This window comes from Schistocerca americana, chromosome X, assembly GCF_021461395.2.
Source record: "Schistocerca americana isolate TAMUIC-IGC-003095 chromosome X, iqSchAmer2.1, whole genome shotgun sequence".
Lineage (NCBI taxonomy): Eukaryota > Metazoa > Arthropoda > Insecta > Orthoptera > Acrididae > Schistocerca > Schistocerca americana.
The window spans coordinates 955,352,924-955,929,639 of NC_060130.1; the positions used below are offsets into that span (position 1 = coordinate 955,352,924).

The 576,716-nt window shown below is 45.2% G+C and overlaps 1 protein-coding gene and 1 pseudogene across 2 annotated transcripts; one reads left to right on the top strand and one right to left on the bottom strand.

Moving 5' to 3' along the window:
• Positions 1-61,565: 61,565 nt before the first annotated feature.
• Positions 61,566-347,324, bottom strand: LOC124555242 (dihydropyrimidine dehydrogenase [NADP(+)]). 2 transcript variants are annotated; one of them, XR_006968528.1, is made up of 21 exons: positions 347,256-347,324; positions 298,664-298,774; positions 263,440-263,610; positions 260,073-260,234; positions 253,934-254,115; positions 233,888-234,014; positions 212,648-212,798; positions 201,680-201,849; positions 188,183-188,393; positions 179,293-179,477; positions 178,573-178,788; positions 173,885-174,049; positions 171,170-171,322; positions 162,935-163,055; positions 160,181-160,443; positions 137,463-137,642; positions 117,479-117,709; positions 84,287-84,444; positions 67,456-67,564; positions 62,572-62,602; positions 61,566-61,624 (listed from the first exon to the last, which is right to left on the bottom strand). XR_006968528.1 is itself a non-coding variant. In XM_047129102.1 (20 exons), the coding sequence occupies exons 1-19, from the start codon at positions 347,292-347,294 to the stop codon at positions 67,486-67,488; spliced, it is 3,075 nt and encodes a 1,024-aa protein (XP_046985058.1). In that variant the 5' UTR covers positions 347,295-347,324; the 3' UTR covers positions 62,059-62,602; positions 67,456-67,485. The 2 variants fall into 2 exon arrangements, 1 of the variants encoding a protein (XP_046985058.1); XM_047129102.1 differs by lacking the exon at positions 61,566-61,624 and having other exon boundaries at positions 62,059-62,602.
• LOC124557092 lies at positions 267,555-267,672 on the top strand (annotated as a pseudogene).
• Positions 347,325-576,716: the final 229,392 nt, after the last annotated feature.

The window sequence follows — 576,716 nt, forward strand, 5'->3', positions numbered from 1 at the left end:
GAGACTCATATATCCAAATTGCTTACAGAACAGCTTTATCTCCTTCAAAATACTCTCCATTATAACTAATACATTGTACCATGTCAAAAGCTTTTGACAGGTCAATAAATACTGCTACTGATTCTTGTTTCTTATCCATCAGGCTTATTATGGAACTGATGAATTAATAAACAGTAGATTTCATTGACCTCTTATTTCTGAATGCATGTTGTCCATTGCATAAGATATTGTTTTCATTTACAGATTTTATATGGTTTTCACAAATAAAATTTTTTCTAATACTTTTGAGATGACAGAAGCATATTGTGATAGGTTTGTAGTTATTTACATTATCTTTATTGTCTTTTTCATATACTGGAATGACTTTAAAGGTTTTCAATACATTAGGGAAAGTTCCTGTCTGAAGTGGACAGTCACATAAATGTGTAAATATTTCAGTTAGGTTTTATGCACTCTTCTTCAAGATCCTTGCAGCAGAGTTGGAATTTTTTAGTCTTTTTATTGCATTACCTGCTTCAGGTAATGCAATTTATTTTGTGTTCATTGGCTTGGGTGATCTTATGTAAGTCTGACTGTATCATATTTTCCACAACATCTATGAAAAAATTGTTAAAAGTGTTGGCTACTTTTAAAGGTTTTGTCACTTTTTATTGCTTTGTGCTAGTCTTATATTTTGCAGGGTGATGTGTGTTCATCAGATTCTTTTTTTTATAATACTCCACACAGCCTTCACTTTATTGTCTGAACTATTAATGTATTTGTCATTGCGCATTATTTTTGCTGCTCTTATTACTTTTTTTTAGTATTTTTTGTAGTGTACGTGAGTTTCAAGTGAGGAATTTTTTTATTTACACATTTCATGGAGTAGTCTTCTTTTCTGGCATGAAACCCTTATTCCCCCTGTGATTCAGCTGTTTGTTCTAGAATTCCCCCTTATGGTTACAGTTTTCAGTGAAAAGGCAGTTTAAAAGAAATGGGTTAATGTGTCAATGAAAATGTTGAACTTTTCATCGACATAATTAATTTTGTAAACCTGTGACCAATTTTCTTTTTGAAATAAGCTATTGAAATAGTTTACATTATCCTGATTATACCTTCTACTTGTGGTTCTTCAAGACATGTTGTTAATAATACTGCTTTTCATTTTTAGGCTTAATATTTGAGCAAGATGGTCACTAAATAGTGCACTGAAAATTTTTAGCAAATAACTGTGTAAACTTTTCGTGACTAGAAGTTGATCTGAAAGCTGTTTTACTAGTTTCTGTTACTCAGGTAGCAGCTTTTACTTAAGCCATTAAGTTAAAGGATGTTGCGAGGTTCAAAAGGGCCTCTCTGTTGCTACTGTTTGTGAGGAAATCAATGTTGAGGTCGCCACAGATTATCAAACTCACAATCCATTTTATTTACTGAAGCACAACAATGCTGTGACCCACCACTGCAGAAGAACTGAGCACTACTGTTCGAAGCCTAAAAAGTAAAACCTCAGCAAGTATAGATGAAGTGCCTGTGTGCCTAATGAAGGACTGTATGGACAGTATCAAAGACTCTTTAACGCACATCATAACTGAAGCCTTCGCCACAGGTTGCTCCATAGAATGATGAAATATACAAAAGTTCTGTCTATACATAAGAAAGATAACCCAGTAAATACAGGAAAGTACAGGCACATTTCATTATTCTCATTGTTTTTGGAAGTAATAGAAACCAAAATGAAAAATATACTCATGGAGTACATAAAGTACAATCTTCTGTGTAAAGAACAGTTTGGTTTAAGGACTGCTAAAAGCATAGGATCAGCCAGATCTCAATTTACAAGTGTTATTCTGGAAGCTTTAGACAAAGGAGACCATGTAATAGGCATCTTCCATGGCTTTACCAAATACTTTAATACAGTAAGCCACACAATTCTCACAGCTAAACTGGGTGCACTATGAATAACAGGGGTAACAAATAAATGGTTTCATTAATACCTGAAAAACAGAGTGAAGTGGGTGGAGACCCCTTGTATGAACTCCAATCATACCATAAAACACCTTTCAATTTTTTGATGTGGTAGACCATAAGATTTGTGACGTCGCAAGTTACTACAGGATAACATTTATTGCAGTAAGATACCTAGGCATGGAGCCCAGTGAACATACAGGAGGCTGCAAACTTAAGTCTCTTAGCCATGACTCATAGCACATCTATCACTGCTAGCCAGTGTGAGAATGGGGATGACGTAAATTACTTTTTGAACAGTGATTGGCTTAGGCGAGTTTTTCCACGAGAATGATCCTGAAGGATCATTCTGATTGGTCCATCAGACTGATCAGCCAGTCAGAATTAAGTAATTCCTGTGCTCAGGTAGTTAGACATGCTGTGAGTGAGGCAGTATCAAGAGAGTCGCCCGCCAGCTTCGGACGCGGAAGGTCATGTTAAATGAGATTATTCTCATTATGTGTAAAATGAAGGAATATTGAGTTCCTCACATATAATACTTGTTGAGACTAATGCTGATGTAGTTACAAACAGTTTGATGAAAGTTTGGAGTTTCGGGAGTGATTTGTTGGAAAGTTAGTTGCGTGTGAACTTTCGGCCTAAATAATGTTCTACTCCATTGTCTGTGTGCATGTCCCAAGAAACTTTGCAACATGGCAGAAAATAAAAATCAGGAGGCCGTAAAGGAGAGACTGGGGGTAGATTTTGGGAATACAAAATATGAAAATGATTTGATGATTGCTAATTTTAGTTTTGATGCATCACAAGCTAATGATAGTGGTTTACCTGATGCAGTGTTTGCTATTTATGGAATAGAAAATTAACTGAGCATGGTGGAAGCCGATGCTAAATATATACCTGCTACTGTTACTAATATGGAACAGGAACCAGTGTCCATGGCTTGTGAACCAAAGGATAGTGTTTCAAAAATGGATGGACTGGGTTCAGAAATTAAAACATCATTAAGTTCTGATATTGACAATAAAATGAGTAAAATGGGTTCAGATATAAAAAACTTCCTTAAGTTCTGAAATAAATGAGTTACATACTGAAGTTGATTAGGGGTTTGCTAATTTGTCAGTTGAAATGGAATCCAAAATGGAATATAATATTTCGAATTTGAGGAATGCTTGGAAAAATGAATTGACTCTGTTTAGTAACAACATTAAAAATGAGCTTAGTCGGGTTAAACAAGAATGTAATTCTGCTGTTGTAACAGTAAAAACTGAATTAACATTGCAAACTGAGCAAGTTGCTGAGGAAACCAACAATGAAAACAACTGGTACATTCAGAACTAGATATAATTCAGGAACAAGTCATAGGTGTAGGAAAAACAGCGTGAGGAGATCCATGTTGTACTGGAAAATAAAATTAAAGACGGGAAAGACATATGCAAAGTTTGGGGTGCAGGTGGCAAGTAAAATTACTAACATGAAACTAACATCCAGCAATTCAATACCAATGTGAATGAGCAATTGTGTGAGCATGAGGGTAGTCTAAGCCCAGTAGAGCAAAATATTAGTAACAATAGTGGTTGCATAGTATCTAATGGTGTAATAGAATCATCTGAAAATGCCTATGTTACTCATCACCAATTTTTATGATTTGATCCTAGTAAAAATGTGCATCCAAAGGAATTTTTGAGTGATAAATATCTTGGGGGTAATAATACAGAAACCAGGAGAGCAGAGGAGAGTGACACTGAAAAACAATTTGTTTATCCAGGAAATCAAGTAGCATGTATTACCCAAATCTTGGAGTGATAGACAAAAGATAGGTTTCATTATATCAAATTTAATGGGAGAAGCTAGAATTGGGGTAATTTGGCTGGAGGTAAATATGACAGAGTAATGGATTTCAAGCAGGCGTTTTTTGAAGAATATTGGGGAAAGAGGAAACAAATGGAAGTGTTGAATAAATTCTGGTCAAGGGAAAAGTATGATCCTAAGAAGGAAAGTGTCAAAAGATTTGTACAGAAATGGGTAACTACTTTATCCTATTTGAATTCTAAACTGGAAACAGAGCAAATAATTATGGCAATGGAAAATAAGTTGCCATTGTATTGGAGGAACAAAATAATTTTGGCACCCAAGGATGATATTGACAGATTTACTCACTATCTTGAAAGGGTAGAAAATATTTTAAGAGAGGAGGAAAGTGCTAGGAGAGATTATAGGCCTCCTGCTAGACCAAATGACAACAGAGTTGAAGTCAATGTAAACAGAATAGGTGTACAGAGAACAAACAGTTATAGAGGCAGATACTGAGGGAGAGGAGGTACTGTTGGAAGCCGGTTCAATGACCGAGAGTGATACGGCGACAGCCGGCAGAAGCCATCAGCTCACGTAACGGATTGGCGCAGACCGCCATATGGCGGGAATGTCGGGGGCAATGACCGCATACAGGAGGGAAACTGAAGCCAGTCTGTAATGGCACCAGCGTTTACAGACTGAAATCGAGTAAGTTAAACCCGCTAGCGAAATCATTTGTGAGAAGGGCACTTACTAAATATCTTGGGGGTGGGGGATGGGGGTCGGGGTAGTAATATAGAAACCAGGAAGGCAGAGGAGAGTGACACTAAAAAACAGTTTGTTTATCCAGGAAATAAAGTAGCATTTAGTGAGAAGAGAAGTCAAAATAAAGATCATAAGAACCATGTTAATGAGGAACAGGTGATGGAAAGTAAAGATTTAGATCAGGAGGTGGGGGTGAATCAGTGCTGTGAAACAGATGAGGGGCTACCCATAGACTGTGGAATTATTACCATAATAGTGGAAACAGTATCATAAATAACAGAGGAAGAGTTTGATAGAGCTGAGGAATTTTTGAATGTAGTAAGCGGAGTAATTTTAGAAGGTGAGGAAGAAGAAACAGAAGAGTACAAAGAAGGGGGTAAAATAGATCATTCTGACAACACCGAAGGAAAGGTTGCAGAATTAGAGGTTATTTCAGAAGATGAGGATGGAGAGGAATGTGACGTTTTTTCAATGTTGAGCAGTTCAGTGAAATCTGCCATTAGTAATGAAGTGGATGAGGACCCAGTTAAGGTATGTGTACTTTCCACAGAAGGGGTAGGTTTTGATAGGTCTGAAGTAGTGCGGGATTTACTAGATGAACCTGAGTCTGTAGTCAGAAAATATATTTATCGGACAACCTATAACTGAAGTAATGGTGTTTAGAGAAAAGGTTCCTTGTTTGACAGATAGTGGTTCTGAGATGTGTGCAGTGTCACAAAATTTTGTAAATGCCCTAGCTGAAAGTAAAGCAGTAGTTATCATGCCAGTGAGTGGATTAAAAGTTATTGTAGCTACGGGAGAAAGCAAAAAGGTAGTTAAAAAAGAAATTATGTTACTAATCACTCTAGGTGGGGTACAAATAGAACAAAACTTTTTGATTATTAATGGGCTAAGTGTAAAGATGTTACTAGGGGCTGATTTCTTAACTATATACAAAGGGTGGGTCAATTTTGGAACTAATGATGCGATTATTAGAATGAATGGAAAACTGGTAACTATTCCTTTTGTTGGCGAAAGACATTATGAAGACAATGAACAAAATGATATTCCAATACAATACTGTAGGATCACAGAGATGATCAAGGGCTATAATGAATGTGGTGAAAGGAAGGAAATCGATCCTTCAGAGATAGAAAATGTCAGAATTAGGATCAAAGAAAAATTAGAGGAATTAACGGATTTGACTGATGTACAAAAGGATGACTTGAGACAAGTTTTGAACCAGCATTATGAAGTGTTTCAGACCAACTGGGATTAGTTAGGAATTACAAATGTTATTTAACTGTAAAAGAGGATGCCCATTTTTTCCAAAAGTCATTTGCTGTACCACAAGTACATAAATAAGCAGTTCGGGATATGATTCAGAAAATGCCCAAATGGGGAATCATAGAGAGGGCACTTAGTGTAATTAGTAACCCATTGGTTGTAGTACCTAAGAAGGATGGTTCTATTAGGCTTGTTTTAGATGCCCGAGCGTTAAATAAAACTGTAGTGCCAGAGAGTGACAGGCCTGAGAACATAGAGGAGTTATTACAAAAATTTAAAGGGACTAAATTTTTCAAATCCATGGATGAAACGTGTGGTTATTGGAACTTACTATTGGCAAAAGAGTCTAGAAAGTACACCGCTTTCCTGTTTGAAGGGAGATGTTATCAATATAAGGTGATACCTTTTGGATTAAACATTAGCATCTGTGCATTTGTTAGGGCAATGTCCCAGGTTCTAGGAGACCAACTGCTTAGGAGAATTACAGTTTGTGTAGATGATGTACTGATTTCAACTCCCACTTTGGAAGAGCACTGCATGCTATTAGGTAAAGTATTAGAGGCAATTAGAAGAGGGGGGGGGGGGAGGGGGGGAGTGAAATTGAAATAGGATAAAACAGAATTTGTAAAGAAAGAAATTAAATTTCTGGGACATATAGTTAGTGGAGATGGAATTATGCCCAATCCAGAAAAGATAAAAGCTATTAGGGATTATATAGGACTGACCACCCAAAAGGAGTTAAAAGGATGTCTGTACTTTTTGGTTTCTATCGTAAATTTGTGCCTCGGCAATTATTTAATGTACCTTGTCTGAGGGAACTTTTAAAGAAAAACGTACCGTATAAATGGGCTAATGAGTGTCAAAGGGCATTTGAAGAACTTAAAGGGGCCACTGTTGAATAGTCAAATTTTGAACCATCCTGACTTTTCCAAGCCCTTTTGTCTGGGATCTGATGCGTGTGGGGGTGGAATTATTCCAGACTGAAACAGTAGGAGAGAATCAGGAGCACAAAACAATAGCTTTTGCTAGTAGGTCATTACAAGAAGCAGAAAAGAATTATAGCATTTCAGAATTGGAAGCATAAGCAGTCATTTTTGGATCACAAAAATCTGAACAATACCTGTTGGGCCATAAGGTTATAATTTTCACTGACCATAGTGCTTTAACATATTTGCAGACATGACAACTTAAACACAGCAGATTGGGGAGGTGGTCCATGTATCTCCAGCAATTTGATCTTCGCATAGAACACATAAAAGGTTTCGAAAATATTGTGGCAGATGCATTATCAAGAAACGTGAAGGAGAACGAGCAGGGAACAGGTCCCTTAGGAATATGGGATTGTGATAATATTTTGCTCACATACATTCAGTTATAGGAAATTTATGCATTTGTAAAATTCTCAGGTGGGAACATAACCAAGATGACAATCTTAAATTGGTAAAAAGCAGGATAGGTCATCCTGATTTTCCAAAATTGGCGGAATACTACCAGATATACACGGATGTTGTTTTTGGCTGAAGAAAGAACACTGATGATAATTGGCGTATTTGTTTCTCAGAACAACACATGGATTTATTAATTGATTATATACATGGGAATTATGGACATTATGGGGCACAGAAGTGTATTGCAAAATTAAGTGAGGTAGTGATTTTTGACAACATGTGGTGTAGGGTACAGAAAAGACTAGAATATTGTGACAGATGTCAAAAGGTAAGAACTAATAATAAAATTTTCAGGGACAGATGTAATTCAGTGGAACCTCAGAATAGGTTGGATTTAGTAGCTGTGGACCTTTTTGGCCCTTTGCCAATATCAAGGGGGAGGATGCGAATATATGTTTGAACTAGTAGATGGATTCATAAAATATGTGAGGTTTTATCCAGTAAAAAAAGGCCAACTCTAAAGTTATTGTGAGTAAGTTAGAGAAAGATTATTTTGTAAATATTGGGGTACTGAACTAAATCACCTCTGTAGAACATACTGTCACACGAAGCACTCTGCTTGGGCCAATTACTTACAAGGGAACCTCCCCATCGCACCCCCCTCAGACTTAGTTATAAGTTAGCACAGTGGATAGGCCTTGAGAAACTGAACACAGGTCAATTGAGAAAACAGAAAGAAGTTGTGTGGAACTATGAAAAAAATAAGCAAAATATACAAACTGAGTAGTCCATGAGGAAGATAGACAACACAAGTAAAGTCTGAGTTCAGGAGCACTGTGGTCCTGTTGTTAGCGTGAGTAGCTACGGAACGAAAGGTCCTTGGTTCAAGTCTTCCCTCGAGTGAAAAGTTTAATTTTTTATTTTCAGACAATTATTATCTGTCTGTCATCACTATTTTGGGAGTGATTATCACATCCACAAGAAAACCTAAATCGGGCAAGGTAGAAGAATCTTTTTACCCATTTGCCAAGTGTACAAGTTAGGTGGGTCGACAACATATTCCTGTCATGTGACGCACATGCCGTCACTAGTGTCGTATAGAATATATCAGACGTGTTTTCCTGTGGAGGAATCGGTTGACCTATGACCTTGCGATCAAATGTTTTCGGTTCCCATTGGAGAGGCACGTCCTTTCGTCTACTAATCGCACGGTTTTGCGATGCGATCGCAAAACACATACACTAAACTTATTACAGTGAACAGAGACGTCAATGAACGAATGGACAGATCATAACTTTGCGAAAATAAAAAAAAGGAAACTTTCCACTCCAGGGAAGACTTGAACCGAGGACCTCTCATTCCGCAGCTGCTCACGCTAACCACGCGACTACGGCGCTCTAGATCCTACATTATCCTTGATGTTGCCTATCTTGCACATGGACTAATCAGTTTGTATATTTTGCTTATTTTTTTCATAGTTCCACACAACTTCTTCCTGTTTTCTCGATTGATCTGTGTTCAGTTTTTCAAGGCCTATCCACTGTGCTAACTTATAACTAAATCTGAGGGGGGTGTGATGGGGAGGTTCCCTTGATAGAATATTTTGAGGAAGTGATTAACCATCTAAAACATGAGGCCACTGGTTTTGCCCCAGTGTGTGGGATTATACCTAATAACCTCTTATTTGACCTGGTAGAGTTCCCTAATCTTACTGAGTTAGCAATGGAGCAAAAGAAAAAATTAGCACAAGCAAATATCAGAAAAAAGGCTCTGGAGAGGAAAAGGAGACACGAAGCGAGGGCAAGTCCAACTAGTTTTCAAATTGGTGACCTAGTGCTTGTAAAAACCAAAGAGAAATTGAAAAAGCTTACTGCTGAAATGAAGAAATTTACTGATGAGTATGTGGGGGCTTTTAGGATTGTGGCTAAGCCTCATGCCAATGCATACAAACTGGAGTATGTAAAATCACACAAATTATTTGGTTTGAGGAACACTGTTTATTTAAATAGGTACATATTGAAAGAACAAGTTGACAGCAGTAACTAGGAAGCCTCAAGGGATGCACGTTCTTTGCATTGTCAGGTGTTTAATGAACACCAGGCATCCTGAGTTGTTGGCAATACTACTTCTGTTTCATTTCATATTGTCAACCTCCCTTTTCATCATTCAGAACTTTTGCTATCTTCTTTCCTTCTTCCCTATTATTGTAAATAGTGTAAGTAGTAGTTGTTAAGAGTTCATAAAAAGAAACTTGGATGTTTTATATTTGATGTCTATGATTTAGCGGAAAGTAATTTGGTAGACACTGAGAGAAAAAAGTATGTAGTAGATGTAGTTAAATAATGAAATTTAAGGTAGATAAATTTGAAAGTAGTAATTGAAAGTAATATGACTAAGAGGAAACTAACCAGAATGAAAGTGCCGCAGAAAAGAATACTGTATGTGACTAGTTTTCCAAACTTTTGGAACCTGTAAAAAATATTGCAATGAGGTGGTTGTGTTAGAGGCAGGAGAGAGTTGTCTGCTAGGTTGGTAAGTGAATTTTGTATAAGATGTGTATTTCAGAGCTACCAAAGCTGACGTGAGACATTTCAGTATTTTCTGGGAAGTGTGTATTCTTCCATGTAATGTGTATAAGATGTTCTGCAGAACCGCAGAAGGTGGGCTGAATGATTTTTAGCGTATTTAATAATTTTATATTCTCTTTATGTAATGTGTATAGGATGTTTTGCACAGCCACAGAAGTTGGCACAAATGATTTTCAATGTGTTTAATAATGTTTTATTCTCCTTATGTATAAAGCTCATTTTATGTAAAGTCATGAAGTTTAAAGAGTAACTATAGAAGAAATTTTTTTGCTGAAAAAAAGTTAAGAAAGAAATTGTGTATACTCTTTTTGAATAAGCAATGCTTTCAACAGGAACTTGCTTAAGGCCTAAAATGATTTGTTGAAAAAAGAGTAAAGTTATAGTGCCAACTTATGTTGGCGTAGGATGTAGATATTAAGAATGGACACTTGGACGTACTATGTTTTGCAAGTATGAAAAAAATGGTAAAGAATCCGATACGAGACAGCGAGTAACCCGATTTGAGACAGAACTGGACACTGTATCCCAGTGACAAGCCCATAATGCTACCTATATGTGAGTGTTGAACAAAAGACATTAGAACCCCTTTTGCTTCATCAGAGACAGTTATTAGAATCCCAGAGTATTGGGAAAAAAAGTGATACATAAAAAGACGCCATTCATACATTCATAGTGAGTTATATATTTTGTTAGAATTTATGGATGCTATTCATATCAATTTGAAAGAAACGTAATAGTGTAGGAAATAGTCCACAGTGCCCAAACCATAGTGTAGTGAATTTCTTGGATGCTGATAAAGTGGGGAAAAAAACAAAAAGAACAAGAAGTAGAAATAGTTGGTTTTGCTTTTAGGAAGTTTTAATTGTCGAGTGCTATTAATAGTGTTCCATAGATTTCGTGTTTGTTTTGAATACAGTCAGAGAGAGTCCCTTTAGTCAGCCATAGTGCCAGTAGTGTCAGTGTCGTCCTAACCGCCGTCTGCTTCACGTCTGCTGTGCAGCGAGCTACCTTAATTTGAGTATTAACTGTATTTTTCTTACTTGTCACTTCTTCTTCCGTGTGTTTTTGCTTTTAGGAAGCTTTAATTGTCGAGTGCTATTAATAGTGCTCCATAGATTTCCTGTTTGTTTTGAATACAGTCAGAGAGAGTCCCTGTAGTCAACCATAGTGCCAGTAGTGCTAGTGTTTGTTTTCAATACAGTCCAGAGACAGGTAGTGCTATTTTCATTGCTTTCTACAAGAAGTGGCTAGCAATCACAGTTTAGTCAATAATCAGCCGCCTTTAGTGAATTAGCAGTCTGGTTAAAAGTTGATTAACTCTCTTCAGTAAATAGATTCCTTAGGATGGATAGGATGTGTGACTGATGTGTACGAACGCAGGAGGAGCTGGCTCGCGAACAGCTGAACGTGTTGATGGCCGTGGGCAGCCGTCTTCAGGCTGCTGCCTCGGAGTATTGCGGCAGTGGGGAGTCTGTTGCGTCGCAAGGTACACCCCAGGTGTTACATGCTTCACCCACTGTCCCTGCTGTCGAGACATCTTCGCGGGTGCCGAGCGCGGTTGGGCCACCCTCTCCCCAAGGGGAATGGCGGGTTCAGCGGCGTTCGCGGCGCACGAGGCGGAGGGTAAATGTGGAGGCTGGCCGTGTGGCATCGCCCGCTCTGCCTGTGAGTGGACATATGGCTGCTCCTTCAGCAAGGTCCGAGCAGGCACACGGAGGGAGGGGTTTATTAGTTATTGGGAGCTCCAACGTTAGGCGGGTGATGGAGCCCCTTAGGGAAATAGCGGAAAGGTGGGGGAAGAAGGCCAGTGTTCACTCTGTCTGCTTGCCGGGTGGTTTCATCCGAGATGTGGAGGAGGCCTTACTGGCGGCGATAGATAGCACTGGGTGCACCGACTGCAAATTGTTGCTCATGTCGGCACCAATGACTCCTGCTGTCTGGGTTCAGAGGTCATCCTCAGTTCGTACAGGCGGTTGGCGGAATTGGTGAAGGCGGAAAGCCTCGCTCGCGGGGTGGAATCTTAGCTAACTATTTGTAGTATCGTTCCCAGAACCGATCGCGGTCCTCTGGTTTGGAGCCGAGTGGAAGACTTAAACCAGATGCTCAGACGATTCTGCGGAGATCTGGGGTGCAAATTTCTCGACCTCCGCTATCGGGTTGAGAAATGTAGGGTCCCCCTGAATAAGTCAGGCGTGCACTACACGCCAGAAGCGGCTACAAGGGTAGCGGAGTATGTGTGGAGTGCACATGGGGGTTTTTTAGGTTAGAGAATTCCCTCCCTAGGCCCGACAAGACACCTCCTGAGACGCGGCAAGGTAGGAGTAGGCAAAATGCAACAGGGAATAACAATTTTAATGTGCTAATAGTAAACTGCAGGAGCGTCTATAGAAAGGTCCCAGAACTGCTCTCATTAATAAACGGTCACAACGCCCATATAGTACTAGAGACAGAAAGTTGGCTGAAACCAGATGTAAACAGTAATGAAATCCTAAACTCAGATTGGAATGCATACCGCAGAGACAGGCTGGACAGTGAAGGGGGAGGCGTGTTTATAGCGATAAGAAGTGCAATAGTATCGAAGGAAATTGACGGAGATCCGAAATGTGAAATGATTTGGGTGAAGGTCACGGTTAAAGCAGGCTCAGACATGGTAATTGGATGTCTCTATACGCCCCCTGGCTCAGCAGCTGTTGTGGCTGAGCACCTGAAGGATAATTTGGAAAATATTTCGAGTAGAATGAGATTTTCACTCTGCAGCGGAGTGTGCGCTGATATGAAACTTCCTGGCAGATTAAAACTGTGTGCCCGACCAAGACTCGAACTCGGGACCTTTGCCTTTCACGAGCAAGTGCTCTACCAACTGAGCTACCGAAGCACGACTCACGCCCGGTACTCACAGCTTTACTTCTGCCAGTACCTCGTCTCCTACCTTCCAAACTTTACAGAAGCTCCGTTGGTAGAGCACTTGCCCGCGAAAGGCAAAGGTCCCGAGCTCGAGTCTCGGGCGGGCACACAGTTTTAATCTGCCAGGAGGTTTCATATCAGCGCACACTCCGCTGCAGAGTGAAAATCTCATTCTGGAAACATCCCCCAGGCTGTGGCTAAGCCATGTCTCCGCAATATCCTTTCTTTCAGGAGTGCTAGTTCTGCAAGGTTCGCAGGAGAGCTTCTGTAAAGTTTGGAAGGTAGGAGACGAGGTACTGGCAGAAGTAAAGCTGTGAGTACCGGGCGTGAGTCGTGCTTCGGCAGCTCAGTTGGTAGAGCACTTGCCCGCGAAAGGCAAAGGTCCCGAGTTCGAGTCTCGGTCGGGCACACAGTTTTAATCTGCCAGGAAGTTTCAATATTTCGAGTAGATTTCCCCACCATGTTATACTTCTGGGTGGAGATATTAATTTTCCAGATATAGACTGGGAGACTCAAACATTCATAATGGGTGGCAGGGACAAAGAATCCAGTGAAATTTTTTAAAGTGCTTTATCTGAAAACTACCTTGAGCAGTTAAACAGAGAACCGACACGTGGCGATAACATATTAGACCTTCTGGTGACAAACAGACCCGAACTATTTGAAACACTTAACACAGAACAGGGTTTCAGCGATCATAAAGCGGTTACTGTATCGATGATTTCAGCTGTAAATAGAAATATTAAAAAGGTAGGAAGATTTTTCTGTTTAGCAAAAGTGACAAAAAGCAGATTTCAGAGTACCTGACAGCTCAACACAAAAGTTTTGTTTTAAATACAGATAGTGTTGAGGATCAGTGGACAAAGTTCAAAACCATCGTACAATATGCGTTAGATGAGTATGTGCGAAGCAAGATCGTAAGAGATGGAAAAGAGCCACCGTGGTACAACAACCGAGTTAGATGACTGCTGCAGAAGCAAAGGGAACTTCACAGCAAACATAAACATAGCCAACGCCTTGCAGACAAACAAAAATTACGCCAAGCGAAATGTAGTGCGAGGAGGGCTATGCGAGAGGCGTTCAATGACTTCTAAAGTAAAGTTCTATGTACTGACTTGGCAGAAAATCCTAAGAAATTTTGGTCTTATGTCAGAGCGGTAGGTGGATCAAAACAAAATGTCCAGACACTCTCTGACTAAAATGGTACTGAAACAGAGGATGACAGACTAAAGGCTGAAATACTAAATATCTTTTTCCAATGCTGTTTCACAGAGGAAGACTGCACTGTACTACCTTCTCTAGATTGTCGCACAGATGACAAAATGGTAGATATCGAAATAGACAACAGAGGGATAGAGAAACAATTAAAATCGCTCAAAGGAGGAAAGGCCGCTGGACCTGATGGGATACCAGATCGATTTTACACAGAGTACGCGAAGGAACTTGCCCACCTTCTTGCAGCGGTGTACCGTAGGTCTCTAGAAGAGCGTAGCGTTCCAAAGGATTGGAAAAGGGCACAGGTCATCCACGTTTTCAAAAAGGGACGTCGAACAGATGTGCAGAACTATAGACCTATATCTCTAACGTCGATCAGTTGTAGAATTTTGGAACTCGTATTATGTTCGAGTATAATGACTTTTCTGGAAACTAGAAATCTACTCTGTAGGAATCAGCATGGGTTTCGAAAAAGTCGGTCGTGTGAAACCCAGCTCGCGCTATTCGTCCACGAGACTCAGAGGGCCATTGACATGGGTTCACAGGTAGATGCTGTGTTTCTTGACTTCCGCAAGGCGTTCGATACAATTCCCCACAGTCGTTTAATGAGCAAAGTAAGAGCCTATGGACTATCAGACCAATTGTGTGATTGGATTGAGGAGTTCCTAGATAACAGAACGCAGCATGTCATACTCAATGGAGAGAAGTCTTCCGAAGTAAGAGTGATTTCAGGTGTGCCGCAGGGGAGTGTCATAGGACCGTTGCTATTCACAATATACATAAATGACCTTGTGGATGACATCGGATGTTCACTGGAGCTTTTTGCAGATGATGCTGTGGTATATCGAGAGGTTGTAACAATGGAAAATTGTACTGAAATGCAGGAGGATCTGCAGCGAATTGACGCGTGGTGCAAGGAATGGCAATTCAATCTCAATGTAGACAAGTGTAATGTGCTGCGAATACATAGAAAGATAGATCCCTTATCATTTAGCTACAATATAGCAGGTCAGCAACTGGAAGCAGTTAATTCCATAAATTATCTGGGAGTGCGCATTAGGAGTGATTTAAAATGGAATGACCATACAAATTTGATTGTTGGTAAAACAGATGCCAGACTGAGATTCATTGGAAGAATCCTAAGGAAATGCAATCCGAGAAGATAGGAAGTAGGTTACAGTACACTTGTTCGCCCACTGCTTGAATACTGCTCAGCAGTGTGGGATCCGTACCAGATAGGGTTGATAGAAGAGATAGAGAAGATCCAACGGAGAGCAGCGCGCTTCGTTACAGGATCATTTAGTAATCGCCAAAGCGTTACGGAGATGATAGATAAACTCCAGTGGAAGACTCTGCAGGAGAGACGCTCAGTAGCTCGGTACGGGCTTTTGTTAAAGTTTCGAGAACATACCTTCACCGAAGAGTCAAGCAGTATATTGCTCCCTCCTACGTATATCTCGCGAAGAGACCATGAGGATAAAATCAGAGAGATTAGAGCCCACACAGAAGCATACCGACAATCCTTCTTTCCACGAACAATACGAGACTGGAATAGAAGGGAGAACCGATAGAGGTACTCAGGGTACCCTCCGCTACACACCGTCAGGTGGCTTGCGGAGTATGGATGTAGATGTAGATGTAGAATTCCATGTGAAAGACCGAAAATTTTTTGGGTCTTGGAAAAATTGAAGTTTCAAGAAAAAACTAAAGTGTTGACTAATCTAATTAATTTGTTAATTCAATTTGGAAAAAAAATTTTGATTGAAAAAGAAAATTGTTTGGAAGATGGGAGTTTGAAGAAAAGAAATTTTTGTAAATTAATTTGATTGTATACTATCAAGGCCTAGCCTTGACATCCGATGTAACAATATATAATGTTGTCATGTAGTTTTAGAATTTTTATTTGTTTGAAAAAAGTTTCAGTTATAGCAAATTTTCATTACAACATCCCATAGTTACGGTGTTATATAGTTAAACAATGCATTAATAATAACCTAACATGATACGAACCGTAAAATATACTCAGGTGCAATTTTAGGGTCTTAGGGGGTGTGTGGCGTTGCAAGTTATTACATTCTAACATTTATTGCAGTAAGATACCTGCGCATGGAGCCCGCTGAACATACAGGAGGCTGCAAACTTAAAGTGTCTTAGCCATGACTCATAGCACATCTGTCACTGCTAGCCAGCGTGAGAATGGGCTTCTGTGTTACTTAGAATGACAGTATATTCAGACCTCCTATGAATCTAAATAAAACATATTAAATATTAACCAATTAGTTTCAAACTTGGTATATTATGTTCTGTTATTCAGAAGAAGCTCTCCTCCAAATTTCGTAGCTGTATATATAATAGTTTAAGAGATTCAGAAAATTACCTAAAACCCACCAAACCGACACTCAGGGTGAAAAATTCAGTGAGGAATGATTACATTTTGTCTTTTTTTACCATTTGAAATCATTTACAGAGTTCTTAATATATCAAATCAATTAGTTTGGATTTTTATTTTCAAAACTTTAATTATTCTTCATTTTGTAGTATAAAAATTGAGAACAAATTAATATCTGTTTATTATGTTGTTACCTCCCCCCATGAACCATGGACCTTGCCGTTGGTGGGGAGGCTTGTGTGCCTCAGCGATACAGATAGCTGTACCGTAGGTGCAACCACAACGGAGGGGTATCTGTTGAGAGGCCAGACAAACGTGTGGTTCCTGAAGAGGGGCAGCAGCCTCTTCAGTAGTTGCAAGGGCAACAGTTTGGATGATTGACTGATCTGGCCTTGTAACAATAACCAAAACGGCCTTGCTGTTTTGGTACTGCGAACGGCTGAAAGCAAGGGGAAACTACGGCCGTAATTTTTCCCGAGGGCATGCAGCTTTACTGTATGATTAAATGATGATGGCGTCCTCTTGGGTAAAATACTCCGGAGGTAAAATAGTCCCCCATTCGGATCTCCGGGCGGGGACTACTCAAGAGGATGTCGTTATCAGGAGAAAGAAAACTGGCGTTCTACGGATCGGAGCGTGGAATGTCAGATCCCTTAAACGGGCAGGTAGGTTAGAAAATTTAAAAAGGGAAATCGATAGGTTGAAGTTAGATATAGTGGGAATTAGTGAAGTTCGGTGGCAGGAGGAACAAGACTTCTGGTCAGGTGCATACAGGGTTGTAAACACAAAAACAAATAGGGGTAATGCAGGAGTAGGTTTAATAATGAATAGGAAAATAGGAATACGGGTAAGCTACTACAAACAGCATAGTGAACGCATTATTGTGGCCAAGATGGATACGAAGCCCACACCTACTACAGTAGTACAAGTTTATATGCCAACTAGCTCTGCAGATGACGAAGAAATTGAAGAAATGTATGATGAAATAAAAGAAATTATTCAGATAGTGAAGGGTGACGAAAATTTAATAGTCATGGGTGTCTGGAATTCGGTAGTAGGAAAAGGGAGAGAAGGAAACGTAGTAGGTGAATATGGATTGGGGCTAAGAAATGAAAGAGGAAGCCGCCTGGTAGAATTTTGCACAGAGCACAACTTAATCATAGCTAACACTTGGTTTAAGAATCGTGAAAGTAGGTTGTATACATGGAAGAACCCTGGAGATACTAAAAGGTATCAGATAGATTATATAATGGTAAGACAGAGATTTAGGAACCAGGTTTTAAATTGTAAGACATTTCCAGGGGCAGATGTGGACTCTGACCACAATCTATTGGTTATGACCCTAGATTAAAACTGAAGAAACTGCAAAAAGGTGGGAACTTAAGGAGATGGGACCTGGATAAACTGAAAGAACCAGAGGTTGTACAGAGTTTCAGGGAGAGCATAAGGGAACAATTGACAGGAATGGGGGAAAGAAATACAGTAGAAGAAGAATGGGTAGCTTTGAGGGATGAAGTAGTGAAGGCAGCAGAGGATCAAGTAGGTAAAAAGACGAGGGCTAGTAGAAATCCTTGGGTAACAGAAGAAATATTTAATTTAATTGATGAAAGGAGAAAATATAAAAATGGAGTAAATGAAGCAGGCAAAAAGGAATACAAACGTCTCAAAAATGAGATCGACAGGAAGTGCAAAATGGCTAAGCAGGGATGGCTAGAGGACAAATGTAAGGATGTAGAGGCTTATCTCACTAGGGGTAAGATAGATACTGCCTACAGGAAAATTAAAGAGACCTTTGGAGATAAGAGAACCACTTGTATGAATATCAAGAGCTCAGATGGAAACCCGGTTCTAAGCAAAGAAGGGAAAGCAGAAAGGTGGAAGCAGTATATAGAGGGTCTATACAAGGGCGATGTACTTGAGGACAATATTATGGAAATGGAAGAGGATGTAGATGAAGATGAAATGGGAGATACGATACTGCGTGAAGAGTTTGACAGAGCACTGAAAGACCTGAGTCGAAACAAGGCCCCAGAGTAGACAACATTCCATTGGAATGGGAGAGCCAGTCCTGACAAAGCTCTACCATCTGGTGAGCAAGATGTATGAAACAGGCGAAATACCCTCAGACTTCAAGAAGAATATAACAATTCCAATCCCAAAGAAAGCATGTGGTGACAGATGTGAAAATTACCGAACAGTCAGTTTAATAAGCCACAGCTGCAAAATACTAACACGAATTCTTTACAGACGAATGGAAAAACTAGTAGAAGCCGACCTCGGGGAAGATCAGTTTGGATTCCGTAGAAATACTGGAACACGTGAGGCAATACTGACCTTACGACTTATCTTAGAAGAAAGATTAAAAAAAGGCAAACCTACGTTTCTAGCATTTGTAGACTTAGAGAAAGCTTTTGACAATGTTGACTGGAATACTATCTTTCAAATTCTGAAGGTGGCAGGGGTAAAATACAGGGAGCGAAAGGCTATTTACAATTTGTACAGAAACCAGATGGCAGTTAGCAGCTGGAGTCAGAAAAATCAACTTATAATAAATGGTAAAAAAAAATTGCACTAAAATTCCATAATGCTCCAAACAAGTACATGTTTGTCCCTTTGGTCTCTATCAATGATGAACTAGTTAGTAACAGTACTGAAACAAAATTCCTAGGACATTAGCTGCAGAGCAATGTTAAATGGAATAAGCATACAGAATACCTTAATGGAGAACTGAGCAGCACTCACTAAAATCATGGTGTAGTGAGAAAACAGTAATGAATGTATGCCACGCCTACTTCCATTCTTGCCTTAAATATGGAGTCACTTTCTGGGGAAACTCTAAGACAGCTCCCAGCACTTTGAAACTACAAAAAAGGGCCATGAGAATCATGTTTGTATGCAAACCTAGAGACTCTTGCAAACCTCTGTTTAAGATATCTGGTATTATTCCATTACCGTGTGTACACATTATGGGAACCATTACGAGGGGGCATCCCAAAAGAAACCGGACTCCGAGGACACTGCCACTCATAGACATAGCGCAGGGTTCTCACGCTAGATGGTTTTAGTAGAGACCTCCATGAAACAGCTGTGCAGACGGCGTCAGTGTAGAGATGAATGTGCAAGTGTAGTACTGTGTTTCTCTGACTGTTGGCGGATTACCTCTGCAAAGTCATTATGGCAACTTTAAAAGAACAAAGAGTGTGTGTGAAATTTTGTTTCCTGCTTAAAAAAAGCTGCAATGGAGACACACTAAATGCTTCAGGAAGCTTTCCAGGAGGACGCTATGAGCCGCACGCAGGTTTTCGAGTGGTTTGAGTGCTTTAAGCGTGGTGAGATGTTTGTTGAAGACCAAGCTCGTTCTGGACGCCCTTCAACGTCGCGAAATGAGGAGAACATTGAAAAGGTCCGCCAAAAGATGAATGAGGATCGTCGCCAAACGATCAACCAAATTTCAGCAGAGACAGGAATCAGTTGGAGCTCGTGCCAGTGGATTTTGAGTGAGGATTTGCACATGAGAAGTGTTGCTGCTAAATTAGTTCCACGCCTTCTCACACAGGAGCGAAAAACCATCCGCATGAATGTGTGTGAGGACTTGAAAACAGAGATTGCACGTGATCCAAACTTCGTGAACAAAGTCATTACAGGGGATGAGAGTTGGTATTATGGGTATAATCCAGAAACCAAGCAAGTGTCAAGCCAGTGGAGGACTCCCAACTCTCCCAGACCAAAAAAAGCAAGGCAAGTGAGGTCAAATGTAAAGACGATGATCATTGTCTTTTTTGAAGTTCGTGGAATTGTGCATCGGGAATTTGTACCCTCTGGCCACCAGACTGTTAACCAGCACTATTACCTGGATGTTTTAAGGCATCTGCGAGAGGATGTGAGGAGGAAACGCCAGGAACTTTGGCAGTCAGGTGACTGGTTTCTGCATCACAACAACGCTCCAGCACACATGGCCTTACGAGTGACCCACTATTTGGGTCTGTTGTTCCCCACACTCTGTATTTGCTGGACCTAGCCCCGTGTGACTTTCTCCTATTTCCACGAATGAAAAAAACGCTAAAAGGGGAGCGTTATGACTATGTGGAGGCGGTAAAAACAGCTTCATAAAGGGCACTGGACAATATCAAACTTGAAGAGTTCCAAACATGCATCCAACAGTGGGAAAAGAGACTTCACAAGTGCATCGTATGTAATGGAGAGTATTTTGAAAGTGACTGAAGTAATTTTGTAAAAAGGTTCATGAATAAAATTTTTATGACAACAATCCAGTTTCTTTTTGGTCCCCCTCGTATATTCATTAAAATAAATGTAATAGGTAATGACTGCAGACTACAAAAAAAAACTGTGATATACATGATCATTTTATCAGAAAAAACAAAAATTTACATATAACCCAAATCAACAGATCATTGTGCCATAAAGGTACTTCCCACATGGGAATTAAACCCTATAACGAATTTCCCAAAAACATGAAAGCTATTACTGAGGTCAAAACCTTTGGAAAATGTCTAAAGTCATATTTATGGCATCACTGCTTTTACTCCACTGAAGAAAATTTAAATTTGTAAAACGTGCTATATAAATATATAATGCTTAATATGTTTTATTGTAACCTTAAATAAGTACATCTACATCTACATACATACTCCGCAAGCCACCCGACGGTGTGTGGCGGAGGGTACCTTGAATACCTCTATCGGTTCTCCCTTTTTTCCAGTCCCGTATTGTTCGTGGAAAGAAGGATTGTCAGAATGTCTCGGTGTGGGCTCTAATCTCTCTAATTTTATCCTCATGGTCTCTTCACGAGATATACGTAGGAGGGAGCAATATACTGCTTGACTCCTCGGTGAAGGCATGTTCTCGAAACTTCAACAAAAGCCCGTACTGAGCTACTGAGCTTCTCCCCTGCAGAGTCTTCCACTGGAGTTTATCTATCATCTCCATAATGCTTTTGCGATTACTAAATGATCCTGTAACGAAGTGCTGCTCTCAGTTGGATCTTCTCTATCTCTTCTATCAACCCTATCATGGATCCCACACCGGTGAGCGGTATTCAAGCAGTGGGCGAACAAGTGTACTGTAACCTACTTCCTTTCTTTTCGGATTGCATTTCCTTAGGATTCTTCCAATGAATCTCAGTCTGGCATCTGCTTTACCAACAATCAACTTTATATGATCATTCCATTTTAAATCACTCCTAATGCGTACTCCCAGATAATTTATGGAATTAATTGCTTCCAGTTGCTGACCTACTATATTGTAGCTAAATGATATGGGATCTATCTTTCTATGTATTCGCAGCACATTACACTTGTCTACATTGAGATTGAATTGCCATTCCCTGCACCATGCGTCAATTCGCTGCACATCCTCCTGCATTTCAGTACAATTTTCCATTGTTACAACCTCTTGATATACCACAGCATCATCTGCAAAAAGCCTCAGTGAACTTCCAATGTCATCCACAAGGGCATTTATGTATATTGTGAATAGCAACGGTCCTACGACACTCCCCTGCGGCACACCTGAAATCACTCTTACTTCGGAAGACTTCTCTCCATTGAGAATGACATGCTGCGTTCTGTTATCTAGGACCTCTTCAATCCAATCACACAATTGGTCTGATAGTCTATATGCTCTTACTTTGTTAACTAAACAACTGTGGGGAATTGTATCGAACGCCTTGCGGAAGTCAAGAAACACGACATCTACCTGGGAACCCGTGTCTATGGCCCTCTGAGTCTCGTGGATAAATAGCGCGAGCTGGGTTTCACACGATCGTCTTTTTCGAAACCCATGCTGATTTCTACAGAGTAGATTTCTAGTTTCCAGAAAAGTCATTATACTCGAACATAATACGAGTTCCAAAATTCTACAACTGATCGACGTTAGAGATATAGGTCTATAGTTCTGCACATCTGTTCGACGTCCCTTCTTGGAAATGGGGATGACCTGTGCCCTTTTCCAATCCTTTGGAACGCTACGCTCTTCTAGAGGCCTATGGTACACTGCTGCAAGAAGGGGGCAAGTTCCTTTGCGTACTCTGTGTAAAATCGAACTGGTATCCCATCAGGTCCAGCGGCCTTTCCTCTTTTGAGTGATTTTAATTGTTTCTCTATCCCTCTGTTGTCTATTTCGATATCTACCATTTTGTCGTCTGTGCGACAATCTAGAGAAGGAACTAAAGTGCCGTCTTCCTCTGTGAAACAGCTTTGGAAAAAGACATTTAGTATTTCAGCCTTTAGTCTGTCATCCTCTGTTTCAGTACCATTCTGGTCACAGAGTGTCTGGACATTTTGTTTTGATCCACCTACCGCTTTGACATAAGACCAAAATTTCTTAGGATTTTCTGCCAAGTCAGTACATAGAACTTTACTTTAGAAGTCATTGAACGCCTCTCACATGGCCCTCCTCACATTACAATTCGCTTCGCATAATTTTTGTTTGTCTGCAGGGCGTTGGCTATGTTTACGTTTGCTGTGAAATTCCCTTTGTTTCCGCAGCAGTTCTCTAACTCAGTTGTTGTACCACGGTGGCTCTTTTCCATCTCTTACGATCTTGCTTGGCACATACTCATCTAACGCATATTGTACGATGGTTTTTAACTTGGCCCACAGATCCTCAACACTATCTGTATTTAAAACACAAGCCGGCCGAAGTGGCCGTGCGGTTAAAGGCGCTGCAGTCTGGAACCGCAAGACCGCTACGGTCGCAGGTTCGAATCCTGCCTCGGGCATGGACGTTTGTGATGTCCTTAGGTTAGTTAGGTTTAACTAGTTCTAAGTTCTAGGGGACTGATGACCTCAGAAGTTAAGTCCCATAGTGCTCAGAGCCATTTAAAACAAAACTTTTGTGTTGAGCTGTCAGGTACTCTGTAATCTGCTTTTCGTCACTTTTGCTAAGCAGTAAAAATCTTCCTACCTTTTTAATATTTCTATTTACAGCTGAAATCATCGATGCAGTAACCGCTTTATGATCGCTGATTCCCTGTTCTGTGTTAAGTGTTTCAAATAGTTCGGGTCTGTTTGTCACCAGAAGGTCTAATATGTTATCGCCACGTGTCGGTTTTCTGTTTAACTGCTCAAGGTAGTTTTCAGATAAAGCACTTAAAAAAATTTCACTGGATTCTTTGTCCCTGCCACCCATTATGAATGTTTGAGTTTCCCAGTCTATATCTGGAAAATTAAAATCTCCACCCAGAAGTATAACATGGTGGGGAAATATACTCGAAATATTTTCCAAATTATCCTTCAGGTGCTCAGCCACAACAGCTGCTGAGCCAGGGGGCGTATAGAGACATCCAATTACCATGTCTGAGCCTGCTTTAACCGTGACCTTCACCCAAATCATTTCACATTTCGGATCTCCGTCAATTTCCTTCGATACTATTGCACTTCTTATCACCATAAACATGCCTCCCCCTTCACTGTCCAGCCTGTCTCTGCGGTATACATTCCAATCTGAGTTTAGAATTTCATTATTGTTTACATCTGGTTTCAGCGAACTTTCTGTCCCTAGTACTACATGGGCATTGTGACCGTTTATTAATGAGAGCAGTTCTGGGACCTTTCTATAGACGCTCCTGCAGTTTACTATTAGCACATTAATATTGTTATTCTCTGTTGCATTTTGCCTACTCCTACCTCGCCGCATCTCAGGAGGCTTCTTGTCGGGCCTCGGGAGGGAAGTCTCTAACCTAAAAAACCCACATGTGCACTCCACACGTACTTCGCTACCCTTGTAGCTGCTTCCTGCGTGTAGTGCACACCTGACCTATTCAGGGGGACCCTACATTTCTCCACCCGCTAGCGGAGGTCGAGAAATTTGCACCCCAGATCTCCGCAGAATCGTCTGAGCCTCTGGTTTAAGCCTTCTACTCGGCTTCAAACCACAGGACCGCGATCGGTTCTGGGAACGACACTACAAATAGTTAGCTAAGATTCAACCCCGCGAGTGAGGCTTTCCGCCTTCACCAACTCCGCCAACCGCCTGTACGAACTGAGGATGACCTCTGAACCCAGACGGCAGGAGTCATTGATGTCGACATGAGCAACAATTTGCAGTCGGGTGCACCCAGTGCTCTCTATCGCCGCTGGCAGGGCCTCCTCCACATCTCGGATGAGACCCCCCGGCAAGCAGACAGAGTGAACACTGGCCTTCTTCCCCAACCTTTCCGCTATTTCCCTAAGGGGCTCCATCACCCGCCAAACGTTGGAGCTCCCAATAACTAATAAACCCCTCCCCCCGTGTGCCTGCTCGGACCTTGCTGAAGGAGCGGCCACATGTCCGCTTACAGGCAGAGCGGGCGATGCCACATGGCCAGCCTCCACATTGACCCTCCGCCTCGCGCGCCGCGAATATCGCTGAACCCGCCATTCCCCTTGGGGAGAGGGTGGTCCAACCGACAGCAGGAACAGTGGGTGAAGAATGTAACACCTGGGGTGTACCATGCGACGCACCAGACTCCCCACTCCCGCTATACTCCAAGGCAGCAGCCTGAAGACGGCTGACTACGGCCATCAACACGTTCAGCTGTTTGCGAACAGTGGCCAGCTCCTCCTGCATCCGTATACAGCAGCCACACATCCTATCCATCCTAAGAAATCAATGTACTGTAGAGAGTTAATCAACTTTTCACTAGACTGCTAATTCACTAAAGGCAGCTGATAGTTGACTAAACTGTGGTTACTAGACACTTCTTGTAGAAAACAATGAAAATAGCACTTCCTGTCTCTGGACTGTATTGAAAACAAACACTAGCACTACTGGCACTATGGCTGACTAAAGGGACTCTCTCTGACTGTATTCAAAACAAACAGGAAATCTTTGGAACACTATTACTAGCACTCGACAATTAAAGCTTCCTAAAAACACATGGAAGAAGAAGTGACAAGTAAGAAAAATACAGTTAATACAGGAGATGTGACACAGATGGCAGTTACGATGACGCTGACACTACAGGCACTATGGCTGACTCAAGGGACTCTCTCTGACTGTATTCAAAACAAGCACAAAATCTATGGGACACTATTATCTACAATTAAAGCTTCCTAAAAGCAAAAACACACGGAAGAAGAAGTGACAAGTAAAAAAAAAAAAAAAAAGCTACAATTAATACTTAAATTAACGTAGCTCGCTGCACAGCAGACGTGAAGCAGACGGCAGTATGCCTAGAAACCACTTTCAGAAGCGTACTTATAACTTGATTTGTCCATTGTCTTGTGCAAAGGATGAATAAATACAATACAATACAGTATAATTTTATGTTGACTCGATTTTTTCTCCTGTTTGGTGAAATTCCACGTTGCTTTGATGCTCTTCTATAAATTTATCACTTTGCTGCTAATAATACTTTCCCATACAGGTTTTTGTATGTATGGTAGTAATTTTGAAAAACAAGATTATTTCAATGATTTTTTAAGCCGCTAAGGTACTTGAGAGTTACAGAGGATTTTATTATCCTGCTCGTCACCTAGATACTTTTGTTTTGCACTTTCATTACCCTTAGTACTTTTGGAAACACTTCTTCAAATCTGAATTTTAATATTTGCAGAAACAATGTAGGAAAAAGACAGATAACTACTTACTGTCAAATTGCAGACAGGCACAATTAGATACTTACATAGGAGGGGGTCAGAAACAAAGTGATACAAGTGACACTTTTGAAGAAAATGAGATAAGTGCACATATATGTTCTAGAACAGTAATTTTGTTGTGAGGAAAAGTAATATATGAGATGCTCCATTCGCACTCGGTGTCTGAATACATGTACTACTTCAGCTCTGAGGTTTTGACTCCAAGGCAAAGTAATACAAGTGCATTATTTACGTTTGTTGTGTTGCTCCTTGTCCCTGTTCATGCATTTATTTGCTATAATGAACCAGGGTGAGTTATTGTTGATTTAATTATACGAAGTAAGTATCTTATAGAGTGAACGTATTCAGTAAATAGATTGTGAATATGTAGGAAAAGCTGTACAATGATGCAAGTTTGTTTTGTGTGGTTATGTGTGAGGTTGTGATTCGATTTCGGACAATGTTTAGTGATATACTGTGTACATCTGCATATCCAATGCAGGAAACACACACTTCTCCTAAAATAGTGTGCGGTTATACGAAATAAGCATATTTTTCCTAGGAAGTAGTGATAGTTTTATCAGCTTGTGATGTACACTAAATTGTCATATTATATGATTTATTGCGTAATTAAATACCAGATGAAAATGACACAATGGTGTTTGTTTTATTGTAGATGAATCCAGTTCCGATTCTTCGCATCTGTCTGCTGATGATAGTGACTTCAGGCCATCAGATTGGGATTGTAGTGAGAGGGATGATGAATCACTAGTAAAATCAGCATCATCTCAATCTTCAGGTATTATGCATTCTAGAAGTACTTTGTCTGCAGATTCTTCTGTGTCAGAAGAAATCTCATCTTCTGTTAAAGGTACTTCACCAACTGATGATAATTCTAATAAAAGGGGAAGAAAATGCTTACAAAATCCAGCTAACCATAGACGTGAGGTCGTAAAATGGCTATGAAATGCTGAGAAATCCTATGTTGGACACAGAGGAATAGAACATGAAGCGAAATATGTAAGACCATTCAGTCACAAGTGTTGATATCAATTTAACGCCAATTTTCCAGAGAGAAAGCATGAAGAGCTATTTACTGCATATTGGGCACTTGGATCATGGAATATATAAACTTTTTTTCTTGGAGGCTGCATTGAACTGAAAGGACCAAAGCGAAGATGGGGAAATGTCACAAAAAGGAAACTTGGTACTGTTATAAAACTTAATAGTGTACACGTTTGTAAAGAGTTTCTTCTAATGACATTTGTTATATCAAATGTTCACTTCAGTAGAGTTGTGTCCAATAAATCTATCAGCAGATTATCACCAAAGGACCAGACGGGGCAAAGTGCACCATCAAACAAAATAGCTGCTGCTAAAACCGAGCGAGGTGGCGCAGTGGTTAGCACACTGGACTCGCATTCGGGAGGACGACGGTTCAATCCCGTCTCCAGCCATCCTTATTTAGGTTTTCCGTGATTTCCCTAAATCGTTTCAGGCAAATGCTGGGATGGTTCCTTTGAAAGGGCACGGCCGATTTCTTTCCCAATCCTTCCCTAACCCGAGCTTGCGCTCCGTCTCTAATGACCTCGTGGTCGACGGGACGTTAAACACTAACAACCACCACCACCTGCTGCTAAACTATAGGTTGTTGAAGAACATATTCCGTCATTTCCCACTTACATCTCACATTGCAGCGGGATTCAGAACCCTAACAAGAAATACCTTGCTGAAAGCCTCAATATTTCCACAATGTACCAACTTTACAGAGATATGTGTGTGGAAAGAAATGAAGACCCTGTGAGAAGGAATGGACATACCGACATGTTTTCAACAACCGTTTTAATTTGGGTTTCCACTGTCCTAGTACTGATACATGCGATAAATGTGACAAGTATGACAATTTGTTATGCAGCTGTGACCATAATAGTGATGAGGCAAAAGAAGTGCAGCAAGAACAGATGCTCCATCACTGCAAGGCCAAACGTGCATGACAAGAAAACAAATCTGACAAAGAAAGAGTGTCAAACAAGAATAATGTTGTGGTGATGTGTTTTGATTTACAGAAAACTTTGCCTTGTCCATGCCTTTTTACTAACAAAGGGTACTATCTTCATCAGTTGTGGACTTATAATCTTGGCATTCACAACATAGTGTCTGGCAAAGTCAATATGTATATGTGGGATGAAAGCACTGCCCATAGATGTTCACAGGGACTCAGTTCTTGTTTGTTGAAATTTGTGAAATCTTTGGATTGTGACATTAAGCACATCATAGCTCATTCAGATTGTTGTTCTGGACAAAATATCAATGAAAATATTGTCAAGTACTGGATACATATTGTTTCTCACACACATATTGAAACAGTCCATCACAAATTCTTAGAACCTGGGCACATGTTCAACGAGTGTCATGAAGATTTTGGTCTTATTGAGAAATGCAAGAGGAGCGAAACTCATGTGTACGTGCTTCAGGATAGGGTAGGCATCGTTAAAAGGTCCAGCAAACAATTAACAGTTACCAAAATGAATCAGGCAGATTTTGTAGCTATCGCTAACATGTAACTCTTGACCAAGTCGTCCGTTACAGGAGGTACCGAAGGGAATGCATTTTCCTGGCAGTCAATTAAATGGATTTGCGTAAAAAAGGAATGTCCAGTCATCATGCATTTTAAGATTTCTTTCAATGATGATGCTGAATTTTATACAGCTGACTTCTCCAATCCACTATGTGGGAGTCCCCCACAGATTACACTGAATACACTGTACAGTGTTCAGTTACCCATAATGTTTGCTAAGTGGAAGAACCTGCAAGAGCTGAAATGCTTCATTCCCCCTATTCACCATGCTTTCTTTGATAATCTGAAGTATGAGGAACCATCTTCAAGTAAAAGCAGCTCAGGATATTGAGGACGACAAGGAGGGGCAGAACAACGTGGAGAGGCAGAACGTCATCATGATGAAGAAGAATGTGTTGATAGGCCTAGGGAAGCAACAGCAGGCACAGAAGATTTAACAGATGTTGCTAGTGACATTCTGGACAGTGACTGTGACTAAAATGTTACCCTACGTTATTTAAAATGTTCAAAAGTGTAATAATTACTGCATAATAAAATTATTAATGTGTTCACGTGCATCTGTATTACTTTTCTACTAAACCTTTTCCATATCAAAATAATATAAGTGATTTTATGCCCTTTGCTCACCCAGAATGGTGGTATGAACTTGTGTCATCTTTTGTCAGAAGAACACCTAAATTCTATAGTATATCTTTGTAAGTTACAATGTTGTACCATCGAAACTGTTTCCTTATAACCAGGTGAAATTCAAAGCCATTTATCTAAAAAATACCTGAATTGCACTTATATCACTTTGCTTCTGGCCACGTCATATAGCTTTCAGCCAGCCTTCATCAGTAAAAGAGAGACACACACCATTCACATACACAAGCAAGCACACCTCATGCACACACAACCGCCAACTCCAGCATCTCTTGAGACACAGAGAAAAACAGACAAACTCCCAACTGATTGTAACTAACATTGGCTCATAAGCAATTGAGCAATGTGGCTTCCACCAAGTAAATCATATAAAATCACTATAATAAGGCATAGTACATTATTAATAGTCTACATTTTAAATTTTACATTTAAAGTTTTACATTTCCCAATAAATTGGATGTAGATTAAACTTGGTCTTGATGCAGACTTCAGTATAAAATAATTACAATGAGAGCAATGTACAAAAATTTCAACTTTTTGTTTTTCCTCTGGATGAAATTATGGTTTATAACTTGTCATGGTTATGTGGAATAAGAGTTTGAAACAAAAAATTTCCTATCACATAATGTTTTTCAAAAGTAGATAATTATGAAAGCTTGGAAAACAGATTGGATGAGCCTTGGCACCTGAAAATCTGTTGCAGTGCCCTACCTAACAGAGTATTCAGAAGGTCAGCCACTAAACAAAATCATAAAATCTAATCACTTTCATCTTACCATTCAATAAAACATAGGGAAAACCAACTAGCCTCTGTGGCTGAGGTTACTAATGCATGCTTGTCTGGTAGATCTTAACCCAGAAGTAAGCCGCTTCGAATCCTGGTGGTGAAAACAAATTTCACTGCCACTATTTAGTTGGCAAGGGAAGGAGAGGTGGTGGTATAAAGTTCCTGATCACCAGACCTTGTGCCAATGTCCTGGTTTAAATAACACACACACACACACACAAATGTTATTCCATGAAAATGTGGCTTGAAGAAATTTATGTGCTGTAAGCACCCTATGTGTGTGGGTCCTTTCATTGTAGATAGTGCCCATGCATTACAGGCTATTACCTCATCCAGAGGCAGGTTACTGCTTCCTATCTTTATTGCCAGGAGTAGGAACACCATGTCTGAGTCACTAGCTTCACCAATGGCAACTTCTTCTTCCTCAACCCCAGCCACTCTCCTTTCCACTCAAGTGAGATCTTGTGTCTCAGCAGCAAAAAGACAGCTTGTTGGAGGCTGACACAATATGCCACAGATTGTCTCATTCAGACATGCATAACTGTTTCATTTGTGGTATCTCTTGCCCCAACTTTGATATGCCAAGGAACCCACTTGACACACACATATGAGACATGCCTCTGTATAGTGAGAAGAGTCCTAGACAATCTGAACATGTTTATCAACTGGGGACATGAATTGAATAGCTCGAAGAGTACCGTGGAATCTGAGTAGATGAATAACGATGTGGTATGACAATACCTCATTGATCCAATACCTTCAAAACTGCATGTAATTTAGCACTGAACATTGTGAATTCATGGGTCAGCATATCTTGAGGGAAATTTCAGGGAAAAGATCTGCTTAGTCAACTCAGTTACACTGCTAGTCATTAAAACTGCAACCACATGAGGGCCACATGCCACAAATGTCAAACTGGCAAGAACTGTGCTACATGCTTGTACACATACATGATTATCATTTCGGCACAACCACAAAGAGTAGGTAGGAGTAATGCCATCTACATTTGGTATATAAGAAAATATTATACAGCTGGTTGCTCATTCAGATATTGCATTTCAACATTTTTTTGTTGATGAGTAGATCATTTTATGCTTTGTGTAAGAAGAAAAAACATCTACCAGTACATGTTGTAATCCAACAACACCAGGATTGTGGCTATCGAGACTATTCTTTATTGTTACTTGGTATTACTGCCAGTGTCGGTCAGGATCCCACAGTTGTCACATGGCTAGGGAATCAATGGGTGTAGGAGAGCTACATGTAATGCCATGCAGGATCTCAACAACCCCAGGCAATTAGCACCTGAGAGAACAAAAATATTTCCAAAAAGAATTGACATATCGTTTGCTTGATGACATGAGATTGTACAACCGTATCATGTGCCTTTAAGTAGGAAATGAGCTTTGTAGTAGCCAAGTAGTACACAAAACGAATCCCAGTAACACAAATATGGCTTTCTTCATAAACCTCTCACCAATAATGGAAGTAAGCCACCTGTGACTCCACACGTAACAAGACAAAAGTATCATACAGAAGGTGCAACATAAGCAATACACAGAACAACTGATGTGAGTGGTACAGACTAAAAGAACATGATGAGAATGAATCAGTGCTGCTCCACGAGCATATAGGCACAAGTCACTGGTAGACAGTGCAGTGGAGACTGTGTTGTGTGCATGTTTCCTAAAGGCAGCCTCTTGAGGCTGATTCATGCTGATACAGCTGGCAGTTGATTTAAGTACACAAGCATGATTACACTACACTTGGTGTATTTACTCTCACTTGCACTAGTAGCGGGATACAGCAGGTTTATTTTCAGCAAAAGACTGAATGTTGACTGTGCTGTCCTGACCTACCTCAATACAAAGGTAGGCAGCACATTCTCGAGATCTCTCACCGATTGGAAACATCTGATCATGTGTTTCTGAGAGACAGGCATGTTGCCACTCATCAGCCACTATGATTGACAAACTCTGGCATAGAGTAGAAATAGCACAGTATGCTGTACCTGTATCAGTTGTCTGACCTCAGTTTGACTTGATTCCCAGTCAGGTTATGGCCATTGTTCGTACCAAATGTGACTGCCCTGTGTACTAAATTTTGCAATTTGTACAACCCCAAATCATTAAAACTTAATCATGTATTGTTCCTACTATACTTTATATGAACAATAAGTAAAATTTCATTGTTTGCTAACTTTCATTGTGTTGCAGTTTTAATGGACAGCTGTGTACAATGTACTTGTAGGGCTCAGCTGAAATGCTATTTAGACTTACAAACAGAATTTGGGATACAGTTCTTTCTGTACCACTGTAAACATAAAATAATTCCTCATCAGCCAGAATGGGGAATGATAATAATATGATGAAGTCTAGTGTCAAAAGGTCCTACTGAGAGTGTACATCATGAATTGATTGACTCTAGCCAGTTCATGTGGTTTCACATTATATACTCTGTTTTATAGAATAAAGGCTGCTAATAGCAGAGGAATAGGCTATTTGTCAGCTTTTTGTTGTGACTCGCCGATCTTTCAAAGTGCCGCCGCGCAGTTACGCGTGTCCTCTACATGCGGCGCTGTCTGCCAGCCATGCAGCAGCAGCGCCACCTAAGCGGCCAGCCAGCCAGTGGCCACTAGACTTGGACTCAGTTATGATTTGACTGTTAAAGTGAACACACGTCTTACTCTGTTTGCTTGATCTGTGACTTTTCATGTATTGCGTCTTCCTTGAAATATGTTTCTTCAACTTGAAGTTATAACAACTGGCGATGAGGTACTGATTTTTCTTTTCCATCGTTGACCCACATGTTTCCATGGCTACTTTAGAGCAACTATTGCAAGGTCTCATAGAACAGCGAACGCTTCTCACAAATGCGATTCGTGATTTCGTCGCGGCATCAAATGCGGGGCGTCTCTCGTCGTTGTCTCTACCTCCTTTTCCTCCTTACGACGAGACGGTGGAAGACTGGTCTGATTACGAAAAACGTTTTCGACAGCACTTCTTGGCATTTCATGTCGCGGACGAACAAACATGTAAGTCTCTGTTCCTTTCATGGATTTCACCTCAAATGTATCGGTTGTTGTCGCAATTGGCTCCTTTGAAAGATCCTGTGACTTTGTCCTTTGCTGAAATGTGCTCACTTCTGTCCGTCTATTTTCAAAAGCAAACGCATGTGGTAGCCTCTCGTGTTGCTTTTTATCATTGTCAAAAACAACCAAATCGATCCTATCGCGCTTGGGCTGCTGAACTTTACGGCCTCAGTAGAAAGTGTCAATTTGTTACTGAAGTTCACAAAGAATCCTACGCCGATTCCACGGTACGGGATTCTATTATCCAATCGGCGCCCGACAAAGAAGTTAGACAACGTGCCCTTCAGTTGGCGAATCCGACTCTAGATGAAGTCCTATCCATCACTCAGTCTTTTGAAATTTCTCGCGCCGCTAGGGCGCAAATAGAGGCACGGGACGACGTCGGGGAAATACAACCTCTGTGCGATGTTGACGAAGCGTGTGGCGCGTCCCCGCCGGCCGACGTGGCCGCAGTACGCTCCCAAGCGCAACCTCGGCCTAACCGTAAACAAACCTCTAAGAAACTGCAGCAAAACCCACCGGCAACTTCCTTCATGTCCACGGTGTTTTACGAAACATTCACGAGAAGATTGTCCACAACGTTGGGCTGTGTGTCACAAATGCAAAAACAAGGGTCATGTGTCACACGTTTGCAAATCCGACCGCATACGTGATGTTCATGAACATGATGCTGATTCTAATTCTGTGTTGTCTGTCAATTGTACTTCTTACCTTTCAGGGAAGTTATTCCTCACTGTCCAAATACTTGGTCGAGATGTTCGCCTGCTGGTGGATACTGGTTTTGCTGCCACTATCATAAATTCTCAGACGGATCTTCAGTTGGGTTCCCCAATCCTGTCACCTGTCACTAGGCAATTACGGACTTACAATGAACAGAAGATTTCTCCCTTGGGACAATTTGATGCTGAGGTATCTAACAAATCTGTCGTTCACACTGTTCCCATATTTGTGGTCGACCTAAGTAATGCGGAGAATCTTTTTGGTTTCGATGCCTTTCGCGTTTTTGGGTTCTCCATAGATGACTCTGTCAATATCGTCTCTGATGCTAATCCTTATGCTCAATTGGATTCCTTGTCGACAACATTTTCGTCCCTTTTTTCTCCTGGGTTAGGCCGTGCAAACGACTTTGAAGCTCATATCACACTCAAACCCACTGCTCGGCCTAAGTTTTTTTGGGCTCGGCCCATTCCTGTGGCCCTTCGTGATCAGGTCAACCGGGAGCTGGATCGTCTCACTGCTTCAGGAGTCTTGCTTCCTGTCACTTCCAGTGGGTGGTCCTCTCCTGTCGTTGTCGTTGCTAAACCAAATGGTGATTTTCGTCTCTGTGGCGATTTCAAAGCCACTGTAAATGCTCAATGCCTTATCGACACTTACCCTATGTGTCGACCTGAAGAATTGTTCACTAAACTTGCTGGAGGCCAGTATTTTTCTAAACTTGACCTGTCAGAAGCTTATCATCAACTTCCTCTAGACGCTGCTTCCCGGCAGTTTCTGGTCCTTAACACGCCTTTCGGCCTCTATCAATACCAACAATTGCCATTCGGGGTTACCAGCGCCCCTGCTCTCTTTCAGCGATTCTTGGAACAATTATTGCTCACTGTCCCTGGGTGTATAAATTACCAGGACGACATTGTTGTCACTGGCTCCACCACTGACGAACATCTTCAAAATCTCCGCACACTTTTTCATGTCTTACAGACTGCCGGTCTTAAGTGTAATTTTCAGAAATCACTATTTCTTCAGGCATCTATCACGTACTTGGGGTTTCAACTCTCTCGGGATGGTATTCGTCCGCTTCAGCAAACTGTCGCTGCGATCGATGCCCTTTCTCGCCCTACATCTGTTAAGGAACTGCAGGCCTTCGTGGGGAAAATAGCATACTATCACAAGTTTTTACCGTCTGGTGCTTCGGTGGCTCAGCCGTTGCATCGCCTGTTGCATAAAAACATGCCTTTTCACTGGTCCGCGTCATGCGATGCGGCTTTCCAGAAATTGAAGACTATGGTGAAACAGGCCCCGTGCCTGGCTCCTTATCGACCTGGCCAACATCTTGTTCTTGCCACGGATGCCTCTCAATACGGGGTCGGTGCAGTACTTGCGCACCGTTTTTCTGACGGTTCTGAACAATCCATTGCTTATGCCTCCAAAACGCTCACGGATGCCCAACACATGTATTCTCAAATTGAAAAAGAAGCTTTGGCCATTATTTATGCTCTTCATAAGTTTGGTGTTTTTCTATATGGATCCAAATTTCATCTTGTTACGGATCACAAACCACTCGTTTCCTTGTTTCGTCCGTCAACGTCACTTCCCGACAACGCTGCACACTGCCTCCAACGTTGCTGCACACTGCCTCCAGCGTTGGTCTCTTTACTTGTCTCGTTTCAATCATGAGATTCATTTCCGGCCGACGGCTCAACATGCGAATGCTGATGCACTGTCTCGCCTTCCCATGGGTCCTGATCTGGCATTCGATAGGGACGAACTTTTGTGTTTCCACCTGGATGTTGCCAAGCAGCGGGTTGTGGATGGATTCCCCATCACCGGGGACCGGCTGGCGGCTGCTACGGGTTCTGACCCTACCCTCTCCTGGGTTTTACGCTGTATTCAGAAGGGTTGGCCAGATCGTCCGTCCGCTAAGACTTCTGATCCGTTGCGGAACTACTATGCTTTGCGTTACTGCCTCACGGCTAGGGATGGTGTTATCCTACTTTCCACCGAAAAAGCTTCGCCGCGTGTTGTGGTACCTGCGTCTTTGCATGCTTCGGTCTTGCGCCTCCTTCACCAAGGGCACTGGGGTGTCTCTCGCACGAAATCTCTGGCGCGCTGTCATGTGTACTGGCCCGGCATCGACTCTGAAATCGCACACACGGTCGCTGCCTGCGGCCCTTGCGCGTCACAGTCCGCCGCCCCAAAGTCATCTTTGTCACCGTGGCCTTCGCCTGAGAAGCCCTGGGAGCGTATTCATGCTGACTTCGCGGGACCTTTTTTAGGTACTTATTGGCCTCTCGTTATCGACGCCTGCTCTAACTTGTCCGTTGCGCGTCGCCTACCACCGCGGCAACCACCAATGCTCTAGCTCGCATTTTCTCTTTGGAAGGCCTTCCCTCCACTCTTGTTACTGATAATGGTCCGCAATTTGCCTCTTCCGATTTTGTGGATTTTTGTGCCCCTCACGGCGTCATGCATGTCGCGGCCCCTCCGTTCCATCCACAGTCAAACGGTGAGGCTGAACATCTGGTCCGCACATTTAAGGTTCAGATGAGGTAACTCCTGACTTCTGCTACTGTTGATGCGCTTCTCTAATTTCTGGCTTCTTACCGTTTCACCGCCATGGGCGACCACAGCCCGGCTGAGCTCTTACATGGCCGACAGCCCCACACGCTACTTCATCTTCTGCGGCCTTCCACCTCACGGCAGCGGGTGCCTTCGCTTGGCCGGTTCACCGCCGACGATCTTGTACGGGTACGGGGATATGGCAGGCGGCCAAAATGGAGTCCTGGCCGCATCTTACGACACCGTGGCCAACGCTTGTATGAAATCCAGACGGACATGGGTGTTGCAGCGTGTCTTTCGGACCAGCTTCGGCCTCGTGTGCCGGCAACGCCTGTTCCGAATGCCGCTACACCACCTTCGGCTCTACCTGACGCTCGGGATACTGCAATCTCTCATTACTCACAATGCAGTCCTCTCACCATCGTATCAGTGCCAGCACAAGAACTGACTCCACCAGGAGACGTGCCTATGCAGGAACCAGATGACCATTATCTGTCGGAGCAACTCTACTCGCCTCCTTCTCCTACGGACGCGGACACATCGCCCATGTCTCCTGTTATAACAATCGGACTTGCCGCAACGGGCAGATTGGTGCACGGGGCCCCAGCAGATACGACCACCACGTCTCCTGTCATCTCGACCCGTTATCATCGGGGACACTTCCGTCCTGCGGGAAGCGTCCTCCTCGAAACTTTACGGCCAGTCAAACAACACCTATGGACGTTAGCAATCTACAGACCACCTCTATCAAGACCTGTGCAAAAACTTCAAAGGGGGGAAAAGAGTTGTGACTCGCCGATGTTTCAAAGTGCCGCCGCGCAGTTACGCGCGTCCTCTACATGCGGCGCTGTCTGCCAGCCATGCAGCAGCAGCGCCACCTAAGCGGCCAGCCAGCCAGTGGCCACTAGACTTGGACTCAGATATGATTTGACTGTTAAAGTGAACACACGTCTTACTCTGTTTGCTTGATCTGTGACTTTCATGTATTGCGTCTTCCTTGAAATATATTTGTTCAACTTGAAGTTATAACACTTTTCATTTTGCGTCTTTTTTTTCTTCCGTTCTATACTCAAAGGCAATGCTATATTTTGCATGATCTCTCTCTCTCTTTCTCTCTTTCTCTCTCTCTCTCTCTCTCTCTCTCTCTCATGCACACCAAACGCACATGCGCACAAGTGCGCGTATGCTTGCACCAACCATCAAGATATTTCCCAACACACTTGAATTTTTTTATTATTATTTGATTGATACCTGGTTATCTTTTTGCAGATCCTTAAGGAAGTCTCTCCCAACACTCTGGGAAAATAGGGGCCCAGAGCCCAAAAGTCTCGACAGAAGACTGGAGAGTGATTAACCAGAAGGTTGCTCCAGAAGGATGAACCCTGGTGGTGGAGGTTGGTGAGAAGTCTCTGAAGGCGATGCGGGAGCAGGACCTGAAACTGTTTTTACGGTTTTCACAGGTCAACGTCAGGGTTCTCAAAGACGTCAAAGATGGCAGCAAGACGGAGCCTGGAAGTGCTGCAGATTAATCTGCAGCACAGTAAAGGACCCTCTACTGCCCTGAGTCGCTGCCTGAGGAGACAGGAAGCGGACGTGGCCCTGATACAAGAACCCTATTTATATAAAGGCGGTGTATCGAGCCTCAGTGACACAGGATGTAAGCTGATTTACGCTAGGAATCTAAGAAACTCCAGAACATGCATCTATGTAAGAAACGGAATTTCTTTCACGCCAATGATGGATTTCCGCTCTAGGGACTTAGTGACCATTAAAATGCAGCAATGTGAGGAAGGTGTCTTCAGAGAAATTATTTTGGCCTCAGCATACCTTCCTTACAAAGACAGCTCTCCTCCCTTGGAGGTGAGGAGACTGGTAGAGACTTGCCAATGGCAAGGTGATCAACTGCTGTGGGATGCGACGCCAATGCCCACAACCAAATGTGGGGCAGCAAGGGCACCAACAGTAGAGGTGAATACCTTCTTGAATTTCTTTTAACTAACAACTTAGAAGGGAACCTCCCCGTCGCACCCCCCTCAGATTTAGTTATAAGTTGGCGCAGTGGATATGCCTTGAAAAACCGAACACAGATCAATCGAGAAAACAGGAAGAAGTTGTGTGGAACTATGAAAAAAATAAGCAAAATATACAAACTGAGTAGTGCACGCGAAGATGGGCAACTTATTGGACATTCCGAGATAAGGAGCGCCGTGGTCCCGTGGTTAGCGTGAGCAACTGCGGAGCGAGAGGTCCTTGATTCAAGTCTCCCCTCAAGCGAAAAATTTTTCTTTATTTTAGCAAAGTTATGATCTATCCATTCGTTCATTGACGTCTCTGTTCACTGTAATAAGTTTAGTGTCTGTGTTTTGCTGCAAAACCGTGCGATTAGTAGACGAAAGGACGTGCCTCTCCAATGGGAACCGAAAACTTTTGATCGCAAGGTCATAGGTCAACCGATTCCTCCACAGCAAAACACGTCTGATATATTCTATACGACACTGGTGACGGCATGTGCGTCACATGACAGGAATATGTTGTCGACCCACCTAACTTGTACACTTGGCGAGTGGGTAAAAGATTCTTCTACGTTGCCCGATTTAGGTTTTCTTGTGGATGTGATAATTACTCCCAAAAAAGTGATGAAAACATAAGAGTTTGTCACATAAACTGCAACAAATGAATCCAAAAGTCTCACACTCGCACACTTTTCCCTGTGCTCCTTCAAAACATATGTTTTTAACGTTTTCAAATTTTTCCGTGTGTAGACCGTCAAATCCTGCATATGTCCAAGCAAATCTGGTCCTGGAATTTTGGAGATCGAAGTTGATTATGCGTGAGTGCCTGAACTTTGATAATTGTCTGAAAATAAAGAATTAAACTTTTTGCTCGAAGAAAGACTTGAACCAGAGACCTCTCGTTCCGCAGCTGCTCACGCTAACCACGGGACCACGGCGCTCCTTATCTCGGAATATCAATGATGTTGTCTATCTTCGCGTGGACTACTCAGTTTGTATATTTTACTTATTTTTTTATAGTTCCACACAACTTCTTCCTGTTTTCTCAATTGATCTGTGTTCAGTTTTTCAAGGCCTATCCACTGTGCCAACTTATAACTAAATCTGATGGGGGTGCGATGGGGAGGTTCCCTTGTTAGAGGTCCTGAATACGGGCAATGAACCTACATTCAGGAATAGCAGAAGGGAAGAAGTAATTGACATAACCTTTGGTTCCATGACAATGGGTAGCTATGTCAAACAGTGGCATGTGGTTTTGGAGCCATCCCCATCAGACCACTTGTACATCAAATTCAAGGTTGAAATAGGAATCAGACAGACCATGACCTATAGGAATACCAGGAAAACAGACTGGGTGACATATAGGAGGGGCCTTGACTTAGGCTTATCAGAAATTAAAACCTTGATAAGGAATTTGAGGAAGTAGCAGAGGCTGCCACCTCTACCCTAGTGACCTCATATCAGGACAACTGCACAATCACCAGGAAGTGCACAAATAGGAGTATTTCTTGGTGGAATAATAAACTGGAAATGCAAAGAAAACAGGTATGGAGACTATTTAATATTGCGAGACATAAAGGACAAGGGGCTAAATGTCGTGAGGCCCTTGTCAATTACAATCTTGCAATCAGACAAGCAAAGGAGGCATCCTGGAAGGCATTCTGTGAGGAAGTGGAGGGCATGGCTGCACAAGCCAGACTTCACAAAATTCTCATTAGAGTACCAACCAATCCAGGAGGTACGTTGAGGAAGGAGGATGGGGAATACACAAAGACAGCACATGAGACGCTGGAATTGCTCCGCAAAACTCACTTTCCTCAATGTGCTCTGCCGGACAACACAAACCAGTATGTGACCCCAGAGAGACAATGGTTCTCAGCACTCGAAGAGAGGACTGGGAATCGGCCAATTCCGCCAGTCATGGCTAAGCAGGCAGGAGGAAAGCTCATAAGAGTCCTATGCAGGCTATTCAGGGTTATCCTAGCAGTAGGAATCATTCCCAGTGCTTGGAGGACAGTGAAGGTTGTCTTCATTCCAAAGCCAGGCAGAACTGATCGTACCAAGGCTAAGGATATGAGACCAATCAGTCTGTCCTTCATTCTCAAAACATTGGAAAATCTGGTTAATGTATATGTTGGGGAGAGAAGGCTAAGTAGGGTCCCTCTACACCCAAACCAACATACATACCAACCAGGTAAATTATGAGAGACAGCTCTCCACCAACTTGTTGGGAAGGTGGAAAAAGTACTTCACTTCCAAGAAATAGCCCTCTGCATCTTCCTAGATATCGAGGGGGCCTTCAGTAATATGACCTTCAATTCCATGGTAAGGGCAGCAGAGGCGCATGACCTGGGGACCACTATATGTAGGTGGACCAGGGCCATGCTTAGTGGAGGGAAGGTAGAGGCTACCATGATAAATGAAAAGATGGAAATTAAGACCACTAGAGGCTGCCCACAAGGAGGAGTTTTATCTCCTCTGTTGTGGAATCTACTGGCGACCGATCTCATTGAGGAACTTAGTTCCAGACAATGCTTCTGCCAAGGATACACAGATGACCTTGTCATAGTAATACTTGACAAATTCACTGACACAGTCAGGAATATGGCACAAGGAGGATTGGACAATGTGCAAAAATGGTGCATTAAACAGGATCTGAGAGTTAATCCTAAGAAGATTGTTGTGGTGCCATTTACCATTTACAAAGAGACATATTCAACATGCAAGTTGAAATCTAAAGCTCTTCAATGAAACTCTACCTGTGAAGGGGATAGTGAAATATCTAGGGGTAACCTTGGATGAGAAGCTAACTTGGACCCCTCACATTAACAGCATCTGCTCCTAGGCAAAAATTACTCTAGTGATTACTAGGAGGGCTTGTGGCAAAAACTGGGGCCTTAACGCCAGGGGTATGCACTGGATATACACCACAGTGGTTAGACCTAGGATTTCCTACGTGGCCGTAGTGTGGTGGAAGAAGGTAGAACAGCGGGTTGCTGCTAAGGGGCTTGCTAAGGTGCAGAGATTGGCCTGCTTAGCCATGACTGGCGGAATTGGCAGCACATCAACTGCAGGAATGGAAGCCATGCTGGATATGCCTCCACTTCACCTTTGGGTCAAGATGGAGGCAGCAGCTGGGGCACACAGACTTAAAAACGGCAAAAACTGGGTCTCATTTGGATATCCAGAGTCACACACTAACATTGTGAATGAGGTAAATATAGGAATGGCTGGGGAAATGCCTGCCAACTATATAATAACTTCCAACTGCTTCGACAAGTTTTGCAACATAATAATTGGAAGTAGGAAGCAGTGGTAAAAAACAGTTCGACACCCTACGGGGGACATCGTTTGGTTCACTGATGGGTTGAAAACAAACCAAGGCTTTGGGGAAGGGGTGTACGGAGTTCAGCCAAGACTGGAGTGCATCATCTCTCTAGGGAAACTGGCCTCTGTATTCCGAGCGGAAATTACTGCAATCAGGGCATGTGTGGAGGAGAATATGCGCAGGTGCTACAATGACCGTAGCATATACATCTATTCAGACAGTCAAGCAGTCCTGAAATCATTGGCAGCTCCTGCAACAAGATCTAAGATTGTTGCAGATTGCCACAGGGCTCTGGTGGAGCTAAGGGGAAGCAATAGGATAAACCTAGTGTGGGTCCCTGGCTACTCAGGGATCTGTGGCAATGAACAGATTGGCTAGGATGGGGGCAACAACTCCATTTATTGGACCGGAACCTGTCCTGACAATCACCAATACTACGATCAAATTGGAACTACACAGTTGCCTTAGGAAACAGCACATAGGATATTGGACCAAGATCCACAAACAAGAACGTGGTAAGGTAATGATGCCCAAGCCATGTTTTAAAAGAAGCTCTGTAATCTTGAGATTGAACAGGGAAGAGATCAAACTCATGACTGGACTGATGACTGGCCATGGGAATTTCAAAAAAACACCTACACACAATGGGTATAATGGAAGAGGATCCTAAATGTAGGATCTGTGATGAGGGTGAAGAAACTGCATCACACCTAATCTTCGAATACATGGCATTGGAGAGTAAAAGATACAGAATCTTTGGGACAACTAGACCTGAAGAAATTGTGTCTAACAACCTACTCTGAGTGTTACAAAATAAGGAGGAGGAGTACTCTTGAACGTAATAGATGATTGTGTAAATGCTGATCTGTATCGGTATTTCGTACATCTGAAAATAATGGAGTGCCCTCACGCATGACAATTTGTGATTTGAACATGCGGAATGCTCTCGAACTACACCGATTTTACTCATAAAACTGACAGAAATTGACTGAGTCTGTTCTCATGGAATTATGATTGTTTTTATTAGTATCATATTGACCGTGTGTTTAAAAATATGTGTTACGAAAAGTTCTGTGTTATTTCATATTTCATAATCTCTAATTGTAAAATATCCGCTAACTGAATTATATCACGTTGTGGAACTTAGAGCCGGCCGCGGTGGTCTCGCGGTTCTAGGCGCGCAGTCCGGAACCGCGCGACTACTACGGTCGCAGGTTCGAATCCTGCCTCGGGCATGGATGTGTGTGATATCCTTAGGTTAGTTAGGTTTAAGTAGTTCTAAGTTCTAGGGGACTGATGACCACAGCAGTTAAGTCCCATAGTGCTCAGAGCCATTTTTTTGTGGAACTTAGAAATGATAGTGTCTTTCCCGGCATGTGAGTAGATTGCGTGAAACATGTCGTTCTGTTGTGGCCAAATTGCTTACGAAACCAACACAAAAATCTGCTGCTATTGTGAATGATGGTCTGCTGGGTGACAGAAACTCTACACACAGATCGGTAGAGGCGAGTTATGGAGCAAATATATCAGATGTCAGGATGCAGCTGGTATTTGTTTTCCTTGTACAGATGGAATATAATAGGGTTCTGTACTAGGTGACGTTAGGAGGTTCTATTACAAGGCATGCTCTGGCGATTAGTTTTTTGTTTCGTAAATGCTATACCATTGCACTGATAAAACGGGACCTGCCACCGTGTACAAAACAAAAGTGTCCTCTTGGATTATAGCTTATTGTTGCTGAACGTAAAATGATTGTGTTTTCCCGACATGTGAACAATACGAGACTGGAATAGAAGGGAGAACCGATAGAGGTACTGAAGGTACCCTCCGCCACACACCGTCAGGTGGCTTGCGGAGTATGGATGTAGATGTAGATGGGGTTGCATGATAGACTGTAATCGGTAATGTTATTTCATGTGTCTTAAATATTTGTAATAGCCACATGCATGATAATTTATTTACAGAAATTAATTTTAACGCCAGTGACGCTCTCAAAACATGTAATTTTATTCATCAAACTGAAAGAAATCGGTTGACATAGATGTTCCGTTAGATTCTTCTTCTTCTTCTTCTTCTTCTTGTATGTTCTTTTTTCTTCGGAGTTTAAATTCTCACTCTTTCTTTGCTATGATGAAAGTTTCGATATCATGTGAACATTCTGCAGTGATCAGTAGTTTTCGCAGCAAGAGAGTGGATGTTTTTTCAATCTTACACAGGGTGGACATGTATAAGAGATGTGAGATAAGTTAATACATCTGTCAGATGTATCGCTATAGAGCTCCAGCCTCTGCAGTTTGGTCATCTGTAACCGGCGGCAAAGTTGTAGTTTTTTTTTCACGTCGTTTAATGTCACAAAATAACGGGAGGCATAGAGAGGGAGAGTGAGATGTGACTGGTATCCTGAACTTCAACGTAAGAGAATGGCTGTATAGGTGCCATTCTATATTGATCATTCAGTTGTCTGAGAAGAATGTAATGCCCTCGGTCATGACAATTTATAATCTGATTATAAGGAATGCTCTCAAACTATACCAATTTTGGTCATAGAATTAAGAGAAAATGGACTGCGCCTATTTTCGAGGAAACAAGACTGCTTTTTATTTTTGTTGCGACTGTGTTCTTTTAATAGATGACGTTAAATCTAATTGTTTCTCGCAGAACGTTAAACGCCAGCAGAAGGAATCGGTCACAGCAAGGGAAGTGCTGCCACAGCGTCACTTTCAGACAAACAACACACGGCCATCTTTGTTCGGGATAGCTGTCATTTGTCTAGTTTTGTTCTGTGGTCTGCTGACCCAACCACGTGCTCTGCCAGAGACGATCTCTCTGCCTACGGCTGGCCGAAGACCGTGATCTCAGCTATGGCAGTTAACAGCGGGTGGTGGATGGCGGTGGCGGGCGACAGCAGACTTAGGAAAAAGCTTCCTGGAAAGTTCTCCAGAATTTTGTTGTTGTTCCCAGGGGGAGGGGGCGGGGGAGTTCCAGTCATTCAGACACATAGGTTTAACAACTTGCAGGAAGCGCCCTGTTCTTGAGTCTTTTGTCCATTTGTGATTGATTTACACAGACAGAGACAGAATATCACTGCCACCAGATGGATCTATTTGTGGACCACCAGCAACAGGATAGAACATGCCTTTATCCCTACTTACGGTGAGGAGAGGGAGGATTGAGGGGAGGTAGGTAAAATGTGTATGAAATCTTATGGGACTTTTCTGCTAAGGTCATCAGTCCCTAAGCTTACACACTACTTAGCCTAAATTATGCTAAGGACAAACACACACACCCATGCCCGAGGGAGGACTCGAACCTCAGCCGGGACCGGCCGCACAGTCCATGTCTGCAGCGCCTAAGACCCCTCGGCTAATCACGCGCCGCGAGGGAGATAAGACTAGCTCTAAGCTGGTTAGTTCGTGACTGCATATCGAGGAGAACACACATGCAGCTGCCAACCCCGTCTCCTGGTGAGGTCTTTTGGGGTCGATTTTTGAAGTAGTTGTGTTATTATAATGATTTTTCTCAATTCCCAGTACATGTGTTACATTACTATCTGTTGTTTACGAGTGTTGGTTTTTTCACGATAATTTCGATGTGTAATTAGAACAGTGAAGCATTTTCCATCAGTTGTGATAGCATGTATTGGCCTTGCTAACACTTCAGTGATAGTTTGCTACAGCTGTACCAGGGTGATGTCACGGGGGCAGTGGAGTAGGACGAAGTTGTTGAGAAATAAAGAAAGCACCGTTTATTTGAATTTCGCGCATCAGGGTGTTCGTCAAGCAATGCAGCGGGAGGCGTCTGTAGCGACTTCAAATAGAAAGACACACTCGCTGTTGCTAAAAGGGAATGGCGGAGGGCGCGCGAAGTCATCTCCTGCACTATGGATTGACTGGCCATTTCAGAAACACAAACAGCTCCAGCACAGTCAATAGTCTCTATGAGTTGTGAAATGCATCTTCAGTCCTGCCCGCTGCATCAACAGTATTTACTGAAAATTATTCCCCTTACACTCATCCATTATTACCTCCTTTCATTTCTTGTGTAAGATATTATAGACAAACTCCACAGCTGTATGCTTACAGGTAATACACTTATTAAACTCCTCTGGGTCCAACACTAACATCTCATCAGTTGAGCAGATTTCCTGACAAAAGAATGGAACGTTCGACTCCAGCCTTTTTTCCGCCAGTTCGCAGTTGGAGCAGAGAGATTTATTTTTACTTGTAGGTAAAGGGATCATTCTAGTCTGAGTACGTCTGACACTAGTTTCCAGTGGTATTGTAAATTTTTTCCCAGCAGAATAATACCAGTTGTATGACGTCGTCAAGTTTTGAACTGTACTGCGATTTTAGGCGCACCTTGTATAGCAAGATGCAAATATATGTGTAATTAGGCCTTATCTTTATTATTAATTACATAATTGGGGCCAATGTTTACTTCAGTTTCCCACCCAAAATGATTAAAGTACACTAACCTAACCTTCCTCTCCTGCAGCTCGACAAAGACTGACCGTTACCGTGTGTATGGCTAGTTCACTTGGACTTTCCGCCCAGGACTGGGGCTATGGTCCCGGAAAGAGCGCCCACCAGTTTGTATTACTTGTCAATGCCCCGGTGTGGGGGGTGGTGTGGTACGTCAGCAAAGCCTTGGGACAAAGAAATTCCCATATTTTTGAAATTCTCATAATATTTTGAATTTTCCAACCAAAATTCGAAATTCGTGCCAAAACTACAGGTGAGGGAGGGGGAGGAGTAGGGTTGGAGAAGGGGGCCAGAGACCCATATGCAGGCTGGGGAAAACCCATGATGTCATCTGGGGACAATCGATTGATCAATTAGTTAATTTGTATATCAATTGGATATCAAAATTGGGGTGGTACTCCGTCTACCCCACCACACATATATCGCATAAAATGCCTCGTGATATTTATAACACGAACTTCGATTCACATCCCAGTCATTTGAATCTACAACAATCTAGGTGCAAGGCAGGGACCTGAAGGCAACGAATGTGTCCGTCAAGGTCTTGTGCTGGAGGCAAAGTCTTCTCCCATCGTGGCCTGGCACCAGAGAGCAAACATATGCATGCCCAGGAATCTAGTCTGAGACAGCCCAAACTGAGTGTTCATTTCGAAGACTGAAACCCGAGCAATCTTCTCGAAAACTAATACCAGAGTGCCCACCCAGTTAGCCGTGAACTGCACAATAAACTTGAAAGAGTGGTTCGGTGTGGGGCGGCGGAGGGGTGAAGTGGACTGCGGTAGTCGTCGTGGGGTTGTGGACCACTGCTGCTGCGGCGGGGACGGAGCCTCTCTGTCGCTTTTAGGCCCCCAGTTAACATACTATACCATACCATACCACCAGAGTGCTCTTGTCGGAAACTAAAAACAGAATGTTCTTAAAATTTCATCTATGAAGTGTCCATAGCATCTCTGGTAGGGAAATCGCCCCAAACTTCTCTTTAGCCAGTCAAAGTTTCTAACTCGTGGTCAGTCAATGATGAGGAGAGATTGGGATTGCTAAGCCCCCTTATACCTAAATTTCAAGAAAAAAAGTCACAGTGGAAATTTTATGACAAGGAAGGACAAATTGAGAGAGAGAGAGAGAGAGAGAGGGAGAGAGAGGGAGAGAGAGAGAGCTGTTTAAACAGCCAAGATGTTGACAAAATGTCGCCACATTCTGGTGTTCAGAGAGCCTTAGCATTTCTCTGGCCGTTTGTGCCGGCAAAACTGAAAAGGACCTCGTCCCTGGTCACACGTGCCCGATTTTGCAGCGCCACCAGAAAACGCCTCTATCTTGACATAAGAAATAGGTTTCAGCGAGGGAAAAGTTGCGTCCCAATCCCCGCTATTCAAAGGCGTCGCATGCGAGATTTTACAATGACGGAGAAACTAGCCGGTAGCGAACGGTGCAGTAACAGTTCGTCTCGACGTAACATTATGTAAGCCATTCACAGATTTAACACCTCACTACACACGTTCCTCAGGCTGGCACTCATCTTTCTTGGGCCAAACAGCACACCATCTGAAGCATTTTTATTTGTTTTTCAGACCTCTTCGCTGCAAGGAATTTGAAGGTGAAACAAACGGCCTATTTCAAGGAGGACACTCAGCGCCACCGTGGGCCACTGCCATTCACATGCCACCCTTTCACAGGGTTTGTGATGGGGGGGGTGGGCGTGTGGCATACATTTCATGTCCCTGCTCACGAGGGTAAAACGTTTCCTTTGACGTAACCTTACAATGGGCCACCCATTTGCTGGGAGTTTGGGCGAGGGTAGTCCATGACAAAGGTGTCTATTTAGTTACAACTTGGAAACTTGTTCCCTTTTTAACAATGAATAAAGATTGTCCATGTGATGCTTCTACCTGTATATTCAGCTAAGTTTTGTGGGAAGACAGAGGTAAGAGGGGTATTCCTATTAGACTTGTGCAACTGTCCCTGATACTTGGCTCATTCCATATTTACTCTTGTGGTGTGAGTGGTGCAAAATGTTATCATACGAAACAAGTCAGCCAGAGAACTGATGTGCTTTTCAGCGTGTCTTTGTGCTCAGCACGATGTTTGGTCTTTGTTATTGCAACCGCTTGCCCTTTGGAACTTTTTCTGCAACAGGAATTTATCAAAGCTTTGCAGAGCATGTGATTAGGGAGTGTTGGTTTGTAAGAAATGAACGTTACTATCAATTCAGCCCAAACATGTGCGGTAGCAGTAAACGTATTTGTACTGTAGTTCACTAGAAAGTTAACACTAATCTCGATAGTTAAAATTTACTTAATACTTGCTTCACAGGGCGGCACTAGAGCAGAAATGTGACAACCGTAACATTACTCGTATGTAAGTGAGTGATTCAGCCGCCTAGAGTTGTTACAAGGTAAGGTGAGTTTGCTTTTGAGGCTGAGTGCTGGCAGGCAGCCCCATAGCTGCCAAATCGCCACAGCCAGTCAAGAGGCAACGACTGTTGCTGGTGTGCCCAGGTACAGATACAAAGGCTTTGCCAAAAATGAGGAAAATCCCGTTATGGGGAATTTGGACAATGCATCGATCGCTGAAGAGGGCCGGCTGTGCTCCAGCAATGGCCTAATTTTAGACAAACTGAAAGATGGCTTACTACAGCTGTTTGACATTCGACAATAATTCAGTAAAATAGTAAATGCAATCTCAAAAAAATGAGGCACATCCAATGACACAACAATAATTTCAATATCTTTAAAGCAACAAAAGTTAATAATTTACTATGACTAAATATTTTCACATTGAATCACTGAATTAACAACTTTTAAACGCTTCATGTGACTTCAACAAACAATATCTCAGACGATAGCTGTGCTGGCGTAAGTTGTCGCCAGCGCATTGGTCGGTAAAGATGTAGCGCGAAGATCGGTAGTAGGCGCTCGATCAAGCGCGCCTATTACTAGAGAGACCAGAGACACGCTCGCAAGCAACGTGCCGCCAACGCCCTCTTGACAGCTAGTATCTAGGCCGCCGCCGCTGTCCGGAGGGCCTCACTAACTCGCACTTCAGTTTGACGTCTATCAGTCCACTCAGAGAGCGGGTCACAGCCTATGATAGTACATAATGACCAGAATTGTGACTACAGCAAGATTAAAGATATTGTCTGCAAGAGGACTATTACTTATGAGCCTCTACCACAACATATGGACTCTATTCAAGATAAGTAAATACTTCAAGTTCATGTAAATAAAGAACCGTATTAATCCACGTGTGCATTTTTGTTGTAGAAAGAGGATAACGACCACCCATAACAATATCCTGTTCCTTACTTCCTTACAGTACAAGGACACAACAATAGCATACTTGATAGCTATTATCACTGAAAGCCATTCATCTATATCTATTTTATATGTTGACTTATAACGTCTTTAGTATGTTTGTTTGTTATGCAAATGTTTGTCAGAACATGGTATTCTTTACAGTTGCACAGCAAATGAATGCAGCACGAATACCTCATACTTTGTCATATTTATGTGTTTACTTAATGAACAGTTAACTATTTTGCCAGTAACTTTATTCAAAAGTTGACTGCAAAACTGTGCTAATTTAAAAGTGTTATTGGACACCACAATGGAAAAGAGCACCAAAATACATGTCTGTTAAGAAGGCGTAAATAATTGCTTAAACAAAATTTGACGACAATTCGTTGTCATTTAACGTGAGCGCACTTGCACAAAAATACTAGCTTATTTACTTATGAACATACCACTATTTTTAATTATTGTGAATGAACTGTGACTGAATATTTATGGTTCAAATGGCTCTGAGCACTATGGGACTCAACTGCTGAGGTTATCAGTCCCCTAGAACTTAGAACTAGTTAAACCTAACTAACCTAAGGACATCACAAACATCCATGCCCGAGGCAGGATTCGAACCTGCGACCGTAGCGGTCTTGCGGTTCCAGACTGCAGCGCCTTTAACCGCACGGCCACTTCGGCCGACTGAATATTTATAACATTTCTTTATTTAAATATTATTGTAATATGTCAGTTTAGTCTGGGAAGTGATCATATTGAGTCAAACCACGTCTGTAGAGCTTAAGAATAATGTATTTTTGGTGGGGACAGCCTTCAGCCAATGGAAACACAGACAACAGCGGAACACTATGGGAGTCAAGTGGTGATTACGACTTTTCGAATGAAGAGTTCAAGGGAGCGATTCTGGATACTTTAATGTTCGTTATGGAAGAAAACAGACCTACCTGTGGTAACACGCATGATTCGGTCATGTGGGTCTTTGATACTGGGTGGCGAACAGCTGGTACCATACTTTAACATCTCAAGGGACTTTACATTTCGATAAGTCTGTATGTGCTCCAGAGAAGGCCTCCAACTTGTACTCATCTTGTTCAACTCTGACCTGTTCCTAACTGGTGAATATTTCGTGTATTGTGATTATGAAATTGACTAATTTTCGCATATCTTTGATGACTGGTTATTTTGAAGATTTTGCTACCATTCCTGTAATGTTCTCAACACAACTTTACTGCATATGATAAGTATATTTTTTTTGCTATATTTTAATTGAATATAGTATGGTCACTTCCCATTTGCTTGAGCTGTCCCTCCTTGAATAAACGTTATTCAACGTAATTCTCTGTCTGCTACATCAATTACAGGTGTCAGAATAGAACCCCTGTTATTAAATTATCCATTTAACTTTTATTTTCTATTTCTCTGCATTTTATTAACTCACAATTCTAGCCAATGCATAGATTATTTGACTGCAGATTATTATTTGCAGCGAATTAGCTGCAGGGCATGATAGCAGACATGTGCAGCTCGAGCCTATGACTACATTGAGCTGTTCTTTTAAAACAGAACAGTGCATAGCCTAAGTACCTAAAGTACGAGTAACTGCAGGTAAAGATGCAACTGGTCTGCTCTTACAGGATGCTCTTTAGAAGCTCAGCTACTGACAAGGGAACCTCCCCATCGCACCCCCCCCCCCCCCCTCAGATTTAGTTATAAGTTGGCACAGTGGATAGGCCTCGAAAAACTGAACACAGATCAATCGAGAAAACAGGAAGAAGTTGTGTGGAACTATGAAAAAAAAAGCAAAATATACAAACTGAATAGTCCATGCGCAAGATAGGCAACATCAAGGATAATATGAGCGAAGGAGCGCCGTGGTCCCGTGGTTGACGTGAGCAGGTACTGAACGAGAGGTCCCTGATTCAAGTCTTCCTTCGAATAAAAGGTTAAATTTTTTATTTTCAAGTTATGTGACAAACTCTTCTGTTTTCATCACTTTTTTGAGAGTGATTGTCACATCCACAAGAAAACCTAAATCGGGCAAGGTAGAAGAATCTTTTTACCCATTCGCCAAGTGTACAAGTTGGGTGGGTCGACAACATATTCCTGTCATGTGACGCACATGCCGTCACCAGTGTCGTATAGGATATATCAGACGTGTTTTCCTGTGGAGAAATCGGTTGATCTATGACCTTGCGATCAAATGTTTGCGGTTCCCATTGGAGAGGCACGTCCTTTCGTCTACTAATCGCACGGTTTTGCGGTGCAGTCGCAAAACACAGACACTAAACTTATTACAGAGAACAGAGACGTCAATGAACGAACGGACAGATCGTAAGTTTGCGAAAATAAAGAAAGTAAACTTCTCACTCGAGGGAAGACTTGAACCAAGGACATCTCGTTCGGCAGCTGCTCGGTGTTCCTGAGCCTATGCTATCCTTGATGTTGCCTATCTTACGCATGGACTACTCAGTTTGTATATTTTGCTTATTTTTTCATAGTACCACATAACTTCTTCCTGTTTCCTCGATTGATCTGTGTTTAGTTTTTCAAGTCCTGTCCACTGTGCCAACTTATAACTAAATCTGAGGGGGGTGCGATGGGGAGGTTCCCTTGTGAGCAGTTACTGTTAGGACCTGTCGCAAAACCCGATAAGAAATAATGAAATACATTTATTAATAGTAATGATACAAATTGTACTAAATCTAAATAATTTTGCTGCGTCTTGACAGTCCATGATTTAGTCACTCCGACTGAAAGTATTACGCAGGCACTCACAATCAACTATATCAGTTGATTCATAAATAGCAACTGCTAAGTCGGAACTGTAATTTTCTGAACAGAACTCACGGAACTGTGCTCCATAGCATAGGAATGCTTGAACTGCAGGAATGTGGGAGTGTCTGTGGTACATAGATTTTTGTGTCTGTTTTCAGAAAGATCTGCATCCACACCAGTTCTAGATGAAAGCAAAGTAGTCCGCTACTGACAGCGCTCTATCTGGTGGCTGGAAACACAACTGGCAGAGAAACACAATGCACAGATGGACCTGGCGGCTGAAGCAGAAGGTAATCTCGATTGGCGAGTGTCATTTGGAGGCTGTTGCTCGGAACTGAGAAGGAACCTGGGGAATGATGTGCCTGTGTAGTGGCAGCCTCTTATGGTACTGCTGTGTACCTCTAGCGATGTACACAACGAGGACACTCCCTGTTTTGTCAACTACCTTGATGCCATATTGTTCACAGCAACATATTAGACGAGCACATACAAAACCTGCAGGTGATTTTCTATTGTCCTCTGGCGAACAGTCTTTGTTGCAAATTGGAAAAACGTGTTTTTTACCCTAACGGCGCATTTCTTGGGATATGTGCTTAGCAAAGCTGACCTCGTCCCTATGGACGAGCATATCAAGGTCATCATCAACCTGCTAACGCCCAAGAACCTGAAGGAGCTCCAATCCTTTTTAGACAACATTTCTTATTAAGTTTATTCCACACGCCGCGCACATCTCCCATCCTCTTAAGCTTTGCCAAAAGGGTGCCAAATTCGTATAGTTTGTGGACTGTCAACAGACTCTTCAGCCCCTCAAGCAGTATTTGATGCTCCGCATCGCGTCTACACCAGGTAAGCCATTAACCTTCGCCACTGACTCGATGGATCTCAGTATGGCATTGGTGTGGTCCTGTCATTTGGTACCCAGGTGGTACTGAGGAGCCCATTGCTCCGCATTGAAGATGACTTAGCAGTGTAATGTAACTATTGGCAGGAGGAAAACGATGTAGTGACTGCCATTTTCGGCATTCAAAAGTTTCATGTTTCCTTCTAAGAAGTAAAGTTCCTACTCATTACTGACCACAAGCCACTTATTTCGTTATTCATCCCTCATATTAAACTACCAGATAGGACTGCTCATTAGTGGCAGAGGTGGGCACTCTTTCTCAGTAGTAACTATTATGATCCCAGAATGAGATTTTCACTCTGCAGCGGAGTGTGCGCTGATATAAAACTTCCTGGCAGATTAAAACTGTGTGCCCGACCGAGACTCGAACTCGGGACCTTTGCCTTTCGCGGGCAAGTGCTCTACCAACTGAGCTACCGAAGCACGACTCACGACCGGTACTCACAGCTGTACTTCTGCCAGTACCTCGTCTCCTACCTTCCAAACTTTACAGAAGCTCTCCTGCGAACCTTGCAGAACTAAGGTCCCGAGTTCGAGTCTCGGTCAGGCACACAGTTTTAATCTGGCAGGAAGTTTCATATCAGCGCACACTCCGCTGCAGAGTGAAAATCTCATTCTGGAAACATCCCCCAGGCTGTGGCTAAGCCATGTCTCCGCAATATCCTTTCTTTCAGGAGTGCTAGTTCTGCAAGGTTCGCAGGAGAGCTTCTGTAAAGTTTGGAAGGTAGGAGACGAGGTACTGGCAGAAGTAAAGCTGTGAGTACCGGTCCTGAGTCGTGCTTCGGTAGCTCAGTTGGTAGAGCACTTGCCCGCGAAAGGCAAAGGTCCCGAGTTCGAGTCTCGGTCGGGCACACAGTTTTAATCTGCCAGGAAGTTTCAATTATTATGATATTTGTTACTGGTCCACTGCCTAGCATAGTAATGCAGATGCTCTATCTCAGTTGCTAGTCAGACCTGATCCAGAGTTCGATCGATAGAACGCTTGTTTTTGCATTAGGTGATACCTAGTAGCATACAGTGGTGCATTTTCCTTGGACTGTGCAGGAGGAGCCACTTCTCTGGAAAATCATCATTACAGTCCAGATGGGATGGCCCCACTGCCTCCTGTGGGACTGGATTCAGTGCGGCGTACACTTTCCCTGCCACACGATCAACTCAGCATCTTCCAGGTTGTCCTCAAGCTTGTCACAGAGAAGCAAACATGTCGAGTAGTCGCCCCTCTGTCATTGTGTCCTCACATACTCCGGGTGCTGCCTGTGTTGCACTGGGATATATCTCATATATATCTCGTACGAAGTCTTTGCCATGGTGACGTGTCTACTGGCTGGCAGTCGATTGTGACTCTTAACATCGTGTGTGGGTTTGCGTGGCCTCTGCATAGGACCAGGTAGCTCTGCCGTATGTTTCCTCCTTGGCCTGGAACACCCCTGGGAGGGGATGCATGTCGAATTCACAGGTTCTTTTTGAGAAGCACGTGATTTACTATTGGTTTGCTGTTTATAAAAACAGTAACATGAAACAGTGACACTAAAAGTTACTTAGTGTAGGCCTTCACAGTGAAGATAATGGGGAAACCAGCAAGAATGACAAACTGTGAAACAAAAATCTGCATTAAATTACATAAAATCCAGGAAACCCACAACATGTGGCAACAGGAAGATAACAAAAAACCCACTGATGATGCTGAAAGTTCGGCGAAACATGTCTGGGGGATAAAAGGAAAAAGAAAAATTGTGTTTCGCTTAAAACAGGCCCTCTCCAAAAATAAAAATTGGGATAATGCGATAAATCACTCATGCTGACAGTGTACATGTGGCTTTGGCATTATTTCACGAATTAATCTGTAACGTAATTATAACGATTTGCGTGTTTGTTCAACAATGATAATTCTTTGGGTGACATCAAGCCCTATCCAAATGGGTGCTATAAAGATAGCTGGCATGTCTGTACCACCTGATAATAATCTTATAAGCAATTTTCAGCATAAATATTAATAACTTTGTTAAAGACTATTTTATGTACATGGCAATAATTTTTTGAGTTCGTATCTTTATTGCAATTCCAACGCTATCTTTAGATTGTCTGTAATGTGTTTGGAAGTGGTTTTGTGTTTTTAGTGAATATTCGAAGCTTCAGTTTTAGAACAGTCAGAATATGGCCTGTGGTGTCACCGCCAGACACCACACTTGGTAGGTGGTAGCCTTTAAATCGGCCGCGGTCCGGTAGTATACGTCGGACCCGCGTGTCGCCACTATCAGTGATTGCAGACCGAGCGCCGCCACACGGCAGGTCTAGAGAGACTTCCTAGCACTCGCCCCAGTTGTACAGCCGACTTTGCTAGCGATGGTTCACTGACAAATTACGCTCTCATTTGCCGAGACGATAGTTAGCATAGTCTTCAGCTACGTCATTTGCTACGACCTAGCAAGGCGCCATTATCATTTGCTATCTATCTTGTGATGCATGTACCGTCAGATCGATGTTCACCAATTATGGATTAAAGTTAAGTATTCCCGCAGCTACGTACGTTCTTTGCTACTATAACTTCCTTTACCTGTTCCAGACCTCACGCCAGCCTGCGTGAGCTTAAACGCGTGCCTTTCGGCTACCCGTCATTGTGGATTGGCTGTCTTGCCAGTCCACAACATGGCCAATTTGCTTTGTGTCCGTAAGTACATTGTGGCACAGTTTGCTCCAATCGCCATGGGATTTCCAAGCAGCAAACGCGCTGCGGCCAGTCAAATATGTGCTCCCCACCTTTTCTCACAGTTCGCTTCAATGCCTCGGAACGCTGCTCAGAACTCACTCACCTACCTGGCCCAGCCACTACATGGGAACTTGCCAGCCACGTGTCGCTCAATCAAACACCCTTTTTTTTAAACACAATCGCATTGTGGACAAACTGCTTGTAACGTCAAAACTTCTTGATTTGGTTTAGATGCACCTACTTACTCAGCGAATTACACATTATTTACTATTTGTGGGACACGGAGTTGATTTTTGGAAGCATATAAGACATTTATGTTTGCTCATGTGATACAGAGATGTGTTATTTATTTCTGGTTACTGTGGGTCCCTGATTCGAGTCATAGTCCAGCACACAATTTTAATCTGCCAGGAAGTCTCGAAACTGCACACTTTCCGCTGCAGAGTGGAAGATTCATTCTGGAGGGCTGCCTTTCGATACTCCAAATGAAAATACTACTTAGGTCGTTCTGCATTTCCTTAGGTCTTCCAGAGATGATACTTTACCATAGACAACAATATCGTCGTCGAATCACGTGATGGTGCTCCTGACTCCATCTGACAAATCATTCATGTGTATTCACAACATTAGCGGTCCTGTTACGATTTCTTGGGGATACATCCGATGCTACTTTCATTTCTGTTTTAGATCCACCGTCCAGTATTTCGTATTGGTTTCTACTGGTCAAGAATACTTCCATTGATGAATATTACGACGTTCGATGCATGTTAGAGCATGAACGTTAACGCATATCGAGATAAGAAGGACGGTGGTAGAGGAGAATGAAAGTATTCGCCCACAAGGTTCAAGGGACACGGCAATAATGGTGCCGCACAGACCGTTGAGCATAGCAGAGACCGGAAACGATGGTTTATTTTATTTATTTATTTATTTATTGTTCCGTGTGACCAAATTAAGGAGAAGTCTCCATGGTCATGGAACGAGTCAATACATGAAATTATAACACGATATTAGAAACAGATAAAATGAAATATAAAAAAACATATTCAGGTGACAAGTCGTAAGTTTAAATGAAGAAAATCAACAATGTAACACTGGAATTTGCTTAATTTTTTAGCTCTTCCAGGAGCTCCTCGACAGAATAGAAGGAGTGAGCCATGAGGAAACTCTTCAGTTTAGACTTAAAAGTGTTTGGGCTACTGCTAAGATTTTTGAGTTCTTGTGGTAGCTTATTGAAAATGGATGCAGCAGAATACTGCACTCCTTTCTTCACAAGAGTCAAGGAAGTGCATTCTACATGCAGATTTGATTTCTGCCTAGTATTAACTGAGTGAAAGCTGCTAACGCTTGGGAATAGGCTAATATTGCTAACAACAAACGACATTAAAGAAAATATATACTGTGGGGGCAATGTCAGAATTCCCAGATTTTTGAATAGGGGTCGACAAGAGGTTCTCGAACTTACACCACATATAGCTCGAACAGCCCGTTTTGAGCCAAAAATACCCTTTTTGAATCAGAAGAATTACCCCAAAAAATAATACCATACGACATAAGCGTATGAAAATATGCGAAGTAGACTACTTTTCGTGTTAAAGTGTCACTTATTTCAGATACTGTTCTAATGGTAAATAAAGCAGCATTTAGCTTCTGAACAAGATCCTGGACATGGGCTTTCCACAAAAGCTTACTATCTATCGGACGGAGACGGAGTTTCAGAAGAGTGACTGTGAACTTTAGAAGCAGTAAATCTGACTCTGAATAACTTTGCGTTTCCTTGGGTGTATTCGAAGTTAGTACAGAACAAATGAAAATGTACAAGGTTTTTTTTCAAGTTCCGATTGATCGCAAAATTAAAACCATAGTGGCAATACTAGGAAGCTACGGAAATAGTAAAGACGCCTAGGATAATAGAGTTTCCCTTCAAACGTGAAGTGCGCGCTGTTACTCGACTTTTTCATGCTGAGGGGTCCCGCCTGATTTTTTGTAGCCCACGTAACGTAACTGTAATGTGTAACAGCAAAGTGCGGCAATGGGGCAGAAACTTTGATGCAGGACCTACAGACATACATGATGCAGGCGGTCAGGGATGGAAGGCGTGCCGTTACGCCCAATTGTCAGCAACATTGGGGCACCTACATATTTGCTGGCCGAATACCTGGCAGAATTACTAATCCCTTATGTGGGTAAATGCCCTCATCACATTCGTAATTCTGTGGATTTCGTAAAACGTCTCGACAACTTCAAGCTGAAAGACTCAGATATCCTGGTGAGTTTTGACGTTGTTTCATTATTCACCAGGGTGCCTCTTCGAGAGTCAGTTGAGGTTGTTGCAAGAAATTTGACCAGAAGGCGACCGATCTGCTCAGGCACGTTCTGACCTCCACGTATTTTCTCTTTAATCTGTGAACAAACAGAAGGCGTCGCAATGGCGGCGAGCCCACTCTCACCTGTGCTCGCGAATTTCCATATGGAGTACTTCGAGGAAGAAGCTTAGGCGTCATACAAATGGAAACCTACTACAGACCTATATCATTGACGTCGGTTTGCAGTATGGTTTTGGAGCATATACTGTATTCAAACATTATGAATCACCTCGAAGGGAACGATCTATTGATACGTAATCAGCATGGTTTCAGAAAACATCGTTCTTGTGCAACGCAGCTAGCTCTTTATTTGCACGAAGTAATGGCCGCTATCGACAGGGGATCTCAAGTTGATTCCGTATTTCTAGATTCCCGGAAAGCTTTTGACACCGTTCCTCACAAGCGACTTCTAATCAAGCTTCGGGCCTATGGGGTATCGTCTCAGTTGTGCGACTGGATTTGTGATTTCCTGTCAGGAAGGTCGCAGTTCGTAGTAATAGATGGCAAATCATCGAGTAAAACTGAAGTGATATCAGGTGTTCCCCAGGGAAGCGTCCTGGGACCTCTGCTGTTCCTGATCTAAATAAATGACCTGGGTGACAGTCTGAGCAGTTCTCTTTGGTTGTTCGCAGATGATGCTGTAATTCACCGTCTAGTAAGGTCATCCGAAGACCAGTATCAGTTGCAAAGCGATTTAGAAAAGATTGCTGTATGGTGTGGCAGGTGGCACTTGACGCTAAATAACGAAAAGTGTGAGGTGATCCACATGAGTTCCAAAAGAAATCCGTTGGAATTCGATTACTCGATAAATAGTACAATTCTCAAGGCTGTCAATTCACCTAAGTACCTGGGTGTTAAAATTACGAACAACTTCAGTTGGAAAGACCACATAGATAATATTGTGGGGAAGGCGAGCCAAAGGTTGCGTTTCATTGGCAGGACACTTAGAAGATGCAACAAGTCCACCAAAGAGACAGCTTACACTACACTCGTTCGTCCTCTGTTAGAATATTGCTAAACGGTGTGGGATCCTTACCAGGTGGGATTGACGGAGGACATCGAAAGGGTGCAAAAAAGGGCAGCTCGTTTTGTATTATCACGTAATAGGGGAGAGAGTGTGGCAGATATGATACGCGAATTAGGATGGAAGTCATTAAAGCAAAGACGTTTTTCGTCGCGGCGAGATCTATTTACGAAGTTTCAGTCACCAACCTTCTCTTCCGAATGCGAAAATATTTTGTTGAGCCCCACCTACATAGGTAGGAATGATCATCAAAATAAAATAAGAGAAATCAGAGCTCGAACAGAAAGGTTTAGGTGTTCGTTTTTCCCACGCGCTTTTCGGGAGTGGAATGGTAGAGAGATAGTATGATTGTGGTTCGATGAACCCTCTGCCAAGCACTTAAATGGGAATTGCAGAGTAGTCATGTAGATCTAGATCTAGATCTACTCGTTTTCTCCGTCATGTCGATGACATGTTCGTGAACTGGCCCCATGGAAGGGACAAACTCCTAGACTTCTTTACATACCTGAACTCCATACATCCGAACATCAAATTCACTGTGGAGACCGAAGCAGAAGGAAGATTACCATTCCTGGAAGTCATGGTCAAAAGAAGAGCGGAAGGCACCCTGGGCCACGGGGTATACAGGAAGAAAACGCACACTGACCTGTATTTTCATGCAGATAACTGCGACCACTCTTCACAGAGGAATGGGGTGCTAAAAACACTGGTGCACAGGGCGCGCACCTTCTCTGACACAGAGAGCCTGCCCCATGAGCTGGAACACCTCAAAACTGCAATCCGGAAAAACGGGTACTCGGAATGGCAGACCAGACGCGCTCTCCGCCCCACCTCTACAGTACAGCGTGTGGAGATGGAAGAAGTCACGGAGGAAGAGATAGCCACTGCCTATATACCGTATACTGGCGCACTATCTGGGAAAATAGGACGAATATTGAGGAAACACCCAATAAAACACAAGCATATATACCAGATTCCGTGTCAGTGTGGGAAGACTTATATAGGACAGACAGTGCGCACCATCGAAGATCATTGCCGAGAACATCAGAGGCACACTCGACTTAGGTACCCCAACAAGTCGGCGGTCGCAGAGCACTGTTTGTCCGAAAATCACGAAATAGACTACCAACATACCAGGATCCTGGCACAGAGAGCGTCGTTAGAAAAAAAATGGTTCAAATGGCTGTGAGCACTATGGGACTTAACATCTATGGTCATCAGTCCCCTAGAACTTAGAACTACTTAAACCTAACTAACCTATGGACAGCACACAACACCCAGCCATCACGAGGCAGAGAAAATCCCTGACCCCGCCGGGAATCGAACCCGGGAGCCCGGGCGTGGGAAGCGAGAACGCTACCGCACGACCACGAGATGCGGGCGAGCGTCGTTAGAGAGGCTATCGAAATTCGTACCAGGGACGGACTCATCAACCGAGATTGTGGCTATTATCTCAGCAAGGCATGGGAACCGGCATTGAGTCTAATTAAGAAGACGCTCAGCAAAGAAAAGGAACGGGTGACCAGGGCGGACGAGGCAGTTACACCGACGCCACCATAGACGCCGACACCAGCCTCTCAGCGACCGCCGACGCGCGGCCGCGGCCGTGGACTGCGGAGAGGGGGAGGGGAATCGTCCGCCCTCAGGAGCTCAGTTCGTCAGCGCACCTGACGATGGCGACATGTCTGATCGCCGAAATGTTGCACCCGTTGGACACTATGGACCGGCAGTACACCAGTGGACTGTTTGGGCAAGAAATACGCCTGGAGAAACTGAAGAATCACAACTGATGATCTTGTTCACCGACTGTATCACGCGAATCGAGAAAATCATCTGCGAAGGGAAATTCAGAATAAGCGAAGACGCCACGGTCGCAGGTTCGAATCCTGCCTCGGGCATGGATGTGTGTGGTGTCCTTAGGTTAGTTAGGTTTAATTAGTTCTAAGTTCTAGGCGACTGATGACCTCAGAAGTTAAGTCGCATAGTGCTCAGAGCCAATAAGCGAAGAGGAATATTGTCATCAGGCATTGCCCTTCTTGATGACAATGCTCTGCCGCACGCTGCAGCTGCAAGAAAGATGCTCCTGCAGCTTTTTCGATGGAAAATGTTTGACCACCTGCCATAGAGCCCGCACTTGGTTTCCTCTGATTTTTATTCCTGTACTCACATGAACCGCTGGCTATGAGTACAGCATATTGACACAGACAACGAGCTGCACACCAGCTTAAAGAATTGGCGGAAGCACACTTTGATGATGAAAAGGGCATTGGAAAGTTGGTATAGTGCTACGACAAATGTCGAAGTCGGAGAGTAGAGAAGTGGCTTGAAGATGTAACTATATGGTGCAAATAAAACGTTTCTTATTTTTTAATACGGTTTCCATTTCGCGGCCTGTCGGATTTTGAAGAAAAAATAGCCCTCGTATTAGTCTCTGCTCCGAGAACAAAGAAAAATAAATGAAACCAGTTCTAAGGATACCATATGCAATATCAGAATAAGTAGGCAACCAACCCTTGTACCTGTAATAGGTGGTCAAGTTGTCAGTTTTGTTATCTTATCCCGGAGAGGTAGAATACACTTTGAAGCGTGTATGGTAGCGTCAAAGTGTCAAACATCTGGTCTTAGGAGAGGAAATGCTAAGAGAACGTCAGAGTTCCATGCTTTAACGAAGCGACAGTTTGTATAAGCTAGACGTTACCCATGCATTTTACCATTTTAGCAACATAACATTTTTTTTTACGATTTAGACACCCTTCTTAGAATTTTCACTCGGTCTCACTTCCGAGACTGTTTCGGAGTACTGAAGGACCCACAGCAGCTGAATTTTGATCGCACATTGAGACGGAGCAAGCTAGGAGACGTTTGCGTAAGAGTCTAGAGTGGCTGGTCTGAGACCTGGATATGGATGTTTCAGCTTTATCAGTGCAGTCTCCAGGAATATTCCCTTTGTTCATAAGATGATATCTGTTACGTATTTCCACAACCAATACATTCTTTATTTAATTTTTTACCAGACATACACTTGTATTACACTGTTTGTTTATAATACACTCTATACGTTCACAAACTTTATTATATTTGAAACTGAAAGGAAAGAAATATTTATGAAAAGGTTAAGATTTTTAAGAAGTAAATGAGTAAAATATTATTTTGAGCAGTTGTTGTTCTTGAGTGATCAAACTTCTGTTTGGCACCAAGTAGCATTTTTCACGATCTGAGCTGCCGATTTCTTAAATTTGCTTAACACGTACTTTTTCATGTCACACTGCCCGAAACCAGATTCCGAGAGCCGTTATGGTTTTGTTTGTCGCAATTTCACGCTTGGAGACATGAAACGAGATCCTTTCTGGAAGTTTTTGTTGCTTTGAAGAAAACTGTTATGGAATCTGAAAGCAGCCGCCGACAGTTCCTGGTAACGTGCGAAGTTCATTCGAAGATAACAGTACAGCAGCGCACTGTGGACGTGGCAGCATGGTGGCCGACGTGCTGAACTTTCTCGCTTGTGAATCACGAAACCTGTAAAGGAAAGGAAAAATATTCAACAACTACTATTAACGTCACACGTAATATTTAGAGTATTTGTGCAGTATTAACTATTAGAGTATACTTTAGATGCATGGAAGCTACGGATAACAATTTTCTGTGGGTCAAGTAGTAGAGATATTTTCATCTTTAGAAAACAGTTGATAGTCCACTTATTACAGTGGCAATCCTTTTCATCATATGTCTCAAGACAAATTTTTCTGGATAAGGAGACAGAACATTCAAAGTGATCAACAATGTTATGGGTGAGGTCCTGCAAGGCTCAGGGCTAGGTCCTGCCCAGTACTTGTCTTTCACAAATGAAGTACTGAAGTTGGACTTATAGAAATTGTTTTTTTAATTGTTTTTAAGTGTTTTTTTTGTTCCGCAGAGGACAATAATAGCCCAGCGAGCTTACCTAGGTTTGTTAACACCTCTTGTTGGCAGACCAAGGGTCTCAGACAGCGATGTCGTTGACATGTAGGGCTATCAACCTCAGGTGTCAAGTCTTGGGTTACCCACTGGCAGTAACTTACTTCACATCAGAAAGTAATTCGATAGAACTATCTCATTAAGTGACTTGGACCCTTCAAAATGAAGAGGACAGTCAGTCCTGTTTGTTTTTAAAACATTAGGCTAAAGGCTTAGAACCTATGACAGCTTAATATATCAGTGGTTTTTATATTTTCAGAAGTGATACATGTGAAACTGAATTCTTGAAACATAAGTTAGGTTTGGAATTCAAAGGAAGGGAACAGCTAAAAATTGTTCAGGGATGAAAATCAAATATGAAAAGATAAATGGAATGTTGATTTTGAATCAAGAAAAGTATATTGATTGGCAGTTGGAAAGATTCAATATCGCTGCAAAACTGTAAAAACTGATGTTGGAACTAAATTTGATTTTCTAAGTGAAAAAGAAAATAAAGTAGATGATGTTCCTTATCAAGCTCTAATAGGTAGTTCAATGTATTTGTCTATACTTACGAGAACAGATATTTCAATCAGTGTCAGCTATTTAAGCCAGTTGAATTAATTCATATCCTAACAAGGATTGAAAATGTGCTAGGAGAATTTTGAGATCTTTAAAGGAGGCTAGGGCTTATTGTCTGAAGTTTACTGAAGTAGATTTAGAATTATGTGGTTTTGTAGATCCAGAGCGGAAAAATTGGTCCCAAGGAAGGAAGTCATATATTGGTTTTATTTTTAAATTCTGTGGCTCTGTAATTTCATGGCAAAGTGCTAAGCAGAAACTGTTGCTGTCTCTAGCACAGAGGCTGGGTGTATGGCTCTTTCTGAGGCTTAACATGAGACAATTTATTTAAAGAATTTATTGCATGAATTCAGAGGCTATAACAAGCGTGTAACTTTATTTAATGATGTTCAGAGTACATTAAATTTGTCTGTCATTCATTCAAATCATAAAATGTCACAGCATACTGATGTTAGTTAGATATAATTATACAAGCGAAGTTGTTTCTAACACAGCTGTAAAAACATTGTATTTACAAACAAGTGATATGCCAGTAGACATAATGACAAAGTGATAAAAAAAAGACGAACATAATGAATTTATGAACTGTGTGTGTGGTCTTCAGTTTAGAGACTGCTTTGATGCAGCTCTCGATGCTACTCTATCCTGTGCAAGTTTCTTCATCTCCCAGTACCTACTGCAACCTACATCCTTCTGGATCTGCTTAGTGTATTCATCTCTTGGTCTCCCTCTACGATTTTTATCCTCCACGCTGCCCTCCAATACTAAACTGATGACCCCTTGATGCCTCAGAATATGCCCTACCAACCGATCCCTTCTTCTAGTCACGTTGTGCCACAAATTTCTCTTCTCTCCAATTCTATTCAAAACCTCCTCATTCGTTATGTGATCTACCCATCTAGTCTTCAGCATTCTTCTGTAGCACCACATTTCGAGAGCTTCTATTCTCTTCTTGTCTAAACTATTTATCGTCCACGTTTCACTTCCATACATGGCTACACTCCATACAAATACTTTCAGAAACGACTTTCTGACACTTAAATCTATATTCGATGTTAATAAATTTCTCTTCTTCAGAAACGCTTTCCTTGCCATTGCTAGTCTACATTTTATATCCTCTCTACCTCGACCATCATCAGTTATTTTGCTCCCCAAATAGCAAAACTCATTTACTACTTTAAGCGTCTCAATTCCTTGTTAACTGTATGGACCAAGATATTTTTAAGATAATCATTTGAATGTTCTTATGTTAGCTTGTTGAGCTTAGTCAAAAGCATTCAGATGAACGTCTGTGGACTCGTGTGAGCCATGATCTTTGTATGTCTTTGCTTTTATGTGCCATTAAATTTGCTTTGCTCATTCTCACTACGTGTCCACTCGACCGCCTGTTTACTTGGCAGTGTGCACCTGCTGCTGCGTCATATATTGTCTTCGTCGTATAGCATGTCATGTAGCACACAATGCAGTATAAATGTGTGGTCTGATGAAGTGAGCAGTAGTAAGTTTATTAGTGTGCTCAATACACTTAGTTCACTGGCAGTATCCACATCCGATAGCACCCTTCCGCAGAAATTTCTGGAGAATGCTTTGCCTAAATTTCTGGAGGACGTTTCCTTGCAATTGTGCTGTAGTTTGTGGTTTCAGTATGATGATACTCCAGCGCACTTTCATCGTAGAGCCAGGCTATATCTCACAGAGAGCTTCAGGCAAAATGAAAATGGAAGGGGATGCCTAGTCTCTCGGTCAATGCACTCCCTTGACCTCATATCTCTTGACTTTATCTTCTGGGGCTATGCAAAGTCCCTTATATACTCAGTACGAGCAGGAACAGCACCTGAGGTTTGATACTATCAGAGGGAAGAGCGGATATTACAGAGGATCAGACAAAACATTGTTCGTCATTGCACATTATGTAACGGTGCTGATGGTCGTCACATTGAACACTTGCTCTATAGTAGTAAAGCAGCAAATTCGGTTTACAGTATTTTATTGTACTCTACTGTCAATAAACGTTTTTGCAGACTAGAGTATTACGGTGTTTCATTTAGCCTATCGAATGTGTAGAAAGTGCATAGTGCTTTAGAAACTTTATTTCACATTTCCGGCTATAGGTTCCTTGTTGCAAGATGTTCTGAATTTCATATACTACCATCTCTCAAAATTTTAAAACTACGTTCTGTAATACTCTGTATGTACCGCTTTCCCTCCTAAGAGTCGGCAGCCTATTTTCTCTGCTGTTGCGGCAGATATTTGCAATTTAATTTTTCCGACATGTAGCTGGAGTCAGCCCAACCAAATACTCCTCATCACGTCTTTCATGCGACGTCCAGTGTCGACGAAAACGTCGGTTTATTTCTCGTTACGAACAAAATTGTTTACGCGCGCATTCGCTAAAGCAGTGCCAAATTAGTCTAGCGCGATATTCGTTTTATCGAAAAAGAAGTTTAAGAAGGTCTGAAACATGTGACTTCCAGTTCAGATTCCTATCAGTACAAACACTTCGAGTTTAGAAATTCTGTTTCATTTATTGATTTACCCTCGTGTAGTTGACTCACCATAGATCTTTGTGATATTTCTTTAGTGATTATTCTCTAGCTGAAGACGCTGTTTCATTGTGCACTATTCCTAAGTTATTTAATGCAACACTTTAAATTCTCTTAGTTAGATAGGGTGAAAAGCAGATACTAACAGGGCCTCTGATACCATAACATCTGAGCTTCTGTAGGAGAATACGAGGACTATTCCGAAAGTAAGGTCCAATAGGTCGTGAATTGGAAGCCAATCTGAGAATTGAAAATGTTTTATTTGCTGCAGTTACCTACACCTTCCAGCTACTTTTCTATGTAGTCGCTGCTCCAACTTACACATTTGTCCTAGCTTAGTACCACCTTTCCAGTACCCCTGTCATAGAATGCAGCCGCCTTTGTTTTCCGCCAATTCTCTACGCTTGTCTACAGCTCATTCACTGTGCCAAGAAGTTGTCTTCAAAACCGGCGGTTCATGTGAGCGGTGATAAAACTCAGGGGCATCCAGTTATGGGCTGTAATGTGGATGATCAAACACTTCCCATCGAAAACGCTGCAGGAGCAACTTCATTGCCCCTGCCGAGTGCGGTCGAGAATTGCCATGAAGAAGGAACTGCATGACAGTTGTGTTATGTGGGCTGCATGACATCAGGCGTAATCTCTCACTTGGCCTTCATACTTTGCGGAAGACACTGTTTAACTAGGCGTCTTTATGTGCACACTGTGCACTCCGAATTGAAAAAAGCGACTTTACACGATCGACAGGTATACTAGAGGCATTGTCCAATACATCTCTGCAAAGCTTTACCGGATTTTCACTGTGGTTTCCCTTACGCGCCCGATCGGACCTTACTTTCCGAATAGCCATCGTATTATGAACTGCACATTTGACCGCTTTGGACGAGTCACAGAAAGTAACAGTTGGCAACATTCTTTTTCATTTAAATTTTGTAGAGTATGAACTGTGAATGGAAAAATAAGGTGATTTGTGGAGAGACCCTTTTGAAATCCAAATTGAGACAGACTAAATGATTTATGAAAGATGTATATTATAAAACTTTCATGTTTTTGTAGTTGCTTCGAAATGGAGGTAGTAGTAAGGCTGGTTGGTGATTATTAATGTCTTGCTCACTAACTTTCTTGCAAAGGTGGTCTGAAAATAAAAGTCAGCATTTAAGGAATTCTTGTAGAAGACAATTAGAGAACTACCCACGTTTATACGGCTCCCCAGAAACGAACGGAAAATTTAGTAGAGAAACCTACTGAGACACAAGACATAACTTGAATTAGCAAGTGGCGTAACTATGCTGTAAATACAAAGGCGATTACCTGCTGTAAGGACTGCGATGCACCAATTTGTCAGTACACTGGCTCGAGTGTCCCGTTTGCGAAAGGCACACCACGCTTGATTATGTGCGGTGTTGTCCTCGGAACCATGCTGCAAAAGACAAGTAACATTCACGTCAGGCACTTTATTTTGTCGCAGTAAATTTCTATAACTTACAACCAGCTAATGTAAGCAATAGAGACGGCTCTAGCCTATATCTAGCTATAGCCAGGTTGCGAGCACTACCTTGACGCCACCACATCTAATTTTAAAGTTAGACTAACCACCTAATACAGCTCTAGTACTGAAAAATATACTGAGATATTAATTTTGTTTTAGGATTTATTTGGAAACACCTTTTGTAGAACCTACGTTTATTAACACACAAAAAACACTGAAACATATGATTAATCAATTAAAAAAAACACGTTTACGGAAAATCTACTTTCCGAACTTGAGTACTCACAAAATCCTAGGCAGTGTCAGTACTTTCAAATCAACTTACAGCAGGGCCCAATGAAATAAGTGAGTTGCAAGCGTTTAGCAGCTGTTGTTGTTTGTTTAGGGCGGTCAATATCGTGGTTATCAACGCCCAGTTTAGAAGCCTGTCACTAATATGAAACGGATCTGTTAATCATGATTGTATGTGAAATAAAATTAGTAACAGATAGCTTTGTGTACAAATTAATAGTTAGCCTAGTGGTGGATCATGCATTCAGCCTTGAACGACCCTCCTGAGCCGATGCCCGGGAGCAGAGGACACTTTGCACCCTCTTGTAGGGTCGCCATTGTTGAGGAATTTGCCAGAACGATGACGCTTTAACGTCTCAGCGATGGCGGGAGGCTATAGACGGAACGGTTGTTCAGTTGGACAAGGACTGAGAAGGAAATCGAGCGTGGCTTACCCTGTGGGAGTGAGTTAGGAAAATCACGGAAAATATAAGTGTGGACGGCGGCTGGTTGGTAACTTTATGCACAACGCGACGGTGTCAGCTGGACAATTCGTCACTTTTCCCTTCCCAGTTGAATCTTTATCCGTGGCATGTTATTTCAAAACTCGAATCAAAGATCATTCCTCTCCCCCAGAATATCTTAAACCGTTTACCCAGCGAGTTGGTGCAGTGGCTGAGATGTTGGATTAAGATGCTCTATTTGCCAGTGGAACAGGAAAGCAAATGGCAAGCAGTGGACAGGGTACCCTCCGCCACGCACAGTACGGTGGCTTGCGGAGTATGTATGTAGAACTAGACGTAGATGTAGAAGACTGGGATTGAAATCCCCATCCAGCCATTCAGATTTAGGCTTTCCTTGGTTTCCCTAAATCGCTCAAGGAAAATGTCATGATGGTTACTTTGGAAAGGACTCTACTCCCTTTCAAAACCGTGTACAATACAAGTTTGTGCTCCGTCTTCTAAACGTAATTGTCGATGGGACGTTCTTTCTTTCCTTCCTTCCTTCCTTCTTTTTTTTAAATACTGGATGTATTAATTTGCGCATTACACTCCGTAGATACGTTCCATTGCTCAGATGAGCCACACATAAATGTGTGCTTCGTGTGTCAATGTGTACTGGAGATTTAGAAAGCTTTTTATTACGCGAGATATTACAGATTTCCTTAGGCTGCACTTTATTGATGTTGATTATTCATATAACATGCATGATATATCGAAATACTCATTCCATTATCATATGTTTTTGGGGAACAAACCATATCCACATAAATTCAATGAAATACGTCCTTGGAAGGATTGCTGATAACCTGCGGTATCCCGCAATACCACTATTCCATGTAGGTAAAACCACGTTAAGTTAGGTGAAAACTTTTTATTTTGTTTGCAGCAGATACGAAACTGAAACTGAACGCTATGCCTATATTCACATTGAATTTCACTTGACCCACTCTGGTTCCCATTGCCCAATGTGACCTACTCTAGTTCCGGTTGCCCGACTGACGTGCGATCAGCACCACTCAAGTCCTGCCCGTGATTCATGTCTAGGCACCAGCACTAGATATTCTTCATAACGAACACTGGAGTGCTTCCTGGTTGAGACAAGTGCACCAACTCAATTGCACTTTTACAATGCCTCTCATACTCTACGCAGTCGGATAGGACAGGCTGTTCAAGACTTATTATAGAAAAAAGGTGGGCGTATTGCGGGAGAGATTCCGATTTGGGAATATTTGACAGGGGTTTCCAGTTCTGGCATTTGCCTTACAAGCAAGCGAAATTTACACAAGAAAACTGTTAGATACCAGGGTGATCAAATTATTTTAATTTGTTACTGGGGCAACAGTGTACTTGTCATCCAAGTGCGTGTGCGTGCGTGCGTGCGTGTGTATGTGTGTTTGTGTGTGTGTGTGTGTGTGTGTGTGTGTGTGTGTGTGTGTGTGTGTGTGTAGCTATTTAGGTGCATGAAAAAAATCGATGGCTTGTTAGACGAATGCTGAAGCGTCCTGCCCTCCCAGAGCATGATGGTGGAAGTGATATGCAGCTTCGAAGCTGGTATAGTGCGTGTCAGTTTGAGGCGGGGGTTCATTGGATGAGCATATTTTTTACCTTGTTGGTTTTATACACGTGTCACGGAGAAAAGTCAGCAACGAAGTGTGTGCTTTTCAGCCACACAGAAATTTTTTTTTACAATGAATATACCAGGTGTAAAAGTATGAAACCGAAAGCCGTCAGTGTAGGGCCCGTGAGACCGCGTCTGCAGCACTATTTGCTTCCTGCAACGGCCGACGACGTATGTCAACACACAGTAACCCAAGTTCCATACACCGGTATCTGTTTCAAAGCCATAAACATGTCGAGTTTTTTTGCCTACGAACCACGATTTGTGGACAGCATTGGTTTTCTCTTATCATTTGAAGAAAACTGCTGCAGAATCGCATCGAATGTTTGTCGAAGCTTTCGGCGAGCGCGCTCTAGAGAGAACACATTGTTTCGAGTGGTTCAAAAAATTCAAAAGATTTTGACGTGAGAAACGACTAGTGTGGGAAACCACCGAAAAAGTTCGAAGACAACGAATTGCAGGCCTTATTGGATGACGATGATACTCAAGCTCAACAGGAACTCGCGGAACAACTGAATGTGATGCAGAAAGCCGTTTCTCTTCGGTTGAATGCTATGGGAAAGATGCAGAAAGTGGGAAAATGGGTTCCGCATGAACTGAATGAAAGACAGCAAACACATCGAAAGACAACTTGTGAAATGCTGCTCACCAGACACAAAATAAAGTCGTTTCTCCATCGAATACTGACAGGTGATGAAGAATGGATCCTCAGCGTCGTAAATCATGGGTGAATCCAGGCAAACCATCGACATCCACTGCAAGACCAAATCGCTTTGGAAAGAAGACAATGCTCTGTGTTTGGTAGGACCAGAAGGGTGTCATCTATTATGAGCTGCTAAAACCCGGTGAAACCGATAACGCTGCTCGCTCCCAACAGCAAATTATCGATTCAAATCGAGCATTACGTGAAAAACGACCAGAATATGGAAAAAGGCAACACAAAGCCATATTGCTCCATGGTAACGCCCCATCAAACACAGCAAAACAGGTCAGGAAAACGATCGAGGCGTTCAGTTGGGAAATACTAGGGCATGAGGTTTACTCTTCAGACTTGGCTCCGTCCGATTATCATCTATTTGCATTACTGGGACACGCTCTCGCTGAACAACGTTTCAGTTCGTATGAATACGTTGAACAACGCTTCAATTCATATGAATATGTACAAAAATGGCTCGCTGACTGGTTCGCTTCAAAAGAAGAACTGTATTTCGGCGTGGCATTCATAGCCTACGGAGAGATGGGAGAAATCTATAAATAGCAATGGAGATTATTTTTAGTAAAATATTGTTTATCAGTTTCAAACAACAGACGTGTAGTTATTGCAACCAAATTCCGGTTTCATTCTTCTACACCTCTTAAAGTATTTAAAAAGCTATAAATATTGATGTAGTATTTTGGAAATATATGATCTCGGTTGGATGATGAGGATGATGATAAAGACTACTGTGGTGTCACCGCCAGACACCACACTTGCTAGGTGGTAGCTTTAAGTCGGCCGCGGTCCATTAGTACATGTCGGACCCGCGTGTCGCCACTGTCAGTGATCGCAGACCGAGCGCCACCACACGGCAGGTCTCGAGAGACTTACTAGCACTCGCCCCAGTTGTACGGACGACGTAGCTAGCGACTACACTGACGAAACCTCGCTCCTTGGCCGAGCAGATAGTTAGAATAGCGTTCAGCTAAGTCCATGGCTACGACGTAGCAAGGCGCCATTAGCCTTACATAGCTTGTATCTAAAGAGTCTCACTTGTATCGTCAAGAGCGATGTACAACAAGGATGGATTAAAGTTAAGTATTCCAGAAGCTACGTACTTTTCTTTATAGCATTCATTACGTATCCTGTTTCAGACCTCACGCCATCCTTCGTGAGCGTATAGCGTGCATTACGGTCCCCTCAAACCACACTGTGTCGGCACTTCTGTCGACACATCAACTACCATTGTGATCTTCGTAGAGTTGATACATGTACACTGAGGAGACGAAAGTCATCGGATCGGGATGGCACTTATACAGATGGCAGTAGTATCGCGTACACAAGTTACATAAGGGCAGTGCATTGGCAAAGCTGTGATTTGTTATCAGGAGATTCACACGAAAAGGTTTCCGACTTGATTACAGCCAGACGACGGGATTTAACAGATTTTGAACGCGGAATGGTGGTTGGAGCTAGACGCGTCGGACATTCCATTTCGGAAATCGTTAGGGAATTAAATATTCCGAGATCCACAGAGTAATGAGTGTACCGAAAATACCAAATTTTTAAGGCAATACCTCTCACCATGGACAACGCAGTGGCCGACGTCCTACACTTAATGACTGGGAGCAGCGGCGTTTGCGTAGAGTTGTCAGTGCTAACAGACAAGCCACACTGCATCAAATAACGGCAGAAATCAATATGGGACGTAACCGTTATGGCAGTCCGGCGAAATATGGCGTTAATGGGCTATGGCAGCAGATGACCGGCGCGAGTGCCTTTGCTTACAGCAAAGCCTCTCCTGGGCTCGTGACCATATCGGTTGGACCATAGACGACTGGAAAACCGTGGTCTGTTCAGATGAGTCCCGATTTCAGCTGGTAAGAGCCGATGGTGGGGTTCGAGTGTGGCGCAGTACCCACGAAGCCATGGACCCAAAATGTCAACAAGGTACTGTGCAAGCTACTGGTGGCTCAATAATATATGGGCTGTGTTTAGATGGAATGGACTGGATCCTCTGGTCTAACTGAACCGATCACTGACTGGAAATGATTATGTTCAGCTATTTGGAGACCATTTGCAACCATTGGTGGACTTAACCTTCGCAAACAACGATGTCATGTCACTGGGTCACAATTGTTCTAGATTGAATTGAAGAACATTCTAGACAATTCGAGCAAATGATTTGGCCATCCAAATCGCCCGACGTGAATCCCATCGAAGATTTATGGGACATAATCGAGAGATCAGTTTGTGCACAAAATCCTGCACCGGCAACACTTTCGCAATTATGAACGGCTATAGAGGTAACATGGCTCAGTATTTCTGCAGGAGACTTCCTACTACTTGCTGAGTCCCTGTCACGTCGGGTTGCTGCACTACGTTGGGTAAAAGGAGATCCGGAAAGAAATCAGTGACCAAGGAATAGAAAAGGAACTGAAATCACTCAACAGAGGAAAGACCACTGGACCTGACGGGATACCAATTCGATTCTACACAGAGTACGCGAAAGAATGTGCCCCCCTTCTAACAACCGTGTACCGCAAGTGTATAGAGGAACGGAAGGTTCCAAATGATTGGAAAAGAGCACAGGTAGTTCCAGTTTTCAAGAAGGGTCGTCGAGCAGATGCGCAAAACTATAGGCCTATATCTCTGACATCGATCTGTTGTAGAATTTTAGAACATGTTTTTTGCTCGCGTATCATGTCATTTCTGGAAACCCAGAACTACTCTGTAGGAATCAACATGGATTCCGGAAACAGCGATCGTGTGAGACCCAACTCGCTTTATTTGTTCATGAGACCCAGAAAATATTAGATACAGGCTCACAGGTAGATGCCATTTTCCTTGACTTCCGGAAAGCGTTCGATACAGTTCCGCATTGTTGCCTGATAAACAAAGTAAGAGTCTTCGGAATATCAGACCAGCTGTGTGGCTGGATTGAAGAGTTTTTAGCAAACAGAACACAGCACGTTGTTCTCAATGGAGAGACGTCTACAGACGTTAAAGTAACCTCTGGCGTGCCACAAGGGAGTGTTATGGGACCATTGCTTTTCACAATATATATAAATTGTGTGGGAAGTTCCATGCGGCTTTTCGCGGATAATGCTGTAGTACACAGAGAAGTTGCAGCATCAGAAAATTGCAGCGAATTGCAGGAAGATCTGCAGCGGATAGGCACTTGGTGCAGGGAGTGGCAACTGACCCTTAACATAGACAAATGTAATGTATTGTGAATACATAGAAAGAAGGATCCTTTATTTTATGATTATATGATAGCGGAACAAACACTGGTAACAGTTACTTCCGTAAAATATCTGGAAGTATGCGTACGGAACGATTTGAAGTGGAATGACCATATAAAATTAATTGTTGGTAAAGCGGGTGCCAGGTTGAGATTCATTGGGAGAGTCCTTAGAAAATGTAGTTCATCAACAAAGGAGGTGGCTCACAAAACACTCGTTCGACCTATACTTGAGTATTGCTCATCAGTGTGGGATCCGTACCAGGTCGGGTTGACGGAGGAGATAGAGAAGATCCAAAGAAGAGCGGCGCGTTTCGTCACAGGGTTATTTGAAAGGCGTGATAGCGTTACGGAGATGTTTAGCAAACTCAAGTGGCAGAGTCTGCAAGAGAGGCGGTCTGCATCGCGGTGTAGCTTGCTCGCCAGGTTTCGAGAGGGTGCGTTTCTGGATAAGGTATCGAATATATTGCTTCCCCCTACTTATACCTCCCGAGGAGATCACGAATGTAAAATCAGAGAGATTCGAGCGCGCACGGGGGCTTTCCGGCCGTCGTTCTTCCCGCGAACCATACGCGACTGGAACAGGAAAGGGAGGTAATGACAGTGGCACGTAAAGTGCCCTCCGCCGCACACCGTTGGGTGGCTTGCGGAGTCTAAATGTAGATGTAGATGTAGATGTAAAATTAGGGAGTATCCTGTGACTTTTGGCACCACAGCGTATATTGGGTAGGTCGATGTTGGCTCTGTCCATTGCTGGACTGGTACACTTCTTGTGTCATTCATAATCGATTTACAGTGATTACTATCTGAATTCTATTCCTGTCAATTAATAAAATGTTTAACGCTTGAAATAAGTACCGACAGTGATTGTTACGATTAAGTAGTCTACTTTCATAGTAATTCCATCTCTTTACTAGAGGCTGTTTTGCATGTGATTTTTTCCGTAGTTTATCTGGGTCCATGATGAGTAAAGGTCCTGAGAGAGGCACAGGGCAATGACTCGGTGTCCGGTTGGGTCCTCCTGGGAGTTTCGACTTGGCGTTGAGAGGAGGAAGGGACTGGGCTGACACGATGAGTCTACTAATGGTTGGTACACGCCTTAACACAAGCATTCTTTGGGCCGGGCGTCTGGGCACCGCGTTCTGGAATTTTTCACACAAGGCACCCTGTGCAGTTTGGGGTCCATGCCTACCTTCACAGAAGTCATATGACATAGCGTGATGAACACCTGCACTCACACAGAGAATCGTACGAATAAAACGGAGAATGTACTTTATTCTCCGCATTTCAGAGAACGTTCTAAGGTTCGCATGAATAAAGTGAGTCGGAGAATATACTTCACCTGAGAATGTTCTCAGCTTAAGTAAAAGGGTGGGGGAAGTTGCTCAAGGCGAAGAACTTTCTCTGATTTCGTATGAATAAAATTAGAGAAGTTCCTCACAAGTGGGGAACAGTCCCTGTTTTTTGACGTGAGGTCTGTAGAATACTTCGAGCTGAGTAAGTTCTGTTGAGGTTAAGTTTTACCTAGTTTGTTTTTTAGTAAAATTGGCAAAATTTATATCACTCCGAAGGCAAAAAAGACCTACGTAGCCCGACGAAATACTAAAGTGAGAAAGTGTAGAAGTTCATACTGGCTTAACATTAAAAACATTATTTGGCTGGCAAACTTCCTTCCCGAAAATAATGAAAGAAGAGGGGGGCAACTTTTCAAACGGAGGAAAAATGAAACAATTTTTGTGCTGTTTAGCAGACCCAGGTTTGTAGACTGGTGTAGGAGATGACTTAGGTATACACCAAACAACTGTGTCACTGACGTTTTCAGATGTTCATCATCATGTTTTGTCACAGCATAAACCTTATATTTTGTTATGTTAGAAATAAATAAGTGGATCAGAAAAATTAATAATTGTCATATTACAAACCTAGCGATCTGTTTCTCGTAACAAAACTGACCGAGCGACCACTTAAGTACTTGGCGCGCGAACCGTGGCACAAACTCATTGTTTCAGCTTCAATCCTTATCGAAGGATCATTATACGCCACATTTAACAAAAATTATCTCGTGTTAAAAATCTCCGACAGGGTTCAGGTTTCGAGAAGGCTAGATGAAAATGTCTTAAGATTTCGTTCGCATAATGTGTTCACCTAACTTCAATAACGAAAAAGTTTCCCATACGTCGATCGCCAGAGAATACATTTTCGTAAACTGTCCTTGATCGTCTTAATAATTTGCTGCCGCACATTAAAGAAAACCCGAAACGTAATGCAACTCTTCCAGAACACATTGATGCCGATTCCATATTTTTGCATTGAATAGTTTGCCCTGTTTGAGTGAGATTAATGGAATCTAAGACTATCCATGGGTTCTGTGCCAGTCGCGGCAGACGAGACACACCGAGAACTTTCTCAAGGAGGGGACGTCATGACAAAGAACTCCCTCGTCAGAGATTATGCTTGGAATTTTTTTCTATACGAAACTGAGAACCTTTTCAGAATATGTACACTCCTGGAAATGGAAAAAAGAACACATTGACACCGGTGTGTCAGACCCACCATACTTGCTCCGGACACTGCGAGAGGGCTGTACAAGCAATGATCACACGCACGGCACAGCGGACACACCAGGAACCGCGGTGTTGGCCGTCGAATGGCGCTAGCTGCGCAGCATTTGTGCACCGCCGCCGTCAGTGTCAGCCAGTTTGCCGTGGCATACGGAGCTCCATCGCAGTCTTCAACACTGGTAGCATGCCGCGACAGCGTGGACGTGAACCGTATGTGCAGTTGACGGACTTTGAGCGAGGGCGTATAGTGGGCATGCGGGAGGCCGGGTGGACGTACCGCCGAATTGCTCAACACGTGGGGCGTGAGGTCTCCACAGTACATCGATGTCGTCGCCAGTGGTCGGCGGAAGGTGCACGTGCCCGTCAACCTGGGACCGGACCGCAGCGACGCACGGATGCACGCCAAGACCGTAGGATCCTACGCAGTGCCGTAGGGGACCGCACCGCCACTTCCCAGCAAATTAGGGACACTGTTGCTCCTGGGGTATCGGCGAGGACCATTCGCAACCGTCTCCATGAAGCTGGGCTACGGTCCCGCACACCGTTAGGCCGTCTTCCACCCACGCCCCAACATCGTGCAGCCCGCCTCCAGTGGTGTCGCGACAGGCGTGAATGGAGGGACGAATGGAGACGTGTCGTCTTCAGCGATGAGAGTCGCTTCTGCCTTGGTGCCAATGATGGTCGTATGCGTGTTTGGCGCCGTGCAGGTGAGCGCCACAATCAGGACTGCATACGACCGAGGCACACAGGGCTAACACCCGGCATCATGGTGTGGGGAGCGATCTCCTACACTGGCCGTACACCACTGGTGATCGTCGAGGGGACTCTGAATAGTGCACGGTACATCCAAACCGTCATCGAATCCATCGTTCTACCATTCCTAGACCGGCAAGGGAACTTGCTGTTCCAACAGGACAATGCACGTCCGCATGTATCCCGTGCCACCCAACGTGCTCTAGAAGGTGTAAGTCAACTACCCTGGCCAGCAAGATCTCCGGATCTGTCCCCCATTGAGCATGTTTGGGACTGGATGAAGCGTCGTTTCACGCGGTCTGCACGTCCAGCACGAACGCTGGTCCAACTGAGGCGCCAGGTGGAAATGGCATGGCAAGCCGTTCCACAGGACTACATCCAGCATCTCTACGATCGTCTCCATGGGAGAATAGCAGCCTGCATTGCTGCGAAAGGTGGATATACACTGTACTAGTGCCGACATTGTGCATGCTCTGTTGCCTGTGTCTAAGTGCCTGTGGTTCTGTCAGTGTGATCATGTGATGTATCTGACCCCAGGAATGTGTCAATAAAGTTTCCCCTTCCTGGGACAATGAATTCACGGTGTTCTTATTTCAATTTCCAGGAGTGTATTTTGCTCTGAGAATCTTATCCTGAGAATATTTTCTTTCTTTTTTTTCATAAAAGGCACAGTCTTAGTTATTAGAACCAGTGTCGTGTGGCCAAAACACATTTCAAAGGAACTTTATTTTGCACCGACCCCGGCCAGGATGGCCGAGCGGTTCTAGACGCTACAGCCTGGAACCGCGCGACCGCTGCGGTCGCAGGTTCGAATCCTGCCTTGGGTATGGATGTGTGTGATGTCCTTAGGTTAGTTAGGTTTAAGTAGTTCTAAGCTCTAGGGGACTGATGACCTCAGAAGTTAAGTCCCATAGTGCTCAGAGCCATTTGAACCATATTGCACCAACGGGTAGTCTTTCGAGAACGCTGTGTAAGGGGAAATCAGTAACAAATAGAGATCTCTGCATTCCGTAAGAAGCAAAAGAGCTGGATTGAGTTCAGGAATTGTTTTCTCGTTGTAAATCGATGGACCAATTTTCTGGCTTCGCTTCACGTGGGGTGAACGCCATCTTGCCTAAAAAGTTACAAGCGGGCTCTACATTGGTTAATCTTAAAAAATAGCAGAGAAGAGGAAGTCAGGGCACCACTTTCCGAGAAATATGATGTGGAGATTAGATATTTCCTGAAGTGGAAAACTTATCTTAGGAGTGGTAATACAGCTTACAAGGGAACCTCCCCATCGCACCCACCCTTAGTTATAAGTTGGCACAGTGGATAGGCCTTGAAAAACTGAACACAGATCAATTGAGAAAACAGGAAGAAGTTGTGTAGAACTGTGAAAAAATAAGCAAAATATACAAACTGAGTAGTTCAAGGGAAGATAAGAACAATAAGGACAGCAGGAACGCAGGAGCGCCGTGGTCTCGTGGTAACGTGAGCAGCTGCGGAACGAAAGGTCCTAGGTTCAAATCTTCCATCAAGTGTAAATTATAATCTTTTATTTTCAGTTTATGTGACAAACTCTTATGTTTTCATCACTTTTTTGGGAGTGATTATCACATCCACAAGAAAACCTAAATCGGGCAAGGTAGAAGAATCTTTTTACCCATTCGCCAAGTGTACAAGTTAGGTGGGTCGACAACATATTCCTGTCATGTGACGCACATGCCGTCACCAGTGTCGTATAGAATATATCAGATGTGTTTTCCTGTGGAGGAATCGGTTGACCTATGACCTTACGATCAAATGTTTTCTGTTCCCATTGGAGAGGCACGTCCTTTCGTCTACTATTCGCACGGTTTTGCAGTGCGGTCGCAAAACAGAGACACTAAACTTATTACAGTGAACAGAGATGTCAATGAACGAACGGACAGATAATAACTATGCAAAAATAAAGAAAGTAAAATTTTCAGTCGAGGGAAGACTTGAACCAAGGATCTCTCGGTCAGTAGCTGCTCACGCTACCACGGGACCACGGCGCTTCTAAGCACACTTCCTCCATGATGTTGCTTATGTGGTCCATGGACTACTCAGTTTGTATATTTTGCTTATTGTTTCACAGTTCCACACTTCTTCCTGTTTTCTCAATTGATCTGTGTTCAGTTTATCAAGGCCTATCCACTGTGCCAACTTATAACTAAATCTGAGGGGGGTGCGATGGGGAGGTTCCCTTGTTAGGATCGTCTGAGAACTTCGTGCATCGGAATGAAACGATCGGTTAACGTTATAAAACTTTTGCTACGAGGGGAGTGTGTTGTCTTATTGACAAAAACAGCAGTAGCCAGCATTTTTCGCAGCCTTTTTCACTGACGCATGGGAACTGGGGTGGGCATGTAGAGAGGAGAAAATCTCTGTGCTGGTAGAGAACACTTCGGCTGGGGACTCGGAACGATGCGCTTCAGCTGCGGACACACAATGATACGCTTGATCTGGGGACACGGAAGTAAGCGCGGCATCTGCAGACGTAGGGAAGTGCTGTACTAGCGATCAACAGCTGATGTGTTGCAGTCCGTAGCAGATGACGGCCCCCACCACGTTCCACAGCACTGAGTGCAGAATGTGTTGAGAAACCGCAGCTTGGGCGAGTAAGATGTGAGAATTACCGGAAACTGATAGTCGTGTTGTTAGGATCGATTACGTTCTGCAAATCTTATCCTTTCCTCGAGTGACTGAAGGCTCATTCGTGTCTTGATCACTGATGTTATTTGTTTGTGGTATTTTCCGATTCTTCTGGCAGATTCAATCACTGTGTGTCCACTGCGGATTTGTCATCCCATAACTCATTGGCAGATTCCGGTTTTATCCTATTCACCTAAACTATCCAGTCTTTACCGTGACATTCAAGTGTTAGATTAGAGCCGTCCCATGTCAGTAATTGGCAGTTTTCGTATTGTCTGCATTTGTTGAGATCGAAAAAAATCTTGTCATGACTTCTTATTCATGCATATGTTAGCAGGGAGCTTTACAACAAACAGGAATTAATATGGACCATTGTTTTATTTCACAGTTAGATGATCACCCTGTTTGCCACCTCTGTCCTAGTAGTTATCCGTTGCTCGACATCTTTTATTAAATGTGTATGAGTACATGGAGAGTGACCTGACTATCGGCCAGTCCAGAAGATATGGACCATTTCGATATCCACACGGGTATGTCTAAAGCTCAGCTGTACTCTCACAGGCGGTGTTGTAGACCGAAACGAGACTATTGTCTGGAGCTCGGTGATCAACTTCGGATCGATACTGCGGAGGAATGGACACATGAGTAGGAAGGTGGAAGCAGAATGAGGATTCGGAGCTAATATAGTGGATGTGAGTTGGAGGAATGAGTTTGCTGGGGGGGGGGGGGGCATATTTGAGGGTTGAAGTTGTAAGTAGGCTGTTTAGGTTTTTATCTTGGTAACGCCACGTAGCGCTCTATATGAAAATCACTGACTGTGCTGTGTGAAGTCTGTGGCTGGTTTGCGTTGTTGGAATATTTGCTATTGTAGTGTTGGGCAGTTGGAATACTTGCTATTGTAGTGTTGGGCAGTTGGAATACTTGCTATTGTAGTGTTGGGCAGTTGGATATGAACAGCGCGTAGCGTTGCACAGTTGGAGGTGAGCCGCCAGCAGTGGTGGATGTGGGGAGAGAGATGGCAGAATTTTAAGAGGGACGATCAGGACGTGTGTCCATCAGAAAGAGTAAATTTGTAATATTGGATGTCATGAACTGATATATATATATATATATATATATATATATATATATATATATATATATATATATATGATGATGACTTTTGAACATTATTAAGGTAAATACATTGTTTGTTCTCTATCAAAATCTTTCATTTGCTAACTATGCCTATCTGTAGTTAGCACCTTCAGTAGTTAGAATCTTTTATTCAGCTGGCAGTATTGGCGCACGCTGTATTGCAGTAGTTTGAGTAACGATTTTTGTGAGGTAAGTGATTCATGAAAGGCATAGGTTATTGTTAGTCAGGACCATTCTTTTGTAGGGATTATTGAAAGTCAGATTGCGTTGCGCTAAAAAAATATTGTGTGTCAGTTTAGTGATGATCAGAATAAGTAAAGAGAGAAATGTCTGAGTACGTTCAGTTTTGCTCAGCTGTTTGAAAATCAAATAACGTAAGAGGTTTATCAGCACGGTAATTCATTAATTTTTCTAAGGGGATGTTTCATAAAGTGAAGGCAAAGTATCTTGCCACGCCTGCAGAGGGGACAAGATGCGGCTGGATGGGGTTCTGCTATGCACAGTAGAATGGAAGTAGGATTAGACAAGGACTATAGACACGAGAAAAGGAAATGGAGCTTGTCGCGAAAGAATTTAGATGAAATTCATGACAGGCGGCCAGCGTGACTTGTTGAAGGGTATAGGTAGACTCAAAGGTCTGGATATTTTGCAAATCGATGTTAACAAAATGAAAATATCTTCGGCGTAATGAATGCTTAGTATCCTCGCCAGACTCGAATATCACGCACCAGCGTTGGCCATCCATGGATTTCGTGTCAGTTGGGAAGACCGTCTGGCGGCATAAGCTGCGAGGAACGTGTGCGCACTTCCTAATCCAGTTGTGTCGATTTTTCCGATGCTTTTCAATTGCCGACGTTATTTTCGCATTTAGCTACTCACTTGCTCTTGGTTTTTCTCTCGGTTTGCTATCGTGGCTTAGTGTGTACGCTATTGACGATTTTTCGCTTTCGTGTTTTGGAATACTCTCGGTTTGTCCTTTCGGGTTTGTGCACTATCCTCGCCGTCGACCACTAGATCCTAAAGGCCACATGGTAATCCCACATTTGGGTAGTGCGTTACTAAAGAATGGTTTGGATGGAGTGGCGTATCGAGAGGGCAGATGGGGACAGCAACTCAGAATTTTTGGGGGAAACGTTGCCTTACATTAATGGGGGAAGGTAGGGTCGTATAGGTAACAGATATTATATTGGGGTGGGGATTGCAGGTTGGGAAATTGTTCCATGGGGGATCTGACTTTGCAATGGGGACAAGGGGGCAATTTGTAGAATCGTAAGTCAGATGGTCCCTGTACGTTAAGCATTTCAGACAACTGTGTGGTTTGGTTCAAAAATGGCTCTGAGCACTATGGGACTCAACTGCTGAGGTCATTAGTCCCCTAGAACTTAGAACTAGTTAAACCTAACTAACCTAAGGACATCACAAACATCCATGCCCGAGGCAGGATTCGAACCTGCGACCGTAGCGGTCTTGCGGTTCCAGACTGCAGCGCCTTTAACCGCACGGCCACTTCGGCCGGCCTGTGTGGTTTGGCCAGGAAGATTCAGCATTATGTCTCTGGTAGTAAATCAGTAATTGGGTAAATTAGTAATTGGGTAATCGATAAAAAGGCTTCTGAAAGTATGTTGACAAATGTGGGACTAGGGCTACTGCAGATGAGAAGGCTCTTTGGAACTGGAAATTGAGGTTGATGTCGAGTTCTCACTCAGCCTCCTCTGCTGTTATCTAAGCATCAACTCTCTTCATTAGAACAACCATGAGGTAGGGGTTCTTCGTTACAGGAGAACTGAGTGGGCACAAAGATTAAGGGTGAATGAAGGTTACAGCAGGAAGTTTTTACAACAGGAGGGAATAGAAAATCAGTTGCATCAATTCCCCATACTATTAGCTTTTGGTGCCTTCCTCTGTATCCGATGTCTCTAACGGACATTAGGAGGTAACTAATTCGAGCTTTCACCACCAGTATTTGGCCGCCAAGGGGAGGAGAGGTGGTGGCATAACGTTCCTGTCCACCAAACGTTGGACGAATGTCTCGGATTAAAGTCCCAACCTCTCTGCAGTGTCTCATGAAGTGAGGCCGTGTTATACTGTTAATGGTGGTCCTTCTGTCAGATGGGAAAGTTAAGCTAGGTAGTCCGCTTGGTGCTGTTCAAGAGGAGTAAGTTATGTACGGGCGATCATCATTATACAAGACATCAGTGACACGATGATATACACACACATACCAATTGAAGTCACCAACACGCTTATCAGATCCTTTATTGTATGATTATATGATAGCGGAGCAAACACTGGTAGCAGTTACTTCTGTAAAATATCTGGGAGTATGCGTGCGGAACGATTTGAAGTGGAATGATCATATAAAATTAATTGTTGGTAAGGCGGGTACCAGGTTGAGATTCATTGGGAGAGTGCTTAGAAAATGTAGTCCATCAACAAAGGAGGTGGCTTACAAAACACTCGTTCGACCTATACTTGAGTATTGCTCATCAGTGTGGGATCCGTACCAGATCGGTCTGACGGAGGAGATAGAGAAGATCCAAAGAAGAGCGGCGCGTTTCGTCACAGGGTTATTTGGTAACCGTGATAGCGTTACGGAGATGTTTAATAAACTCAAGTGGCAGACTCTGCAAGAGAGGCGCTCTGCATCGCGGTGTAGCTTGCTCGCCAGGTTTCGAGAGGGTGCGTTTCTGGATGAGGTATCGAATATATTGCTTCCCCCTACTTATACCTCCCGAGGAGATCACGAATGTAAAATTAGAGAGATTAGAGCGCGCACGGAGGCTTTCAGACAGTCGTTCTTCCCGCGAACCATACGCGACTGGAACAGGAAAGGGAGGTAATGACAGTGGCACGTAAAGTGCCCTCCGCCACACACCGTTGGGTGGCTTGCGGAGTATCAATGTAGATGTAGATGTAGATCAGATACGCTTAAAACGCACCTCTCATACACCGTGTGAAAATGAGCCATTGTGCGTTGTGGGAGAAAACGCTTCCCACTTAGGCTTCGAACAACACTTCAGCGTCTCCCAGTTAACAATATCATACGACACTCTTTTTGTCTTTTTATCACCTTTTGGTGATACGATAGTGTTCATGACGTGGTAAACAGAATAACCACTACTAACGCATTCACACGTCTGACAAGTTCGCAATAGCCCCCTTTTCTTGATTCCACTAAGTTAGACAGAGCACATTATAGTAGAAGGACTCACGTGATGCAGTCGATGATGGGGCAGACGGAGAGGCAGAGGGCGCAGCCCGTGCAGTCGTCCGTGACCCGCGCCATGTGCGTCTCAGGGTCGAACTGGATGGCCTGGTAGCCAGAGTCGTTGCACGCCATATAGCACTTCCCACAGTTGATGCACAGGTCCTGGAAAACACATCACATGCCGGTATAAAAAACTACAGCTTTGCCACAACTTCAGCGATAATCGTACTTTGTCACATCGTTGATTTTTATTTTGGTTATTGAAATACACTACTGGCCATTAAAATTGCTACACCACGAAGATGACGTGCTACAGACGAGAAATTTAACCGACAGGAAAAAAATGCTGTGATATGCAAACGATTAGCTTTTCAGAGCTTTCACACAAGGTTGGCGCTGCAGTCATGGACTGTGCGGCTGGTCCGGGCGAAGGTTCGAGTCCTCACTCGGGCATGGGTGTGTGTGTGTGTGTGTGTGTGTGTGTGTGTGTGTTTGTCCTTAGGATAATATAGGTTAAGTAGCGTGTAAGCTTATGGACTGATGACCTTAGCAGTTAAGCACTACAGGATTAAAACAAAAAATTACCTACAACGTGCTGACATGAGGAACGTTTCCAGCCGACTTCTCCTACACAAACATCAGTTGACCGGCGTTGCCTGGTGAAACGTTGTTGTGATGCCTCGTGTAAGGAGGAGAAATGCGTTCCATCACGTTTCCGACTTTGATAAAGGTCCGATTGTAGCCTATCGCGATTGCGGTTTATCGTATAGCGACATTGCTGCTCGCATTGGTCGAGATCCAATGACTGTTAGTAGAATATGGAATGGGTGGGTTCAGGAGCGTAATACGGAACGCCGAGCTGCATCCCAACGGCCTCGTATCACTAGCAGTCGAGATGACAGGCATCTTATCCGCACGGCTGTAACGGATCGTGCAGCCACGTCTCGATCCCTGAGTCAACAGATGGGGACGTTTCCAAGACACAACCATCTGCACGAACAGTTCGACGACGTTTCTAGCAGCATGGACTATCAGCTCGGAGACCGTGGCTGCGGTTACCCTTGTCGCTGAATCTCAGACAGGAGCGCCTGCGATGGTGTACTGAACGACAAACCTGGGCGCACGAATGGCAAAACGTCATTTTTTCGGATGAATCCAGGTTCTCTTTACAGCATCATGATGGTCGCATCCGTGTTTGGCGACATTGCGGTGAACGCACATTGGAAGCGTGTATTCGTCATCGCCATACTGGCGTATCACCCGGCGTGATGGTATGGGGTGCCATTGGTTACACGTCTCGGTCACCTCTTGTTCGCATTGACGGCACTTTGAACAGTGGACGTTACATTTCAGATGTGTTACGACCCGTGGCTCTACCCTTCATTCGATACCTGCGAAACCCTACATTTCAGCAGCATAATGCACGACTGCATGTTGCAGGTCCTGTACGGGCCTTTCTGGATACAGAAAATGTTCGACTACTGCCCTGGCCAGCATATTCTCCAGATCTCTCACCAACTGAAAACGTCTGGTCAATGGTGGCCGAGCAACTGGCTCGTCACAATACGCCAATCACTACTCTTGATGAACTGTGGTATTGTATTGAAGCTGCATGGGCAGCTTTACCTGTTCACGCCAGCCAAGCTCTGTTTGACTCAATGCCCAGGCGTATCAAGGCCGTTATTACGGCCACAGGTGGTTGTTCTGGGTACTGATTCCTCAGGATCTATGCACCCAAATTGCGTGAAAATGTTATCACATGTCAGTTCTAGTATAATATATTTGGCCAATGAATACCCGTTTATCATCTGCATTTCTTCCTGGTGTAGCAATTTTAATGGCCAGTAGTGTACTTTAGGTAGAGAGACGTTACACAATTTTTCTGACCAGTTTAAGTGATTATTTTAGGTCTAATGCAGAATAGCACATTGTCTCTGAATCGTAAAAATCAGAATTAAACAACAGAATAGACTAAGGTCACCTGATACCCATATGCTCTAGAAGAATGCAGTAAGAACACGTGAAAAATTGTCGGTTATTTAGCCATACATCTTTGTGCCAGGGTTTAATTGATTGTGTATGGCGGTGGTTATACATCGATACGTGTAATTCTAACATGGATAGAGTCCAATGTTCTTCGAACTGGGCTATAAGAAAGTACATTCATCCACCACTGGTACACAAAACAGTTACACGAATTCGTGGCTCGACTATATAACTTTTTGCTATGTGGTCGAAGGTAGACAGCAGAAAATGTACATTCTCGGGTGATACGACAGCTGTCGTTCACAGGGAGCTGCCTGCTTCACTGTGCAGATTGCAGGAAAATATAATGAACTGGAAAAGAATTAAACTCAAAGTGAGCCATGCGACGCCAACCGGTCAGCCTGCCAGCCTCTGCCATACAGCGTCATGTGGGTATGGTATGCAGGGACGTGGGTTTTTCCAAAGCTGCCACTTCTCATTCAAGTAGCTCCTCAACCGGCCCCACGAGACTGAGTGTTCTACGTTATAGTACTCCCACCAAGGAAACACACTTGGCAGTATCACTAATTGAACCTGGGGTGAGTCACATAACATTACCATTGGAAACAGCTCACAAACCACAACAAACACTGAATAACCAATTCCGCAGACCGAAAGTGAGGAGAGGGGCTGGTGCAATTGTTTTGTATTAGCCAATTACACCATTACTGAGAAATGCACAGAAGTATGATTTTCAACACAAACTTATGTTTTTTTTATGTAAACCTGTTATTATTTTTATCACAACTGAAAATAGAAAAAAATACTTAATCAGTGCTGTTTCTTATATTGTAAAATGTTAATTACATCCAGAGCAACTTGTAACGTAAAGTTGACGCTTGAGGAACTCCTCAGCAGTTCAAACCTGTGTATCGGAGGGAACCGAATTAATTAGGGATACAAAAAGAACAGTGATGTAATGTAGGTACAGAAGAGACATGAACAGCACGTTACGGCCACATGCTAACAGTTTTATCAGTCTTTTTCTCTGAAAAATGCTGTACGGCACTGATCTGTTAGAAGAAAATGAACATTAACATGAGAATGTACTTAAACATTTTTTTTTGTTTTCAATTACAGAATGTAAAAGAGTGTGCCCTGACATTTCAGGCCAATAAATGTTCAAAGTGGTACCGATCATTTGCCGCCCACATTTGCAATCTACCGCGTAATGAATGTCTTACACGAAGCAGTACATCTGATGTAATGTTGCCACAGGCTGCGTCAATGCGATGTTTCATATCCTCTGGGGTTGTAGACACATCACGGTACACGTTATCCTTTAACGTACCCCATAAAAGAAGTCTAAACGAGTAAGATCAGGAGAACGGGCTGGCCAATTTATGTGTCCACCACGTCCTACGAAACGCCCGTCGAACATTCTGTCAAAGCGTCAGCCTAGCGTTCATTGCAGAATGTGCAGGAGCACCATCATGTTGACACCACATACGTCTGCGCGCTTCCAGCGGGACAATTTCTAGAAACGTTGGCAGATCATTTTGTAGAAACTCGATGTATGTTGCAGCTGTTTGGGTGTCTTCAATGAAGTGAGGACCAATGAGATGGTCGTCAATTACGCCGCACCATACATTTACATTCCACGGTCGCTGTCGCTCTACCTGTCGAAGCCAACGAGGATTGTTAACGGACCAGTAATGCATGTTTCGTAAATTCACTGCACCGTGGTTTGTGAAGCCTGCTTTATCGGTAAACAGGTAGAACTGCAACGCATTAACTGTTAAAGCCCATCGACAGAAATTGACTCTGTTATTAAAGTCATCTCCACGTAACGGCTGCTGCAGCGGCAAATGATACGGGGCCCAGCGGTTCTAGCCGCTACAGTCTAGAACCGCGCGACCGCTGCGGTCGCAGGTTAGAATCTTGCCTCGGGCATGGATGTGTGTGATGTCCATAGGTTAGTTAGGTTTAAGTAGTTCTAACTTCTAGGGGACTGATGACCTCAGAAGTTAAAAAAAATGGTTCAAATGGCTCTGAGCACTATGGGACTTAACTTCTGAGGTCATCAGTCCTCTAGAACTTAGAACTACTTAAACCTAACTAACCTAAGGACATCACACACATCCATGCCCGAGGCAGGATTCGAACCTGCGACCGTAGCGGTAGCGCTGTTCCAGACTATAGCCCCTAGAACCGCTCGGCCACCTCGGCCGGCCTCAGAAGTTAAGTCCCATACTGCTCAGAGCCATTTGATACGGGTGAAATTTGTGACGATGAAGTATGCGCATTACACTACTTTGACTCATTGCACTGCCTCTAGCGATGTCACGTGAACTCATGTGTGGTTTCACGGCAACAGCAGCTAACACACCAGCTGCACCTGCTTCTCCTGTGATGGGTTTGTTACGGACCCGTTTGCGTGTTACGACCATACCTGTTGCATACAATTGTTTGTAGATGTTTTCAAATGTGCGGCGCGTTGGATGATCTCTGTTCAAATGGTTCAAATGGCTCTGAGCACTATGCGACTTAACTTCTGAGGTCATCAGTCGCCTAGAACTTAGAACTAATTAAACCTAACTAACCTAAGGACATCACACACATCCATGCCCGAGGCAGGATTCGAACCTGCGACCGTAGCGGTCGCTCGGCTCCAGACTGTAGCGCCTAGAACCGCACGGCCACTCCGGCCGGCGATCTCTGTCCAGGTGCCTTTCTGCATACAACCTGCAGGCTGCAGCTGCACTTTGTCTACACACGCCATAGATAAGTATCATCTCTGTCTTTTCAGAGTTGGAAAAAACCATATCCACAGTTCTTACGACACTGTACACACTGTTGCACTTGCGACCTTCTCACGTTCCTACTGTGCGTACTTCGGTTCTTACTTGTGAACAGTACACTGTCACAGACGTACGGTAACGCAGTGTACTACAATTATTCTGAGACACTGAGACAGCCAAACTCGTAAACATCGTAGTCTTCGTAAACATACCCCTACAGTTATTGTTTGTTACAACACGCGACTGAGCGTCTGAGGTTTCAAGCGTCAACTTTACGTTACAAATTACTCCGTAGGTACTTAACATTTTACAATGTAACAAACGGAATTGATTAAGAATTGGTTTCTATTTTCAGTTGTGCTAAAAATAATAACAGCTTTCCATTTAAAAAACATAAGTATGTGTTGAGAATCATACTTCCGTGCATTTCTCAATGGTTTGCATTAACCAGCTTCTCTCCTCACTTTCAGTCTGTGGAATTGGTTCAAATGGCTCTGAGCACTATGGGACTCAACTGCTGAGGTCATTAGTCCCCTAGAACTTAGAACTAGTTAAACCTAACTATCCTAAGGACATCACAAACATCCATGCCCGAGGCAGGATTCGAACCTGCGACCGTAGCGGTCTTGCGGTTCCAGACTGCAGCGCCTTTAACCGCACGGCCACTTCGGCCGGCCTGGAATTGGTTATTCAGTGTTTGTTGTGGTTGGGAGCTGTTTCCAGTGGTAAGTTACGTGACACACCCTGTACACTGCTGGCCATTAAAATTGCTACACCAAGGAAAAATGCAGATGATAAACGGGTATTCATTGGACAAATATATTATACTAGAACTGACATGTGATTCCATTTTCACGCAATGTGGGTGCATAGATCCTGAGAAATCAGTGCCCAGAACAACCACCTCTGGCCGTAATAACGGCCTTGATACGCCTGGGCATTGAGTCAAACAGAGCTTGGATGGCGTGTACAGGTACAACTGCCTATGCAGCTTCAACACGGTACCACAGTTTATCAAGAGTAGTGAATGGCGTATTGTGACGAGCCAGTTGCTCGGCCACCATTGACCAGACGTTTTCAATTGGTGAGAGATCTGGAGAATGTGCTGGCTAGGGCAGCAGTCGAACATTTTCTGGGTCCAGAAAGACCCGTACAGGACCTGCAACACGCGGTCGTGCATTATCCTGCTGAAATGTAGGTTTTCGCAGGGATCGAATGAAGGGTAGAGCCACGGGTCGTAACACATCTGAAATGTAACGTCCACTGTTCAAAGTGCCGTCAATGCGAACAAGAGATGACCGAGACGTGTAACCAATGGCACCCCATACCATCACGCCGGGTGATACGCCAGTTTGGCGATGACGAATACACGCTTTCAATGTGCGTTCACCGCAATGTCGCCAAACACGGATGCGACCATCACGATGCTGTAAACAGAACCTTGATTCATCCGAAAAAATGACGTTTTGCCATTCATGCACCCAGGTTTGTCGTTCAGTACATCATCGCAGGCGCTTCTGTCTGTGATGAAGCGTCAAGGGTAACCGCAGCCATGGTCTCCGAGCTGATAGTCCATGCTGCTGCAAACGTTGTCGAACTGTTCGTGCAGATGGTTGTTGTCTTGGAATCGTCCCCATCTGTTGACTCAGGGATCGAGACGTGGCTGCACGATCCGTTACAGCCATTCGGATAAGATGCCTGTCATCTCGACTGCTAGCGATACGAGGCCGTTGGGATCCAGCTCAGCGATCCGTATTACCCTCCTGAACCCACCGATTCCATATTCTGCTAACAGTCTCAACCAACGCGAGCAGCAATGTCGGGATACGATAAACCGCAATCGCGATAGGCTACAATCCGACCTTTATCAAAGTCGGAAACGTGATGGAACGCATTTCTCCTCCTTACACGAAGCATCACAACAACGTTTCACCAGGCAACGCCGGTCAACTGCTGTTTGTGTATGAGAAATCGGTTGGAAACTTTCCTCATGTCAGCAAGTTGTAGCTGTCGCCACCGGCGCCAACCTTGTGTGAATGCTCTGAAAAGCTAATCATTTGCATATCACATCATCTTCTTCCTATCGGTTAAATTTCGCGTCTGTAGCACGTCATCTTCGTGGTGTAGCATTTTTAATGGTCAGTAGTGTATATACACTATGGATCTTTAATCTCAACACCATGGCAGGACTTTTAGTAAAACTTTACCGAATATTTATTATGTATACAAACTTTATACAAGTTGTTGAGTACTGCACTACATCATTCAGTGTGAACAATCAGAATGTTTTTATAATAAAAGCGAACGCTCCCGGACAAAACCATAACTTTGGTTTTCAATGTGCACTAGTGCTCTGTAATAAGGAACCGAAATATCAAAGCAGCAATTCCGGAAAGGAAGAATGGTCAACAAACAAAACTTGTAAAACATTTCATTTGTACACTCTTTATTCACCTTCCGATAACAGTCACAATGGATACCGAAGCATGTTCGACACTTCAGTAAAACCACAATGGAGTAACCACAGTCTGATTCGTACACAAATAGAAAACTTCACAAGTATCAGCATAGATGCGTCGAGGAGGGAATGGGCAGAGAGAGAGGGCAGAAGCAGATGGACATAAGGGGGAATGGTTAGGGGGCTATAGACAGAGAGAGTGAGGCAAGAGGTGATGGACAGAGAAAGGTGGAAGGCAGGAGGAGATGAATAGGGCGTGGGGAGGAGGAGATGGATTGAAAGGGGGGGGGGCAGGAGGAGATAAATACAGTGGAGGGGGCAGAGGGGATGGACAGAGAGAAGGGGGGCAGTAGGAGACGAACAAAGAAATGGGGGCAGGAAGGGATGGATAAAGAAGAGGGGCAGAATGGGATGGACAGAGTGCAGAAGAGGAGAAGGAAAAGGGGCGAGAATATGCAAGAAGAGTGTGGGAGGAGGACCTTTTCAGTGAGGGGGGGGGGAAGAGGAAATGGGCATAGGGAGAAGGAGGAGGTGGACCAAGAGAGGAAAAATGAGGAGAAGAGTGTAATATATCTGCTGAACACATACGGGGATGAAGCTGTGGGGAAAAGCCTTATGGTGTGCAAAACTTAAGGTTGAAGGGAACTTTCGCATGATGCGTCAGCGCTAATTAACGTAGCTCGACGACACTTGAAACATACATAGAAAGATCTGCTATAGTATAGTACAGTACGGAAGGGTACTGAAAGAAATATACAATGAGATGAACAGAAACGGAAATGACACTTTTATTATTGATGGTACCCTGGAGATTACAAAAGTCAGGACATGGTTCTCTATAGGGTGTGTGATCACCATTAGCTGGCCGGAGTGGCCGTGCGGTTCTAGGCGCTGCAGTCTGGAACCGCGCTACCGCTACGGTCGCAGGTTCGAATCCTGCCTCGGGCATGGATGTGTGTGATGTCCTTAGGTTAGTTAGGTTTAATTAGTTCTAAGCTCTAGGCGACTGATGACCTCAGAAGTTAAGTCGCATACTTCTCAGAGCCATTTGAACCATTTTTTGTGAGCACCATTGTCAGCAGTTCGTGCTCTGCGAGGTGCTACCATGCTGGCCACAAGGTTTGCAGAGAGTTGTTGTGGTAGAGTATTCCATTCCTCCACCAGGGCAGTTAACTGCTGGATGGTAGCTGGCACTAAAAAGTGTCTCCTCAACGTATCACACACATGCTCAATGTGACTTACGTCAAGGTAACAGGCGGGCTGGTCCATTCCCTGAATATCCTCCCATCCCAAGAGGTGTTCCACCTTTACAGTTCGATGCGGTTGACCATTGTCATCCATAAAAATGAAGTCAGGGCCGAACGCACCCCAAAAAGAGGCACATGGCGACCAAAGTACAATGTCACTATAATGTTGATCGACGAGTGTACTGTGTTCAAAGACTGGGAGATCAGTACAGCCATGCAACATTGTCTCCCCTCATGGTAACCTCTAAGCCACCAAAACGATCATCTTCGACAATGTTCTTGGGTGCATTATGTGTTCCTACCTCTCACGATATGAGGGTACATTCAGAATCACTACTCAGACTGAATCTGCTCGCATTCGAGAAGAACACATTACCCTACTCCTCATTAGTCCAGACCCTGTGCCCTTGCCACCATCGAAAACGGTGCTATTGAAGTGCTGGCGTCAGTGTAACGCACCGTACTGGTCGTCAGGCAAAGAGATCGCGTCCATAAACTGAGCGAAGCTTCATCGGATTTTCACTGTAGTTTCCATTTCACTACCGATCATTCCTTACATTCCAAATTAGACCTTCTGGTGACAAACAGACCCGAACTATTCGAAACAGTTAATGCAGAACAGGGAATCAGTGATCATAAAGCGGTTACTGCATCGATGACTTCAGCTGTAAATAGAAATATTAAAAAAGATAGGAAGATATTTCTGTTTAGCAAAAGTGACAAAAAGAAGATTTCAGAGTACTTGACGGCTCAACACAAAAGATTTGTCTCAAGTACAGATAGTGTTGAGGGTCAGTGGACAAAGATCAAAACCATCGTACAATATGCGTTAGATGAGTATGTGCCAAGCAAGATCGTAAGAGATGGAAAAGAGCCACCGTCTACAACAACCGAGTTAGGAAACTGCTGCGGAAGCTAAGGGAACTTCACAGCAAACATAAATATAGCCAAAGCCTTGCAGACAAACAAAAATTACGCGAAGCGAAATGTAGTGTGAGGAGGGCTATTCGAGAGGCGTTCAATGATTCCTACAGTAAAGTTCTATGTACTGACTTGGCAGAAAATCCTAAGAAATTTTGATCTTATGTCAAAGCGGTAGGTGGATCAAATCAAAATATCCAGACACTCTGTGACCAAAATGGTACTGAAACAGAGGATGACAGACTAAAGGCTGAAATACTAAATGTCTTTTTCCAAAGCTGTTTCGCAGAGGAAGACTGCACTGTAGTTCCTTCTCTAGATTGTCGCACAGATGACAAAATGGTAGATACCGAAATAGACGACAGAGGGATAGAGAAACAATTAAAATCGCTCAAAAGAGGAAAGGCCTCTGGACCTGATGGGATACCAGTTCAATTTTGCACAGAGTACGCGAAGGAACTTGCCCCCCTTCTTGCAGCGGTGTACCGTAGGTCTCTAGAAGAGCGTAGCGTTCCAAAGGATTGGAAAAGGGCACAGGTAAACCCCCTTTTCAAGAAGGGACGTCGAAAAGATGTGCAGAATTATAGACCTATATCTCTAACGTCGATCAATTGTAGAATTTTGGAACTCGTATTATGTTCGAGTATAATGACTTTTCTGGAGACTAGAAATCTACTCTGTAGGAATCAGCATGGGTTTCGAAAAAGACGGTCGTGTGAAACCCAGCTCGCGCTATTCGTCCACGGGACTCAGAGAGCCGTAGACACGGGTTCACAGGCAGATGCCGTGTTTCTTGACTTCCGCAAGGTGTTCGATACAGTTCCCCACAGTCGTTTAATGAACAAAGTAAGGGCATATGAACTATCAGACCAATTGTGTGATTGGATCGAAGAGTTCCTAGATAACAGAACGTAGCATGTCATTCGCAATGGAGAGAAGTCTTCCAAAGTAAGGGTGATTTCAGGTGTGCCGCAGGGGAGTCTCATAGGACCGTTGCTATTCACAATATACGTAAATGACCTGGTGGATGACATCGGAAGTTCACTGAGGCTTTTTGCAGATGATGATGTGGTGTATCGAGAGGTTGTAACAATGGAAAATTGTACTGAATGCAGGAGGATCTGCAGCGAATTGACGCATGGTGCAGGGAATGGCAATTGAATCTCAATGTAGGCAAGTGTAATGTGCTGCGAATACGTAGAAAGATAGATCCATTATCATTTAGCTACAAAATAGCAGGTCAGCAACTGGAAGCAGTTAATTCCATAAATTATCTGGGAGTACGCATTAGGAGTGATTTAAAATGGAATGATCATATAAAGTTGATCGTCAGTACAGCAGATGCCAGACTGAGATTCACTGGAAGAATCCTAAGGAAATGCAATCCGAAAACAAAGGAAGTAGGTTACAGTACGCTTGTTCGCCCACTGCTTGAATACTGCTCAGCAGTGTGGGATCCGTACCAGTTAGTGTTGATAGAAGAGATAGAGAAGATCCAACGGAGAGCAGCGCGGTTCGTTACAGGATCATTTAGTAATCGCGAAAACGTTACGGAGATGATAGATAAACTCCAGTGGAAGACTCTGCAGGAGAGACGCTCAGTAGCTCGGTACGGGCTTTTGTTAAAGTTTCGGGAACATACCTTCACCGAAGAGTCAAGCAGTATATTGCTCCCTCCTACGTATATCTCGCGAAGAGACCATGAGGATAAAATCAGAGAGATTAGAGCCCACACAGAAGCATACCGACAATCCTTCTTTCCACGAACAATACGAGACTGGAATAGAAGCGAGAACCGATAGAGGTACTCAGGGTACCCTCCACCACACACCGTCAGGTGGCTTGCGGAGAATGGATGTAGATGTAAATGTAGATGAACTTGAACCATACATAGAAAGATCTGCTGTAGTACAGTACAGTATGGATGGTTACTGAAAGAAATATACAATGAGATGAACCGAAACGGAAATGACACTTTTATTTTTGATGGTACCCTGGAAATTACAAAAGTCATGACATGGTTCTCTATAGGGTGTCTGATCACCATTGTCAGCAGTACGTGCTCTGCAACGTGCTACTACTTGGCCACACGGTTTGTAAAGAGTCGTTGTGGTAGAGTATTCCATTCCTCCACCAGGGCAGTTAACTGCTGGATGGTAGCTGGCACTACAACGTGTCTCCTCAACGTATCACACACATGCTCAATGCGACTTACGTCAAGGTAACAGGCGGGCTGGTCCATTCCCTGAATATCCTCCCATCCCAAGAGGTGTTCTTCCACCTCTGCAGTTCGATGCGGTTGGCCATTGTCATCCATAAAAATGAAGTCAGGGCCGAATGCACCCCAAAAAGAGGCACATGGCGACCAAAGTACAATGTCACTATAATGTTGATCGACGAGTGTACTGTGTTCAAAGACTGGGAGGTCAGTACAGCCATGCAACATTATGTCTCCCCTCATTGTAACCTCTGTGCCATCAAAGCGATCATCTTCGACAATTTTCTTGGGTGCATTATGTGTTCCTACCTCTCGCGATGTGAGGGTACATCCAGAATCACTACTCAGACTGAATCTGCTCGCATTCGAGAAGAACACATTACTCTACACCTCATTAGTCCAGACCCTGTGCCCTTGGCACCATAGCAAACGGTGCTATTGAAGTGCAGGCGTCAATAGAACGAACCGTACTGGTCGCCGGGCAAAGAGATCGCGTCCATAAACTGTGAACAGTGAGGTTGCATGAAATCAGGCAAAATCTCGCGGCAAGCACCCATACTTCGCGGGAGACACTATTTGCTAGGTATCTTTACGTCCCCATAGTGCGCTCAGAACTGAGAAGATCACGTGACGCTGTCTACGGATACACTCGAGGCACTGACCAACAGATCTGAGCAAAGCTTCATCGGATTTGCACTGTATATTCCAATTCACAACCGATCATTCCTTACATTCCAAATAGTCCTCGTATACAGGGTGTTACAAAAAGGTACGGCCAAACTTTCAGGAAACATTCCTCACACACAAATAAAGAAAGGATGTTATGTGGACATGTGTCCTGAAACGCTTAATTTCCATGTTAGAGCTCATTTTAGTTTCGTCAGTATGTACTGTACTTCCCCGATTCACCGCCAGTTGGCCCAATTGAAGGAAGGTAATGTTGACTTCGGTGCTTGTGCTGACATGCGACTCATTGCTCTACAGTATTAGCATCAAGCACATCAGTACGTAGCATCAACAGGTTAGTGTTCATCACGAACGTGGTTTTGCAGTCAGTGCAATGTTTACAAATTCGGAGTTGGCACATGCCCATTTGATGTATGGATTAGCACGGGGCAATAGCCGTGGCGCGGTACGTTTGTATCGAGACAGATTTCCAGAACGAAGGTGTCCCGACAGGAAGACGTTCGAAGCAATTGATCGGCGTCTTAGGGAACACGGAACATTCCAGCCTATGAATCGCGACCGGGGAAGACCTAGAACGACGAGGACGCCTGCAATGGACGAGGCAATTCTTCGTGCAGTTGATGATAACCCTAATGTCAGCGCCAGAGAAGTTGCTGCTGTACAAGGTAACGTTGACCACGTCACTGTATGGAGAGTGCTACGGGAGAACCAGTTTTTTCCGTACCATGTAGAGGGTGTGTACCATGTAGAGGCAGTATCAGCAGCTGATTGGCCTCCACGGGTACACTTCTGCGAATGATTCATCCAACAATGTGTCAATCCTCATTTCAGTGCAAATGTTCTCTTTACGGAGGAGGCTTCATTCTAACGTGATTCAAATGGTAAATTTTCACAATTAACATGTGTGGGCTGACGAGAATCCGCACGCAATTGTGCAATCAGATCATCAACGCAGATTTACTATGAACGTTTGGGCAGGCATTGTTGGTGATGTCTTGATTGGGCCCCATGTTCTTCCACCTACGCTCAATGGAGCACGTTATCATGATTTCATACGGGATACTCTACCTGTGCTGCTAGAACATGTGCCTTTACAAGTACGGCACAACATGTGGTTCATGCACGATGGAGCTCCTACAAATTTCAGTCGAAGTGTTCGTACGCTTCTCAACAACAGATTCGGTGACCGATGGATTGGTAGAGGCGGACCAATTCCATGGCCTCCACGCTCTCCTGGCCTCAACCCTCTTGACTTTCATTTATGGGGGCATTTTAAAGCTCTTGTCTACGCAACCCCGGTACCAAATGTAGAGACTCTTCGTGCTCATATTGTGGACGGCTGTGATACAATACGCCATTCTCCAGGGCTACATCAGCGCATCAGGGATTCCATGCGACGGAGGGTGGATGCATGTATCCTCGCTAACGGCGGACATTTTGAACATTTCCTGTAACAAAGTGTTCGAAGCCACGCTGGTACGTTCTGTAGCTGTGTGTTTCTATTGAATGATTAATGTGATTTGAAGAGAAGTAATAAAATGAGCTCTAACATGGAAAGTAACCGTTTCCGGACAAATGTCCACATAACATATTTTCATTCTTTGTGTGTGAGGAATGTTTCCTGAAAGTTTGGCCGTACCTTTTTGTAACACCCTGTATATGGTGTAAACGATAACTTTTTACAACGTATAACAATGCTGTAGCAGAAATTGAGACGAACAATTTGATATAAGGCACTTGTGGTCTGTCAAGCTAGGAAAAACCCAGATAGCCCTAAAAACGTCACCCACACTACAAAATTTGTGCGCCATGAGATTGTCAATATCGCCTCGCTTTCTGACCCCTCTGACTTAATCTGCTATTTCGTTAATATTATTAATTTATACTTTCTCATGAGGGTAATGGAAGTTGAAGGCTTTTGTGAAACTAATTACATTTATAATTCGATCTCAGCTATCCCTCAGCCGGCCAGAGTGGCCGAGCGGTTCTCGGTGCTATAGTCGCACGTTCGAATCCTGCCTCGGGCATGGATGTGTTTGATGTCCTTAGGTTAGTTAGGTTTAAGTAGTTCTAAGTTCTAGGGGACTGATGACCTAAGCAGTTAAGTCCCATAGTGCTCAGAGCCATTTGAATCAGTTATCCCTCAGAGGCAAAGTAATTTCGAAGTAAGAAGGCCAGACAAACAAAACGATTTGATTGTTAATTTTATACTTTTAAAATACACAATATTTTGAGGTGAAATTTACACAAACGTCAATTTAACAGTTTGTAAGTGCAAGAACAAGTGGTTTTTAATACTGAAGAATGATTTTAACCCAAATCTCGCGCAGAGTGCATGCGCTGTCGCTCAGGTGGCTTTTGTAGGCAAATTTGAGGCTAGTTTCTGCTTGTTAAACCGCAAATGCCGCGCACCAATTGTTTCGTCTCGAATTCACCTACACCACTGCGGTACTTTGTAAACAGCCATCATTTACACACTATACATAAAAATTGAAAACAATTAGTATTTCACTCTGAATGGAGATGTGAACAAAGATATAGTACACAATTTGGTACGAATTGTTTCGTATTTCTCAGATGGTTGAAATGGGGGGAGAAAATTCTTTGCTGGGTTTCCATCCCATCTGTTCTTTATTAAAGGCAGGTTAGGTTACGCGATTGCACCAAAATTGCAACAGAGTAGGTGATTTATTTTCGTCCGACTTTTAAGCCTGTGTTTTTTTTCCAGAGAAGGTTCAGCGGTGGCGAGTTCTGAGCAACAACTACATTTCTGTTTGTTGCTATATAAAATTTGCTTTGTTGTAGCAAATTATAATAGCGTTTACCCAGTTTAACTTTACTAACGTATAAGGAATTCATTATCAGTATAAGAAAATTTAATTTCTTCGGTTATGTTATTGTAAGTCCACACATTTTTCTCCTTTTAGCGACTGTAAACAGCCCTTAAAAATTAAATTATTCCACTGAAAAATCTACTGGTACTTCTATTACGATGTATACAAAAGTTTTGCATACGAAACAAATGGCAAAATATTCTCCCATTTACATGTTACCATTTGCTAAATACTCATTTAAGTGTTTGTGAAATATGGTACGTTTAAGAATAATTTACTTTTGCTGTATTGCAGCACTTGTGGGTGGAAATGAGTGAGTGCGCTGCCTATAAAATCCATTTTCTTGAGATTGGAAAGAGATATAGAGGTCCTCCTAAGCCTATGCCGCGCGGGGTTGCCGTGCGATCTGAGGCGTCTTGACACGGTTCGCGCGGCTCCCCCCGTCGAAGGTTCGAGTCCTCCCTCGGGCATGGGTGTGTGTGCTGTCCTTAACGTAAGTTAAAGTTAGACTAAGTAGTGTGTAACCTTAGGGACAGATGACCTCAGCAGTTTGGTCCCATAGTGCTTACCACAAGTTTCCAATTTTGCAAGCCTACGTTTCACAAGCAGCAATCTATGACCTAACGTGCGCCAAACGCAAAGCAATAGCTACTTCTATTTTACATTGCAAACTATTCGAATTCTTGTGATAGGTTGCTTAGTTTGGAAGTATCACAATACCCATGACCATTAACGAAAGTATAGGTAGTCTACTACGAAGCTGACATATAAGGCACTAATTAACGAAAGAAACATTTTACCGATTAATTTATGTAAAATTGTTTGAGAAAGAACGCAAATGATCCAGTGTGCATGCAATGCATTGTTAGTGCAGTAGTACTGCTGCACAAACAGCTGGGTTAACCAGCATTTTCTGTGTGCTCTGTAGGTATACAGGGTGTTACAAAAAGGTACGGCCAAACTTTCAGGAAACATTCCTCACAAACAAATAAAGAAAAGATGTTATGTGGACATGTGTCCGGAAACGCTTAATTTCCATGTTAGAGCTCATTTTAGTTTCGTCTGTATGTACTGTACTTCCCCGATTCACCGCCAGTTGGCCCAATTGAAGGAAGGTAATGTTGACTTCGGTGCTTGTGTTGACATGCGACTCATTGCTCTACAGTACTAGCATCAAGCGCATCAGTACGTAGCATCAACAGGTTAGTGTTCATCAGGAACGTGATTTTGCAGTCAGTGCAATGTTTACAAATGCGGAGTTGGCACATGCCCATTTGATGTATGGATTAGCACGGGGCAATAGCCGTGGCGCGGTACGTTTGTATCGAGACAGATTTCCAGAACGAAGGTGTCCCGACAGGAAGACGTTCGAAGAAATTGATCGGCGTCTTAGGGAACACGGAACATTCCAGCCTATGAATCGCGACTGGGGAAGACCTAGAACGACGAGGACGCCTGCAATGGACGAGGCAATTCTTCGTGCAGTTGACGATAACCCTACTGTCAGCGTCAGAGAAATTGCTGCTGTACAAGGTAACATTGACCACGTCCCTGTATGGAGAGTGCTACGGGAGAACCAGTTGTTTCCGTACCACGTACAGCGTGTGCAGGCTCTATCGGCAGCTGGTTGGCCTCCACGGGTACACTTCTGCGAATGGTTCATCCAACAATGTGTCAATCCTCATTTCAGTGCAAATGTTCTCTTTACGGATGAGGCTTCATTTCAACGTGATCAAATTGTAAATTTTCACAATCAACATGTGTGGGCTGACGAGAATCCACAATCACGTCATCAACACAGATTTTCTGTGAACATTTGGGCAGGCATTGTTGGTGATGTCTTGATTGGGCCCCATGTTCTTCCACCTACGCTCAATGGAGCACGTTATCATGATTTCATACGGGATACTCTACCTGTGCTGCTAGAACACGTGCCTTTACAGGTACGACACGACATGTGGTTCATGCACGATGGAGCTCCTGCACATTTCAGTCGAAGTATTAGTACGCTTCTCAACAACAGATTCGGTGACCGATGGATTGGTAGAGGCGGGCCAATTCCATGGCCTCCACGCTCCCCTGACCTCAATCCTCTTGACTTTCATTTATGGGAGCATCTGAAAGCTCTTGTCTACGCAACCCCGGTAACAAATGTATAGACTCTTCGTGCTCGTAATGTGGACGGCTGTGATACAATACGCCATTCTCCAGGGCTACATCAGCGCATCAGGGATTCCATGCGACGGAGGGTGGATGCATGTATCCTCGCTAACGGAGGACATTTTGAACATTTCCTGTAACAAAGTGTTCGAAGTCACGCTGGTACGTTCTGTTGCTGTGTGTTTCCATTCCATGATTAATGTGATTTGAAGAGAAGTAACAAAATGAGCTTTAACGTGGAAAGTAAGCGTTTCCGGACACATGTCCACATAACATTGTTGTTGTGTGTTTCCATTCCATGATTAATGTGATTTGAAGAGAAGTAATAAAATGAGCTCTAACATGGAAAGTAAGCGTTTCCGGACACTTGTCCACATAACATACTTTCTTTCTTTGTGTGTGAGGAATGTTTCCTGAAAGTTTGGCCGTACTTTTCTGTAACACACATATTTATTTTTATCTAACTTTGCACCTGGATGCCCTTTCTGTCGCCGCAGTAGTCACTTACCTAAGGAGAGGAATCGTTTGTGCCTCCTGTCTGAAATGTGTAAACTTTGTTCTATGTGTCACGGTATTTTAACTGTTTATGTATAGTATTTTCTTAGACAGAAATTGGGGACCAGCCCAGAATTGGCCAGAGTGTGGAAAACCGCCTAAAAACCACATTCTGGCTGACCAGTGCACCAGTCATGGCCATTAATCCGCAGCACTGGCTCGATCTGGTGTGGCTCACTTTCATATCTTGCAAGCCAGCACGCTTCGCGTTACGCTGTACGAGCAGGTACAAAACACACTGACGGAAAAAAAATCGCAACAGTAAAAACGAGTTTTGCGACATAAACGGAAGATTGTAGGCGTGTTTCGACAACTGAAAGATGATGTCTATTCGAATTTCGCACCAGTCGCGTAAGAGTGGCGCTAGTAAGGCCACAATGAGGATGCAAATCATGTTTGTTTTAAATAGGTGCTGTAACGGTCGTAAGCGTTAGTTACCTTTGAGACTGGACGTGGTGAGTTGATGTTAGTCAAGTGTGCCTTTAAGGCGACAAAAACGGTATTATCAGCACCTGACTGAGTTTGAACGAGGTCTTGTAATAGGGCTACGAGAAGCTGGGTGTTCCTTCTGCGATATTGCAGAAATATTGGGCAGGAATGAAGCCACTGTACATGATTGATGGTAGCGGTCGTCACGGGAATGTACGGTCGCAAGAAGACCGGGCTCCGGATGGTCAAGTGGCAATACCGTGAGGGAAGACTATCGTATTCGGTGTATGGCTCTGGTGTATCGTCCTGCATCTGCAGCAACAATCTGAGTAGCAGTTGGCACCACAGTGACACAACTAACTGTTACAAATCGGTTACTTCAAGGACAACTCTGAGCTAGACGCCCTGTAGCGTGCATTCCACTGTCCCCAAACCACCGTCAACTGCGACTTCAGTGGATTCAAGTGAGAGCTCATTGGAGGGCAGGGCGGAGGTCTGATGCGTTTCCTTGTGAAATATGGTTTTGTCTCGGTGCCAGTAATGGCCGTGTGTTGGCTGGAAGGAGGCTAGTTGAGGACCTGCAACCAACCTGTCTGCGTGCTGCACACACCTGCTGGAGTGCGATACAGTATGACAACAGGAGCACTCTAGTTGCTATCCCACGTAACCTGACTGCAAATTTGTGCGTCAGTCTGGTGGTTCGACCTGTTGTGTTGCCATGGACAATATTGTAGCGAGTGCTTTCCAACAGGACAACGCTCGCCCACATACTGCTTTTGTAGCCCATCATGCCTTACAGATCATGGTCTGCTCAATCACCAGATCTGTCTCCAGTCGAGCATATATGGGATATCATCCGACGACAACTCCAGCGTCATCCACAAACAGGATTAACCGAGCCTGTATTGACCGACCAAGTGCAACAGGCTTGAAACTTCATCCTGCAAACAGACATCCGGCACCCATACAACAGAACGCATGCACGTTTGCATGACTGCATTCAAAGTTTCGCAGTTACACCGGGTATTGTTGTACCAGCATTTCACATATGTAATGGTTTATCTCGCGCTTATATTAACCTGTGGTCTTGCAACGATAATCGTTTAAATATGTTACCAAGACAAATGAACTCTCGAAATGTGATTACTCTACATTAATTATTTTTTGTTGTTGCAATTTTTCTTCCTAGTCAGTGTATATGTAACGGAAAATAAAAAACGTTTTTCTATGGACAAGCAGTCTGAAGTGGCCCTCCGTGGGAGATTTGGGACTGAATTAAATCAATCTGTTAGTAGTTGACACAGTTGCGTTAACGTTCAGAATGACTTTTTTATTCTTTGGAAAGTTTAAGTAGGATGAACAAACTTATTCAGTTCCGCAACCGTTTGAGCAGATGTAGACCACTCTTGATAATATGTTCCAGCGACAAAGAGATATGAAATGATTCGCCTTAATTCAACAGTGGAATGAAAGGCATCATTATCCCGACAGTGAGGCTATATAAAAGAATATGGACATCTCATTACAATCACATCTGCAGAGACTGTTTTCTAACTTATCTGTAAAACAGTGACGTCTGTTGATCTTCCTCTGTAGTACAATAGCTGTTGATGTGGTGGCCTACCGGCACACTGCTTTTTTTTTATTCCGATTTTGGCCTTCTAGGGACCGCGTTAAACAACTATTTTTCAATGTACATTTCTCCTATTGCGCTCCTCCTCTTTTCTCTTCTGCCAATATGTCTTCATCCTCTCTCTGTGCTGCTCCCTTCGGTCTTCTGTCCACACTGTTCCTCCAGTTCTTCTCTTCTTCACTTCAAATCTTTCAAAATGTTGAATTTTGTCTCTCATTAAGTCTCTGTTGGTTATATCATCTTCTCCTATACCCATCTCCTCTAAGTCTGCTTTGACTTCTTTGAACCAGGTAATTTGGGTTCTGGGGTTCATGTCAAAAAACATGAATATTTTCTTTGTCAGCCTTTCATCATTCATTCTTTTCAAATGGGCGTAAAAGCTTACTCTTCTCTTCCTCATAGTATCTCCCACTTTCTCAATTTTGTCATACACTTCTCTATTACTTCTAAGCTTCCAAGTCCCATTCTCAAACCTTGGCCCAAGTACTCTTCTAATGATTTTTCGCTCCTTTTTTGCTATAGCTTCCATTTCCTTGTTAGTGTTCATTGCTAAACATTCAGATGCATACAAACACTCTGGCTTAATCACAGTGTTGTAGTGCCTTATTTTTGCGTTAATTGATACTGACTTCTTGTTGTACACATTCTTTGTTAGCTGGAATGCCATTTCCATTTTTCTTGTTCTTGTTTTATTTCCTTCTTTATCTGAAGCATTGGGCTGGATGATTTCCCCTAAATATTTGAAATTAGAAACCTTCTTTATGTGGCCATACTTTGTAATCATATTGTTCGGTGCCTCTTTTACATTGGTTAGGTACTCTGTCTTTTCAAAGGAGATTTTCAGTCCTGCTTTTTCTGCTGTTTCATTCAGAATATTGATCTGTTTGACTGCTTCTTCCAAACTTCCTGCCAGAATCGCTAAGTCATCAGCAAAAGCGAGGCAATCTACTTCTAATCCATCCTTTATTCTTCCTAATCTGATTTTTTGTATTCCTTCTTCAGTCGTTTTCTTCCTCCACTCTCTAATAACTTTTTCTAACACACAGTTGAATAGGATAGGTGACAACCCATCTCCTTGTCTTAATCCTGTTCTGATTTTGAATGGTCTGGATACCTCACCACGGAACTTTACTTTTGCATAGGTATCCGTAAGTGTTTCTTTGACGATTGCGACTGTTTTCTTGTCAGCTCCAAACTCCCTAAGGATGTTAACCAAGGTTGTTCTGTCAACGGAGTCGTACGCCTTCTTGAAGTCAACAAATGTGATAAAGATGTCTTTTCCTCTTAATCGTCCATATTTAATAATTAACTTCAAGTTTAAAATTTGCTCCACACAAGATCTTCCCTTCCTAAAGCCTGCTTGGTATTCACCAATTTCTTGATCAAGTTGTTTCTCCAATCTGTTTTGTAGGGCCTTAGATAGAATTTTATACGTTACCGGAAGTAAAGATATCCCTCTGTAGTTATTTGCATCGGTTTTATCCCCTTTCTTGAAGATAGGGTGGATTAATGCAGTTTTCCATTCTTCCGGTATACGTTCCGTTCTCCAAATCTCATTGATTATTCCCAGTAGTTTTTCTTGAGTTGTATTATCCACACTTTTCCACATTTCTGCAATTATCATGTCTTCCCCTGGTGCTTTATTGTTCTTAAGGTTTTTAATGATTTCTCTGATTTCTATGAGGCATGGGGGTTCAGAATTATTGTTTACTGTGTTTGGGGTGTTGGCTGGTAATTTTTCAATAGGTTCCTGACAGTTGAGGAGTTGTTCACTGTATGTTAAAGACAAGTTGTCAATGTCTGCTTAGTTTGTTCGTTCGTGACGGCAGTCACAAATTAAGAGCATCTATTCGCACGATAGCATTTAGAATTCAAGGGACAATTCGTAATCGAAATTAAATTTACTCTTATAGAAAGAAGGCCATGGAAGAGCACACTAACCTCTAAACGGAGTAAGCTGTTTCGAAAGTAACTACTGATCTGATTGTGCATGTAGAGAAAATAATCCCAGGCAAACAATCCAGTGGGAACTGCAAAACAAAACGTTCATGTGAAAGCTTCTATAGTCAAATCTCTTGCAAACCAAATGAAATGCAAAGGAGAACTTCAGGGGTACAAACAGCCCAAACCTGAAATACCGACTCTATTCCGACGAGTCTGCTATCACAGTGTTCGCTACAGCCTTGTGTGTTATTGAGACCATTATGGAAAGAAGACAATTTTCGGTTAATACACTGGATTCGCATTTAGGACGAACTGGGTTAAAATCCCAGTCGCACCATCCAGATTTAGACTTTCCGTGGATTTTCCTAAATCACTTACGGCTAATGGTGGGATAGCTACTTCGGAGAGAGTACAGCCGATTTTCTTCTTGAACATTGCCCAATTAATGCCTTTCTTCTGCGTCTGATGACTTTGTAAAAAAGATACCGTAAATTTCTCAAAACAAATATCCCTATAATAAGTAAGGGCAACGGCCAAAATTTGGTAAAAGAAGATGCCGTAAAATTCACAGACACTGCCCAATCCAAGCTTGTGCTGTGTTTGATGTCCTGGTCGTCGACGGAATATGAAGCCCTCGCCTTCTTTCGTTTTATACGTGTAATGCTGCATTCTTCCCACATGAAAGCATCATGCAGATTCTGTAAAGGTTTTGGGGTGCCATATCGTTATTTTAAGGCCCACATTATGAAGTCAAACATCTTTGATATGGTTCAAATTTTGTGAGACGTTTTATAAAAGTGCCCCTCTACAACGGTAAAGGTTTTATGGAACTTTTTTTAAAAAAAGATCGCTGGCGAAATTCTTTTATTTTCTCGGATAGCCGAGTGCATTGAATGGCCGCTTCAGGGGTATGGGTAGACGGGCCTGCCCTGGATCGAATCCGCCTCGCAAATAAACGACGAGGGTTGGTAAGATGGCCAGCATGGATATGGATTTTAGGTGATTCCCTACATTCAATAACGTAAATATTGACCTGGTACCCCGTCATGAACACCCAGCATATTCGTATCTACAAAATTAATAGTGTCAGGCATTAGTTAGTACTAGCGCTTGTGCGGGCTATGAGCTGTATATTCGGAGATAACATCACCTAAGGCTCCGCCAAAAGGCTGCAGTCATTCATTGAGTGTTCCGGAATAAGCTCATGGTTGAATTCTATTTGTAATACTGCTATCGACAGAAGCACCGCTTCTGTGTTCGCAGACTTGGGAAATAAAATAATGTGTCAAACAAAGACGCCAAGTTGGCAGAGGAGGTACGTGATGTAAGCCAGTGACTTTGAGGAGAATATTCAGGATGCCACGAGGTGTTTGGTTAATACGAACTACGAACAACTCGTGATCTGGCACAGAGCATGTCTGATGTCAAGAAGAGTAGTATATAAGGCGCAGACTGGCGGCCCGAGAGCTAGTTTGTGGGTAGTGAATACAGAGCATGGCGTGATTAACTACAGTCTAGATGAGAACTTACGAATCTGCCCTAGTAAACGATTAGCTGTGCTGCCCATCAAAGTCTTCCCGTGTATTTCAGAAGTCCACTGAATGTACATAGCAGTTACTTTCAATCGTAATTTGTTCCAGTTGTTAGTCTACTGAACGCACTGCATTTATGAATGTATTCACTCTTCTTTTCAGTTCTTAACTTCGTCGTAGGTCGACTAAGTGCACCCAAATGTAATCAGTACTGGAGACATATTCGTCCAGCCAGAATCAGGATCTGTATTGATATTTTAAACAATTCTCATTTATTTTTCAGTCTCAGTTGCACTTTTTTAATTACGTGGTACGTTTCCATCTCTCTGGACCATCTTCAGCTCTAAGTAGTCCATGAGGTTCTGACATAGACAAGATGGGTTGCTGACACAACTGCTCCTATCTGAGGATCATCCAGAGAGGTCGAAACATGTCATGTAATTAAAATGGAGCACTAAGACTGAAGACTACATAAGAATCATTTTAAATCCAAATGTAATCATTGTTTGGTATATTAAAACTTGTTATATGAAACCAAGATCTTCTCTTGAAGAACCTTCAGCTTCTCTTAAGTGTCCAATCGAGTTCTTATCAGCCGGCCGAAGTGGCCGCGCGGTTCTGGCGCTGCAGTCTGGAACCGCGAGACCGCTACGGTCGCAGGTTCGAATCCTGCCTCGGGCATGGATGTGTGTGATGTCCTTAGGTTAGTTAGGTTTAACTAGTTCTAAGTTCTAGGGGACTAATGACCTCAGCATTTGAGTCCCATAGTGCTCAGAGCCATTTGAACCATTTTTGAGTTCTTATCATTTCGAGATTGTAGCTTTAGCCTTGTGCGTTTTGCCTCCTGTTAGACGATTACACCTCTGCTGACACCTTGATAGCGCTCGCAGGACCCAATCAGAGGGAAGTGTTGCGTTGTTGGCTTAGAGCAGCTCAGGGCCGAGAGAGTCCACGCTCTTCTCAGACGCACGCTATGCAAACATTTAGGAAACTTCTCACACTTGAACATAAATTTACTCTAGACGCAGACAAATGGTGTACACAGATTGCGTCCCGGAAGGAGTGGTGAGGAATGGCATCCCGCCACCAAATACCACTATAGTTCAATTCATTTATCTTGGCGGTTCGCGCATGCCCACCCAGACGCGGGTGATTGCTGCGTTGCCAGTTGTACGCGCCAAGAGAAGAAGTGCCATAGTATAGTTCCCAAACTTACGTTTAGGGGGGAGCGCGCAGTTTATGAAGTAAAGTCACCACGGCCGCATTAAACCTTTCGCTGCTACAGAGACGTGCTCCCCGCATTCCGCGATGTGCGCGATTTTGTCATCATTGCACTGCTCGCCTGTGCAGACAAGACACATGCTGTTTCGACTGCTGTGACACACTTTATCATTCGATTTCACAAGAACTATTTGGCCCAAAAATTTGATTTTTACACATCTTCTTGACTGATACCTCCCCCCCCCCCCTTAATGACTTAATTTTGTTCCGAAGTTCAACGCAGTTATTGTGCAGCATTATATGTAAACCATTGCACGAAATTTTGAAGAGTTTATACTTTCCGTATAGTCGATTTTAGTTGTCACTAGAAATTTCACAACATTACATTCAAACGAATAAAATTCATGAAGTAAGACACTTCGATTTTTTTTTGAAATAAAGAATATATTTAGTACTGAACAAGGCTTGAACTCAGATCCTTTGGCTTGGCAGCCCTACACTTTAACCATTACGCTAACGCAGCTCGTCATTCAATATTTCTCCCAACATATCACGCAAAATACCGACAAACACTGTTGGTATGACTATGAATTATTCACGTTTCGTCGAAGTACAATAGGAAATAAACAATCACCGTTGTTCTTTATTGCGAAAAAGCGGTTTGTGAGAATGATACAAACACCTTTTCTTGCTATCGCCTGAATTAGGAGGCTTATTGGTTGTTTGGTTTAATTAATTAATAGAATATGAAGCAATTGGTATAAAGAATGCTTTTTCCAAACTTTCTGTTAAAGAAAGTCTGCTATCAAGACACTGCTTTTGCTCAGTTACTTTATTTATGACTGAAGGTTTCTAAAACTGAAGGCACTCGTCCGTGCTCTGCACTGCAATCCAGCTTTGGCAACGTCGTTCTCTGTTCATTGGCTGACTGTGTTTTGTGACGTCAGATGCGCAGAACGAACCTAAACTCGGCCGCCGTCATAAATGACGCGCACTTTAATATCGCCTCAACACGTATAACAATGCCGACCCTGTAGACGAAGCGCCGAAATGCAAAAGAAGAAGACTGGCGCAGTTCTTTTCCTCTGTAAAGCGACCGTTAGAAAGTCTTATGGTCGCAGTAAGCGGAGAGAAAACTAATAATTACTGTGAAGTGCGCCGTTCTTAGCTGAATGGTCAATGTGCCCGAGTTCGATTCCCGACCAGTTCGGAGAGTTTCTCCGACCAGGGACCGGGTGTTGTATCGTGTTGTCCTCAAGATCATTTCATCATCATCCACAAGCAAGTAGCTCATTGTAGCGTTAACTGAAAAGGTTTGCAACTCGGCGGCCGAACTTTCGCAGGTGGGTCCTGGCCATCACTACCATACGATCATTTCATTTTCAGTACTGTGAACTCAGTTTAGGCGACCAAGTCGATCCAATAACTAAAGATTGTTCCCAAAACTGGAGTACATCCATCAACGTAATTATGCTCATACATAGGCAACTGAAAAATATTGGTTTCGGAAGTATGAAACAATAGACGTCCTGAAGCCTCTGAACTCAATGGATGTGAATATTTTCGAGCTATTGCGATCTTCGATCGGAAAACAACCAATTGTTCACTACACCACCTCAGCATTTCTCAAGGAATTAAAACTGTTTCTTTATGAAGAATTTTATAAAAGATTATTGACCACCATTAGGAGTTTATTCGAATATGTGTCGATTCATAAAGAAGTATACACAACTGCTAAGACTCAAGCAACGCTAGTTGTTACAGAAGAACGAGAGAAGTGATTTAACAAGTAGAATGATGCACTCAAAGAGGATGATGAAAAGCAGAAAGAGAGATCAGGAACATTTCATGTACCTAACGGACAATAACGGGAATCTCATCACATATGGTGGTATGATTAAGAAACTTGGAAGTCTTAATTTGATGAGCTGTTGCATGTAAATTATATACGAGGTCTGTTTAAAAAATTCCGGAATATTCGTAATTTCGCGCCAATGGTGTGTTGGAGCGATATGCGGTTGGCATCCCTGCACATGCTTGTATTTAATGTGTAACTGCTGTTTGTCTGTTAGTTCTTGTTCAGTGCTGTATTGAGTAGAACGTTGTGTAGCTCAGTTTACGAATTCCGAAACGGCGGAGTAAGGGAAGCAACGCGTCTGCATTAAATTTTACGTGAAACTCAAGAAAACCTTTACATGGACACAGCAAATGATGCAGGAGGCATACGGTGATGATTACTTAAGCCGTACTCGGTGTTACGAATGGTTCACACGGTTTAAGAATGGCTGGACAGAAGTTAAATATGACCCTCGTTCTGGACGCCCTTCGACGTCTACGGACGACACTCTTGTCGGAACGTTAGCGAAATTGTGCGTGCCAATCGAAGACTGGCTGTCCGAGAGATGGCAAAAGAATGTAACGCTTCAGTTGGATCATATCATGAAATCCTGATACAGCATCTTTGAGTGTATCGTGATGCCGCCAAGTTCGTCCCACCGTTCATGGGTCAAGACGAGAGAGACCTTCGCCTCTTAGTCTGCGAAGAGCTTTTGGATCGCACAAATGAGAACGAGATGTTCCTTAAGAGAATCATAACTTACGATGAGATATCGGTCTACGGTTATGGTGTTGAGACCAAGGTTCAATCTTCACACTGGGTCTGGAAAGGTTCTCCCAGACAAAGAAAAACTCGGCAGGTCAGGTCAAATGTGGAAGACATGCTGATATATTTCTATGATTTTGAAAGATTAGTTCATCAGGAATTCGTGCCACTGGGACAAACTGCTAATCGACGGTAACACCGGGACGTGTTGCGACGGTTGCGAGAAAACGCGAGAAGGAAACGGCCTGAAATGTGGCGAGACAATTCATGACTTGCATAACGATAACGCGCCAGTACATTCATCGGGTTTGGTGTGTGACTATTGCAGAAAAAACGAAAACTCTTTGTTGCCTTCCTCCATACTCTCCAGACCTTTTTTTTTTCCAAAGTCGATAACTCCGTTGAAAGGACGAAGATTTGAAACGATAGACGAGATAAAAGAAAATTGACGGACGGCGTTCCGCGCGATCCAGGAACAGGCGTACCAAGACTGCTTCCGGAAGTGGAAACGGTGTTGGAAGCGATGTATCAATTGTGGAGGAGAATATTTCGGAGTAGACCATGCACGATAAGTAAAAGGTAATCGTAGAAAAATTTTGTGGACATAGTTCCAAAATTTTTTGAACAAACCTCGTACACCGTACACAAGAAGACAGTGTTGTATAACATCCATTTGACACAGACAATGGGACAGTCATAACTTGGAAACGCGTTTGAACATGGCTGGAAATATATCAAAACAGGAAAATCCGCTGGTGTTGATGAAATAACCGGAGAAATGATCAGAGCCATGGAAGTTGCGGGAAAATAATGGATCTACAGACACTTTTGTAAGATATGGAAAAAAGAGTTAGGAAAATAGGCATCATGATCCCAACATTCAAGAGAAATGGCAGGAAGAAAGGCTGTAATTGTAGAGGTATCACTTTAACACCTCAAGACGATAAAGTTTATGAAAGAATTATAGAGTTTAATATCAAACCACTGATTGAATGAAACTCCTGGAAGAACAGTATGGATCCAGGAAGGGAAGCTGAATAGTTAATTTAATTTTTGCTCTACTCCAGTTAATGGAAAAATGCTACGAACACAACAGAGACCTGTGGATAGCCTTTCTGGATATAACGAAAGCTTTTGATGCTGGGAACAGAGAAAAATGTGGGAAACACAGAAGAAAATTGGAATACAGGATGACATGTTACGCAGGATCAAGAATTTGTACGATGACAGCCATAGAAAGGCCAAAAACATCTGTAGGAATCGCTGTAACATTTGACATGAAATGTGGGTTAAGCCAAGGTGGAGTTCTGTCCCCTTTTCATTACTGTGTTGAACGAGATCCAGGGAAAAGTACACTAAACAACCGAAGGTGAAAACGTGAAATCTATGTTGTTTTCTGATGACATATGTCTATGAGTTGACGCTTTAGAAGACCTTCAAGATCAAATAAACACCTGGGCAGAACCTGCTGAAGTAAGTGATCTCATTTTCAGCCAAGAGAAAAGTGAGGTAATTGTCATGAAGAGGTATGGACAACTAATGAGACATGTCGAAATGGAGGGGTATCGGCTACAGATGACCTATCATTTCAAATATCTTGCCAGTGTTGTCTCCGTTACTGGTTACACAGTGGACAACTAATGAGACATGTCGAAATGGAGGGGTATCGGCTACAGATGGCCCATCATTTCAAATATCTTGCCAGTGTTGTCTCCGTTACTGGTTACACAGAGAAAGAAATCGCCCAGAGAATCCAAGCAGGTAGTAGCTTCTATCAAATTGTTAAAGATATGATATGGAACAAGAAAGTACCACTAAAATTTCTGAGAGTCATCTATGAAACCTATTACAGTCCGGTTCTGACATATGATTGTGAAGCATGGACCATCACAAGTAAAGACACCAGCAGAATTCAGGCAGCTGAGATGAGGTTTGTACGTAGCATGGGCTGAAAGACACGGAAGGACAGAATCAGAAATGTGGAAATCCAAAACAAGGTCCAGTTTTAAGACTTCAAGATAAAATAAACTTGCAGCGGCTGAGATGGTATGGACGTATTCGACTGTAACGAATCATTACATTCCGCTATGTCATAGGTAGAACTATTATGCTTGAAACAGAATGTATCTCTATGTGACAAATTAATATCTTTTTCCAATTCTGTATACTTTTTTAATAGAAAATGCTAAGTACGATAAGTCTTCTTCTTGTTGCTATTCCTTCTACATCTACATCTACATCTACATGATTACTCTGCAATTCACATTTAAGTGCTTGGCAGAGGGTTCATCGAACCACAATCATACTATCTCCCTACCATTCCACTCCCGAACAGCGCGCGGGAAAAACGAACACCTAAACCTTTCTGTTCGAGCTCTGATTTCTCTTATTTTATTTTGATGATCATTCCTACCTATGTAGGTTAGGCTCAACAAAATATTTTCGCATTCGGAAGAGAAGGTTGGTGACTGAAACTTCGTAAATAGATCTCGCCGCGACGAAAAACGTCTTTGCTTTAATGGCTTCCATCTCCACTCGTGTATCATATCTGCCACACTCTCTCCCCTACTACGTGATAATACAAAACGAGCTGCCCTTTCTTGCACCCTTTCGATGTCCTCCGTCAATCCCACCTGGTAAGGATCCCACACCGCGCAGCAATATTCTAACAGAGGACGAACGAGTGTAGTGTAAGCTGTCTCTTTAGTGGACTTGTTGTATCTTCTAAGTGTCCTGCCAATGAAACGCAACCTTTGGCTCGCCTTCCCCACAATATTATCTATGTGGTCTTTCCAACTGAAGTTGTTCGTAATTTTTACACCCAGGTACTTAATTGAATTGACAGCCTTGAGAACTGTACTATTTATCGAGTAATCGAATTCCAACGGATTTCTTTTGGAACTCATGTGGATTCTTGTTGTTCCGACCGCCATCCTGTAAGGTCACGTATCTTTTACGTTCTGTAACCTTATTTGAATACTAACAGATATGAGCTTAAGTATGTTTTTATTATCTAATAATGTGATTGACGCCTTTTACTAATTATGTGTAAAGCTTATGTTAACGTTTCAGAATCTTAAATTCGTTGGAAGTCGCTGGTTTGGTAACGCAAATTCGCTCGCTATCGTTTATGCATTTTCATTTCTACAAGTCTAGCCTGCACTCTAATGTTTTCTACGAAGTCCGATTATGACTGCTATTATCTTGCAAATTATTTCATTGCATTGAAACTAAACATGAACACGGTCTTGTATCATCAAGCATTTCCGCTTTCCAACAGCGACTTCTAGGTCTGATGAGTTATTAACATGAAGGTAACATGTGTTTAATCAATTGAAGCAGTTACGCGAAGCAGAACTTGATTCTAGTTCATTATTCTAAAACTTAGGTTTTCATTAGTTTCTATTTCTCTTGCTGACGCTAGTGTGCTGTCATCTCGTTATTACTTTTAGTCTCGAAAACCTGTTAAAGAAATCCACACGGGTCGAAATAAAGCCAACGGATCCGATAGCACTGGTCTCAGTGGGATATTGGGCTTATGAACCTTAGGTAGGCAGCCCATATAATCTAGAAGGGTAAGCTTCCGTTTTGCAAAGATATTTTTTATATAGCGTGGAATGTCAGATCCCTTAATCGGGTAGGTAGGTTAGAAAATTTAAAAATGGAAATGGATAGGTTAAAAGTTAGATATAGTGGAAATTAGTGAAGTTCGGTGGCAGGAGAACAAGACTTCAGGTCAGGTGAATACAGGGTTATAAATTCAAAATAAAATAGTGGTAATGTAGGAGTAGGTTTAATAAGGAATAAAAAAGAGGATCGCAGGTAGGCTACTACGAACAGGATAGTGTACGCATTATTGTAGCCAAGATAGACATGAAGCTCACGCCTACCACAGTAGTACAAGTTTATACGCCAACCAGCTCCGCAGATAGAATACTCTCTATTCTGAAGGTTGCAGGGGTAAAATACAGGGATCGAAAGGCTGTTTACAATTTGTACAGAAACCAGATGGCAGTAATAAGAGTCGAGGATCATGAAAGGAAAGTAGTGGTTGGGAAGGGAGTGAGACAGGGTGGTAGGCTATCCCCGATGTTATTCAATCTGTATATTGAGCAAGCAGTAAAGGAAACAAAAGAAAAATTTGGAGAATGAATTAAAATCCATGGAGAAGAAATAAAAACTTTGAGGTTTGCCGATGACATTGTAATTCTGTCGGAGACAGCAAAGGACCTGGAAGAGCAATTGAACGGAATGGAGAGTGTCTTGAAAGGAGGATATAAGATGAATATCAACAAAAGCAAAATGAGGATAATGGATGGTTCAAATGGCTCTAAGCACTACGGGACTTAACATCTGAGGTCATCAGTCCGCTGGACTTAGAACTACAGTCACCTAACTAACCTAAGGACATCACGCACATCCATGCCCGAGGCAGGATTCGAACCTGCGACCGTAGCAGCAGCGCGGTTCCGGACTGAAGCGCCTAGAACCGCTCGGCCACAGCGGCCGAAGAGGATAATGGAATGTAGTCGAATTAAATCAGGGGATGCTGAGGGAATCAGATTAGGTAATGAGACACTTAAAGTTGTAAATGAGTTTTGTTATTTGGGAAGCAAAATAACTGATGATGGTCGAAGTAGAGAGGATATAAAAGGTAGACTGCCAATGGCAAGGAAAGGGTTTCTGAAGAAGAGAAATTTGTTAACATCGAGTATAGATTTAAGAGTCAGGAAGTCTTTTCTGAAAGTACTAGTATGGAGTGAAGCCCCGTATGGAAGTAAAACATGGACGATATTCGGTTTAGATAAGAAGAGAATAGAAGCTTTCGAAATGTGGTGCTACAGAAGAATACTGAAGATTAGATGGCTAGTTCACGTAACTAATGAGGAGGTACTGAACAGAACTGGGGAGAAAAGGAATTTGTGGCACAACTTGACTAGAAGAAGGGATCGGTTGGTAGGATATGTTCTGAGGCATCAAGGAATCACCAATTTAGTACTGGAGGGCAGAGTGAAGGATAAAAATCGTAGAGGGAGTCCAAGAGATGAATACGCTAAGCAGATTCAGAAGGATGTAGGTTGCAGTAGTTACTTGGAGATGAAGAAGCTTCCACAGCATAGAGGAGCATGGAGAGCTGCATCAAACCAGTCTCTGAACTGAAGACCACAACAACAATAACAACAACAACAACAGGATCCTTTTTCAACTTTTTATAAGTGGTAGGATCCAAGAGGTCACTGACGTTACTGTGGTAGTCTTCACTCTTCAACACAACGGTAACACTGCCTGTATCAGCGGTAAGTACGATAATATTCTTGTGCTCATCCATCTTCCGTAACTCATTCTTTTCTCCTTGAGACAAATTACTGCTAGGTGGCTAAGCTTTACGTAGTATCTTGGCTGTTTCTACCCTAATTTCATCGGCAGAATGTGATGGTAACAGACGAATTCCCGCTTCTATATTAGCTACAGTATCCTCCGTGGGAACCTTCAGTGGAGTAATTGCAAAATTTCCTCCTTTTGAGAGAACAGAAACGTCTTCCTTAGATAGTTCTTTTCCGGACAAATTAATGACCGTACGGGAATTGTCTGTAACCGGTGTTTCCTGTCTGCCCTTCTGTAAATTGTCAAACTTTTTCTTCTGCCTATTAGAAGACAGTTCTGCACTACGTTCCATAAATCTAAATGTTTGCCTATCCACCTTATTCCAATCACAAAACTGTACTGTGTCGCTAATAAATAAATGGAGATTTAACAGATGACTGATAGGTACCGCCAGTCCTCGACGTGTTTGATGAATCTGGTCCCGGCCTAGCAGTCAGTCGTTGGCTAATCTCGGGAGATGTTGGCAATGAAACGTCACGAGGAAGAATTTCTACTGTTCGACCACGGCATCTTAGCTCGGAAGTTTTAATTAATGAAGATGCAGGCCGTGGAAGCCTACACGTTATGATTCCAGCGTGTTAGCTTGTAGAAGATTGCCTCTCACCTCGTCCACGACGGCGACGACTTGCTTGGTGTTGTCGAGAGCCTTGTAGGCGCCGATGTGTGGCAGCGCCTGCCCCACGATATCCTGGACGCTGGGCACCGGCTTACGCGGTTGATGCGCAGGCCTCAGCGGCTCGGAGGGTTTGCTTGCACCCAGGGGCTCCTGCTTCCTCTTCATCTCCGCTATGATCTCCTCTCGTCTCTGTAGATGCTCGCCGAATTGAGGCAAATTCTGCAAGCAGGAAATGAACAAGATGTATCAAAAAGAATCATCCGACTTGGCACGACCATATTTCTGAAACTAATAAACGTATACAAAGAATTTTGTTTCTTCATGAATGGGAAACTCAAAAAAATTTTTTTTTCATACCTTCTCATAGATGTTCAATATGCCCCTCTTGAGATGCACACCATATGTCAATGTTCCCATACTGCAGCGAGCATGTCTTGAGCTACAGTTCCACAGCTGCTGTTATGCGATGTCTCAGTTTGTTCATTGTTGTTGGTAAGGGTGTAAGACATCGTGGTCTCCTGACCTTCATTGGTTACATATTCCACTCTCACAATCATATTCCGCACATCAAGATGCTTCATTCGAACCCAAACTCGATAAGATAAAGTCAGTGCTGTATGAATTCATGTAAACGATATGCAAATAACAAGTAAGCGCACCGTGGTTGAAATACTCGAGGCTGGCGTACACACATACATTCCAGACACGACCATCACAAGAGCTTTTAGTTCGAGAGAGGCAGACCACACGCTGGGAGACCGGTCCCTTCAGAGGACGAGTCAACCTCGACCGCCTGTGGAGCAGACAGCGTTTGCCCGAGTGAAAGGAAGAACGACCTCGTGTTTGGCATAAAAGCAAATTCCACTACTTTGTGTGGGAGCGCACATTCTTTACAAATATAGCACGTAGTTTCAGAGATTTTCACAGGGAGACAGCAAACGCCAAACGCCGATGCTACAGATTTCCGGATTGGTCGCCTTAAACGAAACGTCATTCTCCCGTTTTAGAAGAGCAATGCTGATTGGCAGACGATATTCTGATGCCTTGAGCTGAAGGAGTAATGGAAGAGACTGAAAGATATACCCCTTCACGTCTGACGTGGAGAGGGGCCGTTCCATTGTCGCTCTTGGAGCGAGAACACGTAACGAGAGCGTGCGCGCTCGTACGTGTACTCAAAGAGCGAGGAACAAGTGTCTCCTCAGTACTTCACTGGGAGAGCACTTCTGTCGAGAGTGAATCAGAGTGTGAGTCTGTATTGAGTCCTTGCGATTAAGCGTTGTTCATTGTGTTGGCTGCCACACTTATTGTGCGGTGTGAACGGACAGAGTTATAGTTAAACGACTGCGAGCGAATTTTTGAGTGGCATCGCAGTGGACTGGTTATCTGGCCGGTGTACCACGCCAATAGTTAGACTAGGGGCGAGTAAGAGTCCTTGACTTCATCAAGGCGTAGGGAGAGTTTGATTGGCGAAGGTCAATCCAGATAGAATGAGAGTTATCTTATATGTCAGCAGCGAGCGGCGCAGACAGCAGTCATCGCAGCTTACAGTATTGTGCGCTACAGCTCTTGCGAGCCCCATATTTCCTCCACAACAGTACACTTCACTGCATTTCACACACGACAGCCTCGACCGTACCTAGCAACATTCTAACAGATAATTATTCAAGTTGAGTAGGGCGGCTCTCAGCCAGTCTGACAAGTCAATAACAATCTTAAACTTTGTATAGAAATTTCATTGGCGAATCCTATCCGTAAGAGGTAACTTCACATTCCGAAAAGAACCCCGAAATAACTTTTTCAGTTCATAACTAAAAGTGCCATTGTAATTACTCAGAATTTTTGCAAAATAAATAATAATTTTCGTTAGCTTCGTGTTTTTCTTACACTAACTAGCACTACTCCAGTACCCAAGTATCCCATTAGTTACGTAAGAAATTTTGTGAATTTTTGTGTCATTTCCTTACAGCGGACGACTCGAGAAGATATTTATTGCTGAAAGTTTTTCAGGCATTTCTCTTTAGAACGTTAGGAGCGTCTGTCTGACTTCTGTAGTAGTGTGGGGGTGGAAATTGCGTCTTGCAGGAGCCACAGGGTAAAGGGTACATCTCAGATTAATCCATTGCGCAGAATGACAGAATAGCACCCACACGTCACCACAGAAGGGGGCACATAAACAGAGTCTTTTATAAACTCCCCACAAGAAATAATCACATACTGTCAAGTCCGGTGACCTTGGAGGCCAGTAATGTAAGGCTGAATCATTTGGTCCTGTGCGACCGATGCATCGTTCAGTAATCCTTTGATTTAAAAATTCCCGCACTTCCAGGTGCCATTGTGGCGGGAACCATGCGAACCTCGAGAGCTTTGTCTTTCCAACGGTACGTTTTTCACGCACATATCTCAAATAACATAATAATTATGATTTTTTAAAAATCGGATAATTCCTTTTGATACAGCCTGTACTCCGTAGCTGTTTATAAAGGCAGTATCGGGTTGGCCTCTGAAATATTTTAATAACCAATTTAAAGCATAACCATTTAAGGCATTTTGTAAAGAACAAAGACCAAGATGTTGATCGAACAGAAAATACGTCGTAGAGCTGAGTCACGTACAACAAGCGGTAATACTGACAATCCCTAGAGCAAACTCTGGTGGAATTCGCAGATGCAGGAGAGAAGAAACAATCTTCTGAAGAATCCATACTGTGGTCATTCGCCCGTTCAAATTTGCTATGGTTAAGTCATATGTAAAAAAATTACTGCTCGATGGCATCCTAATGTGTTAGAATCGATGTAGTAGGGATATGATTGAGTGAATTAACAGACGTTTTCTGTGACTAAAATTGGATGGCCGCCCTCAAATTAAAGGTATACTGGATAGTGCGTTGACCATTCGGTTTGTGTGGTAGAGAGAAGTGGGAATCGCCAATAAGCGCCGAACCACCTCCACGCGCTAAGGAAATCCAGAAACAACGCTATTAATTGGTGGAGGTTACGCTACTGGATTCCGTAACGATCTGCATGGTCAGACACTTGACTGGTGTAACAGCCAACGCACAGTGCATGCAATAGTGAAGGAACGTAATTTTTGATCTGTGGCTTTCCCAGCGTATATAATCGTTCTTTCTGTACACCAGCTTAACGCGTGCAGAAGATTACTACGAGGACGTCAAAAAACAACGTATGGATGTAATAAGAGACACATGAGTGTTATAAATGTACTGTTAGAAAATTTTGATAGTTGAATTTATCTAATGAGGAGCATAACGTGGAAGATTATAATACAACGACGCGCAGCTACAAATTACGGAAAGCAAACTGGGAACTGTTGCATTCTGAGTTCAAGATACGGCAGACAGATGGAGTACGATTGTACTTGTATTCTTGTGAACAAAAATGACGAAGAGCTCGTAGATGCCATACTAGTGGCAATGAACAGAAGAATTTTAGTCACAAGTTAGTACAGAAGGAAAATCAAAACACTATAGAGCAGAGTCCTGCCCAGCATCTGACTAAAGATTCCCACAGGGCTCTTTGTATGGACCAGTGTTCTGGGATATTTGTCTGGAAACTCTATTACAGAAAGTAGGCGAACTATCAAAAGGATTCATGGCCCACGCAGACGACTTGACAGTAGTAACAAGAAACCGCAGGTCAAAATTAGAAGAAAATTGTCAATGTGTTGTGTCGTTGATTCATACTAGGTGCTCAGAAAAAACTGAAAATAGCTAGGAACAAAACGTTATACATTGTGCTCCAAGGGTATCTGTCATGGATAAGAAATCCAACAATAAGAAAAACCAATAATTTGGTTCACATATATGCGGTAACGAGGTACTTGAGTTGTACGTAAAACACTCACACACATTTCAAAATTGTCTGCCAACGAGTTCTTAGCCTCGTAAACAAAATTGCAGAAATTCACCTGCGTAAGTTCCACCTAGGCTTAAAAAATACCAGACTGGATCATGATTCTATTCTTGACTCAACTGTAGATTACACTTCAAGTACGTGGGCGCATTAGATAAGACTAGTTGAACCTAAGCAAGCCCTACGCAATGTGCAGGGGGCATATTTATACGATTTACAGAATGTATACAGGAACACTTCTGCGGAAGCTCTTTTCATCATGTTAGGAATAATGTCTCTTAGACCCGGCAGTTAGAAAGAAGGGAGCGCAATACTGGTTTCGAAGAAGACAAACAGAAAAATTGTCCAAGATATTAGGGAAAAGAGCGAACCCCAGGGAAGAAATCGCTCCGTGCATTATGATAGAATCACAGGAGGACTGGAATCCAGGTACAACGGGTCGTCGGGTCTATGAGTTCTTTCCCTATATTAAGGGGAGACATAAGAGTAATTTAATCGTACCCTTTAGAGGTGTGATCCATTTCCTTGTAAGTCATGGATGGGCCTTATCTTATGCATCTGGATAATATAGGACGACGACTTAACGGTAGCTTTCTGTGGAGAAACTGGAACAGTGGACCATGTTGTTCGCCAATGTATTCACTTAACGATACGTATTGCATAAAAGCCTTGTGAGACGTGGTGGTCATATTTTGCACTTATAATAAGACGCTCGTTTTATTTTATTTCTTTAAGCCTTACGCGTTTCCTGTCGATGCAAACTATCGCATCCAAAGAATCGTATTAATGGTAAGCGCTGCTGCACAGCGGAATAAATTTATTGTACAAGCTTAAAATTTTATTAAAATTCCGCCAGACAAGCTCAGAACGGAGTAGTTTGGAGCTGAACTGATGTGCCAATCATTATATCAGTAGAGCCTATCTCCAAAGTTAGAGACTTCGAGAACAGGACAGGCAAAAACGCAAAAACCTCTGGGCTACTTAGCAATGCACTGTGTCGTAACATTATGTAGTTCCGCATCTGAGCACCGCTAGAAAGTCAAACGTTGACAGCAGATCGAGCTCGACGACCTCGAATCATTACAGAAATAACCACAGCAAGGCAAGGGGCGCTAACAGGTCCGATAAATGGGGACAAACAAGCTCTTGTACTCAGAGCCACCGGCTCATAGGTGGGAGTTCGGTTCCTATGAAAAACGCAACTTTCGGAGGAAGTCCGTGTCGAAGAACCAGTGAGAAAGACCATCAAACGTGATAGTACTCATTTATCCTCCTTACACGAGGCATCACAACAACGTTTAACCAGGCAACGCCGGTCCACTGCTATTTGAGTATGAGAAATCGGTTGGAAACTTTCCTCATGTCAGCACGTTGTAGGTGTCGCCACCCGCGCAAGCCTTGTGTGAATGCTTTGAAAAGCTAATCATTTGCATATCACAGCATCTTCTTCCTGTCGGTTAAATTTCGCGTCTGTAGCAAGTCATCTTCGTGGTGTAGCAATTTTAATGGCCAGTAGTGTACATCTTGCGGACTGAGCTTGCCTTGGCCAGCTGTGCACGCAGTGTGGGCAGCGAGCGGCGGCAACGACGTGCTGACGAGGCGTCAGCATTCCTTCGCGCTACGTGCTCCCCGTGCTCGGCTGCTGCCAGCAGCTTTGAAGAAGCTAAGCCTCTGTACACTTTACTCGACCAATAAACGTATTTACAGATAACGCTCTGTCACTGACACCTCTGGACCACTGGGCTATTCACACTCACACTTCGCTTGACTTCCCAATTACAAAGCGATTCCAGATTCGCGTCGTAACATTGGCGTCAGGGAGTGGTGCTAGCACGTAACAAAGCAAACGATTAAGTTGGACACGATACTTTGTATCAACACGATGTTGTTCCTTGAGAATAGCGTAAAGGCATAATGCCAAAGTGGGTCAAATGACTCTAAGCACTTTGGGACTTAACATCTGTGGTCATCAGCCCCCTAGACTTAGAACTACTTAAAGCTAACTAACCCAAGGACATCACACACACCCATGCACGAGGCAGGATTCGAACCTGTGAACGTAGCAGCAGCGCGGTTCCGTACTGAAGCGCTTAGAACCTCTCGGTCACATGGGCCGGCAGCATAATGCTAAAACGATTAAGGATGAGAGAAATAAAATAAATACTTGCGGTCAAGACGAGCGTTTTGTTATAAGTATTCACTTCAGAGACGTCGTGTAGTACGGAAGAGTTGAAATAGGGGATGAAATAATATACATCATACGGGGAGAATCATTATGACGTAAGTTCAATACAATATTTAAAAAAATATCTAAGAGAATGCTGGAGATTTATCTTAAATGAAAAGAGAGTACAACATATGAGTCACCCTAAAGAACGAATCATATAAATGAATATGGGAGTAATAGAAGATTGCGGCGAATATACACTCCTGGCCATTAAAATTGCTACACCAAGAAGAAATGCAGATGATAAACATTGGACAAATGTATTATACTAGGACTGACATGTGATTACATTTTCACGCAATTTGGGTGCATAGATCCTGAGAACTCAGTACCCTGAGCAACCACGTCTGGCCGTAATAACGGCCTTAATACGCCTGGGGATTGCGTCAAACAGAGCTTGGATGGCGTGTACAGGTACAGCTGCCCATGCAGCTTCAACACGATACCACAGTTCATCAAGAGTAGTGACTGGCGTATCGTGACGAGCCAGTTGCTCGGCCACCATTGACCGGATCTGGAGAATGTGCTGGCCAGGGCAGCAGTCGAACATTTTCTGTATCCAGAAAGGCCCTTACAGGACCTGCAACATGCGGTCGTGCATTATCCTGCTGAAATGCAGGGTTTCGCAGGGATCGAATGAAGGGTAGAGCCACAGGTCGTAACACATCTGAAATGTGACGTCCACTGTTCAAAGTGCTGTCAGTGCGAACAAGAGGTGAACGAGACGTGTGACCAACGGCACCCCATACCATCACGCTGGGTGATACGCCAGTATGGCGATGACGAATACACGCTTCCAATGTGAGTTCACCGCGATGTCGCCAAACACGGATGCGATCATCATGATGCTGTAAACAGAACCTGGATTCATCCGAAAAAATGACGTTTTGCCATTCGTGAACCCAGGTTCGTCGTTGAGTACACTATCGCAGGCGCTCCTGTCTGTGATGCAGCGTCAGGGGTAACCGCAGCCATGGTCTCCGAGCTGATAGTCCGTGTTGCTGCAAACGTCGTCTAACTGTTCGTGCAGATGGTTGTCGTCTTGCAAACGTCCCCATCTGTTGGCTCAGCAATCGAGACGTGGCAGCACGATCCGTTACAGCCATGCGTATAAGATGCCTGTCACCTCGACTGGTAATAATACGAGTCCGTTGGGGTGCAGCACGGCGTTCGGTATTACCCTCCTGAACCCACCGATTCCATATTCTGCTAACAGTCATTGGAACTCGACCAATGCGAGCAGCAATGTCGCGATACGATAAACCGCGATCGCGATATGCGAGAATCCGACCTTTATCAAAGTCGGAAACGTGATGGTACGCATTTCTCCTCCTTACACGAGGCATCACAACAACGTTTCACCAGGCAACGCCTGTCAACTGCTATTTCTGTATGAGAAATCGGTTGGAAACTTTCCTCATGTCAGCACGTTGTAGGTGTCGCCACAGGCGCCAACCTTGTGTGAATGCTCTGAAAAGCTTATTATTTACATATCACAGCATCGTATTTCTGTCGGTTAAATTTCCCGTCTGTAGCACGTCATCTTCGTGTTGTAGCAATTTTAATGGCCAGTAGTGTGTGTACTAAACTGTATGTTTGGGAGTGCCAGGAGTTGTGTAGACATCGAGGCTGTCCTCCGCGACATGTTGTAGTACGGCTACAACAAGCAGAACACTGGATATTCTCCACGGTGCAGCGTGCGTCCGTCCTGGATTCCTCGAGTAATTATGAAGATCTCCTTAGCAGAGGACGTAAGGCGCTGATGATGGCACAGAGTGGGAGTGTTGGAACGTTAAACAAGTATGAAGCCATTCGACGTCAGTGGAAGCTTTTAAAGAAATGTTGTGTTCATGTAATGAGGTGTCTTTAGCTTGGTCAGTGTCTCCCCTATCCGCGTAACACTATGCTAACGCCGGACGCCGAAAAGCACTTTTCTAGTCCAGTCCATTTAACAAAATTAAACTCGTCATACGGAAGAAAGTAATAATTATTATTACTGTTATAACATATGTAGTTGTCTGTAACCTAAGAAACGAAAGGACCGACGTCTTAAGTAATACGTAGTTAAGGTAGTATGTAGTTAAATTTCGTTAGGAAATGAAATATTTCTGTAAAAACTGTTATTAAGTGAAATTATAAAATAATATTTATAATTCAAGACGAATTCATTATCGGTGACCGTTGAGAATAAGAAGTCGATGTGACTTCAACGTCATCATCTATTCCCCTTCACGGCAAGACGTGCATTAAAAAGGACAAGGACACTTTTAACTATTCGAGCAGAATAGTCATTAGATACAACAAAGTAAGTCATTGATATTACTGTGCAAGAAATGAGAGAACAATATTTTAATTGTAACTTATTTTTTATTACTACACTACATCTAGATCTACATCTACATGGCTACTCTGCAATTCACATTTAAATGCTTGGCAGAGGTTTCATCGAACCACAATCATACTATCTCTCTTCCATTCCATTCCCGAACAGCGCGCGGGAAAAACGAACACCTAAACCTTTCTGTTCGAGCTCTGATTTCTCTTATTTTATTTTGATGATCATTCCTACCTATGTAGGTTGGGCTCAACAAAATATTTTCGCATTCGGAAGAGAAAGGTGGTGACTGAAATTTCGTAAATAGATCTCGCCGCGACGAAAAACGTCTTTGCCTTAATGACTTCCATCCCAACTCGCGTATCATATCTGCCACACTCTCTCCCCTATTACGTGATAATACAAAACGAGCTGCCCTTTTTTGCACCCTTTCGATGTCCTCCGTCAATCCCACGTGGTAAGGATCCCACACCGCGCAGCAATATTCTAACAGAGGACGAACGAGTGTAGTGTAAGCTGTCTCTTTAGTGGACTTGTTGCATCTTCTAAGTGTCCTGCCAATGAAACGCAACCTTTGGCTCGCCTTCCCCACAATATTATCTATGTGGTCTTTCCAACTGAAGTTGTTCGTAATTTTAGCACCCAGGTGCTTAGGTGAATTGACAGCCTTGAGAATTGTACTATTTATCGAGTAATCGAATTCCAACGGATTTCTTTTGGAACTCATGTGGATCACCTCACACTCTTCGTTATTTAGCGTCAACTGCCACCTGCCACACCATACAGCAATCTTTTCTAAATCGCTTTGCAACTGATACTGGTCTTCGGATGACCTTACTAGACGGTAAATTACAGCATCATCTGCGAACAACCTAAGAGAACTGGTCAGATTGTCACCCAGGTCATTTATATACATCAGGAACAGCAGAGGTCACAGGACGCTTCCCTGGGGAACACCTGATATCACTTCAGTTTCACGCCATGATTTTCCGTCTATTACTACGAACTGAGACCTTCCTGACAGGAAATCACGAATCCAGTCGCACAACTGAGACGATACCCCATAGGTCCGCAGCTTGATTAGAAGTCGCTTGTGAGCAACGGTGTCAAAAGCTTTCCGGAAATCTAGAAATACGGAATCAACTTGAGAGCCCCTGTCGATAGCGGCCATTACTTCGTGCGAATAAAGAGCTAGCTGCGTTGCACAAGAACGATGTTTTCTGAAACCATGCTGATTACGTATCAATAGATCGTTCCCTTCGAGGTGATTCATAATGTGTGAATACAGAGTATGCTACAAAATCCTACTGCAAACCGACGTCAATGATATAGGTCTGCAGTTCGATGGATTACTCCTACTACCCTTCTTAAACACTGGTGCGACCTGCGCAATTTTCCAATCTGTAGGTACAGATCTACTGGCCATTAAAATTGCTACACCACGAAGAAGACGTGCTACAGACGCGAAATTTAACCGACAGGAAGAAGATGCTGTGATATGCAAATGATTAGCTTTTCAGAGCATTCACACAAGGTTGGCGCCGGTGGTGACACCTATAACGTGCTGACACGAGGGAAGTTTCCAACCGATTTCTCATACACAAACAGCAGCTGACCGGCGTTGCCTGGTGAAACGTTGTTGTGTAGCCTATCGCGATTGCGGTTTATCGTATCGCGACATTACTGCTCGCGTTGGTTGAGATCCAATGACTGTTAGCAGAATATGGAATCGGTGGGTTCAGGAGGGTAATATGGAACGCCGTGCTGGATCCCAACAGCCTCCTATCACTAGCAGTCGAGATGACAGGCATCTTATCCGCATGGCTGTAACGGATCGTGCAGCAAATGGTTCAAATGGCTCTGAGCACTATGGGACTTAACATCTGAGGTCATCAGTCCCCTAGACTTTGGCCTACTTAAACCTAACTAACTTAAGGACATGACACAAATCCACGCCCGAGGCAGGATTCGAACCTGCGACCGCAGCAGCCGCGTGGTTCCAGACTAAAGCGCCTAGAACCACTCGGCCACCCCGACCGGCAATCGTACAGCCACGTCTCGATCCCTGAGTCAACAGATGGGGACGTTTGCAAGACAACAACCATCTGCACGAACAGTTCGACGACGAATGCAGCAGCATGGACTATCAGCTCGGAGACCGTGGCTGTGGTTACCTTTGACGCTGCATCACAGACATGAGCAAAGGCGATCTACATCTACATCTATATCTACATTTATTCTCCGCAAGCCACCCAACGGTGTGTGGCGGAGGGCACTTTACGTGCCACTGTCATTACCTCCCTTTCTTGTTCCAGTCGCGTATGGTTCGCGGGAAGAACGACTGTCTGAAAGCCTCCGTGCGCGCTCGAACCTCTCTAATTTTACATTCGTGATCTCCTCGGGAGGTATAAGTAGGGGGAAGCAATATATTCGATACCTCATCCAGAAACGCACTCTCTCGAAACCTGGCGAGCAGGCTACACCGCGATGCAGAGCGCCTCTCTTGTAGAGTCTGCCAATTGAGTTTGTTAAACATCTCCGTAACGCTATCACGGTTACCAAATAACCGTGTGACGAAACGCGCCGCTCTTCTTTGGATCTTCTCTATCTCCTCCGTCAAACCGATCTGGTACGGATCCCACACTGATGAGCAATACTCAAGTAAAGGTCGAACGAGTGTTTTGTAAGCCACCTCCTTTGTTGATGGACTACATTTTCTAAGGACTCTCCCAATGAATCTCAACCTGGTACCCGCCTTACCAACAATTAATTTTATATGATCATTCCACTTCAAATCGTTCCGCACGCATACTCCCAGATATTTTACAGAAGTTACTGCTACCAGTGTTTGTTGCGCTATCATATACTCATACAATAAAGGATCCTTCTTTCTATGTATTCGCAATACATTACATTTGTCTATGTTAAGGGTCAGTTGCCACTCCCTGCACCAAGTGCCTATCCGCTGCAGATCTTCCTGCATTTCGCTACAATTTTCTAATGCTGCAACTTCTCTGTATACTACAGCATCATCCGCGAAAAGCCGCATGGGACTTCCAACACTATCTACTAGGTCATTTATATATATTGTGAAAAGCAATGGTCCCATAACAATCCCCTGTGGCACGCCAGAGGTTACTTTAACGTCTGTAGACGTCTCTCCATTGACAACAACATGCTGTGTTCTGTTTGCTAAAAACTCTTCAATCTAGCCACACAGCTGGTCTGATATTCCGTAGGCTCTTACTTTGTTTATCAGGCGACAGTGCGGAACTGTATCGAACGCCTTCCGGAAGTCAAAAAAAATAGCATCTACCTGGGAGCCTGTATCTAATATTTTCTGGGTCTCATGAACAAATAAAGCGAGTTGGGTCTCACACGATCGCTGTTTCCGGAATCCATGTTGATTCCTACATAGTAGATTCTGGGTTTCCAAAAACGACATGATACTCGAGCAAAAAACGTGTTCTAAAATTCTACAACAGATCGACGTCAGAGATATAGGTCTATAGTTTTGCGCATCTGCTCGACGACCCTTCTTGAAGACTGGGACTACCTGTGCTCTTTTCCAATCATTTGGAACCCTCCGTTCCTCTAGAGACTTGCGGTACACGGCTGTTAGAAGGGGGGCAAGTTCTTTCGCGTACTCTGTGTAGAATCGAATTGGTATCCCGTCAGGTCCAGCGGACTTTCCTCTGTTGAGTGATTCCAGTTGCTTTTCTATTCCTTGGACACTTATTTCGATGTCAGCCATTTTTTCGTTTGTGCGAGGATTTAGAGAAGGAACTGCAGTGCGGTCTTCCTTTGTGAAACAGCTTTGGAAAAAGGTGTTTAGTGTTTCAGCTTTACGCGTGTCATCCTCTGTTTCAATGCCATCATCATCCCGGAGTGTCTGGATATGCTGTTTCGAGCCACTTACTGATTTAACGTAAGACCAGAACTTCCTAGGATTTTCTGTCAAGTCGGTACATAGAACTTTACTTTCGAATTCACTGAACGCTTCACGCATAGCCCTCCTTACGCTAACTTTGACATCGTTTAGCTTCTGTTTGTCTGAGAGGTTTTGGCTGCGATTAAACTTAGAGTGAAGCTCTCTTTGCTTTCGCAGTAGTTTCCTAACTTTGTTGTTGTACCACGGTGGGTTTTTCCCGTCCCTCACAGTTTTACTCGGCACAGACCTGTCTAAAACGCATTTTACGATTGCCTTGAAATTTTTCCATAAACACTCAACATTGTCAGTGTCGGAACAGAAATTTTCGTTTTGATCTGTTAGGTAGTCTGAAATCAGCCTTCTATTACTCTTGCTAAACAGATAAACCTTCCTCCCTTTTTTTGTATTCCTACTAACTTCCATATTCAGGGATGCTGCAACGGCCTTATGATCTCTGATTCCCTGTTCTGTACATACAGAATCGAAAAGTTCGGGTCTGTTTGCTATCAGTAGGTCCAAGATGTTATCTCCACGAGTCGGTTCTCTGTTTAATTGCTCGAGGTAATTTTCGGATAGTGCACTCAGTATAATGTCACTCGATGCTCTGTCCCTACCACCCGTCCTAAACATCTGAGTGTCCCAGTCTATATCTGGTAAATTGAAATCTCCACCTAAGACTATAACATGCTGAGAAAATTTATGTGAAATGTATTCCAAATTTTCTCTCAGTTGTTCTGCCACTAATGCTGCTGAGTCGGGAGGTCGGTAAAAGGAGCCAATTACTAACCTAGCTCGGTTGTTGAGTGTAACCTCCACCCATAATAATTCACAGGAACTATCCACTTCTACTTCACTACAGGATAAGCTACTACTAACAGCGACGAACACTCCACCACCGGTTGCATGCAATCTATCCTTTCTAAACACCGTCTGTACCTTTGTAAAAATTTCGGCAGAATTTATCTCTGGCTTCAGCCAGCTTTCTGTACCTATAACGATTTCAGCTTCGGTGCTTTCTATCAGCGCTTGAAGTTCCGGTACTTTACCAACGCAGCTTCGACAGTTTACAATTACAATACCGATTGCTGCTTGGTCCCCGCATGTCCTGACTTTGCCCCGCACCCATTGAGGCTGTTGCCCTTTCTGTACTTGCCCAAGGCCATCTAACCTAAAAAACCGCCCAGCCCACGCCACACAACCCCTGCTACCCGTGTAGCCGCTTGTTGCGTGTAGTGGACTCCTGACCTATCCAGCGGAACCCGAAACCCCACCACCCTATGGCGCAAGTCGAGGAATCTGCAGCCCACACGGTCGCAGAACCGTCTCAGCCTCTGATTCAGACCCTCCACTCGGCTCTGTACCAAAGGTCCGCAGTCAGTCCTGTCGACGATGCTGCAGATGGTGAGCTCTGCTTTCATCCCGCTAGCGAGACTGGCAGTCTTCACCAAATCAGATAGCCGCCGGAAGCCAGAGAGGATTTCCTCCGATCCATAGCGACACACATCATTGGTGCCGATATGAGCGACCACCTGCAGATGGGTGCACCCTGTACCCTTCATGGGATCCGGAAGGACCCTTTCCACATCTGGAATGACTCCCCCCGGTATGCACACGGAGTGCACATTGGTTTTCTTCCCCTCTCTTGCTGCCATATCCCTAAGGGGCCCCATTACGCGCCTGAGGTTGGAGCTCCCGACTACCAGTAAGCCCACCCTCTGCGACCGCCCGGATCTTGCAGACTGAGGGGCAACCTCTGGAACAGGACAAGCAACCATGTTAGGCCGAAGATCAGTATCAGCCTGAAACAGAGCCTGAAACCGGTTCGTCAGACAAACTGGAGAGGCCTTCCGTTCAGCCCTCCGGAATGTCTTTCGCCCCCTGCCACACCTTGAGACGACCTCCCACTCTACCACAGGTGAGGGATCAGCCTCAATGCGGGCAGTATCCCGGGCAACCACAGTCGTAGTCCGATCGGGGGATGCGTGGGACGAGCTGGCCGTCCCCGACAAACCCCCATCCGGAACCCCACAGTGATGCCCATTGGCAACAGCCTCAAGCTGTGTGACCGAAGCCAACACTGCCTGAAGCTGGGAGCGAAGGGATGCCAACTCAGCCTGTATCCGAACACAGCAGTTGCAGTCCCTATCCATGCTAAAAACTGTTGTGCAAAGAAAGTCTGAACTAATCTACAGAGAGCGCAAACCAATCGACACAAAATTTAAACGGTTATTAAAATACAAGATTGCCTAATTAATGCAGTAATGCTGCTATTTGCGCAATGCTGACACTGCTCGGCGGCGGAAGGAGATTACGCGATTTTACACTATTCAGGTACTAAAACGCGATGCTACAACTCTCAAATACTATAATACGCCCGAAATTTATGAATTAAACAATGCAAGTACCAAAAACAAAGAAATTAAGAATTAAACTATGTAACAAATGAGTGAGCTAGGAGTATACGACTTGCTGCTGCAGCTGCTTATCCAACGGCGGCAGGGAGCACACTCAACGACGAACCTGGGTGCACGAATGGCAAAACGTCATTTTTTCGGATGAATCCAGGTTCTGTTTACAGCATCATGATGGTCGCATCCGTGTTTGGGGACATCGCGGTGAACGCACATTGGAAGCGTGTATTCGTCATCGCCATACTGGCGTATCACCCAGCGTGACGGTATGGGGTGCCATTGGTTACACGTCTCGGTCACCTCTTGTTCGCATTGACAGTACTTTGAACAGTGGACGTTACATTTCAGATGTGTTACGAACCGTGGCTCTTCCCTTCATTCGATCCCTGCGAAACCCTACATTTCAGCAGGATAATGCACGACCGCATGTCGCAGGTCCTGTGCGGGCCTTTCTGGATACAGAAAATGTTCGACTGCTGCCCTGGCCAGCACATTCTCCAGATCTCTCACCAATGGAAAACGTCTGGTCAATGGTGGCCGAGCAACTGGCTTGTCACAATACGCCAGTCACTACTCTTGATGAACTGTGGTATCGTGTTGAAGCAGCTGTACCTGTACACGCCATCTAAGCTCTGTTTGACTCAATGCACAGGCGTATCAAGGCCGTTATTATGGACGGACGTGGTTGTTCTGGGTACTGATTTCTCAGGATCTATGCACCCAAATTGCGTGAAAAGGTAATCACATGTCAGTTCTAGTACAATATATTTGTCCAATTCATACCCGTGTAGCATTTGCATTTGTTCTTGGTGTAGCAATTTTAATGGCCAGTAGTGTATTTAATGTTGTAGTTAACTGACAAATGGAGTAAAATTAGTTCTTATGGGGAATATGAACGAGCTATTTTTTGCGTAAAAATCTTAATTCAAGCAAATACACTGACGGAAATGGAAACTGTTACGTGATGAACACCTTGACTAAACGCTACCAAACAGATACTCCAGTATTTCCATGCTTGTTGAATGTGTTGAGCCGGCCGGTGTGGCCGTGCGGTTAAAGGCGCTTCAGCCTGGAACCGCGTGACCGCTACGGTTGCAGGTTCGAATCCTGCCTCGGGCATGGATGTGTGTGATGTCCTTAGGTTAGTTAGGTTTAATTAGTTGTAAGTTCTAGGGGACTGATGACCACAGCAGTTAAGTACCATAGTGCTCAGAGCCATTTGAACCATTTTTTTGAATGTGTTGATTCAAATTTCATTCTTATGTGAGTTTATTTTCAGTTTTTTTTCAGTACAGTGTCGTGCCTACAGATGAAGAAGATGTGATTACGTGATGGCTATTGAACATGGCTGACGTTGCAGGAAGATGAAGATGTGATTGCGTGATGGCTAATGGACGTGGTTAACGTTACTGCAGTTTTTTAGGTGAAGATCGAAACACAGCAGGCCCAGAGAACATGCACATGGACCATATTTCGAACTTTGAAGAAGGTCGAATCATCGGCATGAAAAACTTGGTAGCATCACACCGACGGTTCGCACAGACAGTTGGCTGCAGTGCAGTGACTGCAGGGCAGACGGCGTGTACTCAGGATGGCAGTGTGGCAACAGGAGGAGCCACGAGACCGTAGGATTGTCGCCTGGCTCTGACGAATAGACGGGTGACAATAGCTGATATCCGGGAAGAGGTTAAAGCAGAGTAGCATCGCAAACAGTCGTGACCAGATTATTTGAAGTTGGATTGAGATTTGAAGTAGCCAGGCGTCGTTTACCGCTGACACCGTACCACGGTCAACAGAGACTTGCATGGCGTACAGCCATAGTCAACTAGGTCACTGGGTGACATTCTGTAGTGTTCAGCCATGGGTCCTTCTTCTGTTTTTAGTATTCGTATTGATACCAACGTGTCCGTAGACGACCTGATGAAAGGTCATAGGAAGCAGCGATTCTCAAGGTCCATATCTCAGCAACTCCTTGGATCATGATATGGGCTATGGCAACAGGACTGATTGGAAATTGTAGAGGGGAGGCAGAATGTTCGCCAGTATGTTGTGGCTCGAATCGTAACCCTAGATGACTTACCCATCGTGACCTTGGTATGAAATGGCATATTCCAGTAGGACAATGCAAGAACTCGAACTGTAGTCGACACCACAAACTGCAGGAGAGTGTACGGATCCAACTTTAATTCACTGGCGTCGTCAAAGAGGACACAATATTCAAGAACAGCGTTGAAAAATATTTCATATCCAGAGAGAGATACCAACACAGAGTAACTGTCATCTTTGCCAGTCCAGTGGTAACGCAACTAAAATGTTAAACAGTAAATAAATAGAAACGAAACGAACCATGAAAACGTTAACAGTAATCTAAACAGCGCCTGTAGAACGATTTAAATTAACAATCCTAATAAAATAAATTTAGCGTGTGACAAGAGTACTGAGGAATAGCCTGCAGAAGAATTGTAAATGGAAGTCGAGGAGTACAAATTTATTTATCCTGATTGGATAAGTTTTATGTTGGTCATTGAGGCAGAGACATAACAACTAGGTTGACAGAACACGAATGTAGTTGGAAGGTGCAGTATTGTGACTTAACATCTGCTGAGAATATACTGAGTGAGGGCCACAGCAACCAGTCACAGTCCCATGTCCTCCACTTAGCGAACAAAGGCAAATAACGTAATCTGTTGTCGGCCCTGGAAGTCAACAAGCATCTGACCCCCAGTCCTGATTTAATACTAAACCACCAAACAGGGCTCAATACTTCCCCTCATCTAAATTTCACTAAATCTTTACAGTTCTCTAACGCTTCCCACAATGTCTGTTCCATTCTACTCCTCCATTTTTCCTGTTCTTATTTTTTATTATGATTGTCTACTTACTCCTTATATTCTGTCTTTACAAATGTCAATTCAATGTTTCACGTCGTTTCTGTATCACCTTCTATATGTTACACCTCTTCAAGCTGTTCTTTAGTGCTCTATTTTATTTTATTGCGATTGTTGATTTAATTTAAATTGTTTTATGGGCACCGTTTAGTTTAGTGTTGATGTTTTCTGGTTTGTTCCCTTTACATTTTTTTAATGTTTAACTTCAACGTTTTAACTGCATTACCACTACACTATCAAAGGTGATATTTACTGTGGATTCATATCTCACTCTAGATGTGTAATATCTCTTTCAATGTTTCTCTTAACTACTGTATTCTCTTTGACGACGATAGTCAGTTAAAGTTTTATGATGGTTCTGGAAGCCGAAAATCGGCTTACAGAATAAGTTAATGCTGTTGAACATACATAATATTGTGCTCTTCATTTATAATTAGTATAAGAGTACATGTCTTTGGGGGGTCGTATCTGTTACTGGCATGGGTGCACATTAATTCCAAATGGAATGAAAGATTGATGATTTAGAAATCGTATTATGGTCAACATCTACATCACGTTTGATAAATACACTCCTGGAAATGGAAAAAAGAACACATTGACACCGGTGTGTCAGACCCACCATACTTGCTCCGGACACTGCGAGAGGGCTGTACAAGCAATGATCACACGCACGGCACAGCGGACACCCCAGGAACCGCGGTGTTGTCCGTCGAATGGCGCTAGCTGCGCAGCATTTGTGCACCGCCGCCGTCAGTGCCAGCCAGTTTGCCGTGGCATACGGAGCTCCATCGCAGTCTTTAACACTGGTAGCATGCCGCGACAGCGTGGACGTGAACCGTATGTGCAGTTGACGGACTTTGAGCGAGGGCGTATAGTGGGCATGCGGGAGGCCGGGTGGACGTACCGCCGAATTGCTCAACACGTGGGGCGTGAGGTCTCCACAGTACATCGATGTTGTCGCCAGTGGTCGGCGGAAGGTGCACGTGCCCGTCGACCTGGGACCGGACCGCAGCGACGCACGGATGCACGCCAAGACCGTAGGATCCTACGCAGTGCCGTAGGGGACCGCACCGCCACTTCCCAGCAAATTAGGGACACTGTTGCTCCTGGGGTATCGGCGAGGACCATTCGCAACCGTCTCCATGAAGCTGGGCTACGGTCCCGCACACCGTTAGGCCGTCTTCCGCTCACGCCCCAACATCGTGCAGCCCGCCTCCAGTGGTGTCGCGACAGGCGTGCATGGAGGGACGAATGGGGACGTGTCGTCTTCAGCGATGAGAGTCGCTTCTACCTTGGTGCCAATGATGGTCGTATGCGTGTTTGTCGCCGTGCAGGTGAGCGCCACAATCAGGACTGCATACGACCGAGGCACACAGGGCCAACACACGGCATCATGGTGTGGGGAGCGATCTCCTACACTGGCCGTACACCACTGGTGATCGTCGAGGGGACACTGAATAGTGCACGGTACATCCAAACCGTCATCGAACCCATCGTTCTACCATTCCTAGACCGGCAAGGGAACGTGCTGTTCCAACAGGACAATGCACGTCCGCATGTATCTCGTGCCACCCAACGTGCTCTAGAAGGTGTAAGTCAACTACCCTGGCCAGGAAGATCTCCGGATCTGTCCCCCATTGAGCATGTTTGGGACTGGATGAAGCGTCGTCTCACGCGGTCTGCACGTCCATCACGAACGCTGGTCCAACTGAGGCGTCAGGTGGAAATGGCATGGCAAGCCGTTCCACAGGACTACATCCAGCATCTCTACGATCGTCTCCATGGGAGAATAGCAGCCTGCATTGCTGCGAAAGGTGGATATACACTGTACTAGTGCCGACATTGTGCATGCTCTGTTGCCTGTGTCTATGTGCCTGTGGTTCTATCAGTGTGATCATGTGATGTATCTGACCCCAGGAATGTGTCAATAATGTTTCCCCTTCCTGGGACAATGAATTCACGGTGTTCTTATTTCAATTTCCAGGAGTGTATTTGATTGATGCTTCATGGTATAGCAAGTACCATTCCCGTCAGTGTATGAGCTAATACCTCAACCCAATAAGAAAGAAAGAACAATGATTCAGAGGACGGTATTTTCCAATCTAACGGAAGTAAGACATCGTTTTCTGGTACGGGAAAAAGAGGACTGCAGAGCTAAGAGTTTTCGTAGTAGTGTTATGATGCAACGACTATCCTATAGCATCACCGGCACGCAAAATGAGTCTATTTCTTACAAATCGGATACAGTATACGTACGTATAATATTATATTGCCCATCAACGTCGCAGATATGAATTATAGACGAAAGTACCTTTCCGAGGATGTTCTGGAGAGAAACGACCGGCTTTCCTTTCTGATGTTTTTCCGTCGGAGGAGACTGGCCGTCCCACGAGCTGAGCTCTTCTATGGAGCGTAGGTAGAGCAGCGTCTTGAGGCCCGTCACGTAGTCTTCAATCAAGGTGAAGTCCTGGTTCTGTATAGCACTTCCCACCTGAAAGCGAAAAAGAAGAACGGTGAGGATCTCTCCCCTGGCAAGGCGTCAATGCAATCCTCACCTGTCGTTCAAGAACTAGATTCCCTCCGAATAGTCTGCGAGTTCAGTTTACAAGAAACTGTACGCCTTGTAAGTATTACCGAGATGAAGAAGGACTGCATGGAACTTATTTATTTTTTTATAATGACATTACATTGTGATAATTATTGCAGTGGTAGGCAACGGGCATTTTGTACATCAAAATACTTCGACGTGTGCGTAATGGTAGGGAAATCTAGCTGGTTAATGACTAAACACATCATCTAGCCTGAGAGATTCCATTTTTAAAGCCATCGCACGTATATCAAATCTGATCTGTAGTGATAAACATGGCGCTGCGTCAATGGATGGTCAGTACCCCTGAAGCAGACGGAAACCTGGACGTTATGATTAAAAGCAATCAATTGTGGTAACGTATTTGAAATGTGGTTATACGACACCTCAACCCGACAGATTATCCAATGCAATAATTCTCCAAAGAGCCGGAAAAGCTGGTTTATGTGAACAAGTCCTACAAGAATGTAAGTGCCAATTGTTTCAGATGATCGCGATGAGAATGGTGGAGAAAAACGACTGCCATCGATTGGAGAACACTGTTAGTTGAAAGACCTCAAGGGATGTGTAACTGTCCTATTTCAGAAAGATTTCTTAACGTACGCGTATTGACATCTTTTTTGTAAAATATTCATTTGGACAGGGATGGAGCATATGACATAGGGAGCTTCCCTGACTCACGGCCACAGTTTAATGGAGCTGTGAGGTTGATTAATGTGGAGTTACAGAGAACACTGACGGCAGCCGACTTCGCCATGTTACTCCGATGCCTATCGGGACTATCAATGGATGTGGTTTCACTAGGCATGACCTACACCTAAATAGGACTGGGAAGGAAAGATTGGTACCGCTGATTCATCAAAGTACTGGGGGTGGATCTCGGACCATGCATGGCCAAATACCTGTTGTCACAGCTAAGAGAAATAGATCATTTTTAGGATGACTTCAAACAGCAGGTTCCCTTGCTTCAAGATTACCTCCAGCAGCTTAAAAATTCTAAAACAAACAATCACTAGATAGGTCCTAACACACCAAATGACACACATACTACATATCACAAAGAAAAAGAAATCATTGGAAAAAGCAACATGGGACATATCACAGGCTTAACAATCCTTCATCAAAACATATACTCAATAAAAAATAAAATACAGAAATTTGAACCTGAGCTCAAACTTTTGACTCTTCCCGTCGGAGGTGCGAGTCCTCCCTGGGGCATGGGTGTATGTGTTGTCGTTAGTGTAAGCTAGTTTAAGTTAGATTAAGTAGTGTGTAAGCCTAGGGATCGATGACCTTAGCAGTTTGGTCCAATAGGAACTTACCACAAATTTCCAAATAATTTTTTCCAACTTTTGAACTACTCAGTAGCTTACGTCTCCGGGCACTGGTGTAGACACACAGAAATCTAACATATAATATTATCATTGTACGAAATGACAGACACTTATTGTAGGCCTATTTCAAAGGACGGAGGATCATGCATTTGTATCAGAAAAGGAACACAGTTCAAATCAAGATATGACCATAGTGCAGTAAGTGAAGACAGACACTTTTAAACATCAGCTACTGAATTAACAGTGCTTGATAACACTAAGAAGTTAATCATTTTGTGTTTGTAACGAGCTCCCAGTGGCAGTGTGGCACGTTCTTTAATGAATGAACAGCCGTTTTAGATAAAATCTCAAGTATAAAAGTCAACGTAATTTTGTGTTGAGGAACAAATACAAACACAAATACTTTAAATGAATCTAGTAGCACTCTCACAAATGTTCTTCAGAGTTTTGGCATCGCCCTGGTGGTCAGTAGTGCATCAAGGGTTACTACATCTACTGCATCAGTAATTGACAATGTGGTCACAAATACGGACAGGAATAGTGTTAAGTAGCTGTAGAAGATCTTTGACTATCAGACAGTTTCTGTCAAACAATAACAGTAAAATCGGGTGCGGAAAAATACTGTAAATTGTAAGCTTACGAATGACGTTTATGGGAAATCAAAATACAAGATTTTTGTAAAGAACTAGCAAATCAAGTCTGGGATGAAGTGCATAGGAAAGCCAATATAAACATGGAGTTCTCTAAATTCACAGCATTATTGAAACTGAACTTTGAAAAGACTTTTCGAAATGTATCAATGCCTCAAAAAAAAAAAAAAAAAAAAAACCAAATGGGTAACGGCAGGTGTTACGTAAGAAGTCCACACAAACCCTTAAGCACCTCCGTTCCATGAAAAAGATTCGTAATGGGCCAGAGTTCTTGAATTTCTATCACAGGTAGAAAAGATTTATAGGAAGCTACTGATCGCTGCAAAAATGTCATATAATCACAAAATAATATAGAATGCAGAGATTAAAAGGAAAAGAGTCTGGGAGTCATAAAAAAGGAAATAGGGAGAGACAAATAAAGGCAGAAAAACATACTGATAAGGAAGGGGAATAAAGTAATCATTGATCAACACCACCTATCAAACAATGTGAATGACCATTTTTCAAGTATTACAAAGAAGTTACAGCATCAATTTTCAAAAACATTTATAACATATATAACATCTGTAAATAATTAGGTATTAAGTGCAATGATGTTGCTACCAGCCACAGAGCACGAAATCAGTAAAACTGTACAAAAACTAAAAAATAAAAAGTCAGTAGGCTTAGATAAAGTACTTACATGTGTACTGAAACAATGCATAGAAAGCATACAACCTCCCTTAACAAACAGAGTAAACGAATCCTATACAGCAGGGAAATTTCCTGAGTATTTAAACAGACAAGAGCTATATCTCTGTTAAAGAAAGGTAATGCAGTCAAATGCATAGAAAATTAATGGCCCGTTTCCCTGCTGTCACTATTCTCCAAAATAAAAGAATCAATTTTGAAACACAGGTTAATGAGGTACTTGAATAAATACAACGTTTTAAGTGAATGACAGTTTGGTTTCCGAAGTGGCAGAAGTACGGAAACAGTGATGAATGTGTCGCTGATCAGTTCTGATCATACTTAGCAAGTTTGGTACAAACAACAGACATATCATATACCTTAAAAAATCTACAGTTTTAGTGACACAATTATCAGAGCCAAAATAAGTTAATAAGGGGGTTCCTCAGGGTAGCATTTTAGGACCAGTACGGTTCATGATATACATAAATGACTTTTCCACTTGTGTTTGCCGTAGAGGAAAAATTTTCTTTGCTGATGACAGCAATAGTCACTGAGAAAACAAGAGAACTCCTTTCAGAAAAAGCAAATGAAACCCTCAAGGAAATCAACAATAGGTCAATAAGCAATAAAATGACACCGAACATGAAGAAAACAAATGCTATGAATTTTAATCCGAAGAGGGAAAATGACACTATTAAATTAAACGTAGACGGCACTTCTAAAGGCAGGGCAATAAATGCAAAATTTCTAGAAATGACTATTGACTCTCAGTTGAAGCGATGTGAACACACAAAGATACTTGCAGACAGAATGTCATAAGCATATTACGCCGTTATGTCCTTTCATCAGTGCATAATAATCAGTGTTTTTTAGTCACGTATTGTTCACACGTACACTCAGTTACTAGCTATGGCATTCATTACTGGGGATCAAATGGACAAAATATGAACACACTTTCAAATTACAGAAAAGGGCCTTAAGAACAATAACAAAAAAATCAGTATTCGAGCTTATCTTAAAGACGTGTTCAGGCCACTGGGGATTTTAACAGCACCGTGTGAATACACTTAACAAACAGTTATATACATAAAAAATAATGTTGGCGATTACTGGAGATACATCTCTGTCGTTGATCATGGAACAAGTTCCAGGCTGAAAGAGAGAAAGAATAAACATAAAACTCAAAACAGCATTTTCTACCAAAGAATAAAACTGTGCAATAAACTACCAAAGGAGATTGAAGAAATTGCTGCAACAAACTTATTTAGAAGGACAGTTAGAAAGTACAGGTTAACCCAGGCAGTTATTACATTGAAGATTTACTTAGATAAGACAAAGTAGTGTTTGGTGAAAAATGTAACATAAATAAAAACTACAGTGAAGGAAAAAAATCGCAACACCAAAAAGATAGCTAATGTAGAGCAATGAACTTTCGGGAATACATTTGTCAAGGTAACATATTTAAGTTATTACAATTAATACAAGCTCCGAGCTCTTATGTCGTAGTCAAATGGATTTCACAATAAAACGCAACGTTTCGCCCCATCTGCGGAGGACATTTTGAAGGGGGATTGTAGCTTCCTTGACCGTCCTACCTATCCGATTCAAACCCTAGCTCGCTACTGACTGCAGCAAAATTCCGCTTTTGCGTGTTCCGCACAGCGCCGTGACGTCACGTGTTTTGAATCGTCCGCTGTTGCTATCGGCACGTGGTCGAAGACTGGTAAACGTCTTCTTCGGCACCGGAATCCAGATGTCATTCAGTTTCACACCCTCCTCAATATTCAAATGTGTGTGAAATCTTATGGGACTTAACTCAAAAAAATGGCTCTGAGCACTATGGGACTCAACTGCTGAGGTCATTAGTCCCCTAGAACTTAGAACTAGTTAAACCTAACTAACCTAAGGACATCACAAACATCCATGCCCGAGGCAGGATTCGAACCTGCGACCGTAGCGGTCTTGCGGTTCCAGACTGCAGCGCCTTTAACCGCACGGCCACTTCGGCCGGCTGGGACTTAACTGCTAAGGTCATCAATCCCTAAGATTACACACTACTTAACCTAAATTATCCTAAGGACAAACACATACACCCATGCCCGGGGGAGGACTCGAACCTCCGCCGGGACCAGCCGCACAGTCCATGACTGCAGCGCCTCAGACCGCTCGGCTAATCCCTCGCGGAACACCCTCCTCATCCTGCTGAAATTCCTGGGGTGTTTTAGAATCTTTATGGCCTCTCTGTATAGCCTTTCATGGTATCCGCTTGTGGCTGTCAGTACTTGAATCCTATCAAAATGAATGTCGCTGTCTTCTGGCTTCAAAGTATGTTCCTCAACAGCTGACCTGTCAATCTGCCCTCTTCTGCAATTGCCCTTGCACTCTTCTAGCCGTTTTTTGGTCGTTTTTTTTTTTTTTTGTAGACCCACGTACATCTACCCACAACTACACGGAATCTAGAAATTCCTCTTTTTTCCCAGCAGTTGGCTAGCATCCTTGGTCGAATTTAGGTGATCTTGTATCTCCGGGCACATTTGTAGATTGCCGCGATGTTCCGATTTTTCAAGATATTTCATATGCAGTCAGTAACGTTCTTAATGAAAGGCAGGAAAATATTCGATTTCACTGGCGCTTGAGCATCGTTATGATTTATACGCGGTGGTCTTAACGCCGTTAAGCAGTTCTGGTTCGCAGATTTTCCTTGCTGTATCCCCCAACAGCCGGCCCGTGTGGCCGAGCGGTTCTAGGCGCTTCAGTCTGGAACCGCGCGACCGCTACGGTCGCAGGTTCGAATCCTGCCTCGGGCATGGATGTGTGTGATGTCCTTAGGTTAGCTAGGTTTAAGTAGTTCTAAGTTCTAGGGGACTGATGACCTCAGATGTTAAGTCCCATAGTGCTCAGAGCCATTTGAATCATATCCTCCAACATTTTTTTTGATGCCTTACTTTTGTTGTGGGTGGTGGTTCGAATCCCGGTGTAGGTAACGGTCTGTGTGCGTGGGTTTGCTGTAAACATCACAGGTTAATGTTTAGTGCGAAACAAGCCATTGCGTATGGGAAATGCTGGTACATTAATAACCGGTGTAGCCGCCAGAATGCTGAATGTAAGCATGCAAAGCGTGCATGCATTGTATTGTACAGGTGCCGGGTGTCAGTTTGCGGAATGAACTTCCATGCCTGTTGAACTTGGTCGGTCAGTATAGGGACGGTTAATACTGATTGTGGCGACGCTCGAGTTGTCGTCCAATGATGTCACATATGTGCTCGACTGGAGACAGATCTAGTAATGGAGCAGGCCGAGGCAACATGTCGACAGTCTAGAGAGCGGTATGTGGGCGAGCGTTATCCTGTTGGAAAACGCCTCCTCCCTGGAATGCTGTGCATGAATAGCAGCACAACAGGTCAAATCACCAGGTTGATGTACAGATTTGCAGTCACTGTGTGTGGGATAACCACGAGAGTGCTCCTGCTGTCACGAAATCGCATACCAGACCATAACATCAAGTGGAGGTCCAGTCGGTCTAGCACGGAGATAGGTTGGTTGCAGGCCCTGAGCTGGCTGGTCTCCTTCTAACCAACACGTAGCCATCACTGGCACCGAAGCAGAACCAGCTTTCATCAGAAAACGCAACAGATCTCCATCATGCCCTCCAATGAGCTCTCGCTTGACACCGCTGAAGTTGCAAATGGTGATGGTTTGGGGTTAGTGAAATGCACGCTACAGGGCGTCTGGCTTGTAGGTGTCCTCGAAGTAACTGATTTGGAACAGTGTGTTGTGTCAGTGTGGTGCCAACTGCTACTCAAACTGCTGCTGCAGATGCAGTACGATGCGCCAGATTCACACTCGGAACACGATGGTCCTCCCTCTCGGCAGTGCCATGTGGCTGTCCGCGGCCCGGTCTTTTTGCGACCGTACATTCTGCTGACCGCCGCTTCCACCAGTCATGTACAGTGGCTACTTACCTGCCAAGTATTTCTGGAATATTCCAGAAGAAAAATCCAGCTTCTTGTAGCCCTATTACATGACCTCGTTCAAACTCAGTGAAATGTTGACAATGGCGTCTTCGTTACCTTAAGGACTTTCTTGACTAACCAATTCACCACGTGCAGTCTCAAAGGTGACTAACGCTCATGACCGTTAGAGCGTGTATTTGAAGCAAACCTGATTTGCACCATCACAATGGCGCTACTAGCGCCATTCTAATGCGACTGGTGCGAAGTTTGAACAGACGTCATCTTTAAAATGTAGAAACTGTGGTGTCACCGCCAGACACCACACTTGCTAGGTGGTAGCTTAAATCGGCCGCGGTCCATTTAGTACATGTCGGACCCGCGTGTCGCCACTGTGTGATCGCAGACCGAGCGCCACCACAAGGCAGGTCTCGAGATACGGAACAGCACTCGCCCCAGTTGTACGACGACTTTGCTAGCGACTACACTGACGAAGCCTTTCTCTCATTTGCCGAGAGACAGTTAGAATAGCCTTCAGCTAAGTACATGGCCACGACCTAGCAAGGCACCATTAACCGTATCTGAAGATAGTCTTATTTGTATTATCAAGAGCGATGTACCACAAAGAATAAAAGATAAGTATTCGAGGAGCTGCATACTTCTCTTATGAGAATTCACTACTTATCCTGTTCCAGAATTCACGCCCGTCTGCGTTAGATAGCGTGCATTTCGGCCTACTCAATCTACAAGGTGTTGGCACATTTGGCAACACATCAGAAACACTCCTATAATCTTTCGTTTATGTAGCAAATCTCCTCCTTCGTGTTGCGATTTTTTTCCATCAGTGTATAATAAAACATCTTACATTCCACATAACACTTTCACACTATATTCCCCCCCCCCCTTCCTTTCTTTTTTTTGGTCGGCCTGAGTGGCCGTGCGGTTCTAGGCGCTACAGTCTGGAGCCGAGTGACCGCTCCGGTCGCAGGTTCGAATCCTGCCTCGGGCATGGATGTGTGTGATGTCCTTAGGTTAGTTAGAATTAATTAGTTCTAAGTTCTAGGCGACTGATGACCTCAGAAGTTAAGTCGCATAGTGCTCAGAGCCATTTTTTTTCCTTTTCTGGGAGAACTTACTCCCAAAGCTATGCACTGTGTAATACTAACACCTTATCCTTTTGATGACCACAACATGTCAGTCGTTATAGGATGATGACTCATTTTTACGGCTGGCAAAAGGGATATTCCGGTGCGCAATATGGTCCTGGTTCAAAATGGTTCAAATGGCTCTGAGCACTATGGGACTCAACTGCTGAGGTCATAAGTCCCCTAGAACTTAGAACTAGTTAAACCTAACTAACCTAAGGACATCACAAACATCCATGCCCGAGGCAGGATTCGAACCTGCGACCGTAGAATATGGTCCTGACTTCAGCTGACAGTGTGTGTAGCGCTATGAAAAAATGTATGCACAATGTGTGTAATGTGGTCAGTGACTGAGAGTGAGAAATGAATGAACAGCGTAGCATTAGGCTTTCATCATGATCAAACAACTCATTTGTAAATATATACTAGGGATAAACCGATTCGGGAGGGTGGAGGCTCCAATCTTCATCTAGCCATCCTGGCTTAAGTTTTCCGGATTTCCCTAAATAATTTCAGCCACATGCTGAGATTGTGACAGTATCAACAAACTGGTCTCTCTTTGGGAGAGATGTGTTCGTCGCTAGAATGACTATGTTGAGAAATAAGTATGTAGACATTAAGAATAAAGATGTAGAATGTCAATAATGTTCGTTTTATTTAAAAAGCTTTAAGAGCTTTCAGATAAAAAATTCGGAGGCATTACTTTCCAGCAGATCCTAGTAGTTTTTTGAAATTGAATGAATCTCTTCGAAACACTCATATTCGTATGCGAGATTATTGCAACGTAACTGTTTAATAAAACTATCATTCTGTACCAGCTACGGTCCGAACACGGAACAAAATTAAGTTTGAGGTACATCTTTTAGTTAATTTATATCAAGTAAAGAAACAGAGGGCTTAAAATATTTGCATGTTTACTGCTAGATCCAATTAGCTTCACATTCAGTATTTACTTTGAGGAGAACGAAGATCCCCTCTGGACACGGAGGTAGGCTCTGCCTTAGCGTCCGTAACGGCTCGTGCCAGTTACCTCTGACAGATCGATGCGTCAGTCGCTGACAATCGCACCAGCACTCAAAATGCGATTTAAAAAAATAGCCACGGCTCTTCATTGTAGGTCTGTTACCTTAGCAGTACCTGAGACGTAAAACTCAGGTGAATGCCGTGGGCCAGCATAAATTTGCCGTAATGCAGCTATAGTGTTTCCCTTTAATATTAAAATTTCTTAGGATTTATAAATTAAGGGTAAAAGTCCACATTAGTTAAATAAGGCCTTCAAATGAAATGATTTAGCGGGCCAGTTGAGGTACGCTAGAATACCTGAGCGTTCCTTAACCCTTTTGTGACCTGCAGGACATGCGTATTCCACATCGAAGTTTATTTCCCTGATTTCACAAGGATATCAGAGTCTCATATCTGTGTGGTGCTGCGATCTAGTGTTGAATGTATCAACTGTTCAGAGCCAACAAACTCATTGTTTGCCACCCAGCGCGCGAGGTATCGCGCAACTGTTTCAGTTCTGCACTGTGTGCCTTGTGTTTTGGCGGTTTTATGTAATTTTGCACTTGTGTGCAACAGATAAGCTCGTTAAAGGTACTTATTGTCTTTCTTACATTATTTGCAAGAAACATACAGATTTGTGGACAAATTTAGTTATAAATTACTTTGGAAGCGTCTAGTGGTTTTGAGTTATGTGTAGAGAATTTCTGTTTGCGCCCATCGTTCACATTTGTGGCTAAATTTTTACATTATATATTTTATTCGGTGCTGTAATCTTATTTTATGTCCGCTGCTTTTATAAGGAACGGAAATTCCACAAACTCCTGTTTTTTGTGATGAATGCCCTTTATACTTCACCCAGTTGAAAGCTGCCTTACCGAGATCAAGGTGAAAAGAAAGTTGGTGACATTTTCCTCCGTTATTACGGTACCTCATGATGAAACTCGTTTCTATTGCAACACCCAAAAGAAAATGATGTCACAATTTGAGTCACGTACTGGCAGTAGCATATCTTTTCCTCTGGTCTAACTCGTCTACGACTCCCAATACAGCTGTGTACTCTGCTTTGGATGCAGGACAAGGTATACCTGAGGTTGTACCACGTCTGTTTTATCGTGCGACGAATCTTATACACTATGTGATCAAAAGTATCCGGACCACTCCCAAAAACACACTTTTTCATATAAGGTGCATTGTGCTGCCACCTTCTGCCAGGTACTTCACATCAGCGACCTCAGTAATCATTAGACATCGTGAGAGAGTAGAATGGGGCACTTCGCGGAACTCAACTGACTTCGAACGTGGTCGAGTGATTGGGTGTCACTTGTGTCATACATCTGTACGCGAGATTTCCACACTCCTAAACATCCCTTAGTCTACTGTTTCAGATGTGATAGTGAAATGGAAAGTGAAGGGACACATACAGCACAAAAGCGTACAGGCCGACCTCGTCTGTTGATTGACAGAGACCGCCGACAGTTGAAGAGGGTCGTAATGTGTAATAGCCAGACATCTATCCAGACCATCACACAGTAATTCCCAAATGTATCAGGATCCACTGCAAGTACTATGACAGTTAGGCGGGAGGTGAGAAAACAGATTTCATGGTCGAGCGGCTGCTCATAAGCCCACATCACGCCGGTAAATGCTACACGAAGCCTAGCTTGGTGTAAGGAGCGTAAACATTGGACGATAGAACAGTGGGAAAACGTTTGTGTGGGGTGATGAATCACGGTACTCAATGTGGCGGTCCGATGGCAGGGTGTGGTTATGGCGAATGCCCGGTGAACCTCATCTGCCAGCGTGTGTTGTGCCAACAGTAAAATTCGGAGGCGGTAGTGTTATGGTGTGGTCGTGTTTTTCATGGAGCGGGTTTGCACCCCTTGTTGTTTTACAAGGCACTATCACCTCACAGGCCTACATTGATGTTTTAAGCACCTCCTTGCTTCCCACTGTTGAAGAGCAATTCAGGGATGGCGATTGCATCTTTCAACACGATCGAGCACTTGTTCATAATGCACTGCCTGTGGCGGTGTGGTTAGACGACAATAACATCCCTGTAATGGACTGGCCTGCACAGACTCCTGACGTGAATCCTATAGAATATCTTTGGGATGTTTCGGAGCGCCGACTTCGTGCCAGGCCTCACCGACCGACATCGATACCTCTGCTGAGTGCAGCACTCCGTGAGCAATGGGCTGCCATTTCCCAAGAAACCTTCCAGCACCTGATTGAACGTATGCATGCGAGAGTGGAATCTGTCATCAAGGCTAAGGGTGGGCCAACACGATATTGACTTCCAGCATTACCGATGGAGGGCGCCACGAACTAGTAAGTCATTTCCAGCCAGGTGTCCGGATATTTTTGGTGACATAGTGTATTTTTTGGGTGTAGAACAATTGACAAAACTGTAACTGACTTATTATCTTGCCATTTTACTATACAGTTGGTAAACTTTTCCAGCAAGGAACATGAGGAGGCGGCGCAGAGAATGCAGCACATGGAAGCAATAGATAAGAGCTAATTTCTCATGAAACTAGTACAAAGTGCCACTATGTACTCAGCCATGTTTCGAAAAATTTCATAAAATGTTAAACTATGAATAAATAAATTTGTTTATCATAATAATGGTACTTTCTTCTTTTTACAGGCACATACCCCTAGTAAAGGTAATATTTGAAGTTGAACGTTTATATCCCACTGATCTCTAGGAGGAATAAATTCAAGGAACTATTTGTCCTTCCTCGTGTCCAAAGGACATATATGTCCCACTTAAAATGATTGTAAGACTATAAACAACAATCGAAATTTAGAAATACGGCCTGACTCAGTACCCATTCCAAAAGCAAACCGATTTTCGCACTGAATGCGAAATTTTAAATAATTCGGACATGAAAGGGTTAAACCAGTATCTAAGCTTTCAGTACTATGGTTATGGCTGTTGTCATCTTGGAAGATGGGAGTGTACACAGCACACCAATAATGCAGATGTAACAGAAATAAAACCTGAGTGAGTGGGCGCAATTCATAGCCTGTGAAACGCCCGCACTACAGAATGAGATTTTCACTCTGCAGCGGAGTGTGCGCTGATATGAAACTTCCTGACAGATTAAAGCTGTGTGCCGGACTGAGACTCGAACTCGGGAACTTTGCTTTTCGCGGGCAAGTGCTCTACCATCTGAGCTACCCAAGCACGACTAACGCCCCGTCCTCACAGCTTCAGTTCTGCCAGTACCTCGTCTCCTACCTTCCAAAATTGACAGAAGCTGTCCTGCGAACCTTGCAGAAGTTTGGAAGGTAGGAGACGAAGTAATGGGAGAACTAAAGCTGTGAGGACGGGGCGTGAGTCGTGCTTGGGTAGCTCAGATGGTAGAGCACTTGCCCGCGAAAGGCAAAGGTCCCGAGTTCGAGTCTCAGTCCGGCACACAGTTTTAGTCTACCAGGAAGTTTCACCCCCACTACGTCACACAAACCCATCTAGCGTGAACTTCATCCTCCACGCACTGCACGTTAAATAGTCCACTGGACCACACGTGGTCTCTATACCTCTCATCATTTGGAAAATGGCAAAATCGTGACTAATCGGACAGCATCATACGCCTCCAGTAAGAAACTGACCAGTCTGTGTGTTATTAGGCGCATCGGCGACATGCAGCTTTATGCGCTGCCAAGGGCAATGGTCTTTTGTGAGATACCAGTCTCCAAAAGTTCATCGTATACAGTTCTCTTCGCAATGTTGACTCTGAAACTGGCTGAGCTGAATAGTAACAGTTTCTGTGAGGTTTGAGGCAGTTGTCTTTGACAAGGCGAAACAATCGTATCTTGTGTCTGTCAGCTGGTTTTTTTTTAAATTTTTTTTTTAAACCACAGTTCGCACACCATGTTACATTGCTGCTAGTGGTAGCACCACTCCTCGCGCACCCATTGGACAGTCCGCGGCGCTGCAGCAACAAATCGGCTATTTCATTCACATATGTCAGGTGCACGTCGAAACATGATAGTTCCTTACTGCCATTCTGTCACGTCCCAATGTCCACCCATCTTACTCGGCTAATTCCATACAGGCGACTGGCACATACGCATCACTTGACTGCCACGACTTAAGTCAGCGTTGGATGATCACATGACTGCCTGATACCAGTTCTACACCATCTACAGAGTTCCTAAGCGGCCAGTGTGCACTTTTAAGGGGTGACAGCCCGCCAGGCTAGCCGTGTGATCTAACGCATTGCTTTCGGGCGGGAAGGCGTGCCGGTCCCAGGCACGAATCCGCCCGGCCAGTCTGTAGATGGTTTTTAAGGCGGTTTTCGTTCTGTCTCGGCGAATGCGAGCTGGTTCCCCTTATTCCACCTCAGTTACACTATGTCGGCGATTGCTGCGCAAACACTGTCTCCACGTACGCGTACACCATAATTACTCTACCATGCCAACATTGGGGTTATACTCGTCTGGTGTGAGACGTTGGTGGGGGGTGTTGTGGGGTTGTGTATCACAGGCTACGGCGGGGACGAAGCCTTTCCATCGTTTCTAGGTCCCCAGTTCAATACAATACAAGGGGTGACAAATAAATTGTGCGGTGATTTTAGTTGCTCTATTCAGCTTCTTCATTCTTTGTTGATGTTCTTCAGGATCAAGAAGCAAGCAAAACAGCGTCATCTATTAATCGAAGGTGTTTCAGATAAGATCCATTAATGCTAATTCTTTCTTAAACACAGTTTGTGTTATCTGAAGAACCCTTCTAAGGCTGCAGAAAATAGTTTTGGGTAGATTAAGATATAGCCTTTCATGTAAGAAAATGAAATTGCTTTTGTTTAATGTATAAACGGTACGTCCTTACAAATAACTTTTGTGTCTCTGGAGACACAATCGCTTACTTTAAATTTTGTTGTTTTACTAGTCTAAAGCTGTGTAGCTTAAAAGTGGCAATGCTAATAATGTAGCATTAAATACCAGAAAAGGTAAAAAATGTAAATATTTGGAGGAGACTATTCGAGAAATCGGTTTAGAAAAATCTGCTTTAGAGGAAACGATAAACCAGATGGAAAATGCGAATGGTATAACTAAGAATACTTACAACAGGAAGTGCTTATCAAAAAACTTAAATTAAAGAACGACAACACATCAGTAAAACCAGAATGCCTGCTTGCTAGCGAATGCCTAGTATTAAATTATGAGCTCGAAAACTAGAAGGATTAAAATGTTCAAATGTGTGTGAAATCTTTTGGGACTTAACTGCTAAGGTCATCAGTCCCTAAGCTTACACACCACTTAACCTAAATTATCCTAAAGAGAAACACACACACCCACGCCCGAGGGAGGACTCAAACCTCCGCCGGGACAAGCCGCACGGTCCATGACTGTATCTCCTTAGACTGCTTTTCTTTTAAATCTCATTTTGTTCGTTTTCGTTCGTTGTATCTGCTCGGGGCGGACGTCGCAAGACACCAGTTTCAGCTCGTCGTTGACCCATTAATGGCTGGTTCAAATGGCTCTGAGCACTATGGGACTCAACTGCTGAGGTCATTAGTCCCCTAGAACTTAGAACCAGTTAAACCTAACTAACCTAAGGACATCACAAACATCCATGCCCGAGGCAGGATTCGAACCTGCGACCGTAGCGGTCTTGCGGTTCCAGACTGCAGCGCCTTTAACCGCACGGCCACTTCGGCCGGCTTGACCCATTAACTCAGTTTTTTTTTTATTACAGAGGGCAGCTAACCCTCTGACCGAACACGCTGAGTTACCTTGCCGGCTCACCGCTCGGCTAATCCCGCGCGGCTAGAAGGATTAGAAGCAATAATAAATGTTAGGTCTTCAAATAAATGCAGTACTTTGGAAACTAATAAGTAACGATGACATTTATCAGAACACAGAAAACAAATAAAAACAGCAAGGAAGAGGAGATTACTACTATATTTTTGAACAAATTTACAGAGTTAATGACAATAGACCCACCAAGCAGATCTTAAAACAACTCAGGGAAAAGTAATTAACAACCACCTGTTTTCAAGACGTTAGGAAATGAACATGGAAAAGAATAACGTAAGAGAAGTACTGGAAATAGAGATTTTTCGGGAAAACCTGGGAGAGTTGCCAGCAGGAGGGAAAAGAAAATTACTTACTTGTAATAGGAGTCCTCAGTTGTATAAATTTTTTAAGTGATGTCATTTTGCTGTTAGTGTTTTATTTTACGATTGCAGTTTCAATATTTTTGCCATTTTCAAGCATCTAAAAAATATGAAAAACGTAATGAGAACAATGTAAAGTGGAATTAACAGTACACACAGCCAATTTTGTAGTTTCTTGAATTCATGCACTAAGGTGACAAAAAAATGGCTCTGAGCACTATGGGACTTAACATCTGTGGTCATCAGTCCCCTAGAACTTAGAACTACTTAAACCTAACTAACCTAAGGACATCACACTCATCCATGCCCGAGGCAGGATTCGAACCTGCGACCGTAGTAGTCGCGCGGTTCCGGACTGCGCGCCTAGAACCGCTAGACCATCGCGGCCGGCGCACTAAGGTGACAACTTCATACGATGCCTCCTAATACCGTGTCGGACCTTCTTTTGCCAGGCGTAGGGCAGCAACTGGACGTAGCATGGACTCAACAAGTCGTTGGAAGTGCCCTGCAGAAATACTGAACCATGCTGCCTCTATAGCCCTCCACGACTGAGGAAGTGTAGCTGGTGCAGGAACTGACCTCTCTATTGTCTCATAAATGATTGCTAGGATTCATATCGGGCAATCTCGGTGGCCAGATTATTCGCTCGAACTGTTCAGAATGTTCTTTTAACCAACTGCGAACAATTGTGGTTCGGTGACATGGTGCATAGTCATCCATGAAAATTTCATCGTTGTTTGGGAACATGACTTCCACGAATGGGTGCAAATGGTCTCCAAGTAGCCGAACAGCCAGAGGCCTCAGTCCATTCCATGTAACCACAACTTGCACAGTGCCTTGTTGACAACGTGGGTCAGCGGCTTTGTGGGATCTGCGCCAGAGTCGAATCCTACCATCAGCTCTTACTAACTGAAGTCGGGACTCATATGACCAGGCTACGGTTTTCCAGTCGTCTAGAGTCCAAGCTCAGGATAAGCTCTGGAGGCGATGTCGTGCTGTTGGCAAAGGAATTCACTTCCGTCGTCTGCTGCCATAGGCTGTTAACGCCAGATTTCACCACACTGTCCTAACGAATACGTTCGTCATACATCCCACATTGATTTCTGTTGTTATTTGACGTACTGTGTAAAGTACGTACGTAGAACTCTAAACGGATCCTAGCCAAGGCTCGACATACGTTACGTACCAAGAATAATGGAGACGTAACCCTTGTGCGCAATTTCTGGTTAAGCCACCTCACAAGGAGAATTATAAATTTAAAAATTACAGGGTCGCCACCAGCCCAAGCCCTTCCTAACAATTAAGAAAAGATCGAACTGGAAATTATCAGTTCAATTAAATTAAGAATTTAATTATAAGCATGTAATTTTTTAAAGTCACTAACAAGATGAACAGCATTATAAGTCGTATATCAATGAGCTTGTTTAATTAAATTGATTTTCTCCCATTTTTGTTCATCACAAGCAAGCAGATAAACTTAAAAAAAATCAGGAATAGAAAATTAATTTGAAAACTGGCATCAATGAGAAAGATAAATATATATAAATGACCTAGTAGATAGTGTCGGAAGTTCCATGCGGCTTTTCGCGGATGATGCTGTAGTATACAGAGAAGTTGCAGCATTAGAAAATTGTAGCGAAATGCAGGAAGATCTGCAGCGGATAGGCACTTGGTGCAGGGAGTGGCAACTGACCCTTTACATAGACAAATGTAACGTATTGCGAATACATAGAAAGAAGGATCCTTTACTGTATGATTATATGATAGCGGAACAAACACTGGTAGCAGTTACTTCTGTAAAATATCTGGGAGTATGCGTGCGGAACGATTTGAAGTGGAATGATCATATAAAATTAATTGTTGGTAAGGCGGGTACCAGGTTGAGATTCATTGGGAGAGTGCTTAGAAAATGTAGTCCATCAACAAAGGAGGTGGCTTACAAAACACTCGTTCGACCTATACTTGAGTATTGCTCATCAGTGTGGGATCCGTACCAGATCGGTTTGACGGAGGAGATAGAGAAGATCCAAAGAAGAGCGGCGCGTTTCGTCACAGGGTTATTTGGTAACCGTGATAGCGTTACGGAGATGTTTAATAAACTCAAGTGGCAGACTCTGCAAGAGAGGCGCTCTGCATCGCGGTGTAGCTTGCTCGCCAGGTTTCGAGAGGGTGCGTTTCTGGATGAGGTATCGAATATATTGCTTCCCCCTACTTATACCTCCCGAGGAGATCACGAATGTAAAATTAGAGAGATTAGAGCGCACACGGAGGCTTTCAGACAGTCGTTCTTCCCGCGAACCATACGCGACTGGAACAGGAAAGGGAGGTAATGACAGTGGCACGTAAAGTGCCCTCCGCCACACACCGTTGGGTGGCTTGCGGAGTATAAATGTAGATGTAGATGTAGATAAAGGATGCAGAGTTTATCTTTTCCGTAGCACATTTATTTCATTACTGAATTAGGTGCACACCCTATGAATACACATGAGTGGTGTCTGAATGAAAAATTTAACTAAGTAATTCGCCAAAAATGGTAGAATAGCGCAATTAAAAAAGGAAAAACACGCAAAAGGGAAGTGGAACACAATAATTCAATAATCCATCTACATACCCAAGACAGAAATAGTTCAGAGAGATACCTATCACCATTATGCTCATGCACCAGCTTGGAAATAGGTCTATCCGATTCGCAAGGTTTGTATAGTACATATACGACATGGAATCCGCGCCTGTCGCTTACGAACGGCCGAACTTCAGCACGTGGTAAACTTGATTACGAGTTAACTGTTCAGAAATTAGACATTAATTCAGGCACAAATGTAAGAAATTTTAATGGTGCAATAGCAGAATGATTTTGCCGTCACGAAATTACATTAGCTCGGCAAGGCAGAAACCCTCTCTAGGAGCTACGAACTGTACTCACCAACCGCTAGCTGCAGAGTGTCCTTTCTCCACCGGGCTTCGCTTAACTACCGGTGCAACGGAAGCTACCAAAGGGGTAGGCTTCTGCCACCAACCTGACAGACAAACCAACCTCAGACTAAAAGGGGTAAACCTCTCTATCCAGTTACTGGGATCCTAAGTTGGTCATCCTGTGCTACCCTCCAAACGAGAAGCAAACATCACCTGCTCCTAGCAGACGTCAAACAACTCAGTGTCTCCCATAAAAGAAACTCGAAACCACTCGTAAAAACACTCATTCAGTCACATTTACGCACACATAGGGTAGGGTGAAGGGAAAAACGTAATAAATACAGGTCATGATTTCCTATGGAACACAAAGGAAATCAAACATAATGTCATTTAATAAGCCTTACTTTGATTGCTCAGTCTTTCTGGGAAAGTTAATGAATTAAACCGCAATCAGGCGGTGGACAGAATAGGATGCACAGAATCCAGTGAGACAAACGTCTTATGAAACGACTCCACAGAGACGTTTCAAGTGTTGCTTGGCTGCTCGCACAGCAACTCTACGCAAACGCCGCTGCTTTCGGTTGTTAAGTGAAGGTCGTCGGCCACTTTGTTGTCTGTGGTGAGAGGTAATACCTGAAATTTGGTATTCTTGGCACACTCTTGATTCTGCGGATCTCGAAGTATTGAATTCTCTAACGATTTACGAAATCGACTGTCCCATGCGTCTAACTCCGACTACTATTCCGAGTTCAAAGTTTGTTAATTCCTGTCTTGCGGTCATAATCACATCGGAAAGCTTTTCACGTGAATCACCTGAGTACAAATGAAAGCTCCGTTAACGCTCTGCCATTTTATACACTGTGTACGCTGTATTGCCGCCATTCGTGCATGTCCATATCGCTATCCCATGACTTTTGTCACCTCTGTCTATGCTTCAAAGTTTTTGTCATACAGGTTGACGTTAGGCGGAGATAAGAACGTAATATACACATCAGAGAACCAGAATCATTAACCTCCCATTAGAACAGAACGGAATTACGGGAGAGTTGTGTTTACGAAAACATATAGTAACCAATATTGTTGATATCGTAGACAAAATGTATGCTAAAAATTGCATAACAAAAGCAACAATATAGATAAAGAAAGAACATTAAAAAGAGAAGAATCGCCAGAAAAAACGAAATACACTGCTTTACCTCATTATTGAGGCATATCAGACAGAACAGTTAATAATTTTCGCAAAGCTAATGTACGAATCGGCGTCCGCACAAAGTAGGGACACTAGTCAGCCGGCCGTGGTGGCCGAGCGGTTCTAGGCGCTTCAGACCGGAACCGCGCGACTGCCACGGTCGCAGGTTCGAATCCTGCCTCGGGCTTGGATGTGTGTGATGTCCTTAGGTTAGTTAGGTTTAAGTAGTTCTAAGTTATAGGGGACTGATGACCCTCAGATGTTAAGTCCCATAGTGCTCAGAGCCATTTGAACTATTTTGACACTAGTCAGACACACCACCCACAAAACAAAACCATTTACACAATCAGGTATTTATAAATCAGATGTGGTGAATGTGAAAGTTTCTATGTGGGACAAAGAGGTAGATGTTTCCTCACCAGATTGAGGGAGCACACAAATATAAGCGAAAACTGTAAATCTTCATTTAGTGCACATATACGAAACTACGATCGTAACACCAGAAGCATCGAGGAATCCTTAATCGTTAATGGCTGTAGAAAAGATTGGAATTTATAGCGCATTCAATGAACAACCACAATACATACGTAATGAACAAACGGTCCTCAGAAACAAAAATTTTCTCGGTTGCTTTAGACCAGGGTTTCCCAACCTTTTCAGCTGGCGGACCCCTTCTTCAGTCGAAAATCCATGGCAGACCCCTAGTCAGTCAAGAGCACAGTAACTTTAAATTTCAGAGCTAAAGCATGAGAACTGAAAGCTTCTTAATGTAAGTGCCATGTTCCCAATGACCCCCCCCCCCCCCTAAGTATTAATAGTCTTTAGTTTAGAGATAAATGAAAAAACTTGAAGGTCAAAAATCGACTTATGAAATAGGTAGTGCACTGACAAAGCAAGTTTAACACTTAATGATGCCTGGGGCCGCATACGTGCCAGCGAGCGCTGTAATTGGTCGACAAAGCTCGCTCCGCTCATGCGTAAAAGGTTTCAGCGCATCCAGCGCCGTGATCCGGCGCTCAAACGACCCCCGTATTGTTGCGAAAGAGTCGATCAGAGAAGCCGCATTCTCAGGCACTAAAAAATGGTTCAAATGGCTCTGAGCACTATGGGACTTAACATCTGTGGTCATCAGTCCCCTAGAACTTAGAACTAATTAAACCTAACTAACCTAAGGACATCACACACATCCATGCCCGAGGCAGGATTCGAACCTGCGACCGTAGCAGTCACGCGGTTCCAGACTGAAGCGCCTAGAACCGCACGGCCACACCCGCCGGCTCAGGCACTAAACTGTGTATGCGTTCTCATTTAGGAACCGCAAAGGCTGCTTGGGAATACGACCTGAAGTAAAAGTACACATGTTTTTCACACGAAAAGAAGTGATGAATTTGTTCAAATTTTTATTGAATAATTTTATTCATTATTTTACACGATTTGGTGAAAGGTGGCCGCGGACCCCCTAGAAAGAGCCGACGGACCCCTAAGGGGTCCGTGGACCACATGTCGGGAAGCCCTGCTTTAGACATTTACTCTAATATATTACAAGTGCACACTCTTAGATAGTCAAACTGTAGTGTTATATACAATCCACTCGAAATTGAGGGACATAAAAGAGAATATTGACTGGTACCGCTGACTAGCTGTTCTTTCATGTGCATATTCATTGTCATCTGTACCTAACATCAACTTATGTCAGAAATCTTGTAAGAATATGAATGTCAACAAACTACAAAATTGGCTGTATGTACCGTTAACCGCACTTTACATTATTCTCAATACGTTGTATTACGTTATGTAGATGCTTGAAAATGGCACAAATACCGAAACTGCAATCGTAAAATAAAACACTAAGAGCTAAAAGTAAGATGACATCATTTAACACATTTAGAAAAGAAAATTGGGAACCCGCCAGGTTTGCCGAGCGCGCCAACGCGTTGCTTCCTGGACTCGGGTAGGCGCGCCGGCCGCGCATCGAATCCGCCCGGCGGATTAACGACGAGGGCCGGTGTGCCGGCCAGCCTGGATGTGGTTTTTAGGCGGTTTTCCACATCCCCCTAGGTGAATACCGGGCTGGTCCCCACGTCCCGCCTCAGTTACATCTGAACACTTTCGCAATATTCCACGGATTACACTAGTCGCAGACAGTTGGGGTACACTAATTCCTTCCCGGGGGGTACGGGGTGGCGGCGGGAAGGGCATCCGGCCACCCCTTCAACTAACATTGCCACATCCGATCAACCGTGCCTACCCTGCGTCTCCGCGGGAACAACGGCACAAGCGAAAGAAAGCAAGAAAGAAAAGAAAATTGGGAGAAAGTGATTTGAAGACAGGAAAACGAAATACAGGGTGATTCAAAAAGAATACCACAACTTTAAAAATGTGTATTTAATGAAAGAAACATAATATAACCTTCTGTTATACGTCATTACAAAGAGTATTTAAAAAGGTTTTTTTTTTCACTCAAAAACAAGTTCAGAGATGTTCAATATGGCCCCCTCCAGACACACGAGCAATATCAACCCGATACTCCAACTCGTTCCACACTCTCTGTAACATATCAGGCGCAACAGTTTGGATAGCTGCTGTTATTTCTCGTTTCAAATCATCAATGGTGGTTGGGAGAGGTGGCCGAAACACCATATCCTTAACATACCCCCATAATAAAAAATCGCAGGGGGTAATATCAGGGCTTCTTGGAGGCCAGTGATGAAGTGCTCTGTCACGGGCTGCCTGGCGGCCGATCCATCGCCTCGGGTAGTTGACGTTCAGGTTTCATAACTAACCTTTTTCGTAGGACTCTCCATACAGTTGATTGTGGAATTTGCAGCTCTCTGCTAGCTCTGCGAGTCGATTTTCCTGGGCTGCGAACAAATGCTTGCTTCATGCGTGCTACATTTTCATCACTCGTTCTCGGCCGTCCAGAACTTTTCCCTTTGCACAAACACCCATTCTCTGTAAACTGTTTATACCAACGTTTAATACACCACCTATCAGGAGGTTTAACACCATACTTCGTTCGAAATGCACGCTGAACAACTGTCGTCGATTCACTTCTGCCGTACTCAATAACACAAAAAGCTTTCTGTTGAGCGGTCGCCATCTTAGCATCAACTGACGCTGACGCCTAGTCAACAGCGCCTCAAGCGAACAAATGTACAACTAAATGAAACTTTATAGCTCCCTTAATTCGCCGACAGATAGTGCTTAGCTCTGTCTTTTGTCGTTGCAGAGTTTTAAATTCCTAAAGTTGTGGTATTCTTTTTGAATCACCCTGTATAATGAAACAATGGAGGAATATCGAAAGGAAAGGAAAGAACAAGAAGGCATTAAAAAACTAATATTGGAACGTGGTCCCAAGAAGGTCTTAAGGCGAGAAGATAAAGAAGTAGCATCAGTGCTCGGTAGTAGTTGAGGAGAAATGAAAGGAACAGAAGGCGGAGGGGCTCGGTAAGCGAGCCTGACCTGGACGACGGAGGCGCCGGCGCTGAGGAACTGGAAGGCGGTGTCGGCAGAGTCGACGCCGCCGATGCCGAGGATGGGGAAGCCCGGCAGCTCTCGCGCCACGGCCGAGATGGCCCGCAGAGCCATGGGCCGCGTAGCCGCGCCCGACACGCCGCCGTACGTGGTGCGCCGCTGCGAGCCCACCGCCGGCCACGGCGACCCGTCCGCGTGCAGCCGCATCAGCCCCGACACCGTATTGATCGCCGACACCCCGTCCGCCTTGCCTGTGTCGGACCACCAGTACAGTTTCAGTAGGGCAGCAGCGCAGGTGCTGGGACGGTAGGGCAGTGCCGTCCAAGTTGCTTCCTACCCGTCTATCCACTAGCAACGGGAGGCCGCCAATTGTGAAATTCAGATTCGATTCATACTGTGCATAATAAAAGCTCATGGCCAGAGGTGTAATGTGGCAAAGCACCAAGATGCACTTCTCAGCCGTTGTCGAGAAAATCGACAGTTAAAAGAAACCGTTGCGGTGAAACACTCTCGACGATTAATAATTCTCTACAGCGTCGTGGCGCAGCGGTAAGCGCTCGGGCTCGTAATCCGAAGGTCGCCGGATCGAATGTCGCGCCATGCAATTTTTTTATTATTAGTTTTTTGTAATTCAAATATATATATATATATATATATATATATATATATTAATGAATTGCTTATGCATGTTGGTGAAGGCGGATCGCTCTCCAATTGTACCGCCTCCATTTTTCCGTTTTTTTTAACAGGGTGTACCAAAGCTCTCCCGTCCGCACTGATTTTCGACAATGTTATAAGTTGCGCTAGGGACCGCATCTACCTTCTTTCGAAGTTAGCAGGCAACTACGCTGTTATGCGGCGGCTCGTTTCGGCCCATTCAACATCTGTCATTCAAGTGTAACGAGCGAGTAACGGAGTCTATATTTCATACCTGCCACAGCAAATTTGTGTTCGTGGGGTCTCTATTCTAATTCGAACGTTTGACTTACGCTATACGTATTCGTCTCGGAATATCGTTTCTATGTCTTCCGTTAACTATACGTGGTCAACATTATGAAGACAATTAATAACATTTGTGAAATACAACTTTGTTTGCGGAAAACATAATGATGTTCGAAGTCGCCAGTTTTTCCACGACAGACGATTTTCAACAACTTTTTATACGCATAATTGTTGCAACTGATTGCCGGGAATTATATATATATATATATATATATATATATATATATATATATATATATATATATATATTTGAATTATAAAAAACAAATACTAAAAAAAAGGGGCTGCATAGCGCGAGATTCGATCCGGCGACCTTCGGATTACGAACCCGAACGCTTACCGCTGCGCCACGACGCTGTAGAGAACTATTAATCGTAGAGAGTATTTCACCGCAACGGTTTCTTTTAACTGTCGATTTTCTCGACAACGGCTGAGAAGTGCATCTTGGTGCTTTGCCACATTACACCTCTGGCCATGAGCTTTTATTATGCGCAGTATGAATCGAATCTGAATTTCACAATTGGCGGCCTCCCCTTGTAAAATTTGAAGCAAAGAAGTATGACACGGAGTAACTAACCAACCTAGTAAGGCTGTGCTCAGTCTGAAGCTCGGTTTGAATACCGCAGAGAGCACGGTCCGATTGGAAATTTGGAAATTTGTGGTAAGTTCTATGGGACCAAACTACTGAGGTCATCTGTCCCTAAGCTTAAACACTTCTTAATCCAAGTTACGCTAAGGACAACACACACACCCATGCCCGAAGGAGCACTCGAACGTCCGATGGGGGTAGCCGTGCGGTCTTGGGTGCCTTACTTGTGTGGTGGCGCTAGTGTTTACAGCTGTGTGTGTGTGTGCGCGTATATTTCCGGAACTGCTGTGCAATCTGAGGTTTTAAATTCACTTGCACAGAGCTCAGTTGCTGCAGTTTTGTCTCGATAACGACAGGGTAGTCACCTGTCGAAATATTGGCGGTGTTCGACGGCGTCACCCGGCTGAATTCCAGTAAGTTATCTGAACAAACTTCGCGTGTTTGTCATTGCACACTTTTCAATGTTACAGTATTTTGTTAGCATGCATTAGGCATAATTGCTTCACCTCCAGCACACTCTACTCTTTGATCTTCGAAAGTGAGCATTTTACAGGCTTATTGACGAATCTTCTACATCGCGATTCAACAACATATCCTCAAATTTTACTAAGCAAACCCTTACTTCCCGAGATTATTCGCCATTTCTCTGCGGTTTTAACGATGTTGTTCGTCGTAAATTTCCACGTACGACGATTAAAGTTTTGCGGGACTTTTGTTTTTGCATCCGATCGACTCCCAGGCACTGCATCCCTACGCCCCACGTATGTCTGCGGGTTCCTGTAACGAGTAATGATCAAGATTCGAGAATCATTCACAAACTGTAAACCGTTTAGCAGCTATTTGTTAAGAAACAAACAGTTTCTAAAGCTTGGCTCGCACGTATTTTGCATTCAATAGCCAGTACCGACTGTAATATTATTTTCCAAGCATTGGTATCACAAAATACTGAGATTAGGATCCTTCACAGTCCGTATATTTTCAGTCCTACGTATTTGGAACATCGTGTATAGCTTTCTACACTTGGTCCGACATCACACGTAAGGTTTTCAGTATCGTTTCCCGAGACTTCAGTCCACATTGCATACCTTACAACACAGACCACGATCCAGCAAAGAGCTGTATGCAGACGAATTACGGTCTAAATGACATACCTTCGTAAGCCGCTCTGGCGATGCTGACGATGTCGGTGATGTTGGGCGTCAGTTTGACGAAGAACGGAATTTTCACAGCGGCTCTCACCCACGTAGCAATGCTGCGCACCAGATTCGGATCCTGCGGTAGAGAAGCGTCAGTCACTCAGCTGGCTCACTGCCTAGCAGTGGAAAATTGTTGTTGGTAAAAAATAAATAAAGAAGTAAAATAAAAAGGAAAGAAGGAATATTAAGGATTAATGTCCTGTTGACGATAAGGTCTTTAGAGACGGAGCACAATCTCGGACTGGGTAAGGAAATCAGATGTGTCATTTTCACACGTATTACGGGAGTTGCCATGTATCGGATTTCACTCATTCTTCTATAATGTAACAGTTCCCTCTTGGGCAGTTTTTCAATGTATTTATTCATGACCCAGATTTCGGTTTGTTTTGCCGTTCTCTAGTGAGCCTTCGTCACTTACATAAAAAACGTAGCATATCAGTTAATTATTATCGAATTCATGTCATCTGCGCACTTAATTTTCACTGTGCGTCTGCCAGGTGTGACCTCAGTCATATTCAAATCATATGTGTAGTCTGAAATACTCGCGACTAAGTGTTTAAAGATCGGAAAGTGCAGTGTGGTATTGAGACAACCATTTTTTACTGAATTCGTGTCAATGTATGGATTGATGAGGGTTGATGCATGTTGATACAAGATGATGGCAGGATACGACTACTCGCACATAAGTAATTTTTTATTGATTTTTGTTATGGGCTACAGCAGCTGGCAGACGCAGCTGGCGGCACAAGAGCAGTTACTGTGCATGGTGTTGGCAAAGCGCTCCTAGGTATTGCTCATTAAGAACAACAGGTGGCGATGAGTATGACGTCGCTTGATGGTTGTAAGCGTATTGTCATATCGCTGGCTTAGTTGTGGAGTATCTTTGCGGGCAGCCGCGTCTGTAGAGAGTTGAGCATGGGACACGAAACTGTTATTTTGTGTAGTGTGTAGCTCTGCATGTAAGAAGCATTGTTAGTATTCAGGTTGAAGTGTTGCTACAAGTGCTGTTACAGTAAAGTGATTAAATATGGAAGTAATTCAGAGGAAAGTGCGTCAAGATGTAATAAAAAAGGAGCAGTGCCGCCGATAACGTATTTGTGTATCCACTCGCTGCGTGTGGCACAGTATCAATCATCCGCGCCGTGTTCGGTCTCCGAGAATGAACTGATGTGAATCAGTAGAAATTAGTTACCATAATAGAGTGCAGTCAAGTGCCAGTGTCTTGTAGCGAGCGTGAGGATGTGCCTTCGATCATCGCGTTTCCGCATTATCAACAATCAATCGCGCCGCGACGGTTACGCGCACGCTCGTACAAGTGAGAACTGAGAACTGAAAAATTAGCTTTACGAACAGTGTTATATCTTCACTAGTGACAAGGAGGACTATTACCAGGTATCTGTATGTGTGACGAGCGTAAGAACTTTCGTTCGATCATTCGGCTTCCGCATCATCAACTATCACCCGCGTCGTGTCGGTTACGAGTACGCTCGTCCGAATGATCTTTTTGAACTGTTAATCATCAAGATCATTAATTGGGATAGACATTTACGATATAGAGTGTAAACAGTGCAACCTGTGGTTTCCATATCGTGTCAGAATATAGATGTTCATACCAGACATAGGACAGTGTTGTGTTTTAACGTTGAGTGGCTCCCCTAAACCCGCTTTCATATTTCGATAGATACTTTCTGGCAAGCCAACAGCAGTGTGGGGCAGAACAGTACGACTGCCGCGGGATTATCAGGTACGTGGTGTGGACAGGGAGCACGGTCAAGAAACGGTCACGAAACGACAACCAGTTTAAGGTACCACCCCCACCCAATAGTACTCCGGGCGTGTTACATGGTGACGGGGGAAGTGCGGCCACTCGTTAGGTAGGTACTAATCGCACACTTTAAGATGGCCCTATTGGGATTGATGCTATAGCGAAACCTTGCGATCGGCTCATAGCACACTGATTGCTGGAACAAGCCCCACCTCCTCCCAGAACAGCCAGATAACCTTATACACGGCCCAGTAAGATGTTCGACGTCAAGGTGCAGTAACAGCTCACAGACGGCAGGTGGGAGCACTAGCAGAGGAGGGTATGTAATAAGTATCGGGGGACGCCGAAAACAGTACAGTCATAATCATAATGCAGAAACTGAGCAATTTAACTAACATCCAAAATGGGCATGATCATTGTCTTTCGTGCCAAGGGTGGAAACATTTCCAACACAGTTTAGTTCGTAAACTGTTCGAGCGCTGTCGTTGTTAAAGTGCACCATGCATGGCAAAATGACGCTGTCCACAACTGGAGCTGATGTAATTGTGCTGCAACCGAGCGAGGTGGCGGAGTGGTTAGCACACTGGACTCGCATTCGGGAGGACGACGGTTCAATCCCGCGTCCGGCCATCCTGATTTAGGTTTTCCGTGATTTTCCTAAATCGGTTCAGGCAAATGCCGGGATGGTTCCTTTGAAAGGGCACGGCGGACTTCCTTCCCCATCCTTCCCTAATCCGATGAGACCGATGACCTCGCTGTCCGGTCTCCTCCACCAAATCAGCCAATCAGCCAACTGTGCTGCATCATGGGCCATAGATGACGTGGGTGAACAACGGCTACGGAGATGTGTACGGGCGAATAGACGTGCAGCTGTTGAGCAGCTGACTGCCCAGATGAACCAAGCGACTACCAACAGTGTCTCCTCAAAGGCCATTCAGCGAACATTGATGCGTGTGGCTCTCTGCAGCAGGTGCCTGGTTCTTGGTTGTTGCTGCTGTTCATCAGTGACGCAGGCTGGAATTTGCACACCAGTACCGAAACTGGACGTCCACTGAGTGGCGACATGTGGCTTTCTCAGATGAATCACGTTTAGTGTTCCATCAGACAGATGACCGTTTGCGTGTATGGCGTGAAATGTCTGAAAGCAAACATCATGCAACAATACATACAATGTATTCGCAGTTGTGAATATGGAAAAACATCAGCTTTATAATGAAATGATGACAACGAAAGTTTGTGCCAGACCAGGACTCGAATCCAGATGTCCCGCTTATCACGAGCGGTCGGTCGCCTTACCATTTGGCTATCTGTGCACATCTCACGGCCATATGTCATTAACCATGAGTCTACAACCTGCACTCATACATTCATTCTGCATATTCCAGTGCAGTGGAGACATTTTCATTGCAAGTCGCTTGCCCGGTGTCGGCAGATAAACACAATATTGCATGCATGCATGTACGAAGGTACATTACGTCACACTTCTGGATAACACGAGCACTGCATCGCTCTGCAGCAATCATCAGAAGGGTCCAGACTTGAGGTGGCAGCGTTATTGTCTCGGGAATGTTCTCGTGGCATTTCCAGGGAGATCTCGTCGTTTTGGAAGGCACAATTGATGAACACAAGTACACTACTGGCCATTAAAATTGCTACACCAACAAAAAATGCAGATCATAAACGGGTATTCATTGAACAAATATATTATACTAGAACTGACATGTGATTACATTTTCACGCAATTTGGGAGCATAGATCCTGAGAAATCAGTACCTAGAACAACCACCTCTGGCCGTAATAACGGCATTGATACGCCTGGGCACTGAGTCAAACAGAGCTTGGATGGCGTGTACAGGTACAACTGCCCATGCAGCTTCAACACGGTACCACAGTTCATCAAGAGTAGTGACTGGCGTATTGTGACGAGCCAGTTGCTCGGCCACCATTGACTAGACGCTTTCAATTGGTGAGGGATCTGGAGAATGTGCTGGCCAGGGCAGCAGTCGAACATTTTCTGTATCCAGAAAGACCCGTACAGGACCTGCAACATGCGGTCATGCATCATCCTGCTGAAATGTAGGGTTTCACAGGGATCGAATGAAGGGTAGAGTCACGGGTCGTGACACATCTGAAATGTAACGTCCACTGTTCAAAGTGCCGTCAATGCGAACAAGAGGTGACCGACACGTGTAACCAATGGCACCCCATACCAACACGCCAGTATGTCGATCACGAATACACGCTTCCAATGTGCGTTCACCGCGATGTCGCCAAACACGGATGCGACCATTATTCATCCGAAAAAATGACGTTTTGTTATTCGTGCACCCAGGTTCGTAGTTGAGTACACCATCGCAGGCGCTCCTGTCTGTGATGCAGCGTCAAGGGTAACCGCAGCCATGGTCTCCGAGCTGATAGTCCATGCTGCTGCAAACGTCGTCGAACTGTTGGTGCAGATGGTTGTTGTCTTGCAAACGTCTCCATCTATTGACTCAGGGATCGAGACGTGGTTGCACGATCCGTTACAGCCATGCGGATAAGATGGCTGTCATCTCGACTGCTAGTGGTACGAGGCTGTTGGGATCCAGCACGGCGTTCCATATTACCCTCCTGAACCCACCGATTCCATATTCTGCTAACAGTCATTGGATCTCCATCAACGCGAGCAGCAATGTCGCGATACGATAAACCGCGATCGCGATATGCGAGAATCCGACCTTTATCAAAGCCGGAAACGTGATGGTACGCATTTCTCCTCCTTCCACGAGGCATCACAACAACGTTTCACCAGGCAACGCCGGTCAACTGCTGTTTGTGTATGAGAAATCGGTTGGAAACTTTCCTCATGTCAGCACGTAGTAGGTGTCGCCACCGGCGCCAACCTTGTGTGAATGCTCTGAAAAGCTAATCATTTGCATATCACAGCATCTTCTTCCTGTCGGTTACATTTCGCGTCTGTAGCATGTCATCTTCGTGGTGTAGCAATTTTATTGGCCAGTAGTGTATGTATCTATCATTGGGAACCATGTCCACTCCAACATGCAGTTTTTCTCTCTCGGCACAATGGCATCTACCAGTTGGAAAATGCAACGTGTTATTCACCTCGCAGTGACATGCGTGGTTCGAAGGGCACCAGGATGAGTTTACCATACTCCTCATTGGGGTACAAAACCATCGAGGATCTATAAGACCACCTGTGTCGGGCAGTACGTGCCCTGGCTCCTCAACTGAGAAACCTAGCGCAGATGGTTACGCCACTGGTGTCGGGATGGCTCCACTCCCTGTTGATACCTTTCAATACCTCATTGACCCTGTTAGTGCACGTATTGGAGTGGTCTGCACAGCAAAAGGTGGTTAATAGGTTTTAGACAGATGGTCACATTAATACGACCGGACAGTTAAAAGAAAGGAACATGTGATGGGTTATTGTGTCGTAGAAGTGACACAAAAGTCGGTGGTGAGGCGCTAGAAGGACCAGGTACAGCCTCTCCACTCTTTTTTCTATGTAATAATAATAACCACAACACGGAACACCATTCATGAGTTAACACTGATTTTCCAACGGATACTTTAATGCTACGGCGCACAATGTTATTACGTTGGCAACGAATGTGAATATTCTGTAGCAACTCAGAGTGAGCCGAATTTCAATGATTAGAAAAAGGTCACCTTAAAGTGTGCGATTAATACTGGTGTCTCAGGGGAATCACAGACAAAAAAATGCGACACAAAGCATGCGAAGTACGCTGAGACAGTTTTAATGATCCTAAGTGTAGAACGCTCTGCCACCTTCGAGAAATATGCATCGAAGAATTCCTTTATGAGTGAGAGCCATTTTAATAAGTCACACGACATATATTGTTGATATAATTATTTCAGTGAATAAGACAAAATGATCAACAAGCTGATGTAAAGTCCTACACTGTTGTTTTAAGCACCTTCTTGCTTCCCACTGTTGAAAAGCAATTCGAGTATGGCGATTGCATCTTTCAACACGATCGAGCACCTGTTCATAATGCACGGCCTGTGGCGGAGTGCAGCAGCATTACTGCCATCGTCATCCTCTAGTAAATAAGCAGCGAACGTCATTCCACTGTTTTGCTCTATATCTAGCACGTCTTCATTCGTAACGTTGTCTATTATTTCTGCAATGACATTGAAAGGTATAAATAATAGCATAAAATAAGCCCCATAAGCTTTCGTTCGCCTTGTATAAGAGTTAGTCGACTAGGCACACATAGTGATGCTTACCAGTCACCACATACAGGAGCTCTCGTTCTTTGAAGTTTAAATGTGGCAATTTGACCGTTATTCCGTACCACTCCTGAAACTTGCACTATTACTTGGTGATCCATTGCAAATGAAAACCCTTTACCCGCTCCACTTCGTGCTCGGGCATTTAGCGGGAATAATTGGACGTAGAGAGTGAAAAACAATAGACTCGCGTTTTTAAAAAGCTGTACGTTCATAAGGTCATAACTGGATACTGTCAGAATAATGGCTCAAATTTTCGCGCGGGATCGATTGCTGGGAATGATATCTTGCACGTACGGTTTATTTTCTGCTTAAAATACAAGACTGAGTTGGTGATGTTTCCTTGTAAAGTCCCACCTTCTGTATAAAGTTGTTACTTTAATTTGCTATGAAAGCGGTGGTGATAGACAATAAAAGCGGGTTAAAAGCTGTGAGCTGTCTGGGGAAGTTAACCTTGCATTGCTGAGCAACTGTTTCACCAGGTATCCAGTTTAGCTTACCAAATTCCCAACCAGACTAACATGAATTATAATCTTTTAATAGGCATACGATAACCGGTCATATATATATATATATATATATATATATATATATATATATATATATATATATATATGACCGGTTATCGTATGCCTATTAAAAGATTATAATTCATATATATATATATATATATATATATATATATATAAGAGAATTTAAATAAAAAGAAATAAATCAGTTTATATTTGGAAATTTATTTTAACATTGATTATTGAAATTTCAGCATATTAAACGTGAGTCATAACTAAGCTGGTGCCTTATTTAGGATTGTGAAAATGTGAGTTTGTACTCTTACGGAACACATCAAATAGGGGGCCAAGATTGGGAGACTGCGTACAACACTGCATTCATAAAATAACACATGAAGAACGTTGAAACATATGCAAGAGAAAATTAACCACAACCAACCGATTCAATTTTCACTCAAAGAAGTTACATTCGTAGCACAATCCTGTCCGTCGTGTAATTACCACACACTGGTATACTAAATTCATGCTTCACGTGGTCAACTTGGTTTACACAAAGCGTGTAACTCCACAATAATTTTCATAATTAAAATAAATTAGATCGAAAAGCAATTTACAAAAGAAAAACCTCGAACTGGTTACTAACGTCTTACTATTAACCTGATGGGTCAAACAATTATATAAGCACGTGGTACTGGTCTCACAAAGGACACCCCACGTGGGTTGAACATAAAGAAAAGTTGCTGTATTGAAAATTATTGTCAAGACGAGACGTTATAATCTCACGCACGTTCGCATTTAAGATTGATGAACTTAGTTAGAGTTATTGATCAACACGTGGTTCCACTTTACTCGCAAAATAGTGACAAAGCAACTGCCGGAATATATTCTGAACTTCACACGAGAATTACACTGCGCTGCAATTTAAGATAACATTAGATATTTCAGAGCTAAACATGAAATAAGGGTGATTAAATTTTCAGTTAGGCTGAACTTAAGAAATCCATTGTCCTACGGACTTAGCAGACACGCGCTTAGCCGGAGATCTTACCACTTTCCTGAGGGGTGGCTCACAAATACAAACGGAAGTGGCCAGAGGGGCAGCTTCCTATACCAACATGACAACGGACGGACAGGACCATACTAAGGATAGAAACCTCTCTGCTTTTAGAAAGCGTAGCTACCTGTTCCGACGTTGGTCCTACTGTTCTCTAGCAGACAGGCTTGTCTGCTACCCTCAAGCATGCAACTAGAAATACATTTGCTCATTCATGCTCTCACACAGAAGGGAAGGGGGATGACAGTATCTTATCATATACAGTATATAAAAGGAAGCGGATGTAGGTTCCGTATGAGACTGTGTGACATGAATTACATATAAACTGTGTTTTAAAGTGTAGTAGTGTGACAGATCGTTCTTGTTTATGTGTAAAAGTAACACGTTCCACTACTCAGTCTCCTTCCAGATAGTCAGAAACGCCACAGTAAATTTAGAAGAGGAATTTATGCCGTAAATGACAACAGATTTAAGAAATTAATCATGAAAGGAATCCAACAGAGACCTTTCATGTGTGTTGCAAATAGCGGTACTTTGCGTATTGATAGTTGGTGATAATAGATTCCACATTGGTTACAAACGGTGCCGTTCAGCAATGCTGCACTGACCTGGCCACAGGCGAGCCCCATGCCCGACTCTCCCATGCCGTGTGGACACGACAAGTTGAGCTCGAGGGCGTCTGCGCCGCAAGCTTCCGCCATCTGGCTTAGCTCCGTCCAGTCGCTCTCGTTGAAGCTACACATGATGCTGGCGATCACCACCTGCCAACATCAGACACACGGTCTGATCACCACCACTTACCCGTACAATCAATAGCCGTGTTGGCCGATTAGCTTTATAATAAAGTATACAGGGCGGTCCATTGACAGTGACCGGGCCAAATATCTCACGAAATAAGCATCAAACGAAAAAATTACAAAGAACGAAACTTGTCAAGCTTGAAGGGGGAAACCAAATGGCCCTATGGTTGGCCCGCTAGATGGCGCTGCCGTAGGTCAAACAGATATCAACTGCGTTTTTTTAAATAGGAACCCCCATTTTTATTACGTAATCGTGTAGTATGTAAAGAAATATGAATGTTTGAGTTGGACCACTTTTATCGCTTTGTGACAGATGGCGCTGTAATAGTCACAAACGTATGGCTCACAATTTTAGACGATCAGTTGGTAACAGGAAGCTTTTTAAATTAAAATGCAGAACGTAGGTACGTTTGAACATTTTATTTCGGTTGTTCGAATGTGATACATGTACCTTTGTGAATTTAGCATTTCTGAGAACGCATGCTGTTACAGCGTGATACCTGTAAATACCACATTAATGCAATAAATGCTCAAAATGATGTCCGTCAACCTCAATACATTGGGCAATACGTGTAACGACGTTCCTCTCAACAGTGAGTAGTTCGCCTTCAGTAATGTTCGCACATGCATTGACAATGCGCTGACGCACGTTGTCAGGCGTTGTCGGTGGATCACGATATCAAATATCTTTCAACTTTCCCCACAGAAAGAAATCCGGGGACGTCAGATCCGGTGAACGTGCGGGCCATGGTATTGTGCTTTTACGACCAATCCACCAGTCATGAAATATGCTATTCAATACCGGATAAACCGCACGCAAGCTATGTGCCGGACATCCATCATGTTGGAAGTGCATCGCCATTCTGTCATGCAGTGAAACATCTTGTAGTAACATCGGTAGAACATTACGTAGGAAATCAGCATACATTGCACCACTTAGATTGCCATCGATAAAATGGGGGCCAATTATCCTTCCTCCCATAATGCCGCACCATACTTTAACCCGCCAAGTTCGCTGATGTTCCACTTGTCGCAGCCATCGTGGATTTTCCGTTGCCCAATAGTGCATATTGTGCCGGTTTACGTTACCGCTCTTGGTGAATGACGCTTCGTCGCTAAATAGAACGCGTGCAAAAAATCTGTCATCGTCCCGTAATTTCTCTTGTGCCCAGCGGCAGAACTGTACACGACGTTCAAATTCGTCGCCATACAATTGCTGGTGCATAGAAATATGGTTCGGGTGCAATCGATGTTGATGTAGCATTCTCAACACCGACGTTTTAGAGATTCCCTATTCTCGGTGGTGGTGGTGGTGGTTAGTGTTTAACGTCCCGTCGACAACGAGGTCATTAGAGACGGAGCGCAAGCTCGGGTTAGGGAAGGATTGGGAAGGAAATCGGCCGTGCCCTTTCAAAGGAACCATCCCGGCATTTGCCTGAAACGATTTAGCGAAATCACGGAAAACCTAAATCAGGATGGCCGGAGACGGGATTGAACCGTCGTCCTCCCGAATGCGAGTCAAGTGTGCTAACCACTGCGCCACCTCGCTCGGTCCCGATTCTCGCGCAATTTGTCTGCTACTGATGTGTGGATTAGCCGCGACAGCAGGTAAAACACCTACTTGGGCATCGTCATTTGTTGCAGGTTGTGGTTGACGTTTCACATGTGGCTGAACACTTCCTATTTCCTTAAATGACGTAACTACCCGGTGAACGGTCCGGACACTTGGATGATGTCGTCCAGGATACCGAGCACCATACATAGCACACGCCCGTTGGGCATTTTGATCACAATAGCCATACATCAGCACGATATCGACCTTTTCCGCAATTGGCAAACGGTCCATTTTAACACGGGTAATGTATCACGAAGCAAATACCTGTTACGTGATACCACGTACCTATACGTTTGTGACTATTACAACGCCATCTATCACAAAGCGAAAAAAGTGGTCCAACTAAAACATTCACATTTCTTTACGTACTACACGAATATGTAATAAAAAATGGGGGTTCCTATTAAAAAAAAAAACGCAGTTGATATCCGTTTGACCTATGGCAGCGCCATCTAGGGGGCCAACCATAGCGCCATCTGGTTTCCCCCTTTAAACTAGACAAGTTTCGTTCTTTGTAGTTTTTTCGTTTGACGCCTATTTCGTGAGATATTTGGCCCGGTCACGATCAATGGACCACCCTGTATATGTATGTACCGCCATCAGCCACAACGTTTAAATTCACGACATAAACAAATCACTTGAATATAATATACACCACAAACACTATTAACTAGACTATCGTTAATTTGTTGAGTTGCTAGGACCTCCATTAGGCACAGAACATTTGCCCTCCTACATTGAAATAGAAAGAATGATATGATATATTTCTTGACAAAAGACAGACAAATGTATTCTGTGGTATTATGCTGGTGACTCACTGGATGTATGTCTAATAGCGGCTGCGGTACCCGAGAACTTCAGCAGCCACTGAGTCACCAGCAGATACATACCGGGGCACGTGGGCTTACCTTTTCTGGGAACTCTTGTTTGAGTTCGGTGATGCTGCGGCACCAGTAGGCTGCCGACTTTTCCGAGATGAGCTCGATGTTGAGGAACGACGACTGCTGTGGTCCGTAGTGATGACCCGACGTGGTGCCCTTCACGATGCGGGGAGACACGTTGGTCACGCAGTCCTGCTCAACACACGCAAACACTCCTCACACAAAGCCAACCTCTTCAACATCACTCACTTCATATCTCCTGAGACTAGTTTGGTGGGAATGTCAGGCATTCGACTAATTACACTGACTGAAATAAAGGTGTTACAATGCGAACGCATGGAGTGAATCGGGCTGACTTTCCAGTATTTTCTTGCCTGTGCGATATGCTGACAAAAATTTTACCTTTACGAGACCATATTTCCAGCATTTTCAGAAAAGAAGAAAGCCTTTCATGCAGATGAACGATGGTGTGAGTATATGATACTGACTGCGTGAATCTAATGGTACTGAAAATCTACAGGTGGAGATCAGAGCACACCACGTGCAGCTTATCACCAGCTTTAGGACTTCGAGGAAGGTCGAATATTTGGCTATAGGGACGTGGTAGCATCAAACTGACAGATGTCACAGTCAGCTGGCTGTAGTGCAACGACTGTAGGAAGAATGGCGACCAGGTTGATTCACGACAACGGAGTGCAAGGAGGAGAGGCACGGTCTTTCCAGAAGGCGGGGTCTAGGGTTTTCACCTGCCTCGAGATAACTGGGTGTTTGTGTTGTCCTCATCATATCATCATCATTCCTGAAAGTGGCGAGATTGGGCTGAACAAAGGTTGGGGATTTGTACGGGCGCTGATAACCGCGCAGTTGAGCGCCCCAAAAACTAAACATCATCATCATCATCATCTTTCCAGTAGGACTACACCACGTGAATATCTAGGATTGTTCGACTGGTTCTGATGAATAGATGGATGACAACAGCAAAAATTTGCCACGAACCGTCGAGCACAGATTACATTAGGCTACTCTGAGATATCTAGATTCCACAGTTCGATGAGCACTGCCACTGCTGTAGAGCCAGTATCGACATTGTGTGGTGTTCAGTGATGAACCTCGCTTCTGTTTTTGGTGACTATACTGACACCAACGTTTTGGTAGACGACATGGTGAAAGGTCACAGGGAGCAGCGAATCTCGATAACCATGACTCTCCAGCTTGTGGAATAATGGTGTCGGGAGCTTTTGTATGTGATAACAGGACTGATTTCGTAATTGTTGAAGGGAGACTGAATGCTCGTCAGTATGTGGGAGGCATATTAAAGCCTATTGTCGTACCCTTCATGACCAGGGTACCAAATGGGATATTTCAGCAGGATAAAGCAAGCCCCCACACAGCAGTTCACACCACAAACACATGAGACCTGTACGGATACTTGACTGGGCTGAACAGTTCCCTGATTCGACAGCTATAGAGCATATCTGGGATCCGATGGAAAGACTTACAGTTCCATACTAGCCTCCAGCCAGCAGTCTTCATGAACTGACACAGGATATTTTTCAAGCATGGTAAGAAATTCCCCAAGATGATATTCGGAGGCTGTTTGTTTCCACGCTACAACGAACACAACAATGTATTCGTAGCAATGATATTGATGATAGATATCAATTCCGAATGGAATGAATGTTTAATCATTTAGTACCTGTTATGTGTTAAACCTCTCCACAAATTTTGATTGATATAGGATTGGTGTTTCATGGCGTAACACTTTTATTTCCGTCAGTGGACCAGCACAGGCTTCCGCAGCCGTTGTCAATATCACCAGAAACCTTTAAGTTTTGACCACGCCGTCCAGCTGTAATGTGCTAGATATCTAGCTAGCCTGCACAAGAAACCCGTGTGCTGTTTCCATTGTCCCTAACCAGAATTCTCGAAATAAAACCAAAGCCTACTGTCCACTCTCCCTGTAAATAACGCTGTATGTTCACTCCATTTCATGTCATTTCACAGAGTTAATTTGTATGATGAAGGGCATAGCATTCATCTGAATAGGGTAAAGTATTTTCGTTTGGTTAGGAACATTATCTTCTTCCACTGACTGACCTTTAAATTGAGGTGTCACACAATTCATTATGCAACATCTATGTATTGAGAGAAGAAGAGAAGCCAGATTCAAAATTTTAAATCTCTCTGCAGAAGCACTGCCGAAAAGTTATGTTTAATTCTGTAATTTTGGAATCGGAACTTTCTCTGCTCTACGACTTACAAAATCAATGCCTCTCACTAAACGACAACAGAACTCTGTTGCACAACGGTTAATCTTTGATGGATCTATGGATACTTATAGCTCATAATACTGTTACACATAATCTGATGATGAAATACTAGTGTTGCAGGAAGGGATAATTATCTTACAGAGTCGTCCCACATATATTACATTATCATTGATCGGTAAGGTGATGTGCAGTCAGTTAGCAAAAGTTTTCCAAAAGTAAAAGTAAATTCATGCCGTAGTTTTTGCTAGGAGACATTCAGCAATTTAACTATTTATCTAATTCAGTGTTTTATAGATCGATGGCAGAAGTAAAGAGGATATAAAATATAGATTGGCAATGAGAAGATAATCTTCCTGAAAAACAGAAATATCATAATGTATTATGCAAGTATTAGAAACTTTTTCTGGTCGCATTTGTTTTTATATGGAAGTGATAAGTGGACGATAAACAGTTTGAGTTTCATAACTCAATTGTTACTGTAAGAGCTTTCTAGTGGCAGTTTAAAAACTGGGCAGGTCAGACTGTCCGGTGTAATCTGCCCCTTTCGGGAAACACTGAACTGTGTGTGCGGAAGTGGACTTCCAGGTCCTTTGTGCACGCAGGTAAGCTGGTCAGCTATTGGTAAGCGGCCAGCAGGTAGCCACAAGGCTTTGCAGTGAGCAGACGTATGTTTCGTCCAGCCGGTAGCCACAAGGCTTTGCAGCGAGCAGACGTATGTTTCGTCCAGCCGGTAGCCACAAGGCTTTGCAGCGAGCAGACGTATGTTTCGTCCAGCCAAGGGCCGCAGCTCGCGCGCACCTTGTGCACTTGTTAGACATTGCTTAATAACGCCTGTAAAGTAATACGGAATTAAGTGTTTATACATCAAAATGGTTGTCTTCGGTCTAATTATTGTGAGTGGAAGTGAGGAGAGGACACTGAGTCCTCTTCTACTACACGCTCGAAACATAAATGTACTATTGCAGGACCAGAGGCGTGCAAGTGAACTGTGCATAATAGTAGAGAAGAATGTTGAAGAGCCGGCCGCTGTGGCCGAGCTGTTCTAGGCATTTCAGCCCGGAACCGCGCTACTGCTACGGTCGCAGGTTCGAATCCTGCCTCGGGCAAGGATGTATGAGATGTCATCAGGTTAGTTAGGTTTAAGTAGTTCTAAGTCTAGGGGACTGATGACCTCATATGTTAAGTCCCATAGTACTTAGAGCCATTTGAACCATTTTTTGAATGTTGGAGATTAGATGGATAGGCCGAGTAGTTAATGAAGATCTGCTGAGCAGAAATGGGGGAAAAGAACTGTCTTGTACAAATTGATTACAAGAAAGATAGACTTACAGAAAACATTCTGAGGCACCATGAAACAGTTAATTTGGTAATGGAGGGAAGTTTGTTTGTGTGGAGGGCCAGCCGGTGTGGCCGAGTGGTTATAGGCACTTCGGTCTGCAACCGCGCGACCGCTACGGTCGCAGGTTCGAATCCTGCCTCGGGCATGAATGTGTGTGATGTTCTTAGGTTAGTTAGGTTTAAGTAGTTCTAAGTTCTAGGGGACTGATGACCACAGATATTAAGTCCCATAGTGCTCAGAGCCATTTGAACCATTTTTTTGTGCGGAGGCGGGGGGGGGGGGGGCGGGGGAGGAGTGGGGAGAGGAGCAGGTGCAAAGGTTTATGCAGATATGAAAAGACCTGGGGAAGGTGGACTAGCGGGCAGAGCTGCATTAAACCAGTCTTTGGTCTGACGAGTACAACAACGAATGATCGAAGACGGGAAAACGGGCACAGATAATGCGAAAGGGCAGCATGTACCGCCTACTAAGTACTGACGTACTGTTAGTCAGACTAAAACTTTTGGATCAGGTAAATGTTAATCGTTGGAAATGTTTTTAGAATTCTTTTCTTAGTCTTTCAGCAGTGCACTAAATTCATCACACGGTCTTCCATAAGGACATCCATTCCCAATTTTTCTTTGGTCATTAACAAATTCTACTACAATAGCAAGCTCCTAAAAGCTGAAACAATATTCCGGCTTTTCATAAAACGAGTTCAGTGAAGGGCAGTGGGTAGTCACAAAGCATAGACGTTTCGTGTGAACACATCACTGTTTTTCGTACAGTGACCTGACTCCATTGTAAATGGGCCTTAATCATACTTTACTGACCGCCAGAGTAGAACTCAACACATCACTCTCGATGCTCGGGATGAAGCCGTTCATTTTCCCAAGGAACAAGCAGTCTAGATACTATAAAACATATCTTCTAAGGGCCCATTACAATACTCCTACCTATCTCACGGAATTGGCACAATTTCTGTGTGAAAATCGACATAATATTAGCTTAACCACAATTCGCGATTTACGTGCACCAGTCCACACGACAGTTCCGGCATTTCTGGAAGAAAAATGTGGCCCCTATACCACACTGTGTGGGTGTTAGTATAATCTGTTGAGCAGTACCTTGTCGAGGGAGAAGGTTTTGGTGACGGCGAAGGCCCAGCCCTGCTGGAAGGCCCTGCGGATCATGGCGCTGGTGGTGGCGGGCGGCGCGGACGCCAGCCCGAACGGGTTCTGGAAGCGCAGGCCGCACACTGTCACGCCCACGTCCACGTCGTCGATGGCGCTGTGGAAGCGCGGCAACACCGCCGCGCCTGGCACCGCCGCCCCGCGCCGCTCCTGTGGATGCCGCGTTACAACGTAGCGGAAGAACCTACACAACATCTCTACGTAGTTGTTTCAAAAAGGAGGGAAGATTGTGGTTTCACGTCCAGTCGGTGACGAGGTTGTAGGTGTGTGTAGCCGTGGACGTGGCAGTTAGCAGTGTTGTACCTGTACGTACTTGTGGATGTGGTAGAGATAGTGTTGTACCTGTATGTACTTGTGGATGTGGCAGACATAGTGTTGTACCTATACATTCTGACGAATGTTGCAGGCTACAACGGAGTGCATTTGTGCATGTGGACATGGAAGTAGCAGTGTTGTTCAGATATATGGTTGTGGATGTGGCAAGCAGCAGTGTTGTATCTGTACGTACTTGTGGATGTGGTAGAGATAGTGTTGTACCTGTATGTACCTGTGAATGTGTCAGCGATAGTGTTGTGCCTATATTTTCTGATGGATGTGGCAGGCTAGAGTGTTGTACGTGTATGCGTATAGCTGTGGCAGGTGGTAGTGTTGTACCTGTATATACTTGTGAATACTCCAGGCAGCAGTCTTGCCATCGTTGACAGCTTCCACAGTGGTTTCGGTGGCACCCGACAGGTCTCCACCGCAGAATACTCCGGGCTCGCTGGTGGCCGTGGTGCTGTAATCCACCTCTGGCAGCCCGTACTTTGTCCACTTCAGAGGAGACATTGCCTTCTTCACTGAAATTATAGACGATTTTCTTTGCTTATTTCATGGATTGATGTTCCACCATGCTTTTCGTCACTTTGGTATTAATCACTTTGATAATGTGTTACTACTGCAAATGTGATTTTTTACTATAAGTTTGATGTTATATGAGCCAATAAGGAAGTGAAATGTGTCTTCACCTGGTCTGTTTTCACCTTGTAAGTACATATATGTATGAAATACATACATTTTAAAAATGTTACATTATTTTCGTGTGCCTTACATGTATTCAGTTTTGATGTTGGCAGACGTCCTGTAATGATGGTTTATGAGCGAAACCGATAGACATGTGGGTTTTTAAGAGCTGACGGTTAATAATGCATTTTCTCAAGTACTTAATGGCTGTTGTTTGTCATTTAACCCAAACTTTAAATGAATCAGTTGGTTTGTTGTGAGTGGTAATGACTGCCCACTTTCCAGGCCACCACTTAGCTGTATTGCAAGTAAACCTTCGATTTTTGTGCTAGGGAATAGTGTACAATAATTTTTCTCGATTTTTAGTTACAGACTTACAACATGTAATGTCAAATTTCAGTGTTACTACATTTTAACCAGTGGAATGGCAACCCTCTACTTACGTATGAAGTGACGTTCTTTCTGTATATTAGTAAAGACGTAAGTTAAATACGTGGGTACACATTTATTATTAAACTAGTGACCCACCCGTGCTTCGCACAGGCTCTACTCAGTATCTCAGGCTGGACATCTTGTATGGCATAGCGTTAATTTTGTTTAAAGGCCACTGTTTAGAGTTACGATTAAAATTCAGAGAACAAGGTTAGGTAACAGAATATCACTACATTCATATAACCTAGATTTAAGCAGCGCAGGCCAGGAAACTTATCAGGAGACACGAATGTTAATTGTACTATACTTAACTGGTGTCTGAAGTGACATCTCATGGCAGTGACAGCTGCCCAACTGCAACGCTAGGACAGTGCGAACGGCATTTTAGTGTAAACGTTTCCATCATTCCCTTTAGATCCCTCGATACCAAAAAAATCTGTTCTTATCAGCTTATTATTTAATACTTCCTGCATCACAGGGCATGTAAGAAGTCGCACCGTCCTCCTAGTAGTGGTAGTGAGCACCAACGTCCCGCTAGCAGTAGTGCTTGCCAACCTCCCAGTAGCGGTAGCTAGCACCGGCCCCCAGGAGCTGCTGTCGGCAATTATCTCCTGTACTCACGCACCTTCCTTGTCAATCACTCTATCAGTGGAAATCTTATCAAAAGACCTATAATAGTTTCTGAGGTTAGTCTTCACATATAGAGAGACAGAAGCGGCGAAGCACTTTAATTTACTATGCACTATGTGATCAAAAGTATGAGGACACCTGACTGAAAATGACTTACAAGTTCATCTCCATCGGTAATGCTGGAAGTCAATATGGTGTTGGCCCACACTTAGCCTTGATGACAGGTTCCACTCTCGCAAGCATACATTCAATCAGGTGCTGGAAGGTTTCTTGGGGAATGGCAGCCCATTCTTCACGGGGTGCTGCACTGAGGAGAGGTATCAATGTCGGTCGGTGATGCCTGGCACGAAGTCGGCGTTCCAAAACATCCCAGAGGTGTTCTATACGATTCACATCAGGACTCAGTGAAGGCTAGTCCATTACAGGGATATTACTGCCATGTAACCACTCCGCCGCAGGCCGCGCATTATGAACAAGTGCTCGATCGTGTTGAAAGATGCAATCATCATCCCTGAATTGCTCTTCAAAAGTGGGAAGCAAGGAGGTGCTTAGATCATCAATGTAGGCCTGTGATGTGATAAATGTCAATGTCGTGTGACTAGGGTCTCCCGTCGGGTAGACCCAACTGGGAATCGAACCCGGACCCTTAGGACTGACATGCTGTCGTGCTGACCACTCAGCTACCGGGGGCGAACTGTGATGTGAGAGTGCCACACAAAACAACAAGGGCTGCATGCACCCTCCATGAAAAACCACACCATAACACCACCGCCTCCGAATTTTCAAAAATGGTTCAAATGGCTCTGAGCACTATGGGACTTAACAGCTGTGGTCATCAGTCCCCTAGAACTTAGAACTACTTAAACCTAACTAACCTAAGGACAGCACACACATCCATGCCCGAGGCAGGATTCGAACCTGCGACCGTAGCAGTGGCGCGGTTCCGGACTGCGCGCCTAGAACCGCGAGACCACCGCGGCCGGCTCCGAATTTTACTATTGGCACTACACACATTGGCAGATGACATTCACCAAGCATTCGGCATACCAGAACCCTGCCATCGGATCGCCACATTGTGTACCGTGATTCGTCATTCCACTCAACGTTTTTCCACTGTTCAGTTGTCCAATGTTTACGCTCCTTACACCAAGTGGGGTGTCGTTTAGCATTTACCGGCTTGATGTGTGGCTTATGAGCAGCTGCTCGACCATGAAATCCAAGTTTTCTCACCTCCCGGCTAGCTGTCATAGCACTTGCAGTGGATTATGATGCAGTCTGGAATTCCTGTCTGATGGTCTGTATAGATGTTTGCCTATTACACATTACGACTCTCTTCAACTGTCAGCGGTCTCTGTCAGTCAACAGATGAGGACGGCCTGTACACTTTTGTGCTGTACGTGTCCCTTCGCGTTTCCACTTCACTATCACATCGGAAACAATGGACCTAGGGATGTTTAGGAGTGTGAAAATCTCGCGTTCAGACGTATGACACAAGTGACACCCGATCAACTGACCACATTCGAAGTCCATGAGTTCTGGGGAGCGCCCCTTTCTGCTTTCTCACGATATTTAATGACTACTGAGGTCACTGATATGGGGTGCCTGGCGGTAGGTAGCAGCACAATGCACCCAATATGAAAAACGTTTGTTTTTGGGGGTGTCCGGATACTTTTGATCACATAGTGTATGTATGGATGATTCCAAGCAGATCTGCCATTCACCGCTACACGGCAGTGGCATCGTTTTCACAGCAGCATGGGAACTGAATTCATCACAGTTGAGGAAATTTGCACGAAATATTTATAAATTATGTACACAAACCTGCCTCATGAATCAGTCTATCTATTAATGGAAACGATATGATAGTTGCTACAGCCCGAATATACAGACAGAAACTGCAGCTGTGGAGTTTAATTTGTATATGTATAGACAGACAGATGCCTTGTGGGTTATACGGTGGAATGTAACAGCGAATTACATCATTTTACTCTACTGAGGAATAGCATCACCGTAAGTATTAAAACTAAAGTAATTATTATTATTATTGTTATTCTTATTATTCATTTTCGGGCTGCTGGACGAAGCGATGTACAAAATGGGGTAGTTTCAGTGTTTTGGTTTAGCTATTACTAACTGAGTAACTGCCATTGCCAGGGAACGTATTAATTCCAATTCCATTAGTCCGTCTCCTTGTTCCCCTTCTCTCTGTCCATCTCCCCCTCCCCCTCTCTTCTTCCCCCCACTCTTAATCTATCTCTCATCTTTCCTTTTCCGCCGCGCGGGATTAGTCGCGCAGTCTAAGTCACTGCAGTCATGGACTGTGCAGCTGGTCCCGGCGGAGGTTTGGGTCCTCCCTCGGGTATGGGTGTGTGTGTGTTTGTCCTTAGGATAATTTATTTAGGTTAAGTAGTGTGTAAGCTTAGGGACTGATGACCTTAGCAGTTAAGTCCCATAAGATTTCACATACTTTTTTTTCCTTCTCCTGTCCATCTTTTCCATCCCTTCTGTCTGCCCATCTCCTCCGCAGAATCACAGAACGTAAGCGGTACGTGAAACCACCAACATAGTAAAATTCGTCGACATGGAATTTCCTACTGTAAGGAAGCGCTATCACACCTGCTTGTTCAGAGAGTATATAGAAATATACACAAACATGAGAACAGCTTCAACAAGAAAGAAGAAAGCCGTGCTGCATCGCACGACCGTTGCAGGTAACAAGGGGATAACTGCGCCGGAAACTGCCATGGACTTCGGCGCGCCAGGAACATACGATCTGCGGCCGCGATCTCGATTCCTGAAAATAAATAAATTCCCAATTGGGAGAAATAAGCCCCCCCCCTCCCCCCCGCCCCATACCGCCATCCTCTCTCTGTTCATCTCTCCCCGTTCTCTGTCCATTTTCCCCTCCCCTCTCTCTGCCCATCCCCTCCTCCCCTTATCTAAAAAATGGCTCTGAGCACTATGGGACTTAACATCTTAGGTCATCAGTCCCCTAGAACTTAGAACTACTTAAACCTAACTAACCTAAGGACATCACACAACACCCAGCCATCACGAGGCAGAGAAAATCCCTGACCCCGCCGGGAATCGAACCCGGGAACCCGGGCGTGGGAAGCGAGAACGCTACCGCACGACCACGAGATGCGGGCCTCCCCTTATCTGTGTCCTACTTCCGATTTTCTGTGTGTCCATTCCCTCCTCTCCCCTTCTCTCTCCAAGTTATCATCACCATCCCGGTAGCAGGCTGCTCCTTGTTAACCCTGCAGTATTTCTTTCCAGACAGTAAGGAATATGTGTATCAAGTTTGTTTGAAACCGATCCAGAGGTTTAGGAGGAGAATTTTACCAGAGGATTTCCCGGCGTACGCTCATGTCACGTGCATTTAACATATTTTGGACATATTTATACATTTATTTCACCACTCAAGCGAATTTCGCCGTGCAGTTTCCTTTTCACCCAGCTCAATGTTTATGGCGTCATATCTAGTGAACTATGTGTTGTGCAATGATATAATTTTGCAGGTACGTCCAGTGGTATATCTTGATAGTGTCTGTGAAATGTATTGCGAACAGTGTTAGTAATAGAGAAATAATAAACTAAACGTCATGCAAGATGCGCCAGTTTTTCAAGCATCTCAGTTTTCATGTCTACTGTCTACGAAATGTGTTGCAAATAGAGATAGCAGTAAAGAAATAGTAAGTTTAAAGATCATGTCTGATGCGTCAGTTTTACTTCATGGACAGCCAAAATATAATATGCGATAAACTTTCTTCCTTTCATCATTCTGTAGGGGGTGTCAGCGAGAAAGTGTCGTAAAATTTCTTGCAAGTCCCGTCGGATGTTCGAGTCCTCCCTCGGGCATGGGTGTGTGTGTTGTCCTTAGCGTAAGTTATCTTAAGTTAGAGTAAGTAGTGTGTAAGTCTAGGGACCGATGACCTCAGCAGTTTGGTCACATAGGAACTCTCTACAAATTGAAAGCTGTGAGGACGGGACGGGACGGGACGGTAGCTCAGATGGCCTGCCGTCACGGTAGCTCAGTGTGTTTGGTCAGTGCTCTCTGTAATAAAAAAAACTGAGTCAAGGAATCAACGATCAACTTGAACGGATGTCTTGAGACGTCCACCCAGACCAAACGCAACGAACTATATCGAACAAAATGAAGGAAAAAAAAGATGGTGGAGCACTTGCCCGCAAAAGGCAAAGATCCCGAGTTCGAGTCTCGGTTCGGCACACAGTTTTAATCTGCCAGAAAGTTTCATATCAGCGCACACTCCGCTGCAGAGTGAAAATCTCATTCGGTCCCCACAAATTTCCAAATTTTTCCACTAGAACTCTCATTCTCAAATACTGGATGAATACAGTCTGGCTATTAACGCGTCATGAGCTAAGCTTCTTTTTCACCCCCAGCCTTTCTTGATGCCTTCAGCTGCCATTCCCTTTATTTAATGTACGATTGTACAATTTCGGCCTCAGGCCATTTTCAGGTATTTTATGGATGATTTTAGTAGTAAATTATGTCATGTACGTCGTTGCTCCTATGACACCATGTTATGCTCATAACATAAATACAAGATGTGCACGCTATTTTAGGAGCACGTTACTTTCTAGCAGTTGTTGTGTATTTAAATGGGAATTAGCTGTCTTATTTAACTTTGGAGTCCATTTCTTCTCATTACTTCGTCATTTAAACATGAAGAATGACAAAATTTTTCACGTCTCATGCAATATACTGAAAAAATAAAATCTTTTAATATCGTCTTAAGGATTTCTTCTGTGGCTTCGTGGTGCAACAATTTCATTTTCAAGGATAAAAAGCACACACATTGTGTTTTGTTGCACAAATTTTTGTTTACTACCTGCCGCGTTTCAGCTCATTAGTCCTCCATCGTGCCAGCCGCGGGTGCCGAGCGGTTCTTGTCCTTAGGTTACTTAGGTTTAAGCAGTTCTAAGTTCTAGGGGACTGATGACCTCAGATGTTAAGTCCCATAGTGCTCAGAGCCATATTAACCAGCCCTCCATCGTAAAACCACTGAGTGGTGTCTACACAGAAACTAGTGTGCTAAAAACCCAATCCCTGAATGACATTACAGGTGCATAGAGTCTATGATAATAGGCAGAGAATATCATACAGGAAGCCTGTAACAAGGGTTAGGCGTCTAATTTTTTTACAACAAAACATCATTTACTCATTAGTAGTGTTTACCTAATTCACGTTGCAAAATGGAAATAAAATTGATGGTGGATATAGAATCCTGTGCAAATGATCATCACTGAATGAGGGATAAACATACACTGAATGTCAGTATAAACATTACATAGGCTTTAATTTGTATGACAAAGAATATATAGTCACTACTTTTAGCACAAGTGTCACAGACTATATGTATGTTGTGCAAAATAATGGTAAGGCAATGATTGAGAGAGTTTGCACTGGATTACTACAGTTCTAATTCATAGAATGAATACTTCCAAAACCGTAACCAATAATCAATGCACGAAATTTCAAAGATCATATAACGAATGAACATTAAAATGTAGAATAAAGTACATTGGACCCAAAACATATACATGAAAAATTCATGAAAATAAGTAATCTGTAATCATTCTGAGGGTCGGTTCGAAGACCACTGTGTTTTGCTAGGCATGGTCCTATTGGAAGTGGTACGCCCTTGCCTTGCTTCGCCCTTTAAACTGACTAATCCAGCCAGTTTCAGAAGGGCTTACAATGTAACCTGGACTCTGAACAGCATTTCTTCATATTAACAAACATTCTCAGAGATGAAAGAAGTGATAAATGACAGACAAATATTCTAAAACTGAGTGTGGATCGAACCGTAGACCTTAGCATGAGCCGGCCGAAGTGGCCGTGCGGTTAAAGGCGCTGCAGTTTGGAACCGCAAGACCGCTACGGTCGCAGGTTCGAATCCTGCCTCGGGCATGGATGTTTGTGATGTCCTTAGGTTAGTTAGGTTTAACTAGTTCTAAGTTCTAGGGGACTAATAACCTCAGCAGTTGAGTCCCATAGTGCTCAGAGCCATTTGAACCATTTGAACCTTAGCATGAGTACAAAGAGTTCTTCTTATGGGGCAGCCGCAACTACATGAGTCCATTTTGTAAAATGAAAAAACCGCACAACAGTTGCTTAATCCACAATCTTTTATTGTGTACACTTCCTCACCCCAATGTTGTCATGCAGCTAAAGGTTCCGTGTCAAAAGTATAAAAAGGACTTAGAGAAATTCGAAAACACTGACGTAATGATCGGACACAAAAAGTCAACAGAATCTTGAAATACGTAAAATGCGGTGAAAACTTCGGGGAAGAGAGGGGGCGGGGGGGGGGGGGGGGGGAATCCTTTAGCTGATTTTTTGTGTACAGGTCCTCCTCCCTCTTAATGTTGTGATGGTTGGTTCCGTCTCCTTTCTGCTGTTACTTTCCGCTTTTCCATTTTAAATAGTTTATCAATCACATGTCATTTTCATACCGCGCCTGCGCTATGGGTCGTGTGCAGCCTTAGTACTGACGGCTAGTATTTACTTTTATATACTTCTCCTGTTTTTGTTCCTGGTCACGCAACACGGAGGAATTTATTTAAACGATATGTGATTTTTCTGCCTCGTCTTCCCCATTCTCATTTTTTATTGCATTTTACTTATTTCAAGATTCTGGTTATATGCGTGCATACCGCTATGATGCCTAATTCCGATCTCTGGTGACCTACAGAGAAAGGAAGCACCCCATATGGTCATGTAAATTAATTAAAAGAATAATAATGTCGCTCAACGGAACGGACTTGCACAATTCCAACAGGACAATGCGACACCCCACACGTCAAGAATTGCTACATAGTGGCTCCAGAACACTCTTCTAAGTTTAAACACTCCCGCTGGCCACCAAACTCTCCAGACATGGATATTATTGAGCGTATCAGGGATGCCTTGCAGCGTGTTGTTCATCTTATGGACAGTCCTGCAGGATTCATGGTGTCAATTCCCTCCACCACTACTACAGACATTAGTCGAATACATGCCAATTCTGCGTGTTCGCGGGTCCCCTACACGATATTAGGCAGGTTTACCAGTTTCTTTGGCTTTTCAGTGTATATTAACTGAATAAAATGGTTTATGCACCACTAATGACGGACTTCAAAGTAACAGGCCAAAAGTGGTGAATAAACAATCTGATTCAGATGGTATAGAGTCTCAGTAACATCGTGACTTGTTTTAGTCGATATTTGATGGCTGTGGATCCAAACATCAGGAAAACACCGAATGTCCTTTTTCAGGTATCTTAGTCATGAAAAAAAACAGTAAAATTTACTTATTGATATGCAATTGTACGTTCGTCACCAGTGTATTAAAAACAATGCAGTGAACTTACTTAAAAAAGATTAGTTTGAATCTAAAATTTCAGGAAATTTCGTGATGACTTTGATTTCAAGAGACATAGTAGAAAAAAAGAAAATTAATGTAATTGCTTACCGTCTTCGTCATAGAGACCTGAGCCAAAGGCCGAAATTATAAAATTGGTCTTGAGTTTTATGATTTGGTCTTCATCCTCTATCCACGTGCCGTCTTCCCCCTGCTCAGTTCTGCAGAATTCTATACCGACGATGTTGCCACCTTTGACTATCACCCTTCTCGGCGAATGAAAAGGGATGAACTCACACTTCTCTTCTCTGGCCAGGTCCACCTGGAGAGGAATGAAAAGCCGCTGTAGCTTCAGTGAACACTTTACATCATATTTAGAACTCGCGTTCCCACATTTACAAATCCCCGTAGGGCTCTGAAGAGGCTGCTTTACATTCTAGCAACATGACTTCCCATTCCAATACGGAATGAAACATGACAATCAAATTAATCACCAAGAATCGTCATTGATATTACGTTTTCTTCACTGTCCCTAAGGGAGTGACATGTAGAAAAAGATAGGTATTTGTAAAATGCTAAGGTTCTAGAAATGTCGCGAGGTTTTCGTAAGATGATGGCTATCCCACTTCGAGCGTCTCCATAAAAAGTGTTTCTCTAACCAGACTTCTGAAAGTCAAACGCACGTGTCCGTTCGTGTTATCGAGTTTACAAGGGACAGTCAAATGAAAAAGAGACAGATGGAAAAAAGTAAGTAAACTGTTTATTATTTCAAAAGTTCAAAAAAAAATGGTTCAAATAGCTCTAAGCATTATGGGACTTAATATCTGAGGTCATCAATCCCCTAGACTTAGTACTACGTAAACCTAACTAACCTAAGGACTTCACACACATCCATGCCCAAGGCAGGATTCGAACCTGCGATCGTAGCAGCAGCGCGGTTCCGAACTGCAGCGCTTAGAACCGCTCGGCCACAGTGGCCGGCATTTCAAAAGTATTCGCCATAACTGTTAATACATTTATTCCACTGTGAGACAAGATGGTTTGACCATGGTAAAATGTTCATGCTTGCCTACGGAACTATGACTGTACTCAGGTCTGCGCCTAAGGTGTAAGGGCGATCCTGTGAAACTTCTGTAGCGTACTCTATACAACCTTGGCACCGTTTGGACGGGCCTTACCAAGGCTACAGCCTTACACATCCTCCATACAGCTCTTATCTCTCCCCATGTAATTGTCATATGTTTGAAGTCCTGGAGAGAGACAGTGTTGGCCGTCGATTTGCCTCGGACAAAGAGGTGTGTATATCTGGGTACAATCATTATTCTTCAGGCAACTGCAAACATTTTTCCATTACGGCGTTGACCATCTTGTCTCATAGTGGGATAAATGTATAAACAGTTAAGCGATTACTTCTGAAATAATAAATAGTTTACTTACTTTTTTTCATCTGTCTCTTTTCATTTGACTGCCCTTTGTAAATAAAGTTGGCAGATCTTCTGTTAGTACAAAATGATGCGAACCTCGCTTACGGGAACTGAGTCGCTTTTCACAAGCAGTCTCTCTTGAATGCTAGCTGCAGTTTTTCAGCAAAGAATCGAAGCCTGCCACTAAATTATTTCATATTCTCTCCAACTCTTTTTAACACCGGTTTCATTAGGGCTCCACACAACCCAGGAACACTCAAGAGTACGTCGCACGAGCGTTCTTCACGCGTCCTTCTTTGCAACTGCAATCCATAAATCTCCAAATAAATCAAACGCATCTACTCGTTTTTTTCTATGAGCGAGTTTATATGCGCTTCTGCTTATGTGCGTTGTTTGACAATGACCCAGTGGACTTGTTACTTACTACAGGAAGAGGGACATTTGTTTTTTCGAGAGGACCAGAGTACATACTGGGATTCACTTGTACTGCCCCATACGCTTTGCATTTCAAACGGCTGCACTGTAATCGAGATGAACTCGCAGTCACGAACTCTGAGCTTCTATACTCAACAATCGTCGCTCACATCTCGCGGAGGGGAGGCGCCAACGAGTAGAGTAACCAAATTTGTCGAGTCTCGCAGTTGAACATTCTGGTTTCATAGGGAAAAAAGGTGGACGACTTTACTTGCATTTATGCCGTTGCAGGCCACCTCCTTGTCAGGTACACAAAAAGGCCAAATGTGTTCAAACGCACATTAAGTCAGTTTGGTCACATGCGCGATGTGTCGTAATAACATGGAGCGAGTCTATTTACAGGTTATTAATTTAACTTGAATTTAAATATGACTGCATGCTGACTAATTACATATAAGGTTATGTAAAAGAAGATAACACCTCATTTAATAAGATATGTAAATATGTAATACTTTTTCACCAAATGAACTTAAAGTTTCTAAATAAAAATAATTTTGTGTGACAGAAGATGTTACCCAGAAGAAACTTTTTCAGTGACCTTCAGATTTAGCTTTGCTATCTGTAGGGCCTATAATATCACTGAATAAGTGGTCAGTATTATTCGCCCCTAATGATCGAAAATCACTTTTAATAAAAGTCATTTTTCTTCTGCTATCGTTGTTATGAGTGTCGTTACTTCTTATGAGGTCCAATGGCTTATTTATTACAAATTTCATCGGAGAATGTATGCACCACGTTGCTGCTGGCAAATTTGTTATCTCCCTAGGGACTTGTCTACAAAATGATTGTGGCTGATCACCACACATTATTATTTTTATTATTATTATGGTACTCTTTTGCGTAATAACAGTTTTCTTCTTAATTACGAGATATTCTAGCACATAATTTCAAGAGACATTACTGACTGAAAATAATCTAAGAACGCTAACTAACTTACTGATTTATTTCTCTCCAAGGCTTACAATGACACGAATTGCATCAAAAAGTGAGTCAAGTTGTTTAAGAAGAACTCCAGTATTTTCATCGATTTAAATTCTCAACAATAGTTTCCACTGAATATTTTGAAGATTTTATTTACATACTAAATCTCCCCTACATTCTAAATTTATCATTGGTGTTGCATCCTTTGGTGTGCGGAATTGAATATGTTTTGATTTGATTATGATTTATAGAGAGGGAATTTGCATACAACAATTTTGTCGTTATTTATAACACATTATATATAATTTCCTATCCTGCTACAAGCTATTGGGATTGAATGTATTGCTTCTGTTATACACAGAAAGAAATGATTCTGCTTAATTTGTATAAATGGAAGGTCATGTACATATATGAGAAACTGCAGTGGGTCTAATATTCAATGCCGTGGAACTCTACGAATGATTCTCCCCAACCAGGAAAATATCCACTCTTTACAGTTGTTTTCATTCTTCCAGAGACATTATAAATAACTATTCCCGGGTTTTTGGATAAACTGATCTGGTGTGCCATTGACACTACACTACATCTCATTGTCAGAGGGGCTATGAAACACTGTGCACATTCTAAACATTCTGCGTGGTGTCTGTTTGTTCTATATCGTGTCTCCCTACCACTTTCGCGCAACGACGCTCTGAGCGTGTTTTTTAGGGAATTGACTAGCTTGAACCTGGGACCTGTTGCTGGTAAGGAGACGTCAGACCACACATGACATGTAGAATTCAGAAGAGTTCAGTGAGACTAGCGATGATATAACCAAATACTTAATGATTTCAGCGTCAGCTCCACTGCACTCCCTGTAAAGGAATCTTAATACTAACTAAATTTAGTGGAAGGGGTTCAAGGCTTTCCTATTTTTAGTTAGCTGGCAAAATAACGTCGAAAAAGCAGTTAAGTTTGCCATTGGAAATTTTATTCTACTCACAAAACATTGTTTATAAATTGCAATATTGATAAAAGGAAATATTTTAATACAGGGTGATAAAAACCAACTGCGTTCAACAAAAATGTGAACGATTATTCCCTGAGTGGGTTTCCAAGTTCTACAATGGATCGAATGATGACCTATGCCATATCACATCTATAATCTAGGTTTAAATTAAGTTTCACAAAAGAGAAAACTATCAAAATGGTCTACAGTGACCCTCAATTATCTTTAATTACCTATCTAACTTGTCGTAAATTACAGTGGCTGATGTGGCATCTCAATAACTATATAACAGAAAAATCATCGCGTTTCAGATTTTTACTTCAAGTGGCAAATGTGAACACCATGAGCTTTAATTGACGATCGACACTAGTATTACGCAAAAAGGGTATGTAACAGATGAGACTTCTGCAGTTCTGAGTGAAGCCTTATGCGCTCAAAAATGCGGCATCGCGTGCGTTCATTACCTTGGTGTTCGTCAGGGGGCGCCGGGCAGCACAGCTCCGCTCACCTCGCCGTCTCCGAAGCAACTCTCTCCTAACTTCTCCTTACTACAATTTACCGAAGTTGGTTTAAAAAAAAAACTATCTGGCTGTGTTTTCATCTGACCAACCAGGGTCTCAATGTTAACCTTAAGCTCCGCCTACAAAAATTCTGTCTATCCAATGAGAAACGTTATACTTTTCGTGGTGGGGCAATGTTTTTAAAGTTTGCAACGTAACAGAGACGCGAAAAAGTCTCACGCTAAAACTTGCAGCTGGTGTGGTCCTTTTAGCGTTATGGTAAGATCTATACTGTTCTTCTGGAGGGCTCTATCTTTTAACATGGGCTGGGGGGTGGTCCTAACGTAACAGAGACGCGAAAAAGTCTCACGCTAAAAACTTGCGGGTGGTGTGGCCGTAGCGGTTATCTGGCGACGTGGGTGTCCGTCCCTTATCGTAGGGCCTTCTCGCTTAACACGGTTCTGCTCTCGGCTTCTGTTCTCGTTTCTCCCCTCGGAACTGCGTCTGTCTCGCTGTGGGAAGGTATGACATGCATTTAGGCATTCTTGTGTTAGTCTGTGGTATTCCATTTGCTCACTCGTTACTCGTATTACTTTGGTTAATTTAATGTCACGATTTATTCGGAGCTATGTGACATACTGATGGATTTGCTTATCATGTCAGGGTTTTCATGGAAGGTGTTGGATTTGCCTGACACCTTACAACATTTTCGGCGGAATTTGACCAGTTCTGGATCAGGATGACTGGTCAACGATTTCGGTGCCCCTTGGAACCCAGAACAAGAATTACTACTACCCTCATTTGGGTAAAGGAGGGAGCAGTTCCTACAGTTCCTTCACGCGACAAGGTATTCTTCTCTAATTCAGCTGCTCATGACTGTCAGCTAACGGACAAACGATCATGTTCGGCAGTACTGGGCGTATCCTTATATGGCCAGAGGTGGGAACACGTTATGCACTCAGAAACATTATCGAACGTGATCGTTTTAGTGGTCCATTTGTTACGGTGTGACATAATTTTCGTTGGACCTACTGACCTCCAGCTCTTTGAACACGATACACTCACCGGTCAGTGTTACTGTGAGGCTGTACTCTTTCCCCGTGACCGTGTTTTCAGGGGAGCATTTGGCCCTGACTTCAGGTTTATGGACGACCGTGCACTGCCGCATCGAGCAGAGCAGGTGGAGGGGCTCCTGGAACGAGAGGATATTCGGGGAATGGTCTGGCCTGCCCGTGCCCACTACTTAAAGCCCATCAAGCACGTGTGGGATGCGTTGGAGAGACGTATTGCAATACGTCCACATTCACCAACGATCATCCAACAGTTGTCAATCGCGCTGGTGGAGTAATTTGAATGTCGTACCATAAGAGCTTACCAGCATCGTGGCGAGGATGGGAGCACGTTGCTGAGCATGCGATACCGTCCGTGGTGAAGAAACAAGTTCCGCTTTCTGAAATATGCAGGAGGCGACCATAAATCGTGTATTTCATTATTGTCTTTGAGTAAAAAGTCACTTCTGTTCGTCCCACTGCATATTTCTTTCATGTACCTTCTTCACTATACTATGCTATACTACACTACTGGCCATTAAAATTGCTACACCAAGAAGAAATGCAGATGATAAACGGGTATTCATTGGACAAATATATCATACTAGAACTGACATGTGATAACATTTTCACGCAATCTGGCAGTAATAACGGCCTTCACACGCCTGGGCATTGAGTCAAACAGAGCCTGGATGGCGTGTACAGGTACAGCTGCTCATGCAGCTTCAACACGACACCACAGTTCATCAAGAGTAGTGACTGGCGTATTGTAACGAGCCAGTTGCTCGGCCACCATTGACCAGACGTTTTCAGTTGGTGAGAGATCTGGAGAATGTGCTGGCCAGGTCAGCAATCGAACATTTTCTGTATCCAGAAAGGCCCGTACAGGACCTGCAACATGCGGTCGTGCATCATGGTGCTGAAATGTTGGGTTTTGCAGGGATCGAATGAAGGGTAGAGCCACGGGTCGTAACACATCTGATATGTAACGTCCACTGTTCAAAGTGCCGTCAAGGCGAACAAGAGGTGACCGAGACGTGTAACCAATGGCACCCCATACCATCACGCCAGGTGATACGCCAGTATGGCAATGACGAATACACGCTTCCAATGTGCGTTCACCGCGATGTCGCCAAACACGGATGCGACCATCATGATGCTGTAAACAGAACCTGCATTTTGCCATTCGTGCACCCAGGTTCGTCGTTGAGTACACCATCGCAGGCGATCCTGTCTGTGATGCGGCGTCAAGGGTAACCGCAGCCATGTTCTCCGAGCTGATAGTCCATGCTGCTGCAAACATCGTCGAAGTGTTCGTGCGGATGGTTGTTGTCTTGCAAACGTTCCCATCTGTTACCTCAGGGATCGAGACGTGGCTGCATGATTCGTTACAGCCATGCGGATAAGATGCCTGTCATCTCGACTGCTAGTGACACGAGTCCGTTGGGATCCAGCACGGCGTTCCGTATTACCCTCCTGAACCCACCGATTCCATATTCTGCTAACAGTCATTGGATCTCGACCAACGCGGGCAGCAATGTCGCGATACGATAAACCGCAATCGCGATGGTTACAACCCGACCTTTATCACAGTCGGAAACGTGATGATACGCATTTCTCCTCCTTACACGAGGCATCACAACAACGTTTGCCGGCTGGGTTGGCCGAGCGGTTCTAGGCACTACAGTCTGGAACCGCGCGACCGCTACGGTCGCAGTTTCGAATCCTGCCTCAGGCATGGATGTGTGTGATGTCCTTAGGTTAGTTAGGTTTATGTAGTTCTAAGTTCTAGGGGACTGATGGCCTTAGAAGTTAAGTCCCGTAGTGCTCAGAGCCATTTGAACCATTTTTGAACAACAACGTTTCACCAGGCAACGCCGGTCAACTAGTGTTGTGAATGAGAAATCGGTTGGAAACTTTCCTCATGTCAGCACGTTGTAGGTGTCGCCAACCTTGTGTGAATGCTCTGAAAAGCTAATCATTTGCATATCACAGCATCTTCTTCCTGTCGGTTAAATTTCGCGTGTGTAGCACGTCATCTTCGTGGTGTATCAATTTTAATGGCTAGTAGTGTATATTGTACTGTAGCAGTTATTTCTACGCAAGGTTCAAGTTTTATTGAGCTATGTTGCTTGGCATTGAGACATGATGCGAAATTTTTGTCCCCAAGTTTTGCACACCATTGTGGTTCGGCGTGGTTCGCGACTGAGATGTCGCCAGACTTTGTGTATGATGTGTATCGTCTTCGAATATCTCGGGTTATAACAGCGAATACACGGACCACAGTGCAAACAATCACTGCACATGTCTTTGTTGGGCAACATAAAGTGGTGCGCAGCGGTTTCGTCCCGAACCATCTACATGCTATGAGATACCTCCGCTTACCACACGTTGCAGACCGTAGAGACTAGCATGATTTAGAATACCGCTACTGGGCGCTCGGAGCTGGGCGGACCATCGTCTAGACTGATGATCTGCGATACACGCAGACGAATGGAAGTTCATTGACGACCACAAGAGGCGATTCATCTAGTTCCCCAACAGTGCACTGTAAAGGAAATTGACGGAATTCTTCTCGCGTGGGGAACGTTTACGTGAGTTGAAATGAGGTTCCTGCTATTTTTACCGTAGGAAGAATGCTTTGATGCGCTTTCCGTTTATTGAGTTTGCTTGTGTGGCACCCCAGATCACTTGAGTGCTTCACATATCTGTAAAAATGAAGTACTAACAAAATGTCAGTTTGGTTTCCAGAAAGGTTTTTCAACAGAAAATGCCATATATGCTTTCACCAGTCAAATTTTGAATGATCTGAATAACCGAACACCTCCCATTGGGATTTTTTGTGATCTCTCAAAGGCTTTTGACTGTGTAAATCATGAAATTCTGCTAGACAAGCTCAAGTATTGTGGCATGAGTGGGACAGTGCACAAATGGTTTAATTCGTACCTAACTGGAAGAGTGCAGAAAGTTGAAATAAGTAGTTCTCGTAACATGCAAAGATCAGCACATTCCTCAAACTGGGGAACTATCAAGAATGGGGTTCCACAAGGGTCAGTCTTGGGTCCTTTGTTGTTCTTATTATATATTAATGACTTGCCATTCTATATTCATGAAGAGGCAAAGTTAGTTCTCTTTGCTGATGATACAAGTATAGTAATCACACCTGAGAAACAAGAATTAACTGATGAAATTGTCAATACTGTCTTTCAGAAAATTACTAAGTGGTTCCTTGTAAACGGACTCTCACTGAATTTTGATAAGACACAGTACATACAGTTCCGTACAGTGAATGGTATGACGCCATTAATAAATATAGACCTTAATCAGAAGCATATAGCTAAGGTAGAATATTCCAAATTTTTAGGTATGTCCATTGATGAGAGATTAAATTGGAAGAAACACATTGATGATCTGCTGAAACGTTTGAGTTCAGCTACTTATGCAATAAGGGTCATTGCAAATTTTGGTGATAAACATCTTAGTAAATTAGCTTACTACGCCTAATTTCACTCATTGCTTTCATATGGCATCATATTTTGGGGTAATTCATCACTGAAGAATAAAGTATTTATTGCACAGAAGCGTGTAATCAGAATAATAGCTGGAGTCCACCCAAGATCATCCTGCAGACATTTATTTAAGGATCTAGGGATATTCACAGTAGCTTCTCAGTATATATACTCTCTTATGAAATTTGTTATTAACAACCAAACCCAATTCAAAAGTAATAGCAGTGTGCATAACTACAATACTAGGAGAAAGGACGATCTTCACTATTCAAGACTAAATCTAACTTTGGCACAGAAAGGGGTGAATTATACTGGCACTAAAGTCTTTGGTCACTTACCAAATAGTATCAAAAGTCTGACAGATAACCAACAAGTATTTAAGAAGAAATTAAAAGAATTTCTGAATGACAACTCCTTCTACTCCATAGAGGAATTTTTAGATATAAATTAAGAAAAAAAAACATTAAAAAAATAAAAAAAATAAAAAAATAAAAATAAAAAAACACAAAAAAAATAAAGTTGTTATATTAACTTAAGTATGTTGTTAAATTAACCTAATTATGTCATGTATTGGAAAATTCGACTCGTTCCACATCATTACGAAATATCGTATTCATGATCCATGGAACTAGTATTAATCTAATCTAATCTGAGCTCATTCCTACTGAACACATCTGGGAGGGCATTTACGGATTTAGAACCACTCAATACTCACTTTGTACGCAGCTCATAGTCTTGCGGAAGCGTTCTCGCTTCCCGCGCACGAGGTCCCGGGTTCGATTCCCGGCGGGGCAGGGATTTTTCCCTGTCTCGAGATGACTGGGTGTTGTTGTGTCGTCTTCATCATCATCATCATCATTCATCCCCATTACGGTTGGAGGAAGGCAATGGCAAACCACCTCCGCTAGGACCTTGCCTAGTCGGCGGTGCGGCCCTCCCGCATCGTCTCCTATGCTCCTCCGAGTATGGGACCTCATCATCAGTACCTTTTGCTCGGCATTTGTGTGGTTATGGATAGGCCAGAATGTGACGCTTCACCGCTGACGACAAGTCATGGTAGTGAAGTGGTGCATATGTGCCAGTCGACTGTAAGGAGTCAGTGCAAGATGGGTCGAGATAGAGACGTAAGATAAAGGCAGAGAGCAACTGCCATATATGACGTACCCATGATCATGCCGTGGTTGAAGCTGCCCGAATTATTGGTGTATCATCGCAGACTGTCCAATATATCCACAAATAGTGGTGTACCACTCACAGCCATGTACAAAGTGTGAAGACAGTTATCATAAAAATATTCTAGCCGACAGGAACTAAGAAGAGTGCCAAGCTTATCAATGACAATCGGTTTCAAAACCGACAGGAATTGCCGCTCTCGGTGAATACAGGGCCAACTAAGCCAATTCCCAAGCGAACACTGCAGAGGGAACAGCGTGCACTGGACAGCTGGCGTCACATATCTAACAAATGACCACTGATCGTAACAGCACATAAAGCTGCAATTCTTCAACGGAACAATCAACGCAGAAACTGGATAGCAATTTGCTAGAGGAGTGTAATATGGTCCGAATTAGCCTTTTTTCAAATGATCCAAGGCGTCGAATGCACAGATGATGCAGCGAGATGTCTCAGTTTGTAGGTCAGGGAGGCGTTTTTCGTTCCGTGATTTGGGCCCATTTCTTCAGGTTATCATGACCATGAACCAGGATGCTTATTTCAGCATTCTCGGTGACCAAGTGTTGCCTTTTTTTTCCATCTTCATTATGAGTAAGCAGTGGACACTCCAGTCTTTTAACATAACAACAACAAACATACACAGTGCACTCCATAAGTAATGCGACCAATTTTTTCTGACGCAACGGTACACCACAGCGTGTTGTAACCGGCTGTGCTAAGTGGTAGGAGGGGGGGGGGGGGGGTGTCAGCTTCATTCGGCTACGAGCTGCCGGAAAGTCAGGACGTGCGTTTGCGTCAACCCCGTGTAACACGGCACAATGGATCATTCTGTAGAGCAACGGTACGCTTTCAAATTTTGCGTTAAACTAGGGAAGTCCGCCACCGAAACGTTTCCATTACTTCACCATGCCTTTGGGAATGATTGCTTGCCCAAATCACAAGTTTTCCGATGACACAAGTCGTTCATGGAGGGCCGAGAGAAGATCACCGACGAACCTCGCAGTGGACGGCCATCAACCGCACGAGTCGACGAAAATGTGGCGCGTATGCGCGATTGTTTGAACTCTGACAGACGGCTGAGCCTTCAATTGATAGCACAAACTCTAAACATGTGAAAAACAACCATTTTCCGCATTGTAACCGAAGATTTGAGCCGGCCGTGGTGGCCGAGCGGTTCTAGGCGCTTCAGTCTGGAACCGCGCGACCGGTATGGTCGCAGGTTCGAATCCTGCCTCGGGCATGGATGTATGTGATGTCCTTAGGTTAGTTAGGTTTAAGTAGTTCTAAGTTCTAGGGGACTGATGACCTCAGATGTTAAGTCCCATAGAGCCATCTGAACCATTTTTGAAGATTTGAACATGAGGAAGGCGTGTGCCAAACTCGTCCCAAAAGTGTTGACCGACGAACACGAGCACATGCGAGTGCTTCGGTGCGGAGAATTGTTGGAAATGTGTGAAAATGAACCTCATTTTTTTTAAACTCAGTTATCACTTGCGATGAGTCGTGGATTTTTGAGTACGACCCTGAGACAAAAAGGCAGAGTTCAGAGTGGCACACCCCATCGTCGCCCCGTCCCAAGAAGGCACGCATGAGCAAGTCCAGGATCAAAACCATGCTCATTGTCTTCTTTGACGTCAGAGACATTGTCCACCACGAATTCGTACCTACCGGGACTACAGTGAGCTCAGCTTTCTTCTTGGAAGTGCTCAAAAGACTGAAAACGAGGGTCTCGCGCTGCCGAAGCATCGTCAAGGACACGTCGAAAGTTCACCACGACAACGCGCCGAGTCACAGCGCCTTCATTGTCAACGACTTCCTGGCCAGGATCAAGACCCCATTGGTTCCCCAGCGTCCCTACAGTTCTGACCTGGCTCCCGCTGACTCGTTTTTGTTTCCTCGGTTAAAAGGAGTCATTAAAGGAAAACAATGCGACACGATTGAAAGCATCCAGGTGCATGTTACATCAGCTCTAAAGGACATTCCGGAAAAGGCATTCCAGGATGCCTTTCAGGCATGGAAACACCGCCTCCAGAAGTGTATCGAAGCAAGAGGGTGCTATTTTGAAAATTTTTGATTATTTGAACAAATATATTCAATAAATGATTTTTTATGAATTTGGTCGCATTACTTATGGAACGCACCCTGTATATTCCTAACTTGACGAACACTCAGGCACTCCATCGCAACCTCCAAATCACGCGATCTTAGTCTGTGACTACCTGGAACATCTTGTGAAACGTAGCAATAAACATCACCGCAATTTGATCTAAAGGATCTAATCGCCAAAGAGCGGGTTCCGTTGGATGTGGCATACCTGAAAAAAGTCTCATGGATCTCTTCCTCGCCGAACTGAGGACATTATCAAGTCTAGAGACACTGTTACACGGTGATAGCGTCATGTCTACTGGTGGTGACTAATTTTTTTTCTGATGTGCTTAGTTCGAAAGACACAAAGAATGTTTTCATGCTGTGGAAATGGTTCAAATGGCTCTGAGCACTATGGTACTTAACATCTGAGGTCATCAGTCCCCTAGAACTTAGAACTACTTAAAGCTATCTAGCCTAAAGACATCACACACATCCATGCCCGAGGCAGGATTCGAATCTGCGACCGTAGCGGTCGCGCGGTTCCAGACTGTAGCGCCTAGAACCGCTCGGCCACTCCGGCCGGCTGCTGTGGAAGAAAACATAATTTTCACGTCAGGTTTTGATTTATTTGCGGCGGTAGTTTATTCGGAGCACCTTCCATGAAATTTTTCTAACAGAATGAACGAGGTTTCAGCTTCTGCAATCATATTCTCACTGCATCATTTGTGCACTCGACGTCTTGCATCATTTGAAAAAAGGCTAATTCGGACCATATTACACTCCTCCAGCAAATTGCTATCTAGTTTCTGCGTTGATTGTTCCGTTGAAGAATTGCAGCTTTATGTGCTGCTACGATCAGAGGTCGTTTGTTAGGTATGTGACACCAGCTGACCATTGCATGCTGTTCCCTCTGCAGTGTTCGCTTGGGAATTGGTTAAGTTGGCCCTGTATTCACCGAGAGCAGCAACTCCCGTCGGTTTTGAAACCGTTTGTCATTGACAAGCTTGGCACTCTTCTTAGTTCCTGTCGGCTAGAATATTTTTATGATCACTGTCCTCACGCTGGTGGTACACCACTATTTGTGGATATATTGCCGGCTGGGGTGGCCGAGCGGTTCTAGGCGCTACAGTCTGGAACCGCGCGACCGCTACGGTCGCAGGTTCGAATCCTGCCTCGGGCACGGCTGTGTGTGCTGTCCTTAGGTTAGTTAGGTTTAAGTAGTTCTAAGTTCTAGGGGACTGATGACTTCAGAAGTTAAGTCCCATAGTGCTCAGAGCCGATGATGTTGACGTGTTGTTCCTGCTGTTACAGACTCTCAGGTGCATACGCTGCGTTTTCAGCGGGTGTCTGGAGAATGTTGGTTCCGTAGCGTGTACTGAGTCATAAAGATCTAAAACTATTTATTCCACCAATCAATAATCGACAGTTTCCCAATCGGTGTTCGTTTTTAAGTACAAGGTAGGAAATTGTGATCGGACTTACCTCTTCGGGCACGGCTCGGATGTTGCGGAAGCCCTTTCGAAAGACGACGAAGACCTTGCGGGCGCCGCAGCGCAGGGCGGAGGTGGCGCAGTCGAAGGCTGTGTCTCCGGCGCCCAGCACCGTCACCACGCCCCGCAGCTCCGGCAGGCGCGCTCCCTGGCAGCACATTCCTGCAACGGCCAGCGAGGGTGAGTAAAGGAGCGAGTGCACTGATCACTGTACTGGGGAGCAGCTCTCCTCCCAGCACAGAGTGTGCAACAGTTCGGCATGTCACGTGACTGGTCCTAGTCTCCTCTTCCACTGGTCATCGGTGTTGCAGTCGAGCACAGGAAGAGTGATATCGCTGCTATGCAAAGTTTGGAAAGTGTATCTCAATGGTCGGATGCAAGTCTTTCAATTGAACGCCACTTCAGCTGCTTGTGTATCCCTGATCCACACAAGTTACCCATTCGGGGGAAGGGGAACAACATTAAATACAAACCATGTCTCGTTCCTGGCGACTCCTCAAATTGTTGCGAGCTGAAGGCCAAGGGCCAACTAAAATTTTCCGTGGTCCAACTACGATTCGACCCCGCGATCGCTGAATTTCCAGGCACGCGCTTTATCGCTAGATCGACAGATCTGACAGTTTGTAAAGTAGGAGAGAGGTACTGGCGGAAGTCGTGCCTGCGTATGCTCAGTCGCTAAGAGTGTTACCCATGAGGAGAAAGGTTCTTCGTTGATGTCCCAGTCTGGTACAAACACTACTGGCCATTAAAATTGCTACACCACGAAGATGAGGTGCTACAGACGCGAAATTTAACCGACAGGAAGAAGATGCTGTGATATGCAAATGATTAGCTTTTCAGAGCATTCACACAAGGTTGGCGCCGGTGGCGACACCTACAACGTGCTGACAAGAGGAAAGTTTCCAACCCATTTCTCATACACAAACAGCAGTTGACCGGCGTTGCCTGGCGAAACGTTGTTGTGATGCCTCGTGTAAGGAGGAGAAATGCGTACCATCACGTTTCCGACTTTGATAAAGGTCGGATTGTAGCCTATCGCGATTGCGGTTTATCGTATCGCGACATTGCTGCTCGCGCTGGTCGAGATCCAATGACTGTTTGCAGAATATGGAATCGGTGGGTTCAGGAGGGTAATACGGAACGCCGTGCTGGATCCCAACGGCCTCGTATCACTAGCAGAGGAGATGACAGGCATCTTATCCGCATGGCTGTAACGGATCGTGCAGCCACGTCTCGATCCCTGGGTCAACAGATGGGGACGTTTGCAAGACAACAACCATCTGCACGAACAGTTTGACGACGTTTGCAGAAGCACGGACTATCAGCTCGGAGACCATGGCTGCGGTTACCCCTGACGCTGCATCACAGACAGGAGCGCCTGCGATGGTGTACTCAACGACGAACCTGGGTGCACGAATAGCAAAACGTCATTTTTTCGGATGAATCCAGGTTCTGTTTACAGCATCATGATGGTCGCATCCGTGTTTGGCGACATCGCCGTGAACGCACATTGGAAGCGTGTATTTGTCATCGCCATACTGGCGTATCAGCTGGCGTGATGGTATGGGGTGCCATTGGTTACACGTCTCGGTCATCTCTTGTTCGCATTGACGGCACATTGAACAGTGGACGTTACATATCAGATGTGTTACGACCCGTGGCTCTACCCCTCATTCGATCCCTGCGAAATCCTACATTTCAGCAGGATAATGCACGACCGCATGTTGCAGGTCCTGTACGGGCCTTTCTGGATACAGAAAATGTTCGACTGCTGCCCTGGCCAGCACATTCTCTAGATCTTTCACCAATTGAAAACGTCTGGTCAATGGTGGCCGAGCAACTGGCTCGTCACAATACGCCAGCCACTACTCTTGATGAACTGTGGTATCGTGTTGAAGCTGCATGGGCAGCTGTACTTGTACACACCTTCCAAGCTCTGTTTGACCCAATGCCCAGGCGTATCAAGGCCGTTATTACGGCCAGAGATGGTTGTTCTGGGTACTGATTTCTCAGGATCTATGCACCCAAATTGCTGGCACAGATGGCAAAGGACTTGGAAGCCATTCGCAAGTCATGTAGTGCAGTCGAATTAAATCAAGTGGTACTGATGTAGTTAGGTTAGGAAATGAGACACTAAAGGCAGCAGACTAGTTTTAGCAATGGGCAGCAAAAATCACTGACGATGGCAAAAGTAAAGAGGGTATAAAATGTAGACAGGCAATAGTGAGGAAAACTTCTCTGAAAATGAGAAAAATGTTAATATCCAACATAAATTTATGTGTTAGTAAGGCTTTGTGAAAGTACTTGTCTGGAGTGTGTCCTTATATGAAAGTGAAACGTGGGAGATAAACATTAGAGAATAGAAGATTATAGGTACGTTTCAAACATGTCGTTGCAGGAAAAGGCTGACGATAAAAAAAAAGATGGGTAGAAAGGATAACCTATGAAGATGTGCTTAATCGATTCGGGGGTAAAATTTGTCTAAAAGAAGAGTAGGTTAACAGGAAACAACCTGTGGCATCAAGGAATATCTAATTTGTTAATGGAGGGAGGTGTCGGGGGTAAAAATTGTGGAGAGGGACCAAAGTCAACTACATTAAGCAGGCTCAAATAGACTGTTTGCCGTAGTTATGCAGAGGTGAAGTGACTTGCGCAGTACAGACGAGCATGGAGAACTGCGTCAAACCAGGATCAAAACAACAACAGATGTTGGTGCCTGAACTGTAGGACACTCATTTGCAGAGGTCGCACAGATGTTGTGATTTGGAAGCACTTCCTCTCTAGGCAGTTCCACCAACATCTAGGCAGTTCCACCGTCATCTAAAGGAGCTGATGAATGAGTCGGGCATCACGGACCGTACAATCGCACAGACGGGCTACGGTGCAGCTAAATACTCGATAATTCATTGATGAGTAACAAGAACCGGTGAGTAATCATGGCACGCTAACACTCAACATGTTATAGGGTAGATCACCCACCACCCCAGGTTTACACGTCTGCTCACCACACGTCACGCAGATAAGAATGGTCTTAGGAACACCAGTGTTGGACTTCCAAAACGTGCCAAAAGGTTGGCCAGACTGACAAGACATAGTACAAATTGTTGTCTAGGTTCGATTACGTAGAGTAAGATATGAGGTGACGCCAAGGAGTAGGTGCTGAAGTTTTCTTGGATAGGCGATGTTTGCGTGAGAAGCCGTGGAGTCCCTGATCGGCTGCTAGCGTCTCTCACCGACGAGCGGAACAGGAGCCTGCTGATCGATATTGTGCTTTCGTTTCCCGCCTACAGCATTCTGCCGCCGGCCTTTGGCACCAGTTAGAGAGCATCACTGCCAAATTTCTCAAGATAAGTTGAAGATCACTTCTCAGACATGACTGTGTTTCTACTGACTCCAAAGTCGCATGACCTTAACCCTAGTGAGAAAATCTGGGACGCTGTAAAGCTGCATGACGTGGCCCATTTCATGTAGCTTGTATCACACCATCGGCATATTACAATGTCTACCGCGACTCGTAACTACTGGCAATCTTCATCCATGCTTCGAGCACCCAGTGGTGGTGTTCAGTGTGCATGGCAGTCTTTTTACCATGTGACAAGCGGTGAGTAAAAGTACAGGGTTATTACAAATGATTGAAGCGATTTCACAGCTCTACAATAACTTTATTGTTTGAGATATTTTCACAATGCTTTGCACACACATACAAAAACTCAAAAAGTTTTTTTAGGCATTCACAAATGTTCGATATGTGCCCCTTTAGTGATTCGGCAGACATCAAGCCGATAATCAAGTTCCTCCCACACTCGGCGCAGCATGTCCCCATCAATGAGTTCGAAAGCATCGTTGATGCGAGCTCGCAGTTCTGGCACGTTTCTTGGTAGAGGAAGTTTAAACACTGAATCTTTCACATAACCCCACAGAAAGAAATCGCATGGGGTTAAGTCGGGAGAGCGTGGAGGCCATGACACGAATTGCTGATCATGATCTCCACCACGACCGATCCATCGGTTTTCCAATCTCTTGTTTAAGAAATGCCGACCATCATGATGGAAGCGCGGTGGAGCACCATCCTGTTGAAAGATGAAGTCGGCGCTGTCGGTCTCCAGTTGTGGCATGAGCCAGTTTTCCAGCATGTCCAGATACACGTGTCCTGTAACGTTTTTTTTTTCGCAGAAGAAAAAGGGGCCGTAAACTTTAAACCGTGAGATTGCACAAAACATGTTAACTTTTGGTGAATTGCGAATTTGCTGCACAAATGCTTGAGGATTCTCTACCGCCCAGATTCGCACATAGTGTCTGTTCACTTCACCATTAAGAAAAAATGTTGCTTCATCACTGAAACAAGTTTCGCACTGAACGCATCCTCTTCCATGAGCTGTTGCAACCGCGCTGAAAATTCAAAGCGTTTGACTTTGTCATCGAGTGTCAGGGCTTGTAGCAATTGTAAACGGTAAGGCTTCTGCTTTAGCCTTTTCCGTAAGATTTTCCAAACCGTCGGCTGTGGTACGTTTAGCTCCATGCTTGCTTTATCCGTCGACTTCCGCGGGCTACGCGTAAAACTTGCCCGCACGCGTTCAACCGTTTCTTCGCTCACTGCAGGCCGACCCGTTGATTTCCCCTTATAGAGGCATCCAGAAGCTTTAAACTGCTCATACCATCGCCGAATGGAGTTAGCAGTTGCTGGATCTTTGTTGAACTTCGTCCTGTAGTGTCGTTGCACTGTTATGACTGACTGATGTGAGTGCATTTCAAGCACGACATACGCTTTCTCGGCTCCTGTCGCCATTTTGTCTCACTGCGCTCTCGAGCGCTCTGGCGGCAGAAACCTGAAGTGCGGCTTCAGCCGAACAAAACTTTATGAGTTTTTCTACGTATCTGTAGTGTGTCGTGACCATATGTCAATGAATGGAGCTACAGTGAATTTATGAAATCGCTTCAATCATTTGTAATAGCCCTGTACTTGTATGGGCGGTGCGCTGGGGTAGTATGACTTCTCAGCATTTATTGGTTGGTTGGTTTTGGGAGGGGGGAGAGGACCAAACAGTGAGGTCGTCGGTCTCATCGGATTAGGAAAGGATGGGGAAGGAAGTCGGCCGTGCCGTTTCAAAGGAACGATCCCGGAATTTGCCTGAAGCGATTTAGGGAAATCACAGAAAACCTAAATCAGGATGGTCGGACACGAGTTTGATCAGTATTTAGTATCCAGCACTAGACTGACGAGTGATTTTATACTGTGTGGAACATTTGTGCGCTGTTATACGAAGAGAACTCAAAAAGTAAAGGCGATGTTTAAAAAGAAACGTTTTATTTGGAAAAAATCACTGCAGATAACATAATTTTTCCAAACAATCTCCCTCAACCTGTAAACTCTTGGCCCACCTCTTGACAATGTTCCTAAATTCACCCTGTAAAAAAATTTGTGGCGTCATGCACATCCACTTTTGTATTGCCTACACAAACTCATCATCCGATGAAATCTTGGATTCACGTAGGAACTAATTCGTCGGACCAAAAAGGTGGATCTCACTCGGAGATAGATCAGGATTGTACGGTGGGTGATTCAGTAGCACAAAATCAAGATTTTTAGTGCAACAGATTGTTTCCCCATCTGTATGAGATCGAGAATTACCCCGTAGGAATATCACCCCTTCATAAATCTACCCTCTCCTCTTCGTTTTGATTTTGGTCTTCATATCTCGCAGTAGCCCTTCATAAATCTACCCTCTCCTCTTCGTTTTGATTTTGGACTTCATATCTCGCAGTAGCTCACATTAGCTGTAACTGTTCACTGATCGATTTTTGGGAGAGTAATGCATCAACAGCGGCTCTTACATATCCCAAAACACTGTCATCCTCAACTTTCCTGCAAAAGCTTCACTTCTGAACTTCTTTGCCCTAGGCGAAGACGGATATTTCCACATCATCGTCTCCCGATTATCTGTAATTCTTAATGTTTGAGTCATGTCTCATCATCGGTTAATATGTGACTGAGAAAGTCTTTTTGTTCATGTACAAAACACCTTTAACTGATAACGACATTTCCAAACGATCCTGTCTGTATGTGTCAGCTGGTGTGGTACGCATGGAGTACAAACTTTCGATGGTGTGAAGAATCAGGAGTGGTTGCAAATGTTGAACCGCAGCTAATGTTCAATTCATATGCAATATTCTGTAATTCCATGTTGTGTACACGTAGCTCCACCAGCTTGTAACACACCATCGGCATATTGCCATGTTTACCGCGACTCCTAAGTACTCTCAACCTTCTTCCATGCTTCGAGCAACTGTCTCGATGTTCATGTTGAAACGATTCAATGGGTCGCTCCACAAAGCTATTGCCAGTGACGGTGTGTCACGCACACCTTCCATGTCTTATTTCACTGAATGTTCCTCGCACTCCCTCGAGGAGGCTGAGCAGGACGCATTAGATGAGACTGTTCATATTTGACGCCAGTGTAGGTTGCCGTTTGTGAACGTTACCCAATGATCAAGTAGAAATTTCATGTCATAATTAAATTCTGTAGATATATATTAACTGACCCTACAACTTATCTTAGAAAATAGATTAAGGAAAGGCAAACCCACGTTTCTAGCATTGGTAGACTTAGAGAAAGCTTTTGACAATGTTGACTGGAATACTCTCTTTCAAATTATGAAGGTGGCAGGGATAAAATACAGGGAGCGAAAGGCTATTTACAATTTGTACAGAAACCAGATTGCAGTTATAAGAGCCGAGGGGCTTGAAAGGGAAGCAGTGGTTGGGAAGGTAGTGAGACAGGGTTGTAGCCTATCCCCGATGTTATTCAATCTGTATACTGAGGAAGCAGTAAAGGAAACAAAACAAAAATTTGGAGTAGCAATTAAAATCCATGGAGAAGAAATAAAAACTTTGAGGTTTGCCAATGACATTGTAATTCTGTCAGAGGCAGCAAAGGACCTGGAAGAGTAGCTGAACGGAATGGACAGTGTCTTGAAAGGGGGATACAAGATGAACATCAACAAAAGCAAAACGAGGATAATGGAATGTAGTCGAATTAAATCGGGTGATGCTGCGGGAATCAGATTAGGAAATGAGACACTTAAAGTAGTAAAGGAGTTTTGCTATTTGGGGAGCAAAATAACTGATGATGGTCGAAGTAGAGAGGATATAAAATGTAGACTGGCAATGGCAAGGAAAGCGTTTCTGAAGAAGAGAAATTTGTTAACATCGAGTATAGATTTAAGTGTCAGGAAGTCGTTTCTGAAAGTATTTGTATGGAGTGTAACCGTATATGGAAGTGAAACGTGGACGATAAATAGTTTAGACAAAAAGAGAATAGAAGCTTTCGAAATGTGGTGCTACAGAAGAATGCTGAAGATTGGATGGGTAGATCACATAACTAATGAGGAGGTATTGAATAGAATTAGAGAGATGAGAAATCTGTGGCACAACTTGACTAGAAGAAGGGATCGGTTGGTGGGGCATATTCTGAGGCATCAAGGGATCACCAATTTAGTATTGGAGGACAGTGTGGAGGGTAAAAATCGTAGAGGGAGACCAAGAGATGAATACACTAAACAGACTCAGAAAGATGTAGGTTGCAGTAGGTACTGGGAGATGAAGAAGCTTGCACAGGATAGAGTAGCATGGAAAGCTGCATCAAACCAGTCTCTGGACTGAAGACCACAACAACAAGATGTTCCCTCCTGTCTGAGTGTTAGTGGGTATGTATGGCTTGAGAATGAATGATTAGTTTATTGTGTGTTTTGAAGTTACTGTTAGCCGTATCCACAACCACTACTAATAACGGTTACCAGTAACTTCAAAACACACAAGCTGCTTCTCTTCTGCTCTGGTGACCGCCCCGATAAGTGAGTGGAAGGATCAACAAACGAATTTGAACAGATCTAATGTGACGTTCGCCACGACCAAACACAACGACGAACAACGAACAATATATAAAAAAAAAGTGGTCAGCGTGACGAATTGCCGTCCTACGGGTCCGGGTTCGATTACCGGCTGGGTCGGGGATTTTCTCCGCTCAGGGACTGGGTGTTGTGTTGTCTTCATCATCATTTCATCCCCACCGGCGCGCAGGTCGTCCAGTGTGGCGTCGAACGTAATAAAACCTGCACGAAGGCGGCCGGACCTGCCCCGTAAGGGGTCTTCCGCCCAATGACGCCAAACGCTCATTTCCATTTATCATTTTCTGCTCTGGTGTAAGATGGCCAACTTTCCGTCTCTCAGTTTCTCCGTTCCCCCTTTCAAGCTTTATGTCAGGTTGGTCGAGGAGGCCGAGAGGGTGGCTCGAGTAGTGGGCAAGCTCGCCGTCACCTAAAATCTGCGTCCCAGGCACAGTAGCATCCCCAAAGAGGACACTCCATCCATGGGGTCGAGGAAGCTGTGCCTCTGACTGGTTCCGGCGTTGGGTGGGGATAGCGTCGGCTTTGTTGAGACCGGGAGCGTGGTCAGTAGTGGTTGTCCGTTCTGCGGCTGGTGAGTACCCATGTTAAGGGAACGCTCTGCTTAGAGCATTGTGTTAGGCGGGACTGAGCATAACGTAAATTCATAGTGAAATATTTACGTCACTTCAGATTAACTGAAGATTTAGTATTCAAACCTAAAATAGTCGAAATTCGTAGTTCCAGATGAATATCTTAAAGCTACCCCACCGAACGAAACTTCCTAGGTCCAGACAGAGCGACGGAAAGGATTAGTTGGCGATAGGTGGGCTTGATATATTAGTAGTTATATTGATTAGGTGTAGTGTGGTGTGAATGAATTTTTGTACGTGGATTATCTTCCCTTGTCGCGTTGAATGCTATGTATTAAGTATTCAATCAACAGTCAGATTAGCTGACGAATTCCAGTTCGCTCTAGAAAATCTAGGAAGAGAAATACTGGTGGCGACCCTGTTTCTTCTCGTTGAGGTTTGCAGTCTTAGCTGCTTAACCACGCTCATAAAAGGTTTTGTGAGCTTGCTCAGGGTACGAGAAGTAACACCAGTTTAAGGCTAACTAAAGGTGCTTAGACGAACTGGGGTTTTACAATGTCCATTTTCAATGCGAATGGCCTTCCGAATGCTCTCCTTGGTAGACAGATACACGTCGTTTTTTAAAGCGATTTATCCACTACTAATTTTTTTTTCGTTCAGTGTCACCATACAGCAGCTACACTGTGAATAATCTCCGCGGTTTTTGCCCCTTTAGAAGTCGGAAAACAAATCACTCGCTTCCTTTCTTCCTTGGTGCGTACGGGCAACGGAGAGCTCATAATACAATGCTTTGAAATAACTGTGAATAGAGCTATTCACTGAAACAACAAAGCAACCGCGCAAGATCAACAGTGAGGTGAGGACATGTCATTGTTGAGTCTGTGCTGGCAACCTATAGAGCAGAAAAAATTGCCTTACTTACTGACTTGCTCTCAAAATCCGCGATAGTCGCCGGAGTTCTGTGTTATAAAAGAATTGCTGTCCACGACAGCTGAGTATCCCATGAGCCGAACTGTACTGCGAGGGCTCGCCTTAACAGCAGTTCTAATAACGTAATTATTCTCTGGAGCGCGTGTCGTCCAGCGCAGATTGATTTTCAAGGTCGACCCCGCGCCATGAAATTCGCAGTTGTAGCGACGTGCCACCACAGAGGCAACACAAGCATGGCGATGGCGTTCTCTTTGCTCAGCAGTTCTGCTGAAAGGAAACAGGCTAATAAACAAAACCAAAACAAAACCAGTGCGCTTGTTAAGCAACTTTAAAAAAACTAATAACACGTTATTACAGTTCCTCTTGTCCCGCAGACCACTACTTCGTTATACAACATGATCAGAGATGTTATTCGAGGTCTCAGTGGCTTCACACAAGTGATGACTGGCAAAATCTCTTTGCCCTCTCCTGCAAAAGAGGGAGAAGGCTGGACGCAGAGCCGAGCCTGCGTCCAATCTTCTGGGATACTGATACAGTTATGATTCGTCAGCACTTAAACAGAAAACGTGCTAGTTAGTTTTTCGACTTAAGTGTGAAACTCGTTGACTGTTCGCCGTTCTATAAAAATATGTAAAACGCTTTCATTTTAATTCACCTGACAGTCACGTGAAAAAATATTAGATAGAGGTGACATGATGCTACTTTGGCAAAAATATTAGAATACGTATTGATTTAAAAATATGCGGCTTCGTAAATATCCACTGAGAATGATTGTACACGGTTTCAAAATAATATCGAAAAGCTTCGATGTGTTGCAGAGTATGCCTGGATGAAGAAAGATAGTATAAGAACTCATGTCTGAAAACGTCATTCAGTAATGGCACAAACGATTAAAATGTGAGGATCAGGATCTACCTGAGCAGCAAAAACAGTCAAGACTCACAAATAACAATGCAGGTGTGGGCAATTCGACGATTTATTTTAACGTAATGGAAGAGAAACACAAAACAGAAAAATCGTTATACAGTCTATACTAACTTTCTTAATTTATTCAGCTGCTTTTAACGAGAAAATGGTCGAATTTTGTTTGTTTCCATGTAAGTTCGTTGAAAATCTTTACATAATTCTTAAACTGACTGAAAATGATGTTTGCAACTTTAGCACGACATCTCAGGATTCCTTTGGTCTCAAGCTTCCGTCCCAAATGCTGGGGGTCACAGAGACTACAGTTTGTCCACGAGTGTCTTATATTGGGCCTCTCTGAAAGATGTGTCCCACTTCGCCGCAATTCTCATTATAGATAGAGGCATTTCATTGTTCTCCCGGATGCTGATTTTATGTATTCATGCGACTTCTTACAGCTTTAGAATCTTTCGGTGAGATATTTGGTTGGTATTACTGAATCCGGAGTCGTATTGCTCGTACTGAAATTGAACACCACTCAGTTTCTCCTTATGTGAGCAGGTGACGCAGTTACAAAAGGTTCTTTTTTACTTGTGATATATCTCTTGATAATAGCCAGTGTATGGTTTAGAAATATGAAATGAAGAACTGACCTGGTTTACTTCCCTTGGAAACTGCAGGGAGGAAGTCCTTTGAAGTGAAGAAACCCATATCCGCCGTGAGACCCTCAAATATGGGGCTCAATTTAGGGTGTGGAAGACCGATGCCCAGGAAAATCACTTCGTATCCATCAGATTTCAGTTTCTGCAACATATTCAACGAAAATTGGCCTTAATTATAACTCAAGTAAGAGCAATTGTCGTGTCCAATAAAAAAGCTTTATAATCTACACAGTTCTAAGGTTTTAATTAATTAGTGCTGCGATGATTGCTGCTTCGGACGTAACACAGCTACGGAAAGGAAAGTAAATGATTTGCAGCTAGAAGACATGAGAGATGACGCGCTAAAGGCCAAAGATTGAGTGGACGGACAGAGATAACATGCAAATCTAGGTGAGATTTCTTCTGTGTTTCTAGTGCATTAATTGGCATTAGCTCTAAAGAAGATAACTTAAACAATAATATTATTATATGTGCATGTTTATTTTGCACCTGTTGACTAGTTATTAGAATGTGATACCTCTGTCATCTTCTTATAGGCAGTCAAGGGAGATGAAACAGCTATTGTTATTTCCGCAGTAACAGCCTTTACTATCGATAATTTCTCTGTAATGAAAAAAATTACGTCTTCTTCGGTTTGGTCTATTGCTCTGCTGTTTCAGAAAATTTCAACAAGCAAAAATAGTGGAGACAAGAGAATATAATTTAGTAAAGTACGCTGGTGGGCAAAACTTAATGACGAAAACAACTTTCGCATGATGTGTCACTACCAAGTAACGTGGTATTGTAACGTATTACTATCTTTACGACGTTTCTCATCGAGCCATATACGTTATCTCGCATTTCTAACTGCTTCGTTCACACAAATATAGACAAAAATTCGGAAATTCTGGGTCGCCACCAGCCCAAGCCCTTCGTAACCATTTAGAAAAAAACTGAGCTGGAAAATTATTAGTTTAATTACTTTAATAATTTAACTGCAAGTATGCAAATTTCTTTAAGTAGCCAGATAAATAGCACTTCATGTCGTGCATGAAGCAACTTGATTAATTCAGGATTGGAAATCGGAGTAAGTGGGTAAGATCAACACCACAGAATTTATCTTTCACGTAGATTATTTACGGTATCTAAATATTTTGTTGCACATCCTAACCACACATAACTGGTGCCTCACTAGAAATATTTAAGTAAGAGCCGGCCGAAGTGGCCGTGCGGTTAAAGGCGCTGCAGTCTGGAACCGCAAGACCGCTACGGTCGCAGGTTCGAATCCTGCCTCGGGCATGGATGTTTGTGATGTCCTTAGGTTAGTTAGGTTTAAGTAGTTCTAAATTCTAGGGGACTAATAACCTCAGCAGTTGAGTCCCATAGTGCTCAGAGCCATTTGAACCATTTAAGTAAGAATTACGTGAGCATGTAACAGAGCACAATTTAACTACAGCAAGAAGAAACACAGAAAACGGAGGTGGGAGACAATGATACTATCATCTCCTTTGCATTCATACAATAAAAATATCTCAGTGGGATCTGCATTAAGATTCTACATATGCACTATTCTGGACAGAGGTTTAAACAATGCACGAGGTTGTGCGATAATGATTGAATATACTAACTGCGTCTGCTGCTTGCAAACGACCGAACTAGAGCACGTGGTGCAGACCGATTCAAACTGTTGTGCCGCTTTGTAGAAAGCGCACGAAAGAACAGATATTCTCGCAGAAATTATAGCTCATTAAACAAGCAAACTGTTAAAATAAAGCCTATTGTGGTGCATTGGTGGACCAGAAGGGTCATTGATTACCAAACACGTGGCACAAAATCGACACACAAAGACAAAAGCAACTTCCACAAAATACAAGATTAAAAATCATTAAAAATGATACTCGCTTCGACACACTATTACATGGTTGAAGTGATCCTAATCAACTTTTACTAATCAGATTTACCGTTTGAAATTGTACTTCATTGTTGTTCAAAATGAACAAATTAACTTCCACACTTAACTCAAAAACCCAAAAATCGCCTACTTAAAGCAATATAATTATGGCACATTCGGAAAAATAACTCGCTTCACACACTTCAGTTAAGCTGAAGTTCTTAAATATTTCAACAGTTAAAGATAACGAAGTCCTAACTCAACCTGCTTCCCATCACCCGAAACCCCTCTAAGAGCTACGATCCGTACTCACCAAGCGTTCATTGAAGAGTGCCGCTTTCTCTTTCGAAATTACCTAGCTCCCCGTGCAGCGGAAGCTACCAGAGGGGTAGCCCTCCGTCCCCAACCTCACACACAAAAACAGCCTTCGACACAGCCTTCGACTAAGATGAGTAAACCTCTCTGTTCAGGTATTGGAAACCTAAGTTGGTCATCCTGTGCTCTCCTTCGAACGAGAAGCAACATTCAGCGTTTCACACAGAACAAAACCGAAACCCCACATTAAAACACACATATAATATTCAATAGGCCTTATTTGAGTGCTCAGCCATTCTGGAAGAGTTCATGAATTGAGCTAAAATCAGGTAGTAAAGTGAATAAGTTGTACCGAATTCGGAAAGCGTCTTATGAAACAACTTCACAGAGACGTTTCAGTATCTAATCACCTCGATATCGACGGGACGTTAAACTCTAATCTCCCTTCCTTTCTTACAAGTAACACAGCTCGACGAAACTTGGACAATACACAGGAATAACCGCTACAGCATATTAAAGAAGGTAACTGAAAGAAAAACGCAACGAGACAAACAGAAACGACACTTTTATTCAAAGACAGTAATCACACTGGAGTCACCGGGATTTATGATGGTCCCCTGGTCATTTCAGAAGGCGGGACACGGTTGTTAATAGGGTGTGTAACCACCACGGACAGCAAAAATGGTTCAAATGGCTCTGAGCACTATGGGACTTAACTGCTGATGTCATCAGTCCCCTAGAACTTCGAACTACTTAAACCTAAGTAACCTAAGGACACCACACACATCCATGCCCGAGGCAGGATTCGAACCTGCGACCGTTGCAGTCGCGCGGTATCAGACTGTAGCGCCTAGAACCGCTCGGCCACCCTGGCCGGCCCACGGACAGCATTACATGCTCTGTAATATGCTCTCATGATGGCCAGAAGGTAGGACGTTCCATTCCTCCAACAGCGCGATTGGAAACTGCTGGATAGCTATTGGTGCATTTCGACGTGCTGGAATATTTCTCTCCAACACATCCCACACGTTTTCGAAAGGATTTAAGTCGGGGGAACAAGCAGGCTAGTCCATTCAGCGAATACTTCCTCATTCCAAGACCTCCTCCACCTGCGAAATTCGATGCCGTAGCGAATCGAAATACAGAAAAATGTATTGAGCACCGAAAACACCCCAGAAAGGATGCATATGGACAAGGAGCTCAGTGTCACAATAACGTTGACGGATGAGTAAACCGTGTTCAAAGATTTGGAGGTCAGTACGCCCATGCACATACGTCCCCACACTATAATACCTGGATGATCAAATCGTTCATTTAGGTATGCTGCACGCACTCTCATATGTCGAGAGGTGGAAACATATAATGCACCTAGGAACGTTGTCGAGCATGATAGTTTTGATCGTCCAGTTGGTATGGTGTGGGTAGGCATAATGTTGCATGACCTTCAAAGTTCTGAACAAGGTATACTCACCAGTCAACTTCTTGACACTGGACTCCATCTCCATGTGCGACTTTTCAGGTGTGTGTTCAGCTCTTACTCCAATTTAATTGCTGACAGTTGCGACCGCACCGAACAGCACAAGTGGAGAGGTCCTGGTAACGAGAGAATATTTGACAAATGGATGGGCCCGCCGTTCCCCCGACTTAATCCCATCGAGCACAGTGATATGTGATGAGAAGACGTATTGCACCCCTTCCGCCGGAGGTTCGAGCCCTCCCTCAGGCGCGTGTGTGTGTGTGTGTGTGTGTGTGTGTGTGTGTGTGTGTGTTAGGAATTGACGCACACTTGAACATTAGACGTATTGCAACACGTCCACAGGGACTAATAAGCATCCAGCAGTTATCAACTGCGCTGGTGGAGGCAAAGAACGCCCAACCTTACCAACCTTGTGGCCAACCAGCATGCGAGCATGTTGCGCGGCATGCGTTGCCGTCTGTTGTGAACATGCACCCCATTAAGAAGCACGGACCGCCTTTTATAACATCCAATGAACCATCATAAATAGTGACGACTTCAGTGAAATTATTGTCTTTGAGCAAAAGTGTCATTTATGTTCGTCTCATTATTTCTTTCAGTTGCCTTCTGCACTTTACGGAAGCAGTTCTTCCTATGTATCGTCCATATTTCATTGAGCTACGTTACTTGGCACTGACACATCATGCAAAAGTTATTTTCGCCCTTACGTTTTGCACACCGCTGTATTTACTCGTGGCACAGAGTATAGTTATTTTTGCTTACGACACTATGCAGTTCTGAATAAAAATACAGGAAGCGTTCAAGTATGCAGAAACGCATTAGGCGTTTATTATCAGGTTCCGAAATTTGTACATTTTGTGTAACTGCAAGTACAGGGCTATTCAAAAAGAAGGAAGAGATTTCGAACATTTATATTTTCCAAATTACAAAAGTAGCAACGTTCCTGGACAGCAACAGTTTAAGATTTGAGCAGTCCAGGTAGACGCCCCAATCACGGCCGGATTGGCACTGTTTCCTTCTTCTTAATGGAGGAAACTGTGATAGGACTAACCTATCTAGACACGCTTCAAAACTGGTTACTTCCACAACTTGAAGATGATTCAGATGACTTCATCTTCACGCAAGATGGTGTCCGGCCTCATTTCTCAAAGCACGCCCGGCGTTACCTGAATGACACCATTCCAGGACGTTGGATTGGAAGAGAAGGAGCAGAAGATAAACTTCATTGCCGGTGGCCTCCCAGGTCTCCACCCCTCACACTTTATGTCTTTTATACGTGGGATTACATAAGAGACAGCGTTTTTATCCCCACTCTTTAAAGCCTGCTACATCGCATTGTTGAAGCTGTGAATTCGATAACGAGAGACAGCTGCTTCGTGTATGGCAGGAAACGAGCCGCCGTTTTGATATTTGTCGTGTAACACATGGTGCTCACATTGAATGCATAAAAATTTGAACTTTTCTCTTTCCAGTAACGTTGAAATTGTGTTTATATTTATTGTAAAAAATATGGTTCAAATGGCTCTGAGGACTATGGGACTGAACACCTGAGGTCATCAGTTCCATGGAACTTAGAACTACCTAAACCTAAATAAGCTAAGGACATCACACACATCCATGCCCAAGGCAGGATTCGAACCTGCGACCGTAGCAGTCGTGCGGTGTCGAACTGAAGCGCCTAGAATCGCTTGGCCACCGCGGCCGGCTATATATATTGTAGTTTGGAATCAATAAATGTTTGAAATCTGTTCCTTCTTTTTGAATAGTCCTGTACCAGAGACAAAAGGCTAACAATAAGCCGCGCGGGATTAGCCGAGCGGTCTTAGGCGCTGCAGTCATGGACTGTGTGGCTGGTCCCGGCGAAGGTTCGAGTCCTCCCTCGGGCATGGGTGTGTGTGTTTGTCCTTAGGATAATTTAGGTTAAGCAGTGTGTAAGCTTAGGAACTGATGACCTTAGCAGTTAAGTACCATAAGATTTCACACACGTTTGAACATCTTCGATAACAATAAGTTGGTTTTTCGTTTATTTGAATAGGCTAGTGACGTATTAATCAATATTTCGTGATATTTCAGTTTTAGAAAGAACGAATTCATTACGCATAGAAATACTACAACAGTAGTATTTGCAACCATCTCGCAGGCACCTCTTTAAGGTTTTAGATATTTTACTTACGGGTTCGTAATAAATAATTTTGCTCGATGAAACTTGTAAATATTTCATAGGAGTTCGCAAAGCCACTGACACTCCACAGTTACTGCACTATGTGGAATGTAGCATTAGCTACATCTTTTGAAAGACGATTTCGGCAGATAAAAGAAGTGAATTATGCTGCTATAGAATGATTGTTCGCCTTCCCAATCACGTCAGATCCATACAAGACAGAAAAATGAATATCAAAGAGGAAATATTTCTTCTGAACTAATAATTGTTTTCCACAGATGAACATTATTTGGAGACATAAAATTTAACCATAGACATCTGCTGTCGTTAGCTACAGCACCTTCCACTATGAAGAGATTAAATCTAAAGGGGAAGCATTTATCCATGTTTAATTATGTTAAGAGTCTCTCAACCGACGAGTTCCGCACCACATCAGAAATGATCTGCGGAATATTTAACTACCTAACTATCGATTCCTATCCACAGCCTTGGCTGAAACTTCATGGAATGAAACATGGGGCTAACTAACTTACTAAGATACTGCATAACACACCATGCCAGGTACTTCTATGGTTCGTTGTTGGAGACTGTGTTATACTGTGTTATATTAAGAAAAGTTATTAAAAAATCCAGGAGTATGTGTATCATGTCTGAAATCAGCAACTCTGATAATAAAATTAAAACAATTTGGAATATTATTAAAAGAGAAACAGGTCAACCAAGAGCAGAGGAAGGCAGTATTACCATCAAATTGAATGAAAACTTTACGAACAAAAAGTCAGAAGTTGAAAATATTTTTAATAATCATTTTCTAAATGTTGTGGATATAGTAGGATCCAGGTGTTCATTAGAAGATGCTAGGCTGTTAATGGAAGAGGCCATACCTATGCAATTTGATACAACTGAAATCTCACCCACTTCTCCCTCTGAAATTAGGAAAATAATAAACTTGCTTAAAAGCAAAAACTCACATGGAATTGATGGCATTTCCAGCAGAATACTAAAAGCTTGTTCTCAACAGATAAGTAAGATTCTCAGCCACCTGTGTAATAGCTCTCTGGAACAGGGCATTTTCCCTGATAGACTGAAATATGCTATTGTTATACCTTTGCATAAAAAGGGGGATAGATCTGATGTCAACAATTACCGTCCAATCTCCCTTCTAACAGCTTTATCCAAAATTTTTGAGAAAGTAATGTATTCAAGAGTAGCTTCACATATCTGTAAAAATGAAGTACTAACAAAATGTCAGTTTGGTTTCCAGAAAGGTTTTTCAACAGAAAATGCCATATATGCTTTCACCAGTCAAATTTTGAATGATCTGAATAACCGAACACCACCCATTGGGATTTTTTGTGATCTCTCAAAGGCTTTTGATTGTGTAAATCATGAAATTCTGCTAGACAAGCTCAAGTATTGTGGCATGAGTGGGACAGTGCACAAATGGTTTAATTCGTACCTAACTGGAAGAGTGCAGAAAGTTGAAATAAGTAGTTCTCGTAACATGCAAAGATCAGCACATTCCTCAAACTGGGGAACTATCAAGAATGGGGTTCCACAAGGGTCAGTCTTGGGTCCTTTGTTGTTCTTATTATATATTAATGACTTGCCATTCTATATTCATGAAGAGGCAAAGTTAGTTCTCTTCGCTGATGATACAAGTATAGTAATCACACCTGAGAAACAAGAATTAACTGATGAAATTGTCAATACTGTCTTTCAGAAAATTGCTAAGTGGTTCCTTGTAAACGGACTCTCACTGAATTTTGATAAGACACAGTACATACAGTTCCGTACAGTGAATGGTATGACACCATTAATAAATATAGACCTTAATCAGAAGCATATAGCTAAGGTAGAATATTCCAAATTTTTAGGTATGTCCATTGATGAGAGATTAAATTGGAAGAAACACATTGATGATCTGCTGAAACGTTTGAGTTCAGCTACTTATGCAATAAGGGTCATTGCAAATTTTGGTGATAAACATCTTAGTAAATTAGCTTACTACGCCTATTTTCACTCATTGCTTTCATATGGCATCATATTTTGGGGTAATTCATCACTGAGGAATAAAGTATTTATTGCACAAAAGCGTGTAATCAGAATAATAGCTGGAGTCCACCCAAGATCATCCTGCAGACATTTATTTAAGGATCTAGGGATATTCACAGTAGCTTCTCAGTATATATACTCTCTTATGAAATTTGTTATTAACAACCAAACCCAATTCAAAAGTAATAGCAGTGTGCATAACTACAATACTAGGAGAAAGGACGATCTTCACTATTCAAGATTAAATCTAACTTCGGCACAGAAAGGGGTGAATTATACTGGCACTAAAGTCTTTGGTCACTTACCAAATAGTATCAAAAGTCTGACAGATAACCAACAAGTATTTAAGAAGAAATTAAAAGAATTTCTGAATGACAACTCCTTCTACTCCATAGAGGAATTTTTAGATATAAATTAAGAAAAAAAATTAAAAAAAAAAAATAAAAAAATAAATTAAAAAAAAATAAAATAAAAAATAAAGAAAAACAAAAAAACACAAAAAATAAAGTTGTTATATTAACTTAAGTATGTTGTTAAATTAACCTAATTATGTCATGTATTGGAAAATTCGACTCGTTCCACATCATTACGAAATATCGTATTCATGATCCATGGAACTAGTATTAATCTAATCTAATCTAATCTAACTGGCAGCAGTCCACAGAGAACGATTATATGGGGAGGCTTGATCCTGCGGTGAAATACCCGCTGAATGTGAACATTGAACAACGAGTCGTTACCGCTATTATGGAAAGCTTGTAGAAGAAGTGGAGCCAACTGGATCCTAGTGTTAACGCGCTTAAGATCAGTGCTGTAGGATTGGCTTTATATCTGTTGGTGCAACTTCCTACAAGAATGAAATCACTGAGCGATGAGGGATTCGTCAATGTATGTAGGGCATGACTGAAAATGAGTCTTTTCTATGCCGATCCAAGAAATTATACATTAAGCTCGTGTTTTGTAGATCACAGTAGAGTGGTCCAACGTGAATTTGTTTATCACTGACCGGTGAATTACAGTGCCTCTGTCAGAGAATATTTCCTAAAGGCAGTCAGCACGCCGCGGCACAGTCTGTACTCACGATCTGGGTGCAGACGGGATAGTCCATTGTCAACGGTCAGTAGAAGTTTGAAGTGTTACTTATTGTGCGCTGAGAATCTTATAAGTGTTTCGGTTCTGATATCTTAGGTGCTACTGTATGGACATTGCCACTGTTACTGGCCTTTCAGAACGCCTGGTGGTTACCGTCCGTTCAGAAATATCTAGGTCATCTCCAGCTTCGCTGTGAAGCAATAAATATAGAATAATTATGATTTCGGTGGTCAGTGCAGCAGACATTGTGGAGAGATTTTTCTTTTAAGAAATATATTGTATTTGAACGATAAGAGCGGGTTCGCACATGCGGACATATGTTACTCTTTTGGACCAGAGCGGCGTGCAGACTATGAATTGGGCCTCAGTGAGCGATCAGTGAGTGAAACAGACGGCGGTACTTCGTCCTAACGTGACTTGCTGTTGCAGCGCGCCGATTTAGCTGTGCGCTCCCTGACTTTGCTTGCCCTGAGCAAGTCTAATGACGCGACAAATATTCTACTGCGCTCTGGAACAAAAATAACCTCGCTAGTAGTTTATAAATATTAGTTTCAATTAATACATTGGTAGATGGTCACCAGTTTCTCCTGATCCCATGATTTCGATGAAGTAACTTATAGCTACTGATTAATTGGCCCTTTCAGACGCTCACTCAAAAATCTTTCAGTCCTTTCGTTGGACTGGCTAGTGTTCTCCCCGTATAAGTTATTCAGAGTAAAAAGTAACTGACAATTTAAATTCTAAAATTCTGACGTTTAAAATCTACAGACAAGGTTCAAAACAAGGGATAATCAAACTTGTTCATTCCTTCCTGTTTTCGCCTCATTCGCGATATGTAGCAGAGGTCGGATGACGCCACCACCTAGCTGTTGGCCGGTTACATATAAACAAGTCAGCTTGCTGGGCTTTTCTGATTTGTATAGGCAACGTATTACGTCTTTATAGCCTCTGAGGTTGTTGCGAGCATTGAGAGATGAAACATTCGACAAGGGAACATGTCTCAGACTATGGCATAAAACTCACACACCTATAATCTACACAACTCTAATTTATTTAGTCTAACGTCATCTATTCAAAAGTGATGTAAAGCAAAAGGGAACGAATTTAACGAACGACGTGGTTGACACTGAATCTTACGTCATTAATTTCAAGAGACTCTCTCTGGTCCTTTATAATTACAAGTGAATATCACTTAACAGAAGTTCTGTAAATCAGGACTAGGCTACATGTACTATTCCGTCAGACTGTGAACAAATAACTGCCTTCTGCTATCCCACTTTTTGTTGATTCTGTCTCCTCAGATCTCTTTCGTGTCGCAATTTTGCGCAAATTCCTTCACCTAAATCTACATCTACATTTACATCTTTGGTCCGCAGCCCATCTTACGGTCACCTTTTTCTTCTGCTGCTTCAGTCCCGAATGGTTCGCGGGAAGAATGATTGCTGGTAAACCTCCGTGTGAGTTCGAACCTCTCTAATTTTATCTTAATAGTCTGTCCACGAGATGTAGGTAGAAGGAAGCAATGTATTGGTTGATTTTTCAAAGAACGTACACTCTCGGAATTTTTAACAGAATACACCATGATGTAGGACGCCTCTCTTGCAGCTTCTGCCACTGCAGTTGGCTGACAATCTCCGTGGCGCTTTCGCGCTTACTACAGGAATCTGTAACGAAAGGCACAGCTTTTCTTTGGACCTTTCCTATTTCCTCTCTCATTCCTATATGATACGGATCCCATACTGACGAGCAATATTCAAGTGCTGTCAGTACGAGGGCTTTGTAAGTTACCTCCACTGTGGGTGGACTACGTTTCCTGAGGATCCTTGAATAGATGTACTACCTAAAGCGACATATGAGACTGTCTCGGAAGCGAGCTCGGATATCCAAATGCTAAGGCGACTGCTCGCGATAAGCGGGAAATCCGGGTTCGAGTCCCTGTCTGGCAAAAAATTTCGTATGTCTCCTTAGATAATACATCTATACCTATTGCAGGTAAGCCGGATTTCAGGAATACATTTCAGAACAAAACGGGTCCAGAAAATATCTCGGGCGATCAAAAAGTGTTTGAGGGTGTTGCTGCTTGCTTATATGCAACATAGCGCGACTCCGATGCGGGTATATAAGCACCGACATGCAGGCAAGGGATTAGTGTGGCATTCATGTCTTTCCGACGTGTGTGCGAAAAAATCGGCGACGTGGGCTATGGCTGCGTTATTACCAAATGCGCCCAAACGGGACTAATGTGCTGTTATTCTTTTCTTGGCTGCCGAAGGACAAACATCGGTAGACATCCATCGGAGAATGAAGAATGTCTATAGGGTAATATGTCTGTCAAAAACCACTATCGTGAAATGGTGCTGTTGCTTCTTGATAACGCACGTCCCTATATCGCAAATGTCGTAACGCAGAAGTTACGCCAACTGAACTGGAAAACACTCGAACATCCACCATATAGTCCTGATCTCTCCCCATGGGATTATCACCCCTTAGGTCCCTTGAAAAAATCCTTGAAGGTTCGACGATTTCTGTCGGACGACGATGTGCAGCAAGCAGTTACAGATTTCTTCAAGCACCAGGAAACTGTGTTTGATCAAAAGGGTATCTTCAACCCGGTGCGTCGGTACGATGATTGCCTCAACACTCACGCCGCTTTTGGAAATCGGAAGATGTGATGTGACTTATTCAAAAGGAAGACCTTAGCAAGTTGAGAAATGCAATAACGCGTTGATCCACCTCTGGCAATTACGCAACCAGTTATTCGGCTCGGCATTGATCGATAGAGTTGCTGAATGTCCTCGTGAGGGATATCGTGCTAAATTCTGTCCAATTGGTGTGTTAGGTAGCCAAAATTCCGAGAGGGTTGGAGGGCCCTGCCCATAATGGTCAAAACGTTCTCAATTGGGGGGATATCCGGCTACCACGTTGGCCAAGCAGTGGAAACTCTCACCGTGTGCGGGTGGGCAGTATCTTGCTGAAATGTAGGCTCAGGATGGCTTACCATGAAGGGCAGCAAAACGGGGGCGTAGAATATAGTCGACCAATCGCTGTGCTGTAAAGGTGCTGCAGATAAAAGCAAAGGGGTCCTGCTATGAAAAGAAATGGCACCCCAGCCCAACATTACTGGTTGTCGAGTTGTATGGATGGCGACAGTCAGGTTAACATCCTAGCGCTGTCCGTGGCGTCTCCAGACACGGCTTCGGCCTGGAATCTCATTGACTGGAGTAGAATTGTTTCAGTGATGAATCGCGCTTCGAAGTGAGCCCCGATGACCAGCAAAGACTAGCCTGGGAACGCCCCAGACAGCAATGGAATACCAACGTGACGCCCGCCACATGGCCCTACAACTGGGAGTGATGGTCTGAGGCGTGATTTCTTCTCACATCAGGACACCTTTGGTAGTCATTCTCGGCACTCTTATAGCACAGCCCTACGTCCACGATATTCTACACCCTCTTTTGTTGTCCTTCACGACAAGCCATCATCAAGACAATGGTCGCGTGCACACGGAGAGGTTTTCTACTGCTTGTCTTCGTGCTTGGCGAGCAAGTTCGATAGTTCACTCCCCAACTCAGAAAGTTTAGAGCAATATGCACACGGACCCCCAGCCAGCTCGGGAGTTTGACGGCCTAGCGCGCCAATCGTACAGAATTTAGTACAATATCCCTAAGGAGGACATCCAACAACTCTGTTAATTAATGCCAAGCCGAATAACTGCTTGCATAAAGGCCAGATGCGTACCAACGCGTGATAGACTTGCTGAATTTGTAAAACTCTTTTTCTTGAATAAGTCATCGAATTTTTCTGATTTGTAATCATTTGTTTGTCTGTACATGTAAACCACATCAACCGATTTCCGTCCGATTCGGATAATTCCTTCAACGTGGGCCGTGGGTGGTCCAGTTTTATTTCGTCTACCTTGTGTATTACAGCTACATCTACATCTGCATAGATACTCCGCAAGCGGAGGGTACCTATACCACTACTTCTCATTTCCCCTCCTGTTCCACTCGCAAATAGACCGAGGGGAAAACGACTGTCTGTACGCCTTCGTATGGGCCCTAATTTCTCGTATCTTATCTTTGTGGTCCTTACGCACGATGTATGTTTCCGGCAGTAGAATCATTCTGCAGTCAGCTTCAAATGCCGGTTCCATAAATTATTTCAATATTGTTTCCTGAGAAGATCCGTGGACATAAGCTCCTTCGTCTCAAAAAAGTTTATTATGTTCGAACTGAGAATATGTTCAAGGATTGTGCAGCAAACAGAAGTTAGGGATATTGGTCTGTAATTTTACGGGTCCTTTCTTTTACCTTTCTTATATACTGGTGTCACCTGCGCTTTTTTCCAGTCGCTTGGGACTTTGTCTTGGGCGAGAGACTCACGATAAATGCAAGCTAGGTATGGGGCCAATGCGTAGAGTATTCTTTTTAAAATCGAACTGTGACTCCGTCCGGACCTGGAGGTTTATTTGTTTTCAAATCTTTCAGTGTTTCTTTACGCCAAGTATGCTTATTTCTGTCGTCCATAGGGAAATCTGTCCGATGCTCAAATGACGGTATCTTTGTACGGTTCTCCTTTGTGAACGATTTCTTGAACGTGAAATTTAAAACTCCGGCTTTCTTTTGGCTATCTTCAACTGCCACACCAGACTGGTCAACAGGGGACTGAATGGAAGTCTTCTCAGCAATTTTACATATGACCAGATTTTTCTCGAGTTCTCTGCCAGACCTTTTGCTAAGGTGAGACGGTGGCAGTTGTATGCTTCGCGCATAAATCTTTTCACAGACGCAGGAATCTCTACTAACCTTCGCTTGTCGTCATTTGTGCGTCCCCTTTTGAACCTAGAGAGCAACAGCCTCTGCTTCCTTAGCATCCGCCGGATAAACCATGGTGGGTCTTTTCCATCCTTTATCCACTTACTAGGCACATAATTCTCCAGAACACGATTTACAATCTGCTTGAACTTTGCCCATAATTCCTATACAGCTATCTTACTGAAACTAAGTGATGCCAATGCACTGCCTAAGTGAGATGTTAATAACTGCGTATCTGCGCTGTGTAGCAGAAGCAATCTCCTAGTCTTTCCACCGATTTATTAACTTTTGTAATCGTAGTTGCTATAATGAGATCATGATCGCTGATCCCCGTTTCTATACTGACATTATTAGTGACAACATTGATAGTAATCTCATAATTTTTGCCTATAATGTAGTTATCTAAAATGAAATACGGTTTGAAAAATGCTGCATAATTATTCGGTCAGATAGCGGTAAGATTTCAAAGTCGTGAAAAGACTGACAAGTTGTTTTAAATGTTCAGAAATGTGAAACTACGCACTTCACAAAACGAAAAAGCTGTGTATCCTACTACTACAACATCAAAGAGGTACAACTAGAATCAGTCAACTTAAACAAATAACTGCATGTAATAATTTTTAGAGATATGAAATGAAACGATTAAGTTGGCTCAGTCTTAGGTAAAACATGTAGTAGAGTTCGGTTCATTGATAGGATACTAGGAGAATCGAATGGGACTGCAATGAAGAATGCTAAAAAAACTTTCGCGTAACACATCCTAAGCTATTGCTCAAGTGTGTGGGACCCATATCAAATAGGACATAATTGGGGATGTTGAAAGTATTCAAGGAAGAGCAGCACGAACCGCCACGGGTTTATATGACCAACGGGAGAGCGTCAGGGAAATTGTCAAAGAACAGACGCTTGAAGACAGACGCAAAGTACCCCTTAAAACCTACTTACAAAGTATGAAGAAACAGCTTTAAGTGAGGGATCTAGGAATATACTACAGCCCTCTACATATCGCTACCGTAGGGATCGTGAAGACCAGATCAGGCTAATCACAGTGCACACAGAGGCTTGTAAACAATCATTCTTCGCCCGCTTCGTAGGTGAATGGAACGGGAAGAGGCCCTAACAACCTGTGCAATGGGAAGTACTTTCTATCACGCACTTCACAGTCGTTTGCAGAGCACACATTTATTTGTTGATGTAATACTCAGTTACTCTGCTTTTATAGTCATTCTCATTTCGTAAAATACATGTGAAAGAATTCAGAGTGCAGCTTGACTCTTCTTTTAAAGGGCGTTATCGTAATTTTAGTTATAAATCTCTCTACAGAGTACCTGTCTCGTAGCGGCTGCTACTGAAGTTGGATGATCATCAATGATGCGCTCTCGCGCTGTCTAAACGAATCTATTGGTATTACTCTCACGATTCTTCACCACTGGTTTCTAAAGCACTATTCTCTTGAACAACATGTTATAAACTGACTAGCCAAAAGTCATGAGAAGAGGTACCGTGTGTGGTACCCAGAGGTTGCGGGTAGATGCGGCATATGGCGCGAGTATGGACCAGAAATCAGAGCAGCCTATTACAGAAAGGTGTGTAGCAAACACGACAGTTACCGGTTTTGCACGTGGGATGATAATCCGTGCAAGACGCATGGGTCACAGGATATCGGAGATCATACAAGAACTCGGGTTTCCGACTTCGTGTCTAAGGTGGATCTTCAGTATCGGAGAGACACAGATTTGAAACGCGTAGATCGCCGCACAGGATAACTACAAGCCCAATGGACGTCATTTCGCCTCCTCAGAGCCATACAGGCCGGCCGGAGTGGCCGAGCGGTTAAAGGCGCTACAGTCTGGAACGGCACGACCGCTACGGTCGCAGGTTCGAATCCTGCCTCGGGCATGGATGTGTGTGATGTCCTTAGGTTAGTTAGGTTTAAGTAGTTCTAAGTTCTAGGGAACTTATGACCACAGCAGTTGAGTCCCATAGTGCTCAGAGCCATTTGAACCAAGAGCCATACGGCGCGATAGACGATCTGTTTAGAGTCAGATGCCCGTCGATTTGAATACGGGGCGTCGGGAACTCATTTCAGCCATAACTATACTGAAACAAATGTCGACGACCTAAATCACACACAGTGAGTCCCCATAACTTTTGGCCGGCCGAAGTGGCCGTGCGGTTAAAGGCGCTGCAGTCTGGAACCGCAAGACCGCTGCGGTCGCAGGTTCGAATCCTGCCTCGGGCATGGATGTGTGTGATGTCCTTAGGTTAGTTAGGTTTAACTAGTTCTAAGTTCTAGGGGACTAATGACATCAGCAGTTGAGTCCCATAGTGCTCAGAGCCATTTTTTGAACCCCATAACTTTTGACGACTCCTCACCATACATCTGCAGTTTCGCTAGATCTTTTCTTCGTTTATATATGAAGATGGTATCTATTCCTTCGGACATGTCCGAAAGAACAGATACAATCGGTGAGATGCAGCTCGTTAGAATGAAATTACAATGAAATGAATACCCTTAGGGGTTGATATGAGTCATCAGGGACAGTTGAAAATGTGTGCCTCGACCGGGACTCGAACTCAGGATCTCTTGCTTGCATGGCAGACGCTCTATCCATCTGACTCACCCAGGACACAGAGGATAGTGCGACTGCACGAATTTATCACTGGCACGCCTCCCGTGAGACCCACATTCGCAACTTATCGTCCCGCGCTATATTCATAGTGCCCCTGCCTATCGTACTCATTACTCGCGGCTGTACCGCCGAATCCCGTAAAAGTTCGGACACTGTTTGTGCATCCGCACAGAAGAAGACGGTCAAATGGCCGGTGAGCCTTATATGTATACATGGTGTTACAAAAAGGTACGGCCAAACTTTCAGGAAACATTCCTCACACACAAAGAAAGAAAATATGTCATGTGGACATGTGTCCGGAAACGCTTACTTTTCATGTTAGAGCTCATTTTATTACTTCTCTTCAGATCACATTAATCATCGAATGGAAACACACAGCAACAGAACGTACCAGCGTGACTTCACTTTGTTACAGGAAAAGTTCAAAATGTCCTCCGTTAGCGAGGATACATGGATCTACCTTCCGTCGCATGGAATCCCTGATGCGCTGATGCAGACCTGGAGAATGGCGTATTGTATCACAGTCGTCCACAATACGAGACCGAAGAGTCTCTATTTTTGCTACCGGCGTTGCGTAGACAAGAGCTTTCAAATGCCCCCATAAATGAAAGTCAAGAGGGTTAAGGTCAGGAGAGCGTGGAGGCCATGGAATTGGTCCGCCTCTACCAATCCATCGGTCACCGAATCTGTTGTTGAGAAGCATACGAACACTGCGACTGAAATGTGCAGGAGCTCCATCGTGCATGAACCACATGTTGTGTCGTACTTGTAAAGGCACATGTTCTAGCAGCACAGGTAGAGTATCCCGTATGAAATCATGATAACGTGCTCCATTGAGCGTAGGTGGAAGAAACTAAAATCAGCTCTAACATGGAAATTAAGCGTTTCCGGACACATGTCCACACAACATCTTTTCTTTATTTGTGTGTGAGGAATGTTTCCTGAAACTTTGGCCGTACCTTTTTGTAACACCCTGTATACAGGGTGAGTCACCTAACATTACCGCTGGATATATTTCGTAAACCACATCAAATACTGACGAATCGATTCCACAGACCGAACGTGAGAAGAGGGGCTAGTGTAATTGGTTAATACAAACCATAAAAAAAATGCACGGAAGTATGTTTTTTAACACAAACCTACGTTTTTTTAAATGGAACCCCGTTAGTTTTGTTAGCACATCTGAACATATAAACAAATACGTAATCAGTGCCGTTTGTTGCTTTGTAAAATGTTAATTACATCCGAAGATATTGTAACCCAAAGTTGACGCTTGAGTACCACTCCTCCGCTGTTCGATCGTGTGTATCGGAGAGCACCGAATTACGTAGGGATCCAAAGGGAACGGTGATGGACCTTAGGTACAGAAGAGACTGGAGCAGCACATTACGTCCACATGCTAACACCTTTTTTATTGGTCTTTTTCACTGACGCACATGTACATTACCATGAGGGGTGAGGTACACGCACACGCGTGGTTTCCGTTTTCAATTACGAAGTGGAATGGAGTGTGTCCCGACATGTCAGGCCAATAGATGTTCAATGTGGTGGCCATCATTTGCTGCACACAATTGCAATCTCTGGCGTAATGAATTTCGTACACGCCGCAGTACATCTGGTGTAATGTCGCCGCAGGCTGCCACAATACGTTGTTTCATATCCTCTGGGGTCGTAGCACATCACTGTACACACTCTCCTTTAACGTACCCCACAGAAAGAAGTCCAGAGGTGTAAGATCAGGAGAACGGGCTGGCCAATTTATGTGTCCTCCACGTCTTATGAAACGCCCGTCGAACATCCTGTCAAGGGTCAGCCTAGAGTTAATTGCGGAATGTGCAGGTGCACCATCATGCTGATACCACATACGTCGACGCGTTTCCAGTGGGACATTTTCGAGCAACGTTGGCAGATCATTCTGTAGAAACGCGATGTATGTTGCAGCTGTTTGGGCCCCTGCAATGAAGTGAGGACCAATGAGGTGGTCGCCAATGATCCCGCACCATACATTTACAGTCCACGGTCGCTGTCGCTCTACCTGTCTGAGCCAGCGAGGATTGTCCACGGACCAGTAATGCATGTTCCGTAGATTCACTGCCCCGTGGTTTGTGAAACCCGCTTCATCGGTAAACAGGTAGAACTGCAACGCATTCTCTGTTAATGCCCATTGACAGAATTCCACTCGATGATTAAAGTCATCACCATGTAATTGCTGATGTAGCGACACATGAAACGGGTGAAAGCGGTGACGATGCAGTATGCGCATGACACTACTTTGACTCAGTCCACCGGCTCTCGCAATGTCCCGTGTACTCATGTGTGGGTTCATGGCAACAGCAGCTAACACACCAACTGCACCCGCTTCTCCTGTGACGGGCCTGTTACGGACCCGTTTGCGTGTTACGACCATACCTGTTGCATACAGTTGGCGGTAGATGTTTTGCAATGTGCGGCACGTTGGATGCTCTCTGTCCGGGTACCGTTCTGCATACACCCTGCAGGCTTCAGCTGCATATCGTCGACACTCGCCATAGATGAGTATCATCTCCGCCATTTCAGAGTTCGAATACACCATGGTCACAGTTCCTACAACACTACACTATCACAGACGTCTGGTAACACGGTGTACTACAGTTGGTCTGCGTGCGGAGACGAATGCAGAATACCAATAGCAGCAAGCGCTACATGCGGACACTGCGACAGCTAGACCAAACCACAACAGTGCACTACAGCCACACTCGTAAACACGGTCGTCATCGTAAACATGTCCCTGCAGATACTGCTCGTCGACCGTGGCCCGTGTTTGTTACAACACGCAACTGAACGTCGGAGGTTTCAAGCGTCAACTTTAGGTTCCAATATCTCCGGATGTAATTAACATTTTACAATGCAACAAACGGCACTGATTACGTATTTGTTTATATGTTCAGATGTGCTAACAAAACTAACGTGGTTCCATTTAAAAAAACGTATGTTTGTGTTAAAAAACATGCTTCCGTGCATTTTTGTATGGTTTGTATTACACAATTACACTAGCCCCTCTCCTCACGTTCGGTCTGTGGAATCAGTTCGTCAGTATTTGATGTGGTTTACGAAATATATCCAGCGGTAACGTTAGGTGACTCACCCTGTATATGAAGGTGGTATCCGTTTTTTCGGACATGTCCGACGGACAAGCGTAGTGTAGGCAATCTCCTTAGTAGATCTGTTGCATCTTCGAAGTGTTCTGCCAATAAAACGCAGTCTTTGTTTCACCTTCCCCACAACATTTTTTATGTGTTCTCTCCAACTTAAGCTGTTCGTAATTGTAGGTCCTAGATATTTAGCTGAATTTTCAACCTTTAAATTTGATTGATTATCCTGTAACCGAAGTTATGTTATGTTATGTTATGTTAACCGGGGACCTAGAAACGACGGAGAGGCTCCGTCCCCGCCGCAGCCGCAGTGGTCTGCAACCCTACGACGACTACCGCAGTCCACTTCACCCCTCCGCCGCAACACGCCGAACCCAGGGTTATTGTGCGGATCGGCCCCCAGTTGACCTCCACGGAACGTCTGACACCAGACGAGTGTAACCCCTATGTTTGCGTGATAGAGTAATGGTGGTGTACGCGTACGTGGAGAACTTGTTTGCGCAGCATTCGCCGACATAGTGTAGCTGGGGCGGAATAGGGGGAACCAGCCCGCTTTCACCGAGGCAGATGGAAAACCGCCTAAAAACCATCCACAGACTGGCCGGCTGACTGGACCTCGACATAAATCCGCCGGGCGGATTCGTGCCGGGAACCGGCGCTCCTTTCCGCCCGGAAAGGCGTGCTTTTAGACCGCACGGCCAACCGGGCAGGCTAAACCGAAGTTCAATGGATTCCTTTTAGCACTCCTGTGGATGACCTCACATTTTTCATTATTTAGAGTCAATAGCCACTTTTCGCACCATACAGATACCTTTTCCGTACAAAGTTTGATTTTATTGACGTAGCCACAACCTCACCTCTGCTTGCACCTATTCATCACTATCAATGTGAAGTTGTCGAATGTGTTCTTTAAGTTTTGAAAACAGGTGAAAATCGGATGTGGCTAAGTCGAGACGATATGGAGGATGATGAATGACATTGGACCCAAGGCGTCGGAATGTGGCATATGTCGCAGCGCTCGTGTGTGGTCTGGCATTATCATGTTGACGAAGTCTTCGAATTCGAAACTCGGTTGCAGCACGCTGTTTCTCACGCACCTACATAGTTACGTTACACACTGCCATGTTGCAAGCCCTCCAGGGGCAAATGGCGGCGTATATGCAGACCTGAAGAATTACCGAGCGAGGTGGCGCAGTGGTTAGACACTGGACTCGCATTCGGGAGGACGACGGTTCAATCCCGCGTCCGGCCATCCTGATTTAGGTTCTCCGTGATTTCCCTAAATCGCTCCAGGCAAATGCCGGGATGGTTCCTTTCAAAGGGCACGGCCGACTTCCTTCCCCGTCCTTCCCTAAACCGTCGAGACCGATGACCTCGCTGTCTGGTCTCCTTCCCAAAAACAACCCCCCCCCCCCCCCCAACCTTAAGAATTAAGATGTAGAATGTTAATAACGTTTGTTTTACTTAAAAAGTCTGAAGAGTTTTCACATAAAAAATTGGGTAGCATTATTTTTCAGCGCTTCTTCGTACAATATCTTCTTCCTCCTATTATTGTTTTCTTTGCCTCACCCTGTATTGGCTTTGTTATCGTTCATCTTGCGCTTTGTGGGATTAATGCTATCTGCAAGAAAATACGTGAGAGTAATTTATAGCACAAATATACACCTAGTGAAAGATATTTACCTGTAATGTGAGATCATTGGTAGACAGCACCCGGTTGTACTCAAATTTTACTCCGAGATCCTTGACCAACTCCACTTCAAACATAACGGCGTCGTACGGCAGGCGGTACTGTGGTATTTCGGAGGAACTGCAAAAAGATAGAACACCGAGATAATGAGCAAATGAGCTGACCCACAGGAAAACCTGCACATTCTTTATCACAGATGTTGCAAATAGTCAGAAGATTAGTGTATCTACAAATACTACAGTTACATGTATATTCCGCAAGCCACCTTGCGGTGTGTGGCGGAGGTTACTTCTGGTAGCACTAACTTTTCCCCTTTCTCCTGTTCTGTTTATAACTGGCGCATAGGACTGTCGGTAAAACTCCACATGACATCTAGTTTAACTAATTTTCTCGTTGTGATCACTTTGCGCGATGTATGTAGGGGATAGTAATATGTTGTCAGTCTCTTCTTGGAACGTAAACTCTCGAAATTTGAACAGTAAACCTCTCCGTGATAGGCATTGCCTCTCTTGTAGCGTCTGTCAATGGAAGTTTGTTGAGCATCTCCGTAATGCTCTGTTCGGAACCGCGCTGCTGCGACGGTCGCAGGTTCGAATCTGCCTCGGGCGTGGATGTGTGTGATGTCCTTAGGTTAATTAGGTTTAAGTCGTTCTAAGCCTAGGGGACTGATGACCTAAGCAGTTAAGTCCCATATTGCTTAGAGCCATTTAGCCTATTTACGCTCAATACGTTGGATTTCTTCACGTTCAGGGTCAACTGCCAGACCCTGCACACATCGTCGATCCTGTTCAGATTTTCCTGCATTTCGCGACAGTCTCCTGGTGCTGGACTTTATTTTATTTTACACGTGTAGTTCCGAAGGACCAAACTGAGTAGCAAATCCCCATGGTCATGGAACGTGTTATTACATGAAATTACAGCAGAAAAGTAATAACAGATAAAATAAAATGTTAATGAATCCTAACAAGACGTCAGGCTATAAGTTTATGCAAACGTAGTCAACAATATAACACAGGAATCAGCCTACTTTTTCAAGGAACGCCTCGAGAGAATAGAAATTATACCATAAGAGGAAATTCTTCAGGTCAGATTTGAAAGCGCGTGGATTACTGCTAAGATTTTTGAATTCTTATGGTAGGTTATTGAAAATAGATGCACCAGAATACTGCACGCATTTCTGCACTAGAGTCAAGAAAGTGCTGTCCAAACGCAGATTGGATTTCTGCCAAGTATTGACTGAGTGAAAGCTGCTAATTCTTGGGAATAAGCTAATACTGTTAGCAAGAAACGACAGTGAGGAATATATATATTGAGAGGCCACCGTCAGAATACCCAGGATAATGAACAGGAGTCGACAAGAGGTCCGCGAACTTACACTACTCATTGCCCGATCTGCCCGTTTCTGAACCAAAAATATCCTTTGAGAATGGGAAGAATTACCCCAAACTACATGATACCATACGTCATAAGCGAATAAAAATAAGCGACTTTACGTGTCGAACTATCAATTACTTCAGATACTCTTCTAATATTAGAAATGGTAGCATTAAGTTTTTGAACAAGATCCTGAACGGGAGATTTCCACGATATTTTAGTATCTATCTGAAAACCTAGAAATTTGAACTGTTTAGTTTCGCTACTCATACACTATGTGATCAAAAGTATCCGAACACCCCCAAAAACATAGTCTTTCATATTAGGTGCATTGTGCTGCCACCTACGCCCAGGTACTCCATATCAGCGACCTCAGTAGTCATTAGACATCGTGAGAGAGCAGAATGGGATGCTCCGTGGAACTCACGGATTTCGAACGTGGTCAGGTTATTGGGTGTCACTTGTGTCATACGTCTGTACGCGAGATTTCCACACTCCTAAACATCCCTAGGTCCACTGTTACCGATGTGATAGTGAAGTGGAAACGTGAAGGGACACGTACAGCACAAAAGCGTACAGGCCGGCCTCGTCTGTTGACTGACAGAGACCGCCGACAGTTGAAGAGGGTCGTAATGTGTAATAGGCAGACATATATCCAGAACATCACTCAGGAAATCCAAACTGCGTCAGGATCCACTGCAAGTACTATGACAGTTAGGCGGGAGATGAGAAAACTTGGATTTCATGGTCGAGCGGCCGCTCATAAGCTGCACATCACGCCGGTAAATGCCAAATGGCGCCTCGCTCGGTGTAAGGAGCGTAAACATTGGACGACTCAACAGTGGAAAAGCTTGCGTGGAGTGACGAATCACGGTACACAATGTGGCGATCCGATGGCAGGGTGTGGGTATGGTGAATACCCGGCGAACGCCATCTGCCAGCGTGTATAGTGCCAATACTAAAATTCGGAGTCGGTGGTGTTATGGTGTGGTCTTGTTTTTCATGGAGGGGGCTTGCACCACTTGTTGTTTTGCGTGGCACTATCACAGCACAGGCCTACATTGATGTTTTAAGCACCTTCTTGTTTCCCACTGTTGAAGAGCAACTCGGGGCTGGTGATTGCACCTTTCAACACGATCGAGAACCTGTTCATAATGCACGGCCTGTGGCGCAGTGGTTACACGACAATAACATCCCTGTAAAGGACTGGCCTGCACAGAGTCCTGACCTGAATTCTATTGAACACCTTTGGGATGTTTTGGTGCGGCGACTTCGTGCCAGGCCACACCGACCAACATCGATACCTCTCCTTAGTGCAGCACTGCGTGAAGAATGGGCTGCCATTCCCCAAGAAACCTTCCAGCACCTGAATGAACGTATACTTGCGAGAGTGGAAACTGTCATCAAGGCCAAGGGTGGGCCAACACCATACTGAATTCCAGTATTACCGATGGAGGGCGCCACGAACTTGTAGGTCATTTTCAGTAGGTGTCCGGATACTTTTGATCACATAGTGTTTGCCCATTCCGTGAAATTAAAACTTCGGGTTTTGTTGAATAGTGTGTGAGAAACTGTAAAAGTGGCTCAGATGGATAGAGCGTCTGCCATGTATGCAGGAGATCCCGGTTTCGAGCCCCGGTCGGAGCGCACATTTTCAACATGTCCCCAATGATGTATATCAACACATGTTTGCAGCTAGGGTGTCGATTTAATAATCATTTCAACCCGCAAAAGCTGAGTCTCACTGTAATTTAGCGTTAGCTTATTTTCTACAAGCCATGGACTTATTTTTGTAGACCCTCTTCGCCAGTTTTGTAAAGGCCTCGTCGCTACGGCTGTGGAGGCCGAGTTGCCGCTGTTGGTACGGTAGGCCGAGTTTGTGAGTTCTTGAAACGGCTTCTGGCGCAGTACACCGCTAAGACCATTTCTCCCTGCTAATATTATACACCGATGCTCCAGGGTCAGGTAACAGGATAGGAGAACGAAGGTTCTACAACACTGCAACAAATTAGTAACAAAGTCATAAAAATGAGTTAAAACGGTTTACTTATCTTTGTGACTTGTCGAATAATGAAGTTTGCAACACTACTTGTAATACGTATAGCAATGGCTAAGTGCAAATGATCGTTGGTAAACTTCACAGTACATAGCAAATGCAATTTACAACAACTGTCTGTTCATTTCTAAGAGGTCACTAATCGATGCTCCCTTTCTAAGTCAGCCATGGACGCAAATCTATAGCTAAGTGGGCGAGAGCTGCTCTTCTATCTGTCGAGTAGGTTTCTGTCCGTTGTCGTCCGGTCATTGGCGGATTGTACTCGGCCGGGAATTGGCCGAGGCGAAGTCGATATCTTGATCCTCGCGCAAGTGGCAAGTCTCTACGGCACAGGCATCAGCTCGCGTCTTTGCACCTACCGTGCTTTTGCCCTGGCTGTGTCTTGTTCGGACGACACAGCACTGATGTTTTGAACTGAACTATTTGAAACAGTGCCAACGTTGCACACAACATCCTTGTCTACCAAGCTAGTGTCATCGGCAAACAGAAATATTTAAGAATTGCCTGCACTACTAGAGGGCATATCATTTATATAAATAAGGAACAGGAGTGGCCCCAGCACAAATCCGTGGGGCACTCCCCCCCTCCTCTATTTAACCGTGCCCCACTCGGACCCCACATCATAGTACAGAAGAGAATGACCTTTTGCTGTCTGTTTTTAAACTAAAAGGTGAACCAGTTGTGAGCTACTCCCCGTATTCCATAATGGTGCAACTTCTTGAACACTATTTTGTGATCAACCCAATCAAACGTCTTACTTAAATCAAAAAAGATGCCTAGCGTTCGAAACCTTTTGTTAAATCCATCCGGTGCCTCACAGAGGAAAGAGAATATAGCGTTTTCAGTTGTTAAACCACTTCTAAAACCAAACTGTACATCTGATAGCAAATCATGAGGAATAAATTGATCAATTATCCTTACATACACAGCCTTTTCAATAACTTTAAAAAACACGACGGAATAGAAATAGGTCTAAACGTGTCTACGTTATCCCTTCCTCCCTTTTTATAAAGTTGTTTTACTACTGACGACTTTAATCATTCGGGATACTGACCATTCCTAAAGGAAAAATTACAAATATGGCTAAGCACAGGGCTAATATGTGCAGCACAGTACTTTAGTATTCTGCTAGATACTCCATCATATCCATGAGAGTCCATAGTCTTCAGTGATCTAATTATTGACTCAGTCTCCCCATTGTCAGTATCACAAATGAATATTTCAGATATCAGTCTCGAAAAAGCCATTTTCCAAGAGAGTTACATGATTCCCTGTAGAAACTAAGTCTTTATTTACTTCACCAGCAATGTTCAGAAAGTGATTGTTAAATACTGTACATGTATCTGACTTATCAGTAACAGAAACGTTTTTACTGTGTACTGACTTTATACCCTCGACCTTGTGCTGCTGACTAGACACTTCCTTCACGACTGACCATATGGTTTTAATTTTATCCCGTGAAATATCTATTCTATTTGCGTACCACATACTCTTTGCCCTACTAATAACATTTTTAAGCACCTTAAATTACAGCTTGTAATGGGCTACTATAGCTCGAATGTGACTACTTCTAACATTTTGATATAATTCTCACTTTGTTGTACATGATATACGTAACACACTTGTCAGCTACCCAGGCTGCCTTTTACTGCTAGTTCCCCATTTAGAAGAACTTTTAAGAGCATGAGAAATGTGTTAAGGAAAGCATTACATTTGTCATCTGTGTTGTCGCATTAGAAACATCCCGCCACTCTTGTTGCTTCCTATAGACAACAGAATCGTCCACGAATAGCCTCATGGGGTCTCAAACGTAATCCACTAGATCATTAATAAAAACTGTAAACAATAGTGGTCCTATAACACTCCCTGGTGTACTAGCGGAAACGCCTTCACATTTGTCGAATTTGTTCAGCTAAGTAGGCTTACTAGAGGGTCCTAAGGAAGTTCTGTACCAATCTTAAATCTGGTCCGATACTCAGTAAGCTCGTACTTTATTCACTAAACGATAGTGTGGAACTGTATCGAATACTTCTCTAAAGTCAAGAAACACGATCAACCTGAGCGTTCCTCATGGGTGGGCGGAGAGAGCTGACTTCTGCAAAATCACTATATGTGGAATCCACGTTGATTGTTATAGAAGAAGCTTCGTTCTCCAGGTAGGCTATCATGTGTGAGAATAAAACATGTTCCATAATACAACAATAGATAAATATCAGCGATATAGGTCGGTCCGACAGTTTTCTTGAAACGGGAATGACCTGTGCTTTTTTCCAATTGCGAAGTACTCTTCGTTGCTCCAGTGACCCACGAAAAACTGCTGCTAGAATGGGAGCAAGTTCTTTTGCAGAACCTCACAGGTATCTCATTCGGTACAGTTGCCTTTCCATTGGTCAACACTGTTAACTCACTTTCTATTCCGTGATCGATTTATGCCATTTCGGTATCCATCCGATGATTAAAAGGAAGCCGGCCGCTGTGGCCGAGCGGTTCTAGGCGCTTCAGTCCGGAACCGCGCTGCTGCTACGGTCGCAGGTTCGAATCCTGCATTGGGCATGGATGTGTGTGATGTCCTTAGGTTAGTTAGGTTTAAGTAGCTCTAAGTCTAGGGGACTGATGACCTCAGATGTTAAGTCCCATAGTGCTTAGAGCCATTTGAACCATTAAAAGGAACAATTTCGGAAGATCCCATCTGCTGATTAAAAGAAACTATTTCGGAAGACCGAATTCAATATTTCGGCCTTCTCTCTGTAGTCTTCCGTTTCGGTGCTATTATGGTCACTTAGCGATTTAGTAGATGGTTTATATTCGCTTACTGACTTTATGCAAGACCGAAACTTATTAAGATTTAGTTAGTTCATTTGGAAAAACTGTAATTTTAAATTCATTGAATGCTTCTCACACCACATTCCTCACACTCATTTTGGCTTCATTTAGCTTTTATTTGTCTACCAGGCTTTGATTTCACTTAAATCGGAGCTGAAGTTCTCTGTGCTCTTCGCAGCAGCTTTCTAACACGCCTATTCATCCACAGTGGATCTTTTCCATCCCTCACAACCTTGCTTGACACATACTTGTCTAAGGCATGTTGTACAATACCTTCGAGCTTTACTCAAATGCTCTACATCTTCATCCTCTGAGTTAAATGTTTGATGATTAGTACTATGATACTCTGCGATTTTTCTCCTGTCACTGTTGCCAACCAAAGATAATTTCCCACCTGTTCAAAAATTCCATGTAAAATCAGTACTTATTGCTGTTGTCACAGCCTTATAATCGCTAATTCCCTTTTCATCGTTAACTAATTCGAAAAGTTCGGATCTGTTAAGTTATTAGGAGGTCTAAGACATTGCACTCAGGTGTAGGTTCTTTCAACTATCTGCTCAAAGTGATTTTCGGACAAGACATTCAGAAAAGTCTCACACGAATCCATTTCGGTGATACCAATTTGCCGCGCGGTTTGAGGCGCCACGTCACGGAGCGGGCGGCCCCTCCCGCCGGAGATTCAAGTCCTCCCTTGGGGATGGGTGTGTGTGTTGTCGTTAGCGTAAGTTAGTTTAAGTAGTGTGTAAGTCTAGGAACCGATGACCTCAGCAGTTTGGTCCCATAGGAACTCCCACACATTTGAACATTTTTGATTTCGTACCAATTTAGTCGTCTGATTCTCCCATTCTACAGATGACAAGTTGAACTCTATTATAATAGCATGACCAGGAAACTTATTCCTGATATTCTCGAAGACTGCTCTGAAACGCTCTGTCACTGAAGATCTAGATTCAAGTGGTCTATAGAAGCATTCTGTTACTGTCTCCAGAATGAGATTTTCACTCTGCAGCGGAGTGCGCGCTGATATGAAACTTCCTGGCAGATTAAAACTGTGTGCCCGACCGAGACTCGAACTCGGGACCTTTGCCTCTCGCGGGCAGGTGCTCTACCATCTGAGCTACCCAAGCAAGACTCACGCCCCCTCCTCACAGCTTTACTTCTGCCAGTACCTCGTCTCCTACCTTCCAAACTTTACAGAAGCTCTCCTGCGAACCTTGCAGAACTAGCACTCCTGAAAGAAAGGATATTGTGGAGACATGGCTTAGCCACAGCCTGGGGGATGTTTCCCGAATGAGATTTTCACTCTGCAGCAAGGTTCGCAGGAGAGCTTCTGTAAAGTCTGGAAGGTAGGAGACGAGGTACTGGCAGAAGTAAAGCTGTGAGGACGGGGCGCGAGTCTTGCTTGGGTAGCTCAGATGGTAGAGCACTTGCCCGCGAAAGGCAAAGGTCCCGAGTTCGAGTCTCGGTCCGTCACACAGTTTTAATCTGCCAGGAAGTTTCATCATGTTACTGTGTTTGACGCACTTTTGATGCTTCTTCTTACCCAGACTACTTCACTTTCGGAATCTGTAACAATTGAACTATATATTACTGAATTATTTACTGTAAAAAGTATACCGCATAAAAAGACGGACCACGAAGGAATTAGACATGCAGTACAAACTCTCTCCTTATGCGGCCGGGCATTGTCTTGCTGAAATGTAAGCTCAGAATAGCTTGCTATGAAGGGAAGCCAAAAGAGATATAGAATATCACCGTCGCATCGCTGTGCTGTAAGAGTGCCGCGTATGATAACCAAAGGTGTTCTGCTATGAAATGAAATGGCGTCTGAGACCATCACTCCTTGTAGTCGGGCCTTATGGCTGGCGACAGTCGCGTTGGTATCCCACCATTGTCCGGGGCGTCTCCAGACATGTCTTCGGCCTGGAAACTCACTGAATGGAGTAGAACTGTTTTCAGCCATGAGTCCCGCTTCGAACTGAGCCCCGATGACTAACGAAGACCTGAGTGGAGACGCCCCGGACAGTGTGGGTTACCAACCTGACTGTCGCCTGTCGTTTGCCCCGACACCTGGGAGTGATGGTCTGGGTTGCCACTTTATTTTGTAGCAGGATACCTTTGGTTGCTATCCGCGACACTCTTGCAGCACAGCGTACGTCGACGATATTCAATGCCCTTCATGGCAAGCCAGGTAGGGTTTACATTTAGGCAAGATAATGTCAACCCACAGATGGTGAGAGTTGGCCAGCAAGGTCGCCGGATATCTTCTCAGTTGAGAACGTTTGAAGCATTATGGGTAAAGGCCTCTAACCATCTCGGGATGTTGACGATCTAAAGCGCCAATTGGACAGAATTTGCCACGATGTCCCTCAGGAGGCCAAGCTGAATAACTGCTCGCGTAAGTGCCAGAGGTGATCTAACGCGTTGTTAACTTGCTCAATTTGTGAAGCTCTTTATTTTGAACAAATGATCCAAATTTTCTGAAATTGCAGTCAATTGTTTGTCTGCACATGCAAATAACATCTACCGATTTCGGACCCATTCTCATAATTCCTACGTGGTAAAAAGTTTTTTCTTTTCTTTTTTGTCTTAGAGTGTGTATTTCAATTTCAATTTAGAATTTTAATCACCTTTCGGTTCCTCATACTTTCTTGGCATTCCTACCTTCAACAAGTGATAACAATTCTGGAACTTTACCATGGATGCTCTTGCGGTTTACTAATATATATTAACTTGTTCCTAACCTGCAAGCACGAACATTCTGTGAGAATAATGTGACTGATCTATCTTAAATTTCGGCAGGCATTTCATCACCGACTCCAAGGCCTCCATACGTCACACTATCCACATCCACTACTGTTCACAATGTTTGTGTTTAAAATATCTGTATCTTATTATACGATGCCCTACAGACATACATCGACAGGTTAAAAACAAAGATAACATTTTCTCTTCCTGTTGAGGAAATCACATACTGTGCGAGCATTCGGGAATGTGGCCAGTGTGGTATATGGAGGTTTGGATCAGTCCATGGACCGTGCACAGGTAGCCGAAGTGGTTAAGGCGACCGCTCGAGCACCGGTCTGGCACAGATTTTCATATCTCACTAACAAATAGCACGGACGACGTCACACTGACTTAGCAATTCGCGAATAAATTTTATAATATTTAATACAGCTGGGGATCGTCAGCAGTGCCTGTTCTTTAAAACTTGCATACATGTCTGAAGTACATTATATAGTAACATACAGACATCGTAAACTAAAAATGTGGCCATCCATGTAAACTTAGCAACATTCGTCTGCAGTATACAGCCACTGAAAAGCATACATCTTCACATTTAACTGATTTATGTATATTTTAATCATTCATTTCTAAACGGTATTTATTATTTTAAAACAGTCGAATAAGTTTGAAAATTCAAGTAGACTGAAGAGCAGAATGGCAACTGACAGCTCGTCTGTCTGAATGAGAAATGAGAAGATCAATACAGAAAAAGAAAAAAAAACGCTTATGTTGACTGTTCGATGAGTTCCAAGAAGGCACACTAGAACGCTATCTAAATCGAAAAGTGTATATTCTGCAAGGGACCTACGGTGTGTATGGAGGTTACTTAGTGTGTGCCTCTTTCCGATTCCATTCACAGAAAGATGGATTCCTAGTGTCATCTATTCTGTCATTCTAGTAACACTTGGTAAGAGTCACAGGCTTGTAACGCCGGAAATGCATATCCTCCTATTTCCATCTATTGTACTATTATTTTTTTTCCTTGTTTTGTTACCTCAAGATATGACATTTCTGTCTCTTTATATATTGTAATTGTTTTACTGTTTGTATATATATATATATATATATATATATATATATATATATATATATATATATATGCATTTATGTCGATGTATAATTGGTTTGTTTCGTAAATATTATTTGTATTTTTACGCTGGGTCTTGCCTAGGGAAAACTGCTATCGAACGATTACATCGATAGGTCGTGTGAAGAATCAAAGTGTGTAGGATCTTTGGTAGTGTTAACTCTGCCGCGTGGAGCGCGGGCAGAGCATGGGGGAGTCTGGCTGGGGTAGCGAGTGAAGCAGGTGTGTTGTGAGAAGCTCCCGCGAGTTGCCGCGCTTTCGGGGTTTGGCAGCATGTAATTGCGCTCGACTTGCGATGATAGTTTCTGACATGGTGTCGCGGACGGGAAGCATTAGCTGGCGCACATCAAGAGCCCGTTTCGTCTGGGGACCGTGTCGAGAAGAAGGCGCGCCAACATCCAGCTTCTGCAACAGCGACGGCCGACAATGAGTGACTGTCGCCACCTCCTCGATCGACGACTTCAAACCTTCAATCAATCAACAAGGAAGACTAAAAGCACGTAAAGTTTCAGAACTGTATGGCAGACCTCAGCTTTTCAAACTGTTCCATTTGCCTCGCAAAATTACAGCAACTTAGCATGAACTTTTGTTGCTCATTGTCCTAATTGCATTACCAAGCAGGGTCCCTTCCTTTTCCGAAATTAACCCGAGTGTCGTTGAAATTCAGACGCCAGCATTAAAGTACAATTATTCCGTTTCACTGCTTTAATTTCAAAGTTCAGTTTAAGTATTCATAGCTGGCTACAATATTCAGATTACGCAAGCACAAATTAAGAGTGCGAGTTTTGTTACCGTATTTTAGCTTACCTGTGACTGCAGTTCAGCTTGGTACGTACTAAATCTTACTATTGTTAATTGTTCAGAATCATTTAATTCAAGTTCAAAGCTAAATCTCTTATTTCTAAATTGCGTAGATTCAAGTAGCTTTTGAAATGATTGTTGAGGTAGTCCAAGACTAACCGTATTTTACTGAATTTCGATGTGCTTCAGAAAGAAAGCTTCTTATTACTTTCAGTCACTAAATTAACTTTCAGTTTTCCGGTTTTATTAATTCTTTTGCTAAATTAAGTCAGAGTGCAGCGAAAGTTATTACTTCTGACAAACTTTCAGTTTTCACACTACACGTGTCAACCTTCAGTTGCCACGCTTCTAGTGCTAATTATATGTGTAATTACCTTTCTTTTTCAGTTACTATAGTAATTGTCCTTAGGACTGGCGACCGTAATTTCCCCCAAATCTCAAATATCTAATTACCGCTAGTTAATTGTTAACGTAACGGCCGCACATTTACTTCCTTCATTAACTTTACCCCTTTTCAAAATTAATTTCCACCAGTTTCATTTGCATTTTTCCTTTCATTTAGATGTAACCCTTTCCTCCCTCTTTACCGACAGATTAACTTCGGTGACGATTGCTTTTCCCAAATTTCCATTAGGTACACGCGGTTTAATTTTTCACTGTCATTAAGGTCGATAAGTGAGGGGGAGGTTACATGTGGCGACCTGGTGACAGGACAATCTTCAGTTTTGAGGTTGTTCTGGACACGAATTTTATATGGTGCAAATCTCGTAACAAAGTACTGTTTACGTACAGGCCGTTACGTCAGCGAGAATAAGTAGTGGGAGTAATCCTAATTATATTTGAGATTTGGCATTTATATTGAAAATTATTAAAGTGAGTGAAGGCAACAATTGCCAAAATTTGGTAGACTTGGATACGGAACAATCGGTCGAACAGTGGGAAACGCGCACAGCGGTACCCATTGTTCAGGGGCAGGCGGCGAGCATGAAAGACGCGACCACCGAAACGCAACAAAGAGCAGAAATGGAATTCCAAACTTTATAAAATGTTTCGGAATCGGAAGTGAAAATCAAATCTGAATCCCTTGATGACGAATACGTGGTGAAACTTAAAGAGGAAGCCGCTACGGAAGTAAAACCGCTAGTTTCCGGGAATTTAACTCATTTATTGAATGTTTTGATTAACGAAAATAGGAAGCTCAGGCTGCCAAGCAAGAAGCTCAGGCTGCCAAGCAAGAAGCTCAGTCTGAAAAAATTGAACGGATGCTAGACAATCAGAACAAAGCTATTAACGTTGTTAACAACAATGTTGGAGTTGTTAACACAAAAGTTGATAAATTAAAAGAAGATATTGTTGTAATTAATACCGAAATCGGTAATCTTAAACAGGAAATGATAGGCGTTCAGGCGGAAATTGCGAGCATAAATACTCGTTTTAATTCCGAAATTAGCAGAATCGAGAAAAGTGTAGGAGAATCAGTTGCTCCGATCATCGAGAATAAGGTGACGGAACAAATTCAATTAGTGAAAAAAGAGGATCAAAAGAAGGTGGAAACTTTAAAGGCTTTAGTATCCGAAGTAGATACCAAAGTGACGAAGCAGGCTAATACCTGCGAAGAGAAAAAAAGGGAAGTAGAAACGCTTGCGACAACCACTTGCCAAGTAATTACGAGAGTGTCGGAATTAGAAAAGAAACTTGACGAAAAACAGAGCTATGTGCCAATCTATGCACATAGTTCGGAATTGTTGACGAAAGAGGATCGGTTCGACCCCTTGAAAAAAGGCGGTATACACGCGACGGATTTCATTAAGAATTGTGAAAGGGTTTTACCCAGATCATGGACTAATGAGAGAAAAATTAATGCGATTATTGATGTGTTGGCTGGTGATGCCAAGCGTTGGGGCTTAAACCTCAACATTACGAACCTGACTTTTGACGAATTTAAAAATTTGTTTCTGGCTGAATACTGGTCAGAGCAAAAACAGCAAAGTGTCTGGCGCGAATTTGTCGTATCGAGGCCTTTCGATGCGAATTCGCGCGGTTCGATGAAGGAGTTTTGTGAGGGCTGGATCCGCAAGTTGGAATATTTGCGCGATCGCCGCACGGAATCCGAAATAGTCTGGGAACTCTACAAAAAGCTTCCAGATGATACAAAACGCTACGTAGGAAGCAATTACAGGACAATAAATGATTTCCTGGAAAGAGTGGAGGACGAGGACAATTGGCGCAATATTCGCGACAATGGTAGAGGCCGTGGTAACAACAACGGGTACCACAGCAACTACAACAACGATAACCATGGGAATAATGCATACCGCAACCATGGCAGCAATAACAATAATGGTTCGGACCGTAATAACAATCGGTACAATGCAAATAATAACAGGAATGACAGAAACCAGTATCATACTAACGTGATACGGGCTTCACAGAATAGTAATAACGCCAGAGGGTGTGATCAGCCGCCTCAGCAGCATCCGGGGAGCGTATCTGCTGGGACGAGTCAGGGAAACCATTAGTCGCGCCGGTGAGGGGCCGACCGGGTGTGGAGAAATTTTGGCGGCCCAAGAACAAGAGAAAACCCAGGTGTCGTCGTTATGAAAATTCCGTATGGAATAATCAACGGCGGGAGAGTGTGCCAGTGTTAAGAGAAAGGAGTGCGCCCACAAGTAGTAGATCAGCTGTATACACGGCAGTAGAAAATACATTCACTGTCAGTGAGAACAATTTAAGTAGTATTCCGGAAATCGATTATAAAGTGGCAGCTGTAATACCCACAGCGGAACTGGAGAGTGAGTTTAAGAATGATTCGCAAGTGTTGAGGGAAGATCAGATGTCGGATAAAACGTCCGTCATCGATCGAGGGGATGCAGAGAGGGATGAGGTCTGGTTAAGGCAGTTCGGTCGCTTATACGACGAACTAAGAGATTATAGGGGCCTGTATGGGAGAAGTGTTTATGGGGAGCGCGTGCAGGATTTTCCGCGTCTCGTCCCGCAGGAAGATAGTGTTTGTGAAATGATAGAAAGTTCTGGCCCTAACCGGCAGACTTTACTAGAAATAGTTGATGTTAATGGGGAGCACGAGCAAGATTCGTCGTGTCTCGTAACGCAAGAGTTGGATGTTGAAGTAGTAACGGAAAGTTCTGGCCTTAACCGGCAGACCTTACCGAAAGTCGTAGTGGTAGAAGTAGCCGACCCATCCGACGCAAACCTCCAGTTTAAACATTGCGAGAGTATTAAGGAGAAAGATTACGAAAATTTTAGTGATAGCAGGACACGATTGGTAGGAAAGCACATAGATTACAGCGTGTATGAGGTTAGAGCTGACATTATAGGGTCAGACGATAACAGTGTGGGTTGCGCAGATCTAGAGGAAGTAATTGCAGATACTACTGGGCACATTTCTCCAGGTAGATTGGCAGATGAGATCAATCTGGCCAAAGAGGAATCAACAAAGGTGACAATTAGTGAATTGATAGCAAAGCAACACTCACTAGTTGACGAGTTACAGGAAAAGGTTTCGGTATTGGAGGCGAAGCTACAGACTAAGCCTCAGGACAAACGTGTTGAAATTAAAACTGTATGTGAACAGCGGCTGAAAAAGCCGCCAGATAAGCCGAATTTAGGATCAAAGCCGGATGGTTTTTTCTGGAATGACCTGGATATAGACGAGGATTTACTGTGGGAAAATAATGAAACAGTCGAGGACAAGTGTAGACAGATAGTAGTGTCTGTTAATATGCACGACCTACAACTAAACGTGTTGATTGACACCGGTGCAGAATTGAGTGCTGTATCTGGGAAAATATTTGAGTTACTGAAAGACAGACCCGGCATCGTAGTTACGCCAGTAACAGGAGTGAAAATTATCGATGCTACTGGGAAGGCCAGTAAACCGGTCACAAAACAGATTTTTGTCAACTTCGAGATATGTGGGGCACGATTTGAACAAGAGTTTGTCGTCGTGCCAGACTTAACTGCGGAAGTAATTATCGGGTTAGATTGGCTATTAAAGTACCGTGCAGTGATTAATTGCGAAAGCAAAACTTTGACATGTACGTCCCAAGATAAAACAATAGTAGTTAGTTTTGACGAGGCAGGAAACGGTGTGCGTAGGCAATACCAGCCTGTACACATTGTTAACTGGCCGGATGACATTGACGCAGGAATGAATTTGAACTGCTGTAACGTGAGGAATCTCAGCATTGACAATAGAGTAGAAAGTGAATTGGAAAGTATTGTAGACGGTGTGTCAAACGTAACACACGAACAAAGACGAGGCCTGTATGAAGTAATAATGAGGAATAAGAGTGTTTTTTCAGTCAAACCGGGACTAGTGGAAGAGATAATCAAATTCCCTCCACGGATTGACATTAGTATTGGTGTGAAAAAAGATCGTTTGCGAGAAGTAATGAAGCTAAAAGCCGATGCTCGCATACGTCGTCATGACGCTAAAGCGCGTTTTGCTAAGTTTACAATCGGAGACTTAGTACTTGTAAAAGCTCATGAGAAATCGAGCGAGATAGGCCATGAAATCCCTAAATTTAAGATTGTTTATAAAGAACCATATAAAGTCATTGGTATACCTCACACAAATGCTTATTGCTTAGAGTATCCAAGCTCTGGAAAGCTATTAGGTATACGGAACATTGTAGACCTGAAATTGTACCAACCAAGGATTGATTAATACCACAGAAAGGGTAATTTGTACATTATGTAAATATAGAGTGTAAGATTTAAGGATGTGCCATGTTGCGATGCTTTTGCCTGACCTAGAGGTCATTAAAGAAGTTGTAATTAATAAGTAATTAATGTTGATTAGATGATTTAAGAGTTACTGAATATTAATCAATTTGAAACCAAGCTGCTAGTTTAAGTTTTCAGCTGAGTCACAGAAGATTAAGGAATGTAAATATGCTTTTGTAACTAGCTGTCAGATTTCATGAATGTGTGTTTTATTAGTCATTGCCGATGTACTTAGACGCTGTTTTAAGTTTCAGGCTAGTACATGCGTGTGATGATGGACAGTGTTGAGTTATCCACTGTGATAGTATTAAGGGACTCCTTGAGATTACTCGGGAGTGAGTTTTTCCTAAAGAATTCAGTGAAACGGACGTTCTGGAAGTGCCGTTACAAGGGCGAGTGAGATCAAGCGTGCCGCACAGGCGGGCGCAACAATACTTGCGAGGCGAAGCCGCTGTCGGCTCTTGTGCCGCTGTCGGCTCTCTTTGTACTTGCGGGTACGGAATGCGGAATTGTTTTTCTTCCTGGACTGCTGAAAGAATTGTACTGTCAATATTTATGGTTTTTTCGATCTGCTGAATATTATTTTCTTGTTTAGCATTAAGTGGACTCTCATGGCAAGAGTATTAATTACGAAAAGGTTATATAATATGTGTATTCTATGTAATTAATAATTAATTTGCGTATTTTGATCTACTTGTTTTTATGACCATGTACTCTGATTAATTTTGTAAATAGTATTCCATTTCTTGATAGTGTTACGGATTTTGACGATTTTGGAATAGCTAAACCATTTTCTATATTTTCTATGAATTTTAATATGTTGTCGACCTGTTTTATTTTGTGCAAGATGACAGAGTGGACTAAGATTAGGAGTGTCTCCACTCAATTATTATGGTCTAAAAATTGATTTATGGTTAATTAGACGAATGCTAAATTTTGTTGATGTTTTGAGCATATGCATTTCCGCTGTTTCTTTTTTGGGACATTTTCTGAATCTGTTTACGTTACACGAACATCCTCAGACAATGTGGGGCACGTGTAACGCCGGAAATGCATATCCTCCTATTTCCATCTATTGTACTATTATTTTTTTTCCTTGTTTTGTTACCTCAAGATATGACATTTCTGTCTCTTTATATATTGTAATTGTTTTACTGTTTGTATATATATATATATATATATATATATATATATATATATATATATATATATATATATATGCACTTATGTCGATGTATATTTGGTTTGTTTCGTAAATATTATTTGTATTTTTACGCTGGGTCTTGCCTAGGGAAAACTGCTATCGAACGATTACATCGATAGGTCGTGTGAAGAATCAAAGTGTGTAGGATCTTTGGTAGTGTTAACTCTGCCGCGTGGAGCGCGGGCAGAGCATGGGGGAGTCTGGCTGGGGTAGCGAGTGAAGCAGGTGTGTTGTGAGAAGCTCCCGCGAGTTGCCGCGCTTTCGGGGTTTGGCAGCTCGACTTGCGATGATAGTTTCTGACATGGTGTCGCGGACGGGAAGCATTAGCTGGCGCACATCAAGAGCCCGTTTCGTCTGGGGACCGTGTCGAGAAGAAGGCGCGCCAACATCCAGCTTCTGCAACAGCGACGGCCGACAATGAGTGACTGTCGCCACCTCCTCGATTGACGACTTCAAACCTTCAATCAACCAACAAGGAAGACTAAAAGCACGTAAAGTTTCAGAACTGTATGGCAGACCTCAGCTTTTCAAACTGTTTCATTTGCCTCGCAAAATTACAGCAACTTAGCATGAACTTTTGTTGCTCATTGTCCCAATTGCATTACCAAGCAGGGTCCCTTCCTTTTCCGAAATCAACCAGAGTGTCGTTCAAATTCAGACGCCAGCATTAAAGTACAATCATTCCATTTCACTGCTTTAATTTCAAAGTTCAGTTTAAGTATTCATAGCTGGCTACAATATTTAGATTACGCAAGCACAAATTAAGAGTGCGAGTTTTGTTACCGTATTTTAGCTTACCTGTGACTGCAGCTCAGCTTGGTACGTACTAAATCTTACTATTGTTAATTGTTCAGAATCATTTAATTCAAGTTCAAAGCTAAATCTCTTATTTCTAAATTGCGTAGATTCAAGTAGCTTTTGAAATGATTGTTGAGGTAGTCCAAGACTAACCGTATTTTACTGAATTTCGATGTGCTTCAGAAAGAAAGCTTCTTATTAATTTCAGTCACTAAATTAACTTTCAGTTTTCCGGTTTTATTAATTCTTTTGCTAAATTAAGTCAGAGTGCAGCGAAAGTTATTACTTCTGACAAACTTTCAGTTTTCACACTACACGTGTCAACCTTCAGTTGCCACGCTTCTAGTGCTAATTATATGTGTAATTACCTTTCTTTTTCAGTTACTATAGTAATTGTCCTTAGGACTGGCGACCGTAATTTCCCCCAAATCTCAAATATCTAATTACCGCTAGTTAATTGTTAACGTAACGGCCGCACATTTACTTTCTTCATTAACTTTACCCCGTTTCAAAATTAATTTCCACCAGTTTCATTTGCATTTTTCCTTTCATTTAGATGTAACCCTTTCCTCCCTCTTTACCGACAGATTAACTTCGGTGACGATTGCTTTTCCCAAATTTCCATTAGGTACACGCGGTTTAATTTTTCACTGTCATTAAGGTCGATAAGTGAGGGGGAGGTTACAGGCTGATGCACAATACTCAAGTATTGTCTGGCAAGTATTTTCAAGCGACCTCTTTCGTGCATGAATTACACTATCTTAGACTTCTCCCAATAAATATAAGCCTGGATGTGACTTCACCACCGAATGATATATATGGTCGTTCCACCTGAAATCACTCGGTACAGAAACTCCTAGACACTTCACAGTAGTAACTTATTCCAGTGGCTGATCGCCATTCACATAGTGAAATGAATTCAAATCTTTTTGTCTACTTACACGCATTACATTACATTTATTTGTGTTTGGAATCAGCTGGCATCAGTAGCTGATCATCTCGATGTCGCCAGCCTATAGACTACTGTGCCTGCCTCATGTGATCGTACCATATTGTGCCAATATAATGATCACACAGACTGACCACTGACTTACCGCTGATGCTAGAGTCAACAAATGCGGGAACTTTTCGACCTATTGTGAAATACACTGAAGCGCCAAAGAAACTGGCATAAGCATGCAAACAGGCAGAACACGACACTGCGTTCGGCGACGCCTGTATAAGATAAGTGTCTGGCGCATTTGTTAGCTCGGTTACTGCTGCTACAAAGGCGGGTTATCAAGATTTAAGTGAGTTTAAACGTGGTGTCATAGTCGGCGCATGAGCGATGGGACACAGTATCTCCGAGGTAGCGATGTAGTGGGGATTTTCCCGTACGACAATTTCACGAGTGTACCGTGAATATCAGGAATCCGGTACAACATCAAATCTCCGACATCGCTGCGACCGGAAAAAGATCCTACAAGAATGGGACCAACGACGACTGAAGAGAACGTTCAACGTGACAGACGTGCAACCCTTCAGCAAATTGCTGCAGATTTCAATGCTTGGCCATCAAAAAGTGTCAGCATGTGAGCCATTCAACGAAACATCATCGATATGAGCTTTCAGAGCCGAAGGCCCACTCGTGTACCCTTGATGACTGCGACACAATGCTTTACGCCTCGCCTGGGCCCGTCAATACCGACATTGGACTGTTGATGACTGGAAACATTTTGCCTGGTCGGAGTCTCGTTTCAAATTGTCTGGAGGGGATGGACGTGTACGGGTAAGGAGACAACCTCACGAAGGCATGGACTCTGCATGTCAGCAGAAGACTGTTCAAATTGGTGGAGGCCCTGTGATGGCGTGTAGCGTGTGCAGTTGGTGTGGTATGGGACCCCTGATACGTCTGTATACGTCTCTGCCAGGTGACACGTACGTAAGCATCCTGTCTGATCACCGGCATCCATTTATGTCCATTGTGCATTCCGACGGACTTGGGCAATTCCAGCAGGACAACGTGAACCCTCCACGTCCAGAATTGCTGCAGAGTGGCTCCAGCAACACTCTTATGAGTTTAAATACTTCCGCTGGCCACCAAACACCCCAGACCTGAACATTATTGAGCATATCTGGGATGCGTTGCGACGTGCTGTTCACAAGAGATCTCCAACCTCTCGTACTATTATGGCCTGTCTTGTACGTTTCATGGTGTCAGCTCTCTCCAGCAATACTTCAGACGTTAGTCGAGTCCATGCCACGTCGTGTTCCGGCACTTCTGCGTACTCGCGGCAGATGTACCAGTTGCTTTGTCTCTTCAGTGTAGCTTGTGTGTGGAGCCAACTACGTGACGTGGATTTTGACAAAGGTGTACAAATTACCTGAGGCCTCCGGTGTAGCTCTGCTTCTCGAAGATGGTGATGTTGTTGTAGCCCATCCTGGCCAGGTAGGTGGCGCACGACAGAGATGCAGGCCCGGCGCCGACGAGTGCTATCTTTGCGTCGGCGAATTTCACGCTCTGCCCAGGGGCCTTCGTCTGAGCCAGTTTCATCTTTTGAAATACCTGCAACACACGCAGCGAAAGAATGAAAGCAAATTGCATCCCAGAATTGGACAGAAGAAAAGTAGCAACAGACATCATGAAAGACCTTGTGGAAATAAAAAAATTAAAGAAAATGATCTGAAATTTGCGACCATTCCACGAGTACATTACGGATTGTTCGGTTACATCGACTAATTTACTGTTCAACTTTTCGGTTAGTTATGTCATTTAGTTTGTACTGTGTGTCAATTAGATTCGCAGTCACCGCATGCCAGGACTGTTATTAGCAGAACTACCTTCTTCTAGGACTGGAGACTGGTGTGTGCGGGAAAACCTGAACAGTTCCACTGAATGAGAATCCCAGCAGCGCAAGGCCGACTATTTCTAGCCCAGACGCTGTCAATTCAAGGCCAGAGAGTATGACTTTTTTTTTTTTTTTTTTTAATGGCTCTGAGCACTATGGGACTTAACATCTATGGTCATCAGTCCCCTAGAACTTAGAACTACTTAAACCTAACTAACCTAAGGACAGCACACAACACCCAGCCATCACGAGGCAGAGAAAATCCCTGACCCCGCCGGGAATCGAACCCGGGAACCCGGGCGTGGGAAGCGAGAACGCTACCGCACGGCCACGAGATGCGGGCGTATGACTTTCGGCCACCAAATTAATAAATTAATATGCACTGTACGATCAAAAGTATCTGGGCACCCCTATGTAATATGGAATTGCAGTTTCCTAATCGTCACCCTAGTGTCTAGTGTCTTGCATCGCAAGGGAGAGGATATTGTTATGAGTGGCCAGTATCCTCTTTCTACAACACAAATGCACACGTGGATTAATACGGTTCTTTATCTACACGAACACGATGTTGTTACTTAACTTGGTTCAAATGGCTCTGAGCACTATGGGACTCAACTGCTGAGGTCATTAGTCCCCTAGAACTTAGAACTAGTTAAACCTAACTAACCTAAGGGCATCACAAACATCCATGCCCGAGGCAGGATTCAAACCTGCGACCGTAGCGGTCTTGCGGTTCCAGACTGCAGCGCCTTTAACCGCACGGCCACTTCGGCCGGCTTACTTAACTTGAACAGAGTGCACATGTTGTAGTACATGTTCATCAGTAATAGTCCTCTTGCAGACAACATCGGTAATCTTGCTATTACAAACTTCAGTCTCTCTGCTAGTCCCGCTATAGGCACTAATCTGATCGCTATGTACTGTCATAACCCGCGATGTGAACTGAGGCGCCGAGCCGTTCTAGGCGCTACAGTCTGGAGCCGCGCAACCACTACGGTCGCAGATTCGAGTCCTGCCTCGGGCATGGATGTGTGTGATGTCCTTAGGTTAGTTAGGTTTAAGTAGTTCTAAGTTCTATGGGACTGATGACCTCACAAGTTAAGTCCCATAGTGCTCAGAGCCATTTGAACCATTTTTGAACTGAGCCCACACTGCGAAGATACTGACAGTAGTCAACAGGAGTGTGAGTAACTGAGGCCCTCCAGTCAGTGGCAGCGGCCTAAATACGTGCTGTCCAGAGGGCGCTGGCGGCGTGTTGCTTGTCAGTGTGTCTCTGGCCTCTCTCGTGATAGGCGTGCTTGATCCAAAGCCTACTATCGATCTTCGCGCTGCATCTTTGCCGACCGATGTGCTGGCGATAGCTTGCGCCAGTACAGAGTTGACCACTAGATCTCACGAGATGTGGACCCGCCATTATTGAAGGAGATGTGTAGTTTTCTGTTGTGAGTAGAGAAGCAGTAACGACAGAGTGGGTCAGTTACGGGAGCTCAGTGACTTTGATCGTGTACTAGTTATTAGATGTCACCTGAATAACAAATCCATCAAGAACTTTTCAACTGACCCAAAACTACCCAGGAAAGTTTTTGATTATGTGTCTTTGAAGTGGGAGGAAAAACCACAGCCATACCCTTACAAGGCGGACCTCATGTACTGATGTAAAGGGATCCCTGAGCATTGAGGAGGGTTATTATAAAGAATCGCATGAAATTAGCTGAAGGAGTCACTCGTGAGTGCCAAAGTACTACCAGCAGTCCAGCTAGCACAATGAGTGTGTGTACAGAGTTAAAGAGAATGGGGTACAGTGGTCGAACAACTCCTCATAAGCCACAGATTTCAGAAGTCCATGCGACTCTCATGAGGGTGTAAAGACTGACGCCACTGGAGAGTGGATGACCGGAAACGAGTGATTTGGATTGTTGAGTCACGCTATACCACATGGGAGTCCGGTGGAAGGGTTTCTATTTGACGAATACCTGGAGAACGATACTTGCTATTACGTGTAGCGCCAACAGTGAAGTACAGAGTAGGTAGTATTACGGTAGGGGGGTATTTTTAGTGGTCAGGGTGTTGTCCCCATATTGGCTAATGGAAACGCTAAATGCGACAGGATATGAACACATTTTCAGCATTATGTATTTCGTACAGTGGAGAAACAGTTCGTAGATGATGATTGTTTGTATCAGCATGACGATGCACCCTGCTATAAAATATCATTTTGTAAGGCAATAGTTCGTGGACAGTAAATGGACTGGACTGCCCAGAATCCCGACCTATACCAAATAGAACAATTTAGGGGTGAGCTAGAAGGTCGACTTCGCTCCAGACCTCAGCGTCTAACGATACTAACTTCTCTGATATCAGATACTCAGGGAGAATGGGCTGCAGTTCCCCCACGGACTTTTAGACACTCGGTAAAAATGTCCCTAGCAGAGTTCAGGTCATCATAAGGTTGGACACACCCCATGTCAATATGCGCTACTAGGTTCAAATGGCTCTAAGCACTATGGGACTTAACAGCTGAGGTCATCAGTCCCCTAAACTTAGAACTTCTTAAGCCTAACTAACCTAAGGACATCACACACATCCATGCCCGAGGCAGGATTGGAACTTGCCGCCGTAGCGGCCGCGCGGTTCCGGACTGAAGCGCCTAGAACCGCTCGGCCAAGGCGGCCGGCTGGGCTACTAGGTGTTCGGATACTTTTGATCAGAGAGTGTAATTTTCATACCGAACCAAAATCATTCACAACCTGGACACATGAAAAAGCCTCTAGATAAGTCAATCTTCATTTGGCGTACTTTATTCATCACTGATCATTAAAATTGCAACACCAGGAAGGATAGAAAATAACGAAATTTTACTTATTGCGCGCCTACGGTATAGTAGGAAGACTCTCTACTCCCGCCTCTCGGGAAACGACAACAGTTGTCACCGTGTGCACAGTCAGTAATGTTCCAGAAGTCGTCACACTGTCCATAAGGATATCTGTCTTGCTGCAAACAAGGGCGTTTATTGACTTAAAATACTTGAAGGGACTGAGCAGTCCTGCACAGCCGAATGAACAGTGTCTGTCCTATCGGGAACTAGTTGTGTGAGACGGTTGAGTTTCTGCATGGTAGTCGTGGGATCCCGACCAACGAGAGCGGCGATATTACGGTACCTTAAACAGCAATCGCGATAGGGCATGATCCTGCCACTGTCGAATCCCAACATCTGCTGGTATAAGTTTCTCCATCTTTGTGATTTTGTCACAGACAAACAACATTTAAAAGAGATATCCAATGAGAAATATGCTGCGCAATTTTTCTGTATAAATAAAGAATGTAAATGACGTTGCTCCTACTTACTACGTGTTTCTGTGCTGAAATGTCTACCATATAGATATCCAAGCATGTAATATATTATTTGCCAAGTTTGCGTTTAAATTGCTAACAATGTAAGTCTTTTGCATACTAAATAACAAACAAATGATTAGACATGCCGTTTATACAGAAGGCTGATAGTGGCCAATTATACAAGATTTTTCATGAGTGTAAGTGTTCTATCAGTATTTTAGTAAACTCCAAGAACCTAAACAAGCCATGACTGTTTGACTGCGACGCAGTAATTGCGATGTAATTTGTATGCAAGTAAACATGTAAATATCGGGTGACTAGGGCCTCCTGTCGGGCAGACCGTTCGCTGCAAGTCTTTCGATTTCACGCCACTTCGGCGACTTGCGCGTCGATGGATGCAAGTGAGTTAATTACTGTTTAAATTGTTTGGGCAGAGTATATAGATGAGATTAACAACTTGAATATCGTAGCCAGTATGGTTGTTGGCATCCCAGACTGGCGTTCATCATAGAACCTTTCATTGTATACATCCAAACCGTGTCGGCACACCACAGTAAAAAATGTTTATCAATGTACAGTAATATCCTCTGCGGGACAAATTCCAAGAACTTAACGGCAGAGGGGAGGCTACATTTAGAATTAGACTGTTTCAGGAATTCTTACTTTTAGTAGATTGCGTCACGTGAGTTTCATCTGGTACACACTCGTGTAAACAGTATCAGCCGGCTGTACAGTAATAGTCACAAACAGCAGGGATGGACTGTCGTAAGCCATCCAGAATAGAGATATTATTCGATCTAAATTGCAGCAATTGCTAGTTTGAGTCGTTTCTGCTCACAAGCAGTCGTCTTTCTATTCATTTTTACTTCTCATATTGCATCATTTATGCTATTACTTCAGAATTATAATTTGTAAGAAGGTATACTTCAGCAACACTAATGGCTGTTCTCAAGTCCAGAGGTGGTACCCAGCTGCTTGGCATAGTCGTATTAAGGTAGAAGGTGTGGACAGTATCTTCGACGATAATAAATACACCGCCATAGTACGGGAAAGTCTGATAATTTTTCCCACTGTTTATGTTATTTGCGTTGATGAGTAATGACCTTAAGTGAAGCCGATTGCGAAAACCGGTGAAAATTTTGCTATCACTTCACATCCTTGCATCAATTAACTCGATACATATATTTTTTAAAATAACAGAATAACACGATGTAAACAAAGCCGTCCGAATAGTGTCGAAGCTATTCGGTGAAAGTATTTCTAAAAGAAGAAGAAGAAGAAGAAGAAGAAGAAAAATAAATATGTACCAGGCTTTGGTGAATGTATAACAATTTAATGTAGGTACAGTACTGTAATTTAATAAATGTGTCCACTTCCGACAGTAAAAGACACTTTTGTTTAGAATTCACAAGCCATGCACTATCTGCGGGACGAAATATTAGACGGAGTATTGGAGCAGGGAAGGAGACTACATCGAACCTGGAGCAAATTCAAATGGACTCATACATGACGTATGAATCCCCACTGAGAGTCTCTCTCCTTGTACATACGCCTGGGAACACCAATGAATAGTAAACACGGCCTTAAAAAGAGTAACAATTAGGCGAAAGACTGACTGGCTAGAAACGCTGAAGAAAAAGACGGAAGCCACTAAATCCAAAGAATCACAAAACAAGATAATTCTAAAAAGGTCCATCACTGTCTCCAGTTACTTTACAAAGCCCCGTTGTTCATTAACACAGAAGGTATGGATACCTAGGGAGAACAATATCACAGAACAAATTTAAGCTGCAACTACACTAAGGTGACGAAAGTCATGAGATACCTCCTAATATCGTGCCGAATCTCCTTTCGCCCGCCGTAGTGCAGCAACTCAACGTAACAGGGACTCAAGTCGCTGAATGTCCCTTGCGAGGCATGGTGAATGTAACTGTATATAACTTAGCGTCCCTATTCACTAAACGGCTCACTATGAGCAGTCTTACGGCCCACTGTGAAAGGTACTAGGGAGACGTATGGAAATTAACCAATGACTTTGGCTTGCAATTTGGTGTTCGGCATTTATAATCTACTGCTTCTCTTTCTGTCACCGAAAATATTAGGGTGACGGAAATTTCTTCAACATGGGATTCTAACTGGCGATCTTCCTGGTCGATCGTCGTTTCAGCGTTTGTAAGCGAAGCGTGAAATTCTAAATCTTTCCTTCTTACTATACTAAAGTGAGACATTTTCTCTGCGTGCTCTCACTGGGACCATTATACCAACAGATGCACTGTGAAGCAAAATCGAAAGCAGAGATGAGGTTTTAAGAGTGTAAGTTAGAGTATTGCGATACAAGTACCTGGACGGCGAAATGCTGCAGGCCGGAGATGTTGATGGGACCCTCCTCGGACGCCTGCAGGTTACATCCGCCCACGCAGAGGTCGCTGGTGGGGCACACCATGCCGCACGTCAGCCCCAGCGGGTTCTCGGACAAGATGGTCTTCGCTGCGCCGTAGTAGTTCTGGAAACACCCGACACTTCCTTTGTTCACCGATTACAAGTAAGGCCAAAGATGTTAATTTGCAATATGCTTTAATTTAAGAGGTCTAGGAAGCAGGATCCTGTGCTATGTAAACAAAAAGTCGCAAATAATAGTCTCGTGTACATTCGAAAACATACCTTCAACTATTTTTGCACACGATTGCCTCCATTGTTGAGATATTTATTGTTGCATAGAACATTTTTTGTTTAATTATCTTCTTCAAAATTTACAGTCTGTGACGATAACCAGTTGATTAATTAAAGAATAAACCTTTCTCTCCGCTACAGAGTGAGAGATTCATTCTGAAAACAATCCGTTAAGTTGCAGTTAAGTCACTTCTCCGCAATAAAACCTGTGCTGGCACCACTTGAGCACGAAGAAATAGCATTTATCGAAATCAGTTTGTTGAAGAGTACGTAAAAAGCTACAGGTTGCTTTCGATTACATGAAGACAGTAAAAAAGTATCAAATTGAGAAGGGAGTTAAGCAAGAGAACTCTATATCACCCAAACTATTTTCTGCAGCCTTGAAGGAGGAATACACAAAACCAATCTTATCTGAACCACTTTCGGTGTGAAGACGCAGAGAATGTACAACCAGAACACCAATAGTAGATCAGTAAATACTAATTATGAATCGATAGAAACAAATGACGAACTTCATAATTAGGACAGCTATAAAGAACAAGTGGATGGGCACCTAGAGAAGTAAAGCGGAAGATAAAAAAGGACTGGAGTTCATTTTGGAAACTGAATGCTGTGTTCACAAGTAAATTCCCAATCCACCACGGTCATTAAACAAACAGGCCAACGAGCAATAGAAAGATGTATGTTGGGCATAACAAGAAGGAACACAAGTAAAAAAATGGATAAGAGAAAGAAAAAAGGAATTGAGGAAGTCATAGTGACTGATAGAAACTGAAATGGAGATGGACCATGCATATAGCTAGACGAAATGATGGGAGATGGACTACGGAGATTCTATGGTCGATTCGTCGTGATAAGAAAAGGCTTAGAGGACGACCTGTTGGAAAATGTATTCACGACGTCAGTAAACGATAAAACAAGCGTCTGTGCGAAAAACTGGAGATCATAGTAAAAAGCGCGTACACATTAAACCGACGAGCGTCAAAGAACGACAGCCAATGGATTCGGCTGAACATTGGTCGCTAACGCATTGGCGTCCAGTCTCTCGTCCTCACCAAACCAAGGGGTTGGGGGAAGGGGTTCGGTCATGTGAAACCTCGGCTTGCTCTGACAACTTGTCGATGTTGACCCCATTTTGTTATTGCTGTAAAGTAGCGTTTTGATTAAAATTTCATTAGTCGATATTAAGAGGGAAGAAGAGGATTTTGTAGTCGTCGCGTGTGCAGCATTTATATTACTCCAAGAAGTTGATCGTCGGAAAAAGAAAAAAAAAGTAGGGAATTGTTTGATGCGACAAAATTAATTTCTGATCTTAAAGCTGAACTGGAATGTGGGCTATTTCATATTTTTTTCCGAATGAAATCTAGAGATTTAGGACTGTTATTTAATTGTATACACTCAAATTTCCAAAGATGACACTTCCTTTACGAAGATTAATGGTCATTTGAGATATTTCGCTACTGGGGATTCATATGCCAGTTTAATGTATTTTTAAACACAATTAATACACACCCGTTCAAGACACACGACAAATCGCTACTGAACCAACGAACTTTCGATCTGTGTCCTCCCTAGGAGAGGGGTCCGGAGGTGAACTCACCGCCAACAGTTTGATATTACCGCCGGATGTGCGAACTACAACCAAGACCAACTGCTTCGCTGGCTCTACTATGCCGCCGGTACACACTAAGCAAATCTCGACCAACGAAGCGGTTGGTTGTCGTTCGCCTTTGTGGACATAGCGTGTCCGCGCCATTATAGCCAACGAGGGCCAACAAACCACAGAGATTGGATTCGGCGAACGTTGGTCACCAATGCACTGGCGTTCGGCTTCCCAGCCACACCAAACTAAGAGCTTGCGGCCAAACGATTCACCCATGCGGAATTGCAGTTGGCTCTGATAACTTGCCAGCGTTGCCCCCGGTTTGTTAATGTTATGAAGTAGCGTTTTAACTGCAATTTCACCGGCCGATATTATGAGGGAAGAAGAGGATTTAGCAGTCGACGCATGTGCAGAATTTATTTTACTGCAGGAAGCAGATCATCAGAAAAAGAAGAAGAAGGAACTACGCTGGTGGCCGACCTCTCTTTTAAAAAGCAGGGAGCAGAGTAGTGGGACAAAATTAATGTCTACCTTAAAGCTGAACTGGAGTATGGGCTATTTCATAATTTTTTCCCTTAATGAAGCCGGCCGAAGTGGCCGTGCGGTTAAAGGCGCTGCAGTCTGGACCCGCCAGACCGCTACGGTCGCAGGTTCGAATCCTGCCTCGGGCATGGATGTTTGTGATGTCCTTAGGTTAGTTAGGTTTAACTAGTTCTAAGTTCTAGGGGACTAATGACCTCAGCAGTTGAGTCCCATAGTGCTCAGAGCCATTCGAACCCTTAATGAAGACTACAGATTTCGAATTCTTATTGAATTGTGTATGCTCTAAAATTACCAAAGATAGCACTTCTTTTAGAAGAGATGTACCTGCAGCAGAAAGTTAATAGTCACTTTGTTTCTCTTTGTTGTTGACAGCGAAAAGATGTTAATAAGGGCACAATTTTCTTTTTCACGCCGTGCATATCACTTTTTTGTAGCTGAGTTATTTCCCTCCAAGCGTCTAGTCTTTTCAGTTTGTGTTTACTATCGCAGCTCGTAGGGGCCCATAAACATTCCTGTTCACTATAAAACTCTGTCTGCTTTAATGCTCTCTCCATATTCCACTCCATAGTCAAATATTTTAAACACAATAAATACACGCCCTTTTCGAGATCAGGCATTGCTTGCGGGAGAAACAGCGACTGTTGAAATTAAGCTTTTGAGGACAGCCAAAAGTCGCACGCAGAATGTTTTATTGACTGGTCTCGCTCTTTAACAGTTAACCACTGTACTTTACACCGTAAATTACAGAGTTTGGGGAGCTCTTGGAGACACCTAGACACAGCGGTGTATGATAGAAGGCTGACGGTGACATGCCGCTACAGCAATGCACGCAAACGTCTAGTGGACCTGAGAATACGTTTCCGCAGGGTAGTAGGTGAAGCTTGGTGCGCACCTGGTTGGCGATGCTGGTGATGAAGCTCTTGACGTCGATGCGCGTGGGGCAGGAGAGCTGGCAGGGGGCGTCTGCGCACTTGAGGCAGCGCGCCGCCTCCCTCAGTGCACCACGCTCGCTCAGCGTCGTGTGCTTGATGTCGTCGAAGTTCTTCTCCAGCGGCCTGCAACCCTAAAACACGCACAACCAAATACACTCTTCATACATTCCACAAGTTGCACACGGCGTGGGCATCTATTACTACATTAACTCTCTATCTACAAACAATCTCGGTAGCTGGTCTTAGCACTGGTAGGAGAGGACTGTTGTGGTATGCATGTCCCACGTGACGTACCCCAGTATATGAGCTTATCTAGTCGCTAAATCAAACAGCAACCTGCCAATTAACTTCTCATTCAGTACACCGATTGTAATGAAACTTTGTGTAACACTTAAATAGCAATAGTACTTCACCATTCCATTTGCAAGTTGATATCTTAAGGGGAGTCGTACCGCCCTATCTCGACAATGTTAAATTGGCTATATAAATGCCCCGTTTTCTCAGGAACTGTTGAGTATATAAATGTGGTGTTTTTATCACATGTTCTCCCATGTTTTGTGACTGTATTGCTCTACAATCACTTTAAAATAACTACTGGAAAAAAAGTTATGATTTTTTCCCTAAACATGTAATTTTTTTGTGTAAATTTTCACAATTTTAATTTCTTTAATTTTAACTATTACAGTAAATACTACCAAAGTGGAGCTACAACTTCATTGTACTAGCTATGTTATGTGGTAAATAATTCATTGATGTAGATTCAGACGTTTCTGAGAAAAAGGGGCTTTCATACTGAAAAATGTCATGTTGAAAAAATTGCGTTTAAAGAAAAAAATTTAATATACAGCCAACTGATACATAAAAAATATGTTAGAATACTCCTGGTAGTCCTCATTTCCTCCTTCATCTTCCTCACCCAGTGCTACCATCCTTCTCTTGGATCTGGCTTCTTTTGAAAAATTGTTTGTTTCAATCTCTGCCTTCATGATTCTCAGTCAGTCAAAGTCCATCACACTTTTAGTGGTGTTGTAACCTTTATGAATGCCAAGATATTCCAAAACCTGTAGTCTTCCAGAATAGCCGTACTTAAAAGTAAGAACATCATCCAAAACACCAAGTTCAAAGACTGACCTTCCAACAACCACATTTTTTGGTATCTTTGACCACACAACATTGTTAAATGATTCATTCGCATTTTGTGTTTTGCCCTTGAGACATTTCTTCAACAGCTCTAGTTTTGCAAGATCCTGAAACACAGGTTTCATGGCAAGCATAACAGCGTTTGGTATAGTAATTTTATGCGAGAAAGTGTCTACTTTACCCTCCTCTTTTGCCTTCAAGTATTTACTGTTTATCAGTCAGTCGACGTCTTATACTTAGACCATCAGATAACTTGGTACTTCCCAACTGCTGTTTGAGTCTACGTAGTCTCGTGCCCATCCCCTTTTGCACATGATTAATGCACTCTAGTTTTGTAATTGACAAATCACCATAGGGTTTACTCTCCACCACTGCCTTATACGATCGTGAGTCTCCATCCCCAAGAAAACTCATGTAGCAAACAGCACGGTCATGCTGGGAACGTTGGAAGATTTTCTCTGCAGAAGCAACCTCCATCCCTCCATTAGTTCCTTCATAGTTTCTCTGAAAGTTCATTTCATGCTTAGTTTGCTTTCCAGTACTCTTGCCCACTTGCCTACAACCCTGACAGTACATGGCCAACACATCAACATCCAACACTTTCCCATTGTCGATGCAGATAATAGATGCACATGAATTCTTTGACTGGAAACCTCTTTTTTTCCAGGATCCGTCTAATGATATTGCTATGTCAGAACTACCATTTTCTGCTACAGACTGCTCTGCTGCTGTAGTCATTGACTCCATAGCACACGCCTTGGCACTATTTTTACTATGGAGTTGTATTTTATAAAATTTGTGGGGGGACTAGGGAGGTTCAGCAAGCCACAAGGAACCTTATCAGCGTAATGGCCTTTTCCTATGCATCTAAGTCCATAGAAGTATCTTAGATTAGTGTCAAAAAGTCCATTCTTTACACTTACTTCTGAAGTCTTGGAAGTCTTTTCGCTTTTACAGTTCAGACACATTATTTGTAAAGTGCACACCAGACCATTGTGTTGAGATAGCTTTTCAGAAATTTCGGTTTCCCCTCCACATATACGACAACACATTGTTTCACACAAAGCTGAAATAAGTATATGGAGATTAATAATGATATTGCAGTTTGTTTCACTGTCTGAAGCTGCGTTGTATTTTACATCATTACCCAGCAGTTTTTTCTTGGAAGCACTCGGAGGAATAGAAGGACTGTCACTATTTACAACCAAATTATCACGCCCTTCGGCGCTAACCACTCTTTTTACTGCTGCTGTATTTGTTCTGTAATATCTGTTTCCTTTGTTTCGTTTTTTTAACACTCCTTCTGGTTTAGTCATGACGAAAACTATCACAGGAAACACAGAAACCAAAACGCGGCTAGTGGATAACTGCTGTTGTCAAACACAAACAAATATATAGTTAAAAGAGTTTACTGCGAAGTACCGCCAGTGTAGGCAACTTATGAAACGGACAGTTCTGTACAAAACAAAAGAAACCACAGCCTTCTAGACTACACAGTTCCAGAGAAAAATGCCAATATGCGAAATGACGGAAAACAAAATTCTCGGGAATGTCATTGCATGATTATTTTTAAATATTTATTTAAAATAGTAAATAATCAAATATTTCAATAAAACCAACACCAAATTAAGCATAAACATCCATATTTTCATGATTTGCATACAAGTAAAAATGTCAAATTTTGTCATTTTGGGCGGTACGACTCTAATTAAATACAGAGCTATTAAAAAAGAAGGAACAGCTTTCAAACATTTATTGCTTCCAAACTATAAAAGATAGAAATACAATTGGAACGTTCCTGGAAAGAAGAAAGTTCAAAATTTTGTGCATTCAGTGTGAGTACTACGCGTTACACGATAAATATCAAATGGTGGCTCATTTCCTGCCACACACGAAGCAGCTGGTCTCTCGTTATCGAACTCACAGCTTCAACAATGCGATGTCGCAGACTTTCAGGAATGTCAGGCATAGGGGGGAATAAAAACGCGGTCTTTTACGTAACCTCCCAGATAAAAGTCACAAGGTTTGAGGTCTGGAGACCTGGGAGGCCACCGGCGATGAAGTTCATCTTGTGTTCCTCCTCTTCCAATCCAACGTCCCAGACCTCACACCTTATGACTTTTATCCGTGGGGTTATGTAAAACACCGCGTTTTTATCCCCTCCGTACCTGACAATCTTGAAAGTCTTCGACATCGCGTTGCTGAAGCTGTGAATTCGATAACGAGAGACCAGTTGCTTCGTGTGTGGCTGGATATGAGCCACCGTTTTGATATTTGTCGTGTAACACGTGGTGCTCACATAGAATGCATAAAATTTTGAAATTTTCTCTTTCCAGGAACGTTGGAATTGTGTTTCTATCTTTTGTAGTTTGGAAGCGATAAATGTTTGAAGTCTGTTCCCTCTTTTTGAATAGCCTTGTATTTGATGAGGCATAGAAAATTAATTAAATCTCGAAATTTTCCGTATTGTGTAAAGATTTGTTTCCTGATACTCTCGTAAGACATTTTATACATATCGTACAGGACCTCTAAGCAAACAGTTTATTGTCAAGTAATCAGAACACAGCTTTTAACAACAAAAGTAGGACAGGTGCTGTTTTAAATATTGTCAGAGCTTTACCTTTCACTTCCAGTTGTTTTTGGTTAATAATATATAACTTTTATGCTATCAGAATGTATGGTGGAATGAATGCAGGGTTATATCAAAAATAGACCTTAAAATAGTAAATAATTTATATGAACCTGTACGTAATGCTGCAGAACTATATAACGGATCAAGTGCACTGTATGAGAGGCGTTATGTAAAAAGCAGGCGGTATTTTGATCAGAAGATAAATCGTTCGAACACATAAAGATATTGTTATTTAAAGTTCGGTATTTTGAGAGAATGTATTTTGACAGAATACACAAATTCATTAAAAGCTTATGACTGGTCGCCAACGGCCTTGCCGCAGTGGTAACCCTGGTTCCCGTCAGATCACCGAAGTTAAGCGCTGTCGGGCTGGGCTGGTACTTAGATGGGTGACCATCCGGTCTACCGAGCGCTGTTGGCAATTAGGGTGCACTCAGCCGTTGTGAGGCAAACTGAGGAGCTGCTTGATTGAGAAGTAGTAGCTCTGGTCTCAGAGACTGACATACGGCTGGGAGAGCGGTGTGCTGGCCACATGCCCCTCCATAACCACATCCAGTGACGCCTGTGGGCTGAGGATGACACGGCGGCCAGGCGGTACCGTCGGTACCGTTGGACCTTCATGGCGTGTTCGGGAGTAGGAGAGTTTTTATGGTTGGTTAAGTAGATAAAGTATCTAGCTATACGGGAGCAGCTACAACATTCTTTGGCCATATTTTGTCTCATCCATCCATATAAGAGCCTGAAGCCAGTAAATTGACTGCGCAGGCTAAACTGTCGAAGAGTCGGGATCTAGTTTTCATAGAGAAAGGATGTGTCTGTAGTGCTTCTGAAACTTTCACTAAGATGTTCAATATTGTTCGTCGAGGAATGGTGTGATAGAGAACAGTATAAAGCGGAAATTATCATTAATTTCCGATTTGTATAGTTTTTCTGAGAGTTCCCCACGGTCGTTTAATGAACAAAGTAAGAGCATATGGACTATCAGACCAATTGTGTGATTAGATTGAAGAGTTCCTAGATAACAGAACACAGCATGTCATTCTCAATGGAGAGAAGTCTTCCGAAGTAACAATGATTTCAGGTGTGCCGCAGGGGAGTGTCGTTGGACCGTTGTTATTCACAATATACATAAATGACCTTCTGGATAACATCGGAAGTTCACTGGGGCTTTTTGCGGATGATGCTGTGGTATATCGAGAGGTTGTAACAATGGAAAATTGTACTGAAATGCAGGAGGATCTGCAACGAATTGACGCATGGTGCAGGGAATGGCAATTGAATCTCAATGTAGACAAGTGTAATGTGCTGCGAATACATAGAAAGAAAGATCCCTTATCATTTGGATACAATATAGCACCGAGCGGGGTGGCGCAGTGGTTCGACGCTGGGCTCGCATTCGGGAGGACGACGGTTCAATCCCGCGTCCGGCAATCCTGATTTCGGTTTTCCGTGATTTCCCTAAATCACTCCAGGCAAATGCCGCGATGGTTCCTCTGAAAGGGCACGGCCGACTTCCTTCCCAATCCTTCCCTCATCCGATGAGACCGATGACCACGCTGTCTGGTCTCCTTCCCCAAACCAACCAACCAACCAACAATATAGCAGGTCAGCATCTGGAAGCAGTTAATTCTATAAATTATCTGGGAGTAGGCATTAGGAGTGATTTAAAATGGAATGATCACATAAAGTTGATCGTCGGTAAAGCAGATGCCAGACTGAGATTCATTGGAAGAATCCTAAGGAAATGCAATCCGAAAACAAAGGAAGTAGGTTACAGTACACTTGTTCGCCCACTGCTTGAATACTGCTCACCAGTGTGGGATCCAGATAGGGTTGATAGAAGAGATCGAGAAGATCCAACGGAGAGCAGCGCGCTTCATTATAGGATCATTTAGTAATCGCGAAAGCGTTACGGAGATGATAGATAAACTCCAGTGGAAGATTTTGCAGGAGAAACGCTGAGTAGCTCGGTACGGGCTTTTGTTGAAGTTACGAGAACATACCTTCACCGAGGAGTCAAGCAGTATATTGCTCCCTCCTAGGTATATCTCGCGAAGAGACAATGAGGATAAAATCAGAGAGATTAGAGCCCACACAGAAGCATACCGACAATCTTTCTTTCCAAGAAGAATACGAGACTGGAATAGAAGGGAGAACCGATAGAGGTACTCAAAGTATCCTCCACCACACACCGTCAGGTGGCTTGCGGAGTATGGATGTAGATGTAGAAAGTGAAAATTCCGTTTTCTACTATATTTTGCATGTGGTGCACTATCGACACCACGCCAGGCAGTCAATGTGAAGAGATTGGCAGTAACTCGTGTGACTGCCCTGCCAATCCGCGCCAGGCTCGAAGACACACCCACTCGTGTACGTGCGAGCAGTGCCACCACAGCGCCAACATAAGAGAACGCCGCACCGACGCCACTCCAGTGGGATAGCAGAGTTCACTCGGCGCATTCGAAGCCTACAAGTTAGCCCCACCTCTCTGAGCTGTTATCTAAGGCGAACTTGCTTGTGTCAAGGAACTCTTGGAATACTATAGGACTTGCTGAACTGAAGTTTTGGTTGATTTTCGGGGAGGGACCAGACAGCAAGGTCATCGGTCGTATTAGGGAAGGACGGGGAAGGAAGTCGGCCATGCCCTTTCAAAAGAACCATCCTGGCATTTGCCTGAAGCGATTTACGGATATATTTGGATATTTGTGGTAAGTTCCGATGGGACCAAAGTGCTGAGGTCATCGGTCCCTAGGGTTACACATTACTTAATCTAACTTAAACTAACTTACGCTAAGGACAACACACACGCCCATGCCCGAGAGAGGACTCTCGAATCTCCGACGGGGGAAGCCGCTCGAACCGTGGCAAGGCGCCGAGACCCCGCGGTTACCACGCGCGGCCACGTTTTAGGGAAATCACAGAAAACCTAAATCAGGATGGCCGTCGTCCTCCCGAATGCGAGCCCAGTATGCTAACCATTGCGCCACCTCGCTCGGTAGTGTGAAGAGCATATTACGTTTGCTTCTCATTATTTTGCTCTCAGTTGCAGCACCCACCTATTCCTGTACTGATCCAGTATCGCAAAACGGCGTGGAATACCATGCAACCTTGATTAGAGACACTAATTCCTCCATAAGCAAGGATCTTTGTAGTGTTCTGGGTATTTCAAGTAACTGAACACTATGTGAATGTTTGACTGTTATTAAATCGAATTTGTCGTGATTTATAATCGAAAGGTCTTCGTCCAACTTGACTGTTAGTGTAACTGTCTAGTACGAGTGAAATCAATAGTGATGGAATAGATGATCAGTAACATTTGTACTCTGAACTGTGTGTCAGAAACGTGTACTTGTTTATGAATGGCTTCGTGGCCGTATTTGTGACTTTTCTATTTGAAAATAGAGCACAGTTATTTTTTGAAGCTAATATTAAGTTAGTGATCCTGCGCCAGATGCATAGGAATAACTTACAGAGGAATGGAATCCAGGGACAGTCACCTCTAGCGCGTTTTCTTGACTCAGTTACATTAGTTGTCGCCCTAATTCAGGTCCCGGACTTGTGAAGCTTCTTAAGGCGACGAGCGTCGGTATGTCAGCCAGACTGGATGCGGTTTCCCACATGCCATTAGGTGAATACCCCGCTCGTACCCAAGTCCTGCGTCATTTACACAATTCGCAAACATTTAGAAAAGTTTCGCTCACTTTGACATGAATACATTTTGGGTATACTTACTTCGTAGTGCGGTGGCGACAGGAACAGCATTCGGGCACCCCTTAAATTAAGCGTCCCAAGTCCGTTCATAACCAAGCCGAAAAAGAAGAAGTAGTTTGAGGCAAGTGAGGAACGAACTGGAAGACTCCGCAATGCCGCACACTTCTAGTGCCGAGCCTCATCATTATTACCAGTTCGCAGACGTCACTTCATCAACGCATTTCGCTAGCTGTTTGTTAGAGGATGTGCATTGGCGAGGAGGGTACACGAGATCCATCAAAAGCATTTGGCAAGTGTTAGGGATTGTCCCCAGATAAAAGCGAGAAGGTTGTGTCATGTAGATTTACATTGGGAACTGATTTGTGTTTTAATAGTAATTAAAAAGTGATATGAAAGTCGCTCTACTGGTAAATCCTTCCTGAGCTCCTACAGAATATACTTTTGGCAATAAGAAGAATCGTTTGGTTCATGCATAACTGGATCCAGCACATTTTATTCGCGTTGTTCGAGATACTCCAGGAAATATTTAGCACGACAGATGGATAAGTAAGCAGGATCAGTTTAAGAACCTGCCTGTTCACGCGATATCTATCCTGTATTGTAAACTACGTTACACAAAAGGTTTACGTTTTTTGTTGGACAAACATACATGAAAAAAGACTTCCTAAAGGAGAGGATATACACTGAAGCGCCAAAGAAACTGGTATAGGCATGCGTATCCAAATACAGAGATATGCAAACAGGCAGAATACGGCGCTGCGGTCGGCAACGCCTATATAAGACAACAAGTTGTTAGATCGGTTACTGCTGCTACAATGGCAGGTTATCAAGATTTAAGTGAGTTTGAACCTGGTGTTACAGTCGGTGCACGAGCGATGGGACACAGCATCTCCGAGTTAGCGATGAAGTGGGGATTTTCCCGGACGACCATTTCACGAGTGCACCCTGAATATCATGAATCTCGTAGATCATCAAATCTCCGACATCGCTGAGGTCGGAAAAAGATCCTGCAAGAATGGGACCAATGACGACTGAAGAGAACGTTCAACGTGACAGAAGTGCAACCCTTCTGCCAAATGCTGCAGATTTCAATGCTCGGCCATCAACAAGTGTCAGCGTGCGAACCATTCAACGAAACATCATCGATATGGGCTTTCGGAGACGAAGTTCCACTCGTGTACCCTTGATGGCTGCGCGCCACAAAGCTTTACGCCTCGCCTGGGTCCGCCAACACCGACATTGGACTGTTGATGACTAGAAATATGTTGGCTGATCGGACGAGTCTCGTTTCAAATTGTATAGAGCGGATGGACGTGTGCGGGTATGGCGACAATCTCATGAATTCATGGACCCCGCGTGTCAGCAGGGGACTGTTCAAGCTGGTGGAGACCCTGTAATGGTGTGGAGCGTGTGCAGTTGGAGTGATATGGGACCCCTGATACGTATATATACGGCAGTGACAGGTGACACGTACGTAAGCATCCTGTCTGATCACCTGTATTCATTCACATCCACTGTGGATTCCGACGTACTTGGGCAATTCCAGCAGGACAATGCGACACTCCACATATTCAGAATTGCTACAGAGTGGATGATCCAGGAACACTCTTCTTAGTTAAGCGTTAAACACTTCCGCTGGCTACCAAACTCCCCAGACATGAACATTATTGAGCATGAAACTTCCTGGCAGATTAAAACTGTGTGCCGGACCGAGACTCGAACTCGGGACCTTTGCCTTTAGCGGGCAAGTGCTCTACCATCGGAGCTACCTATGCGCGACTAGCGATACGTCCTCACAGCTTCAGTTCTTCCAGTACCTCGTCTCCTACCTTACTGAGCATACCTGGGATGCCTTGCAATGTGCTGTTCACAATAGATCTCCACCCCCTCGTACTCGTACGGATCTATGAAAAGCCCTGCAGGATTCATGGTGTCAGTTCCCTTCAGCACTACTTCAGAATTAGTCGAGTCCATGCTACGTCGTGTTGGCGGCACTTCTGCGTGGTCGCGGGGGCCCTACACGATATAAGACAGGTGTACCCTTTGGCTCTTCAGTGTATTAGCGTGTATAACTCGATAGTATATGTCCGAAGAATAACCGAAACTGACTTTTGGCCGACGAAGTGTTAAAATTAGCCGTCCGCGCACTTTCTAAAATGTATGTCACAGTTTCGTATTGTTTTAATAACTGTTTGAAAGCATATGTTAGCGTTAAAATTTGCAGTTTTTGACCAGTCCCCAAGTTGCGTCGTGACCTTTAGTCTTAAGAATGTTTTGGAACAATGAATGAGGCCACAATGAAATGACGCACAAAATTATCACCTCCGTAGCCGAGGTCGCTGATCCTTGCCTGTGCAGTGGCACTCGATTCAGAGGTACCCTGTCTGGATCCTGCTGGAAGAAGTAATTTTTATCTTCATTATTTGAGCGATAACGGCAGGAGAACTGATGGACCTAAGGTTCCTGTTGATCAGAATTTGCACCATTGTCCTATATTAAATTCCGAACCTCTCCGCGGTGTCTCATGGTGTGATGACATGTGACACTGTTGATGGTGATCTGTATAGCGGGAGGGGAGTTGAGCCCGTCGGGCCCCATGGTGCTACTCAAGAGAAGGTTACGTACCGCCGCCAGGTTTCACACATACTCTTTTCTCGTCGTCATACCATATAAACATGACACCACACTATTCACAGTCACTCACACTCAATACATATACTCATTACCCAACAAAAGCACACCGCATGCAAATGGCTCAAGTATGGAGGAAGAAAATCCAGGTGGCTGATCAACCATTGAGGACTTCCGATTCAACAACGACTTAGGACTATTTCTTTCTACGCGTAAAATGCAGTTAAAACTTTCTAAAAACATACAAAATTATTTAGTTATGTATTGTGTCTGAAGATCAGGAAGAATGTTCGTCATATGGAACATATTCAAGAAGTAACTTTATTTAATATTTTTCATATAAGTTTTTGAGAAAAGAATGTCTTAATTCCAAAATATGCAGGGTGAGTCACGTATTTTGTGAACGGTTCCAGATATCGAAATGAGGTTTTCGGCAGTGGTAGTACGCAAAAGGGTTCGTACTGTGGTCTGTGATAACGTCTTAACTCTTGTATCGATCGAGTTATTGAAGCAAATATGAATTTTTAAATGAAGTGATATCCTTTTCTTTAGCGCCATCCGAAAGGCTTGAAAAGACGAGTATAATGATTCAATGCTTGTTAATTTTTACGTTCGAGGATCCTCGTATTCGTCGTTTATCGGAAAGTCATTTTTCCTTCCATATTCTTTGCATGCAGGTATGTACACCAATGCGAAGTTTGACATGCCAATTTTAATAGGCGAATCTCGAAGGATAACTGTCCAAACGGTACGGCGGTATAGAGATGTCTATCACGATCGTCGCTGTCCACCACGTCAGACAATTGCTCGAATTATTAGGTCACAAGTGCGAACAGGCAGCTTTAACGGCAGAGCATGAGGACGAAGGCTGCAACAGCAGAGCACACGAAGAAGCTGTTACAACTACAGCGTTTATCTATCCGCTCGGTGGCACGAGACGTATTTCCAAGGAATGTGGGACCAGCCAGCCGACTGTCATTCGTGTCTAGCACCGACATAAATTCCACGCTTATCATCTGCCACTACATCAGGCATTCAGAAGACGTAATTCCAGACGTCGTATAGAATTTTGTAGGTTTGCTCTGCAGTGCTTGGGAGACGACACTAACGTGTGCTCCTTACCGACGATGCAACGTTTACGTAAGCCGAAAACCTGTTAATACAATAAACTATGACTGTAGAACAAAAGCAAACTATCGATTTTCATTTATTATAATGTTGTTCTACCAAGAACCGACGCAAGATTCAGTTAACACGAAGCACGGTAATGTAAATTTACTTAACATGCGCTATTGAGCAGTTGACAATCCACGTTGGCTTCGTCAGGTACAACACCAACTACCGTGGAGCATAAATGTTGCGGCGGTATAGGAAATTCCATTGTGGGACGTTATTTCATCCCAGCAGTGTTAAATGGAAATACGTATACACACTTTCTTACGAACTTTCGGCCTGTTATTCTGGAAGACTTACGACTGGATAAGCGACAATGTATGCGATTCCAACAAGACGCCTGCCCAGCCCACTCTTTCTGTGTTGCAACACAAATACTGAATAAAAAGTTTCCCGTGAGTAGGACGGAATGCTTCAGCACAATGGTTGGCCAAATCCTTCGGTTTGATTCCTCTTGATTTCTTTCTGTGGGGAGCACTGAAAGGTGTAGTCTATTATGAAGCCCGAAGTACGGCAGAGAATATGCGGCATCGAATCGTCACAGCATGCAACGGCATATCTGTCGAACGGCGATTTGGCACATGCTAAAGTGTAAAACTAAGATCCGTTAAGAAAAGTATTTATTTTGTGGGTGACATGTCGTCAGTCATTCTGAATAAAGTGTTTGGTTTATTTAAAGTGCATTCCGTCTAATTGCAATTTGGTGTAGTATCTATAGACACATTTGTCCAACAGTGGGGATTTTACGAAGCATTCAGCCATCTCCAGACAAAGAATCTAAGAAAGTTAATAAACCAGTTTATTTTTTCTGTGAATAGGGCTGTTTGTCAGTATCAAGTACGAAAGACCAACGTTTATATTTTGGCTTTGAACAGTATGCAACGACCGGGAGGATTTAAAAGGAAAACAGCCTGACGAAACTATAGTTGTTTCCACAAAAACCTGGACGCGTACACACATATGAAACAGTTTTCCTAAGCCCCATTTAATCCACCAGAAGCTACCGTATGCCGCAGATCCATACTCAAAAATCGTAACTGCTCTATATCTCTTTCAATAGGAAATGAGGTTTTTCTTAGTAGTGTAGGACTGTCTTACTGCATATAACAGCGGAGTCAGGTATGAGGGCTCTGCTTTACGGTCTTTACACTGCAATAGCGGACTCTGGCCGCAGTGCTTTCCAATTTTAGTACATTTGTCAGAGTATTTTGCGAATAGTTTCAAAACAAGCAATTATCGCACGGTACTTGACTTTTCAAACGCTTTCGGATGCCGTTAAAAAATATATCATTCCATTTAAAAAGGTTATACTTGCTTCAGTAAAGCAATCGGTACAAGAGATAAGACTCCTTATCACACACCAAAATACTTGTCCCTTAGCGTAAAATCACTTGCCGAAAACTTCGTTTCGCTATCTGGTTCAAATGACTCTGACCACTATGGGACTTAACATCTGAGGTCATCAGTCCCATAGAACTTAGAACTACTTAAACCTAACTAACCTAAGGACATCACACACATCCATGCACGAGGCAGGATTCGAACCTGCGACCGTAGCGGTCGCGCGCCTCCAGACTGAAACGCCTAGAACCGCTCTGCCACACTGGCCGGCTCGCTATCTGAAACCGTTCACGAAATAAAAGAGGTGTTAACGCCTTACGTGACTCCCCCTGTATATCGCTTTCTTTTAGGAAGCTAGCTTATAGCTACGTATGGTTTGATGTGAATGGTTTATAAGACTTTGCGTCTTGGCAACGTCATACACAAAGAAAGGCTTCAAAACTTACGTGCGATTTAATAAGGAATTCAAAATGTTGATAACGGATACTACAGATTTATAGATTCAATAAAAGCTTCGTCTAAAGTTTCATTTGAACTCAGCAGACTATCTTTCAGTGTGTCTGGGAAGAGAAATAGTGTACTCGGTAAACTACACTGTCCAGTCACATTCATGTACCCATCTGTTAAAGGTCTGAATAACCACCTTTTACAACGCCCACCGCTGCGAGATGTACAGAAAGACACTCAGTGAGGTTCCGGAAGTTACCGACAGGGATGTGATGCCATGCCGACTCCAGTACCAGGTTTCTCGGTTGAGGACCCACTGCACAAACAGCCCGATGAGATGGTCCTAAGCCGGCCTGTGTAGCCGAGCGGTTCTAGGCGCTTCAGTCTGGAACCGCGCGACCGCTACGGTCGCAGGTTCGAATCCTGCCTCGGGCATGGATGTGTGTGGTGTCCTTAGGTTAGTTAGGTTTAAGTAGTTCTAAGCTCTAGGGGACTGACGACCTCAGATGTTAAGTCCCATAGTGCTCAGAGCCATTTGAACCATTTTTAGATAGTCCTACAGGTTCTCGATTGGGTTTAAATCCGAGGAGCTTGATGGTCAGGAAAGTACGGCAAAGTCATCCGGGGACTCTTCTAACCACGCATGCACACAGTGAGCTGTGTAACACGTTGCATTGTGCCGCTGCAATATGCAATTGTGTCGAGCAACAACAGACTGCATGTAGGGGTGGACATGGTCCTCAAGGAACTTGTATTAATGCATTGTACCTTCCAGAATGTAGAGATCACCCAGGGGGTGCCCCCTGGCCTGGGCCCTTCCCACGTCTGTTGCAGGGTGTTTGATTCCAGACGTTCCACGCCGTACACGCCAACGGCCATCCGTCTGATGGAGCACAAAATGTGATCCATCTGAAAAGGCCACCTGTCTTCACCCCTGACGTCCAGTTGCGGTACTGGTGTGCAAATTCCAGCGTCCGTCACCGAAGAACAGCAGTCATCGTGAGTCCATGAACCAGGAGCCTGCTGCGTAGGCCTATACGCAGCAATGTTCACTGAACGGTTATGGAGGAGACACTACTGGTAGCCCTTTGGTTCATCTGGGCGGCCAGTTGCACGTCTTTTTGCCAGTATACATTTCCACAGCCATCGTTCATCCCTGTCATCTATGCCCTATGGTGCACCACAGTTACCTCGGCGCCAGTTTTGGATAGCACAATTTTGCCATGGACGGCATACTTTTACCACAGCGGCAGGCGGACAAACAAAGCCGTTTCGTAAATGCTTCAACCCTTGACCCTCTAACAACCCTACCACAACAAAGGTCAAAAATTAATTATGATTGTAGTGTTGCTCACGCTGCTAAGTATTGCATTTTCGGGCAACAACAAAGTTATATTATGTGGCAGGTGTCATTAGAGGACAGTTAATAAAGTCATTTCTTGAAATAATGGATAAACTAGGCACTCATCTTTTCGCGTTTCCCACGCTGGTCTTGTCGTGAACTCATGGCTCAATCGTCGAAAATCTAGGCAGAGATGATTCCAAGCTCGGATGCAAAGAGGCCTAGGTGTTATTCTGCGATATTCAAAAGTTCTATAAATGTGTTTCATAAGCCATTCTTGAAGATTAAACTTTTGCAAGTTAGGACAATGGTGATGTAAAAAAGTAATCAGCACTCCGAATTTAAGTTACACTCCTTTTTTTATTACTTTTGTTGCAATATCACGTAACTCGTTCCAAAACATCACTTCACAATATAAAACATACTTGAAAATATCTTCCTCACTGTTAAAGTTCACATTTCATAAACTTACTACAATTTGCGTCTTTTTAACATGACGACCAAAGCTTGACTCTCTAATAACCGCTTACGCGCCCAAAAATCAGAGTTACAAGTACGTCAAAGATCATAGTGGCAAAAGAAAAAATACACATAAGAATAATATCATTGCAATATATACATATCGATGTATCGAAGTACCTCTACATTAATGAAATCAAATCTGAATGTTGTCACAGAAATATGTTAACTATTTTACAGAAACACAGTAGAATATTGCTGGTATTGAGAGGTTGAGGTGAGGTGCCGTAATGGTTACGTAATTCAAGTACCATTACAACCCGAAAGGTAATGGTAAAGACCTTTTGGATGTCAGATAAATCGCAATACGACAATGACTGCACTGTTTTGAGAGTCCCCTGGACACGCTTCATATACCCTCCGCTGCTAGTGCTGCCACCGGCCGTCTGTGAATGGTTATTACACGTTGACGTCAGACATAGGCGGTGGTCACGTTAATGTGACTGGGCCGTGTATTGTCCAGTGTGTCTGGGAAGATGCGTGTTGTACTCCTGTCTTTAATCCTATTTCCAACTCGACTAACACATGGCCCACGGAAGAATGACTGTATATAAAACTACATGCCATCATCATCAACCATTTCATATCCACTGCGGATAAAGCCACCATACGGATTTTTCCATGTATTAATATATTCTGCATTGCGCATTCAGGTTGGCTCTGCTTGTCTTCTGTCGTTTACTATATAATGCACAAACAGGAGGAGCAGCGTACGCCTCAATTTGAAAACAGCGGGGCTGTTTTTTACGCGTGAAAAGTACACTACTGGCCATTAAAATTGCTACACCAGGAAGAAATGAAGATGATAAACGGGTATTCATTGGACAAATACACTCCTGGAAATGGAAAAAAGAACACATTGACACCGGTGTGTCAGACCCACCATACTTGCTCCGGACACTGTGAGAGGGCTGTACAAGCAATGATCACACGCACGGCACAGCGGACACACCAGGAACCGCGGTGTTGGCCGTCGAATGGCGCTAGCTGCGCAGCATTTGTGCACCGCCGCCGTCAGTGTCAGCCAGTTTGCCGTGGCATACGGAGCTCCATCGCAGTCTTTAACACTGGTAGCATGCCGCGACAGCGTGGACGTGAACCATATGTGCAGTTGACGGACTTTGAGCGAGGGCGTATAGTGGGCATGCGGGAGGCCGGGTGGACGTACCGCCGAATTGCTCAACACGTGGGGCGTGAGGTCTCCACAGTACACCGATGTTGTCGCCAGTGGTCGGCGGAAGGTGCACGTGCCCGTCGACCTGGGACCGGACCGCAGCGACGCACGGATGCACGCCAAGACCGTAGGATCCTACGCAGTGCCGTAGGGGACCGCACCACCACTTCCCAGCAAATTAGGGACACTGTTGCTCCTGGGGTATCGGCGAGGACCATTCGCAACCGTCTCCATGAAGCTGGGCTACGGTCCCGCACACCGTTAGGCCGTCTTCCGCTCACGCCCCAACATCGTGCAGCCCGCCTCCAGTGGTGTCGCGACAGGCGTGAATGGAGGGACGAATGGAGACGTGTCGTCTTCAGCGATGAGAGTCGCTTCTGCCTTGGTGCCAATGATGGTCGTATGCGTGTTTGGCGCCGTGCAGGTAAGCGCCACAATCAGGACTGCATACGACCGAGGCACACAGGGCCAACACCCGGCATCATGGTGTGGGGAGCGATCTCCTACACTGGCCGTACACCACTGGTGATCGTCGAGGGGACACTGAATAGTGCACGGTACATCCAAACCGTCATCGAACCCATCGTTCTACCATTCCTAGACCGGCAAGGGAACTTGCTGTTCCAACAGGACAATGCACGTCCGCATGTATCCCGTGCCACCCAACGTGCTCTAGAAGGTGTAAATCAACTACCCTGGCCAGCAAGATCTCCGGATCTGTCCCCCATTGAGATTGTTTGGGACTGGAGGAAGCGGCGTCTCACGCGGTCTGCACGTCCAGCACGAACGCTGGTCCAACTGAGGCGCCAGGTGGAAATGGCATGGCAAGCCGTTCCACAGGACTACATCCAGCATCTCTACGATCGTCTCCATGGGAGAATAGCAGCCTGCATTGCTGCGAAAGGTGGATATACACAGTACTAGTGCCGACATTGTGCATGCTCTGTTGCCTGTGTCTATGTGCCTGTGGTTCTGTCAGTGTGATCATGTGATGTATCTGACCCCAGGAATGTGTCAATAAAGTTTCCCCTTCCTGGGACAATGAATTCACAGTGTTCTTATTTCAATTTCCAGGAGTGTATATTATACTAGAACTGACATGTGATTACATTTTCACGCAATGTGGGTGCATAGATCCTGAGAAATCAGTACCCAGAACAACCACCTCTGGCCGTAATAACAGCATTGATACGCCTGGGCATTAGGTCAAACAGAGCTTGGATGGCGTGTACAGGTACAGCTGCCCATGCAGCTTCAACACAATACCACAGTTCATCAAGAGTAATGACTGGCGTATTGTGACGAGCCAGTTGCTCGACCACCATTGACCAGACGTTTTCAATTGGTGAGAGATCTGGAGAATGTGCTGGCCAGGGCAGCAGTCGAACATTTTCTGTATCCAGAAAGGCCCGTACAGGACCTGCAACATGCGGTCGTGTATTATCCTGCTGAAATGTAGGGTTTCGCAGGGATCGAATCAAGGGTAGAGCCACGGGTCGTAACACATCTGAAATGTAACGTCCACTGTTCAATGTGGTGTCAATGCGAACAAGAGGTGACCGAGACATGTAACCAATGGCACCCCATACCATCACGCCGGGTGATACGCCAGTATGGCGATGACGAATACACGCTTCGAATGTGCGTTCACCGCGATGTCGACAAACACATCTTGATGCTGTAAACAGAACCTGGATTCATCCGAAAAAATGACGTTTTGCTATTCGTGCACCCAGGTTCGCCGTTGAGTACACCATCGCAGGCGCTCCTGTCTGTGATGCAGCGTCAAGGGTAACCGCAGCCATGGTCTCCGAGCTGATAGTCCATGCTGCTGTAAACGTCGTCGAACTGTTCGTGCAGATGGTTGTTGTCTTGCAAACGTCCCCATCTGTTGACACAGGATCGAGACGTGGCTGCACGATCCGTTACAGCCATGTGGATAAGATGCCTGTCATCTCGACTGCTAGTGATACGAGTCCGTTGGGATCCAGTATGGCGGTCCGTACGACCCCCCTGAACCCACCGATTCCATATTCTGCTAACAGTCATTGGATCTCGACCAACGCGAGCAGCAATGTCGCGATACGATAAACCGCAATCGCGATAGGCTACAATCCGAGCTTTATCAAAGTCGGAAACGTGATGGTACGCATTTCTCCTCCTTACACGAGGCATCACAACAACGTTTCATTAGGCAACGCCGGTCAACTGCTGTTTGCGTATGAGAAATCGGTTGGAAACTTTCCTCCTGTTGGCACGTTGTAGGTGTCGCCACCGGCGCCAACCTTGTGTGAATGCTCTGAAAAGCCAATCATTTGCACATCATAGCATCTTCTTCCTGTCAGTAAAATTTTGCGTCTGTAGCACGTCATCTTCGTGGTGTAGCAATTTTAATGGCCAATAGTGTATTTATTCTCGTCAGGGATGATAATATTATGAAACGTGTAGCATCATGGTGCAGGACTATGAACGTTTCACGGGTCGAATGTTACGGTCTACATCTATATCGGCCCTTTGCAAACAACTGTGAAGTGCATGGTAGACAGGCTTCACATTGCGCCACTTATTAAGGCTTCTTCTCGTTCCAACCACGTTTGGAGCGCGGGAAGAATGATTGGTTAAAGTCTGCTGTGCGCCCTGTAATTGGACCAACCTTGCATTTGCGGCTCCTACTGGGGCGATACGTAGGTGATTTTAATATATTCCTAGATTCCTCAATTATTACTAATTCTTGAAACTTTGTAAGTATGCTTTCACGTAATGGTTGACGTATATGTTCAAGTGTCTGCCAGTTCAGATTTTTCAGCAGATCCGTGACGTTCTCACGTGCCTCAAAGAAACCTGTGTCATTCGTGCTGGCCTTCTTTGTATACGTTCAATATCCCCTGTTAGTCCTATTTGGTACGCGTATCACGCATTGGGATGAGTAACACAAGTGTTTTGTATGAGATATCCTATGTAGAATAATCGTATTTTCCTAGTATCCTGCCAATAAATCGACGTTTGCTACCTGCTTTACCCACGACTGAGTCTTCGTGATCGTTCCATTTCATATCCTAAAAAATTGTTATACCTAGGTATATTTATGAGTTGACTGAGTCTGTTGTGTCTCGTTGATATTGTGGTCATAGGATACTACGCTTCTTCGTTATAGAAAGTGGAAAATTTTATATATCTTAACATTTAACGCAAGTAGCTCCAGTCTGAAACATTAAAGATCTAAGTGAATATTTGTGCCGATTTTTTGAACTAGTACTTCATTATACATAACTGCGTTATGTGCAAATAGTCAGTGGCTACTACTGATATTGTATGCCAAGTATATATAATACGAATGGCAAGGGGCAAAGCACAATTTCATGGAGGGCTAATCGATTTACTTGTACATTTTCCACGATTCTCCAAAAAGTCAACACAAGAAATCCTCAATCTAGTCACAAATTCGTGATCGCTCTCTTGTCAGTAAATGTTATTATGGTATCGAGGCAAATGCTTTTCATATGTCAAGTGTCCATCTACGAAACTGTCTCGATACATGACTTTCTGGACTTTATGTGAGGAAAGCACAAGCTGAGCAGCACATGGATGATACTTTCGGTAGCCATGCTGGTTGGCATGAAGGCACTTTTTCTGTTGGAGACACAACATTACGTTTGAACTAACGAGATGATCTATAAACCTACAACAGACGGGCGTCGAAGATACTGGACGATAGACGGGTGGATCCTGTGCTTTCTTTCAACTACAGGGCACAGATCCTTTTTTCAAGAGATCTACGGTGCATTATGGTTAAAACAGGGGCTCACTCATATGACTAATCTGTATATAAGATGATAGGAATTCTATAGGGCCTTTTTCTTCATTTTTAGAGATTTCAGTTGTTATTCAACACAGGTGACACTAATGCCTACACACATCAAAAAAAGTTCTGCAGCACCTCGGTTCCGGGAGTTCCGGAACCTGTACAGAAAATAAGAATAGAGACGTGGTACCACCACACAGCTAGGCTTTAGAGGTGGTGGTCCAGATTGCTGTACAAACCGGTACCTCTAGTACACAGTAGCATGCCCTCTTGCATTGATGCATACCTGTATTCGTCGCGGCATACTATCCACAAGTTCATCAAGGCACTATTGGTCCAGATTGTCCCACTCATCAACGGCGATTCGGCGTAGATCCCTGAGTGGTTGGTGTGTCACTTCGTCCATAAACAGACCTTTTCCATCTATCCCAGGCATTTTCGATACGGTTCATGTCTGGAGAACATGCTGGCCACTCTGGTCGAGTGATGTCGTTATCCTGAAGGAACTCATTCACAAGATGTGCACGATGGGGGCGCGAACTGTCGTCCACGAAGACGAATGCCTCGCCAATATGCCGCCGTTGTGGTTGCACTATCGGTTGAAGAATAGCATTCACGTATCGTACAGTTATTACGGCTCCTTCAGTGACCATCAGCGGCGTACGTCGGCCCCACATAATGCCACCCGAAAACAGCATGGAACTTCCACCTTGCTGCACTCGTTGGACAGTGTGTCTAAGGCGTTCAGCCTGAACGGGTTGACTGCAAACAAGTCTCCGACGATTGTCTCGTTGAAGGCATATGCGACACTAACTGGTGAAGAAAATGTGATGCGAATCCCGAGCGGTCCATTCGTCTTGTTGTTGTGTCCATCTGTACCGCGCTACATGGTGTCGTGGTTGCAAAGATGGACCTCGCCATGGACGTCGGGAGTGAAGCTGCGAATCATGCAGCCTACTGCGCACAGTTTGAGTCGTAACACGACGTCCTGTGGCTGCACGAAAAGCATTATTCAACATGGTGGCGTTGCTGTCAAGGTACCTCCGAGCTATAATCCGTAGGTATCGGTCATCCACAGTAGTAGTAGCCCTTGGGTGGCCTGAGCGAGGCATGTCGTCGACAGTTCCTGTCTCTCTGTATCTCCTCCACGTCCGAACAACATCGCTTTGGTCCACACCGAGACGCCTGGACACTTCCCTTGTTGAGAGCCCTTCCTGGCACAAAGTAACAATGCGGACGCGATAGAACCGCGGTATTGGCCATCTAGGCGTGGTTGAACCACAAACAACACGAGCCGTGTACCTCCTCCTGGTGGAATGACTGATCGGCTGTCGGACCCCCTCAGTCTAATAGGCAGTGCTCATGCATGGTTGTTTACATCTTTGTGCAGGTTTTGTGACATCTCTGAACAGCCAAAAGGACTGTGCCTGTGATACAATATCCACAGTCAACGTCTATCTTCAGGAGTCTGGGAACTGGGGTGATGCAAAACTTTTTTTGACGTGTGTATGATGGGCACTCAAATGAAAACTAAATACATAGAAAAAAATAAGTAAACTGTTAATTACCTCAAAAGAAATCACCATAGCTGTTGATGCATTTATCTCCCTGCGAAACTAAACGATCAATACCTTCATTGAAAATTTTTTGCAGTTGCCTATGGAACCATGATTGTACCCAGAAGCGTACCTCTTCGTCCGAAAATATCGACGGCTGTGAATGTCTTTCTTCAGGGCTCAAAAAAACTGGAAATCGCATGGGTTAAGATCGCAACTGTAAGGAGGATGTGGAAGGGCTTTCCAGCGAAACTTCTGCATCGTAGTCGAAACAACCTTGGCGACATGTGAGCGGGCATTACCCTGTAGGCTGGCCTCGGTGGCCGACCGGTTCTAGGTGCTTCAGTCCGGAACCGCGCGACTGCTACGGTCGCAGGTTCGAATCCTGCCTCGGGCACGGATGTGTGTGATGTCCTTAGGTTAGTTAGGTTTAAGTAGTTCTAAGTCTAGGGGACTGATGACCTCAGATGTTAAGTCCCATAGTGCTTTGAGCCATTAGAACCATTTGAACAAAAACGTTTACGAAAAATCTACTTTCCAAACTTGAGTACTCACAAAATCCTAGGCAGTGTCAGTACTTTCAAATCAAATTTACAGCAGGGCCCAATGAAATAAGTGATTTGCAAGCGTTTAGCAGCTGCTGTTGTTTGTTTAGGGCGGTCAAAATCGTGGTTATCAACGTCCAGTTAAGAAGCCTGTCACTAATATGAAACAGACCTGTTAATCATGATTGAGTCATTACCCTGTAACCGAATGAATGTTGCCAATGTTGTTTCGACTACGCTGCAGAAGTTTCACTGGGAAACCCTTACACATCATCCATACAGTCCCGATATCTCCCCATGCAAAAAAAAAAAAAAAAAAAAAAAAAAAAAAAAAAAAATGGCTCTGAACACTATGGGACTTAACATCTATGGTCATCTGTCCCCTAGAACTTAGAACTACTTAAACCTAATTAACCTAAGGACATCACACAACACCCAGTCATCACGAGGCAGAGAAAATCCCTGACCCCGCCGGGAATCGAACCTGGGAACCCGTGTGTGGGAAGCGAGAACGCTACCTCACGACCACGAGCTGCGGATTCTCCCCATGCATTTCCGTTTTTCTGAGTCCTGAAGAAAGACATTCATGGCCGTCGATTTGCTTCAGACGAAGAGATGTACGCCTGGGTACAATCACAGTTTCAGAGGAAACCGCAAAGTTTTTTACATAAAGGCATTGGACGTCTCCTCTCACAGTTATGGTGCTAACTCTTGAAATAATAAATACTTTACTTTTTTCCATGCGTCTCTTTTTCATTTGGCTGCCCCTTACAAATCAATAATTTTTGCTGTCATGCGGGAAGTAAACTTGAGTAGTAAGAAGTTCATAATTTCTTTTTCGGTTTGATACTCTCAGTTTCAGGTCCTGTATCATTTAGGAGTGTCTGGACGCTAACTTTGGTCCCATTGTGAGCCTCTACGTATGACGAGCATTTATTTAGGGTTTTGAGATTCTCCTGTGCTAGTCATTAAAGGCTTCACTCTTTAACCTTTTTGACCCTCTTTCAGTTGGCGTGTCTCTATCTACACTGACGGAAAAAAATCGCGACATCAAAAAATAATCAATGTAGAGTAATGAAATTTTGGGAATGCGTTTGATTAGGCAACATATTTAAGTGATTTACATTGCAAGATCAGAGGTTAATGTAAGCGCGAGATAAGCCATTGCAAATGTCAAATGCTGATACATTAAATTACTCAAAGGATTTTGCAGGCAACTTTAATTTTTTTCTTAGTGGATTTTAGTTTCTTACCTGCTACGAGAAATACACCCCTAATTCCCATTAGCTTGTCATTTTGATATACACTTAAATTTTTTTCAATAACCTCACTGCTACTAATTTAGGGATTTACCCACCCTGCAATTCCCAATCCTTTGGCGCAAGTCTAGGTAGTCATAGCTTAGCTTTTCACAGAACCTTCGAAACTCTGACCCAAGCAGTGAGCGAGGGGTCACGATCAGTTCTGGGGACAATGCTGCGAACTGTAAGCTTAGTTGAAATTTCGTGAGCAAGGCTGGTCTTCTCAACCTTCACTGTCAGTCACTGGAAAAATCAAAATATGACGACAGGCATCGTTGTCTCCAACGTGCGTCACAGTCTGCAGTTGATTGAGTCCTGTTCCTTCAATGGCAGACGAAATAGGCTCTTCAACTTGCTGAATGTGGTCTCAAGGCATACACACTGACTGTACATGTTTATCCTTCCGTCTCTTGCTGTCATTTCCCTAAGGGACAGCTCGAACTAACGAGGATTAACAGATCCCTACTCTTTCGCACTTGCCTCCCCCTAACAGGAGACACAGCAGGCTTCCCAACAGGTGAAGTGTGTCTCACTGGCTCACTTTATTCAGATTCAGTAGGACACAGTATCGCAAACTTGTTGGATACCTGAGTTACGTGTGGTACCTCGCTCCTCTGCACAGGGCACTTAGACCTACCAATGACACAGCACTCAAGTCAAGTGGATGAGTGGTGGAAGAACCTGTATATCCTGTGGAGGAGAAAGTATCCAGAGGACCAGTGAAATACAGTTTTCGTGAAACAGAACAATTAATTTCTAACGTACAACACTTTCACACATATACACTACTGGCCATTAAAATTGCTGCAACACGAAGATGACGTGCTACAGACGCGAAATTTAACCGAGACGAAGAAGATGCTGCGACATGCAAATTATTAGCTTTTCAGAGCATTCACACAAGGATGGCGCCGATGGCGACACCTACAACGTGCTGACATGAGGAAAGTTTCCAGCCGATTTCTCATACACAAACAGCAGTTGACCGGCGTTGCCTGGTGAAATGTTGTTGTGATGCCACGTGTAAGGATAAAGGTCGGATTGTAGCCTATCGCGATTGCGATTTAGCGTATCGCGACATTGCTGGTCGCGTTGGTCGAGATCCAATGACTGTTAACAGAATATGGAATCGGTGGTACGCCGTGCTGGATCCCAACGGCCTCGTATCACTAGCAGTCGAGATGACAGACATCTTACCCGCATGGCTGTAACGGATCGTGCAGCCACGTCTCGATCCCTGAGTCAACAGATGGGGACGTTTGCAAGACAACAACCATCTGCATGAACAGTTCGACGACGTTTGCAGCAGCATCGACTATCAGCTCGGAGACCATGGCTGCGGTTATCCTTGACGCTGCATCAAAGACAGGAGCGCCTGCGATGGTTTACTCAACGACGAACCTGGGTGCACGAATGGCAAAAGTTCATTTTCTCGCATGAATCCAGGTTCTGTTTACAGCATCATGATGGTTGCATCCGTGTTTGGCGACATCGCTGTGAACGCACATTAGAAGCGTGTATTCGTCATCGCCATACTGTTCCCAACACCACTGCAAACGGATTTGTTAGGGTACAGAAATCAATGGTAGTCCTGGTAGTCCACGGAATTGGCGCCTTGAGCTCAGACCTCTTTCTGTGAGTCATCTGTTAATGGCACTTGTGATCACTGAAGCACCAGCTGCACGTCGCATCGACGACAGCGACGAACCGGGGGTTATGTGTGCCTCTGTGGCGACTGCTCGTTTCTCGCGTCCTGTCGTGTCCCTAGATCGACTGCTTTCCTCCTAATGCTGCCGTCGGCCAGGTTTCACCCATTCCAGCCAACATCCTCTAATAGTAGCATCGCTTCTATTCAAATGTCGAGAGATTTGCCGATTACTCCAAACGGCTTCTTTGAGGCCAACTACACGTTCTGTCTCAAATGCTGACATCTGCGTGCATTGTTCAAGCGGCTGTCTTCGAGGCATAGTTACTGTCCAACTGAGTACAATGAATGAAATTCGCAATGACTTTATGCCCTGGAATCGATATGTCCCCTGTTTACAATCCTTGCCAGCTGCGCAGTGAACCTGTACTGCAACGTCGCACATTCACCAATCAGCCGCCAATGTTCCCAGTGTTGCATTTTCGTTTCGATGCATGTATGAATATGAATTTGCGACTAATTTGCATAACTCCTACGTGGTGCGTCGTTTTTTCTCTTAGAGTGTACACAAGATGATTCATAATTGAGAGCCAAGACTGACACGGGTGGAAGTGTGCGATAATAGGAGTAAAAACATTCCAGTTAACGTTGGTCTGGAAACGCGCCATCTCCAAGGTAATTGTAAATCTATATTTACGGGCTGCCGCTGACTTCGGGATAAAATATTGTCCTGGTTAGCACACATGTATTTTATATATTAACGTTTCGATTTAGTCTCCATGTACTTGGCCTCAAATTTCACTCATGACCCCTGGTTGAGGAATGTGGTACATTAATGATGTGGACCAGTAAGGGAAGTGTTGCACCTTGGGAACACTTTTCAGACTTTCGTCTCTAACCATCTCTGTAACAGAAGTTTACCTTTCCTTATTCCATTCTTAAATGACAGCATTAACTTTTCGTTCGCTGAGGTCTTTTTCTGAAATTACAAAAATTACTCTGGAAAAGTGAAAAAATGTTCCAAGATATAACAAGGCCATGTACCTAGAAACACATATTCTATTGAATTTTAAAAGTGTTGCAACTGAACAAATCTTGTCAATACTCTATTTAATAATCGCTCTGTTACGTTGTTACTCTACTGCGTATCGGCCGTGCGGTTCTAAGCACTTCAGTCTGGACCAGCGTGACCGCTACGGTCGCAGGTTCGAATCCTGCCTCGGGCATGGATGTGTGTGATGTCCTTAGGTTAGTTAGGTTTAAGTAGTTCTAAGTTCTAGGCGACTGATGACCTCAGATGTTAAGTCCCATAGTGCTCAGAGCCATTTGAACCATTTACTGCGTATCATTAAGTGAAAGCGAATGAAGACGAAGAATTATTAAGAACCAGTTACAAATTAAAAACATTTTAAAATATAGGTTATTGAAAACAAACAGAAATTTCCATTTCGTAAACAGACGTTCTTCCGTTTCAAGGTAGAAGATAGTGCATGACCGACGAAGTATGCTGTAACTGTCCACACGTTACGTAACTAATTTTAAAGTACATGGAATTTTGTTCACTATAAAATGTTATTCCCAAAGAATTAACAATATCTTCAAAATAGCCATAATATGTTAAACAGCAAATTTAAAATGTTTACAAATGCTGCAAAAAATACAACGTCATGTCTCTCAGCAAATACAATTGAATAAGCCGAGAACAGGTTGTGACAGTCCCTTGTCCACATTACTTCCTAGGAATACAATTCTCAAGGTACAAAAGTCTCCCTACATTTTTCTGCTTATCGAAGACGGCATCTACCGTGCTAACGTGGTTCAAGATGGATAAGTTGAGCAGCGCCTGTTCCTTGGCCTTCAGGATCATCTGATATTAATCCTTGGATTTTTCTGTCTGGGGTCATCTAAAATATGGTGTACAGCACTTCGGTTGAGTTAAACACTGGACTCGCATTCGGGAGGACGACGGTTCAATCCCGCGTCCGGCCATCCTGATTTAGGTTTTCCGTGATTTCCCTAAATCGCTCCAGGCAAATGCAGGGATGGTTCCTTTCAAAGGGCGCGGCCGACTTCCTTCCCTGTCCGTCCCTAATCCTATGAGACCGATGACCTCACTGTATGGTCCCCTTCCCCGAAGCAACGCCGGCCGCGGTGGTCTTGCGGTTCTAGGCGCGCAGTCCGGAACCACGCGACTGCTACGGTCGCAGGTTCGAATCCTGCCTCGGGCATGGATGTGTGTGATGTCCTTAGGTTAGTTAGGTTTAAGTAGTTCTAAGTTCTAAGGGACTGATGACCACAGCTGTTAAGTCCCGTAGTGCTCAGAGCCATTTGAACCATTTGAACCCGAAGCAACCCCAACCCCCACTTCGGTTGATACAACTGAAGAGCTGTAGGAACGAACTGTACACTCTTGTCAACATTTACAAGACGATCCTTTAACAGATACAAGTATACAGTAAACCGTAGCATTTAATGTGCAGAACTGGTATTATATTCTTGTGAAGGTAGACCATAGGTTAAATTTGAACCCAATTAGATGAGGACTTAATCGAAAAGTTTAAGTTTCTAATACATTTGCAGTAACGAAGTATCCTACTGCGGTCCGGGACGTCTCCAGACACGTCTTCGGCCTGGAACCTCATTGAGAGGAGTGGAGTTGTCTTCAGTGATGAGTGCCGCTTCGAAATGAGCTCCGATGACCAGCGAAGACGTGTCTGGTGACGTCCCGGACAGCGGTGGGTTTCGAACCTATCTGTTGTCCGTCATACAGTCCGACAACCAGGAGTGGTGGTGTACCGTGCCATTGATTTTTACAACAGGTCCCCTTTGGTTGTCATCCGAGGCACACTTACAGCGCAGCGGCACGTCGACGATGTTCTACGCCCCGTTTTGTTGCCCTTGATGGCAAGCCATCCTGGGCTTACATTTCATCAAGATAATGCCTGCCCGCACACGGTGAGAGTTTCTACTGCTTGTCTTCGTGCTTGTCAAACCGTACCTTGGCCAAAGAGGTTTCTCCCCACTGAGAACGTTTGGAGCATTATGGGCAGGGTCCTCCAATTAGCTTGGAATTTTGACCATCTAACGCGCCAATTGGACACAATGTGGCGCGATATCCGTCAGGAGGCCATCCAACAACGCTGCTAATCAAAGTGAAATTGAGTAACTGCTTGCATAAGGGCCAGAAGAGGACCAACACCTTATTGACTTTTGCTCAGTTTGTGAAGCTCTTTCTCTTGAACAAATCATCCAATTTTACTTTTTCTCTTCTCTCTTTTTGTTTTTGTTGTACACATTCATTACATCTACCGATATCCGTCCCGTTCGAATAATTCCTTCGTGGTGACTGGTTTGTTTTGTCTTGGACTGTATTTGATACTTAATTCAGTGGCCGCTCATAACCACACATTCACAATTACAAACGACTCGTTTGCGGACCGGGGTGCACTGGGACGTTGTTACTTTTATTTTCGTATACTTTCACTCTTGTTCTTTTTCAATATTAAAGACACTTCCTTTGTGGTGTCACCGCCAGACACCACACTTGCTAGGTGGTAGCCTTTAAATCGGCCGCGGTCCGGTAGTATACGTCGGACCCGCGTGTCGCCACTGTCAGTGATTGCAGACCGAGCGCCGCCACACGGTAGGTCTAGAGAGACTTCCTAGCACTCGCCCCAGTTGTACAGCCGACTTTGCTAGCGATGGTTCACTGACAAATTACGCTCTCATTTGCCGAGACGATAGTTTTGTTTGTTTGTGGTTTTAGGGCGCAAAACTTCTATGGTCATTAGCGAAGACGATAGTTAGCATAGCCTTCAGCTACGTCATTTGCTACGACCTAGCAAGGCGCCATAATCATTTGCTATTTATCTTGTGATGCATGTACCGTCAGACCGATGTTCACCAATTATGGATTAAAGTTAAGTATTCCAGAAGCTACGTACTTTTTTTGCTAGTCTCTATTCCTTTAACTGTTCCAGACCTCACGCCAGCCTGCGTCAGCTTAAACGCGTGCCTTTCGGCTTCCTCTCATAGTGGCTTGGCTGTCTTGCCAAGTCACAACATCCTGCATATTTATATTCTGTGATGAACTGGCTGTACTAGGTCTTCTCATTAGGGACTACACTACTGGCCATTAAAACTGCTACACCAAGAAGAAATGCTGATGATAAACGGGTATTCATTGGACAAATATATTACACTAGAAGTGACATGTGATTACATTTTCACGCTATTTGGGTGCATAGATCCTGAGAAATCAGTACCCAGAACAACCACCTCTGGCCGTAATAACGGCCTAGATACAACTGGGCATTGAGTCAAACAGAGCTTGGATGGGGTGTACAGGTACAGCTGCCCATGCAGCTTCAACACGATACCACAGTTCATCAAGAGTAGTGACTGGCGTATTGTGAAGAGCCAGTTGCTCGGCCACCATTGACCAGACGTTTTCAATTGATGAGAGATCTGGAAAATGTGCTGGCCAGGACAGCAGTCGAACATTTTCTGTGTCCAGAAAGTCCCGGACAGGACCTACAACATGCGGTCGTGCATTATCCCACTGAAATGTAGGGTTTCGCAGGGATCGAATCAAGGGTAGAGCCACGGGTCGTAACGCATCTGAAATGTAACGTCCACTGTTCAAAGTGCCGTCAATGCGAACAAGAGGTGACCGAGACGTGTAACCAATGGCACCCCATACCATCACGTCAGGTGATACGCCAGTATGGCGATGACGAATACACGCTTCCAACGTGCGTTCACCGCGATGTCGCCAAACACGGATGCGACCATCATGATGCTGTAAACAGAACCTGGATTCATCCGAAAAAATGACGTTTTGCCATTCGTGCACCTAGGTTCGTCGTTGAGTACACCATCGCAGGCGCTCCTGCCTGTGATGCAGCGTCAAGGGTAACCGCAGCCATGCTCTCCGAGCTGATAGTCCACGCTACTGCAAACGTCGTCGAACTGTTCGTGCAAATGGTTGTCGTCTTGCAAACGTCCACATCTGCTGACTCAGCGATCGAGACGTGGCTGCACGATCCGTTACAGCCATGCGGATAAGATGCCTGTCATCTCGACTGCTAGTGATACCAGGCCGTTGGGATCCAGCAAGGCGTTCCGTATTACCCTCCTGAACCCACCGATTCCATATTCTGCTAACAGTCATTGGATCACGACCAACGCGAGCAGCAATGTCGCGATACCATAAACCGCAATCGTGATAGGCTACAATCCGACCTTTATCAAAGTCGGAAACGTGATGGTACGCATTTCTCCTCCTTGCACGAGGTATCACAACAACGTTTCACCAGGCAACGCCGGTCAGCTGCTGTTTGTGTATGAGAAATCGGTTGGAAACTTTCCTTATGTCAGCACGTTGTAGGTGTCGCCACCGACGCCAACCTTTTGTGAATGCTCTGTCGCCACCGACGCCAACCTTTTGTGAATGCTCTGAAAAGCTAATCATTTGCATATCACAGCATCTTCTTCCTGTCGGTTAAATTTCGCGTCTGTAGCACGTCATCTTCGTGGTGTAGCAATTTTAATGGCCAGTAGTGTACGTTGACAAACTGCTATGAAAAAGGGACACCTGAGGGGTTGAAATTAGAGTTGCAAGGAAACGATGTTGTCATTAACATTATGTGAGATCGCTGGGAACGAGTTTCGTCTTCTGGCTATACTGACTGTTATATGGCACTGAGGCGGAATGCGTTTTATTGGCCAGGAGGGTCACCAAGGGTATTACCTACCCAAAATGTAACTTACCTTAATGCCATCCTCAACCCTGAAATTATGCATTCTTTAGACAAATTTATCGATTCACAGCACGAGAAAATTTTAATGGAGCAGATGTCCTAAATTTTGAAAGAAATCGCCAACACAACATTATATCGGCAAGTATTTCAGGTACCAGTTGTGGCGTGTTTGTGCTAGGTATCTGCATAGTTAATTACTGGAATAAACACAGACGTTTACGGTCTACAGATCCACCGGCACAGTTGAAATTAAGTCGTTAGCACGAATGGGCCGAAGCAACAGCTGATGGAAGCAAAACTACCATATTTAAGTAGTATAAAAATTAGATTAAGGATTGTATATTATTAATGTTCTGGAAACTGCACTTTAAGAGCAAGCTCATGTACTAGTGCATAAGGAAGAAGCCCATGTGAAACAGATCATGATAAAAGCCGGGTATTGTCATCTGCACGAGACGGTATTCCGTTGGTTAAGAGTACATTTAAGGGAAGGCTCGTCTTGGAAGATTATGAACCAATGTTTCGAAAGAGGGAAGGCCTACTGCACCAAGAAGAAGGTCAGCGCCCGTACTATAAATTTTTTAAGGTTTTTGCAGTCGCGAGCAGGCAGTAGAGGCCGGCTCGGCCGACGTTGCTAATGGAGTAAGTCATTGACAGTATTGTTGCCATTGCTTCAAAACACTCTGTCCAGACGGGATTTGCGACACCGGTCACGGCCGAGGCGCATAGAACTGCTAACGCCGTAACTCAGGGTGAGCATCAGTGAAGTGTTTTCAAATAACTTCCGGGAATTCAGCCAGGTAACACTTTCAGCGACTGTCGATATTTCGGCGGGAGAACACCCCGCCATTTTCAAGGCAAACTGTAAAGGACAGGCGGCGTACATGCAAATGTAAAACCTTGGTTCTCGGACTGAAGCAGGAAAGATAACACACACACTGAACACTAGTGCCACCAAAGATGACCAAAGTCAGAGTTGTCGATAGTGAGACTATGAATTCGCAGGTTAGGTAGCATTGACTCTGTCCCTCTGTATTTTGACAAGGGAGAGAGCCGGATTCCAAACAGAGTTTAAACAGAAACCTCCATCCCTGTTAACGAGGTTGCTCGCTAATTTAATCTCAACTGCCTCCCTAATAACACTGTCCCAATAGCTGGACGTGCATGTCAATATCTCGGTGTTATTATATAACATGGGGTGACCAGTATCCAAGCAATGTTCGGCAATAGCAGATCTACTTGGCTGCTGTAATCGTGTGTGCCGTTTATGCTCAGTACATCGGTCCTCCACGGTCCTGATAGAGTCAATGCTACCTCACCTGCGAATTCATAGTCTCACTATCGACAGCTCTGACTTTGGTCATCATTGGTGGCACTAGTGTGTGTGTTATCTTTCCTGCTTCAGTCCGAGAACCGAAGTTTTAAATTTGCATATACGCCGCCTGTCCGTTGCAGTTTGCCTTGAAAATGGCGGGGTGTTCTCCCGCCGAAATAACGGCGGTCGCTGAAAGTGTTACCTGGCTGAACTCCCGGAAGTTATTTGAAAGTTGTATACGCCAGGAGAAACTCAGGTCTCATCAGTGAAGTAATATTACACTTGTGTGTTACGCACAAACTCACACATCGCAAGTTTAACTAGACCTGGCAACCCGTGCTCGGTGCAGAGCGAACTAGAAAAGGCTGACAGCAGCACAAACACGTGAAAACCCATTCATCCCCCCTCCTCCCCCCCTCTCCCCCGCCAGTAGAACTACATAAGAAGCATAGCTATAAGGGTATAAATAATCGAGCGTAGGGGCTCAAGGTATTTATTCGTGCCACCATTCTGTCTGCATCTTGAACCAAAGAGAATTAAAGGCTTTTGAGTTAGAGAGAGTAATGGCCATTTGTGTTTCAAACAAAACACGGCTAATCCTCGGTGACGATGATCTGCTGGCTGCCTGCCCCCTGATTAACTCGTCAAGTTCCAGCACGACGCTCGCCATATCCGAGCTGGGACGGCTGCATGTGGTTCTACAGCGTGGGACTTGGGCAATGTTACCGTTGCGCAGAGCTGGTTTGCGGCCAGTCGCCAACGCCCTTGCAGCGTAGACGTCTTCGGCCATCGTCCTGGTAGTACGTTGGGAATGACTGGGGCACTGCCGCCCGGCATCAAACAAGTAAGGTCAAACCCAATCGCTCGACATGAGAATCACGAGTACACGCTTTGGAGGATCTGGGTGGCCGCGCTTGTTCTTCACAGCTGGTGTATACACACGGCACCACGGTAGCTGCCGGCCGCCACCCAGGTCAACGGGCATCACAGGCCCATTTAGCAGTCGGCTGCATTCACACACACACACACACACACACACACATACACACACATACACACACACACGGTGCTGCCCCCCTTCTAACAGCCGAGTACCGCAAGTCTCTAGAGGAACGGAAGGTTCCAAATGATTAGAAAAGAGCACAGGTAGTCCCAGTCTTCAAGAAGGGTCGTCGAGCAGATGCGCAAAACTATAGACCTATATCTCTGACATTGATCTGTTGTAGAATTTTAGAACATGTTTTTTGCTCGCGTATCATGTCATTTCTGGAATCCCAGAATCTACTCTGTAGGAATCAATATGGATCCCGGAAACAGCGATCGTGTCAGATCCAACTCGCTTTATTTGTTCAGGAGACCCAGAAAATATTAGATACAGGCTCCCAAGTAGATGCTATTTTCCTTGACTTCCGGAAGGCGTTCGATACAGTTCCGCACTGTCGCCTGGTAAACAAAGTAAGAGCCTACGGAATATCAGACCATCTGTGTGGCTGGATTGAAGAGTTTTTAGCAAACAGAACACAGCCTGTTGTTCTCAATCGAGAGACGTCTAGAGACGTTAAAGTAACCTCTGGCGTGCACAGGGGAGTGTTATGGGACCGTTGCTTTTCACAATATATGTAAATGACCTAGTATATAGTGTCGGAAGTTCCATGCGGCTTTTCGCGGATGATGCTGTAGTATACAGAGAAGTTGCAGCATGAGAAAATTGCAGCGAAATGCAGGCAGATCTGCAGCAGATAAGCACTTGGTGCAGGGAGTGGCAACTGGCCCTTAACATAGACAAATGTAATGTATTGCGAATACATAGAAAGAAGGATCCTTTATTGTATGATTATATGATAGCGGAACAAATACTGTTAGCAGTTACTTCTGTAAAATATCTGGGAGTATGCATGCGGTACGATTTGAAGTGGAATGATCATATAAAATTAATTGTTGGTAAGGCAGGTGCCAGGTTGAGATTTATTGGGAGAGTCCTTAGAAAATGTAGTCCATCAACAAATGAGATGGCTTACAAAACACTCGTTCGACCTATACTTGAGTATTGCTCATCAGTGTAAGATCTGTACCGGGTCGGGTTGACAGAGGAGATAGAGAAGATCCAAAGAAGAGCGGCACGTTTCGTCACAGGGTTATTTGGTAACCGTGATAGCGTTACGGAGATGTTTAGTAAACTCAAGTGGCAGACTCTGCAAGAAAGGCGCTCTGCATCGCGGTGTAGCTTGCTGTCCAGGTTTCGAGAGGGTGCGTTTCTGGACAAGGTATCGAATATATTGCTTCCCCCCACTTATACCTCCAGAGGAGATCACGAATGTAAAATTAGAGAGATTCGAGCGCGCACGGAGGCTTTCCGGCAGTCGTTCTTCCCGCGAACCATACGCGACTGGAACAGGAAAGGTAGGTAATGACAGTGGCACGTAAAGTGCCCTCCGCCACACACCATTGCGGAGTATAAATGTGGATGTTGTAGATGTAGATGGCTGGCCGGAGTACTGTATGAGGCTACTTGAATGAAGACACCCCAGCGTGAATCTGGCCTCTCCCTGATCATTTCTCCCACCCACCCTGACGCATAGCGGCCCGGAATAGGCCAGGTTCTTACACTACTAAGAACCATGTACCACCTCTTTGTAAGGTCCAGAGACCATCGTCAATCGCAGTGACTTCAGTATGGTTATTGTCTTTGAATTAAAATGTAATATCTGTTCGTCTCATTGCGTATTTTTTTCAGTTGCCTTCTATACTAGATGTAGTGTTGTCCGAAGAGCTAAGTTCCACGGCAAGATTGGTATCTCGCGACGAAACCACAAGTAAACAAGGTTGATACCAGAAGCAGCGACGGATGGGAGACGGTGGCGTATAAGCGCTCAGAAGAGTTCCCATACGCCAACGCATCAGCTCGATTACTTCCGTCTGAGCGCAGTGCCGCTCAGTCAGTAATCACCGCCGAAGACGACAGCATCGTCTCTCTAATCTCTAACTTCGTGTGTTGAAACCGCATACGAGGCTCAATGCCATGACCGCACGGAAGAAGGGAGCTGTCGCTCCTTGGCGATTTCCCCTTGACGAGAGGCCGAGAAGGAACGTCGCAAGCGTACTCTTTATAATCTATGTTTCGCAATCTGTGTTAGGTACAGCTACTTACCTCACATGATTTATTGGCATTTCTCTTCCACTTCAGTTTGTTTTTCTTCGTCACTACCGTTGGCACCACGGTGGCGTGTGGAGAAATCTTTGGGTTGAGAGCCAGTAGGTTCTGAAATGATAAATTATGTTTTTACAGTTTCAAAGTGTACTAAGACAAGAAAATAGTGTACCTGATGTTACAAAAGTGAAATTTTAAAATAACAACTAAGACGTGCATTATTGGTGTCAGAAGTTATCACAGTAAATAAATTTTGTGCTAAAGCATACTCCGCAGCAGATTTTTGAAAAATTTGCTCTTACCAGCAAAATGTCTTGCTGTCGATTATTGAAAATACTGCTATTTTTGTTTAATCCGTTATTCATTAGAGAATGTAAACAGCATAAACACTTCCTTTGGCAACAGAGAATACTAGAGAATATAAACAGCATACGAGTACATACTCCATTTGACAACAGAGAATAATCCTACATATGTTGTTGTTCTGGTCTTCAGTCCAAAGGCTGGTTTGATGCATCTCTCCATGCTACTGTATCCTGTGCAAGCCTCTTCATCTCCGAGTAACTACTGCAACCTACATTCTTCTGAATCTGCTTAGTGTATTCATCTCTTTGTCTGCCTCTACGATTTTTACTCTCTACGCTTCCCTCCAATACTAAATTAGTAATCCCTTGATCCCTTTTGTAGTCATGTTGCGCCACATATTCTTCTTCTCCCCAATTCTATTCAGTATCTTCAAATGGTTCAAATGGCTCTAAGCACTATGGGACTTAACATCTGAGGTCATCAGTCCCATAGACTTAGAACTACTTAAACCTAACTAACCTAAGGACATCACACACATCCATGCCCGAGGCAGGATTTGAACCTGCGACCGTAGCAGCAGCGCGATTCCGGACTGAAGCGCCTAGAACCGCTCGGCCACAGCGACCGGCTATTAAGTATCTCCTCATTAGTTACGTGATCTACCCATCTAACCTTCAGCAGTCCTCTGTAGCCCACATTTCGAGAGCTTCTATTCGCTTCTTGTGTAAACTGTTTATCGTCCATGTTTCACTTCCATACATGGTTACAAATACTTTCAGAAAAGACTTCCTCGTATTATACAGAAATTGTGTAAAGTTCTGTGTATCCACTAACTCTGGCATAAGAAAACTTTGAATACGGCTACGAAAACTGGAGGTATCTCTGTTGTTTTGTTTGTTTGTATGAAAACACTGTTAAAACTGAATCTTGCAGAACAATTACCTGGTTACTGCTCTGCGAATAAGGAACTACAACACAAGTGCATGTTGACTGAAAATTGAGAGACTACTTTGCTTTTCCTGGCAAGCCCAGAAATTGGAACATAAGACTAACATTGTGGTATGACAAAACGCAAGATACTTAACCATGAAGAATTAACTTCAAAGATTAATATACACATACATGTAGTAGCACTGGCTATCACAGTTTAATCGGAATGCGATAACAATTTTTTGCTCAATCCCGTTAACAGTGGACAGTATTTTCATTATAAAAGAAAAATCGCCTTGGTTCAAGGTGTTGCACGTATGAAGTTCAAGAGGTAAAGCCTAAAGATTTAAAAAGCGAATAAAGCTTCACACAATTATTTTGCGATAATGTGACAGCAAGGCGTCAAAACGTCAAATCGCAGACATTGGTGATTAACTTGCACCTTAAAGTATCAGCAGCTATGGCAGTACAAATATGCAGAATATGCATAACATAAAGCTATAAGCCGTAAGCCATTTTACACGTCTGGATCTGCACATATACTTCGTAAGCCATTATACAATACATTTCGCACTAATGTTAGTGTGTTTTTGTCCTCTTCCAACGATCTATTGATGGAGGGGAAAACGACGAACTACATAGCTGCGTTGGTGCCTAAATCATTCTTATCTTTCATCAGCTCTACTCGAGATACAGGGTGATGAGAGTAAGCTGATAGCACAGACTTCTTCGAATAAACATTTCTCTTAATTTACCCAACAGCGCTGCTTAAAAGGAACCCAAACGCTGGAACACTACTTTAGAATTGATCGCAGTAGCGTCTAGTATGCGTTTTCTTTTAAGAAAGCACTGTATTTTCACAGAAGCCTCTCAGTTCATTTCACTCTTCAATATGCCTTGCCCAATACTTATTTTACGTGTTCGTTCTATTTGATGTTACTTCCAGCACTACTCCTAAATACTGATAAGATTTGACATAATCGACTAGTGTGGGATACTCCTGTTTCTTATAGTCATTATCTCAGACTTATCGATATTTAAAGAGAGCTGCGAACAATTAAATAGTGATTAAACCACATCTTATAAGTAATGTATGTATGTTGAGACCGCCTCCATAGCTCTGTGGTCACCTTGTCTGATTGCTATCCAGAGGATCCCGGCACGCTTCGCGGTATTACAGGGATTTTTTTCTCGGTCTGGGGCTGGGATGGGGTGCACTCAGCCTCGAGATGGCAACTGAGGAGCTACTTGAGTGAGAAGTAGCGGCTCCAACGTCTAAGAGGCTGCCAACGACCTGGAGAGTGGTGTGCTGATCCCACGTCCCTCTATACACCAGTGTGAAGGGATGACGCGGTGGCCAGTCGCTACTGAATATACTGAGTACACGAAGCTTTAGGTCTGTACTGAGAAATTTAGAGTCTTATTACACTTTCTTAGGGTTCAAATGGCTCTGAGCACTATGTGGCCGAGCGGTTCTAGGCGCTTCAGTCTGGAACCGCGCGACCGCTGCGGTCGCAGGTTCGAATCCTGCCTCGGGCATGGCTGTGTGTGATGTCCTTAGGTTAGTTAGGCTTAAGTAGTTCTAAGTTATAGGGGACTGATGACCTCAGATGTTAAGTCCCATAGTGCTCAGAGCCATTTGAACCATTGTTTGAGCACTATGGGACTTAACTTCTGAGGTCATCAGTCCCCTAGAACTTAGAACTACTTAAACCTAACTAACCTAAGGACATCACACACATCCATGCCCGACGTAGGATTCGAACCTGCGACCGTAGCGGTCGTGCGGTTCCAGACTGTAGCGCCTAGAACCGCTCAGCCACCCCGGCCGGCGCACTTTCTTAGGGCACACCACATGTTTTACTTCCGTTTCAGTTGAATATCCGCCGTGTAGTATAACGTGCACTGAGATGACAAAAGTCATGGGATAGCGATGTGCACAAAAACAGATGGCACTAGCATCGCGTACACATAGTACAAAAAGGCAGAGCATTGACGAAACTGTCATTTGTACTCAACCGATTCACGTGAAAAGGTTTCCGACGCCAGTACCGCTACGTCACGGGAATAACAGATTTTGAACGCGGAATGGTGGTTGGAGGTAGACGCAAGGGACATTTCATTTTGGAAATCGTTAGGGAATTCAATATATAGAGTTCCACAGTGTCAAGAGTGTGCCGAGAACACAAAATTTTAGGCATTACCTCTCGCCACCGACAACACAGTCACCGACGGCCCTCACTTAGCTACCGAGAGCAGCGGCGTTTGTGTAGAGTTATCAGTGTTAACAGGCAAGCAACACCGTGTGAAATAAGAGCAGAAATAATGTGGGACGTACGACGAACGTATCCGTTAGGGCAGTCCGGCGAAATTTGGCGTTAATAGGATAGAAGCAGACGACCGACGTAGGTGCCTTTGCTAACAGCATGACATCGCCTGCAACGCCTCTCCTGGGTTCGTTACCATGTCGCTTGGCCCCTACGACGGACAACCGTGTCCTGGTCAAATGAGTCCCGATTTCAATTGGTAAGAGCTGATGGTAGCGTTCGAGTGTGGCTCGGACCCCACGATGCCATGGACTCAGGTTGTTAACAAGGCACTGTCGAGTTGGAGGTGGCTCCATAGTGCTTTGGGTGTATTTACATGGAATGGACTGGGTCCTCTGGATGTTCGGCTACTTGGAGACCATTTGCAGCCATTCACGGACTTCATGTTCCCAGATAACGCTGGAATGTTTGTGGATGACAATCCACCATGTCACGGGCCACAGTTGTTCGTGATGGGTTTGAAGAACATTCTGGACAATTCGAGTGAATGGTTTGGCCACCTAGATCGTCTGTCATGGATCCCATCGTACGTTTATGGGACATAGTCGAGAGGTCAGTTCGTTCACAAAATCCTGCACCGGAAATATGGCAGTAGGGCTCAGTACTTCTGCAGGGGACTTCCAACGACTTGTTGAGTCCACGCGACGTCGAGTTGCTGCATTACGTCGAGCAAAAAGAGATCCGACACAATATTAGAAGGTATCCCATGATTTTTATCGCGTCAGTGTCTTACGAATTAGTCAAACATTCGTCGAGTCAATTGCACGTCTGCGACGATACCCCGTATGATCCTATCTTGGATTATGGTGTAAAATATGACACAGTGTGGAACGTCTTTCAGAAATCTAGCAAAACGGAATCTATTTGTTCACCTGCATCTACTCTTTGCAAGATTTCATGTATGAATAAGACCGTGTTCATTACTTGAGAGAAGCTCCTTTTCCAGCATGAACGCCATAAATGCTGAGATTAGAATAATTTCTAGGATACTGCAGCAGATGGACATCTGCATTATCGGTATGTAATTATGTGAAGCCATTATTTTACTTTTAATGAACAGAGGAGTGACCTGCTCTCTTTTCAAGTCATGCACCATTCTTCTCTGCGCAAGAGGAAATGGGATAATTCCGCAGCGTATTAAGTTTAAAAATTTCAACTGGATCTGGTGCCGCGTCAGCGTTGAGTACTGTTAACTGTTTTTCAATACCAGAGATTCTTTGTATATGTCTTATATTCGGGAGTCTGTGTGGCAGTGAAACATTGGCGCAATATCACTGCCATGTGTAAATACATTTTCAAATGTGGAATTTCGCATATCTGCTTTCTTCCTGCTGTCTTTAGTTTCATCAGCAGACGAACCCACGATAGATTAAATGAAAGGTTTACATACAACCAAACCTTCTTAAGATTTCCTGTCAGATTTTCCACCACTATTTAACTGTGGAAATAACTGTAGGCTTCGCCTGTGACCATTCTTACGCATGCAAGAGTTCCCATTATGTTTTCCCTATCAGCTTACCTGAAATATCTTTCGAAGCGAGACTGTAGTTTCCGGAACATTGTCCACATGGTGGTATTAAACCAAGATAGGTCTTTGTTAATTTACTTGGTACCACGACTTATACCGTTTTTCAGCTTTAACCGCAATTTTATTACGTATACGGATCTGAATTTGATCAGTTCACCTTTTAGATAGGTTGTTAGCGACTGTATATCACTTCGAGTAAACAGAAATACTTTTCCAGATCACTTGATGACATTTATGCCTTCGTTACTGTAATACCAAGAAGGTAACTAATTCCAATCTTACTTGTAACACTTTCGAAACATCCAACCTGTTTGTGACCAGGAGGACTAAAATATTTCTGTCACGTGTTGCCCTTGTTTGGCAATGTATTCAGTATTACTTAGCAATACTGTTTTGTCTTTACTACCAATAATGTATGCATAGTTTTCCCAGTCGCTACTGGGCAGGTTAAAGTCACCACTTGCTACTACCGTATGCTCAGATGTTTCCGTGCTATAGTGTTCATGGTATCTTAGAATGCCAGTATTGTTCGTTGCCCTTGATGCTGGTGCATAAATTACATGCCCAAGAAACATTTCTGAAATATTTTTTGTGCTGTTCTTTGTCATTGACGAATATCAGAAACAAATGTTGGCGAATGTGTTACACTGAAGCAGTCTCACATTAAGTCTGTCCGGATAGGACCAATCGTCATCTCTTAGCCGCGCACCCCCTTTTCACAACATTCTATTAGGTTCCTAGGGTTTTTCATGTCAGTCGGACAGTCTAATGAAACTGCCTTAAGTACATGAAGACATGCTGCTTAAAAAAAAAAAAAAAAAAAAGAAGAAGGAAACAGTTGTGCGTCCAACCAACAGGAAGGTTATTAACGATACAGCACTAGAACATGTGCACAAGGATGACCGTGGTCTTGCTGACAGAACCATTCCATCATTTGCCTGAAGTGATTTAAGAGAACTGAGGAAACCAAACCCTGTGTATAATAACCTCTGCAGACTTTCTGGGCCGTGACTGTTCCTTCAAGTGACAAAAATGCTTTAATGTATCCGTTACTTTTTATTGTCACTTCTTGATTGCATCTATGCGCTTCAAAAGCATGTCCTCCATTGCAGGTGCCTTTGCACAGAATCGTATTCACGCAGTGACTGCTTCATGGAGATCAATTATTATTTGTTCTCCTGTTGCCATGTGGTGTGTTCGGTCGTGCACTATCATTTTGGTGATTAGATACATTGACTATACGAAAACCACGGCACTCATTGTTTAAAAAAATGAAATGTCGTTATGATACCTTACGTACTCGTTATACACGGAAATGACTCCTTCGTAGTACGAACACAGAAAATTTTCACATAGACCGTACACGCTTACGTAATTTCTGTAAGTACTGTAGTTCAGCTTTTAATGATAAACTTTGGTCGTACGTTTGAAATGTCAACAGACACCGTTACCTGAAAGGTGAATCGAAGGTTCCAAACAGTGCCCGTCATGTGGTTTTCTCCAGTGCTACTGAAGTTGAGGACGAGTTAACGATTTGACCATAGACAAGTGAATCTCTTTCCAACTGCATTCACGTAGCACAGAGATCAACGTACGTATACTACTACACCGCCGTAGTCATTCGTCATGTATAACTATATGACACTTCCGCTACTTCTTAGAAAGAGTGTTATCAATATTTCGAAGCACAGATATGCGACAAGTTTCGAAAATTCTGAGGAGCTACGAATCTGTAACGAAAAATATGTCACTACATTGCATCCAACAAAACAGAACGGAACAGCGAAATGTCTTAGAAGTGCGTACGTTACAAGCAGCAACAGCCTTTCCTGTCACAGATAAACAGATATTTTATGAAACTGTACAAATAATTGCCAATCAGTATCACTCGTCCGATTTAACAAAGTCAAAAATTTAATTTTCTTTTTGCGAATAGCAACGATTTATGAGTGTTTCTTACCTTAATGTTAGTAAATATGTGTTCGCCTCCTGGTTTCAGTAATCAGAGACCAAATGCAATTGTTACTTTCCTTCATAGCTACAAGAATAGGTATTTGTTGCTTCGTTTACGAACTGTTTTTTTCTTCATTTTAGTGCAATCGTGATCATATATAGTAAATCTTTTTACAGCCTTATGATAATTTCAGAGAAGCAATTCACCTTTACATAAAAAGGTTTTCTGCGAAGTGAAGGCTCTTTTCTCACTTACACGTCAGTTAAACTTGTTAACTATGCAATAAACTAACTTTGAACATAAAGAAACATATTAGAAATAATTTGAACATAAAGAGATTTAAGAGGAAAATAACGCTGTGAAAGTAAAGGTACGCGATATTCCGTAGACACCAAGCTTTAGGGGTGGTATGGATCTGAGATGAAGTGTAACGAACACACAAAACTGCTAGCAAAGAGTCCCCTATGGCCTCCTTGGAGCTCTGCTATCATTATACAGGGTGGTCAGGAACAGTCTGAAAAGCTTGCAAGTGTGTTGCAGGGTAGGCTGAGCTGAGAAATAATTGTTAAGAAAATAGTTTGATACGTTACGCCTTTTCCGAGTTAATTAGCATTGAAGTCAGCCAATCAGGTCACTGTGGGCGCACTTTCAAGCGACAGGCCGGAGATGGTGTCGCCAAAAGTGTTCTTCGTTTGGTTTCCTAAAACCGAACAAGGGAGCGAAACAAAAATTGGACATGGGGCGGTTCTGACGATCGAGTCTAAAGGCTAAAGGCCGTGCAGTCTCGTGCGCTGACGTCTACGTATGAGACCAACTGACACTAAGATTATCTGTCGGGTCACTTGAATTTGCGCGCACAACGACCTGATTGGGTAAGTAAAATGTTAATTAACTCGGAAACGGCTCAATGTAGTGAACTTTTTTTTCTTAACATTGTTTCTCAGCACATCTTCAAAAAATGGTTCAAATGGCTCTGAGCACTATGGGACTCAACATCTTAGGTCATAAGTCCCCTAGAACTTAGAACTACTTAAACCTAACTAACCTAAGGACATCACACACACCCATGCCCGAGGCAGGATTCGAACCTGCGACCGTAGCAGCCTCGCGGTTCCGGACTGCAGCGCCAGAACCGCACGGCCACCGCGGCCGGTCAGCACAACTGACCCTGAAATATCCTTACAAGTTCTTCAGACTGTTTCTGACCAGCCTGTTTAACTGTCAGTGACTTATTGAGTCCATGCCACGCCAAGTTGCTGCATTGCGCCGGGCAAAATGAGGTCGAACACGATATTAGGAGGTATCCCATGCCCTTCGTCAGCTCAGTTTGTAGTATTGTAATTTATTTGTCCAGAGATCACATTTACAATGATACTGTATTTGTCACCTTAAGGCAAGGGAAAACATTCGTAATAGAAAAACAGCAGTATTCGTTTCGGAGAGTACCCTGTACCACTATTTGTCATATCCGCTCCTGTTCCACTCGCAAATAGAGCGAGGAAAAATGACTATCTGTACGCCACAATATGAGCCCTAATTTCTTGGTCCTTACGCGCGATGTGTGTTGGCGGCAGCAGAATCGTTCGGCAGTCAGCTGCAAATGCCGGTTCTCTAAATTTTCTCAATAGTGTGTGTCACGAAAAGAACACCGCCTTCCCTCCAGTGATTCCCATTTGAGTTCCCCAAGCATCTTCGTTGACACGTTTTGTTCGAACCTACCGGTAACAAATCCAGCCCTCCTCTGAATTGCTTCGATGTCTCCCTTCAATCCGACCTGGTACGGATCCCAAACACTCGAGTAGTACTCAAGAATAGGTCGCACCAGCTTCCTATATGCGTTTTCCTTTACAGGTGAACGATTCTTTCCAAAAATTCTCCCAATACACCGAAGTTGACCATTTGCCCTCCCTACCACAGTTTTCACACGCTCATTCCACCTCATATCTCTTACACCCAGATATTTAAAGGACTTGACTGTGTCACGCTAGACACTAGTAATACTGTATCCGAACATTACAGGATTGTTATTCCTACTCATCCCCATTAACTTACATTTTCCACATTTAGGGCTAGTTGCCATTCATCATACTAACTGGAAATTTGGTCTAAGTCGTCTTGTATCTTCCTACAGTCACTCAACATCGACACCTTACCGTACATCACGGCATCATCAGCAAACAACCGCAGACTGCTGCCCACCCTGGCCGCCAAACCATTTATGTACATAGAGAACAACAGCTGTCCTATCACACTATAAATATGTGTGTGTACTGTGGCCAATGTGTACAATGTGCGCAATGAGTAGTGGAAGGATATTAACGACTGTTGTAACATTGCTATAGAAGCACATCGGACCTCCAGGATACAGCTCGCTGATACCGTGTAATACTGCCTCTGGTGATCAAAACGGACTTCGTCCGACAAGGAAGAGAGTTGACAAGTTTCTTCAGGCATGCCGTACCCTGCTGAAGTCACTCATTGATGATTAGATCCCGTAGAGCTACCACGTTGCGGGGAGGTTCATTGCTATGTTTCGCCAGCTGTTCCAAATCGCCCCACACATTTTCTGTGGGATAAAGTTTGAGTGGTTTAGCGGATCAGTCGAGGTGCGTTAGGGTACCTTGTAATCGTCACCACAGGAACGTATGTTTCGAGCCCTGTAAGGCGACTGTTGTCATCATCTGTTCACAACATTCTCATCACGAAGCTGTAGGAGGAAGGACAACATCCAGAATGTTGAATTAAACATCGCGGCTCCTGTTCAGGGTAACCAGATTTAGTGAGCCATACTCATGATACGAAAACACACCCCAAAAATCACAGAATCACCTCTGGTCTGAACCACAGCATCTACACACTACGGCTTTACCGCCTCGTGAGGCACTTGCTGACATCACGTCTTACATCATTTGAAAAAGAGTTAAATCTCAGTTTACCCGATCACACTACACGCCTCCAGGTAACTACCTTACAGTACCTATGTTGTCTGGCCCATTCATTGCGTGCAGCTTCATGTGCTGCTGTAAGTAAACCATATTGCGAGGTACCCGACTGCAAATGACCGTTGCACACAGTTCCCTTCGTAATGTTTGCTCGGGAGCTGGTTGAGTTGGCTCTGCGTTCACTGATAGCAGCAATTCCTGTAGCATTTGAAGCCGATTGTCATTGACAATGCGTGTCACTTGTCTCCATATTAGATAAGATCTTTTTACGACCACTGCCTTTTCGCTATATTACGTGGCTGAGAATGGTTTACATACTAACAGTTTCGGCAACTTTATTCACGGTGTAGCCATGTACATGGCCAAACACGACACCTCTTCTCTGCCATTCTGTCACGTCTCCACTTCGACCCATCTTATTGTGCTGCTTCTATACAACCGACTGGCATATTCACACCACTTCACTGCCCTGACATAACGGCAACGTTGGTGGCTCACATGACCACCTGGTAAGTGACTAATATTTTGTTTGCCTGGTGAGCTTACAAAGAACGTTGTACATAAGGTACAAAAGTTATCAAATTAGATCTGAGTAAATTTACATCTACATCTACATCATACTCCGCAAGCACCAAATGATGTATGGTGGAGTGTACTTCTGGTACTACTAGCGGATCGCTCCCTCGCCTCCCCCCCTCTCACCTTCCCCCCCCCCCCCCCCCCCCCACCCTGTTACAGTCGCGAATGGCGCATGAGAAGACTGATTTTCGGTAAGTCTCTGTATTTGCTCTAATCTCTCGAAATTCCTCGCAGTGGTCATTACGCGAGATGTGTGTGGGAGGAAGTAATATGTTGTCCGACTCTTCACGGGAAGTACTCTCTCGAAATTTCAGCACTAAGCCTCTCCACGATGCACAAAGCCGCTTTTGTGATGCCTGCCAATGACGATTGCTGAGCATCTCTGTAATGCTTTCGCGCCGACGATACGATCCAGTGACGTAACGCGCCGCTCTTCTTTGAATCTTCTCTGTCTCCTCTATCACTCTTATTTAATAAGGGTCCCATATTGATGAACAGTACTCAGATACCGATCGAACAAGCTCCTTATGAGCCAATTCCTTCGTGAAAGAGTTACATTTCCTTAAGATTCTTCCTACGGCTCTCAGTCTGGCAACTGCTTTTCCTACTATTTCTTTTATGTGGTTATTCCACTTAAAAGGTCGCTCTGGATAGTTACTCCTAGATATTTTATGACAGCTACTCTTTCCAGCAGTTTCTTATCAACAGAGTAGTTGTTCAGTAGTGGCCGTCCTTTCCTGTGTATGCACAATACGTTACATTTATTTACTTTCAGGGTCGACTGCCAGAGACTACAGCATTCATCAATCCTCTGCAGGTCATTCTGCAAATCGATACCGTCTTCTGTTTTGCTACTTTGTTATAAACAACCGCATCATTTGTGAGCAGTCTTCAAGAACATCCAACACTTGCTACTAGATCATTTATGTGCATTGTAAACAGTAACGGCCCTAACACATTCCCTTGGGGAATTACCTTTACGTCTGTCGAATTTCTTCCGTTAAGAGCGACGTGTTGAGTTCTATCAGCAAGAAAGTCTTGAATACAGTGGCAAATCTGCTCCGATGCTCGTTAAGCTGGTATTTTTTTCAGTAGACGTCATTGCGGGACGGTGTCAAATGCCTTCCTCAAGTCAAGAACCACGGCATCGACCAGAGCGCCGTTGTCTATTGCGTTATGAATCCAATGGAGGAACAGAACGAGCTGATCGCAAGATCTCTATTTGCAAAATTCATACTGATTTTTACAGAGCAGATTTTTCGCTCTCCAAAGTCATCATAATTCTTGAGCATAGAACATGTTTCATAATTCTGCAACAGATTGACGCCAACGATATAGGTCTATAATTGTGTGCATCTGTCCTACGGCCGTTCTTGAAAACGGGTATGACCTGTGGTTTTTTCCAGTCACTAGGTACCCTTCGCTGCTCCAGCGAACTACGATAAGCTGCTGGTAGAAGGAGGACAAGTTCTTTTGCATAAGCTACGTAGACTCTTATAGGTGTTTCATCTGATCCTGATGCCTTTCTGCTACTAAGCGATTGTAGTTGCTTTTCTATTCCGGGATCGGTTATCTCAATATCTGTCGCTTCGACGTTCGTAAGATGACTGAGAGGAGGGACCGTGCTATGATCTTCCTCTGTGAAAGGATTTAGGAAGACTGAATTCAGTATTTCAGCCTCTCTTTTCTCTTCCGCTTCGATGCCAGTATGGTCTTTGAGTGAATGATTAGATGATTTTGAATCGCTTACTTGATTTTACATAACACCAAAACCTCTTACCGTTTTAACTCAGGTGGAAAGTCATTGAACGCTTCTCTCGTTGCTCTCCTTGCACTGATTTTCGCTTCGATCAGCTGTTGTTTGTCATCCAGGTTTCTCTTGACTATGAGGTGAAGCTCTCTTTGTCTCGATTTTCTAATACGGCTATTAAATCACGATGGGTCTTTCCCATCCTTTAAGACTTTTCTCGGAATATACCTAAGGCATATTGAACGATGCTTCTGAAGTTTTTACATTTGTGCCCCACATCTTCTTCCTCATCACTCAATGTTTTATGTAACCTTTTTTCTTTTTCACTCGGTTTTAATCTGACATGTGGAATGTAACTTTACGAACGAGCTATGGAGAATAAACAGCTAACAGTAGTATACTCTACCCTTATTCGTGCGGGATGCCCGTTCTAACAATATTTCAAAAAGAGTGCAACGTATCGGAATAAGTGTTAGAGCAAGCGATTGTACGGAAGCGGGAAATTATTTATCTGAATAGCTCGTATTCGTGACGATATCTACTTAAATGCTGAAGCAAGAATGTTTCCTTAATCAGATTTATCTACTTTTTTAAAACGTCGACAAAAGCTCGTGAAATAGCAGAACGGTAATACAATACATGCCAACGAACAGTGAACCTTTTGGCAAAAATAAACGGGATGAAATTTATTTGTAAGGTAGGAGCATCCATCACAGCGCACTGTGATGTTCAGTGCCAGATAAACAGCGTAACGGACCTGAAATAGTCTTCGGCCGCACATTTAGTTCAATCAACGCACTCTACTTTTCAGCTGTTACTGAATGTTATTACAAAAAAGTATATCTTTCCAGTTTTGAAAACCATGTTCGATTCAATATATTGATACATAAAAAAACTACGAGGATTAACCAAACAGTAAAAAACTCACCTTTTTGTGTGTTCTCATTCGTCAGAACCTCGTCTCCATATAGTGTCTATTAAATATTCAGGATTTCCCAGGTAGTAGGGCAACCCGTATACATGACTTTCCAGAATGAGTTTACGCCCTACAGCGGGGGGCACGCTGTTTGAAATTTCCAGGCCGACTAAAACTGTGTGCTGGGTCGGGACTCGAACCTGGGACCTGTGCTCTACCGATTGAGCTATTCAAGCACGACTTAGGACCCACCCTCAATGCTTTATAGTAGCTCTCTCCACTTCACAGTTGTTAACCTGCATACCTTGCATGACATGCACTTTTGGAAGAAAGGATATAGCGGAGAACTGGCTTAGCCACAGCCTAAGAGATTATAACCGGGATGTTCCAAGTTCGTGTCCTGGTCCGGCACACAGTTTTAATCTGCCTGAGAATTTCGTATACGTGGTATTTTATTGACTATTTTTGGTGCTCTGAACTCGTATTGAGAAAGAACGGGGCTCGTATCCCAGTTTGGCCACTCTGATTTAGGTTTTCGGAAATCATTTAAGACTGTGAACAATTTTAATAAACAGTTTTGGAACAGTGATCAAAAATTTTTAATTTTTTTTTCTTTTTAAAATTCAGTCTTGATCACACCACGTATGCTACAAGAACATAGGTGACCGGTTTCGGTCATATCACATGACTATCATCAGACCCATGGTATCCTTCGAAGACGGTAGGTGGAGCACTCTTCTCAGCTGCTGTGAAGTCAACTGACCAGTTCTGACCCGCTGGCATCACAGCAGCTGAGAAGAGTGCTCCACCTACCGTCTTCGAAGGATGCCATGGGTCTGATGATAGTCATGTGATATGACCGAAACCGGTCACCTATGTTCTTGTAGCATACGTGGTGTGATCAAGACTGAATTTTAAAAAGAAAAAAAAATTTTTTTTACTTAAGACTGTGATCGTTCCTTAACCAAAACTGCGATCCATTTCCTTCACTATCCTAGTTCATTCCAGCCTAGCAGGCGCTTCTTCTCTAATGAACTCGCAGTCTACATACCATTAAACTTTAAGCTGCTTCCATAGTATGACGTTTCTATGACATATTTACGCGCAAATTTTAACACTCACTCAGTCGCACTCCAATGAACTGGAGTTCGTTCGTAACTGACTACAACGGTCGGACACTCCGGGATTAGCGTGAAACCGCTTGCTCGGAGGAAACTGCCTAGCGACAAGCAGTATGTCAGGTTTACTGGGACACGCTCCTTGACAGAAACAGCGCAGATCTGTTGCGAAACGCTACGCGTGTCGCACGAAGGCTGAGTCGACCGCAATTGACGGCACTGACCTCAAACAAGCACAGATAGCTCCACTGCCCTTCTCAAATTCAGAACGCGGCTGTTTCCAATGTAAGCAGGCGTGTTGCGAGAGCGGCGCACATGGAGATGCGTCAGCTTCATGATGTTGCTTGTGTCAGCCCGAAGGGTCACTCACCCCGGTAGCCAGAAACGGCTCCAGTCTTCACACACATCGGCGCTATTCCTTGCCGGTGTTCGTGTTGCGTGTTGAGCGGGTCTGTTTAGTATAGATGATTGTGATAAGTGTCAGTGGAGTCTACTGCTGTGTTCGTGTTGATGATGAAGAAGGGAGAAGGCTCCAGAACACAGACCAGGGTTCGGCCAATACGGCAACTGGGCGTCCACTGAACGGCGACAGGTGGCATTTTCAGATGAATCACGTTTTATGCTCTATCAGATAGATGTCAGTTGGCCTGTACGGTCCTGTAACAATCACCGGAAGAGGCACAGGCCGTAGGAGGGAGCATTATGGTCTGGGAAATGTTTTCGCGTCATTCCCTTGGTATTCTCGTCATTCTGGGAAGCACAGTGTATCAACACAAGTACGCATCTACCCTTGGGGACCATGTCATCCCTTGCATACAGTTTCTTCCTCGTCGGCATGATGGCATCTACCAGCCGGACAGTGGAACCTGTCACACAGTTCGCAGTGTACGTGAGTGATTCGAAGAGCAGCAGGAGTAATTCACCGTATTCCTCTTACCATCAAACCGCCCAAATTTAAGCCCATTCGAGACTCTATGGGACCAACTTAACCAGGCTCTTCGAGCCATGAATATTCAACCGAGAAACCTAGCGCAGCTGGACATTGCACTGGAGTTGGCATGATTCCACATCCTTGCATTCTTGTCGGTACTTTCCAGAAATTCACTGAGTCTTTTCCTGGACGTCTCGCACTGCAGAAGTTGGTTGTTCAGGCTTTTGACAGGTGGTCATATTAATGTGACTGGATAGTGTAAAATCGAAGTGTACACTTACCATTAGATCCGCGATTGCGGAGACTGGTCTGTACGTTATGGGTAAGAGGGCGTGTTGATGAGGGAAACGCTGTTTCATTCGGTCGTTTTCGCCTCCGTCCAGGTAATCAGTCTTAATGTTTTTTTATTTTTCATAGTAGAGGGTCTTTTCGTTTCTGTCTTGCCTTACTCAGATTTCAATGTTTTGCCCGGTTCTATCTATTGGTGCACGAGTCTTGTCGGATTTGTTGTTGACCGCAGGTATTGTCAGGCTGTGGACGTACGCCTTTACTTGTGTAGAGTGTTACCGGACAGGCTGTAAGCCCACATCCGTGCGCAGGCTTTCATACAAGCAACTCAAAAATAACCTGTGTTAATCGTAGCATGTAAATTCTATAACTGCTAGCTGTTTTCGAAAGTCTTAGTTTTCCTGCTACTTTATTCTCACAAAATTAGCTACGAAATTGAAAACTGATGTATATAAGAAAATAAATGCTACTACTGATTTTTTTGGGAGGGTGGGGGTGGTGAGATGTTTATGAACCCCTACAACGAACATCTCTTGTATTAACGTATGTCGGCATATAGCCTACTCCACTTGAATAGTACCATGGTGACAGCCGAGATTAACGGTCTCATAAGCCGTCATTCCACGACATGCAGTAGAAAGGTCTGAGATCTTATCCAGAACTTTACGGTATCCCTCGGAGAAGAATTAAAACGTTAAGGTATTCCGATGACGCGGTAGTTCTATCAGAGACAGCCGGCCGGTTTGGCCGAGCGGTTCTAGGCGCTTCAGTCTGGACTCACGAGACCGCTACGGTCGCAGGTTCGAATCCTACCTCGGGCATGGATGTGTGTGATGTCCTTAGGTTAGTTAGATTTAATTAGTTCTAAGTTTTAGGGGACTAATGACCTCAGATGTTAAGTCCCATAGTGCTCAGAGCCATTTGAACCACTTTTTTTTAGCAAAGGGCTTGAAATCAGTTGTACATTGTTACGTCGAAACCACTTTCAATTCCAAAGCCGAAGGCAGGTCGTTAATGAAGTACAACACTTAACATATAAAGCTGGATTGTTACTAATGCTAGTGCACAACCAGAACAGCACTGAACGCCTACATGGAAAGTGCAGCTGTTTGTACGAAGTACAAATGTTCCAGAATGCTGGTATTCAGACAAACATCGAATATTCCAGAATATGAAAACATAAGGTATTTCAAGAACCATCCAGAAATTGTAAACACTACGTAATAAATAATTGGTTGTGGTGGTGACGGTGGTGGTGGATGTGGTTGGGTTTGAGTAGCCGATCCACACCATGCCTACGGTCGCAGGTTCGAATCCTGCCTCGGGCATGGATGTGTGTGATGTGCTTAGGTTAGTTAGGTTTAAGTAGTTTTAAGTTCTAGGGGACTGATGACCTAAGAGGTTAAGTCCCATAGTGCTCAGAGCCACACCATGCCAGCCGGCCATACTGCATGCACCGGAGCACGCGACTCAGATGATGCAATTACTGAACAATTCAAAGAAGACTTAAGTCTCATTTCAAATAGGTACTTCACTCATACAATTATAATTGGTGCTGACTTCAATCTACACTCGATATGTTAACGAAAATACACGTTTAAAGTCGATGGCAAGTATAAAAGCGCATAAAAAACGCCAGAAATCGTACTAAACGCTTTCTCCAAAAATTATTTTGAATAGTTGGTTCAGGAATCCATTTGAGGTGTAAATTGTTGCGAAAATATACTTGACCTCTTATCCACAAATAATCCCGACGTGATGACTGGGTGTTGTGTGCTGTCCTTAGATTAGTTAGGTTTAAGTAGTTCTAAGTTCTAGGGGACTGATGACCATAGATGTTAAGTCCCATAGTGCTCAGAGCCATTTAGCCAATAATCCCGAACAAATGGGTAGCGTTATGAGGAATACAGGGATTAGGGAGAAAAATGTAGCTGTAGCGAGACTGAAAAACATAACACCCAAACCTACCAAAAACAAACGCAAAATATATTTATATAAAAATAGCAGATAAAAGCTCGCTTGACGCCGTCCTAAGACACAGCCCCCATTCCTTCCGAACTAGCTACGAATGTGTAGACCATATGTGGTTTAAATTCAAGGAAACACTGTCGATAGCAATGGAGGGGTTTATACCAAATAAATTAATAATAGACGGGACTGGCCCTCTCCTCAACCCCCTCCCCCATGGGACACAAAACAGATAAGAAGACACTTGCAGAAACAACGATAACAGAATGCCAAATTTAAAATATCGTAAAATGCCCAAGATTGGGGAAGTTTTATAGAAGCCCGCAATTTGGTGCGAACTACAGTGCGAGATACTTTTAATAGTTTCCACAACGAAAGTCCGTCTCGAAATCTTGCAGAAAATGCAAAGAGATTCTGGCCGAATATGAAATACTCCAGTGGCAGTACACAATCAATACCTTTACGGCACGATAGCGATTGTAATGTTAGCTATGACAATCCCACGAAAGCGGAGTTACTATATACGATTTTCTGAAATTCCTTAACCAATGAAGATGAAATAAGCATTTCAGAATCCGAATCAAGAACTGTTGCCAACATGATTAACTTAGAAGAAGATATCCTCGGTGTAGGAAAACAGCTTAAAACACTTAATAAAGGTAAGTCCTCTCAGAGTATGCTGCAACAGCACCTCTTTACTTAATCATATACAGGGGCTTGGTCTACGAAAGAACTCTACCCAAAGACTGGAAGGCTGCACAGGTCACACCAGCACTGAAGAAAGGAAGTAGAATAGTCCGTTGAATTACAGACCAATGTCACTAATGTCGACTTGCAGTAGGATTTTTGAATTTGTATGTGTTCGAACATAATGAATTACCCTGCAGGTAACGGTCTATTGACACATAATCGGCACGGATTCAGAAAATACCGTTCTTGTGGAAAACAACTAGCTCTTTAGTCGCACGTAATTATGAGTGCTGTCGACAGTGGATCTCAATCTGAGTCCATATTTCTAGATTTCCAGAAGGCTTTTGCCGCCGTTGCTCTCAAAAGACTTCCAATCAGATTGCGTGCTTACGGGGCATCGCTTCAGTTGTGCGACTGGGTTCGTGATTTCCTGTCAAAAAGGTGGCAGTACGTAGTAATCGACGGAAAGTCATCGAATACAACAGAAGTGATATCGGACGTTCCCCAAGTAAGATTAGGTTGGAGTGCCGACACTTCACAAAACTTGAGAATCTTTGCCATACTCGTCTCTTCATCAGCTAAAATAGAGGGCAGATCCCCACCGAAATTTGTTTCTGCCCTCTCATCACTGTGCAAAAATTTGACACTAAATATGTGGCGTACAGTGATTTGCACACCACAGGCAATTCGGAGGTGATTCACTTCATTTCGCTTGAGTGGGCAGCATGAGGTATGCCACGGCTGGATAGCCGGCTTCACAGATGGCAGCTTACTGGTCCTCATTGCCAGCCATTCCTCTCCCCTGAATTGGATGGGTCTCGAACGCAACAGTGAAATGACAGCTTACAGGGGAATGGAACACTGTGTCACATCACGTTTCCTGCAGGTCTCCTTGGCGGCTCTGTCTGCTTGTTGATTTCTCCAAATTCCTTCGTGTCCCAGCAGAATGATACCTGCTTCCTCTACCGTTAAAGGAAGTCTATTTGGCCATGTATTAGCTGGACCAGTTTCTCCGTTAGGTATATGTGCTGCAGTGATTGTAGGCACTAAAGGAATACGAGCATATGAGGAACCATTTGCCCTGAAGACGCCTCATCCACTCGAGTGCCTTTAGGATCGCGTGAAGTTCTGGAAGAAATACAATGTATTGACGGGCAACACGGAGACCCCTGCTGAAGGGCCAAGGGAGTTCCCTTGTGTGGAGCTATCAGTGTACACAAATTTACAATTATGGTGCCTATCTAAAATACTAAAATGCAAAAACTGAAATACAAAGTCTGGAGTGCAACCTTTCTTATAGTGAGTCAAGTCTATAATTGTAGACCTCTGTAGGAGACATAATGGAAATCTACTTCAACCTTGGTGTAAAAGTTTAAAACCAGCCAAAGCCGTCTCCAAAATACAACCCTTCGCGCGAATCCCACAATGCCTCATCGCTTATTGTTGATTATGAAAAAGCTTTTCCATTGTTGTCGGAGAAACGGTGTGGTATGCAGGTGTGTATGGAGTGGGCAGTGTTTTATAGGCCTGTCGCACTATGAGGCGTTGTCGCCTGATGTGAAGCGGCTGCTCGCTAGCTTCAGTGCAAAGACTGGTTCAGCGACCCGTCAAATTCCTTCATGGTGCACTATGTCCAATATTCTTAAATAAGAGGGTTGTAGAGAACCATACACCGCGCGCCCATAATCAAGCCGAGATCGCAAGAAGGTCCTGTAAAACTGGAGCAGACAAGTTCCGTCTGCTACCAATGAATTGTGGCCAAGACATTTTAGAACACGGTGTGCTTTTGGGAACCGTCTTTCCAGGTCCTTAAGTTATGGCAACCATTTAAGTTTACAGTCAAAGCCTAGTGACCGCGTCGTATCTTTAAAATTAAGAGCAGTGTCCCTCACCCACAACCGAGGAAAGTTTATGAAGACAGTCGTATTAAGTGAAGAATGTAGGAATATTCTACAGCTCCTAATACCGCACCTGTAGGAACCACGAACACAAGATGAGGCCAGTTACAGCACTCACAGATGTATTTAAGCAGCCATTCTTTCTTTGTTCCATAAGCGAATGGAACAGCGAGAGTCCTTAATACGTGGTGTAATGTAAAGGACACTTTGGCATGCACGTGACAGTCATTTGCAGAGTATAGATGTAGCGATCGGTGTAGAAAGGTGTTTCGAGAACTCTACGAGAGAAAATTCTACAACTCTCGACTTCGCGACTTCCGAGATAGCCTCGTCGACGATGGACAAAGTGAAACCTAATGGGGGCTGGTAGGATCTAGCAGGTGGCGCAGCAGGCAAGAGGAAAGTCAAAAGTCATCCCGGCTACCAACACCAAGAACAAGTTTAGGTAGTTGCCATTTAATGTTCTTCTGAGTATTTCTATTTTTTAGCTAGATTTCGTCTAATTAATACACTTTTGGTAAATGTTTTAAAACTGAATTAAGTGGCTGAACTCCCAGAAAGCAATGAACAAAACGATTACTATGTAACGTAATCTTGAACGGCCGTGTGGTTAATGCAGTGCACTCATATTCTGTTCGAGCGTGGTTTCTATCCATATCCACCTATCTTTATTTAGATGTTACATTATTTCAGAAACAATTTGACACGAATAGCACTGACAGGACCTTAAATTCCAGTCTTAAACGGAAAGACAAATTTTGTCTGGAGGTTCAAATGGTTCAAATCGCTCTGAGCACTGTGGGACTTTACATCTGAGGCCATCAGTTCCCTAGACTTAGAACTACTTGAACCTAACTAACCTAAGGACAGCACACACATCCATGCCATGTCTGGAGGTATTTTGAAACATCTACGAGCCGATTAAGCGTGAAATGTCTTTATCGCTTGTAAGTTGGTTGAAATGACAGGCACATATTTACGAGTCCTAACCTTTCTTGAACCAAACTTCAGAAGACCTCATTCTCCGTAGCACAATTCTTTGATTCAATTGCCAGTTTAATGCGTTTGATGTTATTATAATGTTTGATGTTATTATAACTCTCGTTATTTTACACAATCTGAAGTGCGATAACAGGAGCATGTGGTCAATTTTATCCACTTGCCGTATTTATGTAAGTATTAAAAGATAAATGAAAGCCAGTCATTCATGACCTTCGATGCTTCTGATAGACAACAATGCTTTAACATTACTTCAGGACGGGCTCTATATTTATTTAGTTAGCTTCTCAGTTGAAGCACACTTGTCTCGTAACACCGCTCAACGTATGCAAGATGGGAGACAGTCTTCAGTTAACGCTTGAACAACAAAGTATGTGTTGATCACTAAAAAATGGTCGGGACTGTACTGCTCCGTACATGTCAAGAGCTCGCTTACTTTTCATGTTATGCGACTTCGAAAGATTCTCTCTCTCTCTCTCCCCCCTCTCTCTCTCTTTGTGTGTGTGTGTATGTGTGTGTTTGATTGTTTGTATGAAAGACAATAACTGAATTACTTCCATCACATCGACCTTGTTCCTGTTCTGTACAATTTTGTAGATCTACCCACTACCAACGATGTTAATTCACGTACGCAGTTCCCATACTGAAATAACATTTCACTGAAAAACATGTCGTCCCTCCCAGTTGAGCGGTAAGTATTGCGATCAGACAGTTACCTAGTGGGCTTGGACCGCAATACTACACGCGCTTCTCCTCGTTCTGTTTTATCTACAGATTGCAGTTACCACTTAAGCCTCGTTCGTTTTATCTAAATCTGCGAAACGTCGCGAAGCGTTGACGTGGTTCGTGAGACTGGTTTTGTTACTTATCGAACTGTGTCATGACTACGGCACTGCTGAGCAGAATGACCTAGTTGTAGATCTCCCATATTTAAACATACCCAGTCTCAAAAAGCGCCTCGCAGAGTGCCGGGAGTGTGTGAGGAAATTTCTCTTTCGATCTTCCCTACACTTATGGCGTTAAAATGAGAATAAAACCCTAGTAACAAGGAAGATCTGTATGACGTAGCTGCCTCGGACACAGCGATAAGTTGTTTCGCGGCCTACTAAGAGAGTCTTTGTTGCTTCACGGATATTGGCACCTTTCCGTAGAAATCATGGGCTTCCACAAAAATTTATCCAGGAGGTGGGGGAATTGGGACGAGACTAAATATGCCATTTTTGACATAAATGTGTTGATTAGTTTCGAGACGTGTCATGCTACGAAACTAAATTTTGTAGGTGGCACAAAAAGCTTATTATATACCAAATAAATGATGGTTGTCCACGGTGCATGAGAATTTTGTAATGAATAAAAAACTCTGTACTCCAGATTCCAGGGGAAGGGACGGTAATTGCACCTTCTTGCACCCCCCCCCCCCTTCCTCACACACACACAACCCCCACCCCACGCTCTTGCGGACGCCTATGGCAGCAATATGTGAGTCTTGTTTCTTAAGCGTGTCTGCACAGTGTAGCTGACTGGGGTGTGTGTAAGCAAACTCTTGCGTTAAATTTATGTTGTTAAGAACAAAGAGTGAGGTTGAATCTCGGAGCTGGAAAATTGTCTACTTCTCTGGAACAACACCAAGGGGGTATAGCCAAGGTTCCACTCCCCATCCGACGGACGAATCTTTATGAACGATGTACCATTTCACGATGCATGGTGGAGAGGTTTACGATTTAACCTAGCACATTGTCAAAAAGTCTGGTTGTCAGGATGTGTATAGCGCCACACCTCTGCTACTTGCCCACCAATCGCGGGCATGAGCTTTTTTTATCCGCCGTCAAAATGGGCTGTCATCCGGTCGGAAATTACTCACCAACGCAAAGTTTGTTAGCAATTTTGACTGGGGAGGTGCAACAAGAAAAGTATCTACTTTACTTACGTTGCACTCTCCTAATGTCCCATGGCCCGTGTTTAAAAGGAAGGAAGATTAGATGGTTCAAATGGCTCTGAGCACTATGCGACTTAACTTCTGAGGTCATCAGTCGCCTAGAACTTAGAACTAATTAAACCTAACTAACCTAAGGACATCACACACATCCATGCCCGAGGCAGGATTCGAACCTGCGACCGTAGCGGTCGCTCGGCTCCAGACTGTAGCGCCTAGAACCGCACGGCCACTCCGGCCGGCAGGAAGATTAGAGTTTAACGTATCATGTATGACAAGGTCTTTAGAGATGGAACACATGTTCCTTTAAAAGGAACCATTCAGCTGTTTGTCTTAAGTGATTTAGGGAAATAAAGCAAAACGTAAGTCTGGATGGCCAGACGGTGGTTTGAACTGCAGCCCTCTCGAATGTCAGTTGAGTGTCTTCTATGTTTAAAAGTCTCTGCGAGGGCTGCGAGTCTGGCTAACATAAAAGGAGACCCTCAGTCATGACTGACAGAGAATTAAGTCACGTGTGACACTTTGCGGTTTCGGGAAGGTTGCCAAGGAGTCGCCAGAAGTGCAGCTCGGATGCCGCTGTTGGCGAATCATAAGAAATCTACGTCTACTCCTGTTCTGGAGAGAATGTTCAATCTAACATATACACGCCACGTAGCCAATTTCATTCATGTTCAGTAATGATATCAGGAGTAGCGGCAACACATACGTTCAATGTAGATATCTGTGACACGTTTCATGTGGAAGGAGGAGTTAAGGAAGACACTATGTGTTGGTGCTACCACTGAAAGCACTCTGACATGCCACTTGGAGATCAGGAACTGTATGCCGTTCCTCTCATCTCACTGCCGAGCAAATTCCTCGGCGAAAGCAATTCTCAAGGCCAGATAACTGTAGTCACGAAGGCAAGTTGCGGCTAAGCGATAGTTCGTTGATTCGAGGGTCACTATGGGTATGGCTGTGCGTTGTAATGTACTTGTCCTTCGGCAATCTAATGCTCTGAATTGCACTGCATTTTTGTGGATGGCTGTTCACAACACTTCCTGATTGCGTGATGCCAACTGTTACGGCTGTGTAGCCGGGGGCACTAACGTAAACAAGGACATTGGCGCTAAACTCTGAGGTGGCCAGTTCGAATCCAGATGATGAAAACATTTTCGGGTATTTAGCCGACAAAAGGAGGAGAGATAGTGATGCACAGTTCCAGATCACCAGACTCCACTCCAAAATCTTGAATTAAATTCCTAATTTCTCCGCAGTGTCTCATAGACTGAGAGGATGCGACACAATTGATAGTGACCGGTCCATCGAATGGGAATGTGAAGCTTGGCGGCCCCGTTGGTGTTTTTAGAGAAAAGTAGGCTATGTGCCGACACACTCTCCCTTCTGTCAGCATCACGGTCCACTGCAGTTATCTTCACGCGGAAGTATCCTTATGCCATCTGATGTGCAAACTGCCAACTGCAAAAGACTTGCACCACATCTTTCGTCCATTCATTCGTTATAACAGCTTATAGTAAAGTCCAAAGAAAACAAAATCCTACACAATGGGAGGAAAATTAAGCGGATGTAGAACACTGCTAGTACATTTATGCTACTTTTAGTTCATTCACCCAAAATGGTTGAATTGACACCAGGTTTTTGTTGTAACTTTTCTCCAAAATGTTCAAATGTGTGTGAAATCTTATGGGGCTTAACTGCTAAGGTCATCAGTCCCTAAGCTTACACACTACTTAACCTAAATTATCCTAAGGACAAACACACACACACACATGCCCGAGGGAGGACTCGAACTTCCACCGGGACCAGCCGCACAGTCCATGACTGCAACGCCTAAGACCGCTCGGCTAATCCAGCGCGGCTAACTTTTCCCCTGCTACAGTACTGAGTCACACCGAGTTTCGGCCCAATTTAAAATTGTACACCTCTTACGATTAACTACCTGTTATTAGTTCTCAGTCAGGAACTACGCAAAGCCGTATAATTGCCAACAGGACGCTACAACTAGCAGCGTCTTGGTGCCTGAAAAATTTCGCTCGTGGAACAAATAAGGAACCATCATAAATTTACTGCGGGCTGAGCCTTTTGATACACATCCGGCTTTCTCGTTATATTTTCTGTGACACAAACTGAGAGAAAAATGCTTCGCACTAAATCGGTGAGTGGTACAACGCTGTTGGTAAATTTGCATGACAACGGCACAACGAACTTCTTACGGATCAGTTTATCGCTGCGAGGTGCGAATTACATTAAGCTTCTGACGAGAAGACAGCGTCCTCGACTGAGAGATTTCCCCCGCGGCTGTGTCACTTGTTTTGCCTCGGAGGCTGATATTTGTAATCTTACATAACTTTCTCAAAGTTGGGAAGATTTATGATAAAGAAATCTAAACGCCAATGTATGCCACAGTCATCCACGAATAAATAATTTCATGTTCCTTTCTCCCTAAAATGTCCTGGTCGAACATTCTTTTCTTTGGTGTACAATATTCCTAATTATGATTTTTTTGTGATTTATCGCTATTTTTGGTATTCTGACACCATCCGATCATTTCTCGCTTTATTTTCATTTGCCCCTGTATTTTATGATTTCTTCATTTAGATTAAATATGTTCAGTCTTTCCTGATATCTTTATTTGTTTTCCTATCCGGCAACGTGATCCCATCATTATTCAAAGGAGTTTCAGTTATGTGCTCTTTATTTTTATGGCTTGTTGCTTTGAAATGGCAATGCATGAGACTAATAATAAATTTATATTGAAATAATTGTTATGTTATAGTAACGGAAAAACAAGAAAAGAAAATAAGAAAAATCGAAACCAAAGAAGAAGAAACAAAAGAAATGGCAAGGAGCTTGAAACGTCTCTGAAACGTTGGCTAGCAATCTCGAAACAGCGTATTGTGGTGTGTTTTGGCTTTGTGAGTTCAAATGGTTCAAATGGCTCTGAGCACTATGCGACTTAACTTCTGAGGTCATCAGTCGCCTAGAACTTAGAGCTAATTAAACCTAACTAACCTAAGGACATCACACACATCCATCCCCGAGGCAGGATTCGAACCTGCGACCGTAGTGGTCACGCGGTTCCAGACTGAAGCGCCTTTAACCGCACGGCCACACCGGCCGGCGGCTTTGTGAGTATATAAAGGGCGGGATACCACTATTTTAAGATGTAGGTTACCAGTTTTCTTCAAAACAGAAAATGCACAATTTCTCTGTTGTTTATGGGCCTAGGCCTTGGACTAGACACTTGTAATATTAGAGGGGATTGATTGTAATTACCAGAGTAAGATTCGAGTGTTGTACGTATGTTCTTGGTGTAGGAATAGTACGTCTGACGATAGATGTTGACGTTGTAATTACTGAAGTTTCTACTAAGAAATAAAACTGTGAGATAATTCAGAGTTTGAACAGTTCCTAACTTGGATAATATATCCACAATGCTGTGCCCTTACTTCATAAATATATCCATAGAGCTATTATAAAGATCTCTTTATTGCGTCACACAGACATTGGATAATTTGAAGCTTTCCTTTTACTGATACTATCATTTAATCTGTCTTGTCGAAACGCACATACATGATTTTTTTTCAAATTTTACATTGGTGCTCAGTAACTTCCTACGACTACCACAGTTGTGTCTTTTCCTTAGGGACCCGAAGCTGTACTATTGTTCTACTTGCTTCTCTTATTCAGATGAAATAACATTGTCATCTGCAAACATTGTTATCTAAAACAGTGTAACTAATTTTAAATTTTATTGGTAATTACTTTTGCCATAAGACAATGGCATTTTGTTAATAAAGGAAATAAATTTCCTGTACGAGTCCGCGATAATTGCGAATATTTTGTGAATAAAACCATATAGATCTATAACGAATTTCATTATTTATTACGCTGTTTTACCTAGTGCCATCAAAAAGCTTAGAAGCTGCAAAACAAGATTTATTGTCAGTACTAAAATATCTATGCCTAATCGAGACACCATGACTGAGCATAGATTTCTGATAATGACATTGATTCTTGTTTTGCAGATTATAAGCTTTTTGATGTCTAATCTTGGCACTAGGTAAAGCGGCACAGTAAATAAAGAAATTTAATAAACGATCTAGACGATTTTATTCACAAAATGGGATTTTGAACATTAATATTACGTAACGTGAGTGATAGTGGACACCTTAATCTCAGGCTGTCTCATCTCATAAGGTGCTATTTGTGTGTGATGTGCTTCCTATCACAAATACTTTCCATAGTTATTATTCAGTGTTGCTAGAAACGCTTCTCGAACAATACCTAAAATTATTTAAAAGCGTTTACCTTGTTAAACCCATTTTCATTTTAAATGAAAGCAATATAAAGTGATAGGTTATATTCTCTGGGTTTTTTGTGTATGATGAATATTCAATCAGTGCACTGTCTAATTCAACGATGGCCCGTTTGAACTAGAAAACTTGTGTGCACCCAAATACAAGATAACGAACGTAGAATGCATTTGTACTCTCGAAAGCTAGCAGTTGCAAAAGCAGATGTTGAGGAGATATGCAAGCCAGCCACTCGGAGTTATTGAATAACTGAGTTGAAGGGTCTGTGTAATGCACTGCCATACGAGAAACGTCGTTGTGGCTACAAGGAAACATTGTTCGTCGAAATACAGTAACGTGCACGTAGGGCAATGAAAGGCAGAATTTCTCGTCTTCTAGTGGTATTTGTACCTTAGAAGAAGTTGGAATCCAGGCAGGACACTATGCGGAATTACTCTGGACGCACGCCGTGTGCAACATCCGCACGAATAGTCCAACAGATATATACGTTACATCAAACCGACTCGCTACATAGTGTCGCGGTCTGTCGTGGTGTATAATTCTCAAGCGGAGATGAAAAAAAAAAAAAAAAAAAACAAGCGTGGCACTCGCGTACACAGAGCTTCCAGTGTGTGGTGGAGGCTGCTACAGCCATTTATAGTAAAATATCTAAGCAGTGTAGAGACGAATGGGGAACCATTTTAGAGATGGTACGGGCCGCTAACTGGGACATCCACTGCCATAAACGACGTTGCCAAAGGCAGATTGTTATGGTCTGGTGCATGGGAACGTGGATCTCGGAAACGGCGAAGCTGGTCGATTGTTCGAATGCATCTGTAGTAAACACCTATGGAAAGTGGTTGAAGGACGGTGATACCACGAGTAGACGACGACGTGTTGAACGTCCACGTTTCATCACAGAACGCGGAGGTCGAAGGCTTGCCCGCTCTGTAAACACGGTAGGCACCGATTTGTGGCAGATCTGACGACCCTGTATAATGGTGGTGCAGGTACAACTGTTTCGGAGCACACTGTTCAGAGTACATTGTTGTGCAGCAGATCACCCCTACGTGTTCCGATGTTTACCCAACGACGCCATCAATTACGATCCCGGTGAGCACACGATCATCGAGGTTGGACCGTGTATCAATGGAAACGTGTCGTCTGGTCGAATGAAACACGTTTCTTGCTGTACGAGATCGATGATCGCCTCCTGATACACCGTCACCCAGGCGAAATTCGGCTCGAAACATACACCGCGCCATGGGGGTGGCGGACACTCAGGGCTTACTTTGGACCTGTGCTATCGAAGAGACTGTGACAGCTGTGGCTGACGTGAACATTACTGCGGAACACCTGCATCCCTTCATGCTTGAAGCCCTTCCCGATGGCGCTGGCATCTTCTGGCATCTTCCACCAGAGTAGGCATAACTGCTCGTGCTACAAGGCCAGATTCATGCCACAGTGAACTCACGTTGATGTCTCGGCTACCAAATTTGCGTGGTATGAACCCGATGGAACATATCTGGGACGCTATCTGGCACCATCTCCGTGATCACAAACCACTGACCCGTAATGTATGGGAATTGCGTCACATGTGCGTAGGGATGTGGTGCCGCCTACTTCCGGAAACCTACCAAGGGCTCATCGACCCCATACCATGGAGAGTCACTGCTATCTTGCGTTACAAATGTGAACCAACGCGCTATTAAGCAGACGGTCATAATGTTTTAGTTTGTAAGTCTTTCTTACTAGAAAGAGCAGATAAGCAGTTGTTAGCATCCTACTTAGTCAATGAATCGACTTCATTTACTTCCGGTTCGATAGACGTCGAAGAATTATGGGCAAATTTTAAACACATTGTAAATCACGCATTGTAAAGTATGTGCCGAAAAATTGGGTTACGGACGGAAAAGACCCACCGTGGTTTAACAGCGCAATTCGGAGGATGCTCAGGAAGCAAAGTCAGTTGCACTCGCGGTACAAGAAAGATAGGTAGAATGAGGGCAGCCGAAAGTTAGTAGAGTTTCGTGCTGCTGCAAAAAGAGCGATGCGCGAAGCATTCAACCACTACCACCGTCATACCTTAGCAAAAGATCTTGCTGAAAACCCAAGGAAATTCTGGTCTTACGGAAAATCGGTAAGCGGGTCGAAGGCTTCCATCCAGTCACTCACTGATCAGTCTGGCCTGGCAACGGAAGACAGCAAAACGAAAGCTGAAATTTTAAATTTAGCATTTGAGAAATCTTTCACGCAGGAGGATCGTACAAACATACCGCCGTTTCAGCCTCTTACAGATTCCCGTATGGAGGACATAGTGATAGACATCCCTGGGGTTGTGAAGCAGCTGAATGGGTTGAAAATAAATAAATCGCCAGGTCCTGATGGGATTCCAATTCGGTTATACAGAGAGTACTCTACTGCATTGGCTCCTTACTTAGCTTGCATTTATCGCGAATCTCTTGTCCAACGTAAAGTCCCGAGCGACTGGAAAAAAGCACAGGTGATGTCTGTATATAAGAAGGATAGAAGGACGGATCCTCAAAATTACAGACCAATATCCTTAACATCGGTTTGTTGCAGGATTCTCGAACATATTCTCAGTTCGAATATAATGAATTTCTTTGAGACAGAGAAGTTGCTGTCCATGCATCAGCACGGCTTTAGAAAGCACCGCTCCTGCAAAACACAACTCGCCCTTTTTTCACATGATATCTTGCGAACCATGGATGAAAGGTATCAGACGGATGCCATATTCCTTGACTTCCGAAAAGCGTTTGACTCGGTGCTCCACTGCAGACTCCTAACTAAGGTACGAGCATATGGCATTGGTTCCCAAGTATGTGAGTGGCTCGAAGACTTCTTAATTAATAGAACTCAGTACGTTATTCTGGATGGTGAGTGTTCATCGGAGGTGAGAGTATCATCTGGAGTGCCCCATGGAAGTGTGGTAGGTCCGCTGTTGTTTTCTATCTACATAAATGATCTTTTGGATAGGGTGGATAGCAATGTGCGGCTGCTTGCTGATGATGCTGTGGTGTACGGGAAGGTGTCGTCTTTGAGTGACTGTAGGAGGATACAAGATGACTTGGACAGGATTTGTGATTGGTGTAAAGAATGGCAGCTAACTCTAAATATAGATAAATGTAAATTAATGCAGATGAATAGGAAAAAGAATCCCGTAATGTTTGAATACTCCATTAGTAGTGTAGCGCTTGACACAGTCACGTCGATTAAGTATTTGGGCGTAACATTGCAGAGCGATATGAAGTGGGATAAGCATGTAATGGCAGTTGTGGGGAAGGCGGATAGACGTCTGCGGTTCATTGGTAGAATTTTGGGAAGATGTGGTTCATCTGTAAAGGAGACCGCTTATAAAACACTAATACGACCTATTATTGAGTACTGCTCGATCGTTTGGGATCCCTGTCAGGTCGGATTGAGGGAGGACATAGAAGAAATTCAGAGGCGGGCTGCTAGATTTGTTACTGGTAGGTTTGATCATCACGCGAGTGTTACGGAAATGCTTCAGGAACTCGGGTGGGAGTCTCTAGAAGAAAGGAGGCGTTCTTTTCGTGAATCGCTACTGAGGAAATTTAGAGAACCAGCGTTTGAGGCTGACTGCAGTACAATTTTACTGTCGCCAACTTACATTTCGCGGAAAGATCACAAAGGTGAGATAAGAGAGATTAGAGCTCGTACAGAGGCATAGAGGCAGTCATTTTTCCCTCGTTCTGTTTGGGAGTGGAACAGGGAGAGAAGATGCTAGTTGTGGTACGAGGTACCCTCCGCCCCGCACCGTATGGTGGATTGCGGAGTATGTACGTAGATGTAGATGAAGTCGAAAAATAACAACGCAAATCAGCGAAACTCACATTTTTTATTTTGAAACACATAATTGTTGAAATTGTGTGACACCTCCCTTAAACATAGCTTTAGTTATCTGCAGACAGTAATGTTTTCCGCGAGGCCATCCAATCTTAGCACAAAAATTGTGATGACCAGCGTTTCCTTAGCCCAAACTTGTCGGGCAATGTTCTACGAATAGGGAGTCACCTTTCTGGCTACAATTTGTAGTATTTCTTAAACGTAAGTTCTGCACGTCTTCTTAGCCGCTGTGTATAATTCTAGCACGTTCTGGTACGATACAAAACCACGTATCTCTCTGCCTCTCTTTGTCTCTGACCCTCTCTCTCTTTCCAGTACTTGGACCAGCGAGTCCACATAGTATGTCGCGTCACTTGACTTTTCTTTGTCACTGTCGTCCTACTTAATAATCTCTACCAACCATTTCATTTTACAAAGAAGACAAACATTCTTGAATAATAATTAAATTTACATATGTGATGACGGAGGTCAACTTTGCATAACATTATCATCTACATGGTGAACCCGAAGTCTTGGACTCCGGTTCCTAACAATACACTCACTGCATACCGTAGACCTATGCACTCTTGTGCGGATATTTTCAGTGATTGACAGATACAAAGATAAATACGGTTAAGAATGCAAACAAAACGCAATTAATCTGTAAGGAGACATCATAGACCATGGGTCTCTTATACAAAACTCTCAATAAATATCTCTGAACAACCACTGAAATTTTGTTGTCGTCTTTGGAGTTCGGATTCACCGTGTATAGTTTCATATAATTCCGCTGCATACATGGAATAACATCTTTCGCTGAAGCCGACAAATGTTCTGTTTGTATCATTACGTCACATAATAGTATATGGTAAAATGGGATTTACATGCAACCAATACTAAAAATATTTAAGCGTTAGTTAGGTTAAACATTTACGATTATTTATGACTGGGAGGAATGTTTGGATGGCTCAACTGGACCCGCAAAAGGCCCTTATTCCAGCTCTGTTCCGACAACATCCAAACCTGTAATAAACGTTCAGTTGAGGAAATTCAGTAATGGAAACCATTCTAGCATTGCCGTACTACCGGTATCACATATGTTGCCGAGGCTTGCAGGCTTCGACGTTAATCGTTTCAGTCTGTAGAAGTGAGAACACTTCCTAAGATGCGCTCGACGTAAGTGCCTTTCCACTCACTCTCCTTCACAAAATTGGCTCTCCTAGTTCAGTCAAACAGCTTATCTGGCACTAGTTAGGAACAGAATTCTGCATTAAACTTCTCATTATGGCTCCGGTCGAAAGCTTTCGAGACATCAAGAAACGCGTCAGTGTCGCTTTGTACAGCCATCCGAAAGCGCGAGTGGAATCTTCCACACTGCTTAAGTCTGAAATCGGCGACGATTCCAGTGGGGCATTTTTCTAGCCGTTAGGACTGCCACTATAACTGAGCACAAAATGCGTTCCTCAATATCGGAATAAATACTTGAGAATTTGTAATGTTTATTCATTTCAGTTATATTATTCGTAACATGTAATAGCATGAAATTTCTCAATTAAATTGTTGATGAGTTACAAAGTGCACCGAAACTTTTATTATTATTCCCTTATCGCCTGTTTCGCAGTTTTTCACAATCATTCAGTTTAATAAGTGCGTGTATTTCTCTTGACACTTATTTCATATAGCTATTTCTGGGGTAACTTCTGGTATTGACACCATTAAAAGAAAATTTGGTTCAATAATTATAAATTGTGATTCAATATTTGCCTTTCTCTGTGCAACGTTGTGTTCATGCAGACCGTGACTAATGACGGACTTAGTTCGTTATTGTCTGTACAATGTTAGGTATCTGTTTTAGTCCTGAATTACCCAATATGTACACAGTACAGGAAATTCGATTTATTTCCATAGTTTCAAACCGTCATTAAACTGCAGATATTCTGCCTCTACTAAACCGCTTTCCACTCTGTTTTCTTTTTTATTTAAAGTTCTGAATACTAGTTTCTACTGAAAAATGAAAAACACAATTGTGCCAGTTTTCCTGTATTTACTTTCTTGTTAAAGTGTTTTCGTTTTAGAAGGCTGTCATCACACATGTGTTGCTGAGGCGCCATGTCACGGTCCGTGCGGCTCCCCACGTCGGAGGTTCAAAAAAATGGTTCAAATGACTCTGAGCACTATGGGACTTAACATCTGAGGTCATCAGTCCCCTAGAACTTAGAACTACTTAAACCTAACTAACCTAAGGACATCACACACATCCATGTCCGAGGCAGGATTAGAGCCTGCGACCGTAGCGGTCGCGGTCGGTGGTTCGAGTCCTCCCTCAGGCATGAGTGTGTGTGTTGTCCATAGCGTAAGTTAGTTTAAGTTAGATTAAGTAGTGTGTAGGCTTAGGGACCGATGATCTCAGCAGTTTGGTACCATGAGACCTTACCACAAATTTCCAACTTTCCATTAGTTAACTGTCGTCGTCAAAAATCATAGCATCTCTTGAAACAAATGTTACAAAAGAAAAGTGCCTTGGAAAACTTGCAGATAAAAAATGTCTTACACAAAACATTCAGAAGAATAACAGGAAACGTAAAAACTAAGCGTGAATCAAGTGGAAGTAAATACACACGTCAAACAAATTATATTTCAGATTCAAAATTGTATTATAAATAAACTGCAATTATTCAGAGTCTATGAATATAGATTGTTGGATGCAATATGACTTTTAAATCACGTAGTTTCTTTTAATCTTTAAATTTATAACAACCATAAGCTCTGTAAAAATAGAATGTATGTTCCACTTGATTTAATTTCTTAGGCTCTTTTGAAAATGGATATGTACCCATAGTTGACCGACAGTGATTTAAATAAACACTGATGCAAATTACGGTCTCGGCGATAATAATATCGACTTTCGAGTGATTCTATTTTATTTGCTGAAAGGAAGCATTTTACGTGGCGATTGAGCGAGTGCGGATTTTAAAATGATGTGAGCTATCACGATTCTTCCGTAAGTCGTAAAGCCAAAAATTGTAACTTTTTTTTCTTTCCCACTTTTTTGTGTTAGTGATTAGCCAACGAAAGGTAGCTGTGATTAACTGATCTTACTGTACTACCACCTTTTTAATATTTTATTTTTTGATTCTAGAAGACTCCTTAAATAATGAGCGTGTGCACGTTATTGAGTGAGAGAGAGACAGTGTGTGTGTGTGTGTGTGTGTGTGTGTGTGTGTGTGTGCGTGTGTGTGTGTGAGAGAGAGAGAGAGAGAGAGAGAGAGAGAGAGAGAGGGAGAGGGAGAGAGAGAGAGAGAGAGAGAGAGAGAGAGGGAGGGAGGGAGAGAGCGAAAGCGAGAGTGATTGAGCAGCTCAGGCTCACAAGTGTTAAGCAATTGCCAGAATGGCCGATTCTTTCCCAGTTTATTTGTTATTGGTTAACCAATCGCAGTGTTAAAAGCATGTATATCAGTATTGGATCGTAAGTTGGCAATTATTTTATCCATTGACTACTAGTGTTGCTTTACGAAGTCGTAGAACAGGTTTTGTTTATTCTGAAGGCTACTCATCCACAAAAAATATTAACTGGTGCTAGGAACGTAGAACATGCGTTACAAATCCAAACAGTAGCAAGACCAACAACAGCGTTCCTTAAGTGAAGAACCTGTTTGTGAAATTGCATAATAGTGAGGAAGGAGCGAAGGATACGAAAACAGCGTTCACTGGCCTATCGATGGGAAGGTCTCGATGACGGAAGGTCATCAAGTAAAACAGAAATGATTTCTGGCATTCCCCTAGGTAGTGTTATAGGCCCTTTGCTGCTCCTTATCTGTATAAACGATTTGGGAGACAATCTGAGCAGCCGTCATCGTTTGTTTGCATATGACGCTGTCGTTTATCGCCTGATAAAGTCATCAGAAGATCAAAACAAGCTGCAAAACGATTTAGAAAAGATATCTGAATGGTGCAAAAAGTGGCAGTTGACCCTAAATAACGAAAAGTGTGAGGTCATCCATATGAGTGCTAAAAGGAACTCGTTAAACTTCGGTTACACGATAAATCAGTCTAATCTAAAAGCCGTAAATTCAACTAAATATCTAGGTATTACAGTTACGAACAACATAAATAGGAAGGAACACATAGAAAATGTTGTGGGGAAGGCTAACCAAAGACTGCGTTTTATTGGCAGGACACTTAGAAAATGCAACAGACTTACTAAGGAGACTGCCTACACTACGCTTGTCCCTCCTCTTTTAGAATACTGCTGCGCGGTGTGGGATCCTTACCAGATAGGACTGACGGAGTACATCGAAAAAGTTCAAAGAAAGGCAGAACGTTTTGCATTATCGCGAAATATGGGAGAGAGTGTCACATTAATGATACAGGATTTGGGCTAGACATCATTAAAAGAAAGGCGTTTTTCGTTGCGACGGAATCTTCTCACGAAATTTCAATAATCAAATTTCTCCTCCGAATGCGAAAAATTTTTTCGACACAGACCTACATAGGGAGGAACGATCACCACGATAAAATAAGGGAAATCAGAGCTCGTACGGAAAGATATAGCTGTTCATTCTTTCCGCGCGCTATACGAGATTGGAATAATAGAGAGCTGTGAAGGTGGTTCGATGAACCCTCTACCAGGCACTTAAATGTGATTTGCAGAGTATCCACGTGGATGTAGATGTAGAGATAGAGCACAAGCTCTGATGAGGGATAAGTGCCGCTGTTGCATCTCTGTCGATGTTAAATATTGGTCCGGATATGTGCGTAATGTGTTGCGAATGAGGACAGATTAATCCGAAGAACAAAACCGAAGAATGTGGAGCTTGAAATTTTCCCGGCGTACTGGGTACTCAATGATTTTTCAGGAATGCAGCCGTAGTAAGCCACTACCACACACGGTATTTCATTCTGACACCTGACGTACATCTGCATAGTCTGTTTGGGCTTACTTACAGATGTCTGACAGGCAGCCAAATGAAATATCGTACATGGTAGTCAACCACGACAGGCTGCATTCCTAAAACATCGTCGAGTAAACAGAAGAATACATTAATAGAGTATAGTCTCAGAGTGTTGTAATAACTGCATCAAAGCTTGTTTTGACACTTTAATAAGCGGTCGGCTGGAGGTGATCTTGTCGGCCACAAGCAGCGAAATAAATAAATACCACCATCACAGTCTCGGTTTTGGGGTTTCATTCTCAAAGCGCGAGCTGTATCTGTCCATCTTGCGATACCTGTAAAAGACAGGGACAATCGTCAATCCAGCCTGCTATTCTGTGACCTTCCATGCGGTTGATAACATAAAAGGGAAACGACGCATCGTATTGAATTACATCGGCTGAAAGCCTAATAATAGCTTGGGAGAAAAATGAGTGATTAAAAGCTGCAGATAAAGTTTTCTATCTGGGAGATAAGCTGCGGGCAGTCACACGTGCCGGCTGTTTGTCGCGGTTGCTGCCGTTCGCTCCGATAGCTCGCTTCGCCTGGCTGGCACAACGGCGTCTGGCCAACGGCTGCGGGGGCGGTGTCTCGACTCCGCAGCAGCCGAGTTCATTCCCTTATTCCGGGCTATTCCCAGATCACTAGAGCAGATTATCGAGATGGTTTTCCAAGCAGGCTGCGTCGTACTGCAGCCGAGTGAGTGCTCTTTCAGCGGTGACCTCGATGCGATGCCGATACTTTCCATGTCATCTTATCGGCACAAAACGGAATACATCTATATTTTGAAAACCCCTGTGAAGTGCATGACAGAGAGTACTTCGCGTTGCACCACGTATTAAAGCTGCTCCCGTTCAATTCACGTATGAGGCGTACGAAGCGTGATTGCTTAAATGCCTCTTCGCGCGATGCATTTCGTCTAATCTTATCTTTGCGGTCTCTGTAGGAGATATACTTAAAAGGTTGCAGTATATTTCTAGATCCGTCGCTTAATGGTTCAAATGGCTCTGAGCACTATCGGACTTAACTTCTGAGGTCATCAGTCCCCTAGAAATTAGAACTACTCAAACCTAACTAACCTAAGGACATCAAACACATCCATGCCCAAGGCAGGATTCGAACCTGCGACCGTAGAGGTCGCGCGGCTCCAGATTGTAGCGCCTAGAACCGCTCGGCCACCCCGGCCGACCGTCGCTTAATGCTGGATCTCGAAACTTTGTAAGAAGGGCAGTACGTAATGCAATCAAAACTGCTGCTGTACAAGTTTAGTGTTTTATTTTGATGGATCCATTTCGGCTGGACTGCCATCTTCAAAGCATGTCCATATATCATCAGTGGTCACTGTCACTCTGTATTCTATTACAGCATGGTGTAGATTTGTAACTCTTTTTTTATAAGCTGTGTTGTGGTTTGCTGCTGTTGTTATTCGTACTTTCTCTCAATTTTCTATAATGTTACGTCATGTTATAGAAAAGTGGGAGACAGGGCGATTAACAACAGCATCAAACCTCAAAGCAGCTTATGACATAACAGTCCTAAATCTACAAAATGCTGTAATAGAATACAGAGTGACAGCAACCATTTCTGATACATGGACATGCTCTGAAGATGGCAATCTAGCCGAAATGGATCCATCAAAATAAAACACTAAATTCCCACAGCAGCAGTTTGGATTTCATTATATAGTGTCTGGAAGAGATATGTTCAAAGCTGTGGGCCCATTGGATCGTAAATTTGTAAGTAGGCTTTCGCGGTATTATTGGCGTGTATCTGTAAGCGTCTGTAATTCAAGGTTTTTCACAATTTCCGTGACGCTCTCCCGTGGGTCGAAAAACCATGCGTGCGGCCCTTCTTTGTGTACGTTCCGTATAGCCTGAAACATCCCCTTTGGAAAATTATAAGTTATTGTGCTGGTAAACCTCTACGTTATTTGATTTTCAAACAGCTCTTACTTAATCTGATCAACACTAAACCGCCACACAATATTTTTAGCGCAACGCAATCTGACTTTCAATAATCCCTACAAAAGAATGGCCCTGACTAACAATAACCTATACCTTTCATGAGTCAAAAATGGTTCAAATGGCTCTGAGCACTGTGGGACTTAACATCTACGGCCATCAGTCCCCTAGAACTTAGAACTACTAGGCGCTACAGTCTGGAACCGCGCGACCGCTACAGTCGCAGGTTCGAATCCTGCCTCGGGCATGGATGTGTGTGTTGTCCTTAGGTTAGTTAGGTTTAAGTAGTTCTAAGTTCTAGGGGACTGATGACCACAGCAGTTAAGTCCCATAGTGCTCAGAGCCATTTTTGAACTTAAGCAATATTCTAGGATGGGTCGTATAAGCAATTTTCTTTCCAGACCGGTTGCGTTTTCTAACATCTTAACAATGGACCGAAATCTGCCAATTACTTTATCTACGGTGAAGCGTACGTGATCGTTGAGTGCAACATGAATAGCAAAGGTCCTAACACACTTACCTGTGGTAACACTAAACTTACTTCTACATCTGTGAATGACTTCCCTCCCAGGACAACATGCTGTATCTTCTGTACCGAGAAGTCCTCAGTTCAGTCACCAATATCGTTTGATACCCCATTTGATAGTACCTTCGTTAAGAAGAGTCGATGTGGTACTGAGTCAAATGCTTTTCGGTGACTCAAGAAATGCTACATCAGTCTGACTGCCTTAATCCGTGGTTTTCATGATAGTCATGTGAGAAAAGCGAATGTTTTCGGGATACAGAGAGGTTGACATGGAGGCATGGAGGGGTCATTTCATTACAGACACTTCGTTACGTTTGAGCTCAGAATATGTTCTAAGATTGTGCTACAAATTGGCGTCGCAGCAATTGGACGGTAGATTTATAGATCAAGTCTGGTGCTCTTCTTGTAGAGGCTGTGGCCTGTTCCTTCTTACAACTACTAGGCACAGATTTTTATTAGCTGGATCTACAGTATATTGTGATTAAAAGGGAGGCTATTTCAGCCGTGAATCTGTATAGAATCTGATAGGCATTCCAACGGGAAATAGTGCCCACTTACTCCTAGCCATCTTGTAGGACATAGCGAAAACCCAAGCGAGAAACTCTAGTAGATACATGTCAAGCAAACAATTCAATCCATAGGCGTGTGGCTTCCCGGTGCTAACTGCAGCGTGCTGTCAATGACCTCACCGTTCCGCTGCGTCAGTATCAAAATATTGAAAGATTTTCTTTCGCAGTCAAGCTTTTGTCAATCGATCTGATTAAAAATCCCAAGACATTTTGGTCTTACTTAAAAACAGTAAGCTGTTTGAAATCATCTGTTCAGTCACTTCGTGACCATACTGCACCAGATAGTAGGATAATAGAGAGAAGGTGAAAATACTGAATTCGATCATCCGATATTGTTTCACCGTGGAAGAACGTAATATGGTTTTTTCTTTTAGTCATCTTAGGAACACCGAAATCGCAGAAACTGCAACTGAGGTACGAGATCACCGGAACAACGAAGCATACCTAGCAATTGGAAAAAATGTGTAGTTCATTCATGTTTGTAAGGAGCGTCGTCGGATGGAAGCACATAATTATAAGCCTGTATCTGCTGGAGAATGTTGGAACATATTTTATCCTCACGAATTATGACATTTTTGGACAACGAAAATCGAAGTCAACAAGGATTTAGCAAACAGTAATATTGCGAAACAGTTCGTTCTGTTTCTCCATTGAATCTAAATCGTCATGGACAACGGTGCCCAGGTTGACACAGTGACCCTTGATTTCTGGAAGGCATTCGGCACAATTCCGCATTGTCGTTCCATCCTGTAAATAAACATCAACTTCATAAACCGTCAACATTTCTGATTTTTAAAGATTGCCGCGGGCTGGGAGCTGAACCCGAATCTTTATTCTACCTTTTGAACCATCCGAGCATTCCTTCCGATCCAACTGAGAACTCGAGCGTGCCAGTAACTCTGTACTACTGAAACTTCTTAGCCGTTCCCAGCAGATGCTGATTAACACACCGACAAAAATGATTTAGGCATGCCCCAGAGCTAACTGCAGAATGAAACATTCATTCCAGGGGTGAGTATGGCCATCTCCTATGCTGGTTTGACACAGTTCTCCACTCCTGCCCAGTGCAAGATCTCCTCCACATTTCACCCTACTGTATCAACACTCTGCCTTGCGCAGGCAAAAGCCTGACCTGCTTCTGTGATTCATTCCTTCCACCATCCTTTCACTAACGGTATTCACGTCCTAATGTCCCACTAATCATTCTGTTTCTTCGATTCATTATGCTGAATATGAGCTATCACATCTTGTTCTGATCCGTAAAATAATATGCCACCCTGGAACCCGAACCCAAATACTTGCCTTTCGTGAGCAAAGCATATAAGTATTTTGAACAGCATACATGATAAAACTGTATCACAGTTACATGACGGGTGATTCTTTGCCTATAAAATCACATGAGTAAAGTTAGAGAAGTAACACAAAGATTCAAACCCGTATATTTAAGAAATAGAGGTAAAGAGTGTAACTATTGTACAAGGTGTCTTACTTAAATCATAACATAAGAACTTTTAACATTGCAGCGCCTCAGCAATCGTGAATAATTTAATGATTATAAAAAATCCGCCTCGATTGCAAACTGAAACCGGATAGTGACCTAGGTTTCGGCGCGGATGAACACGCCTTCTTCGGAACACACTAAAACTACAAACTGCCTAAAGACGCATGGTCCAACATTAATACAGAACGCGCAATAGAGCGTCTGCCATGTAAACAGGAGATCCCGGGTTCGAGTCCCGGTCGGGGCACACATTTTCAACTGTCCCCGTTGACTTATATCAACGCCTGTGTGCAGCTAGGGGTATTCATTTCATTGTAATTTCAAGACTCGACATATTCACAAGTCGAGAAGCCCGCGACAGTTGAATTACAGTCTAACGTCCTACTAGCTTGCACTAGTAAACGGTTTCGTTCAAGTTTGAACATCTTCATGCCATAGTAGTTACTACATGCTGTTATTTACATAAAAATAAATCCTTAAATACAAACTTTTAGGGATCTGCACGTGTTTCAACTGCGGACTGTTGGCATCAGTTTTATGCAGCACAAGCGATCTTTGAATATCATGTGACCTTGAAGTTTTTGACTGCGTGAGCGTTCGTCTGCACACTACAACACGCAGCTAAATAATACAATCTTATTACGAAGAATGGTCCCCATTCCATAGAAGGCAAATGCTACAAGATGTGAAAATTATAGGACACTCAGCCTAGTTACTCACGCCTCTAAAATATTAACCTCAATTATCTTAAAACGCATAGAACAAAAAGTCGAAGCTACACTCTCCGAAGACCAGTTTGGATTCCGGAAAGATAGAGGAACCAGAGAAGCAATATTTGCTCTAAAACTAATAATAGAGAAACGACTAGATAAGAACCTGAAAACATACATAGCTTTCGTAGATGCAGAGAAAGTCTTTGATAATGTTAAATGGGATAAGATGTTTGAGGTACTCAAAAAAGTAGGAATAGACCATAAAGATAGAAAAATGATATGGAACCTGTACAAAAACGAGACAACAGTTATCCGTGGACGGACAAAACAAGAAGAGGTGCAGATACGGAAAGGTGTCCGGCAAGGTTGCGCACTATCCCCTGTTATCTTTAACGTATACATTGAAGAGGCGCTGAAAAAAGTAAGGGAAAATTCACAGACGGGTGTAGTAATTCATGGCCAACGAATAGATATGATAAGATATGCCGATGATATAGCTGTCCTGGCTGAAAGTGAAGAAGATCTTGTAGTCCTACTGAATAGAATGGATAAAGTTATGGGTGAAGAATATAATATGAGAATGAATAAAGCAAAAACAAAAGTAATGGCATGCGACAAAGAAGATCAAGTGAAAGTCCAAGTTCATGTAGGCAATGAACTGCTTGAACAAGTTGATAAATTTACTTATCTGGGCAGTAATATTACCAGGGATGGAAGGAGCAAGGCAGAAGTAAGAAGTAGCTCAAGCAAAGGCTGCTTTTAACAAGAAGAAAAACATATTAACATCTAAGAGCATCAGCCTTGAAACCAGGAAAAGATTTTTGAAATCATATGTGTGGAGTGTGGCATGCTATGGGTGTGAAACATGGACTCTCGGGACAGAGGAACAGCAGAAGCTAAATTCTTTTGAAATGTGGTGCTATAGACGCATGCTTAAAATAAAATGGATCGACAAGGTCACAAACGAAGTGGTTCTGGAAAGAGCAGGTGAGAAGAGAAGCTTCTGGAGTTTCATCGTTAAAAGAAGAGTGCAATTTACAGGCCATCTATTAAGACATAAAGGACTCCTGAACACAATCATAGAGGGATATGTCGAGGGAAAAAGACCAAGAGGAAGACCACGACTGAGGTACATGGATCAAATCGTGAAAGGTGTGGGATGTAACACCTATAAAGAAATGAAGAGAAAAGCTGAAAGACGCACAGAATGGAGACAAGCTGCCATTGTAGCTGTTGCAAACCAATCCTTGGATTGACCACTACAGAAGAAGATTAAGAAGAATATGTGCTCCTATAAAACCTACAATGTTACAAACAACTAAAAGATTGTACTACGTTGTCAGAAAAGCGTTGTAATTTTGAACGTCTTTGAAACAGTGTGCAGACGAAACCTCACATATTTATATATTTTTAGTTAAGTGTTATTGACATTCCACACACTAGGATAGGACTGGAAGCGACCAAATTGCCTCTCTTCAGCCACTGGATGATATACACTGCTCAGCCACAACATTATGACCACTGACCTACCATCGCTAGAAACTCGTCCAGGCAATAAATAGCAGCGCCTTCTGGCGAGGAATGACTGCTAGACACACGCACGATGTATGTATAGTAACAGTGAGCGTTCTGTCCGTGTGTGGAGTGGGGAGGGACGCGATCTGTCTGAATTTGACCGAGGGCAGATTGTGATGACCCAGAGGCTCGGCACGAGCATTTCAGAAACTGCACCACTTGGCGGGTGTTGGAGGAGTGCTGTGTCGAGTTTCTTCAACACGTGACGAAACCAAGGTGAAACCACGCCCAGACATCGTGGGGTTGGGCGGTCACCCCTCGTTACAGATGTCGGACGTCGTAGTCTGGGCAGACTGGTAAAACAGGACAGGCGGCGGATTGTGGCGGAACTGACATCAGAGTTTAATTCTGGGGAGAGTACAGTTTTGTCTGGACACACAGCGCACCGAACATTCCTAACAACGGGCTTCCGCAGCCGACGATCCATGCATGTGTCAATGTTAATACCACGACACCGGCAACAACGACGGAAAGGGCACATGACCATTGGCACTAGGCGTTCTCGCAGTGGCAGAGCGTTGCATGATCTGATGAATCCCTATCCTTCTTCATCATGCCGATGGGAGGGCGCGAATACTTCGTCGTCCCAGGCAACAGCTCCTTGACACCTGGCAATTGAATCTCAATGTAGACAAGTGTAATGTGCTGCGAATACATAGAAAGAAAGATCCCATATCATTTAGCTACAATATAGCAGGTCAGAAACTGGAAGCAGTTAATTCCATAAATTATTTGGGAGTACGCATTAGGAGTGGTTTAAAATGGAATGATCATATTAAGCTAATCGTCGGTAAAGCAGATGCCAGACTGAGATTCATTGGAAGAATCCTAAGGAAATGCAATCCGAAAACAAAGGAAGTAGGTTACAGTATGCTTGTTCGCCCACTGCTTGAATACTGCTCGGCAGTGTGTGATCCGTACCAGATAGGGTTGACAGAAGAGATAGAGAAGATCCAACGGAGAGCAGCGCGCTTCGTTACAGGATCATTTAGTAATCGCGAAAGCGTTACGGAGATGATAGATAAACTCCAGTGGAAGATTTTGCAGGAGAAACGCTGAGTAGCTCGGTACGGGCTTTTGTTGAAGTTGCGAGAACATACCTTCACCGAGGAGTCAAGCAGTATATTGCTCCCTCCTAGGTATATCTCGCGAAGAGACCATGAGGATAAAATCAGAGAGATTAGAGCCCACACAGAGGCATACCGACAATCTTTCTTTCCAAGAAGAATACGAGACTGGAATAGAAGGGAGAACCGATAGAGGTACTCAAAGTACCCTCCACCACACACCGTCAGGTGGCTTGCGGAGTATGGATGTAGATGTAGATGTACAGTGAGACGGAGACAAGCTGGCGGCGGCTCCATCATGCTCTGGGAAAGGTGCACGTGGGCGTCCATGGGTCCAGTGGAGCAAGTGCAAGGCACCATAACGGTCAAGGAGTATCGTGCACTGGTTTTAGACCGCGTACACCCATTCATGACGTTCATGTTTCCCGACGGCAGTGGCATTTTTCAGCATGACAATGCGTCATGTGACAAGATCAGGAACGTGATGGAGCCGTTCAAAGAACACAGCGGCGACTTCCAATTGACGTGCTGACTCCCCAGCTCACCAGATCTGAACCCGATCGAATACATTTGAGATGTAATTGAACGTGACCTCAGACCTCATCTCCCCCCTTCCCGGAATTTACGGGAATTAGGTGAGTTGTGTGTGCAGATGTGGTGCCAACTCCCTCCAGCGACCAACCAAGAACTCATTGCTTCCATGCCACGACGCCTCACCGCTGTTATCCGTGCCAAAGGTGGACATACCGGCTGTTAGGTAGCTGGTCATAATGTTCTGGCTGATCAGTGTAATTTACAGTCTAATCATTTTTTTAAAAAGATTAATGAAGTGAAATAAGCGATGTTTATGACACAATGATGGTGATATGACGTACAATTTCTTCATTATGAGGTTGATATAATGGGAGCTCCTGGGAATGTAAGCAGGGATTTGGATGGGAGATGTGTTGATGACGATTTTAAGTGGAAAAGGATGCTGGATGTCTGTGTAGGAAGGAAGTGATAGGTGGCAGGAGATGAGTGGGAAGGTAAGGCAAGGGTGGTTTAGAGCCTTCATTTAGAATGGGTGTGGTAGGTATTAGCTGCAAAGAAGGGTACATAGTCAAAATCAAATGAGTTTTATCAAGGCCACATGATGGCCGCTCAAGCAAGATTCTCATGGTGCACATCGTGCAAAGTAAGGACGACAGTTTACATTTTTAAAGTACAGTTCCGTGATTGTTTTTTATGGGCACATATTTTCTGTAGAATCATCACATACAATCAAACTTCGTAGTTCAGATTAAAAATTGCAGTATATTAGCATTGATTAGAGCGCCCTCTAGTGCGATTATGAGAACAAGTTTCTGACAAAGTCTTTAGGCTTGTGGAATAGAATCGTAATGCGCAATAAAAATGCGGGCTCCCATTTAAAAAATGAAGTTGACTGCATTTTCACTCTTTGTAGTGTAACTTAGGACGAATCTAATACTGTTATTTTGCGGCTCCCTTTGTCTGCAACAATTTTATCTGAAAAGATTTTTGATGTAAGAAATATATTTCTCAAGATATTCTTCCGAAAAGATTAAAAAGAAACAGCCTGTATATTTCTGTTGTCGCTTCGACGCATGGGAAGCAGGAATTTATACTCATTGCGCTCTTTAGATATTATACTCTGAGTACTACGTCAGCAGCATGGCACACATCAGTGATAAATGATACATCGTTCTTTTAGGGCTTGTGCCCACCCAGAAGACTCACATACGGAGTGGTAAGCCCGCAGTTCCCGCTGAAACGCTTGGAACTCAAGCTGGAAACAACAATTAACTGGAATCACCCATAGCCTTCGTAGACTGAACCTGGGATCTTCCACTAAGGAGCCTGCGCTACTGCATCGACAACTGTCCTCCACAACTCAGTGTTCAGTGTGTGTGTTTATCGAATGTCTCTGCGCAAGCTGTTGTTATTTCGATTTTTATCTACAGAATACCCGCACTAGTGACAAGTAAGGAGGTTAAGAATATTCGTAGGTTCCGGTCTTCTGTATTGATAGCTACAATAAATTTTTAATAAAATATTGAAACGCTTAGTTATTCAGGGAAAATACATTATAGAATCTGGCGTATACAGTCAGCAAGAATTCTACGAAACTTTAAATAGGTTGCATTGTAATATACAAACTGCTACAAACTCTGCCCTTAAACTTTTTTCTTTTCCGATTCAGTAATGTTGTATCGTCCATGTCAAGAGCTGATATGCATCTGTTAATCATACGTCCTTTTCGTGCGTAAAATACATAAGAATATCACCTTGGCTTTAGAGGCAGCAGGCAATGACGTGAATTCTACATCAGGACATAAACATTCAGGATCGTTATGTACATTGGTACTAGTCAGTTTATAAAGCAGTTTTATGCTACGTACCTTTTCTTTGCAAAATTTCTCAGCTTCTTTTTAATCTACGTTCAGCTTCAGGCAGCAGTTTAGAATACGTCGTCAGTCAATTAGATGTGTATAACCGTTACGAGTGCTGAGTCTAACAAAATCACAGATTTGATGCGAACCGTGCCGAAACATAACCACGTACAGTCACAAGACTTCTGTAGTTAATAGAATTCTATTTTACGGACTTGGAGACATTTCCTACAGCCGTAACGCAGCACCATTAGCTCTATGCAAGCCACGATGGATCTTAAATATTTCGCAAATTAACTTTTAACTAATTCAAATGCTTTTCCAACGTTTCTACCAGGCTAGGCTGTCAGCTCTGCGTTAGTCTGTCACCTCGAGATGGTAGCACGTTTTATTGCCGAAACAGAGAGAAGAATATTTCAGAATATTTTAAATTTAAGATATTACAGTTTATCAGATTTTTTTTCAATTATTTGGTAACCTACTCTGGATAGTTATCTGTAGCTGAGCCCAGTCTTGAAACGTGCTACGTTTTTTTAAACGAAAGGGATAGGTAACAAGAAATTATGTAGTACTAGGTTCCTGGTAACATCATAACGAACCAAATTCCGTAGTACAGTCGCAGACGCTTTATCATCCGTCATGGCAAAGTTATTACGCTTACATATCGATGCTCGGCCGCTAATATAGATGTCAGCTCATAAATAACGAATTTGAAGTTCACATTACCGTTTCGAGATGGCCAGTGTATAGGAAATAACTGTTCGAGCATCGCTCATTAATATCTACATCTGCATCTACATCTCTCCAGATCCACTCGCAGGTAGAGTGAGGAAAAAACCACTGTCTATATGCCTCCGTATGAGACCTAACTCTTCATATTTTATCTTCGTGGTCCTCATGCGATACGTATGTTGGTGGCAGTAGGATCGTTCTGCAGTCAGCCTCAAATATCGGTTCTCTAAATTTTCTCAATAGTGTTCTTCAAAAATAACGCCGCCATCCTTGAAGTGATTTCCATTTGAGTTTCCGAAGCATCTTCGTAGGACTTCCATGATGTTCGAACCTACCGGCAACAAATCTAGCAACCTGTCTGTGAACTGCTTCGCTATCTTTCTTTAATCACACCTGCTGGGGATCCCAAACACTCGAACAGTGTTGAAGAACTCGTCGCAATACCGTCCTATATGCGATCTTCTTTATAGATGAACCACACTTCCTTAAAATTGTCCCCATAAATCAAAGTCCCCACCACAAAGTCCCTACCACAATCCTCGCACGCTCGTTCCATTTCATATCGCTTCCCAGCGTTGGGCCCAGATATTTAAACGAAGTGACTGTCTCAAGCAAGACATTACTATTGCCGAATCCGGACATTACGGATTTGTTTTTCCCACTCATCCGCATTAACTTACATTTTTCTTCATTTAGAGCCAGCTACCATTCATCACACCAACTAGAAATTTTGCCTAAGTTATCTTGTGTCATCCTACAGTCACACCTTCCCGTACACCGCAGCGTCATCAGCAAACAACTATAGATTGCTGCTCATCTTGTCGGCGATATCATTTCCCTGTATAGAAAATAATAGCAGTCCTATCACACTTTCCTGTGGCACTCCTGACGATGTCGTTTTCTCTGAACACTCGCCATCGAGGACATCAAACTGGGTTCTATTACTGATGAAGTCTTCGAGCCACTCACATGTCAAGGAACCTATTCCGCGTGCTCGTACTTTCGTCAACAGCCTGCAGTGGTACCGTATCAAACACTTTTGGGAAATCTTGCAATATGGAATCTGTCTGTTGCCCTTCATCCATAGTTCGCAGTATATCCCGTGACAAAAGGGGCAAGCTGAGTTTCACACGAGCGATGCTTTCTAAAACTGTGCCGATTTGTGGCCGTAAGCTACGATCGATTGGTCGAAGGATGTGAGGGGAATATAGGTGTGGAATACCCCAGATCGTTGTTATATTAACCACGACAGTTGCCGTTGTACTTAGCACCAGGGCGACCAGCAGCAGGTGATCTACTTTAGTAGCGATTCGCGACCTAAAAGATATCCCTAGCGATTACAGTCGATCTTGAGAGCGGCAACTGGGCAGCGGTGGCTTATCTGCGCTGGCGACTGGCGACCTACCTCGATGTCGGGAGAGTCCCTGGAGAGGACCGCCGCCATGGTCTCCGGCGCACTGCTCACTGCACGCTGCACGCAGCTCACTGCCGGCACGACAGCCGGAGCCGCCGCGATAGTGCCCCCCCTCCCCCCTCCCCTCTCCCTCCCCACCCAACCCCCGCACCTTGAACAGCTCCAAATTACACCATCCGATAAACGCCGACAGGAAACTAGTCACGGTCTAAACACGTTGTCGAGTAGAGCTTCTAGCTTGACCGGATGGAGTGGTGCTGACTCAAGAAGCGGATGAACGAGCCGCTTAATACGAATATTCCTCGTCCGGTTAGGGTACGAGACTGATAGACTCTAGACTTTGTAAAGGGAAAGTTAGAGGTAAACATCCCGACAACATCGTGCTCATTAGAGATTCAGTATGATTCACAAGAAAAGTACCCAAGCTAGAACGGCAAAAATAACATAAGGATACGCAAACGTGTCCGATGTGCCACTAGTCTACATTAACATCCACATGATTACTCTGCAATCAAGTGCCTGTCAGAGGCTACATTGAACCACTTGATACTAATTCTCTGCCATTCCGCTCTCGAGCAGTGCGCAGGAAACACGAACACTTAAATCTTCCAGTGTGAATTCTGATTTCACTTATTTTGTTACGATGATCATTTCTTCCTATGTAGGTGGGAGCCAACAAAACACTTCCGCATTCGAAGGAGGACACTGGAGACGGAAATATCGTGAAAAAATCTGGCCGCAACGAAAAACGCCTTTAGGAGCAACAGTCTTGGCTGCTTCATTATTATTTTATATTTTGCCAGTAAAGCGTTTCACCTTGTTCAAGGCATCTTCAGATTGGCTGGCACAACAGGTGTTAAACACATAGGCTGCACTCCATGCAAATGTCTTAACAACCGAAAAACATTGCTAATGTTTTAAGAACATTGCCCTGATATAAAATAGTGTTGAGTACACCGGAAGTCACGTTTAAAATACCTGGTGATCAAAAAGTCAGTATAAATTTGAAAACTTAATAAACCACGGAATAATGTAGATAGAGAGGAAAAAATTGACACACATGCTTGGAATGACATGGGGTTTTATTAGAACAAAAAAAAAATAATAAAGTTCACAAAATGTCCGACAGATGCGCGTCGTTTGGTGATGATCGTGTGCTCAGCCACCACTTTCGTCGTGCTTGGTCTCCCAGGTCCCCAGACCTCAGTCCGTGCGATTATTGGCTTAGGGGTTACCTGAAGTCGCAAGTGTATCGTGATCGACCGACTTCTCTAGGGATGCTGAAAGACAACATCCGACGCCAGTGCCTCACCATAGCTCCGGACATGTTTTACAGTGCTGTTCACAACATTATTCCTCGATTACAGCTATTGTTGAGGATGATGGTGGACATATTGAGCATTTCCTGTAAAGAATATCATCTTTGCTTTATCTTACTTTGTTATGCTAATTATTGCTATTCTGATCAGATGAAGCGCCATCTGTAGGACATTTTTGAACTTTTGTAGTTTTTTGGTTCTAATAAAACCCCATGTCATTCCAACCATGTGTTTCAATTTGTACCTCTCTATCTACATTCTTCCGTAATTTATTCAGTTTTCAAATTTATACTTACTTTTTGATCACACGGTACATAAAAGACTCAATGGGTAGTTGCTCTTGTCTACATCTACATCTACATCTACATGGATACTCTGCAAATCACATTTAAGTGCCTGGCAGAGGGTTCATCGAACCACCTTCACAATTCTCTATTATTCCAATCTCGTATAGCGCGCGAAAAGAATGAACATCTATATCTTTCCGTACGAGCTCTGATTCCCCTTATTTTATCGTGGTGATCGTTCCTCCCTATGTAGGTCTGTGTCAACAAAATATTTTCACATTCGGAGGAGGAAATTGATGATTCGAATTTCGTGAGAAGATTCAGTCGCAAGGAAAAACGCCTTTATTTTAATGATTTCCATCCCAAATCCTGTATCATTAATGTGACACTCTCTCCCATATTTCGCGACAATGCAAAACGTGCTGCCTTTCTTTGAACTTTTTCGATGTACTCAGTCAGTCCTATCTGGTAAGGATCCCACACCGCGCAGCAGTATTCTAAAAGAGGACGGACAAGAGCAGTGTAGGCAGTCTCCTTAGTAGGTTTGTTACATTTTCTAAGTGTCCTGCCAATAAAACGCAGCCTTTGGTTAATCTTCCCCACAACATTTACTATGTGTTCTTTCCAATTTAAGTTGTTCGTAACTGTAATACTTAGATATTTAGTTGAATTTACGGCTTTTAGATTAGACTGATTTATTGTGTAACCGAAGTTTAACGAGTTCCTTTTAGTATTCATGTGGATGACCTCACACTTTTCGTTATTTAGTGTCAACTGCCATTTTTCGCACTATTAAGATATTTTTTTCTAAATGTTTTGCAGTTTGTTTTGATCTTCTGATGACTTTATTAGTCGATAAACTACAGCGTCATCTGCAAACAACCGAAGACGGTTGCTCAGATTGTCTCCCAAATCGTTTATATAGACAAGGAACAGCAAAGGGCCTATAAACTACCTTGGGGAACGCCTGAAATCACTTCTGTGTCGAGTTTTAAGAGACTTCGCGCAGTGCCATTGCACTCTGAATGTAGCACAGTCCAAGAGATGCCAAAAACGGGATCAGGCCTACAGAAACGCATCGACGGCAGCTTCTGTGTTTAACACCTGTTGTGCCAGCCAATCTGAAGATGCCTTAAACAAGGCGAAACGCGTTATTGGCAAAACAAAATAATAAAGCCTGTTTTGCAGCAGAGACTGTCGGTATCTTCGGAAAATTTATTACTGTTTGCTGTATCATCCCGCCATGAACTGGAAAAAGTTCAAAAACACCTCTTTTAATAACTGCCACCTCAATTCGCGTATCATATCCTAGACACCCTCTCGCCAAATTCGCGATAGTACGAAAAGAGTTGCCCTTCATTGAACTTTTTCGATGTCGTGCGTCAGTCTTAATTACTTGATGCGGATCCCACACCGCACAGCAGTATTCCAGAAGAGGACGGACGAGCTGGTGTAGCCAGTCTCCTTAATATACCTGTTGCATTTTCTGAGTGTTCTGCCAATAAATTCGCACTCTTTGGTTCACTTTCCCAACAACATTTTCTCTGTGATTTTTCCAAGATACGCTATTCGTAACTGTAATCCATAAGTACTTAGTTGAATTCATAGCCTTTAGATTTGCGTGATTTAACGTATAACCGAAATTTAGCGGCTTCATTTTAATACTCATGCGAATCCCTTCACGCGTTTCATAATTTAGAGTGAATTGTCACTCTTCGCACCACACAGATACTTTGTCTAAATCATTTTACAATTGGTTTTGGTCATCTGATGTTTTTACAAGACGGTAAATGATAGCACCATCTGCAAACAATCTGAGCTTCTCTGATTGCCTCCTAAATCGTTTACATACGTCAGGAACAGCGGAGGCCCTATAAGACTTCCTTGGGGAACGTCAGATATCACTTCTGATTTACTCGATGACTTTCCGTCAATTACCACGAAATGTGACCTTGCCGAAAGGAAATCACGAATCCAGCCGCACAACTGAGACGATATTCCATAGGCACGTAATTTGAGTAGAAGTCGCTTGTGAGGTGTGGTGTCAAAAGCTTCCTGGAAATATAAAACATGAAATCAACTTGACATCCCCTGTCGATAGCACTCATTACTTCGTGAGAATAAAAATCTAGTTGTTTTTAACAAGAACGATATTTTCTGAATCCGTGTTGGTCATTTATCTATAAAACTCCTCATCTGTGAACACCCGATGCTTGAAGGCTTACGAAAGTAAAGACTCCAGAAGCACAAGTCTCTGAAAAAGCAGACCCATGTGAGGGACAATATCATGTAACAGACACTATAATCTAAAAGACAATACCATGTAACAGACAACACCATGTAAGAGACAATACCATGTAACAGACAATTATGACCGGAAACTTCACAAGAGTCGTAAATGAAGTTTTATTTTGTTCAAATGGTTCAAATGGCTCTGAGCACTATGGGACTTAACTTCTAAGGTCATCAGTCCCATAGGGCTTAGAACTACTTAAACCTAACTAACCTAAGGACATCACACACATCCATGCCCGAAGCAGGATTCGAACCTGCGACCGTAGCGGTCGCGCGGTTCCAGACTGTAGCGCCTAGAACCGCTCGGCCACCTCGGCCGGCTTTTATTTTGTAAAAGCTAAACATGTTCGTGTAGCAATATACAGTACATTGCTGGCCACTAAAGTTGCAATACCAAGATGGATGGGAAATAACGGGAAGTAAATAAACTTCAAGTATTGTACGTACACAGTATAATAGGAAGAATACGTGATCAAACTGGTACGCAATTTGGGAGTATGCACGGTGTGAAAGTTAGCAGACAGGGCTGTCACTGGTGGCAGCAGCAACGGCTGTAACCCGGTTAGGCTGCTGCTGAGTATGTGTTTAAGGAGACCACACAGCTAAGGTCATCTGTCTCCTATTCACTTTGCAGAACAGAAGCAGTGTGCCCATTCTGTCTGTGTATAGAGAAAAACCTGCGTGCAAGAGTGAGAAAGTGCCCTAAATGTTTGCGTAACTTGTCACTCAGGAGAAGCATGGAAACCAGCGCGGTATTAAACTAGCGCGACGTGGAAAACAACCTAAAAACCGCATCCAGGCTGGCCACCACATCGACACTCGTCATTAATCCAGCGGGCGGACTTGATTCGTGGCCGGCGTAACCTGGCGGGTACGGGCTAGCCTTCGAGTCGAACTGAGCGCCGGCCGCGGTGGCCGAGCGGTTCTAGGCGCTTCAGTCCGGAACCGCGCGATTGCTACTGTCGCAGGTTCGAATCCTGCCTCGGGCATGGATGTGTGTGATGTCCTTAGGTTAGTTAGGTTTGAGTAGTTCTAAGTTCTAGGGGACTGATGACCCCAGCAGTTAAGTCCCATAGTGCTCAGAGCCATTTGCACCATTTCGAACTGAGCTTGGGTGACTGATACGGGTACGCCATTCCATACTGCTTCGACACTGTGCAGTAGCTCACCAACTACAGTGGCTGGTCGGTGGTGGCGCGTCTCAGCAACCCGCGGCCAGATGTCTTCAGTGGGTGAGAGATCTGGAGAAGCTGCTGGTCGGAGCAACAGTCGAACACACGTTGTCCAAGTTTCCCGATAGGCGAACCACAGGTGATCATGTTCGTACCCAGTGGCAAGGCATACCACGTGCATGGTGCTGCGTCCGCATGAGAATTACAAATGTAATCTGGCAACGTTTATTTTCCTCGAAACCTCCAAACGCGGATAAGTCCATCGTGATGCTGTATGTAGTACCGGGACTCGTCTAGAAAGTCGCCATCTCTCCCTGTTGCCGCATGAAAATTACAAATGTAATCTGGCAACGTTTATTTTCCTCGAAACCTCCAAACGCGGATAAGTCCATCGTGATGCTGTATGTAGTACCGGGACTCGTCTAGAAAGTCGCCATCTCTCCCTGTTGCCGCTTGAACGGAGGCACAACAGTGGTCGTCTTGCCGACAATCCATGGTGCTTCAGGAGTCGCAGCAAGTTTCTGTGTTGCAGTACATTCCTGTCTTATTCGTCTTTGACGTACAAATGTGACGTTTCAGTAAAGTGATTAAGCCACAGCGAAATAGAGCACTAAGTACACTTGAAAAGCGTGCTGCAAACAAGTCAAGTACGTTATCTGAATGTAAAGTGCTGCACTGCTGAGAAGGCCCGGCTCCAGGGATTTGCCACTCCGTGAGGAATTTTCAAGTGTCCTCCTCCCCCAATTTATTTTCTGACCAAGTCAGCCTTTTACACAATGTCATTCATCTATGACGTTTTTTTCACGCATTACGCTTACTCATGCGTCTTCTTGAGGTGTATACGTATTTAAACCCATAGCCAGGTGTGGGTCACCAGTCAGTGAAACAGAAGTGCAACGTATAGAGAGTAAAATACTCGCATTTTGAGTTATAACTTCAACATTATTTACGCAACCAAAACTACTATGTCACTCCCGGAGTTTGTAACTGCTGTAAAATCCGTTCACTTCTTCTCGTTCGGACTAAGGCGCTGCAGTCATGGACTGTGCGGCTGGTCCCGGCGGAGGTTCGAGTCCTCCCTCGGGCATGGGTGTGTGTGTTTGTCTTAGGATAATTTAGGTTAAGTAGTGTGTAAGCTTAGGAACTGATGACCTTAGCATTAAGTCCCATAAGATTTCACACACATTTGAACATTTTTGTTTTCTTCTCGTTCCCTGAGCAGAGGCGGCGTGCGTAGCAACTAACTCAGCTGTATATTACATTGTCGACGGTATCTCGTCGCTTCTGCTGTACAAAGTGGAAGGTTATAGGACAGAGAGTGGCTTACAAATAAATGTTTCATTCGTTGCAAAAAAGTCTATTAATTGTTGTAACACCATAGCTCTAATGCTCTACTGATTTATTTTGCCTTTTGTTTTATTTAACGTTACATCGTCGAGCTTCTGTAAATGTGTTTGATTGAATCGATAACACAAAATTGTATATTCCTTTCTTTGTAAAAACTTTGATGTCTTTTAGAGTGTAGGAAGTGTAATCTCTGTAATATGTACAATATGAGCAAATTATATGTTTTGTCTTTGTCATATAATCTCTTTGGTTATCTTTAAAATTAAATAATTCTATTTAAATAAGTTTGTGTAGAACTACCCATATGTGCAAATGTTCTGTTTTATTTGATATGTTTGGTTGCTGTTATGTAAACTGCAGATCTTCACTTAGGATTCTTAGTTATTTTATATGTAAAAGACGGTGTGGTTCCCCTCCGGAATGGAACTTAGTAGCGCGCGCAAAATGTGGTTGGCATGGATAGAAAGGTGGAACAAACAGTCAGTCGGGGACGAGCTACCAAACTATCAACTACTCGTGTAAAAGTTGTATATTGTGCTGGTTCCGAGAGAGGCTTTTCCTGACGCTTTCCAATGCCTCGGATGGATGGATAAAGAGCCGGAACTGTTCTGAAATTTGTATCTATCATCGCCACCAAGAAATGACAGAGCCCAGCAATTCTACCTGCAAATCCACCTACCAACATGCAATCGCCACCACTTTGCCAGTCACTGTAATGGAACACTACAGTAATGTACAGTGAAGGATCAGCTCACAGGACGTTATAGTGTACTCAAATATAAGGTAATTTATAAATGAATTTGTGTACCTACCTTGATTTTTTCCTTATCATAACAATTCTCAGGTTCCTCTCCGTTTGAACTAAAGTGATTACCGAGTGCCCCTTATTGAAAGCATATTAAAATTAATATGGCAATAGAGTGTGCTAAATTTAATATTGTTTGTTGAAAGGATCTTACAAATATCTCAAATTTGTGTTTCACTGAAGTAAAAGTTCAGAACTGCAACTGTTGAGAGTTATATGTTCATGCTTGTTAAGTACTTGTTTCTCTAGAGTATTGAAAGTGTGTTTAGTTTGCTCTGCTACAGTGGTCAAGATTAAGGGCCCCCCTCCATTGAAAGTAGTACAAATGCACCAAGTTACTTAATTACAGAAAGTTTTAATTATTCTTCCTATTCAAGTCAAATTCTGTACAATATTGGGTTCCTATGGTGTATTGAAAGTGCATATTAATAGCGTAACAGGATCCACAGTTTATCCTTTATGCTCATGATAAATAACAATTAATAAAAAGACCACTACCTATGAAAACAGTAACTTTTTCTTATTCAAAATTCAGTGAGAAGTAATCTGTTAGTGAACTCCATTTAATTTTCATTCTAAGGAGAAAGGTGTTTAGTATTGAGAGACTTAATCTATGCACAACAGCTAATTTTGCTGTGAACCATATCCATATTTCATGTCAGAAAGGAATATGTTTGAAAAGTAATATTGAGCCTATGCCCAATTTACGATCCTGCAGTGAATATTAATAGTAACATTATTGAGACTATTCAGTTTAACTAAGTCCTCAAGGTAATAATGTGTTTTGTTATCTGTTACATTTATGCAAATAGTTTGTTCTTATCTGGTAGCTCCAACATTAACGTGAACGTACTGTATTCAGGTGCCAGAATTCATTGCACTCGCGTTTGGCAAAGTGTTGTGTTTGTCCATTAAAGTTACTCATACTTATTTACAGTTCTTGAATAAGAAGGTTACTCATTCTCTTGCTTAATTAGGCTGGCGACCGTTTCCTTTATTCTTTGAACAGTGTTAATAGGTAAAACATTGTTTGTTACTGTTTAAACATTTACCTAATTTTGACTTTCACTTCCGATAAGCCACCTCCGTTAGATACAACACGGTCAACATAACAAAATTTCTCTCAAAGGGTAACACTGCTCTGTTGCTCTATACCATAACTGCTTGAATAAAAATAATTCCATTGTACGAACTGCCTCCAGCTTTAAGGCTATGGTATAGCAGTAGCGGACAGTAGTGTTATATAGTGTCTATTTGGTTTGTCTGTAGTACGGTACATAAAGGAAAAACAGCTATGGCCGAATATCGAGAAGGTGTCCTTTCCGACAACTCAAAACAAGCAGTTGTGAAAGCACTTTCGTTTATTTTAGTGAAAAATAACAGTTACATGCTACATAAAGTTACTGGAACGCAAACACTGTGAAATACGACGAAACTGAGGTTTGAAAGGTTTTTCCCGCGTCATCTTAAATGTTAGTACCTATTGATTATGGCTTCAACACAGAGGGAAGAAAAGGCAATGAGGGTAAACTGGAAGGAAGATACAGACAAAGCAGATAAAATTAGTTCGAGAATATATTTTCAAGAGGTGGGGTCCCACACTCAGTGATTAAAGCTTTTATCATCTTACGATGAGGGTTTTATATTTCGCCTAACATGATACTGTGACTACTTTGATGATGGTCACACGACTGAAAATGGGCGTATAAATAAAGTGTTTTACCAGCAGCTCAAGGCGATAATTTGACATTTTCGAAATAATTTAGAGAAGCGTGACACGAAAATGAGCCATGTGAATGGTGTTAATGGCACATACAAAGGAGAGGGAGTGGTGAGGGAAAGGATGCCATACATCTTTCCACGTGTAAAAGACGCCTTACTCACGAAGTTCGGGTTCAAAAGACTACGGCATGTAATGGGAACTGCATATTTTGCTTATTCTTTCTCTATTTAATACGAAGTGTTTTTTTCAGCGACAATCCTACATGTATTTCAGGAGTTTTTAGGACATCATATGCTGAGATTTATCGTCATGTCATTATTATAAAGTTTTTCGCTTTTGTAGGGGCTTTCAAGTGCCTTCTTTGTTGCCTGTGTCACGATACCGTAGACAATTTCTAGAAAGACACTAGACTTTATGAATGATTCGTATTTCCACTCTTCTTCACTTATACAAAACTTTCATTGTCTTGTTTAATTCGTCCTTTTGGAATCACTCTAGGTAGTGGCATTGTTCGTCTCCTCCCCTCCTTCGCCCCCCCCCCCCCCCTCCTCCAGCCGGCCTTGCTCCCGGCTGCCGAGCTAATAATATGACCGCTCATTGTTTGAGTGGTAGTAGCGTGGGACATACAAGGCGTTCAGTATGGCGCTCCTGAACCCATAGATTCCATATTGGGATGATACTCGTGGGATCCTGAACAACGTGAGCAACAAACGATAAAGCCCAGTTTCGAAAGGCCAGGATTCTGCCGCTGTCGATTAACGACTAATGCTGATAGGCGTTCCCCCTTCTTACACGAGGCATAGCACCATCTTCTCATCAACAACCACCATTCTAATGTAATTTCTGAATGAGAAACCCGCTGAGTAATCGTTCCTTGTACACAGAATGTAGATCCTTGAACCCCTACCTTCTTTGTGCTGTCGTGCTGAAATGATAGTTATTTGTATATCCAAGCCTGTGGTACACTTCTGCCACATTTGACGTCAGTTACACGCTCCCTTCACAGTTTTGCAACTTTAATGACTAGCCGTATGTTTAATACATACTAAGTTGTCTTTATCAAAACTGAAGTCGCTGTTATGCCTCACGTTTCGCTCTTATCCGTCATCGAAGTGCAGATGAGAGTTTAGATGAAGTAATAAAAATGTAGCAGAATGGAACAGCTCGAAGCAAACATCTGGACAATGTGAACATGGTGGCTCTTAATACTGGGCTAATGCAGCACAGATACAGCGTAAATGAAAAGTATGTCCATAAATTACCCTTTTCAAGTATAGGAGGTCTGTTAAAAAAATTTCGAAACGTTGTCCTCAAAGTTCTTCTACGCTTACCTTTTTTTTTTACTTATTGTGCGTGGTCTCCTTCGAAATATCCTCCTCCGTAATTGATATACCGCCCCCAATGCCGTTTCCACTTCCGGAAACAGTCTTGGTACGCCTCTTGCTGGATCGCGCGAGGCTGCGGCAGCACAGTGATTTCATTTATTTTTTTTTTTCACTTGCCACGAACCAACAGGGATGGATATGAGGGTGCGTTATCGCGATGCAAGAGCCACGAATTGTCTCACCACATTTCAGGTTGTTTCTTTTTCATATTTTCTCGCAGGCCTCGCAACACGTCCCAATAGTACCATCGATTAACAGTTTGTCCCTGTGGCACGAATTCATGATGAACTAATTCTTAAAAGTCAGAGAAAACTATCGGCATTGCTTTGACGTTTGACTTGACCTGACGAAATTTTTTTTGGTCTTGGAGTAACTTTCCCGAAACACTGTGAAGATTGAACCTTAGTCTCAACATCATAACCGTAGGCCGAAGTTTCATTATCAGTTATGATTCTCTTAAGGAACATCGCGTTCTCATTTGCGGGATCCAAAAGCTCTTCTCTGGTCCTGACTCATGAGCCGTGGGACGAACTCGGCGGCAACACGATGCATACCAAGGTGCTGTGTCAGGATTTCATGAAATGATCCACTGAAATGTTACATTCCTCTGCAGTCTCTCGGACAGTCAGTCTTCGATTGGCGCGCACAATTTTGTTGACGTTCCTGACATGAGAGTCGTCGGTAGACGTTGAAGTGCGTCCTGAACAAGGGTCATGTTTAACTCCCGCGCAGCCGTTTTTAAACCGTGTGAACCATCCGTATCACCGAATATGGTGAAGCATTCATCACCGTAGGCTTTCTGCATCATCTGGTGTATCCCTATAAAGTTTTTCTTGAGTTTCACGCAAAATTTAATGCAGACGAGTTGCTCCTCTAACCCTGCCATCTCTAAATTCGCAAACTGTGCGACACAACCTTCTACTCAATACAGCACTGAAGCGTAAGTAACAGACATAGAGCAATGGAATTTCCGGCAGTTGCACATTAAACACAGGCGTGTGCAGGGATGCCAACCACATTTGGTTCCAACACACCATTGGCGCAAAATTACGAATGTCCCGGAATTTTTAGAGCAGATCTCGTATACAGTGCTCCGTTCCGCTGCGATTTAAACGCTTTACTAAAACTTCACATTGGCATTTCAGAGACGAATAACACAAGAATCTGCGACAGTACAGCAACTTCTATTTTGGGAAGTATGGAACTGTAAGCACTGCATGTGTTACCAGATATTCTTTCAAGCAAATGTTTAGATATATCCCAAATAGTACATCACTTAAGACCCTTATGAATCTGCTGACCATTATTGTCTGGTACACAGTACTATTTCTTGATCGAATTGTGATTAATCTTAACATTCGTCTTCAAACATTTTCTGTACACAAATGCAGTGTTTTATACATAACTGACCTTGAGTTGCGGTGGATAAAACACGTTGCCGAATTTTAAAATTCAACTCTAGCCCGTTAGTAACTGGCGTGCGCGATAAGAAATCCTCTGAAACGAGACAAAATGCCTTCTCTCAAAACTGCATAGAGCAGACAGTTCTAAATCCAAATCATGATTGAAATATGCACCGGTGTGCAAAACTTAAAAACGAAAGTAACTTTCGTATGATGTGTCATTGTCAAGTAACAAAGCTGTATGAAATTTGGACCATACACAGAAAGAACTGCTACAGCATAATACAAAAGATGACTCAAAGAAATACGCAATGAGACGAAGAGAAATGACACGTCTATTCTAAGACAACAATTAGGCTCAAGTCATTGCGATTCATGATGGTTCCCTGAATATTACAAAAGGCGGGACGTCGTTCATAATAGGGTGTGCGCTTACCATGGACGGCAATCCGTGCTCTGCAACGTGCTTCCTTGCCAGCGATAGCGTTGGTGAGCAGTTTTTGTGGTAGGGCGCTCCATTCCTCTACCAACGCGGTTGAAATCTGCTAGATGGTCGCTGGTGCATGTGGACGTTTCTCCAACGCATCCCACAAGGTGCTCTATGGGATTTAAGTCGGGAGACCGGCGTAATACGAAGTCAGGGCCGAATTCATCTGCGAAAGGACGCACATAGGGAAGGAGTACTGTGCTACAGTAACGCTGGCTGGCGTGTATACCGTGTTCTATGGAGTTTAACTCGGGGGAGTGGGTAAGCCAGTCCATTCACCGAATACCTTCTTGTTCCAAGAGCTCCAATTGCGCTGTAAGATGCGGTCGCACATTGCCATCCATGAAAACGAAGTGAAGGCCGAATGTACCCCTGAAAATATGCGCGTCGGGAAGGAGTACCGTGACAAAATTACGTTCACCGGTGAGTGTACCCCCCCCCCCCCCCACACCATGACACCTGGACCACCAAAGCGATCATTTTGGACAATGTTCCTAGGTGCATTGCGTATTCCCACGTCTCGCCATATGCGGATACGTCCAGAATTGTCGAACATGGTAGTTTTGGTGGTGCAAGTGTTATGGTGTGGGGAGGCCTTACGTTACATGAGCGTACTGACGTCCAAATCTTTGAACACGGTATCTACATCTTCATCCATACTCTGCAAGCCACCTGACGGTTCTCCCTTCTATTCCAGTCTCGTATTGTTCGTGGAAAGAATGATTTGCGGTATGCCTCTGTGTGGGCTCTAATCCCACTGATTTTATCCTCATGGTCTCTTCGCGAGATAAACGTAGGAGGGAGCAATATACTCCTTGACTCCTCGGTGAAGGTATGTTCTCGAAACTTCAACAAAAGCCCGTACCGAGCTACTGAGCGTCTCTCTTGCAGAGTCTTCCACTGGAGTTTATCTATCATCTCCGTAACGCTTTCGCGATTACTAAATGATCCTGTAACGAAGCGCGCTGCTCTCTGTTGGATCATCTCCCTCTCTTCTATCGACTCTATCTGGTACGGATCCCACACTGCTGAGCAGTATTCAAGCAGTGGGCGAACAAGTGTACTGTAACCTACTTCCTTTGTGTTCGGAAAGCATTTCCTTAGGATTCTTCCAATGAATCACAGTCTGTCATCTGCTTTACCGACGATTAAATTTATATGGTCATTTCATTTTAAATCACTCCTAATGCCTACTCCAAGATAATTTATGGAATTAACTGCTTCCAGTTGCTGACCTGCTATATTGTAGGTAAATGCCAAAGGCTCTTTCTTTCTATGTATTCGCAGCACATTACACTTGTCTACATTGAGATTCAATTGCCATTCCCTGCACCATGCGTCAATTCGTTGCAGATCCTCCTGCATTTCATTACAATTTTCCATTGTTACAACCTCTCGATATACTACAGCATCATCCGCAAAAAGCCTCAGTGTACTTCCGATGTCATCCACAAGGTCATTTATGTATATATTGTGAATAGCAACGGTCCTACGTCACTCCCCTGCGGCACACCAGAAATCACTCTTACTTCGGAAGACTTCTCTCCATTGAGAATGACATGCTGCGTTCTGTTATCTAGCAACTCTTCAATCCAATCACACAGTTGGTTCGACAGTCCATATGCTCTTACTTTGTTCATTAAACGACTGTGGGGAACTGTATCAAACGCCTTTCGGAAGTCAAGAAACACGGCATCTACCTAGGAACCCGTGTCAATGGCCCTCTGAGTTTCGTAGACGAATAGCGCGGGCCGGGTTTCACACGATCGTCTTTTTCGAAACCCATGCCGATTCCTACAAAGTAGATTTCTAGTCTCCAGAAAAGTCATTATACTCGAACATGATACGTGTTCCAAAATTCTACTTCTGATCGTCGTTAGAGACATAGGTCTATAGTTCTGCACATCTGTTCGTCGTCCCTTCTTGAAAACGGGGATGATCTGTGCCCTCAACGATCAATGTTATTTCGACAATGTATACATTCCTCATGTGCGTCTTTTCAGAGGCGCATTCGACCCTTACTTCATTTTAATTATGACAATGCGCGACCACGTCAAACAGCGCAAGTAGAGGAGGTCCTGGAACGAGAGGACATGCGGCGAATGGACTTGCCTGCCCATTACTTGGACTTAAATCCCGTCGAACTAGTGTGGGATGCGTTGGTCTCCCCACACCCACAAGCACCAACTACCACCCAGCAGTTGCCAGCCACGCTGCTGGAGGTATGGAACGCCCTTCCACAAGAACTCGTTACCAACCGTGATGCTAGTATGGGAGCACATATCAGGGCATGCACTGCAGGCCGTGGTGATCATACATCCTATTAAGAACCATTTCTTGCCTTTTACAATATTCAGGAAATCATCACAAACCACTGAGACTTCAGTGTAATTATTGTCTTTGAATGTAAGTGTCAGTTCTGTGTATTTCTTTCAGTTACTTCTGTACTATACAGCAGCAGTTCTTTCTATGTATGGACCAAGCTTCATGGAGGCATGTTAACTTGGCAATGAAACACTGTGCGAAAGTTACCTTCGTCTTTAAGTTTTGCATACCAGTGTATTAGACCTAATGTCAGGAAATAGACCTGGCGTCTTTGAGGATCTCCACGTTGAATCTGGTATCAGATACCTTGAGGTGTTTGTAGAAACTATGATTACAACCCTACATATGGTTAGTAACACAAGTAGAAACATTTACACATGCAACAAACTTCAGAAACCGGTAGTAGTTTCAGGTCTCAAAGAGGTACATGAAACATTTAACTGTGGGAAGAACATGTAGAGGAACCGTGACTCGCGTTAATATTAGTTGATTGCGCAACGGATACGTATGCTGGTAGGGATCGTCCATGATCTGCAAACTCTGTAAACAAATTTCTTTACAATAAATGTAAAACGAACAACAGGAGTATAGATATCAAGATACTAAATGAAACGTTTTGGGCTGTCAGACTCGTAAAGCGTGAGATTTTCAACTGATTAGTATTATCAGAACCTTATCGAAAGACTCCTCACACAGTCCAAACAAATACTGGTCGTATGTAAAGGTTGTCAGTGGCACCACAGTTAGTGGCCACACACTCGTAGATGACATAGGAACTCAAAAGCAAAAGCGGAAATGCCGAACTCCGCTTTGAAATGGTCCTCTTGGAAGGAAAATCCAGCAGTAGTGCCACAGTTCAATTCTCGTACCACAGCCTAGATCAAGTTTTACATATGTTGACCACGAAACAAACAAAACTTACCCGAGTCTGCAGAAACAAATAATATTTTGGTCAACATTTGTAAAACTACAATTCCTCTTTCTCATACCCCACCCTATGGGAAGAGAGGAAAAGTTTTAGTTTTAGCGAATCAGAATTTACGAAGCAAATAAGTATTTTTTATTTATCCGTAACCATTTTCCACGCAAAAATGAGAACATGGATTTTCTTGAATTACAGCGCCAACTACCAAGAATCAAAACAAATGTTTAAGACACTGATTCTGCAAATAAAAATGGGGGTTCCCATTTGAAATTTTAAAGTTGCCTCCCGCCCCACACCCGGGGTCTGGGGTGGCAGGCTAATTTTAGCACCAGCAGATGTCCCCCTCGAAAATAAACTTTGGATTCTACTCATTTTTTCGTGTGAAGCTTATTTTTCGAGGTATTCTGGTTTGTCAATTTAAAATGTACACCCTGTATAATGAGGGATTTCGAAAAGAATGACCTCCTCTATGCCACCCAGTATGGACCCTGAAAACATTTGTCATGCGAAATTAACTTGTGGTTTACTAATATGACGTTCTTAAAGCCATGGATCAAGACGATCATGTAGGTGAAGTGTTTCTTTACTTCCGAAAAGAATTTCATTTGAAACAGTAGCTCACCAATGTTTATTACCGAAAGTACGATTGTGCTGGTATCAAAAAGAATTTGTGACTGGACTGAGGATTCCTTGATTGGGAGGAGTCAGCAAGCTCCCTTGGAAGTAGAATCATCGATAGATTTAGAAATAACACCAGACATGCCACAGGGAAATGTGTTGAGACTCTTGATAGCCATATGCTATATTAATGGCCTGGCAGACAGTATTAATAGTGGCCTCAGATTTTTTTGTCGATGAAGCAGTTATCGATAATCAGTGCAATCTTGATAAGACTTCAGATCAGTGTGATAATTGGCAACTTGTCTTAAATGTGTAGAAATGTAAAATTCTGCAATTTACAAAATTCAGAAACATTGCAGCTTATGATTAAAGTAGCAATGAACCACAACTGGAATCAGTACGAGTTCCGCGTCCGCCTACCCAGTGCTGACAGACTGCCGCTCATCCTCTATCTTACGGCATCATTTGGTTGCGCAATGGAGGGGCACGGATTCAGTACACCGCTCTCGCGGCCATGTCAGCTATTGTAATCTGTCAACCCGTAATAATACCTGGATGTAAGGGCTTTTAGGGACAGGGAATAGGATGATCGTATAGGCTCAATCGTAAGTAAAACAGTCGAAACAGGTGGTAGACTTCGTTTCATTGGTAGGAATACAGGTGAAATGCAACTCGTCTACAAAGGAGATTGCTTACGTAACTAAAATATTGCTCAAGTGTGTGATCCTACACCAGCTTCGCAGTGGTGTGCAAAGTATAGACATAGATGTAAAACTGAAGTGCTTCCCTTGTCAGACGAGTAAGAATTGGTATGGGGCAAGGTGAGCATCAAGGGGACCAGATGCAGCGTGAAGTTGTCGGGGGCCATCCTGGAATCTATCTGAACTGTTCCAGGAAGTTTTGTAAAATATAAATCATATGGATTAACGTTGGTTGTAAACTGTCCTTCCAAGCACGAAAGTGCAATGTAATTAACTTTCCAACTATATCGAGGTCGTTAGAAACTGAACGTGCCAACGTGCAGTATGAATAAATCGCATGTAGTCATTTTTAGGAGCCATATTGACATTCTCCCGAAATAAGTAAAAAAAGCCCGGTAAACGAGGTCAGCAACTGATTTGATGGATTAACTGAAAACCAACGTTTAAATGCTGAGCCATACGTTTTGTAGTGCCACCATAGTGTCGTGGTGTTGCCAATGGGAGATCTCGAGTGCTAAACGGTACAGTACTTTCAGCGTATAACATATTAAATTTTGCATGGGTTCAGATCGAGTGAACGTAGGAGTAAGACCACAATTTTAATTTTTCAAAAATGCTTACCAGATGGAATTTTGATATTGTTTACAAGCTGGTCTCCTTTAGTCAATGCCCCTAATCTCACGCAGCAGCAGTAATTTAGATCGCAGCTTAATCTTCCTAAATTTGTAAACGGCTAACATAGGATCCGGAAACGCTCCCTAAATAATTACCAGCGCACTTTATTTTGACTCTCTTGCCCTCTCTCTCTCTCTCTCTCTCTCTCTCTCTCTCTCTCTCTCTCCCTCTCTCTCTCTCTCTCTCCCCCCCCCCCCCCTTGTCGTCACCGTTTCTCTCGAAATTCAAAATTTAATGTCTGTCATACAGACTCGCCACCACACTAATTATGGACGTTAACCAAAAATAAAACCGAATTGTTCAAAATAAGGCTGTACGGCAGCAAAAACCTGAGCACTGTTGTCTGCAAATTACATTACACAACATGCGGAGGGACATCAATACGTACAGCTAAGAGCTAGCCTTCTGTTCACAGTGAGTAATGTAGGTGCAGCCTGGTCACAGGAGGAAAATTCCATCATTTAGTTTGAGTTCTATCATTCGTTTGGATTGACTGAAGCAGAATATTGTGCTGCATATTTGTGGCAACGGAGAAGAAATCATGGGCCTGTGGATATTTCACATGTTTCCCAGAAAGTAAAACGCGATGCCGTATTTGTTCTCTGTGAATTAGTTTCGAAAGCCGAAATACAATGGACATAATACACCATTTGAACAACCATGAAATATATCAAGGTAGTGAAGCATCAAATGGTAGTCCTTCAATGTAAAGGCGCCTTAAGGTTCGAGTCCTTCCTTGGGCATGGCTATGTGTGTTGTCCTTAGCGTAAATTACTTTAAGTTAGACTAAGTAGTGTAAAAGCCTAGGGGCCGATGACCTCAGCAGTTTGGTCCCATAGGAACTTACCACAAATTTCCAAATTTTCCTTCAATGTAAAACATTCACAATTTTGTGGAGTACGTTTGTAATAATGAAGTTCTGCCGGCCGGAGTGGCCGTGCGGTTCTAGGCGCTACAGTCTGGAGCCGAGCGACCACTTCGGTCACAGGTTCGAATCCTGCCTCGGGCATGGATGTCCTTAGGTTAGTTAGGTTTAATTAGTTCTAAGTTCTAGGCGAATTATGACCTCAGAAGTTAAAAGTCGCATAGTGCTCAGAGCCATTTGAACCATTCAATGAAGTTCTTCTACCAAGCAGTGACAGAAGAATCAGTTAACAAAAGACTTTCTAGTGCAGCTACGACTGAATAACGACAGTATGCTACTTATTTCTTGGGGTGGAAATTCATTTTATATATTCGTTAGAGATAAAACCTTTTATTATGCTGCCATAAGCATCATATGCATTAGAATAATTTTCTTTGTAGAAGCCCTGCGTAATTTTTTCTTTACCTAACTATCTCCGTCTTCACATGCACTAAGTGTAAAAAGTATTCGACCACGTAGCCTATCTCGGCTTTGAAAATCGTTTAGTAATGTTAACAAGGACGTGAACCACGTGTTTTTGATCTTTTAGTGTTTCGTTTGTCTATGGGGTACGCAAAATTAAACATTGTGTTCAACAAATGGCTGGTTCAAATGGCTCTGAGCACTATGGGACTCAACTTCTGAGGTCATTAGTCCCCTAGGACTTAGAACTACTTAAACCTAACTAACCTAAGGACATCACACACATCCATGCCAGAGGCAGGATTCGAACCTGCGACCGGAGCGGTCTTGCGGTTCCACTCTGCAGCGCCTAGAACCGCACGGCCACTTCGGCCGGCTGTTCAACAAAGTAAAAACATTAAACAATCATTCATCTCAAAAGTGTAGGGCATATTCTGACACTTGGGCTTTTCTTTTTACTTTTAATATTAGTTGCGGTCAAATTCTTGTGCTAACGTTGGTTGAATGTATCTCGAAACAACAGAGATGTGTTCTGGCACAAAGGCAATTTGAGGTCGAAAGTTATGTGGGGGTGAATTTTGGCGACGGTATCAACATACAGAGAAGGCTGAAAATTCGAAATTGTGGTTTTCATTCACAAAAAGTGGCACAGAAAAATTTGAAGGATACGTAGTGAATCATACTAAATGCCTGTGTAAACTGTTGTCACGTTTCTTCAGCGTTAATACCCTTTGAAAGCATTAGTTGGTGTAAGGTTATGTTAGTCTTCCCACAGCGTAACTCGAACTGCAATAATATCTGAGCCCACGTTTATAAAATGTGACATCAGGCGGTGTAAAACTGAACCAAATAGTCATGCGAGTAAGCAAAAACCAATGAGCGGATCGCTGGCTGTCGTGGCAGAAAAATAATAAACAAGTAACTTTGTCTGACTGTTTTTATTACATTTCCTTGCTCGTAAGCAATTTCGGAGAAGAATATGATGATAAAGTAATTTTTTGACTCATATCTATACATCAACACTCCTGGAAATGGAAAAAAGAACACATTGACACCGGTGTGTCAGACCCACCATACTTGCTCCGGACACTGCGAGAGGGCTGTACAAGCAATGATCACACGCACGGCACAGCGGACACACCAGGAACCGCGGTGTTGGCCGTCGAATGGCGCTAGCTGCGCAGCATTTGTGCACCGCCGCCGTCAGTGTCAGCCAGTTTGCCGTGGCATACGGAGCTCCATCGCAGTCTTTAACACTGGTAGCATGCCGCGACAGCGTGGACGTGAACCGTATGTGCAGTTGACGGACTTTGAGCGAGGGCGTATAGTGGGCATGCGGGAGGCCGGGTGGACGTACCGCCGAATTGCTCAACACGTGGGGCGTGAGGTCTCCACAGTACATCGATGTTGTCGCCAGTGGTCGGCGGAAGGTGCACGTGCCCGTCGACCTGGGACCGGACCGCAGCGACGCACGGATGCACGCCAAGACCGTAGGATCCTACGCAGTGCCGTAGGGGACCGCACCGCCACTTCCCAGCAAATTAGGGACACTGTTGCTCCTGGGGTATCGGCGAGGACCATTCGCAACCGTCTCCATGAAGCTGGGCTACGGTCCCGCACACCGTTAGGCCGTCTTCCGCTCACGCCCCAACATCGTGCAGCCCGCTTCCAGTGGTGTCGCGACAGGCGTGAATGGAGGGACGAATGGAGACGTGTCGTCTTCAGCGATGAGAGTCGCTTCTGCCTTGGTGCCAATGATGGTCGTATGCGTGTTTGGCGCCGTGCAGGTGAGCGCCACAATCAGGACTGCATACGACCGAGGCACACAGGGCCAACACCCGGCATCATGGTGTGGGGAGCGATCTCCTACACTGGCCGTACACCACTGGTGATCGTCGAGGGGACACTGAATAGTACACGGTACATCCAAACCGTCATCGAACCCATCGTTCTACCATTCCTAGACCGGCAAGGGAACTTGCTGTTTCAACAGGACAATGCACGTCCGCATGTATCCCGTGCCACCCAACGTGCTCTAGAAGGTGTAAGTCAACTACCCTGGCCAGCAAGATCTCCGGATCTGTCCCCCATTGAGCATGTTTGGGACTGGATGAAGCGTCGTCTCACGCGGTCTGCACGTCCAGCACGAACGCTGGTCCAACTGAGGTGCCAGGTGGAAATGGCATGGCAAGCCGTTCCACAGGACTACATACAGCATCTCTACGATCGTCTCCATGGGAGAATAGCAGCCTGCATTGCTGCGAAAGGTGGATATACACTGTACTAGTGCCGACATTGTGCATGCTCTGTTGCCTGTGTCTATGTGCCTGTGGTTCTGTCAGTGTGATCATGTGATGTATCTGACCCCAGGAATGTGTCAATAAAGTTTCCCCTTCCTGGGACAATGAATTCACGGTGTTCATATTTCAATTTCCAGGAGTGTATTTTCTCTGTCATTCATTTAAGCATAATCAAGCGATAGAAAATATGAGGTTATGCCCATAGTTCTGAGTTGAAACGGTAGAGGTTTCACTGCGTAAGTCGTACCTGTGGAGAATTTGTCAATCGTACCGGTACGACTTAGGCGTTGATGGAAATTACATAACAATTAAAAATTGTTTGTTTCAGTTGATTAATATGACGAAGAGAGCGCACAATTAGTGGAAGCAGGAGGATATAGACGATGCTTGACTGCAACATCGGAATGCTGAAGTCGGATTTAATGAAACATGTAGAAAATACAATACAACAAAGCCTGCACTGCGTCGTTATTTGAAGGGTTTGCATAAAACATAAAAATTTGGAAACTGTACTGATGTGACAGCAGAGATGGAGGATGAATTAGCACTGCACATTTCTTCAGAGTTACTTTTACTGAATTAAGGAAACTCGGCTAACAGAAATATCAACTATCGCATTGCTTCGATAAACAAAAAAGCCGGTAAAAAGTTATATAACACGCTTATCAAAGATCATCTCACGTTGTCCTTCGTGAATGAAACCGCATTATCCACACATCAAAAAGCGTGTAAAGTAATTTCCCGGATACGCAAACATCAAGTGGAGAAATGTGTCTTACGGCATGTGTATACTCAATGAATACAGCTAGCAAATTAATATTTAAGCGCAGCAGAATGAATTATTTCTCAAAACAGGGAGCTCCCTAAAACACAGCATTTGGATGCTCGACATCTGCATCTACATCTACATGATTACTCTGCAATTCACTATTACGTTCCTGGCATAGGGTTCATCGAACCACCTTCAAGCTGTTTCTCCGCCGTTCCACTCTCGAACAGCGCGCGGGAAAAACGAACACTTAAATGTTTCCGTGCGAGCTCTGATTTTTCTTATTTTATTATGACGATCATTCGTCCCTATGTTGATGGGCGCCAACAAAATATTTTCACACTCTGAGGAGAAAGGTGTTGATTGAAATTTCATGAGATGATCCAGCTGCAACGAAAAACGTCTTTGTTTCTATGATTGCCATCCCAGTTCACGTATTATATACATGGCGCTCAATTCCCTATTTCGCGACAGTAAAAAACCAATCTCCCTCCTCTGAACTTTTTCGATCTTATCCGCCGATCCTCTCTAATGCTGATCCCATACTGCATAGCAATACTTCAGAAGAGGACGTCTAAGCCTAGTATAGACAATCTCTTCAGTAGACCTGTTGCATTTTCTCAGTGTTCTACCAATAAACCGTAGTCTTTGCTTTGCTTTACCCAAGCGATCGTTCCAACTTTTCTCTTAATTGTAATCCCTAAGTATTTAGTTGAATTTAATTTGTGTGATTTATCGGGTAACCGAAATTTAGTGGTTTCCTTTTGGTACTCATGTGGATGAATTCACACTTTTCAATATGTAGAGTCAATTGCCATTATTCGCACCATGAAGAATCGTGTCTAGCTCGTTTTGCAAGTTGCTTTGACCGTCTTATGACTTAATAAGGCAGTAAATGACAGCAGCATCAGCAAAAAGCAGAGAGCCTATAACACTTCCTTGTGGAACGCCAGATATTACTAATGCTTTACTCGACGACTTTCCGTCAATTACCACGAACCTTTCTGACCAATGGATAGATAACATCGGCTTGTCCGATGGCTAGAACATTTCATAAAATGTACAAAACTAGAAAAAAGGGACCAGAAACAAATGTTGCTCTTACTAGATGGACATAGCACACACACCAAGAATTTAGAGACAGTTCAGCTGGCTCGTGATTATGGTGTAATCATACCATCATTTTCTTCTCACTCGACTCATTGTTTACAGTCATTGGGCAGATTCTTAAAAAAAACGAAAAAACTGTTACAATGAAGCGGAATCTTCGTGGCTACATTCAAATCCTGCCAGTTTCATAAAACAAGCTAGCATTGCAGAACTCCTGGTGTAATGCATATTCCTGATCTCTTACATTTCAGCAAGATAGCTGCAGCCCGCACACGGCGACAGTTTTTACTTCTTGTCTTCGTGCTTGCCAAACCCTATCTTGGCCAGCAAGGTCGCCGGATCTTTCACCAGTTGAGAACGTTAGGAGCATTATTGGCAGCGCCATCCAACCGTCTCTGGATTTTGACGATCTAATTCGCCAGTTGGACAGATTTTGGCTCGATATCCCTCAGGAGGATATACAACAACTCTACCAGTCAATTCCAAGTCGGATAATTGCTTGCATACGGGCCAGAGGGGGTCAACGTGTTACTGACTTGCTCATTTGTGAAGCTATTTATCTTGATTAAATTATCCAATTTTTCTGAAATTGTAATCGTTTCTTTGTCTGTACATGCACATGTACATCACATCTACCGATTTCCGTCACATTCAGGTATTGCCTTCGTGGTATGTTGTTTCTTTTGTCTTAGAGTGTTACTGCATATTATTCTAACAGCTTGAGCCCACATGCACATTTGCACTGCAATTGGTTGTAAGCCACGTTGCTTAAAAACTTTTATACTTGGTGAGGTACCTGATAAGATTGCTCATGTTCACTGAAATTCAGTTTTCCTTTTCCTATTCCTACCGTAAATCATTGCACCACAAAAAGTAAATTTTCCCTGTCAGGGTAATTCTCGAGTAATTCTTCGTAGGCAGATCCCATCAGTAAATCTGATTCATGAGTTGAAACTTTAATCATGAAGAGGGGAATTTTTCTTAAATCAGAGCGTATTCGGGTTTACTTTCATAGATAATCCACTTTTCACGGCTGACAGGACGCTTACAAGTTCTGGGGCACTTTCCTCGTTTGACGATCCACGTGGATTTTGGGTCAGTTAAACGAGCGACAGGCTGAAGATGTGCTTCACAGGGTCTCCTCTTCTCTTTAAAGTGCTACAGAATACGTAGGTCGGAACTTAAATAGTAGCAACACTGCTGTGGAGACAATATGCAATGGAATCTACTATTGTCGCTGATAGCACACATTGTTGACGTACCTACCTTACCTCCAGCAAATGGACTCGCCCGTCCCACGTCACCGGCGTGCGCGCAATCGGTGGAAACACAGTCACTTGTGAGCGAGAGCTCTAACGTAACCGTGTCACTATGTTTTCGAAACAGGAACAACGGAGTTGGATCAAGATTGAATGTGCCAGAGGTCGTACAGCACGACAGTGTCATCAAGGTCTTCAAGAGGCCCGCGGGGAATCGGCATTGCCGTACAGAACAGTGGCACGTTGGGTAAAAGCTTTCAACGAAGGTCGGCAAACTGTGGCAGACATGCATCGGGCAGGTCGTCCTAGCGTCTCTGAAGAAGAAGTGCATGTTGTTGCCGCGTTAGTGGACAGTGATCGACGCCATACGATTCGTGAGCTCGCCCACAAAACCGGATTAACGCATACGACCGTGCTTCGCAACCTGAAGGAACGCCTGGGCATGCGAAAAATTGTATCACGATGGGTTCCGCATGACTTGACGGAAATGCAGAAATGGATGCGTTACGACGCTGCTCAGACGCACTTGGAGCGCTATGAGCATGAATGAGAGGCTTTTCTACGCTGTATCATAACATGGGCCACATCGTACGAGCCAAAACTGAAACGCCAATCCAACGAATGGCGTCATTATGGGTTGCCGAAAAAGTCTAAAGTGTGTCAGAGCCCCAGTATGGTGAAAGTTATGGTGATTCTCGTGTACGACTGTGATGGTGTTATGCTAAAGCATTGCGTTCCTCCACGGCAGACCGTCAATGCACAGTATTACTGTTAGTTTTTGGAGCATCACCTGCGACCAGCTTTGCGAAAGAAGCGGCGACACTTTCTACGCAACCCACCCATCATTTTACACGACAATGGGCGGGCGCATACAGTGCAAGCTGTGGCTGCTCTGTTCGGTCGATGGGACTGGGAAGTACTGTACCATCCACCATACTCCCCGGATTAAGTCCTTCTGACTTTGATTTGATTCCGAAGGTGAAGGAACCACTTCGTGGCATTCGTTTCAGAACTGTTCCAGAGATTCGACAGGCAGCAGACCGCACCATTCGCACCATCAACAGAACAGGCTCTGCTAACGGTATACTACGCCGTCCACATCGCTGGCAACGGGTTCTACACAACGCTGGTGACTACTTTCAAGCCGGCGGGTGTAGCCGAGCGGTTCTAGGCGCTACAGTCTGGAACCGCGCGAGCGCTACGGCCGCAGGTTCGAATCCTGCCTCTGGCATGGATGCGTGTGATGTCCTTAGGTTAGTTAGGTTTAAGTATTTCTAAGTTCTAGGGGACTGATGACCTCAGATGTTAAGTCCCATAGTGCTCAGAGCCATTTGAACCATTTTTTAACTACTTTCAAGGACAGTAACAGGTGCAAACACGTAACTCTTTTCTATCGGTTGTGAATAAATAGTTACCACTATTTAATTTCCAACCCTCGTATTTTCTACATCTACATCTACATCTACATATATACTCCGCTAGCCACCAAGCGATGTGTGGCGGAGGGCACAATTGTAAGCTATTTCCTTTGTTGAAGGACTGCATCGCTTCAGGATTCTACCAACAAACCGCAGTCTAGAGTTCGCCTTACCCGTTACTTGTGTAATCTGATCATTCCATTTGGGATCATTTCGAATAGACACACCCAGAAACTTGACGGACGTTACCGCTTCCAAAGACTGGGCATTTATTTTGTACTCGTACATTAATGGGGATTTTCGCCTTGTTATACGTAGTTGGTTACACTTACTAATATTGAGAGATAACTGCCAAGCATTTATTTTCTGCAAATCCTCATTGATTTGTTCACAACTTTCGTGTGATACTATTTTCCTGTAGATTACAGCATCATCGGCAAACAGTCTAAGGTCGCTGTCAATACCATCAACCAGATCGTTTATGTAAGTCGTAAAAAGCAGAGGACCTATTACGCTGCCCTGGGGCACAGCTGAAGTTACGCTTGTTTCTGTTGAAGTCACCCAGTTCAGGACGACATACTGCTCCCTGTCTGTTGGAAAACTTTCTATCCAACCGCATATGTCATCGGATAGACCGTAAGCGCGCACTTTTTGTAGCAAGCGACAGTGTGGAACTGAATCGAACGCCTTTCGTAAGTCGAGAAATATAGCACCAACCTGGGAGCCGGTATCTAGAGCCTGTTGTATATTATGGACAAAGAGGGCCAGCTGTGTCTCGCATGACCGCTGTTTCCTAAAACCGTGCTGGTTTGTGCAAAAAAAAAAAAAATGGCTCTGAGCACTATGGGACTTAACATCTATGGTCATCAGTCCCCTAGAACTTAGAACTACTTAAACCTAACTAACCTAAGGACATCACACAACACCCAGTCATCACGAGGCAGAGAAAATCCCTAACCCCGCCGGGAATCGAACCCGGGAACCCGGGCGTGGGAAGCGAGAACGCTACCGAACGACCTCGAGCTGCGGACTGGTTTGTGCAGATGAGCTTCTCAGAGTCTAGAAAGGTCATTACGTCTGAACACAAAATATGTTTCATGATTCTACAACAAATCGATGTCAGTGAAATTGGCCGGTAATTATGTGCATCCGATTTTCTACCCTTTTTATAGATTGTTATGACCTGGGCCTTCTTCCAGTCCCTTGGAACTTTCCAATGATCTCTGATAGATGATGGATAAGAATGGTGCTATTTTTGTAGCATAGTCAACATAAAATCTTACGGGGATACCGTCTGGGTCAGATGCCTTCCTGGCGTCTGAGGATCTTACCTGTTTTACAATCCCAGATACACTAAACACTATGTCAGCCGTCTTTTCGTTTGTTCGATAATTGAAACGGGGAATGGTTTGCAGTCCTCTACCGTAAACGAGTTTTTGAAAGCAAGGTTTAGAATTTCGGCCTTCTGTTTATCATTATCATTTACATTACCCGTATTGTCAGCAGGAGAAGGTATTGAATTATTTGTAGCGTTCATAGATTTTACGTACGACCAAAATTTTTTGGAGTTATTTTTAGAATCTGCAGATAAAATATTGCTTTCAAATTTGTTAAAAGAATCTCTCTTCTGACAGCTCCTTTCATTTCGCATGATTTCTGTTTGTCAGCGGGGCAGTCACTACGTTTAAAACGACTGTGCAAAATTCTCTGCTTTCTCAGCAATAATAAATTTAAAGATTAAAAGAAACTACGTGATTTAAAAGTCATATTGCAACCAGCAATCTATATTCATAGACTCTGAATAATTGCAGTTTATTTATAATACAATTTTGAATCTGAAATATAATTTGTTTGGCCTGTGTACTTGCTTCCATTTGATTCCCGCTTAGTTTTTACGTTTCCTGTTATTCTTCTGAATGTTTTGTAAAAGTTTTCCAAGGCACTTTTCTTTTGTAACATTTGTTTCAAGAGATGCTATGATTTTTGACGACGACAGTTAACTAATGGAAAGTTGGAAATTCGTGGTAAGGTCTCATGGTACCAAACTGCTGAGGTTATCACTCCCTAAGCCTATACACTACTTAATCTAAGTTAAGCTAACTTACGCTATGGACAACACAGCCACACCCATGCCCGAGGGACGACTCGAACCTCCGATGGGGGGAGCCGCACGGACCGTGACAAGGCGCCTCAGACCGCGTGGCTGTGGCTGTGTGTGTGTGTTTGTGTGTGTGTGTGTGTGTGTGTGTGTGTGTGTGAGAGAGAGAGAGAGAGAGAGAGAGAGAGAGAGAGAGAGAGAGAGAGAGAGAGATCACCGTCTAAGCACGCCATGGGCCTCACTCTTATTTGAGGCTAGCTGACCTATGGTATAGCTACAACTGTTTTTGCACGTAAATGAGTCCTGCTAAATGTCACTTAAACACTGTGTTGAAGTTGTTAATGCTTCCATGGGATAAAGTTGGGTTCAATCTACTGGTCGTGTTGTAATTATACATAATTAGAACACACACGAGACTGAATGTCACCTGGTGGTGTTGCAGTTGTGTGGCCCGGTAACGAAAGTATATAAGCGGAGCAGAGACAAACGGGGAATCGTTTTAGCGTCAATATGGGCCGCAAATGGGGAAATCCACTGGTGTAAGTGACTATGACAAAGGGCTGGTTGTTGTGCACTGGCGTCTAGGAACGAGCATGTTAGAAACGGAAAAGACGGTCGTTTGTTGGCATGCTACTGTCGTGAGATTCTATGGAAAGTAGTTGAAGAACGGTGAAACCGCGACTATGCGACAAGCCGTTGGACGTCTCATCCCAGAACGCGGAGTTTGGAGGCTTTTCCACTCTCCAAAGTAGCATAGGCTGTAATCTGGGCAGATATTACGACGGAGTACAATGCTGATTCTGGTAAAAGTGTTTAGAGTACACCGTTCAGCAAACACTGCGAACTTTGGACTTCAGAGCAGACGATCTGTACGTGTTCCCATGTTGATCATAATGACACAGAAAATAACGATCGCAGCTGTCACGGTATCACCGAGAATGGACCGTATATCGATGGAAGCGTGTCGCCTGGTGGGACGAATCCTGTTACACTAAGTCGATGCTCATGTCCGGATACGCCACCATCTGTGCGAACGGCTGCTCGAAACATGCACTGCGCAAAGCACGCAGGTCGCTTGTGGCGGGACATTCACGTGGCCTACCGTGGGACCTGTGGTAGTAATCGAAGGTATCATGACGTCTATGGATTAAGTGAACATTATTGCGGAGCACTGCATCCTCTCGTGCTTGATGTCTTCCCATCATCTTCCATAGGATAACTACACATGCCCCACTACAAGACGATGCTATAGTCTGATTAGGAGGTTGATAGTGTGAGAGGTGGCAGAAGCCCCCTCTCATATTTCTATCTTACTCTGAGTAATTCGATTTTCCTCTCTAATTGCATGCGGTGAAAAGTTGCTATTCCTTCACACGCGGACTTCCCACGCAGCGTCTCTCGTCACCCGGGTGGTCCGGTGACAGGCGGGCTCTGCTGATCTTGAAAGGGTTAAGCCGATGGGTGTGAGGGAGTCGAATGAATGCTTTCCAGACGCCGACATATAATAGCGGTGGAGAGACGCCCGCAGGGGCCTGAAGGAGCAGCTGGGCTAGAGATTCCGTTACTTCGCAGAAACTTAGCGAAAACACTTTCTGGCTGGCTACCAGCGAGGCGTGGGAATGACTTGTGTTCCCAAGCAGTCTTGGCGGGCAAATTCCCGCGTTTTCTGCAAAATCGTAACTGTGATTGGTTTGCTCAGGGCATAGCTCCGTGACGTAGCAAAATCGGCGCAGAAATTGGCGCCAAGAATCTCCATTGGTGGAATGGTAGTGCTTCGGCAATAGAGCGGAATTTTCCGCCGGTTTTCGAGTTGCTGGTTGGAACGTTTAACACGGCCACTGTCGTGGGGGCGGGAATGTTCTGTGTTCGGTTTGTACGGGTGCTCTTGTAGTAGTCAGCTCTCGCCTTTCGGTCGGAGTAGGTTACAAGACTGAGCTCTCGCTGCTCTGGACAGTCTGCCTTCCGTTGGCTGTCTAATATACTTTTATTTAATTGTAACTGTTTGACGAAGTTGCTGAAATTTCGACTTCAACGTAACTTTCCGAGTACAGTTGGCAATTGAGCGTTCTGCGTACAAGCGGCCTATGTTGTCTGTCTTGAGCAGTTTTGGCTAAAGGTGACTGTATCGGAGTTACTGTGTGACTTCGCTTGTTAAAATCAATCACTGTACCGTCAGTGATTGTGTGGGGAGCCTTCTTCGTCTCCCTCAGAGGCGCATTTGTATTGCTAGGAAGTCTTTAATCTGGAACAACCAGACCAGGATAATTTGTTTCGGGCTATACTCGCGACATTATCATCACCACGACGCGACGTCGAAGCAACCAGCCATCGCCTCCGGTACGCCAGATCGTGTTCTGGCAGTTAAGAAGACAGTTTGGTAATGTATGTCCGCAGCACCGGCAGATAGGGATTTTCCTAGGTGATAATCAGAGCTTTGTTCTGTCTTGGGTGTTCATCGTCTGAGTTCTCACTACTGTAGCAGCAATTAATGTTGGGTTGGCTGTGTGTTTCTCTTAAGATTTGAGTTGCAAGGAACTGGCTCCACATACCACTTCGTCATAAATGTCACAATCTAGTTTATGGGCAACTTCACCTTCACAGCATTTATTTGGGTATCCAATTTGATCCAATTTGATGTATTGTAAATGTTTCATGTGTTTTGTTATTATTTTGAGTTTAGTCATAATAAATCAAATTCTTATTTTGGACAGAACTTTCATTCTGTTAATCGGTAGAACAACCCTTTCATTTCTCACTATGTTACTGAAACTTTCCTTTATTTAATTAGGGTCGATTACAGTCAGTTCGCGTTTCTTTGTAATCCATGTGCAACAGCAACAGTCGGAGTTAGAATAGGGGGGGCTTAGAGCATATGAAGATTCTAGATGAATTTAGTGTTAAATACACTGCTAGCCCCGGCACCTCGCAAGTGAACTAATATTGATTTCTTACAATTACCCACCAAATTTTCCTGACGTGAACCCGATGGAACAGATTTCTGATTTTATCAGTCGCTAGTTCCACCCCACAATCTATCGGCCAATAATTTGCAGAAAATTCAAAGGTATCTGTGCCACATACCTCCAGAAACTTACTAAGGACTTATCGAATCGACGCAAAGCAAAATTGCTCCACACTGCGTTCCAAAGGTGGTCATCATGTTTCACCTCATTAGTGTATATTACACTGCCTGGTAAAAAAACGCTGAAACACCCTGCAGATATGGTCAAAAGTCAGTGTAATTTCATACACGTACACACCATCGATGGGTATGTAAATGGCTAGAGTTCCAATTCTCTGTGAGAGATAGAACAACTTCCAGACTGTATTAGTATTGTTTGTGTTTAGTGTTGCTACTAGGCCTGACGGGGAGTATAAGAGACTTGAACAGCGTCAGATGTTGAGTGATCACTGTGAAAGAGACGGAGATGGAGTGTACTAATGTGAAACTGCATTATTACGAGCATCTGACAAGAGTTTGGAATGGGGCTCACTATGTGTCTCCATTTGACCAGCCAGTCAAATCGTGCAATAGCCAGATTTGTTGGGTATTCGAATGACCCGATCTTGGACTGTATGGGAATGTGAGGGTAAGCATGCACGTCGCCAACGTTCCTGTCGACCATATCTAGCCACCAAAATGGAGGATCGTCATGCTGCACACCAAGCACATTGTAATCCCTTCACATCCGCGCCTGCCATCCTAGAACAAGCAATGGACTCCGTGCAACGTCCGTGTCATCCCACAAAATTGGTTGGAGACAAACAGCAGCCGAACCAGGAATTACCGGCCACTGAACAGGCTGCTGTTAACACCATAACACAGACGGCTGCGTTTGGAATGGTGCATTGACTTGGACGCACAGACTGCTGATGAATGGCGACGAATACTGTCTTCAGCGATGAATCGCAGTTCTGCACTTCCCCAGATGACCATCGTTGGCGAGTCTGGTAGCGACCTGAGGAAAAGTCCCATTCTGATAATGTTTTGGAGAGGCATAGCGGTGTCACTTCCGACTTATGATGTGTGTAGCTATCGTATATAATTCCAGGTTACGGCTGGTAGTGACTGAACAAGCTCTGGCGGCACAATGGTATGTCACAGACATCCTGCGTCCTCATATGTTACATCTAACGCGACACTATCCTGGTGGCATTTTCCAAATGGGGTATGTGTCTCTTTGAACTATATGCTTGATTTTGAGGTACCCATATGGCCGGTAAGATCCCCACATCTGTCCCTGACAGAACATGTGTGGGGTAAGCTAGTACGCCAGCTACGTCAGTGCCAGTATCCACGACAACAAGGACCATTAATGACAGTTTTTATCCTGCTTGCTTCAGGAGAGGATACAATGGCTTTGTGACACTCTTCCCAAAACAATCAGTGCGTGCATCCAGACCAGAGGTGGTACAACGCCATACTGATAAGTGGACTCATACTGACAACTTCTTTGTAAGTTTGACTCGAATTTGTAATCACTTAAATAACACCACATAACGTTTCACCCAGTGAAGTTTCGTTTCGTTTCATCCTCCTTTTCCTGGTGCTTCACGTTTCCTGTTACGCAGTGTACATTACAGCAGTGAGTGGGAGGCTTAAACGAGATAACAGTTCAGAACCAGAGGGCTGTTTAGCACCCAGTGTTCAGAGGCGCCGGCCGCTGGTGGCGGAGCGGTTCTAGGCGCTTCAGTCTGGAACCGCGCGACCGCTACGGTCGCAGGTTCGAATCCTGCCTCGGGCATGGATGTGTGTGATGTCCTTAGGTTAGTTAGGTTTAAGTAGTTCTAAGTTCTAGGGGACTCATGACCTGAGATGTTAAGTCCCATAGTGCTCAGAGCCATCTGAACCATGTGTTGAGAGGCGTGTCAGAGTTACTAGGAGAAACAGGAATGAAAAAAAAAAAAATTAATCAAGAGGGAATGCTGTGGAAGACAATTATAATTATAACGAAAATGAAATGGAGTTGGGCGAAACATATAGCTATGTGAATGTCTGATGGATGGGTTAAGAACGCTTTTTGCTAGATTCCAAATTATAAGAGAAGACCAGGCGCGATCCTACTGAAAACTGCGCATTTAACATTAGAAATCACACAGTATCATTGTCGAAGCGTATATTAGAAAACTATACTTGTAGCCTACGTGTTTCGTTCATAGTAAATCCTGGTAAGTGGAGATGATATGCATGCTACCGACCAATTTAATTAAATAGAACTTGACAAAGGGCACTATTAGGCAAATTGTGGCTTCAAGGAATAATGTATGAAGCTAACAGCAGCTGTATATATTTCACCACTATGATTCTTCTTTGTCCATAAGAACAACAAATTAGATGGATTAGTTAGTGTGGCGCTTTTGAAGCAGTGATGAGCATTTATTTTAGGGACTGCACAGTAGGAATTGGGTAACAAGTTAAACATTGGAAACTGTAATGAGATTTATTGTACAGGAATCACACATCTCATTCTTTGCTTATGGGTATAAGACGCAGGTAAAATAAGTTCAAACGACAGAACAAGCTTGTAAAGAGTCGTACACTACAGTTCTCGATCGACGAAGGGACATTATACCAATGTTAAGGTCATACATACGCCCAAGACGTATAAAGAAAGGCTCTGTGGATGTTCTCAATCACACGACGTTAATGGGAAGAACGGCTTGTTACAGTAATAGGGAGGGTGAGAAAACGTAAATAAAGAACGAGGTACTGCACACACACAATAGCTGCGCTTGTTTAGCGTAAGCAGGGATAATTTGTCGATGAGTTTGAATTAAAAATTATTTCAGACAAAGGGTTCATCTCTGAACTCTCGTATGATAAAATCAGCTTTTCGCGGATGATGCTGTAGTATACAGAGAAGTTGCAGCATTAGAAAATTGTAGCGAAATGCAGGAAGATCTGCAGCGGATAGGCACTTGTTGCAGGGAGTGGCAATTGACCCTTAACATAGACAAATGTAATGTATTGCGAATACATACAAAGAAGGATCCTTTATTGTATAATTATATGATAGCGGAACAAACACTGGTAGCAGTTACTTCTGAAAAATATCTGGGAGTATGCATGCGGAACGATTTGAAGTGGAATGATCATATAAAATTAATTGTTGGTAAGGCGGGTGCCAGGTTGAGATTCATTGGGAGAGTGCTTAGAAAATGTAGTCCATCAACAAAGGAGGTGGCTTACAAAACACTCGTTCGACCTATACTTGAGTATTGCTCATCAGTGTGGGATCCGTACCAGATCGGTTTGACGGAGGAGATAGAGAAGATCCAAAGAAGATCGGCGCGTTTCGTCACAGGGTTATTTGGTAACCGTGATAGCGTTACGGAGATGTTTAATAAACTCAAGTGGCAGACCCTGCAAGAGAGGCGCTCTGCATCGTGGTGTAGCTTGCTCGCCAGGTTTCGAGAGGGTGCGTTTCTGGATGAGGTATCGAATATATTGATTCCCCCTACTTATACCTCCCGAGGAGATCACGAATGTAAAATTAGAGAGATTAGAGCGCGCACGGAGGCTTTCAGACAGTCGTTCTTCCCGCGAACCATACGCAACTGGAACAGGAAAGGGAGGTAATGACAGTGGCACGTAAAGTGCCCTCCGCCACACACCGTTGGGTGGCTTGCGGAGTATAAATGTAGATGTAGATGTAGATGTAGAACCTTGAAACTGATCAAGCTGTTACTAATTTGTTTGACTGATGGGGCTGCTAAGTGCTATACCACCTACCGCGCTCCCCTGACTTAAGCCCTCGTAAGTTCTGCTCCATTTCTAAACTGAAGGAAACACTTCACGGCATTCTCTTCAGAACTGCTACAAATTTGTCGGGCAATAGACCGCGCCGCTCGAACCGTCAACACAACCGGCTCTGCTAAGAGTATCCTACGACTTCCACATAGCTGGCAACGTGTTATACACAATGCTGGTGACTACTTTGAAGGTCAGTAAAACTTTGAAAGACGTATCTATTTTGCACGAAATGTAATTAAATAGTTGCCACAATTAAAATTCCAACCCTCGTAGAAAATGGAGGCGGATAAACCTTGGGGGCCACGGAGGGCAAAACAGTAGGCGACACAGACTGAGGAGTATCTCGACCAGACAAAACAGAAGCCAATGGTTGAAGTACCTGAGTTTGATTGTCCAGTGGTTGTGATTGGTGGTGCAACGCCGTGGCGAATGCTTTTTGCTTTTCGACCAACCGACGTAAAATGTGCCACGTAACACCATCAACAATCGTGAAGATAAAAGAGGCCAACCAATGTAGAAATCTGCGCGGAGAACAGGATCACACTCTTCGCCAATCATGTTGTAATTAGGTATAAGTACAACAACACGAGCGGCATCTCGAGGGTCGGATCCCCTCACTTCGAAGTCGACAGATTACAGAGCCTGGGCTACCCTCAGGCCTGTTGCTGTTGCTGTCTGTCCGTCTGTCGGTCTGCCTGCCTGTTCGTCTGCCTGCCTTCCTGCCTTCCCTTCAACAGTCCCAACGTACCCTCCAAACCCACCATGACGAGTTCACCACTTGGTGCAACCAGTGGTTCCTTCGTATCAAACCCTCCAAGACTCAGGCGATCATCATAGGCCGCACCACAGGCTCCTTCTGTCTCCATGATTTCTACCTAACAATTTATGGCTGTCCTATCCATCTCACTCCTACCCTCTAATACCTTGGCCTCACCCTCGACCGCCACCTCACCTGGACTCCCCATCTCCTTACAATCCAATACAAAGCCCACAACAGACTCCACCTCCTGAAACTCCTGTCTGGCTGGACATGGAGACTACATCCTTCCACCATCCTTAACACCTAAAAATCCTTGATCCACCCCATCCTTTGTTATGCCAGCGTTGCTTGAATTTCCACCCTTCCCAGCTTTTATAACGCCCTCCAAATCCTCGAGCACCATGCACTCTGCCTTGCCTTCCGTATCTGCCTTCCATCTCCCACGCGTATCCTCTATGAACTCGCTCCATTTCCCCACCTTCTCCCTTTGGTTCAAATGGCTCTGAGCACTATAGGACTTAACTTCTGAGGTCATCAGTCCCCTAGAACTTAGAACTACTTAAACCTAACTAACCTAAGTACATCACACACATCCATGCCCGAGGCAGGATTCGAACCTGTGACTGTAGCAGTCGCGCTGTTCCAGACTGTAGCGCATAGAACCGCTCAGCTGCCCTGGCCGGCCCTTCTCCCTTTCCTTGAACACATCCGCACCCTGTATATTGCCCGCCAACTCGATCCCCCCATCCCCTGGTGTCCCCCTTCCTCTCCACCCGCAGCCCGTTGTCGCACCTTTACTGTTGTGTCCCGCCCTCTCTCCATCTCCACATCCCCCACCTCCTTTCCCAATGCAACTCCCAGCACCTACCCCTCCTGGATGGTGAACTTCGCCCTGACATCTACCCCTCCTACCAACTCCAACCCCACTTTCCTCCTGCTCCTCCTCAGGGCTCCCTCTCCTCCCCCTCCCTTCTCCTGAGTGGCTCTCCCCCTCCTACACCCCCTCCCCCTCCTGTGCCCCCCTTCAGTGTCTCTGCTCTTCCTCCTGCCTTGTCTTCCCTCTTCATCTCCCGCCCTGCCCATCTCCTGACCCTTGGTCCGCCTCCTGGCCCCTTTTTTTCCTCTCCTCCCACTCCCCAGCCCCCCCACCGCACCTTCCTCCCCTCTTTTTCTCTCCTCTCCAGCCTCCAGTCCCTCAGCAGGTCTCTACCAGCGGTTTTTTATTTTTTGTGAGTGCTCTGTCGTTTCCAGTGGTTTTTTAAGTGTCGTGCTCTGTGTGATTTGTATCCTATGGCTAACTTTTAACTTGTGTTTGCCTCCAGTGTTTTTTTAAGTGCACTTTGGTTTGCCAGTTGTTTTTTTTAACTTTATGTCGACTTTTTAACTGTCCCCCAGTGCATGTCGCCATCTTAGTGTATATTTTTACTCCCATCATCTCCATGTACTGTGTTTTTTATGTCTCCCTTTTTATCCCACCTTTTTATGTAATCACCTTTCTGTATTTTTGTAAAGCCAATTAGCTGAAGAGCGGTGAACTGTGCCACTGCCAGCCCTCCCCTGCCCATATGGGGCAGGGGAATGAAATTACAATAAAGAACAAAAATAGACTGAACACAACTTTATCCCACAGAAGCATTAGCAACTTGAACACATCATTTAAGTAACATTCAGCAGGTACCAATTGCGTACACAAAGAATTGCAGCAATAAACATAGAGACCTGAGGCTGAGCATAGCTCGGCTAGTCTTAAATAGACTGGAGCTCGTGGCGGGCGCCGACGGTGATCTCACACACACATAAGATTGAGGCGCCCTCTCCGGACGACATAGCACGCAGCATGGGCGGCCCTTTTGAAAGTAGTAGTCATAATGCTTTCCTTCATGAGTGCATATTGTGACATCCATCCATCCACCCTATTATTAGATATGGAATTTCACAACTCTCATCAGTTTACTTAGCTTTGTTGGTACCTTTTTGTCTACAGTCCATAACTTCATTTGTGTCAGAGGCAATAATGTTTGAATAACAGAGGAAAACTCTATTAACGACCCATTAAATGTTGGGCGTGCAGCGGCGTGAATTCCGGTTGTGCTCCTAATATTTCGGTCGTATAAACTTCAGACATCTTCAGAGTGAGCCGACAAACTGACACTAAAGCAATCGCCTCGCCCTTCTAACCTACAGGCTGGGCCACTTTGCATGCGGTCACAGATAACACAAGAGCCAGAACTGTTGAACAGAGGCGAAAGGTATATAACTGAAATAATAGAAGAAGTAGAATTTATGCAGCTGCATGCCCGAAATTTAATGGATGACTCATGGCACTGCGTAAACATGATGAAGCTCAAATTTGCTTAATGTTTCTTTATTCTTTATTTTCAACACAGGCATAAAGACATGCCAGGAAAACTCTAATATGGCTACCATCAGTGCTGCCATTAACTAAACGAACATAAAGTTTCATCATACATCTTCTGTCACCCCTCAACCACTTCTTCTATCTCCCCGTCATTGCCCGACATCACCTCAGGCAGCTTCTTTAGTAATGGTGGTTTATGATTTCATTATTACTGTGTCAACCAAGCAGTATGTCATAATCACAAATATTTAATAAGTCGAATTATCCATTACACAATGAAGCGCCAACGAAAATGGTAAAGGCATGCGTATTCAAATACAGAGACAAACAAACAGGCAGAATACGGCGCTGTGGTCGGCAACGCCTCTATAAGACAAGTGTCTGGAGCAGTTGTTAGATCGGTTACTGCTGCTGCAATGGCAGGTTATCAAGATTTAAGTGAGTTTGAACGTGATGTTATAGTCGGCGCCCGAGTGATGGGACACATCATCACCGAGGTAGAGATGAAGTGGGGACTTTCCCGTACGAGCATTTCACGAGTGTACCGTGAATACCAGGAATCCAGTAAAACATCAAATCACCGGCATTGCTGCGGCCGGAAATATATCCTGCAAGAACGGGACCAACGACGATTGGAGAGCATCGTTCAACGTGACAAAAGTGCAATCCTTCCGCATACTGCTGCACATTTCAATGCTGGGCCATCAACAAGTGTCAGTGTACGAACCATTCAACGAAACATCATCGATATGAGCTTTCGGAGCCGAAGGCCCACTCGTGTACCCTTGATGACTGCACGACACAAAGCTTTACGCCTTTCCTGAACCCATCAACACCTACAGTGGACTGTTGATGACTGGAAATGTATTGCCTGGACGGACGAGTCTCGTTTCAAATTGTATCGAGCGGATGTCTGTGTACGGGTATGGAGTCAACCTCATGAATCCATGGACCCTGCATGTCAGCTGAGGATGTTCAAGCTGGTGGAGGCTCTGTAATGGTGTGGGGCGTGTGCAGTTGGAGTGATATGGGACCGCTGATATATCTAGATACGACTCTGACAGGTGACACGTACGTGAGCATCCTGTCTGATCACCTGCATCCATTCATGCCCATACTTCATTACGACGGACTTCGGAAATTCCAGCACGTCAATGCGACACCCCACACGTCTGAATTGCTACAGAGTGGCTTCAGGAACACTCTTCTGGGTTTAAACACTTCCGCTGGCCACCAAACTCCCTAGACATGAACACTAACCGATGACCTCAGCAATTTGGTCCCATAGGAACTTGCCACTACCATGAACATTATTCAGTATATCTGGGATGCCTTGCAACGTGCTGCTCAGAAGATATCTCCACCCCCTCGTACTCTTACGGATTTATGGACAGCCCTGCAAGATTCATGGTATCAGTTCCATCCAGGACTAATTCAGACATTAGTCGAGTCGATGGCGTGGGCCCTATACGATATTAGGCAGGTGTACCCGTTTCTTTGGCTCTTCAGTTTATGTTGACTGAATCAGGTTGACATGAAGATAGCAGGGCTACAAATACAAGAACAAAAATTGGTAGGCGGCAAGATTTTGCACCTTACAGTGCTTTAGAAGCGCATTGTGACATGAAAGTCAACGTTATTACGAATACAGAATATGAGTGACGTCGACTACTACACCTTGGCACTAGTAGCTGAATCCCACTTGCATCTTGGGTTATCTTACTTAACTGTAGCATTGCACTGAAAGACTCAGTGGAGGAACAGGACAAGCACACCTTGGCCGGAGTGCAAACAGGAAAGATAGCGAGGAGTCAGCTGACAGCTGGGCACACAAAGGAGGTGTCTGAAGATGCAACAGTGACATTGGTATTGTAAGCGAGTGGTCGCCGATCCAGAGAAACTGATGGCGCCAGCTTACACGAGGATGAGGCCGGAACGGAATGCTAGGGCAAGCATGCAAGATCCCCTCGCTTTTAAACTGATACTGTTATTACTCAGCTTAGCCGCGAGTCCGTAGAGGGTGGTATATGTGACGTACAGTATGACTGGTCAGCATTTCCACCCGGGATTTGCGAGCGTAAGTCGGACCTTCCTTGATCCGCCTTGGTGGGTCGTGTCGTCGGATGTCCTCCTACCTGTGCGCGGTGCAGCTCTCGTAAACGTCGTCCCGTGCAGATTCTTCATTGGCGCACTGGATGTCTCTGTCGGTGGAAGCTAATTATCTGAAATTGCTGTCGGTCAACTTTGGGGTATCTACACTACTGGCCATTAAAATTGCTACACCACAAAGATGACGTGCTACAGACGCGAAATTCAACCGACAGGAAGAAGATGCTGTGATATGCAAATGATTAGCTTTTCAGAGTATTCACACAAGGTTGGCGCCGGTGGCGCCACCTACAACATGCTGACATGAGGAAAGTTTCCAACTGATTTCTCATACACAAACAGCTGTTGACTGGTGTTGCCTGGTGAAACGTTGTTGTGATGCCTCGTGTAAGGAGGAGAAATGCGTACCTTCACGTTTCAGACTTTGATAAAGGTCGGATTGTAGCCTATCGCGATTGCGGTTTATCGTATCGCGACATTGCTGCTCACGTTGGTCGAGATCCAATGACTGTTAGTAGAATATGGAATCGGTGGGTTAGGAGGGTAATACGGAACACCGTGCTGGATCCCAACGGCCTCGTATCACTAGTAGTCGAGATGACAGACATCTTATCCGCATGGCTGTAACGGATCGTGCAGCCACGTCTCGATCACTAAGTCAACAGATGGGGACGTTTACAAGACAACAACCATCTGCAAGAACAGTTCGACGACATTTGCAGCAGCATGGACTATCAGTTAGGAGACCATGGCTGTGGTTACCCTTGACGCTGCATCACAGACAGGAGCGCCTGCGATGGTGTATTCAACGACGAACCTGGGTCCACGAATGGCAAAATGTTATTTTTTCGGATGAATCCAGGTTCTGTTTAAAGCATCATGACGGTCGTATCCGTGTTTGGCGACATCGCGGTGAGCGCACATTGGAAGCGTGTATTCGTCATCGCCATACTGGCGTATCACCCGCCGTGATGGTATGGGGTGCCATTGATTACACGTCTCAGTCACCTCTTGTTCGCATTGACTGCACTTTGAACAGTGGACGTTACATTTCAGATGTGTTACGACCCGTGGCTCTACCCTTCATTCGATCCCAGCAAAACCCTACATTTCAGCAGGATAATGCACGACCGCATGTTACAGGTCCTGTACGGGCCTTTCTGGATACAGAAAATGTTCGACTGCTGCCCTGGCCAGCACATTCTCCAGATCTCTCACCAATTGAAAACGTCTGGTTAATGGTGGCCGAGCAACTGGCTCGTCACAATACGCCAGTCACTACTCTTGATGAACTGTGGTATCATGTTGAAGCTGCATGGGCAGCTGTATCTGTACTCGCCATCCATGCTCTGTTTGACTCAATGCCTAGGCGTATCAAGGCCGTTATTACGGCCAAAGGTGGTTGTTCTGGGTACTGATTTCTCGGGATCTATGCGCCCAAATTGTGTGAAAATGTTATCACATGTCAGTTCTAGTCTAATATATTTGTGCAATGAATACTCGTTTATCATCTTCATTTCTTCTTGGTGTAGCAATTTTAATGACCAGTAGTGTATTTACTTGAAATTAACATTCGGATTGCCGTAATATCACTTTTATTCCTATTAGATCAATAATGAAACACTCATGTCACAAACTAATCGTAACTGAGAGCATGGCTACCATCGAACAAGACAGGAATAGCTCTTAACGCCAACTGCCGACTTTGGCGCGCAGTCCGTGTCTCTTACTAGTTTCGTCACAGTTCGTGTATTTCCGATCAAGTTCGTACTTATTAATATATGCATTTGTTAATGAACGGGTGTGAATTTTAACGAGGCAAAATTATGATAAATAGTTTTAAACATCCAAAGGCTCCTCCTAGTATTCATGTTGTCATAAATGACTTTAATTATTAAATATAAATAAACAAAATCGGTGACTTTGGCGCCAAGATGGCGGTACTTCCCGTCATGTATATTTCCCAGGCTAATGCCATCCCCACAGAAGAACAATAAGCCAGTACAATAGAGGAGGCTGGGAAAAATACCAGGACACTATCAACCGTGAGCTATCCATTCCCATAACAATCACTGACGAAGACGACTTACATCTGGTCACCAACAAACTTGAAACGGCTATCACCAAAGCGGTCCAGGAAGCAATCCCCACCAAAGTAGTAGAAAACTGGAAACCCACCATCCCAGAAGCAGCACTAGTACTAATACGACAGAAAAAACGACTACAGAGACAGATGAGACGAGACGACAATCCAGACCTAAAAAGACAATGGAACAGAATAAACGCCAGAATTAAAAGACTAATATCTCAACACAGACAACGACAATGGGACGACACATGCAGCAAACTGGACTACAGGAGTGGGGGCAAGTTCTGGAAGAGTTTCAAAACACTCACAGGGCAACGCCAGACACACGCCAACACCCTGACAGTAAACAATGAACCTTCAACAGACCCCCTCGAGCAAGCAACAGCCTTTAAACAAACACTACAAGACGTATACTCATTCCCGAACGACAACAGATTTGATGACATATTCAGACGACATGTAGACATACAACTAGGAACCCTGATAAACGCCCCAATAACTGAAACCGATGAACAGCAGGCCCTCACCAAAGACATCACAGACATAGAAATAGAAAACGCAATCTTCTCAGGACGCAACTCCGCCCCTGGACAGAATGAAATTAGACGTATTCACCTACAAAAAGCCCCCCTCCACGTCATAATTCCCATCCTATCCCTTATCTTTAATTACTGCCTACACAATGAGACAATACCAACAAACTGGAAGACAAGCAAGACTATCATGATACCTAAACCTGACAAACCTAGGACAGACCCAAAATCATACAGACCGATATCCCTACTGGACGTGATAGGGAAAACATACGAACGGATAATAACGGACCGCATAAGGACTTATGTTGAGACGAAAAACCTACTCCCCCCCACACAAGCAGGATTCAGACAAAACCACTCGACCAATGACCCCCTCCTTAAACTGACAGACAGCATCACCAAAGGGTTCAACCAGGGACACTGCACACTCGCAGTGTTCCTGGACATAGAACGGGCCTTCGACAAACTATGGCACCAGGGCCTGCTGTTCAAACTAATCAGCATCGGCATCCCAACCAAAGTAGTCAGGATTATCCAATCCTATATCACCAACCGGACCTGCAGGGTTCACGTCGCAAATCAGGTATCAGAAGCCTTTACCCCACAAGCTGGCGTCCCCCAAGGTGGCATCTTGTCCCCACTACTGTACACACTCTACACTGCTGACATACCTACCGTAACGACTCCCCACGAAGAAATGGGACTATATGCAGACGACACGGCTTACTGGTGTACGGAACTACGCACAACGACACTGCAACGAAAAACGACCACATACCTCCACCGCCTAGAAACCTGGATGGCAAAATGGAGGATACGACCTAACCCAACCAAGACACAGACAGTCCTCTTCAGACACAGACACTTAACAAAAAAGAAACAACAGAACGAACATGACATCCGACTAACCCTCTGGAACAGCCCCCTACAACTAAACGACACAGCTAGATACCTCGGAGTATACCTAGACAAACATCTCAACTGGAAAACCCACCTGACGTGCCTCCTTAACAAAACCTGACTCAGACAAAACCTAATACGACAAGTGCAAGGACGCTTCCATGGCTGCAACACTCAAACGGCACTACATACCTACAAAACCTTCATTCGTCCAGTTCTAGAGTATGCGGCAGCCCCCCTGGGAGGCATACATGCACCGATTGCAAAAAGACTGTACAGCACAGAACGCAGACTAATACGAAGTATCGCAAGGATGCCGTATCTGACACCAAGCAATGAAGTATATGAGACAACCAGAATGGAACCACTACAAACCAGATTAGCCAAAATGAGAGCCAGATACGGAAATCATATCCTAAACAAAAGACCGGACATGGAGGACCTAATCACAGTCAACCGCAGAACAAAAAGGAAACCCAAATACAAATACACAACACCCACCCACACAATCGCCCACAACACAGCTAAGATGTACCCCGATCTCGCCCCAATCCTAGCACCACTAACAGCAAACACCACCATCCCCCCGCACCTAGACGAAAGGACTCGAGCATAAAACACAAACACCACCAAACACAAGAACATGGCCCACAAAGAACCACCAAAATACACCTAACCCAACTCCCTCTACTCCCCCTCCCTCGCTCTGTACACTAAATAAGAATTACAAAACAAATGTGTATGTATAGTAGAATAAGCAGTTGCCCATATTATAAGATATCTGTAATTATAAACTATTAACGAATAAAAATAAATGAATTGTAAAATAAACTGATGAAAAACGAAACTGTAATGTAATATTAACCAAATTGTTAAAATAGCACTGAAATTGATAAAATATTATTGTAGTTGTCCAAATCTCATTGTATTTGTTAAAATATCATTGAAATTGTTAAAATCCCACAGTAAATGTTAAAATATCTAAAGATCTTTGTAATTGTTAAAGACCAAAAGGAAACTTGCACTATGTAGCAAGACAAATGTAAAAATTGTTTAAAAATAAAATGTTCAAACCCATGGCTGAAAAGGGCAAATAGCAAGCCCTAAAACAGCCCGCTCTGTCCCCTCTGGGCAGAGAATGAAAAGTCCAAAAAAAAAAAAAAAAAAAAAAAAAAAAATGTTGCTAAGGTCCAGCGCCGAGCCCCACCCCATTAAGCGCGACATATGGTCGCCAGCGTGGGAAATGCTCTCCGATTCATGGCCGGCTACGGACTACAGCACTTCCTAACTATCGTGAATACATCAATGAGAGACAATAATTTATTAAAACTGGTAAAATTGTCTTCCTCACGTAAGAGGCACCTTACAAGCGGCATACACTGATGACCAGCAAATTTTTTAGACAATGCGGAAGCCGTAGGGAATGTGTCGGGCAGAGGGACCAATGTCACCAGCTATTCGCAGACAGTCACATCCGCCAGACCGTTTCCCGCGATTTTACCGCGGACTTTTACAGTTGGTAGATTTTTATGAAGCGAGCGAAGAGGAAATTGGTTCTAAAAGGTTCGATGGGAGAAACCAAAGTCTAGTTTGTTGTTGGCTGGAGCTGTTTTCATGGACTGTGCTGCTGGTCCCGGCGGAGGCTCGAGTCCTCCCTTGGGCATGGGCGTGTGTGTTTGTCCTTAGGCTAATTTAGGTAAGTAGTGTGTAAGCTTAGGGACTGATGACCTTAGTAGTTAAGTCCCATAAGATTTCACACACATTTGAACATTTTTTGGACCTTTTTGAAGTGATGAGAGTGGGAGTATGAGCAGAGCATACTATGACCGTGATTCGGCTGCTCCTACTTAGGGGACAGGTAACCAGAGATGACCTGGAGAGCCAACAGTTTTTAGAAAAGAGAGTTCTGGAGCTACTGAGCTGGGCAAAGCTCTTACAGAGCCCTTGAGCTGGATATAACTTCTGTCAGAGGTGGTAGGGCGTATAGAAAACTTTGCTGTTCGTTTAAGATGTTTCTGAATTTCGTTTCTTTGGCTGAAATTTCATGTCTTATTTTTTTGTAAATTTGTCATAAGATCATATGGGACAGAACTGCTTACGTCATCGGTCCCTAAGCTTACACACTACTTAATCTAACTTAAACTAACTTACACTATGGACAACACATACACCCACGCCCGAGGGAGGAGTCGAACCTCCGACGGGGGCAGCCGCTCGGACCGTGACGCCTCAGACCACACGGCTACCCCGGTTGGAGGCTCATGCTCAAAATGGTGCAAATGGCTCTGAGTACTATGGGACTTAACTTCTGAGGTCATCAGTCCCCTAGAACTTAGAACTACTTAAACCTAACTATCCTAAGGACATCACACACGCCCATGCCCGAGGCAGGATTCGAACCTGCGACCGTGGCGGTCGCGCGGTTCCAGACGGAGGCTCGTGTCTTACTTTGGTTGTCAGCAGTGAAGCTGTTTTGACAGAGCTTGGATTTAGCAGTTTCTGGATAGTAGCCTGCTGTATGAGGATTTAGGAATAAGCACTGTAAACATTACGGAGCCACAGCCTTGCTCGCAGCGTACGGTACTTCGAGAGTCGTCACTGCACGCCGTGAGGTTTCATGTCAACTGAGTGGAGTAGATTCATCTGGTATTTCGGTACAGAAGCGAAGTCATTCATTCCGTGTAGAGAATCTCAGATCGTGTTGTTCACAACTGGGCAGAATTAGGTAGAAGGTAGTCAGTATCAGTTTACTGGAGTCACTTCATTTTTGTGTGTCTGCTGGATGTTGTGTACGTTAGTTATTGTTCACGTTCATCATACAGGGTTTATTCAAATAAATTGTTATATTAAGACTAGAATTTATCATTCCAGTAGTATGCTCAATAACGTTCATGTCTGGGGAGTTTGGTGGCAAGCAGAAGTGTTTAAACTCAGAAGAGTATTCCTGGTGCCACTCTGTAGCAACCCTGGACGTGTGGGGTGTCTCACTGTCCTGCTGGATTTGCCCAAGTCCGTCGGAATGCACAATGGGCATGAATGGATGCAGGTGATCAGACATGATGCTTACGTACGTGTCACCTGTCAGAGTCATATCTAGACGTATCAGGGGTCCCATATCCCTCCAACTCCAAGGCCCATACCATTACATAGCCCCTACCAGCTTGAACTATCCTCTGCTGACATGCAAGGGCCATGGATTCTTGAGGTTGTCTCCATACCCGTACACGTACATCGACTCGAAACAATTTGAAACGAGACTCGTCCTACCAGGCAACATGTTTCCAGTCATCAACAGTCCAATATCGGTGTTGACAGGCCCAGGTGAGGCGTAAAGCTTTGTATCGTGCAGTCATCGACGGTACACAAGTCGGCCTTCTGCTCCGAAAGCCCATATCGATGATGTTTCGTTGAATGGTTCGCACTCTGACACTTGTTGAGGGCCCAGCACTGAAATCTGCAACTATTTGCGGAAGGGTTGCACTTCTGTCACGTTGAACGATTCTATTGAGTCGTCGTTGGTCCCGTTTTTGCAGTATCTTTTTCTAGCCGCAGCGACGTCGGAGATTTGATGTTTTATCGGATTCCTGACATTTACGGTACAATTGTGAAATGGTGGTATGGGAAAATCCTCACTTGATCGCTACCTAGGAGAAGCTCTGTCCGATCGCTCGTGCGCCGACTATACCACCACGTTCAAATTCACTTAAGTCTTGATAACCTGCCGTTGTAGGAGCAGTAACCGATTTAACAACTGCGTCAGACACTTGTTGTGTGATATAGACGTTGCCGACCGCAGCGACGTATTCTGCCTGTTCGTATATATCTGCATTTGAACACGCATGTTATACCAGTTTCTTTGGCGCTTCAGTGTAACACATACACACATTTTTCCCTATCCACCGCAGAAGAAATTGAGATCTACCAATGTACTACCTGACTAAATGGTTCAAATGGCTCTTAGCACGATGGGACTTAACTGCTGAGGTCATCAGTCCTCTAGAACTTAGAACTACTTAAACCTATCTAACCTAAGGACATCACACACATCCATGCCCGAGGCAGGAGTATAACCTGCGACCGTAGCGGTCGCGCGGTTCCAGACTGTAGCGCCTAGAACCGCTCGGCCACTCCGGCCGGCGTACTACCTGACTGTGAGCCACCTTAGCACTATGTGCAACCCCGACATAGGCATATATATGTGGACCATTATAGTCTATATCGGGGAACAACTTGCAGTAGAGATGAGGTATAGCAAAATATTTTAGATTATAAGATGTAGCTTGCAAAAAGGGTCATTCATTGACATTAACCCTTCGGTGGACTTGCCTGTGGCAGATAGCCGCAAGATTTAGTTTTCTGTTAGTATCACAGATAGCGTTACAGTTGCGTCCACGTCCAGATACGTATTTGCTATTCTCAACGGAATGTTACCACTTACTATATGTGCGCTAGTCATGCTTTCAGCAGTTTGGTCGCTATTGTTGTTTGAAACGTGAGTGTTGCGTTTGCGGTGTGTTTGCCGCTACGGGCCTTGTGATGTAAGTATTTTCTATACTTGTGTTTTTATTTCGCCTCAAGGCAATCTTTCTTTTATATTAGTATATAATGAATATTCGAATTGAATCAAAGTTCCCACATGCAATTTTCATTACTTTTTACAGTCTTGGATATTGATTTGCTACAGCATATTACTTTTACAAAAACATGTGTTTCATTAGGTCTCACAAAAGCGTGGAAATGGAGAAAAAGAAGGCGTTTGACAGGCATCCTCTAATTGTACGTCCTGAAGACTATGAGAAAGTACTGCGAGAATTGTCAGAAGAAGAATTACAAGAATTGTCAGATTCATGTGAATCTGAGTCGGAAGAGGAAGTTATTGAAGAAGAAAACCACAGCAGTGACTCCGAACAATCAACAGAGGAAACAGATGACCACCTGGTTGAAGAGGGGAGACAACAAACAGAGGAGTGCCGATTGTACGTACGAAAAGATAAAGAAACTATTTGGATAAGTGAACCACTTCCTTCTTCTCCTAAAGCCAAGGCCAAGAGCATCCTAAAATATTTGCCAGGTCCAAAAGCAAGTGCTGAAATTACGGAAAAAGAAACTGATGCATTTTACCTATTTATTACTGATGGGATGATTATTTTTCCTTAGGTTAAAAATGTAAAACTAATTGCAGTGCAAAAGCCGCAGCGCGCCCACTCATGGAAGTACGAAAGCCGCGCCCACCGAAGGGCTAATGGCCGTCATCTTTAACGTGATTTTCGCGGTGTTTTGGAAGTTTAAGTGATTTTTTTTAATGGGGACCCTAATGTTTGATTTGAAAAGAACGGTAAATTTTAAGCATAAAATGATACATCATTCAAGGTAATAGCAAGGTTCAATGAAGGTCAAATAAGGAAATATCTTATTAGTTCTATTGGTTCTAGTGGTAATACGGACACTTACCATTCCCAATAACAATGATCGTAAAGGTAATTATCGAAGGTCAATTGAAAGTTGGTTTTATTTGATGAAAACCCCTATTTGTTACGTCAGATTTTTAAAGAGCGAAGAGAGCTCTGAACTTTGAGTTTTAAATAACGAGTTTATTGGAAAAAATACAAACGTCACAATGTATAAAATTTATGTTTGTTCTCAAATATAAATAAAACGTAGATCACTGATTTACAACTTGCTAAGAGAGTTCTCTCGTCTCTCATTCCTCAGGATACACCTTCGTCCTTGACATTCCTTCGGCGAATCCATGTAGAGGGGAAGCAATTCTGAACAGAATCGTGACTGGGAACGAGACATGGATGCTGTAAATAAACTCTGAAACTAACGGACAGTGCAAACAGTGGATGCACGATCATTCTCCCAATAAGCCCAAAACCTTCAAGCAGACACTGTCAAACCGCAAAATTATGGCTACAGTTTTTTGGGATCGCAAAACAATTTTGATAGCAGAAGTCATGAGAATAACGCGTGAGAATATTGTTACATCCTCCATATAGTCCGGACGTGGCACCAACCAACTTTCAGCTCTTCCGCAACATGAAGCCTTAGGCTTCTAAGCAATTCACGACCGACGGTGAGCTCATGGACGCCATCAACAAGTCGCTAAAACAACAGGTGGTGCCATTCCTTGACGAATGGCAAAGAAACAGGTTTCGTGGAACGACAAATATTTGAATTTGGGTGGCGACTATACGGACAAGTAATGTCAACTTGTAAGTACCGATTGTATAGAGGGTGAGCCAAGAGGATAGATAATACGTGCTTTTAGAGGTTACAGTATTGGAGATTCTGATAAAGAACTTCAAATTAACATGTGTTATTTTCTTAACCGTGTCCGACATACAGCAGTTTGAAAATCACTGGCGTCAGTCGTATGTCCTTCACTAGCACTTACATGCGAATACACCCAAAGCGACATTAGGCTGCGTAATATTGTCTTTATTGAGGATTTCTATGTGCACTTCAGTTGCGCGTGTGTTAACGACGAGACCGTGGAGCCACTTCTTGGCCATCGAGGTCAGCCGATCTTACTCCATCAGATTACTGTTGTTAGAGATGGCTGCAAGTGCAGGATGAAATCAAAGGAGGAACTTCTCACATGCGTTTGCTCCAGTAAATGAGGATTCGATCCAGGACAGGCTCACCTTCCCGAATGAGTTCAGGTCAGCAATACAGCAGCTAAGAGCTGCAAAATACATTGCAATTGACCGTGGACTTTTTGAACATCTCTTGTGAGGAAATATACACAATTAAACAACACATTAGATCACAATGTTTCATTTATCACCACCGGCGTTTGTCGTGTTCCCCACTGTTTTCATAGTTTCCACGGAAACTTATGAACTGGACACATGTTCATATGACGTTTTTTGTTCAGGAATCTTAATACTATTACCCTTCAAAGCATGTACCTTTCCTCTTGACACATCTAATATAAAAAAGTAGCTGTTTTTCTTTTTATAATAACCAGTCAGAGCTCAGTTTATGAATAGCCTTCGTAATAACGTTCACAAAGATTGTCTGACTGTTTCTCAGTAAGATGGTGCGGCGCCTGTTATCAGCTTTCCATCACTGGTAAACAAGTACACGGAAATCACTTAGTGTTTCCAGAAATTATTGCCCTGTAGGCAAACACAGATAAACGTGTCTACTGATCTCCCTAGTAACAGGCTACTTACAACATAAGGACCCGCCTCTATGGCCGTGATAACTGGATCACAATAATGCGGCGACATCCATGTAACCTAGTAACACTGGACAGAACTAATCACCGTGCTTAGCAATGGTATCTATTTTACATGGAAGTACATATAATCTTGTGGCGCTGCTACAATTTCGTTTAGGATCAAAGTTCCGTTTACATCTCACAAATGTTCAATGTGTTCTCCACCGAATGCACAACAAACATGCAAACGATCGTCAAACTCTTCCCATTCTTTTGCTAGCATCTCTGGAGCTACTGGATTCACTGGTGTTGCGGCGCAGTCCACCCATAATTTTTCGAGGTAAAAGCACGATGGTGGAGCCCTTTACTAAACCCCCTCCCCTCACACGCACGCGCACACTCTCTCTCTCTCTCTCTCTCTCTCTCTCTCTCTCACCCACCCACCCACCCACACACACACACACAAAACCAAGTACCGTGAGCTCAGGCATCCTTGGAGGCCGCGTAGTGCGCCAACCGTACGGTCCTTGATAGAGGCACCTCATTTCTAAGAAATGCTTTCACATGCAGGTGACAATGTGATACGTTTCTTACAGCCGAAAAATGAAAATTTTGGCATGTTCTCTCGATTGTGAAATAAGTCATCCCCCCAACATATCCCGGTGATCCCTGTAACCATCATTTCCGCAAATTAGAACGCGCCGTGAATCCTTTCTCGGGAAATAGCCCAAAACACATGAAGCTCTCGTGCTCGACTGTGGTATGTACCTACTTTTCTAACTGCATTCTTATCGTGTGGCTGTTCACTTTTCGCTTTAAACTGAACATACCCTCATCACAGAACACTAAACATGAATGGAATGTTGTTTTCCGTCCTCAGGCAGAGAATAAATTCACAAAACTCTGCACGTGTTTTTTTATCAACGTGATGAAGTGCTCGTAGCAGTTGGACCCTGTGCGATCTGAAACACAAGCGTTGTTGCATAACACGCCAGACACACACATAAGGAATGGATATGTCTCGGATGACTCAACGAGCAGATTTCTGTGGAATACGTATGAAACTGCTGAATGCGCTCTATATCCTGAACGAGCACAATGAGCGACCTGTGGATTTTCCTTATGTGAGGAAACCATCCGTACACAATGAGGCCTTAGGCATGGAATGACACGGCGTTGTTCATCCTCAGCGCTTGGTCTATGAGTTAGTTCTTTTCAACATAATGGAGGAAGTAGCATGTTTCTTGATTCATTTTGCGTGCGCTCTTACCTTCCAGGCAGCATCATCCGCAGCATTTCCTTGATTCTCACGATGAAACACAAGTAGCTCTTTACTCGCACGAAGTGCTGACTCCTTTTGACAAGGGATTTCAAATAGATTCCGTATTTCTGGATTTCCGGAAGGCTTTTAACACTGGGTATTTATATTCTCGTAGATATTCACGGAAACTACGAACTGCTTCTCTCTCATTTAAGCAAAATTTGTAGACTAACTCGTAAATCGACATCATCCCCTTGAATCAGACGCTTTCCAATAGCTTCTTTCAGACTTTTACAAAATTCAGATGAACTAACGGCAGCTCTGTCTGTGTCTTTCATTTTTGTGGAGTTCAATCCTTTTGACGTTCATAGTCTCCTCAGAGATACTGTAATACGGACCAAGATTTTAATTCAAAAGTTTGGACTGTGTTCATTATCCTCCTGTGTGCTTTGTACAAGTAAATAACTGTCCTTTGTAGACGTAGACTTAGTTCGCTAACGTCTTGGAGAGAATCACGCATAAGGCCCAACTAAGGAACAGATTCGCGCGACGTAATTTCCCTCAAAAGACCACAATAAAAACAGCAATCTGTTTAGCTTCCTTTACTGTCTTCTTTTGCCTCCTGAAAGTGACGGACGAAGGTTTCAGAGTCTTGTCACAATGTAGAAATAATACGAAAGCTAGATGCAACCCAGCGAATGCATAGAATTTTGCCAGTTTTAAGAAGGTGAAGCTCCAGAGTCGCTGCGCAAGCCTGTTTCCGACAACAATATAGGAAACAAAGCAGTCTGGTGCACCTTATGAGAGCTGAAATCGTTAAAACTGAACAATGCACCAGGGCCCGATCAAATTACTATCAGATACTATACCCAACTCGCAACTTTTCTCCTCTTCTAGCTATAATCTATCGTAGATCCCTCGGACAAAAAACTGTGCTTAGTTGTTTGAATAAAGCTCTTGCCACTCCTGTCTACAAAACAGGCAGCAGAAGTGATTTACAGAACTACCGTCTAATATCCTTGACAACCATTTGTTGTAGAGTCTTAGAACATATTCTGGGCTCAATCATAATGACATACCTCGAGCAGAACAACCTCCTCCAAGCCAAACAGCATGGATTTCAAAAACATCAGACGCTTTTCACATGACATCCTGAAAGCCATGATCAAGACAGTCAGACAGATGCAGTATTTCTCAATTTCCGAAAAGCATTTGACAGAGTATCATGCATAAACCTATCATCTGTAGTGCGGTCATATGGGATCTCACTCGGGATTGAGGACTTCTTGGTAGGAAGGACGCAGTACGTTATCATAAATGCCAATAGGTCGGCATATGTAGAAGTAACTTCCGATGTACCACAGGGAAGTGTGCTGGGTCACTTGCTGTTCACATTGTATATTACTGACCTTGCGGACAAGACTGATAGTAACCTCAGACTTTTCGCAGATGATGCAGTAGTCCATAACAAAGTACAGTCTGAACGAAGCTGTAAAAATAGTGTCAAACCTTGATAAGATTTTAGAGTGGTGCAATGGTTGGCACCTTGCTGTAAATGTTCAAAAATGTAAAATCGTGCAGTTCACAAAACGAAAAAACAAGTACCTATGAATACAGTATTAGCGAATCACAGTTGGAATCTGTAAACTCATACAAATACTTGAGTGTAACATGAAGAGGAACAATCGCACTGATTCAGTCATTGGTGAAGCAGGTATCAGACTTCGGTTTATTGGTTAAATACTAGGGAATTACAATCAGTCCACAAAGGTAATTGCTTACGAATCACTCGTGGGACCCATCCTAGAATTTTACTCAAGCGTGTGGGACTGACACCAAATGGGTCTAGCAGGGGATATTGAACGTATACAGAGAAGGTCAACACGAATAGTTACAGGTTCGTTTTACCCGCGCGAGGGTGTCACTGAGATGCTGAGAGACCTAACCTGGCAGATAGACGGATCCCGAGACAGTCTACCGACAGAGCTTCAAGAACCAGCTCTAAATAGTGACTCTAGGAACATACTGTTGTTGTTGTGGTCTTCAGTTCTGAGACTGGTTTGATGCAGCTCTCCATGCTACTCTATCCTGTGCAAGCTTCTTCATCTCCCAGTACCTACTGCAGCCTACATCCTTCTGAATCTGCTTAGTGTATTCATCTCTTGATCTCGCTCTACGGTTTTTACCCTCCACGCTGCCCTCCAGTACTAAATTGGTGATCCCTTGATGCCTCAGAACATGTCCTACCAACCGATCCCTTCTTCTAGTCAAGTTGTGCCACAAACTCCCCCCCAATTCTATTCAATACCTCCTCATTAGTTATGTGATCTACCCATCTAATCTTCAGCATTCTTCTGTAGCACCACATTTCGAAAGCTTCTATTCTCTTCTTGTCTAAACTATTTATCGTCCATGTTTCACTCCCATACATGGCTACACTCCATACAAATACTTTCAGAAACGACTTCCTGACACTCAAATCTATACTCGGTGTTAACAAATTTCTCTTCTTCAGAAATTATTTCCTTGTCATTGCCAGTCTACATTTTATATCCTCTCTACTTCGACCATCATCAGTTATTTTGCTCCCCAAATAGCAGAACTCCTTTACTACTTTAAGTGTCTCATTTCCTAATCTAATTCCCTCAGCATCACCTGATTTAATTCGACTACATTCCATTATCCTCGTTTTGCTTTTGCTGATGTTCATCTTATACCCTCCTTTCAAGACACTGTCCATTCCGTTTAATTGCTCTTCCAAGTCCTTTGCTGTCTCTGACAGAATTGCAATGTCGTCGGCGAACCTCTAAGTTTTTATTTCTTCTCCATGGATTTTAATGCCTACTCCAAACTTTTCTTTTGTTTCCTTTACTGCTTGCTCAATATACAGATTGAATAGCATCGGGGAGAGGCTACAACCCTGTCTCACTCCCTTCCCAACCACTGCTTCCCTTTCATGTCCCTCGACTCTTATAACTGCCATCTGGTTTCTGTACAAATTGTAAATAGCCTTTCGCTCCCTGTATTTTACCCCTGCCTCCTGTAGAATTTGAAAGAGAGTATTCCAGCCAACATTGTCAAAAGCTTTCTCTAAGTCTACAAATGCTAGAAACGTAGGCTTGCCTTTACTTAATCTATTTTCTAATATAAGTCGTAGGGTCAGTATTGCCTCACGTGTTCCAGTGTTTCTACGGATTCCAAACTCATCTTCCCCGACGTCGACTTCTACCAGTTTTTCCATTCGTCTGTAAAGAAATCGCGTTAGTATTTTACAGCTGTGACTTATTAAACTGATAGTTCGGTAATTTTCACATCTGTCAACACCTTCTTTCTTTGGGATTGGAATTATTATATTCTTCGTGAAGTCTGAGGGAATTTCGCCTGCCTCATACATCTTGCTCACCAGATGGTAGAGTTTTGTCAGTACTCCCGGGGCCTACCCCCTATATTTGCTCCTATGGGTATCGTGAGGGTAAGATTAGATTAATTACAGCACACAGGCACGGAGGCATTTAAACAATAATTTTCCCGCTCTCCATACGCGAATGGAAGGGGAAAAAGCCCTAATAACTGCTGCAGTGGGGCGTACCCTTTTCCATGCTCTCCACAGTGGTTCAAAAATGGCTCTGAGCACTATGGGACTCAACTTCTGAGGTCATTAGCCCCTAGAACTTAGAATAGTTAAACCTAACTAACCTAAGGACATTACACACATCCATGCCCGAGGCAGGATTCGAACCTGCGACCATAGCGGCCTCGCGGTTCACTCCACCGTGGTTCGTAGGTTATAGATGCAGATGTAGAAAAATGTGTAAATCTATTAGTATTGCATACTACAACAAAGAATTTTTCTCTCTTCTATGGGACTAAGCACATTGAATGGTACTTGCATATTCGAATAATTTATATGGTTGGAGTCGATTACGAGTCGAAATAAAATGCATTAGTAACATAATGTTAATTTTTGAAAGAGCGTCGTTTCTGTCATTGTATCCACGTGCATCGTTATATCGTTGAAAGAACAGTATTTTGTGTTGCGACATTGCTGGATTCCGTGTTTTTATCTGAAATCATTCCCCTCAGACAACGTAGTGGAATGTTTTAAGTCAGTACTTAGTGAATAGTGTACTGTTCTACTTGCTGCAACTGTTCCATTTAATGTCAAGAGTTACAACTGAAGGTATCTTTTCTCAGCGTCTAGCACGCGACTATCATCAGGTAGTGAAGAAGGAATGCTCCATATACAGGGTGAAACAAAATTCGCGCAATCGGACGCCACAGCAAGATTCCTTGCATACCAACACTACAAAACTGTATCTGAGGAAATATCACCCCGTGCATATTTTTGGTAGAAACTTGAAGTTAAAGAAAGGAAAATTGATAACAATGTAATCACATGTCTGAAAATCGTCTAGGTTGAGGACTGTGTAGCTTACTGCTAAAATGTTGCAGTGTGTTGAATTTTGCTTTACAATACTCGAATTCGATTCCGGGTCTAAATGTATTTTTTTCTGATTTTGATCTGATCAAACACTGTGAAGCATCACTTGCCGTATCGTTTTTTTCTGTCACATATCCACAAAGACAAGCTGGGTCTGACAGACTCTCTCTTGTGGAGGGCTGTTCTTCACCTATGACTGGAGGAATCATCGACCAGAGTAACACTTGTTACATGTGTCACAATGATTTATTAAATTCGTCAGTGGTCTACGAAACAGTGGTGGCATGCAGCACAGTCCCATGAACCCAGTTACAGCTGTATTGCGCTGATGGGCGCCTTAGTGTGCTGTGTATGCCCCATCAAAAGATATGGATCCAGCATTTTAACAAACATCTATCCAGGCAGGAGATGAGTCAGTTGAGGTCTGGATTGAGTTAACACGATCACAATTAGGCCCTACCTTCTGGGTGCTAGATTCATGAGAGATGTCGGTTACTTAGACTTTCTTGAGAACCTCTGCACGTCTTTAAGGGTGCATTGGGGAGGCCGACAGTTAAAATCCCAATCCGGCCATCCAAAGTTATGTTTTCCGTGATTTCGTTCAATCGCTACAAGCAAGTGCCGGGATGGTTGCCTTGAAAATGGCACACTGGCTTCCTTCTCCATCCTTTTGCAATCTAAGCTTGTGCTCCGTCACTAATGGCTCTGAGCACTATGGGACTTAACATCTGTGGTCATCAGTCCCCTAGAACTTAGAACTACTTAAACCTAACTAACCTAAGGACATCACACACATCCATGCCCGAGGCAGGATTCGAACCTGCGACCGTAGCGGTCACGCGGTTCCAGACTGAAGCGCCTAGAACCGCACGGCCACACCGGCCGGCCCGTCACTAATAACCGCGCTGTAGACAGCAGGTAAAACTTTGATTTTCCTTCGTTTCCTTTTGCTTTACGGCATTAGAGGACCCTTTTGGAGATGCCATGTTTCAACATGGCAGTGTGAGATGTCATCGGTCTTTGGTTGCACGCTTGTGGCGCGATAAAGCCTGAACTACATTTACGAACGTTGCTCACCTTACCAGACCACCAGGTCATAGTCCAGTTTAACATCTATGTGATGCTGACGACTTCCATGCATGCTCGATGAACACAGCACTAAATATACACACATCAAAAAAAGTTTTGCATCACCCCGTTTCCCAGAACTTCTGAAGACAGACGTTGACTGTGGATATTGTATCACAGAAACAGTCCCTTTGACTATTCAGAGATATCACTAAACCCACCTATAGATGTAAACAACCACGCAAAAGCAGCACCTATTAGACGGAGGGGGTCCGACAGCCGATCAGTTCGAGTCATTCCACAAGGAAGGAGGTACACGAATCTGGTTGTCTGTAATTCAACCATGCCTAGACGGTCTATACCGCAGTTCGATCGCGTCCGCATTGTTACTTTGTGTGGTGTCACCGCCAGACACCACACTTGCTAGGTGGTAGCTTAAATCGGCCGCGGTCCATTTAGTACATGTCGGACCCGCGTGTCGCCACTGTGTGATCGCAGACCGAGCGCCACCACAAGGCAGGTCTCGAGATACGGGCTAGCACTCGCCCCAGTTGTACGACGACTTTGCTAGCGATTACACTGACGAAGCCTTTCTCTCATTTGCCGAGAGACAGTTAGAATAGCCTTCAGCTAAGTCCATGTCTACGACCTAGCAAGGCGCCATTAGCCTCACATAGTTTGATAGCTATCGTATGAAATGTCTCATCAAGAATTCTGTATTCACATCAAAGTATAAAAGATAAGTATTCGAGGAGCTGCATACTTTTCTTATTAGCTTTCACTACTTATCCTGTTCCAGAATTCACGCCCGTCTGCGTTAGATAGCGTGCATTTAGGCCGCCTCTATCTACAAGGTGTTGGCACATTTACCAACACATCACTTTGTGCTAGGAAGGGCTCTCAACAAGGGAAGTGTCCAGGCGTATCGGTGTGGACCAAAGCGATGTTGTTCAGACATGGAGGAGATACAGAGAGACAGGAACTGTCGATGACATGCCTCGCTCAGGCCTCCCAAGGGCTACTACTACTGTGTATGACCGCTACCTACGTATTATGGCTCGGAGGAGCATTGACAGCAATGCCACCATGTTGAATAATGCTTTTCGTGCAGCCGGACGTCGTGTTAAGACTCAAACTGTGCGCAATAGGCTGCATGATGAGCAATTTCACTCCAAACGTCCTTGGCGAGGTCCATCTTTGCAAGCACGACACCATGCAGCGCGGTACAGATGGGCCCAACAACATGCCGAATAGACCGCTCAGGATTGGCATCATGTTCTCTTCACCGATGAGTGTCGCCTTCAACCATACAATCGTCGGAGACGTGTTTGGAGGCAACCCGGTCAGGCTGAACGCCTTACACACACTATCCAGTGAGTACAGCAAGGTGGAGGTTCCCTGCTGTTTTGGGGTGGCATTATGTGGGGCTGACGTACGCCGCTGGCAATCATGGAAGGCGCCGTAACGGCTGTACGATACGTGAATGTCATCCTCTGACCGATAGTGCAACCATATCAGCAGCATAGTGGCGAGGCATTCGTCTTCATGGACGACAATTCGCGCCCCCATCGTGCACATATTGCGAATGACTTCCTTCAGGATAACGACTTCGCTCGACTAGAGTGGCCAGCATGTTCTCCAGACATGAACCCTATCGAACATGCCTGGGATAGATTGAAAAGGGCTGCTTATGGACAACGTGACCCACTAACCACTTTGAAGGATCTACGCCAAATCGCCGTTGAGGAATGGGTCAATCTGGACCAACAGCGCCTTGATGAACTTGTGGACAGTATGCCACGACGAATGCATGCATGCATCAATGCAAGAGGACGTGCTAGTGGGTATTAGAGGTAACGGTGTGTACAGCAATCTGGACCACCACCTCTGAAGGTCTCGCTGTATGGTGGTACAACATGTAATGTGTGGTTTTCGTGAGCAATCAAAAGGGCGGGAATGATGTTTATGTTGATCTCTAATCCAATTTTCTGTACAGGTTCCGTAACTCTCGGAACCGAGGTGATGCAATACTTTTTTTGATGTGTGTACAAGAACAATTGTGGCTATCATTGCAAGATACGTGGATCAGTACCTCCCCAGGACGATTTCAGCACCTGGTAGAATACGCGCGGCAACATTTTACTGCAGCTTTGAGGACTTACGGAGGTGTGCCCACTATTAATACCACATCCAATGTCTTACGAAGACTTTTTCTCATTCAGTGGATAACAGCTTTAATATTCTGACACTGTATTTATCGTAAGACATTAATCCTACATTCATTTAGAAAATGACACCAAGGCGATATGACTGGATAAAATTTTCTAAGGCGTACAGCTGTGTCATGTGATTATAAATCCACGAGAATTTGGCCGGGTGGTCCTCGGCCACTGTCAAGTGGTCACTGGCTGCCATGTTATTTCTGCCCTTATCCTTATATAACAGCTCTACTGGGTATGACGTCGCTGGCGCCCAGTCCACCACTATGTTGATGGATGTTCTCGTGATGTCCAGGAGAGAGTATCACGGAGATTGTGGAAACGCTGAACTGGTAGCCGCTTGCAGGTAGATGCAATGTATCCCGTGAAAGCCTACTCTTGTGTCCAAAATTAAAGCAACAAACGGAAACTTGGCAAGGTTGCTTTTATTTGGCCACAAAACAGTATAAACTGGTGACAACAAAGTAGAAACAATGTGGAATATACAGAACGTGAACAACTGCAACATGCATAACAGCAGAAAGATTTCCACACACATTGCGACAATTGGTTAATGTGTTCACTATGGAGTGTGACCACCTCTGACAGCAAAACATGCCTGAAAACAACGGAGTATATTGTGAATAACGTTATCAACGTCATGTTGAGTCAATAACGCCCATTCTTCCTGAGGAGCTGCTCACAAGTTTTGGAGAGTGGTTGGTGGATGTTGACTTGATGCAACCCGTCTCCCTGGTGCATCCCAGACATGCTCTATGGGATTCAAATCGGGCGAGCGAGCAGGCCACGCCATCCATGCAGTATATTCTGTTTCCAAGAAAACATCGACCACTCGTTCTCTATTAACTCGAGCACTATCGTCCATCAGTATGAAGTCTGGGCGTACAGCACCTCGCAACAACTGCGCATAAGGTCTCAAGCCTTCGTCACGATACCTGACAGCAGTTAAGCCATGCCAATTCACCCGTACAATTTCATGAAGGGGTGTTCGAGTGCTCATTATAATCCCTGCCCACAACATTAGGAATACTCCTCGATATCGATCTCTTTGCAAAATGTTCGGGCCTCGAAATCGTGTTGCACATTCCCTTCAGATGCGAAACCGTCGAGAATCACTCTGCAGACCAAATCGGGATTCATCCGTGAAAAGAACATTGACCCACTCTTCGATTGTCCAGATGGCATGTTAACGACTGCAATCCAGGCGTTCCCTTCTGTGAAGACGCGACAGAGGCACACATACAGCGGATCTCCGACAATAAAGGCCACTCTGTCGAAGCCTTCTCTATACCGTTTGCCTCGATACAACACGTCCGGTGGATGCTGTGAGGTCAGATGCCAGTTGCAACGTAGTACTAAGGCGGTACCGTCGTGCCCTTACAGCCAAATAACGGTCCTCTCTTTCTGACGTCACACGTGGTAGGCCCTGCCGTCTCATTCGGGATACAGTTTCGGTCTCTCTAAACTGTCACAACCGCCGAGAAATAACAGAAAGATTCACGTTAAGCCATCGGGCCACATCAGTTTGCGACTGTCCTGCTTCCATTCTTCTTATGGCCGTCTACCGCAGAGAGTCTGGTAGGCGTCTTCTCTGTGCAGTACTGCATCGTCTGTGACTGTGTACACAGCGATCGTGGATGTGGGACTACCCGGCAAACACTAGTCCGTTTGATAGGTGCCATGACGTCATTGTTGGCGTGGTTTCCCGATGACCGAAATGCCATCTTCCGTGCAGAACACGATCTACAGACATCCGTCGACAATTTGTATGGTTATGTCATAAATTAGACAGGGACGTGAAAATAGCGGTTTTTTGCTTTAATTTTGCACACCAGGGTACTTAAAGAGTTTCAAAGACCAGCTTTGAGTGAGAAATCGTCCGCCCCTAGTAGTTGAGTGGTCAGCGTGACAGAATGTCAATCCTAAGGGCCAGGGTTCGATTCCCGGCTGGGTCGGAGATTTTCTCCGCCCAGGGACTGGGTGTTGTGTTGTCCTAATCATCATCATTTCATCGCGCAAGTCGCCGAAGTGGCGTCAAATCGAAAGACTCGCACCCTGCGAACGGTCTACCCGACGAGAGGCCCTCGTCACACGACATTTTTTTAAGTGAGAAATCTAGGAATATACAACAATCCCCAACGTATAGCTTTTGTAGGGATCGCGAAGATAAGACGAGACTCATTACAGTACACACGGAGTCTTTTAAACAATCTTCCTTCCCACACTCCATGCGTGAATGGAGGAGGAAGTAGCCTTCTAGTAAATGGCACAATATAAAGTACTCTCTTCCACGCATTTTAGAGTGGTTTGGACAGTATAGAGTAGATGTAGAAGATTCAGCTACCTATGCTTTCTCTGTGAAACAGGCTAATGAATTACAAAATCATCTGCAGAAGACGCTAAGTTAGTGCTGGCCCTCCGACATCTGTAGAACACCGTAACACTACCTTCGTGGATAGTTGGCTTGTAATCGCAAGTCCCGCCTATTGCAGGCCACTTTGTAGCTATAACCTATGTGTACAGCTACAGATACCTATCATCAGGTGCACAAGAGAATGTCATACTGCGACTAAAAGGCAATATCAATGGCAGCTACCAGTGAGATGAATTTTACGCCAACATCACCCGTAATATCTCACTGAGGAAATAAATTCTACTTTTGGACATCTTAACAAGTAACCACGTTATGTGCCAGTTTATTCCCAAACTGTTCATAACCTATTTTATAATTTAATATGCTGAGCCCAATAGTCACTCAAGTCAGATCATTAATTCTACATGAAAACTGCATACAATATAAATTACTGCCAATGATTGCATTACTAATTATTTCTATTTCTCCTCCCTCCTGATACAGTGAGGGAATCTTGTTACATCAGCAGCCTCGGGGGTTTTTAGGTGACTCCTAAAACGGAAATTATCTTAAGAGAACAGAAGAGTTGTAAGGTTGTTTGATGCTGGAAGCTGTTCTTCATACAGTAAGAGCAGGGGAAGGCAGGCCGCCATGTCTGCGCAGTACGAGCGTCAAGGAGGCCGTGCGGTGCGCTATAAAAACTGCTTTGTGCACGAAGCAAAGAGGAATCGTTTTCAGCTAAAATAAGAATCTGAAGGCCAGGTGAAAACACTAGCCTTCGTGGTAGGGGAGGAGCTATTAATCCCCGATGCGGCCTGCTGGAATGTTCGTTCAAATTCTAGTAAGAGGTTCTCTGGTTCGCTGATAGTAATTATCATGGTAGAAGAGGCAAGCTCTCTCGCGTGCATACATGCAGGACTTTTGGTTGTCCACGACTGACAATCTGTCATCTAGTAGGTGAGATTTTCTGCCGCTTTCTTAGTGCCGCACCTTATTGGTTAGTCATGACAAAATCCACAAGATTAGGAAATAGTTAAGCTTGTTTATAAAATTATTATTTGTTGGAACTTGCAAGGTCAGCTACAGTTGGTTGTTGAGATTCTGACTCTGGCAGAACTCCCTTTGTTTCAGAGAGTAAAATGCGAACGCACTTCGCCTTAGCTCGCCATAGAACACACTTTCTCCAGGGCTTGAGTCAGTACGATGGGTCTGAGAGCTGCAGAACGAGATTTCTCCGACTTAAAGCAAAGTACAAAGGCCAAGATGAAGATAGAATTTTCAGCATCTGCTGCCGCCATCTTCTACACTCAAACATTAAGAATGGTAAGAATGCGCCGTCGTTGCAGCTACAGAGATCGGTCTGACGGAGGAGATAGAGAAGATCCAAAGAAGAGCGGCGCGTTTCGTCACAGGGTTATTTGGTAACCGTGATAGCGTTACGGAGATGTTTAATAAACTCAAGTGGCAGACTCTGCAAGAGAGGCGCTCTGCATCGCGGTGTAGCTTGCTCGCCAGGTTTCGAGAGGGTGCGTTTCTGGATGAGGTATCGAATATATTGCTTCCCCCTACTTATACCTCCCGAGGAGATCACGAATGTAAAATTAGAGAGATTAGAGCGCGCACGGAGGCTTTCAGACAGTCGTTCTTCCCGCGAACCATACGCGACTGGAACAGGAAAGGGAGGTAATGACAGTGGCACGTAAAGTGCCCTCCGCCACACACCGTTGGGTGGCTTGCGGAGTATCAATGTAGATGTAGATGTAGATGAAGTGCAGGATTAGTTAATTTTCATCAGAGTTTCATTTTGCAGACCTAATTTTCACAGCCAGCCAGTTGCACGCATCACACACTTACTGTACTGGTGTTCGTTCATGCTTTTCCTGGCACTTTTATTTAAATCACTTTCTCGCAACCATTGACGTTATTCACGACATAATTTTAGATTAGGTTTTTATGTATGCATCATCCGCTGCCAAGGCATCCCTTGTTCACTTATTAAACGTGTATACTCCTGATTCAGCGGATAAATCGTTTTTAATGTCTTATGGAAATAAACCATATTTTTATCCCTTGTTGTTTATTGAATTTTTATACTTTTGATCCAGTGGGTAAGTCATGTTTTTGATGTCTGTTGGCACTAAACCAGCTACTTGTTTCCCCGTGTACTTTGAGGTCTGTGTGAGATGTGATACCCACATTTCCATGCTTAATACGGCTACCCCTAGCAATTTTCACTTAATAAGACGTTAGCTGTTATTCCGTCCTGTTTCTTTCAAATTTGCGTGACTTTATGGGGAGCTCCCCATCCCTGCAGGTCACCAGTGATCGGAAATGAAGCATCTTAGAGCTATGCTAAACAGCTCAACCACCACCACACACTCACCACTTAAGGCTATACATTGATGAGCAGAAACATTATAACTTCAATCCACCGCGTGATTGAATACCGTCTGGTGGTGTTGTGAGAATATATCGGAGCTGAACAAGGACGAATGGGGAATCATTTTAGCGATAATACAGGCCGAAAATGGGGAAATTCACTGATATAAAAAACTTTGACAAAGATCAGATTGTCATGGTCTGGGACCAGGCAACGTGCAACTCGAAAAGGGATAAGTTTTTCGATTGTTTGTGTGCCACTGTCGTCAGAATCAATGGAAAGTGGTTGAAAAACGGCGAAACCACGAGTAAGCGACAAGGTGGTGTAAGTCAACGCCTCATCCCAGGAAGTCGAGTTCGCAGGCTTGAAGGTACTATAGAACAAAATAGACGGCGATATGTGGCGAATCTGATGACAGAATACAGTATTGGTGTACGCACAACTGTTTCGGAGCACACCGTTAAGGGTAATTTGTTGAACATGGGGCTCTGCAGCCAGCGACTGCTACATGTTGCCATGATGGCCCAATGACACCGTCAGTTACGATTGCAATTGGTATGGGATCATCCCTGTGGTGCAATGGAGGCTTGTCGCCTGATCAGGTGAAACACATTTCACGTTAGACCAGGGCTACAGCCGCATCTGCATACGCCGTCATCTAGGCGAACTGTTGCTCGAAGCCCGGCCCAGAGTGGCCGAGCGGTTCTAGGCGCTACAGTCTGGAACCGCGCGGCCGCTATGGTCACAGGTTCGAATCCTGCCTAGGGCATGGATGTGTGTGATGTCCTTAGGTTAGTTAGGTTTAAGTAGTTCTAAGTTCTAGGGGACTGATGACCTCAGAAGTTAAGTCCCATAGTGCTCAGAGCTTTTTTTTTTTTTTTTTTTTTTTTTTTTTTTTTTTTTTTTTTTTTTTTTTTGCTCGAAACATTAACTGCGCCACGGAAGGAAGCCGTTGGCAGTATTACGATATGGGAGACATTCACCTGAAATGTCACTGGACCTGCGGAAGTAACTGGAAACACCATGATAGTTGTGGACTCCATGAACGTTATTGTGGACCATCTGTATCCCCTAGTGAGTGATGTTTTCCCCGACAGTGATGGCATTTTCCACCAGGATAACTGACCTATCAAAGGCCGCAATCGTCGTACAGTGGTTTGAGGAACATGATAGTGAACTCACGTTGATGCTGTGGCCACCAATTCACCTGACTTCAACCAGATGGAACACATCTCGGACGCTATCGGACGTCTGTTCCGCAATCACAAACCACTGGCCTGTGATTTATGATTTAAGGGCAATGCATAATTTCTGCATTGGCATCTGACGCCTCATACATCCGGAAACATATCAAGGACTTGCCGAATCCATGCCACGCATTATTCCTGCTGTAATGTGTTCCAAAGGCGGACCAACACATTCTTAAGCGGGTAGTGATAATGTCTTTTCTGGTCAGTGCACATTAATATGTTTCCTGTGTTCCTGACACAGGTCATCAACCTCCAGTAGCCAACATCACGCTCCGAGGGTAAGCACGTAAGCTCCTGCATGCCTCATCTGAAGACTGGCCTAGAATGATACAAAAACAATACACGGGAATAAAGTAATATTTTGCAGGTGAATGGTTACATTTATATACAGTTATATTTCTGTCAATAATACGTCTTTTCATTGATAACAAATTTTCTAATCATATTATTCGGTGTTACTGTCCTTGTTTTAGAAACAAGGAAGTAATATAATGCGCAAGCCATATTTTTACGTGTGTTTTCTAAAATAAATGATGCTGTTCGTATTTTATTAGCTTTTTTAAATTTTATCATCGCTCTACATCTACAAATTCCCCAAATATTTACCAAACTTTCCCACAATACCCACATAATTTACTGTCCGCGCAAACGAAATAAAATGGGGAAATATTCGATACATTAATGGGCCCCTTTCTGATAGATATTTTCATATTTTTTGTTGCTTACTTTTGATTTAGAGAGTAACGAAATAAATCTGCTGAAAAAGAAACTGAAGAAATAAAATATTTGAATCTCGAGATAGTATGACAAAAACTTGCAAAACCTGATCTGGCAGCCAACTAAAAAATAACAGGCAGACTAATTGTGTGCAGATTTCCTCACGAACAGTTATTTAGAAAATTGCCAGAAACTTTTACAGTCATGAAATGAATGACATTTGAGTGCACTCTTTTCTTGCTATCGTAGGAGCTGTGAAGATTTGCAATTATCGCATTTCAAAGAGAGTGATTCTCCATGCATGTAGATGGTACATTGACTTTTTAGGGCCACGTAATTTATAGCAATTTGTAGAAGACAAACGTAGAATATCATTGGAGACACGAACAGCAGGATACAAAATGATTATATCAGCACTGAAATGCTATGTAATTACTTGCTCGTGTTCAAGTGTTTACTCAGTAACAGATGGATATATGGAGGTGATAAAGACCTGGACACTAGAAATACTTACGATGAAGGTCAGATTTTATGACGTTGCCTCGTAATTAGTTATGCCTCTACGCATAAAAATACGAAGAGGCGATGTTTATGAGCAGAGAGAAACTTTGACTAGCCGAACTTATTGTCTTTAGTTACGATATACATTCCACTGCATAGTGGAAGATTCATTTCGGAAACAAAATTTACATCTACATCTACATTTATACTCTGCAAGCCACCCAACGGTGTGTGGTGGAGGGCACTTTACGTGCCACTGTCATTACCTCCCTTTCCTGTTCCAGTCGCGTATGATTCGCGGGAAGAACGACTGCCGAAAAGCCTCCGTGCGCGCTAGAATCTCTCTAATTTTACATTCGTGATATCCTCGGGAGGTATAAGTAGGGGGAAGCAATATATTCGAAATTTAGGGTGTGATCAATCGATTCTCAGTTATATATTGCTCCCAAGAGAAATCTAGTTATTACATGGTTTTGTACACTGTACCTCCTGATAAGTTTTATAACGAGAGACCCGTTCATTGGACTGAAAGCAAGGAAGCACGCAGATAGCACGGCCGCATACAAACTGCGTAGTGGTCATGCCTAGGAGACAGCACGCTTTCGTGTAACACCGCCTATTGGGTTAAGACCAGGACATTTGACGGTCCTGTCGAACTGCGACAGCATATCTGACTCTTCGCCAAACTAGAAATGTGTCCGTGCAGCCCTGTGAATGTGGCTGTCGTCATCCTGTAAGACGGGAGTGTCCATTGCATACTCGGTATGAAGATGTAGAACAAAGGCCAACACTTCGATACCGAGTATGTTGAAAGAGACGTCTTGGTGAAAGTTCACGGCAGCATGAGTGACTGGGCCCAAGTCTTGTACGAAAAACACCGCCAAAACGTTACAGAACTGCCTCTGACACGAATTACACTCTCCACTCGACGAGGGTTAAACGTTCCACTGGTCTGTCCGTATGCTCAACACTTTGCTCCATTTGTTATGACGGCTCGTCGAATCGCACTACACGCCTCCAGACAACTATTATCCAGTTTCTTTGTTGGATGGCCTACTGACGTGCTACTGTCGCGATGTGTCGCGATGAGCAATGGCCTTCCGCGAAGGCTCCAAATGTTCACACGGTACGCCTACCCAGTACTGGCGCCGCCACCCTGTTCCTCTTACCTTCCTCGAGGAATCAGATTCGAACCATGGCTAACGATAGCTCTGGTACCGCCATTAGTAATGTGTCAGTCTTCATACGACCACTCGTATATATGACATCCATGGTACGGCCACCTGTACCACTACTTATGTAGTTGTGTTACCCCTTTCCCGCAACCTTGAACTTCCACCGTCGGAGGGTAGTAAGAACTTCTTCAAGTCCCTTACCCCTACACCAAGACAGAAAGACCGCCATCCACCGGTGACGTTGTGCCGCAATCTACCACAAAAAAGGAGCTCTTTAGTAGTTGTCTACTCACATGATGACGACCAGAAGTCTCTGGGTCCAAATATGGAAGGAGAAGGTTGACGGGATCCGGCTGCACACCCGAAAATTATTAGATGATACTATATATACCACACCATACACATAAATATATTAATAAGAGGAGGAACCGTCTAATCTATAACAGAAACAAGAGGTCACTAAACAGTCGGATTTATTCCTGTAAGATGAAACACATGAGTTACCCACGGATATAAACAACTGAACATTAAATAACTGGACAAGGGGATTCTAATAGCGAACTGTAACCTTTGCACAGGTGGGTGGGCACGTAATATGTAAGGTTATGCAAATAACACACGAATACGACCAGTGACTGTAAGCATGGTTAGTACATTACACGAAGAATACGGAAAAATAGAATCGAACACCAGTGAGATCGCCAAAGCGCACATTGAAAGCAGATTATAACTGGCTCCTGAAGGCAGTAAGCTAGTATCGCTTCCCCACGGAATTGTCAATCACAGGGATTGTGCATCTTACTATACTGTTAGCGTAATGCGGATGGCAGCCGCAGTAGCCGCTGTATATTCAGAGTTCAGCTCTTTTTCTGCCTTCAGTACTCTGGTGGAGACATAGTCCCCTGCGATCGCAAGGCTCGGCTCATAAGTCACTCACCAACCTCTCTCGTTACTCTTTCGTAGCCTAGTGTGAAGTCATCTGTCGCATGCAAATCTTATATAGGTCAGTAAAACGGGTAAACTTTTCAAAGTCCCAGGGCGAAACTACCCCCCTACTTTACGCAAATATCGACACGAGGTGGCCGTAATAAAAACATTTCGCCACCGAGACTGAGTCAGGGAAAAACACAACATCGGCGTTTCTAGCAAGCCAGGCAGCAGACTTTAGCAGTAGTGGGTCAGAGCAGCCAAACAAGGTCACGTAACCTTCGTTCTGTGACGAGAGAAAGGCTAAGACGAATGCAAAAAACGGTGTCAAGAGCTTTTACGAACCAGTTCTACACTACTGGCCATTAAAATTGCTACATCAAGAAGAAATGCAGATGATAAACTGGTATTCATTGGACAAATATATTATACTAGAACTGACATGTGATTACTTTTTCACGAAATTTGGGTGCATAGATCCTGAGAAGTTAGTACCCAGAACAACCAACTCTGGCCGCAATTATGGCCTTGATACTCCCGGGCATTGAGTCAAAAAGAGCTTGGATGGCGTGTACAGGTACAGCTGCCCATGCAGCTTCAACACGATACCACAGTTCATCAAGAGTAGTGACTGGCGTATTGTGACGAGCCAGTTGCTCGGCCACCATTGACCAGACGTTTTGAATTGGTGAGAGATCTGGAGAATGTGCTGGCCAGGGTAGCAGTCGAACATTTTCTGTATCCAGAAAGGCCCGCACAGAACCTGCAACATGCGGCAGTGCATTATCCTGCTGAAATGTAGGGTTTCGCAGGGATCAAATGAAGGGTAGAGCCACGGGTCGTAACACATCTGAAATGTAACGTCCACTGTTCAAACTGCCGTCAATGCGAACAAGAGGTGCCCGAACGTGTAACCAATGGCACTCCATACCATCACGCCGGGTGATGCGCCAGTATGGCGATGACGAATACACGCTTCCAATGTGCGTTCATCGTGATTTCGCCAAACACAGATGCGACCATCATGATGCTGTAAACAGAACCTGGATTCATCCGAAAAAAATGACGTTTTGCCATTCGTGCACCCAGGTTCGTCGTTGAATACACCATCGCAGGCGCTCCTGTCTGCGATGCAGCGTCAAGGGTAACCGCAGCCATGATCTCCGAGCTGATAGTTCATGCTGCTGCAAACGTCGTCGAACTGTTCGTGCAGATGGTTGTTGTCTTGCGAACGTCCCCATCTGCTGACTCAGGGATCGAGACGTGACGGCACGATCCGTTACAGCCATGCGGATAAGATGCCTGTCTTCTCGACTGCTAGTGATACGAGGCCGTTGGGATCCAGCACGGTGTTCCGTATGACCCTCCTGAACCCACCGATTCCATATTCTGCTAACAGTCATTGGATCTCGACCAACGCGAGCAGCAATATCGCGATACCATAAACCGCAATCGCGATAGGCTAAATCCGACCTTTATCAAAGTCGGAAACGTGATGGTACGCATTTCTCCTCCTTACACGAGGCATCACAACAACGTTTCACCAGGCAACGCCGGTCAAGTGCTGTTTGTGTATGAGAAATCGGTTGGAGACTTTCCTCATGTCAGCACGTTGTAGGTGTCGCCATCGGCGCCAACCTTGTGAGAATGCTCTGAAAAGCTAATCATTTGAATATCGCAGCATCTTATTCCTGTCGGTTAAATTTCGCGTCTGTAGCACGTCATCTTCGTGGTGTAGCAATTTTAATGGCCAGTTGTGTATATTATAACAAATTCGTTAAGGAAGCACTGGACAAAGAATACCACAGATACCTTCGTGATTGCAAGCCCTATGCGAACATGGCGAATGACGTCGGGAAAACATTAGCTACTACTTCGCTCCATAAATACCCCAGCAGTTTAGCTAGTAAGCCAGTCATTCACGTGGGTCGATGGCGTACATGACGTTCGCATTCGATTCCCTGATTGCAGTGAAGTGATGTCTGTGTTGTACTTTTCCTGCACCTACGTACAATAACAGCCATAATCACCAGTCGCTGAGTTCAGCAGCACAGTCGGCGTCCAACCCAAATAGGACGTGGAAGTCTTTCCTTCCCACCAGGATCAGGACACCAGCGTTCCTGACTTTCTGGCGGACTGGTTAGGGCCTACCTGGACGGCAGGCCGCTATCGTTCAACTTTACGGCTACCCAGCTTCGTCATCGGATGAAGAAGAAGGGTGGTGGGCGGGAGAGGACAGAGCACATCCCAAGTCGGCGTGTGTAAGTTCAATACACGCACTGCCGTCATTCGCTGCAGCGGTGTCGCTGTTATACAGGCGGTGCCGCGGCGAATCACTACTGCAGCAGCTGGCTGGAACCAAGTGTGCGGTGTCAGCTGCCTTACGCGGGCTGAAGGTCGCTTTCGACGCGATTCCTCAGCGGGCATTGACAGACGATGCCAACAACGACTCAAGACCTGTATTTCTATGGAAATAAGTAACTAATTCTGGATCTTCTTTCACTGCGCCTACCGGCGACCACAGGTCACTACCATCCTTGCGAGGGAAGCTGGCAAGGAGCTAACTGTGAGAGTGCCTCCTGACACAGAACCAACTCCACTTACTCCCTCCCAATAATCGCCTCTTGCACATCACTCTCCAGAACCCTTACGAGAAGTGTTTTCTTTTAGGACGCTCTGTAATTTGGTTGCTTTTTCGACGGAGCAGGAACTCGCCGGCCAATAATGGCAAAGATTGCCAGTTCCGTCCAATAAAATGTAAGTAAAGATGTTAAACAATCACCCACTTTTGTAGATTTTTACCATTTTCAATTAATAGTCCTCTGAGGTGGGTAGGACGCCACAAAATCTCTCGCGGTACATGGCACAAGCGCCCGCCCGGTTGTCCGTGCGGTCCAACGCACGGCTTTCCGGGCGGGGAGGAGGTAAACCGGCCAGTCCGTGGATGGTTTTTAGGCGGTTTTCCATCTGCTTCGGCGAATGCGGGCTGGTTGCCCTTATTCCGCCTCAGTTCCACTATGTCGGCGATTGCTGCGCAAACAAGTTCTCCACGTACGCGTACACCACCATTACTCTACCACGCAAACATAGTGGTTACACTAGTCTGGTGTGAGACGTTCCCTGGGAGGGGGGGGAGGGGGGGGTCCACCGGGGGCCGAACCGCATAATAACCCTGGGTTCGGTGTGGGGCGGCGGAGGAGTGAAGTGGACTGCAGTAGTCGTCGTGAGGTTGTGGACCACTGCGGCTGCGGCGGGGACGGAGCCTCTCCGTCGTTTCTGAGTCCCCGGTTAACATACATACATACATACATGGCACAATATTAAAAATGGCGTACAAGAAGATTGGCACGTAGGCAGGGGGGAGAAACTGCGTTCTCTTCGAAAGAATATAGTATGAAACAACCAGAACTCTGGATTCTGAAAGTTTAAACCGAACGTTATTTCGAGGTGTCGTAACGAAAAATCGTACGGTCGTCTCGGGCGACTCTTGGCTGGAGTTCTCTTATCGTGCTGAAAGGCTTCTATGAAGAACACTACGCGTTTTCAAGAGAAGGCAACTGTCCCAAATCCTGCCTGGAGAGACGGAACTGCATACTTATTTGCCTACCTGCAGTTGCGACTTCGCCTCGGCTTTCGAACACTGTTATGGTAGCAAATTCATCTTAATGGATTCATACCTATCACTAACCAGCCCGTAGGAAAGTGTGCAGTTCCTCCACAGTACTAAAAAAGAGAAGTGAGAGAAAACAATAAAATGAACAGGAGGTATTGGATCTTGATGTCAGTATTATTACATGCAACGTCAGTAATCGACAAGGGAAATGAGCGTGAAATATTCTAAAATATGTTGGGGGACTGTTTCAGAGAAGACTGGCCCTGTAAAAATGTGATCAAAACTTATAAAACATGAAACTAGTGTGGTTGAAGTACAGACAGTAATATTTATTACAATGTTATTATAATTTAACATCACACACACACACACACTAATTTAAATACAAGATTGATGTAGCTACAGATGGTATATAGATAAAACATTTATATGCACAGGTTTTATGTTAGTTCTTGTACCTTTTACAAAATTGTCCAGAATTTGATTTCTTATTTATATACATGGACATATGTTTAGCTACCGCAAGTATGAAAGAAGAACGCTTTCATATTCCTATGAAACAAACACCGTCTTTATGTTTTTTTCTTTAATCTCACTTGGCAGGTTGTGTTGAGTGGTTCAGTAACTTGGTTAACGATGAAGTTTCAAAGGTAGAGGTACTCACTGCCTGAGCATAGAGTTTCATTTTCTGTCTTGTTCTATGATTAAAGACACTGATATTTTCGCTGCATTTAGTTATGTTACTTTTAACAAATTTACACATTTCCAGTACGTAAACATTTCCATATCTTCGAGAGTATAGGGTACTTTCCCCCGGCTGGAAGTTTTCATTTTATGCAGTTCGCCCTAGTGTGCAAATTCATAAATTATCTGTTGAACATAAATGCCGTGTAAGCCGCTGTACAGCACATAGCGGAGGATATTTCATACCCACATGAGCCACTCACTCTTCCGTTCCAAGCCGGCCGAAGTGGCCGTGCGGTTAAAGGCGCTGCAGTCTGGAACCGCAAGACCGCTACGGTCGCAGGTTCGAATCCTGCCTCGGGCATGGATGTTTGTGATGTCCTTAGGTTAGTTAGGTTTAACTAGTTCTAAGTTCTAGGGGACTAATGACCTCAGCAGTTGAGTCCCATAGTGCTCAGAGCCATTTGAACCATTTTCTTCCGTTCCAAGTACACACCACAACCACTCTCAACTTACTCTCGTGATCGCTACGAGAAATATACGGTAGAGAAAGTACAACTTTTGTGCAGTCTGCCTCGAATAATAATTCTGTAAATACATCTCACAGTATTTCGCAAAAACAACCTCGAATTTCTTCAAAGGATCCCCACATAACTTCTTTGATTATCTCTGTTACATATTCATGTAGCCCGATCTCTTAAGACTATAACACAACATCTCTGAATTCCTTTAATGGCTGACAAAAACCCCATCGCCGGAGCAGCACGCTAGAATATTTCGTGGTACAGTGTTCTATGCGGTTTCCTTCCAGAAGGCCCCCTCCGTAGCTGTGGTCATTCCCGCTTTGCACATCGGTGTAGTAGGTTGCCCTAGTTCCGCCACTTACCGTAGTGTCACGTGCCTGCCTTGTTTCCGTTCAGTGCCGCGTGAGTGCTTGTGCACGTCACATCGCTGTTACTGTCGGTGTTTATGCAATCCTTTATGCGGCATTGTGACGCTCTGTGTTGTGCAACATGCTTCCCACATCTGTTCCTCGTGCAGGTATTGTCAGCGTGTTTTGAAAAATCCACGTGGCATGTGCAGCGAGGCTCTTTAGAGATACATGACTGGCTGGTGGACAAAATGAAGGTTACTACAGATTAGGAGCATTCTGCGTCTTTCATTCGTATTTGTACGTGTTTTGTGTTAAATTTCTTGACACGCTTCAGGTTGACAGGATATTATTACGTCATTGTGCTCTGGTCCCCTTTACTCATCGTGACGGTTCCACTAGTGTGGTTCTTTTGGCGAATGCAAAAGTGGTCTGTACAGATGTTCGGGTTTTTAATCTTCCGTGCGAAGTAGATAACAGTAATAGACGACAGTTTTCTCACATTCATGCTGCTCCTTTATGGGGATGTACTACATATTCGAAAAGGACGCTGGTCTTTCCAGCACCGTTTACAGGTGTTCGGTCGGTAAAAAGCATGATTAACAAAAATATTCCCTCTCACTTGCAGGTATGTGGTTATCGCATTCGTATTAATTGTACTGGCCAGGAAGGGACCTGCTTTATTTGTCATCAGAGTGGCCACCTCCATACCAACTGTCCGCGTCGTATGATAGTATTAAAACCCGCTTGCGGACAGCGGATCTTCTCCCACAGTATTCTGCAATTGAGCCGACCCCGGTTACTGAGGATAAAAGTGGACCTTTGAGGGATAACCGTCGTTATTTTCCCCCATTGACCACTCATAGGGATGTTCGCCGTCGCTCCTGCAATGCCGACCCCGGTTATTCGACACGAGCGTCGCAGAATCGAGGACGATGAGACAGTTGACGAACCTTCTCCCTTGGCTCGACCTTTCGGTAGTCCTCCACTGAAGGACCCACCTCTTCTATCTGAGTTCGTTGACGAGGACGCCTTGGGAGTTTCTGCAACAGATCGGGTGGTTACTGATAAGTCATCTGGTGATTCTCCCATAATGCAGGCTGCCTGTTAAGGAATCTGCTTGACTATCCCACTTGTCTCCCCCGGCTCTACTGGATACATCTCCTGTCGTCTCAGATTCCCAAACTACTACTACCGAGCGAGGTGGCGCAATGGTTAGCAAATTGGACTCGCAGTCCGGAGGACAAAGGTTCAAACCCGCATCCTGCCATCCTGATTTAGGTTTTCCATGATTTCCCTCTGCAGGCAAAAGCTGGGATGGTTTCTTTGAAAGGGCACGGCCGACTTCCTTCCCCATCCTTCCCTAATCCGATGGGACCTCGCTGTTTGATCCCTTCCCCCAAATCAACCGACCAACCAAACTGCTTCCGCGCCTTTTGTAGCGGCCTGCTCGTCACACCCTCTAGATGAGCATCATTTGATTGATTCCGTAGGGCAGGAGTATTCCATTACTGCTAAACAAATCACCATACACAAACCCCTGTCCGTTGACGAATGGGGTGCGAAGGTCTCTCACTCTCAGTGTGAAACGGACTTCCTGCATGACTCACGCACACAAACGCAACTTCCCGTCATCATAATCCTTCCATAACCACTCCAATACAGTTTCGGTCACGTTTTACATGGTCAAGGTATAATAACTCTTCCTCGCCGCCATCTTAAAACCTACGCTTATAAAACCCTGATCATCTCGAGAAAACCGGATGTGAGCCAGCTCAAATATAACTGCTGTCGACTCTGTCCTTCAACTTTGATCGAGACTTGTGCACTAGGATTTTGCGTTGAACAGGGTTAAATGCCGACTTAACCGCGGTTAACATTTAATCGAAGTTAGTGCACTCGGCCGTAGGTTAGGGTTTTTCTGTATCTCATGCCTAAAAGAGCAAGTATGGGAATCGATATCAGCCTATGCCATTTTAAGAGTGAAAGGTTTTATGCTGTGGTATGATTCTACGTAAATGAAGATTTTTCGTTTTTATAATTTATCTTTTTGGTGCATTGTGACAGTGATAACTTATTGTTAGTCGGCAGAGAAACAACCACTACACTCGATTGGAAACGACTGGCGAGCAGCTACTTGCAGCGTCACCATGAGATTAATTGTCTTTACTGCTGGATATCTTAGCGTCAAGCGTCAAGTTATCGTCAACAGCACTGTGAACACAAATGAACAACACAGCATATTTACAGTATATGAATAAGATAAAACAAAATATGCAAACCGTCAGCGTCGGCTCCTGCGTTCACCAGTCTCTTCCCGACTGATGATGCGTAGGCACATGACGGGCATTCCTTCATCTTGGATTTCGGGATCACATCTGTGACTAGACGTTCCTTTTGTCACTAAACGGCCGCTTAGGCTAAGTTCAAATGAGGTAAATGTGACGCGCGTTTTTCAAAATTGCGAGTTTAGATATCTAACATTCAACTCGCAATTGGTCTTATAAACGCTCGTTAATGCTGCGTTCGCGGAAAAAAAAACTCTAGACGCAGACGAACGCGTGTTGCCGCGTGGTTAGAAAAGTATATAGCACCTGCATGCTGGTCAGTTGACTGCGAGTTTCCGCCGTGTCCAATGGGTGATTCTGCTATTATTTTCTTTTTTTTTTCTTTGGCGGACGTTGCGAAAAAGAGTTAAACCGAAGGCCAGAATATTGAAATCGAGCTGATAATTGAGAAAGTTGGAAGAAAGGCCAAACATTTGGGAAAAAAATTAAATTTTGAGACGGCGAGCTTGGGAAGAATAGATTTTGATCTTGTGTGAAGGAAATGATTCAATAAAAAAGTAAGAGTATACGTAAGGAAAACTTTATTGTTAATAAGTACACTTTCGTTCATATCACTGAATACGCACATTGAAGTCTACCTTCATTAACAAAATAGTTGGTGTATTTAGCCTGAAATTTATCCACTGATAAAATGGGTCATCAATTGTGGATAGTATTTGTACTTCTGAAATTTTATTCAAAGGTGATTTCTTGTTTAAATGCATCTCTCATTCAAATATACCTGGGAAGTAGTGCAATCGATTTTGTGTTCGGCACATCTAATGGGCGATGTAGTATTTTACATTTATTACCCGTTGCGCCAGAGGAGCACTTAACATATCTACATGCTAAAGTCAGCGGATAAATAAATAATTTTTTTCATAAATCAGCTTTTTTCCGCCATAGGGTCTCATTAAATTTTTCATCAGCCCAAACGCTTCATCACCTACGATCATGTCAGGAAGTGCCATGTACTGGTTTTCTGTTACACGTCTTGATTTCAGTTCATCAAAAGATTCTGCAGTGCGTTTTTCATGTAGAATGCATCTCCGAAAATTCCTCAGTCTGTCTTTCACGTAAGTGTTAATATCGACCCGCATACAGCAATAATCAGTCACACAAAGCAAACAGCACTAGAGTAAAGAAATTGTTTGTAAGTTAAGTCTACGGAACCTGAATGTTCTAGATTTTGTGTCCTGGTATTTTTACCATAGGCCAACGGCATGGCCGTAGTGGTAACACCGGTCCCGTCAGATCACCAAGTTAAGCGCCATCGGGCTTGGCTAGCACTTGGATGGGTCACCGCCCGGTCTGCCGGGTGCTGTTGGCAAGTGGGGTGCACTCAGCCCTTGTGACGGCAACTGAGGAGCGACGCGACAGGGAAGTATGGGCACCGGTCACGAAGACTGACAATGGCAGGGAGAGCGGAGTGCTGACCACAACATGCTCCTCTGCATCCACATCGTGACGCCTAGGGGCCGAGGATGACACGGCGGCCGGTCGGTTCTGTTGGGCCTTCATGGCCTGTTCCGACGGTGTCTTTTTTTAGTTTTGCCGTTGAGAGCTTTGATGCAGTCAGGAAACTTGGCGTGCTATTCAAACACTTCAGATATTTCAATCTGTTTTTGTTCGTCTGCTGTCGGCGTCACAATATCTTTTAATTTCATCGAGATAACTTTGCATATTCTAGATATAGTAGATTTTGCGAATTTTATATGAATAGTTTATCTCCGTCATTGAACAACCGCTTCCAAGTTATCTGAACCCCAAATAGACTGCATAGAGTAATGCAGCAACTAACACACTATACCATTCGTCTCTGACATCTTTTGAAATTCGATCGTGAGTCAACGTGCGTCAAAATGCGTTACATTTGAACTTAACCTTAAGGGGAGTCCAGGCCGACGAGCTGTAACGTACTAGTTAGGGGCAGTCAGAGGAAACTTGTGTAAAACGGCTTGGATCTTTGCACTTTCGTTTGAAGTGAAAGATCGTGATGCTGTGTCCTTTCTTGGCCAGGTGGAATCAGATGAACAAATGGTTCTGAGCACTATGGGACTTAACAGCTGTGGTCATCAGTCCCCTAGAACTTAGAACTACTTAAACCTAACTAACCTAAGGACATCACACACATCCATGCCCGAGGCAGTATTCGAACCTGCGACCGTAGCAGTCGCGCGGTTCCGGACTGCGCGCCTAGAACCGCGAGACCACCGCGGCCGGCAATCAGATGAACACACAAAATAAACCTACTTCAAGCATGTATTGCGATGTTGCAGTCACATATCGCATTATAATGTTTAATCATTTTATTTGATCATTTTTGGCTGTTTTTGAGGAGAGCACAAGGCTGGCTAGTTGTGGCGAAAGATACCTGTTTGCGTTGGTTGGAAGCGAGCGAGCCAGGTGGTCAAATAGTAGTTCTGGCTTGAGCACAGGAGGTTCCTCACGAAGGCTCTGGTGAAAGGAAGTAGATGTCGTGGTGACTGCTTTTTTCGTAAGCGTGTGCGGTGCACCCTGGTCATCTACTTCGATTGTCAATGCGGTTTTCTCCTTTGAAAGGAGCAGCCGACGAACGCCCAGAGTGCAACTCTGCCTGACGAAATCACCTTCTTGTACGTAGATTGCAGAAGAGGCAGAAACAGCACCGCTAGCCCACTACGGAAAAATTCGTTGCCTTCGCTCCAAAATCTTGTTATCCAATCATTTGAATGTTGTCCGACACCGTGTTTCGGCGCAATGTGTGGAACTTGGCTAAGAGCCGATGCCAAACCTCTGCATATTAAAATGAATTCAATGATCTATGTATGGGAAATCCGTGCACCGTTTCCCTGTAGTCTGGAAAAGTAAGCAGAAATTGAGGCGTAGCGCCGTATACCCATCCTGCCTTGGAGGCGGTTAGGTGGGAGATGTGTCGGAGCTGGATAGTGACAGATGGTGACGCGAGACTGGACGCACTCGTAGTTTATGTATGAGCCGATAGAGGACAGTATTGGATAGGGGACTGTGGTTTAGTTTCGATTGTGCCCACTAGAGTGCACTAAAGTAATAGAATGTTTTTCATAAACTGTTCTCGTATTTTCATAAAGTGTTATTATGTCTTTTTGTGTATGTAAAATGTTATAAATGTGTTTTAACAGTGTGAATGATGCGTGAGTGTGGTTTAAGGTTAATATGAAGATAATTGTTAAACGAGTTATGTAGTGGGATATAGTGTGGGAACATTTAGAAGAAGTGTGGATGTAGACAAAGGGATTTTTGTAGAACTGATTTGTAAAGTCAGTCTATGATAAAGGGAAAGTTAATCCAGGTATAAATAACAATAGTAAATAACTTTACGCATAAACAAATCTTCAGCATATTATATAATTACATCGGTAAAAAGAGTAGTCGTTAGGTTTACTATTTTGCAATTGATTATTGATGAAAAGCACGGACTGATGCGGGAGAATGTTGTTTTACTATTGGCTGTTGAGTAAACTGACCAGTGGTAAAGCAATATTCTTCGCGCGCCTTTCTCTGCTGGTAGAGAAGACAGAGCATTCTAGAGAGGAGACGGATAGAGGTGGGCCAAACGGTTATTCTGGAGTAACCGTTATCACAGTTCCAGTTATTCTTTGATAACCGTTATTTTTAACGGTTATTAATAACTGCCAAGCTATTTTTCGTTAGCGAATACCGAATACTCCGAGGGGCTGCAGTTAAATAACGACATAGTTGGAATCCATCAGTTAAGTTATCAGTATAACTGCGAGTAGTGTGAAATGGCAGGACTGTCGTATGAATCGTGTCATAACCTTAACTTATTAACTCCGGGTACATTTTAGTTGATGTTAGAACGATTATTAGTGTTTCATATTATATGTTTGTAGGTTATCGATCGCTATTAGAAATATTATCTTCGCAGCTGCAACAGAAAGTACGCGGAACTTCGCCACAGCACTGTTTAAGTAAAATGTTAACAACGTGCGTTTTTAAGTATGAAGTAATATGTAAACTGAATACTGTAGGTTAAATTCGAAGCTTATTTTCTTGTGCTGCTCACATAATAGAATAAAGTGTACGGCCTTGTAATACAGCAAAAAATATACGTAATGTGACAGATTCGTTTACTCCAGTGCTGTAAAAGGTAGTCCTATTGGGCAATGTGTGAGTACGCTAATCCAAGTTTTATGTGAGATTTGGAAACTGCTCGATTTCTCCAGCTACAGCATGTTTATAACATATGAAGACATGCAGATCGAAAAGGTTGACAGTGTTACATTTCTGGGACTACAACTCGATAATAAATTCAGTTCGGAAGGGCATACCACATTTTACTCTATTATTTCGTAAGGGAGCATATTCTGTGGTAACTCATCAAACGTAGCAAAAGTTTTTCGCATGTAAAAGCGTGAAATAAAAATCGTTTGTGGTATAAATCGAAGAACATCATGTAGGAACCTGTTCAAGGAACTTTGTATTCTAACCACTGCTTCCTAGTATATTTATTGCTTAATTAAATTTGTTACAAGTATTTCCAATCAATAACTCAATACATAATATCAGTACTAGAAATAGGAACAGCAATCTACATAAAGACCTAAAATCACTTACCTTGGTCCAAAAGGGGTCCAATATTTAGGAACATGCATTTTCAATACACTGCCAGCAAATCAGCAACCATTAAAAACTTGGTTACAGATAAAGCACGCTTTACAGTGTGTTTGAAAGACTTTTTGAAACAGAAGTGTCTGATTCCACCCATCATCAATATGCCGGAAATGGATATTTTAAGTGTGTCTATGACGTCACTACATACACATGGCAACAAACACGAAGATACATATAAATAATACAATAACATCTCCCACCAAAAATACAATCAAACCAACGTGACAACTACGGGAAGTTGGGGGTTTTAGGGTGAGTAGGGTGAGGACAAGCTAGTAAAAAAAAAAAAAAAAAAAACACACCATGATCCCAAAACACAAAATGAAGAACAAAAAGAAAAGAAATACAGTATTCTGTTACACCAACAAAAATCTGCAAGAATCGGACACTTCCCTTGAACAATATAGGTCAACCATAGGTGACCATACCAATACCCACAACTAAAAGTATGAAAATTGGAATCGGACATTTCCCTTGACCTACATAGGTCAACCTCAGATGACAATACCAAAACATCAACACGTACAACTATGAAAATGGGAATCGGTCATTTCCGGTGACCTATATAGTTCCACCACAGCTACTGATGTGAAAAAAACCAACACCTACAACTGCGAAAAATAAAACCACAATCCCAAAAGTCCACAAATCAATCATCCCTACATAAATTAAATTACATTCAATACTCCATAAATACACAAAACACCACAGCTAGAAAAAAAAAATTAATGACCACCAGCAAATTCCGGCACTAATAACTATAATAACTAGATCGGCCAGCTCCCCCCCCCCCCCCCCCCCCACACACAAAACCAGCTCATAAACACCGTGCCGTAATGACATTCACGCACCACAACACCTTTACATTGAAGCAGACGGGTGGAATCGGACGCTTCCATCGACCCCTCCTTCTATCCTGTAGATGAATATCGTAACAAAGACTGATAGACCAGCTTAGGTAAAAATTCCGCTATATTTCAGTTTTGACAGCACTTGGTTGCAACAGTCAAGATCGGGTATTCTGTGTATGATAAATTTATTAAAAGTGCGTAACTGTGTTTTATTCTGACAGTGTATCAATTCTGTAAATATTAGCAGTTACTGTAATATATTCACATATTTTGACAATCTCCTGACAAATGATGAGGATAATAATTATTATATTCAACTGTATTATGTTATACTTTGAGACACGTTATTTGTCATTCGCGGTGGCCAGCGGCTATTTCCGAAGTAGTACGTAAATATTTGTTCGCTCCAGTAACTATCGTCTCTGAAATATCACCGGGGTCAACGACTGGAGTCACTGTGTCAGGAACACAGACACACAGTTATTCCGTTACCAACTTCCAGGTTACCTGTAATGGAAGCCCAATAACTGCCAGAGTGCGAGAACTGTGAGCCAATAAGGATAACTGCCAGACGAAAATACAGATCTCTGACAGTTATTTCCATAGTCGCTCGAATTCCTTATGGTGCCTCTCTTTATACTACGGGTCCAAGCTAAATTGACATATGAGGCGGTGGCTCAAGGGGACGACCGTACTTTTTAATGCCTGTACTGCAGCTCCTATCAGCCACCGCTCGGACATTAACTTTATTTAATTGTTTGTGCTAAAAGTAACGAAGGCGCAAGATATAGTACACAGTTCTTATCAACAGATGGCGCGCAGTCTCACAGTTATTCCCATGGCCTATAGAACGCCTTCCAAATGGTCTACCCTCTCCTTCGTTCCTAGCCAGATCTCCGATGACTTGACGGAAAAGCGTAGTACGATCTTCGGTCAACAGATGGCGCGACGCACTGTTGACATTAGAGTTAGACAGTTCTTGAAATAACTGCTTGTATCATAGGAACGGTTATCGCAGTAACCGTTACTTCTCTGTAACCGGTTATTTCTATCAGTTACGTTATTTTTTGCCACCTCTAGAGTCGGAGCCTAGCCATGAAACAGTTCGGGCAGGTGTAGTAGTAGTTCCGATGGAAATGATAAGTTGCCGGATCTAGCAGTGCTTCATACATCAAAAGTGTTGTAAAGTGACGGTATAATTATTCCGATTGGTTTGTAGAAATTCGGAATTTTTAAGTGAATTTTGTGACGAGAAAAGACGTAAATTCCGCGTGGCGTATTGAGCAGGTCGGTGGCTAAAAACTGGGACTGCATTAGGTACCGACAGACTTAATATTTGGCGAGCATTCTCAATCAAAAACAATCCGTATTTTTGTAGCTATTACGTTTTCGGGAAATGCAACACCATAAACGTGCTAACGTGAGTGAAAGGGATTGTGAGTGACTGTGTTAAGACTAGCACGGGCTTGGCAGTGATACTTGTTCAGCTAAGTTTCAGAATATATTAATTAAGGACAAAATTTCCAACCTTTCATTTCGTGTGAAGACTTTATCCCGAAACGGAGATTAGTGACTATAATTGCAGCCTGGTTCACGTCGAAGTACAGTAGGTTTCGTTTTGCTTCCCTATTGATGATATGCTGAGACAATGTTCACAGGTAGGTGCAGGTTCGTCGTAAAGGGACGGAAGGAACCGCGCCGCAGCAAAGTCTCGCTGGTCAGTGTGGCATTGCCTGAAAGACCTCCCCCCTCCCCTCCACCCCTCCATGTTGAATTTTTCGAGAAGTAGAGAGTTAGGTTGAGACGACAGTCTGCTTCGGGACTTGGCGTGCAAAAGCCGTCTCCATATGTCCTGATCTAGGAAGCGACTGTGACTGCCTTTTCTTCCTCCATCTCTGCCGTTTTCATTCGATGCAGACTTGCGTGTTGTGGCGCATGTGCGCTGAGTTCTAAGTACGTTTTGCTTTTCACCTTAGCGCTGTCATTTCACTTAGCAGCTCACAATTTGTAGGCTTTGGTGCGTAACGAGGGTTGCTTTATTAATTGTGTTACTTCGTGAGCCTTGCACTGCTTTACGTTGCATGTGGTAACTGTGCAGATTACGAAGGCTTGTAGCTCTTACCAAGCACTCTTCCAGTTAGATTTGAGGTATCCTCCAGTGTGTTAGCGGCACATTCCGATGTAATCCAGCTTCTAGTGAGCCACTGTTTGCTATTAATATGCAGAGAACTGATTTTCGCATTATTGTAACTACGTAACAGTCATTTTCACTGATTTATACAGGGTGGTCCATTGATAGTGACCGGGACAAATATCTCACGAAATAAACATCAAACGAAAAAACTTCAAAGAACGAAACTCGTCTAGCTTGAAGGGGGAAACCAGATAGCGCTATGGTTGGCCCGCTAGATGGTGCTGCCATAGGTCAAACTGATATCAACTGCGTCTTTTTTTTTAATAGGAACCCCCATTTTTTAATACATATTCGTGTAGTACGTAAAGAAATAGGAAGGTATTAGTTGGACCAGTTTTTTTGCTTTGTGATAGACGGCGCTGTAATAATCACAAACTTAGTATGTGGTATCACATAAGATTCCGCCAGTGTGGACGGTATTTGATTAGTGATACATTACTCGTCTTAAAATGGACTGTTTACCAATTGCGGAAAAGGTCGAACTCGTGTTGATGTATAGCTATTGTGATCAAAATGCACAACGGGCATGTGCTATGTATGTTGCTCGGTATCCTGGATGACATCATCCAAGTGTCCGGACCGTTCGCTGGATAGTTATGTTATTTAAGGAAACAGGAAGTGTTCAGCCACATGTGAAACGTCAACCACGATCTGCAACAAATTATGATGCCCAAGTAGGTATTTTAGCTGCTGTCGCGGCTAATCCACACATCAGTAGCAGACAAATTGCGCGAGAATTGGGAACCTCAAAAACGTCGGTGTTGAGAATGCTACATCAACATCGATTGCACCCGTACCATATTTCTATGCACTAGGAATTGCATGCCGACGACTTTGAACGCCGTGTACAGTTCTGCCACCGGGCACAAGAGAAATTACAGGATGATGACAGATTTCTTGCACGCGTTCTATTTAGCGACGAAGCGTCATTCACCAACAGCGGTAACGTAAACCGGCATAATATGCACTATTGGGCAACGGAAAATCCACGATGGCTGAGACAAGTGGAACATCAGCGACGTGGACGGGTTAATGTATGGTGCGGCATTATGGAAGGAAGGATAATTAGCCCCCATTTTATCGATGGCAATCTAAATGGTGCAATGTATGCTGATTTCCTACGTAAATATTCTACCAATGTTACTACAAGATGTTTCACTGCATGACAGAATGGCGATGTACTTCCAACATGATGAATGTCCGGCACATTACTCGCATGTGGTTGAAGCAGTATTGAAAAGCATATTTCGTGACAGGTGGATTGGTCGTCGAAACACCATACCATGGCCCACACATTCAAAGGATCTGATGTCCCCGGATTTCTTTCTGTGGGGAAATTTGAAGGATATTTGCTATCGTGATCCACCGACAACGCCTGACAACATGCGTCAGCGCATTGTCAATTCATGTGCGAACATTACTGAAGGCGAACTACTCACTGTTGAGAGGAACGTCGTTACACATATTGCCCAATGTATTGAGGTTGACGGACATCATTTTGAGCATTTATTGCACGAATGTGGTATTTACAGGTAATCACACTGTAACAGCATGCGTTGTCAGAAATGATAAGTTCACAAAGGTACATGTATCACTTTGGAACAACCGAAATAAAATGTTCAAACGTACCTATGTTCTGTATTTTAATTTAAGAAACCTACCTGTTACCAACTGTTCGTCTAAAATTGTGAGCCATGTGTTTGTGGCTATTACAGCGCCATCTATCACAAAGCGAAAAAACTGGTCCAACTCAAACATTCATATTTCTTTACATCTAGCGGGCCAACCATAGCGCCATCTGGTTTCCCCCTTCAAGCTAGACAAGTTTCATTCTTTGTAGTTTTTTCGTTTGACCCTTTATTTATATTTGGCCCGGTCACGATCAATGGGCCACCCTGTATAGAACTTTGATTAAAATAAATCGATAATTTCCAGTAGACATTTGCTTTGCAATTATAAGCTCGATTGCTCTACAACTAATCCTGACTAGGTGATCCTCAAATAATAAATGTGATGTAGTCGGAAGAATGAGGTCTCATGTTACAGTTGGTAACCACGACAGCGCCACAAGCCAGAGACAGTCGCCGCCAGACGCAGCCGCAAATGAGGGATGTCAATGGAGACACACCCTTAAGAGGTTCCCTACGTCGCCGCTGCCGTCGGAAGTCTACTTGCGTCAGAGTGCAGCGCCGCTCGCCCCAGTCTGTGATCGTCAGTGAAGACTGTATCACAAACATAGTTTACATCCAGCAGTGCTTGATTTATTAGTCAGACCTTCGTACCAGAGTTTAAAGACAAATTCATAAATAACCGTTCTTCTGTACTAATCAAGCCATGAACAATATTCTTGTACTCGGCGACAGTAAGGAAACGTATATTGTTATTCAAGAGGACAGGGAATGTATGAAAGTTAAATATTAGAGTTTAAGGTCTTTTACTAAAAATCACTAATGTTTTATGTGTGTCGTAGTAACCGCTCGACTTCCTCCTGAAATAAATCTAGGCTTGCTACAATACACAGAAACAAATATAGTTAGTTCTCTGTATATCTACACTACTAGGCATTAAAATTGCTACACCAAGAAGAAATGCAGATGATAAATGGGAATTGATTGGACAAATATATTATACTAGAACTGACATGTGATTACATTTTCACGCAATTTGGGTGCATAGATCCTGAGAAATCAGTACCCAGAACAACCACCGCTGGCTGTAATAACGGCCTTGATACTCCCGAGCATTGAGTCAAACAGAGCTTGGATAGCATGTACAGGCACAGCTGCCCATGCAGCTTGAACACGATACCACAGTTCATCAAGACTAGTAACTGACGTATTGTGATGAGCCAGTTGCTCGGCCACCATTGACCAGACGTTTTCAATTGGTGAGAGATCTGGCGAATGTGCTGGCCAGGGCAGCAATCGAACATTTTCTGTATCCAGAAAGGCCCGTACAGGACCTGCAACATGCAGTCATGCATTATCCTGCTGAAATGTAGGGTTTTGCAGGGATTGAATGAAGGGTAGAGCCACAGGTCATGTTGTTGTTGTTGTGGTCTTCAGTCCTGAGACTGGTTTGATGCAGCTCTCCATGCTACTCTATCCTGTGCAAGCTTCTTCATCTCCCAGTACCTACTGCAACCTACATCCTTCTGAATCTGCTTAGTGTATTCGTCTCTTGGTCTCCCTCTACGATTTTTACCCTCCACACTGCCCTCCAATGCTAAATTTGTGATCCCTTGATGCCTCAAAACATGTCCTACAAACCGATCCCTTCTTCTAGTCAAGTTGTGCCACAAACGTCTCTTCTCACCAATCCTATTCAATACCTCCTCATTAGTTACGTGATCTACCCACCTTATCTTCAGCATTCTTCTGTAGCACGGGTCATGACACATCTGAAATGTAACGTCCACTGTTGAAAGTGCCATTAATGTGAACAAGAGGTGACCGAGATGTGTAACCAATGGCACCCCATACCATCACGCCGGGTGATACGCCAGTATGACGATGACGAATACACACTTCCAATGTGCGTTCACCGCGATGTCGCCAAACACAGATGTGACCATCATGATGCTGTAAACAGAACCTTTATTCATCCGAAAAAATGACGTTTTACCATTCGTGCACCCAGGTTCGTCGTTGAGTACACCATCACAGGCGCTCCTGACTGTGCTGCAGTGCCAAGGGTAACCGCAGCCATGATCTCCGAGCTGATAGTCCATACTGCTGCAAATGTCGTCGAGCTGTTCGTGCAGATGGTTGTTGTCTTGCAAACGTCCGGCCAGCCGCGGTGGCCATGCGGTTCAAGGCGCTGCAGTCCGGAACCGCGCAACTGCTACGGTCGCAGGATCGAATCCTGCCTCGGGCATGAATGTGTGTGATATCCTTAGGTTAGTTAGGTTTAAGTGGTTCTAAGTTCTAGGGGACTGATGACCTAAGATGTTAAGTCCCATAGTGCTCAGAGCCATTTGAACCATTTTTGCAAACGTCCCCATCTGTTGACTCAGGGATCGAGATGTGTCTGCACGATCCGTTACAGCCATGCGGATAAGATGCCTGTCATCTCGACTGCTAGTGATACGAGGCCATTGGGATCCAGCACAGCGTTCCGTATTACCCTCCTGAACCCACCGATTCCATATTCTGCTAACAGTCATTGGATCTCGACCAACGCGAGCAGCAATGTCGCGATACGATAAACCGCAGTCGTGATATGCTACAGTCCGACCTGTATCAAAGTCGTAAACGTGATGGTACGCATTTCTCCTCCTTACACGAGGTATCACAACAGCATTTCACCAGGCAACGCCAGTCAACTGCTGTTTGTGTTTGAGAAATCGGTTGGAAACTTTCCTCGTGTCAGCACGCTGTAGGTGTCGCCACCGCCGCCAACCTTCTGTGAATGCTCTTAAAAGTTAATCATTTGCATATCACAGCATCTTCTTCCTGTCGGTTAAATTTCACGTCTATAGCACGTTATCTTCGTGGTGTACCAATTTTAATCGCGAGTAGTGTATTTTGTTGTCTGGTTCTGATGGTGTTTCCATTGCAGAATATATGTCCAAGCTTTGGAGATTATTGTTAATTTGTTGAATTGATCTATCGAGCATTGCACTTATCCGTATAGCATTTTGATGTCGAAGTCGCAAGTGTGGTCGGGAAACAGCATACACAACTGCCGGCTGCAGCACGACTTCACGACTTAGACTTCACATCTCATATGGAAGCTGATCTCAACAACAATGGGAAACGCCAAATATCAATATGTCAGTTCCTCAATCTAATGAATTCTGAGAATTCAAATACTTACTGATTTCTATTTCTTGTAGAACGTTACTGAATACTGTTGTTTCAGATGCAGGTGACTATTTTCTTCTAAAATATCATTGTTCTCATGTAAATGTAAGGAGATAAAAAGTAGTTACTTACCATGTTGGAGGAGGTAGCAGGCAGCACTGTGTTTGAAAGCTTCATCCCTCCTGCTAATTTCCTAGGGTTCATTCACAAATTGTATTGTGCAGCACAGTAACAATTCATTGCCCGTCAAGTTTACAAGTAATGTTTGATAAAGCGCTTTCCTTTCGTTAATGCCTCGTTCAGTATCCCCGAAGGTTCTAGTTACTGGTGGGATCTACAAAACTTCACGAATTTTTGAATAAAAGGATGGAAAAGAGACACATGGGAGTTTTAATGCCAATTAAAATTTTAGTTACACTTGCATATTCAATCTTTGCAACAGTATTAAAACACGCCACACCCTACCAAAATGGATCTATTTCCTCTACAGGAATACGAAATCCGCCTTATAACTGCACATGCTTCTAGAGTGAATGGACGTATCATTGTTTCTCTCAGATACACAGTTCTCCTTGTGTTTAGTAATACAGTTTGTACAGACCTGCTAGTTATTTAATATAGCTGTTTGAGGGCGATACTTCTCGCAGCACAGGTCACAGTGGAAAACGTTTAAATCGGTCAACTTAAGGCGTGGGCACGTCATTGAAAATTAATGTTACTGCATCGTGTCGCTCACACAAAGGACGGATTTGTTGCGGCGGCAACCGGCCAGCCGCTGCTGCGAGCGCCGGTCCGTCTCAAAATACAGATCTGCCTCCACGGTCGATGGCTGTGTACTACTGAAGGCATATTTCTTACACTGACACCTCAGCCAGCATTGGAGTCCTGCGTGTAGTGCACACGGTCCAAATGATGGAAACCAAATACTTATCGAACAAGTGAGGGAGTGCAGCTTCTTGAACGATACAGGCAATCCAGATTATAATAACATTTTGAAGACGGCTGAAGCATGGAGAGAGATAGCTGCTAACTAAACTGCATCAAAATTTAAAATATTTTTACAAAAATGTTAATGTTCACATACGACGTGTATTACATAAAAATGAAGTGCAGTACAGTAATAAGTACTGGAATTCAATTAGTTTATATTACGTCTTAAAACATCTGGAAGATATTACTAAATATGTAAGCAGCAATGTAATCAAAACAGAAAGTAACTCGTAGAAAATCGAAAGAGAAAACTGCCACCTTTGTTGAAATCAGACCTCATAGAAGCCAAATGACTGTCTCATTCAAGCGAATATTAATTATCTAGCGTTAATTGCATTTCTTACACCCAAACGGATTATTTCCATGCTGAAGTGTAACACAAACAACCGGAGACGTTATTCCATGCAATTGTTGTACAATTCGGTTTGAAGCAATACCATCAATCTTACGAGAAATTGTGTGCTTAACATTTTCAGCCAGTAAAGGGTTTACTTACTCGTTAAAATTGAACAAAGCCCCAATCCCCGATGGAATCCATATCAGATTGTATACCCAATTTGTGGCTGAGTTAACCCCTCAGTTAACTATAATCTATCGTAGATTCCTCGAACAAAAAACAGTGTTCTGTAGCTGGAAGGAAGCGTAGATCTCACCCATCTACAAAGAGGGATAGCAGAGGTGATCACAAAACTACCATCCAATATCCTTGCCATTCATTTGTTGTAGAAAATTAGAACACGCTGTGAGCTCAAACATAATGAGGTATCTAGAAGAGAATGACCTGGTGCATGCCAACCAGAACGGGTTTCCAATCTGTGGATCACGTAAAGCCCAACTTGCACTTTTCTCATATGGCATACTGAAAACAATGAATAAATCCATTCAGGTAGATGTAGTATTTCTCGATTTCCGAAAAGCATTTGACTCGGTACCTACACTTGTTATCAAAAGTACGATAGTATGGGGAATCATGTGAAATTTGTGACTGGATTGCTGATCTTTTGTTAGCGAGGACGCAGCAAATTATTTTGGATGGAGCATCATCGACAAATGTAGAAGTAACATCAGGTGCATCCCAGGGAAGTGTGTTGAAAGCCTTGAGGTAATAATAACAGTAGCCTCAGATTTTAGATCTCATACAAAAAGGACGTGTAATTTTTACTTATGCATCAACAATATGTGTAATAAATGATATGTGTGATAAAAAAATCATGACTTTCGCCTGCAGTCATAAGAAGAGGCAGTAATTTCTCCCATCCGGCAAGACGTCTTAATACGCTAATTATCAAGAATTAGTGGATAGCCTGTATGATCGGCAACCACAGAAAATTATATATACAGTAATACGCTGCGAGGAAGACTCTTCATGGCACCAAATTTAGTTCCAACAAGAATTCATGCTTTAATTCCATTACTGCAAGTATTAATTATATCTCATTACCTAAATTTGTGTTAGCTGTTGGGCTGCCTCCCAGAACGGTTCAGATATAGCTAAGATTAAAAGTGGTGCACAGACTGGTAACTTGCTTTAAGTGTTCAGAAATGTAAAACTGCGCTCTTCACAAATTGAAAAAACATAGTATTCTACGACCGCAGTATCAATGAGTCACAGTTTGAATCGGTAAACAATCATTCTTCCTAGTGTTATGGAATGGTCACATAATCTCCATCATGGATAAGACATGTGGCAGACTTCGATTTCTTAGCAGAATACTGGGGAAATGCAATCACGCTACAAAGTGCTTACTAATCACTAATGCGACACATTCTAGAATATTGCTCAAGTGTGTGGGACCCGAACCCAAAAGGACTCACAGGGGATACTGAACGTATACAGGAAAGGATAGCACAAGTGGTGAAAGGTTTGTTTGACCTGTGGGAGAGTCTCACTGAGATGTTAACATAATAGAACTGAAAGATATCTGAAGATATGTGTAAACTACCCCGAGAAAGCCTACCTACAAAGTTGAAGATGTGGCTTCAAATGAAGACTCTAGGAATATACTACAAATCCCTACACATCGCTCCCTTAGGGATCGTAAGGACAAGATCAGACTAACTACAGTCTTTTTTTTCCTTTATTATATTTCAGTTCCCCATCGGGGCGGGCGTGCAGCAGCATATGCGATGCTCTTCAGCCGAAAGACATAGAACAATCAATAGAAGACATTTAAAAATATACAAAGGAGAAAACATGGTGAACATAGATATAAAAAAATGAGGAACATCCTGGAAGACAATAGACAAAAAAAGGGGCGACTGTAATGGAGATAAAAACCATAAAAAAGTAGCGCACACAAAAGACCACACACTGGGACAGTTAAAAGAATACAAGGCACAGTATGACTGAAGCATAAAAGTATCGACGGATGGCGTAGCACATAACAAACACTGACAGTGACACATGTAAGTACAAGGCCAGCATACAATTAAAATCACACCTCTCGACGCACAGGAGAAACAGCACTAAACACAACACTGACATGGCACACTGACGATGATCAAAATGGAGGATCTGCCAGGTGCAAGGAGATGAGAGAGACCGGAAGAAGGGAGGGAGGGAGGGGAAGAGAGGGGGGGGGGAGATGGGCGGGAGGCGCGCCAAAGAGGGCCAGGTAGTGAGGGATGTGGAAAGGAAAGAGGCAAGGATGGGGTGCAGGGTCTCAGGGGGGACTAAGGAAAATCCATTCTGGGAGAAGGAGGGGAGAGGAAAAAGGGGGCCCTGGGGAGGGCGGGAACAAGGCCAGGTTATAGTTGGAAGGAAGGGTATATGTCACAGCGAAGTTCATCATCTGAGAGGGGGAAGCGCTGGAAATTGCCCTGATGAAGGAGATGAAGGGTGTGGAGGTGGAGAGAGGGAGGGATACAGCGATAGAGGCGCAGCGACAGGCGGGGGGTGGAGAGGAAGGTGGAAATCAGCAGGTGGGGGGGGGGGGGATCAAGCCTGCGGACGATGTAAAGGATGCGGAGATGTTGGGGGAACAGGAGGAGTTGGGGGAAGGGGCTGAGTTCATGCAGGAGCTGTGTGGGGGAAGGAAGGCGGATACAGAAGGCAAGGCGGAGCGCATGGTTTTCGAGGATTTGGAGGGCCTTGTAAAAGTGGGTGGGTGCGGAGATCCAGGCAACGCTGGTATAACAGAGGGTAGGACGGATGAGGGATTTGTAGGTGTGGAGGATGGTAGAAGGATGCAATCCCCATGTCCGGCCAGACAGGAGTTTCAGGAGGTGGAGACGGGAATGGGCTTTTTGCTGGATGGTCTGGAGGTGAGGGGTCCAGGTGAGGTGACAGTCGAGGGTGAGGCCAACGTATCTCAGGGTGGGGGTGAGGTGGATGGGACGACAATAAAGGGTAAGGTAGAAATCGTGGAGATAAAAGGAGTGTGTGGTGTGGCCTATGATGATTGCCTGGGTTTTGGAGGGGTTGAGACGGAGGAACCACTGGTTACACCAAGTGGTGAACTGGTTAAGATGGGTTTGGAGGGTAAGTTGGGACTGTTCAAGGGTAGGATAGAGAGCCAGGAAGGCTGAGTCATCAGCAACCTGGAGAACGTGGACAGGTGGAGGTGGCTTGGGCATATCAGCCGTATACAAGAGATAAAGGAGAGGAGAGAGTACAGAGCCCTGGGGGACGCCAGCAGTGGGATAAAAGATACAGGAGTTGGTGTTGTGGAGGGTGACATATGAAGGACGGTGCGAGAGGAAGAAAGCGACCAGACACAGAAAATTGATAGGCAGGGCGCAGGTTTGGAGTTTAAAGAGGAGACCGGGATGCCATACACGGTCATAGGCATTTTGGAGGTCAAGGGAAACAAAAATGGAGGAGCGACGGGAGTTGAGCTGGAGGGAGAGACGGTGAACAAGGTTAAGGAGTTGGTCTTCAGTGGAGAAGGAGGATCGGAAGCCACACTGGGTAAGGGGGAGGAGGTGGTGTTGAATAAGGTGCTGTTGGATACGGTGGGAGAGGGTGGATTCGAAGACCTTACTGAAGAGTGAGGTGAGGCAGATGGGACGACAGGAAGAGGTGGCCGAAGGGGGTTTGTTGGGTTTGAGGAATATGAGGATGCGGGGGGTCTTCCACAGGTCAGGGTAGAAGCCAGTAGAGAGGATGATGTTATAGATATGGGCGAGGACAGTCAGGAAGGAATAGGGGCTTTCTCAAAGGTGGATGTACGTGACACAGTCGTGATCAGGGGCAGTGTTGCATTTAGACAAGAGGATAAGTTTAATGTCTTGTGCTGTGATGGGAGTGTTTATGTCGAAGGGGGGCAACTGCCCCAAGTATTGGAGACTAGGAACAAGTGGAGCGACCGAGGTATCGGCACGTTCCATGACAGTGGGGAAAAGAGAATAATCAAAGTGGGGATCATCGGGGATGGAGAAGACCTCAGAAAGGTGGGTAGCGAAGTGGTTGGCCTTACTGAACTTGTCAGGAAGGGGGCAATCGTTATGGAGAAGGGGGTAGTGAGGAGCGGAAAGGGAAACAGTAAGGCAATAGAAGGCGGACCAGTACTTGGAGGAGTTGATAGGGAGGGTGGCATTGAGTCACGTGCAGGTCTGGTGGCAGTATTGGCGTTTCGTTGCTGTAATCAGGTTCCGTACGTGTCGCTGTATTTGCCGGTGGCGTTGGAGTGTATCCCTGTCACGAGTGCGCAGGAAGGAGCGATACAGGCAGCGGGATTCACGGAGGAGGAGGACAGCCCATGGAGGGAGAGTGGGATGGTGGGGATGGATGGTTTTAGTAGGAACATGGGCCTCCACGGCGTCAGTAATGACCTTCTGAAGGAAGGACGAGGCATGGATGAGATCGTCAGGGTGGCGATAGGTAAGAGGGTGGCTTTCGACCTGAGTGGTGATGGGTTCCCGGTAGGCATCCCACTTGGCACGGTAGTAGTCATGAATGACCTTGGGAAGGGGTGCAGGGTGGGGAGCCGGGGGGGGGGGGGGCGGTTAGCAGACGTTATGGTGAGAAGGATGGGAGGTGATCGCTACCTGTGGGGTAATGGATGGCGACAGTGATACGCCCAAGGAGGTTGGCGGAGGCAACGATAATATCTGGGGTGGTGTCACTTTCGGATCGGGTGTCCTGGGGAAGAGGAACAAGGTCACCTTGGATCGTGGAGAGGAACTTATGCCACCACCAAAGGGCGGCAGGAGTGCAGCTATGGACGTTGAGGTCGGCGGCAATTACATTGGTGAAGAAGGTGCGGTCAATGTGCAAGATGAACTCATAAGGAAGAGGAGCTGTGGAGCAGACATAGATGGTGGCACAGGTAATGGTGAGGGAGGGGAAGAAGACACTGAGGATAAGGTGTTCAGTGGGGTCATTGAGGAGAGGTTGTGGCTGGACGGGGATATACTTAAGGTGGCCAATCGTGACTCCACCCTGCGCACAAGGACCAGGAGCTTCAGTGTGGTGGAGGATATAGGGAGAGGTGTGGATAGAATGGTGGGGCTGGAGAAAGGTTTGGTTCAAGAGAAAGGTGTTGACTTGGTAGTGGGAGAGGGTGTACATGAGTAGGTATTTGTTGGAGCAGAAGGAGCGAATGTTCTGGAAGAGGATGCGATACTCACGCTGTGCCATGGCGGGGAGAGAGGGGGGGAAGAGAGGGAAGGGAAGAGGCTTAAACTAAGGTGTCGAGGCAGGTGAAGGTGAAGTGGGCTTGGTTGTGGGAGTAAGTGGTAAAGGTGTTCAGGTGGAAAACGGAGCGAGCGGCAAGGGAGATTTGTTGGAAGGTGTGGGGGCACCGAAAAGGGTCAATGTTTTGGAGTACAACAGTAAGGATACGGATGATGTCCTCAGCTGTGGAGGGTGGACGGAGGGAATTGTTGGGGTGGACAGGGGGATCAATGGGATGGGCAGGGACTGTAAGCTCAGTGGTGGCTGGAGGGGGTTTGGCTTTACACTTGTGGGAGTAGGTGGGATGGGGCCATTGCAGGTGTTACAGGAAGGAGGAGCAGTGAGGTTGAGGCAGATCTTAAGAAAGTGGGAGGCCTTGCAATGGGGACAGGTGGGGGGGGGTTTTGCAGTTGGGGGTCAGGTGGCCATTGTACATCAGGCACCGCTTGCAGCGGTAGGATTGGGGAGGGGATTTAGAGGATTCGACAGGGTAGTGACAGTGGTAAATCAGGGCACCCTAGGTGAGGAGATCGTCAATGGAGGGGGCGAACTCAGAGAAGACCTGCATGAGGTAGGTGGGACCAGAGGCATTGTGGATATGGATTTCTAGGTCTGGGTGGGAATTTAGTTCTGCCAACACCTCATCCTCCGTGATCACCAGGCAAGCTTGGTGAACACAGCAGTGAATGTGGGGGGGGGGGGGGTGACGGGGAGGCTGGGGCTGACAAAGAGTGGGAGAGGAAATGAAGGGTGTCAAAGATGCATGGGTTCCAAACAAAACTCGTGGGAGTTTACGGAGGAGGTCCGTGTCAAAGGAGGGGACAGGGACTCGATAAAGACTTGAGTCCCTGCGAGGAATGAGTTGGGAGATGGGATCACCAGGTAAATACTTTTGTATCTCCACTGTGAGGGTACGGGCATCGAGGAACTTAGGATTGGGGTTTGACAGGAAAAAGGTGTGGAGGGTGGGGGCTGGGGTACGGGTGGCTGGAGAAGGGGTGGTGTCCGTGGAGACGACAGGAGGAGGGGGAGGTGGTGTTGACTTTTTGTGGGAAGTGGCGGGAGCAGAGTCGGTAATGTCGCGCTTTTGGAGATTTTTGGAGACTGGGAGGAGGGGAGAGGGACAGAGAGGAGAGGGAGGTGGCGGGTGGCAGATCCCTGTGGCGTAGAGGAGGTGCCGGGAGAAGCAGCCGGTTCAGTGATGGCGACGGTGGTTCGGCGCGACGCGACGCACGTGGAAGATGCAGATAACGAAATGACGGACTGGATGAGAGAGGGAAAGCCGACCACCTGAGGGGTGGTAGCAGAGGCGGCAATAGAGGCGTATGTGTGGGTGGGGGTAGTAGTGGGAGCTGTTGAGGGTGTGGAGGCTGGATGAAGGGTGTAGAGGTGTGGGTATATAGCAGGGGAGGAGATAGGGGAATGGGTAAGTGGGGGAAGGGGAGGTGAGGTGTAAGGAGGAAGGCCAGGGGCGGCACTCCAGGAAGTGACTGTGGAAGACGGGGAGGGGGAGGTGTAGATGAGATGACAGTGGAGGTGGGAGTGCTCGTGGTGGACGAACGGCGACGGACGGACGGACAGCAGGCGGAGGCAACGATGTGCGATGGCGGTCGGACGGCGACAGACGGACAGCAGGCAGCGGCGGCGACGAATAGATGGACGGACAGCACGCAGCGGCGACGACGATGGACGGCGAGCAGGCAGGCAGGCGGATGGACAGATAGACACCAAACGCAACAGTAACAGCAACAGCAACTAGCACTTTGAAGAGGTAGATTACACCCTGAGGGTAGCCCAGGCTCTGGAATCTTGTGCCTTCGAAGGAGGGAATCCAACCCTCTAGATGTGCTAACTACAGCCTGCACAGAGCCATTTAAACAGTCATTCTTCCCATGCTCCATATGGGAATGGAACGAGGAAAAACCCTTAAAGCTGATACAACAGCACATACTCACCGACATGCACTTCACAGTGGTTTGCAGAGTGTAGATGCAAATGTAGTTTTATGTATAGATAACATAAAAAACATTTAGGGCTCTGATATACCAGGTGATCAAAAAGTCAGTATAAATTTGAAAACTTAATAAACCACGGAATAATGTAGATAGAGAGGTAAAAATTGACACACATGCTTGGAATGACATGGGGTTTTATTAGAACCAAAAGAAAAAAACGAAGTATTGCTAGACGCGTGAAGGATCTCTTGCGCGGGTCGTTTGGTGATGATCGTGTGCTCAGCCGCTACTTTCGTCATGCTTGGCCTCCCAGGTCCCCAGACCTCAGTCCGTGCGATTATTGGCTTTCGGGTTACCTGAAGTCGCAAGTGTATCGTGATTGACCGACATCTCTAGGGATGCTGAAAGACAACATCCGACGCCAATGCCTCACCATAACTCCGGACATGCTTTACAGTGCTGTTCACAACATTATTCCTCGACTACAGCTATCGTTGAGGAATGATGGTGGACATATTGAGTATTTCCTGTAAAGAACATCATCTTTGCTTTGTCTTACTTTGTTATGCTAATTATTGCTGTTCTGATCAGATGAAGCGCCATCTGTCGGACATTTTTTTTTGAACTTTTTTGGTTCTAATAAAGCCCCATGTCATTCCAAGCATGTGTGTCAATTTGAACTTCTCTATCTACATTTTTCCGTAATTTATTCAGTTTTCAAATTTATACTGACTTTTTGATCACCTAGTATATTTTCGCAGAGGTGTCGCTTGGTTCCCTTTCCTTTGAACGTATTCATTTATTGAAATGAAATCCTATAGCAGTCTACGAAACTGCCCGTTACTGAAACTGCGACATAACTTGCTCTGCAGTTAATGGAGTTATGAGATAGTGGAGTATGTCTCTGTGGCTACCACACGTTCGGCTTAATAAATGTTGTCAAATATGAGATAGTTTCTTACGTAGTTGTGCATAACATACCAAATTTTGTTGCAAACTTGCTCTACTGTCTTGAAAACGGTATAATGTTCTACCTGAAATATAATCTCGACTAATAAACTACTATAGTCTTTAAATTACTTTGACTTTTCTTACTTTAGTGTTACGACAAATTTTTCGTCATATGTTATTGCATACAAATATCAATTTACAGAGTTCTTCCTGAAAGCCTGTTTGACCAGGTCTAGGACACAGTTAAACTGGAAAATATTTAACATGAAGAACTCAAAAAACTCTTTCTTCGTTTAATAACTCACGACTGATAGTGTCGTGAAGGAATTTTTGTCAAACCTTGTCTCAAAGATGGGATGTATTTCAGTTTTTTCACTACGCAACTATTGCAGTAGAACGTCTTCTTCTTCATCATTTTCTTCCAGCAGTAAGAAATCGTCATCACTCATTTTGAGGCTTTCCCTCCAATTTCAAAAACAATTTCGATACATTAGTTCAGCAACTTAATACTTAGAAAATGAGTACCACATTAACTATGACCTATAACCAAAAAGGTATATAATTCATTATCAAGCAGTGTTATGAAACTACAAGATACTGAAACAATTTCGTGTGCCCGTTATTTCCCCCTAATAGCACGAACAATGTTAGTGAAGAAAGCACGCAAATCCGAAAGAAGTCGTTTATAATGTTTTGAGGGAGGTGGTGAATGTCTTTCGAAAAACTAACTCCAGGAGTTGATGCAACTTTGCCTCATTTACATACAGTGTTTTTTACAGGAAGAAATTCGGAAAACTCATTTGCCTCGCGTACTGCTTTTATCACCGCTCCGTGGGTACCGTTACGAGCTAGAAGCGTTCGCGCTGCCACCTGCCGACGATGCGGAAGAACAGCTAGGGGTTAACGCGACTGCCGCCAGATGTCGACGGCAACTGCTGTACTGAAATCGTTTATAAAATTGTAAAACAAAACCGAAGGAGAACAGATTGTTACGCATTTCAAACGCGAAATATAATTTTATGTAAAATCTGTGTCAGGTAGAAAAAAGATTATTTTTCTTAAGAAATTTGGTAAAGTTTTGGTTATTGTCATACCGTGTAACTACAACTAAGGGAGGCTATTTAAACCCTGCGGCGCACGGCATGAGCAGGGATGGGAGCCTGCTAAGGGGGATTACACCCGAGCAAATTGCTTGGGGAAATCTCCCTTCATTGACAATTTTTGGAAGGGGGTGTTAAATTGTACACCCTCGCATAAAACCCAGCAAACAAAGTATCCTTGGACGCATGCATTCATGTACGCGTTCTGGATTAGAGGTGGATCGAACTCGTTCATTCCCGTGAAGTACTTCATCCATTTCACTCTTTGCAGTGAAGCGTTCAAATGAAGTAGTTCATTCATGAAGTACGGAAGCCTGGCGAAGTTGTCCAGTTTGCCGCTCAGCCGCGGCTACGCTCGCTTCACCTCGCTCGCACAATAATGCTTCGTAATACTTCATAATTTTACCAACAGATGGCCGAACTATGAAGTAACGTCCACGTAACGTTTTGCGTCTTACAGCGTCTGAGGTAACTTAAATACAGCATGGTCGAAGGGGACAAAGGAAAGATAAATAGAGAAACCTGTCACATGTAAAGAAGGTATTACGTTTAACCTTGCTCGACATTTTTTCATGAAGCGCCAAAAAGAGTCTTCATCTGCCAAGTGAAACCTCATTTGTTGTGTTTATGGACTGAAAACTAGGGCTACTAACGAAATTAAGTCCAATTTTATGTTCCTTTTAAAATTTAATCCAAAATAGAATGAGTATGTTTACCACTGTCACAAAGTTTATATACCTACGTTAAGTAATTATTCAGAAGTTTTCCTGTAGATTTTATTTTTGTTGAGAATAATAACCCTCTAAATTCAAAACGTAAACTATCACCTGTAGTCATTGGTACGATTTCAGGTAAAATCCCTCTTTATTTTATTCGGAAAGCAATTTTTGTGTCTGTTCACGCTTATACAATGGCTAGCAACTCGCGATCGCGTAGAAGTAGTGAAATTTGGGGTTTCTTCGCCGATTTAGGTGATGGGAAAGCAAAGTACAACTGTTGTTGTAAGTGTATTTCATCGCGCGATTCGTCGACAGGCAGTAGAGGGAGGACTGAAGTGAAGGGAGAATGAGTGACGTAGCGCCAATGTAGTGGGAGAGGGAGAGGGGAAGAGAGTGAGTGAACGAACTAGAAAAAAAGTGTGGAGTGTGCTATCTGTGTAGAGTTTGAAGTACCAGTTCATTGAAATTGAGTGGTTAGTTCACATTTCACTGGAGTTTTAAAGCGTTCATTTGAACGACTCATTCACGAGCTCCCCACCACTAGTCTGGATTACTGGCGGCGAGTGTGTGATCGGCCACATTTCCAAATGTGGTAACCAAATTTTGTTACTATAAAAGAAAGTTTGACATGATTTAAGCATAACGCAGGACAGTGCACGCTATCAATATGTCCCATAAAGCCGCACGCGAAAAAAGCGGCTTTTCAGGTCATATCTCCCGTTCTATTGATCACAGAGATAAGGGTCAACAATTTTGGATAGCCTTCGTCCGATCGACCATTTGCATACCTATCGGAAAAGTGGTACACTGTAGCTAGCCTAGAGTACAGAGCTAAAATTTAAACATTACACACTTTCTCCAGCCTAGTCAAATCGAGGAAGTCAGTTGGTTCGTCCGCAGTTTCTAGAGTGCACCTTAGTCGGCTTGAAAAGAACCATTTGCTCAAGGGCGATCCCCCCCCAAAAAAAAAACAAAAATCCGAAAAAGTACAATTTTTGGGTACAAAAAATGGAGATGGCCACTACCATACTTTCTTTCACGGCAGATCGTCGAAAACGTTACCTTATGCCCTCAAGATGGTACTCTCGAGGAAGTTAGAAATTTTTTTCGATATCATTATTCGTTACCAGGGTTCAAAGTTGTCGAACATCTGCAGTAAAATATGAGCGTAATATCCGGTCTGAGGTGTAAATGTTGTCTTAACAGACGTTGTGGACACCAGGAAAGGGTTCTATGGACATTGCAAGGATTCGGAGGCCATCACACTATGAAACTTCCTGGCAGATTAAAACTGTGTGCCGGACCGAGACTCGAACTCGGGACCTTTGCCTTTCGCGGGCAAGTGCTCTACCATCTTTTTTTTTTTTGTTATTAATCTCATTGTGCTCGTTTTCGTTCGTTGCATCTGCTCGGGGCGGACGTCGTTGCGTTTGGTCTGGGCGGACGTCACAGGACATTCGTTTAAGTTGATCGTTGATTCCTTTAAAGGGTCTTAAAATGCCTGAAAAGAACTTGAAATGACTGCCAAATAGTTATGCAAAACCGGAAAGACTGAGAATTATATACAATTCCTAATAACGTTTTTAGTCTTTCATGATACAAATCCTAATCTGGGCGTGATCGATGAACAGCGATTCATGAGCAACGTATTGACAAAAATGCAAAGCAAACAATTTCCTGTTAACTTTATACAATGAAGCGTCAAAGAACTGGAATATGTATGCGTATTCAAATACAGAGATATGTAAACAGGCAGAATACGGCGCAGCAACGTATACAGCTTATATGAAACGAATTCTAAAGGTTAGTAAATTTTTGACAGTTTAATCATATACGTAGTCATATTTATGTACTTTGGCACGCATAACCAACAAATAAGTGCGAATAATACACTGAAAAGCCAAAGAAACTGGTACACAGAGCGGCTGATCCCGGCGGAGGTTCGAGTCCTCCCTCGGGCATGGTGTGTGTGTTTTAGGTTAAGTAGTGTGTCAGCTTAGGGACTGTTGACCTTAGCAGTTAAGTCCCATAAGATTTCACACACATTTGAACATTTTTTGAAACTGGTACACCTGCCTAATATCGTGTAGGACCCCCGCGAGCACGATGAAGTGCCGCAACACGACGTGGCATGGACTCGACTAATTTCTGAAGTAGTGCTGGAGGAAACTGAAACCATGAACACTGCAGGGCTGTCCATAAATCCGTAAGAGTACGAGGAAATAGAGATCTCTTCTGAACAGCACGTTGCAAGGCACCCCAGATATGTTTAATAATGTTCACGTCTGGGGAGTTTGGTGGCCAGCGGAAGTGTTTAAACTCAGAAGAATGTTCCTGGAGCCACTCTGTAGCAATTCTGGCCGTGGTGGGTTCGCATTGTCCTGATGGAATTGCCCAAGTCCGTCGCAATGCACAATGGACATGAATGGATGCACGTGATCACACAGGATGTTAACGTATATGTCACCTGTCACAGTCGTATCTAGACGTATCAGAGGTCATATATCAATCCAACTGCACACGCCCCACACCATTACAGAGCCTCTAACAGCTTGAACAGTCCCCTACTAAGATGCAGGGTCCATGGATTCATGAGGTTGTCTCCATACCCGTACAGGTCCATCTACTCGATACAATTTCAAACGAGACTCGTCTGACCAGGCAACATGTTTCCAGTCATCAACAGTCCAATGTCGGTGTTGATGGGCCCAGGCGAGGCGTAAAGCTTTTGTTGTGCAGTCATCACAAGTACGCAAATGGGCCTTCGGCTCCGAAAGCCCATATCGATGATGTTTCTTTCAATGGTTCGCACTCTGACAGTTTTTGATGGCCCAGCATTGAAATCTGCAACCATTTGCGGAAGGGTTGCATTTCTGTTACGTTGAACGATTCTATTGAGTCGTCATGGTCCCGTTTTTGCAGGATATTTTTCTGGCCGCAGCGACGTCGGAGATTTGATGTTTTACTGAATTCCTGATATTCACCGTACACTCGTGAAATGGTCGTACGGGAAAATCCCCACTTCATCGCTAGCTCGGAGATGCTGTGTCCCATCGCTCGTGCGCCGACTATACCACCATGTTCAAATTCACTTAAATCTTGACAAACTTACATTGTAGGAGCAGTAACCTATCTAACAACTGCGCCAGACACTGGTTGTCTTATACAGGCAAGGCCGTATTCTGCCTGTTTACATATCTCTGTGTTTGAATACGCATGGCTATACCAGTTTCTTTGGCACTTCAGTGTAATTGAATGCAATTTGCCAGTATGACTCATAAAACTGGAGTACCGAAGTAGAAAGCAAGAGCTAGATTGGTTGTGCTGGTGCATGATAATTTTCTCTTATTTTTTATATGCTATAAAATTTGTTACAGTAGTAGCCTAATATTTTGCCAACTTAGCACTCTAAGGGATGTGAAGCTTTGATAGACTTGGGCACCCCCATGACGCTTGAGCCCCGGGAATTTTGCCCTCCCTCCTGCCCGCATCTCGTCGGGCTTGTATGTGTCGTCTGTTGTGTCGGACACGTCCGAAAGAGCAGACACCATTCTGATCCAGCAGCCACTATGAATTAAGACACAGCGGAGTTACAGACATTCGCTGCAAGATGGCATTGATTTAAACGAATGGGGAAAGATGAAAATTTGTTCCGTACCGGGATTCAAACCCGGGTCTCCTGCTTAGTAGGTAGATGCACTATCTGGACACAGTGATCATCGCAACTGTACAGATTACCCTAAAGTGCCTTTTCAGAACCTAATTCTCAACTTAACCACAAACTACTAATGTAGTGCCCCTCGCCCTTTATCCTCATTACTTGCGACATTTCGCCGATTCCTGGAAGAGTTCGAACCTTAGTGTAGATCCACACTGAAGAGATCATTGGCCGTACTCGCTTTAACTATGTATATGTGGTGTCTCTTCTTTCTGACATGTCCGAAAGACAGACACCACATATATCATTAAGGTGAGGATGACCAATTGATCACTGTAATGCAGATGCACAGCATGCTCAAACTCTCATGGGAATCGGAGAAATGTTGCGAGGACTGAGGATAATGGCCGAGGGGCACTACATTAGTAGTGAGTGGTTAAGTTGAGAATTTGGGGTCTGATGGGAGGCTTGCTAGCATAGTCCATGCAGTTGCGCCGGTCACTGTGCCCAGATGGCGGAGTGGTGAGCACATCTGCCTACTAAGCCGGAGACCTGGGTTCGAATCTTGGTCATGTACAAATTTTCAACTTTCCCCCTTGATTTACATCAATGCCCACTCGCAGCCAATATCTATAATTCCTTTGTCTCATAAACCTTGTTTGTCGATCAGTAAGTGCACATCGAGCTCATCTCGAAGTGGCAGGAGAGTTAATTAGCTCTATGCGTCTGCAGCTGCTGAATGTGAGAGACTTTCGTTTCATTCGTTGTTTATTCATTTGTAGTATGTACAATTGTGAGAATGTGTCTGTCGACTGTGTTTGGGACAGGGTTGGATGCGTGTCTTTGAAGTTTATGAGACGAACCCTGATGGGGGTGCATTTTAGTGGTAACCAAGATATCCGTGTCTTTTGTGAAACAGAGCAGTTGTTGTGTGTGTGTACTGTAAGACCTTCAGAACACACACCATCAGATTATTTGCCTTGTCACTCTAACGAAGTAGGCGAGTGTCAGCAATATGTCTCGTGGTATTATCGTGGCGTGTTTATCTTCTGCTGTTAGGTCACTTGCACGCTTAGAGTAACAGATTGACGGTGACCAACTTTAAACAGAACTTGATTAATTTTCACACACATTTATTAAAATAATGACAAGCATAAAAATTACTTAACTTGGTTCTGGATGCTATTTACGATTGACAATCTGAAGTTCCTTTGGTATTGGTACATCAATCTTATTGTCAAATATATCTCTGATACTTGACAGAAGTGTCTATAAATTTACCTTCATGGCTATGTACAGGAATATGGTAATCTTATTGGGCGCAGACTGAAACTTGACTATAGACTGGCACAGACAAATGTAGAACTCATACAGACTGTTGCAGACAAATGCAGATTGTCTAATCGGAGGTCCGTACACTCGTTATAATACCTCGCGCGTTCATGTACCACTGCGCGAGTGTGTTCCGCGAGGAGAAAAGGTTCTACGTTAGCAGCAATCTAATTTTTTTTTCTTTTTTTTTTTTTTTTTTTTTTTCATTTATTGAATTTCAATTCCCCCCGAAGGGGGCTGGCTGGCAGCAGCTTAGTATGCCGCTCTTCAGCCGACAGATTTTGTGACAAAGATCAAGAGAACAAATAATAAAAAACAGGCGATAAAATCGGAGACTTAGAGAGTAACAAGGCGAAAAGAAATCGTGGAACTTAAAACAACAACATAGGGATGATGACGCTAATAAAAATACATACGAAGCAGACAGGGAAAACAATAGACAATTAAAAGACACGGCGACAGTCTGGATTCTGTTCGCAAAGGACATAAAATTCACACCTAGCGACAGCATGGTTTCTGTTCGCAACACGAGAAAGACAAACAACACTGAATAGTCACTGGAACACTGCACTAAAAAGTTGGCAAATGTGACACCACAGTCGAGAGCAGGTGGGGGGAAACTGGACAGAAGATGGGAAAACAAAAAAAGGGGGGAAAGGAGAGTAAAAAAGAAGGGGGGAGCCGGGAAAGGAGCTGAAGGAGGATGAGGACCCATAAGAGGGGTGGGGGGCAGACGCGACAGGGAGTGGGGTAGGCAGAGGAGGGGAATACAAAAGGACTGGGGGGGGAGAAGGGAGGTAGGGAGAGGTTTAGTGGGGAGAAAAACAGGACAGAAAGGGGGGGGAAAGGGAGCCCAGGGAAAGGACAGAGGAAAGGAGGGGGATGGAGGATCAGAGTTGATAGGAAGGATAAATGGAGGGAGAGAGGGCATCATCCGGGAGGGGGAGGTGACGGAAGCCACCTTGGGAAAGGAGATGGAGGGTGTAGAGATGGAGGGTAGGGGGGACACAACGGTGAAGACGTGGCAGGGGGCAGGGACGGGAGAGGAGAGGAGCAACAAGGGGGTGAGGGGGTTCAAGACGGCGGGAGGTGTAGAGGATGCGGATATGTTCGAGGAATAGGAGCAGATGGGGGAAAGGAATGAGATCATAGAGGATACGCGTGGGGGACGGGAGGCGGATACGGAAGGCGAGGCGGAGTGCATGACGCTCAAGGATCTGGAGGGACTGATAGAATTTGGGGGGGGCAGATATCCAGGCAGGACTGGCATAACAGAGGATGGGACGGATGAAGGATTTGTAGGTGTGGAGGATGGTAGAGGGGTGCAACCCCCATGTCCGGCCAGAGAGGAGTTTGAGGAGTCGGAGGCGGTTGTGGGCTTTGGATTGGATGGAGCGGAGATGAGGTATCCAGGTGAGGTGACGGTCAATGGTGAGACCAAGGTAGGTGAGGGTGGGGGTGAGGCGAACAGGACGTGTGCAGACAGTAAGGGAGAAATCCAGGAGGCGGAAGGAGCGAGTGGTACGACCTACGATGATTGCCTGGGTCTTGGAAGGATTGAGTTTCAGGAGCCATTGGTTACACCATGCAGCAAAAAGGTCAAGGTGATTCTGGAGAAGGCGTTGGGACCGTTGGAGGGTAGGAGTGAGGGCGAGGAATGCGGTGTCATCAGCATATTGCAAGAGGTGTACTGGAGGGGGGGTTGGGGCATATCTGCCATGTACAGGAGGTAGAGGAGAGGGGAGAGGACAGAGCCCTGGGGCACACCGGCAGAGGGGTAGAAGGTGTGGGAATTGGCATGATGGACGGTAACATAGGAGGGGCGGTGGGAGAGGAAGGAGGCCACCAGACGGATGTAGTTGATAGGAAGGGCGTAGGTTTGGAGTTTAAACAGGAGACCGGGATGCCAGACACAGTCGTAGGCCTTTTCGAGGTCAAGTGAGACAAAAATGGCGGAGCGACGGGAGTTAAGCTGGAGGGGGAGGAGATGAGTGAGGCGGAGGAGTTGGTCATCAGCAGAGAAGGAAGGTCGAAAGCCACATTGGGTGTTCGGGAGGAGGTGGTTTTGGTGGAGGTGGAGATGGATGCGCCGGGAAAGGATGGATTCCAAGAGCTTGCTGAACACCGATGTGAGACAGATAGGACGATAGGAAGAGGCATCAGATGGAGGCTTATTGGGTTTGGAGAACATCAGGATACGGGAGGTTTTCCACAGGTCGGGATAGAAGCCAGTGGCAAGGATGACATTGTAGAGGGTGGCAAGGAGGGAAAGGGAGGAGGGAGGGCAGTGTCTGAGGTGGCGGTAGGTAACGCAGTCGTGGCCGGGAGCAGTGTTGCGTTTAGTGTGGAGTGTGAGGCTGATGTCCTGTGTAGTGATGGGAGTGTTAAGTGCAGAAGGTGGGGTGTGGCCCAAGTACTGGAAGCTAGGAGCAAGGGGAGGAACAGAGGTATTCGTACGGTCCATGACATCAGGGAAGAGGGAATAATCAAAGTGAGGATCATCTGGGATGGAAAAAACATCAGAGAGGTGGGAGGCAAAGTGGTTGGCCTTACTGAGGTTGTCAGGAAAGGGACGGTCATTAAGGAGGAGAGGGTACTGGGGGGTGGGGCGGTTCCCAGTAAGGCGGTGGAAGGCAGACCAATACTTGGAAGAGTTGATGGGGAGTGTGGTGTTGAGTCGTGTACATGTCTGGCGCCAGGCTCGGCGTTTCTTCGCAACAAGCAGGTTGCGGATGTGTCACTGTAATTGCCGGTGGCGGGTAATTGTATCCCGGTCACGAGTGTGGAGAAAAGAGCGGTAGAGGCGGCGGGACTCTCGAAGGAGAAGGACGGCCTGTGGAGGCAGGGCGGGGCAGTGAGGGTGGATGGCTTTGGTGGGGATATGGGTGGCGACGGCGTCAGACAATGTCTGGTGCAGGAAGGCAGCAGTGCGAGCGATGTCATCAGGAGACTGGAGGGTAAGGTCGTGGCCGTCAACCTGGGTGTGAATGGAATCCCGGTAGGCATCCCAGTTAGCACGGGAGTAATCATGGACAAGTTTAGGTGGGACGTCAGGGCAAGGAGCGTGCGGGGATGGCGACCGTTAGAGATAGTGAGGAGGACAGGAGCATGGTCACTGCCAATGAGGTCAAGGACATCCGCGGTGATGCGCCCAAGGAGGTTTGGAGAGGCAAGGACCACATCAGGAGTGGTGTTGGATTCGGGCCGGGTGTGCTGAGGCAGGGGAACCAGGTCTCCCTGGAGAGTGGTGAGAAACTGATGCCACCGCCGGAGGTCGGCAGGATCACGGCTGTGGATATTGAGGTCAGCGGGAATCACATAGGTGGAGAAGGTGCGGTCAATGTGGGCCAGGAAATCGTACAGGATGGGGGTGCGAGGGCGGACATAAATGGTGGCACAGGTGATGGTAAGGGTGGGGAAGAAGAGGCTGAGGGTGAGATGCTCGGCAGGATTGTTAAGGAGAGGTTGGGGCCGGACAGGGAGGTGCTTGAGGTGGCCTATAGCAACTCCGCCACGCGCGAGAGGGTACGGGTTATCGGTGCGGTGTAGAGTGTAAGGAGCCGTGGAGACGGAGAGACGGGGTTGAAGGAAGGTTTCATTTAGGACGAAGACATCCACGCGGTGCTGACGTAGGGTGTGGAGGAAGAGGAGTTTGTGGGTGGGCAGGGAGCGAATGTTGTGGTACAGGATACGGTACGGTTGTTGTGCCATGGGAGTGGAGAGTTAGACATGGGTGGTGAGGGGGGTGAAGGTGAAGTGGGCCTGGTTGTGGGAGTATGTGGCATAGGTGGTAAGATGGAAGATGGAACGGGCAGCGAGGGCGATTTGGGAAAGAGTGTGTGAGCGCTGGAAGGGGTGGATGTTTTGGAGCACAATGGTGGTGAAACGGATGATGTCCTCAGCAGTAGGGGGAGGGCGGAGCGAGTTGTTGGGGTGGATGGGGTCATCAACAGGACGGACAGGCATGGTGAGCTCAGGGGTTACTGGTGGAGGTTTCGCTTTACACTTCGAGGAGTAGGTAGGATGTGGTTCGTTGCAAGTGTTGCAGGAGGGGGGGGGGAGGTGAGGTTGGGGCAATGCTTGAGGAAGTGGGAAGCTTTGCAGTGGGGACAAGTAGGGGGGTTCCTGCAGGCAGAGGTAACGTGGTCGTTGTAGGTGAGACAGCGTTGGCAGCGGTAGGATTGGACGGGGGAACGGGAGGGGTCCATCTTATGGCGCTGATTGTAGATGAGGGCTCCCTCGGTGAGGAGGCGGTCAATGGAGGAGGAGGATTCGGTGAATATCTGCATGAGAAAAGGCGGCCCGGCATCATTGAAGATGTGACGGGCCGAGCGGATTTCAATGTCGGGCCGGGAGTTGAGTTCCGCCAACACCTCAGCCTCCGTGATCACGGGGCTAAGCTTCGTGACCACAGCGGTGAAGGTTGGCGGACGCCGGGGAGGTTGAGGCTGACGGGGAGAGGACGGGGTGTGGTAGGGGGTGAGGGTTGCACGTTGGCCAAATTGGATACGGGGGATGCGGGAGAGGAGATCGGTGTGGAGGGAAGCACTGGGGGATTTGATGAGGACCTTGCGAGGAATCAGTTAGGAGATGGGAGCATTGGGGTAGTATTTCCGGATGGCGAGGGTGAGGGAGCGGGCAGCAAGGAATTGAGGGTCAGGATTGGAGAGGACAAAGGTGTGGGTGGCAGGCGGGGCGGGGGCGGGGGTCGGAGCCGCGTCCATGGGGGTGGGTGGGTCACGGGGGCCGGGGGTTTTTTTGGAGGAGACTGCAGGGGAAGGGTCAGCATTCGGGCGCTTTGAAGGTTTCGTGGGCACGACCGGGTGGAGAGGGGGCAGCGGTACGGGTTGCAGGGGGAGATGGCCGGGGGCAGGACCACCCTGAGCAGCGGATGATGCAGACGGAGGGGGCGTGGGTGTCACTGAGACTGTGGAACGTCGAGCAGAGATCCATGCTGGCTTGGAGCCTGTCGGAGGCGGTGCGGGGAGCGGCGGAAAGTCAGTAGCTGTCGATGGGGCGACAGTGATAGGGGAGGAGGAGTTGGGGGTGGTTACAGCCGAAAATGGTGCAGGGGTGGGTTGGACAGGGAGAGAAGGAAGGACGGGAAGTGGGGTGGAGGAAGAGCTCCATATAATGGTGGTTGGAGCAGCGGAGGGAGAGGTGAAAATGATAGTGGTGGTGGTGGTGGGTTGGGACATGGCGGCGGCGCGCGAGAAGGGCGGCGGCGGCGACCAGACGGCGACGGCGACGGCGGCGACCGGCATGCGGCGGCGGCGGCGGCGGCGGCGGCGAGCCCCGGCAGGCAGTATGGACGGCAAGCAGACGACACGGCAGGGAAACGGCGGGGATCTTCCACGTCGAAGGTGCACCCTGAGAGTAGCCCATGCAGTGAAACTCTTCGATGAAGAAGAGAGGGAATCCAACCCTCGAATTGCAATCTCTTTTTTTTTTTTTCTTTATTGTGATTTTAACACATTATACAAAGGCGGGCTGGCAGCAGCACAATACGCCGCTCTTCAGCCTTGAGTGTTACAACAAGTAGTACATAAAGGTCGCACAGAGTAGACAGTAAAAACGGTGGGCAAAAAAATGTAGACACTAAAAATCGAAAAAACATGGAGCCTTTCACGCTGGACGAGAAACATCACTAACACTGGGCGACACGATGCACAGAACATGGATGATGGCGACGGCACGTGAACGGTGGGGGCGTGACGGCGAACAACACTACACACAAACGAAGGCACACACACGAAACACTGACGGCGATGATCTCAGGCGCGCGAATGTTCACTGAGCGTGTACGAGTCCGGGGACCTGCCAAGAGAGGAGGTGGAGGAGGAGGAATGGGAAGGGGAATGGGAGAGGGGGGAGCAGAGATGCCATGGGCAAAGGAGAGAGGGGGAGGGACGAAGGGGGAGGGGAAGCCCGGTGGAGAGGGGAGGAGGGAGGGGGGAAAGGAAAGAGGAGGGAAGGGAAGGGAGGGAGGGAGGGTGCCTAAAGGAGAGGACACAGGAGGTGGGGGGGAGGATCAAAGTTGATAAGAGGGGTAGATGGAGGGGACGAGGACATCATCAGGGAGGGGGAGCTGGCGGAAGCCACCTTGGGAGAGGGTAAGGACAGTGGAGAGATGGAGACCGGGTGAGACGTGGGAATACAGGTGCGGCAGCGGGAGGGGGTGGGAGAGGATCGAGGACACGAGCGGGTGAGGAGGATCAAGCTTACGGGAGGTGTACAGGATCCGTATCCTTTCAATGAAAAGGAGGAGGTGGGGGAAGGGGATGAGATCATACAGGATCCGCGTGGGGGAGGGGAGACGGATGCGATAGGCAAGGCGGAGAGCATGGCGTTCAAGGATTTGGAGGGATTTATAGAAGGTAGGGGGGGCGGAGATCCAGGCTGGATGGGCATAACAAAGGATAGGGCGGATGAGGGATTTATAGGTGTGGAGGATTGTGGAGGGGTCCAGACCCCACGTGCGGCCGGAAAGGAGCTTGAGGAGACGGAGTCGGGAATGTGCCTTGGCTTGGATCGTCTGGAGATGGGGAGTCCAGGAGAGGCGACGGTCGAGGGTGACGCCAAGGTACTTAAGGGTGGGAGTGAGGGCGATAGGACGGCCATAGACGGTGAGATAAAAATCAAGGAGGCGGAAGGAAGGGGTGGTTTTGCCTACAATGATCGCCTGGGTTTTGGAGGGATTGACCTTGAGCAACCACTGGTTGCAGCAAGCGGTGAATCGGTCAAGATGGGATTGGAGAAGGCGTTGGGAGCGTTGCAGGGTGGGGGCAAGGGCGAGGAACGCGGTGTCATCGGCAAACTGGAGGAGGTGGACGGGGGGGCGACGGCGGCGGCATGTCCGCCGTGTACAAAAGGTACAGAAGGGGGGAGAGGACGGAGCCTTGGGGCACACCGGCGGAGGGGAAAAAGGTGTAGGAATCGGTGTTATGGATGGTGACATAGGAAGGACGGCGGGAGAGAAAGGAACCGATCAGACGGACGTAGTTAATGGGAAGGGCGAAGGTTTGGAGCTTGAAGAGGAGACCGGAATGCCAGACGCGGTCATAAGCGCGTTCGAGGTCAAGGGAGAGGAAGATTGCGGAGCGACGGGAATTAAGCTGTTCGGAAAGGAGATGAGTGAGGTGAAGGAGAAGATCGTCGGAAGAGAAGGATGGCCGAAAGCCACACTGCGTGACGGGAAGGAGGCGGTGCTGGCGGAGATGCTGGTGGATGCGGCGGGTGAGGATAGATTCCAGGGCCTTGCTGAAGACCGAGGTAAGGCTGATGGGACGGTAGGAGGAGACGGCGGACAGCGGTTTGCCAGGTTTAAGGAACATGAGGATACGGGAGGTTTTCCACAGGTCGGGGTAGTAACCGGTGGACAGGACTACATTGTAGATCCTGGCCAGGGTGGAGAGGAAAGGGACAGGAGCTTCACGAAGGTGACGGTAGGTGGCACGATCGTGACCAGGAGCGGTGTTGCGTTTGGTGCGGAGTGTATCAATGAGATCCTGGGTAGTGATAGGGGCATTGAGTTCCGTGTGTGTAATGTTGTCCAAGTACTGGAAACCAGGAGCGAGGGGAGGGACAGAGGTGTCAGTTCGATCGCGGATATCCGGGAAGAGGGAGTAATCGAACTGGGGATCATCGGGGATGGAGAAAACATCGGAGAGGTAGGAGGCAAAGTGATTGGCCTTACTAAGGGTGATTGGTAGGGTTGCATTTAAACGGGTGCATGTCTGTCGCCAGTCCCGGCGTTTCTTAGCCGCGAGCAAATTACGAACGTGTCGCTGGAGTTGCCGGTGGCGTCGTAGTGTGTCCGGGTCACGCGTGCGGAGTAAGGCACGGTAGAGACGACGGGATTCATGGAGGAGGAGAATGGCCTGTGGGGGTAAGGTAGGACGGTGGGGGTGGATGGCGACAGTAGGAACGTGGGCCTCCACGGCCTCAGACAAGGTCTGCTGGAGAAAGGAGGCGGCATGGGTGACATCGTCAGGGTGGCGGTAGGTGAGAGGGTGGCTATCGACCTGGGTGGAAAGGGTATCCCGGTAGGCATTCCAGTCGGCTCGGGAATAATCGTGGACATACTTAGGGGGAGGATCAGTACGAGGATCGGGGCGAGGGCGACGACCGTCTGAAATGGTGAGGAGGACAGGGAGATGGTCGCTACCAATAGGTTCCAGGACATCCACCGTTATGCGGCCAAGGAGGTTGGGGGAGGAGAGGATAACATCAGGAGTGGAGTTGGATTCGGGACCGGTATGCTGGGGGATGGGGACGAGGTCGCCTTGAAGGGTGTAGAGGAACCGATGCCATCGCCGTAACTGGGCAGCGGAACGACTATGGATGTTGAGGTCGGCGGCGATCACGTAGGAGGAAAAGGTACGATCGACGTGGGAGAGGAAGTCGAAGGGAATAGGAGCGTTGGGGCGGACATAGATGGTGGCGCAGGTAACGGTAAGGCCGGGGAAGAAGAGACTAAGGATCAGGTGTTCGGTGGGGTCGGGAAGGAGAGGTTGGAGCCGAACGGGGATCTGGCGGTGGTGACCAATGGCAACTCCGCCACGCGCAATTGGGAGGGGATTATCGGAGCGGTGGAGGAGGTAGGGCGAAGTGTGAACGGTATGGTGGGGTTGGAGGAAGGTTTCATTAAGGAGGAAGGCATCCACGGGGTGGGTGGCAAGGGTGTGCAGGAAGAGGTTCCTGTTGGCGGGTAGGGAGCGGATGTTGCTGAAAAGGATACGTTGCTGGCGCGCCATGATAGGGATTTAGACGAGGGTGTCAAGGCGGGAGAAGGTGAAATGGGCCTGGTTGTTGGAGTAGGTGGCGTACATCTTGAGTTGGAATATGGAACGGGCAGCAAGGGAGATCTGCTGGAGGGTGTCAGGGCGCTGAAAGGGATGAACATTCTGGAGGACGATGGTAAGGAACCTGATGACGTCCTCAGCGGTGGGGGGGGGGGACCTAACCAGAAGAATGCAGGAAATTGTATGTGGTAATTCAACCAATATAGTCCGAGAACACTGTTCTGACAGGGTAGAAATCACTGATGGGGTCCTCTAAAGCTCAGACTTGGGTCGACTATTGTTCCTGATATATGTAAACGACCTAATGTCTGAAATACAAGAAGCAGAAATAGTACTTTCCACAGATGTCACCAGAGTCCATTTAAAATTACTTGATACTTAACGTCTGTCCATTGCCGCTACAGTCTCGCCACGTTGGCTGCCGACTACCGCTTGGTTAGAAGTAGTTGAAAAACAAATACGGTGGGTCACTTCACAAAAGCTGTTAATGCGTAACGCAGAGCAGTGCTGGAAGTGGCCTCCGTGAAACGCAACCAATGACTGAACTGTGGCAGACGACACATTTTGTAGCCCTGAATTTAAACTCATGTTCTCAGCTAACTACAACCTTGTGATGGGCAATGTATCCGAGAAAACGGCGGTCCACTGTCTGCGGCAGAACTAAAATCATAATCGCATTGTTCATGATGATTAAAGCTAGCCTCTAAGTGTAAACCCAAGACAGAAAAAATTCATTTTCAGATCTAAAAGCCTGAGAATTTGTGGGAAAAGGACTCGACGAGTGCTGGACATAAGTCTTTATTTAAATAATTTCATGCAGTACAGCCATCCAGTGCGTTCACCCGAGGTCCAGACTCCAACTGACTTAGTGCACAATACCACCGGCAGAGGGCGCTGTCGTCCAAGATGGCGGCCATGACGTCACGTGATGATGCAAGTACCTTTACCCAAGATGATGGCAAACATTGTGTTCACCATGTGGTCTAGGACACAGCTAGAGCACAGTCCCATTACATAATCCAAGATTGTCGCTCGCAGTACGTGAAACACGTGTCACCCCTCGTCCCACCTGTAGTCAAGCACTGAGAGAGACATGCTGCAATGCTTTCTCTCTCATGCATTTCTAACGGGGCATGCACCACGTGTATAGCCTACGAGCATGCGAATGCTGACGTCGTGGCCTCTAGTCCGCACTCTCATACTGATGCCACATATCGTCTTCTAGAAATATTCTAACGATTCTAACTGAACACATGTGGCACACATCGCGTATCTAACGTATGAATTACCTAAGTACTTAATTACAATCCAATTTTAATGATATTCGATAGCCGGATGTATCACTTGGAGATTCAATGATCAAATGAGAAGTTCGAGGTTTTCCCACTAAGAGTGCAGTCCTCATTCAATCATGATGTAGCACCCGCAACCTCTAGAATGTTGCGCTCCTATTGCCTACTGCATTAGTGACGTGATTCGACGTCATAGAAGCTATATAAACCAAACCACAACCGAACTCGCCCTCAGTCTGCTTCTGTACTTCACCCAGAGTTCAATCGCCGTACTTTTGTCCTCATCATGAAGCATACCAGCAGCACCAGCAGCGACAGCAGCAGCAGCGGCGGCAAGCGCCGCCAAGCGGATGAAGATCAATTACCTTTTCAGTGTTCAAATATCTGTTTGGGCCACAGTCCACCGACCGCTGCGTCCTTTAACGGATTGTGTGTGTGCTATATCTGTTTCGGACCGCACTATACACAGACTGCTGCGATCTTTAACGGATTCTGTTTGTGTGTTGTATCTGTTTTGGACCGCACTCTACACAGACTGCTGCGTCCTTTAATGGACTGTATGTGTGCTATATCTGTTTGGACCACAATCCACAGACTGCTGCATCCTTTAACAGATTGTGTGTATGTATGTGTGTCACAGAGATATTTTTTTCCATACTGGATATTATATTCAGTCTTTTCCGTCTTTTTAGAATTCATCCCTCGCATGTTGGCTGAGCTAGCCCATCAGCTAGAGGTCGAGAGGGCTGGCGAATGTAAGTATATTTGTAAAACGTAGTTCTTAGATACAATAATTTCGTGTAATATATATTGGTTTTCCAAGTGCCTAGACTAAGCTGTCTGAGACATAATCTTTTCTTTTCTTTCTAGATGATTCTAGGTATAGGGAGGGGGATGCGGAGGGTGTCATGCAAGACGGGGTTGAAATTCCTGATTGGGTTCACGTGATCGCGGCTGCTGCAGATAAAGATGAATAAGAATCCGAAAGGCACAAGCTTATGGCCTTTTTAGATGAGGCGGCGGATATACCTTAGTGGGTGGGAGACCTCATTGAATGTGCTGATGAGTTGCTCAAGCCATGGAGCCATAGTGGAGAAGGTGAATATTTTTGAACTTTATCATTACAGCAAATAATTACCATTATTGAGTCTTATTACTCATTGTTTTAAATCTAGATCATTAAACTTATTTTTTCTTATTTTTGTTACAGGCATATCACACGAAGTACATCATGTACCTAGAGCGGTGGTTGCGGGGGCGGGAGTTGGCTGCACACTACAACAGAGACAGCGTGGTCATCGGTCTCATCGGATTAGGGAAGGAAGTTGGCCGTGCCCTTTCAAAGGAACCATCCCGGCATTTGCCTGGAGTGATTTAGGGAAATCACGGAAAACCTAAATCAGGATGGCCGGACGCGGGATTGAACCGTCGTCCTCCTGAATGCGAGTCCAGTGTCTAACCACTGCGCCACCTCGCTCGGTGCATGAGAGGCAGCACCTGCCCCAGCACGGCCTCAAGCTCTCTAGCGCCCATGGGCTACTCAGCTGGCAGAAGAAGAAGATGAGCAGGTGCATCTGCCTCCCACCTCACCGGTCGGTAAAGGGGACATCAGGCCTCGGGGGCCATCGCTTCAGGCCATCACCGCCTCCGCCGCCTCCTCAAACAGCTCGCCCCCACCGTCAATGAAAGGTGTGTGTACCAAGGCACACACCCCGCACCCTCACCAGCCCCGTCATTGATGGGCTGGACTCCTAGCTCTAGTAGTAGTAGTAGTAGTAGTAATAGTAATATTGATTATCGTGTCACTAGCAGTAGTGCTCTCCCCCATCCTATTGATAGTGAAGTACATCAGAATAATGGTATAATGACCACTCTAGAATACTCAGCAGTTGATGGGGCTGTTGAGGGGTGCATCTCATTCACAAGGATTGAGAATCCGGGAGGCAGGTACCGTGACCCTGTTGGGTTTTAAGATGCGTGCGTCCCTGCCTTGGAGACCGAGTTCCTCAAAGTCCTAGACGATCCGAGATTTAACGCCATTAAATGCAGTGCAGTATTATGCTGCGAGTTGAATAACCCACCTAAACATTCAGGTGATGCAGAGACTGAAACTCTGCACTATATATGGGGTGATAATGGCGTTATTTCTCGGAACACATCCATTGCTGAGTGTTATCGTCAATCCACCTTGAGAGTTACTATGGCCCGATTTTGATGGTATGGAGTTGCCCATAAAGATCCAGGACATACTTAAATTTGAGGCACAGAATACCGGCATATCAGTTCATGTTTATGGCCTGGAGAAGAAAAGCAAGCCAGATGAGCAACACAAGCTCACAGTCGTTTGACCCTTATTTATATTTGGCCCGGTCACGATCAATGGACCACCCTGTATAGAACTTTGATTAAAATAAATTGATAATTTCCAGTAGACATTTGCTTTGCAATTATAAGCTCGATTGCTCTACAACTAATCCTGACTAGGTGATCCTCAAATAATATATGTGATGTAGTCGGAAGAATGAGGTCTCATGTTACAGTTGGTAACCACGACAGCGCCACAAGCCAGAGACAATCGCCGCCAGACGCAGCCGCAAATGAGGGATGTCAATGGAGACACACCCTTAAGAGGTTCCCTACGTCGCCGCTGCCGTCGGAAGTCTACTTGCGTCAGAGTGCAGCGCCGCTCGCCCCAGTCTGTGATCGTCAGTGAAGACTGTATCACAAACATAGTTTACATCCAGCAGTGCTTGATTTATTAGTCAGACCTTCGTACCAGAGTTTATAGACAAATTCATAAATAACTCTTCTTCTGTACTAATCAAGCCATGAACAATATTCTTGTACTCGGCGACAGTAAGGAAACATATATTGTTATTCAAGAGGACAGGGAATGTATGAAAGTTAAATATTAGAGTTTAAGGTCTTTTACTAAAAATCACTAATGTTTTATGTGTGTCGTAGTAACCGCTCGACTTCCTCCTGAAATAAATCTAGGCTTGCTACAATACACAGAAACAAATATAGTTAGTTCTCTGTATATCTACACTACTAGGCATTAAAATTGCTACACCAAGAAGAAATGCAGATGATAAATGGGAATTGATTGGACAAATATATTATACAAGAACTGACATGTGATTACATTTTCACGCAATTTGGGTGCATAGATCCTGAGAAATCAGTACCGAGAACAACCACCGCTGGCTGTAATAACGGTCTTGATACTCCCGAGCGTTGAGTCAAACAGAGCTTGGATAGCATGTACAGGCACAGCTGCCCATGCAGCTTCAACACGATACAACAGTTCATCAAGACTAGTAACTGACGTATTGTGATGAGCCAGTTGCTCGGCCACCATTGACCAGACGTTTTCAATTGGTGAGAGATCTGGCGAATGTGCTGGCCAGGGCAGCAATCGAACATTTTCTGTATCCAGAAAGGCCCGTAGAGGACCTGCAACATGCAGTCATGCATTATCCTGCTGAAATGTAGGGTTTTGCAGGGATCGAATGAAGGGTAGAGCCACGGGTCATGTTGTTGTTGTTGTGGTCTTCAGTCCTGAGACTGGTTTGATGCAGCTCTCCATGCCACTCTATCCTGTGCAAGCTTCTTCATCTCCCAGTACCTACTGCAACCTACATCCTTCTGAATCTGCTTGGTGAATTCGTCTCTTGGTCTCCCTCTACGATTTTTACCCTCCACACTGCCCTCCAATGCTAAATTTGTGATCCCTTGATGCCTCAAAACATGTCCTACCAACCGATCCCTTCTTCTAGTCAAGTTGTGCCACAAACTTCTCTTCTCACCAATCCTATTCAATACCTCCTCATTAGTTACGTGATCTACCCACCTTATCTTCAGCATTCTTCAGTAGCACGGGTCATGACACATCTGAAATGTAACGTCCACTGTTCAAAATGCCATTAATGTGAACAAGAGGTGACCGAGATGTGTAACCAATGGCACCCCATACCATCACGCCGGGTGATACGCCAGTATGACGATGACGAATACACGCTTCCAATGTGCGTTCACCGCGATGTCGCCAAACACAGATGCGACCATCATGATGCTGTAAACAGAACCTTTATTCATCCGAAAAAATGACATTTTACCATTCGTGCACCCAGGTTCGTCGTTGAGTACACCATCACAGGCGCTCCTGACTGTGCTGCAGTGCCAAGGGTAACCGCAGCCATGATCTCCGAGCTGATAGTCCATACTGCTGCAAATGTCGTCGAGCTGTTCGTGCAGATGGTTGTTGTCTTGCAAACGTCCGGCCAGCCGCGGTGGCCATGCGGTTCAAGGCGCTGCAGTCCGGAACCGCGCAACTGCTACGGTCGCAGGATCGAATCCTGCCTCGGGCATGAATGTGTGTGATATCCTTAGGTTAGTTAGGTTTAAGTGGTTCTAAGTTCTAGGGGACTGATGACCTAAGATGTTAAGTCCCATAGTGCTCAGAGCCATTTGAACCATTTTTGCAAACGTCCCCATCTGTTGACTCAGGGATCGAGATGTGGCTGCACGATCCGTTACAGCCATGCGGATAAGATGCCTGTCATCTCGACTGCTAGTGATACGAGGCCATTGGGATCCAGCACAGCGTTCCGTATTACCCTCCTGAACCCACCGATTCCATATTCTGCTAACAGTCATTGGATCTCGACCAACGCGAGCAGCAATGTCGCGATACGATAAACCGCAGTCGTGATATGCTACAGTCCGACCTGTATCAAAGTCGTAAACGTGATGGTACGCATTTCTCCTCCTTACACGAGGTATCACAACAGCATTTCACCAGGCAACGCCAGTCAACTGCTGTTTGTGTTTGAGAAATCGGTTGGAAACTTTCCTCGTGTCAGCACGCTGTAGGTGTCGCCACCGCCGCCAACCTTCTGTGAATGCTCTTAAAAGTTAATCATTTGCATATCACAGCATCTTCTTCCTGTCGGTTAAATTTCACGTCTATAGCACGTTATCTTCGTGGTGTACCAATTTTAATCGCGAGTAGTGTATTTTGTTGTCTGGTTCTGATGGTGTTTCCATTGCAGAATATATGTCCAAGCTTTGGAGATTATTGTTAATTTGTTGAATTGATCTATCGAGCATTGCACTTATCCGTATAGCATTTTGATGTCGAAGTCGCAAGTGTGGTCGGGAAACAGCATACACAACTGCCGGCTGCAGCACGACTTCACGACTTAGACTTCACATCTCATATGGAAGCTGATCTCAACAACAATGGGAAACGCCAAATATCAATATGTCAGTTCCTCAATCTAATGAATTCTGAGAATTCAAATACTTACTGATTTCTATTTCTTGTAGAACGTTACTGAATACTGTTGTTTCAGATGCAGGTGACTATTTTCTTCTAAAATATCATTGTTCTCATGTAAATGTAAGGAGATAAAAAGTAGTTACTTACCATGTTGGAGGAGGTAGCAGGCAGCACTGTGTTTGAAAGCTTCATTCCTCCTGCTAATTTCCTAGGGTTCATTCACAAATTGTATTGTGCAGCACAGTAACAATTCATTGCCCGTCAAGTTTACAAGTAATGTTTGATAAAGCGCTTTCCTTTCGTTAATGCCTCGTTCAGTATCCCCGAAGGTTCTAGTTACTGGTGGGATCTACAAAACTTCACGAATTTTTGAATAAAAGGATGGAAAAGAGACACATGGGAGTTTTAATGCCAATTAAAATTTTAGTTACACTTGCATATTCAATCTTTGCAACAGTATTAAAACACGCCACACCCTACCAAAATGGATCTATTTCCTCTACAGGAATACGAAATCCGCCTTATAACTGCACATGCTTCTAGAGTGAATGGACGTATCATTGTTTCTCTCAGATACACAGTTCTCCTTGTGTTTAGTAATACAGTTTGTACAGACCTGCTAGTTATTTAATATAGCTGTTTGAGGGCGATACTTCTCGCAGCACAGGTCACAGTGGAAAACGTTTAAATCGGTCAACCTAAGGCGTGGGCACGTCATTGAAAATTAATGTTACTGCATCGTGTCGCTCACACAAAGGACGGATTTGTTGCGGCGGCAACCGGCCAGCCGCTGCTGCGAGCGCCGGTCCGTCTCAAAATACAGATCTGCCTCCACGGTCGATGGCTGTGTACTACTGAAGGCATATTTCTTACACTGACACCTCAGCCAGCATTGGAGTCCTGCGTGTAGTGCACACGGTCCAAATGATGGAAACCAAATACTTATCGAACAAGTGAGGGAGTGCAGCTTCTTGAACGATACAGGCAATCCAGATTATAATAACATTTTGAAGACGGCTGAAGCATGGAGAGAGATAGCTGCTAACTAAACTGCATCAAAATTTAAAATATTTTTACAAAAATGTTAATGTTCACATACGACGTGTATTACATAAAAATGAAGTGCAGTACAGTAATAAGTACTGGAATTCAATTAGTTTATATTACGTCTTAAAACATCTGGAAGATATTACTAAATATGTAAGCAGCAATGTAATCAAAACAGAAAGTAACTCGTAGAAAATCGAAAGAGAAAACTGCCACCTTTGTTGAAATCAGACCTCATAGAAGCCAAATGACTGTCTCATTCAAGCGAATATTAATTATCTAGCGTTAATTGCATTTCTTATACCCAAACGGATTATTTCCATGCTGAAGTGTAACACAAACAACTGGAGACGTTATTCCATGCAATTGTTGTACAATTCGGTTTGAAGCAGTACCATCAATCTTACGAGAAATTGTGTGCTTAACATTTTCAGCCAGTAAAGGGTTTACTTACTCGTTAAAATTGAACAAAGCCCCAATCCCCGATGGAATCCATATCAGATTGTATACCCAATTTGTGGCTGAGTTAACCCCTCAGTTAACTATAATCTATCGTAGATTCCTCGAACAAAAAACAGTGTTCTGTAGCTGGAAGGAAGCGTAGATCACACCCATCTACAAAGAGGGATAGCAGAGGTGATCACAAAACTACCATCCAATATCCTTGCCATTCATTTGTTGTAGAAAATTAGAACACGCTGTGAGCTCAAACATAATGAGGTATCTAGAAGAGAATGACCTGGTGCATGCCAACCAGAACGGGTTTCCAATCTGTGGATCACGTAAAGCCCAACTTGCACTTTTCTCATATGGCATACTGAAAACAATGAATAAATCCATTCAGGTAGATGTAGTATTTCTCGATTTCCGAAAAGCATTTGACTCGGTACCTACACTTGTTATCAAAAGTACGATAGTATGGGGAATCATGTGAAATTTGTGACTGGATTGCTGATCTTTTGTTAGCGAGGACGCAGCAAATTATTTTGGATGGAGCATCATCGACAAATGTAGAAGTAACATCAGGTGCATCCCAGGGAAGTGTGTTGAAAGCCTTGAGGTAATAATAACAGTAGCCTCAGATTTTAGATCTCATACAAAAAGGACGTGTAATTTTTACTTATGCATCAACAATATGTGTAATAAATGATATGTGTGATAAAAAAATCATGACTTTCGCCTGCAGTCATAAGAAGAGGCAGTAATTTCTCCCATCCGGCAAGACGTCTTAATACGCTAATTATCAAGAATTAGTGGATAGCCTGTATGATCGGCAACCACAGAAAATTATATATACAGTAATACGCTGCGAGGAAGACTCTTCATGGCACCAAATTTAGTTCCAACAAGAATTCATGCTTTAATTCCATTACTGCAAGTATTAATTATATCTCATTACCTAAATTTGTGTTAGCTGTTGGGCTGCCTCCCAGAACGGTTCAGATATAGCTAAGATTAAAAGTGGTGCACAGACTGGTAACTTGCTTTAAGTGTTCAGAAATGTAAAACTGCGCTCTTCACAAATTGAAAAAACATAGTATTCTACGACCGCAGTATCAATGAGTCACAGTTTGAATCGGTAAACAATCATTCTTCCTAGTGTTATGGAATGGTCACATAATCTCCATCATGGATAAGACATGTGGCAGACTTCGATTTCTTAGCAGAATACTGGGGAAATGCAATCACGCTACAAAGTGCTTACTAATCACTAATGCGACACATTCTAGAATATTGCTCAAGTGTGTGGGACCCGAACCCAAAAGGACTCACAGGGGATACTGAACGTATACAGGAAAGGATAGCACAAGTGGTGAAAGGTTTGTTTGACCTGTGGGAGAGTCTCACTGAGATGTTAACATAATAGAACTGAAAGATATCTGAAGATATGTGTAAACTACCCCGAGAAAGCCTACCTACAAAGTTGAAGATGTGGCTTCAAATGAAGACTCTAGGAATATACTACAAATCCCTACACATCGCTCCCTTAGGGATCGTAAGGACAAGATCAGACTAACTACAGTCTTTTTTTTTCCTTTATTATATTTCAGTTCCCCATCGGGGCGGGCGTGCAGCAGCATATGCGATGCTCTTCAGCCGAAAGACATAGAACAATCAATAGAAGACATTTAAAAATATACAAAGGAGAAAACATGGTGAACATAGATATAAAAAAATGAGGAACATCCTGGAAGACAATAGACGAAAAAAGGGGCGACTGTAATGGAGATAAAAACCATAAAAAAGTAGCGCACACAAAAGACCACACACTGGGACAGTTAAAAGAATACAAGGCACAGTATGACTGAAGCATAAAAGTATCGACGGATGGCGTAGCACATAACAAACACTGACAGTGACACATGTAAGTACAAGGCCAGCATACAATTAAAATCACACCTCTCGACGCACAGGAGAAACAGCACTAAACACAACACTGACATGGCACACTGACGATGATCAAAATGGAGGATCTGCCAGGTGCAAGGAGATGAGAGAGACCGGAAGAAGGGAGGGAGGGAGGGGAAGAGAGGGGGGGAGATGGGCGGGAGGCGCGCCAAAGAGGGCCAGGTAGTGAGGGATGTGGAAAGGAAAGAGGCAAGGATGGGGTGCAGGGTCTCAGGGGGGACTAAGGAAAATCCATTCTGGGAGAAGGAGGGGAGAGGAAAAAGGGGGCCCTGGGGAGGGCGGGAACAAGGCCAGGTTATAGTTGGAAGGAAGGGTATATGTCACAGCGAAGTTCATCATCTGAGAGGGGGAAGCGCTGGAAATTGCCCTGATGAAGGAGATGAAGGGTGTGGAGGTGGAGAGAGGGAGGGATACAGCGATAGAGGCGCAGCGACAGGCGGGGGGTGGAGAGGAAGGTGGAAATCAGCAGGTGGGGGGGGGGATCAAGCCTGCGGACGATGTAAAGGATGCGGAGATGTTGGGGGAACAGGAGGAGTTGGGGGAAGGGGCTGAGTTCATGCAGGAGCTGTGTGGGGGAAGGAAGGCGGATACAGAAGGCAAGGCGGAGCGCATGGTTTTCGAGGATTTGGAGGGCCTTGTAAAAGTGGGTGGGTGCGGAGATCCAGGCAACGCTGGTATAACAGAGGGTAGGACGGATGAGGGATTTGTAGGTGTGGAGGATGGTAGAAGGATGCAATCCCCATGTCCGGCCAGACAGGAGTTTCAGGAGGTGGAGACGGGAATGGGCTTTTTGCTGGATGGTCTGGAGGTGAGGGGTCCAGGTGAGGTGACAGTCGAGGGTGAGGCCAACGTATCTCAGGGTGGGGGTGAGGTGGATGGGACGACAATAAAGGGTAAGGTAGAAATCGTGGAGATAAAAGGAGTGTGTGGTGTGGCCTATGATGATTGCCTGGGTTTTGGAGGGGTTGAGATGGAGGAACCACTGGTTACACCAAGTGGTGAACTGGTTAAGATGGGTTTGGAGGGTAAGTTGGGACTGTTCAAGGGTAGGATAGAGAGCCAGGAAGGCTGAGTCATCAGCAACCTGGAGAACGTGGACAGGTGGAGGTGGCTTGGGCATATCAGCCGTATACAAGAGATAAAGGAGAGGAGAGAGTACAGAGCCCTGGGGGACGCCAGCAGTGGGATAAAAGATACAGGAGTTGGTGTTGTGGAGGGTGACATATGAAGGACGGTGCGAGAGGAAGAAAGCGACCAGACACAGAAAATTGATAGGCAGGGCGCAGGTTTGGAGTTTAAAGAGGAGACCGGGATGCCATACACGGTCATAGGCATTTTGGAGGTCAAGGGAAACAAAAATGGAGGAGCGACGGGAGTTGAGCTGGAGGGAGAGACGGTGAACAAGGTTAAGGAGTTGGTCTTCAGTGGAGAAGGAGGATCGGAAGCCACACTGGGTAAGGGGGAGGAGGTGGTGTTGAATAAGGTGCTGTTGGATACGGTGGGAGAGGGTGGATTCGAAGACCTTACTGAAGAGTGAGGTGAGGCAGATGGGACGACAGGAAGAGGTGGCCGAAGGGGGTTTGTTGGGTTTGAGGAATATGAGGATGCGGGGGGTCTTCCACAGGTCAGGGTAGAAGCCAGTAGAGAGGATGATGTTATAGATATGGGCGAGGACAGTCAGGAAGGAATAGGGGCTTTCTCAAAGGTGGATGTACGTGACACAGTCGTGATCAGGGGCAGTGTTGCATTTAGACAAGAGGATAAGTTTAATGTCTTGTGCTGTGATGGGAGTGTTTATGTCGAAGGGGGGCAACTGCCCCAAGTATTGGAGACTAGGAACAAGTGGAGCGACCGAGGTATCGGCACGTTCCATGACAGTGGGGAAAAGAGAATAATCAAAGTGGGGATCATCGGGGATGGAGAAGACCTCAGAAAGGTGGGTAGCGAAGTGGTTGGCCTTACTGAACTTGTCAGGAAGGGGGCAATCGTTATGGAGAAGGGGGTAGTGAGGAGCGGAAAGGGAAACAGTAAGGCAATAGAAGGCGGACCAGTACTTGGAGGAGTTGATAGGGAGGGTGGCATTGAGTCACGTGCAGGTCTGGTGGCAGTATTGGCGTTTCGTTGCTGTAATCAGGTTCCGTACGTGTCGCTGTATTTGCCGGTGGCGTTGGAGTGTATCCCTGTCACGAGTGCGCAGGAAGGAGCGATACAGGCAGCGGGATTCACGGAGGAGGAGGACAGCCCATGGAGGGAGAGTGGGATGGTGGGGATGGATGGTTTTAGTAGGAACATGGGCCTCCACGGCGTCAGTAATGACCTTCTGAAGGAAGGACGAGGCATGGATGAGATCGTCAGGGTGGCGATAGGTAAGAGGGTGGCTTTCGACCTGAGTGGTGATGGGTTCCCGGTAGGCATCCCACTTGGCACGGTAGTAGTCATGAATGACCTTGGGAAGGGGTGCAGGGTGGGGAGCCGGGGGGGGGGGGCGGTTAGCAGACGTTATGGTGAGAAGGATGGGAGGTGATCGCTACCTGTGGGGTAATGGATGGCGACAGTGATACGCCCAAGGAGGTTGGCGGAGGCAACGATAATATCTGGGGTGGTGTCACTTTCGGATCGGGTGTCCTGGGGAAGAGGAACAAGGTCACCTTGGATCGTGGAGAGGAACTTATGCCACCACCAAAGGGCGGCAGGAGTGCAGCTATGGACGTTGAGGTCGGCGGCAATTACATTGGTGAAGAAGGTGCGGTCAATGTGCAAGATGAACTCATAAGGAAGAGGAGCTGTGGAGCAGACATAGATGGTGGCACAGGTAATGGTGAGGGAGGGGAAGAAGACACTGAGGATAAGGTGTTCAGTGGGGTCATTGAGGAGAGGTTGTGGCTGGACGGGGATATACTTAAGGTGGCCAATCGTGACTCCACCCTGCGCACAAGGACCAGGAGCTTCAGTGTGGTGGAGGATATAGGGAGAGGTGTGGATAGAATGGTGGGGCTGGAGAAAGGTTTGGTTCAAGAGAAAGGTGTTGACTTGGTGGTGGGAGAGGGTGTGCATGAGTAGGTATTTGTTGGAGCAGAAGGAGCGAATGTTCTGGAAGAGGATGCGATACTCACGCTGTGCCATGGCGGGGAGAGAGGGGGGGAAGAGAGGGAAGGGAAGAGGCTTAAACTAGGGTGTCGAGGCAGGTGAAGGTGAAGTGGGCTTGGTTGTGGGAGTAAGTGGTAAAGGTGTTCAGGTGGAAAACGGAGCGAGCGGCAAGGGAGATTTGTTGGAAGGTGTGGGGGCACCGAAAAGGGTCAATGTTTTGGAGTACAACAGTAAGGATACGGATGATGTCCTCAGCTGTGGAGGGTGGACGGAGGGAATTGTTGGGGTGGACAGGGGGATCAATGGGATGGGCAGGGACTGTAAGCTCAGTGGTGGCTGGATGGGGTTTGGCTTTACACTTGTGGGAGTAGGTGGGATGGGGCCATTGCAGGTGTTACAGGAAGGAGGAGCAGTGAGGTTGAGGCAGATCTTAAGAAAGTGGGAGGCCTTGCAATGGGGACAGGTGGGGGGGGGGGGGGGTTTGCAGTTGGGGGTCAGGTGGCCATTGTACATCAGGCACCGCTTGCAGCGGTAGGATTGGGGAGGGGATTTAGAGGATTCGACAGGGTAGTGACAGTGGTAAATCAGGGCACCCTAGGTGAGGAGATCGTCAATAGAGGGGGCGAACTCAGAGATGACCTGCATGAGGTAGGTGGGACCAGAGGCATTGTGGATATGGATTTCTAGGTCTGGGTGGGAATTTAGTTCTGCCAACACCTCATCCTCCGTGATCACCAGGCAAGCTTGGTGAACACAGCAGTGAATGTGGGGGGGGGGGGGGGTGACGGGGAGGCTGGGGCTGACAAAGAGTGGGAGAGGAAATGTAGGGTGTCAAAGATGCATGGGTTCCAAACAAAACTCGTGGGAGTTTACGGAGGAGGTCCGTGTCAAAGGAGGGGACAGGGACTCGATAAAGACTTGAGTCCCTGCGAGGAATGAGTTGGGAGATGGGAGCACCAGGTAAATACTTTTGTATCTCCACTGTGAGGGTACGGGCATCGAGGAACTTAGGATTGGGGTTTGACAGGAAAAAGGTGTGGAGGGTGGGGGCTGGGGTACGGGTGGCTGGAGAAGGGGTGGTGTCCGTGGAGACGACAGGAGGAGGGGGAGGTGGTGTTGACTTTTTGTGGGAAGTGGCGGGAGCAGAGTCGGTAATGACGCGCTTTTGGAGATTTTTGGAGACCGGAGGCTGGGAGGAGGGGAGAGGGACAGAGAGGAGAGGGAGGTGGCGGGTGGCAGATCCCTGTGGCGTAGAGGAGGTGCCGGGAGAAGCAGCCGGTTCAGTGATGGCGACGGTGGTTCGGCGCGACGCGACGCACGTGGAAGATGCAGATAACGAAATGACGGACTGGATGAGAGAGGGAAAGCCGACCACCTGAGGGGTGGTAGCAGAGGCGGCAATAGAGGCGTATGTGTGGGTGGGGGTAGTAGTGGGAGCTGTTGAGGGTGTGGAGGCTGGATGAAGGGTGTAGAGGTGTGGGTGTATAGCAGGGGAGGAGATAGGGGAATGGGTAAGTGGGGGAAGGGGAGGTGAGGTGTAAGGAGGAAGGCCAGGGGCGGCACTCCAGGAAGTGACTGTGGAAGACGGGGAGGGGGAGGTGTAGATGAGATGACAGTGGAGGTGGGAGTGCTCGTGGTGGACGAACGGCGACGGACGGACGGACAGCAGGCGGAGGCAACGATGTGCGATGGCGGTCGGACGGCGACAGACGGACAGCAGGCAGCGGCGGCGACGAATAGATGGACGGACAGCACGCAGCGGCGACGACGATGGACGGCGAGCAGGCAGGCAGGCGGATGGACAGATAGACACCAAACGCAACAGTAACAGCAACAGCAACTAGCACTTTGAAGAGGTAGATTACACCCTGAGGGTAGCCCAGGCTCTGAAATCTTGTGCCTTCGAAGGAGGGAATCCAACCCTCTAGATGTGCTAACTACAGCCTGCACAGAGCCATTTAAACAGTCATTCTTCCCATGCTCCATATGGGAATGGAACGAGGAAAAACCCTTAAAGCTGATACAACAGCACATACTCACCGACATGCACTTCACAGTGGTTTGCAGAGTGTAGATGCAAATGTAGTTTTATGTATAGATAACATAAAAAACATTTAGGGCTCTGATATACCAGGTGATCAAAAAGTCAGTATAAATTTGAAAACTTAATAAACCACGGAATAATGTAGATAGAGAGGTAAAAATTGACACACATGCTTGGAATGACATGGGGTTTTATTAGAACCAAAAGAAAAAAAAAACGAAGTATTGCTAGACGCGTGAAGGATCTCTTGCGCGGGTCGTTTGGTGATGATCGTGTGCTCAGCCGCTACTTTCGTCATGCTTGGCCTCCCAGGTCCCCAGACCTCAGTCCGTGCGATTATTGGCTTTCGGGTTACCTGAAGTCGCAAGTGTATCGTGATTGACCGACATCTCTAGGGATGCTGAAAGACAACATCCGACGCCAATGCCTCACCATAACTCCGGACATGCTTTACAGTGCTGTTCACAACATTATTCCTCGACTACAGCTATCGTTGAGGAATGATGGTGGACATATTGAGTATTTCCTGTAAAGAACATCATCTTTGCTTTGTCTTACTTTGTTATGCTAATTATTGCTGTTCTGATCAGATGAAGCGCCATCTGTCGGACATTTTTTTTTTTTGAACTTTTTTGGTTCTAATAAAGCCCCATGTCATTCCAAGCATGTGTGACAATTTGAACTTCTCTATCTACATTTTTCCGTAATTTATTCAGTTTTCAAATTTATACTGACTTTTTGATCACCTAGTATATTTTCGCAGAGGTGTCGCTTGGTTCCCTTTCCTTTGAACGTATTCATTTATTGAAATGAAATCCTATAGCAGTCTACGAAACTGCCCGTTACTGAAACTGCGACATAACTTGCTCTGCAGTTAATGGAGTTATGAGATAGTGGAGTATGTCTCTGTGGCTACCACACGTTCGGCTTAATAAATGTTGTCAAATATGAGATAGTTTCTTACGTAGTTGTGCATAACATACCAAATTTTGTTGCAAACTTGCTCTACTGTCTTGAAAACGGTATAATGTTCTACCTGAAATATAATCTCGACTAATAAACTACTATAGTCTTTAAATTACTTTGACTTTTCTTACTTTAGTGTTACGACAAATTTTTCGTCATATGTTATTGCATACAAATATCAATTTACAGAGTTCTTCCTGAAAGCCTGTTTGACCAGGTCTAGGACACAGTTAAACTGGAAAATATTTAACATGAAGAACTCAAAAAACTCTTTCTTCGTTTAATAACTCACGACTGATAGTGTCGTGAAGGAATTTTTGTCAAACCTTGTCTCAAAGATGGGATGTATTTCAGTTTTTTCACTACGCAACTATTGCAGTAGAACGTCTTCTTCTTCATCATTTTCTTCCAGCAGTAAGAAATCGTCATCACTCATTTTGAGGCTTTCCCTCCAATTTCAAAAACAATTTCGATACATTAGTTCAGCAACTTAATACTTAGAAAATGAGTACCACATTAACTATGACCTATAACCAAAAAGGTATATAATTCATTATCAAGCAGTGTTATGAAACTACAAGATACTGAAACAATTTCGTGTGCCCGTTATTTCCCCCTAATAGCACGAACAATGTTAGTGAAGAAAGCACGCAAATCCGAAAGAAGTCGTTTATAATGTTTTGAGGGAGGTGGTGAATGTCTTTCGAAAAACTAACTCCAGGAGTTGATGCAACTTTGCCTCATTTACATACAGTGTTTTTTACAGGAAGAAATTCGGAAAACTCATTTGCCTCGCGTACTGCTTTTATCACCGCTCCGTGGGTACCGTTACGAGCTAGAAGCGTTCGCGCTGCCACCTGCCGACGATGCGGAAGAACAGCTAGGGGTTAACGCGACTGCCGCCAGATGTCGACGGCAACTGCTGTACTGAAATCGTTTATAAAATTGTAAAACAAAACCGAAGGAGAACAGATTGTTACGCATTTCAAACGCGAAATATAATTTTATGTAAAATCTGTGTCAGGTAGAAAAAAGATTATTTTTCTTAAGAAATTTGGTAAAGTTTTGGTTATTGTCATACCGTGTAACTACAACTAAGGGAGGCTATTTAAACCCTGCGGCGCACGGCATGAGCAGGGATGGGAGCCTGCTAAGGGGGATTAAACCCGAGCAAATTGCTTGGGGAAATCTCCCTTCATTGACAATTTTTGGAAGGGGGTGTTAAATTGTACACCCTCGCATAAAACCCAGCAAACAAAGTATCCTTGGACGCATGCATTCATGTACGCGTTCTGGATTAGAGGTGGATCGAACTCGTTCATTCCCGTGAAGTACTTCATCCATTTCACTCTTTGCAGTGAAGCGTTCAAATGAAGTAGTTCATTCATGAAGTACGGAAGCCTGGCGAAGTTGTCCAGTTTGCCGCTCAGCCGCGGCTACGCTCGCTTCACCTCGCTCGCACAATAATGCTTCGTAATACTTCATAATTTTACCAACAGATGGCCGAACTATGAAGTAACGTCCACGTAACGTTTTGCGTCTTACAGCGTCTGAGGTAACTTAAATACAGCATGGTCGAAGGGGACAAAGGAAAGATAAATAGAGAAACCTGTCACATGTAAAGAAGGTATTACGTTTAACCTTGCTCGACATTTTTTCATGAAGCGCCAAAAAGAGTCTTCATCTGCCAAGTGAAACCTCATTTGTTGTGTTTATGGACTGAAAACTAGGGCTACTAACGAAATTAAGTCCAATTTTATGTTCCTTTTAAAATTTAATCCAAAATAGAATGAGTATGTTTACCACTGTCACAAAGTTTATATACCTACGTTAAGTAATTATTCAGAAGTTTTCCTGTAGATTTTATTTTTGTTGAGAATAATAACCCTCTAAATTCAAAACGTAAACTATCACCTGTAGTCATTGGTACGATTTCAGGTAAAATCCCTCTTTATTTTATTCGGAAAGCAATTTTTGTGTCTGTTCACGCTTATACAATGGCTAGCAACTCGCGATCGCGTAGAAGTAGTGAAATTTGGGGTTTCTTCGCCGATTTAGGTGATGGGAAAGCAAAGTACAACTGTTGTTGTAAGTGTATTTCATCGCGCGATTCGTCGACAGGCAGTAGAGGGAGGACTGAAGTGAAGGGAGAATGAGTGACGTAGCGCCAATGTAGTGGGAGAGGGAGAGGGGAAGAGAGTGAGTGAACGAACTAGAAAAAAAGTGTGGAGTGTGCTATCTGTGTAGAGTTTGAAGTACCAGTTCATTGAAATTGAGTGGTTAGTCCATTTTTTTTTTTTTTTTTTTACTTTATTGTTATTTTAAAGCCTGTACAGCAGGCAGGCTGTCAGCAGCATACTACGCTGCTCTTCAGCCATAGAAGGTACAATCAGCAAAAACAGGAGAAAAACATAAAAGTTACAAAACGGTGGGCAATAAACAGGAGACACAGAGAAACAAACACGGAGCCGTTCACACTCGACGATAAGCCACACTGCAAACTGTTGAGACGACGCACAAACACTGAAGGAGACGATGGCACTGGTGAACGATGGAGTGTGACGGTAAACACTGAACACTAAACATGACGGCACACACGATACACTGATGGCGGTGATCTCCGGCGCGCGAATGTCCACTGAGCGTGTGCGAGTCCGGGGACCTGCCAAGAGGGCAACAGGGATGAGGAGGGGGAGAGGGGAGGAAAAGAGGATGCCATGGCTTAGGAGACGGGGACAGGAGGATAGGGACAGGGGAGGGGGTGGCCCGGGGGACGAGGGACGAGAAAAGGAGGAGGGAGGGAAAGGGGAGAGAAGGGAGGGAGGGTGCCCCGAGGAGCAAGCACAGGAGGAGGGTGGGAGGATCAAAGTTGGTAGGAGGGGTAGATGGAGGGGAGGAGGGCATCATCAGGGAGGGGGAGCTGGCGGAAGCCACCTTGGGAGAGGGTAAGGAGGGTGGAGAGATGGAGACCGGGTGGGACGTGGGAGTACAGGCGTGGCAGCGGGCGGGGGTGGGAGAGGATCGGGGAGACGAGCGGGTGAGGAGGATCGAGTTTACGGGAGGTGTATAGGATGCGTATCCTTTCGAGGAAGAGGAGGAGGTGGGGGAAGGGGATAAGGTCATACAGGATCCGCGTGGGGGAAGGGAGACGGATGCGATAGGCAAGGCGGAGAGCATGGCGTTCAAGGATTTGGAGGGATTTATAAAAGGAAGGGGGGGCGGAGATCCAGGCGGGATGGGCGTAACAGAGGATAGGGCGGATGAGGGACTTATAGGTGTGGAGGATGGTGGAGGGGTCCAGACCCCACGTTCGGCCGGAAAGGAGCTTGAGGAGACGGAGTCGGGAACGTGCCTTGGCTTGGATTGTCTGGAGATGGGGAGTCCAGGAGAGGCGACGGTCGAGGGTGACGCCAAGGTACTTAAGGGTGGGGGTGAGAGCGATGGGACGGCCATAAACGGTGAGATAGAAATCAAGGAGGCGGAAGGAGGGAGTGGTTTTGCCTACAATGATCGCCTGGGTTTTGGAAGGATTGACCTTGAGCAACCACTGGTTGCACCAAGCGGTGAACCGGTCAAGATGGGATTGGAGAAGGTGTTGGGAGCGTCGCAGGGTGGGGGCAAGGGCAAGGAAGGCGGTGTCATCGGCAAACTGGAGAAGGTGGACGGGGGGTGACGGCGGCGGCATGTCCGCCGTGTACAACAAGTACAGAAGGGGGGAGAGGACGGAGCCTTGGGGCACACCGGCGGAGGGGAAAAAGGTGTAGGAATCGGTGTTATGGATGGTGACATAGGAAGGACGGCGGGAGAGAAAGGAACCGATCAGACGAACGTAGTTAATGGGAAGGGCGAAGGTTTGGAGCTTGAAGAGGAGACCGGAATGCCATACGCGGTCATATGCGCGTTCGAGGTCAAGAGAGAGGAAGATTGCGGAGCGACGGGAATTGAGCTGTTCGGAAAGGAGATGAGTGAGGTGAAGGAGAAGATCGTCGGAAGAGAAGGACGGCCGAAAGCCACACTGGGTAACGGGGAGGAGGCGGTGCTGGCGGAGATGCTGGTGGATGCGGCGGGTGAGGATAGATTCCAGGACCTTGCTGAAGACCGAGGTAAGGCTGATGGGACGGTAGGAGGAGACGGCGGACGGCGGTTTGCCAGGTTTGAGGAACATGAGGATACGGGAGGTTTTCCACAGGTCGGGGTAGTAACCGGTGGACAGGACTACATTGTAGAGCCTGGCCAGGGTGGAGAGAAAAGAGACAGGAGCTTCACGAAGGTGACGGTAGGTGACACGATCGTGACCAGGAGCGGTGTTGCGTTTGGTGCGGAGTGTATTGATGAGATCCTGTGTGGTGATGGGGGCATTAAGGTCCGTGTGTGGAATGTTGTCCAAGTACTGGAAACCAGGAGCGAGGGGAGGGACAGAGGTATCAGTTCGATCGCGGACATCTGGGAAGAGGGAGTAATCGAACTGGGGATCATCAGGGATGGAAAACACATCAGACAGGTAGGAGGCAAAGTGATGGGCCTTACTAAGGGCGTCAGGAAAGGGGCGATCATCGTGGAGAAGAGGATAGTAGGGGGAGGGTTTAGTTCCGGTAAGGCGACGGAAGGCGGTCCAGAACTTGGACGAGTTTATAGGGAGGGTAGCAGTTAAACGGGTGCATGTCTGTCGCCAGTCCCGGCGTTTCTTGGCCGCGAGCAAATTTCGAATGTGACGCTGTAGTTGCCGGTGGCGTCGTAGGGTGTCCGGGTCACGCGTGCGGAGGAAGGCACGGTAGAGACGACGGGATTCACGGAGGAGGAGGACGGCCTGTGGTGGTAAGGTAGGACGGTGGGGGTGGATGGCAACAGTAGGGACGTGGGCCTCCACGGCCTCAGACAAGGTCTGCTGGAGAAAGGAGGCGGCATGGGTGACATCATCAGGACGGCGGTAGGCGAGAGGGTGGCTATCGACCTGAGTGGAGAGGGTATCCCGGTAGGCATTCCAGTTGGCACGGGAATAGTCATGGAGGTACTTAGGGGGAGGGTCATGACGAGGGTCGGGGCGGGGGCGACGGCCGTCTGAAACGGTGAGGAGGACAGGGAGATGGTCGCTACCAACAGGCTCCAGGACATCCACCGTAATGCGACCAAGGAGGTTGGGGGAGGAGAGGATAACATCGGGAGTGGAGTTGGATTCGGGACGAGTATGCTGGGGGATGGGGATGAGGTCGCCTTGAAGGGAGGAGAGGAACCGATGCCACCGCCGTAACTGGGCAGCGGAGCGACTATGGATGTTGAGGTCGGCGGCGATCACATAGGAGGAGAAGGTACGGTCGATGTGGGAGAGGAAGTCGAAAGGAAGAGGGGCGTTGGGGCGGACATAGATGGTGGCACAGGTAATGGTAAGGCCGGGGAAGAAGAGACTAAGGATCAGGTGTTCGGTGGGGTCGGGAAGGAGAGGCTGGAGCCGAACGGGGATCTGGCGGTGGTGGCCAATGGCAACTCCGCCACGCGCAACTGGGAGGGGATTATCGGAGCGGTGGAGGAGATAGGGGGAGGTGTGGATGGAGTGGTGGGGTTGGAGGAAGGTTTCATTGAGGAGGAAGGCATCCACACGGTGGGTAGCAAGGGTGTGCAGGAAGAGGTTCTTGTTGGCGGGAAGGGAGCGGATATTGTTGAAAAGGATACGATGCTGTCGCGCCATGATAAGGACTTAGACGAGGGTGTCAAGGCGGGAGAAGGTGAAATGGGCCTGGTTATTGGAAAAGGTGGCGTACATTTTAAGGTGGAATATGGAACGGGCGGCGAGGGAGATCTGTTGTAAGGTGTGGGGGCGCTGAAAGGGATGGACGTTTTGAAGGACAATGGTGAGGAACCTGATGATGTCCTCAGCAGTGGGGGGGGGACGAAGGGAATTGCCAGGAGGGGTGGGGGCGTCCAGGGGACGGACAGGTACGGTGAGTTCAGGAGTGGTGGGAGGGGGTCGGGCTTTGCACTTTTGGGAGTAGGTGGGGTGGGGGAGGCTGCAGGTATTACAGGAGGGAGGGGATTGGAGGTTGGGGCACTGCCGGAGGAAGTGCGCTTGCCGACAATGTGGGCAGGTGGGGGCCTCGCGGCACTCTGCTGTTGGATGTGCATTGTAGCGCAGACATCTCTGGCAGCGCAGGGATTGAGGGGGGGAACGGGAGGGGTCGACTTTGAACCGCTGATTGAAGAGGAGGGCACCCTCCTTCAGGAGACGGTCAATGGAGGGGGCGTCCTCAGAGAAAACCCGCATAAGGCGGGTGGGGCCGGTCGCGTTGAAAATGCGGCGGACCGCCCGCACCTCCAGGGTGGGATGGGCCTTCAGCTCCGCCAGCACCTCCTCCTCCGTGATCGACGGGCTAAGCCGAGTGATCACGGCGGTGAGGGTCGGCGGGCGACGCGGGGGTTGGGGTTGGCGGGTAGGAGATGGGGAGGGAGCAGGGGTGAGGGAGGCGTGAGGACCAAAACGGGTGATGGGGAGGCGGGAGAGGATGTCAGTATGGAGGGTTGGGCTGGGGGAGGAGATAAGAACAGAATCCCGTCTGGGAGTAAGGAGAGAGATGGGGACGCCAGGGAAATGTTGGCGGAGGAGGAGGGAGAGATTCCGGGCCTCGAGGAAGGAAGGATCGGGATGGGACAGGAGATATTTGTAGAGACCGGGTGGGGAGGAGGAGGAGGAGGAGGTGGAGGGAGCGGGGCCTGGTGGGGAGACGTCCATGGCATTTTGGGGTGGGGATGGCGGGCGGGGTGGAGCCTTTTTAGGAGCAGAGGAAGTGGAGGCGCCACTAGGGCGTTTGACAGCGGCAGATGGGCGGGTGGTGACAGGAGGGACGGGAACGATGGGGAGGTGGTGGGAAGGGACAGGTCCCGGCACGGACGCAGCAGGCGGCGCCGGAGATAGTGACTGTGACGGTGCAGGCGAATGTGGCAGTGATGGTGATGGTGACGATGATGACGGTGGTGGCGGTGATGGCGATGGCGATGGGGAGAGCTGGGCGTGGGCAGTGGCCCGACGGGCCACCACCCTAGCCGGAGCTGCAGTGACAGGCTGGGGGAGTGGGGGGAAAGGATCAGAACGAGAGGAAGAGGCGGGAGATGGGGAGACAAAGAGCGAGGGCGAAGGGATAGAGAGGAGGGGAGGGATGGAAGGAGGGGGGTGGGATTGGGCACACCAAGTGATAGTGGTGGAGGCGGCGGAAGGGGACGTATACACGATGGCGGTGGTGGTAGTAGTGACGGTGGTGGTGGGGGCGGACATGACGACAAGAAGAAGAAAGAAAAACGCAGCACTAAAAGGACAGGACACACACTGGGGGACGACGGACGGCGACGGCGACGGCGACGGCGACGGCGACGGCGACGGCGACGGCGACGGCGACGGCGACGGCGACGGCGACGGCGACGGCGACGGCGAGAGGCAGGGACGCTGCTGCCGCGGACGGGGCCGGGGCGGCGGCGGCTGTGGCTGCTGCTGCTGCTGCTGCTGGCTGGACTGCTGCTGGTGGGACTGCTGCTGGCTGGACTGCTGCTGCCACCGGAGGGCTGGCTGGCTGGCTGGCTGGCTGGCTGGCTGGCTGGCTGGCTGGCTGGCTGGCTGCAGGACCACTGCTGCAGGCCGGGACCGGGACCGGGAACTGCTGGCTGGCTGGCTGGCTGGCTGGCTGGCTGGCTGGCTGGCTGGCTGGCTGGCTGGCTGGCTGGCTGGCTGGCTGGCTGGCTGGCTGGCTGGCTGGCTGGCTGGCTGGCACCTGGAACCTGGAACCCCTAACACTTCGATTAGCGCGAAAAAGGCACAATCGAAGGGCGGTAACCTAGCGGTGTACCGCCGGAGATGGTGGTTAGTCCACATTTCACTGGAGTTTTAAAGCGTTCATTTGAACGACTCATTCACGAGCTCCCCACCACTAGTCTGGATTACTGGCGGCGAGTGTGTGATCGGCCACATTTCCAAATGTGGTAACCAAATTTTGTTACTATAAAAGAAAGTTTGACATGATTTAAGCATAACGCAGGACAGTGCACGCTATCAATATGTCCCATAAAGCCGCACGCGAAAAAAGCGGCTTTTCAGGTCATATCTCCCATTCTATTGATCACAGAGATAAGGGTCAACAATTTTGGATAGCCTTCGTCCGATCGACCATTTGCATACCTATCGGAAAAGTGGTACACTGTAGCTAGCCTAGAGTACAGAGCTAAAATTTAAACATTACACACTTTCTCCAGCCTAGTCAAATCGAGGAAGTCAGTTGGTTCGTCCGCAGTTTCTAGAGTGCACCTTAGTCGGCTTGAAAAGAACCATTTGCTCAAGGGCGATCCCCCCCCCAAAAAAAAACAAAAATCCGAAAAAGTACAATTTTTGGGTACAAAAAATGGAGATGGCCACTACCATACTTTCTTTCACGGCAGATCGTCGAAAACGTTACCTTATGCCCTCAAGATGGTACTCTCGAGGAAGTTAGAAATTTTTTTCGATATCATTATTCGTTACCAGGGTTCAAAGTTGTCGAACATCTGCAGTAAAATATGAGCGTAATATCCGGTCTGAGGTGTAAATGTTGTCTTAACAGACGTTGTGGACACCAGGAAAGGGTTCTATGGACATTGCAAGGATTCGGAGGCCATCACACTATGAAACTTCCTGGCAGATTAAAACTGTGTGCCGGACCGAGACTCGAACTCGGGACCTTTGCCTTTCGCGGGCAAGTGCTCTACCATCTTTTTTTTTTGTTATTAATCTCATTGTGCTCGTTTTCGTTCGTTGCATCTGCTCGGGGCGGACGTCGTTGCGTTTGGTCTGGGCGGACGTCACAGGACATTCGTTTAAGTTGATCGTTGATTCCTTTAAAGGGTCTTAAAATGCCTGAAAAGAACTTGAAATGACTGCCAAATAGTTATGCAAAACCGGAAAGACTGAGAATTATATACAATTCCTAATAACGTTTTTAGTCTTTCATGATACAAATCCTAATCTGGGCGTGATCGATGAACAGCGATTCATGAGCAACGTATTGACAAAAATGCAAAGCAAACAATTTCCTGTTAACTTTATACAATGAAGCGTCAAAGAACTGGAATATGTATGCGTATTCAAATACAGAGATATGTAAACAGGCAGAATACGGCGCAGCAACGTATACAGCTTATATGAAACGAATTCTAAAGGTTAGTAAATTTTTGACAGTTTAATCATATACGTAGTCATATTTATGTACTTTGGCACGCATAACCAACAAATAAGTACGAATAATACACTGAAAAGCCAAAGAAACTGGTACACAGAGCGGCTGATCCCGGCGGAGGTTCGAGTCCTCCCTCGGGCATGGTGTGTGTGTTTTAGGTTAAGTAGTGTGTCAGCTTAGGGACTGTTGACCTTAGCAGTTAAGTCCCATAAGATTTCACATACATTTGAACATTTTTTGAAACTGGTACACCTGCCTAATATCGTGTAGGACCCCCGCGAGCACGATGAAGTGCCGCAACACGACGTGGCATGGACTCGACTAATTTCTGAAGTAGTGCTGGAGGAAACTGAAACCATGAACACTGCAGGGCTGTCCATAAATCCGTAAGAGTACGAGGAAATAGAGATCTCTTCTGAACAGCACGTTGCAAGGCACCCCAGATATGTTTAATAATGTTCACGTCTGGGGAGTTTGGTGGCCAGCGGAAGTGTTTAAACTCAGAAGAATGTTCCTGGAGCCACTCTGTAGCAATTCTGGCCGTGGTGGGTTCGCATTGTCCTGATGGAATTGCCCAAGTCCGTCGCAATGCACAATGGACATGAATGGATGCACGTGATCACACAGGATGTTAACGTATATGTCACCTGTCACAGTCGTATCTAGACGTATCAGAGGTCATATATCAATCCAACTGCACACGCCCCACACCATTACAGAGCCTCTAACAGCTTGAACAGTCCCCTACTAAGATGCAGGGTCCATGGATTCATGAGGTTGTCTCCATACCCGTACAGGTCCATCTACTCGATACAATTTCAAACGAGACTCGTCTGACCAGGCAACATGTTTCCAGTCATCAACAGTCCAATGTCGGTGTTGATGGGCCCAGGCGAGGCGTAAAGCTTTTGTTGTGCAGTCATCACAAGTACGCAAATGGGCCTTCGGCTCCGAAAGCCCATATCGATGATGTTTCTTTCAATGGTTCGCACTCTGACAGTTTTTGATGGCCCAGCATTGAAATCTGCAACCATTTGCGGAAGGGTTGCATTTCTGTTACGTTGAACGATTCTATTGAGTCGTCATGGTCCCGTTTTTGCAGGATATTTTTCTGGCCGCAGCGACGTCGGAGATTTGATGTTTTACTGAATTCCTGATATTCACCGTACACTCGTGAAATGGTCGTACGGGAAAATCCCCACTTCATCGCTAGCTCGGAGATGCTGTGTCCCATCGCTCGTGCGCCGACTATACCACCATGTTCAAATTCACTTAAATCTTGACAAACTTACATTGTAGGAGCAGTAACCTATCTAACAACTGCGCCAGACACTGGTTGTCTTATACAGGCAAGGCCGTATTCTGCCTGTTTACATATCTCTGTGTTTGAATACGCATGGCTATACCAGTTTCTTTGGCACTTCAGTGTAATTGAATGCAATTTGCCAGTATGACTCATAAAACTGGAGTACCGAAGTAGAAAGCAAGAGCTAGATTGGTTGTGCTGGTGCATGATAATTTTCTCTTATTTTTTATATGCTATAAAATTTGTTACAGTAGTAGCCTAATATTTTGCCAACTTAGCACTCTAAGGGATGTGAAGCTTTGATAGACTTGGGCACCCCCATGACGCTTGAGCCCCGGGAATTTTGCCCTCCCTCCTGCCCGCATCTCGTCGGGCTTGTATGTGTCGTCTGTTGTGTCGGACACGTCCGAAAGAGCAGACACCATTCTGATCCAGCAGCCACTATGAATTAAGACACAGCGGAGTTACAGACATTCGCTGCAAGATGGCATTGATTTAAACGAATGGGGAAAGATGAAAATTTGTTCCGTACCGGGATTCAAACCCGGGTCTCCTGCTTAGTAGGTAGATGCACTATCTAGACACAGTGATCATCGCAACTGTACAGATTACCCTAAAGTGCCTTTTCAGAACCTAATTCTCAACTTAACCACAAACTACTAATGTAGTGCCCCTCGCCCTTTATCCTCATTACTTGCGACATTTCGCCGATTCCTGGAAGAGTTCGAACCTTAGTGTAGATCCACACTGAAGAGATCATTGGACGTACTCGCTTTAACTATGTATATGTGGTGTCTCTTCTTTCTGACATGTCCGAAAGACAGACACCACATATATCATTAAGGTGAGGATGACTAATTGATCACTGTAATGCAGATGCACAGCATGCTCAAACTCTCATGGGAATCGGAGAAATGTTGCGAGGACTGAGGATAATGGCCGAGGGGCACTACATTAGTAGTGAGTGGTTAAGTTGAGAATTTGGGGTCTGATGGGAGGCTTGCTAGCATAGTCCATGCAGTTGCGCCGGTCACTGTGCCCAGATGGCGGAGTGGTGAGCACATCTGCCTACTAAGCCGGAGACCTGGGTTCGAATCTTGGTCATGTACAAACTTTCAACTTTCCCCCTTGATTTACATCAATGCCCACTCGCAGCCAATATCTATAATTCCTTTGTCTCATAAACCTTGTTTGTCGATCAGTAAGTGCACATCGAGCTCATCTCGAAGTGGCAGGAGAGTTAATTAGCTCTATGCGTCTGCAGCTGCTGAATGTGAGAGACTTTCGTTTCATTCGTTGTTTATTCATTTGTAGTATGTACAATTGTGAGAATGTGTCTGTCGACTGTGTTTGGGACAGGGTTGGATGCGTGTCTTTGAAGTTTATGAGACGAACCCTGATGGGGGTGCATTTTAGTGGTAACCAAGATATCCGTGTCTTTTGTGAAACAGAGCAGTTGTTGTGTGTGTGTACTGTAAGACCTTCAGAACACACACCATCAGATTATTTGCCTTGTCACTCTAACGAAGTAGGCGAGTGTCAGCAATATGTCTCGTGGTATTATCGTGGCGTGTTTATCTTCTGCTGTTAGGTCACTTGCACGCTTAGAGTAACAGATTGACGGTGACCAACTTTAAACAGAACTTGATTAATTTTCACACACATTTATTAAAATAATGACAAGCATAAAAATTACTTAACTTGGTTCTGGATGCTATTTACGATTGACAATCTGAAGTTCCTTTGGTATTGGTACATCAATCTTATTGTCAAATATATCTCTGATACTTGACAGAAGTGTCTATAAATTTACCTTCATGGCTATGTACAGGAATATGGTAATCTTATTGGGCGCAGACTGAAACTTGACTATAGACTGGCACAGACAAATGTAGAACTCATACAGACTGTTGCAGACAAATGCAGATTGTCTAATCGGAGGTCCGTACACTCGTTATAATACCTCGCGCGTTCATGTACCACTGCGCGAGTGTGTTCCGCGAGGAGAAAAGGTTCTACGTTAGCAGCAATCTAATTTTTTTTTCTTTTTTTTTTTTTTTTTTTTTCATATATTGAATTTCAATTCCCCCCGAAGGGGGCTGGCTGGCAGCAGCTTAGTATGCCGCTCTTCAGCCGACAGATTTTGTGACAAAGATCAAGAGAACAAATAATAAAAAACAGGCGATAAAATCGGAGACTTAGAGAGTAACAAGGCGAAAAGAAATCGTGGAACTTAAAACAACAACATAGGGATGATGACGCTAATAAAAATACATACGAAGCAGACAGGGAAAACAATAGACAATTAAAAAACACGGCGACAGTCTGGATTCTGTTCGCAAAGGACATAAAATTCACACCTAGCGACAGCATGGTTTCTGTTCGCAACACGAGAAAGACAAACAACACTGAATAGTCACTGGAACACTGCACTAAAAAGTTGGCAAATGTGACACCACAGTCGAGAGCAGGTGGGGGGAAACTGGACAGAAGATGGGAAAACAAAAAAAGGGGGGAAAGGAGAGTAAAAAAGAAGGGGGGAGCCGGGAAAGGAGCTGAAGGAGGATGAGGACCCATAAGAGGGGTGGGGGGCAGACGCGACAGGGAGTGGGGTAGGCAGAGGAGGGGAATACAAAAGGACTGGGGGGGAGAAGGGAGGTAGGGAGAGGTTTAGTGGGGAGAAAAACAGGACAGAAAGGGGGGGGAAAGGGAGCCCAGGGAAAGGACAGAGGAAAGGAGGGGGATGGAGGATCAGAGTTGATAGGAAGGATAAATGGAGGGAGAGAGGGCATCATCCGGGAGGGGGAGGTGACGGAAGCCACCTTGGGAAAGGAGATGGAGGGTGTAGAGATGGAGGGTAGGGGGGACACAACGGTGAAGACGTGGCAGGGGGCGGGGACGGGAGAGGAGAGGAGCAACCAGGGGGTGAGGGGGTTCAAGACGGCGGGAGGTGTAGAGGATGCGGATATGTTCGAGGAATAGGAGCAGATGGGGGAAAGGAATGAGATCATAGAGGATACGCGTGGGGGACGGGAGGCGGATACGGAAGGCGAGGCGGAGTGCATGACGCTCAAGGATCTGGAGGGACTGATAGAATTTGGGGGGGGGCAGATATCCAGGCAGGACTGGCATAACAGAGGATGGGACGGATGAAGGATTTGTAGGTGTGGAGGATGGTAGAGGGGTGCAACCCCCATGTCCGGCCAGAGAGGAGTTTGAGGAGTCGGAGGCGGTTGTGGGCTTTGGATTGGATGGAGCGGAGATGAGGTATCCAGGTGAGGTGACGGTCAATGGTGAGACCAAGGTAGGTGAGGGTGGGGGTGAGGCGAACAGGACGTGTGCAGACAGTAAGGGAGAAATCCAGGAGGCGGAAGGAGCGAGTGGTACGACCTACGATGATTGCCTGGGTCTTGGAAGGATTGAGTTTCAGGAGCCATTGGTTACACCATGCAGCAAAAAGGTCAAGGTGATTCTGGAGAAGGCGTTGGGACCGTTGGAGGGTAGGAGTGAGGGCGAGGAATGCGGTGTCATCAGCATATTGCAAGAGGTGTACTGGAGGGGGGGTTGGGGCATATCTGCCATGTACAGGAGGTAGAGGAGAGGGGAGAGGACAGAGCCCTGGGGCACACCGGCAGAGGGGTAGAAGGTGTGGGAATTGGCATGATGGACGGTAACATAGGAGGGGCGGTGGGAGAGGAAGGAGGCCACCAGACGGATGTAGTTGATAGGAAGGGCGTAGGTTTGGAGTTTAAACAGGAGACCGGGATGCCAGACACAGTCGTAGGCCTTTTCGAGGTCAAGTGAGACAAAAATGGCGGAGCGACGGGAGTTAAGCTGGAGGGGGAGGAGATGAGTGAGGCGGAGGAGTTGGTCATCAGCAGAGAAGGAAGGTCGAAAGCCACATTGGGTGTTCGGGAGGAGGTGGTTTTGGTGGAGGTGGAGATGGATGCGCCGGGAAAGGATGGATTCCAAGAGCTTGCTGAACACCGATGTGAGACAGATAGGACGATAGGAAGAGGCATCAGATGGAGGCTTATTGGGTTTGGAGAACATCAGGATACGGGAGGTTTTCCACAGGTCGGGATAGAAGCCAGTGGCAAGGATGACATTGTAGAGGGTGGCAAGGAGGGAAAGGGAGGAGGGAGGGCAGTGTCTGAGGTGGCGGTAGGTAACGCAGTCGTGGCCGGGAGCAGTGTTGCGTTTAGTGTGGAGTGTGAGGCTGATGTCCTGTGTAGTGATGGGAGTGTTAAGTGCAGAAGGTGGGGTGTGGCCCAAGTACTGGAAGCTAGGAGCAAGGGGAGGAACAGAGGTATTCGTACGGTCCATGACATCAGGGAAGAGGGAATAATCAAAGTGAGGATCATCTGGGATGGAAAAAACATCAGAGAGGTGGGAGGCAAAGTGGTTGGCCTTACTGAGGTTGTCAGGAAAGGGACGGTCATTAAGGAGGAGAGGGTACTGGGGGGTGGGGCGGTTCCCAGTAAGGCGGTGGAAGGCAGACCAATACTTGGAAGAGTTGATGGGGAGTGTGGTGTTGAGTCGTGTACATGTCTGGCGCCAGGCTCGGCGTTTCTTCGCAACAAGCAGGTTGCGGATGTGTCACTGTAATTGCCGGTGGCGGGTAATTGTATCCCGGCCACGAGTGTGGAGAAAAGAGCGGTAGAGGCGGCGGGACTCTCGAAGGAGAAGGACGGCCTGTGGAGGCAGGGCGGGGCAGTGAGGGTGGATGGCTTTGGTGGGGATATGGGTGGCGACGGCGTCAGACAATGTCTGGTGCAGGAAGGCAGCAGTGCGAGCGATGTCATCAGGAGACTGGAGGGTAAGGTCGTGGCCGTCAACCTGGGTGTGAATGGAATCCCGGTAGGCATCCCAGTTAGCACGGGAGTAATCATGGACAAGTTTAGGAGGGACGTCAGGGCAAGGAGCGTGCGGGGATGGCGACCGTTAGAGATAGTGAGGAGGACAGGAGCATGGTCACTGCCAATGAGGTCAAGGACATCCGCGGTGATGCGCCCAAGGAGGTTTGGAGAGGCAAGGACCACATCAGGAGTGGTGTTGGATTCGGGCCGGGTGTGCTGAGGCAGGGGAACCAGGTCTCCCTGGAGAGTGGTGAGAAACTGATGCCACCGCCGGAGGTCGGCAGGATCACGGCTGTGGATATTGAGGTCAGCGGGAATCACGTAGGTGGAGAAGGTGCGGTCAATGTGGGCCAGGAAATCGTACGGGATGGGGGTGCGAGGGCGGACATAAATGGTGGCACAGGTGATGGTAAGGGTGGGGAAGAAGAGGCTGAGGGTGAGATGCTCGGCAGGATTGTTAAGGAGAGGTTGGGGCCGGACAGGGAGGTGCTTGAGGTGGCCTATAGCAACTCCGCCACGCGCGAGAGGGTACGGGTTATCGGTGCGGTGTAGAGTGTAAGGAGCCGTGGAGACGGAGAGACGGGGTTGAAGGAAGGTTTCATTTAGGACGAAGGCATCCACGCGGTGCTGACGTAGGGTGTGGAGGAAGAGGAGTTTGTGGGTGGGCAGGGAGCGAATGTTGTGGTACAGGATACGGTACGGTTGTTGTGCCATGGGAGTGGAGAGTTAGACATGGGTGGTGAGGGGGGTGAAGGTGAAGTGGGCCTGGTTGTACGAGTACGTGGCATAGGTGGTAAGATGGAAGATGGAACGGGCAGCGAGGGCGATTTGGGAAAGAGTGTGTGAGCGCTGGAAGGGGTGGATGTTTTGGAGCACAATGGTGGTGAAACGGATGATGTCCTCAGCAGTAGGGGGAGGGCGGAGCGAGTTGTTGGGGTGGATGGGGTCATCAACAGGATGGACAGGCACGGTGAGCTCAGGGGTTACTGGTGGAGGTTTCGCTTTACACTTCGAGGAGTAGGTAGGATGTGGTTCGTTGCAAGTGTTGCAGGAGGGGGGGGAGGTGAGGTTGGGGCAATGCTTGAGGAAGTGGGAAGCTTTGCAGTGGGGACAAGTACGGGGGTTCCTGCAGGCAGAGGTAACGTGGTCGTTGTAGGTGAGACAGCGTTGGCAGCGGTAGGATTGGACGGGGGAACGGGAGGGGTCCACCTTATGGCGCTGATTGTAGATGAGGGCTCCCTCGGTGAGGAGGCGGTCAATGGAGGAGGAGGATTCGGTGAATATCCGCATGAGAAAAGGCGGCCCGGCATCATTGAAGATGCGACGGGCCGAGCGGATTTCAATGTCGGGCCGGGAGTTGAGTTCCGCCAACACCTCAGCCTCCGTGATCACGGGGCTAAGCTTCGTGACCACAGCGGTGAAGGTTGGCGGACGCCGGGGAGGTTGAGGCTGACGGGGAGAGGACGGGGTGTGGTAGGGGGTGAGGGTTGCACGTTGGCCAAATTGGATACGGGGGATGCGGGAGAGGAGATCGGTGTGGAGGGAAGCACTGGGGGATTTGATGAGGACCTTGCGAGGAATCAGTTAGGAGATGGGAGCATTGGGGTAGTATTTCCGGATGGCGAGGGTGAGGGAGCGGGCAGCAAGGAATTGAGGGTCAGGATTGGAGAGGACAAAGGTGTGGGTGGCAGGCGGGGCGGGGGCGGGGGTCGGAGCCGCGTCCATGGGGGTGGGTGGGTCACGGGGGCTGGGGGTTTTTTTGGAGGAGACTGCAGGGGAAGGGTCAGCATTCGGGCGCTTTGAAGGTTTCGTGGGCACGACCGGGTGGAGAGGGGGCAGCGGTACGGGTTGCAGGGGGAGATGGCCGGGGGCAGGACCACCCTGAGCAGCGGATGATGCAGACGGAGGGGGCGTGGGTGTCACTGAGACTGTGGAACGTCGAGCAGAGATCCATGCTGGCTTGGAGCCTGTCGGAGGCGGTGCGGGGAGCGGCGGAAAGTCAGTAGCTGTCGATGGGGCGACAGTGATAGGGGAGGAGGAGTTGGGGGTGGTTACAGCCGAAAATGGTGCAGGGGTGGGGTGGACAGGGAGAGAAGGAAGGACGGGAAGTGGGGTGGAGGAAGAGCTCCATATGATGGTGGTTGGAGCAGCGGAGGGAGAGGTGAAAATGATAGTGGTGGTGGTGGTGGGTTGGGACATGGCGGCGGCGCGCGAGAAGGGCGGCGGCGGCGACCAGACGGCGACGGCGACGGCGGCGACCGGCATGCGGCGGCGGCGGCGGCGGCGGCGGCGAGCCCCGGCAGGCAGTATGGACGGCAAGCAGACGACACGGCAGGGAAACGGCGGGGATCTTCCACGTCGAAGGTGCACCCTGAGAGTAGCCCATGCAGTGAAACTCTTCGATGAAGAAGAGAGGGAATCCAACCCTCGAATTGCAATCTCTTTTTTTTTTTTCTTTATTGTGATTTTAACACGTTATACAAAGGCGGGCTGGCAGCAGCACAATACGCCGCTCTTCAGCCTTGAGTGTTACAACAAGTAGTACATAAAGGTCGCACAGAGTAGACAGTAAAAACGGTGGGCAAAAAAATGTAGACACTAAAAATCGAAAAAACATGGAGCCTTTCACGCTGGACGAGAAACATCACTAACACTGGGCGACACGATGCACAGAACATGGATGATGGCGACGGCACGTGAACGGTGGGGGCGTGACGGCGAACAACACTACACACAAACGAAGGCACACACACGAAACACTGACGGCGATGATCTCCGGCGCGCGAATGTTCACTGAGCGTGTACGAGTCCGGGGACCTGCCAAGAGAGGAGGTGGAGGAGGAGGAATGGGAAGGGGAATGGGAGAGGGGGGAGCAGAGATGCCATGGGCAAAGGAGAGAGGGGGAGGGAGGAAGGGGGAGGGGAAGCCCGGTGGAGAGGGGAGGAGGGAGGGGGGAAAGGAAAGAGGAGGGAAGGGAAGGGAGGGAGGGAGGGTGCCTAAAGGAGAGGACACAGGAGGTGGGGGGGAGGATCAAAGTTGATAAGAGGAGTAGATGGAGGGGACGAGGACATCATCAGGGAGGGGGAGCTGGCGGAAGCCACCTTGGGAGAGGGTAAGGAGAGTGGAGAGATGGAGACCGGGTGAGACGTGGGAATACAGGCGCGGCAGCGGGAGGGGGTGGGAGAGGATCGGGGACACGAGCGGGTGAGGAGGATCAAGCTTACGGGAGGTGTACAGGATCCGTATCCTTTCAATGAAAAGGAGGAGGTGGGGGAAGGGGATGAGATCATACAGGATCCGCGTGGGGGAGGGGAGACGGATGCGATAGGCAAGGCGGAGAGCATGGCGTTCAAGGATTTGGAGGGATTTATAGAAGGTAGGGGGGGCGGAGATCCAGGCTGGATGGGCATAACAAAGGATAGGGCGGATGAGGGATTTATAGGTGTGGAGGATTGTGGAGGGGTCCAGACCCCACGTGCGGCCGGAAAGGAGCTTGAGGATACGGAGTCGGGAATGTGCCTTGGCTTGGATCGTCTGGAGATGGGGAGTCCAGGAGAGGCGACGGTCGAGGGTGACGCCAAGGTACTTAAGGGTGGGAGTGAGGGCGATAGGACGGCCATAGACGGTGAGATAAAAATCAAGGAGGCGGAAGGAAGGGGTGGTTTTGCCTACAATGATCGCCTGGGTTTTGGAGGGATTGACCTTGAGCAACCACTGGTTGCAGCAAGCGGTGAATCGGTCAAGATGGGATTGGAGAAGGCGTTGGGAGCGTTGCAGGGTGGGGGCAAGGGCGAGGAACGCGGTGTCATCGGCAAACTGGAGGAGGTGGACGGGGGGCGACGGCGGCGGCATGTCCGCCGTGTACAAAAGGTACAGAAGGGGGGAGAGGACGGAGCCTTGGGGCACACCGGCGGAGGGGAAAAAGGTGTAGGAATCGGTGTTATGGATGGTGACATAGGAAGGACGTAGTTAATGGGAAGGGCGAAGGTTTGGAGCTTGAAGAGGAGACCGGAATGCCAGACGCGGTCATAAGCGCGTTCGAGGTCAAGGGAGAGGAAGATTGCGGAGCGACGGGAATTAAGCTGTTCGGAAAGGAGATGAGTGAGGTGAAGGAGAAGATCGTCGGAAGAGAAGGATGGCCGAAAGCCACACTGGGTGACGGGAAGGAGGCGGTGCTGGCGGAGATGCTGGTGGATGCGGCGGGTGAGGATAGATTCCAGGGCCTTGCTGAAGACCGAGGTAAGGCTGATGGGACGGTAGGAGGAGACGGCGGACAGCGGTTTGCCAGGTTTAAGGAACATGAGGATACGGGAGGTTTTCCACAGGTCGGGGTAGTAACCGGTGGACAGGACTACATTGTAGATCCTGGCCAGGGTGGAGAGGAAAGGGACAGGAGCTTCACGAAGGTGACGGTAGGTGGCACGATCGTGACCAGGAGCGGTGTTGCGTTTGGTGCGGAGTGTATCAATGAGATCCTGGGTAGTGATAGGGGCATTGAGTTCCGTGTGTGTAATGTTGTCCAAGTACTGGAAACCAGGAGCGAGGGGAGGGACAGAGGTGTCAGTTCGATCGCGGATATCCGGGAAGAGGGAGTAATCGAACTGGGGATCATCGGGGATGGAGAAAACATCGGAGAGGTAGGAGGCAAAGTGATTGGCCTTACTAAGGGTGATTGGTAGGGTTGCATTTAAACGGGTGCATGTCTGTCGCCAGTCCCGGTGTTTCTTAGCCGCGAGCAAATTACGAACGTGTCGCTGGAGTTGCCGGTGGCGTCGTAGTGTGTCCGGGTCACGCGTGCGGAGTAAGGCACGGTAGAGACGACGGGATTCATGGAGGAGGAGAATGGCCTGTGGGGGTAAGGTAGGACGGTGGGGGTGGATGGCGACAGTAGGAACGTGGGCCTCCACGGCCTCAGACAAGGTCTGCTGGAGAAAGGAGGCGGCATGGGTGACATCGTCAGGGTGGCGGTAGGTGAGAGGGTGGCTATCGACCTGGGTGGAAAGGGTATCCCGGTAGGCATTCCAGTCGGCTCGGGAATAATCGTGGACATACTTAGGGGGAGGATCAGTACGAGGATCGGGGCTAGGGCGACGACCGTCTGAAATGGTGAGGAGGACAGGGAGATGGTCGCTACTAATAGGTTCCAGGACATCCACCGTTATGCGGCCAAGGAGGTTGGGGGAGGAGAGGATAACATCAGGAGTGGAGTTGGATTCGGGACGGGTATGCTGGGGGATGGGGACGAGGTCGCCTTGAAGGGTGTAGAGGAACCGATGCCATCGCCGTAACTGGGCAGCGGAACGACTATGGATGTTGAGGTCGGCGGCGATCACGTAGGAGGAAAAGGTACGATCGACGTGGGAGAGGAAGTCGAAGGGAATAGGACCGTTGGGGCGGACATAGATGGTGGCGCAGGTAACGGTAAGGCCGGGGAAGAAGAGACTAAGGATCAGGTGTTCGGTGGGGTCGGGAAGGAGAGGTTGGAGCCGAACGGGGATCTGGCAGTGGTGACCAATGGCAACTCCGCCACGCGCAATTGGGAGGGGATTATCGGAGCGGTGGAGGAGGTAGGGCGAAGTGTGAACGGTATGGTGGGGTTGGAGGAAGGTTTCATTAAGGAGGAAGGCATCCACGGGGTGGGTGGCAAGGGTGTGCAGGAAGAGGTTCCTGTTGGCGGGTAGGGAGCGGATGTTGCTGAAAAGGATACGTTGCTGGCGCGCCATGATAGGGATTTAGACGAGGGTGTCAAGGCGGGAGAAGGTGAAATGGGCCTGGTTGTTGGAGTAGGTGGCGTACATCTTGAGTTGGAATATGGAACGGGCAGCAAGGGAGATCTGCTGGAGGGTGTCAGGGCGCTGAAAGGGATGAACATTCTGGAGGACGATGGTAAGGAACCTGATGACGTCCTCAGCGGTGGGGGGGGGGGGGGGGGACCTAACCAGAAGAATGCAGGAAATTGTATGTGGTAATTCAACCAATATAGTCCGAGAACACTGTTCTGACAGGGTAGAAATCACTGATGGGGTCCTCTAAAGCTCAGACTTGGGTCGACTATTGTTCCTGATATATGTAAACGACCTAATGTCTGAAATACAAGAAGCAGAAATAGTACTTTCCACAGATGTCACCAGAGTCCATTTAAAATTACTTGATACTTAACGTCTGTCCATTGCCGCTACAGTCTCGCCACGTTGGCTGCCGACTACCGCTTGGTTAGAAGTAGTTGAAAAACAAATACGGCGGGTCACTTCACAAAAGCTGTTAATGCGTAACGCAGAGCAGTGCTGGAAGTGGCCTCCGTGAAACGCAACCAATGACTGAACTGTGGCAGACGACACATTTTGTAGCCCTGAATTTAAACTCATGTTCTCAGCTAACTACAACCTTGTGATGGGCAATGTATCCGAGAAAACGGCGGTCCACTGTCTGCGGCAGAACTAAAATCATAATCGCATTGTTCATGATGATTAAAGCTAGCCTCTAAGTGTAAACCCAAGACAGAAAAAATTCATTTTCAGATCTAAAAGCCTGAGAATTTGTGGGAAAAGGACTCGACGAGTGCTGGACATAAGTCTTTATTTAAATAATTTCATGCAGTACAGCCATCCAGTGCGTTCACCCGAGGTCCAGACTCCAACTGACTTAGTGCACAATACCACCGGCAGAGGGCGCTGTCGTCCAAGATGGCGGCCATGACGTCACGTGATGATGCAAGTACCTTTACCCAAGATGATGGCAAACATTGTGTTCACCATGTGGTCTAGGACACAGCTAGAGCACAGTCCCATTACATAATCCAAGATTGTCGCTCGCAGTACGTGAAACACGTGTCACCCCTCGTCCCACCTGTAGTCAAGCACTGAGAGAGACATGCTGCAATGCTTTCTCTCTCATGCATTTCTAACGGGGCATGCACCACGTGTATAGCCTACGAGCATGCGAATGCTGACGTCGTGGCCTCTAGTCCGCACTCTCATACTGATGCCACATATCGTCTTCTAGAAATATTCTAACGATTCTAACTGAACACATGTGGCACACATCGCGTATCTAACGTATGAATTACCTAAGTACTTAATTACAATCCAATTTTAATGATATTCGATAGCCGGATGTATCACTTGGAGATTCAATGATCAAATGAGAAGTTCGAGGTTTTCCCACTAAGAGTGCAGTCCTCATTCAATCATGATGTAGCACCCGCAACCTCTAGAATGTTGCACTCCTATTGCCTACTGCATTAGTGACGTGATTCGACGTCATAGAAGCTATATAAACCAAACCACAACCGAACTCGCCCTCAGTCTGCTTCTGTACTTCACCCAGAGTTCAATCGCCGTACTTTTGTCCTCATCATGAAGCATACCAGCAGCACCAGCAGCGACAGCAGCAGCAGCGGCGGCAAGCGCCGCCAAGCGGATGAAGATCAATTACCTTTTCAGTGTTCAAATATCTGTTTGGGCCACAGTCCACCGACCGCTGCGTCCTTTAACGGATTGTGTGTGTGCTATATCTGTTTCGGACCGCACTATACACAGACTGCTGCGATCTTTAACGGATTCTGTTTGTGTGTTGTATCTGTTTTGGACCGCACTCTACACAGACTGCTGCGTCCTTTAATGGACTGTATGTGTGCTATATCTGTTTGGACCACAATCCACAGACTGCTGCATCCTTTAACAGATTGTGTGTATGTATGTGTGTCACAGAGATATTTTTTTCCATACTGGATATTATATTCAGTCTTTTCCGTCTTTTTAGAATTCATCCCTCGCATGTTGGCTGAGCTAGCCCATCAGCTAGAGGTCGAGAGGGCTGGCGAATGTAAGTATATTTGTAAAACGTAGTTCTTAGATACAATAATTTCGTGTAATATATATTGGTTTTCCAAGTGCCTAGACTAAGCTGTCTGAGACATAATCTTTTCTTTTCTTTCTAGATGATTCTAGGTATAGGGAGGGGGATGCGGAGGGTGTCATGCAAGACGGGGTTGAAATTCCTGATTGGGTTCGTGTGATGGCGGCTGCTGCAGATAAAGATGAATAAGAATCCGAAAGGCACAAGCTTATGGCCTTTTTAGATGAGGCGGCGGATATACCTTAGTGGGTGGGAGACCTCATTGAATGTGCTGATGAGTTGCTCAAGCCATGGAGCCATAGTGGAGAAGGTGAATATTTTTGAACTTTATCATTACAGCAAATAATTACCATTATTGAGTCTTATTACTCATTGTTTTAAATCTAGATCATTAAACTTAGTTTTTCTTATTTTTGTTACAGGCATATCACACGAAGTACATCGTGTACCTAGAGCGGTGGTTGCGGGGGCGGGAGTTGGCTGCACACCACAACAGAGACAGCGTGGTCATCGGTCTCATCGGATTAGGGAAGGAAGTTGGCCGTGCCCTTTCAAAGGAACCATCCCGGCATTTGCCTGGAGTGATTTAGGGAAATCACGGAAAACCTAAATCAGGATGGCCGGACGCGGGATTGAACCGTCGTCCTCCTGAATGCGAGTCCAGTGTCTAACCACTGCGCCACCTCGCTCGGTGCATGAGAGGCAGCACCTGCCCCAGCACGGCCTCAAGCTCTCTAGCGCCCATGGGCTACTCAGCTGGCAGAAGAAGAAGATGAGCAGGTGCATCTGCCTCCCACCTCACCGGTCGGTAAAGGGGACATCAGGCCTCGGGGGCCATCGCTTCAGGCCATCACCGCCTCCGCCGCCTCCTCAAACAGCTCGCCCCCACCGTCAATGAAAGGTGTGTGTACCAAGGCACACACCCCGCACCCTCACCAGCCCCGTCATTGATGGGCTGGACTCCTAGCTCTAGTAGTAGTAGTAGTAGTAGTAATAGTAATATTGATTATCGTGTCACTAGCAGTAGTGCTCTCCCCCATCCTATTGATAGTGAAGTACATCAGAATAATGGTATAATGACCACTCTAGAATACTCAGCAGTTGATGGGGCTGTTGAGGGGTGCATCTCATTCACAAGGATTGAGAATCCGGGAGGCAGGTACCGTGACCCTGTTGGGTTTTAAGAGGCGTGCGTCCCTGCCTTGGAGACCGAGTTCCTCAAAGTCCTAGACGATCCGAGATTTAACGCCATTAAATGCAGTGCAGTATTATGCTGCGAGTTGAATAACCCACCTAAACATTCAGGTGATGCAGAGACTGAAACTCTGCACTATATATGGGGTGATAATGGCGTTATTTCTCGGAACACATCCATTGCTGAGTGTTATCGTCAATCCACCTTGAGAGTTACTATGGCCCGATTTTGATGGTATGGAGTTGCCCATAAAGATCCAGGACATACCTAAATTTGAGGCACAGAATACCGGCATATCAGTTCATGTTTATGGCCTGGAGAAGAAAAGCAAGCCAGATGAGCAACACAAGCACACAGTCGTTTGACCCTTATTTATATTTGGCCCGGTCACGATCAATGGACCACCCTGTATAGAACTTTGATTAAAATAAATTGATAATTTCCAGTAGACATTTGCTTTGCAATTATAAGCTCGATTGCTCTACAACTAATCCTGACTAGGTGATCCTCAAATAATATATGTGATGTAGTCGGAAGAATGAGGTCTCATGTTACAGTTGGTAACCACGACAGCGCCACAAGCCAGAGACAATCGCCGCCAGACGCAGCCGCAAATGAGGGATGTCAATGGAGACACACCCTTAAGAGGTTCCCTACGTCGCCGCTGCCGTCGGAAGTCTACTTGCGTCAGAGTGCAGCGCCGCTCGCCCCAGTCTGTGATCGTCAGTGAAGACTGTATCACAAACATAGTTTACATCCAGCAGTGCTTGATTTATTAGTCAGACCTTCGTACCAGAGTTTATAGACAAATTCATAAATAACTCTTCTTCTGTACTAATCAAGCCATGAACAATATTCTTGTACTCGGCGACAGTAAGGAAACATATATTGTTATTCAAGAGGACAGGGAATGTATGAAAGTTAAATATTAGAGTTTAAGGTCTTTCACTAAAAATCACTAATGTTTTATGTGTGTCGTAGTAACCGCTCGACTTCCTCCTGAAATAAATCTAGGCTTGCTACAATACACAGAAACAAATATAGTTAGTTCTCTGTATATCTACACTACTAGGCATTAAAATTGCTACACCAAGAAGAAATGCAGATGATAAATGGGAATTGATTGGACAAATATATTATACAAGAACTGACATGTGATTACATTTTCACGCAATTTGGGTGCATAGATCCTGAGAAATCAGTACCGAGAACAACCACCGCTGGCTGTAATAACGGTCTTGATACTCCCGAGCGTTGAGTCAAACAGAGCTTGGATAGCATGTACAGGCACAGCTGCCCATGCAGCTTCAACACGATACAACAGTTCATCAAGACTAGTAACTGACGTATTGTGATGAGCCAGTTGCTCGGCCACCATTGACCAGACGTTTTCAATTGGTGAGAGATCTGGCGAATGTGCTGGCCAGGGCAGCAATCGAACATTTTCTGTATCCAGAAAGGCCCGTAGAGGACCTGCAACATGCAGTCATGCATTATCCTGCTGAAATGTAGGGTTTTGCAGGGATCGAATGAACGGTAGAGCCACGGGTCATGTTGTTGTTGTTGTGGTCTTCAGTCCTGAGACTGGTTTGATGCAGCTCTCCATGCCACTCTATCCTGTGCAAGCTTCTTCATCTCCCAGTACCTACTGCAACCTACATCCTTCTGAATCTGCTTGGTGAATTCGTCTCTTGGTCTCCCTCTACGATTTTTACCCTCCACACTGCCCTCCAATGCTAAATTTGTGATCCCTTGATGCCTCAAAACATGTCCTACCAACCGATCCCTTCTTCTAGTCAAGTTGTGCCACAAACTTCTCTTCTCACCAATCCTATTCAATACCTCCTCATTAGTTACGTGATCTACCCACCTTATCTTCAGCATTCTTCAGTAGCACGGGTCATAACACATCTGAAATGTAACGTCCACTGTTCAAAGTGCCATTAATGTGAACAAGAGGTGACCGAGATGTGTAACCAATGGCACCCCATACCATCACGCCGGGTGATACGCCAGTATGACGATGACGAATACACGCTTCCAATGTGCGTTCACCGCGATGTCGCCAAACACAGATGCGACCATCATGATGCTGTAAACAGAACCTTTATTCATCCGAAAAAATGACATTTTACCATTCGTGCACCCAGGTTCGTCGTTGAGTACACCATCACAGGCGCTCCTGACTGTGCTGCAGTGCCAAGGGTAACCGCAGCCAAGATATCCGAGCTGATAGTCCATACTGCTGCAAATGTCGTCGAGCTGTTCGTGCAGATGGTTGTTGTCTTGCAAACGTCCGGCCAGCCGCGGTGGCCATGCGGTTCAAGGCGCTGCAGTCTGGAACCGCGCAACTGCTACGGTCGCAGGATCGAATCCTGCCTCGGGCATGAATGTGTGTGATATCCTTAGGTTAGTTAGGTTTAAGTGGTTCTAAGTTCTAGGGGACTGATGACCTAAGATGTTAAGTCCCATAGTGCTCAGAGCCATTTGAACCATTTTTGCAAACGTCCCCATCTGTTGACTCAGGGATCGAGATGTGGCTGCACGATCCGTTACAGCCATGCGGATAAGATGCCTGTCATCTCGACTGCTAGTGATACGAGGCCATTGGGATCCAGCACAGCGTTCCGTATTACCCTCCTGAACCCACCGATTCCATATTCTGCTAACAGTCATTGGATCTCGACCAACGCGAGCAGCAATGTCGCGATACGATAAACCGCAGTCGTGATATGCTACAGTCCGACCTGTATCAAAGTCGTAAACGTGATGGTACGCATTTCTCCTCCTTACACGAGGTATCACAACAGCATTTCACCAGGCAACGCCAGTCAACTGCTGTTTGTGTTTGAGAAATCGGTTGGAAACTTTCCTCGTGTCAGCACGCTGTAGGTGTCGCCACCGCCGCCAACCTTCTGTGAATGCTCTTAAAAGTTAATCATTTGCATATCACAGCATCTTCTTCCTGTCGGTTAAATTTCACGTCTATAGCACGTTATCTTCGTGGTGTACCAATTTTAATCGCGAGTAGTGTATTTTGTTGTCTGGTTCTGATGGTGTTTCCATTGCAGAATATATGTCCAAGCTTTGGAGATTATTGTTAATTTGTTGAATTGATCTATCGAGCATTGCACTTATCCGTATAGCATTTTGATGTCGAAGTCGCAAGTGTGGTCGGGAAACAGCATACACAACTGCCGGCTGCAGCACGACTTCACGACTTAGACTTCACATCTCATATGGAAGCTGATCTCAACAACAATGGGAAACGCCAAATATCAATATGTCAGTTCCTCAATCTAATGAATTCTGAGAATTCAAATACTTACTGATTTCTATTTCTTGTAGAACGTTACTGAATACTGTTGTTTCAGATGCAGGTGACTATTTTCTTCTAAAATATCATTGTTCTCATGTAAATGTAAGGAGATAAAAAGTAGTTACTTACCATGTTGGAGGAGGTAGCAGGCAGCACTGTGTTTGAAAGCTTCATCCCTCCTGCTAATTTCCTAGGGTTCATTCACAAATTGTATTGTGCAGCACAGTAACAATTCATTGCCCGTCAAGTTTACAAGTAATGTTTGATAAAGCGCTTTCCTTTCGTTAATGCCTCGTTCAGTATCCCCGAAGGTTCTAGTTACTGGTGGGATCTACAAAACTTCACGAATTTTTGAATAAAAGGATGGAAAAGAGACACATGGGAGTTTTAATGCCAATTAAAATTTTAGTTACACTTGCATATTCAATCTTTGCAACAGTATTAAAACACGCCACACCCTACCAAAATGGATCTATTTCCTCTACAGGAATACGAAATCCGCCTTATAACTGCACATGCTTCTAGAGTGAATGGACGTATCATTGTTTCTCTCAGATACACAGTTCTCCTTGTGTTTAGTAATACAGTTTGTACAGACCTGCTAGTTATTTAATATAGCTGTTTGAGGGCGATACTTCTCGCAGCACAGGTCACAGTGGAAAACGTTTAAATAGGTCAACCTAAGGCGTGGGCACGTCATTGAAAATTAATGTTACTGCATCGTGTCGCTCACACAAAGGACGGATTTGTTGCGGCGGCAACCGGCCAGCCGCTGCTGCGAGCGCCGGTCCGTCTCAAAATACAGATCTGCCTCCACGGTTGATGGCAGTGTACTACTGAAGGCATATTTCTTACACTGACACCTCAGCCAGCATTGGAGTCCTGCGTGTAGTGCACACGGTCCAAATGATGGAAACCAAATACTTATCGAACAAGTGAGGGAGTGCAGCTTCTTGAACGATACAGGCAATCCAGATTATAATAACATTTTGAAGACGGCTGAAGCATGGAGAGAGATAGCTGCTAACTAAACTGTATCAAAATATAAATATTTTTACAAAAATGTTAATGTTCACATACGACGTGTATTACATAAAAATGAAGTGCAGTACAGTAATAAGTACTGGAATTCAATTAGTTTATACTACGTCTTAAAACATCTGGAAGATATTACTAAATATGTAAGCAGCAATGTAATCAAAACAGAAAGTAACTCGTAGAAAATCGAAAGAGAAAACTGCCACCTTTGTTGAAATCAGACCTCATAGAAGCCAAATGACTGTCTCATTCAAGCGAATATTAATTATCTAGCGTTAATTGCATTTCTTATACCCAAACGGATTATTTCCATGCTGAAGTGTAACACAAACAACCGGAGACGTTATTCCATGCAATTGTTGTACAATTCGGTTTGAAGCAATACCATCAATCTTACGAGAAATTGTGTGCTTAACATTTTCAGCCAGTAAAGGGTTTACTTACTCGTTAAAATTGAACAAAGCCCCAATCCCCGATGGAATCCATATCAGATTGTATACCCAATTTGTGGCTGAGTTAACCCCTCAGTTAACTATAATCTATCGTAGATTCCTCGAACAAAAAACAGTGTTCTGTAGCTGGAAGGAAGCGTAGATCACACCCATCTACAAAGAGGGATAGCAGAGGTGATCACAAAACTACCATCCAATATCCTTGCCATTCATTTGTTGTAGAAAATTAGAACACGCTGTGAGCTCAAACATAATGAGGTATCTAGAAGAGAATGACCTGGTGCATGCCAACCAGAACGGGTTTCCAATCTGTGGATCACGTAAAGCCCAACTTGCACTTTTCTCATATGGCATACTGAAAACAATGAATAAATCCATTCAGGTAGATGTAGTATTTCTCGATTTCCGAAAAGCATTTGACTCGGTACCTACACTTGTTATCAAAAGTACGATAGTATGGGGAATCATGTGAAATTTGTGACTGGATTGCTGATCTTTTGTTAGCGAGGACGCAGCAAATTATTTTGGATGGAGCATCATCGACAAATGTAGAAGTAACATCAGGTGCATCCCAGGGAAGTGTGTTGAAAGCCTTGAGGTAATAATAACAGTAGCCTCAGATTTTAGATCTCATACAAAAAGGACGTGTAATTTTTACTTATGCATCAACAATATGTGTAATAAATGATATGTGTGATAAAAAAATCATGACTTTCGCCTGCAGTCATAAGAAGAGGCAGTAATTTCTCCCATCCGGCAAGACGTCTTAATACGCTAATTATCAAGAATTAGTGGATAGCCTGTATGATCGGCAACCACAGAAAATTATATATACAGTAATACGCTGCGAGGAAGACTCTTCATGGCACCAAATTTAGTTCCAACAAGAATTCATGCTTTAATTCCATTACTGCAAGTATTAATTATATCTCATTACCTAAATTTGTGTTAGCTGTTGGGCTGCCTCCCAGAACGGTTCAGATATAGCTAAGATTAAAAGTGGTGCACAGACTGGTAACTTGCTTTAAGTGTTCAGAAATGTAAAACTGCGCTCTTCACAAATTGAAAAAACATAGTATTCTACGACCGCAGTATCAATGAGTCACAGTTTGAATCGGTAAACAATCATTCTTCCTAGTGTTATGGAATGGTCACATAATCTCCATCATGGATAAGACATGTGGCAGACTTCGATTTCTTAGCAGAATACTGGGGAAATGCAATCACGCTACAAAGTGCTTACTAATCACTAATGCGACACATTCTAGAATATTGCTCAAGTGTGTGGGACCCGAACCCAAAAGGACTCACAGGGGATACTGAACGTATGCAGGAAAGGATAGCACAAGTGGTGAAAGGTTTGTTTGACCTGTGGGAGAGTCTCACTGAGATGTTAACATAATAGAACTGAAAGATATCTGAAGATATGTGTAAACTACCCCGAGAAAGCCTACCTACAAAGTTGAAGATGTGGCTTCAAATGAAGACTCTAGGAATATACTACAAATCCCTACACATCGCTCCCTTAGGGATCGTAAGGACAAGATCAGACTAACTACAGTCTTTTTTTTCCTTTATTATATTTCAGTTCCCCATCGGGGCGGGCGTGCAGCAGCATATGCGATGCTCTTCAGCCGAAAGACATAGAACAATCAATAGAAGACATTTAAAAATATACAAAGGAGAAAACATGGTGAACGTAGATATAAAAAAATGAGGAACATCCTGGAAGACAATAGACGAAAAAAGGGGCGACTGTAATGGAGATAAAAACCATAAAAAAGTAGCGCACACAAAAGACCACACACTGGGACAGTTAAAAGAATACAAGGCACAGTATGACTGAAGCATAAAAGTATCGACGGATGGCGTAGCACATAACAAACACTGACAGTGACACATGTAAGTACAAGGCCAGCATACAATTAAAATCACACCTCTCGACGCACAGGAGAAACAGCACTAAACACAACACTGACATGGCACACTGACGATGATCAAAATGGAGGATCTGCCAGGTGCAAGGAGATGAGAGAGACCGGAAGAAGGGAGGGAGGGAGGGGAAGAGAGGGGGGGAGATGGGCGGGAGGCGCGCCAAAGAGGGCCAGGTAGTGAGGGATGTGGAAAGGAAAGAGGCAAGGATGGGGTGCAGGGTCTCAGGGGGGACTAAGGAAAATCCATTCTGGGAGAAGGAGGGGAGAGGAAAAAGGGGGCCCTGGGGAGGGCGGGAACAAGGCCAGGTTATAGTTGGAAGGAAGGGTATATGTCACAGCGAAGTTCATCATCTGAGAGGGGGAAGCGCTGGAAATTGCCCTGATGAAGGAGATGAAGGGTGTGGAGGTGGAGAGAGGGAGGGATACAGCGATAGAGGCGCAGCGACAGGCGGGGGGTGGAGAGGAAGGTGGAAATCAGCAGGTGGGGGGGGGGGGGGGATCAAGCCTGCGGACGATGTAAAGGATGCGGAGATGTTGGGGGAACAGGAGGAGTTGGGGGAAGGGGCTGAGTTCATGCAGGAGCTGTGTGGGGGAAGGAAGGCGGATACAGAAGGCAAGGCGGAGCGCATGGTTTTCGAGGATTTGGAGGGCCTTGTAAAAGTGGGTGGGTGCGGAGATCCAGGCAACGCTGGTATAACAGAGGGTAGGACGGATGAGGGATTTGTAGGTGTGGAGGATGGTAGAAGGATGCAATCCCCATGTCCGGCCAGACAGGAGTTTCAGGAGGTGGAGACGGGAATGGGCTTTTTGCTGGATGGTCTGGAGGTGAGGGGTCCAGGTGAGGTGACAGTCGAGGGTGAGGCCAACGTATCTCAGGGTGGGGGTGAGGTGGATGGGACGACAATAAAGGGTAAGGTAGAAATCGTGGAGATAAAAGGAGTGTGTGGTGTGGCCTATGATGATTGCCTGGGTTTTGGAGGGGTTGAGATGGAGGAACCACTGGTTACACCAAGTGGTGAACTGGTTAAGATGGGTTTGGAGGGTAAGTTGGGACTGTTCAAGGGTAGGATAGAGAGCCAGGAAGGCTGAGTCATCAGCAACCTGGAGAACGTGGACAGGTGGAGGTGGCTTGGGCATATCAGCCGTATACAAGAGATAAAGGAGAGGAGAGAGTACAGAGCCCTGGGGGACGCCAGCAGTGGGATAAAAGATACAGGAGTTGGTGTTGTGGAGGGTGACATATGAAGGACGGTGCGAGAGGAAGAAAGCGACCAGACACAGAAAATTGATAGGCAGGGCGTAGGTTTGGAGTTTAAAGAGGAGACCGGGATGCCATACACGGTCATAGGCATTTTGGAGGTCAAGGGAAACAAAAATGGAGGAGCGACGGGAGTTGAGCTGGAGGGAGAGACGGTGAACAAGGTTAAGGAGTTGGTCTTCAGTGGAGAAGGAGGATCGGAAGCCACACTGGGTAAGGGGGAGGAGGTGGTGTTGAATAAGGTGCTGTTGGATACGGTGGGAGAGGGTGGATTCGAAGACCTTACTGAAGAGTGAGGTGAGGCAGATGGGACGACAGGAAGAGGTGGCCGAAGGGGGTTTGTTGGGTTTGAGGAATATGAGGATGCGGGGGGTCTTCCACAGGTCAGGGTAGAAGCCAGTAGAGAGGATGATGTTATAGATATGGGCGAGGACAGTCAGGAAGGAATAGGGGCTTTCTCAAAGGTGGATGTACGTGACACAGTCGTGATCAGGGGCAGTGTTGCATTTAGACAAGAGGATAAGTTTAATGTCTTGTGCTGTGATGGGAGTGTTTATGTCGAAGGGGGGCAACTGCCCCAAGTATTGGAGACTAGGAACAAGTGGAGCGACCGAGGTATCGGCACGTTCCATGACAGTGGGGAAAAGAGAATAATCAAAGTGGGGATCATCGGGGATGGAGAAGACCTCAGAAAGGTGGGTAGCGAAGTGGTTGGCCTTACTGAACTTGTCAGGAAGGGGGCAATCGTTATGGAGAAGGGGGTAGTGAGGAGTGGAAAGGGAAACAGTAAGGCAATAGAAGGCGGACCAGTACTTGGAGGAGTTGATAGGGAGGGTGGCATTGAGTCACGTGCAGGTCTGGTGGCAGTATTGGCGTTTCGTTGCTGTAATCAGGTTCCGTACGTGTCGCTGTATTTGCCGGTGGCGTTGGAGTGTATCCCTGTCACGAGTGCGCAGGAAGGAGCGATACAGGCAGCGGGATTCACGGAGGAGGAGGACAGCCCATGGAGGGAGAGTGGGATGGTGGGGATGGATGGTTTTAGTAGGAACATGGGCCTCCACGGCGTCAGTAATGACCTTCTGAAGGAAGGACGAGGCATGGATGAGATCGTCAGGGTGGCGATAGGTAAGAGGGTGGCTTTCGACCTGAGTGGTGATGGGTTCCCGGTAGGCATCCCACTTGGCACGGTAGTAGTCATGAATGACCTTGGGAAGGGGTGCAGGGTGGGGAGCCGGGGGGGGGGGGCGGTTAGCAGACGTTATGGTGAGAAGGATGGGAGGTGATCGCTACCTGTGGGGTAATGGATGGCGACAGTGATACGCCCAAGGAGGTTGGCGGAGGCAACGATAATATCTGGGGTGGTGTCACTTTCGGATCGGGTGTTCTGGGGAAGAGGAACAAGGTCACCTTGGATCGTGGAGAGGAACTTATGCCACCACCAAAGGGCGGCAGGAGTGCAGCTATGGACGTTGAGGTCGGCGGCAATTACATTGGTGAAGAAGGTGCGGTCAATGTGCAAGATGAACTCATAAGGAAGAGGAGCTGTGGAGCAGACATAGATGGTGGCACAGGTAATGGTGAGGGAGGGGAAGAAGACACTGAGGATAAGGTGTTCAGTGGGGTCATTGAGGAGAGGTTGTGGCTGGACGGGGATATACTTAAGGTGGCCAATCGTGACTCCACCCTGCGCACAAGGACCAGGAGCTTCAGTGTGGTGGAGGATATAGGGAGAGGTGTGGATAGAATGGTGGGGCTGGAGAAAGGTTTGGTTCAAGAGAAAGGTGTTGACTTGGTGGTGGGAGAGGGTGTACATGAGTAGGTATTTGTTGGAGCAGAAGGAGCGAATGTTCTGGAAGAGGATGCGATACTCACGCCGTGCCATGGCGGGGAGAGAGGGGGGGAAGAGAGGGAAGGGAAGAGGCTTAAACTAGGGTGTCGAGGCAGGTGAAGGTGAAGTGGGCTTGGTTGTGGGAGTAAGTGGTAAAGGTGTTCAGGTGGAAAACGGAGCGAGCGGCAAGGGAGATTTGTTGGAAGGTGTGGGGGCACCGAAAAGGGTCAATGTTTTGGAGTACAACAGTAAGGATACGGATGATGTCCTCAGCTGTGGAGGGTGGACGGAGGGAATTGTTGGGGTGGACAGGGGGATCAATGGGATGGGCAGGGACTGTAAGCTCAGTGGTGGCTGGAGGGGGTTTGGCTTTACACTTGTGGGAGTAGGTGGGATGGGGCCATTGCAGGTGTTACAGGAAGGAGGAGCAGTGAGGTTGAGGCAGATCTTAAGAAAGTGGGAGGCCTTGCAATGGGGACAGGTGGGGGGGGGGTTTTGCAGTTGGGGGTCAGGTGGCCATTGTACATCAGGCACCGCTTGCAGCGGTAGGATTGGGGAGGGGATTTAGAGGATTCGACAGGGTAGTGACAGTGGTAAATCAGGGCACCCTAGGTGAGGAGATCGTCAATGGAGGGGGCGAACTCAGAGAAGACCTGCATGAGGTAGGTGGGACCAGAGGCATTGTGGATATGGATTTCTAGGTCTGGGTGGGAATTTAGTTCTGCCAACACCTCATCCTCCGTGATCACCAGGCAAGCTTGGTGAACACAGCAGTGAATGTGGGGGGGGGGGGGGTGACGGGGAGGCTGGGGCTGACAAAGAGAGGGAGAGGAAATGAAGGGTGTCAAAGATGCATGGGTTCCAAACAAAACTCGTGGGAGTTTACGGAGGAGGTCCGTGTCAAAGGAGGGGACAGGGACTCGATAAAGACTTGAGTCCCTGCGAGGAATGAGTTGGGAGATGGGAGCACCAGGTAAATACTTTTGTATCTCCACTGTGAGGGTACGGGCATCGAGGAACTTAGGATTGGGGTTTGACAGGAAAAAGGTGTGGAGGGTGGGGGCTGGGGTACGGGTGGCTGGAGAAGGGGTGGTGTCCGTGGAGACGACAGGAGGAGGGGGAGGTGGTGTTGACTTTTTGTGGGAAGTGGCGGGAGCAGAGTCGGTAATGTCGCGCTTTTGGAGATTTTTGGAGACCGGAGGCTGGGAGGAGGGGAGAGGGACAGATAGGAGAGGGAGGTGGCGGGTGGCAGATCCCTGTGGCGTAGAGGAGGTGCCGGGAGAAGCAGCCGGTTCAGTGATGGCGACGGTGGTTCGGCGCGACGCGACGCACGTGGAAGATGCAGATAACGAAATGACGGACTGGATGAGAGAGGGAAAGCCGACCACCTGAGGGGTGGTAGCAGAGGCGGCAATAGAGGCGTATGTGTGGGTGGGGGTAGTAGTGGGAGCTGTTGAGGGTGTGGAGGCTGGATGAAGGGTGTAGAGGTGTGGGTATATAGCAGGGGAGGAGATAGGGGAATGGGTAAGTGGGGGAAGGGGAGGTGAGGTGTAAGGAGGAAGGCCAGGGGCGGCACTCCAGGAAGTGACTGTGGAAGACGGGGAGGGGGAGGTGTAGATGAGATGACAGTGGAGGTGGGAGTGCTCGTGGTGGACGAACGGCGACGGACGGACGGACAGCAGGCGGAGGCAACGATGTGCGATGGCGGTCGGACGGCGACAGACGGACAGCAGGCAGCGGCGGCGACGAATAGATGGACGGACAGCACGCAGCGGCGACGACGATGGACGGCGAGCAGGCAGGCAGGCGGATGGACAGATAGACACCAAACGCAACAGTAACAGCAACAGCAACTAGCACTTTGAAGAGGTAGATTACACCCTGAGGGTAGCCCAGGCTCTGGAATCTTGTGCCTTCGAAGGAGGGAATCCAACCCTCTAGATGTGCTAACTACAGCCTGCACAGAGCCATTTAAACAGTCATTCTTCCCATGCTCCATATGGGAATGGAACGAGGAAAAACCCTTAAAGCTGATACAACAGCACATACTCACCGACATGCACTTCACAGTGGTTTGCAGAGTGTAGATGCAAATGTAGTTTTATGTATAGATAACATAAAAAACATTTAGGGCTCTGATATACCAGGTGATCAAAAAGTCAGTATAAATTTGAAAACTTAATAAACCACGGAATAATGTAGATAGAGAGGTAAAAATTGACACACATGCTTGGAATGACATGGGGTTTTATTAGAACCAAAAGAAAAAAAAAACGAAGTATTGCTAGACGCGTGAAGGATCTCTTGCGCGGGTCGTTTGGTGATGATCGTGTGCTCAGCCGCTACTTTCGTCATGCTTGGCCTCCCAGGTCCCCAGACCTCAGTCCGTGCGATTATTGGCTTTCGGGTTACCTGAAGTCGCAAGTGTATCGTGATTGACCGACATCTCTAGGGATGCTGAAAGACAACATCCGACGCCAATGCCTCACCATAACTCCGGACATGCTTTACAGTGCTGTTCACAACATTATTCCTCGACTACAGCTATCGTTGAGGAATGATGGTGGACATATTGAGTATTTCCTGTAAAGAACATCATCTTTGCTTTGTCTTACTTTGTTATGCTAATTATTGCTGTTCTGATCAGATGAAGCGCCATCTGTCGGACATTTTTTTTTTTTGAACTTTTTTGGTTCTAATAAAGCCCCATGTCATTCCAAGCATGTGTGTCAATTTGAACTTCTCTATCTACATTTTTCCGTAATTTATTCAGTTTTCAAATTTATACTGACTTTTTGATCACCTAGTATATTTTCGCAGAGGTGTCGCTTGGTTCCCTTTCCTTTGAACGTATTCATTTATTGAAATGAAATCCTATAGCAGTCTACGAAACTGCCCGTTACTGAAACTGCGACATAACTTGCTCTGCAGTTAATGGAGTTATGAGATAGTGGAGTATGTCTCTGTGGCTACCACACGTTCGGCTTAATAAATGTTGTCAAATATGAGATAGTTTCTTACGTAGTTGTGCATAACATACCAAATTTTGTTGCAAACTTGCTCTACTGTCTTGAAAACGGTATAATGTTCTACCTGAAATATAATCTCGACTAATAAACTACTATAGTCTTTAAATTACTTTGACTTTTCTTACTTTAGTGTTACGACAAATTTTTCGTCATATGTTATTGCATACAAATATCAATTTACAGAGTTCTTCCTGAAAGCCTGTTTGACCAGGTCTAGGACACAGTTAAACTGGAAAATATTTAACATGAAGAACTCAAAAAACTCTTTCTTCGTTTAATAACTCACGACTGATAGTGTCGTGAAGGAATTTTTGTCAAACCTTGTCTCAAAGATGGGATGTATTTCAGTTTTTTCACTACGCAACTATTGCAGTAGAACGTCTTCTTCTTCATCATTTTCTTCCAGCAGTAAGAAATCGTCATCACTCATTTTGAGGCTTTCCCTCCAATTTCAAAAACAATTTCGATACATTAGTTCAGCAACTTAATACTTAGAAAATGAGTACCACATTAACTATGACCTATAACCAAAAAGGTATATAATTCATTATCAAGCAGTGTTATGAAACTACAAGATACTGAAACAATTTCGTGTGCCCGTTATTTCCCCCTAATAGCACGAACAATGTTAGTGAAGAAAGCACGCAAATCCGAAAGAAGTCGTTTATAATGTTTTGAGGGAGGTGGTGAATGTCTTTCGAAAAACTAACTCCAGGAGTTGATGCAACTTTGCCTCATTTACATACAGTGTTTTTTACAGGAAGAAATTCGGAAAACTCATTTGCCTCGCGTACTGCTTTTATCACCGCTCCGTGGGTACCGTTACGAGCTAGAAGCGTTCGCGCTGCCACCTGCCGACGATGCGGAAGAACAGCTAGGGGTTAACGCGACTGCCGCCAGATGTCGACGGCAACTGCTGTACTGAAATCGTTTATAAAATTGTAAAACAAAACCGAAGGAGAACAGATTGTTACGCATTTCAAACGCGAAATATAATTTTATGTAAAATCTGTGTCAGGTAGAAAAAAGATTATTTTTCTTAAGAAATTTGGTAAAGTTTTGGTTATTGTCATACCGTGTAACTACAACTAAGGGAGGCTATTTAAACCCTGCGGCGCACGGCATGAGCAGGGATGGGAGCCTGCTAAGGGGGATTAAACCCGAGCAAATTGCTTGGGGAAATCTCCCTTCATTGACAATTTTTGGAAGGGGGTGTTAAATTGTACACCCTCGCATAAAACCTAGCAAACAAAGTATCCTTGGACGCATGCATTCATGTACGCGTTCTGGATTAGAGGTGGATCGAACTCGTTCATTCCCGTGAAGTACTTCATCCATTTCACTCTTTGCAGTGAAGCGTTCAAATGAAGTAGTTCATTCATGAAGTACGGAAGCCTGGCGAAGTTGTCCAGTTTGCCGCTCAGCCGCGGCTACGCTCGCTTCACCTCGCTCGCACAATAATGCTTCGTAATACTTCATAATTTTACCAACAGATGGCCGAACTATGAAGTAACGTCCACGTAACGTTTTGCGTCTTACAGCGTCTGAGGTAACTTAAATACAGCATGGTCGAAGGGGACAAAGGAAAGATAAATAGAGAAACCTGTCACATGTAAAGAAGGTATTACGTTTAACCTTGCTCGACATTTTTTCATGAAGCGCCAAAAAGAGTCTTCATCTGCCAAGTGAAACCTCATTTGTTGTGTTTATGGACTGAAAACTAGGGCTACTAACGAAATTAAGTCCAATTTTATGTTCCTTTTAAAATTTAATCCAAAATAGAATGAGTATGTTTACCACTGTCACAAAGTTTATATACCTACGTTAAGTAATTATTCAGAAGTTTTCCTGTAGATTTTATTTTTGTTGAGAATAATAACCCTCTAAATTCAAAACGTAAACTATCACCTGTAGTCATTGGTACGATTTCAGGTAAAATCCCTCTTTATTTTATTCGGAAAGCAATTTTTGTGTCTGTTCACGCTTATACAATGGCTAGCAACTCGCGATCGCGTAGAAGTAGTGAAATTTGGGGTTTCTTCGCCGATTTAGGTGATGGGAAAGCAAAGTACAACTGTTGCTGTAAGTGTATTTCATCGCGCGATTCGTCGACAGGCAGTAGAGGGAGGACTGAAGTGAAGGGAGAATGAGTGACGTAGCGCCAATGTAGTGGGAGAGGGAGAGGGGAAGAGAGTGAGTGAACGAACTAGAAAAAAAGTGTGGAGTGTGCTATCTGTGTAGAGTTTGAAGTACCAGTTCATTGAAATTGAGTGGTTAGTTCACATTTCACTGGAGTTTTAAAGCGTTCATTTGAACGACTCATTCACGAGCTCCCCACCACTAGTCTGGATTACTGGCGGCGAGTGTGTGATCGGCCACATTTCCAAATGTGGTAACCAAATTTTGTTACTATAAAAGAAAGTTTGACATGATTTAAGCATAACGCAGGACAGTGCACGCTATCAATATGTCCCATAAAGCCGCACGCGAAAAAAGCGGCTTTTCAGGTCATATCTCCCGTTCTATTGATCACAGAGATAAGGGTCAACAATTTTGGATAGCCTTCGTCCGATCGACCATTTGCATACCTATCGGAAAAGTGGTACACTGTAGCTAGCCTAGAGTACAGAGCTAAAATTTAAACATTACACACTTTCTCCAGCCTAGTCAAATCGAGGAAGTCAGTTGGTTCGTCCGCAGTTTCTAGAGTGCACCTTAGTCGGCTTGAAAAGAACCATTTGCTCAAGGGCGATCCCCCCCCCAAAAAAAAACAAAAATCCGAAAAAGTACAATTTTTGGGTACAAAAAATGGAGATGGCCACTACCATACTTTCTTTCACGGCAGATCGTCGAAAACGTTACCTTATGCCCTCAAGATGGTACTCTCGAGGAAGTTAGAAATTTTTTTCGATATCATTATTCGTTACCAGGGTTCAAAGTTGTCGAACATCTGCAGTAAAATATGAGCGTAATATCCGGTCTGAGGTGTAAATGTTGTCTTAACAGACGTTGTGGACACCAGGAAAGGGTTCTATGGACATTGCAAGGATTCGGAGGCCATCACACTATGAAACTTCCTGGCAGATTAAAACTGTGTGCCGGACCGAGACTCGAACTCGGGACCTTTGCCTTTCGCGGGCAAGTGCTCTACCATCTTTTTTTTTTTGTTATTAATCTCATTGTGCTCGTTTTCGTTCGTTGCATCTGCTCGGGGCGGACGTCGTTGCGTTTGGTCTGGGCGGACGTCACAGGACATTCGTTTAAGTTGATCGTTGATTCCTTTAAAGGGTCTTAAAATGCCTGAAAAGAACTTGAAATGACTGCCAAATAGTTATGCAAAACCGGAAAGACTGAGAATTATATACAATTCCTAATAACGTTTTTAGTCTTTCATGATACAAATCCTAATCTGGGCGTGATCGATGAACAGCGATTCATGAGCAACGTATTGACAAAAATGCAAAGCAAACAATTTCCTGTTAACTTTATACAATGAAGCGTCAAAGAACTGGAATATGTATGCGTATTCAAATACAGAGATATGTAAACAGGCAGAATACGGCGCAGCAACGTATACAGCTTATATGAAACGAATTCTAAAGGTTAGTAAATTTTTGACAGTTTAATCATATACGTAGTCATATTTATGTACTTTGGCACGCATAACCAACAAATAAGTACGAATAATACACTGAAAAGCCAAAGAAACTGGTACACAGAGCGGCTGATCCCGGCGGAGGTTCGAGTCCTCCCTCGGGCATGGTGTGTGTGTTTTAGGTTAAGTAGTGTGTCAGCTTAGGGACTGTTGACCTTAGCAGTTAAGTCCCATAAGATTTCACATACATTTGAACATTTTTTGAAACTGGTACACCTGCCTAATATCGTGTAGGACCCCCGCGAGCACGATGAAGTGCCGCAACACGACGTGGCATGGACTCGACTAATTTCTGAAGTAGTGCTGGAGGAAACTGAAACCATGAACACTGCAGGGCTGTCCATAAATCCGTAAGAGTACGAGGAAATAGAGATCTCTTCTGAACAGCACGTTGCAAGGCACCCCAGATATGTTTAATAATGTTCACGTCTGGGGAGTTTGGTGGCCAGCGGAAGTGTTTAAACTCAGAAGAATGTTCCTGGAGCCACTCTGTAGCAATTCTGGCCGTGGTGGGTTCGCATTGTCCTGATGGAATTGCCCAAGTCCGTCGCAATGCACAATGGACATGAATGGATGCACGTGATCACACAGGATGTTAACGTATATGTCACCTGTCACAGTCGTATCTAGACGTATCAGAGGTCATATATCAATCCAACTGCACACGCCCCACACCATTACAGAGCCTCTAACAGCTTGAACAGTCCCCTACTAAGATGCAGGGTCCATGGATTCATGAGGTTGTCTCCATACCCGTACAGGTCCATCTACTCGATACAATTTCAAACGAGACTCGTCTGACCAGGCAACATGTTTCCAGTCATCAACAGTCCAATGTCGGTGTTGATGGGCCCAGGCGAGGCGTAAAGCTTTTGTTGTGCAGTCATCACAAGTACGCAAATGGGCCTTCGGCTCCGAAAGCCCATATCGATGATGTTTCTTTCAATGGTTCGCACTCTGACAGTTTTTGATGGCCCAGCATTGAAATCTGCAACCATTTGCGGAAGGGTTGCATTTCTGTTACGTTGAACGATTCTATTGAGTCGTCATGGTCCCGTTTTTGCAGGATATTTTTCTGGCCGCAGCGACGTCGGAGATTTGATGTTTTACTGAATTCCTGATATTCACCGTACACTCGTGAAATGGTCGTACGGGAAAATCCCCACTTCATCGCTAGCTCGGAGATGCTGTGTCCCATCGCTCGTGCGCCGACTATACCACCATGTTCAAATTCACTTAAATCTTGACAAACTTACATTGTAGGAGCAGTAACCTATCTAACAACTGCGCCAGACACTGGTTGTCTTATACAGGCAAGGCCGTATTCTGCCTGTTTACATATCTCTGTGTTTGAATACGCATGGCTATACCAGTTTCTTTGGCACTTCAGTGTAATTGAATGCAATTTGCCAGTATGACTCATAAAACTGGAGTACCGAAGTAGAAAGCAAGAGCTAGATTGGTTGTGCTGGTGCATGATAATTTTCTCTTATTTTTTATATGCTATAAAATTTGTTACAGTAGTAGCCTAATATTTTGCCAACTTAGCACTCTAAGGGATGTGAAGCTTTGATAGACTTGGGCACCCCCATGAGGCTTGAGCCCCGGGAATTTTGCCCTCCCTCCTGCCCGCATCTCGTCGGGCTTGTATGTGTCGTCTGTTGTGTCGGACACGTCCGAAAGAGCAGACACCATTCTGATCCAGCAGCCACTATGAATTAAGACACAGCGGAGTTACAGACATTCGCTGCAAGATGGCATTGATTTAAACGAATGGGGAAAGATGAAAATTTGTTCCGTACCGGGATTCAAACCCGGGTCTCCTGCTTAGTAGGTAGATGCACTATCTGGACACAGTGATCATCGCAACTGTACAGATTACCCTAAAGTGCCTTTTCAGAACCTAATTCTCAACTTAACCACAAACTACTAATGTAGTGCCCCTCGCCCTTTATCCTCATTACTTGCGACATTTCGCCGATTCCTGGAAGAGTTCGAACCTTAGTGTAGATCCACACTGAAGAGATCATTGGACGTACTCGCTTTAACTATGTATATGTGGTGTCTCTTCTTTCTGACATGTCCGAAAGACAGACACCACATATATCATTAAGGTGAGGATGACTAATTGATCACTGTAATGCAGATGCACAGCATGCTCAAACTCTCATGGGAATCGGAGAAATGTTGCGAGGACTGAGGATAATGGCCGAGGGGCACTACATTAGTAGTGAGTGGTTAAGTTGAGAATTTGGGGTCTGATAGGAGGCTTGCTAGCATAGTCCATGCAGTTGCGCCGGTCACTGTGCCCAGATGGCGGAGTGGTGAGCACATCTGCCTACTAAGCCGGAGACCTGGGTTCGAATCTTGGTCATGTACAAACTTTCAACTTTCCCCCTTGATTTACATCAATGCCCACTCGCAGCCAATATCTATAATTCCTTTGTCTCATAAACCTTGTTTGTCGATCAGTAAGTGCACATCGAGCTCATCTCGAAGTGGCAGGAGAGTTAATTAGCTCTATGCGTCTGCAGCTGCTGAATGTGAGAGACTTTCGTTTCATTCATTGTTTATTCATTTGTAGTATGTACAATTGTGAGAATGTGTCTGTCGACTGTGTTTGGGACAGGGTTGGATGCGTGTCTTTGAAGTTTATGAGACGAACCCTGATGGGGGTGCATTTTAGTGGTAACCAAGATATCCGTGTCTTTTGTGAAACAGAGCAGTTGTTGTGTGTGTGTACTGTAAGACCTTCAGAACACACACCATCAGATTATTTGCCTTGTCACTCTAACGAAGTAGGCGAGTGTCAGCAATATGTCTCGTGGTATTATCGTGGCGTGTTTATCTTCTGCTGTTAGGTCACTTGCACGCTTAGAGTAACAGATTGACGGTGACCAACTTTAAACAGAACTTGATTAATTTTCACACACATTTATTAAAATAATGACAAGCATAAAAATTACTTAACTTGGTTCTGGATGCTATTTACGATTGACAATCTGAAGTTCCTTTGGTATTGGTACATCAATCTTATTGTCAAATATATCTCTGATACTTGACAGAAGTGTCTATAAATTTACCTTCATGGCTATGTACAGGAATATGGTAATCTTATTGGGCGCAGACTGAAACTTGACTATAGACTGGCACAGACAAATGTAGAACTCATACAGACTGTTGCAGACAAATGCAGATTGTCTAATCGGAGGTCCGTACACTCGTTATAATACCTCGCGCGTTCATGTACCACTGCGCGAGTGTGTTCCGCGAGGAGAAAAGGTTCTACGTTAGCAGCAATCTAATTTTTTTTCCTTTTTTTTTTTTTTTTTTTTTTTCATTTATTGAATTTCAATTCCCCCCGAAGGGGGCTGGCTGGCAGCAGCTTAGTATGCCGCTCTTCAGCCGACAGATTTTGTGACAAAGATCAAGAGAACAAATAATAAAAAACAGGCGATAAAATCGGAGACTTAGAGAGTAACAAGGCGAAAAGAAATCGTGGAACTTAAAACAACAACATAGGGATGATGACGCTAATAAAAATACATACGAAGCAGACAGGGAAAACAATAGACAATTAAAAAACACGGCGACAGTCTGGATTCTGTTCGCAAAGGACATAAAATTCACACCTAGCGACAGCATGGTTTCTGTTCGCAACACGAGAAAGACAAACAACACTGAATAGTCACTGGAACACTGCACTAAAAAGTTGGCAAATGTGACACCACAGTCGAGAGCAGGTGGGGGGAAACTGGACAGAAGATGGGAAAACAAAAAAAGGGGGGAAAGGAGAGTAAAAAAGAAGGGGGGAGCCGGGAAAGGAGCTGAAGGAGGATGAGGACCCATAAGAGGGGTGGGGGGCAGACGCGACAGGGAGTGGGGTAGGCAGAGGAGGGGAATACAAAAGGACTGGGGGGGAGAAGGGAGGTAGGGAGAGGTTTAGTGGGGAGAAAAACAGGACAGAAAGGGGGGGGAAAGGGAGCCCAGGGAAAGGACAGAGGAAAGGAGGGGGATGGAGGATCAGAGTTGATAGGAAGGATAAATGGAGGGAGAGAGGGCATCATCCGGGAGGGGGAGGTGACGGAAGCCACCTTGGGAAAGGAGATGGAGGGTGTAGAGATGGAGGGTAGGGGGGACACAACGGTGAAGACGTGGCAGGGGGCGGGGACGGGAGAGGAGAGGAGCAACCAGGGGGTGAGGGGGTTCAAGACGGCGGGAGGTGTAGAGGATGCGGGTATGTTCGAGGAATAGGAGCAGATGGGGGAAAGGAATGAGATCATAGAGGATACGCGTGGGGGACGGGAGGCGGATACGGAAGGCGAGGCGGAGTGCATGACGCTCAAGGATCTGGAGGGACTGATAGAATTTGGGGGGGGCAGATATCCAGGCAGGACTGGCATAACAGAGGATGGGACGGATGAAGGATTTGTAGGTGTGGAGGATGGTAGAGGGGTGCAACCCCCATGTCCGGCCAGAGAGGAGTTTGAGGAGTCGGAGGCGGTTGTGGGCTTTGGATTGGATGGAGCGGAGATGAGGTATCCAGGTGAGGTGACGGTCAATGGTGAGACCAAGGTAGGTGAGGGTGGGGGTGAGGCGAACAGGACGTGTGCAGACAGTAAGGGAGAAATCCAGGAGGCGGAAGGAGCGAGTGGTACGACCTACGATGATTGCCTGGGTCTTGGAAGGATTGAGTTTCAGGAGCCATTGGTTACACCATGCAGCAAAAAGGTCAAGGTGATTCTGGAGAAGGCGTTGGGACCGTTGGAGGGTAGGAGTGAGGGCGAGGAATGCGGTGTCATCAGCATATTGCAAGAGGTGTACTGGAGGGGGGGTTGGGGCATATCTGCCATGTACAGGAGGTAGAGGAGAGGGGAGAGGACAGAGCCCTGGGGCACACCGGCAGAGGGGTAGAAGGTGTGGGAATTGGCATGATGGACGGTAACATAGGAGGGGCGGTGGGAGAGGAAGGAGGCCACCAGACGGATGTAGTTGATAGGAAGGGCGTAGGTTTGGAGTTTAAACAGGAGACCGGGATGCCAGACACAGTCGTAGGCCTTTTCGAGGTCAAGTGAGACGAAAATGGCGGAGCGACGGGAGTTAAGCTGGAGGGGGAGGAGATGAGTGAGGCGGAGGAGTTGGTCATCAGCAGAGAAGGAAGGTCGAAAGCCACATTGGGTGTTCGGGAGGAGGTGGTTTTGGTGGAGGTGGAGATGGATGCGCCGGGAAAGGATGGATTCCAAGAGCTTGCTGAACACCGATGTGAGACAGATAGGACGATAGGAAGAGGCATCAGATGGAGGCTTATTGGGTTTGGAGAACATCAGGATACGGGAGGTTTTCCACAGGTCGGGATAGAAGCCAGTGGCAAGGATGACATTGTAGAGGGTGGCAAGGAGGGAAAGGGAGGAGGGAGGGCAGTGTCTGAGGTGGCGGTAGGTAACGCAGTCGTGGCCGGGAGCAGTGTTGCGTTTAGTGTGGAGTGTGAGGCTGATGTCCTGTGTAGTGATGGGAGTGTTAAGTGCAGAAGGTGGGGTGTGGCCCAAGTACTGGAAGCTAGGAGCAAGGGGAGGAACAGAGGTATTCGTACGGTCCATGACATCAGGGAAGAGGGAATAATCAAAGTGAGGATCATCTGGGATGGAAAAAACATCAGAGAGGTGGGAGGCAAAGTGGTTGGCCTTACTGAGGTTGTCAGGAAAGGGACGGTCATTAAGGAGGAGAGGGTACTGGGGGGTGGGGCGGTTCCCAGTAAGGCGGTGGAAGGCAGACCAATACTTGGAAGAGTTGATGGGGAGTGTGGTGTTGAGTCGTGTACATGTCTGGCGCCAGGCTCGGCGTTTCTTCGCAACAAGCAGGTTGCGGATGTGTCACTGTAATTGCCGGTGGCGGGTAATTGTATCCCGGCCACGAGTGTGGAGAAAAGAGCGGTAGAGGCGGCGGGACTCTCGAAGGAGAAGGACGGCCTGTGGAGGCAGGGCGGGGCAGTGAGGGTGGATGGCTTTGGTGGGGATATGGGTGGCGACGGCGTCAGACAATGTCTGGTGCAGGAAGGCAGCAGTGCGAGCGATGTCATCAGGAGACTGGAGGGTAAGGTCGTGGCCGTCAACCTGGGTGTGAATGGAATCCCGGTAGGCATCCCAGTTAGCACGGGAGTAATCATGGACAAGTTTAGGAGGGACGTCAGGGCAAGGAGCGTGCGGGGATGGCGACCGTTAGAGATAGTGAGGAGGACAGGAGCATGGTCACTGCCAATGAGGTCAAGGACATCCGCGGTGATGCGCCCAAGGAGGTTTGGAGAGGCAAGGACCACATCAGGAGTGGTGTTGGATTCGGGCCGGGTGTGCTGAGGCAGGGGAACCAGGTCTCCCTGGAGAGTGGTGAGAAACTGATGCCACCGCCGGAGGTCGGCAGGATCACGGCTGTGGATATTGAGGTCAGCGGGAATCACGTAGGTGGAGAAGGTGCGGTCAATGTGGGCCAGGAAATCGTACGGGATGGGGGTGCGAGGGCGGACATAAATGGTGGCACAGGTGATGGTAAGGGTGGGGAAGAAGAGGCTGAGGGTGAGATGCTCGGCAGGATTGTTAAGGAGAGGTTGGGGCCGGACAGGGAGGTGCTTGAGGTGGCCTATAGCAACTCCGCCACGCGCGAGAGGGTACGGGTTATCGGTGCGGTGTAGAGTGTAAGGAGCCGTGGAGACGGAGAGACGGGGTTGAAGGAAGGTTTCATTTAGGACGAAGGCATCCACGCGGTGCTGACGTAGGGTGTGGAGGAAGAGGAGTTTGTGGGTGGGCAGGGAGCGAATGTTGTGGTACAGGATACGGTACGGTTGTTGTGCCATGGGAGTGGAGAGTTAGACATGGGTGGTGAGGGGGGTGAAGGTGAAGTGGGCCTGGTTGTACGAGTATGTGGCATAGGTGGTAAGATGGAAGATGGAACGGGCAGCGAGGGCGATTTGGGAAAGAGTGTGTGAGCGCTGGAAGGGGTGGATGTTTTGGAGCACAATGGTGGTGAAACGGATGATGTCCTCAGCAGTAGGGGGAGGGCGGAGCGAGTTGTTGGGGTGGATGGGGTCATCAACAGGATGGACAGGCACGGTGAGCTCAGGGGTTACTGGTGGAGGTTTCGCTTTACACTTCGAGGAGTAGGTAGGATGTGGTTCGTTGCAAGTGTTGCAGGAGGGGGGAGAGGTGAGGTTGGGGCAATGCTTGAGGAAGTGGGAAGCTTTGCAGTGGGGACAAGTACGGGGGTTCCTGCAGGCAGAGGTAACGTGGTCGTTGTAGGTGAGACAGCGTTGGCAGCGGTAGGATTGGACGGGGGAACGGGAGGGGTCCACCTTATGGCGCTGATTGTAGATGAGGGCTCCCTCGGTGAGGAGGCGGTCAATGGAGGAGGAGGATTCGGTGAATATCCGCATGAGAAAAGGCGGCCCGGCATCATTGAAGATGCGACGGGCCGAGCGGATTTCAATGTCGGGCCGGGAGTTGAGTTCCGCCAACACCTCAGCCTCCGTGATCACGGGGCTAAGCTTCGTGACCACAGCGGTGAAGGTTGGCGGACGCCGGGGAGGTTGAGGCTGACGGGGAGAGGACGGGGTGTGGTAGGGGGTGAGGGTTGCACGTTGGCCAAATTGGATACGGGGGATGCGGGAGAGGAGATCGGTGTGGAGGGAAGCACTGGGGGATTTGATGAGGACCTTGCGAGGAATCAGTTAGGAGATGGGAGCATTGGGGTAGTATTTCCGGATGGCGAGGGTGAGGGAGCGGGCAGCAAGGAATTGAGGGTCAGGATTGGAGAGGACAAAGGTGTGGGTGGCAGGCGGGGCGGGGGCGGGGGTCGGAGCCGCGTCCATGGGGGTGGGTGGGTCACGGGGGCCGGGGTTTTTTTTGGAGGAGACTGCAGGGGAAGGGTCAGCATTCGGGCGCTTTGAAGGTTTCGTGGGCACGACCGGGTGGAGAGGGGGCAGCGGTACGGGTTGCAGGGGGAGATGGCCGGGGGCAGGACCACCCTGAGCAGCGGATGATGCAGACGGAGGGGGCGTGGGTGTCACTGAGACTGTGGAACGTCGAGCAGAGATCCATGCTGGCTTGGAGCCTGTCGGAGGCGGTGCGGGGAGCGGCGGAAAGTCAGTAGCTGTCGATGGGGCGACAGTGATAGGGGAGGAGGAGTTGGGGGTGGTTACAGCCGAAAATGGTGCAGGGGTGGGGTGGACAGGGAGAGAAGGAAGGACGGGAAGTGGGGTGGAGGAAGAGCTCCATATGATGGTGGTTGGAGCAGCGGAGGGAGAGGTGAAAATGATAGTGGTGGTGGTGGTGGGTTGGGACATGGCGGCGGCGCGCGAGAAGGGCGGCGGCGGCGACCAGACGGCGACGGCGACGGCGGCGACCGGCATGCGGCGGCGGCGGCGGCGGCGGCGGCGAGCCCCGGCAGGCAGTATGGACGGCAAGCAGACGACACGGCAGGGAAACGGCGGGGATCTTCCACGTCGAAGGTGCACCCTGAGAGTAGCCCATGCAGTGAAACTCTTCGATGAAGAAGAGAGGGAATCCAACCCTCGAATTGCAATCTCTTTTTTTTTTTTTCTTTATTGTGATTTTAACACGTTATACAAAGGCGGGCTGGCAGCAGCACAATACGCCGCTCTTCAGCCTTGAGTGTTACAACAAGTAGTACATAAAGGTCGCACAGAGTAGACAGTAAAAACGGTGGGCAAAAAAATGTAGACACTAAAAATCGAGAAAACATGGAGCCTTTCACGCTGGACGAGAAACATCACTAACACTGGGCGACACGATGCACAGAACATGGATGATGGCGACGGCACGTGAACGGTGGGGGCGTGACGGCGAACAACACTACACACAAACGAAGGCACACACACGAAACACTGACGGCGATGATCTCCGGCGCGCGAATGTTCACTGAGCGTGTACGAGTCCGGGGACCTGCCAAGAGAGGAGGTGGAGGAGGAGGAATGGGAAGGGGAATGGGAGAGGGGGGAGCAGAGATGCCATGGGCAAAGGAGAGAGGGGGAGGGAGGAAGGGGGAGGGGAAGCCCGGTGGAGAGGGGAGGAGGGAGGGGGGAAAGGAAAGAGGAGGGAAGGGAAGGGAGGGAGGGAGGGTGCCTAAAGGAGAGGACACAGGAGGTGGGGGGGAGGATCAAAGTTGATAAGAGGGGTAGATGGAGGGGACGAGGACATCATCAGGGAGAGGGAGCTGGCGGAAGCCACCTTGGGAGAGGGTATGGAGGGTGGAGAGATGGAGACCGGGTGGGACGTGCGAATACAGGCGCGGCAGCGGGCGGTGGTGGGAGAGGAGCGTGGAAACGAGCGGGTGAGGAGGATCAAGTTTACGTGAGGTGTACAGGATACGTATCCTTTCAAGGAAAAGGAGGAGGTGGGGGAAGGGGATGAGATCATACAGGATCCGTGTGGGGGAGGGGAGACGGATGCGATAGGCAAGGCGGAGAGCATGGCGTTCAAGGATTTGGAGGGATTTATAGAAGGTAGGGGGGGCGGAGATCCAGGCTGGATGGGCGTAACAAAGGATAGGGCGGATGAGGGATTTATAGGTGTGGAGGATTGTGGAGGGGTCCAGACCCCACGTGCGGCCGGAAAGGAGCTTGAGGAGACGGAGTCGGGAACGTGCCTTGGCTTGGATTGTCTGGAGATGGGGAGTCCAGGAGAGGCGACGGTCGAGGGTGACGCCAAGGTACTTAAGGGTGGGAGTGAGGGCGATAGGACGGCCATAGACGGTGAGATAGAAATCAAGGAGGCGGAAGGAAGGGGTGGTTTTGCCTACAATGATCGCCTGGGTTTTGGAGGGATTGACCTTGAGCAACCACTGGTTGCACCAAGCGGTGAACCGGTCAAGATGGGATTGGAGAAGGCGTTGGGAGCGTTGCAGGGTGGGGGCAAGGGCAAGGAAGGCGGTGTCATCGGCAAACTGGAGGAGGTGGACAGGGGGCGACGGCGGCGGCATGTCCGCTGTGTACAAAAGGTACAGAAGGGGGGAGAGGACGGAGCCTTGGGGCACACCGGCGGAGGGGAAAAAGGTGTAGGAATCGGTGTTATGGATGGTGACATAGGAAGGACGGCGGGAGAGAAAGGAACCGATCAGACGGACGTAGTTAATGGGAAGGGCGAAGGTTTGGAGCTTGAAGAGGAGACCGGAATGCCAGATGCGGTCATAAGCGCGTTCGAGGTCAAGTGAGAGGAAGATGGCGGAGCGACGGGAATTAAGCTGTTCGGAAAGGAGATGAGTGAGGTGAAGGAGGAGATCGTCGGAAGAGAAGGATGGCCGAAAGCCACACTGGGTGACGGGAAGGAGGCGGTGCTGGCGGAGATGCTGGTGGATGCGGCGGGTGAGGATAGATTCTAGGACCTTGCTGAAGACCGAGGTAAGGCTGATGGGACGGTAGGAGGAGACGGCGGACGGCGGTTTGCCAGGTTTAAGGAACATGAGGATACGGGAGGTTTTCCACAGGTCGGGGTAGTAACCGGTGGACAGGACTACATTGTAGAGCCTGGCCAGGGTGGAGAGGAAAGAGACAGGAGCTTCACGAAGGTGACGGTAGGTGGCACGATCGTGACCAGGAGCGGTGTTGCGTTTTGTGCGGAGTGTATCAATGAGATCCTGTGTAGTGATAGGGGCATTGAGTTCCGTGTGTGTAATGTTGTCCAAGTACTGGAAGCCAGGAGCGAGGGGAGGGGAAGAGGTGTCAGTTCGATCGCGGATATCTGGGAAGAGGGAGTAATCGAACTGGGGATCATCGGGGACGGAAAATACATCGGAGAGGTAGGAGGCAAAGTGATTGGCCTTACTAAGGGAGTCAGGGAAAGGGTGATCATCATGGAGAAGAGGATAATAGGGGGAGGGTTTAGTTCCGGTAAGGCGATGGAAGGCCGACCAGAACTTGGACGAGTTGATTGGTAGGGTTGCATTTAAACGGGTGCATGTCTGTCGCCAGTCCCGGCGTTTCTTAGCCGCGAGCAAATTACGAACGTGTCGCTGGAGTTGCCGGTGGCGGCGTAGTGTGTCCGGGTCACGCGTGCGGAGGAAGGCACGGTAGAGACGACGGGATTCACGGAGGAGGAGAACGGCCTGTGGGGGTAAGGTAGGACGGTGGGGGTGGATGGCGACAGTAGGAACGTGGGCCTCCACGGCCTCAGACAAGGTCCGCTGGAGAAAGGAGGCGGCATGGGTGACATCGTCAGGGTGGTGGTAGGTGAGAGGGTGGCTATCGACCTGGGTGGAAAGGGTATCCCGGTAGGCATTCCAGTCGGCTCGGGAATAGTCGTGGACATACTTAGGGGGAGGGTCAGTACGAGGGTCGGGGCGAGGGCGACGACCGTCTGAAACGGTGAGGAGGACAGGGAGATGGTCGCTACCAATAGGCTCCAGGACATCCACCGTGATGCGGCCAAGGAGGTTGGGGGAGGAGAGGATAACATCAGGAGTGGAGTTGGATTCAGGACGGGTATGCCGGGGGATGGGGACGAGGTCACCTTGAAGGGTGGAGAGGAACCGATGCCATCGCCGTAACTGGGCAGCGGAACGACTATGGATGTTGAGGTCGGCGGCGATCACGTAGGAGGAAAAGGTACGATCGACGTGGGAGAGGAAGTCGAAGGGAATAGGAGCGTTGGGGCGGACATAGATGGTGGCGCAGGTAACGGTAAGGCCGGGGAAGAAGAGACTAAGGATCAGGTGTTCGGTGGGGTCGGGAAGGAGAGGTTGGAGCCGAACGGGGATCTGGCGGTGGTGACCAATGGCAACTCCGCCACGCGCAATCGGGAGGGGATTATCGGAGCGGTGGAGGAGGTAGGGCGAAGTGTGGACTGTGTGTTGGGGTTGCAGGAAGGTTTCATTGAGGAGGAAGGCATCCACGCAGTGGGTGGCAAGGGTGTGCAGGAACAGGTTTTTGTTGGCAGGAAGGGAGCGTATGTTGTTGAAAAGGATACGTTGCTGTCGCGCCATGACTGGGATTTAAACGAGGGTGTCAAGACGGGAGAAGGTGAAATGGGCCTGGTTGTTGGAGTAGGTGGCGTACATCTTGAGTTGGAAGATGGAACGGGCAGCAAGGGAGATCTGCTGGAGGGTGTGAGGGCGCTGAAAGGGATGAACATTCTGGAGGACGATGGTGAGGAACCTGATGATGTCCTCAGCGGTGGGTGGGGGACGAAGGGAATTGCCAGGGGGGGTGGGGGCGTCCAGAGGACGGACAGGTACGGTGAGTTCAGGAGTGGTTGGAGGGGGTCGGGCTTTACACTTTTGGGAGTAGGTGGGATGAGGGAGATTGCAGGTATTACAGGAGGGAGGGGATTGGAGGTTAGGGCACTGCCGGAGGAAGTGCGCCTGCCGACAATGCGGGCAGGTGGGGGCCTCGCGGCACTCAGCTGTGGGGTGCGCATTATAGCGCAGACACCTCTGGCAGCGCAGGGATTGAGGAGGGGAACGGGAAGGGTCGACCTTGTACCGCTGGTGGAAGAGGAGGGCACCCTCCTTCAGGAGACGGTCAATGGAGGGGGCGTCCTCAGAGAAAACCCGCATAAGGCGGGTGGGGCCGGCCGAGTTGAAAATGCGGCGGACCGCCCGCACCTCCAGCGTGGGATGGGCCTGGAGCTCCGCCAACACCTCCTCCTCCGTGATCGACGGACTGAGCCGCGTGATCACGGCGGTGAGGGTCGGCGGGCGACGCGGGGGTTGGGGTTGGCGGGTAGGAGATGGAGAAGGAGCAGGGGTAAGGGAGGCGTTGGGACCAAAACGGGTGATGGGGAGACGGGAGAGGATGTCAGTATGGAGGGTTGGGCTGGGGGAGGAGATGAGAACAGAATCTCGGCGAGGAGTGAGGAGGGAGATGGGGGCACCAGGACAATGCTGGCGAAGGAAGAGGGTGAGGTTCCGGGCTTCAAGGAGAGAGGGATCAGGACGGGAGAGGAGGTAGCGGTAGGAGGAAGGGAGAGAGGAGGAGGATGAGGGGGCAGGGACAGGCGGGGAGACTTCCATGGCATCAAGGGTGGGGGAAGGAGGACGAGGTGCAGCCTTTTTGGAAGCAGAGGAAGCAGGGGTGCCACCGGGGCGCTTGACGGCGGTGGAGGAGGTGTGGGGGATGGGAACAACGGGAATGTGGCGGGGAGGGGCAGGTCCCGGGGCCGGAGTCGGCGCCGGAGATGGTGACGGTGACGGTGAAGGCGACGATGACGATGACGGCGGCAGAGGCGGCGGCGATGGCGAAGGTGACGGGGAGAGCTGGGCGTGGGCAGTGGCCCGACGGGCCACCACCCGAGCTGGAGCTGCAGTGACAGGCTGGGGGAGTGGGGGGAAGGGATCAGAACGAGAGGAGCGGGAGGAAGAAGCGGGAGAGGGGGCGATAAAGATAGAGGGTGAAGGGACAGTGAGGAGAGGTGGAATGGAAGGAGGGAGGTGGGACTGGGCACACCAAGTTATAGTGGTGGAGGCGGCGGAAGGGGAGGTATAGACAATGGCGGTGGTGGTAGTAGTGACAGTGGTGGTGGGGGCGGACATGACGGGAGAGAGAAACAAGAACGAACAGAACGAAGAGGAGAGGACAGAAACCGGGGACAGACAAAGACGAAGACGGATGAAGACGAAGACGGCCGTAGACCAGGGTCAGGACGGCGGCGATGGTGGCGACCAGGCGGCACCGGATGGCGGCGGCGGCGGCGGCGGCGGCGGCGGCGGCGAGCACCGGCAGGCGGCGGGCACCGGCGGCGGCGGCGGCGGGCACCGGCAGGCGGCGACCAGGCGGGGGCGGCGAGCCCCGGCAGGCGGCGACCAGGCGGGGGCGACGGGCGACGAGCCCCGGCAGGCGGCGGCGGCGGCGGCGGCGGCGGCGGCGGCGGCGGCAAGGACCGGAAGGCGGCGACCAAGCGGCGGCAAACAGACGACACGGCAAGGATCTTCCACGTCGAAGGCGCACCCTGAGAGTAGCCCAGGCAGTGAAACTCTTCGATGAAGAAGAGAGGGAATCCAACCCTCGAATGGTGGTTAGTTTACATTTCACTGGAGTTTTAAAGCGTTCATTTGAACGACTCATTCACGAGCTCCCCACCACTAGTCTGGATTACTGGCGGCGAGTGTGTGATCGGCCACATTTCCAAATGTGGTAACCAAATTTTGTTACTATAAAAGAAAGTTTGACATAATTTAAGCATAACGCAGGACAGTGCACGCTATCAATATGTCCCATAAAGCCGCACGCGAAAAAAGCGGCTTTTCAGGTCATATCTCCCGTTCTATTGATCACAGAGATAAGGGTCAACAATTTTGGATAGCCTTCGTCCGATCGACCATTTGCATACCTATCGGAAAAGTGGTACACTGTAGCTAGCCTAGAGTACAGAGCTAAAATTTAAACATTACGCACTTTCTCCAGCCTAGTCAAATCGAGGAAGTCAGTTGGTTCGTCCGCAGTTTCTAGAGTGCACCTTAGTCGGCTTGAAAAGAACCATTTGCTCAAGGGCGATCCCCCCCCCAAAAAAAAACAAAAATCCGAAAAAGTACAATTTTTGGGTACAAAAAATGGAGATGGCCACTACCATACTTTCTTTCACGGCAGATCGTCGAAAACGTTACCTTATGCCCTCAAGATGGTACTCTCGAGGAAGTTAGAAATTTTTTTCGATATCATTATTCGTTACCAGGGTTCAAAGTTGTCGAACATCTGCAGTAAAATATGAGCGTAATATCCGGTCTGAGGTGTAAATGTTGTCTTAACAGACGTTGTGGACACCAGGAAAGGGTTCTATGGACATTGCAAGGATTCGGAGGCCATCACACTATGAAACTTCCTGGCAGATTAAAACTGTGTGCCGGACCGAGACTCGAACTCGGGACCTTTGCCTTTCGCGGGCAAGTGCTCTACCATCTTTTTTTTTTTGTTATTAATCTCATTGTGCTCGTTTTCGTTCGTTGCATCTGCTCGGGGCGGACGTCGTTGCGTTTGGTCTGGGCGGACGTCACAGGACATTCGTTTAAGTTGATCGTTGATTCCTTTAAAGGGTCTTAAAATGCCTGAAAAGAACTTGAAATGACTGCCAAATAGTTATGCAAAACCGGAAAGACTGAGAATTATATACAATTCCTAATAACGTTTTTAGTCTTTCATGATACAAATCCTAATCTGGGCGTGATCGATGAACAGCGATTCATGAGCAACGTATTGACAAAAATGCAAAGCAAACAATTTCCTGTTAACTTTATACAATGAAGCGTCAAAGAACTGGAATATGTATGCGTATTCAAATACAGAGATATGTAAACAGGCAGAATACGGCGCAGCAACGTATACAGCTTATATGAAACGAATTCTAAAGGTTAGTAAATTTTTGACAGTTTAATCATATACGTAGTCATATTTATGTACTTTGGCACGCATAACCAACAAATAAGTACGAATAATACACTGAAAAGCCAAAGAAACTGGTACACAGAGCGGCTGATCCCGGCGGAGGTTCGAGTCCTCCCTCGGGCATGGTGTGTGTGTTTTAGGTTAAGTAGTGTGTCAGCTTAGGGACTGTTGACCTTAGCAGTTAAGTCCCATAAGATTTCACATACATTTGAACATTTTTTGAAACTGGTACACCTGCCTAATATCGTGTAGGACCCCCGCGAGCACGATGAAGTGCCGCAACACGACGTGGCATGGACTCGACTAATTTCTGAAGTAGTGCTGGAGGAAACTGAAACCATGAACACTGCAGGGCTGTCCATAAATCCGTAAGAGTACGAGGAAATAGAGATCTCTTCTGAACAGCACGTTGCAAGGCACCCCAGATATGTTTAATAATGTTCACGTCTGGGGAGTTTGGTGGCCAGCGGAAGTGTTTAAACTCAGAAGAATGTTCCTGGAGCCACTCTGTAGCAATTCTGGCCGTGGTGGGTTCGCATTGTCCTGATGGAATTGCCCAAGTCCGTCGCAATGCACAATGGACATGAATGGATGCACGTGATCACACAGGATGTTAACGTATATGTCACCTGTCACAGTCGTATCTAGACGTATCAGAGGTCATATATCAATCCAACTGCACACGCCCCACACCATTACAGAGCCTCTAACAGCTTGAACAGTCCCCTACTAAGATGCAGGGTCCATGGATTCATGAGGTTGTCTCCATACCCGTACAGGTCCATCTACTCGATACAATTTCAAACGAGACTCGTCTGACCAGGCAACATGTTTCCAGTCATCAACAGTCCAATGTCGGTGTTGATGGGCCCAGGCGAGGCGTAAAGCTTTTGTTGTGCAGTCATCACAAGTACGCAAATGGGCCTTCGGCTCCGAAAGCCCATATCGATGATGTTTCTTTCAATGGTTCGCACTCTGACAGTTTTTGATGGCCCAGCATTGAAATCTGCAACCATTTGCGGAAGGGTTGCATTTCTGTTACGTTGAACGATTCTATTGAGTCGTCATGGTCCCGTTTTTGCAGGATATTTTTCTGGCCGCAGCGACGTCGGAGATTTGATGTTTTACTGAATTCCTGATATTCACCGTACACTCGTGAAATGGTCGTACGGAAAAATCCCCACTTCATCGCTAGCTCGGAGATGCTGTGTCCCATCGCTCGTGCGCCGACTATACCACCATGTTCAAATTCACTTAAATCTTGACAAACTTACATTGTAGGAGCAGTAACCTATCTAACAACTGCGCCAGACACTGGTTGTCTTATACAGGCAAGGCCGTATTCTGCCTGTTTACATATCTCTGTGTTTGAATACGCATGGCTATACCAGTTTCTTTGGCACTTCAGTGTAATTGAATGCAATTTGCCAGTATGACTCATAAAACTGGAGTACCGAAGTAGAAAGCTAGAGCTAGATTGGTTGTGCTGGTGCATGATAATTTTCTCTTATTTTTTATATGCTATAAAATTTGTTACAGTAGTAGCCTAATATTTTGCCAACTTAGCACTCTAAGGGATGTGAAGCTTTGATAGACTTGGGCACCCCCATGAGGCTTGAGCCCCGGGAATTTTGCCCTCCCTCCTGCCCGCATCTCGTCGGGCTTGTATGTGTCGTCTGTTGTGTCGGACACGTCCGAAAGAGCAGACACCATTCTGATCCAGCAGCCACTATGAATTAAGACACAGCGGAGTTACAGACATTCGCTGCAAGATGGCATTGATTTAAACGAATGGGGAAAGATGAAAATTTGTTCCGTACCGGGATTCAAACCCGGGTCTCCTGCTTAGTAGGTAGATGCACTATCTGGACACAGTGATCATCGCAACTGTACAGATTACCCTAAAGTGCCTTTTCAGAACCTAATTCTCAACTTAACCACAAACTACTAATGTAGTGCCCCTCGCCCTTTATCCTCATTACTTGCGACATTTCGCCGATTCCTGGAAGAGTTCGAACCTTAGTGTAGATCCACACTGAAGAGATCATTGGACGTACTCGCTTTAACTATGTATATGTGGTGTCTCTTCTTTCTGACATGTCCGAAAGACAGACACCACATATATCATTAAGGTGAGGATGACTAATTGATCACTGTAATGCAGATGCACAGCATGCTCAAACTCTCATGGGAATCGGAGAAATGTTGCGAGGACTGAGGATAATGGCCGAGGGGCACTACATTAGTAGTGAGTGGTTAAGTTGAGAATTTGGGGTCTGATGGGAGGCTTGCTAGCATAGTCCATGCAGTTGCGCCGGTCACTGTGCCCAGATGGCGGAGTGGTGAGCACATCTGCCTACTAAGCCGGAGACCTGGGTTCGAATCTTGGTCATGTACAAACTTTCAACTTTCCCCCTTGATTTACATCAATGCCCACTCGCAGCCAATATCTATAATTCCTTTGTCTCATAAACCTTGTTTGTCGATCAGTAAGTGCACATCGAGCTCATCTCGAAGTGGCAGGAGAGTTAATTAGCTCTATGCGTCTGCAGCTGCTGAATGTGAGAGACTTTCGTTTCATTCGTTGTTTATTCATTTGTAGTATGTACAATTGTGAGAATGTGTCTGTCGACTGTGTTTGGGACAGGGTTGGATGCGTGTCTTTGAAGTTTATGAGACGAACCCTGATGGGGGTGCATTTTAGTGGTAACCAAGATATCCGTGTCTTTTGTGAAACAGAGCAGTTGTTGTGTGTGTGTACTGTAAGACCTTCAGAACACACACCATCAGATTATTTGCCTTGTCACTCTAACGAAGTAGGCGAGTGTCAGCAATATGTCTCGTGGTATTATCGTGGCGTGTTTATCTTCTGCTGTTAGGTCACTTGCACGCTTAGAGTAACAGATTGACGGTGACCAACTTTAAACAGAACTTGATTAATTTTCACACACATTTATTAAAATAATGACAAGCATAAAAATTACTTAACTTGGTTCTGGATGCTATTTACGATTGACAATCTGAAGTTCCTTTGGTATTGGTACATCAATCTTATTGTCAAATATATCTCTGATACTTGACAGAAGTGTCTATAAATTTACCTTCATGGCTATGTACAGGAATATGGTAATCTTATTGGGCGCAGACTGAAACTTGACTATAGACTGGCACAGACAAATGTAGAACTCATACAGACTGTTGCAGACAAATGCAGATTGTCTAATCGGAGGTCCGTACACTCGTTATAATACCTCGCGCGTTCATGTACCACTGCGCGAGTGTGTTCCGCGAGGAGAAAAGGTTCTACGTTAGCAGCAATCTAATTTTTTTTCCTTTTTTTTTTTTTTTTTTCATTTATTGAATTTCAATTCCCCCCGAAGGGGGCTGGCTGGCAGCAGCTTAGTATGCCGCTCTTCAGCCGACAGATTTTGTGACAAAGATCAAGAGAACAAATAATAAAAAACAGGCGATAAAATCGGAGACTTAGAGAGTAACAAGGCGAAAAGAAATCGTGGAACTTAAAACAACAACATAGGGATGATGACGCTAATAAAAATACATACGAAGCAGACAGGGAAAACAATAGACAATTAAAAAACACGGCGACAGTCTGGATTCTGTTCGCAAAGGACATAAAATTCACACCTAGCGACAGCATGGTTTCTGTTCGCAACACGAGAAAGACAAACAACACTGAATAGTCACTGGAACACTGCACTAAAAAGTTGGCAAATGTGACACCACAGTCGAGAGCAGGTGGGGGGAAACTGGACAGAAGATGGGAAAACAAAAAAAGGGGGGAAAGGAGAGTAAAAAAGAAGGGGGGAGCCGGGAAAGGAGCTGAAGGAGGATGAGGACCCATAAGAGGGGTGGGGGGCAGACGCGACAGGGAGTGGGGTAGGCAGAGGAGGGGAATACAAAAGGACTGGGGGGGGAGAAGGGAGGTAGGGAGAGGTTTAGTGGGGAGAAAAACAGGACAGAAAGGGGGGGGGGGAAAGGGAGCCCAGGGAAAGGACAGAGGAAAGGAGGGGGATGGAGGATCAGAGTTGATAGGAAGGATAAATGGAGGGAGAGAGGGCATCATCCGGGAGGGGGAGGTGACGGAAGCCACCTTGGGAAAGGAGATGGAGGGTGTAGAGATGGAGGGTAGGGGGGACACAACGGTGAAGACGTGGCAGGGGGCGGGGACGGGAGAGGAGAGGAGCAACCAGGGGGTGAGGGGGTTCAAGACGGCGGGAGGTGTAGAGGATGCGGATATGTTCGAGGAATAGGAGCAGATGGGGGAAAGGAATGAGATCATAGAGGATACGCGTGGGGGACGGGAGGCGGATACGGAAGGCGAGGCGGAGTGCATGACGCTCAAGGATCTGGAGGGACTGATAGAATTTGGGGGGGGCAGATATCCAGGCAGGACTGGCATAACAGAGGATGGGACGGATGAAGGATTTGTAGGTGTGGAGGATGGTAGAGGGGTGCAACCCCCATGTCCGGCCAGAGAGGAGTTTGAGGAGTCGGAGGCGGTTGTGGGCTTTGGATTGGATGGAGCGGAGATGAGGTATCCAGGTGAGGTGACGGTCAATGGTGAGACCAAGGTAGGTGAGGGTGGGGGTGAGGCGAACAGGACGTGTGCAGACAGTAAGGGAGAAATCCAGGAGGCGGAAGGAGCGAGTGGTACGACCTACGATGATTGCCTGGGTCTTGGAAGGATTGAGTTTCAGGAGCCATTGGTTACACCATGCAGCAAAAAGGTCAAGGTGATTCTGGAGAAGGCGTTGGGACCGTTGGAGGGTAGGAGTGAGGGCGAGGAATGCGGTGTCATCAGCATATTGCAAGAGGTGTACTGGAGGGGGGGTTGGGGCATATCTGCCATGTACAGGAGGTAGAGGAGAGGGGAGAGGACAGAGCCCTGGGGCACACCGGCAGAGGGGTAGAAGGTGTGGGAATTGGCATGATGGACGGTAACATAGGAGGGGCGGTGGGAGAGGAAGGAGGCCACCAGACGGATGTAGTTGATAGGAAGGGCGTAGGTTTGGAGTTTAAACAGGAGACCGGGATGCCAGACACAGTCGTAGGCCTTTTCGAGGTCAAGTGAGACGAAAATGGCGGAGCGACGGGAGTTAAGCTGGAGGGGGAGGAGATGAGTGAGGCGGAGGAGTTGGTCATCAGCAGAGAAGGAAGGTCGAAAGCCACATTGGGTGTTCGGGAGGAGGTGGTTTTGGTGGAGGTGGAGATGGATGCGCCGGGAAAGGATGGATTCCAAGAGCTTGCTGAACACCGATGTGAGACAGATAGGACGATAGGAAGAGGCATCAGATGGAGGCTTATTGGGTTTGGAGAACATCAGGATACGGGAGGTTTTCCACAGGTCGGGATAGAAGCCAGTGGCAAGGATGACATTGTAGAGGGTGGCAAGGAGGGAAAGGGAGGAGGGAGGGCAGTGTCTGAGGTGGCGGTAGGTAACGCAGTCGTGGCCGGGAGCAGTGTTGCGTTTAGTGTGGAGTGTGAGGCTGATGTCCTGTGTAGTGATGGGAGTGTTAAGTGCAGAAGGTGGGGTGTGGCCCAAGTACTGGAAGCTAGGAGCAAGGGGAGGAACAGAGGTATTCGTACGGTCCATGACATCAGGGAAGAGGGAATAATCAAAGTGAGGATCATCTGGGATGGAAAAAACATCAGAGAGGTGGGAGGCAAAGTGGTTGGCCTTACTGAGGTTGTCAGGAAAGGGACGGTCATTAAGGAGGAGAGGGTACTGGGGGGTGGGGCGGTTCCCAGTAAGGCGGTGGAAGGCAGACCAATACTTGGAAGAGTTGATGGGGAGTGTGGTGTTGAGTCGTGTACATGTCTGGCGCCAGGCTCGGCGTTTCTTCGCAACAAGCAGGTTGCGGATGTGTCACTGTAATTGCCGGTGGCGGGTAATTGTATCCCGGTCACGAGTGTGGAGAAAAGAGCGGTAGAGGCGGCGGGACTCTCGAAGGAGAAGGACAGCCTGTGGAGGCAGGGCGGGGCAGTGAGGGTGGATGGCTTTGGTGGGGATATGGGTGGCGACGGCGTCAGACAATGTCTGGTGCAGGAAGGCAGCAGTGCGAGCGATGTCATCAGGAGACTGGAGGGTAAGGTCGTGGCCGTCAACCTGGGTGTGAATGGAATCCCGGTAGGCATCCCAGTTAGCACGGGAGTAATCATGGACAAGTTTAGGAGGGACGTCAGGGCAAGGAGCGTGCGGGGATGGCGACCGTTAGAGATAGTGAGGAGGACAGGAGCATGGTCACTGCCAATGAGGTCAAGGACATCCGCGGTGATGCGCCCAAGGAGGTTTGGAGAGGCAAGGACCACATCAGGAGTGGTGTTGGATTCGGGCCGGGTGTGCTGAGGCAGGGGAACCAGGTCTCCCTGGAGAGTGGTGAGAAACTGATGCCACCGCCGGAGGTCGGCAGGATCACGGCTGTGGATATTGAGGTCAGCGGGAATCACGTAGGTGGAGAAGGTGCGGTCAATGTGGGCCAGGAAATCGTACAGGATGGGGGTGCGAGGGCGGACATAAATGGTGGCACAGGTGATGGTAAGGGTGGGGAAGAAGAGGCTGAGGGTGAGATGCTCGGCAGGATTGTTAAGGAGAGGTTGGGGCCGGACAGGGAGGTGCTTGAGGTGGCCTATAGCAACTCCGCCACGCGCGAGAGGGTACGGGTTATCGGTGCGGTGTAGAGTGTAAGGAGCCGTGGAGACGGAGAGACGGGGTTGAAGGAAGGTTTCATTTAGGACTAAGACATCCACGTGGTGCTGACGTAGGGTGTGGAGGAAGAGGAGTTTGTGGGTGGGCAGGGAGCGAATGTTGTGGTACAGGATACGGTACGGTTGTTGTGCCATGGGAGTGGAGAGTTAGACATGGGTGGTGAGGGGGGTGAAGGTGAAGTGGGCCTGGTTGTGGGAGTATGTGGCATAGGTGGTAAGATGGAAGATGGAACGGGCAGCGAGGGCGATTTGGGAAAGAGTGTGTGAGCGCTGGAAGGGGTGGATGTTTTGGAGCACAATGGTGGTGAAACGGATGATGTCCTCAGCAGTAGGGGGAGGGCGGAGCGAGTTGTTGGGGTGGATGGGGTCATCAACAGGATGGACAGGCACGGTGAGCTCAGGGGTTACTGGTGGAGGTTTCGCTTTACACTTCGAGGAGTAGGTAGGATGTGGTTCGTTGCAAGTGTTGCAGGAGGGGGGGGAGGTGAGGTTGGGGCAATGCTTGAGGAAGTGGGAAGCTTTGCAGTGGGGACAAGTAGGGGGGTTCCTGCAGGCAGAGGTAACGTGGTCGTTGTAGGTGAGACAGCGTTGGCAGCGGTAGGATTGGACGGGGGAACGGGAGGGGTCCACCTTATGGCGCTGATTGTAGATGAGGGCTCCCTCGGTGAGGAGGCGGTCAATGGAGGAGGAGGATTCGGTGAATATCTGCATGAGAAAAGGCGGCCCGGCATCATTGAAGATGTGACGGGCCGAGCGGATTTCAATGTCGGGCCGGGAGTTGAGTTCCGCCAACACCTCAGCCTCCGTGATCACGGGGCTAAGCTTCGTGACCACAGCGGTGAAGGTTGGCGGACGCCGGGGAGGTTGAGGCTGACGGGGAGAGGACGGGGTGTGGTACGGGGTGAGGGTTGCACGTTGGCCAAATTGGATACGGGGGATGCGGGAGAGGAGATTGGTGTGGAGGGAAGCACTGGGGGATTTGATGAGGACCGAGGCCTTGCGAGGAATCACTTAGGAGATGGGAGCATTGGGGTAGTATTTCCGGATGGCGAGGGTGAGGGAGCGGGCAGCAAGGAATTGAGGGTCAGGATTGGAGAGGACAAAGGTGTGGGTGGCAGGCGGGGCGGGGGCGGGGGTCGGAGCCGCGTCCATGGGGGTGGGTGGGTCACGGGGGCCGGGGGTTTTTTTGGAGGAGACTGCAGGGGAAGGGTCAGCATTCGGGCGCTTTGAAGGTTTCGTGGGCACGACCGGGTGGAGAGGGGGCAGCGGTACGGGTTGCAGGGGGAGATGGCGGGGGGCAGGACCACCCTGAGCAGCGGATGATGCAGACGGAGGGGGCGTGGGTGTCACTGAGACTGTGGAACGTCGAGCAGAGATCCGTGCTGGCTTGGAGCCTGTCGGAGGCGGTGCGGGGAGCGGCGGAAAGTCAGTAGCTGTCGATGGGGCGACAGTGATAGGGGAGGAGGAGTTGGGGGTGGTTACAGCCGAAAATGGTGCAGGGGTGGGGTGGACAGGGAGAGAAGGAAGGACGGGAAGTGGGGTGGAGGAAGAGCTCCATGTGATGGTGGTTGGAGCAGCGGAGGGAGAGGTGAAAATGATAGTGGTGGTGGTGGTGGGTTGGGACATGGCGGCGGCGCGCGAGAAGGGCGGCGGCGGCGACCAGACGGCGACGGCGACGGCGGCGACCGGCAGGCGGCGGCGGCGGCGGCGGCGGCGGCGGCGAGCCCCGGCAGGCGGCGAAGGCGGCGGCGGCGGCGGCGGCGGCGGCGAGGACCGGAAGGCGGCCAAACGGCGACGGCGGCGAGCACCGGCAGGCGGCAGGCGACGGTGGCGAGCACCGGCAGGCGGCGACCAAGCGGCGGCGGCGGCGGCGAGCACCGGCAGGCAGTATGGACGGCAAGCAGACGACACGGCAGGGAAACGGCGGGGATCTTCCACGTCGAAGGTGCACCCTGAGAGTAGCCCAGGCAGTGAAACTCTTCGATGAAGAAGAGAGGGAATCCAACCCTCGAATTGCAATCTCTTTCTTTTTTTTTTTCTTTATTGTGATTTTAACACGTTATACAAAGGCGGGCTGGCAGCAGCACAATACGCCGCTCTTCAGCCTTGAGTGTTACAACAAGTAGTACATAAAGGTCGCACAGAGTAGACAGTAAAAACGGAGGGCAAAAAAATGTAGACACTAAAAATCGAAAAAACATGGAGCCGTTCACGCTGGACGAGAAACATCACTAACACTGGGCGACACGATGCACAGAACATGGATGATGGCGACGGCACGTGAACGGTGGGGGGCGTGACGGCGAACAACACTACACACAAACGAAGGCACACACACGAAACACTGACGGCGATGATCTCCGGCGCGCGAATGTTCACTGAGCGTGTACGAGTCCGGGGACCTGCCAAGAGAGGAGGTGGAGGAGGAGGAATGGGAAGGGGAATGGGAGAGGGGGGAGCAGAGATGCCATGGGCAAAGGAGAGAGGGGGAGGGAGGAAGGGGGAGGGGAAGCCCGGTAGAGAGGGGAGGAGGGAGGGGGGAAAGGAAAGAGGAGGGAAGGGAAGGGAGGGAGGGAGGGTGCCTAAAGGAGAGGACACAGGAGGTGGGGGGGAGGATCAAAGTTGATAAGAGGGGTAGATGGAGGGGACGAGGACATCATCAGGGAGGGGGAGCTGGCGGAAGCCACCTTGGGAGAGGGTATGGAGGGTGGAGAGATGGAGACCGGGTGGGACGTGGGAATACAGGCGCGGCAGCGGGCGGGGGTGGGAGAGGATCGGGGAAATGAGCGGGTGAGGAGGATCAAGTTTACGTGAGGTGTACAGGATACGTATCCTTTCAAGGAAAAGGAGGAGGTGGGGGAAGGGGATGAGATCATACAGGATCCGCGTTGGGGAGGGGAGACGGATGCGATAGGCAAGGCGGAGAGCATGGCGTTCAAGGATTTGGAGGGATTTATAGAAGGTAGGGGGGGCGGAGATCCAGGCTGGATGGGCATAACAAAGGATAGGGCGATGAGGGATTTATAGGTGTGGAGGTTTGTGGAGGGTCCAGACCCCACGTGCGGCCGGAAAGGAGCTTGAGGAGACGGAGTCGGGAATGTGCCTTGGCTTGGATCGTCTGGAGATGGGGAGTCCAGGAGAGGCGACGGTCGAGGGTGACGCCAAGGTACTTAAGGGTGGGAGTAAGGGCGATAGGACGGACATAGACGGTGAGATAAAAATCAAGGAGGCGGAAGGAAGGGGTGGTTTTGCCTACAATGATCGCCTGGGTTTTGGAGGGATTGACCTTGAGCAACCACTGGTTGCACCAAGCGGTGAACCGGTCAAGATGGGATTGGAGAAGGCGTTGGGAGCGTTGCAGGGTGGGGCCAAGGGCGAGGAACGCGGTGTCATTGGCAAACTGGAGGAGGTGGACGGGGGGCGACGGCGGCGGCATGTCCGCCGTGTACAAAAGGTACAGAAGGGGGGAGAGGACGGAGCCTTGGGGCACACCGGCGGAGGGGAAAAAGGTGTAGGAATCGGTGTTATGGATGGTGACATAGGAAGGACGGCGGGAGAGAAAGGAACCGATCAGACGGACGTAGTTAATGGGAAGGGCGAAGGTTTGGAGCTTGAAGAGGAGACCGGAATGCCAGACGCGGTCATAAGCGCGTTCGAGGTCAAGGGAGAGGAAGATTGCGGAGCGACGGGAATTAAGCTGTTCGGAAAGGAGATGAGTGAGGTGAAGGAGAAGATCGTCGGAAGAGAAGGATGGCCGAAAGCCACACTGGGTGACGGGAAGGAGGCGGTGCTGGCGGAGATGCTGGTGGATGCGGCGGGTGAGGATAGATTCCAGGGCCTTGCTGAAGACCGAGGTAAGGCTGATGGGACGGTAGGAGGAGACGGCGGACAGCGGTTTGCCAGGTTTAAGGAACATGAGGATACGGGAAGTTTTCCACAGGTCGGGGTAGTAACCGGTGGACAGGACTACATTGTAGATCCTGGCCAGGGTGGAGAGGAAAGGGACAGGAGCTTCACGAAGGTGACGGTAGGTGGCACGATCGTGACCAGGAGCGGTGTTGCGTTTGGTGCGGAGTGTATCAATGAGATCCTGGGTAGTGATAGGGGCATTGAGTTCCGTGTGTGTAATGTTGTCCAAGTACTGGAAACCAGGAGCGAGGGGAGGGACAGAGGTGTCAGTTCGATCGCGGATATCCGGGAAGAGGGAGTAATCGAACTGGGGATCATCGGGGATGGAGAAAACATCGGAGAGGTAGGAGGCAAAGTGATTGGCCTTACTAAGGGTGTCAGGGAAGGGGTGATCATCGTGGAGAAGAGGATAGTAGGGGGAGGGTTTAGTTCCGGTAAGGCGACGAAAGGCCGACCAGAACTTGGACGAGTTGATTGGTAGGGTTGCATTTAAACGGGTGCATGTCTGTCGCCAGTCCCGGCGTTTCTTAGCCGCGAGCAAATTACGAACGTGTCGCTGGAGTTGCCGGTGGCGGCGTAGTGTGTCCGGGTCACGCGTGCGGAGGAAGGCACGGTAGAGACGACGGGATTCATGGAGGAGGAGAATGGCCTGTGGGGGTAAGGTAGGACGGTGGGGGTGGATGGCGACAGTAGGAACGTGGGCCTCCACGGCCTCAGACAAGGTCTGCTGGAGAAAGGAGGCGGCATGGGTGACATCGTCAGGGTGGCGGTAGGTGAGAGGATGGCTATCGACCTGGGTGGAAAGGGTATCCCGGTAGGCATTCCAGTCGGCTCGGGAATAATCGTGGACATACTTAGGGGGAGGATCAGTACGAGGATCGGGGCGAGGGCGACGACCGTCTGAAATGGTGAGGAGGACAGGGAGATGGTCGCTACCAATCGGTTCCAGGACATCCACCGTTATGCGGCCAAGGAGGTTGGGGGAGGAGAGGATAACATCAGTAGTGGAGTTGGATTCGGGACGGGTATGCTGGGGGATGGGGACGAGGTCGCCTTGAAGGGTGGAGAGGAACCGATGCCACCGCCGTAACTGGGCAGTGGAACGACTATGGATGTTGAGGTCGGCGGCGATCACGTAGGAGGAAAAGGTACGATCGACGTGGGAGAGGAAGTCGAAGGGAATAGGAGTGTTGGGGCGGACATAGATGGTGGCGCAGGTAACGGTAAGGCCGGGGAAGAAGAGACTAAGGATCAGGTGTTCGGTGGGGTCGGGAAGGAGAGGTTGGAGCCGAACGGGGATCTGGCGGTGGTGACCAATGGCAACTCCGCCACGCGCAATTGGGAGGGGATTATCGGAGCGGTGGAGGAGGTAGGGCGAAGTGTGAACGGTATGGTGGGGTTGGAGGAAGGTTTCATTAAGGAGGAAGGCATCCACGGGGTGGGTGGCAAGGGTGTGCAGGAAGAGGTTCCTGTTGGCGGGTAGGGAGCGGATGTTGCTGAAAAGGATACGTTGCTGGCGCGCCATGATAGGGATTTAGACGAGGGTGTCAAGGCGGGAGAAGGTGAAATGGGCCTGGTTGTTGGAGTAGGTGGCGTACATCTTGAGTTGGAATATGGAACGGGCAGCAAGGGAGATCTGCTGGAGGGTGTCAGGGTGCTGAAAGGGATGAACATTCTGGAGGACGATGGTAAGGAACCTGATGACGTCCTCAGCGGGGGGGGGGGGGGGGGGGACCTAACCAGAAGAATGCAGGAAATTGTATGTGGTAATTCAACCAATATAGTCCGAGAACACTGTTCTGACAGGGTAGAAATCACTGATGGGGTCCTCTAAAGCTCAGACTTGGGTCGACTATTGTTCCTGATATATGTAAACGACCTAATGTCTGAAATACAAGAAGCAGAAATAGTACTTTCCACAGATGTCACCAGAGTCCATTTAAAATTACTTGATACTTAACGTCTGTCCATTGCCGCTACAGTCTCGCCACGTTGGCTGCCGACTACCGCTTGGTTAGAAGTAGTTGAAAAACAAATACGGCGGGTCACTTCACAAAAGCTGTTAATGCGTAACGCAGAGCAGTGCTGGAAGTGGCCTCCGTGAAACGCAACCAATGACTGAACTGTGGCAGACGACACATTTTGTAGCCCTGAATTTAAACTCATGTTCTCAGCTAACTACAACCTTGTGATGGGCAATGTATCCGAGAAAACGGCGGTCCACTGTCTGCGGCAGAACTAAAATCATAATCGCATTGTTCATGATGATTAAAGCTAGCCTCTAAGTGTAAACCCAAGACAGAAAAAATTCATTTTCAGATCTAAAAGCCTGAGAATTTGTGGGAAAAGGACTCGACGAGTGCTGGACATAAGTCTTTATTTAAATAATTTCATGCAGTACAGCCATCCAGTGCGTTCACCCGAGGTCCAGACTCCAACTGACTTAGTGCACAATACCACCGGCAGAGGGCGCTGTCGTCCAAGATGGCGGCCATGACGTCACGTGATGATGCAAGTACCTTTACCCAAGATGATGGCAAACATTGTGTTCACCATGTGGTCTAGGACACAGCTAGAGCACAGTCCCATTACATAATCCAAGATTGTCGCTCGCAGTACGTGAAACACGTGTCACCCCTCGTCCCACCTGTAGTCAAGCACTGAGAGAGACATGCTGCAATGCTTTCTCTCTCATGCATTTCTAACGGGGCATGCACCACGTGTATAGCCTACGAGCATGCGAATGCTGACGTCGTGGCCTCTAGTCCGCACTCTCATACTGATGCCACATATCGTCTTCTAGAAATATGCTAACGATTCTAACTGAACACATGTGGCACACATCGCGTATCTAACGTATGAATTACCTAAGTACTTAATTACAATCCAATTTTAATGATATTCGATAGCCGGATGTATCACTTGGAGATTCAATGATCAAATGAGAAGTTCGAGGTTTTCCCACTAAGAGTGCAGTCCTCATTCAACCATGATGTAGCACCCGCAACCTCTAGAATGTTGCACTCCTATTGCCTACTGCATTAGTGACGTGATTCGACGTCATAGAAGCTATATAAACCAAACCACAACCGAACTCGCCCTCAGTCTGCTTCTGTACTTCACCCAGAGTTCAATCGCCGTACTTTTGTCCTCATCATGAAGCATACCAGCAGCACCAGCAGCGACAGCAGCAGCAGCGGCGGCAAGCGCCGCCAAGCGGATGAAGATCAATTACCTTTTCAGTGTTCAAATATCTGTTTGGGCCACAGTCCACCGACCGCTGCGTCCTTTAACGGATTGTGTGTGTGCTATATCTGTTTCGGACCGCACTATACACAGACTGCTGCGATCTTTAACGGATTCTGTTTGTGTGTTGTATCTGTTTTGGACCGCACTCTACACAGACTGCTGCGTCCTTTAATGGACTGTATGTGTGCTATATCTGTTTGGACCACAATCCACAGACTGCTGCATCCTTTAACAGATTGTGTGTATGTATGTGTGTCACAGAGATATTTTTTTCCATACTGGATATTATATTCAGTCTTTTCCGTCTTTTTAGAATTCATCCCTCGCATGTTGGCTGAGCTAGCCCATCAGCTAGAGGTCGAGAGGGATGGCGAATGTAAGTATATTTGTAAAACGTAGTTCTTAGATACAATAATTTCGTGTAATATATATTGGTTTTCCAAGTGCCTAGACTAAGCTGTCTGAGACATAATCTTTTCTTTTCTTTCTAGATGATTCTAGGTATAGGGAGGGGGATGCGGAGGGTGTCATGCAAGACGGGGTTGAAATTCCTGATTGGGTTCACGTGATGGCGGCTGCTGCAGATAAAGATGAATAAGAATCCGAAAGGCACAAGCTTATGGCCTTTTTAGATGAGGCGGCGGATATACCTTAGTGGGTGGGAGACCTCATTGAATGTGCTGATGAGTTGCTCAAGCCATGGAGCCATAGTGGAGAAGGTGAATATTTTTGAACTTTATCATTACAGCAAATAATTACCATTATTGAGTCTTATTACTCATTGTTTTAAATCTAGATCATTAAACTTATTTTTTCTTATTTTTGTTACAGGCATATCACACGAAGTACATCGTGTACCTAGAGCGGTGGTTGCGGGGGCGGGAGTTGGCTGCACACCACAACAGAGACAGCGTGGTCATCGGTCTCATCGGATTAGGGAAGGAAGTTGGCCGTGCCCTTTCAAAGGAACCATCCCGGCATTTGCCTGGAGTGATTTAGGGAAATCACGGAAAACCTAAATCAGGATGGCCGGACGCGGGATTGAACCGTCGTCCTCCTGAATGCAAGTCCAGTGTCTAACCACTGCGCCACCTCGCTCGGTGCATGAGAGGCAGCACCTGCCCCAGCACGGCCTCAAGCTCTCTAGCGCCCATGGGCTACTCAGCTGGCAGAAGAAGAAGATGAGCAGGTGCATCTGCCTCCCACCTCACCGGTCGGTAAAGGGGACATCAGGCCTCGGGGGCCATCGCTTCAGGCCATCACCGCCTCCGCCGCCTCCTCAAACAGCTCGCCCCCACCGTCAATGAAAGGTGTGTGTACCAAGGCACACACCCCGCACCCTCACCAGCCCCGTCATTGATGGGCTGGACTCCTAGCTCTAGTAGTAGTAGTAGTAGTAGTAATAGTAATATTGATTATCGTGTCACTAGCAGTAGTGCTCCCCCCCATCCTATTGATAGTGAAGTACATCAGAATAATGGTATAATGACCACTCTAGAATACTCAGCAGTTGATGGGGCTGTTGAGGGGTGCATCTCATTCACAAGGATTGAGAATCCGGGAGGCAGGTACCGTGACCCTGTTGGGTTTTAAGAGGCGTGCGTCCCTGCCTTGGAGACCGAGTTCCTCAAAGTCCTAGACGATCCGAGATTTAACGCCATTAAATGCAGTGCAGTATTATGCTGCGAGTTGAATAACCCACCTAAACATTCAGGTGATGCAGAGACTGAAACTCTGCACTATATATGGGGTGATAATGGCGTTATTTCTCGGAACACATCCATTGCTGAGTGTTATCGTCAATCCACCTTGAGAGTTACTATGGCCCGATTTTGATGGTATGGAGTTGCCCATAAAGATCCAGGACATACCTAAATTTGAGGCACAGAATACCGGCATATCAGTTCATGTTTATGGCCTGGAGAAGAAAAGCAAGCCAGATGAGCAACACAAGCACACAGTCGTTTGACCCTTATTTATATTTGGCCCGGTCACGATCAATGGACCACCCTGTATAGAACTTTGATTAAAATAAATTGATAATTTCCAGTAGACATTTGCTTTGCAATTATAAGCTCGATTGCTCTACAACTAATCCTGACTAGGTGATCCTCAAATAATATATGTGATGTAGTCGGAAGAATGAGGTCTCATGTTACAGTTGGTAACCACGACAGCGCCACAAGCCAGAGACAATCGCCGCCAGACGCAGCCGCAAATGAGGGATGTCAATGGAGACACACCCTTAAGAGGTTCCCTACGTCGCCGCTGCCGTCGGAAGTCTACTTGCGTCAGAGTGCAGCGCCGCTCGCCCCAGTCTGTGATCGTCAGTGAAGACTGTATCACAAACATAGTTTACATCCAGCAGTGCTTGATTTATTAGTCAGACCTTCGTACCAGAGTTTATAGACAAATTCATAAATAACTCTTCTTCTGTACTAATCAAGCCATGAACAATATTCTTGTACTCGGCGACAGTAAGGAAACATATATTGTTATTCAAGAGGACAGGGAATGTATGAAAGTTAAATATTAGAGTTTAAGGTCTTTTACTAAAAATCACTAATGTTTTATGTGTGTCGTAGTAACCGCTCGACTTCCTCCTGAAATAAATCTAGGCTTGCTACAATACACAGAAACAAATATAGTTAGTTCTCTGTATATCTACACTACTAGGCATTAAAATTGCTACACCAAGAAGAAATGCAGATGATAAATGGGAATTGATTGGACAAATATATTATACAAGAACTGACATGTGATTACATTTTCACGCAATTTGGGTGCATAGATCCTGAGAAATCAGTACCGAGAACAACCACCGCTGGCTGTAATAACGGTCTTGATACTCCCGAGCGTTGAGTCAAACAGAGCTTGGATAGCATGTACAGGCACAGCTGCCCATGCAGCTTCAACACGATACAACAGTTCATCAAGACTAGTAACTGACGTATTGTGATGAGCCAGTTGCTCGGCCACCATTGACCAGACGTTTTCAATTGGTGAGAGATCTGGCGAATGTGCTGGCCAGGGCAGCAATCGAACATTTTCTGTATCCAGAAAGGCCCGTAGAGGACCTGCAACATGCAGTCATGCATTATCCTGCTGAAATGTAGGGTTTTGCAGGGATCGAATGAAGGGTAGAGCCACGGGTCATGTTGTTGTTGTTGTGGTCTTCAGTCCTGAGACTGGTTTGATGCAGCTCTCCATGCCACTCTATCCTGTGCAAGCTTCTTCATCTCCCAGTACCTACTGCAACCTACATCCTTCTGAATCTGCTTGGTGAATTCGTCTCTTGGTCTCCCTCTACGATTTTTACCCTCCACACTGCCCTCCAATGCTAAATTTGTGATCCCTTGATGCCTCAAAACATGTCCTACCAACCGATCCCTTCTTCTAGTCAAGTTGTGCCACAAACTTCTCTTCTCACCAATCCTATTCAATACCTCCTCATTAGTTACGTGATCTACCCACCTTATCTTCAGCATTCTTCAGTAGCACGGGTCATAACACATCTGAAATGTAACGTCCACTGTTCAAAGTGCCATTAATGTGAACAAGAGGTGACCGAGATGTGTAACCAATGGCACCCCATACCATCACGCCGGGTGATACGCCAGTATGACGATGACGAATACACGCTTCCAATGTGCGTTCACCGCGATGTCGCCAAACACAGATGCGACCATCATGATGCTGTAAACAGAACCTTTATTCATCCGAAAAAATGACATTTTACCATTCGTGCACCCAGGTTCGTCGTTGAGTACACCATCACAGGCGCTCCTGACTGTGCTGCAGTGCCAAGGGTAACCGCAGCCAAGATATCCGAGCTGATAGTCCATACTGCTGCAAATGTCGTCGAGCTGTTCGTGCAGATGGTTGTTGTCTTGCAAACGTCCGGCCAGCCGCGGTGGCCATGCGGTTCAAGGCGCTGCAGTCCGGAACCGCGCAACTGCTACGGTCGCAGGATCGAATCCTGCCTCGGGCATGAATGTGTGTGATATCCTTAGGTTAGTTAGGTTTAAGTGGTTCTAAGTTCTAGGGGACTGATGACCTAAGATGTTAAGTCCCATAGTGCTCAGAGCCATTTGAACCATTTTTGCAAACGTCCCCATCTGTTGACTCAGGGATCGAGATGTGGCTGCACGATCCGTTACAGCCATGCGGATAAGATGCCTGTCATCTCGACTGCTAGTGATACGAGGCCATTGGGATCCAGCACAGCGTTCCGTATTACCCTCCTGAACCCACCGATTCCATATTCTGCTAACAGTCATTGGATCTCGACCAACGCGAGCAGCAATGTCGCGATACGATAAACCGCAGTCGTGATATGCTACAGTCCGACCTGTATCAAAGTCGTAAACGTGATGGTACGCATTTCTCCTCCTTACACGAGGTATCACAACAGCATTTCACCAGGCAACGCCAGTCAACTGCTGTTTGTGTTTGAGAAATCGGTTGGAAACTTTCCTCGTGTCAGCACGCTGTAGGTGTCGCCACCGCCGCCAACCTTCTGTGAATGCTCTTAAAAGTTAATCATTTGCATATCACAGCATCTTCTTCCTGTCGGTTAAATTTCACGTCTATAGCACGTTATCTTCGTGGTGTACCAATTTTAATCGCGAGTAGTGTATTTTGTTGTCTGGTTCTGATGGTGTTTCCATTGCAGAATATATGTCCAAGCTTTGGAGATTATTGTTAATTTGTTGAATTGATCTATCGAGCATTGCACTTATCCGTATAGCATTTTGATGTCGAAGTCGCAAGTGTGGTCGGGAAACAGCATACACAACTGCCGGCTGCAGCACGACTTCACGACTTAGACTTCACATCTCATATGGAAGCTGATCTCAACAACAATGGGAAACGCCAAATATCAATATGTCAGTTCCTCAATCTAATGAATTCTGAGAATTCAAATACTTACTGATTTCTATTTCTTGTAGAACGTTACTGAATACTGTTGTTTCAGATGCAGGTGACTATTTTCTTCTAAAATATCATTGTTCTCATGTAAATGTAAGGAGATAAAAAGTAGTTACTTACCATGTTGGAGGAGGTAGCAGGCAGCACTGTGTTTGAAAGCTTCATCCCTCCTGCTAATTTCCTAGGGTTCATTCACAAATTGTATTGTGCAGCACAGTAACAATTCATTGCCCGTCAAGTTTACAAGTAATGTTTGATAAAGCGCTTTCCTTTCGTTAATGCCTCGTTCAGTATCCCCGAAGGTTCTAGTTACTGGTGGGATCTACAAAACTTCACGAATTTTTGAATAAAAGGATGGAAAAGAGACACATGGGAGTTTTAATGCCAATTAAAATTTTAGTTACACTTGCATATTCAATCTTTGCAACAGTATTAAAACACGCCACACCCTACCAAAATGGATCTATTTCCTCTACAGGAATACGAAATCCGCCTTATAACTGCACATGCTTCTAGAGTGAATGGACGTATCATTGTTTCTCTCAGATACACAGTTCTCCTTGTGTTTAGTAATACAGTTTGTACAGACCTGCTAGTTATTTAATATAGCTGTTTGAGGGCGATACTTCTCGCAGCACAGGTCACAGTGGAAAACGTTTAAATCGGTCAACCTAAGGCGTGGGCACGTCATTGAAAATTAATGTTACTGCATCGTGTCGCTCACACAAAGGACGGATTTGTTGCGGCGGCAACCGGCCAGCCGCTGCTGCGAGCGCCGGTCCGTCTCAAAATACAGATCTGCCTCCACGGTCGATGGCTGTGTACTACTGAAGGCATATTTCTTACACTGACACCTCAGCCAGCATTGGAGTCCTGCGTGTAGTGCACACGGTCCAAATGATGGAAACCAAATACTTATCGAACAAGTGAGGGAGTGCAGCTTCTTGAACGATACAGGCAATCCAGATTATAATAACATTTTGAAGACGGCTGAAGCATGGAGAGAGATAGCTGCTAACTAAACTGCATCAAAATTTAAAATATTTTTACAAAAATGTTAATGTTCACATACGACGTGTATTACATAAAAATGAAGTGCAGTACAGTAATAAGTACTGGAATTCAATTAGTTTATATTACGTCTTAAAACATCTGGAAGATATTACTAAATATGTAAGCAGCAATGTAATCAAAACAGAAAGTAACTCGTAGAAAATCGAAAGAGAAAACTGCCACCTTTGTTGAAATCAGACCTCATAGAAGCCAAATGACTGTCTCATTCAAGCGAATATTAATTATCTAGCGTTAATTGCATTTCTTATACCCAAACGGATTATTTCCATGCTGAAGGGTAACACAAACAACCGGAGACGTTATTCCATGCAATTGTTGTACAATTCGGTTTGAAGCAATACCATCAATCTTACGAGAAATTGTGTGCTTAACATTTTCAGCCAGTAAAGGGTTTACTTACTCGTTAAAATTGAACAAAGCCCCAATCCCCGATGGAATCCATATCAGATTGTATACCCAATTTGTGGCTGAGTTAACCCCTCAGTTAACTATAATCTATCGTAGATTCCTCGAACAAAAAACAGTGTTCTGTAGCTGGAAGGAAGCGTAGATCACACCCATCTACAAAGAGGGATAGCAGAGGTGATCACAAAACTACCATCCAATATCCTTGCCATTCATTTGTTGTAGAAAATTAGAACACGCTGTGAGCTCAAACATAATGAGGTATCTAGAAGAGAATGACCTGGTGCATGCCAACCAGAACGGGTTTCCAATCTGTGGATCACGTAAAGCCCAACTTGCACTTTTCTCATATGGCATACTGAAAACAATGAATAAATCCATTCAGGTAGATGTAGTATTTCTCGATTTCCGAAAAGCATTTGACTCGGTACCTACACTTGTTATCAAAAGTACGATAGTATGGGGAATCATGTGAAATTTGTGACTGGATTGCTGATCTTTTGTTAGCGAGGACGCAGCAAATTATTTTGGATGGAGCATCATCGACAAATGTAGAAGTAACATCAGGTGCATCCCAGGGAAGTGTGTTGAAAGCCTTGAGGTAATAATAACAGTAGCCTCAGATTTTAGATCTCATACAAAAAGGACGTGTAATTTTTACTTATGCATCAACAATATGTGTAATAAATGATATGTGTGATAAAAAACTCATGACTTTCGCCTGCAGTCATAAGAAGAGGCAGTAATTTCTCCCATCCGGCAAGACGTCTTAATACGCTAATTATCAAGAATTAGTGGATAGCCTGTATGATCGGCAACCACAGAAAATTATATATACAGTAATACGCTGCGAGGAAGACTCTTCATGGGACCAAATTTAGTTCCAACAAGAATTCATGCTTTAATTCCATTACTGCAAGTATTAATTATATCTCATTACCTAAATTTGTGTTAGCTGTTGGGCTGCCTCCCAGAACGGTTCAGATATAGCTAAGATTAAAAGTGGTGCACAGACTGGTAACTTGCTTTAAGTGTTCAGAAATGTAAAACTACGCTCTTCACAAATTGAAAAAACATAGTATTCTACGACCGCAGTATCAATGAGTCACAGTTTGAATCGGTAAACAATCATTCTTTCTAGTGTTATGGAATGGTCACATAATCTCCATCATGGATAAGACATGTGGCAGACTTCGATTTCTTAGCAGAATACTGGGGAAATGCAATCACGCTACAAAGTGCTTACTAATCACTAATGCGACACATTCTAGAATATTGCTCAAGTGTGTGGGACCCGAACCCAAAAGGACTCACAGGGGATACTGAACGTATACAGGAAAGGATAGCACAAGTGGTGAAAGGTTTGTTTGACCTGTGGGAGAGTCTCACTGAGATGTTAACATAATAGAACTGAAAGATATCTGAAGATATGTGTAAACTACCCCGAGAAAGCCTACCTACAAAGTTGAAGATGTGGCTTCAAATGAAGACTCTAGGAATATACTACAAATCCCTACACATCGCTCCCTTAGGGATCGTAAGGACAAGATCAGACTAACTACAGTCTTTTTTTTCCTTTATTATATTTCAGTTCCCCATCGGGGCGGGCGTGCAGCAGCATATGCGATGCTCTTCAGCCGAAAGACATAGAACAATCAATAGAAGACATTTAAAAATATACAAAGGAGAAAACATGGTGAACATAGATATAAAAAAATGAGGAACATCCTGGAAGACAATAGACGAAAAAAGGGGCGACTGTAATGGAGATAAAAACCATAAAAAAGTAGCGCACACAAAAGACCACACACTGGGACAGTTAAAAGAATACAAGGCACAGTATGACTGAAGCATAAAAGTATCGACGGATGGCGTAGCACATAACAAACACTGACAGTGACACATGTAAGTACAAGGCCAGCATACAATTAAAATCACACCTCTCGACGCACAGGAGAAACAGCACTAAACACAACACTGACATGGCACACTGACGATGATCAAAATGGAGGATCTGCCAGGTGCAAGGAGATGAGAGAGACCGGAAGAAGGGAGGGAGGGAGGGGAAGAGAGGGGGGGAGATGGGCGGGAGGCGCGCCAAAGAGGGCCAGGTAGTGAGGGATGTGGAAAGGAAAGAGGCAAGGATGGGGTGCAGGGTCTCAGGGGGGACTAAGGAAAATCCATTCTGGGAGAAGGAGGGGAGAGGAAAAAGGGGGCCCTGGGGAGGGCGGGAACAAGGCCAGGTTATAGTTGGAAGGAAGGGTATATGTCACAGCGAAGTTCATCATCTGAGAGGGGGAAGCGCTGGAAATTGCCCTGATGAAGGAGATGAAGGGTGTGGAGGTGGAGAGAGGGAGGGATACAGCGATAGAGGCGCAGCGACAGGCGGGGGGTGGAGAGGAAGGTGGAAATCAGCAGGTGGGGGGGGGGGGGATCAAGCCTGCGGACGATGTAAAGGATGCGGAGATGTTGGGGGAACAGGAGGAGTTGGGGGAAGGGGCTGAGTTCATGCAGGAGCTGTGTGGGGGAAGGAAGGCGGATACAGAAGGCAAGGCGGAGCGCATGGTTTTCGAGGATTTGGAGGGCCTTGTAAAAGTGGGTGGGTGCGGAGATCCAGGCAACGCTGGTATAACAGAGGGTAGGACGGATGAGGGATTTGTAGGTGTGGAGGATGGTAGAAGGATGCAATCCCCATGTCCGGCCAGACAGGAGTTTCAGGAGGTGGAGACGGGAATGGGCTTTTTGCTGGATGGTCTGGAGGTGAGGGGTCCAGGTGAGGTGACAGTCGAGGGTGAGGCCAACGTATCTCAGGGTGGGGGTGAGGTGGATGGGACGACAATAAAGGGTAAGGTAGAAATCGTGGAGATAAAAGGAGTGTGTGGTGTGGCCTATGATGATTGCCTGGGTTTTGGAGGGGTTGAGACGGAGGAACCACTGGTTACACCAAGTGGTGAACTGGTTAAGATGGGTTTGGAGGGTAAGTTGGGACTGTTCAAGGGTAGGATAGAGAGCCAGGAAGGCTGAGTCATCAGCAACCTGGAGAACGTGGACAGGTGGAGGTGGCTTGGGCATATCAGCCGTATACAAGAGATAAAGGAGAGGAGAGAGTACAGAGCCCTGGGGGACGCCAGCAGTGGGATAAAAGATACAGGAGTTGGTGTTGTGGAGGGTGACATATGAAGGACGGTGCGAGAGGAAGAAAGCGACCAGACACAGAAAATTGATAGGCAGGGCGTAGGTTTGGAGTTTAAAGAGGAGACCGGGATGCCATACACGGTCATAGGCATTTTGGAGGTCAAGGGAAACAAAAATGGAGGAGCGACGGGAGTTGAGCTGGAGGGAGAGACGGTGAACAAGGTTAAGGAGTTGGTCTTCAGTGGAGAAGGAGGATTGGAAGCCACACTGGGTAAGGGGGAGGAGGTGGTGTTGAATAAGGTGCTGTTGGATACGGTGGGAGAGGGTGGATTCGAAGACCTTACTGAAGAGTGAGGTGAGGCAGATGGGACGACAGGAAGAGGTGGCAGAAGGGGGTTTGTTGGGTTTGAGGAATATGAGGATGCGGGGGGTCTTCCACAGGTCAGGGTAGAAGCCAGTAGAGAGGATGATGTTATAGATATGGGCGAGGACAGTCAGGAAGGAATAGGGGCTTTCTCAAAGGTGGATGTACGTGACACAGTCGTGATCAGGGGCAGTGTTGCATTTAGACAAGAGGATAAGTTTAATGTCTTGTGCTGTGATGGGAGTGTTTATGTCGGAGGGGGGCAACTGCCCCAAGTATTGGAGACTAGGAACAAGTGGAGCGACCGAGGTATCGGCACGTTCCATGACAGTGGGGAAAAGAGAATAATCAAAGTGGGGATCATCGGGGATGGAGAAGACCTCAGAAAGGTGGGTAGCGAAGTGGTTGGCCTTACTGAACTTGTCAGGAAGGGGGCAATCGTTATGGAGAAGGGGGTAGTGAGGAGCGGAAAGGGAAACAGTAGGCAATAGAAGGCGGACCAGTACTTGGAGGAGTTGATAGGGAGGGTGGCATTGAGTCACGTGCAGGTCTGGTGGCAGTATTGGCGTTTCGTTGCTGTAATCAGGTTCCGTACGTGTCGCTGTATTTGCCGGTGGCGTTGGAGTGTATCCCTGTCACGAGTGCGCAGGAAGGAGCGATACAGGCAGCGGGATTCACGGAGGAGGAGGACAGCCCATGGAGGGAGAGTGGGATGGTGGGGATGGATGGTTTTAGTAGGAACATGGGCCTCCACGGCGTCAGTAATGACCTTCTGAAGGAAGGACGAGGCATGGATGAGATCGTCAGGGTGGCGATAGGTAAGAGGGTGGCTTTCGACCTGAGTGCTGATGGGTTCCCGGTAGGCATCCCACTTGGCACGGTAGTAGTCATGAATGACCTTGGGAAGGGGTGCAGGGTGGGGAGCCGGGGGGGGGGGGCGGTTAGCAGACGTTATGGTGAGAAGGATGGGAGGTGATCGCTACCTGTGGGGTAATGGATGGCGACAGTGATACGCCCAAGGAGGTTGGCGGAGGCAACGATAATATCTGGGGTGGTGTCACTTTCGGATCGGGTGTTCTGGGGAAGAGGAACAAGGTCACCTTGGATCGTGGAGAGGAACTTATGCCACCACCAAAGGGCGGCAGGAGTGCAGCTATGGACGTTGAGGTCGGCGGCAATTACATTGGTGAAGAAGGTGCGGTCAATGTGCAAGATGAACTCATAAGGAAGAGGAGCTGTGGAGCAGACATAGATGGTGGCACAGGTAATGGTGAGGGAGGGGAAGAAGACACTGAGGATAAGGTGTTCAGTGGGGTCATTGAGGAGAGGTTGTGGCTGCACGGGGATATACTTAAGGTGGCCAATCGTGACTCCACCCTGCGCACAAGGACCAGGAGCTTCAGTGTGGTGGAGGATATAGGGAGAGGTGTGGATAGAATGGTGGGGCTGGAGAAAGGTTTGGTTCAAGAGAAAGGTGTTGACTTGGTGGTGGGAGAGGGTGTACATGAGTAGGTATTTGTTGGAGCAGAAGGAGCGAATGTTCTGGAAGAGGATGCGATACTCACGCCGTGCCATGGCGGGGAGAGAGGGGGGGAAGAGAGGGAAGGGAAGAGGCTTAAACTAGGGTGTCGAGGCAGGTGAAGGTGAAGTGGGCTTGGTTGTGGGAGTAAGTGGTAAAGGTGTTCAGGTGGAAAACGGAGCGAGCGGCAAGGGAGATTTGTTGGAAGGTGTGGGGGCACCGAAAAGGGTCAATGTTTTGGAGTACAACAGTAAGGATACGGATGATGTCCTCAGCTGTGGAGGGTGGACGGAGGGAATTGTTGGGGTGGACAGGGGGATCAATGGGATGGGCAGGGACTGTAAGCTCAGTGGTGGCTGGAGGGGGTTTGGCTTTACACTTGTGGGAGTAGGTGGGATGGGGCCATTGCAGGTGTTACAGGAAGGAGGAGCAGTGAGGTTGAGGCAGATCTTAAGAAAGTGGGAGGCCTTGCAATGGGGACAGGTGGGGGGGGGGGGAGTTTTGCAGTTGGGGGTCAGGTGGCCATTGTACATCAGGCACCGCTTGCAGCGGTAGGATTGGGGAGGGGATTTAGAGGATTCGACAGGGTAGTGACAGTGGTAAATCAGGGCACCCTAGGTGAGGAGATCGTCAATGGAGGGGGCGAACTCAGAGAAGACCTGCATGAGGTAGGTGGGACCAGAGGCATTGTGGATATGGATTTCTAGGTCTGGGTGGGAATTTAGTTCTGCCAACACCTCATCCTCCGTGATCACCAGGCAAGCTTGGTGAACACAGCAGTGAATGTGGGGGGGGGGGGGGGTGACGGGGAGGCTGGGGCTGACAAAGAGTGGGAGAGGAAATGAAGGGTGTCAAAGATGCATGGGTTCCAAACGAAACTCGTGGGAGTTTACGGAGGAGGTCCGTGTCAAAGGAGGGGACAGGGACTCGATAAAGACTTGAGTCCCTGCGAGGAATGAGCTGGGAGATGGGAGCACCAGGTAAATACTTTTGTATCTCCACTGTGAGGGTACGGGCATCGAGGAACTTAGGATTGGGGTTTGACAGGAAAAAGGTGTGGAGGGTGGGGGCTGGGGTACGGGTGGCTGGAGAAGGGGTGGTGTCCGTGGAGACGACAGGAGGAGGGGGAGGTGGTGTTGACTTTTTGTGGGAAGTGGCGGGAGCAGAGTCGGTAATGACGCGCTTTTGGAGATTTTTGGAGACCGGAGGCTGGGAGGAGGGGAGAGGGACAGAGAGGAGAGGGAGGTGGCGGGTGGCAGATCCCTGTGGCGTAGAGGAGGTGCCGGGAGAAGCAGCCGGTTCAGTGATGGCGACGGTGGTTCGGCGCGACGCGACGCACGTGGAAGATGCAGATAACGAAATGACGGACTGGATGAGAGAGGGAAAGCCGACCACCTGAGGGGTGGTAGCAGAGGCGGCAATAGAGGCGTATGTGTGGGTGGGGGTAGTAGTGGGAGCTGTTGAGGGTGTGGAGGCTGGATGAAGGGTGTAGAGGTGTGGGTGTATAGCAGGGGAGGAGATAGGGGAATGGGTAAGTGGGGGAAGGGGAGGTGAGGTGTAAGGAGGAAGGCCAGGGGCGGCACTCCAGGAAGTGACTGTGGAAGACGGGGAGGGGGAGGTGTAGATGAGATGACAGTGGAGGTGGGAGTGCTCGTGGTGGACGAACGGCGACGGACGGACGGACAGCAGGCGGAGGCAACGATGTGCGATGGCGGTCGGACGGCGACAGACGGACAGCAGGCAGCGGCGGCGACGAATAGATGGACGGACAGCACGCAGCGGCGACGACGATGGACGGCGAGCAGGCAGGCAGGCGGATGGACAGATAGACACCAAACGCAACAGTAACAGCAACAGCAACTAGCACTTTGAAGAGGTAGATTACACCCTGAGGGTAGCCCAGGCTCTGGAATCTTGTGCCTTCGAAGGAGGGAATCCAACCCTCTAGATGTGCTAACTACAGCCTGCACAGAGCCATTTAAACAGTCATTCTTCCCATGCTCCATATGGGAATGGAACGAGGAAAAACCCTTAAAGCTGATACAACAGCACATACTCACCGACATGCACTTCACAGTGGTTTGCAGAGTGTAGATGCAAATGTAGTTTTATGTATAGATAACATAAAAAACATTTAGGGCTCTGATATACCAGGTGATCAAAAAGTCAGTATAAATTTGAAAACTTAATAAACCACGGAATAATGTAGATAGAGAGGTAAAAATTGACACACATGCTTGGAATGACATGGGGTTTTATTAGAACCAAAAGAAAAAAAAAAACGAAGTATTGCTAGACGCGTGAAGGATCTCTTGCGCGGGTCGTTTGGTGATGATCGTGTGCTCAGCCGCTACTTTCGTCATGCTTGGCCTCCCAGGTCCCCAGACCTCAGTCCGTGCGATTATTGGCTTTCGGGTTACCTGAAGTCGCAAGTGTATCGTGATTGACCGACATCTCTAGGGATGCTGAAAGACAACATCCGACGCCAATGCCTCACCATAACTCCGGACATGCTTTACAGTGCTGTTCACAACATTATTCCTCGACTACAGCTATCGTTGAGGAATGATGGTGGACATATTGAGTATTTCCTGTAAAGAACATCATCTTTGCTTTGTCTTACTTTGTTATGCTAATTATTGCTGTTCTGATCAGATGAAGCGCCATCTGTCGGACTTTTTTTTTTTTGAACTTTTTTGGTTCTAATAAAGCCCCATGTCATTCCAAGCATGTGTGTCAATTTGAACTTCTCTATCTACATTTTTCCGTAATTTATTCAGTTTTCAAATTTATACTGACTTTTTGATCACCTAGTATATTTTCGCAGAGGTGTCGCTTGGTTCCCTTTCCTTTGAACGTATTCATTTATTGAAATGAAATCCTATAGCAGTCTACGAAACTGCCCGTTACTGAAACTGCGACATAACTTGCTCTGCAGTTAATGGAGTTATGAGATAGTGGAGTATGTCTCTGTGGCTACCACACGTTCGGCTTAATAAATGTTGTCAAATATGAGATAGTTTCTCACGTAGTTGTGCATAACATACCAAATTTTGTTGCAAACTTGCTCTACTGTCTTGAAAACGGTATAATGTTCTACCTGAAATATAATCTCGACTAATAAACTACTGTAGTCTTTAAATTACTTTGACTTTTCTTACTTTAGTGTTACGACAAATTTTTCGTCATATGTTATTGCATACAAATATCAATTTACAGAGTTCTTCCTGAAAGCCTGTTTGACCAGGTCTAGGACACAGTTAAACTGGAAAATATTTAACATGAAGAACTCAAAAAACTCTTTCTTCGTTTAATAACTCACGACTGATAGTGTCGTGAAGGAATTTTTGTCAAACCTTGTCTCAAAGATGGGATGTATTTCAGTTTTTTCACTACGCAACTATTGCAGTAGAACGTCTTCTTCTTCATCATTTTCTTCCAGCAGTAAGAAATCGTCATCACTCATTTTGAGGCTTTCCCTCCAATTTCAAAAACAATTTCGATACATTAGTTCAGCAACTTAATACTTAGAAAATGAGTACCACATTAACTATGACCTATAACCAAAAAGGTATATAATTCATTATCAAGCAGTGTTATGAAACTACAAGATACTGAAACAATTTTTTTTTTTTTTTTTTTTTTTTTTACTTTATTGTTATTTTAAAGCCTGTACAGCAGGCAGGCTGGCAGCAGCATACTACGCTGCTCTTCAGCCATAGACGATACAAACAGTAAAAACAGGAGAAAAGCATAAAGGTTACAAAATGGTGGGCAATAAACAGGAGACATAGAGAAACAAACACGGAGCCGTTCACACTCGACGATAAGCCACACTGCAAACTGTTGAGACGACGCACGAACACTGAAGGAGACGATGGCACTGGCGAACGATGGAGTGTGACGGTGAACACTGAACACTAAACACGACGGCACACACAAGACACTGATGGCGGTGATCTCCGGCGCGCGAAAGTCCACGTAGCGTGTGCGAGTCCGGGGACCTGCCAAGAGGGGAACAGGGGTGAGGTGGGGGAGAGGGGAGAAAAGGACGCCAATGGCGGAGGAGACGGGGCCAGGAAGGGGAGGGACAGGGGAGGGGAGGGGAGGCCCGGGGGAGGAGGGGAGAGAAAAGGAGGAGGGAGGGAAAAAGGGAGAGAGGGGAGGGAGGGTGCCCGGAGGAGCAAGCACAGGAGGAGGGCGGGAGGATCAAAGTTGGTAGGAGGGGTAGATGGAGGGGAGGAGGGCATCATCAGGGAGGGGTAGCTGGCGGAAGCCACCTTGGGAGAGGGTAAGGAGGGTGGAGAGATGGAGACCGGGTGGGACATGGGAGTACAGGCGCGGCAGCGGGCGGGGGTGGGAGAGGATCGGGGAGACGAGCGGGTGAGGGGGATCGAGTTTACGGGAGGTGTATAGGATTCGTATCCTTTCGAGGAAGAGGAGGAGGTGGGGGAAGGGGATAAGGTCATACAGGATCCGCGTGGGGGAAGGGAGACGGATGCGATAGGCAAGGCGGAGAGCATGGCGTTCAAGGATTAGGAGGGATTTATAAAAGGAAGGGGGGGCGGAGATCCAGGCTGGATGGGCGTAACAGAGGATAGGGCGGATAAGGGACTTATAGGTGTGGAGGATGGTGGAGGGGTCCAGACCCCACGTGCGGCCGGAAAGGAGTTTGAGGAGACGGAGGCGGGAACGTGCCTTGGCTTGGATTGTCTGGAGATGGGGAGTCCAGGAGAGGCGACGGTCGAGGGTGACGCCAAGGTACTTAAGGGTGGGGGTGAGAGCGATGGGACGGCCATAAACGGTGAGATAGAAATCAAGGAGGCGGAAGGAGGGAGTGGTTTTGCCTACAATGATCGCCTGGGTTTTGGAAGGATTGACCTTGAGCAACCACTGGTTGCACCAAGCGGTGAACCGGTCAAGATGGGATTGGAGAAGGCGTTGAGAGCGTTGCAGGGTGGGGGCAAGGGCAAGGAAGGCGGTGTCATCGGCAAACTGGAGAAGGTGGACGGGGGGTGACGGCGGCGGCATATCCGCCGTGTACAAAAGGTACAGAAGGGGGGAGAGGACGGAGCCTTGGGGCACACCGGCGGAGGGGAAAAAGGTGTAGGAATCGGTATTATGGATGGTGACATGGGAAGGACGGCGGGAGAGAAAGGAACCGATCAGACGAACGTAGTTAATGGGAAGGGCGAAGGTTTGGAGCTTGAAGAGGAGACCGGAATGCCATACGCGGTCATATGCGCGTTCGAGGTCAAGAGAGAGGAAGATTGCGGAGCGACGGGAATTGAGCTGTTCGGAAAGGAGATGAGTGAGGTGAAGGAGAAGATCGTCGGAAGAGAAGGACGGCCGAAAGCCACACTGGGTAACGGGGAGGAGGCGGTGCTGGCGGAGATGCAGGTGGATGCGGCGGGTGAGGATAGATTCCAGGACCTTGCTGAAGACCGAGGTAAGGCTGATGGGACGGTAGGAGGAGACGGCGGACGGCGGTTTGCCAGGTTTGAGGAACATGAGGATACGGGAGGTTTTCCACAGGTCGGGGTAGTAACCGGTGGACAGGACTACATTGTAGAGCCTGGCCAGGGTGGAGAGAAAAGAGACAGGAGCTTCACGAAGGTGACGGTAGGTAACACGATCGTGACCAGGAGCGGTGTTGCGTTTGGTGCGGAGTGTATTGATGAGATCCTGTGTGGTGATGGGGGCATTAAGGTCTGTGTGTGGAATGTTGTCCAAGTACTGGAAACCAGGAGCGAGGGGAGGGACAGAGGTGTCAGTTCGATCACGGATATCTGGGAAGAGGGAGTAATCGAACTGGGGATCATCAGGGATGGAAAACACATCGGACAGGTAGGAGGCAAAGTGATTGGCCTTACTAAGGGCGTCAGGGAAGGGGTGATCATCGTGGAGAAGAGGATAGTAGGGGGAGGGTTTAGTTCCGGTAAGGCGACGGAAGGCGGTCCAGAACTTGGACGAGTTGATAGGGAGGGTAGCGTTTAAACGGGTGCATGTCTGTCGCCAGTCCTGGCGTTTCTTGGCCGCGAGCAAATTTCGAATGTGTCGCTGTAGTTGCCGGTGGCGTCGTAGGGTGTCCGGGTCACGCGTGCGGAGGAAGGCACGGTAGAGACGACGGGATTCACGGAGGAGGAGGACGGCCTGTGGCGGTAAGGTAGGACGGTGGGGGTGGATGGCAACAGTAGGGACGTGGGCCTCCACGGCCTCAGACAAGGTCTGCTGGAGAAAGGAGGCGGCATGGGTGACATCATCGGGACGGCGGTAGGCGAGAGGGTGGCTATCGACCTGAGTGGAGAGGGTATCCCGGTAGGCATTCCAGTTGGCACGGGAATAGTCATGGATGTACTTAGGGGGAGGGTCACGACGAGGGTCAGGGCGGGGGCGACGGCCGTCTGAAACGGTGAGGAGGACAGGGAGATGGTCGCTACCAATAGGCTCCAGGACATCCACCGTAATGCGACCAAGGAGGTTGGGGGAGGAGAGGATAACATCGGGAGTGGAGTTGGATTCGGGACGGGTGTGCTGGGGGATGGGGATGAGGTCGCCTTGAAGGGAGGAGAGGAACCGATGCCACCGCCGTAACTGGGCAGCGGAGCGACTATGGATGTTGAGGTCGGCGGCGATCACATAGGAGGAGAAGGTACGATCGATGTGGGAGAGGAAGTCGAAAGGAAGAGGGGCGTTGGGGCGGACATAGATGGTGGCACAGGTAATGGTAAGGCCGGGGAAGAAGAGACTAAGGATCAGGTGTTCGGTGGGGTCGGGAAGGAGAGGCTGGAGCCGAACGGGGATCTGGCGGTGGTGGCCAATGGCAACTCCGCCACGCGCAACTGGGAGGGGATTATCGGAGCGGTGGAGGAGATAGGGGGAGGTGTGGATGGAGTGGTGGGGTTGGAGGAAGGTTTCATTGAGGAGGAAGGCATCCACACGGTGGGTAGCAAGGGTGTGCAGGAAGAGGTTCCTGTTGGCGGGAAGGGAGCGGATATTGTTGAAAAGGATACGATGCTGTCGCGCCATGATAAGGACTTAGACGAGGGTGTCAAGGCGGGAGAAGGTGAAATGGGCCTGGTTATTGGAAAAGGTGGCGTACATTTTAAGGTGGAATATGGAACGGGCGGCGAGGGAGATCTGTTGTAAGGTGTGGGGGCGCTGAAAGGGATGGACGTTTTGGAGGACAATGGTGAGGAACCTGATGATGTCCTCAGCAGTGGGGGGGGGACGAAGGGAATTGCCAGGAGGGGTGGGGGCGTCCAGGGGACGGACAGGGACGGTGAGTTCGGGAGTGGTGGGAGGGGGTCGGGCTTTACACTTCTGGGAGTAGGTGGGGTGGGGGAGGCTGCAGGTATTACAGGAGGGAGGGGATTGGAGGTTGGGGCACTGCCGGAGGAAGTGCGCTTGCCGACAATGCGGGCAGGTGGGGGCCTCGCGGCACTCTGCTGTTGGATGTGCATTGTAGCGCAGACACCTCTGGCAGCGCAGGGATTGAGGGGGGGAACGGGAGGGGTCGACCTGGTATCGCTGATTGAAGAGGAGGGCACCCTCCTTCAGGAGACGGTCAATGGAGGGGGCGTCCTCAGAGAAAACCCGCATAAGGCGGGTGGGGCCGGTCGCGTTGAAAATGCGGCGGACTGCCCGCACCTCCAGGGTGGGATGGGCCTTCAACTCCGCCAGCACCTCCTCCTCCGTGATCGACGGGCTAAGCCGAGTGATCACGGCGGTGAGGGTCGGCGGGCGACGCGGGGGTTGGGGTTGGCGGGTAGGAGATGGGGAGGGAGCAGGGGTAAGGGAGGCGTGAGGACCAAAACGGGTGATGGGGAGGCGGGAGAGGATGTCAGTATGGAGGGTTGGGCTGGGGGAGGAGATAAGGACAGAATCCCGTCTGGGAGTAAGGAGAGAGATGGGGGCGCCAGGGAAATGTTGGCGGAGGAGGAGGGAGAGATTCCGGGCCTCGAGGAAGGAAGGATCGGGACGGGACAGGAGATATTTGTAGAGACCGGGTGGGGAGGAGGAGGAGGAATGAGCGGGGCCTGGTGGGGAGACGTCCATGCCATTGTGGGGCGGGGATGGGGGGCGGGGTGGAGCCTTTTTAGGAGCAGAGGAAGTGGAGGCGCCACTAGGGCGTTTGACAGCGGCAGAGGGGCGGGTGGTGACAGGAGGGACGGGAACGATGGGGAGGTGGTGGGAAGGGACAGGTCCCGGCACGGACGCAGCAGTCGGCGCCGGAGATAGTGACTGTGACGGTGCAGGTGAATGTGGCAGTGATGGTGATGGTGACGACGATGACGATGACGGTTGCGGCGGCGGTGGCGGTGGCGGTGGTGACGGTGACGGCGACGGGGAGAGCTGGGCGTGGGCAGTGGCCCGACGGGCCACCACCCTAGCCGGAGCTGCAGTGACAGGCTGGGGGAGTGGAGGGAAAGGATCAGAACGGGAGGAAGAGGCGGGAGAGGGGGCGACAAAGAGCGAGGGCGAAGGGATAGAGAGGAGGGGAGGGATGGAAGGAGGGGGGTGGGACTGGGCACACCAAGTGATAGTGGTGGAGGCGGCGGAAGGGGACGTATACACGATGGCGGTGGTGGTAGTAGTGACGGTGGTGGTGGGGGCGGACATGACGACAAGAAGAAGAAAGAAAAACACAGCACTAAAAGGACAGGACACACACTGGGAGACGACGGACGGCGACGGCGACGGCGACGGCGACGGCGACGGCGACGGCGACGGCGACGGCGAGAGGCAGGGACGCTGCTGCCGCGGACGGGGCCGGGGCGGCGGCGGCGGCGGCGGCTGCTGCTGCGGCTGCGGCTGCGGCTGCTGCTGCTGCTGCTGCTGGCTGGACTGCTGCTGGCTGGACTGCTGCTGGCTGGACTGCTGCTGGCTGGACTGCTGCTGGCTGGACTGCTGCTGGCCGGCTGGACTGCTGGGGGACCACTGCTGCGGCTGCTGCTGCTGCTGCTGCTGCTGGCTGGACTGCTGCTGGCTGGACTGCTGCTGGCTGGACTGCTGGGGGACCACTGCTGCAGGCCGGGACCGGGACAGGGAACTGCTGCTGGCTGGCTGGCTGGCTGGCTGGCTGGCTGGCTGGCTGGCTGGCTGGCTGGCACCTGTAACCCTAGCACTTCGAGTAGCGCGAAAATGGCACTATCGAAGGGCGGTAACCTTGCGGTGTACCGCCGGAGATGCTGAAACAATTTCGTGTGCCCGTTATTTCCCCCTAATAGCACGAACAATGTTAGTGAAGAAAGCACGCAAATCCGAAAGAAGTCGTTTATAATGTTTTGAGGGAGGTGGTGAATGTCTTTCGAAAAACTAACTCCAGGAGTTGATGCAACTTTGCCTCATTTACATACAGTGTTTTTTACAGGAAGAAATTCGGAAAACTCATTTGCCTCGCGTACTGCTTTTATCACCGCTCCGTGGGTACCGTTACGAGCTAGAAGCGTTCGCGCTGCCACCTGCCGACGATGCGGAAGAACAGCTAGGGGTTAACGCGACTGCCGCCAGATGTCGACGGCAACTGCTGTACTGAAATCGTTTATAAAATTGTAAAACAAAACCGAAGGAGAACAGATTGTTACGCATTTCAAACGCGAAATATAATTTTATGTAAAATCTGTGTCAGGTAGAAAAAAGATTATTTTTCTTAAGAAATTTGGTAAAGTTTTGGTTATTGTCATACCGTGTAACTACAACTAAGGGAGGCTATTTAAACCCTGCGGCGCACGGCATGAGCAGGGATGGGAGCCTGCTAAGGGGGATTAAACCCGAGCAAATTGCTTGGGGAAATCTCCCTTCATTGACAATTTTTGGAAGGGGGTGTTAAATTGTACACCCTCGCATAAAACCTAGCAAACAAAGTATCCTTGGACGCATGCATTCATGTACGCGTTCTGGATTAGAGGTGGATCGAACTCGTTCATTCCCGTGAAGTACTTCATCCATTTCACTCTTTGCAGTGAAGCGTTCAAATGAAGTAGTTCATTCATGAAGTACGGAAGCCTGGCGAAGTTGTCCAGTTTGCCGCTCAGCCGCGGCTACGCTCGCTTCACCTCGCTCGCACAATAATGCTTCGTAATACTTCATAATTTTACCAACAGATGGCCGAACTATGAAGTAACGTCCACGTAACGTTTTGCGTCTTACAGCGTCTGAGGTAACTTAAATACAGCATGGTCGAAGGGGACAAAGGAAAGATAAATAGAGAAACCTGTCACATGTAAAGAAGGTATTACGTTTAACCTTGCTCGACATTTTTTCATGAAGCGCCAAAAAGAGTCTTCATCTGCCAAGTGAAACCTCATTTGTTGTGTTTATGGACTGAAAACTAGGGCTACTAACGAAATTAAGTCCAATTTTATGTTCCTTTTAAAATTTAATCCAAAATAGAATGAGTATGTTTACCACTGTCACAAAGTTTATATACCTACGTTAAGTAATTATTCAGAAGTTTTCCTGTAGATTTTATTTTTGTTGAGAATAATAACCCTCTAAATTCAAAACGTAAACTATCACCTGTAGTCATTGGTACGATTTCAGGTAAAATCCCTCTTTATTTTATTCGGAAAGCAATTTTTGTGTCTGTTCACGCTTATACAATGGCTAGCAACTCGCGATCGCGTAGAAGTAGTGAAATTTGGGGTTTCTTCGCCGATTTAGGTGATGGGAAAGCAAAGTACAACTGTTGTTGTAAGTGTATTTCATCGCGCGATTCGTCGACAGGCAGTAGAGGGAGGACTGAAGTGAAGGGAGAATGAGTGACGTAGCGCCAATGTAGTGGGAGAGGGAGAGGGGAAGAGAGTGAGTGAACGAACTAGAAAAAAAGTGTGGAGTGTGCTATCTGTGTAGAGTTTGAAGTACCAGTTCATTGAAATTGAGTGGTTAGTTCACATTTCACTGGAGTTTTAAAGCGTTCATTTGAACGACTCATTCACGAGCTCCCCACCACTAGTCTGGATTACTGGCGGCGAGTGTGTGATCGGCCACATTTCCAAATGTGGTAACCAAATTTTGTTACTATAAAAGAAAGTTTGACATGATTTAAGCATAACGCAGGACAGTGCACGCTATCAATATGTCCCATAAAGCCGCACGCGAAAAAAGCGGCTTTTCAGGTCATATCTCCCGTTCTATTGATCACAGAGATAAGGGTCAACAATTTTGGATAGCCTTCGTCCGATCGACCATTTGCATACCTATCGGAAAAGTGGTACACTGTAGCTAGCCTAGAGTACAGAGCTAAAATTTAAACATTACACACTTTCTCCAGCCTAGTCAAATCGAGGAAGTCAGTTGGTTCGTCCGCAGTTTCTAGAGTGCACCTTAGTCGGCTTGAAAAGAACCATTTGCTCAAGGGCGATCCCCCCCCAAAAAAAAAACAAAAATCCGAAAAAGTACAATTTTTGGGTACAAAAAATGGAGATGGCCACTACCATACTTTCTTTCACGGCAGATCGTCGAAAACGTTACCTTATGCCCTCAAGATGGTACTCTCGAGGAAGTTAGAAATTTTTTTCGATATCATTATTCGTTACCAGGGTTCAAAGTTGTCGAACATCTGCAGTAAAATATGAGCGTAATATCCGGTCTGAGGTGTAAATGTTGTCTTAACAGACGTTGTGGACACCAGGAAAGGGTTCTATGGACATTGCAAGGATTCGGAGGCCATCACACTATGAAACTTCCTGGCAGATTAAAACTGTGTGCCGGACCGAGACTCGAACTCGGGACCTTTGCCTTTCGCGGGCAAGTGCTCTACCATCTTTTTTTTTTTGTTATTAATCTCATTGTGCTCGTTTTCGTTCGTTGCATCTGCTCGGGGCGGACGTCGTTGCGTTTGGTCTGGGCGGACGTCACAGGACATTCGTTTAAGTTGATCGTTGATTCCTTTAAAGGGTCTTAAAATGCCTGAAAAGAACTTGAAATGACTGCCAAATAGTTATGCAAAACCGGAAAAACTGAGAATTATATACAATTCCTAATAACGTTTTTAGTCTTTCATGATACAAATCCTAATCTGGGCGTGATCGATGAACAGCGATTCATGAGCAACGTATTGACAAAAATGCAAAGCAAACAATTTCCTGTTAACTTTATACAATGAAGCGTCAAAGAACTGGAATATGTATGCGTATTCAAATACAGAGATATGTAAACAGGCAGAATACGGCGCAGCAACGTATACAGCTTATATGAAACGAATTCTAAAGGTTAGTAAATTTTTGACAGTTTAATCATATACGTAGTCATATTTATGTACTTTGGCACGCATAACCAACAAATAAGTACGAATAATACACTGAAAAGCCAAAGAAACTGGTACACAGAGCGGCTGATCCCGGCGGAGGTTCGAGTCCTCCCTCGGGCATGGTGTGTGTGTTTTAGGTTAAGTAGTGTGTCAGCTTAGGGACTGTTGACCTTAGCAGTTAAGTCCCATAAGATTTCACATACATTTGAACATTTTTTGAAACTGGTACACCTGCCTAATATCGTGTAGGACCCCCGCGAGCACGATGAAGTGCCGCAACACGACGTGGCATGGACTCGACTAATTTCTGAAGTAGTGCTGGAGGAAACTGAAACCATGAACACTGCAGGGCTGTCCATAAATCCGTAAGAGTACGAGGAAATAGAGATCTCTTCTGAACAGCACGTTGCAAGGCACCCCAGATATGTTTAATAATGTTCACGTCTGGGGAGTTTGGTGGCCAGCGGAAGTGTTTAAACTCAGAAGAATGTTCCTGGAGCCACTCTGTAGCAATTCTGGCCGTGGTGGGTTCGCATTGTCCTGATGGAATTGCCCAAGTCCGTCGCAATGCACAATGGACATGAATGGATGCACGTGATCACACAGGATGTTAACGTATATGTCACCTGTCACAGTCGTATCTAGACGTATCAGAGGTCATATATCAATCCAACTGCACACGCCCCACACCATTACAGAGCCTCTAACAGCTTGAACAGTCCCCTACTAAGATGCAGGGTCCATGGATTCATGAGGTTGTCTCCATACCCGTACAGGTCCATCTACTCGATACAATTTCAAACGAGACTCGTCTGACCAGGCAACATGTTTCCAGTCATCAACAGTCCAATGTCGGTGTTGATGGGCCCAGGCGAGGCGTAAAGCTTTTGTTGTGCAGTCATCACAAGTACGCAAATGGGCCTTCGGCTCCGAAAGCCCATATCGATGATGTTTCTTTCAATGGTTCGCACTCTGACAGTTTTTGATGGCCCAGCATTGAAATCTGCAACCATTTGCGGAAGGGTTGCATTTCTGTTACGTTGAACGATTCTATTGAGTCGTCATGGTCCCGTTTTTGCAGGATATTTTTCTGGCCGCAGCGACGTCGGAGATTTGATGTTTTACTGAATTCCTGATATTCACCGTACACTCGTGAAATGGTCGTACGGGAAAATCCCCACTTCATCGCTAGCTCGGAGATGCTGTGTCCCATCGCTCGTGCGCCGACTATACCACCATGTTCAAATTCACTTAAATCTTGACAAACTTACATTGTAGGAGCAGTAACCTATCTAACAACTGCGCCAGACACTGGTTGTCTTATACAGGCAAGGCCGTATTCTGCCTGTTTACATATCTCTGTGTTTGAATACGCATGGCTATACCAGTTTCTTTGGCACTTCAGTGTAATTGAATGCAATTTGCCAGTATGACTCATAAAACTGGAGTACCGAAGTAGAAAGCAAGAGCTAGATTGGTTGTGCTGGTGCATGATAATTTTCTCTTATTTTTTATATGCTATAAAATTTGTTACAGTAGTAGCCTAATATTTTGCCAACTTAGCACTCTAAGGGATGTGAAGCTTTGATAGACTTGGGCACCCCCATGAGGCTTGAGCCCCGGGAATTTTGCCCTCCCTCCTGCCCGCATCTCGTCGGGCTTGTATGTGTCGTCTGTTGTGTCGGACACGTCCGAAAGAGCAGACACCATTCTGATCCAGCAGCCACTATGAATTAAGACACAGCGGAGTTACAGACATTCGCTGCAAGATGGCATTGATTTAAACGAATGGGGAAAGATGAAAATTTGTTCCGTACCGGGATTCAAACCCGGGTCTCCTGCTTAGTAGGTAGATGCACTATCTAGACACAGTGATCATCGCAACTGTACAGATTACCCTAAAGTGCCTTTTCAGAACCTAATTCTCAACTTAACCACAAACTACTAATGTAGTGCCCCTCGCCCTTTATCCTCATTACTTGCGACATTTCGCCGATTCCTGGAAGAGTTCGAACCTTAGTGTAGATCCACACTGAAGAGATCATTGGACGTACTCGCTTTAACTATGTATATGTGGTGTCTCTTCTTTCTGACATGTCCGAAAGACAGACACCACATATATCATTAAGGTGAGGATGACTAATTGATCACTGTAATGCAGATGCACAGCATGCTCAAACTCTCATGGGAATCGGAGAAATGTTGCGAGGACTGAGGATAATGGCCGAGGGGCACTACATTAGTAGTGAGTGGCTAAGTTGAGAATTTGGGGTCTGATGGGAGGCTTGCTAGCATAGTCCATGCAGTTGCGCCGGTCACTGTGCCCAGATGGCGGAGTGGTGAGCACATCTGCCTACTAAGCCGGAGACCTGGGTTCGAATCTTGGTCATGTACAAACTTTCAACTTTCCCCCTTGATTTACATCAATGCCCACTCGCAGCCAATATCTATAATTCCTTTGTCTCATAAACCTTGTCTGTCGATCAGTAAGTGCAAATCGAGCTCATCTCGAAGTGGCAGGAGAGTTAATTAGCTCTATGCGTCTGCAGCTGCTGAATGTGAGAGACTTTCGTTTCATTCGTTGTTTATTCATTTGTAGTATGTACAATTGTGAGAATGTGTCTGTCGACTGTGTTTGGGACAGGGTTGGATGCGTGTCTTTGAAGTTTATGAGACGAACCCTGATGGGGGTGCATTTTAGTGGTAACCAAGATATCCGTGTCTTTTGTGAAACAGAGCAGTTGTTGTGTGTGTGTACTGTAAGACCTTCAGAACACACACCATCAGATTATTTGCCTTGTCACTCTAACGAAGTAGGCGAGTGTCAGCAATATGTCTCGTGGTATTATCGTGGCGTGTTTATCTTCTGCTGTTAGGTCACTTGCACGCTTAGAGTAACAGATTGACGGTGACCAACTTTAAACAGAACTTGATTAATTTTCACACACATTTATTAAAATAATGACAAGCATAAAAATTACTTAACTTGGTTCTGGATGCTATTTACGATTGACAATCTGAAGTTCCTTTGGTATTGGTACATCAATCTTATTGTCAAATATATCTCTGATACTTGACAGAAGTGTCTATAAATTTACCTTCATGGCTATGTACAGGAATATGGTAATCTTATTGGGCGCAGACTGAAACTTGACTATAGACTGGCACAGACAAATGTAGAACTCATACAGACTGTTGCAGACAAATGCAGATTGTCTAATCGGAGGTCCGTACACTCGTTATAATACCTCGCGCGTTCATGTACCACTGCGCGAGTGTGTTCCGCGAGGAGAAAAGGTTCTACGTTAGCAGCAATCTAATTTTTTTTTCTTTTTTTTTTTTTTTTTTTTCATTTATTGAATTTCAATTCCCCCCGAAGGGGGCTGGCTGGCAGCAGCTTAGTATGCCGCTCTTCAGCCGACAGATTTTGTGACAAAGATCAAGAGAACAAATAATAAAAAACAGGCGATAAAATCGGAGACTTAGAGAGTAACAAGGCGAAAAGAAATCGTGGAACTTAAAACAACAACATAGGGATGATGACGCTAATAAAAATACATACGAAGCAGACAGGGAAAACAATAGACAATTAAAAAACACGGCGACAGTCTGGATTCTGTTCGCAAAGGACATAAAATTCACACCTAGCGACAGCATGGTTTCTGTTCGCAACACGAGAAAGACAAACAACACTGAATAGTCACTGGAACACTGCACTAAAAAGTTGGCAAATGTGACACCACAGTCGAGAGCAGGTGGGGGGAAACTGGACAGAAGATGGGAAAACAAAAAAAGGGGGGAAAGGAGAGTAAAAAAGAAGGGGGGAGCCGGGAAAGGAGCTGAAGGAGGATGAGGACCCATAAGAGGGGTGGGGGGCAGACGCGACAGGGAGTGGGGTAGGCAGAGGAGGGGAATACAAAAGGACTGGGGGGGAGAAGGGAGGTAGGGAGAGGTTTAGTGGGGAGAAAAACAGGACAGAAAGGGGGGGGGAAAGGGAGCCCAGGGAAAGGACAGAGGAAAGGAGGGGGATGGAGGATCAGAGTTGATAGGAAGGATAAATGGAGGGAGAGAGGGCATCATCCGGGAGGGGGAGGTGACGGAAGCCACCTTGGGAAAGGAGATGGAGGGTGTAGAGATGGAGGGTAGGGGGGACACAACGGTGAAGACGTGGCAGGGGGCGGGGACGGGAGAGGAGAGGAGCAACCAGGGGGTGAGGGGGTTCAAGACGGCGGGAGGTGTAGAGGATGCGGATATGTTCGAGGAATAGGAGCAGATGGGGGAAAGGAATGAGATCATAGAGGATACGCGTGGGGGACGGGAGGCGGATACGGAAGGCGAGGCGGAGTGCATGACGCTCAAGGATCTGGAGGGACTGATAGAATTTGGGGGGGGCAGATATCCAGGCAGGACTGGCATAACAGAGGATGGGACGGATGAAGGATTTGTAGGTGTGGAGGATGGTAGAGGGGTGCAACCCCCATGTCCGGCCAGAGAGGAGTTTGAGGAGTCGGAGGCGGTTGTGGGCTTTGGATTGGATGGAGCGGAGATGAGGTATCCAGGTGAGGTGACGGTCAATGGTGAGACCAAGGTAGGTGAGGGTGGGGGTGAGGCGAACAGGACGTGTGCAGACAGTAAGGGAGAAATCCAGGAGGCGGAAGGAGCGAGTGGTACGACCTACGATGATTGCCTGGGTCTTGGAAGGATTGAGTTTCAGGAGCCATTGGTTACACCATGCAGCAAAAAGGTCAAGGTGATTCTGGAGAAGGCGTTGGGACCGTTGGAGGGTAGGAGTGAGGGCGAGGAATGCGGTGTCATCAGCATATTGCAAGAGGTGTACTGGAGGGGGGGTTCGGGCATATCTGCCATGTACAGGAGGTAGAGGAGAGGGGAGAGGACAGAGCCCTGGGGCACACCGGCAGAGGGGTAGAAGGTGTGGGAATTGGCATGATGGACGGTAACATAGGAGGGGCGGTGGGAGAGGAAGGAGGCCACCAGACGGATGTAGTTGATAGGAAGGGCGTAGGTTTGGAGTTTAAACAGGAGACCGGGATGCCAGACACAGTCGTAGGCCTTTTCGAGGTCAAGTGAGACAAAAATGGCGGAGCGACGGGAGTTAAGCTGGAGGGGGAGGAGATGAGTGAGGCGGAGGAGTTGGTCATCAGCAGAGAAGGAAGGTCGAAAGCCACATTGGGCGTTCGGAAGGAGGTGGTTTTGGTGGAGGTGGAGATGGATGCGCCGGGAAAGGATGGATTCCAAGAGCTTGCTGAACACCGATGTGAGACAGATAGGACGATAGGAAGAGGCATCAGATGGAGGCTTATTGGGTTTGGAGAACATCAGGATACGGGAGGTTTTCCACAGGTCGGGATAGAAGCCAGTGGCAAGGATGACATTGTAGAGGGTGGCAAGGAGGGAAAGGGAGGAGGGAGGGCAGTGTCTGAGGTGGCGGTAGGTAACGCAGTCGTGGCCGGGAGCAGTGTTGCGTTTAGTGTGGAGTGTGAGGCTGATGTCCTGTGTAGTGATGGGAGTGTTAAGTGCAGAAGGTGGGGTGTGGCCCAAGTACTGGAAGCTAGGAGCAAGGGGAGGAACAGAGGTATTCGTACGGTCCATGACATCAGGGAAG

Excerpts from the sequence above, each read along its gene's own strand:
- LOC124555242 (XM_047129102.1), bottom strand. The coding sequence starts at position 347,294 with ATGGCGGCGGTCCTCTCCAGGGACTCTCCCGACATCGAG. Across the intron at positions 188,394-201,679 it reads TCCGAGCCGTGCCCGAAGAG|GTGGACCTGGCCAGAGAAGA; the intron begins GTAAGTCCGATC and ends ATTCCTCTCCAG. Across the intron at positions 137,643-160,180 it reads CCGGCGCCTCCGTCGTCCAG|GTGGGAAGTGCTATACAGAA; the intron begins GTCAGGCTCGCT and ends TTTCGCTTTCAG.